This window comes from Callithrix jacchus, chromosome 12 (genome assembly GCF_049354715.1).
Source record: "Callithrix jacchus isolate 240 chromosome 12, calJac240_pri, whole genome shotgun sequence".
NCBI classification, from domain to species: Eukaryota; Metazoa; Chordata; class Mammalia; order Primates; family Cebidae; genus Callithrix; species Callithrix jacchus.
The window spans coordinates 31,353,076-31,929,791 of record NC_133513.1 but is presented as its reverse complement, the minus strand read 5'-3'; the positions used below and the strand labels follow the sequence as shown (position 1 = coordinate 31,929,791).

At 43.2% G+C, this 576,716-nt stretch overlaps 10 protein-coding genes, 1 long non-coding RNA gene, 1 other non-coding gene and 7 pseudogenes across 123 annotated transcripts; 10 read left to right on the top strand and 9 right to left on the bottom strand.

The window, feature by feature from the left end:
- Window positions 1–14,359: 14,359 nt before the first annotated feature.
- LOC144578627 (aladin-like) lies at window positions 14,360–55,158 on the top strand. Of its 15 annotated transcripts, none has more exons than XR_013524808.1 (7): window positions 14,360–14,544; window positions 28,038–28,112; window positions 36,097–36,166; window positions 36,865–36,905; window positions 46,806–46,898; window positions 47,818–47,960; window positions 51,390–55,158. XR_013524808.1 is itself a non-coding variant. In XM_078345282.1 (7 exons), exons 2-7 carry the CDS (start codon window positions 18,338–18,340, stop codon window positions 51,407–51,409), a joined length of 462 nt encoding a protein of 153 aa, XP_078201408.1. In that variant the 5' UTR covers window positions 14,360–14,544; window positions 18,329–18,337; the 3' UTR covers window positions 51,410–55,158. The 15 variants fall into 15 exon arrangements, 4 of the variants coding, with proteins under 4 accessions (XP_078201408.1, XP_078201407.1, XP_078201404.1 ...); XM_078345282.1 differs by lacking the exons at window positions 28,038–28,112; window positions 36,097–36,166 and adding exons at window positions 18,329–18,351; window positions 44,475–44,635 and having other exon boundaries at window positions 47,828–47,960; XR_013524806.1 differs by lacking the exon at window positions 28,038–28,112.
- Window positions 55,159–112,700: 57,542 nt separating this feature from the next.
- On the top strand, window positions 112,701–119,914 carry LOC100399906 (proto-oncogene tyrosine-protein kinase receptor Ret-like; annotated as a pseudogene).
- Window positions 119,915–147,162: 27,248 nt separating this feature from the next.
- Window positions 147,163–177,083, bottom strand: ZNF37A (zinc finger protein 37A). 47 transcript variants are annotated; one of them, XM_078345265.1, is made up of 9 exons: window positions 176,954–177,083; window positions 176,556–176,721; window positions 176,314–176,429; window positions 175,920–176,185; window positions 175,188–175,246; window positions 170,053–170,170; window positions 162,097–162,223; window positions 161,719–161,814; window positions 155,805–159,710 (listed from the first exon to the last, which is right to left on the bottom strand). In XM_078345265.1, exons 7-9 carry the CDS (start codon window positions 162,128–162,130, stop codon window positions 158,287–158,289), a joined length of 1,554 nt encoding a protein of 517 aa, XP_078201391.1. In that variant the 5' UTR covers window positions 162,131–162,223; window positions 170,053–170,170; window positions 175,188–175,246; window positions 175,920–176,185; window positions 176,314–176,429; window positions 176,556–176,721; window positions 176,954–177,083; the 3' UTR covers window positions 155,805–158,286. The 47 variants fall into 47 exon arrangements, with proteins under 47 accessions (XP_078201393.1, XP_078201394.1, XP_078201395.1 ...); XM_078345261.1 differs by having other exon boundaries at window positions 175,920–176,142; XM_078345267.1 differs by lacking the exons at window positions 155,805–159,710; window positions 170,053–170,170 and adding an exon at window positions 147,163–151,776 and having other exon boundaries at window positions 175,188–175,319.
- A 2,481-nt stretch (window positions 177,084–179,564) lies between these two features.
- On the top strand, window positions 179,565–183,974 carry LOC108589547 (FXYD domain-containing ion transport regulator 6 pseudogene; annotated as a pseudogene). Its single transcript, XR_013524799.1, has one exon. The product of XR_013524799.1 is annotated as an FXYD domain-containing ion transport regulator 6 pseudogene (transcript).
- Window positions 183,975–202,385: 18,411 nt separating this feature from the next.
- Window positions 202,386–352,165, bottom strand: LOC100398456 (uncharacterized). 19 transcript variants are annotated; one of them, XM_078345222.1, is made up of 8 exons: window positions 352,080–352,165; window positions 334,615–334,741; window positions 334,247–334,342; window positions 264,325–264,607; window positions 251,452–251,503; window positions 246,854–246,998; window positions 246,218–246,313; window positions 202,386–207,675 (listed from the first exon to the last, which is right to left on the bottom strand). In XM_078345222.1, exons 4-8 carry the CDS (start codon window positions 264,465–264,467, stop codon window positions 205,592–205,594), a joined length of 2,520 nt encoding a protein of 839 aa, XP_078201348.1. In that variant the 5' UTR covers window positions 264,468–264,607; window positions 334,247–334,342; window positions 334,615–334,741; window positions 352,080–352,165; the 3' UTR covers window positions 202,386–205,591. The 19 variants fall into 19 exon arrangements, with proteins under 19 accessions (XP_078201348.1, XP_078201359.1, XP_078201349.1 ...); XM_078345233.1 differs by lacking the exons at window positions 264,325–264,607; window positions 334,247–334,342 and adding exons at window positions 248,974–249,069; window positions 304,665–304,779; XM_078345223.1 differs by lacking the exon at window positions 264,325–264,607.
- Window positions 214,092–214,184, top strand: LOC118146584 (small nucleolar RNA SNORA40; annotated as a pseudogene).
- On the top strand, window positions 273,001–300,533 carry ZNF25 (zinc finger protein 25). 2 transcript variants are annotated; one of them, XM_008987599.5, is made up of 7 exons: window positions 273,001–273,150; window positions 277,376–277,482; window positions 277,590–277,706; window positions 292,376–292,502; window positions 292,805–292,900; window positions 296,686–296,749; window positions 297,242–300,533. In XM_008987599.5, the coding sequence occupies exons 3-7, from the start codon at window positions 277,692–277,694 to the stop codon at window positions 298,308–298,310; spliced, it is 1,371 nt and encodes a 456-aa protein (XP_008985847.1). In that variant the 5' UTR covers window positions 273,001–273,150; window positions 277,376–277,482; window positions 277,590–277,691; the 3' UTR covers window positions 298,311–300,533. The 2 variants fall into 2 exon arrangements, with proteins under 2 accessions (XP_008985847.1, XP_002761988.2); XM_002761942.7 differs by having other exon boundaries at window positions 273,001–273,584.
- On the bottom strand, window positions 305,713–317,859 carry LOC144578626 (uncharacterized). The gene is made up of 3 exons (XR_013524800.1): window positions 317,625–317,859; window positions 307,219–307,432; window positions 305,713–307,111 (listed from the first exon to the last, which is right to left on the bottom strand). It is a non-coding gene; the product is annotated as an uncharacterized LOC144578626 (long non-coding RNA).
- On the top strand, window positions 308,077–308,536 carry LOC100397003 (small nuclear ribonucleoprotein Sm D2 pseudogene; annotated as a pseudogene).
- A 13,408-nt stretch (window positions 352,166–365,573) lies between the features above and the next one.
- Window positions 365,574–366,214, top strand: LOC118146078 (large ribosomal subunit protein uL11m pseudogene; annotated as a pseudogene).
- A 2,270-nt stretch (window positions 366,215–368,484) lies between these two features.
- Window positions 368,485–451,568, top strand: ZNF248 (zinc finger protein 248). 19 transcript variants are annotated; one of them, XM_035267540.3, is made up of 9 exons: window positions 368,960–369,386; window positions 370,019–370,114; window positions 370,212–370,253; window positions 404,147–404,273; window positions 404,559–404,654; window positions 409,791–409,882; window positions 449,307–449,435; window positions 449,653–449,742; window positions 451,453–451,523. In XM_035267540.3, exons 3-8 carry the CDS (start codon window positions 370,239–370,241, stop codon window positions 449,710–449,712), a joined length of 519 nt encoding a protein of 172 aa, XP_035123431.2. In that variant the 5' UTR covers window positions 368,960–369,386; window positions 370,019–370,114; window positions 370,212–370,238; the 3' UTR covers window positions 449,713–449,742; window positions 451,453–451,523. The 19 variants fall into 19 exon arrangements, with proteins under 19 accessions (XP_078201329.1, XP_035123426.2, XP_078201327.1 ...); XM_078345203.1 differs by lacking the exons at window positions 449,307–449,435; window positions 449,653–449,742; window positions 451,453–451,523 and adding exons at window positions 368,485–368,799; window positions 374,557–374,611 and having other exon boundaries at window positions 369,325–369,386; window positions 409,791–414,245; XM_078345208.1 differs by lacking the exon at window positions 449,653–449,742 and having other exon boundaries at window positions 451,453–451,568.
- On the bottom strand, window positions 444,938–531,792 carry LOC118146076 (uncharacterized). 2 transcript variants are annotated; one of them, XM_078345212.1, is made up of 8 exons: window positions 529,660–531,792; window positions 486,267–488,831; window positions 475,088–475,223; window positions 472,250–474,296; window positions 471,632–471,682; window positions 468,408–471,529; window positions 467,891–468,026; window positions 444,938–448,227 (listed from the first exon to the last, which is right to left on the bottom strand). In XM_078345212.1, exon 1 carries the CDS (start codon window positions 531,490–531,492, stop codon window positions 530,254–530,256), a length of 1,239 nt encoding a protein of 412 aa, XP_078201338.1. In that variant the 5' UTR covers window positions 531,493–531,792; the 3' UTR covers window positions 444,938–448,227; window positions 467,891–468,026; window positions 468,408–471,529; window positions 471,632–471,682; window positions 472,250–474,296; window positions 475,088–475,223; window positions 486,267–488,831; window positions 529,660–530,253. The 2 variants fall into 2 exon arrangements, with proteins under 2 accessions (XP_078201338.1, XP_078201339.1); XM_078345213.1 differs by lacking the exons at window positions 444,938–448,227; window positions 467,891–468,026; window positions 468,408–471,529; ... (1 more) ...; window positions 472,250–474,296; window positions 475,088–475,223 and adding an exon at window positions 483,265–485,372.
- On the top strand, window positions 466,657–486,833 carry LOC128928119 (uncharacterized). 7 transcript variants are annotated; one of them, XR_013524796.1, is made up of 5 exons: window positions 466,657–467,140; window positions 468,003–468,090; window positions 468,173–468,252; window positions 468,999–470,648; window positions 486,331–486,833. XR_013524796.1 is itself a non-coding variant. In XM_054242812.2 (4 exons), the coding sequence occupies exons 1-3, from the start codon at window positions 466,657–466,659 to the stop codon at window positions 468,249–468,251; spliced, it is 651 nt and encodes a 216-aa protein (XP_054098787.2). In that variant the 3' UTR covers window position 468,252; window positions 471,506–471,898. The 7 variants fall into 7 exon arrangements, 3 of the variants coding, with proteins under 3 accessions (XP_054098787.2, XP_054098786.2, XP_078201340.1); XR_008475409.2 differs by lacking the exon at window positions 486,331–486,833 and adding an exon at window positions 471,506–471,898; XR_008475408.2 differs by lacking the exon at window positions 486,331–486,833 and adding an exon at window positions 470,773–471,898.
- Window positions 476,600–516,398, top strand: LOC100894517 (ribosome biogenesis protein BMS1 homolog). Of its 6 annotated transcripts, none has more exons than XM_078345217.1 (11): window positions 476,600–476,891; window positions 479,687–486,466; window positions 486,719–489,085; window positions 489,297–489,417; window positions 489,640–489,688; window positions 489,785–489,920; window positions 490,173–491,280; window positions 507,132–507,301; window positions 510,274–510,454; window positions 510,701–510,759; window positions 512,862–516,398. In XM_078345217.1, the coding sequence occupies exons 8-11, from the start codon at window positions 507,224–507,226 to the stop codon at window positions 512,967–512,969; spliced, it is 426 nt and encodes a 141-aa protein (XP_078201343.1). In that variant the 5' UTR covers window positions 476,600–476,891; window positions 479,687–486,466; window positions 486,719–489,085; window positions 489,297–489,417; window positions 489,640–489,688; window positions 489,785–489,920; window positions 490,173–491,280; window positions 507,132–507,223; the 3' UTR covers window positions 512,970–516,398. The 6 variants fall into 6 exon arrangements, with proteins under 6 accessions (XP_078201343.1, XP_078201342.1, XP_078201346.1 ...); XM_078345216.1 differs by having other exon boundaries at window positions 490,173–491,319; XM_078345220.1 differs by lacking the exons at window positions 507,132–507,301; window positions 510,274–510,454; window positions 510,701–510,759; window positions 512,862–516,398 and having other exon boundaries at window positions 486,719–488,847; window positions 488,965–489,085; window positions 489,640–489,683; window positions 490,173–490,286.
- LOC144578625 (uncharacterized) lies at window positions 485,933–487,526 on the bottom strand. The gene is made up of 2 exons (XM_078345221.1): window positions 487,208–487,526; window positions 485,933–486,354 (listed from the first exon to the last, which is right to left on the bottom strand). Exons 1-2 carry the CDS (start codon window positions 487,524–487,526, stop codon window positions 486,263–486,265), a joined length of 411 nt encoding a protein of 136 aa, XP_078201347.1. The 3' UTR covers window positions 485,933–486,262.
- LOC118146596 (small nucleolar RNA U13) lies at window positions 499,779–499,882 on the bottom strand. Its single transcript, XR_004732446.1, has one exon. It is a non-coding gene; the product is annotated as a small nucleolar RNA U13 (small nucleolar RNA).
- On the bottom strand, window positions 511,852–529,644 carry LOC144578624 (rab-like protein 6 pseudogene; annotated as a pseudogene). The gene has a single exon (XR_013524798.1). The product of XR_013524798.1 is annotated as a rab-like protein 6 pseudogene (transcript).
- An 18,821-nt stretch (window positions 531,793–550,613) lies between the features above and the next one.
- Window positions 550,614–551,552, bottom strand: LOC100894565 (vomeronasal type-1 receptor 90). The gene has a single exon (XM_009005260.3). It carries the CDS (start codon window positions 551,550–551,552, stop codon window positions 550,614–550,616), a length of 939 nt encoding a protein of 312 aa, XP_009003508.2.
- A 10,429-nt stretch (window positions 551,553–561,981) lies between these two features.
- LOC100396437 (alpha-internexin pseudogene) overlaps window positions 561,982–576,716 on the bottom strand; it is a 20,218-nt pseudogene continuing 5,483 nt past the window's right edge.

Sequence of the window (576,716 nt, the reverse complement as noted above, 5' to 3'; positions counted from 1 at the left end):
CATCTGTAGATGGCTGCTTATACACTGTTGATAAGAATGTAAGTTTGTATAAACCTTAGGGAAAAAAGCATGGAGATTTTTCAAGAAATTATAAATAGAACTGCCATGTACATATGACTCAGCAATTCCACCAGTGGATACATATCAAAAGGAAATAAAAACAGTAAGTTAAAAAGATAATTGCACTTTCATGTTTATTAAAGCAGTACTCACGATGACCTAAGCCAGTATATAAGTATTTCTCAATTTATGTTTTTTGACTCATTACACTCTAAACTTTGATAAAATTCATGTGTTGTTTACAGTTTCTGAAGCTTATGATTCACCAATTCTTTAAACATTGGCTTCCTATTTATAGAGTCTAAAAAACAATTAAAAGTTTTTTATTTTTTCTCATCTAATCTTCACATATAAATAAATATATTTGTATTTTGTGTTAATGTGCCTTCTATAAAGCATATGACTGCATTAATTGGGCTCAGCATTTCAGTTTACTAGTCCTCCCATCAGCTCGGTCTATTTTATTATGTAATTTGTATGATGTAATTAAATTCTTTTACTACATTTTTAGTAGTTTATTTCCTATTTGCCTCTTTTTCAAATACAACTTGACAAGCTCATAGATTTTCTTCACATTATTTTCATTTTTTGTTTTTCAGTATATTGCAAACATTTAAATATAAAACCTCATATCTGAGTTTTATGTGCCTTATTGTTTAATCTAATGGTTCACACTTATAGCTTATCTCTCTTTGTGCAACATAATTTACAATTTGGTTATCACGTGGAAGACAGCACACTCTGGATGCCAGCAGACAGTTTATCTATATTTATTTTATGTACCTTGTCAGGAGCTGAACAACTAAAAAGATCTGACATCTTTGTGATCAGATGTATCTGAATGGAGCACTGGCCACTTAGGTTGATAATTCTTTGGATCAATACCTTTATTTACTTCTGTTCTTGAGAAGTTTCCATAATTTTTTTTCTTTTCTTTCTTCCTTTTTTTTTTTTTTTGAGATGAAGTTTCACTCTTGTTACCCAGGCTGGAGTGCAATGGCGTGATCTCGGCTCACTGCAGCCTCCGCCTCCTGGGTTCAGGCAATTCTCCTGCCTCAGCCTCCCAAGTAGCTGGGACCACAGGCACACACCACCATGCCCAGCTAATTTTTTGTATTTTTAGTAGAGACGGGGTTTCACCATGTTGACCAGGATGGTCTCGATCTCTTGACCTCATGATCCACCTGCCTCGGTCTCCCAATGTGCTGGGATTACAGGCGTGAGCCACCACGCCTGGCCATAATTTTTTTTTTTAACTATACTAGGCATTTTGTGAATTTCTGTCACTTATTTATTTATTTATTTTTGAGATGGAGTCTCACTCTGCTGCCTAGGCTAGAGTGCAATGGCTCTATCTTGATTCACTGCAACCTCCACCTCCCAGGTTCAAGCCATTCTTCTACCTCAGCCTCCCCAGTAGCTGAGATTATAGGTGCCTGACAATGTGCCTGGCTAATTTTTGTATTTTTAGTAGAGACAGGATTTCACCAGCTTGGCCAGGCTATTTTTGAACTCTTGACTTCGTGTTCCACCTGCCTCAGCTTCCCAAACTGCTGGGATTACAGGTGTGAGCCACCACGCCCGGCCAAACTCTTTCTTGTAACTTCTTGATAATTTTAGCTATCTGCGTTAAGTTTTTAAAGCATGTTATTTTCCTGAATAGCAGAAATATCAACAGTTGCATACATGAATAAAACATTTTACAGAGATTTTCTATGGCATAGATCACCTCCTCATGAGAAATTGCAAAATAAATACAATACTGTCTATATAAGAGAGCGGTATTTCTTCATTCTTCAAATGAAGAAATACCGCTCTCTTATATAGACAGTATTGTACTAATTTGTAGCATGTGATTAACATTTTACCATTAGAAAATTAATGATAAATTATGCACACATTTCTGAAATATTTTACTGCAGGTAGTAGGATGGTCAGAATCATTGTTTCCTTTAACCTAATACTAATGTGGGTAAAAATATTTACCTGAATTCAGATCTTTCAGCTTCAATTGCCATTCTACCTCATTAGCACTTCCCTAACTCCACATAAGGTATCATTTGAATTTTTTAATTCAGAATTTTTTTAAAGAGTGTTTTTTTAAATGTTATAATGTTTTTATTGCAATTGAGGACATTTGCAATAAATATCTTGAGTTTGAGGTCCTGGCTAAGTATTCCTTTTGTACTAGAAATCATATTTCTCTGATCTAACTTCATTGCCTGCAATAATACTTAGGAAAACTACAAATGCCAGCACACTATTTCAATACTGTACACAGTTGTTCATATGTAACTATCTCATTAGCTATGAAACAAACCAAATATAAAAGTTGAACAAATAGTACAAATTAACAGATTATTTACAGAAAAAAAAACCAATAAAAGACTAATTTTCTACAATATGTCACCTTTTCCTTAGTTCTTCAATAATATTTTTAGGCTATTTCAAGTAGAAGAGGTTGTTTAGGTTCTAAAAGGCATAAATAAGGATAAATATAGTCAGATTGGTTTTTTATAAACTTTTGATGTTTCTTTTGCTGTGTGTTTTACTGTGACTATATAGAGACAAAGACAAATGTACACTTCAGTCATCAGTGGTTACATGAGTTTTGCTCATATGGCTTTTTGCTTATATAGATGTTGTAAATGACAAAATAAAATTATGAAGTTTGTTAAACTCACCTGTGCCCTGTAAACTTTAGTCCACTTACTGCATAACTTTATTCAGTCATTACTTACTAGTTTAAAATATGGTTTTAAAAAGCTGCAACCCAAACTTTATTTGACATTTCTGAATCAGAAAAGGGTAAACTGTGCCACAGAGTCTTTGGGGGAGAAAAGTTATGCAACAAAATAAAATAAAATAAGAGTTTCCAAACTCTGTTTCTAAAAAAGCTTGAGTTTTCTTCTGTGATTAACATTCATGCCAGGTGCAATGGCTCATGCCTGTAATCCCAGCACTTTGGGAGGCTGAGGTGGGTGGATCACGAGGTCAAGAGATCGAGACCATCCTGGTCAACATGGTGAAACCCCGTCTCTACTAAAAATACAAAAAATTAGCTGGGCATGGTGGTGCGTGCCTGTAATCCCAGCTACTCAGGAGGCTGAGGCGGGAGAATTGCCTGAACCCAGGAGGCGGAGGTTGCTGTGAGCAGAGATCGTGCCATTGCACTCCAGCCTGGGTAACAAGAGCAAAGCTCTGTCTCAAAAAAACAAAACAAGACAACAACAAAAAACATTCACTCTATAGTCCCTTTTACCCAAGGCATGGTTTCTAAGTCATCTTTGAAGGTTTCATTTCTGGAAAGTTTTCAGCAAACCTATTTATGCTTTGTCAGAGTTGGTTTGTTTTTGTTTTGGAAAAGGTGAACGTCTTGAATTGGGTATGGATTGCCTCTTTTCAAGCCTACGCATGCTCATGGAAGCTAAAGCTGAAGCAGAATCAGAGTTTTCAGCTTCCTTCCCCAGATTCTCTCTTCTTTTTCCAACATATCTTCTCCAACATCTTCTGACTTTTCTTGCTGTCAGTAATTTCAGAATAAACAGATGCAGAAGCATCATCTTTTTAAAAGTTCCTTCATTTCCAATATGCTCTGTATGTTTCCAGCTCTATCTTTACATTTTAGATTATTCAATGTCTAATCATCTTCATAGTCTATATCCTCTAAACTATACTTTACTCATATTTTCTTTAATTCTTTTTTTTTTTTTCACTTTTTTCTTCCTTACTTAGTGTTGGACCAGTAAACAATTCATCTTTCTTAGCAAGGCAAAGGTGAGCTCAAACTTGCTGTGGCTCCCAGCCAACACAGGTATCAGGGTGAATGAATGTAAAAGGGTAAAACCAGTGTCTCCAATTTTTACTTCATGTCTATGCTCAGGGATATAAGGGACATTTAGTTTTCAGCTGAACCACCAGTTTTTCATGATCAATAGTTCCACTTTGGCTGCCTTGATCTACAAGGACATAACTTTATACGTCATAATCAAAGTAAATTTCTGCATGAAACTGACACCAACTCCATGGATTCAAACTCTATGCTCTATATCATTTTCTCATCCAATTGTAGCAGCTTTTGCAGCAGTAATAATAAAGAGTGATCCTGTATGCAACACAGGTGATCTAATGACAATTACTATAATATATGAGGGTCAATTTGTTTTCTCATCGTCCTCTTCAGTATCTTCTGCACTGACAGCTGTCACTGGTGATGTGAGAAGGGGCTGCGCTGGGGACTGTGAAGCCAGAAGTCAAGGGATTGAAGGCAGCAAAAGGTAGCCTCATCCTGGCTGGCTGCTGTGGCCAGTGCCAGGATCCCCCAGCAATGAATTGCCTGAAGCCAAGTCGGGCTGTGGGCCACTACCCAGGGAAGGGGTAATAGCCTTGCCCAATCTGCAGGGTCTGGAAACCAGAAAACTCCTGGAATGATTACATCTTCCCCAGCTACAGAAACAGCAGGAGGAGTGTTGGAGAAGTCAAGAAGCCAAATGTGTTCTGGCCTTTCACAGGTTAAACCAGAAACAGTAGCCAAGAGAGTTAAATTTACACGTGACTAGATATGACCTGCTGATTACTCTTAATTTTTTTATTGAGCTATGATTTACACATTGAAAGGCATATATTTAGGGTGTACAATAGAGTGCTTTGAGATGTGTAAACATCTAAATTATCTCAGTTAAGCTAGTTTACACATCTATCTCCTCACATAGGTACATTATACATTTCTGTGTGTGTGATGAAACCTTTCTTGTATGTTTTTGAAAATATGGCCATTTAGATATTTTGCTCAGTTAATTGAGAATTGTTTTTTGTTTTGTTCTGCTGTGAGGTTTTTCTTTTTTTATTATTGATTATTATTACATATATATTATATAGCAACATATTATCCTACACATGGTTTACAAGTATTTTCTCATCCCATATATTGCCTTTATATTTTGCTGTTTCCTTTACTGTGCAGAAACTTGTTACCTTGACATAGTTCCACATTTTTATTTTTGCTTTTGTTGCTTGTGTTTTCTATGTCAAATCCAAACATCACTGCCATAGCCACAAAGAGCTTTTCATATATATATATATGTAATACAAGATTCATAATTTCAGTTTTTATGTCTAAGTCTTTATTTTAAACTTATTTTTGTGTTGCTCTAAGAGATGAGTTTGCTTTTTGTATGTGAATATCTAGTTTTTCCTACACGGTTTTTTGATGTATTTATCGTTTGCTAATTCTATGGGATCAGTTGACTGTATATGTATGAGTTCATTTCTAGTTCTTCTATTCTGTTCCACTGAGTTTTATGTAGATAGTATATACTATTTTGATGACTTTGTAATATAGTTTGAAATCAGAAGGTTTTAGGATTTTAGCCTTTTTGTTCTTCCAGTATTTGGCTATGTGGGGTCGTTTGTGGCTCCATACTAATTTTACAATTATTTTTTCTACATTTATTGTAATGGCATTAAAATTTTGATAGAATTGTCTTTAACTCTGTAGATGACTTTGTGTAGTTTAGAGATTTCAACAATATTAATTTTTAGAATCCATGAACAGAGGATATATTTCCTATTTTGTGAAATTGTTTTTCTTATCTACTTTAAAGACATTTTGTTGTTAATGTATAAAAATACAACTGATTTTTATGTTAATATTGTATTCTGCAACTTTACTGAATTAGTTTATTAGCTATAACAGGGTGTTGCTGCTGCTTTTGTTTTTGGTAAAACGGGTATTTTTAACACTAGTTATGCTTTATATCTGTAGTTGTTATTATCATTTCATAATTCTTTACAATTTAAGATGGGTATCTGTTGTCATGAATTCAGTGGAATTAAAATGTTCCCATTTAAAATAATTTGTCGGGTTTGTCTGGGCCCCAGCATGGTGGGAGGCACTCCATGGAAGCCAGGAGATTCAGGTTAGGGAGAGAGAATTGGTTGGAGAGCAGGCCGACCGAGAGAAGAAGAGAGGGCGGGGCTCCAGAAACAGTAGGAAGGAGAGGCATCCTGACAGAGACCCAGCGGGAAGAGAGAAAAGGCCAGAAAAAAGGTGAAGGGTGGGAGTGAGCAACAGGATTGCTTTCCGGTAGGGGCAAGAAGCAGCAAACTTTGCTAAAACTGAGAGCCCCAGGTACAGTGCAGGCAGGGTGGGTGGGAGTAGAAAGGACCAGGTGGATCCCAAGGTCAGTTTGGAGAAAAAGACATTTCCCGGGTTTCCTTCTCCTTTGCCCAGAGTTCTGCGGGAATGGCCCCCCAGGGGCAGAGCAGGGGAGGAGGAGGCTCCTGGCCAGCTCCGAGAGCTGAGGGGCGTACATCCGATTCACAGGTCTGGGGTGACGGTGGAAGCAAGCTATAGCTGCGGATCCCGCTGATCCCGTGGGTGGGCGCAGGAAGCTGGGCGGGGCCAAACGCTCGGGGCAGAGCGCCAGAAACGCAGGTGGCCCTGGAAGAATCCACCCTCCCATGCAGTCACCTTTTGGGAGACCAGTGTGGATAGCGCCCGTGGACATGCCCCTCCAAGCAGGAACATTTGTGAGGACTGAAAGGAACCGGAGTGTAAAGTGAAGCTCAAAGGGAGGAAGCGGAAATGCCTGGCCTATGTCAAACCGGGCTCTGAAAAGAAGGTTCTGAGCCTGATGGGTCAATGCCCTATAGAGATGCAGGCTCTGCAGGAGTCTGAGGAGCACCAGGGACCCAGTGTAGCCAAGCCAAGCAGGCGGTGAGGACCCACATCTGCTTCCCTGCACAGTTTGCCTTCTCCAAGGCCCGTCCCGCAGCTGAGCCCTGCACTGAATTGTATGGCGCCTCCTAGACCACTGCAGGGTGTGACCCGTCGAAGACCCAACCTCCCAGGGAGAGAACCCCATAACATTCTCAGCTAATGAAGCTGCTCCCCAAACCTAAATAAATACAAAGAAATAAAATAATTTTGTTTTGTCTTTGCAATCAATGTGTGCATTCTGTTTACGGGTCAACATGCTGCCCATTTATATATACGCCTAATTAATCAAACTTTTTAATTAAATGATTTAACGTTATGATTCTTTATTATAAAACAAAACAGTAAATTTTATAAAGGTCATAATATCATCTAATATGATTAAAATATGTCAATTAATCATTGCTAATGAATCTTCGTGTTATTTCTTTTGTACCATAAGATATTCTGTCTAAAAATGTCTAATGGCTTAGAATCTTACCTAACATATTTTATGTGCTTAGTGCTAATTCATCAAATTATCTTTTTACACCATTCTTAAAATACAACATAATTTTAGATTTATTTTTTTAATATTATTTTATCACCTAATCGAAATATGAAAATTAAAAGGTCTATTCAGTCTGCCCTTTTGATAAAGCCAGGTTAGTACAAGTGCAAATTTCACTACATAGACGTGTTGCATAGTGATGAAATATGGGCTTTGGTGTGACAGTCATCTGAACAGTGCACATTGTCACAATTAGGTATTTTCTTACTCCTAAACCTTCTACCAACCTTCCATCTTTCTGAGTCTCCAGTGTCTGTTTTGTCTCTATATCCAAGTATACGCATTATTCAGCTCCCAATTATAAGTGAGAAAATATAGTATTTGATTTTCTAAGTTATTTCATTTACACTAATGGCCCGCAGTTCTATTCATGCTGCTGCAAAAGACATAATTCTATTCTTCTTTATGGCTGAGTAGTATTCCATGGTATAAACGTATAGCCAATTTTTAATTCAGTCATTAATTGATAAATTTAAATTGACTCCATATCTTTGTTATTGGGAATAGTACTGCAATAAACATGACTATGGACCTCTTCTTTATGTAATAAATTATTATTTTTGGGATAGATTGCCAGTAATGGGAATCCTGGATCAAATGGAAGTATTATTTTTAATTTTCTTTCAAATCTTTTTATTTTTTATTGCGTTTTAGGTTTTGGGGTACATGTGCAGAACATGAAAGATAGTTGCATAGGTACACACATGGCAGTGTGTTTTGCTGCCTTCTGCCCCTTCACCCACATTTGGCATTTCTCCCCATGCTATTCCTCCCCAGGTCCCCCACCACTGTCCCTCGCCTATTCCCCCCAATAGACTCCAGTGTGTAGTAATCCCTTCCCTGTGTCCATGTGTTCTCATTGTCTATCACCCACCTATGAGTGAGAATATGCAGTGTTTCATTTTCTGTTCTTGTGTCAGTTTGCTAAGAATGATGTTCTCCAGATTCATCCATGTCCCTACAGAGGACACGAACTCATCATTTTTGACTGCTGCATAATATTCCATGGTGTATATGTGCCACATTTTCCCAATCCAGTCTATCATCGATGGGCATTTGGGTTGATTCCAGGTCTTTGCTATTGTAAACAGTGATGCAATGAACATTCGTGTGCATGTGTCCTTATAGTAGAATGATTTATAGTCTTTTGGATATATACCCAGTAATGGGATTGCTGGGTCAAATGGAATTTCTACTTCTAGGTCCTTGAGGAATCGCCACACTGTCTTCCACAATAGTTGAACTAATTTACACTCCCACCAGCAGTGTAAAAGTGTTCCTATTTCTCCACATCCTCTCCAGCATCTGTTGTCTCCAGATTTTTTAATGATCGCCATTCTAACTGGTGTGAGATGGTATCTCAATGTGGTTTTGATTTGCATCTCTCTAATGGCCAGTGATGATGAGCATTTTTTCATATGTTTGTTGGCCTCATGTATGTCTTCTTTTGTAAAGTGTCTGTTCATATACTTTGCCCATTTTTGAATGGGCGTATTTGTTTTTTTCTTGTAAATCTGTTTGAGTTCTTTGTAAATTCTGGATATCAGCCCTTTTGTCAGATGGGTAAACTGCAAAAAATTTTTCCCATTCTGTTGGTTGCAGATTCACTCTAGTGACTGTTTCCTTTGCCGTGCAGAAGCTGTGGAGTGTGATTAGGTCCCATTTGTCTATTTTGGCTTTTGTTGCCAATGCTTTTGGTGTTTTGTTCATGAAGTCCTCGCCTACTCCTATGTCCAGAATGGTTTTGAGTAGATTTTCTTCTAGGGTTTTTATGGTGCCAGGTCTTATGTTTAAGTCTTTAATCCAACTGGAGTTAATTTTAGTGTAAGGTGTCAGGAAGGGGTCCAGTTTCTGCTTTCTACACATGGCTATCCAGTATTCCTAAAACCATTTATTAAACAGGAAATCCTTTCCCCATTGCTTGTTTTTGTCAGGTTTATCAAAGATTCTGTTGTTGTAGATATGCTGTGTTGCCTCCGATGCCTCTGTTTTGTTCCATTGGTCTATATCTCTGTTTTGGTACCAGTACCATGCTGTTTTGATTACTGTAACCTTGTAGTATAGTTTGAAGTCCGGTAGTGTGATGCCCCCCGCTGTGTTCTTTTTGCTTAGAATCGACGTGGCTATGCAGGCTCCCTTTTGGTTCCATATGAAGTTCAAAGTGGTTTTTTCCAGTTCTGTGAAAAAGGTCATTGGTAGCTTGATGGGGATAGCATTGATTCTGTAAATTACTTTGGGCAGTATAGCCATTTTCACAATATTGATTCTTCCTAACCATGAACATGGAATGTTTCTCCATCTGTTTGTGTCCTCTCCTATTTCATTGAGCAGTGGTTTGTAGTTTTCCTTGAAGAGGTCCCTTACGTTCCTTGTAAGTTATATTCCTAGGTATATTATTCTCTTTGTAGCAATTGTGAATGACAGTTCGTTCTTGATTTGGCTCTCTTTAAGTCTGTTATTGGTGTATAGGAATGCTTGTGATTTTTGCACATTGATTTTATATCCTGAGACTTTGCTGAAGTTGCTTATCAGTTTCAGGAGTTTTTGGGCTGAGGCAATGGGGTCTTCTAGATATACTATCATGTCTTCTGGAAATAGAGACAATTTGGCTTCCTCGTTTCCTATTTAAATACCCTTTATTTCTTTTTATTACCTGATTGCTCTGGCTAGAACTTCCAGTATTATATTGAATAGGAGTGGTGAGAGAGGGCATCTTTGTCTAGTGCTGGATTTGAAAGGGAATGCTTCCAGTTTTTGCCCATTCAGTATGATATTGGCTGTTGGTTTGTCGTAATAGCTTTTATTATTTTGAGATACGTTCCATCAATACCGAGTTTATTGAGGGTTTTTAGCATAAAGCGCTGTTGAATTTCATCAAAGGCCTTCTCTGCATCAATTGAGATAATCATGTGGTTTTGGGTCTGGTTCTGTTTATGTGGTGAATTACGTTGATAGACTTGCGTATGTTGAACCAGCCTTGCATCCCCGAAATAAATCCTACTTGATCATGATGGATAAGCTTTTTTATGTGCTGTTGCAATCGGCTTGCCGATATTTTATTGAAGATTTTTGCATCTATGTTCATCATGGATATTGGCCTGAAGTTTTATTTTCTTGTTGGGTCTCTGCCACGTTTTGGTATCAGGATGATGTTGGTATCATAAAATGATTTGGGATGGATTCCCTCTTTTTGGATTATTTGGAATAGTTTCAGAAGGAATGGTACCAGCTTCTCTTTGTGTGTCTTGTAGAATTTGGCTGTGAACCCATCTGGACCTGGGCTTTTTTTGTGTGGTAGATTCTTAATTGCTGCCTCGACTTCAGACCTTGTTATTGGTCTATTCATAGTTTCAGCTTCCTCCTGGTTTAGGCTTGGGAGGACACAGGTGTCCAGGAATTTATCCATTTCTTCCAGGTTTACTAGTTGATGTGCATAGAGTTGTTTGTAATATTCTCTGATGATGGTTTGAATTTCTGTGGAATCTGTGGTGATTTCCCCTTTATCGTTTTTTATTGCATCTATTTGGTTGTTCTCTCTTTTCTTTTTAATCAATCTGGCTAGTGGTCTATTTTGTTGATCTTTTTGAAAAACCAGCTCTTGGATTTATTGATTTTTTGAAGGGTTTTTCGTGTCTCTATCTCCTTCAGTTCTGCTCCGATCTTAGTTATTTCTTGTCTTCTGCTAGGTTTTGAGTGTTTTTGATCTTGCTCCTCTAGCTCTTTCAATTTTGATGATAGGGTGTCAATTTTGGATCTCTCCACTCTTCTCATATAAGCACTTATTGCTCTATATTTTTTTCTAGAGACTGCTTTATATGTGTCCCAGAGATTCTGGTATGTTGTGCCTCGTTCTCATTGGTTTCAAAGAACTTCTTTATTTCTGCCTTAATTTCATTGTTTATCCAATCAACATTCAAGAGCCAGTTGTTCAGTTTCCATGAAGCTGTGTGTTTCTGAGTTAGTTTCTGAATTCAGGGTTCTAACTTTTTGCACTACAGTCTGAGAAACTGTTAGAATTTCAGTTGTTTTGCATTTGCTGAGGAGTGCTTTACTTCCAATTATGTGGTCAATTTTAGAGTAGGTGTGATGTGGTGCTGAGAAGAATGTATATTCTGTGGATTTGGGGTGGAGAGTTCTGTAAATGTCTATCAGGTTTGCTTGTTCCAGGTTTGAGTTCAAGCCCTGGATATCCTTGTTAATTTTCTGTCTGGTTGATCTGTCTAATATTGACAGTGGAGTGTTAAAGTCTCTGTGGTCCCAGCTATTTGGGAGTCTAAGTCTCTTTGTAAGTCATTAAGAACTTGCCTTATATATCTGGGTGCTCCTGTATTGGGTGCATATATATTTAGGATAGTCACGTCTTCCTGTTTTATCGATCCTTTTACAATTATGTAATGTCCTTCTTTGTCTCTTTTGATCTTTGTTGCTTTAAAGTCTATTTTATTGGAGACGAGAATTGCAACTCCTGCTTTTTTTTTTTTGCTCTCCATTTGCTTGGTAAATGAAAACTACAAGGAGTAAATAATGCCTATTTTTTTCACTACAATAAAAAAACGTAAGTAACAATATTAATGTAATTAACAAATTTCTAAGTTCAAACTAAACATAAGCCCTTGAATTTAAAATCTCAGTGTTTCAAAAAAAAGATAAAAAGAATACTTAATAGAAATAACATTCAAACTTTCTAACAGCAAGAGAAAGAAGAAATCTAAAAGTGAGCAAGAGAAATAACTTAGAAAGTAAAATCAAAACACCCACAGTCTATAGAGTCAGAAATCGAAATAAATGTGAAAAGTGCTAAGAGAATTTGCTACTGTCAGTGCATGTTCCTTTTTGGTAGAATAATTTAATTTTCCTTGAATGTATACCCAGTAATGAGATTGTTGGGTCAGATAGTAGTTCTGTTTTCTTTGAGACATCTTCAAACTGCTTTCAATAGTGACTGAACTAATTTACATTCTCACCAGCAGTATGCAAGCATTCCTTTTTCTCCACAACCTTACCAACATCTGTTAGATTTTGGCATTTTAATAATAGACCTCTGACTGTTGAAGGATAGTATCTCATTGCTTCTACTGTCCTAAACGGTAATATTTTTTGCTATCTCTAACCTACTCCAATCTATCACCAGCCATCATTACTATGACCTTGTTGCTTAATCCGGTCAGTATTCTTAGGTTTTGATTTGCTTGTCCTCTTGGAAACTTTCCACTCCCTTTATAACATCTTTGTCCAATGTACAAAGGAAAAAACTATTCATCAGAATCTTATGCCCAAAAGAGTATCTTTTAGAAATAAAGGCAAAATAAAGACATTTCAGATAAATAAAAACGGATGCAATTTGTTGCCAGCAGATATACATTATACAGAAAACACTAAAAGCAGTTCTTAGTCTGTATGTGGTGGTTCACACCTGTAATCTTAGTGCTTAAAGACCCTGCGTAGTGTCCTGAAAGTCTCCACCTGGAATTCCCACAACACATCCCACACAAAGCCCTGTGATGACCTCCCACACCTCTGCATAGTTCCCCACTCCCAGATCCGCGACCGCTTTGCCAGAGCCCATTAGACTCCTTTTCCCAAGGCCCCAGGATCCCATGCAAGTGGTGAGGCATCCAGATTTAAGAAGGAGAAAACCGCCCAGGGGATGAGCACAAGTGCCTCCTGTGAAAGTATTTGCAGGTGGAGATGGGGCACAGTTGGTGAGCCGAGAAGGCGCCGGGATGACCGTATTGCCACCCTTAGTCATTTGAGAGTTTGGGCAGGACGGGCTGCATGCACTCCCAACCAGGGCTGTTCACTGCTCAAAGGCTTTGTGAAGGCCTCAAAGAAGGCTAAGTGCTCTCAACCTGGGGAATAAAAAATTTGAGAAGACGTCCTGAAAGAGGCTGTAATCCCAGGTGAATTGGAGCTGCAGAGGAGAGATTGAAAAGTTCTTCAGGCAGGGGGCACGACTTGGATAAAAGTGTGGATGGGAGAATGTCCTGGGCAAAAGAAAAGGTGCCCCAGAGATCTTTTCCCGTCTCCTCTGTTTCCCCTTTTCCCGTCCCCTCATGATGCTTTCTGGCTGCCCATGGGAGCCTTCCAAAGTGACATAGTGCTTCCCACAGAAGACAGGACTCCCGGGGCCCCAGGAGGGGAGCAACAGCCTGTAAGTCACACAGTAGTAGAGCTGGAAGGCTCAAGGCTCCCTTTTGATAGGCTGGGCAGGAGCAGCAATGTTCTAGGTCAGTGTCAGGGGCTGGGACTCCAGCAGGAGTGTCGGAAGCAGTGTGCATCCTCTAGGCAGGCCAGTGTTCCCCCGTCCACCTGGAACCCGAAATCCTGGGGTCACGTCTAGGCCCCAGGGAGGCGGGAGAGGTGCCTTCCAAAAGTGCGCCCCAGGCGCTCTCTCGGGAGCTTCTGCTCAGGCCACCAGTTGGGCTCATAGGTAACAGAGCTTTTCCTGCGGATGCATGGTCAGTGGCGCCAGCTGTGCCTCATCCGCCAGATTCACTTTGATATGGAAGTGCTTCCAGCGTGCCAGCACACGACGCAGCCCCTCCACGGCGCCCGACCGGCTTAGTCTCTGTCTCTGTCTCCGCAGCCCTGTGCGCCATCCTGATCTGCCCAGCCGCCCGCCCCCACCTCCCGTTGCTACCTTTTCTAAAGCTCAGGCTTCCCGCTCAGAAGACCGGAGGCCAGGAAGGTTATAAAATCTGAAACTTTCAAATAATTGCCATTGTATTGTTTTAATTTGAGAGTAACATATGTGTACTCTGTAAGTGTATACATATTTACACACACACATATAATTCAGAAAGTGATGTAATCATACGTGCAAGATTAAATGCAAATGTTCCTCAGGCAGGGCCAGGTCCCAGCAACAGGTGGAATCTCTGAAAACGCTGCAGCCAAAAACCTGCCTCTCTCCCCTCATTCAGCCCAGGTTCTGGTTACGTCACCTGTCACTCAGGGCCTGAAGGGGTGGAGCCTGGTGCCCAGCTAATCCGTGATGCCAGCGTGAAAACTGTCCAATCAGGTTCGCAGACAGAGAGGAAGGGGTGGCCTTTGCAATCTGGAAGAGTGTGGTCCCCTGGGTTCAGTTTTTCATTGTTTCCTCTTCTCTGCTCCAGGAACTCCTAGGTGAGGCTGCCACAGACTGTGTTATCCTGTGACCTACAGGTACTGGGAGATCCCTAGGGAGGACCCCGGAACCTTCAGAGGCTGGAAAACGGTGAGTACACAGGGTGGGCGTCCTGAGAAAGGGGAGGAGGCTGTTTGAATCCAGCGGGAACCGGCTGCGGTGGGATCTCGGCCTCGTCGTCAGCTCTGGAGTCTGCAGACCCGAGTTTCCGCTGGCACAGCTCGGCCCTCCGTTCCCTCCGTTCCCTCCGTCACAGATTAGGGGCCCAGCCAGCAGCCCAAACCCCGAGCGTCTTACCCGCTTCCTTAAACGCGAAGTACTCCCCAGCCTAGAGTCCTTTCTGGGTAGCTCTGTGCGACCGTAAGTCTCTTTCAGATTGTGTGAAGACGACTGGAGGGAATAAGGGGAAGGAGTTCCCACATGGAGTCGGAGTTTTTTTGTTTGTTTGTTTTGTTTTTTTGAGATGGAGTTTCGCTCTTGTTACCCAGGCTGGACTGCAGTGGCGTGATCTCAGCTCACCGCAACCTCCGCCTCCTGGGTTCAGGCAATTCTCCTGCCTCAGCCTCCTGAGTAGCTGGGATTACAGGCACGCGCCACCGTACCCACCTAATTTTTTGTATTTTTAGTAGAGACGGGGTTTCACCATGTTGACCAGGATGGTCTTGATCTCTTGACCTCGTGATCCACCCGCCTCGGCTTCCCAAAGTGCTGGGATTACAGGCGTGAGCCACCGCGCCCGGCCTGGTGTCGGAGTTTTACCGGGGAAGAAGTAGTGGTCCGTGAGGCACCAGTCCCACTTTTCTCCTCTTAAAAATTAAATTGAGGATTTTTCTTTTTTTGAGACAGTGTCTCACTCTATCACACAGGCTGGAGTGAAGTAGCATAATCAGGGCTCACTGCAGCCTCCACCTCCCGGGCCCAGGTAATTCTTCCACCCCAGACCCTAAGTAGCTGGGACTACAGGCGTGCGCTGCCACACTTGGCTAAGTTTTGTAATTTTTATAGAGATGGAGTTTTGCTATGTTGCTTAGGCTGGTCTGGAACTCCTGAACTCAAGTGATTCACCCACCTTGGGCCTTCGTTAGTACTGGGATTACAGGCCTGAGCCATTGCCCCAGCCTAAGTTGAGGTATCTTTAGAAAGTTAAGCAGTGATATAATTTGAATGTGTTTCCCAGCCAAAATCTCAAATTGACATGTAATCCTCAATGTTGGAGGTTGGACCTGGTGGAAGGTGAATGGATAATGGGGGTGGATTTATCATGAGTAGTTTAGCACCACCTCTCTTGGTATTGTCTCTTCAATAGTATTTTCAGGAGATTTTGTCATTGAAAGTGTGTACCACCTTCATCACAAAGTCAGGAGAGCGAAATCATCCTGGCCAACATGATGAAACCCAGTCTTTACTAAAAATACAAAAATTAGCCTTGCGTGGTGGTATGCGCCTAGAGTTCCAGCTTCTTAGGAGGCTGAGGCAGGAGAATCGCTTGAATCTGGGAGACGGAGGTTGCAGTGAGCCGATATCAGGCCACTGCACTCCAACCTGGGCAACAGAGCCAGACTCTGTTTCAAAGCAAAAAAGCTGTATACCACTGCTCATCCCCCTTGCCCTAGTTGGAAGCTCCTGCTTTGCCTTCTACCATGATTTTAAGCTTCCTGTGGCCTTCCCAGAAGCGGATGCTGGTGTTTTTTTGTTTTTTTTTTTTTTTTTTCTGTACAGCCTGTGGAAACATGAGCCAGTTAAAACAGTTTTCTTATAAATTATCCAATCTGATGTATTTCCTTATAGCAATGCAGGAATGAATTAATACAAAACATTTATTCACCCAAACAGCAATTTATGAATCAGAGAGCACCCAGCTGTGGTTTGTTGTTTGTGGGCTCAAAAGTGGGACTTGAAGAAAAGTCATGAGGAAGCAAACCAAATTCAATATTGGATTGGGTACAGTTATATATTGCATTTGCACGCATCAGGTGGAAATGTCCTGGTTATGTAGTCAGAGCTTTATTGGCAGTTTGTGATTGGTTTAGCCTAAGTTTTGTTTTTCTCTAAGAAAGAATGGGATAGATTTCAGAGAAATATCTTGTTTTATATTCCATTGGTTAAAAATTCATGGGAAATTTCTTTAACATAGTTAGGTTTCCTCAGGTAGAATTCCAGGGCACTATGACCATTTTAGTCAAATTGTGAGCCGTTTAATAATTTTAATGCTTCACAGCGGGGCTGGGCTTCCCTGCATTTTTCAAATGTATGGCAAGCAGAGTCTCCAAATCCATACTTGTTCTCCTAGCCTAGCTGTTCTAGGGCCTGTAGAAAATTCTGAATTTCCAGCCAGGTGAGGTGGCTCATGCCTATAATCCCAGCACTTTGGGAGACTGAGGCAGGTAGATTATGAGGTCAGGAGATTGAGACCATCCTGGCCAGCATGGTCTCTTGAACCCAGGAGGTGGAGATTGTGGTGAGCCAAGTTGGCTCTACTAGAGCGAGACTGTCTCAAAAAAAAAGGAAACTAAATTTACAATTTATGACTCACATTCCCAAATGCCAATTATCCCTCTCCAAGTTGAAACATTATCAACTATTAATTCTTTATTTGGTTTTAAAACAAACACAATGTTTTGTTTATTTTTGTTTCACAGGGTGGTGGTTGTCTCTTACTCTTCTGTTTGTGAACATTTCACATGACAGAAAAGTAAAGAATAATTACCTGTCAATATTGTAACAAATCTTTGCACCTCTCTGTTTATCTTACCTAGGCACACACCTTAACAAAATTTCTTTGGGTTGAGGTTGCTTTTTGGTACCTTTGCAGGGTGATGTATCCTCAGCCACTTTTCTGTTTTTTCCTGGTTCTGAGTTTTACAACTGTCTGGGGATGACCCAAGATGCTCACAGTGGCCCTCTTTCTTGGAGTGTTGTCTGGTATCAGCTCTCTCCCAATAGAGAGCCTGAGGTGTGGGGTGGAGCATCTTAGGGGAAACAGCTAGATGCCCTTTTGCAGAGTCACTTCCTGATACACATTTTCTCTAAAAAGCTAACTGTTTTGAATATTAAAATTTTTTTTTTTCCTCACAGTACCAGCTTCCTTTCCTGAAAGACACGTTGGTGCTGGTACTAAGGAGAAAAGGCACACATGCATCTTGTCCTCTAGTTCTGTGAAGGGAGAATAACTATCCCAAAGTGCAATAAAAACCCACCTCAGGGCCGGGCGCGGTGGCTCAAGCCTGTAATCCCAGTACTTTGGAGGCCGAGGCGGGTGGATCACGAGGTCAAGAGATCGAGGCCATCCTGGTCAACATGGCGAAACCCCGTCTCTACTAAAAATACAAAAAATTAGCTGGGCATTGTGGTGCGTGCCTGTAATCCCAGCTACTCAGGAGGCTGAGGCAGGAGAATTGCCTGAACCCAGGAGGCGGAGGTTGCTGTGAGCCGAGATCGAGCCATTGCACTCCAGCCTGGGTAACGAGAGCGAAACTCCGTCTCAAAAAAAAAAACCCACCTCAATGAGGTAGTGTATGAACTTGCAAAGGAAAATACACATCAGGCACACAGGAGGCAAGTGCACTGCCTTCTGAGAGGGTGGTGATTAAGTACCTTAGCAGGATGGGGGATGAAGAATCTCTCAAGTGATTGACACATGAGTCCAATATGTTTGTGTTCCACTCAGCACCATCTCTCCCTGTGTTTGTCATCTTGAATATATTTGTTCAGTTATTTCTGTTTTTATTGACTGTATAATGTGTTTTGTCATTTGAGTTTGAAAGAAAAAAACACAAATGTTTCTAAGAGGAAAGAAAGGGATAGATTTCAGAGAAAATATCTTGTTTTATATTCCATTAGTTAAAAATTTTCATTTACCTTTTTTATTTTGCAGAGTGAATGTATGAAGATTCTGAGGTCTGTTCTACTTTAGCATCATTTCAAACCGAATCTCAGGGCTTAGCTTTGGGAATCCTACCTTAGAAAAAAATAGAAGAAATGTTTCTCATTATAGCTACAGAAAAATAAATACATTTCTACAAAAAAGTAGGATAACATGCAAGTTACAAACATTTATGAAAACATCAGTTCCTCTTTCGTGCAGAGTGGAGACTTTTTGAGAGTGGGTACCTCAGTTCTCTTATCTGGGTTTCAGTTTAATGTTAAATTTTATGGAATGAAACTTGGCAACTACTACAAGTGTTCATACATTATTGTTTACTATATGATTTGTTATAAAAATGATAATGAAATGACACATTTACTGCCTGGAAAAGATACTTTTATTTTTTTGTTGAGGTATAAAATAAAAATGCAAAAATTTTCTGTCTATAACATAAACACTGAGTTTGAGTGATTTTGCTGGATTTACTTATCACTGACTTTTTACTTATTTAAAACGAAGTGAATATTGATTTGAAAGCAGACACATGGCCTTAGAGAATCCAAGCAAATATCCACCCCAATTCTGCAAAAGGGGGTTATTGAAAGTGGAGTTAGTTCCTCTTGGGAAGTCTTCACTGCAGGTGTCCCAATCTGTTTAAACCAACCATGGAAGGAGCTCTTTATGCAGACTCTTGGAAAAATTGGAATCCACGGGGAAATTGGTGAGATTTGGGATGGGAATAGGGGGTGTAATGCCTTTTCTGAGGGTATAATTGTCATTGTTTTGGGCTGTTTGTAGATAAATGTGAAATAAAATATTTTCAAGTTAAGGTTAGAAGTAACTATTGTAAAGGAGTATTGCAGTGAGAGAAAGCATCAAACATGAGCTCTGCCAGCATCTCAAAGTTTAGGCAGACAAAGGTTTTTTTTTCCCTGAGAGAGAAGCAAACAAAATTAGAAAGATGGTAGGAGGGAGAGGCTAGATGGAGGGTGGCAATATCAGCTTTGAAATCAGAACGTGTTGCCCTGAAGTCAGCCTGTTCTTAGGAGGAGCAGAAAGAGGGGTTGTATTTTGGCTCAGGCTGAGGTGGGTCAGAGTTCAGAAGCCTGAGGTAAGGAGAGAAACTTAAGCAAAGTTTGATTCATAACTATTTTGTTCTGACCACTGAAGAAGAAAACTGTTCATATAATTGTTCATGAGGCAAAAATGGGAATTTGCAATGTCTGTGTTTTGTTTTGTGACAGGTAAATAACAGAGCAACATCAATGTCATAATGGGAAGGGTTGTTTTTTTTTTTTTTTTGGGCAGTACGTTGCTCTTGCCAAACACAAAGGATGGGAGATTGCTTTAGTTACCACTTTTTACCAGGGTCACCTACTTGTCCCAACGTCCCCCCATCACTCTCCCTTTACTTATGCATCTTTCACCTGGCTGTTCTTGAGTTGTTTCCTTCATAATCAACTGGAAAACATAGTACAATGTTTTACTGAATAAATACTATGAATAGTTCTAACAATTTATTGAACTGGAGGAGTTATAGGAGCCCATGATTTATAGATAGATGCTCAGAAGTGTAGATGCCACCCCCTCCAGACCAGCATCTGTAGTGGGGGCAGTTTGTGCGACTGAGCACTGAACTTGTGTGGTCTGTACTAACTCTGGATAATGACAGAATTAAACTGTTGGACAGATTGTTGAAGAAATGGTTTGCATTCAGCAAGCTCCACACATTTATTTTCAAAAGTATTTTCAGAAAAAAAGTTATGACAGGTTAGAACATTAAACTGACTCCAGATGACTTTTGTCACTGGTGAGAGCTGATACCCTGGAGGAAAGACCATTTTCACACTGTGAGAAGAGGACAGTAGATATTGTGGAGCCCCCAGAATTTCATTTCTCAGGTGCTAATATGTTTTTTCACTTGCCACCTAGGAGTAAGCCGCCCTGGGCTACCTTCACAAGGACAGTGGACACCAAGCTGGGGAACATGTTTAACCTACTGAGCACGTGGTTTCTTGCGAATATGAATACAAGAGGATGCTTCCCTGGGCTGCTTTCCTTTTTTTTTTAAAAAAATAAGACCTTGCTGCCATATAATTCCAGTGTGCCCAATATTTAAGAATTTTATTCTATGATTGGAGTGTAAGATTTTTATTTCATTGGTTGAAAATTTGAGTGGATTGTGTGATACAACATAGAAAAGAAAAGATGATTCTTCTTTTTTTTTAAGATGCAGTCTTACTCTGTCGCCAGGCTGGAGTGCGATGCTGTGATCGCGGCTCACTGCAACCTCTGACTCCCTGATTCAAGCTATTCTTCTGCCTCAGCCTCCCAAGTAGCTGAGATTATAGGCATGAGCCACCAAGCCCAGCTAATTTTTGTATTTTTAGTAGAAACAGGATCTTACTATGTTGGCCAGGATGGTCTCTATCTTCTGACCTCATGGTCCATCTGCCTCGGCCTCCCGATAATTCTTAAAATAAGTTACTTGTTTTATTCTGAGTTTAAATAAGAATATAACCCCCCATGGACTCACCATGAGGGAATAAACAGGGCTTAGTCAGTTCTGGTATTTTCGTGATCTCATCTACCTTCTACTAACTGTTGTGACTTTTTTTTTTGAGTCGGAGTTTCGCTCTTGTTACCCAGGCTGGAGTACGATGGCGCGATCTCGGCTCTCTGTACCCTCCGCCTCCTGGGTTCAGGCAGTTCTGCTGCCTCAGCCTCCTGAGTAGCTGGGTGTTGTGACATTTTTTTTGTGGCTTAACTATTTATCAAAAAGTAGGGATTTGCTTGGTTTTACCTTTTTTGAGTTTTTAGTAACTGAATGTTATCTTTAACATTTCATTAATATTATGGCAAAAAGGTTATTTTTTTGTTGTTTCTCTGCTGCAGTCTGTTGCACATACGCTGCTGTCTGAGGCCTTGGCTGACTCAGTCGACTCACCTATTTAACCCATTTGAGACTTGTTTAAATTTAATTTTTGATGTTGTTGGCAATGCTATTTTTGGTTTTGTTCCCAAGTGCTGATGCTTTATACATTTGTTAACCTAAATAAACTAAGGCATAAAATAGAATTTTAAAGAGTTTACTTGAGCCAAGGTGAGGACAGGTGCCTGGAAGGCTCAGACTCAAGTTACCTGGATATGAACCCCATTTGATCTTTGTTATATGCAGGTTTTTAAAGACAAAAAGAGGGACAAGGAGTGTGCCAATACAAAGTTATTTGTCAGAAATTTTTATTGGCTTACAGAAATAATGCTGATTAGTAATTTACATGGTTGAACTGTAGGTTACAGTGTACAGCATGTAGCATGGTTAGGTTCATTGATAAGTACTTTTTTTGTCAGTCTGGAATCCACATAGCAAGCAACTGCACGAAACGATATAGCTCAGTGGCCTGGAGGGTAAGTAGGACATGACCACTTATTTATTCCTTTGCTTCAGTGGGCCTGATAATTTAGAGGGGGCTTTGTCTTTCTTCAAATAAGATAGTTTTGTATTTCTCATTTTTCTGTTTTTGATCAAAATCTTTCTTTTTGAAAGCTTCAGTGATCAAATTTTAAGTGTTAGGGTGTCTCTCTGACTGGGAAGGCTCATTTCCTAATAATCCTGTCTCACATTGAGTTGGGAGGAAGAGGAGACATCTCCATGAGACATGTTAAAAGTGCCCCAAAAGCCAAATTGTGATGATATCACAGAGTGTCACAAATAAAACTACAGTCATGTCATTGATTTACAGAGCTGCCTCACCAAGGCAAATAAATTTTCCCAGTAAATAAAGCTATTTTCCTGTAAGCCAGGCAGATTATTAGTAGATTTTCTCAAAATAGAATCTCCATCTAAAACAAATTCGTGGCCATACCTTGTAAAATTTTTGAGAGAATTTCTCCAAGTGCTGGGTTTCTTCAGAGCTGTTTATAGATAGATGAGGTGATCAAATATTTTATAAGATATTGCCCTATAATTTAGCAGTACAGATATTGTCCAACAATATCTAGTATGTTTCCTTCCAACAGGTTTGGGGAGAATTTTTTATTTCGTGGCATTTCCAATAAACAAAATTTGTAAGTTGAAGGTCAACAAGAGAAAAATCAGACAGACCTCCCTCCCTAGAGTTGGCAGGAGTTTAGGGAGAGAAAAATTTAGTTAACTGATAAGCATATAGGAAAACACCACAGGCCTCAAATGAACATATACATATATAGCTTGAATATCAGTTTTAGTAAATGGACTTTGACTGCAGAGCTCTTAATGTTTTTTTAAAAAAATTAGAATTTAGCCAGGTACCCAGCAAACATTTATTTGTCTTTTTCTTTCTAAAATTTACATCAAAAAGAAATTTTGAAGATGGGAGATTTTTGTTTACTGGAGGTGAGGGTAATCACTATTTAAAACTTTTTGTTTTTGAAAGTTTTTAGGAATTTTTTTTTCCAAACCACAGTATATGGTTTTATTTAGTTCAGAAGAGAAGGCTAAACAAACAAAACGGAACAAAAATTTTTATCACACTCTAAATATAACCAAAATTTTAAATTAGAGGCATACCTGAATGAGTGACCTGAACCAACACAAATAAACATGCTTGAGGCCAAACCAAAGAAATTCTGTTTGGCTTGCACTAAGGCTTTGAAGAGAGAGAGAGGGAGAGAGAGAGAAAAAAAAACAAAACAAAACTGAAGCTCTTTTATAATTACTATTTTTTTCCAAAAACAGCTTACTGCAAATGAAGTGCAATCTGTATTTTCAGGCCATATTTTCTAGTGTCTCAGCTTCTCAGCTTACCATTTACCTTGAATGGCCAGTCAGAGAATTAAAAGAAACAGTGATAAAACAGGAGAACAAAAGTTGGCAATTGACATAAAAGGTCCAATGGACATAAAATGGGGAGCTGAGACCTGTCCACTGTCCTCTACACAGGCCGGAGCTTTAACACCATTCCAGGGGTGACCTTTAAGGTCACACTTCACATGGAGTTCAGACCATTAGCTTTTAAAGCCCATTTGGGCTTTTTCTTTTATAGGAATTTCAGCTCTTTATATCACAAGCTGTTGGCTGGAAGTAGAGGTTACAGATAACCACAGACATTTGTCTCTGATTTCCACCTGCACTGTGGCATGAAACGTAGATTTTATAGCAGAATCTGTTTACTAATTGTGTGTAGGTCAGGCTAACATAAAGTCAATTCTCTTGTGCACTCTGATAGGAAACGGGGCTGGATCAGGTGTTGCTCCTGGCAGCTGACAGCACACCTGCTCCCTGTGTCTCCCAGGCCTGCACTTCCCATTCCCTTTGTCTGGTGGCCCCTTGGCTCTTCTGTCTTCTGCACAGATGATACTTTATGTTTCTTCAGGGCCTTTGCATCTGCTGTTCCCTCTCTCTGGAATGCTTTTTCCAAACCCTTCATTCTCTGGTGAATTCGTGTACCTTTTCAAATCTCGGCTTTGGCATTGCTTACTCAAAGAAGTTTTCCTTGACTAACTGGCTCAGCTTTTCCGTTACCGCTGGCAGGGATGGACACCTCTTCCACTTAGCCTTTGGTAATTTTTTCTATGTGGGGTTATTTGATTGATAGTCTGTTTTTCCTAACCACCTATAGTAGGTCTACAAGGGCAGAGACTGTGCCTGTTTTTTTTGTTTTGTTTTGTTTTGTTTTGTTTTTGAGACGGAGTTTCACTGTTGTTACCCAGACTGGAGTGCAATGGCTCGATCTCAGTTCACCACGACCTCCGCCTTCTGGGTTCAGGCAATTCTCCTGTCTCAGCCTCCGGAGCAGCTGGGACTACAGGCGTGCACCACCATGCCCAGCTAATTTTTGTATTTTTAGTAGAGACGGGGTTTCACCTTGTTGACCAGGATGGTCTCGATCACTTGACTTCATGATCCACCCACCTCAGCCTCCCAAAGTGCTGAGATTATAGGCATGAGCCAGCGCACCCGGCCAGACTGTGCCTGTTTTATTTATCCTTGTTTCCCAGGTTGCCACTGACAGGCAGGTCTTCAGTAATCACTGTTGAAGGTAGATTAGGTGGGCTATGTTATGAGAAGCTGTAAGAAGCAATGGCAGGTTCTTGGGAAAAGACACCTTTAGATGGTCTTGCTGCTTACAGAGTGGAGCTGGTTCCTAGCTCAGAGATGGTCTCTGTGATGTGGGCATGAAGTGATCAAGAGAAACCTGGCCTAAGATTGTTTCAGGATGAGCAGAAGGGGCTGACGGAAGAAGAATACAGAATAGCTGTTTGAACAGGTGAGGGTCTAGGTAAAGGGAGGGAACGGGGGAAAAAGCAGGCATGATGTGTGCAGCTGGCAAAATGAGGCTACCTTCAGAAAACCAGGACAGCAGCAGTGAGAATGCCAAATGGGTGAAGCACAATGGGCCTTGGCTGTGTCAGTTGAGGCAAAATCCATCACTTTGCAAGAGACCCTCCAGACCACATGAAACCCCAAAATTAGGTACAGTTGAAAATAAGTCCAGCTTTGGGGCTGCGGCACCATTAGATTTTTTCTGCTGAGCTAATGTGTATTGTCTTTGGATTGAGATGAATAAAACTGAGCACCACCCTCCAGGTCAGCTCAACTGCAGCTGAGCACCCAGGCACACAGAAAACTAGGACACAGTGTGACAAACTCATGGAAGTCAGGAGGCACCCACAGCAGTAGATGAATCACCTCCAGTTGGCTGGAAATAAAGGACTGGTGGAAGAGGGCTCCTGTACCTTTTTTGTCCCCCTGCTCTGTTTCAGCAGGACTGGAGGAAGCAGTTGGGTACAGCTTCTCAGACAGGCCTCACACTGTTCAAACCAGCATCCTTTCTCAACCCTCTTCATGGACTCTTCCCAGCATGATCTTCACATCTTCCTGTCCCCTACTCTGTCTACTCAGAGCCCCGCTTCCTTGATTCTCATAACCTAGTCTCCCAGAACAGGCGGCATTGGGACCCCAGTCCTGACCACCATCACCAGCGAGTGGGCCCAGCCAGGTGACTCGGCCATTAGGAGAGATTTGGGGTACAGATCTTATGCAGCAGTAAGGGAGGAGGTATTGTAGGACCACCAATGGCATCTCTTTTGTGCTAGTTTCTAGATTTGAAAAATGTGGAGAGAGGTAAAATGATTGGGCAGGCCACCAAGGAGAGCAGGCACCGGGATCAGCTTCAAAGCCAGCATTGTGTCTTGTGGATGACACACCCTGGGCTCCTGGGAGGCAAGAGGAGCTCTGTCCCGCTTCCTGCTGTGTCCCCAGTCCCTGAAATCTGGGCTGGCATGTAGTGGGCCTGTGATAACCATCTGTCAGTTGGAGGCTGGGTACTTGGAACAGCAGCCAGGAACAGTCTAACTCTCCAGCTGTCTTTGAGCGTAGTTGACAGATAGAAATCTTTTGTCTCTTGGGCAAAGGAATACGCCTAGTCCTCAGAGCCACCATCCCAGGCCACTGGTTGATGACAGCTGTCAGGGCACCACCAAGGCTGGGGTCCCACTGCTTCCTCATCTCCGCTCATCCTCCTGAGGAAAGGGCTTTTCTCATATACGAGTGACATCAACAAGGCTGTCTCCATCATTACACAGATCCTTAGAAAACTGACTTTTCTTGTTTTCTTTTTCTTTTTTTTTTTTGAGACTGGGTCTCACTCTCTTTCCGAGGCCGGTGTGCAGTGGTGTGAACTCTGCTCATTGCAAACTCTGCCTCCCAGGTTCAAGCAGTTTTACAGCCTTAGCCTCCCAAATAGCTGGGACCACAGATGTACGCCACCATGCTCGGTGGTGTATTTTTAGTAGACATGGAGTTTTGCCATTTTGCCCAGGCTGGTTTCTAACTTCTGAGCTCAAAGCAGTCCACCAGCCTCAACCTCTTAAAGTGTTGGGATTACAGGTGTAACTACCATTCCCAGCCAACTTTTATTAATCTGAAGAGGATGTGCTTTTGAATTTTATGTTTTCAGTGCAAGAGAAAACTATCTTATTTTAGACTCTTTTTCCAAGGAGAAAGATGAAACAGAAAAAACCTTGATGATGAGGTACTCACATTAAGAATATTTAACCAGGATTTTACAGTTTTGGGGATAGACTCGCTGTTTAAATCTTTCCCACATCCTCCAAATGGCAGTTTTGTGGTCAGACGGTCCTAGACATTGACCTGGGTGAGTATTCTTGCAGACATTCCTCCCTTTGAGTGGTTTTTTTTCTGCTAAGAATTACAATGCATTGTGTTTGTAGCACACCCCTCTCCTGGCTTTGAAGACTTCATCTATGCAGTAGAGAATTCTGGACTGGAGAAGCAGGCTCCACAATTGCTGAATGGGGCCGGTGAGGTAGTTGATCACCAGGGTGCAAATTATTCTATTATTTTACTCGTTCACACCAGGCCATGGGGTTGGCATTTTCTTTTAGGCCAGTCTTTGAATTGACATTCAGTCAGTTGATTTTATTGATTTAATTTATTGTTGTTGACATTGAGTCACTAGAAAGTGTCCTTTAATTCACAATTACATAAGTGGGTTTTTACAGGTGTGTACTTACCTGCCAGTGTAAAATTGTACATTGATATTAAGAGAATTGTTGAAATGCTCTTTTTATTCTTAGAGACAGTGTCTCACTGCCACCCAGGCTGAAGTGCAGTGGTACAGCATATCTCACTGCAGCCTTAAACTCTTGGGTTCAAGCCATCCTCCTGTCTCAGCCTCCTGAGTAGCTGGGACTAGAGGTTCACACCACCATGCTCAGCTAATTTCTTTCTGTGGTTTTGTTTCTTAGACAGAGTTTCACTCTTGTTGCCCAGGCTGGAGTGCAATGGCATGGTTTTGACTCACTGTAACCTCTGCCTTCTGGGTGCAAGTGATTCTCCTGCCTCAGCCTCCTAGCTATAGCTGGGACTACAGGCACACACCACCGTGCGCAGCTAATTTCTTGTATATTTAGTAGAAACAAGGTTTTACCATGTTGCCCAGGCTGGTCTTAAACTCCTGACTTTGGGTAATCCACCCACTTTGGCCTCCCAAAGTGCTTAGATTACAGGCAGGAGCCACCAGGCTAGCCTAATTTTAAAGTTTTTAAGTTTTGTGGAGATTGGGTCTTGCTATGTTACCCAGGCTGGTCTTGAATTCCTGACTTCAAGGGACCCTTCTGCCTCGATCTCCCAAAGTGTTGGGATTATGGGCATGAGCCACTGTTTCTGGCCTGAAATACTGTTCTATTCTAGATGTTGGAAGCTGCTTAGCTGAGTAGTTGATAGAGAAAATAGGTAGCATATGTTCTGTGGTATAGCCAATATCTGATGAAATATTATACTTTCTTGTTTGATAAAGATCATTTGACAGAGTAGGATATATAAGGACTGTGATTTTATGCCTGTAACACACTTACTGATTCACAGCCTTGCCTAACTTCCCTCCTCAGCCACCACAATTCCTTGTAAATACAGCCTGCCCCTCTGTCTCAGGAATAATGGTAAAGTAATAATCATAATAAGAGATGCAATAACAGCTTCCCATTCAGTGTGTTCACCTACATATTCTCATTTGTTACTTACAGAAATTCTCAGGCCAGGTGCTCTTATTTCAACTTTACAGATGGAAACACTGCGGCACAGGGAGGCTTGCTAGCTTGTCCTCAGTGCTGCTGAGCTGTGTAACTGTCTGCTCTCCGCTGCTGATGACACCTCTCTGCATTCAGCTACCACATGCCTCCCTCAACTCCTGAATTCTGCCCATCCCCTCAACAGACATTTCCTGAAGGCCTGCTTCCAGGAGGGCACCACATAACCCTTCCACCTTCCAGGCATTAAGAATGTAGTGAGGTGAGGGGCCAGTCATTTCAGCAGCCTTTTTTTTTTTTTTTTTTTTTAATCCATCAGATAGACTTCAAGGTATGTGCCTTGTCTGAGCTCAGGGCTGTGGGACTGTGGGGACAGGAGAAAGTTGCTTCAATATGGAGAGTGCTTTGTGAGTGTATTGTGAGGCGTGAGTGTGGTATGTGTGAGTGTGAGCACATGTGGGTGACCTTGAATGTACCTGTGTGTGAGTGTGTATGTGTGTGTGGCTGAGTGTGTGTGTCAAGTAAAATCAGCCCGGCAAGGGAGGAGATGGCCAGGGAGCACTTTCAAGACCTTAGCTTTCATTGCACACCCCAAAGTGTTTTTCTGAACTGAGGAGTAAGTTGTGTGAGGTGCAGTAGGGAAGCAGGTGAAGGCAGGGCCATGGCGAGGAAGCTGGGCCAGATTCTGCAGAGGCATGTGTGGGGAGAGCAGGGAAATGGGAGCCTCAGGTGGAAGTCTGCACTCCCATCAGAACAGATCTCCAATCCTTGTTTTTGTCCTCACCACCTCTGCTTGTGCATTTGCTTTTCTGTGTTGGCACGTGTGCCAGCTCACTAGTGTGGTGCTCAGACAAAACTGTGATGCTCCATGGTGGCAGTGACCATCCTGCTCAATGGGGGATCCAGGAGCCTGGATGGATGCCTCATGTTAGAAGGGCCAGAAAAATAAAGTGGGCTGAAAGGCTGATGCTGCCACCCGCAGCAATGAGAAGGAAGGTGGCATGGCACTGACCTGGCCCAGTGTGAGAGATATTGGAATCCTTGGCAAGGAGCCACCACCTATGGCCAGATACAGGAGGCCAGACACACCTAGACCTGAGTCCCAGACAGTGTCCTTGGTCAGGGGATTGTGGGCCAGACAACAGAAGATGGCAGGCACATTGGAGCCCAAGAGCAGCTGATACAGAAAAGAAATGTTGAAAAGGCCCAGGGTACACTTTGGAAAGTTGGGGGACTCCAGGGAGGGAAAAGGGGGAGGGAGAAGAAAAGCCACACATGGAGGTATATGTCCATTGTTCCAGCTACTCGGAAGGCTGAGGCAGGAGGATTGATTGAGCCCAGGAGTTTGACGCTACAGTGAGCTATTACTGTGTCACTTCATTCCAGCCTAGGAAACAGCTGTTTCTTTGAAAAAAATAAAATTTAATTTAAAAAGGGTTTCAAACCTTGAGTCTGTGCTCTGACGTTTCCCTGGTCTGTGTCATTCACCTTGTTGCTTTGTTGCATATCTGAACTCTCAGGGGCATTTCTCTTGCTTCTTGGTTTCTCTCCAGGGCAGGGACTGCAGGCCTTACCCCTGTGCCATGCCCCAGTGCAGTCCCTGAGTTCTGTCTGGGCTGGAGGGAGGCCTTAAGCCCTAAGACTGTCCATCTTCTGCTGGTCTTTTAAGAAGGTCATTTGGATCCCTGGGAAGATTCGATGAAAATTTCTCAGATTCTGCTTCTCCTTGCACAAATTTCTGTGATTGTCCAATTTAGAAAAGCAACTCATGCTGACGTAGAACACCAGAGAACCAGGAAGTGAGGAAGGAAACTAGTTGACCTGTAGGAATCCTGGCTAGTGTGACCCTTGTCCTGCCAGGTTCTGATATTGGGGCAAAAGGATGCTGTATGCTTATAAGCCACATCACCCTGTACCTGCTAGATTGTACCCTTGTCACTTTGCAAACTGATGAAGATTGTACCCCATTTCTAAACATTCTGCTGTTTTTATTTCTAGAAGTTATTTGTTCTGTGGAGACACAGCAATTTATTAGTAGCTTAACCAGTTCTCTGCTGTTTTCAACATTCACGGTCTGCATTTCTGCTCTCAAGAAGGGAAAACTGAACAAACCCTTTTGTCCTTCCCACATCCTTCATAATTATCAGTCACCCAGGAGCAGATTTTGTCACCATGGTAGGGCACGCTTGTATTTATTTATTTATTATAGATGGAGTCTCACTCTGTCACCCAGGCTGGAGTGAAGTGGCTCAATCTCTGCTAACTGCAACCTCTGCCTTCTGGGTTCAAGCAATTCTCCAGCATCAGACTCTTGAGTAGCTGGGATTACAGGTACCTGCCACCACCCCTGGCTATTTTTTGTATTTTTAGTAGAGACAGGGTTTCACCATGTTGGCCAGGCTGGTCTTGAACTCCTGACCTCAGGTAATCTGCCCACCTTAGCCTCCCAAAGTGCTGGGGTTACAGGTATGAGCCATTGTGCCCAGCCACTTATCTGTCTTTTAGAAAAATGCTAGTTTATATTTTACAAAAGCACAATCCTGTCTGTGCGAAAAGTCTCTTCATTTAAATGTTGCATAGCTTGTGCCATTAGGGTCCTTGTTAAGGCAGAAACACATCAAATGGTGTTCTTTAATTTAAACACATTAAAAGTTGATGGCTGGACACACTCATTTTAGGGGGGTAAATGCCTAGGACAGTGGCTGAATCGTGGTAGTTTTGTATTTAGTTTGTGTGTATGTTGAAGAAACTGCCAAGCTGTTTTCTAGAGTCTCTGTATCTTCCTTTTACATTCACACCAGCAGTGTGTGAGTGGTCTAGTGTCTCTGCATCCTCACCTGCATTTCATATGTTGTCACCGTTTGTTATTTTAGCCACTCTGATAGGCATGTAGTAGCATCACTGATTTTCATTTGCATTTCCCTATTGGGTAATGATGTACATCTTTTCATAGTTTTTTTTTTTGCCGTCTGCTGTATATTCTCTTTTGTAAAATATCTTTCTGCCTTTAGATCTCTTGCCTATGTTCTTTTCCTTGTTTGTTGGTTAGTTATTGTTTTTCAGACAGGGTCTTGCTCTGTTGCCATGCTGGAGTGCAGTGGTGCAGTCTCGGCTTAGTGTAATCTTTGCCTCCCAGGTTCAAGCGATTCTCCTGCCTCAGCCTCCTGAGTAGCTGGGTCTACAGGCAGACACCACCACGCCCAGCTAATTTTTGTATTTTTAGTAGAGACAGGATTTCACAATGTTGGCCAGGATGGTCTCGATGTCTTGACCTTGTGATTCACCCGCCTCAGCCTCCCAAAGTGCTGGGATTTCAGGTGTCAGTCACCATGTCCAGCCTTTTTTTTTATTCCTTATAGGAATCAGATCTCATTACGTTGCCCACGCTGGTCTCAAAATCCTGATCTCAAGTGATCTTCTTGCCTCAGTCCCCTGTGTAGCTTTGAGAGGGCAGGTGTGCACCACTGTGACTGGCTAATTTTAATTTTTTATAGAGAAGGGATCTCACTATTTTGCCCACGCTAGCCTAGAACTCCTGGGCTCAATCAATTCTCCCACTTTGACCTCCCAAACTGCTGGAACTCCAGGCATGCACTAGCACACCTGGCTTGCCTATGTTCTAATTTGATTGTTTTCTTTTTCATGCTGTTAAATTTTGAGAGGGCTCTATTATATATTTTACATGGCAGTGCTTCGATAAATATGTGCTTTGCAAACATTTTCTTCCAGTCTGTAGCTTGTCTTTTTATCTTTCTGTCTGGCTCTTTACAGTAGAAATATTTTTAATTTTAATGAGGTCCAGTTTGTTTGCTGGTTTTTTCTTTTATGATTCAGGCTTTGGGGTCAAGTCTAAGAACTCTGCCTTGTCCTAGATCCTGAGGATTATGTTTTATATTTGAATTCATAATCCATTTTCAGTTCTGTTTTTTTTTTTTTTTTGAGATGGAGTTTCGCTGTTGTTACCCAGACTGGAGTGCAATGGCACAATCTTGGCTCACCGCAACCTCCACCTCCCGGGTTCAAGCAATTCTCCTGCCTCAGCCTCTCGAGTAGCTGGGACTACAGGCGTGCACCACCATGCCCAGCTAATTTTTGTATTTTTAGTAGAGATGGGGTTTCATCTTGTTGACCAGGATGGTCTCGATCTCTTGACCTCGTGATCCACTCGCCACAGCCTCCCAAAGTGCTGGGATTATAGGCATGAGCCACCTTGCCCAGCTACCATTTTGAGTTTTATTTTGTATGAAGCATAAGACATATAGATAGAGGCCCATTTTTTTCTATGAATGCTGATTGCTCCAGCACCATTTGTGGAAAAGCCGTCCTAACTTCTGAAGTGCTTTTGCACTTTGTCAAAAAATCCACTGGGCATATCTGTGTGGGTCTTTTTCTTGGATTCTTTAATCTGTTCTGTGCTTTGCTGTCTGTGCCTGCCACCTGCCAGTACTCTCCTATCTTAATTACCCTAGCTATAGAGAAAGTCTTTAAATCTTGTTGACTGAGTCCTTTTACTTTTTTTTCAAAATTGTTTTAGCTATTTTAGTTTCCCTGCCGTAATTTTTTAAACTAAGTATGTTTGATTTTCATTTAAAAAATACTAAGACACTTTTTTTTGCTGCTTTTATTAAAAAAAAAAAAAAAAATAGGCTGTCCATGGTGGCTCACGCCTGTAATCCCAGCACTTTAGAGACTGAGGTGGGTGGATCATGAGATCAGGACTTAAAGACCAATCTGGCCAATATGGTGAAATCCCATGTCTACTAAAAAAATTACAGAATTAGCCATGTGTGGTGGCATATGCCTGTAGTCTCAGCTACTTGGGAGACTGAGGCGGAAGAATCACCTGAATCTGCAAGGCAGAGGTTACAGTCCAGAGATCAGGCTACTGCACTCCAGCCTAAGTGGCAGAATGAGACTCCATATCAAAAAAAAAAAAAAAATTCACATAAGCATTTTAATGTAACTTTATAGAAGCCATAAGTTCAAGAAATATGTGGTTTTTGCCCTTTAAAATTGAGAGCAGGACTTTGTAGCAATTCCCTTCTGAGATGAAGAGAATTTCTGTAAGGGATATCATATAAAAACTAAGCTGAGAGACTGTGTCTCAACAAACAATTTATGTTGTGTTTTAAAGTATACAATTATTATTCACTATAATCACTGTATTGTGCTATCGAATCATAGATTTTTCACTGCAAAATGGCAGCAATGAATAGTAGGCCTTTAAAAATTTTTATTATTTCATTTTATTTTCTAACTTTCCAAACTTGTCAGAATAGAAGGCTTTATTCATTCTATTTTTTTGTACCCTCTCTGCTTTCTATATAAATTTTAGAATAATCTTATCTATATTTACAAAACATCTTGCTGGAGTTATTTTTGGAATAACACTAAACCTATGTATAAGGGTTGCACACATTTTAACTCACGTTGTCCCATTTCTCTCCAGAAGGGCTGGACAGGTTGATGTTTTCACCAGCAGGGCCCAGGATATGTGTGTCCACCTTTGCAAACTTACACAGTAGCTGTCTTTATTTGGCTTTGCCAAGCTGATTGCAGAACCTGGCACATTATTTTGTTTTGTAATGCTTAAATTACCATTGAAGCAGAATGTTTTCTCTCTAATTTTGCTGCAGCTCTTCTTTCTGAATTGCATTTCGCTTTTTGCTCATTTTTAATTTAGAAGTCTTTTTCCTTGTGATTTGTAAAAGCTTTTTCTCACTTGCCAAGTCTTCTCCTTCTCTTGGAAACATTTACCCTAGCTCTGGATTAGGAACGTCTCATGACGCTGTTGGAGAGAGCTAACTATCCAGTTCAGGGAGGTAAGACATGTCCCAGAGTTTCCCTGATGCCTTTTTTTTTTTTTTGCTGGAGTGCAATGGTGCAATCTTGGTTCACTACAAGCTTCACCTCCCATGTTCTAATGATTCTCCTGTCTTTGCCTCCTGAGTAGGTGGAAGTACAGGCATGCATCACCATGCCCAGCTAATTTTTGTATTTTCAGTAGAGATGGTTTCACCATGTTGGCCAGGTTGGTCTTGAACATGTGATCCAACTGCCTCAGCCTTCAAAAGTACTGGGATTATAGGTGTGAGCCACCATGCCAGGCTTCTGATGCCTTTTGAGTGCTACTGAGTCAATCCCAGTTCTGCCACATGCTTTCCACATGACCAAGCCAGGTTGCCTTACCTTCAGAATACGGGCTGACCTGTCAGGAGGGCTGGGGTACATGTAGGATAATGGTTGTGAAAAGCCCATGCAGAATCTCTGCGAGAAAAACAGAAATTCAAGGATTATCAAGCAGGCTCTACTTCAGACTATGCTATTGTATCAGCTTGGCTAACATAGTGAAACCCCTGCTCTACTAAAAATAAAAAAATTGGATGGATGTCGTGGTATGCCCCTGCAATCCCAGCTACTTGGGAGGTTAGGCCGAAGAAGAACTGAGGAGGCAGAGGTTGCAGAGCCGAAATTGTGCCATTGTGCCTTACAGCCTAGGTAGCAAAGCGAGACTGTCTCAAAAAAAACCTCAACTGAAAATGTATTTCAGCTCTGGACCTTTTTGATCATTGGCAGGAAAGGCACCTTTGTCATCCAAAGCAAGGGCCTCTCGAGTCTGTGAACCTGTGAAGGTGATGTGCTGTTTATTGTCTGGACCTGACCACTGTCACCTTTACTGATAGGTGTCAAATAGCCTGCCTGACTTGGCCTTGTTTCTGTGGGTCTTATTGGTCTGGGAAAACATTGTGGAAGCAAGCTAGAGTTTGAACCCAGAAATTGACAAAGTTGTGATGGCTGGACACCATCATCTAATGAGATTGTAAGAAGCTAAGGGTAATGGCCCCTCTGGGTGCTTCCTGTACCACTCCCACAGAGACAGTATCACAGACCTCCCAGCATGAGTGGGACAGCAAGTTGGGGGCCGCTGTCACTATATATAGTTACCTCCTAATTCTTTTCTTTGTTGTTTTTGTCTTTTTTAAAATGATGACTCCTTAATCTCTAGATTTTCTTTTTTCTTTTTTTTTCAAATTCTAGTGTTTTTTCTGTCTTTTTGATATTTCCCCTTTTTTTCATTTTTTTCTGATTTTCTCCTCTCCCTTTTCAGATCTTTATTCTATTTTTCTTCTATTTTTCACTCTGTCTTCTATTTTCACTCTGTATTTTTAGTTCTTTATATGTTCACAGATGTCGGCACCCCCTCACAGAGAAGCTGACTGTAATCTGGGCCTTATTCTTAATTGGAATAATCCTTTGCAGTACAAGAGTATGCAAGTGTTGTGCGCATATTGGTGCAAATCTAGTGACTATAACTGCAAGGAGCCTATGCCCCGGATTTTATTCAGTGTGAGAAATCGTACAACAGCAGTCCAAGAATTTGTTGAAAAAACAATGTATTCTTGCCCCTCAGACAGTACTGTTTTTCCTTACCAATTGTATTTTCTTTAGCTGTTTACACACCAATTCTGTATAACTGGGAGTAGTTGTGCATTCTTTACTTTTATCACTTATTTTTTTTTAATATTTATTTTTTTGAAATTGAGCTCGCTCTATCACCCAGGCTGGAATGCAGTGGCACAATCTTGGCTCACTGCAACCTCCGCCTCCTGGGTTTAAGTGATTCTTCTGTCTCAGACTCCGAAGCAGCCTGGACTACAGAAGCGTGCCACTATGCCCGGCTAATTGTATTTTTAGTAGAGAGGGTGTTTCACCGTGTTAGCCAGGAGCTTCTCAAACTCCTGACCTCGTGATCTGCCCACTTTGGCCTCCCAAAGTGCTGGGATTACAGGCATGAGCCACCGCACCTGGCTTTTGTCACTTCTTAAATTGGCAGAGGCTCGCTTTGTCTCCCATGCTGGAATGCAGTGGCATGATCTTGACTCACTGCAACCACTGCCTCTCGGGTCCAAGAGATTCTCCTGCCTTAGCCTCCCAAGTAGCTGAGATTACAGGCACATGCCACCGCACCTGGATAATTTTTGTATTTTTAGTAGAGATGTAGTTTCACCAAGTTGGCCAGGCTGGTCTCAAATTACAGACCTCAGGTGATCCTTGTGCCTTGGCCTTAAAAAGCACTAGGATTACAGGCGTAAGCCGCCGTGCCTGGTCATGTGCTAATTTTTTTTTTTTTTAACCTCACTCAGTAAAACACCAACACATTTAAGCCTTTAGAGTCAGCATTTTAGTAGCTGCTTAATTGCCTGCTGGGTTGACAAATTTATCTGGATACCTCTCCTTTCCCCTAGGAGATGCCTGATTGAGGTCAGGGCATGATGAGAGGTGTGTAGACTTGGCTGCTGGCCAGACTGAATCCAGGTATGGCCTCTTGTGGCCCTAATTAGCTGTGTAATCCTAGATGAGTCATTGACCTTCTCTAAACAGTGATGTTTTGGGGCTTTTGAGCGTTCCAGAAAGTGGACATTCGTCTTTAGTACCAAGCTCAGAACTTTGCACTTTCTTCTTTCCATGGTGGGAGCAATCACAGGCCAGCTGTCTCTGTGTGGGGGCTTATGTGCATGTCTAACCACTCAGGTAGCTGGAGAAGGAGGGATGAGATGGGTGAGAACTAGACCCAGGGCAAAGAAAACAGTTGCAAGTTTGTGTGCCTGGTGATTCATGATGATGCGTGGCAACTCCTCTTCTGATTCTGGAATCAGAGACCAATCTCAGAGGCTAGAGTGTCTTTTCTCTCTGAGCTCTCCAAGGAGTTGAAATCCCTTTGTATACTCATTGAAAATTGGCACTGGGCTTCTGCTGTTGCTGTTTTCTGGATGACGGTATTGTTTGCCCTAGAATTATGATTCACTAAAGAAAATTAAGTTTACATTTTCTAAATCAACTAATCTTAATAATATCTGTATCTGAGTTCTCTGTTCAGAGAATGTTTAAAATACACACTTTTTGACTCTTAACTGTCATCATATATGTTGGTCATGACAAAATTGAGGGGTTAACCTTTTTTCTCCCAACTGGGTGTGTTTAATTTTGACCAATATCTGTGTTTTTGTTTACAGATTCCCACTGAAAAATTATTGTGTGAACTTATTACAAGAAGGTAAGTTTAGCTGAAGTCTTTTATATTAAACTAGAGAGTAACTGAACTGGAAAGCACAGTACAGAGTAGGTGAGCTGAGTGGCCTTTGTCCTTTTCTGTTCTCTATCACCAGCTACTCAGCATGGCGGGTGCTGCTTCACCTGCTGCATTTGCTGAACAGTTATCCCACCTCTTGCTCTCCCATCTCAGGTTGATCCGACATATGCAGGGAGAGTGGGGGCAAGTGAAGCTGTATTTTTTTCTAAAGAAGTCTGGCCTTTCAGACATTATCCTCAGGAAGGTAGGTGAAGATAACAAGGAGTTGTTTTTTTTTTTCCCTGTGGTCTCCCTCACAGCTCTGCCTGGCAGGTCAGAGCCAGCCTGTGCAGATTCTTTTTTAAGGGGCCAGGCCTTTTAGTGATTGGCCTGGTATCTGCAGACCTCTCAGGCTGTGATAGTTGGATATAAATGCCCAGGTGGTAGCCCTCACCACTTGGGTAGCAGACAAGAGACCTGAGAACTTTCGGGTTCTTGACAGCTTATAGACGTTTGTTGGGGAAATACGTATGTCATAAACACCACTAGTTTGGGAGCTGAGTGCACCTTGATGTGCTCTGGGCCCTGCCACTGACTGGTTGTGTGCCCCTGGACCTGATGTAAATTGGCTTCTTCATCTGCAGTGCAACTTTGAAACAGTTGCTCCTGCCCCACAAGGCCCTTGGTTTGCAAGGCTAGTGGTGTGGTGGTGGTGGCTCTTGTTGTTGTTAACACACGAGCAAAGATTAGCAGTCATGCTTTTGAGCATTTTTGTGTTTCTGCTGATATGGGACTTGGCTGACCCAGAAGGTAATGGGTTCTTGGACAAACATGTATATATATGTGTGCACAGAACAAGTGGAGGGACTGGGCAGAGCCCCCAGGCTGGGTGACCTCTGTGCCTCCTTCCACATTCCTCCACTGTCGAGTATTACTAGGCAGGAGCACAGCTATCAAACTTAATACGGGAAGTTTTACTTTAAAATAAACATCTTTTAAACACTTGGAGTCATCTTTCATGGCTAGAGTATATTTTAGTATTTTATAACCTTACATGTGATTAAAGTGTTGTCCAGACTTTTTGTTTTGAAATAACCTTAGTCTCTCATGGAAGTTGCACAAGTAGCTTGAAGAGTTTCTGTGTTATCTTTCACCAGCTCTCCCTATTGATGGCATCTTAGTTAACAACAGCACAGTGATTGGAGCCAGAAAGTAGACATCAGTGTAACACCAAAAGGCCTTAGTCAGAGTTGAGCAGTTCTATATGCAGTCAGGTGTGTGTGTGTGTGTGTGTGTGTGTTGTGTGTAGTTCTATAAAATTTTATCATTTGCATCGATTTGTGTAACCACCACCACAATCCAGACACAGAACTGTTTCTCACCCAGATCATTGCCCTTCTACTGCCCCTTTCACAGTCATACCCTCACTAACTCCTGGCAAGCACTGACTGTTCTGTTTTCCATTATGATAATTTTGTTGTTTCAAGAATTTTCTATAAAAGAAATTTAAGGTTGAACATCCTAAATCCAAAACTCCATAATTTAAATGCTTCAAAATCTTTTAACTTTTTGAGCGAGGGCATGACATTCAAAGTAAATGCTCTTTGGAGCATTTTGGATTTTGGATTTGTAAATTAGTGATGCTCAATTGGTACATATCATGCGTATTAAAAAATTTGAAATCTGAAATTCTTCTGATCCCAAGCATTTCGAATGAGGGATACATAGTCTGTACTTGTAAGTAATTTTAGGTGGTTATATATGGCTGTTTTGTTGGAAGGGACCTTGTTTGTGCTATGCCACGGCTCATAATCCAGTCTTTGAGGAAGGCACCTTTACTTGCACCTCCCTTTGAGATTCATGGTGCACATTTGTATGTTCTTTCTTTCCTCTTTTTTTTTTTTTTAATTTTTTTTGAGCCTTGCTCTGATCCTTATGCTGGAGTGCAGTGGCACAATTAAGGCTTACTGCAGCCTCCACCATCTGGGCTCAGGAGGTCCTCCTGCCTCTGCTTCCTATGTAGCTGGGCTCAGGCATTTACTGCTACACTTGGCTAATATTTTATTATTTTTTGTAGAGATGAGGTCTCACTATATTGCCCAGGATAATCTTGAGCTCCTAGGCTCAAGTGATCCTCCCATCTCAGCCTTTCTAAGTGTTGGGATTACAGACATGAACCACTGCTCTCAGTGTCACTACTGCATGTTAAGTATTCTGAGAATTCCTGTGGAAAAGAAATTTGACTTGACTTTGCTTAACATAGCTCCCCATAACCATTTTTTTTTTTTTTTTTTTTTTTTTTGAGATGAAGTCTCGCTCTGTCACTCATGCTAGAGTGTAGTGGCATGATCTTGGCCCATTGTCTCTCCCAGGTTCAAGCAATTCTCTGCCTCAGCCTCCCGAGTAGCTGGGATTACAGGCACCCAGCACCATGCTCTGCTAATTTCTTTTTTTATTTTTAGTAGAGACGGGGACTTACCATTTTGGCCAGGCTCATCTTAAGCTTATGACATCGTGATCTACCCACCTTAGCCTCCCAAAGTGTGGGGATTACAGACATGAGTCAACATGTCTGGCCAACCATTTTCTTTTCTCGTTTCTTTTTTTAAAAGTATATGTATTAATTATTTTCTTTTCTCAGACCTTGCAGGAATTAAATTCCCCCTTCCTCAACACCCCAGTATGATCCTCTACGCTCTAGAAGGGCTTCTGAGGACATCAGGCTAAGAGAGGCTGATTTTAGCACTTAACATTTTGAAGACATTTAAAAAACTCTAACTATATTTATTTATAGCTTTAAAACTATTCATGTTTCTGGTCCAGTTAATTAATTTTAAAAAATGGTGATGCATTAAGTCCCCTGAGCCCATGGGGTGGGGGGTTCAAAGTGGAGGCACCTGATGGTCAAGTTCAGGTTCTTTGTCCCATGTGGGGACTGCAGTCCATGTCAGTCTGCTAGAGGTGAGCAGGGGATGCTCTGTTTAGCAAGGCTGAGGGGATAGTGGTGAACTGCAGATATAAATTTTTAGCCAACTGTGTTTATTGCAGATTGCTTTTAAAAAAAATTCAACATATAGCTTGGTTCAGTGGCTCACACTTGTAATCCCAGCTACTCAGGAAGCTAAGGCAGGAGAACATAAATTTGAGACCAGCCTGGGTAACATAGCAAGATCCCATCCCTTAAAAAGATTAGCTGGGTGTGGTGGTACACACCTGTGGTCCCAGGTACTTAGCAGGCTGAGTCAGGAGGATCAGTTGAGCCCAGAGTTTGAGGCTACAGTGAGCCATGATGTCACCACTGTGCACGGGCCTTGGTCAGAGACAAAAGTTACAACTCCTGTTTTTTTTTTTTTGCTCTCATTTGATTGGTGAGTCTTCCTCCAACCCTTTGTTTTGAGTCTTTGTGTGTCCTTGCTTATGAGATGGATCTGGATACAGTGTACTGATGGGTTTTAACTTTTTATTCAATTTGCCTATCTGTGTCTTTAATTAGGGCATTTAATCCATTTAAATTTAGGATTAATATTGATGTTTGTGAGTTTAATATTGTCATTTAATGCTAGCTGGCAGTAGCTTGGATTACAGGTGCCTGCCATGCCTGGCTAGTTTTTTTTTTTGTATTTTTACTAGAGATGGATTTTCACCATGTCAGCCAGGCTGGTCTTGAACTTCTGACCTCAAGTGATCCACCCACCTCAGCCTCCCAAAGTGCTTGGATTACAGATGTGAGCCACCACAACTGGCCAGATAATTTTGTTTTAAATTTTGTTTCACAAAGACTGTACAGAATTACCAGACAGGATATAAACAGATGAGGTGCCCACAAGACTTTAATTCAAAGAGGCTTTTCTCTCTTTGGCTTGCACCCAAACGTGCAGGCAGAATATTTATCCAGGTATTTATAATATACAGTCTATTCCTGAGTAGTTTAACCACATTACTAGAAAAAAATAGCTTCAGAGCAGAGCAGTTTGTCATTTCAGCTCTATCTTTCAGTGTACTTGGCAACTTCAGATCTCAAAGTAATTCAACACTATCAGGCCCTGAATTCCAACCAGGCTGCCTAAGGTTTTGTGAATTTTGTTTCTCTTTTTAATAAACTCACTTTTTAATGTTCTTCTAAAATAGTTTCTAATATTTTATTTATTTCTGCTCGGATCTTTATTATTTTCTTCTCCTAATTTTGAATTTGGTTTGCTCTAGTTTTTCTAGGTCTTTATGATACATCAATAGTTTATTTGAAGTCTTTTTTTTTTTTCTTATTTCTGTTGTAGGCACTTATTATTATAAACTTTTTTTGTAGTACTGCTAATCCAGTCTTGGCATGTTGTGTTGCATTTTCATTTGTTTCAGTTTCTTCTGATTTGTTTTTTGGCTCACTGGTTATTCAGGAGTATATTTTAATTTTAATTTTATGTGTTTGTATAGTTGCCAAAGTTGCTTTTGTTTTATTCTATTATAAACTATTATTTATTCTATTATAACTATTATAATAGAATAGTTTTATTCTATTATAGTCAGAGAAAATATTTAATATAATTTAATTTTTGGGGTAAATATTTTAAGAATTACTTTGTGGCCTAATATATAATCAGACCTTGAGAATAATCCTGGTACCGAGATGTAGAATTTGTATTCTATTCTGTAGGGTGAAATGCTTGTAAATATCTGTCAGATCTATTTGGTCCAGTGCAGATTAAGTCTAATGTTTATTTTTTGATATTACTATGTGGATGATCTATTTACTGCTGAAAGTACGGTGTTGAAGTCACCAGCTATTACTGTATGGGGTTTGATTTTTTTGTTCATGTTTAATATTTGCTTCATATCTGAGTTCTCCAGTATTGGGTGTATATACATTTACAATTATTATATCCTCTTTCTGAACTGAGCACTTTATCATAATATAATGACTTTTGTCTGTTTTCATAGTTTTTGTCTTAAAATTTGTTTTGTTAAATATGACTATTTGTGCTCTTACTTGGTTTCCATTTGCATGGAATATCTTTTTCCTTTTCTTTATTTTTAGTTGCTATTTGTTTTTATGGGGAACGTGTGTCTTTCTAGGAAACAGATTGTTGGGTCTTTTTTTTTTTTTTTAATCCATTTGGCCAGTCTATATTTTTTAATTAATGGGAGATTTTAATTTACTTACATTTAATGTTATTATTGGTAAGTAAAGATACTTCTGTCATTCTTTTATCTCATTTTTGAGATGTCTTTCCTCTCTCCCTGCCTGCCATTTATCCTGCCTTTTCTCTTATTATGCTGTCAATGTCTTAAACTTGTTGTTAGTATTTTTAATAACAGCAACAGCCTCAAGAAGGAACTGTAAGAGTTATGGCCTTGAACAGAATGTAGAGAAAGAGTTATTATATTTAATAACTACAAGTAGTTATAGAATAATTTTTTAGTCTCCTCAAAATATGAATAGCTTACATATCACATTTACAGTGCTATAAAATTTTGTGTTTCTCTGTGTACTTAATATTATCAGTGAGTTTTCTACCAGATGTTTTCTTATTCTTATTAATGTCTTTTTTTTTTAGATTAAAGAAGTTCTATTAACATTTTTTGCAGGACAGGTCTGGTGGTAATAAAATTCCTCAGTTTTGTTTGTCTATAAAAGTTTTTGCTGGCCTTTCATGTTTGAAGAATATTTGAGCTGGATATATTATTCCAGGATAAAAATTGTTAGTTTTTTTTTGTTTTTGGTTTTGTTTTGTTTTGTTTTGTTTCCCAGCACATTCAGTGTGTCATACCACCATTTTCTGGGCTGTGAGGTTTTCATTGAAAAGTCTGCTGTGATACATATGGTGCTTGTTTGAATATTATTTATTTTCTCTTTCTGCTTTTAGAATCTTTTATCTCTGGGAATTTTGTTATTAAAAACTTTTTGGTAGTCTTAAGTTATGCTTGACATTCTATAACTTCTTGTTCTTGAATATTAATATCTTTCTCTAGGTATAGGAAGTTCTTATTCCTTTGAATAAACTTTCTACCTTGAACTCTATCTATCCCTCCTCTTTAAGGCCGTAAGTCCTGGAGTTGACCTTTTGAGGCTGTTTCCTAGCTCTGATAAGCATGTTTTATTGTTTTTTATTATTTTTTATTTTATTTTATTTTTTGTCTCTTCTAACTATATGTTTTCAAATAGCCTGTGTTCAAACTTACTGATTTTTTTCTTCTGCTTGATCAGTTCTGCTGTCAAGAGATTCTGATACATTCTTTAATGTCATTTGAGTTTTTCAACACCAGAATGTCTTTTTGATATTTCAATTAATCACTTTAATTAATAATATTTATTAAATAAGATTCTAATTTATTTGTGTATTATTTTGAAATTTGTTGAGGTTTCCCAAAACAGCTGTTTTGAATTCTCTGTCTGAAAGATCATATATATCTGTTAGTCAGGAATTGCATATTGGTGTCTTTTTAGTTCATTAAAGGAGATCATGTTTTCCTAAATAATCTTAATTTTTGTGACTGTTCACTAATGCCTGGGCTTTAATGAGTTTGGTTTTTAACTTTCTCTTTGCACCTGGGCTTTTTTTTATACCTGTTCTTTGAAAGGCTTTTTAAGAATTCAAAGGGAATCCAGTGTTGTAATTTAAGTTTTTGTTTATTGCAGTCATAATCTGCATCAAGGGAAATCCCAAACCCTGTAACATTGTGATGCTTGCAAACTAGTAGAGACTTTTTTTCCCTTTTTCTTACATTCTGCCAAATAAATGGAGTCTCTCTTTCTCTTCATGCTGAGCTGACTAGAGCTGGGTTAGGGGTGACACAAGTACCTCTGTGGCCCCCATCACTCGGACTTTACTGTTTCAGACTCAAAGCCAGCACAGGACTGAGTCTCACACAAGTCCCACTGTGACCACTGCCTAGCTACTGCTGATGTTCACTGAAGGCCCAAGTTCTCTTCAGTTAGGAGATGGTAAATCCAGCCAGACCCATGTCCTTTCCTTCAGGGCAATTATCTTTGTGAAAGTAACAATGTCATCTGGAACATGGAGTCAGAACCTCTGAAATTTGCTTGGTGTCCTATTCTGTTCTGGCTTGGCTGGCACTGAAGTGACAAAACAACTATCTTATCTTCTCTTCCTTTTCTCAAGCATAGGGAGCCACTCTCTCTGGCCACCAACACCCAGAGTCCACAGCAAGCACTGCTGGGCTACTGCTGATATTCACTAAAGACCCAAGGGCTCTTTTAGAGCCCATAGCAAATACTGCCGGGCTACTGCTGACACTCACTGAAGACTAAATGGCTTTTCCCAGAGCTTATAGCAAGTACTGCCAGGCTACTGCTGATATTCAGTAAAAACCCAAGGGTTTTTCCATCAGCTGTACTGAACTCTTCCAGGCCTGCATCTTTCACTTCATGACAGTGAGCTTCCCTCTGGCCCAGTGTGGTTCCAGAAATGCCATGCAGGAGCCAAGGCCTAAAATCAGAGACCTCAAAAGCCCTTGTTACTCTACCTCACTATGGCTGAGTTGGTAAACATGTTTCAAAACAAAGTTCTTTTTACTTTTCTCTCTACTTTCCTCAAGCAGAAGTGTCTCCATATGGCTGCCACAGCTTGGATTGCACTGGGTCTCATCCAAGGCCTGCAGCAAGTACTACCTGGTCACTGTTGATGTTTATTCAAGTCCCAAGAGCTCTTCAGTCAGCAGATGATGAATCCTGCCAGAACTGGGTTTTTCCCTTCAAGGCAGTACGTTCTCTTCTGGCTCAGGATGTGTCTAGAACTGTTACCCAGGGACTATGTCCTAGAATGAGCAGCCTCAGGACTTGTCCTGGTGCCATATTCTACTATGGCATAGATGGTATCTAAGTTGCAAGACACTGTCTTCTTTACTCTCTTTTCCCCTCCTCAAGTAGACAGAAAAAGTTTCTCCTGAAGCTTTGAGCTGCATTGCTTGTGTCTGGGATAAGGATAATGTAAGCACGTCTGTGGGCATCTCTGTTGGCATCTCACAAGGTCACATGCACTTCAAGTTTTCTGACTGAGTCTAGCAAAGCACCAGCATTTGCCCAGAAATTGCAGTTTTTTGTTTTTTTTTTTTTTTTAATAGTTACATACTTATTTTAGTGGCTCAGAAGAAAACCTAACTGGCACATCAGACGGCAAATTCAGACAGGGCTAAGCAAAAAAGGGAATTGCCAGAACATCTCTTTAAATAAAAACAGCAAGCAAATCACACTGTGGGTAGCATACAGAGGTGGCAAATCAAGTTCTGGGTTACTAAGAGGAACCAGGGTGAAGAGTCCAGTCTGGACACAGTGGGACAGGTGGGCAGTGGTGAATCTCGCCAGGAGCTAAGCTGCAGCAGCAGGACCCTGAAACTCATCTGGGGCTGCAGCCTCGCCCAGGCCCTGGAGTTGGGGCTGCCACTTTCCATGCTGGGGCCAGTGGGGCACCTGCCCCTCTGCCTAGCTCATCAGTGAAGCACCAGATAAGGCAAGGTGGTTCCAGCTCCCTAACCCAGGTGATGAGGGTTCAATGACCTTCGGAGCCAGGCAAAGGTGAGTGTAGAGATGTCCTAGGCTCCCAAACAGGCTCCCAGGCCCCAGGTGTCCCTTTGGAACAAGCATGCCTGGGCAAGTTAATCAGAGCTTTGGAGGAAAGGGCCCATGATCCACCTAACAGGTGCCTCCGAGGCCAAGAGCGGCTGCCATCCCCAGTGTGTTTCCTAGCTGCTCCCCGACACAGGCAAGGCCTGAGCTCCAGGCTCCAGATGCCCCGTGGAGCAGTTGATTCTGAGTCAGTGCCACTTGTCCTCGGACCGTAGCTCCAGGAGCCCTGGGCCAGCGAGAGAAAGCAGTCAGGGGCTCTCAGCCCATGGATGGCATGTTGGGGCCTTTGGTGGGTCTTTGTTTTCTTTGTAATTGGGCCATCTTGTAGCTTTTTTGAAGCCACAGAATGTTGAGGCTGCTGTGTGTTCTCAGTGGAACGGCAGCTCAGTGTTATGGGGTCACATGCTGGGCACCGGCTCTTCGGAGGGCTCTCTGAGGAATGTGTCCTTTACCTTCCTCTGCAGTCACTGTCACCAATGCCACAGACAAGGCCCAAAGGGCAGAGTGGGGTGGGGAGGGGACCTGTCCAGTTGGGTGGAGCTGGGTACCCAGAGCCCTGAGTTGGGGCTGTCCTGGCTCTGGGTACCTCCCAGAATCATGTCACACAGGACAGAGTCCTCAAGGTCAGGGGAGGAGTGAAGATCTGATTGCTGAATTTGCCCAAGTCACAAATTGGTCCAGCTGCTGCTTGCGTGTCTTTGCATGGCACCCTCACACCAACAAGTTTGCAGTGGCCCTACTAGATGACTCAGTCCGTGTGTATAATGCCAGCAGCACCATAGTCCCCTCCCTGAAGCACCGGCTGCAGCGAAATGTGGCAGCTCTGGCCTGGAAGCCCCTCAGTGCCTCTGTCTTGGCTGTGGCCTGCCAGAGCTGCATTCTCATCTGGACCCTGGACCCTACCTCCTTGTCTACCCGACCCTCTTTTGGCTGTGCCCAAATGCTGTCTCACCCTGGGCACACACCTGTCACCAGCTTGGCCTGGGCCCCCAGTGGGGGGCGGCTGCTCTCAGCTTCACCTGTGGATGCTGCTATCCGGGTTTGGGATGTCTCAACAGAAACCTGTGTCCCCCTTCCCTGGTTTCTAGGAGGTGGGGTGACCAACCTGCTCTGGTCCCCAGATGGCAGTAAAGTCCTAGCTACCACTCCTTCAGCTGTCTTTCGAGTCTGGGAGGCCCAGATGTGGACTTGTGAGAGGTGGCCTACTCTATCAGGGCGCTGTCAGACTGGCTGCTGGAGCCCAGATGGCAACCGATTGCTCTTCACTGTGTTGGGAGAACCACTGATTTATTCCCTGTCTTTTCCAGAACGTTGTGGTGAGGGAAAGGGGCGTGTTGGAGGTGCGAAGTCAGCAACAATTGTGGCAGATCTGTCTGAGACAACAATCCAGACACCAGATGGTGAGGAGAGGCTTGGGGGAGAGGCTCACTCCATGTTATGGGACCCCAGTGGGGAGCGTCTGGCTGTGCTCATGAAAGGAAACCCAAGGGTACAGGATGGTAAACCAGTCATCCTCCTCTTCTGTACTCGAAACAGCCCTGTGTTGGAGCTCCTTCCCTGTGGTGTTATCCAGGGGGAGCCAGAAGCCCAGCCCCAGCTCATTACTTTCCATCCTTCCTTCAACAAAGGGGCCCTGCTCAGTATGGGCTGGTCCACAGGCCGAATTGCCCACATCCCGCTGTACTTCGTCAATGCCCAGTTTCCACGTTTCAGCCCAGTGCTTGGCCGGGCCCAAGAACCCCCTGCTGGGGGTGGAGGCTCTATTCGTGACCTGCCCCTCTTTACTGAGACAGCCCCAACCTCTGCTCCTTGGGACCCTCTCCTAGGGCCACTACCTGTTCTGCCCCACTCCCCACATTCCCACCTCTAATAATAAAAGTTTTCCTTTTGTTTTTCAAAAAAAAAAAAAAAAAAAAAAAGTGGTGGACCACTATCTCCAGGCTCTGCTGCTGGTCCTCTCCCCTAGGATCATCAGGACCAGATGTCTATGTACCCATGATCCCCAGAGGGAGTGGGCGAGGGGAGGGGCACAGCAGGCAGGGGAGGGCCTTGGTGGGGATTAACCCATTCCCTCCCCAAGGGCTTACTGCTGAAGGTGATCCTGGAGGATTACCTGTGGCTCAAAAAGCTCTTTGCACAGCAGATGGTGCAAGAAGACTCCTCCTGTCACTTCATCCCTGAAATAGCTGGTCAGGTGGCTGAGAGTTGTGTGCTGTTGTCCATTTTAGTGGTCAAAAACCAAGCTTCAGATAGGCCCACGACCGTGGGCTACAGCATTCTTGGGTCCTGAATAAACTTCAAAGGCAGTCTAATCCACAGCTCCCTGCAGGAAGCCCGAAGGCAGGGCACGGCTCAGAGACTCAGTGCCCCTGAATCCCCAGGAAGGAGCACAAGCCCCGGGGTAGGTGGAGACATTGAGGGCGCACAGCACAAGGGTCCACAGGGCCCAGCCGGGAGCAAAGGTGAGTGAGAACAATGGCCATCTCAAGTGGCAGTGGCTTGGGTCTCAGCTCAGCTGATTATCATCATGGGGGAGTGCGGTGATAAGTTTGTGACTGTTGTCCCATGCTAGGGTGCAGTGGACCATTTCTGAGCCCCCTTACTGTCTGTCTGTCTCTCCTCTCTCTTCAAACACATGTACCTCAGAATTTCACAATCAAGGCTGGGCATAGTGGCTAATGCCTGTAATCAACACTGGGAAGCTGAGGGCAGGTGGATCACTTGAGGCCAGGAGTTTGAGACCTGCCTGGCCAACATGATGAAACCCTATCTACTAAAAATAGAAAAACTAGTGGACATGGTGGTGCATGCCCATAATCCCAGCTACTTGGGAGGCTACTGGGGATGCTGAGGCAGGAGAATCACTTGAACTCAGAGGGCAGAGGGTGCAGTGAGCCGAGATAGTGCCACTGCACTCCAGCCAGGGCAACAGAGTGAGAATCTATCACAAAAAGAAATCCATAGAAGATATGGTCAGAGGTGGCACACCGTAGTCTTCTCTTAAAAGACAATATATTGGGCTTAAAATTTGTCACTTCCTAGCTGCGTGATCTCAGGCAAGCTACTGAGCCTCTCGGTGCCTTTATTAAGTGCAGTGAGAGTTCAGAGGACAAAAGGATGGTGTCTGCTTGCATAACTGGATGAGGTGGCACATGAATTAGACCTTGAAGGGCAGGGGAGGGATATCCGAAGGCATAGAAGGGGTCAAAATGGCATTCCAGGCAATGAAGGCAGAGGGGTCAAAGGCTAGAGGAGGATGGGAGCAAGCAGGCTGAGGGGATGTGAAGCAGCTTAGCTAGGCTGGGCACAGGGCTCTTAAAGATAGCAGGTGGTTGTGGAACAGAAAGAGGGATTAGGAGGAAGATCTAGTGAGCCTGGAATGCCAGGCTACAGATGAGGTATACAGAGGAGGAGTCTTTAGATGGAGGAGGAAGGGGAAGGGATTGGGGGTGGGAGTAAGGTAATGGGACACTCACAGGCCATCTTCTAGAGCCTGACCCAGAGAGTCTCAGCCATCCACAAAGGTCAGTACACAAGCAAACACACACATCCATAGGTATAAATATGCTCTTTGAATCCTGCTTCCCCAGTACCTAGCACAATGCCTGACATGGGGGAGGGCGAGGTGCATAAGTGGAGGAACAGGCAGATAATATGGGAAGGAGAATGGGAAGATGGGCAGATGGATAGATGAATAAAAGGAGGATGGATGGAGGGAGGAATGGATGGAAGGATAGATGGACAGAAGTGTGAATACATGGATGGATGGACAAGTGATGATTAGATGAGTTGAGAAAAAGAATGAAGAAAGGGCTGATTGGTAGATGAATAGGTAGATACTCGAGAACAGATTGCTGGATAGGTGGATGAATAGGATTGGCGTGGCTGCTTGAGGGGCCACCCATATCCTGTGGTGCTCCCCCAGACCCCAGCTCCTCCAGATAACAGTCCATGCAGTGACTGAGAGGTCGTGGCTAGAGGCCACTCACGTGCTGCCAGGCCCCTAGCCATGATGAAGACTTGGCTCAACATCTTCAGAGTCGTTGGCAAGGGTCTGGAAGTAGTGAATGGCCAGAATGCTGTAGAAGACAAGGTGGTTGTTGTCAATGTCCGCATCCAGGGCCAGGACCCAGATCAACTCTGAGCCCACCTGGGCATCGGTGGCCACCCCTGCAGGAACAGGCCGGCAGTGTAAGTGGCAGGGCAGGGCAGGGGCCAGTCTCTGCACCTCCTGCATCTGCAGTGTACTCAGCCTTGGTGAAGTGTGGCGGCTGGTCATTGATGTCCTCTAGCACAACATGCACCTCCTGCAGTGTGAGGTCAGCAACCAGGTAGAGGGCCATGGAGGGTCCACGGGGAGGTGTCCAGCTGCGATTGCTGGAGGCCTTGACAATGAAGGAGAATACAGCTTCTTGTTCCCAGTCCAGGTCCCGTGGCACCAGCTGATGCCAGTCAGGCTGCAGATGAAAGTTCTCTTTATTGCCAGCTGAGGGTGGGATCATGGCACAGGGTGAGGGAACAAGGCCAGGGAGTGGGGCATATTGGGGTTATCTCTAGCCCCAGGTAATCAGGGCATTAGCTCTGTCAGGCCCCACCTGCAATTAAGTAGTATATGATTGTGTTGGGGCCTTCATCTGTGTCCACGGTGCCTGTCACATTGCCCACGAGGGTGCCGTGTGGCGAGTACTCAGGCGCTGTCAGCAGCTGGTACTGGGGGCTGCCTTTCTGCAGGAGGAGGGGGATGTCATCACAGGGGACCAAAGGGAAGGCCTGAGCTTCCAGTCCCTGCTTTGGGGCCCTGGGCAGTGACTTTGTAGGTGCTGAGGGAGTTTACTGTCTAGGCCTTATGGGGTGAGTAGAACTGTGGTAGCCTCAAGAGAACAAAGCATGGTCTGGGGATCTGAGCTCTGCCCTCACAGAGTGTTGCTCAGAACCCAAATGAGTGTGTAAATGAGAGGAGCGTACACCTTACTCTTACATGTATATACATGTGTATGCGGGCACACTCAGTCTCCAGGGCACGTGACATCCCATGTGCACACAAGAATAAACAACCAGAGAGTTGGAGTCCACAGGAGGGGCCCTCAGCCCTGCTGTCCGATTTCATCTCAGCCAAATATCAATATATCAGAGCTGGATGGAGTGCGGTGGCCCACGCCTGTAATCCCAGCATTTTGGGAGGCTGAGGCAGGAGGATCACTTGAGATCAGGAGTTCAAAAGACCAGCCTGGCCAACATGGGAAAACCCTGTGTCTACTAAAAATACAAAACTTACCCAGTCTAAGCGGCGGGCTACTTGGGAGGCTGAGGCAGAAGAATTACTTGAACCTAGGAGGTGGAAGTTGCAGTGAGCTGAGATGTCACTGTACTCCAACCTGGGCAAAGAAGCAAGACTCCGTCTCAAAAAAAAAAAAAAAAATCAGAGCTTATCTTCATTCTTCGTGTGTGTGTGTGTGTGTGTGTACACGCGTGTGTGGGCAGGCAAAAACAAGGGTATCAGTTCCATGAGTCAGGCATTTTGGTCTGTTTTTTTTTTTTTTTTTTTTTGAATCAATGGGTAGTGTCTTGAAATAGTGCTCAGTATCGCTCAATACAGGCCTCAATACTAGAGGCCTTACGAAGAGGGATTCATTGTCATCTATGGGCCCCCTGCAGCGGCTGCATAGTCTTGTATGGCACTGGCTTGTCCAGGTCACTGGCCACCAAGATGAGCTAGGAGCGGAAGAGCGCAGTCAGAGGTGAAGACTGCGAGTGGGGGATGGCTTGGGACTTCTCGGTGGCCAGGTCCCCTGGAGACTTTCCATTAGGAGAGGTGCGGGACCCTAGCCCAGAAGGAAGCCCGCGCCGGGCCCCGCCCTTACGCTGTATACTGCCTGGGTCTCGCCATCCAGGCGCTGTGCAGTCTGGATGAAGCCGCTGATTGGGTCGATGGTGAAGAACTCCCAGTCCCGGCTGCCCATCGTCTTCAGGAAGCTGTAGCGCAATGCCCGGTTGAGGCCCTCGTCTTTGTCCGTGGCGTTGACCTTGTACATGTTGGAGCGCAGCGGGATCTCCTGCAGCGGGACATGGGGAGGGAGGCTCCTGGAGCCCTCGCCCTTTCTCCTGCGGTAGCTCAACATCCTCACACCTTCCAGCACCGGCCAGGAGCACCTGTCTTCACGGCTGGAATCCGGGCTTCTGCTAGCTGTTGTCCCTCTTATCTCCTCCCCAACCCAAGCTAAAGCCATTGTCCACTGACGGTCCAGCCTGAGAGCCACATGCTTCAAGCCTTCCCAGGGTGACCATTTTCCCAGGAGCTGCCTGTGTCCTTCCAGTCCCATTCATTGCATGCTGAGGTTTAGGGGACAGGGAGACCCAAGCACAGAGGCCACAGCCATCCTTTGTCCTGTATCAGTCTCGCTCTCTCTGCTATCCTAAACACAAGAACTCTGGGTGTCCCGAAACAACACCATTCATCCAATAGGGTACCTGAAAATGGGGGACATGCAGGCAGGATGACATGGCGGATAGGGTAGGGGTTGGCCACCAGGGTCTACTCTGTTACTAACCTGCCCAGAACCTGGACATGCCACCTCACCTCTCTAAGCCTCAGTCTCCTGAACTCCGTTGTGCTAAGTCCAAGATCTCAAAAACCTCATTGAAATCATACACTGACCCAGGACAAAGCTGCCCAGAGCAAAAGAAAGGGCACATTTCTTCGCTTTTGGTTGAAAAATGACCAGCTCAGCATGGTTTCATTGTTTATCTCATGGATCATGACATGACAACTGGAAGTTCTAAATGGCAGTTATGTCTAATTAATAAAAAGTAGGATGACATATAGAGAATTAATAAATGCTGGTTGTTCAGGAGACATAAATCTTTCCAAATGAAAGACCCTTGAAGGGAAAGTCTTCATAAATGGGGCCTTTGGTGTGAAAAAGGACTAGATTATTATTTATGTCCTGCCTTATTCCACAAAAGAGATTTGATACAGCTGACAAGAATATATAAATTATAATAAGATTCATCAAAAAACCAGGGTAAAGAAAAAATTGGTTGGCAGGAAGATGGAAGCTGAGGGGTGGGAAGCAAGATGTAAGGCCTAAGCCTGTGCAAGGTCACTTGAGATGGTCTGACCACTCTGAGCTCCCTAGTGGGCACGGCAAAGAAGAACTGCTCAATCACTGCAGATGAGACACTAGACACAGATAAAAAAGCAAAGCACATGATAAAGGCACAATGCTGCTTCGAACTCAGCCCTGGGAGAGTTTTCTCCTGCAGGACCTCAAAGAGGAGACAGAGTGACAAGAGGGACTTAGCACGGACATTCTGAGATGTGGAGCCTGGGTGGAGTTTGGGGGTCAAAGAATAAGTGGGAGATACTCTGATAGTGCCACTAGGGTGCACTCTGGGCCTGTGTGCTTAGGGGAAGCAGGGAGAGCAGAAGACAAAGGAGTACTTACCCTATCTTTATATGGCAACTTAGACCAAGAAGTGGAAGAACTGGAGAGATTCCAGAACCTCGCCACTTCCCCTTGTTTCTTATAATGATGCTCATCCTCAGCTCCTAGGCTGTCTCCACACTGTATCAGCAGGAACAACAGACAGAAGGGACATGTGTGTTTATTCTGAGACAAGTATGGGGGAAGTGGGTCGTGGAGGAGGCTGTCCTTCTTGGTAGACATCTAGGAGAAAAAGAAGGGGTGTTTACTTATTATTAATCCTGTTTTGCAGAGGAAAAAATAGACTTACAGAAGTCACTTGCTCAAAGTCATTGGGCGGATAAGTGATAGACGCAGACTTCAACCAAAACTTTTTTTTTTTTTTTTGGCAAAGTCTCACTCTGTTTCCCAGGTTGGAGTACAGTGGTGTGATCTTGGCTCACTACAACCTCTGTCTTCTGGGTTCAAGTGATTCTTCTTCCTCAGCCTCCCTAGTAGCTGGGATTACAGGCATGTACCGCCATGCCCAACTACTTTTTTTTTTTTTTTTTTTTGTATTTTTAGTAGAGATGGGGTTTCACAATATTGGCCAGGATGGTCTCAAAGTCCTGACCTCAAATGACCCACCTGCCTTGGCCTCCCAAAGTGCTGTGATTACAGGTATGAAGCACCGCACCTGGTCAAACCAAATATCTGTTGCTAGCATAGCGCATATACTAACCACTGTTCAATACCACCCTGTGTGGCACTGGGCAGGTCTGCCTCCTTCTCTGGCCTCAGTTTCCCCACCTTTACAAACTTTTTTTTAATTAACATTTTTTATCCTGGAGCGACTTTCCTGAAGCCAGTCCTAGAAAGTGACAGGAGCATTTGTTCCATGACAGTCCTAGCTAGGGGCTTCCTTCTGTACTACCCACTGTCTCGCAGAGTCCCTGCCTGCTCCCCAAATCAGAGAAGCATGGGCTGAAACAGGAACAACCTAGTCTGATTGGCTTTCCTAAGACTTTTCTTGTTCCTACCTGTTAGAGGGACTGGTGGCTTCTCCTTTCATTGGCTTCATCCCAGAGTGAGACCTCCTCTTCCTCTCAGGCACTGGGGTCTCTGGAATTCCCTTACCCCTTGGCATATCCCCCTCCTGGGCTGCTGTCCTCCATGGGTCCCCAGCCAGGGGGCAGTCCCTTACCCTGGGCCTCCTATTCTTCCTCCTCCTCTTCATAATCTCGCTCCCTGTCCCCTAGGCTGGGGAGCGAGGATGTGGAGAGGGCAGCTGCATTGAGTCTGCAAAGGCTGGGCCACGGCCAAGGCCTGGGCCTTACAGGACAGGAAGTGTAGCGAGGGTGCAGTGGGCATGGAGGAAGGCAATGGAGTGAGGCAGAGAAGAGATGTGGGAAGTGACAGAGAAACAGCTCAAACCTGTGGTCCTGCCAGCTGTGAGGAAGAGAGAAGAGTGTTAACATCAGATAGTTCAGGGTGCAGTGGGGAATGGGGCAGAGCGGGGCAGGGAGGACAGTGGGGACTTGAGAGCTGAGCTGCTGATGGGGTTGGAGGAGGGAGGGAGAGGTGGAAATGGAGTGGGGAAGGGAAGAGGCACTAGGAAGGAAACCAGGGGAGCAAGCGGAAGCCCTTTTGGAGTGGAGAGCTCAGGGGCTGAGGCTCTCCCAAGAAGAAAAGGGAGCAAAGTGGACAAGGGAGGTGGGAGGTCTGAGGAGAAGGTGGCAGAGAAGACACTGGAAAGAAAAATAGAGAAAAGAGTCAGTTGGAGGAAAAGGGAACACGAAAGAGAAAAGCAGGAGGGAACAGAGCAGAGCCTCCAGTTGAGCTGGGATGTGGAGCAGCTCTCCATGGTCCTGACCAACCCGTGCAGCCAGGAATTTTGCTAACCTGGGAGGTGACTGGCTCTATCTAACTTCTCCTAGTGCTCATGGCTTTTTCTTCTTCTGTTTCCCTTTGGGCCTCAAATGCAGATTCAGTTTATCATGTTCTTTTGTTCACTATGACCACCGGTACCTCTCGTCTTATGTGAGCATCGACTCCCTTTCATTCCCACACTCCTCTCTTCTTCCCTTCTTCCTTCAGGCAGTCATCGTAATGTATTGAAGTGTATTTTTTGTTAATAGTATTTCTGAAAATCATGTATTGTTTTGTATGTATTTTACATTTACAAAAATGGTGCTGTGGCATATATCTCATTCCATTTCTTACTCTTTTCAGTAAATACTTATATTAGATCTGCCTACATTGCTCTGTGTGTGTCTAATTTATTGCTTCTCACTGCTGGCACTGCTGGCTGGTACCTTCATGACGTGCACCCCCCATATTTTTTTCTTTAGTCTCCCAGAAATGAAAACCTGCCTAGTCCCAACTCCACCATCACCAATAACACTGCAGTGAGCATACTCAGACAGTTTTATTAATGCCCTGAAACTTTCTCTGGAACATATACTTGGAGGTGGATCTGCTGGGTAATAAGGTAAAAGTGTACCTTATGCTGGATTGCTATTCAGACAGTGGAATCAGTCACAACTCCTACAGCAATGCATGAGGGTTTCAATGTCCCCACACTCACCAACATTGTCCAGCATCCTAATGCCTGCTAATCTCACATGAAAAACTGACATCTTACTGCTGTTTTAGTGCTTTGTCAAAGCCATGTTGATTTTTCTATCACTCCTGTGGGCCATCCAAGAAGCACACCTACCAGCTCCGTCTCCCTTTCCTGCTCCTGAAGGAAGTACTAAACATGGAAAGGAACAACAAGTAGCAGACACTGCAAAAATGTACCAAATGGTAAATGACAATGATGCAATGAAGAAACTGCAACAACTAATGGGCAAAACAGCCAGCCAGTAACAAAATGGCAGGATCAAATTCAAACATAACAATATTAATGCTGAATGTAAATGGTCTAAATGCCCCAATCAAAAAACACAGACTGGCAAACTGGATAAAAAGTCAAGACCCATCAGTGTGCTGTATTCAGGAAACCCAACTCATGTGCAAAGACTCACATAGACTCAAAATAAAGGGATGGAAGAAGATTTACCAAGCAAATTGAGAAAAAGAGAGAGAAAGAAAAAAGGCAGGGTTAGCAATCCTAGTCTCTGATAAAACGGACTTTAAACGAACAAATATCAAAAGAGTCAAAGAAGGACATTACATAATGGTAAAAGGATCAATCCAACAAGAAGAGCAAACTATCCTAAATACATATGCACCCAATGCAGGAGCATCTGGATACATAAAGCAAGTTCTTAACGACCTACAAAGAGACTTAGATTCCTGCACAATAATTGTAGGAGACTTTAACACTCCACTGACAATATTGGACAGATCAGCGAGACAGAAAATTAACAAGGATATCCAGGACTTGAACACAGATCTGGACCAAGAGGACCTAATAGACATTTACAGAACACTCCACCCCAAATCCACAGAGCACACATTCTTCTAAGCTCCATGTCACACTTACTCCAAAATTGACCACATAATTGGAAGTAAATCACTTCTCCGCAAACTCAAAAGAATGAAAATCATCACAAACAGTTTCTCAGACCACAGCGCAATCAAATTAGAACTCAGGACTAAGAAAAGCACTCAAAACTGCAGAATCTCATGGAAATTGAACAACTTGCTCCTGAATGTTGACTAAACAGTGAAATGAAGGCAGAAATAAAAATGTTCTTTGAAACCAACAAGAATGAAGACACAACATACTAGAATCTATGGGACACATTTAAAGCAGTGTCTAGAGGGAAATTTATAGCAATAAATGCCCACATGAAAAACAAGGAAAGATCTAAAATTAACACCCTATTGTCAAAATTGAAAGAGCTAGAGGAGCAAGATCAAAAAACTCAAAAGCAAGCAGAAGACAGGAAATAACTAAGATCAGAGCAGAACTGAAGGAAGTAGAGACACAAAAAACCCTTCAAAAAAATCAATAAATCCAGGATCTGTTTTTTTAAAAAGATCAACAAAATAGACCACTAGCTAAACTAATAAAAAAGAAAAGAGAAGAATCAAATAGACGCAATAAAAAATGATAAAGGGGAGATCACCATGAATTCCTCAGAAATACAAACTACCATCAGAGATTTCTACAAATAGCTCTATGCACATAAATCAGCAAATCTGGAAGAAATAGATAAATTGCTGAACACTTGCACACTCCCAGGACTGAGCCAGGAAGAAGTTGAAACCCTGAATAGACCAATAACAAGGGTTGAAGTCAAGGCAGCAATTAATAGCCTACCAACCTAAAAAAGTCCAAGTCCAGATGGGTTCACAGCCAAATTCTACCAGACATACAAAGAGGAGCTGGTACTATTCCTGTTGAAACTATTCCAAACAATACAAAAAGAAGGAATCCTCCCTAACTCTTTCTATGAGACCAACATCATCCTGATATCAAAACCTGGCAGAGACATAACTGCAAAAGAAAACTACAGGTCAATATCCATTATGAACATTGATGCAAAAATCTTCAATAAAATACTGGCAAACCAAATCCAAAAGCACATCAAAAGTTTATTTACCATGATCAAGTAGGTTTCATTCTGGGGATGCAAGGCTGGTTCAACATATGCAAATCTATAAACATAATCCACCATATAAACAGAACCAAAGACAAAAACCACATGATTATCTCAATAGATGCAGAGAAGGCCTTCAACAAAATTAAACAGCCCTTTATGGTAAAAATTCTCAATAAACTAGGTATCGATGGAACATATCTCAAAATAATAAATGCTATTTACGACAAACCCACAACCAATATCATACTGAATGGGCAAAAACTAGAAGCATTTCCTTTAAAAACTGGCACTAGACAAGGATGCCCTCTCTCACCACTCCTATTCAATATAGTATTGGAAGTTCTAGCTAGAGCAATTAGGCAAGAAAAAGAAATAAACACCATTCGATTAGGAAAAGAAGAAGTCAAATTGTTCCTATTTGCAGACAACATGATTGTGTATTTAGAAGACCCTATTGTCTCAGCCCAAAACTTCCTTAAACTGATAAGCAACTTTGGCAAAATCTCAGAATACAAAATCAATTTGTAGAAATCACAAGCATTCCTATATACCAAGAACAGACAAACAGCCAAATCACAAGCGAACTCCCATTTACAATTGCTAGAAAGAAAATTAAAAACCTAGGAATACAACTAACAAAGGATGTAAAAGATCTCTTCAAGAAGAACTATAAACCACTGATCAAGGAAATAAGAGAGGACACAAACAGATTGAAAAACATTCCATGCTCATGGTTAGGAAGAATCAATATTGTGAAAATGGCGATACTGCCCAAAGTAATTTATAGATTGAATGCTATCCCCATCAAGTTACCATTGACCTTCTTCACAGAACTGGACAAAAACACTTTAAGCTTCATATGGATCCAAAAGAGAGCCCGCATAGCCAAGACAATCATAAGCAAAAGGAAAAAAGCTGGAGGCATCACCCCACCTGACTTCAAACTATACTACAAGGCCACAGTAATCAAAACAGCATGGTACTGGCACCAAAACAAAGATACAGACCAATGGAACAGAACAGAGGCCTCAGAAACAATGCCATAGATCTACAACCATCTGATCTTTGACAAATATGACAAAAACAAGCAATGGAGAAAGGATTCCCTGTTTAATAAATGGTGTTGGGAAAACTGGCTAGCCATATGCAGGAAGCTGAAACTGGACCCCTTCCTGACACCTTATACTAAAATTAACTCCAGATGGATTAAATATTTAAACATGAAAACTAACATCATAAAAACCCTAGAAGAGAACTTAGGCCACACCTTTCAGGACATAGGCACAGGTAAGGACTTCATGACTAAAACACCAAAAGCACTGGCAACAAAAGCCAAAATAGACAAATGGGATCTAATTAAACTTAAGAGCTTTTGCACAGAAAAAAAAATCATTAGAGTGAAGTGGCAGCCAACAGAATGGGAAAAAAATTTTGCAATCTACCCATCAGACAAAGGACTAATATCCAGAATCTACAAAGAACTAAAGCAATTATACAAGAAAAAAACTCATTCAAAAGTGGGCAAAGGATATGAACAGACACTTTTTAAAAGAAGACATATATTAGGCCAACAAACATGAGAAAATGCTCATCATCACTGGTCATTAGAGAAATGCAAATCAAAACCACACTGAGATACCATCTCATGCCAGTTAGAATGATGATCGTTAAGAAATCGGGAGACAACAGATGCTGGAGGGGATGTGGAGAAATAGGGACATTTTACACTGTCCGTGGGAGTGTAAATTAGTTCAACCATTATGGAAGACAGTATGGTGATTTCTCAAGGATCTAGAATGGAATAGAAATTCCATTTGACCCAGCAATCCGATTACTGGGTATATACCCAAAGGATTACAAATCATTCTATTATAAAGATACATGCACACGTATGTTCGTTGTAGTGCTGTTTATGATAGCAAAGACCTGGAACCAATCCAAATGCCTATCAATGATAGACTGGACAAAGAAAATGTGGCACATATATACGATGGGAGTACTATGCAGCCATAAAAAATGACGAGTTTGTGTCTTTTGTAGAGACATGGATGAATCTAAAAAGCATCATTCTCAGCAATCTGACACAAGAACTGAAAACCAAACACCGCATGTTTTCACTCATAGGTGGGTGATGATCAATGAGAACACTTAGGCACAGGGAAAAGAACAACACTCACAGGGCTAGGTGAGGGGAGGGGAGGAACAGCAGTGGGGCAGGGGCACAAAGGATGGGGAGGGATAACACCAGGAGAAATGCCTGATGTAGGCGATGGGGGTGGGAAGGTTGTGGGGGAAGGTTGGATGGAGACAGCAAATCACCATAGCATGTATGTACCTATGCAACAATCCTGCAGGATGCAGGATGTGCACATGTACCCCAGAGCCCAAAGTACAATTTTTAAAAAAGTAACAATAATAGTAACTGCAGCAGCCTGGCAGTAACTGCAGCAGCCTGGGAGCACTTCTGAGGGAGCTTCAGCTCCTGCTGGGCTGTTCTAGGGCTGAGGTCTCAGCCCCAGGGCCCCTTGATCTCCAGAGCTGTCTCGTGGCAGGGAGAGACCCTCATCAAGGAGACACTGTGTAGTGACTTCCACATGCCTGTGTGGTGAGGGGCGGGGTCTGGGCAGTGACCACCAGGCAGGAAGTGAGCCCTGACCATGGTCACAGAGGAGATGATGGCATGGGGCTGTATCTCCCTGCCGGTCTGCCCCTGGGCCTGCTAGAGCCGACTTCTGTGCTGCATGGGGTGGGGTCTTTGGCCCCTAAGAGTTTGCCAGTCAGTGGAACTATGAGAGGTCAAGCTGGGAGGTCCCTTGGGGTCCATGACCTAGGCACTGGCTGGGACGGGAGAAGGCCCACCAAAGCCCACCTGGCTCCCCCACTAGAACAGCAGTCTGGGCAGCTCGGAGATTGAGGCAAAGCCTGGGGGATTGATTCTGTGCCCCCTGAGGCAGGCTCTGCCTCCCATAGGGGAACTTTGGAGGATGGGCCCTCTCCTGACCAAGGCTATGGGTCACTTGGCAGCTCCTGGGGTCCTGCCTTACCTCTCTGCTTCATCCCCCTTTCCCTGAGCTCTAGGGCCAGGCCTGGGCACATGGATGGGTGCTGAGAGGATGTGGCCTGGACCTCCATGGAGCTCTGGTCACACAGCTGTGTAATCATGGCGGCCTCGACCCCACTCTCCTCCATTCCCCAAGCCTGGAGGCCATGAAGCCCAAGGATCCCTGAGGTGTCCACGTTAGACTCCGGGCAGCAAGGGGCTGGGCAAGAGCAGGCAATGAGGTGTACTTGTTCCCAAAGCTCCTCCTGGCTGTGTTCCTGCCCTCTGGAAAGCCTGGGGCAGGGAGATGGTGCCAGCAGGACCTTAAGGACAGCAGGCATGCCGCATCTGGCCCTGGAAGGAGCAGGTGGCCAGCTCCGAGCAAACACCTCTGTTTGCTTTTGCCTCAAGGGTGGCTCCACGAAGTACAGATGCCCAGGAACCACCACAGAAATGTCGCCGCTGCACAGGTGGACCGGCAGGTACAGGCTTTCCTCCTTGATACCAGGGATACCCAGATGGCTTGGGGCTGGGGCTCTGTGCTCAGGGGAGAGCCTGAAGCACTGCACTTTTACACCTGCTGTTTCCTCTGCCCAGAAGGCCACCCCTTCTCTTTTGCCCCACAAGCCTCTGTAAGTTTTCCTTTAAGTCTCAGCTCCAAGGCTGCCTCTCTGGGAAGTCTCTCTGACTCCCAGGCACACAGTCTTGTTCTGCCTGTGTTCTCCTTGTGGCCGGTACATGTCATTAGGACAGTCAGGATGCTTGTGGCCTTGCCATGGTCTGTGTGCTATCTCCCCAGTTAGCACATAAGGCCCTTGAAGGCATGACCCAGTCTGAGTCGTCTTGGTGCCTGGCATAGGGCGCATACAGAGCTGGTGCTCAGTAAACATTTAGCAAACAAGTGAGAAAATTATTTTCTGGATCAGCAGATGAAGGGCATGGAGGGCCACAGAGATGGGAATCGTAACTTCTTAGAAGGGCTCATTTTTGGCCAGGTATGGTGGCTTATGCCTGTAATCCCAACACTTTGGGAGGCCAAGGTGGGCAGATCACAAGGTCAGGAGCTCAAGACCAGCCTGGCAAACATGGTGAATCCCCGTCTCTACTAAAATTACAAAAATTATCTGGGCATGGTGGTCTGTGCCTGTAACCCCAGCTACTCTGGAGGAACACTGACCCAGGAGGCAAAGGTTGCAGCGAGCTGAGATTCCACCACTGCACTCCAGCCTGGGCTACAGAGTGAGACTCCATCTCAAAAAATACCAGGAATGGCTCAGTTTTTTGGATGCGAGATTTGATGTTCAATGAGAGATGAACTTACTAGGAACTTAATATGCAGAGTGGGAGCTAGGACCCAGGGGGTGCCAAGGCACCTAGAGCTTAGGAGCCAGAACACCAGCCCTGGAGCACTTCTGCGTCCACTGAAGCATCAACCCTCTCAAACTGCAGGGGCAGGGTTATGTTTGATCATCTCCACTTTACATCTGAGACAGCCTGTTAGGTTTATGAATGGATTTAAACCTCCCAGACTTTTGTTGTAGTTTAGTAAAAGCTTGGCTTACTCAGAACCGTGCCATGTCCTCGGAGTTTGTTTTGAAGGTGTCAAGGGAGCCTCAGGTGGAGATGCTGGGCTTTGGTTGAGTGGTGATCATTCTCTGAGTGATTGCCTGTCTGTGAGATGGGACAAAGCTACCAGCCTCCCTGCTCAGAGATTGTCACTCAGCTCTCATGATGAAATGCACCTTGTGGGTTCACGCCTGGCTCTCAAGGCTTGTGCAGCCTCTGCAGTACAATAGGACTTGCTCTGCGCTGAAAGGGGCAGGAGTGTTGGGCCCTGATCCCTGCCTTGTGGGAGGGCACAGTCCATGGGAGCACAGGTCACTGTTGGCTGAAGTACAAACTCTGCTGGAAGCAGCGGGGCTGCAGCTGCCCTGAGTAAGATTTTGCTTTTGCATCCACAGGACACTGCTTGTGACTCTAGGTCACAGATGAGCATGGCCAGCTGAGGTGGTTTCTGTCAAGGTCCAGAATCTCTGAGCTGGGAGGAATCAGGTGATTCAGGATCCAGGTGTGTGATACAGGTGTTTGGATGAAAGGGCACAAACCCTGCCACTTCCTCCTGGGGCTTGGGCCTTCTCCTGGGCCTCAGACCTCAGCCTAAGCATGCAGGCCCCCTTTCAAAAGGGGCAGCCAGCCTGACAGTTGGTCGGGTGATGTGGACCTTGCCGAGCCCAAGCTCTTAATTGCTCGACCCTGAACAGAGGTGAAGCCCACCTAGTCTTGTCCTCAGGGTGCTGAGAGTCTGGTGTTTCAGGTTGTGTGGCAGCCGGGCCACAGTGGATGGAGGCAGGGCCTCAGTGGAGCTGTGAGCACTTAACCAGAGGCCACAGAGAATGGAGCTACCAGTGTGGCCCACGGGAGAGTTTGTGGACAGTGTAGCCTTCAAGCAGGGCAAAGGCTGGGTGTTATGTGGATGGAGGAGCAGAAGCTCACTTGGCTATTAGGGGGGATATGGGAAGCAAGACTGGAGAAAGCCCTGGCTGAGGATTTGGTATTTCCTAGCCCTGGCCTTAGGGAACCCTGTAGGTGTGATCTGTGGGTCAGCTGCACAGGGAGGGGCCATCAGTGCTGAGGATGCTGTGTGCCTGCTGTGAGCCAGTGCCTGGCACCTGCTATGTTTCCTTCAGTCCTGTTCCTGGAGAGATAGGTTCTGTCATGAACTCATTTTGCAGGTGAGGAAGCTGAGCTTCATAGGGGGAAGTGATACAGGTTCAGCCACTTTCTAGTCTTATAGCTGGGGTACATTACTTCCCCCCAACCTGTGTTCCCTCATCAGGACAAAGAAGATTGGAACATTATCTGCCCTGTAGGATTACTCCAAAGACAAAAGTAAAGAATGAACATAAAACTCCCCTTCTGCTCTGCATGCCCTGCATGGCCTGTGCTGGGGGACTTGGCCCAATGCCTGTGCTTACTCATTCTGCTTGAATCTCAGACTCCCCTCCCTGGAACACCCCACCTGCCTCAGTCTACCCACTCTGAACACACTGTGTTCAGAGCACAGAACCTTGGGGAACTTTAAAACAAAATGCCTGCTCCTTTCCCCAACCTGGGCATCTGAGGGAAGGTCCTCCCAGGGGTGCGGGGGGCTGAAGCCTGTGGTGTAATGCATTCCTTGTTCCTAAACAGGTGTATCAGCCTGGGTTGGTGGCCACTTGGCTGTCTTGTTTGCCACCCCTGCCCCCATTTGATGGATAGGGCCACCAAGGCTCAGAAGTGGGAGAGGACCAGCTGTGATGTCCTTCCTCCACCTTCCTGATCTGGCCTGCTCCCAGCCACCTGTCCTTGCACTCACCTGAGCCCCAACAATGTCGTCGACTTTGATCCCTGGCAAGGGTGGGTGGGAAAATAAATGCTCCACAGGGTCCCTTCCTCACCCTAGAGATACCTGTGTCCTGAGTCAAAGCTGACCTCTACACATCAGGGAGATGGAGGCTGAGGTCAAGTACAGAGCCCTAGCTCAGCCCCACCACATGGAGAGGCAGTGGGCCAACCTCCCCTGGAACCAGTCCCAGCCCACGCTGCAGGATGGACATTCTCCTAGGAGAAGATCTGACTCCAGGCTTCCTGTGCCTGATGAGCTCAGCCCTCCCAAGGTAGGGTGGCAGTTTGCTCTCAGTGTCCCGGTCAGGCAGTAGAATGTCTTCTGGGTCACAGCACATCCTGGAGGAGCTGGGATGGAGCAGAAAGGGTCCCAGAATTCAACCAGCTCAGCCCTGTCACTGACACAGACAGATAGGAGAGGCTCAGAGTGGACCCTGACTAGCTCAAACAGGGCAACGAGTCAGGAGGGCTGGCTGCCTGATCTCACCTGTGCCATCTGTTGCCCTGTGGTGCAGGTGAGGAGACCAAGACCGAGGCCCATGAGCGACAGACAGAGTTCCCTTACTCCATGTGTCTGGTATCTTTAATGTAAAAATGCTTTGTATTGGGATGTGCTTTGAATCTTGAAAAATGCTTTTCACACTTGGAGCAACACTTACGGCAGAGAAAGGGAGAAAAGCAGAATGCAAATCCACTTTTTATGAAGTGTGTGGATTATCTGTGTAATTATGATAGAAAAGTGCTGCACACCCTCATATGTCCTCACAGCAGTGCTGAGCAGAAGGCAGGAGGGGTATTGTCCCCATTTACAGAGGGAGACCGGGCCTCTGAGGGATAGGTGGACCTGGGGTGAGATGGTCCCAGACTGGGCTTCTGCCTTCTAGTTCTTTCTGAAAGCTTGCTTCATAGGCACCTTTCCAGCAACAGCAACCACACAGGACCATTGTGCCTGTTACTTTCTTACCTTCTCTGCAGTTTCTGCCCCTGAGGGAACATTTTTATGTATTTGTAGTCACCATTGCATCATTCATGGAGGCCATATTTATTGAGCCCTGGAAATGCAGTGCTGAATTAGGGTTGATCCTGACTCCTTGGAGCTTGGCACTCACCGGAGAGGGAGTGGTGGCAGGCCGGTACAGGTTGATAGTTCATGCCTCTGGCTTCCCACTCCCCCGGCCCCCCCACTTCCACCGCCCCCACCGCCCCCTGCTCCGCCTATGTATCCTGTCCACACACATTGCTGGGACCAGCCCAGACATCCCGCTGATCTCCAGGCCCTACTGCCAATGTAGAAGATGAAAAATATCTTTCTTCTCACCTTAGGTTCTTGGCTGAGGTTCCTATAACAAAATGCAGATTAACAAGAGAAAAGTGTAATTTAGTATAAGTTTTACATGGTACAGGAGACTTCATAAGGAATTGAAAATCCCAAGAAATGGGCCGAACCCGTGTATTTTGAGAGAGTCTCACTCTGTTGCCCAGGCTGGAGTGCAGTGGCACAATCTCAGCTCACTGCAACTTCCACCTCCTGGGTTCAAGTGATTCTCCTGCCTCAGCTTCCCGAGTAGCTGGGATTATACGTGCCCACCACCACCCAGCTAATTTTTATGTACTTTGAGTAGAAATGGGGTTTCAACATGTTGGTCAGGCTGATCTTGAATTTCTGACCTCAAGTGATTCACCCACCTTGGTCTCCCAAAGTGCTGGGATGGCAGGCGTGAGGCACCATGCCCAACCTCAACTGTTTATTTTCTATGGTAGGTTTGTTAAAAAAAGTGGGTAGTGTGGAGGTGTTTGGATAAAGAAGTGTGATCTGGTGGTAATAAACTGGGGGAGCTTAGTGAGGCCTGTTTGTTGAGATTCTTCCCTCAAGAAATCCGTGTGTCTTCAGAGATGAGGATGTTTTTTTCCTCTGGACATAGAGAGGGTGCCTCTCACATAAGGGTCTCATGATCTGCTTCAGGGAGAAGGGCAGAGGGAAGATGAGAGAGACCTTCTTGCTTCTGCTGTTTTCTCAAATGCCAGTGCATCATATTTTGGGATAGCGTGGCCTGAAACCCATCACCATCTGCCCCTGGGACATCTGCTCCCACCTGTACGTGTTTCGGACGCCTTGAGCTCAGCCTGACCAAGACATGACTGGTCGCCCGGTCTTTGCCTGCTCTGCCCTGCACTCCTCAGCTGCACTCCAGAACTCAGGCCTCCCTTGCCCCTCTGCCAGGCTGTGCCTGGGCTGTCTACCCTCCCCACCGGCATCACCCCATATGTCCCCACAGTGGCCATTCCTGTCATACCCTGCTGCTCACGTTTTTTTTTTTTTTTTTGACACAGAGTCTCACTCTTTTAGCCCAGGCTGGAGTGAAGTGGTGTATTCTCGGCTCACTGCACCCTCCACCCCCAACCCCCAGGTTCAAGCAATTATCCTGCCTCAGCCTCCTGACCAGCTGGGATTATAGGTGCCTGCCAACATGCCTGACTACATTTTTGTATTTTTAGTAGAGATGGGGTTTTGCCATGTTGGCCAGGCTGGTCGTGAACTTCTGACCTCAGGTGATCCACCCACCTCAGCCTCCCAAAGTGCTAGGATTACAGGCATGAGCCACAGCGCCTGGGCTCACACAGAGCATGGGCTCACACCTTTAAGAACCTTTTGATGTCTGCCAGGTATATAGTCCAAGACCTTTGGTGACCTGCCCCAGCTGACCCCCTGAGCCACAGCCAGAAGACTTCTTGGAGGGGGTTCCCTTGAGGGCCCCTCCACACTCTGCCTGGAATCACCCTCCTCACCCCATTGTTGGGGGGGGTGTGGGGGGGCTCAGCTCTCGGCTCTAGGGCCCTTCTGTGGCATCTTCCTTACCTGTTGGAATCAGCCACCCCTCCCCTTGTTCTTGGTGGCACCTGTCGATTCCTGCCCCAGTGCTGTGACACTGCACAGCACCCCATGTGTGGCTCCTGTCCGTCTTTTGCTCCCTGAGCTCCCCTCTAGGGCTCTGGCCCTGCATCCTTTGCACCACCTCAGAGAAGATGGATGCCCGGATGCAGGTCCCTGGGAGTGGCAGAGGGAGCTGCCTAGGGGCGCGTTTGGAGGGCATGGGTGGAGAGGGCTCTTTCTGGTGAAGAGGTGATCATTTGTTGGGGAGCTGGCCTTTGAGTGAGGCATTCCCCATACAGGGCCCCTCCTGAGCAGAGACAGACAGCAGGAGAAGGGCAGTGAAGGTTCATGCTGTAATTTGATGAGCTGCTTCAGGGAAGTCACTGTAGCCCTCTGGGCTCCGTTCCCCTTTGCAGAGTAGGACTGCTTACTGCTCTGTCTCTACCTGGGGAAGGAGCAGGGGTCAGACTTAGAGCCTCAGAGCATGTCATGGAGGCTGCCGTGATGGGCGGTAGAGCTGTGCCTCAGTTTCCTTTTATAAAGTAGGGAGAAGAAGGTTGACCTGGTCACTGCTCACAGCCAAGGTTCTGGAACATATGCTCACCAGTCCACACACTCAATCACTTGAAACCAAGCCACTTGTAAAAAGCACTGTGGACAGGCAGGAGCAGCTGCTCAGGAAGGTTGGCATTGTGTGTGTTTGGGTTTGAGGACATCATCAATGAAGGAAAAAAGACAAGTGAGAAGAATCACATTCCACTCTGGCCCTACAAAATGAAAATCAGAACCCTGTCATCCCACAACCTTGTGAGGAACGGTGACTTCACACTTTGGGCCATAGGTTTCCTACCCCACAACCCCAGCTCTATCTGCAGGTCCATGCTGGCAGCCCACAGACTGCCTGCATTGGCTGGTGCTGACCCGGGTCATCCCTGAGACCACACCTGCCAGGTTTCTCCTGACCCAGGGAGGAGGGAGCTACCCACACACAGTGGGAGCTTGTTAGCTGCTGCTCAGCTCCCAGGAGCCCTCCTCCTGCAGCAACCCCCAAGAAATCAGCCCCAGCCAGAGCTGCTGTGCTGCTTCAGGGTGCAGGTTTGACGTCATCTCTATCAGAGGCTCTGCGTCCAGAATCCTTCCCTGAAGTTGAGTGGGGCTCGTTCTCTCCCAGGGATGGTTGGAGCCAGAGCAACTGCTGCCCTCTTTACAGAGGGGATTTCATTTCTGCCAGTATTGTGTCAGCAGCATTTCATTCTGATGACAGCCCGGTGATGAGAGGGGCATTGTCCCTGTTGGCAGAGGGAGACAGTGGGACTTAGGCTAGAGCACTTGTGCAGGGTCCCATAGCAGTAGGGAATGTTGGACCTAATTCTCTTAGGGCTCGAGGCTGGGGCCGCCCTTCTCACGCTCGAACATACCCCTTTCTCCAGGGAAGGGCGTTTGATGCCCTTTTTTTCTGGGTGGGCCTGTCCTGGCATAGTATATGAGGCAGAGCCCAGCACCCCTGGTTTTCACAATGGAGGGGATCTCAGAAGTCAGAGTGGATGAGGGTGAGAAATGAGGGTTAGTGTGGGAGTGGGCATTTCTGAGCGGACACTGCCTGCAGAGAGCAGGGGACTGAGACCCCCGGGAAGGCAGAGCAGCAGAAAGGCCCGAAAGGTGCCTTGCATCCTTGTGCTGTGTGGTGTATCATCGCCTTGAACCTAGTACTCACGGGCCTGCACACTGAGCACTTGTGTGGGCCACATGTTGGGTGCAGGGTGAGTAGCACTGGGCAGATGGGTCCAGCTGTGTGCCTGGCTCCCAGCTCAGGGCCTGGGCAGTGAGTGGGGAGGGGAGGAGTGAGGGAGCAGCTGAAGCACGTGGCCTGAGTTTCTCCACCGGGGTTTGACATCTCTGTGGATACCATGAGCTGGCTGGCGTGGGTGGGCCTCAAGTCTCAAGGGTTCTGTGACTACCTTGTGCCACAGAGCATGCTGGTGTGGAGGCAGGAGGAGGTGAAATGATGACTGGGCAGTGGCTGGATGACATCAAGCCCAGGCAGTGGAGGAAAGGGCGGGGAAGCTGGCGGTTCCGGCTCCTGGCTGAGATGGGGCACCTTTGCATGGGTGTCAGGAGAAGCCTGAGAAATTACTCAGGAAGCTGTCAGCTGGTGGTGTAGGAGGCCATTTTCTGTGTCGGAGCAGAGTAGTGAGTTAGGAGCTTGGATAAGGCCTCTGTGAGGATGATCTCATGGAATATAGGAATTTGAATCTGGAGCCACTGTTCCGGCTTGCTGACGGTGCTTAGGAGATACTAAAACTGGAAACAACTGTGGGCTATGGGCGGCAGCTGCAGTGGTCACATGTGTTGGCAGGGGTTTGTGGGAATTGCTGCATAAAAGATGCTTTGTGGGAGCCCCAATCCAGTGGAGCCTCCACCCCATACAAGGCACTTTGTGGTCAGGGTCAGGGTTTATTCCCCTTTGTCCCCCAGGACCTCACGCAGTGCCTGGGGCAGAGCCGGCCCTCAGAACTGGATATGAAGCCCAGCCCCCACAGCTTGCCGGATACCTGGACTTAAAGGCCTTTGTTTCCTTAACTGTAAAATGGCTATGAGGAGGTCACAGATGTGGTCTGGAGGCTGTGAAAGCACTTTGAGGATTTCACAACATGTGTAAGTCTAAGAAGCCCCATGATTAAAGTTCTGCTTGCCGGCAGCTGGGGGTGAGTGGAGAGGCTGCCATTGTCTGAGCACACTGAGGATGGGGCTCGCCATGTCCTGTGTTTATTTGTTGTCACCCACTGGCTCCCTCTGGTGGATACTGGCCTGCACTGGGTTCTGGATGCTCTGCCAGCAAGGGGCCTTGTCTGGGTTGGGAGGAGCCCTTGAAACAGGTAGTCAGCAACCAGTGTGACAAGCCCATAGTGTGGTGCCAGGAGCATGACTCTGCAGGAAGGTGGGGCTGTGGCCTGGCTCTGCCCCATGCCAGTGGAGTGACTGCAGACCAGGCGCTCAGGCCTTGCGCCCCAAGGTCCTCATCAGGTAAATGAAGGGAATTATTCTTACCTCTCAGGATCTTTGTGAAGATCAAATGAGGCAACACGGTCAGGTGTATGTGGGCACGGGCAGCACCGGGGATGTCCTGGAAGACCACAGCTGGGCCAGGGCAGCCAGTGCCAGGGTGGGTGGTAAGGAAGGCACCCCAAGGGGGTGGCAGTGGAGGTCAGCTTGGCCTGAGCTGACTTGCACAGGCCAAGTCAGAATGGGCCCCATGCCCACGTCCTATGCCCTGTGGCATGGTCAAGCCCTGGTGAGAGGAAGGGAGGCCTTCCAGGAGGATACAGGGCATTTGGCCAGGGAAGAAGGGCCACAGCTGGCTGAAATGTCAGGGACCACACAGTAGATGTCGGGGGCTGTCTGGAGAGCCTGGCAAGGGACACTTGGCTTCTTCCTGAGGAAGATGTGGAACCAAGCAGGGGTTTTAGGCTCACACTGTGGAGACCTCATGCTTCCCTTGAGTCAGAGGAGAGGGCCTAGCCATTGCCCTGCTCACATGGGGACACAACAGTCCAGCTCCCCTCCTCCACGTGCCTCAGGGCAGCCAGGTCCTCCCGGGACAGTACCTTTGTGTTCTGTGCCCCAAGGGAAGGAGGCCCTCAGCTGGAGAGGCCCTGGGAGAGGCTCTGGGAGGCAGGAGTTGATGAAAAGCCTATTAAAGGGCCACAGAAGCATGTTCATCCGTCCCTGGCTGCCTGGGTGCAGAGGCTTCCAGAGAGCCAAGGGCCTCCTGGACTCTCCCCAAAGAGGCCAGTTGACCCCCACCTTTGGACTATGGCCAGGGCCAAGTGGAGTCTGTTGCTGAGCCCAGTGTGCTCTCGAGAGGCCCCTCTCAAGGCTCTTGACCCACACAGCCCTGGGACAGTCACCTGGCATCTGCAGGCTGCCTCATAGCAGAGATGCTTTCTCAGCCCCTCCCCACCAAACCCTTTGGGGTCTCCAGCCCTCTGGGGATAACATGGAACCCGTGACTCACCAAGGAGGGCCCGGCCCCTCCAGCTCTGCTTCCCACTCCATGTCTTCGGCCCCAGAGCCGCTCCATCATCCTTGCCTCACCACCTTGTCTCCCCACCAGTGGAGCATTGAATGCTGTCCACCTTTGCCTGACTCATTGTCTTGAGCCCCCAGCTGACTGGCATTTCCTGTCCAGCCACCGCCTTCCCCTCCTAGCCCCTGCTACAACCACCATCTCACTTCTGTCTGTGTTACTTACCAATACATTCTGCTTCCCTTGAAGCTCCAATGGCAGGGAAGGACTGCGAGAGATCCTGCTCGCCTCCATGCCCTGGTGAGGGGCCCTGGGAGGCCAGCTCCAAACTAACTGATGTGAGGACAAGTGGGTTCAAACGCCATCTCCAGCCAGCCGAGGGAGCCGGGCAGTCTCTCCCTCCTGCCAATCCTCATTTGTAAAATAAAGCCTGCTTCTGTTGTTGTGAGATCAAGAGTGCCAGGCTGCAGTGTTTAGTACCATGCCTGGCACACAGGAAGCCCTGTGTGTATTTGTAAATATGCCACAGAACGTTTGCAAAACCGGATGCAGTTATTCTGTCTTCACTTGTTTTTGTCTTTGTTTTGTTTGCAGGATGAGGATCTGTGTACTGCACCACTCTTCCCCCGACACTGTGGGCATGCTCCTGTAATTCCTTCGGTCTTTCCTCCTAGGCATCTTTTAAAATAGACAGTTTCCTTCACTTAAGTATGAGCACTTTTCCAAGTAACTGCATTGTTAAAAATATTTTGATTACTTTTTGAATAGGTAAATGTGCTCAGGGTATGAAATACAAGAGGTATGAGAAGGTACTTAATGAAAACACGGGGTCTTATTTCTCTTCCGTTGTTTCTCACTCCGGAAGCCAAGAGGACACTAGTAATGATGTAAATAATACTTTCCCACCCTGGGTGCTGACCCTGGGTGCTGGCTCAGTGCTGACCCTGGGTATTCATCTGTTGCTAATCCTGGGTGCTGACTCAGTGCTGACTCTGGGTGCTCAACTGGAGCTGATCTTGGGTGCTGGCTCAGTGCTGACCCTGGGTGCTCATTTGGTGCTGATACTGGGTGTTGGCTCAGTGATGACCCTGGGTATTCATCTGGTGCCAATCCTTGGTGCTGGCTAAGGGCTGCCCCTGGGTACTTATCTGGTGCTGATACTAGGTGCTGGCTTGGTGCCAGCACAATTTTAAAGGCTTCATGTGGGTGGACTAAGTTAAACTCTCAACAACCCAGGATGTAGATACCATTGTTACTGCCATTTTACAAGTCAGGAAACAGGCAACAAGAGGTTTGGGATTTGTCTGTCACGTGACTAGAACTGCTTGGAGCCAGGATGGACCCTGACAATCTGGCTTCCTTACCTCCCTTCTCTTCTGCAGGCTCCAACCTCCCAGCCCACCAGCCCGCACTTCCGGGCATGCTCTGTGCATAGCAAGCATCTGAGTCATCTTAAACGTTTGGCTTTAATAGGAAGAACCTCTGATACTGGTTTGCTCCATTTATCCTAGAGAACTTTCCTCCCCAGAACAGATAGAATTGCTTCAATTGTTTTAATTGCTGCATAGTATTCTGTTCTGTGAATGTCTTATAGCTAATGTAATTACTTCCCTATTGATAGGGCAGCTCCAGTATTTTGCCAACATCGCCGTAATACAGAATTTTATGTGGGTGGCAGGTAGTGAGACCATAGGGAAAAATTAATCTGTGGGATTGCCGGGTTAGAGGTAAAATGCATTTGTGATTATTAGTGTCCGATGTTTCTGGCAGTTTACATTCCTACTGCAGGATATAAATCCCTGTTTCTCCACATCCTCTTTGACCTGAAGTATTGTCAGGTATTTTTATCTTTGCAAATCTGATAGGTGGAAAATAGAATTCTGTAGTTTTAATTTACATTCCTCTAATTGCATCAAGTTGAGTGTCTTTTTGTTTCCTAAAACCACTTATATTTCCTTCTGCTTTCTGTGCCATTTTATTTTCTTATGGATTAATTATAACTTAGTATTTGTTAAGGAAATTGCCCTCATTTAAGACTTCCATCTGTTTTTCCAGTGTGGTATTTGTTTTTTGCTTTGCTTGTGGTGTGTGTGTGTGGTGGTGATGGTGGGGTGCTGTGGGTTTTTTTTTTTTTGTCCCCTATAGAAATTTTTAATTGTTGGCCAGGCACAGTGGCTTATGCTTGTAGTTCCAGCACTTTGGGAGGCCAGGGTGAGAGAATTACTTGAGCTCAGGAGTTTGAGACCAACTTGGCAACATAGTGAGACCTCATCTCTACAAAAAATACAAAAATTAGCTGGCTGTGGGGGCATGTGCCTATAATCCCAGCCACTCAGGAAGCTGAGGTGGGAAGATCACTTGAGCCTGGGGAGGTCAAGGTTGCAGTGATTGCGCCACTGCACTCCAGCCTGGATGACAGAGTGGGACCCTGTTTCAAATAAAAAGAGAGAAATTTAAAAAAAAAAGAATTTAATAACCAAGGAGATGCTGGGGGAGATGTGCACTCTGGTGCTGGGACCCGAGGGTGGGTGAGCTGGGGGTGCAGCATGTGCTGGCGCAGCTCCAGAGGGATGGACAGGGCTCACTGAGTTTCTTTCTTACACTTTTCTTGCTGGCAAAACTGATACAAACCTGGTAGCTGGCACTGGGCTGGGGGCCAGGGGCTTCCTCCTGGTCTGCTCCCCCTCCTGCTCCTCCACCATTGCCTATAGGGTGTCTGCCACCCCAGGGAAGCCTGACACTTAGCTCCAGCAGGGGTCCAGGCCTGGCCCTCCTCACCCAGGGAAACAACAGGGCTTATAGACTCTTGTGACTTGGGCACATTGCTCTGCCATCATGAGGGGCCAGCCTCGCTGTGGGACCCATCACCAGTGGGCAGCCCTCAGGTCATCTCTGCAGAAGACTCCTCTGGCAGGTCACATACAGGATGCCCCACAGCACCTTGAAAACTCATGACCCAGGAAGACCTCAGATTGTCTTTGCTCCCCTAGCCTCCCCATCCTCTGTATCTGCAGGGGCAGGTAAGTCTGTGCTTGATGACAGGAATGTCCCAGTCTCAAAGGCTTAACGCTGACTACTGTGTCCTGCTTGTGGCACACCCTGGCATGGCCTTTATGCCCTGGGATTGGTGGCCACACCTCCCAGTCCTTGTGCCCAGCTGTGTGCACAGGAGGACACAGAGTTTCAAGGAGGCTGAGACTTGAGGAGCTTTGAGGCTTGGAGGGGCCACTGTCACTTTGCCTGTGTTCCACATGATCCTGTCACATGGCCTGTCTCACCACAGGAGGCTTGAAGTGCAGAGGACATGGGGATGGGGGCATGCAGGGATGTGCCTGCACACACTGCTGCCTGTCGGCTCTCCCACCCTTGTCCTGCTCTGTACAGCAGGGGCTGGTGGTGGGCCCAGCAGCTGATGGGGAGGGAGGGGGAAACAGGGTGGCAAATAATTATGAGTTACTCTTTTTTAATCAAGGCGAAATTTATATAACATAAATTTAAACATTTGTAAGTGAACCACTTGGTAGCATTTTGCACATTCACTGCATTGCACAGGCATTGCCTTAGTTCCAAAACATTTGCATCACCCCAAAAGGAAACCCCATACCCATTAAACAGCTGCTTCCTGTCCCCACGAAACCCCCAGCCTGTGTTCAGTCTCTTCGGCTTGATCTGTCCTGGCACACTTCATCTGCATGGACTGTTGTCTGGCTTCAGTCACTCAGCAAAAGGTCTTCAGGGTTCCTCTAGGCTGTGGCATGTGTCAGCCCCTTCCTGTGAGGGGTAAACAGTGTGCCATCACCCATTCATCTGTGGACAGACACATGGGTGGGTGCTTCCCACCCTTTGGCAATTATGAAAAATGCTGCTAGAGACAATCTTGTTGCAGATACCTGAGTCCCTGCTTTCAGTTCTCTTGGGTACATACCTGGACATGAAATCACTAGGTAATTCTGTGTTATTTTTTGAGGAGCTGCCAAACTTTTCCACAGTGGTTGAATTGTGTTACATTCCCAAGGGTTACAATCGATCCACATCGTCACCACCTCGGATTATTTTGTTATTCTCTGGTTCATGTCTCACCCTGGCCATGCAGCAGGTGCACAGTGCTGGCTCGTTGTGGCTTTGGTTTGCCTTTCCCTGGTGATGGCGTGCTGGGCATCTTTTCCTGTGCATGCTGGCCAGTTGCGTGTCACTTTGGAGAAGCATCTTTTCGAGACCTCTGCCTGTTATCTAATTGGGTGGCCATCTTACTATACAACTGACTTTGCTCTCACATCTGCACTGAGGGCTGCAGAGAAGCAGCTTCATCACTATCAGTGCTTGAGCCCCAGATCTCTTGTGAGGAGGGTGTGGATTCAACTTATTCCTCACATGGGCATTGACTACTGTCCTTGGAGACCGAGAACCTTCTTAGAAGACCTGGACACTGAGGCCACATTGAGCACAAACTTCCTGGAAGCCATGGTGTCACCACTTGTGCATAAGAAGGAGCTGCCCAGGAACCACCCTGTGAAGGATGGAGGAGAGGGAAGGTGCCAGGGGACCCCCACCCCACCGACGAGATGAGACTTGGCAGCATGGGAACCCAGAGCTGCCCTCTTGCTTGCCCTTAATCCTGACTCTGAAAATAACAGATAATTGACTGGGTGCAGTGGCTCATGCCTGGTCATGGTGGTGGTGGTGGTAGTGGTGGTATTGGTGATGGTGATGGTAGAGGTGGTGATGGTGATGTTGATGGTGGAGGTCATGATGGTGAGTGGTGATGGTGGTGATGGTAATGGTGAAGATGGTGGTGATGGTGACATTGATGGTGGAGGTCATGATGGTGAAGGTGGTGATGGTGGAGGTGATGGTGATGTTGATGTTGATGGAGGAGATCACAGTGGTGGAGGCGGTGGCAGTGGTAGTGTTGGTGATGGAAGCAATGGTAGTAGTGAAGGTGATGGTAATTGTGGAGGTCATGATGGTGAAGGCAGTGGTGGAGGTGACGGTGGTGGTGATCGTGGTGGAATCAATGCTAGTGTAGGTAATGGTGATGGTGGAGGTCATGATGGTGAAGGTGGAGATGTGGTAGTAGAGATTATATTGATCTTAATGGAGGAGGCCATGGTGGTGGAAGCCATGGTGGTGGTGATGGTGGTGGTGGAGGTCATCATGGTGAAGGTGGAGATGGTAGTGGTGGAGGTGATGTGGTGGTGATGGTGGTGGTGGAAGCAATGGTAGTGAAGGTGATGTTGGTGGTGGAGGTCACAATGGTGAAGGTGAGGATGTGGTGGAGGAGGTGATGGTGATGTTAATGGAGGAGGTCATGGTGGTGGAAGCTATGGTGGTGGTGGAAGCAATGGTAATAGTGAAGGTGATGGTGGTGGTGGAGGTCATAATGGTGAAGGTGGGGATGGTGGTGGTGGAGGCAATGGTGGTGGTAATGGTGGTGGCAGAGACAACTGTAGTAGTGGAGGTGATAGTGGTGATGATGCAGCCATCTTCACTGAGCATTTGCTTGGTGCCAGCCACTGTTCTGTGAATTTCAGCTGCATTAATTCCTTCTAGCTCCTAAAACTACCATGTGGTGGGAGCTCTGAGTCTCAGTGGGTACAGAGGAGAAACTAAGACACAAACATATGTCCCTTGTCCCAGGCTGGTTACCACTGCACCACACACTCTCTCCATTACCCAGATGGAGTCCACAGTCTTGCTTGGCATCCACAAGCTTCCCCAACCTTCCTCTTCTTCCAAAATGCATGTCCACATGTCCCATGGAGCTGGCCTCCTGTCTCCAGCCAGCATTTGTCTCTGACTCTGTGCTGCTGCTGTTCACATCCACCTCCTGCTGCTTTTCCCCTCCTCTCACTCTGGCTCTGCCCCCAGGCCCCTCCTCCCCTCCTGTCCTGCTGAGCACTGGCTCCTGCTTGTGGCTGCTGCTTGTGGCAGCTCAGCAGAAGTCTGTGATGACTTTGCCAGCCCAGCTGACCCCAGGGAATGTGCACATGTGTGCCCCAGTCAGCTCTCCTGACGTCTAGGCCAGGGTCAGGTGTCCCAGTGTCTCCAGCCTTAGGGTATAACACATTCATCTCTCCAAATCTAAGGATTCCTTGCCAGGGAAAGGGCTGATGAGCTACCTGCTTTCTTGGCCAGCAAGCATGCTCTGTGTGGCCAGGAAGCCATCAGCATGTGCATATCCATCTGTCCTGCCTGGCTTGTGGGCTGCCAGGACAGCTGCTTCTTTTGCTGCTCAAGTAAGTACTCAGGACCCAGTTACTGTCACCTCTCCCAAGGCATGCAGGTGGTGTGGAGGAATGCATGTTTGTTCTTTCTGTAGGACACACCTCAGGACCCCAGGGGACATTGTCAAGAGGCAGAACCAAGAACCAAGGTGCTCCTGCTGTGCACCTGGGCCAACAGCATTGTGTCAGGGAGGCTGTCCCTATATGCAAGGACATGCCACACATTGGGAGGCATGGAGCACGTGTGGCCTGTCCCACCTGCTTGACACCACCACAGGCTGGCCAGCAGGACCATCCTCTGGCTCATGGGCAGGGCATCTGGATGAAGCCACACCTGCTGAGGGTAGGTTGAGTGCATGGGAAGCGTCTGTCAGCCTCATATGCTTGTTATCATCAGCCAAGAACGCTTAGAGTTAAAGGAGGGTGGTGGGCAGCCACTGCGACCTCCTCTATCAACATCACCGTCACCATCACCTCCACCACTATCACCACCTTCACCATCATGGCCTCCACCATCACCTTCACCATCATGACCTCCACCATCACCATCACCATCACCTCCACCACTATCACGGCCTTCACCATCATGACCTCCACCATTACCATCACCATCACCTCCACCACTATCACCACCTTCACCATCATGACCTCCACCATCACCTCCACCACTATCACCACCTTCACCATCATGACCTCTACCACCACCTCCACCACTATCACCGCCTTCACCATCATGACCTCCACCATGACCATGACCATCACCATTATCACCACCTTCACCAACATGACCTCCACCATCAGCATCACCATCACCACCACTGTCTTCACCAAAGGCCAGAAAGGTAAGGACTTGAGGCAAAGGTCAGGGCTGGGCAGGAGCTTGTTCAGGACAGTGGGCAGGACTCCCACAGGTGGAGAAGACAGGGATGACCATGCACCTGGAAGTCCTGGGCCAGGCTGAGCAGAGTGAGCACCAGGGCCTGGAGTAAGGGGCTGATGATGGGGGCATGCAGGCAGCCACACATACCAGGCTGTCTGTATGGGGCAGGGGGAAACTGTGTGAGCAGGTCTAGGCCTGGCAAAGGGTTTAGAGAGACACCTGCGAACAACTGTGCATGGTGGCTGTCCTGGGCTGAGAGGCCTGAAAGGCCAGTGAACCTCCTAAGTTAGAGGTGATGAGAGCTGCCCCCGATGCAGGGAAGACACAGAGAATTAAGGAAGAGAGTAGGACGCCAGGCAGGGTGCACTTAGTCATCACATGGAAACCAGTGTCCCATGATGGCTGTCCAGGAGGCTGTTGGGTTGGCACTTGGGCTCGTGTGAGGAGGAGCCATGGAAAAGGGAAGGGTTCTGAGTCAGAAGGTGGCTGAGATGAGACTGGGCTGCCGCTAGGAACTGCCCCCCGTGCTGAGGCCTCAGATGGGTCCCTGCCTTGCCCAGGGCTGCATGCTTCATGCTAAGCCTCGTCCTCCTGGGGGTCAGACACCACCAGGTGACTCTCCAGCTAGGGCCACATTGTATGTTACGGACCCCTCCCACATCCAAAAGCAAAATTGCATTATGCAACTGTGTTGGTGTAAGACAAATATAGACCAGGCCACTTTATTTATTCCTTATTGTTATAGTTATTTCATCCTTTTGATTTTAAAATTAATTAAAATGAAAACTTCTTTGAGAGCCCAGGCACATGCAGCAGGAGTGCCAGTCAGGAGTAGCGGTTCCTCCTCTACAGGCTCCTGGCCCCCTGTGACCCTGACACCAAGGACTGGCATGAGTGGCCCAGCCTGTGTGAGCCTTCATGCTCGCCTAGAGATGGTGTGCTCCCTAGCCAGTCAGGGCTCTCCCATGCCTGGCTGCCATGGCCTTATGAGTGGCCAGCAGATGAAGTGGGGACCATAACAGAAACTGGCCGTGCCCAGGTGTGTACCTGCCCCAGGCAGGTGGCCAGGAGAGCAGGGAGATGCCAGATGGGGCCAAAATCTTCATGCTTCTATCTGACCTTAATTCTAGCTGAAGATTTAGCTGTGTGCACATCTTTAAAACTGAGATCCCCTGTAAGAACCAAATGTACGGAGGAGACTCAAGATGGCGCTGTGAGAACAACCCAGGATTGAAGCTCTCAGTTAATCCGCGGAGAGGTGAGTCAGAGCTGCATTTTCAGACTGATCTTTGTTGCCCACAGAACGGGGAAATTCCCAAGTATAAAGGAGACACGGGACCCAGGCAAAGGCTCTGCCTGGAGAAGCCGGCAGCCGGGGTGGCAGCAACCGGCCCTACCCAGCGATCCCCACAGGGCACGCTTGTACGGGTGCCCTGTTGAAACGGCAACCTGAGACTTGAGAGGGCTGAACTCGAGACTGAAAGGGACTTGGGCAGTGGGCCAGCCCAGGGGATTGCAGGGACACAGCATGTGGGATACCACAGTGGGACAGACAAAACGGCGATTCCAAACGGTCTTGCCATGGAGACCGTCCCTGAGGCACTCCGCGGGGGAGGGGCATCCACCATTACCGAGGCAACCCGCCCAAACTGAGACACATGCCCACTGCTGACACAGCCTGCAGTTGCTGAGGCAACCCGCCCCTACTGAGATACACGCCCACTGCTGACGCAGCCTGCGGTTGCCGAGCAACCCGCCACAACAGAGAGACTCCGCTGCAGGGCGGCAGAACAGCAACAGCCTGCAGCAACAGGGCGAGCCTCACAACAGCAGGGCGGAGACTTGGCAGTCAAATAGTGATTAGACTGCCTCCTAGCTGGGCAGGACACCTCAACAGACATCCAAAAGCAAAGCCCCAACCCCCCAAGACAGAGCATTTGAGAAAAAAAGGGGTTATTCAATGAGCTCTGTTGCAGCAGAATCAAACATAGCAGCCTAACAGCCCTGAATGAACAACAGAGATCACAGCTCAGCAATTGAGCTCCTATAAAGTACAGACTGTCTCCTCAAGCAGCTCCCTGACCCCTCTATATCCAAAAGACTGATATTTGGCAGGCATCATCCTGGGACAAAGATAGCAGAAAAAGGAACTGGTAGCATCCCTCACTGTTCCGCAGCTGCTATAGGTGTACCCCAGACAAGCAGGGCCTGGAGTGGACCTCAGCAGTCATACAGCGAAGGGGCTAGACTGGTAGAAGGAAAACCAAGTAACAGAAATACTTCATCACCAACAATCTGGGTGTCCACTAAGAGACCCAATAGAAAAGTCAGCAACTACGCAGACGACAAGTGGATAAATCCACAAAGATGGGAAGAAACCAGCACAAAAAGGAGGAAAACACCTGAAACCAGAACACCTCACCTCCTAGAAAGGACCAAAACTCCTCACCAGCAAGGGAACAAAGCTGGACGGAGAATGACTGTGATGAAATGACGGAATTAGACATCAGAAGATGGATAATGAGAAACTTCCATGAGCTAAAAAATCATGTTCTAAATCAATGCAAAGAAACTAAGAACCTTGAAAAAAGATTTGAGGAAATGATGACAAGAATGGATAACTTAGAGAGGAATATGAATGAACTAAAGAAGCTGAAAAACACAATACGAGAACTTCACGAAGCATGCACAAGTTTCAATAGCCGAATTGACCAAGCAGAAGAAAGAATAACTGAAGTCGAAGATCAACTCAATGAAATAAAATGAGAAACCAAGATCAGAGAAAAAAGCGCAAAAAGGAATGAACAAAGTCTCCAAGAAATGTGGGACTATGTGAAAAGACCTAACCTACGTTTGATAGGTGTACCAGAAGTGGACGAAGAGAATGAATCCAAGCTGGAAAATACTCTTCAGGACATCATCCAGGAAAATTTCCCCCACCTAGCAAGACAGGTCAACACTCAAATGCAGTAAATACAGAGAACACCACAAAGATATTCCACAAGAAGAGCAACCCCAAGGCACATAATCGTCAGATTCAACAAGGTTGAAATAAAGGAGAGAATACGAAGGGCAGCCAGAGAGGAAGGTCGGGTCACCCACAAAGGGAAGCCCATCAGGCTCACAGCAGATCTCTCGGCAGAAACACTACAAGCCAGAAGAGAGTGGGGGCCAATATTCAACATTCTTAAAGAAAAGAACTTTCAACCCAGAATTTCATATCCAGCCAAACTGAGCTTCAGAAGTGAAGGAAAAATAAAATCCTTTGCGAACAAGCAAGTACTCAGAGATTTTGTCACCACCAGGCCTGCTTTACAAGAGCTCCTGAAAGAGGCACTACACATAGAAAGGAACAACCAGTACCAGCCATTCCAAAATCACACTGAATGCTAAAGAGCATCAACGTAATGAAGAATCTACAACAACTAAAGGGCAAAACAGCCACTTAGCATCAAAATGGCAGTATCAAATTCACACATAACAATATTAACCCTAAATGTAAATGGACTAAATGCACCAATCAAAAGACACAGACTGGCAAATTGGATAAAAATCCAAAATCCATCAGTGTGCTGTATTCAGGAAACCCATCTCAAATGCAAGGATACACAAAGACTCAAAATAAAGGGATGGAGGAAGATTTACCAAGCAAATGGAGAGCAAAAAAAAGCAGGAGTTGCAATTCTCATCTCTGATAAAATAGACTTTAAAGCAACAAAGATCAAAAGAGACAAAGAAGGACATTACATAATGGTAAAAGGATTGATACAACAAGAAGAGCTAACGATCCTGAACATATATGGACCCAATACAGGAGCACCCAGATACATAAGGCATGTTCTTAGTGACTTACAACGAGACTTAGACTCCCACACAATAATAGTGGGAGACTTTAACACTCCACTGTCAATATTAGACAGATCAACCAGACAGAAAATCAACAAGGATATCCAGGGCTTGAACTCAGACCTGGAGCAAGCAAACCTGATAGACATTTACAGAACTCTCCACCCCAAATCCACAGAATATACATTCTTCTCAGCACCACATCACACCTACTCTAAAATTGACCACATAATTGGAAGTAAAGCACTGCTCAGCAAATGCAAAACAACTGAAATCATAACAAACAGCCTCTCAGACCATAGTGCAATCAAGTTAGAACTCAGAATTCAGAAGCCAACCCAGAACCGCACAGCTTCATGGAAACTGAACAACTGGCTCTTGAATGTTGACTGGGTAAACAATGAAATGAAGGCAGAAATAAAGAAGTTCTTTGAAACCAATGAGAACGAAGACACAACATGCCAGAACCTCTGGGACACATTTAAAGCAGTCTCTAGAGGAAAGTATATAGCAATAAGAACCCAAACGAGGAGAATGGAGAGGTCCAAAATTGACACCCTATGGTCAAAATTGAAAGAGCTAGAGGAGCAAGATAAAAAAAAAACTCAAAACCCAGCAGAAGACAAGAAATAACTAAGATCAGAGCTGAACTGAAGGAGATTGAGACACAAAAAAACCCTTCAAAAAATCAATAAATCCAAGAGCTGGTTTTTTGAAAAGATCAACAAAATAGACAGACCACTAGCCAGATTGATTAAAAATAAAAGAGAGAACAACCAAATAGATGCAATAAAAAATGATAAACGGGAAATCACCACAGACTCCACAGAAATTCAAACCATCATCAGAGAATATTACAAACAACTCTATGTACATAAACTAGTAAACCTGGAAGAAATGGATAAATTCCTGGACTCCTGTGTCCTCCCAAGCCTAAACCAGGAGGAAGCTGAAACTATGAATAGACCAATAACAAGGTCAGAAGTCGAGGCAGCAATTAAGAGCCTACCACACAAAAAAAGCCCAGGTCCAGACGGGTTAACAGCCGAATTCTACCAGACACACAAAGAGGAGCTAGTACCATTTTTTTCTAAAACTATTCCAAATAATCCAAAAAGAGGGAATCCTTCCCAAATCATTTTATGAGACCAACATCATCCTGATACCAAAACCCGGCAGAGACCCAACAAGAAAAGAAAACTTCAGGCCAATATCCATGATGAACATAGATGCAAAAATCTTCAATAAAATATTGGCAAGCCGATTGCAACAGCAAATCAAAAAACTTATTCATCACGATCAAGTAGGATTCATCCCGGGGATGCAAGGCTGGTTCAACATACGCAAGTCTATCAACGTAATTCACCACATAAACAGAACCAAAAACAAAAACCACATGATTATCTCAATTGACGCAGAGAAGGCATTTGACAAAATACAACAGCCCTTTATGCTAAAAACCCTCAATAAACTCGGTATCGATGGAACGTATCTCAAAGTAATAAAAGCTATTTATGACAAACCAACAGCCAATATCATACTGAATGGGCAAAAACTGGAAGCATTCCCTTTGAAATCCGGCACTAGACAAGGATGCCCTCTCTCACCACTCCTATTCAATATAGTACTGGAAGTTCTAGCCAGAGCAATCAGGCAAGAAAAAGAAATAAAGGGTATTCAAATAGGAAAGGTGGAAGCCAAATTGTCTCTATTTGCAGACGACATGATAGTATACCTAGAAGACCCCATCGCCTCAGCCCAAAAACTCCTGAAACTGATAAGCAACTTCAGCAAAGTCTCAGGATATAAAATCAATGTGCAAAAATCACAAGCATTCCTCTACACCAATAACAGACTTAAAGAAAGCCAAATCAAGAACGAACTGCCATTCACAATTGCTACAAAAAGAATAAAATACCTTGGAATACAACTCACAAGGAATGTAAGGGACCTCTTCAAGGAGAACTACAAGCCACTGCTCAACGAAATCAGAGAGGACACAAACAGATGGAAAAACATTCCATGTTCATGGTTAGGAAGAATTAATATCGTGAAAATGGCTATACTGCCCAAAGTAATTTACAGAATCAACGCTATCCCCATCAAGCTACCATTGACTTTCTTCACAGAACTGGAAAAAACCACCATGAACTTCATATGGAACCAAAAGAGAGCCCGCATAGCCAAATCAATTCTAAGCAAAAAGAACACAGCGGGGGGCATCAGACTACCGAATTTCAAACTATACTACAAAGCTACAGTACTCAAAACAGCATGGTACTGGTACCAAAACAGAGATATAGACCAATGGAACAAAACAGAGGCACCGGAGGAAACACAACATATCTACAACTGTGCGACCCCCTTGTAGACCCCTGCCCGGTACTCGATCCCAAGTAACAGCTCGAGCGAGAGTTGGAAGCCGAGTTCAGGTTTATTGGGACCAGCGGGCAGGCCAGGAAAGGAAGGAGATCAGGGCTGGCTGCGACTGCGCAGCTGGGGTAGGAGGGTTTTATGGGGGGGTGGACGGGGCGTGGACACAGGGCTGGCGGAGTGTCGTAGGAGCTTAGGATAGGCTGTCCGTCTCTGGGCAGACTGCTGAGGTGGCTCAGAGGGTTACGTGTCGGTTCAGGATAGGCCGAGGCTTGGCGGGCTTTCCTGCTGCGATGATTGGCTGCTTGTTGTTGCTGGGCAGAACAGAGCAGGCTTGGCGGGCTTTTCTCAGGGCAGCAGGAAGCCTGGGGGGAGGGTGGGGGCAAGAAACCTGGAGGAAAGATGGCGGGACTTTCTACCAAACAACAACTATACAATCTTTGATAAACCTGACAAAAACAAGCAATGGGGAAAGGATTCCATGTTTGACAAATGGTGTTGGGAAAACTGGCTAGCCATGTGCAGAAAGCAGAAACTGGACCCCTTCCTGACACCTTACACTAAAATTAACTCCAGATGGATTAAAGACTTAAACATAAGACCCGGCACCATAAAAACCCTAGAAGGAAATCTAGGCAAAACTATCCAGGACATAGGAGTAGGCAAGGACTTCATGAACAAAACACCAAAAGCATTGGCAACAAAAGACAAAATAGACAAATGGGACCTAATCACACTCCACAGGTTCTGCACGGCAAAAGAAACAGTCACTAGAGTGAATCGGCAACCAACAGAATGGGAAAACATTTTTGCAGTTTACCCATCTGACAAAGGGCTGATATCCAGAATTTACAAAGAACTCAAACAGATTTACAAGAAAAAAACAAACAAGCCCATTCAAAAGTGGGCAAAGGATATGAACAGACACTTTACGAAAGAAGACATATATGAGGCCAACAATCATATGAAAAAATGCTCATCGTCACTGGTCATCAGAGAGATGCAAATCAAAACCACATTGAGATACCATCTCACGCCAGTTAGAATGGCGATCATTAAAAAATCTGGAGACAACAGATGCTGGAGAGGATGTGGAGAAAAAGGAACACTTTTACACTGTTGGTGGGAGTGTAAATTAGTCCAACCATTGTGGAAGACAGTGTGGCGATTCCTCAAGGCCTTAGAAATAGAAATTCCATTTGACCCAGCAATCCCATTACTGGGTATATACCCAAAGGACTATAAATCATTCTACTATAAGGACACATGCACACAAATGTTTATTGCAGCACTGTTTACAATAGCAAAGACCTGGAATCAACCCAAATGCCCATTGATGATAGACTGGATTGGAAAAATGTGGCAGATATACACCATGGAATATTATGCAGCAATCAGAAATGATGAGTTTGTGTCATTTGTAGGGACCTGGATGAATCTGGAGAACATCATCCTCAGCAAACTGACACAAGAACAGAAAATGAAACACCGCATATTCTCACTCATAGGCGGGTGATGAAAAATGAGAACACATGGACACAGAAAGGGGAATACTAAACACTGGGGTCTATAGGGGGGAAAGGGGAGGGCCAGTGGGAGGGGAAGGTGGGGAGGGATAGCCTGGGGAGAAATGCCAAATGTGGGTGAAGGGGTGAAAGCAAACAGAACACACTGCCATGTGTGTACCTATGCAACTGTATTGCATCCTCTGCACATGTACCCCAAAACCTAAAATGTGATAAAAAAAAATAAAGAACCAAATGTACAGATAGCCAAAGAAGGGACAGATGAATTGGGCTATATCAAAATGTAAAACTTCTGTGAACCAAGGCCACAATGGAAGAGTGAAAACACAGCCCATGAAATGGGGGAAAAACTTGTAATTCATAGATCCGATAAGAGTTAATCCAGAATCTATAGAGAACTCCTCAAACAACAACAGCAACAGAAAACCTGATTCTGAAATGAGCACAGGGATCTGGGTGTGGTGGCTGATGCCTGTAATCCTCTGGAAGGCCAAAGGCAGGCAGATCACTTGAGGTCAGGAGTTCGAAAGCAGCCTGGCCAACGTGGTGAATCCTTGTCTCTACTGAAAATATAAAAAAATTAGCCTGGTGTAATGGAGGCTGAGGAAGGAGAATTGCTTGAACTCAGGAGGTGGGGGTTTCAGTGAACCAAGATTGCATCACTGCACTCCAGCCTGGGTGACAGAGTGAGACTCTGTCTCAAAAAAAAAAAAGTGAGCACAGGGCTTGGGTGGATGTTTCTCCAGATGGCCAAGAAGCACATGAAAAGATTCTCAGCACTGCCAGTTATTAGGGAAATACAAATGAAAATCACAGTGTGATACCACCTCACACACATTAGGATGTCTGCTATTAAAAAAAAAAAAGCAGTGTTGGTGAGGATGTGGAGAATGCCTTGGGCATTCTCTGCTGGAAGGTAAATGGGGAAGCTGCCGTGGAGAACAGCAGGGAGGCTCCTCAGAGGTTAAACCTATAGCTGCCTTCTGCTCCAGCACCTCTACTTTGGATACACACAGGAAAGGAAGCGGAAAGCAGGCGGGATACATTTGTGTATCCCCGTTTTCAGCAGCATTATTTACAGTGACCATAAAGTGGAAGTTACCCAAGTAAGCAAAGTATAATACAGACATAAAATAGAATATTACTTGGCTTTAAAAAAAATTCTGCCTCATACTAGAGCATGGATGAACCTCGAGGGCATTATGCTAAGTGAAATAAGCCAGGCACAAAAGGACAAGCACTGTATGATTTTACTTATATGAGGTCCTTACAGTCGTCAAATTCATAGAGACAGTAGAATGGAGGGTTCCAGGAACTGGGGGAGGAGAGGAGGGGGAGTAATTGTCTTATGGGTGCAATTTCAGTTTTACAGGATAAAAAAAGTGCTATGGAAGGATGGTTTGCACAACAGTCTGAATGCACTTAATGCCACTGAATTGTACACTTAAAAATGTTAAGATGAGGCTGGGCACGGTGGCTCACGCCTATAATCCCATCACTTTGGGAGGCTGAGGCAGGTGGATCACGAGGTCAAGAGATCGAGACCATCCTGGTCAACATGGTGAAACCCCATCTCTACTAAAAACAAAAAAATTAGCTGGGCATGGTGGCGCATGCCTGTAGTCCCAGCTACTCGGGAGGCTGAGGCAGAATTGCTTGAACTCAGGAGGCAGAGGTTGCCGTGAGCCGAGATTGCACCATTGCACTCCAGCCTGGGTAACAAGAGTGAAACTCCATCTCAAAAAAAAAAAAAATGTTAAGATGATAAATTTCGTGTGTAGTTTACAATATAAAATAACTTTTAAAACTGGGATCTCTCTTAGTATACGCCTCCAAATTTGTTATTTACAGGAGAGCCTTCCTTGATCTGTGTTTTTTTCCTAAAAGTAAAGTTAGATTATAGTCCCAGGCAAAAGCAGCCTCCAGCTGGGACAGAGCCAGGACCCAGGTCTGTGCAGCATGCTGCAGGTGGTCCCCACCAGGCGAGTCTAGCTGGCAGCTCCGGTGTCCAGGGCTCCTCAGGCACCGAGAGATCATTTCCTGAGCTGAAGAGGAGTGGTTTTGTTCTCAGCCTCAGGCTTGTTTGCTCAGCACAGTGGCTGGCCCCATAAGGCTGCTGGTGCGCTCATGGGCACTGCGTGTATGCACAAGGCATCCATATAGCTCTGTCCTGCCACTGACAGCCTGCCTGTGGCTCCAGTGTCTTGGAGATCATGCCACATTGTCTCCCCATTCTCCCACCCCTTCCCCACCCCAAATTCTGACCAATTCCCAAACGTGCCCAGCCCTTTTACACTCCTGTTTATGAAACCATTGTGCTGGCTTTTTGATCAATTGATTCATTCATTGATTCATGAATTCATTTATTCTCTCAGCTCACGGAGTGAGTTAGCAGTTGTGGCGGAAAGGTGGGCACCCTGTAAGAGTGAGGAGGAAGTGAGTGGAGGCCAGAGGGGGCCCTGGGAGCCCTGATGAGAAGCTGTTTTATTCTGCAAGCAGTGGAGTTAACACAGGGCTCCACAGAGGGTGCCATGATCCGATGGACCCTGGCTGCTCTGTGCAAAGTGGCCTGTGCTGCCCAGCATGTGGTCCAAGGTTGGATGGTGTTGGCAAAGGGGACTTGGGAGCTGGGGTGGACAGTGAAAGAGACAGGGCTCTACAGACTTAGGTGTGTGACCTGAGCAGTGAGGTGCTGCCATGCCATGTTGAGATGGGGAAAAGTTGGGGGCAGTTTGGGGTGAGGAGGGGCCAGACTGGGCAAAGAAATGGAACAAGGCATGGAGATGCCCAGCTGGCCCCGGGCCAAGGTCCAGGCTGCTGATCAGCACACTGCACACCAGCACAGAGACTGGGTTAACAGCCCCGGGGCCTGGATATGGCTAGCCAGTGAGCTGCCACCACCATCTGGAGGACAGGCTGCAGAGGAGGAAACCAGCCAAGGTGAGCAGCCTCGGTAGCATCACAGCAATGCCAGACAGCACCAAAGACAGAGGAGGTCCTACGAGCAGCTGGGAGAAGTCAGGATACCCAGGAGGGGCCCTCAGCAGCAGCAGGGACGCCGAAAGATGGGAGTAAGGAGGAAAATAGCTGTCCACATGGGACTCTCTACCCAGCAAAAATGTGCCTTCCATGAATGATGCCAAAAGCCAAGCGCACCTCCTGCTGGTGGGGGTGGGACGCAGTGGCAGGTGGGGAGGTGGGAGGGGCAGCAGTGAGGCCAGGTGTCCAGTTCAGCAGGGTCATGGGCTCCTGGATGTTTGTTCGGCATAAATGTTCTGTGCAATGAATTCTTTATACATGTCAAATATTTGACTATAGTAAGACAACATGACTGGAAAGTGGGAGGGAAGCAGTTGGGGACTGGGTAACAGGTCACATCCTGAGAGGATAACAGTGCTCAGCGTAGGGTTGGAGGGACCCCCACAGGGACAGCTGGCCTGGGGTGGTGGGGACCACCTTTTTCCACCCCCAGCCCCCAGGGAAGAGCCTTGGGGCATGTTTCCCATACCCAGGAAGATGATTGCATCAGAAAATTGTCTCTTAAGGAGATTCTGCTGGGCCATAATAAAGATGTGATCTGCAGGGTCTGCCACCCATCAAGGGCAGGCATGGGACTGGCATCCCATGAGGGGTTCTGCAGGGAGGGTCTGCTCTTCACACATGCCCTGCCCTGCTTCTAATTTACACAGTTCAGTTGTTATTCTTTTCTTTTTTGGAAGTCTCAAATTACGGCCCTTGTGCTGCTGTCCTAGGGAAGGTTTTCACTATCTGGAGCTTCATTTGTGTTTCTCTGGCAGGGTCTCCATGCCATGGTGAGGGTGACCTCACGGTGCCCCATCAGAGCTGCTGGGTGGCTGGCAGTGGGAGAGTGGGAGACCAAGGGCCACATCCAGGAGCCTGTGGAGAGCTGGTGAGCCCCACCTCTGCAGACAGGGCCAGGCCACGCTTAGTATGTGTGCACCAGGGGTGTGAGAAAATGTGTGTGCTTGGGTGTGAAAGTGGGTGTGCACCAGTATGAGCAAATACATATGCTTGTCAGAGTCAGACTGGTCGTGTGAGGAAGTGTGAGCTTATGGGAGAATGAATGTGTAGCAGCGTGTGCCCCTATGGTGTCTAATAGTATGCATCCAAGAGGAGTGTGTGAGAAAGAAGGAATACATGTGTGCCATGTGTCAGTCTGGATCTGACCAGGAGACAGCCCCACGTGGTCCCTGGGACAAGAGCAGTAAAATGAGAGGCACTAAGCTGTGATGAAAAAGGACTGGGGGGTGGGGAGAGCTCTGTGGGGCACCCTTGGCTGCAGGTGGGCACCAGGGAAGAAATCCCCTCCCAGCTGGGGTCAGAGCCTGAGAGGGGAGCTGGATCCCAGGCCGGGGCTGCTGTGCAGGTTCAGGGCTGGTAGGAGGCAACCCCTTGGGGCACAGAAGCTGAGGCTGGGGGCTGCAGGAAGCTGATGGCCAGGCTCAAGTGTAGGCTGCACCAGCGCCGAGGGACTGTATGCTTTGGGTACGCCCTAGAGTGGAGCACACGCTGTCTTGTGCGCTGCCTGGGCAGCAGGACCCAGAAAAGGCAGGTGTAATGTTGGGGGACAGGAGCAAGCCCTGGCCTGTTCCAGCATTGCTCCAGCTCCCTCCATGAATAAAGCTCAGCCTTGTGCTGTCTGCAACGGAGACTGCTGCAGGACTGACTGGGCCTGAGAACATGCACACCTGGACAGAGGGTGTGGACTAAGGTGTGTGCACACACATGAGTGGGACGAGGGCACTCGGGACTGGTCCCCCCTGCATCCAATGATGAATAAATTAAACATCCCAGCCAAATGTGGATCATTGGAAACAGTCTAGCACTTCACTCTGTCAAACATGAGGGTCGAGTCTTTCCTGCTGAGGTGGGCAGGGTGGAAGCAGATGGAGCCTTGGGTGGGCGTGTCTCCATCTCTGTTTCTGTCTCCTGCATGCCCTGTGCATGCACACATATATACACACTCATGACACACACTACACATCCTTGAAGGTTCCTGAGGTCTCTCTGAATGTGAACAGAAACTTCGGTCTTTGGTAAGCATTCTGTGAGCAACCAGGACATTTCCCCACCCTGGCCTGCATGGTGCCAGGGCACAGCCAGCCTGAGGAACCAGAACCACGGTGGGGAGGTCATTGAGTGTTGACAGGGGAATCCTCTTGGTTTCTTAGACAAGAGACACTGCCATTTGCACTGTTGGCGGGTGTGGTGTGTGCCAGGCCACCGCAGTGCTGCAGAAGTACAGGGCAGGCTCAGCCCTGGCAGCCAAAGCTGTCCAGGCAGACACCTGTGTGCTAAGTGTGGGGGAGGATCCTGTCACCATGTGGCATTTGGGCCCTGAACGCATGGGGTGGGAAAAGCTTTGCAAGTCCTGCTGGTGATCTTCCCATGGTGCCAGGGGTGGCTCTTACCAGAGGCAGGTCTCAGCCCACGGGCCTGACCTTGGCCCACAGACCAGGTGGCCCTGGTAGGCAGAATGGCAGCAACAGGATGGGTTCCAGTCAGCAGGGCCCTGGACCTCCTGGCAGACTCAACACCTGTTGACGCTGGACTTCCACCATCAACTTCCTTAGCCATTATTCCAACCCCAAGACACAAAGTCTCACAGTATGCCCAGCTGTTTGACTTGGTCAGGCTTCTCACCTCTCAGCCTCAGTGTTCTTATCTGTGAAGTGGGCAGTGAAGGGATCTGCACCCATTGGCTATGAGTCTGCCGTGAGAGGCTCATGATTATACACCCCTGGGCAGAGGTTCACGTCTGGCTGCACCTGCCCTGGCTGTTCCTCCTCTCCCTAGCATGCCTTCCCCAGTTCAAAGCTGGGGAAACTGAGGCTGAGAAGAGGCCAGTGATCTACAAAGGCTGCACAGCTCAATGGTGTCTGACCAGCAGCTCTTCCCTGGCTCTCCCCTGTCACTGACCCACCACGATTAGCTGCATCATCGTTTGTGGGCTGCTTGCTCTAGAATTATGAAGAATTTCAAGACTGTAGCAACAGAGCATTAAACCAAGCATGAGACCTCTGAGCAGGGCCCACTGGGACTGCCCCGGCTGCTCTCCGCTGAGGCTGGCCCTGCACCCACCTCCTCAGTTATCCCACCTTGGACCATGTGTTTTTCCATCTAGAAGTGCCTGTGACAAGCAGGAACATTGACAGCTGTGCCCAGCTGCAGAGACCACCTGGGAGGCATTTTAAGTGCATTTAAGTCTGTTTCTGCTCACAATCATTGCCTGACCCACAAATCCCTTTTGGCAACAGGGAGACCAATTGGGATTGGGCCCCACACGATCCTGTAGGGGTGGGCTCTGCTAGATGGGAGCAGGAAGGCCCGTTCTTTCCTGCACATGTGGTCTTTGTGGTGGGGGCTTTGGGGAACCCAGGCCTGTCCTACCTCCAGTCCCTGGACCACTGAAGGTGCGAGCACATCATGGAGGCCCCAGAGGAGCACCTGTGGGATTCCCATTCTGGATCTGCTCCTGTGGCAGAAGGGTGCCCACTTTTCTGCAGCCTGAGCATCACCAGAGACACCCTGCAACCACCAAAGGGCAAACAGTTCTTATTGGGAAGGCCAGGGCCAGAGGTGCATGTCCCAGAGAAAACTAGATCTGGAAGAGCTGCATTGCCTCTCCCGACCTGAGCTCAGTCAGCGCCTAGAATCCCCTCTGAGGTGAGAATGTGGACCCCGCCACCTAAGTGAATAGCCCAGACATGAGACACCACATGGGATTGGGAGGGGGCTTATCAGGGCCCAGGGCATCCGGCCCCTCCTCGCCCTGTGAGGCCACTGTGAGTTATAGTCTCTCACCATCTTTGTCACAAGAAATGCACCCCCCCCCCACAAAGGGTGCTGTCATGCGAGCTGTGTTCTTATGTGCAGTGAGCACTTCAAGAGAAGCCTTCTGCTGTTCTGTTTTCCCAGTGTGGGACTCCAGACGTCTCATCTGTTCTCTTCTAGACTCCACTTGGCACTTATTGTTATGTGGCACTGGATGGGTGTATGACCCATCCAGTTGTTTGCATGTATCCATAGTTCACCCTTTTTCTGGGCAGGATTCTGTGGCATGGCTGGACCACAGCCTGCCTGTCCATCCACCTGCTGAAGGGCCTCTAGGCACTTGGTTTCTGTGAATCATCCAGTTCCAGTTCCCGCTACACCATTTGATGGACGTATGTTTTACTTCTCTTGGATGAATGGTGTGGAATTGCAGGGTCATATGGTAGGTGTATGTTTAGATAAAGATTTATGACTTTCCTGTAAAGAGCTTTCTTCATTTTTGGCAACTGCTGCCTGCCCGCATGGCTGGCAGTGTCTCCTGCCCTTGAACACTCTGGCTCTGGGTGACCTGTTGAGAAGCCTGTGTGGTTCGGGTGCCCTTCCAGCCTGGGTGATTGAGAACAGGCTTGCCGCTGTGGATACCGCCTCCACTGTCTTCTTTCCTTCCTCTATTTTAAAGCAGTCCTTTTCTAGCCAGGGTGTAACTACACAAATAATTGAGTATTCATGTTCTCAGGACCGGAGATGAAAAACTCCTGCTAAGATAGGAATTTTAAACTAATGATTTTTTTTTTGTCCTTGAAGAAGCCTTATCCTCACCATCCTTCACTCACTTCTCTACTTCCCACAGTGGCACTGGGCCTCTACTTCTCAAGGGATGCTTGCTGGGAGAAGCTGTATATGGACCAGCAGGCCAGCACCCTCTTGCTCTATGTCCATGTGCTGCGGGACACTCCTGGGGAGGTGCCCAGCTTCTGCCTCGGCCGGCACCTCTATGGCACTTACCACATGTGGCTGCACAAGAACAACTGGATCCCATCCAGGAGGACACCGGCCTCCTCTACCTTAACTGGAGCCTGGACCAGAGAACCTGGGAGAAGCTCAGTGTCCCCAGTAAGGGAGCTGCCCCCACTCCCATCCCCACACCCCACCCCACCCCTTCCTCAAGCCACCCTCATCACAGCCACTGAAACTGAGGTTAGGGTTGGCTTCCCCACCACCCCTGGTGTGGAGGGCATCAGGGGTGAGGTGAGGCTGGCCAGCCTCTGTGTCCAGCCTGAAGAGAAGCCAGGACAAGTTTCAGGGCTGCCAGTGACCCTAGGGCTTCCTGAGGCTGTGGGGGTTTGGAGACACACACTTCTGCCAGACCTGAATTCTTCTTCCAGTGGTGCTAAAAAGGATTAGGAGATTTCGAGAGAGGGAGTAAGTGGGGCTGAAAAAATCCCAAAGTTTTGACTTACCAAATAACCTGCAGCTCTCTAGAGAAGCGGCAGATCCTAAGGAAAGCCTGACTTCTTATCAGAGCTGGCTTATGGCAGGGACTCGTGCCTGTCCTGGGTGTCCAGGGAGGAAAGTGGAGCAGTCAGTGCTGGAGTCATGGCCACACATGACATTAGAGCTCGAAAGGGTGGGGGAGAGCAGGGTGGCTGTGACAGGGAACAGTGATGCTGCCCCCAGTAGCTCCCACCTCCTGCCACCCCTCCAGGGCCACGGTTTGCACAGCCCCAGCAACCACCCTAAGCTCTGTACTCAGGCAGAGTGGCCCGTCTGCCAGGGGCAGCCCGGTGCAGGACAGGGAGGGGGCTTGGGTGGGCAGCTCCCTCCGGGGTAGCCCAGGCAGTTCCTGGAGGAGGCAGCATCTGAGATGGGTCTTGGTTCTATGCACTTAGTTGCTGTTCTCTTCAACCTGAGCCCTCAGGGTGGAGCTTGAGGAATGGGAGTCCCTGGGTGGGGCCAGCATGGAATTTGCCCTGGGCCTGAGATTCCTAGGAGGCCTGAGCCCTCCAAAGTGGGGAGAGGCTTCATACATGGCCAGGTCCTGTCAAGGAAGAAACCACAGGGTGATTTGAACAGGGAAAGTTTGTGTAAAGAATTAATTACAACAGAGGATTGGAGCAGTGATGGACAGGCTAACAAAAAGCAGAGAACACCAGAGAATACGGGAAGAGCAGCTCTGAGGAGCAGCCGCCCACCTCCGGCTGAGATGGAAGCTGGGAAAGCGCTCGAAGTACAGCGGAAATCGCTTTGGCGCCTCAGTGATGGAACTTGCGAGAAATGCCCCCTCTGGGCATTGGGGAAGTCTGTCTGTGGCCACTCCAAACCTCCTTGGGGAGGGTGTGGCAGGCAGGGTGCTGGTCACCACTTACTGGAAAAGTTGCCACCAGCAGAGTCGGGGAGACTTCAACCCAGTGCTCAGCACGCCACCCTAAGGAAGGGGCCTCTAAGCTGAGAACTGAATGACGAGAGCCAGGCCTGTGGGGCACTGGTGCTCCAGGCCGCAGGGCCCTGCAGCAGAGGCAAGGAGGTAGCAGGTAGAGCTGGAGCACAGGCTGAGCCTTGTGGACCTTGGTGGGGATCAGGTTTTCCACTAGGCCTGGAGCTCCTGCCTCCTCCCCATTCCCTACTGCCTGGCAGGTGTGGCCGACGCCCTCACAGGCGTGACTTCTCTCTCTGCAAATGGAGGCTTCCAGGTGTTCACCGTCTACCTCAAGGTCTTCCTGTAGCCCACGTCCCTTCGTGAGGGTGAGTGCCAGTGGCCAGGCTGTGTCCGAGTGTACTTCTCCTTCTTCAGCACCTCCTTTCCGGCCTGCAGCTCCCTCAAGCCCCGGGAGCTCTGCTTCCCGGAGAAAAGCCTCTACTTCCGCATTTGTGAGAACCGGCCCCCAGGCACCTTCCACCAGTTCCACCTGCTGCCTGTGCAGTTCTTGCGCTCCAACATCGGTGTGGCCTACAGGCTCCTGAAGGGTGACTGCTGACATTGTGGGGCTGCCGCTCAGTGCCTGCTGCTGCTGGGCTTGCTCTGTGAGCCCTTGACACAAGCCATCTGGTTTATGCTTCACCGCCATGCCATCAGTTCATTCAGTATTCCGGAAATACCTCCTGCATGCCTGCCAGGAGCCAGGTACTGTTCTAGCCCCTAAGGGTGTGACAGTGAACACAGCAGGTTGGAATCTTGCCTGCCTGCAGCTTTCATTTTGTGGGGCAGTCAGAGCATCCAAGCATGCCAAGGAAATTGGGTGGCTTCTGGAAGGAGCTAGCTAGGGAGGAAACCAAGAAGAGGGGAACAGAGGAGGAGACCTCCATTCTTCCATTGTAAATTGAGTAGTCAGGGCAGGGGCTAGCAGAGCAAAGGAGGGAGGGTGTCAGATATTCAGGCTTAGCCCCTTGGAGGGCGCCACAGTGTGACCCTCATGTGCCTGGAGTGCACTGAGACAGGGAAGAGCTGGGACCGATAGGGCAGAATAGTTCCTGGGGTGGGGGCAGGTATGGGAGTGGCTTTCAGGGCTCTCTCCTGAGGAACATGGGGAAATATGGAAGACTTTGGAGGGAGGGAGTGATGGCAGGACCTGACTTAGTTTTTAAAAGATTAGTCAGACTGCTGTGTTAGGGATGGTTTGGGGTGGGAAGATTCAGGGGCAAAGCTGGGAGACCAGAAGGCTACAGGAGAAACCTCTGAATGGGAAGATGTGGGCTGTAATGATGCCCGGATGCGGGTGGAAGCCAAGGTATGGCGAGAAGCAGGCAGTTGCAGGGATGCCTAGATGGAAGATCCAGCAGGACTCTCTCATGGATTGGATGTGGGGTGTAGAGGGGGGCCCATGGAGCAGCAGCAAGGACAGCCAACCCAGCCAGGGGTGGGAGGAGCTGGATCTCAGCGGAGAGAGGAGAAGGCAGCTGAGCAGGTGCAGAGAGGCCCCATTTGACCATCTGAAAGTCAGGAAGTGGAGCTCAACCAGGTCACAGAGGCTGCACCTCTGGCAAGTGCATCCTGCGTTCACATTAGCTTTATCACACAAACATGGCAAGAATATTAAAATCTCAGTAAAGGTAGAAAAGTCATCACTCATGCTTCCCTGGATTCCTTTCATTCTCTGGGACAGGGATAGATGTCTTTGAACCAGATGGTTGGTGAAGCAATTGGTTTTTTGTATGCTACCCTTTTTCACTAAAAATTATGTTATTAAATTTAGTTTAATGGGATTTCTTTGTAATCACACTCAACGGAGAAAAGCATTATAAGATAAGCATTTCCCACACGTGTAATTCACGTGCAAGGCATGGTTCTGACTGGGAGGTCTGTGGAGTTGCCCCCGCCTCCTTGGGGTTGGCTGTGGGGTCTTCAGCGGTGGCCTTCCGCCTTCGTCATGACCTCTTCTTGGGTTATTTCTGGAGGACAGATCCAATGACAGGCTCGTCGAAGAGTGTGTTGTGGTTCCTGGCCTTGCCTCACAGGGCAATGTAGAGCATGAGCGGAGCCACCATGCAGGGCATGGAGCAAGTGCTTTTGCCTCTACATCCCGCCTTCTGCACGCATAGGATGACCAGCCTGGCGAGGCATTGGACAAGGAGGTGTAGAGCAGAGATGCACACTAGGCGGTGGAAAATCATTATGCATTAATGTCACATCATATGCCAGATGTCCACCGTGTTTTTATATATATGGCACTTTAGGTTCTGGGGTACATGTGTAGAACATGCAGGTTTGTTGCATAGGTACATACATGGCAATGTGGTTTGCGCCTCCATCCCCCCGTCACCTATATCTGGCATTTCTCCCCATGTTATCCCTCCTTAACCTCCCTATACCCTGCTGTCCCTCCCCAGTCCCCCCACCCCTCTGCCCCGCAACAGACCCCAGTGTGTGATGCTCTCCTCCCTGTGTCCATGTGTTCTCATTGTTCAACACCCACCTATGAGTTAGAACATACGGTGTTCGATTTTCTGATCTTGCCATGTTTGTTTTAAAGCGGTAGAATCGTGGCTTTATTTCTCACGTTCTCTAAAATGAACCGACATTGCTTCCAGAATTGGAAAAAAAATCTAACATTTTTTAGAAAGCAGCCAAGGCCAGTAGCTGGTTCTCTAGGCCTGAAGCCTGAGCTGAGCTGGAGCCACCCTTCCCCACAGAAGCTCACTCGAGATCGTGGGCGGAGGGGTGCCCCGGGCCCTACTGGGTGATCAGAGTATCTGCTTCCTGCTCTTCCCCACCAGCACGAGTGAGGGCGCAGCTGCAGCAGGACACGGCATGTAAAAACAGTCATCGCTGCAAACTCGGGCTGGGAGCACTACACTCCCCTGTGGAGTGAAGGAGGGGAGGCCTGGGTCCGAGGCCGGAGTTCGGAGTTAGTTGTGTTCCCCGCTCTGACTGCAGAGGCCCCTCCCGCAGGAAGACGCAGGGCCTCTGTCGGCTTGGTGCGCAGGTGAGGGTCTGCCCTTCCGCTGCGCTCCAGACACTGGAGGTGAGCACGCGCTGGGCCCTGGACCATGGCCGTGTGCACCGTGAGCACCTGTGCGCTTGAGGAGGTGGAGATGGTGCCCTTCCCGGTGACCGTGTACGACGAGGACGACTCGGCGCCCACCTTCCCAGCCGGCGTCGACACCGCCAGCGCCTTGGTGGAGTTCACCCGGAAGGAGGTGCTTGTCCGCACACCCTATAGTCTATCCAGTGTCTGTCTCCGGCCGCAGTTCCTTTCTCGGTTGGTTTAGTATCCGGGTAGCCACTCAACCATGTGGCCGACCGTTCGCGTGTTCTTTTTTTTTTTTTTTAATTTTTTATTGGATTTTAGGTTTTGGGGTACATGAGCAGAGCATGCAAGACAGTTGCATAGGTACACACATGGCAGTGTGCCTTGATTTCCTTGTCCCCTTCACCCACATTTGGTATTTCTCCCCAGGCTATCCCTCCCCACCTCCCCCTCCCATTGGCCCTCCCCTTTTCCCCCAATAGACCCCAGTGTTTAGTACTCCCCTTTCTGTGTCCATGTGTTCTCATTTTTCATCACCCACCTATGAGCGAGAATATGCGGTGTTTCATTTTCTGTTCTTGTGTCAGTTTGCTGAGGATGATGTTCTCCAGATTCATCCATGTCCCTACAAACGACACAAACTCATCATTTCTGATTGCTGCATAATATTCCATGGTGTATATGTGCCACATTTTTCCAATCCAGTCTATTATCAATGGGCATTTGGGTTGATTCCAGGTCTTTGCTATTGTAAACAGTGCTGCAATGAACATTCGTGTACATGTGTCCTTATAGTAGAACGATTTATGCTCTTTTGGATACATACCCAGTAATGGGATTGCTGGGTCAAATGGGATTTCTATTTCTAAGGCCTTGAGGAATCGCCACACTGTCTTCCACAATGGTTGAACTAATTTACACTCCCGCCAACAGTGTAAAAGTGTTCCTTTTTCTCCACATCCTCTCCAGCATCTGTTGTCTCCAGATTTTTTAATGATCGCCATTCTAACTGGCGTGAGATGGTATCTCAATGTGGTTTTGATTTGCATCTCTCTGATGACCAGTGACGATGAGCATTTTTTCATATGATTGTTGGCCTCATATATGTCTTCTTTCGTAAAGTGTCTGTTCATATCCTTTGCCCATTTTTGAATGGGCTTGTTTGTTTTTTTCCTGTAAATCTGTTTGAGTTCTTTGTAAATTCTGGATATCAGCCCTTTGTCAGATGGGTAAACTGCAAAAATGTTTTCCCATTCTATTGGTTGCCGATTCACTCTAGTGACTGTTTCTTTTGCCATGCAGAAGCTGTGGAGTGTGATTAGGTCCCATTTGTCTATTTTGGCTTTTGTTGCCAATGCTTTTGGTGTTTTGTTCATGAAGTCCTTGCCTACTCCTATGTCCTGGATAGTTTTGCCTAGATTTCCTTCTAGAGTTTTTATGGTGCCAGGTCTTATGTTTAAGTCTTTAATCCATCTGGAGTTAATTTTGGTGTAAGGTGTCAGGAAGGGGTCCAGTTTCTGCTTTCTGCACATGGCTAGCCAGTTTTCCCAACACCATTTGTTAAATGGGGAATTCTTTCCCCCTTGCTTGTTTTTGTCAGGTTTATCAAAGATTGTATAGTTGTAGATATGTTGTGTTGCCTCCGGTGCCTCTGTTTTGTTCCATTGGTCTATATCTCTGTTTTGGTACCAGTACCATGCTGTTTTGATTACTGTAGCCTTGTAGTATAGTTTGAAATTCGGTAGTGTGATGCCCCCCGCTGTGTTCTTTTTGCTTAGAATTGACTTGGCTATGCGGGCTCTCTTTTGGTTCCATATGAAGTTCATGGTGGTTTTTTCCAGTTCTGTGAAGAAAGTCAATGGTAGCTTGATGGGGATAGCGTTGATTCTGTAAATTACTTTGGGCAGTATAGCCATTTTCACGATATTAATTCTTCCTAACCATGAACATGGAATGTTTCTCCATCTGTTTGTGTCCTCTCTGATTTCGTTGAGCAGTGGTTTGTAGTTCTCCTTGAAGAGGTCCCTTACGTTCCTTGTGAGTTGTATTCCAAGGTATTTTATTCTTTTTGTAGCAATTGTGAATGGCAGTGCGTTCTTGATTTGGCTTTCTTTAAGTCTGTTATTGGTGTAGACGAATGCTTGTGATTTTTGCACATTGATTTTATATCCTGAGACTTTGCTGAAGTTGCTTATCAGTTTCAGGAGTTTTTGGGCTGAGGCGATGGGGTCTTCTAGGTATACTATCATGTCGTCTGCAAATAGAGACAATTTGGCTTCCACCTTTCCTATTTTGAATACCCTTTATTTCTTTTTCTTGCCTGATTGCTCTGGCTAGAACTTCCAGTACTATATTGAATAGGAGTGGTGAAAGAGGGCATCCTTGTCTAGTTCCAGATTTCAAAGGGAATGCTTCCAGTTTTTGCCCATTCAGTATGATATTGGCTGTTGGTTTGTCATAAATAGCTTTCATTACTTTGAGATACGTTCCATTGATACCGAGTTTATTGAGGGTTTTTAGCATAAAGGGCTGTTGAATTTTGTCAAATGCCTTCTCTGCGTTAATTGAGATAATCATGTGGTTTTTGTTTTTGGTTCTGTTTATGTGGTGAGTTACGTTGATAGACTTGCGTATGTTGAACCAGCCTTGCATCCCCGGGATGAATCCTACTTGATCATGATGAATAAGTTTTTTGATTTGCTGTTGCAGTCGGCTTGCCAATATTTTATTGAAGATTTTTGCATCTATGTTCATCATGGATATTGGCCTGAAGTTTTCTTTTCTTGTTGGGTCTCTGCCGGGTTTTGGTATCAGAATGATGTTGGTCTCGTAAAATGATTTGGGAAGTATTCCCTCTTTTTGGATTGTTTGAAATAGTTTTAGAAGGAATGGTACCAGCTCCTCTTTGTGTGTCTGGTAGAATTTGGCTGTGAATCCGTCTGGACCTGGGCTTTTTTTGTGTGGTAGGCTCTTAATTGCGGCCTCGACTTCTGACCTTGTTATTGGTCTATTCATAGTTTCAGCTTTCTCCTGGTTTAGGCTTGGGAGGACACAGGAGTCCAGGAATTTATCCATTTCTTCCAGGTTTACTAGTTGATGTGCATATAGTTGTTTGTAATATTCTCTGATGATGGTTTGAATTTCTGTGGAATCTGTGGTGATTTCCCCTTTATCATTTTTTATTGCATCTATTTGGTTGTTCTCTCTTTTATTTTTAATCAGTCTGGCTAGTGGTCTGTCTATTTTGTTGATCTCTTCAAAAAACGAGCTCTTGGATTTATTGATTTTTTGAAGGGTTTTTCGTGTCTCAATTTCCTTCAGTTCAGTTCTGATCTTAGTTATTTCTTGTCTTCTGCTGGGTTTTGAGTTTTTTTGATCTTGCTCCTCTAGCTCTTTCAATTTTGACAATAGGGTGTCAATTTTGGATCTCTCCATTCTCCTCATATGGGCACTTATTACTATATACTTTCCTCTAGAGACTGCTTTAAATGTGTCCCAGAGGTTCTGGCATGTTGTGTCTTCGTTCTCATTGGTTTCGAAGAACTTCTTTATTTCTGTCTTCAGTTCATTGTTTACCCAGTCAACATTCAAGAGCCAGTTGTTCAGTTTCCATGAAGCTGTGCGGTTCTGGGTTGGTTTCTGTATTCTGAGTTCTAACTTGATTGCACTATGGTCTGAGAGGCTGTTTGTTATGATTTCAGTTGTGTTGCATTTGCTGAGCAGTGCTTTACTTCCAATTATGTGGTCAATTTTAGAGTAGGTGTGATGTGGTGCTGAGAAGAATGTGTATTCTGTGGATTTGGGGTGGAGAGTTCTGTAAATGACTATCAGGTTTGCTTGCTCCAGGTCTGAGTTCAAGCCCTGGATATCCTTGTTGCTTTTCTGTCTGGTTGATCTGTCTAATATTGACAGTGGAGTGTTAAAGTCTCCCACTATTATTGTGTGGGAGTGTAAGTCTCTTTGTAAGTCATTAAGAACTTGCCTTATGTATCTGGGTGCTCCTGCATTGGGTCCATATATGTTCAGGATCGTTAGCTCTTCTTGTTTTATCGATCCTTTTACCATTATGTAATGTCCTTCTTTGTCTCTTTTGATCTTTGTTGCTTTAAAGTCTATTTTATCAGAGATGAGAATTGCAACTCCTGCTTTTTTTTGCTCTCCATTTGCTTGGTAAATCTTCCTCCATCCCTTTATTTTGAGCCTTTGTGTATCCTTGCATGTGAGATGGGTTTCCTGGATACAGCACACTGATGGGTTTTGGCTTTTTATCCAATTTGCCAGTCTGTGTCTTTTGATTGGTGCATTTAGTCCACTTACATTTAGGGTTAATACTGTTATGTGTGAATTTGATACTGCCATTTTGATGCTAAGTGGCTGTTTTGCCCGTTAGTTGTTGTAGATTCTTCATTATGTTGATGTTCTTTAGCATTTAGTGTGATTTTGGAATGGCTGGTACTGGTTGTTCCTTTCTATGTGTAGTGCCTCTTTTAGGAGCTCTTGTAAAGCAGGCCTGGTGGTGACAAAATCTCTGAGTACTTGCTTGTTCGCAAAGGATTTTATTTTTCCTTCACTTCTGAAGCTCAGTTTGGCTGGATATGAAATTCTGGGTTGAAAGTTCTTTTCTTTAAGAATGTTGAATATTGGCCTCCATTCTCTTCTGGTTTGTAGTGTTTCTGCCAAGAGATCTGCTGTGAGTCTGATGGGCTTCCCTTTGTGGGTAACCCGACCTTTCTTTCTGGCTGCCCTTAGTATTCTCTCCTTTATTTCAACCTTGTTGAATCTGACAATTATGTGCCTTGGGGTTGCTCTTCTTGCAGAATATCTTTGTGGTGTTCTCTGTATTTCCTGCATTTGAGTGTTGGCCTGTCTTCCTAGGTGGGGGAAGTTTTCCTGGATGATGTCCTGAAGAGTATTTTCCAGCTTGGATTCATTCTCTTTGTCCCCTTCTGGTACACCTATCAAACGTAGGTTAGGTCTTTTCACATAGTCCCACATTTCTTGGAGACTTTGTTCATTCCTTTTTGCGCTTTTTTCTCTAATCTTGGTTTCTCATTTTATTTCATTGCATTGGTCTTCGACTTCAGATATTCTTTCTTCTGCTTGGTCAATTCGGCTATTGAAACTTGTGCATGCTTCGCGAAGTTCTCGTAATGTGTTTTTCAGCTCCTTTAATTCATTCATATTCCTCTCTAAGTTATCCATTCTTGTTATCATTTCCTCATATCTTTTTTCAAGTTCCTTAGTTTCTTTGCATTGATTTAATATATGTTCTTTTAGCTCACAAAAGTTTCTCATTATCCACCTTCTGAAGTCTAATTCTGTCATTTCATCACAGTCATTCTCCATCCAGCTTTGTTCCCTTGCTGGTGAGGAGTTTTGGTCCTTTCTAGGAGGCGAGGTGTTCTGGTTTCGGGTGTTTTCCTCCTTTTTTCGCTGGTTTCTTCCCATCTTTGTGGATTTATCCGCTTGTCGTCTGCGTAGTTGCTGACTTTTCGATTGGGTCTCTGAGTGGACACCCAGATTGTTGATGATGAAGTATTTCTGTTACTTGGTTTTCCTTCTACCTGTCTAGCCCCTTTGCTGTATGACTGCTGAGGTCCACTCCAGGCCCTGCTAGTCTGGGGTGCACCTCTAGCAGCTGTGGCACAGCGAGGGATGCTACCAGTTTCTTTTTCTGCTATCTTTGTCCCAGGATGATGCCTGCCAAATGTCAGTCTTTTGGATATAGAGGGGTCAGGGGGCTGCTTGAGGAGACAGTCTGTACTTTATAGGAGCTCAATTGCTGAGCTGTGATCTCTCTTGTTCATTCAGGGCTCTTAGGCTGCTATGTTTGATTCTGCTGCAGCAGAGCTCATTAAGAAAACCCTTTTTATCCCAAATGCTCTGTGTTGGGGGGTTCGGGCTTTATTTTTGGATGTCTGTTGAGGTGTCCTGCCCAGCTAGGAGGCAGACTAGCCACTGTTTGCCTGCCGAGGCTCCGCCCTGTTCTTGTGTGGTTCGCCCTGTTGCTGCAGGCTCTGCTGTTCTTCTGTGGTCTCCACCACGCCCTGCAGCAGAGTCTCTTCGTTGTAGTGGGTTACCTCGGCAACGGCAGGCTGCGTCAGCAGTGGGCGTGTATCTCAGTAGGGACAGGTTGCCTTGGCAATGGCTGGCTGCGTCAGCAGTGGGCGTGTATCTCAGTTGGGGTGGGTTGCCTCGGTAATGGTGGACGCCCCTCCCCCACAGAGCGTCTCGGACCGTCTGCACGGGGATAGTTTGAAATCGCGGTTTTGTTCGTCCCACTGGGTACCCCAAACGCTCTGTCCCTGCAATCTCCTGGGCTGGCCTACTGTCCAAGTCTCGTTCAGTCTCAAGTCCAGCCCTCTCAAGTCTCAGGTTGTCGGTTCAACAGGGCACCCGGACAAGCGCGCCCTGTGGAGAGCACTGGGTGGGGCCGGCTGCCGCCACCTCGCCTGCCGGCTTCGCCAGGCAGAGTTACTGCCTGGCATCCCACGTCTCCTTTATACTTGGGAGTTTCCCCGTTCTGTGGGCAACAAAGATCAGTATGGAAATGCAGCTCCGACTCACCTCTCCGCGGATTCAATGAGAGCTCCCTTTTTTTTTTTACCAATCAGTTTGAGCTTATGAGGTTAGCCTTGAACTGATGACCTTGCCTTCGCGAGCACCATGACCTCCGGCAGGAGCCACTTTGGACCCCTCGCATGTTCATTTGTCTTTGTTTTCATTGGCGCCGCCTATCCTAGGAGGAGGGGAACGGGCAGTGCTTCTAGCTCCCAGCTGGGCCTTGCCTCAGGAGGCCGGGACCCCTGGGTGCCCAGGCAGGACGAGGCTCAAGGGCAGCCATGTGGGGCACACTTTCGTCGCTGCAGGCGGGAGCGGTGAGCTGCCCCAGCAGGGAGCATTTTCCTGTAGGGCACTCCCTCCCACCAGCAGTCAGCCCCTGACGAAGAGCGGAGCCGAGGATTGGAGGGGGACGCGAAGGCGGATTACCCCTGGTGCCGCCCACCTTGTCCCTCTCTGGCCGGTGCTGGTGGAGCGCTACCACCACCTGCTGGGCTTCAAGCCTTCCTGCAGCCAGCCCAGCCCTCCTGGCCGTTGGAGAGTGGGTGTGGGGAACCCTGGGATGATAGTGCGTTGCCTTGTCCCGCTTCTCTGGTCACTCCACATTCAGGTTTGGCAGGGAAAAGAGGTCTGGCCAAAAGCACACCTTGTGAGTAAAGGCTGTGTGAGCCTCCCTGGGCAGCCTTGGGGTGATAGAGGCCTGGTGAGCAGAGCCATCCCAAAGGTGGCCAGTGGCTCTCTTCACAACCCCCTCCAGCCTGGTGTAGGAGGATGCTTGGAGCAGAGCACTCTGATGTACACCTGGGCTTGCATCTGGGCTCTGCCTCTGTTCCTGTGTTACCTTGACCTGATCTTCACCCTGTGGGGCCCAGCTTCCTCAGAGGGAGAGTGGGAATGTTCATTTTGCTCTCTGGGGACCTGGGTGGGACCTGCCAGCCAGGTGCCTGGCTATCTGCTGTAGATCTCCTTATGAGAGGTCTGTATTGTACCTGTTACACAGATGAGGCACTGTGGCCCAGAGAAGGTAACTGGGCCAAACTGGCTAGTGACCCCCATGGGTACTTGAACTCAGGTCAGACTGTCTCCAGACCCGGCTCTGACAACATACCTGGTCCACCTGTCGGCTCTGTGGGATGAGCAGTGTCCTAAGGTCTCTGGTTTTGGGGAGTCTGAGGAGTCCCTCTAGCCTGCACTTACCAATGCCCTCTGCATCCTGCAGGACACTGTGGTGGCCACACTGCATGTCTTTGATTCAGACGTGGCGCCTGCATCCGGGGAGCTGGTGAGACGGTGCACAAGTGCACTGCTCCCCAGGGATACCTGGGCCCAGCAGGCCTTCCGGGTGAAACACTGGCCCAACGAGGCCTTGGTCCAGGCTAACAGTAGCTTCATGCGGGTGACTGGGTTCAACTATAGTAAGTGGGGCTGGTGGCACAGCCTGGCTGGGCCCCCAGGAAATGAGGTGCTCACTTTTCTTGGGCAAGCAGCACACCACACACATGCACTTGTGGCATGGCCCTCTGCGGCCCAGGCCACTTCCCCTCCACCCTCTGCCCAGCACTTCTTGTGTCTCTGCCAGGCCTGCCCTCCAGCCACCAGTGGGGCTTTCACCATGGGTCCTCTCTCCCTGAGCTGCCACACAGCCGACCCTGCCAAGGCCCCACTACCTCCCCATGCTAACCTCACCAGGGCTCGCCACCGACTGCAAACACACATGTCACCTGAGGCTTTTCTCCAGCCCCTGGCACTGTGTCACTGCCCCTAAGGCGGCCCAAATGCTTAGGGATTGTTGATCTGGCCTCAGTAGCTCTCTGCTAACAGGCTGGTGTACAGAGCACCCCTGAATCAGGTCAGGACTTCTGAGCCCATTGTCCAGCCTAACTCATTCCATGGGCCACCATGCACACCTGCTTGCAGGGCACCTTCCAGCGGCGGCCTTGCTTCCTGCTTCCCTCTCCCAGCTCCTGCCAATTTCTCCTGGGATTGTCTTCCAAATAAACCATCTGAACTTGGGGTCTGTGTCTGGGGGAGCCCCAGGCCACAGGTCCTTCGCCCCTTTCTGCCTGGCTTGGTCCTGTTCATTCCTCAGTCTTCCCCACCCCACCAAGCCTTTGGAGGTTCTGCCTGTCAGAGGGGAGACAGCCTCCTTGCCCTGCCCTAGCACAGAACACCTTGTGTGCCAGAGCACCCCTCCCATCATTGTTTCCACCACCTGAGAACTGCAGCAGCAGCACACAGCAGGTACACAGACAACGTAACTTCCAGGGCTCAGCCTGCAGGGTCATTGGGTCTGCTGGAGGCTCCTGCTGTGGAGGGGAGTTCTACCGTGTTCTGGGGCAGCTGTCTGGAGGGCTCTAGCACCAGCGCCTTGGCAATGCAGACCTTTACCTCCCTTCTTACCCTCCCCCCTGCCACACCCTGTTACCCAAAAATGAAACTCTGAAAAATATTTTAAAGAGGTTTATTCTGAGCCAAGATGAGTGACCGCAGCCTGGAGAAAACAAACCCAAGAATCCTTGAGTGAGTGGTCCCCAGATCCAAGGTGATGGGGTTACAGTTTGCTTTTATACATTTTAGGGAGACAGGAGTTACAGGCAAGGATGTAAATCAACACATGGAGGGTATACATTGGTTTGGCCCAAAAAGAATGGTATCTTGAAGCAGGGGCTTTCAGGTTAGAGGTAGTTGCAGAGATTCTTTAATTTATAGCAGGCTGAAAGAGTAAAGCTTTGCCTAAAGACTTCAGGTCAGGACAAAGGAATGTGTTAGGGAGGCCTGTGATGTATCACATGATGCTATAGAGGGTCAGGATGGAAAGTAAACTGCAGTATACCTGGCAGGGAAAAAAAGGTTTAACAAGATTTTATGGGCTGGGTGTGGTGGCTCACACCTGTAATCCCAGCATTTTGGGGAGACTGAGATGGGTAGATTGCTTGAGTCCAGGAGTTCGAGACCAGCCTGGACAACATGGTGAAACCCTGTCTCTACAAAAAAAAATACAAAAAATTAGCCAAGCATGGTGTCACATTCCTGGATTATAGGAGCCTCGGAGGCTGAGGTGGGAGGATGGCTGGAGCCTGGGAGGTCAAGGCTGCAGTGAGAGACAACAGAGCGAGACTCTGTCTCAAGTAAGAAAACCAATGTTCTGGTTTGTAGGGTGTGACTTAACCCTTGCTTGGCATGGCCTTAGGTCCTGTTTGTAATTTGGTATCTTATTGCCACAGAGTCCATTCTGTCAGTCTTACGATCTCTGTTTTAATGCTAATGCTGGTCAGTTGTGTCCAAACTCCAGAAAGAAGAGGGCCTAATAAGGCAAGTCCACCCTCCCTTCCTGTCATGGCCCAGAAGTCTGTTTTTAAGGTTTTTCTGGTGTCCCCTTGGCCAAGAGGGGATCTATTTGGTTGGTTTGGGGGTTTAGGATTTTACTTTTAATTTACAACTCTATAGACAAACACCCCAGACACGCACGCATAAATACCCTATACACAAACACCACACACATGCGTACCACACACATGCACATACCACACACACGCATACCACACAAGCGTATTATACACACAAACACCCCAGACAACGCCTGCACATGTACACACACGCAGGCTGCCTCAAACTGAGAAGGGTTCCCTGGGCTTTCAGCTCAGCAAGTGCCAACATTTGAACATTGGTGCTAACTTAGAACCAGCCCCAGGCCTGTCACGTGGCACTGTATGTGTGAAAGTGCATGCTTGCACCAGTGTGTTTTCAGGACTCTCTCTGGGAAGAGGCGTGACCATGGGGGAGCGGCCAGAGAAGCTCGGAGGTCATTGTTGTGCCCCCGCCTGCAGAGCTGGTTCTCAACTGGAACCTCTCCATCTCGGAGAACCGCACCATGCGGCTGGTCATGCTGGTCAATGACTCAGACTTCCAGGGCCCAGGGGCGGGCATCCTCCTGCTCCACTTCAACGTGTCAGTGCTGCCCATCAGCCTGCACCTGCCTAGTACCTCCTTCTCCATGAGCAGGAGGGCTCACCGATTTGCCTAGGTGAGCCCATGTCCACTGCTTGTCTGGGGAAGAATGAAAGGCCAGGGAACATGGGGTCACAGGGAGGCAGGTGACCTCCCAGTGGGCAGGGCTGCGGGCTCCTTGGGCCTCTCTTTTTATTCCCCTTTTCCTTCTTGATATTGTTAAAATTTATTTTCAACAATGCAGGAGCAATGATGGGTAAATCTATATATGCTGACTTGGAAGAATCTTCCTGGTGTGTTGTTAAGTGAGAGTGGCTTGCAGAGATGTTGGTCCCACGTGACTCCCTTTGTGCCAAAGCGGATCTTCCCTGAAGGGGATCTGCACATGTGCAGAGATCACAGTGCCATCCACAGTGGTGCCCTCAGGGGACTCAAGAAAAGCTTCCTTCTTACTGGTGGGCATGGTGGCTCACGCCTGTAATCAAAGCACTTTGGAGGCAAAGGTGGGTGGATCACCTGAGGTTGGGAGTTCAAGAAAAAGCTTCCTTTTTACTTCCTGTCAGTAGGTTTGCTAGGGAGCATACATTTATATTTGTCTTTGGAAAATAACGGTTAGAAATAGAAGAAATAAAAGTAATAAATATTCATTAAAAAGGATGAGGCACGAGGCATGATCCTTTCTGCCCGTTGGTGCCAGTGCTGTGCATCCTGGTATTCTTTCTGGGATTCTTCTCATAAGCACTTTTTTTTTTTTGAGATGGAGTCTCACACTGTCACCCAGGCTGGAGTGCTGTGGCGTGATCTCGGCTCACTGCAACCTCTGCCTCCCGGGTTCAAGCAATTCTCCTGTCTCAGCCTCCCAAGTAGCTGGGATTACAGGTGCCCACCACCACACCCAGCTAATTTTTTGTATTTTTTTAGTAAAGACGGGGTTTCACTATATTGGCCAGGATGGTTTCAAATTCCTGACCTCATGATACAGCTGCCTAAGCCTCCCAAAGTGCTAGGATTACAGGTATGAACCACCGCACCCAGCCCTCATAATTACTTTTTAAGTTGACTTAAAATGACAGCACATATGGTCTCTCACGCCCCTCTCCCTCGAAGAGCAGCCTGAGATGCCTCCTCTTCAGAGCGCCATCTGCCATTTCTTTTGAGTGGTCTGTGCCCCCATCAGCTCCTGGAAGCCATTCGGGTCCAGCCTACAAGGGAGCCCATGCTTGGATATATCCAAGCTCCCGACCACCCCTTGGCCTTTAATGGGAGAGGGATCAGGGATAGAGGAGCAACAAGGCAGAGGTTCCCGTGGGTCTCACGAGGGGGTGTGGGCAGGAGCAGGCATTGCTGGAGGTGGGTCACCTGCCCTCTGTCAGGCTCAGGAGTGACAGGGACCTGAATCCCAGTCCAGCCTCAGCCTCACTGTGGTCTCACCCCTCTCCCCAGGTTGTAAGGCTGTGAATTGGGGGCAGGAATCCTGGACAACTTTGAAACTCACATGAGAATGTGGAAGTGGGCTTTTTAGGGGAAAGCGAGGAGGCCCAGGAGGCAGGTGTTGCTGTGGTCACAGGTGGGCCTGGGGCAGCCCAGCCTTGCTCTGGCTGGCACTCTTCTCACCATCTGTGGAACTTTTGGTTTCAAGCAACTGAACTTTTGGTTTCAAGCAAGAGTTGATGAGAGGTGAAAAGAATTCAGCTGCCTGGCTCCAGGGCCTGGCATCCCCAAGAAAAGAGGCCCCTCTCCCAGGGGCTCTGGTCAAAGTCCCAGGGAGGCCCGTTAGTCCTCCATGGGCTGGGCAACCACGCTCCCAAGTCCTGTGGCTGGGGTGCAGTGCTCTGACCAGGGGACGTCAGGGCAGGGTGAACCTCTAAGCCCTGTGCATGGAGAGAGGAGCAAGGGGTCCTCAGATAACTGCTGGGGCAGCTAGGAGCAGCCAGAGATGAGCATAGGAGACATTCCAGTGGCCTTGGCGTCTGAGTGAGGAAGGAAGAGGGAGTGAAGGGTTGAGTCAGGGCCTGCGTGAAGCTTTTCCTGCCTCCAAACTGAACTTTAAGGCCCTGTGTTGCCTCGACCTCCAGCTCCCAGGAAGAGGGGTAGCCGGTGACATGTGGCCTGCGTGGAGCTGGGCAGGGCAGGGCAAAATCAAGGCAGGTGTGTCTGCAGGCTCTGTGGGGATGGAGGACCAGGAGCCCAGCGGGGCTGCTGTCTCCAGGCCCAGCTGGGAGCCGTTCCAGGACTCAGGCTGTGTGGGAACCTCTACCCTTGGGCCAGGCTGGTTCGGCTGTCTGGCTCAGGTATTCCCCTATGCCCCCCTAGATTGGGAAAGTCTGTGTGGAAAACTGCCAGGCGTTCAGTGGCATCAATGTCCAGTACGAGCTCCATGCCTCCTGTGCTAACTGCAGCACCCTAGGGGTGGTCACCTCAGCAGCGGACACCTCGGGGATCCTGTTAGTGAATGATACCAAGGTCCTTTGGCGGCCCAAGTGTGCCGAGCTCCAGCTCCACATGGTGGTGGCCACGGACCAGCAGACCTGCAGGCAGGCCCAGGCACAGCTGCTTGTCATAGTGGTGGGGTCATGTGAGCTCCAGGGAGGAGTGGGTCAGGGACCTGGGGATTTCTAGAACCTGGACCTCCAGCCTTTTGAGAAAAACAGTACAGCTGCAAGGCTTAGCTGGGGAGTGGGGAAGGCTTAGACCAGCTTCACCCTGAGTGAGCCAGCAGCAGAGGGTTACCCCTTCTAGAAAACATGCAAGGCCTTGGTTAAATTTGAATTTCAGGTAAACAACAAGCAGTTTTTTGGTACAGGTGTGTTCCATGCAACCTTTGCAGCTTCACAAAAGACACACCTCCAGGACCACCCATGCACTCTCAGGAACATTCTGACACAGCTGCCATTGGTGCCATTCACTGTGTACCTGAAACACAGGTCCCACTAGGCATCCATTGGCCGAATCTCGCTGCCCTCACATCCTTTCTCCTGTACTTACCCCAGCCCGGTGGCCCCCGCTTTGTGACCATGATGCCCCATCCCCTGCCCTGCACCATTGCTCCCGGAACCTTGATCTGCTGCCCTTGATCTGCCACCCCAGTCCTTCTGGCCTCCACCCATGGAGAAGCTTGGCTGGTGCTGTTCCCTGCCCTCAGGCACTGGCTGGGCACTGGGCACAGGCCAGTCCCCTGTGACCCTGCTTGTCTGCCACCTGTAGATGTGACCATGGAAGTAGGCTGCCCCCTGTCCTGTGCAGTCAGCAGGAGATGGCTGGAGTGTGAGGAGTGCAGCCGCCTGGGTTCTCTGACAGGCAAGTGTGAGTGGAGGCAGGGAGATGGCAAAGGTAGGCCCTGGGGACACCCAAGGGAGGTCTGCTCCTGGCACCTTGTCCCCTATGTGGCTCATGATGCTGGGAGAGTAGGCGGCAGTGCAGGGCTCGGGGAGAGGGCTTGTGAGTCCAGCCAATAGTCCCTGGACCAGACTTACTCTGGACTTGGGAAGGTCTGAGCCAAAGTTGGAATGTGCAGGGGACAGAGTGGACTTTTCTGGGAGGTCTTCTGCTAAGGGATGTGATGTGGGCAGGGGACTCATTGTCTGCATCAGCCAGAGGCAAGCCTGAGTGTACCCACCACCACAAGGGCCCCTCCCTGTGCAGGCCTGAGAGGGTCCCAGCTTGTTTGCTGTAAGGGCTTTGTATGACTCCCGGGATGCTCCCACTGGCAGGGCTCTGTGTGCAGGGTTTCCCTGCTCAGGCCTCCATTTGCCCCCTCCCTAGAGGGGCAAGATCAGCCTGGGAGTCAGTGGGGGCATGCGGCGGGGCTCCCACGTGGGTGACAGCCTGCTGTGCATCCTGTGCAGGGATCACCAGGAACTTCTCCACCTGCTCTCCCAGCACCAAGACCTGCCCCGACGGCCACTGAGATGTGGTGGAGACCCAAGACGTCAAGCAGTGTTTAATCAGGGCACAGGGACAGGCAGGAGGTTGTAGGGGGGACCTAGACCCCACACACACTTAAGCCAGAGCTCCATGACTGTCATTTTTATGCATCAAGCTAAGCCTCCTATGTATTTCAGCATCACCCTGGCCATGGGGAAGGAACAGGCAGGGTCAGGGATGGTGGGGAGGCAGGGACCCATAGACTGTCCAAGCCCCTGCTGAGTTCCCAGAAATCAGCACACATGAATTTCAGAAGCAGAGAAGGGTCAGCAGGGTCACTGATAGAGAAAGTGCAGCCCTGAGACAGACGAGGGGCACTGCAACTTGTGGGTCGGGTCACCAGGTTCCACAGTTTTGGTGGCAGAGTCCTTTGTTCAGATGAAATGTTAGGAGGGGGCCTGGCTGTACCCACGGCTTCAGGGAGACACTGTGGCCAAGCCTTACCTGGCTGAGCCAAGCTGATGGGCCCCTGGTCTCCCTGGACCTGTGCTTGCTGACATTGGTTGGGGAGCAGGCTTCTTGGGATGCTGTCCTAGAAATCTGGGGGCCTGGGTTGGTCAGGCACCCCAGGAGGCTAAGTGGGCTACGTCTGCCCTTAGGGAGCAGCATTGTTGGGGGGCATGAGCCTGGAGAGCCCCGAGGGATTAAAGCTGGCTATGGCACCTGCAACTGCTTCCCTGAGGAGAAGAAGTGCTTCTGTGAGCCGGAAGACATTCAGGGTGAGTGGGCGGCCGGGACCATCACCGCCTCCCGGCCCCAGGGGCGTCTCAGCAGCACATCTGAGGCCCCAACAAGGAGGAAATTGCTGGGAGGAGAGTGTGTCTCCTGAGACTTCCCTTTTTCCCTCTGGGCCTCTGTTACTCCATTGGTGAAACTCAGGAGAGGGGCTGGGGCCCCTATAAAGTATCCTCTGGCCCTAAGTTCTGTGATGGGCAGGCCAGAAAAGCAGCTCTTCCACCAAACAACTTATTTGCCTAACAAGTCACTGTCCCTGTGACCATGCAGTTGGGACCCACCCAGGAGCACATTTCAAGGTCAGCAGGTCTGGTGGGTGGCACAGCCACACTGACCACATTTGGGGGCGCTGTCCTGCCTGAGCACAGGGACACGTTTCTGGTGTTGTTTTCTGGTATTATATAGGCCTATGTCCCGAGCCACTTAGCATTTTCCTAAAGAAAATGCCAAAGACGTGGAACAGAGGAAAATTCTGACCTCCCCCACCAGCCCTCCAGTACCAGCTCGTGTAGTGAGCACAGCCTCTGCTGTGTGACCTTGGCAGGCTGCTCAGCCTCTCTAAGCCTCTATCTCCATCTATAAGAGAACAATAGTAGTCTAGGACGGGGCAGTACACGGCAGTACCCATGCTCTATAGGGTGTTTTCAGGCCTTCCCACACCTCCACAGCCACTTTCCTGCTGCTGCAGACACAGCAGGCTGGAGAGCCATGTGGAGGAGTGTGGGCAGCCTGTACCTGGTGGTGCGGGACCTCCTGCCACTGCCAAACCTCATACCAACCCCATCCACAGATCCGCTGTGTGACGAGCTGTGCCACACAGTGATCGCAGCCGTCGTCCTCTTCTTTATCATCTCGGTGCTGCTGTCTGCCTTCTGCATCCATCGCTACCACAAGTTTGCCCACAAGAAGCCCATCCCCTCAGCTGAGATGACCTTCCCCCAGCCCGCCAGGCCTTCCCGGTCAGCTACTCCTCGTCTGGCACCCGCTGGCCCTTGCTGGACTTCATGGAGAACCAGGTCTCCGTGGACACCTTCAAGATCCCCGGTGAGGGTCCCTGCAGGGCAGGGAAGACCCCTGTACCTTCCCCAGGTGCCGTCCAGGGAGGGAGGCCAGCTGGGGATACAGAGGCCATCCCATGAGGGGCTGCCAATGCCAGGCAGACAAGGCCCATGTTCTGCCCACATTTCTGCAGGGCACTGTGTGAGGATAGCCTGTGGGGTGGGACTATGATGAGGTGCTGTTTCCATCCAGGTGAGAGGCAGTGGTCAGGGCCGAAGCATCAGGCAGGGGAGTAGCAGTGTGAATGGAGGGGCACTGAAGTCAGAGGCGGGTGCCTCTCTGGGGAGACTGGCCTACAGGTCTGCATATGCTGCTCAGAGCCACCAGGCTGTGGCAAGCACCCCAGATTCTCCAGGGGCTCAGGGAGATCCTTGTCACATTGGCACTTGTCCATGGGGGCTTCTTTAGGGGTCTTGCCCTCTTCCTCCCCTGTCATCCTCATACCTTGGACTCTCCAAGGGCACAGGGAGACCCTTGGATTTCTAGTGCAGCCACTCACAGCCCAGGCCACCCGCAGCTGGTCCAAGGGGTTCTGAAGCCCCAACTCCTGATCTCCTGTCCTGGCCAGGACCACTGTGTGGTGCCTCTGACCTCTTCTGCTGGTGGCCTGCCCCTCCAGTGTCCCCACTAGTACAGTTCAGGGCACTGGAAGCCAAGCCCAGTTATAGGAGAAACAGGCTCAGAGCCAAGAATGTGAGTGGACAGTGAGCCACGAAGCTTATGGTGGCGTGAATATCTCCTCAGCAGGAGCCTCCAGCCTGGAGTGGAAGGGAAGAAGCTGACCACCCAGTGGCCACAGGCCCTGTCAGTTCCTATCTCAGGCTAGGAGGTGGCCTGGGATTCCTGGGAGGGGCCACACCCCACAGCGCAGCTTAGCCTGGGGCCTCAGCCCTGGAGCCTCCGTCAAGCAACACCCAGCCCTTGGTGAGGGTACTGGTCAAGGAGGCCTTCCCAGTGTGGCTACTGCCACTTCCCCAGCAGCTTTCCTAGTCAGTGGTCCCTGTCCTGGCCTGGCCACAGCTCAGCCTCACAGCAGCACTCTAGTATGAGCCACCAGAGTCCTTCAAAAACCCAGTGGGTTTGCGTGAGGCTGCACAGGAAGGCCACACTGGTCTGGGCTGCTGCTGGCAGAGACCATCACCCTAACCCCAGTCAGCTCCAGAGTCACACTCATCAACACCAGGTCTTGGACCCATGACTCAACCTCTGCTTTAGGGAGGATCAGGTTGATGTCACCCTTATGTACTTACTGCAGTGTCTGGAGCGTGGTAGATGGGTTTCCAGTGCCAGCTGTGGAGGTGGCAGCAGCAAGGCAGCCATGGCAATGTAGACACTGACCTTGACTGTGGGTTCTCAGGGGGCGTGGGGCCAGACCAGGACAACCCATGAGCAGGAGACCTAGGGTGACGGACTCCCAGAGCTGGCATAGCAGGGGAGGGTTCTTGGATCATGGCAGGCTTTGGCTTCCCTGGTCGGAGTCCAAGTACTGGGGGTCAAGGTGAAGTCTGGGAAGGCATCCAGAGCAGTCCCAAGTGGGCCTGATGTAACTTTGGTGGGAGGGCAGGGTGGTGGTGCCAGCAGGCAGGGTGAGCGGGTGTGTGAAGACAGGTGACAGCCCAGGAAGAGCAGTGCTTCCACACTTTGAGGCAGAACATGGTGGCACCTTTCTTTGCAGGGGTGACTAAGCAGGAAAGTTGTTCCACTGTAGCTGGAGGTCCTGGGCTGGGCCTCGTGCTCATTTAGTCCTGGGACGGGGGTCAGGGGAGACAGTAGACCAGGGGCCAGACAGGGTCGAATACTGAGTTGAAGCCATGCTGTGACATCTGCCTTCCCCTGGGGAGACCTGTCATATAGCAGCTCTCAGGGGTCTGGCTGTATGGCCCTGCCCTGGGAGGAGGCAGGCATCACTGCCTCTGGCTCAGATGACAGCCAGTTCTCTGCACTTTGGCACTTGTCCATGCGGGCTCCTTTAGGAGTCTTGCCTTCTTCCTCCCATCATCCTCACACTTTTCTCCCCTCTTCTTTCCCTTCCCTCATTTCCAACATAGGAGGATCCAAAGTGGGAATTCCCTTGGAAGAACTTGGTTCTTGGAAAAACTCTAGGAGAAGGTGAATTTGGAAAAGTGGTCAAGGCAACAGCCTTCTGTCTGAAAGGCAGAGCAGGGTGGCCGTGAAGATGCTGAAACACCACGGTGGCCGTGAAGATGCTGAAAGGTACCTGCCAGGCACAGGCATAGTGCACCTGGGGGAGTCTCTGGAGTTAGGGGGGTGGTGAGGCCTGTCTTGCCAGCATGGGACTTCCCAAAGAACTCCCATTGCTGTTCTAGAGAGGCTGCAGTCGGGGAACCCCTACCACAGGCACATGGGCCACATGGGCCTACAGAAGCAGAGTGAGGCCTTTGCTTCTCCTGGAAGGCTATAGAGGTGCTGCTGTGCCTGTGCCACTGAAGGTCTAATCTCAGAACATTCAAAAAGCCTTTTGGTTTTAAGCTGAGAGCTGTCCTCACTCCAGTCTTTCCCATTCATTGTCTCCTGAGATCCTAGTCAAGAGACCATCAGTAAGGACCGGCCCTCAATCTCAGGAGACCCCCACGGGCCTATCTCACCCTCATGCCCAGTCATGCCACAAGTTTGGCTCTTGATGGGCACATACACCTGCCCACAGAGGCGTGCATGTTTGAGGCTGGTGACTGCACTGGGCCACCCCTTCTTCTGTGGCCAGACCCCAGCCCTGTGAACAGCCAGGCTGCATGGCGGTGAGGGACAGTGGTTGGTGTACACGAGAATTCTTTGCAGCAGTCGGGGGCTGCCCAGCACAGGGTGCTCTCACACTCCTACCCAGCCCCTCAGACTGGGTTCACCTCCAAGCCAGTAAAACCCAGACTCCCCAGGGGCACAGGAAGACCCTTGGATTTCCAGTGCAGCCACACACAGCCCCAGGCCACCCACAGCTGGTCCAAGGGGTCCTGAGGCCCCAACTCCCAGCTGTCCTCTCCCTTCCAGGCAAGCCTTCAGGACAGAGGATGTGGCACAGCACAGCTGGGCAGTGGGACAGCTGACCCAGGAGGGATGGCTTAGCCATGTGTTCTGACTCTTGGAATACCTTCAGGCCCAGGCAAATGCTGGGCATTCCTGCACAACTGCTGGGCATTCTGGCTGCCCTCAGGACATATGTACTGGGCAGGCCACCCCTGGGGTGCTTTGTCTTCTTTCCTTCATGCCTCTACAGTCAGCCTCTCTGGGGAATCATGCTTTCATTAAGAATAAGCCAGAATGACACTGGGCGCAGTGACTCAGGCCTGTAGTCCCAGCACTTTGGGAAGCCAAGGTGGGCAGATCACCAGATCAGGAGTTCAAGACCAGCCTGACCAATATGGGGAAACCCTATCTCTATTTTTAAAAAATATGCAAAAATTAGCCGGCTGTGGTGGCTTTCTCAAAAAAAAGAATAAGGCAGAACATCAGGTGTGCAGTGCACTGGTAACACTGCTTTATCTCAGGTGCTAACATTGGTCTTCTGTGGTAACTGAGGGAATGTGAGCAGCTGCCATGCATGTGTGTTGGATACATCAGCATCATGGGGGCCCCCGGCCTCCAGGCCAGCCATCTCAGATTGGGACAGGAAACGGGGAGACTGGTCGCAGTGTGTGAGGTCCTCCCTCATGGTTCTCCACCTTCTCCAGGGCCTCTCCCCACAAGCAGGTGTGTGGGTACCTCAGGGAGTCCTCTCACCTTTCCAGAAGGATTAATAAGGGGGATTTCTGTGGACCACTGTCTTCTAAAGACAGCGACTGCAGGGACATAATGCTACTTACACAGGTGGCCCAGGCCTGGGACATTCTGGGGAAAGATCCTGCCTGTGTGGATGCTGGCTCCTTGGGGTGCTTCTTCCCCAGGGTGGATGTGGCTCCTGTTCACTGACCCCAAAGGCTGGGAGAAGCCTCGAGCAGCGTCATCCTTGCAGGCCTCTCTGTCTGAACTTGGGCAAGGTGAGGCCCAAGTGATGCCCAAGGTGATGGGTCTGTCCTGACCTGGTGTGGTCATGGAAGGGGCGTCCAGAAGGGATTGTTTGCAACCTGCTCTGTGCTGCATTTCAGAGAATGCCTCCCCAAGTGAGCTGCGAGACCTGCTGTCAGAGTTCAACCTCCTGAAGCAGGTCAACCACCCACATGTCATCAAACTGTATGGGGCCTGCAGCCAAGATGGTAAGGCCAGCTGTAGGGTGGGATGGGCAGCCCTGCACCCAGGCTGGGGGCTCCAGGCAGCCCTCTTCTCCCTCTTTCTCCCTTCTCTGGCTGCTCCTGCCCTGTTTACTGTTCTCCCTCTTCCTGGAAGCCTGGTTCAGGCCCCAGCCTGGAGCTTGTGTCTAGCTGAGTCCACCGACTGAGGGAGCACTTTCCATCAGAGGAGCCTGGTGCTAGCGGCATTCCCTGAGCTTACAGGGCTGCTCAGAGATCTCTGGTGTAACATCCCAGGTGTCCTCACCCAGTTCCAGGCTGGGCCTGTGGGGCAGGGAGCTCTAGGAATAGACAGTCCATCCTGGGTACTCGGGTACCCTGAGTACCACAGGGCACTAGGTGTGCTGTGACCCCAGGTGACTCCAACCCCACCCTGCATGGCAGGAACATTGTCACCATTTCTCAGATAAAGACCCAAGAGACTGCCCTGGTTTGTTGGTTTTCCAAACCACTGTGTGCTCAGGGGCTTCCTGGCGTGTGTGTGAGAGGGATAAGGAAACACTGGGAGCGCACAGTAGGCACTCCTGTTGGCACCAGCAGGGTTGGAGGCTAGTCCCTCGGGCAGGACAGGAGCGAACAGGGAGCAGGCTGCATGCAGAGCCCAGCGCCAGGGAGGAACCCTTGCATTTGCGCAGGCCTCTGCCTCCATCAGCACCCTCTACCAGCGTAGGCATCACCTGCCTATGCTGGGGCAGGACCCATGAGGCAAAAAGGCATGGGGTCCTAGCGGCAGGGAGAGGGTGCCTCCCAGGGCAGTGTGGCCTGCCTCAGGCACCTCGAGAAAGAGGCACCCACATGAGCAGCAAGAGGCAGAGCAAGTGGTTCAAGAGGGAGCTAGGACTTCAAGGTCTCTGTGCTCCATGGAGCGGTAGCGGTGCTGCCCCAGGCAAGGCTGTGCCTGTCCCCTTACTTGTTAGGTGACCCAGCCTGGGGGCCCTGCAGCCTCCCGCCCCTCCCTCCTGGAAAACAGGATCTGCTTGACCGGCATGCCCAGGGCCCCCTCTCTCCGTCCCCAGGCCCGCTTCTCCTCAACGTGGATTACGCCAAGTACTGCTCCCTTCGAGGCTTCCTCTGCGAGAGCAGAAAGGTGAGGCCCGGCTAAGTGGGAAGCGGAGGCAGCCGCAACTCCAGCTCCCTGGACCATGAGGACGAGCGAGCCCTCACCATGGGCTCATCTTGTTTGCCTGGCAGATCTCACGGGGGATGCAGTACCTGGCAGAGATGAAGGTGTATGTGCACGGCTGTGCACCCAGCTAGCCCCTACCTTGACGGGCCACACCCTGACCCACCACGCTCCTGCCACCCACAACCTGGCCTGCCATGCCCCCACCATGCCACGCTCTAGCCCGCCATGCCCCTGCCATGCCACACCCCCCGCCCAGGTCTCACCAGGCTACTCCCCCGGCCACACCCTGCCCCTCTGCTGGTCTCACCTGGATGCCTGTGACCGCTGCCGCACTGAGGGTTCGCATGTTTTTCCTCGCAGCTGACTTGGCAGCCAGAAACATCCTGGTAGCTGAGGGGCGGAAGATGAAGATTTCTGATTTCGGGCTGTCCTGAGATGTTTATGAAAAGGACTCCTACGTGAAGAGGAGCAAGGTGCCGAGTCCCGGGGGTGAGGCAGGGCTCCTGGATCCCAGATGCGCCACGGGGCGGGCAGCGCCCTTGAGACGCCTAGGAAAGATTTGTGGAGCACTAAGCCTTTTCTAGCCCTCACCCCAAATCTTTCCGACCCTAGGTCCCCAGGGACCCAGCATCTGTCTGGTCCTTCTCCTCTGGGGCCTGGAGGGGACCCCTCCCCTGCAGTGCACTGACGCGACACCCTCTCCAGGCTTTTCAGAGGCCACTTCATGCTGCAGAAGTTACAGTCCTCTTCTGCACAGTCCCTTTGGCTTCTGTAGAATGAAGTTTACCATTCCGGTGTGACCATAGCTCTTTCCTCAAAGAAAGGTGGAACGAAAGCAGAAGCATGGCGGTCATTCTTTGCAAAAAGGAATGAACTGCTTTACGACTGAGGCTTGTTTGCAGGGGCCTTGGACACTTGGCTGGGTTTGGAGGCATAGGAGTCACCTGGACAGGATCCAGAAATGCAGCCCAGCTTTGTCCAAGTCTATGAAACAGGCAGTGGGCACTCTTCTGGGACATCTGGTTCCCCACTGTGAGACAACTGCCTTGGCCCTTTTAGTTTTTCCACCCATGTCAGCCCCTCTTCTGCAGCCTCCCAGTGGCAGCCCAGGCAGGGCAAGTTCAGGGGGCTGCTCAAAGGCCATGCTGCCTAGACATTCAGAGCAGACTCTCCTCTAAATAGAATTCAAAAACACATACACAAAAGGCAACTTCCTATGATTCAGCTTTGCTCTGAGGGCTTTGCGGAAGCTATTTGTGTTGCCAGGGATTGTGAGCTCTTCCGTTTCTTTTGGGGTTTCCCTTGTGACAGCAGATCTCAGAACTGCTATGGCGGAAGTGGCTGGGGCTGGCTCCTGCCCTGTGGAGGATGTGGACAGAGCCTTCCTGTTGATGCACTGGTCCTACAGGAAGAGGAGCTGAAGGCATTCCTGCATAAGGTGTGCAGGCTGCACTGTCACACACTGCTACCAAGACAGCCACACTGCACTAAGGACATAAATCCCTAATGTGTTTAAGTAGAAGTGACAGTAATGTTGTGGTACATCCAAGGCATACATTTTAAAAATGGACTTGCACCTTCAGGCTTGTCTGTGGAGAAGCTGTTTTTCAAGTCACTCTGAAAGGGATTTGTTATGTCAGACCCCAGCACTGCTGAGGAATGTGGGGGGCCAGGGGCACTCATTCAGAGATACTAAAAGTACTAAAAGCACAGTGCAGTACAATTAGAGAGGAAAAACAGCCTCCCCCAAGGCACACAGACAAATCCCTTCCCTCAAGGCTCCTTCAGTGGTAGCTGCTGGCAAACTGCCCAGCATGGAAATGCTAGATGTTGGTTTCCCTAATACATTGGCCCTCAGAACCCCAAGAGAGATCTTGCTGGAGGAGCTCCAGGCCCGCACATAGGGAAGCACTGCTCTGTACCACCAGCAGGCCTGTGGCATGTTACAAGCTGGCCCTGTGTGGCTGCTGGCGGGCAGCTGACTCCCACCAGCATCTCAGCAATGCCCAAGGAGGTTCAGGCTGGAGTCCCAGCTTTTTCAAAGCTGTGTGCGGCCAGCTCTGTGCCCAGGAGTGTCTACAGCACTCCTCTGGCTGCCGAAAGCTCAGGGACACAGCCTGGCCTTCTCCTTCACCCCTGCTTCCTAAAGCATCAGAGTAGCTTCAATGGCTTTCTTTCATCCCCTTTTTAGGGTCAGATTCCAGTGAAATGGATGGCAGTTGAGTCCCTTTTTGATCATATTTACACCAGCCAAAGTGATGTGTAAGTGTGGGTGTTGCCTTCCTGGAGTGGGGGTTACAGAAACACTCATACGCATAGTGGGGCCACAATGCCCATCGGTGAAGCTTAGCCATGGAATTGCACTGGCCCCAAGCACCTGTGTGCAGTGCCAGCCCTCCAGGTATTCATGAGGCAAATGGCTGGGCCAGGCCAGGCTGCGGTTCTGAAAGCCCCAGTGGAGCATGAGAGCATATCAGGTGGCCAAACACCCAGCCTCCCTTCCCCTTGCCAGCTCCATGCCTCGGTCTGAGTCCCTTGGTGACTCACAGGCCAGGCCCAGCAGTTACCCTCCTGTGGTCCTGAGCAGGGCTTTGGACTCAGGCAGGGCGCCCAGTGACTTGCACCCACTCACAAGTGGAGCTTGGGGACTCCACCTGAAGATGGCCTTGTGTGAGTTTATAGGTTAGTGTACCCCAAACTGCTCAAAGCTGGAAGCCAAAAACTCGTTCTTCCAGGTCAAATGACAAGACCCGATCTCTTTTAAAACATGAGATTCTTGCCTCTAAAGTGTTCTACAATCAGCAGACATGTTTTTGTTTTTGTTTTTGTTTTTTGTGCTTTTTTTTTTTGAGACAAGGTCTCACTCTGTCACCCAGGCTGGAGTACAGAGGCGCAATCCTGGCTCACTGCAACCTCAGCTACCTGGGTTCAAGCGATTCCCATGCCTTAGCCTTCTGAGTAGCTGGGATTACTGGCATGTGCCACCACGCCCTGCTAATGTTTCTGTATTTTTAGTAGGGACAGCATTTCACCATGTTGACCAGGCTAGTCTTTTTTTTTATTTTATTTTTTATTGGATTTTAGGTTTTGGGGTACATGAGCAGAGCATGCAAGACAGTTGCGTAGGTACACACATGGCAGTGTGCTTTGCTCTCCTTCTCCCTTTCACCCACATTTGGCATTTCTCCCCAGGCTATCCCTCCCCACCTCCCCCTCCCACTGGCCCTCCCCTTTTCCCCCCAATAAACCCCAGAGTTTAGTACTCCCCTCTCTGTGTCCATGTGTTCTCATTTTTCATCACCCCCCTATGAGTGAGAATATGCGGTGTTTCATTTTCTGTTCTTGTGTCAGTTTGCTGAGGATGATGTTCTCCAGATTCATCCATGTCCCTACAAACGACACGAACTCATCATTTCTGATTGCTGCATAATATTCCATGGTGTATATGTGCCACATTTTTCCAATCCCGTCTATTATCAATGGGCATTTGGGTTGATTCCAGGTCTTTGCTATTGTAAACAGTGCTGCAATGAACATTCGTGTACATGTGTCCTTATAGTAGAACAATTTATAGTCTTTTGGATATATACCCAGTAATGGGATTGCTGGGTCAAATGGAATTTCTATTTCTAAGGCCTTGAGGAATCGCCACACTGTCTTCCACAACGGTTGAACTAATTTACACTCCCACCAACAGTGTAAAAGTGTTCCTTTTTCTCCACATCCTCTCCAGCATCTGTTGTCTCCAGATTTTTTAATGATCGCCATTCTAACTGGCGTGAGATGGTATCTCAGTGTGGTTTTGATTTGCATCTCTCTGATGACCAGTGACGATGAGCATTTTTTCATATGATTGTTGGCCTCATATATGTCTTCTTTCGTAAAGTGTCTGTTCATATCCTTTGCCCACTTTTGAATGGGCTTGTTTGTTTTTTTTCCTGTAAATCTGTTTGAGTTCTTTGTAAATTCTGGATATCAGCCCTTTGTCAGATGGGTAAACTGCAAAAATGTTTTCCCATTCTGTTGGTTGCCGATTCACTCTAGTGACTGTTTCTATTGCCGTGCAGAAGCTGTGGAGTGTGATTAGGTCCCATTTGTCTATTTTGGCTTTTGTTGCCAATGCTTTTGGTGTTTTGTTCATGAAGTCCTTGCCTACTCCTATGTCCTGGATAGTTTTGCCTAGATTTCCTTCTAGGGTTTTTATCGTGCCAGGTCTTATGTTTAAGTCTTTAATCCATCTGGAGTTAATTTTAGTGTAAGGTGTCAGGAAGGGGTCCAGTTTCTGCTTTCTGCACATGGCTAGCCAGTTTTCCCAACACCATTTGTTAAATAGGGAATCCTTTCCCCATTGCTTGTTTTTGTCAGGTTTATCAAAGATTGTATAGTTGTAGATATGTTGTGTTGCCTCTGGTGCCTCTGTTTTGTTCCATTGGTCTATATCTCTGTTTTGGTACCAGTACCATGCTGTTTTGATTACTGTAGCCTTGTAGTATAGTTTGAAATTCAGTAGTGTGATGCCCCCTGCTGTGTTCTTTTTGCTTAGAATTGACTTGGCTATGCGGGCTCTCTTTTGGTTCCATATATGAAGTTCATGGTGGTTTTTTCCAGTTCTGTGAAGAAAGTCAATGGTAGCTTGATGGAGATAGCGTTGATTCTGTAAATTACTTTGGGCAGTATAGCCATTTTCACGATATTAATTCTTCCTAACCATGAACATGGAATGTTTCTCCATCTGTTTATGTCCTCTCTGATTTCGTTGAGCAGTGGTTTGTAGTTCTCCTTGAAGAGGTCCCTTACGTTCCTTGTGAGTTGTATTCCAAGGTATTTTATTCTTTTTGTAGCAATTGTGAATGGCAGTGCGTTCTTGATTTGGCTTTCTTTAAGTCTGTTATTGGTGTAGACGAATGCTTGTGATTTTTGCACATTGATTTTATATCCCGAGACTTTGCTGAAGTTGCTTATCAGTTTCAGGAGTTTTTGGGCTGAGGCGATGGGGTCTTCTAGGTATACTATCATGTCGTCTGCAAATAGAGACAATTTGGCTTCCACCTTTCCTATTTGAATACCCTTTATTTCTTTTTCTTGCCTGATTGCTCTGGCTAGGACTTCCAGTACTATATTGAATAGGAGTGGTGACAGAGGGCATCCTTGTCTAGTGCCAGATTTCAAAGGGAATGCTTCCAGTTTTTGCCCATTCAGTATGATATTGGTTCTTGGTTTGTCATAAATAGCTTTCATTACTTTGAGATACGTTCCATTGATACCGAGTTTATTGAGGGTATTTAGCATAAAGGGCTGTTGAATTTTGTCAAATGCCTTCTCTGCGTCAATTGAGATAATCATGTGGTTTTTGTCCTTGGTTCTGTTTATGTGGTGAATTACGTTGATAGACTTGCATATGTTGAACCAGCCTTGCATCCCCAGGAGGAATCCTACTTGATCATGATGAATAAGTTTTTTGATTTGCTGTTGCATTCGGCTTGCCAATATTTTATTGAAGATTTTTGCATCTATGTTCATCATGGATATTGGCATGAAGTTTTCTTTTCTTGTTGGGTCTCTGCCAGGTTTTGGTATCAGAATGATGTTGGTCTCGTAAAATGATTTGGGAAGGCTTCCCTCTTTTTGGATTGTTTGAAATAGTTTTAGAAGGAATGGTACCAGCTCCTCTTTGTGTGTCTGGTAGAATTCGGCTGTGAACCCGTCTGGACCTGGGCTTTTTTTGCGTGGTAGGCTCTTAATTGCTGCCTCGACTTCTGACCTTGTTATTGGTCTATTCATAGTTTCAGCTTCCTCCTGGTTTAGGCTTGGGAGGACACAGGAATCCAGGAATTTGTCCATTTCTTCCAGGTTTACTAGTTTATGTGCATAGAGTTGTTTGTAATATTCTCTGATGATGGTTTGAATTTCTATGGAATCTGTGGTGATTTCCCCTTTATCATTTTTTATTGCATCTATTTGGTTGTTCTCTCTTTTCTTTTTAATCAATCTGGCTAGTGATCTATTTTGTTGATCTTTTCAAAAAAAAAGCTCTTGGATTTATTGATTTTTTGGAGGGTTTTTCGTGTCTCAGTCTCCTTCAGTTCAGCTCTGATCTTAGTTATTTCTTGTCTTCTGCTGGGTTTTGAGTTTTTTTGATCTTGCTCCTCTAGCTCTTTCAATTTTGACGATAGGGTGTCAATTTTGGATCTCTCCATTCTCCTCATATGGGCACTTATTGCTATATACTTTCCTCTAGGGACTGCTTTAAATGTGTCCCAGAGGTTCTGGCATGTTGTGTTTTTGTTCTCATTGGTTTCAAAGAACTTCTTTACTTCTGCCTTCATTTCATTGTTTACCCAGTCAACATTCAAGAGCCAGTTGTTCAGTTTCCATGAAGCTGTGCAGTTCTGGGTTGGTTTCTGTATTCTGAGTTCTAACTTGATTGCACTATGGTCTGAGAGGCTGTTTGTTATGATTTCAGTTGTGTTGCATTTGCTGAGCAGTGCTTTACTTCCAATTATGTGGTCAATTTTAGAGTAGGTGTGATGTGGTGCTGAGAAGAATGTGTATTCTGGGGATTTGGGGTGGAGAGTTCTGTAAATGTCTATCAGGTTTGCTTGCTCCAGGTCTGAGTTCAAGCCCTGGATATCCTTGTTGCTTTTCTGTCTGGTTGATCTGTCTAATATTGACAGTGGAGTGTTAAAGTCTCCCACTATTATTGTGTGGGAGTCTAAGTCTCTTTGTAAGTCATTAAGAACTTGCCTTATGTATCTGGGTGCTCCTGCACTGGGTCCATATATGTTCAGGATCGTTAGCTCTTCTTGTTGTATCGATCCTTTTACCATTGTGTAATGGCCTTCTTTGTCTCTTTTGATCTTTGTTGCTTTAAAGTCTATTTTATCAGAGATGAGAATTGCAACTCCTGCTTTTTTTTGCTCTCCATTTGCTTGGTAAATCTTCCTCCATCCCTTTATTTTGAGCCTTTGTGTAACCTTGCATGTGAGATGGGTTTCCTGGATACAGCACACTGATGGGTTTTGGCTTTTTATCCAATTTGCCAGTCTGTGTCTTTTGATTGGTGCATTTAGTCCATTTACATTTAGGGTTAATATTGTTATGTGTGAATTTGATACTGCCATTTTGATGCTAAGTGGCTGTTTTGCCCGTTAGTTGTTGTAGATTCTTCATTATGTTGATGTTCTTTAGCATTTAGTGTGATTTTGGAATGGCTGGTACTGGTTGTTCCTTTCTATGTGTAGTGCCTCTTTTAGGAGCTCTTGTAAAGCAGGCCTGGTGGTGACAAAATCTCTGAGTACTTGCTTGTTCGCAAAGGATTTTATTTTTCCTTCACTTCTGAAGCTCAGTTTGGCTGGATATGAAATTCTGGGTTGAAAGTTCTTTTCTTTAAGAATGTTGAATATTGGCCCCCACTCTCTTCTGGCTTGTAGTGTTTCTGCCGAGAGATCTGCTGTGAGTCTGATGGGCTTCCCTTTGTGGGTGACCCGACCTTTCTCTCTGGCTGCCCTTAGTATTTTCTCCTTTATTTCAACCTTATTGAATCTGACGATTATGTGCCTTGGGGTTGCTCTTCTTGCAGAATATCTTTGTGGTGTTCTCTGTATTTTCTGCATTTGAGTGTTGGCCTGTCTTGCTAGGTGGGGGAAATTTTCCTGGATGATGTCCTGAGGAGTATTTTCCAGCTTGGATTCATTCTCTTCGTCCCCTTCTGGTACACCTATCAAACGTAGGTTAGGTCTTTTCACATAGTCCCACATTTCTTGAAGACTTTGTTCATTCCTTTTTGCGCTTTTTTCTCTAATCTTGGTTTCTCATTTTATTTCATTGCATTGGTCTTCGACTTCAGATATTCTTTCTTCTGCTTGGTCAATTCGGCTATTGAAACTTGTGCATGCTTCACGAAGTTCTGGTATTGTGTTTTTCAGCTCCTTTAATTCATTCATATTCCTCTCTAAGTTATCCATTCTTGTTATCATTTTCACATATCTTTTTTCAAATTCCTTAGTTTCTTTGCATTGATTTAATACATGTTCTTTTAGCTCACAAAAGTTTCTCATTATCCACCTTCTGAAGTCTAATTCTGTCATTTCGTCACAGTCATTCTCCGTCCAGCTTTGTTCCCTCGCTGGTGAGGAGTTTTGGTCCTTTCTAGGAAGCGAGGTGTTCTGGTTTCTGGTGTTTTCCTCCTTTTTTCACTGGTTTCTTCCCATCTTTGTGGATTTATCTGCTTGTCATCTGCGTAGTTGCTGACTTTTCGATTGGGTCTCTGAGTGCACACCCAGATTGTTGATGATGAAGTATTTCTGTTACTTGGTTTTTCTTCTACCAGTCTAGCCCCTTCGCTTTATGACTGCTGAGGTCCACTCCAGGCCCTGCTTGTCTGGGGTGCACCTCTAGCAGCTGTGGCACAGCGAGGGATGCTACCAGTTTCTTTTTCTGCTATCTTTGTCCCAGGATGATGCCTGCCAAATGTCAGTCTTTTGGATATAGAGGGGTCAGGGAGCTGCTTGAGGAGACAGTCTGTACTTTATAGGAGCTCAGTTGCTGAGCTGTGAGCTCTGTTGTTCCTTCAGGGCTGTTAGGCTGCTATGTTTGATTCTGCTGCAACAAGGCTCATTATAAAAACCCTTTTTTCTCATATGCTCTGTGGTGGGGGGTTCGGGCTTTATTTTTGGATGACCGTTGATGTGTCCTGCCCAGGTAGGAGGCCTACTATCCACTGTTTGCCTGCCGAGGCTCCGCCCTGCTCTTGTGTGGTTCACCCTGTTGCTGCAGGCTCTGCTGTTCTTCTGTGGTCTCCACCACGCCCTGCAGTGGAGTCTCTCTGTTTTATCGGGTTGCCTCGGCAATGGCAGGCTGCGTCAGCAGTGGGCGTGTATCTCAGTTGGGGCGGGTTGCCTCGGTAATGGTGGACACCCCTCCCCCACAGAGCGACTCGGACCGTCTGCACGGGGATCATTTGAAATCACGGTTTTGTTCGTCCCACTGGGCTACCCCAGACGCTCTGTCCCTGCAATCCCCTGGGCTGGCCCACTGTCCAAGTCTCGTTCAGTCTCAAGTCCAGCCCTCTCAAGTCTCAGGTTGCCGGTTCAACAGGGCACCCAGACAAGCGTGCCCTGTGGGAAGCGCTGAGTAGGGCCGGCTGCCGCCACCCCGGCTGCTGGCTTCGCCAGGCAGCAGTACTACCTGGCGTCCCACATCTCCTTTATACTTGGGAATTTCCCCATTCTGTGGGCAACAAATATCAGTCTGGAAATGCAGCTCCGACTCACCTCTCCGCGGATTCAAGGAGAGCTCCAATCCTGGATTGTTCTCACAGTGCCATCTTGAGTCCTCCCCCGTATTTTTATTTTTTTACTTTGCTAAATACTGAGGCTCTGTTGAGGAGGAAGCTTCCACAGTAGGACCTAGGAGAGCTGCAGCCACCATGTCCACACTTTGTTAGGCACAAACAGCAATGTAGTTTCCCAGAGAAAACAACTTCCAGTGGTAGATTTGCCATCAAAGTTTGTGAATGGCTTTACAAGTCCTCAGCAAGGGTGGACATGGTGGCTTGCACTGGTAATCCCAGCACTTTAGGAGACTGAGGTGGGCAGATCACCTGAAGTTAGTAGTTCAAGACCATCCTGACCAATATGGAGAAACACTATCTCTACTAAAAAATAAAAATTAGCCAGGCATGGTGGCACATGCTCATAAGCCCAGCTACTCAGGAGGCTGAAGCAAGAGAAGAAAGGTTGCAGTGAGCCAAGATCATGCCATTGCACTGCAGCCTGGACAACAAGAATGAAACTCCCTCTCAAAAGAAAAAAATCCTTCGAAAGTTTATTTACTTATAATCTCCTCCTTCCTCAACAAGTAGTCTCAGCATTTCTGTAGTAACCAAGTCTCAGCACCCAGTGAAGCAGCTTGCAACATCTGGGAGCTCAGGGTATTCCCACTGTACATGGGGCACTTGGTGGGACTTTGGCAAGGATTTCTCATTAACACTGAGCCAACCTCTATGAAGACATAGGCATTCTTTTAAAGACTGAAAACATAAGGTTGGGTGTGATGGCTCATGCCTGGAATCCCAACACTTTGGGAGGCCAAGTGAGGCAGATCACTTGAGCTGAGGAGCTCAACACCATCATGGGCAACATGGCAAAACCCTTCTCTCCTAAAATACAAAAATTAGCTGAGTGTGATAGTGCATGCTTGTAATCACAGCTACTCGGGAGGCTGAGGTGGGAGAATCACTTCAACCCAAGAGTAGAGGTAATAGTGACCTGAGATCATGCCACTACATTCTACATTCCAGCCTGGGCAACAGAGTGAGACTCCTAAAAAAGAAATGAACAAAAATACTAAAGACTGAATATATGGAGTTCTTCAATTTCTATAGATAATCGTCAGTCTTCTATAGAAGAACATTAAAGATCAGAAAGTTACCTAGCCAGGTGCAGTGGCTCAGGCCTGTAATTCCAGCACTTTGGGAGGCCGGGGCAGATGGATCACTCAAGGTCAGGAGTTCAAGACCAGCCTGGCCAACATGGTGAATCCCCATCTCTACTAAAAATACAAAAAATTAGCTGCATGTGGTGGCAGGTGCCTGTAATGGCAGCTACTAAGGAGGCGGAGGCAGGGAAATTGCTTGAATCCAGGAGGCAGAAGTTGCAGTGAGCGGAGATTGTGCTTTTTCACTCCAGCTTGGTGTTCATGACAAGACTGCGAGTTACTCAGTTCCATTGTCTTTTGCATCTATGGCTGTGGTTGAAAGGAATGACCTGAATCATGCACTTCATAACTCACAGAGTGGCCCCAAGCATTCCAGTTTTATTTTTTTTTTTTCACTTAGATTCTGAATCATCCATGTAGTTTAAGATGTTCTCTTGCTCTTCACAATTCTGTCTGTGGCTAATCTTATGTCCTTGGGATTCATTTGAGTCTGGAACATGTCCCAGATGGCAAGATGCAGCATGCCATTGTATTTTCAAAATCCATGAACATGGTTGTTTGGCAGTTCCTCAGTAAATAAAGATTTGGAGTGTTCAACTATTTCTTTTATGATGTATGCTCAGGTATTGATAGTGACACTGTTGAAGTTTACTCAAGCCCTGAGGCACCCGGAAACAGTGATGTTGAAGAAATGCACACCTTGTGTTCCTGCCTTACTGCAAAAGACCCCCTTTCCCCATTAACTTAGCTAAGACTCATGGATGCCCCTCAAAGGATGTCCCACCTATGGCAAGGCCAGACACAGACCCCACAAATGTCTTTGTTCATGAAAGTTTAACTGAACTGCTTGTCCCCATGGATGCATAAGGATAAAATGCCAATTAGCTTGGCTTTTATCTGGGCTTTACCATGTCCTTCAAGACCTGCTTATTAGTTAAAGGCATTTTGGACTGCACAACTTCTTCAAAGACATTTTATTTTGTGCTTAATCATATAGAAATGCAATGATTTGATAGATGAACCAATGTGGTTTTCCTCCCTTGTTCTCTGATTGCCCACTATTTCACTCCCATTTAGGCTAAACCTTGGCATCTCATCTTTTGAAGGGGACATTTTAACAAAAGGACAAAGAAGAGTAGACACATTTTGAGTTTTAATAAACTTGGAAAAATGATGACACAAGAGCGAGTTTGTCACATCTCAGAGCAGATGAGGAACTTCTGAATGAGAGTGGGGAAGGGATGGAGCTGTTGACACTCGATGGTGATTACACTCATGTAGACGGGACTTTGAGTGGTAGAGGCTAAAGGTACCTAGCATACCTCCTCAGGCAGTCAAGAAGAAACTAGCAAGTATAGACACAAGACGAGGAGTCATAGTGAAACCTGTCACAACATTCAACCTTTATTCAGGAAATACTTCATAACACTTAACAATGTGCCAGGTACTTTTCTAGGCACTGGACACACCACAAAGAATAAACCCATAAAAAATTGTCCTGGTGGAACTTGCAATTTTGTGCAAAAGAGCAAATGGTTCACAAAAGAAATAAGCATTAACTGTAGAATGTTGGAAAATGTCACAAGTTATGGCACAAAATGAAGGAAAGGGGATAGGCATTGCTGAGTGGTGGGCTACAATCTGAATTGGGTAGGAGGGGATGGAGTGAGAATCTCCCATTTGATCACAACCTTGACACAGGTGAGAGAGGCAGGAGGTGAGTGTGGGCAAGAGCCACCCAAGTGGCTATAACAGGCTGGGTGCTGCATTATATAGGGCACATTAAGTGAAATGTGATGGCTATTTTGTGTAATCTTTTAAAATCCCAATAGAAATAGGACTGTGTGGGAAGACTACATTTTGAAATAAATATTTTCAAAAGTAATTATTTCAAAAAGAGCACAGCAGTTGCATCCTTCTCAGAAGTGGGAATATTAATGATAGGTGAAGGTATCATTTTGTGTTAGAATATTTAAGCTAGTATGGCTTGGTGTGGTGGCTCACATCTGTAATTCCAGCACTTTGGGAGGCTGAGGAGGGTGGATCACTTGAGGTCAGGAGTTTGAGATCAGCCTGGCCAATGTGGTGAAACCCCATCTCTACTAAAAATACAAAAATTAGCCAGTTATGGTGAGTGTGTATAATCCCAGCTACTGAGAAGGGTGAGGCAGGGGAATTGCTCAAATCCAGGAGGCAGAGGCTGTGCTGAGCCAGGATCATGCCACTGCACTCCAGCCTGGGTGACAGAGCAAGACTCCATCAAAAAAAAAAATATTACAACCATTAACAAAATTCCAAAGTCCCAGAAATATGGCAAGGCAAGCAACGCTATTGATGGCCCTAATGAAGCCCTTCAGATTTCTCAGAGGAGCCTCTATGAGTTAGAACCATACCTTGGGCTGCAGCTAGTTAAGACATTCCCGTCAGTGTCTGGGATCAACTGTGGCATGTGGCGGTTGTTTGGATGGGGCTGTGAGCCTCCCTCTAGGTAAAATACAAGCACAGTGGCTACATCTCTCTTGGTTTTTCCTAATGTAGGATCACAGGCAGAGCCTAGTGTAATCAGAGCATCTGATATCCTAGGCAGAGCATTGGATAAGATGCTGCAGATATTTCCTTCTAAAAATAAAAACTCCTCTGGGAAATGCTCAGGCATCTCAATGGCCACACCAGCTCTCGTGTGTGTTCCCAACTCCCTTCATTTGGCTCTGTACCCACTGACATTTTTCATGCACAAACTGGGAGGGGATTGGACAGTTTGCACAACTTAATTCATGACTCTCCCACAGTCTTATAGACTTCACTAATCTTTGAGACTATTCACCCACTCATGTGACAAAGTTACCTACCTCTGGAAATTTGGGCCAGTTCATTTTTCTAGGTCTCAGTTTGCTCATCCGTATGCAAGAGAGGTTTAGGTTAACCTCTGTAGGTTAACCATGTAGGTTAACCATGGATGCCAATGTGCCTATCTTTCCAGATGGTTAATAACATAAGAAAATCTGAGCTGGGGGCTGCAGTTCCAAGTCCCAATTTCATGCCTTCAAGATAAACTGTCTTTATTTGTCACCAGGCATGCATTTCCTCGATACCCTCAATATATGGACATAAAATATGACAAGACAAATTATCTATGTGCATTTTCTTCTCCATTCCTCATGACTTGTATTTCCTTTACTCATCAAAATCAATTTTTCACATTTTTTGAAAGAGTCTTTTGACAAAGATGTGAATTATCTACAAGCAGCTGAAAGAAGAGGGGTTTTGCCCTCAGTTTGCTGGTGACAAATTTCCAAATGATGAGTAAGAGATTTGCTAAGGCATCAGTTTCCTTGAGAGGGTCTTTATTTTCTTTTTTTCTCTTGGGCACAAGGGAATGAGCAGAGCAGGTGTGCTTCTGGGTTTGTTTTGTTTGGTTTTAGCTTATGTACAAAATCAAGTCTGTTTTTCATTGAAATATCCTTTTTCTTGTATCAGAGATGGATTGTAAAAGACTCATTGCGGCATCAGGGAAGAATGTTTTAAAGTGCAAGGAAATGTTGCAAAATTGGAAAGCAGACATAATTCTACAAAACTAAATAAAACGGGGGGAATTTTTAGGATACTCTAAGTAAATCTTATTATTTGCATCCTGCTAACCCCAATCAAATAATAATTTAGATTTGTTTACTAACCTGAACATTCACTTGACTGAGCTGTAGAGGATGAGCAAGTGTCAACGAGTAATTACTCTCCTTATGGGCTAACACAACAGGCTCCTATGAGTCATAATACACACATTCAGAGGTTGTCCAATACAGTCTGCAGTTCCACCATAGAAACCCTTTCCAAGCTTAGTCACTGTTGTCATTAATCTCTCCAAACCCAAGTCACGGTTCAAACACAGCCATCCCTTAGTAGCCAGAGATTGGTTCCAGGACCCACTTTGGACACCCAAATCCATGCATGCCCAGGTCCTGAAGTCAGCCTTGTGGAGCCTGTGGGTGGGAAAAGCCACCCTTTGGGCATGCAGACCTGGCACCTGGCCAATACTTTATTTTCCTCCAATGTTTGGTTTCAAATGTGGAAACTACCTATATGGACCTACTGCATTTACTTTAAAAAATCCTCTGTAAGTGGACTTGCACAGTTCAGGCCCACATTGTCCCAGGATCAACTCTACAGTAAAAATCAAGTATCTTTTATTGTCTCTCGGGACCTGTCTTTTCACCAATAAAATATGAGGGCTTAATTAATTTATCCCGAAGTCTAATCCAGCTGTTTATCAATATCCTCACAAACTATTAAAACACCTGTTGTTAAGTCTTAGGGAAATGTGCCTAGCTCTGGCTTCTCCATGCTTGGATTGTTCAAATTATGCCAGGTTAAGAGGCAGTGATTTCAATGGGAAAAAAAGTATCTCATAGTCTTTTTTTCTTTTTTGATGAAGTCTCACTCTGTCAACCAGGCTGGAGTGCAATGGTGCAATCTCAACTCACTGCAACCTCCACGTCCTGAGTTCAAGCCATTCATCTGCCTCAGCTTCCTAAGCAGCCGGGATTACAGGCACCCACCACCATGCCCAACTAACGTTTGTATTTTTAGTAGAGACAGGCTTTCGCCATGTTGGCCAGGCTGGTCTTGAGCTCCTGACCTCAGATGATCTGCCCACCTCAGCCTCCCAGAGTGCTGGCATTACAGGCATGAGCCACCGCTCGTCCAGCTCACAGTCTATTTTCTAGTCTCCTCTTGAGTAAAGACAGTTATGTAGATATATTCTCACTCAGCCAGTCCTTTCTCTCTCTTTTTTTTTAATTGTATTTTAAGTTCTGGGGTACATGTGCTGATCTTGCAGGATTGTTGCATAGGTACACACATGCCATGGTGGTTTGCTGTCTCTATCCCCCTGTCACCTACATCGGGCATTTCTCCCAGTGTTATCCCTTTCCAACCTCCCCACCCACTTCTGACCCTCCCCTAAACTCCCATCCACCAACATACCCCAGTGTGTGACATACTGCTCCCTGTGCCCATGTATTCTCATTGTTCGACACCCACCTATGAATGAGAACATGCAATGTTTGGTTTTCTGTTCTTGTGTCAGTTTGCTGAGAATGATAGTTTCCAATCTGGAATCTGTTTTCTTAAGGAACAGTTCTGGAATTAGTTTATTCCACAGTAAATCAGCCACAGTAACTGAGCTCCCAGCAGATATGAACTGTACAGGCATATCCATTGTTTTCCACTGTGCAGTGACCCATGAACCAAAAGGTGAAAATGATTCCTGACTGAATAATTTAAAAACCTGATCTAGTACTCCAGAAGTCTCTTTATACTCCATTCATTTGATAGAAAAGATCCCTAGTGAGAATGTAGAGACAATGTGAAAAATGTAGGATAATGTGAAAGAATAACAACAGGTCCATTGTTAGAAATTTCCTGCAAAAAATTTAAAGTATAAAGTGCCTGGTGAGAAAAAAATATTTAAGAGAAAAGACACATGTGGAATTCAAATTACTCTCAGAGCACTCCCAGGCTCTTTTTATAGGTACAGTGAGCTAGAAACCCTAACAAGACAATCTGTTTCCTTCCTAAATTTCAAATTGTATTAGTGACTGATTTTATTACAATAGTCATAAATAGGCAGTGTGAATCACAACTATTTCTATAGCTTCTGTAGAATTTGTGGCATTCTAATCCTTGTTTCCCCTGGATATGCTGGGTTTTTGTTTTGTTTTGTTTTTGAGACAGTCTCACTGTCGCCCATGCTGGAATGCAGCGGTGTGATCTCAGCTCACTGTAATCTCTGTCTGCTGGGTTCAAGAGATTCTCCTGCCTCAGCCTTTTGGGTAGCTGGAAATACAGGTGTGTGCCACCACACCTAGCTAATTTTATTTTAAATTTTTAGTAGAGATCAGGTTTCACCTTGTTGGCCAGGCTGGTCTTGAACTCTTGACCTCAGGTGATCACCCGTCTCAGCCTCTCAAAGTGCTGGGATTACAGGCATGAGCCACCGGGCCTGGATCTGCTTTTATTGTTGTTTGTTTTGTTTGGGAAAATGAGGAGTGTGTGAATGTCAGTAAGGCTGTTGAATTTTTCTCCCGCATGTTTAGCAGCCACGCCTCTCAAAACTGCCCTGGGTGTAAAGGAGTAAGAAGGGATTTGCATTTCTGATTTTGTTTTTAATTTTCAATACTGCCAATTCTCCATATCCCACACCTCCCATTTGGAAAATTTCTATATAAATCCATCATTTTAGAAAAAGTATTATTTTAGAGCTGAACTGACCTGACCCAGCACTACATATGTTACAGAATCTGGATGACTTCTGGCTAGCTTCTTACCTCTGATTCTTGAGTCTTGTATGCAGCATTGGGTTCACTGCTGGGAATGTTAAAGAATTCAAGATGTTATTCTATGATGAGATTATTGAATTTTTTCAACTTCACCCAAGCAGACATAGGTAACTGATGGGATAGAAATATTTCAGAAATTATATCAGCAGACATTCAGATGTCCAGGAGCACCACCCATGTGGGCTCCGCTGGACTCTAAACCCATATGGCTTCATTAGGTCCTTCAGGGCTTGACCCCTCATTGAGAAGTTGACACAGCATTCGATGACTATAATAAAAAAGAATTAATTCATACTATAGTGCATCATGAATCTGTGGGTCACATTATTCCAATATATATATTTTATAATTGTATTTGACTGTGAAAGAAATTAATATACCCATGGATGAGTATATACTGATTAAAACAAATATATACAGACAATACATTTATTTTTTTTGATTATGTGATTTTTTTAAAAAACAGGAAAGTCACTGGTTACATTATTTAATTTTAAACTTTATATCATAAAAGGTAGTAAGAAGTTTTAGTATATTTTCTTTCTCACAGACACTGCGTTCTGGCTAAATACATTGCAATACAACTTTTAACAAAAATATTACTGCAAATACATAGCAATGTAAATCTCAGTTAAAAAATAAATCCCTGAATACTATGATCAAAACACTTGCAGAATTTCAAAGTTGATTCTATACCTCAAAGAGGTTTGATGACTAGAAAACTTAATTGCAATAAAAGACATTTCCACATCCCTGTTGACCTCTGCAGCTCAGTGATGTCTCCTCATTCCCACATCTCCACTAACAGGCACCAAGTGGACCATGGTTCTCACAGCAGCCCTAAAGCAGTCACAGGTAGAGGCTCCCTCCAGGGCACTAAAACTCCCATCCCTGGAGCATGCAGACAGTGTTGGGCAGCTCCAGGCCCCAGTTGACCTCACTGTTGTCAGGGAAAAGTTCTGTTTGTGGACTTCTTGCTGCAAGGGGTGGCTCCTGCCATGCAGTTCATGAGATTCCTCCCATCAGGCAAACTGGCCACACTCTCCAAATGGTGAACTGCATGTCCAGGGAGCATAGGCCAAGTTTCTTCACACGGAGCTTAAGTCAAAGTCCTGGCTGAGCTCTTAGTGTCTCCCATTCTTGACAACAGAGCAATGAAGGCCTCCCTCCTGACAGTTCATAAATGTTCACTCAATGCACAGTGAGATTTTGCTACTAACATCATGTCTTCATTTTCTGAAAAATGACCTATGGGTTTCTTTTCATAGACTTCATAATCAGGAGCAAAAAGGTAATTAGGGTGGGTTGAGTCTAGTGCAATTCTTTCCAGAAATGAGATTGGGGACCAGATATGTCTCCTTACTCTTCAAAATCAACCTTATATACAACATCAATTTCTTGTCTTTAGATGATCTCAATATGTAACATGCAGCTGCTTCTTCCCAGTCCCATCAGCCTCACCTTGTTTAGCCCTTAAATATTTATGGAAATTATTACTATATCTTTCCAGGGAGTCTACCAGGTCTTCCAAATTATCCAAAAGATTAATCCTCATAAATATAGAAAATCACCTTGAAATGTGGCTTCCATACAACTCTGTCTGGTTTCAGAAGTGCTGGTTCGTTATCTCTTAGGTTAAGTGCAGACCCCCCTGCCAGACTTTCAAGACCTCCTACAGCCCATGCCCACCCTGTGTATCCCAGATCCACACTGCAGGCTGCCAAGGGGACCTGGGACTCAGGGAGGAAGGCAACAACCTTCTTAAAGATATGGCTAAAGGAGTTTCTTTTTTTCTTTGAAACAGAGTTTCACTCTTGTCGCCCAGGCTGAGGGCAGTGGCATGATCTCAGCTCACTGCAACCTCCACCTTCCTGGTTCAAGCAGTTCTCCTGCCTCAGCCTCCCAAGTAGCTGGGATTACAAGTGCCTGCCACACACCTAGCTAGATTTTGTATTTTTAGTAGATACAGGGTTTCGCCATGTTGGCCAGACTGGTCATGTACTCCTGACCTCACGTGATCCACCTGCCTTGGCCTGAAACTTCTGACCTCATGTGATCCACCAAAGTTCTGGGACTATAGGCATAAGCCACCACACCCGGCCAGGAAGTTCTCAATTTGGAAATAAAATGATAAAAGAAGGGAACTTATAACATCAGGAATGAAGAAAAAAGTAGACATTATAAAACATGGATAAATATGATAGGCTAGCCTTCTCGAGTTTTCTAAACTGTGTTTGATGATTGAAGCAAAAATTACCCCATAGTCTGATATAGTTCTCCATGCATGTAAAGTATGTTGTAAAGTGAGAAGGACAAAATGGGCCTACATGGAGGTGAGGATCTTCCATATCATAACATGGCAGAATGTGGACACCAGTGGGCTACAACAAGTGATGTGCCTAAAATGTGACACCTGAAGTCACAGATAGAGGATCTTGAGAAATCCATACATTTAAAAATGGCATAAATATTACCTTTTCTGAGCTAAAATGAAATCTCTGTTCTTGAAGGCAGAACCAGCCAGACCAATCTTGTCATTTATTGACTCAGAGGGCCATGATTAGGGTTCCCAGATGATCGGCTGTACCTAAGCAAGCTTGAGTCTACTGGGATCCACCAATGTTGTCCACATCCCCACCTGGAGAACAATGAGAAGCTCTGATTTCACAATATAAGCTTTGATCTATGTAAACATTTTGTTTTAATAGTGTTTATATTTTCTGATAGTAAGGGTAGATATGAATTAGTACCCTGTCAATCATCTTACATTTATTTATCATCAGAGCAGTAGAAGTTTGTTTATACTGGTATTTCTCTCTGTATAAATATATATTTTTCCTATTCCTGGGGTTTGGCCTCAGTTCCCTTATCTGCTGTCTACTTTATCCTGAGGCTGTTCCCTAGACACTGCTCTGCTATAAACATATGACAATGGTGCCAGAACTCGTCAGACCTCCCTACTAAGACAAAATAGAGCCCTGCTCCCCTGCTTTCCATTTTGATGCTTTCATTTTTCTGTCATCCAGGCTGGAGTGCTGTGACATGATCTCGGCTCACTGCAAACTCTGCCTCCTAGATTCAAGCAATTCTCCTGCCTCAGCCTCCTGAGTAGCTGGGATTGCAGGTGCCCACCACTGTGCCCTGCTAATTTTCGTATTTTCAGTAAACACAGGGTTTCAGTATGTTGGCCAGGCTGGTCTCAAACTCCTGGGCTCAAGTGATTTGCCCACCTTCGGCTCCCAAACTGCTGGGATTAGAGGGGTGAGCCACCATGCCTGGCCTGCTTTAACTTCTTTCCTGCTTTATTAAAAATTTTTTTTATTTTGAAATAATTTTAGATTTCAAGAAGAATTCCAGAGATAGTATGGATGGTCTCAATGTGCCTTTAACTTCCCCTAAGGTTAACGTCTTATGTAACTACAATATATTTAAAAATACTAAAAAATTAACATTGGTATAATACTATAACTAGACTTTGGATTTTGCCACTTTTCTATTATTATTATTATTATTGGTTCTGGGATCCGATATAGGGTACTGTGCTGTGTTTGGTCATCATGATTCCTTAATGTCTTTGACTTTGTGACAGTGTCTCAGTCTTTCCTGTTTTTCATGCCTTGACACTTTGCTGAAAACCAGTCGGATATGCATGGAGTTTCCCTGGTTTATGTTGCTTTGACTAGACTAGAATTATGGATTTGAGGGAAAAATGTAGCAGAGGTGAGGTGGTTTTTTCATCACATCCTATGGGGATAAGGTGAACCGTGATCACTCGGTTTGGCTTGTGTCTGCCAGGTTTTTCCTCTGCGAGATTATTATTTTTCCCTTCTACCCTCTATATGTTAAAATTGAGTCATTAAATCAAGCCCACACTTAAGGAGAGGAAAACTAAAGTCCGCCTCCTTAAAGCAGAAATAACAATAAGTTTGTGAATGTATGCTAAAACAACCATGGTAATCAGTAAATATTCAGTTAAAGATACTTGCAGGCTTTGCAAAGATTCTGTCTCCTCCTCAAGTTTCACCCACTAAAATGGGATCTTGCCAACAGCAACTATCACTGTAGTGTTCTAATGGTGATTTTCCTTTACCCTCACTTTTTCTACATAAATTATTTGAAATTCTTCCATGGGAAACATTAGTCTCTTCCTTCTCATTCATTTAATTAACAGTTTATTTACATAGTATGGACTCACTTCTCTTTATTTTACGTTGGATTAAGACACGTGACCTACCCTTGTGTTCGAGCATTTTCTTGCATGCTGGTGCATCAGGTTGCTGCAGGATCATCTTATGGTTTCGCTCTTCCAGTCCTGGAAGCAACCATTGCTCCAGAGATCTGAATCCTTATATTGGAGAATGTTATTTAAGAACCAAGATTTATGTTCATTGCTTATGAAATGCAAGTGCCTCTTAGCAGACAAAACTAGGAATAGTGTGTCCTAACCCATGTATATACATTATCTATCAATCTCTCTCCCTTTTTATCTATCTATCTATCTATGTACCTACATCTCTCCTTCAGTCTACCTCATCTGCATATCTTATCTGTGTATATATTGGTATCTTCAACTCTAATCCAGCACCACAGAGTTTTTTCTAGTCTTTTACCCTTTCTTACTTATAACTTCCTTTTGCAACAGTGAGGAATCTAGTTCACATTCTCTACAACTTACTCATATTCTCTAGTCTAGTGTAAATGAAAAGTAATGTCAGAATTAATTTTTGTCCCTATGATAAAATTACCAGCTAGATACAGTGTTTACCTACAGCTCAGTTTGTGTTAGCCTTAGAGTATCCAGTCAAAATACCATTTTCCAAAGTTACTTTGGTCAATTTCTTTTTCCTCTCAGAATCCATTAACATCCTGGTTGATTGCTTGTTTTAATAAGCAAAAAATAAAGATCAGTGTTTATGGTGGAGCATTTGGTAGTTTTTGACAAATCCATAGAGTAATGGATCTATGATCCAGTACAGCCATAGCAATCATTATAAAATACAAGATTTTTTAATCAACGGTACAGCAAACTTACAGGACCACACAGCTCTGGCCACCATTGGCAGGTGAAAAAGAGTGGAGAGTAAACATCAAACTACAGTTACCTCATCCATAAGAACTAAAATAATGCTAAGATGATTATGAATATATGTCCCAGAGGAGAGAAAAATGAACTGGGGTTTATAAAGAAACTGAAATTCAGTTGGGTGTGGTGGCTCACGCCTGTAATCCCAGCACTTTGGGAGGCTGAGGCAGGTGGATCACAAGGTCAAGAGATTGAGACCATCCATGCCAATACGGCGTAACCCTATCTCTACTAAAAACACAAACATTAGCTGGGTGCGGTGGTGTGTGCCTGTAGTCCCAGCTACTTGGAATCGCTTGAAGCCAGAAGGCAGAGGTTGCAGTGAGCCAAGATTGGGCCGCTGCACTCCATCCTGGCAATAGAGTGAGACTACATCTCAAAAAAAAAAAGAAAGAAAAATTGAAATTCAAGTATAACTCCAAAATAGGAACCAAATTCCTGGGACTACTTATGGTACTAGATTTGATACATTATAAATAAATATGATAAATATGACAAATTATTAATTTTGAGACACCATGAATATTTTCAGAGGCTTGAAGAAAGAAAAATAATAAACTAAATATGCACATTTTAAAACTCATTCTGGCTAGAAGTATTAACTGAAAAAAATGTCTAACCATTGAAGAAATACAGTTAGAGATTCAACATACTGATCAATAATCAAGACTATTTTAGTTGCCTTTTAATCAGAATAAAAAACCACGTAAGAAGGACAATAATGAACAGAAATAACTAGAGGAAAGGAAGTAAGAGAATGCATATTCTGAAAGTCTGTTTTCAGAACTCAGTGGAAACCTTTAAGATTAGCTGAAAGTTTAAAATGCAAAGGGGAGAGAGTGACACAGGAAGTAAGGTCCTGATTGTTCACAAGACAGGTCAAGAACACTGGCATCAATTTATAAAACATGATATTTGTAATGAACTCATGTACTCCAAGCCTGTCTGTAGCCCTTCCTCTGCAGATAGGCTACAGCTCTAAAAGGATGCTATAAAAAAAAGAACACCTGCAGGGACAGAACTTTGAGTTGGATATTCAAAATGTCTGAAACTAGAGGTGTCTTTACGAAAGATACTTAGTCTGACTCCCTGATTCCTTAGTTGGGTTAAGCAGACCCAATGAGAAGACTTATAATAAGAGTTAAGTAGCTGGGCTGTGGTATAACTGAACTTTGAAAATTTAATTACAAGACTCTAAAATTCTAGGGCTCATCCCTTTCCATTCTGGGAAATTTGAATTTCAGACTCAATGCTGTTTGTTCTCAGGAGATTGGCTTTTAGACAGTTAGTTCCTGGTGAGCACATGCTGCTAGTAAATTAAGCACTGACAGTCCTTGTTTACATTCTTATGTCCCCATTTGTCATTTTAGACCCCATTAAGTATTCTAATCTTAATCCAGTATAAGTTTTAAACATATTTATATGCATCTACATATATAAAGCTTCTTTCATAAGTTTTCCGATTTTCTAGAGGCTTTTTTACAAAAAGACATTCCATGAAGTATGTAGCTCAGGTGGTCTATGACATTTTCTTTCTAAATCCTACTTTGTTAACTCATGTTTTTAGCTGCATTTATATCACCAAACACAGCAATAAAAGGTAAATTTATAGTTTTTCACACTGAAATCTATACTTACTTTAAGTATAGATTGCTTTCTGTGGTGTCACACTGCAAAAATTTGAAGTCAGTTGAGCTGACTGTCCCCAGAAGGCACTCATTTCTCCAATAGTGAATGCCACAAGCATAGGTGAAGTTCTCTCTACAAGAGGCTTCATACACTTATAATAATTTCACACTCTAAAGCAATCACTAACGGCAAAGCAAGGCAATTATAGTCACTCTGCAAAGTGGGCCCACGGTGCTGCATAGATACTTGATTGACTAGGATGTTAGTGTAATATAATTTTCTGATTAATCAAAATGTCTGGATTACAAAGAGTTATTTATTTTAGAATGCCAGTTTCATGGGTCATACACATTTTAAAAATAATAAAAAAGGAGCAAATTAGGACTTCCAATACGGGACAAGTAATATGCTTCAAAGAGTAACTATGCTTTACTATTAAAAGTGATCCTTAGGGGAATAAAGTCAAGAAAAATGGCAAAGTACAAAGTACCAAAAATCTATCTCTCCATTTGCACAACAATTGTATTGAAAAATATTGGCTGAGGGGACTATTTTGAAGCTCTGTAGTTTATTTGAACACTTGCAACTTCCAGGGGATAGCTTGGCTAGTACATTATGGTAAGTTTTGTTTTATTTAAGCCACTAGCAGAGTTTCAACGACCATCCGCCAACGACAGTCTCATGTCATGCAGCATTGGGGTCCATAACTCACATTCAAGGATGAAGGGTCTTGCTGGAGCCAGGGTGGGCAATAAAGACCTGGCCTTCCAAATATCAGGGCTCTGTGTTCTAATTATGGAATACATCTCTGATAACTGTGGTGTGGGTGTGTAGGCTGGTCACCAGTTTTCCAACCTCCATAAGCTGAAGTAGCCGCCAAGGGATTCAAAAAGGATACACCTGTTTTTGGAAACTGAAAAGTAATTGCACATGTGAGGGAATTTAGAAAGCCAATGTACCTGCCCAGGGAAAGACAAACACCTAGGAATGACCTGAATAAGACCTTAAGTTTTTACCTCAGGCTGATCGCCAAAACAGGGACAACGTAAAACATTTTTTTAAAAACCAACAAGCCCTGGAGGAAGAGGGAGAATTCGATTTCCAGAGTTTCTACATTATAAGGTTCAAAGTTCAATCAATAAAAACAAAACCACAAAGAAAAAAGGCATAAAAAAGGGACTGGCGAGAGGTAATTGAATCATGGAGGCAGTTTCCCCATGCTGTTCTTGTGAGAGTGATTTCTCACAAGACCTGATGGTTTTATAAGCATCTAGCATTTCCCCTACTGGCTCTCATTCTCTCCTGCTACTGTGAAGAGGTGCCTTCTGCCGTGATTTTAAGTTTTCTGATCAAGTCCAACTGAACAAGTTTTTCATTCTCTTGTCTGTGTTTTTATGTCCACAAATCTGCTGTCATGAGGATTTTTTCCAATGCTTTCTTCTGAGAGCTTTATAGTTGTAGGTCTTGCCTTTAGATAAAAATCTATTTTGTGTTAATTGTTGTCTATGTTGTAAAGCAAGGGTTCAAGTTTATTGTTTTGCAAGCAGATCTCCCATTTTCCCAGCACTGTTTTTTGAAGACTATATTTTTCCATTGAATGGCCTCAGCATCTTTGTCAAAAACAATTTACCATATATTTGAGTGAGATGTTGACCACCATCTGTGGAAGTCTGGCCTGCAGACCCTGACTCAAGGACGGATAAATGAATGCACTCTCACACCATTACAGTGATAAAAGTGGGCTAGGGATGGCCTTTGGCTGCTTTCAGAGGGCGAAATGCAACCAATCGACCAAGACCCTCTATCCATCCACACTTTTAATCCATAGATGTTACAACAGAGGTTCTAAGTTAACACACTGGTGGGATAATTAACATGGTTAAGAGAATAGTTTTACAACTGATAAGGGCTTCAGGTTCTGGTGCCCAGAGTAAATACTATTAACAGGTAATTTCCATTTGATCTTCCCTGGAGAGGGCCACCCAGCACAAAATTAACGTGGGTAAACAGAGTGGAGACAAAGGGATGTGGGGTAAGGCCTTTGATTGTCTCTTTCCTATGTTAATGAGGGGGCTGCCATCAGCAAGCCCCAATAAAACCTTTTGGCCTTACAAAAGGTTCGAGATTACAATCTATAACTTTTCCTAATAGTTAATATCTTGCAAGTCACCCCAAGTGAATATCAACATTTGGGGTTTACTTCTGGGATCTCCATTACATTAATCTATTAGTACTACAATATTTTAATTACTGTAGCTTTGTGATAGGTTTCAAAGTCAGGAAGTAGAGTACCCTAAATGTATTCATCTTTCTGAAGATTGTTTTGGCGATTTGGTGCCCCCTGTAATTTTTTTTTTCTTTTAAACAGTCTTGCTCTTGTCACCCAGGCTGGAGTGCAGTGGCATGATCTTGGCTTACTGCAACCTCTGCCTCCCAGATTCAAGTGATGGTCCTGCCTCAGCCTCCTGAGTAGCTGGGATTACAGGTGCCTGCCACCATGCCTGGCTAATTTTTGTACTTTTAGGTAAAGATAGGGTTTTGCCATGTTGGCCAGGTTGGTCTTGAACTCCTGACCTCAGATGATCCACCTGCCCAGGTCTCCCAAAGTGCTGGGATTACAGGTGTGTGCCACCACACCCAGTCATGTAATTTTATAATAATTTGAAAATTAGCTTTTCCTTTTCAGTTAAAAGTATTACTGAAATGTTAAGAGGAATTACACTGAATTTTGTGCTCTCTTTGGGTAGTTTAACAGTGTTAAGTCTTCCTATACACAAATAGGGATGTCTATGCACTTATTCATTTCTTCTTTAATTTCTTTGAGCAGCAGTTTATAATTCTTAGCATATAAGTCTTTAACTTTAAACACATTTATTGCAAAGTATTTAATTCTTTTTAGGTGCTATTTAAATGGAGTCACTTCTTTTTTCAGATTTTCCATCAGTGGTATAGGAAACAAAATTGCTCCTATTGTAGCTGTAATTTTGCTGAATTTGTTTTTTAGCTCTGGTTTTCTTTGGATTCTTTGGGATAGTCTACATACAGGTTCATGTCCTCTGCAAATAGAGATATCTTTACTGCTTTCTATTTTCAATGTTTTTATTTTTCTTATCTAATAGCTTTGGCTAGAACCTCCTGTAGAAGGTTAAAAAGCAGCAGTAAAAAGGAATATCCTTGCCTTGTTCTTAGGGGGAAATCTTTTTAGTCTTTCACCATTAAGTATGATGTTAGCCATTGGTATTTAATAAATACCCTTTGTCAGGTGGAGGAATTAAATTCCTAGTTTTCTGAGAGTCTATCATGAAATAGTGTTTCAATTGTACATCATATATTTGAGGGTTTGTCAATAGATGCATAAATATTTATAATTTTTATTACTCTATTGACTGAGCGATGTAGTCTGCTTTATCTCATTCAAACTTTTTTAAGATTTAAAGTTTATTTTGTTTTAATATTATTATAGCCACTCAGATTTATTTTGCTTACTACTTATATGTAATAAATTTTACTATCCTTTTCTTTAAAGTTACTTTTGTCTATAGACATACAGCAAGTCTCCTTAAGATTTTGTATTAATATTGTTGTATCATGTTTTTAAAACATTAATTCTGTCTATCAATGTTTTTTGATTGGAAATGTTACTCTATTCATATTTAAAGTAATTACTGGCAACACAGCCTTACTTTTGCCACTTTGTTCCTTGTTTTTGATATGTGTTACAGGGCTTTGTTCCTTATTTCCTTCATTACTGCCTTTTAAAATAATTTTTTGTAGTGAAAGTTTTGATTCTTATCTCATTTATTTATGGGTATGTTCTTTAGATAGCTACTCGGTAGTTACTATAGGGATTACATCTTGTATCCTAAAGTTATAACAATATAATTTGAATTGATACCACTTAAATAACATACAAAAACTGTTACTCTACAGTTTCATCGTACTTTCTGTTATTAATGCCACAGGCTGCATCTTTATTCATTGTGTGTTGAATAATATAGATTACTGATTATTTTTACATATTCATCTTTTAAATTATATAGAAAATAGAAAGTTATATTACAAACCAAAATCAGAAAACAAAATTATTTTTTATAATTGTCCATGTATTTACTTTTACCTTGCCCTTTTTATTAAAGAAAAAAATGGTATATTAGTCTATTCTCAAATTGCTATTAAGGAAATACCAGACACTGGGTAATTTATGAAGAAAAGAGGTTTAATTGACTCACAGTTCCATGTGGCTAGGGAGGCCTCAGAAAACTTAAGAACTTTTTGGCATCAAATAATGCTATCAAGAAAGCAAAGAGACAACCTACTCAATATGATAAAATAATGGCCAATCATATGTCTGACAGGATAGTGATATCTAAAATATATAAAGAACACCAATAACACCACCACAGAGATAACCCAATTAAAAACGAGCAAAGGATTTGAAAATTCTTTGATGTTACTCAAAGAATATACACAAATGACAAACACTTGAAAAGACGCTTAACATTATTAGTCATTACAGAAGTTCAAATATCAGTCATAATTAGACACCCCTTTCTACTTAGTAAGATGTGTATGCTAACAAAAAATGGTAAATAACATGAGGTGACAAGAAAGTGGTGAAATCGGAACACTTGCGCATTGTCTGTGGGAATGTAAAATGGTACAGCTGTGTTGAAAGTAGTGTGGTGGTCTGGGCACAATGTCTCACACCTGTAATCCCAGCACTTTGGGAGGCCAAGATGGGTGGATCACTTGAGGACGGGAATTCAAGACCAGCCTAGCCAATGTGGTGAAACTCAATCTGTACTAAAAAAAAAAAAAAAAAAAAACTTAGCTGGGCATGGTGGTGCACCCCTGTAATCCCAGCTACCTGGGGTGCTGAGGCAGGATAATTACTTGAACCCCGGAGGTGGAGATTGCAGTGAGCTGAGATTGTGCCACTGCGCTCCAGCCTGGGTGACAGAGCAAGACTCTGTCTCAAAAAGAAAAAAAGGAAGGATGAGGGGATGGAGAGGGAAAAGAAAAGAATGTGGCATTTTCTCAGAATTTAAAACATAAGAGTGCCATGTAACCCACCAATTCTGCTTTAAGGTATACCTTCAAAAACCTGAAAATAGAGATCTTAATGGACATATGTACATTACTGTACATAGACACATCATTCACAATAGCCAAAAGGTACAAATCACCCATGTGCTCATGAACAAATGAATGGATAAACAAATCATGGTATGAACATGCAAAGGAACATTATCCAACCATAAAAATTATTTTTTTAATATATGCTAAACATGGATGGACCATGAAAATGTTATGCTTAGTGAAATAATCTAGACACAGAAGGACACATATCTTATGATTCCCCTTATATGCTGTACCTGGAATAGGCAAATCCACAAAGACAAAAAGTAAATAGAAGTGACCAGCCAGGCGCAGTGGCTCACACCTGTAATCCCAACACTTTGGGAGGCCAAGGCGGGTGGATCACGAGGTCAAGAGATCAAGATCATCCTGGCCAACATGGTGAAATCTCGTCTCTACTAAAAATACAAAAATTAGCTGGGTATGGTGGCACGTGCCTGTAGTCCCAGCTACTGGGGGGGGCGGGGGCAGGAGAATCGTTTGAACCTGGGAGGTGGAGGTTGCAGTGAGCTGAGATCACACCACTGCACTCCAGGCTGGTGACAGAGGGAGACTGTCTCCAAAAAAAAAAAAAAAGTGACCAGGGACTGAGAGGAGAGAAGGAAAAATTGTGGTTGAGTAGATCAAGTTTTTTTGGGAAAGTGAAATAGTTTTAGGTACAGATAGTATTGATGGTTATATAGCATTGTGAATGTATTTGATGCCATTGAATTGTACACTTACAAATAGATTAAATGATATCATTTATGTGTATTTTACTAAAGTAAATCACCCCAAATTATGAAATCAGGATGGAACAAGTAAGAATATCGATTTTTTAGAAACAAAACCCAAAACAAACATATGTTAGTTGGGATAAGGGGTTTTGGGCAATACATTTGTAGGCAAGTACTTAAATTGTACCTAAATATAGTAGAAAATTATAAACCTCCTAATAGGTGAACTCTCTAATGACAGTTTTACGAGATGCATACAAACATGTTTTAAAGTTATAGTTTTTTCTTTTTAAGTGAAAGCAAGTTTATCGAGAAAGTAAAGGAATAAAGACTGGCTACTCCATAGGCACAGTAGCCAAGTTACAGTTTTTTAATACAGAAACAGAAAACCAAATGCCTCATGTTCTCACTCATCAGTGAAAGCTAAACATTGAGTACACATGGACACAAAGAAGGGAACAACAGATACCAGGGCCTACTTAAGTGTGGAAGGTAGGGGTCTGTACACCAAACCCTGCAACACACAATTTATATATATAATAAACATGCGCTTAGTCTCCGACTTAGCTTTCAAATATCATCGTATACATCATGTAATGTACATCTTTAGAAAGAAGACCACATGATCAGAAGAAATATGGGGGGAAAATGACTTTTAAAATTTTAGTTCCTGATGCAAAATTTTCAGTGGTGTCTCATTATCTAAAAGACAAAGCCCAAATTTCTTAACAAGGAATCATTTGGGACAGAAAGTATAATATTCTCAATCACTCCTAGTGAGTACTAGGACTGAGTGCTCAAATCTTCCTAGATTGAGATTGCTTCTATTGAGTATGCATCTCTGCTGTGATTATGCTCAGATGTGTGCAATTACTTAATTCCTCCCACTGCATTGATTGTAATGTTATTTTTGCTCAACACCACAACCCCAGGGTCCAATAGGAATTAATTAATTAGTTAAGCCTATTAGGCCCTCTGTCTCTGCATCTTCCCTCCTATTAATCCCTTTCTCTGCTGACATCTCCTACCAGGCCTCCTCTCCCCTAGACTCTTATTGCTCAATGCATATTAAAATCTTCTGATGAATTCCTAAAACACAATTACATCCCATACTTCAGTGTGGATATCTTTCCCTGTTCTTCAGTAGTTTGTTTTCAACCACAAATTTCTAGACTGCACATTGATCTTACATTTTTCCGCACTTATTACCAAAACTGCATGATTCACATTAGCCCCAAACATCCCCTAACCATTAGGTAAGCAACTTCTCTCAGTTTCAACTGTCCATGTGTTTCTCTGTTCACTAGAATTATACCCAAGTATCAAAATCTGCTTTAATTGTCTTTTCTTTCAGGTAACTTTCTTGTTCTTTTTCTACCTGAAAATGCAGTTCTTTCCTTCTGCTTCCTTGGCACTACAGCCACACCTCTTTTATGGCATGCGTTATATTGAGCTTATTACACCTCTGTAAATATTTACTTTGGCCCAAATTCTGTTGAAGCCATGAATTGGGCTGTATTTACCTCTGTGTCAATGGCATCCTCCTGAGAGTAGATGCAGACTTGGGTGTGTTAGAGAGGCTAAGGAAAGGGGTCCTGAAATGAGCTGGAGAACCAGAGAAAGATGTAGGAAGAAGTGGGAGAGCCTCTAACTCAGGTATTCTACTAACAAGCTGGCCCCTTACAACTCCCCATCATATACCACCAGTGCACTTAGAGAGATGCACCACCTGAATGAGCTATGTAACATTAGGAAGGCACATCGTTAGTTGGAACATTTCTGGTTTCACTTAAAACCAAGTATCACACACATTATATACACCCTTTGTTTTCCATTTTTCATTTCTAACACTCATATATTATTATTAAAGAGAGAAATACAATTTGGGTGTTTTTATCAGTGAAGAAAGAGGTTGGCATAATTGAAAAGATGAAAACAGCAGACATTCTGAGGGTCTCAATCTGGACGTTATTGATTTTGAAACAATTATAGGGCTTGAACGCCTGAAACTAGTCCAAAAAAAGCCAATAAAACCCCTACAACTACAAATCCCACTGGGTATAGCTCCCATTCCATGAACATAGCAAAAGGTGAACATATCAGTCTTGCCCAGTTCCTCAGCTTAGATCAATTTGGGGGTCAATTCAATACCATCATGTAAAATTATTTGGTAATTGGAATATTTCAGCAAAAACGTTTACTTTTTTGCACTTCAAAATACAAAAAGATATAGACATAGTGTGCATCTTTATTAGAGAATACCGAAAGTCCCTTCAGGTCCAAGGTCTGAAATCCCCACTTGACTGTCTGGCAGGTAGAGAGCTCATGGTCAGGTAGAGAACTCTTTTCTAGGGCCCAAATTATATGGCTTAGATACAATGCACAGAGGAATGGGCCAACTCCACCTCCTTTGTAGATCATTGGTTATTAGCAAAAAGCTTCAGCATGGGCTGCAGTTATGGCTATAGTTGCCTTCACAGGTGTGCTAAGATTTTTGCTTGATGGAGAAGGAAAACTGTGATGAGAGAGCTGTTGCATGTTGCTGTGGTGGCTTTTCACAGTGAACTGCCCGATCATAGCAGCCCTAAGCAGAAATGGATAACATAGTTGTTAATGGTTTCTTCCTCACTGAGTATCCCCTGACCTGAGTGGCTGTGAAACAAGTTTTTATAAGGCAAAGATATTAGCTCATTGATCAAGTAGAGCAAAGGAATTGTTGCTGAACACCAGAGGTTTGGCCTAGGTGTGGTTGCTCACCACACAGAAAGCCAGTCACTACGACGAATATTGTCAGGGAAGAAGGGCTTCGTTGTGGATGCTGTCAGCCTAACCATCAAATCTATCCCTCTCACAACGAAAGTTAGGAGATTATACAGACAGGATTTAAGGGGAGTAAGGATGATGATCAACAGGCAGCAGGTGGTCAGATGAGCAGTCTAGCATCTCATTGTAACCACCTGTGGGAAATCAGGAATGAGAGAAAGAAGAGGAGTTTGTTAGTACTAAGAATAAATACTGGGGCCCGGCACGGCTCACACCTGTAATCCCAGCACTTTGGGAGGTCAAAGCGGGCAGATCATGAGGTCAGGAGACCGAAACCATCCTGGCTAACATGGTGAAACCCTGTCTTTACTAAAAATACAAAAAAATTAGCTGGATGTGGTGGTATGTGTAGTCCCAGCTACTTAGGAAGCCGAAGTAGGAGAATCGCTTTAATCTAGGAGGCAGAGGTTGCAGTGAGCCAAGATCATGCCACTGCACTCCAGCCTGGGTGACAGACAGGGTGAGACTCTGTCTCCAAAAAAAGAAAAAAAAGAATAAATATTGGGAGTTTTATTGAAATTGTATTAACTTCATAAAAACATTTGAAGAAAACTGATAATGGTGTTTCTAATCACTGAAATTAATTTTACTTTATTTTTAATTTTTGTAAGTACATACTAGGTGTATATATGGGGTACATAATATATTTTGACACAGGAATGCAATGTGTAATAATCATATCAGGGTAAACAGGGTATCCATAACCTCAAGCATTTATCCTTTGTGTTACAAGCAATCCAATTATAATTTTAAAATGTACAATTGTTATTGACAATTATAGTAACCCTGTTGTGCTATCAAATACTAGGTCTTAGTCATTCTACTTTTTGTACCCATTAACTTTCCCCACTTCCCCCTCACCATGCCCCCACTACCTTTCCCAGTCTCTGGTAACCATCCTTCTACTATCTTCATAGGTTGAGTTGTTTTGACTCCAACAAATAAGTCAGAACATGTGATGTCGCTGTGCCTGGCTTATTTCACTTAATGATCTCTAGATCCAACTATATTGTTCCAAATGACAGGATCCCATTCTTTTTTATGGCTGAATAGTACTCCATTGTGTATATGTACCATATTTTCTTTATCTATTCATCTGCTGATGGGCTGATGGATACTTAGGTTGCTTCCAAATCATGGCTATTGTGAGTAGTGCTGCAGTAAACATGGGGGTGCACATATATCTTCAGTATACTGATTTCCTTCCTTTGGGGTATATACCTAGCAGTGGAATTGCTGGATTGTATGGTAGCTCTATTTTTAGTTTGTGAGGTACCTCAAAACTGTTCTTTATAGTAGTTATACTAATATACATTTCCACAGTACATGAAGGTTCCCTTTTCTCCACATCCTCTTGAGCTTTTGTTATTACCTGTCTTTTGGACAGAAGACATTTTTACTGGGGTGAGATTATATCTCACTGTAGTTTTGATTTGCATTTCTCTGATAGATCAATGATGTTGAGTACCTTTTCATATGCCTGTTTGCCATTTGTATGCCTTCTTTTGAGAAATGTCTATTCAGATTTTTGCCCAGTTTTAAATCAGATTATTATATATTTTTTCCTATAGAACTGTTAGAGCTCCTTATATATTCTGGTTGTGAACACCTTAACAGATGGTGATATTGCTTGGATATTTGTCTGCCCAAATCTCATCTTGAGATATAATCCTCAACGTTAAAGGTGGGGCTTGGTGGGAGGTATTTTGGTCGAGGGAGAGGATCCCTCATGAATTGATGCTGTTCTCACATCAAGGCCCATATTTCTGCCATACATGTTTTGGAAAACTTTTTCCAGTGTTAAGAATAAATATTGGGAGTTTTCTTGAAATATTAAATGTATAGACACATTGGAAGAAAACTGCTATTATTTTAATAGTGAGTCTTTAAACACTGAAATTAACTTTATTTTTAAATTTTTGTGGGTATAAAGTAGGTGTATATATTCATAGAGTACATGAGATATTTTGATACAGGCAAGAAATGTATAATAATCACATCAGGGTAAATGGGGTGTCCATGACCTCAAGCACCCTTCACAAGATCTGAGTACTCACAAAATCTAGTTATTTAAGTATGTGGCACTTCCCTCCCCCTCTCTCTCTCTGCCCTTGCTCCCACCATCTGAGATATTCAGTCCGCTTTTGCCTTCCACCATGGTTGGAAGCTTCCTGAGGCTTTCCTACAAGCTGATCAGATGTTAGCACCATGCTTTCTGTACAGCCTGCAAAACCATGAACCAATTAATCTTCTTCTTTATAAATTACCATCTCAGCTATTTCTTTATAGTACTGCAAGAATGGCCTAATACAGATGGATACTTTGCAAATACTGTCTCCCATTCTATGGGTTGTCTCTTCATTTTGTTGTTTCCTTTGCAGCGCAGCTTTTTAACTTGATTCGATCCTATTTGTCCACTTATGCTTTGGCTGCCTGTTTGTTAGGTATTACACAAGAAATCTTTGCCCACTCCAATGCCCTGGAGAGTTTCTCCAGTGTTTTCTTTTAGCAGTTTCATAATTTGAGGTCTTAGATTGAACTTGTTTCATTCTTCTGTATATGGATATCCAGTTTTCTCAGCACCATTTGTTAAAGATGCTATTTTTTCCCCAATGAATGTTCTTGGCACCTTTGTCAAAAGTGAGTTTACCATAGATATATGAATTTGTTTCTAGGTTTTCTATTCTGTTCCTATGTGTTTGTTTTTATGCTAGTAACTTGCTGTTTTGGTTACTACAGCTCTGTAGAATAATTTAAAGTCAGGTAATATGATTCCTCCAGTTTCATTCCTTTTGCTCAGGATAGCTCTGACTATTCCTAGGTCTTTTGTGGTTCCAATTAGGATTGTATTTTCTATTTCTTTGAAGAATGTTAAAGTTTTCTAGATGCTCCACAGTTTATGCATTAGCCTGCTGAATGATGTCTCCCCCCCACCCCCCATGACAGGTTCTCAGTCTGTCACCCAGGCTGGATCCAGTACAGTGGCACCATCACAGCTCAATGCAGACTCAGTCTCCCAGGCTCAAGTGATCCTCCCACCTCTCCACCTTCTGAGTACCTGGGACTACAGGTGCATGCCACTATACCTGGCTAATTTTTGTATTTTTTATAGAGACAGGTTTGCCACGTTGCCCAGGCTGGTCTCAAACTCCTGAGCTCAAGCAACCCGTACCTCAACCTTCTAATGTGCTAGAATTACATGCATGAGCCAACAAGCCCAGCCAGAGTATTTTCTTACTGTTAGATATATGAAGCAATTGAGGTCCATCTTGTATTTCTCTCAATCTCTGACTAGGAATCAGCCCTGGTCCCCTTTTTGTGGATAATATTTAGGAACTAATAACTTGACAGCTGATGTGCTTATTGTTACTGAGGTATCACTGCAGTTAGGTCCTCTCAGTAAAATCACAAAATATATGCATGTATGCAAACATAATTTCTCTATTTGTTCCTATATATTTAAAAGATGTGAGTTCTATTCCAGTCCCACACTCCAAGGTTTTCTAGCTCTCCTCATTTCTATTTTTATAAGTACCTTCTCTAACAGAGAGAAACCTTGCTCTCATCATCCTCAACATATTTATTTGCTCAATGGTACCAATTTCTCAACAGTCTCCTCCATCTGTCCCTTCCACACCTCACCCTTAGCAGTCTTGGTGCCAGCAGGCACATGACCACAACTCCTCTCATCCCCTAAGGCAGGTGTAACTCCTCCACTGTGGGGAAGGCAGGCAAGACAGACACATGAAAAGTCAAAAGCGGGAATGAAAAGAAAGAATGGAAGGCGACATTGTTTTCTTAAATAATGGTTAAATAATAAACCATCTTTTGATTGCCCTAATAGCCATCTCTTGGTGATGATATACTTTATGAATATGGCTAGGTTTTTTTTTTTAATTTTAGGATTTTGCATCTAAATCAATCAGACTTTGGTCTATATATATATATATATATATATATATATATATATATTTTTTTTTTTTTTTTTTTTTTTTTTAAGATTTGGTACCAAGGTTGTACTGGCCTTAAAAACTGAATTGGAAAAGTTCCATCTTTTTTCTTCCAAAAAAAGTTTATAAAAGCTTGGTATTCTTTATTTCTTAAATATTTGGAATAACTGCAGTGAAGCCATTTGTTCCTAGAGTGTTTCTTTCTAAGCAAGTTTTGTTTTTTTTTTGTTGTTGTTGTTGTTGTTTGTTTAAGATGGAATTTCGCTCTTGTTACCCAGGCTGGAGTGCAATGGCGTGATCTTGGCTCACCGCAACCTCTGCCTCCTGGGTTCAGGCAGTTCTCCTGCCTCAGCCTCCTGAGTAGCTAGGATTACAGGCACACGCCACCATGCCCAGCTAATTTTTATATTTTTAGTAGAGACGGGGTTTCACCATATTGACCAGGATGGTCTCGATCTCTTGACCTCGTGATCCACCCGCCTCGGCCTCCCAAAGTGCTGGGATTACAGGCTTGAGCCACCGCACCCGGCCTTTCTAAGCAAGTTTTTTAATATTCACTCAGGTATTGTTTGCATTTGTGACAAGGCACAATCAGCCTCTGGTTTGACCTTGTTTCCAGGGCTTTTATTGATGGCATATTCACCAAAGGACCAGCTTGCTAGCACTTCCTAAATTCTAATCATTTCTCCTTTGTACTGCAAAATGCAAAACAAAACAAAAATCATACTTGTTTTCTTCTCAAATAGGTTTTTAGGTTCCTGCCCTATGCAGTGTGAGACATCTAAAAATTTCTTGAGAAAAAGTATGTGTTTGAAGCCCCTAATATATAAATTTTTTTTTCAATTCAGTCTTGATTGTTCTCCTGGTTTCTGGTCCCCCCCATAACCCCTAGATTATGGCCCTCTTCCTGAACCAAGTTCGGTATTCAGGTTCTTCCCTATAGCCAGAAGTAGAAAGGACCCTTAGAGCAAACAGCTGCATTCTGTGCATGTGCTTTCTGGGATTTACCACTCTAGAATTTTGCCACTTTAGTCCTCTTTGCTTCTATAGAGCTGTTCTCAATGGGTCCATTCTTCTGCCAGCAACTATACCTTACCCAATAGCAAAATCTATTTTTGCTTTTTGTTTTGTTTTGAAACAGTCTCTATTGCTCAGGCTGGAGTGAGTGCAGTAGCAAGATCTCAGCTTGCTGCAACCTTTAGCTCCAAGGTTCAAGTGATCATCCCTCCTCAGCCTCTCTAGTAGCTGGGACTGTGGCATGTGCCACCATACCTGGCTAATTTTTGTATTTTTAGTAGGGACAGGGTGTCACCATGCTGGCCAGGCTGGTCACAAATTCCTGACCTCAGGTGATTTGCACACCTCAGCCTCCCAAAGTACTGGGATTACAGGCGTGAGCTACCATGCCCAGCCTATTTGTGCTTTTTGAAAGCTCCATATTTAAGTTATATCTATATATATTTTAAAAATACCTGTATCACCTATGAAAGACGTGTTGCAGTATGAAGAGAAATAGAGTTGGGTATAAGAAGTCACTCACAGCAGAATGTCCTGGCTTATGTGTTAGACATATGTTAGGGCAGAAACCACCAAAAATCTGGACCCACTCTATCCTCGTAAGTTGCATATATGGCAAATTGACTTGCCCCTTTGATCCACCATTCTGAGATGGGTCACCCGAAATTAGTCTGTCTCAGGATTATTGAAAAATCCTGCCAGGAGGCTCCTGTCCTATGTCCCCAGGTTGAGGGACTCTCTCTTTTTACCTGGACATACAAGTGTACTCCTGATGCTGGGTCCCCTTGCTAAAAATCTTCCCTGATTTTGCATATAACTAAGCAGTAACTACTTAGAGCCATTGACTCCAGAGTGGCATGTTTTCAAATCTCTATCTCAGAAAATAGCAGTCTTGACAATAACTAAATTGGATTTTTACAAAGTAAAATGCTATTCCTCAATAAAAACCTTTTTTCCACATTTTGTTAAATTGCTAGATATCCTGCAAATTCAACATCTCTGGTCTATATTAAATTTAGATTTTAACTTAAAGATAAAAATACCTTCCCTACTATCTGATGTTTACTGAGAACCTACTACAAATTACACATTCTCCATAAAATATAACCTTATAGTAAATGCTTTCCTACAGTTTCCTATAGTTTGTGCATTTTCTCTGGCCTCTTGACTTTACACAGAATGATTTTCCATATTCACCACATCCAGAGGGTTTCTGTCTTATATGAGTTCTCTGGTGAAAGTTAGGGCTAACTTGTCACAAAAGGTTTTCCCACATTCATTACACCCAAAAGGTTTCTCCCTGTGTGTCTTCTCAGATGCATTATTCTGAAAACGCATCCCTTCTTAATCTAGGGATGCTGACGCAAGTTTCTACCCTGTGTGAACTCTCTAATATTTAGTGAGATGCGGCATTGGGCAAAATATTTCCTATATTCATTTCCCAATAAGTTTTTCCACTTTTAGTTTTGCAACATAATGTATGGTCCAAATTCCAAAGGAATGTGTTCCTACATTCCATATCTTCATATTGTTTTTTCCCCTCTTTAAGTTCTCTTCTATACTGTGAGAACTGACTTCAGAGCAAAGGCGTTTTCATTAGCATTATATTAACAGAATTCTCTCACCCTTTATGTTCTCTTTTCTACAAAGTTCTGACTTCACCCAGAGTAACTTCCCTCACTTAACTACATTTATAGGGTTTCTCCCCAAGTGTGTTCTCTGATGTACAGTGAGTTTTGACTTAATATAGAATGATTTTCCACAAACATTACATTCATAGGGTTTCTCCCCTGTGTGTGTTCTAAGATGTGCAATGAGTTTTGACTTCACACAGAATGATTTTCCACATTCATTACATCCATAGGGTTTCTGTCTTCTATGAGTTCTCTGGTGAACAATTAGGGCTGACTTCTGACGAAAGGTTTTCCCACATTCATTACATCCAAAAGGTTTCTCCCCTGTGTGTCTTCTAAGATGTTCTGTGAAACCAGAGTAGTAGCAGAAAAATTTTCCACACTGAACACATTCATAAGGTTTCTCACCTGTGTGAGTTCTTAGATGTTTAGTAAGAGTTGACTTCTCAGAGAATGATTTCCCACACTCATTGCATTCATAAGGTTTTTCTCCTGTGTGAGTTCTTTGATGTTTAATGAGGTCTGATTTTCTGAGAAAGGCTTTCCCACATTCATAGCATTCATAGGGCTTCTCCCCTGTGTGTGTTTTCTGATGCACAGTAAGGACTGACTTAAATGAGAAGGTTTTCCCACATTCATGACATTCATATGGTTTCTCCCCTGTGTGTGTTCTCTGATGTTGAGTAAGGGTTGACTTTTCACTGAAGGATTTCCCACACATATGACATCCATACGGTTTCTCCCCTGTGTGAATTCTTTGGTGTTTAATGAGGTCTGAATTCTTATAGAAGTTTTTCCCACATTCATGACATTCATAGGATTTTCCTCCTGTGTGTGTTCTCTGATGTCTTGTGTGGGCTGACTTCTGAGTGAAGGTTTTTCCACATTCATGACATTCATAAGGTTTTTCTCCTGTATGTGTTCTCTGTTGTACGTGAAGGACTAATTTTTCACTGAAAAAAGTTCCACATTCATTATATTCAATAATATTGTCAGTTGAATGGGTTCTCTGAATTGGAGTGAGGTTTAACTTCTGACTGAATGGGTAAACACTCTGATGTTCAAGGAGAATGGATTCCTCACAGATATTTTCTCCACATTCATTGTGGTTCTCTCTTGGATGTGTTTGCTGATGAGTAATGAAAAATGACATATCACAGGTTTTCCCATGTTTAATATATTTGCAGGTTTTCTGTCCTGTGTAAGCTCTCCTATGTACAAGGAAGAGTGAATTCTCAGGGAAAGCTTTCCCACATTTATCGTATTCAAAAGGTTGCTCCCAATTTTTAATTTTCTGATGCCAAACGAGGTCTTCATTAAGCCAGAAGCCATTCCCATTTTTATTATATTCATAAGGTTCCTCTACAGAATGAACAATTTTACGCTTTTCATCACAGAAACATTTTCCACCTTTGTTAAACTCATCGACCTTCATTCTTGAATAGTTTCTACTGGCATTAATTAATTCTGAAATATAGAGTGATAAGAAAGATTAGTTGACAAGGACATATAAAAGAAATAAAGTTAACATTAGGTTTGAAGGCATGGCTCAGTTTCAGTCATTATCTCTTCATATCTACATTATGACAACAGTGTGCACACTTCCAGTTTTATACCTCTTTTCAATTCAACACAGCAGCAACAATCAAATTTCTGAAAGTTCTGATTCATAAATAGTCCTATAATCCAGGCTCCAATACTGTGTGGTTCTTTTGTTGTTGTTTGTTTTGAGACAGAGTCTTGCTCTGTCATCCAGGCTGGATTGTAGTGGCACAGTCTTGGCTTACTGCAATGTCCACTCTCTGGGTTAAAACTATTCTCATGCCTCAACCACTCAAGTAGCTGGGACTACAGGCATGCACCACCATGCTTGGCTAGTTTTTATATTTTTAGTAGAGACAGGATTTTGCCATGTTGGCCAGGTTGGTCTTGAATTCCTGCCCTCAAGCAGTTCACCCACATTGGCCTTCTAAAGTGCTGGGATTATAGGCATCAACCACTGCACCTGGCCTAATTGTTTTTCTAGCTCTGATTCACTTCGAATAACAGTAAAATCAATGAGTGAACAAGCCATACTTGCCATAGGATCAGGTTTATGGTTCTATTCTGGCTATGGAATTTGCCCTTTATTCCATCAACTATATATATAGTACTGAGTCCAATGTCCCCAAAACACTTTTTTTTTAAACAAGGTATCACTGAAGTAAACATATCTTTACATTTAGATTCAGACTAGAACCAAGCCATTCTTTAACAAGTCTAGAATGAATATATTTCACTCTAGATAAATATATATGAGCTGTTTATTCCTCATAAATTACTCATTCCCATCATAATCTCATACTGATGGTTTTCTCATTGTCAGCTTACAGTCTAACAATGTTTTTAAAAGTTGTCTTCCCAAATTTATGCACCAATTCCAGCTTCATCCACTAAAAAACACGAAAGGGCTTTTTGTGTAATTCATTTAGGCACAAACATCAGCTGATTGCTATAACAATATTCTTTTTTAAACACTGAATTTTAAAATATTTCATGCACTTCTGTTTTTGTTCACCAACTATGTTTCTGGAAGACATCATTTTATTTATGGTTTTCTCTCAGTGTTCTACACAGATATTTAAACCAATGGTATTTAATAAATAATGTTTATCAGTGTTACCCAGAGAGCTTTTTATTTTTTAGAGACAGAATATTGCTCTGTCACCCAGGCTGCAGTGCAATCACAGCTCACTACAGCCTCTTCCTAGGCAAAAGCTAGACTCTAACATCAGCTCCACAGTAGCTGAGACCACAAAAATTAGCCAGGCATGAGACGAAAGGTGTGTACCACCATGCCAATTTTTTAAGTTTTCATAGAGATGGGGTCTCCCTATGTTGCCCAAGCTGGTCTCAAATTTCTGAGCTCAAGTGATCCTCACCTCAGCCTCCCAAAGTGCTGGGATTATAGAAATGAGCCACTTGGCCCAGACTATTTTAAAATAATGCTGTAAAAAAATGGTAAATATGATAAATGCTAACAAATGAGCAACTAAAAAAGCATGTATAGAAAAATATATTTAATATTTTGTAGATGGAGGGATGTTCTTTACCAGGAAGAGGACACCAGGGAGTTTTCGTAGGGGTATTGAAAAATCACTCTCAATGATACATATATTCATATATATTCATCTCAGTGATGGATGCGTGCGTGTGTGTGTGTGTGTGTGTGTATAAAATTTTATTAAGCTGTGGCTTAACGCTATATAATTTTTACCACAATTAAAAAAATACAGGATGTGTGTACAGAAGTGATACAGGGAGATGCTGTGTGATTCAAAACCACTGGATATTTGAGTCTGGTCAACATGTTACTTGTAAAGGTCTAGAGCCTCTAAAACATGATTCCAGAGGAACATTTCAATGGTCTCATTATCTGAACTTACCCTTTGTGATCTACCTTCCTTTAAATTCCATCTGGCACATACTAACTCACCCAGATGACTCTGGCTTGGAAAATTTTCCTCTAATATCCATGGCTCCTCGCCTTTCTCCAACTTGAGGATTACTTCTGGTTTAGGGATGCAATACCCTGTGAATGAGAATTATATTACTTGGACAAATTGGGTGGGTTTCCCTGAAGGAGGAAGACAGCATACCCCAAGCAGTACATACACACATACATAGCTCATTTAATCCTGTCATGCGAGCAGAGGAAAAACCCTTCTTTCTGGTATCCAAAAGGGATAAATTGTCCTTGACCTCTGAATCTCAAACTTAAATATTTTTATATTCTACAAAAGTTCCACAAGTTTCTATTGATAAGAAAGGACATGCATTCAGGCTTTCTATATGGGAAACAATTCCTACCTACCTACTGAGACAAGGTGGCTGTAGTTCTCCATCATCACATCCCTGTACAGGGTCCTCTGAGCAGGGTCCAGATGCTGCCACTCCTCTTGAGTAAAGCCTACAGTCACATCCCTAAATGACACTGGTCCCTGGAAAATCACAGTTCTGCTCAGTGTCAAGTGATCAGAATCAGGTGATGTGAAGAAAGATGTTTAGGGACTAATTCTTACCATTTTTATTGTTGAAAATTAAACAGAAAATGTTATAAAGGGCCTTCATGACACATGTTGTTTTATGTTATACATTGTGGGTAAAAAATCATAGTAGAAATATCCTGTTGGTGCATTTATTTATTACTTAATGGAAAAATATTTAGTGCCCACATGTGCCTACAGGTATTTTAGTTTCTGAGTATTTCAATTTGAATACAAGACTCTTCCTTACAAGAGAAGAATATGTCTTCTCATGAGGAAACATACATACAGAGACATACCCACCACAGGACTTAAAAGATGCATACCACAGAAAAGTGCGACACAGATGGATCATAAAAAGGTTCTGTGCAAATTCAGGTGAGAGTGTGTCAATGTATTAGATTTCACTAAAGTGATAAAACTTTAGTTCCTTTGCAAACATATAACAAAAACTTAAGGAAATGTTAAAAACCTGAAAAAAATATGTGGCAAGTCAGTGGAATTGCTTAACAGGATAAGAGGGCATGTCTGACCTGTGATGAGGTAAAGGTTGCAGAGGCATGGGAGATAAGGGAGAGTAGGAAATATTCTTTGCTTTAATACTTTTAGTGTTCTCCAATTATTTATCACTCCTCTAATCTGTAAAAAATTTTTAGCAACTACTAGTTTTATTTATATTTATTTATAAAGTAAATAAAATACAGTCAACCCACATATAAGGACAGCTTAATTTGGTTCTTATTTCTTAGATAAAAATATAAATAGGCATGCTGATACTTTCCTCCCATTCCCTAAAGAACTGGTGGTATATGACATACACCCAATTATCTTGCAAACTTCCCTTAGGCCATAGGCTCCCTGCTCCCCCAACACCAGATCATTGATGTGAATAGCAGAATTTGATGGTGAACTGAAATACACACCTGAATCCCTGTAACATAATTCCATTTTCACCAAGGAAGTAATGACACCCAAGTAGAGTGGAGACTGTGTTGCAGAGCAGCATTAGAGGTAGACTGTCTATATTAAGGGGCAGCAGTGGAGATGTGGAAGAGAGAATTCACTAATCAAAGGAAGAGAGGAAAGGTGACTTCCAGAGTGTCTGCATAGAGGCCTTAGAAAAGGTCTGGAAAGTAGAACCAGGAGGTTAGGGGAGGGGGGAATAGCAGAGTGACAATAAGTCACATGGAGGTCATGCAGCTCTTGGAATATCTTCATGTCATGGAAGTGAGCATGTCCAGTGGAAGGCCACAGAGATTATTGTGAAGCTCAGAAGAGAGATCCAGCATGGAAATAAGGATATGGGTGAAAATGGCAACTCTTTGTCACAGGGGCCATCAGTGATCAGATATTCACAAAGGAGACAAAGATGGAGGAAAAAAATTGCCAACACAGAATTTAAAGGAATACAAATATTAAGTGGCTGGCAAGAAAAAGAAACATAGGCCATAGAGGCTGAGAAGGAATTTATAAAAATGTGAAAAGGGAACCAGGGGACATTCCAGAGTAATGGAAAATAAGAGAGAATACGGTTTCAAAAGTAACTGACACTTCCATTTAAAGATGGTGAACCTCAAACACACATCTACCTCTGACGCCTCAAAAATATAAGTGGAAGAAACATAATAAATGTGCAAATAATATACATCAAAAAACACAATTATATAGTTTCTGGAAGATATCAGTAGATAGTATCAGATATGAGAAACTAGAGGCAGGGTTCTTTCCACTTATACAAGTATAGAAGGGGCAGGAATGGTGGCTTCCAACCATAGCCAGAGACAGTGCAGCTCTAAACCTTCAACCAGGGTTAGGGGTTAGGCAAGGTAGTAGGATCAATGACTGACAAAGTACCTAACTTCCAGGGCACCTTGGTGGGCCTTATTTTTTAGACACCTCATAGCCCATGAAGATGGAAACTAATAAGCAGCCACCTCTGGAAAGTGAGGGACTTTTTTTTCCATTAATTATATAAACTTCTTCTTTTTTATTGAATTTTAGGTTTTGGGGTACATGTGAAGAACATGCAAGATTATTGCATAGGTACACACGTGGCATTGTGATTTGCTGCCTTCCTCTCCTTCACCCACATCTGGCATTTCTCCCCATGCTATCTCTCCCCAACTCCCCACTCCCTGCTGTCCCTCCCTTATTTCACCCCTAACAGACCCCAGTGTGTACTGCTCCCCTCCCTGTGTCCAGGTGTTCTCATTGTTCAACACACGCCTGAGTGAGAACATGCGGTGTTTGGTTTTCTGTTCTTGTGTCAGTTTGCTGAGAATGATGGTTTCCAGGTTCATCCATGTCCCTACAAAGGACACAAACTCATCATTTTTGATGGCTGCATAATATTCCATGGTGTATATGTGCCACATTTTCCCTGTCCAGTCTATCATCAATGGGCATTTGGGTTGGTTCCATGTCTTTGCTATTGTAAACTGTGCTGCAATGAACATTCGTGTGCATGTGTCCTTATAGTAGAGTGATTTATATTCCTTTGGCTATATACCCAGTAATGGGATTGCTGGGTCAAATGGAATTTCTATTTTTAGGTCCTTGAGGAATCGCCACACTGTCTTCCACAATGGTTGAACTATCTTACACACCCACCAACAGTGTAAAGGTGTTTCTATTTCTCCACATCCTCTCCAGCATCTGTTGTCTCCAGATTTTTTAATGATCGCCATTCTAACTGGTGTGAGATGGTATCTCAATGTAGTTTTGATTTGCATTTCTCTAATGACCAGTGATGATGAGCATCTTTTCATATGTTTTTGGCCTCATGTATGTCTTCTTTTGTAAAGTGTCTGTTCATATCCTTCGCCCACTTTTGAATGGGATTGTTTGTTTTTTTCTTGTGGGACTTTTTTTTTTAACCAGTTCTATACATAGACCGTATGGACAGTTTCACCCAAATTAAAGCCAATCAAGAAATATAACTCTCAAAACATCAATCCTCTATAAGAGCACATAGTTTGCCTTAAGGCAACTACTTAATGAAAGAGAAGTCACTGTTCTAATTTCAGGAATTGACAGATTTAAACGAAGAAATACAGAGTTCTGTAATAATAGTTGTACACCTCATTACTCTGCTTTCATTAATGGACAGAATATCCAGACAAAGGATTCAGAAGAAAACTGAGTAATTGAATAATGGTATAAACCAAATAGGCCTAAGAGAAGTATGTGGAATGTTCTACCTACCAATAGTAGAATATTCATTCTTCTCAAATATACAAGAAACATTCTACAGGGAAGCACATAGATTAGGGCACAAAATAAATCTCAGTAAATTTTAAAGACTGAAATCATAAAAAATATCTTTTCTGACCATAATAGGATAAAGCTCAAAATGAATAACAGTGAAAAAGTTTATTAACATGGATGTTAAACAACGTTTAATGGATCAAAGAAGAAACCACAAAGGAAATTTAAAAATACTTAGAAATGGGTGAAAAAGTAAAAGTAAAGAGCCTATGTCACAACTTATGGGATGCCGCCAAGAGCATGCCTATCGAGAGATTTGTAGCAATAAATGCCTATTTTTAAAAAGAAAGCAATAGCTTTACACCTTCAGCAGCTAGCAAAGAAGGATCAAATTAAACCCATAGCTAGCAGAAAAAAGGATATAATACATATTAGAGCAAAGATAAGCAATCAGAGAATAGAAAGCTATAGAGAATCAATAAATCTAAAAGCTGATTTCTTAAATAGAACAAAATTCGTAAGCTTTCATCTAGACTGACTAAAGAAAAAAAGATGCAAAGAAGTAAAATCTGAAATTAAAGTGACATTACAAAAAGAAAAAAGGGTTATAAGAGAATACTATGAACAACTGTACATTAATAAATTAGGTAACTCAATTAAATAGGCATATTACCTAGAAGGACACAATTATGAAAACTGACTCAAGAAAAAATATAAAATTTTGACATACTTATAACCACTAAAGAGATTCAATCAGTAATTTTTTTTTTTTTGAGACAGAGTTTCGCTCTTATTACCCAGGCTGGAGTGCAATGGCACAATCTCGGCCTCCTGCAACCTCCGCCTCCTGGGTTCAGGCAATTCTCCTGCCTCAGTCTCCTGAGTAGCTGGGATTACAGGCATGCACCACCGTGCCCAGCTAACTTTTTGTATTTTTAATAGAGACGGGGTTTCACCATGTTGACCAGGATGGTCTCGATCTCTTGACCTCATGATCCACCCGCCTCAGCCTCCAAAGTGCTGGGATTAGAGGCGTGAGCCACCACACCCGGCCCTCAATTTTTTTAAAAAACTGCCTAAAGAAAAAAAAAAATCCAGGGCAAGATGACCTCACTGCTTAATTCTATCAAATTAAAGAAGTAATACTAATCTTCCTCGAACATTTCCAAAATTAGAAGGGAATACTTCCTAACTCATTCCTCTGAGTTTACAGTGCCAGCCAGCATTACCTTGATATCAAAGCCAGATAAAGACTTCACAGGAAAATAAAATTACAGACTAATATTCCTTATGAATACGGATGTAAAAAATTCTCAATAAAATACTAGCAAACCAAATTTGGCAGCATATTAAAAACATTACATACTATGACTAAGTTGGATCTATCCTAGCAATGCAAGAGTAGTTTTATATAAGAACATTAATCAGAGTAAGACAACACATTAATAAAACAAATGAATAAACGTGATCATATCAATTGATGCAGAAAAAAGTACAAAATCCAGTACCATTTGAGGATAACAAAACTCAGAAAACAGGAACAGAAGCAAAGTTCCTCAACATAATAAAGGGCACATATGAAAAACTCCACAGGTAACATACTCCATAGTGAAAGACTGAAAGATCTCCCTGCCACCCCCGCAACCTCCCCCCACCCCCACCAAGATTATGAACAGGCAAAGGATAGTGCTTTTACCACTCAAATTCAACACTATATTAGAAGTTCTAGCTAGAACAAATAGGCAAGAAAACTAAATAAAGGACTTTCAAATTGAAAGGCAGAAGTAAAACTATTCTATTTGTAGATAACATTATTTATCAAATCCACAAAAAATCTGTAAGCTTATAAATGGTTTCAGCAAAGTTGCAGAGTACAAAATCAACACACAACTATTATGTCTGTTAAAAAACTCCAACAATGAACAATCCAAAAGGAAATTCAGAAAACAATTCCATTTACAATAGTATCCGGTAAAATAAAATACTTAGTGCTGTGGTGTGAATGTTTGTGCCTTTTGCAACTTCATATGTTGAAATTTAATACCAGTGCAATAGTATGAAGAGGCATGGCCTTTAGGAGGTGATTAGGAAGCTCTGCCCTCATGAATGGGAAATGTCCTTATAACTTAATGGACAAAGTAGTGGCTTGACAACCTGGAGAGACAAGTTTAGATACTGTGCTCCCAGTAATCAGAAATTTTATTTTTTTTATTTTTATTTTTTTAAATTGCATTTTAGGTTTGGGGTGCATGTGAAGAACATGCAAGATAGTTGCACAGGTACACACATGGCAGTGTGATTTGCTGCCTTCCTCCCCATCACCTATATCTGGCATTTCTCCCCATGCTATCTCTCCCTAACTCCCCACCCCCGCTATCCCTCCCCTATTCCAACAGACCCCAGTATGTAGTGCTCTTCTCCCTGTGTCCATGTGTTCTCATTGTTCAGCACCCACCTATGAGTGAGAACATGCGGTATCATTCTCAGCAAACTGACACAAGAACAGGAAAGAAATTTTATTTTTATAAGTTTACATAAATTGATGATTTTCCAAAACTAAAATGACTTAGTCAAATGGCCCCTTTTAATTTCTAAGATGTTTTAATACATCAAATCTGATTTGAATATTTAATATAGCAAGTATTGAAAATCCCAGGAAGATGGTGATCGAAGGGATCAACCCAGAGCTGAGGAGACGGGTAGCACTGGCAGGTTTGAGAGTTCGGATACAAACAGGGAGAAGGAGTAAATAAATATTGTGGATAACAGAAACAGAAAACTGAAAGGCTATGGAGTTAAGATTGAAACTGGGAAATGTCTATGTAAACTCATTGTTTAAAAACTATGTATAGACAGACAATACAAAAATAGATGTACACATGTGTATTTGTGTTTGTGTGTATACATTCATACATGTATTTTCTAACTCTGTCAATTAAGAGGGTCTGAGGCAGTGAAAACCTTTACCAATGAGCACCCAGATCTTGGTTTTTAAATTCTGTCCTTCACTAAAAAGAACAATGTCCTTTGGAGAAATGGCTGATGGCAAAGGTCGTGCCGGAAAAGGACAAAATGGGCCAGGTGCATCTGTTGTGCCACAAAGTAATTACTCAAAAACTGATAAGGGAGTCAGGCTGAAAATGGAATAGGTAACTCCAAAACTCCATCCCACACTAAAGCAACAATTAAGCTGGGGGTTGGGGGAACCCTCTCAGAATCAAGCTTTTCAGAATTCTACAATCTAATTAAAAAACTAGTACACCCAGAACATTCCTGATATGGCTTACTGGTGCCTGTGCCAAAGTGGACAGTATGCACCTGTTTTCAGAGAACTGTGGTTGTGTATTTATCTGTCTGTGCAGGCTCTCTGAAGAAGTGGCTCACAGGCTTGTCTTTGTTTTGCCTGCCATGGAACTTTCTCAGGGTTAGAGTAGTCTTCCAGGAAGTGCCTGTTGAAAACATTTAAAGCCAATTATCTGGCCATAGCAGCTAGATGAGAAAAGCAGCAGATAGACTGATAAAACTGGGAAGGAAATACATGGGGGCCACGGGTAGGAATAAGGGGTCTGAAAAGTTTCTGCAAAAACCAGGGAATTGAGGTCATGTGCAAGGCCAGGGCAGTATGCATGCTCAGAAAAAAGGCTGAGAGGAATCTAAGCTTTCACATCTGGTTGACTTTCAGGCTCTGTGTAAGCAGGAAGTAAAGGATAAGGCAGAGATGTAAATGGCCTGGCAAACCATTACAGGAGTGCTCTAAAACAGGTTAATATGCAAAGACAAGAAGAGTTTTTTGGGTTTTTTTTGGCTCTGGGCATTTATAGAAATCTCTGTCAAATCACAAACTGACCACTAAACTAACGGAACAGAGATTTCTGTGACCATGTACAACAAACAATACTGACTCTACAAAAATAGTTTAGAAAAGTCACAAACACCCAGCACTTTGGGAGGCCGAGGCGGGTGGATCATGAGGTCAAGAGATCGAGATCATCCTGGTCAACATGATGAACCCCGTCTCTACTAAAAATACAAAAAATTAGCTGGGCATGGTGGCACGTGCCTGTAATCCCAGCTACTCAGGAGGCTGAAGCAAGAGAATTGCCTGAACCCAGGAGGCAGAGGTTGCGGTGAGCCGAGATCGCGCCATTGCACTCCAGCCTGGGTAACAAGAGCAAAACTTTATCTCAAAAAAAAAAAAAAAGAAAAGAAAAGTTACAAACAATACAATATAAACAGCAACAACAAACTTTAGGGAAAAGGAATAATCTGATTTCTACATTTAGCACACTTTAATATTCAAAATGTTCAGTTTTCAATAAAAGAAGAGGAATGCAAAGAAGGTAATATGACCCACAGACACACAAAAAAGGAAATGAATAAAACCTGTCCCAAAAAACACCTTTGATAAAGAATTTACATCAGCCAGGCATGGTGGATCATTCCTGTAATCCCAGCACTTTGGGAGGCTGAGGCGAGCAGATCATGAGGTTAAGAGTTCAAGACCAGCCTGGCCAACATGGTGAAACTTCATCCCTACTAAAGATACAAAAAAATTAGCCAGGTGTGGTAGCAGATACCTGTAATCCTAGCTACTCAGGAGGCTGAGGCAGGAGAATCACTTGAACCCAGGAGGCGGAGGTTACAGTAAGCCAAGATTGCGCCATTGCACTTCAGCCTGGGCGACAGGGCAAGACTCTGTCTCAAAAAAAAAAAAAAAAAAAAAAGAAAGAAAAGAAAAAGAAGAAAATAGCAAGAGATAAGGGACTAACCATGTAAAAAGGATCTGAAACAAGATTAACAGCCAATCTCTCATTAGAAACCATGAAGGCCAGAGGCAGTAGGATAATGGCACCTTTATAGTGTCAAAAGAAAAAAATAATCAAGAATTCTATATTTGGTAAAACTAGCTTTCCAAAATTAAGGATAAATTAAAACATTTCTAGATCACCAGAATCTGAGAGAATTTATCAGTACTAGACCTGTCCTACAAGAAATGCAAAAGAAGTCCTTCAAGTTGAAACAAAAGGACGCTAGACAGGAACTCCAATCCAAACACACAAATAATTCAAATGGCAAAAGTAACTACTCTAATTAAATACAAAAGCCAGTCTTATTATATTCTTGGCTTTTATGTTCTCTCTTTTTTCTATATGATTTAGAAGACAAATACATAAAACAATATTTATAAATCTATGGTAATGTGCACACAATTTATCAAGGTATAATCAATCTGTAACAATAACAAGACAAAGGATGGGGACAAAGCTGTATAGGAGCAGAGTTTTTATATACTATTAAGGCTCAGTTGGTATTAGTGAAAGCTAGATTGTTGTAAATTCAAGATGTTAATTGTAATTCCAAGTATAACCACTAGGTAAATAACACAGAGAAATGGAAAAGGAATTAAAATGGCACATTCGAAAAAAACACACAAAAGAAGGCATACACAGAAAAACTGAAAACAAGAAAGATGTAATACATATGGAAAACAAATAACAAAATAGCATAAGTCCTTTATCAGTTTTATCACTTACTTTAAATGTAAATAAACTCCCAACTAAAATACAGAAATTGGCAAAATAAATACAAATATATGATCCAGCTATATATTGTCTATAAGACACTCTATTTATATACAAAAACACAATAGGTTAAAAATGAAATGATAGAACATAGTAACTGAAAGAGTGCCAGGGTGACTATATTGAGACAAAAAGCCTTTAAGTCAAAACTTCTTACAAGAGAAAAACATTACATATTTATTAAAAAAAAAAAAAAAGGTCAATCTACAAAGGAGACATAGTAACAGAAATAAATCATCCTGAAGTTTACATGGCATTTCAAGGATCTTGAAAATCCATGCATGTATGGTAAAACAATTTTCAACAAAGTTTTCAAGAATAGTCAATAGGGAAAGGACAAGTTTTCTAACAAATAGTGTTGAAAAAACTGGATAGCCACATGCAAAACAAAACTACCAAAAAAAAAATGTAACTCTGGCTCACGCCTGTAATGCCAACACTTTGGGAGGCCTAGGCGGGTGGATCACGAGGTCAAGAGATCGAGACCATGCTGGCCAACATGGTGAAACCCCATCTGTACTAAAAGTACAAAAAATTAGCCAGGCATGGTGATGCATGCCTGCAGGAGAATTGCTTGAAACCGGAAAACGGAAGTTGCAGTGAACCAGGATCACGCCACTGCACTTCAGCCTGCTGATAGAGCGAGACTCTGTTTCAATTAAAAAAAAAAAAGTAACTCGAATCAAAGACCTAATTCTAAGAGCTAAAGTTACAAAACTCATAGCAGAACACATAGGAGAAAGGGTTCTTAACATTATATTTGGCAATGATTTCTTGGATATAATACCAAAAAGCACACAACAGAAGTAAAAATAAATTAGACGACATCAAACTTAAAAACTGTGCCTCAAAGGACATGATTAAGTGAAGGAAAAGGCAACCAAAACAACAGGAGAAAATATTTGTAATTCATGTATTTGATAAGGAATTAATATCAAAAACATACGAAGAACCCCTACAACTCAAAGCAAACAAAATAACCTGATTCAAAGATGGACAAAGGACTTGAACAGACATTTCTCCATAAAAGGAGACAAATGGTCAACAAGCTTGTGAAAATATGCTCAACAGGCTTGGCACAGTGGCTCACACCTGTAATCCCAGCACTTTGGGAAGCCAAGATGGGTGGATCACGAGGTCAGGTGTTCAAGACCAACTTGACCAACATGGTGAAATCCCATCTCTACTAAAAATACAAAAATTAGCTGGGCTTGGTGGTGCATGCCTGTAATCCCAGCTACTCAGGAAGCTGAGGCAGGAGAATTGCCTGAACCTGGGAGGTGGAGGTTGCAGTGAGCCAAGATTGTGCCACTGCACTCCAGCCAGGGCAACAGAGTGACACTTCATTTCAAAAAAAGAAAAAATAAGCTCAACATCACTAATCATTAGGGAAATACAAATCAAAACTACTATGAAAAATTACCTTACACCCATTACAATGGCTATCACAACAAAAGAAAATAATGAGTGTTGGCAAGGATATGGAGAAATCAGAATTTTGTGCACTGAGGGTAGGACTGTAAAATGGTGCACCTTTTGTAGAAAACAGGTTTGTGTTTCCTCAAGAAATTAAAAATAGAATTACCATAGGTTCCAGCCATGCCACTTCTGAGTATATAACCAAAAGAACTGAAAGAAGAATCTCAAAGAAATATTTGTACACCCATGTTCACAGCAGCATAATTCACAACAGTCAAAAGGAGGAAGGAACCCAAATGTCCTCTGACAGATGAATGAATAAACAAAATGTGTACAATGAAATATCTTTCAACCTTAAAAAAGAGATAAATTTGACACATGCTACAACACTGAGGAAGCTTGAGGATATTATGTTAGATGAAATAAGCCAGCCATAATAGGACAAATACTGTATGATTTCACTTTTACGAAATACAGCAAAGGTAATGAAACTCATAGAAACAGAAAGTAAGATGGTGGTTGCTAAGGGTAAGGAGAAGGGAAAACTGGGGAGTTACTGTTTAATGGGTACAGAATTTCAGTTTCCCAAGATGAAAAAGTTCTGGAGATTAGATTTACAGTATTAATATACTTAACACTGCTTCTGAATTGTACATCCAAAAATAGTTAAGATGGTGAAAACAAACTAACAAAAAATAAAGATGCCTGCTTTGGCCACATATATTCAACATTGTAATACAAATTCCAGCCAGAGCAATTACGCTAAATAAATCAAAATTGGAAAGAAAGAAAACTATTTTTGTTTGCAGATGACATGATATTATATGCAGAAAATACTAAGCAATCCACAAAGGAACAACTAGAAGTAGAAACAAATTCAGCAAAATTACAGGATACAAGATCAACACTCAAAAATTAGTTGTGTACCAATTACAGTGAGCAGCCAAAAAAGCAAATAAACAGTTCCACTTACAGTAACATTTAAATAAAAATATTTAATAAATTTAAGGAAAGATATGCGACACTTGTGCACTGAAAACTACAAAACATTAATGAAGGAAAGAAGACCTAGGGAAAAAAAATCGCATGTTCATGGATTATAACATTTAATATTAAAATGATAACACTCCCCAATGTGTTATCACCCACTCCAACACTTAACCAGTGCAATACTTATCAAAAACTCAACATACTTGTTTTGCAGAAATAGAAAAGCTAACTAAAAATTCCTGTGGATTGCAAAGCACTCTGCTGGGGAAAACTGTCGGTTTCACAATAAATTAAATGTACAATTACCATATAACCCAGCAATTTCACTCCTAGTATATACCCAAAATAACTGAAAACATGTGTTCAAACAAATACTCGTACATGAATGTTCATAGGAGCACTGTTCACAATAGCCAAACACAGGATGACCCTCAGTGTCCATCAGCTGATGAATGTATAAACAAAAAGTGGTATATCCATACAGTAGTATATTGTTCAGCCATAAAACGGGACAAATTACTGATATACAACTACAACAGAAATAGGTCTTGAAAACCTTATTCTAAGTGAGAGATTAGAAACAAATTGTATGATTCCATTTATATGCCATATCCAAAATAGGCAAATCTATAAGACAGAAAACAGATTATTAGTTGCTAGGGGCTGGGAGTAGAAGGGAAAAAGGGAAAAACTGTATTAAGTTACAACACTGCTTATTAAGGGCACTGTGTTTCCTTTTGGTGTGATGAAAATATTCCAGAAATAAATGGTGATTATGGTTGTATAACACTGTGAATGTACTAAAGTCACTGAATTATATACTTTAAAATGGCTAAATAGTGAATTTCATGTGATATGTACTTTACCATAATTTTTTTTTTTTAGGTAGAATCCCTCGAAAGATACTGCAAATATTCTAGTTCTGCCCAGTCTGTAGGGCTGTCACAAAGCCTGCCACATCCTTACAACCCATGATCTTCCTACCCTACCAGGGCTGTTTCTTTAAACAACCATGAGTCCTAATGCTACACGATTCATTTGAATTTTTTATTCACATACTTTCTCTTGCTGTCTCTTAAGTTTTTCCCTGGACTGCAAGTGAATTATTCACTTTGTTGTACTACTTTTTAATGTAATGGCAAGATTATTGTCAGAAGCTTCACAATGTCACCTAATAAATCCCATTAACAAACTGTTTTATGTTCCAGTTTCACAACTCAGTGAGATCACAAGATCTGCATTCACCTACCTGGCATCTTTGTCCTGCTCTTTATCAACTCTCTATCAGAAATCAGCAAACATTTTCTGTCAAGGGTTACACAGTAAATATTTAAGACTTGTGAGCCATTGCAGTCTCTGCTGCAGCCAGTCAACTCTGCACTTGTAGCGTGAAAGTACCCACAGACAGTACATAAATACATGAGTATGACCGAGTCCCAATAAACCTTTATAGACACTGAAGTCTGAATTTCACATAATTTCCAAGCAAAATAATACTCTTGCTTTTTTTCCCCTCAGCCACCTAAAAATATAAAAACTATCCTTCATTTGTGGACCATAAAAAAACAGCAGGCTGCATTTGACACATGAACTGTAATGTGACCTCTCCTCTGTATTTTCCCTGACATCATTTCTGCTTTCATATGAATATAGAGACATTTTTAAAATCTCAATAATTACTTTTAAGCAAAATTGTAAAAAAAATAATAATAATAACTTACCTGGGCTGTGATCATCTTCCCCTGGTGTTGGAAGAGCAGAGAAAACTGTGAGGGTGTAGCTGAGAAATAAGGAAAGATCATGAGAGATGTCACTTGCCTGAAAAGGTCCACTTCATAGCTGGCAAAACATCTCTGAAAAGGAGATACTCATATGTCATGCATGACTCTGGCATGGTTATGTACTGCTCAGACACATTAGTTTTCAAATGTAAAAATGTTTGTTTTTTACTGACTTAAAAACAATGGTATGCTGTACTCTAAGTATGCAAACCAACATATTAAACTAATTAAGCAAGTTAGGAAAAGCCAAAGAAGGAAACATAATGCTTTCATGAAAACTGATGCTAAACAAAAATACTCAGGTTTTAATGTTTATTATAAACCAAAGAATCCCAACAAGGTTCTGAAAAAAGGGATGTGGTATTTTTCAGCCCAGTTTTTTTTTTTTAGAAGGAAAACGAACTCGCTCTAACTTGGTTTCAGGTTCTCAAAACCATCTTTGGATTTAAAAAGGCAAACTGATTTTTACTTTGTTGTCAATGCAGCAAACATCTGCCTGAGTCCTCAAGCGACTCAATGTCTGTTCTTGATTCTGCCACAACAAAATGTGTCAATGTCACCAGTCATTTAACATGTTAAGCTCATTTCCTGTCTGCTCCACCCCACTCCACCCACCCTATCTTTTAAATAAAGCTGAAATAGATAATTTTAAGACCTTTCTTGTGGCCTCACCTCTGATTCTGCAAGATCAAGAAGGAGGCATCCGTTTTTCTCTAGTTGTGCTGCAGTGCACCAGCAGCTCGGCATCATAACAGGATAAAGCGACGAATGCAGGCATGGGGGTGCTCTCCGCCACTTGGCTGCTAAGCTTGTCCCTATGCCTGATGCCTTCACAGCTCCCCAAGATGCGGCTCTGTCTGCTCCTTCCACCTTGCCCTCCTCTGCTGCCACATCTCTGAGTGGGCCCAAAGCGCGACCATCAACCAGCCTGTGGGAGTCTGGGCGGGACACAAATTGAGCCTCTGCTCCTCCTACTCTGCTTTAATGTCTAATGAGGCCTCAGCCCAACTGGCCGGGTGACCTAGGAGGGCCCCTGAGCTCTCGATCCCCACCCTTCCCTTCTTACCTCACAACAGCTGCTTTGCTACTTCAGTTCGAATCCTCATCCAAGACTGAAAAGTCCTACATCTTCCTGTCATTTGAGCCACGAGCTGGGCCGTCTGGAAATGCCCACTGGTACTACTGGGGACACAGGCGAGGCTGGACAGTGCTGGAAGGCCAGGGGCACCTCCCTCCACGTGCGCAACCTCACGGGTCAGTGGAAACAAATTCCCCAATCCACAGCCATGGTGACTTCAAAATACTTACTGGAGGTGTCAGGCCATGAAGCTGCAACCTGTGAGGACACAGCAGGCCGGGTGACGCTGGGCAGAGGCTCGGTGTGGAGTCGCTTGCAGCCACCTGGCTGGGCTCAGCATTGCAGTGACAACGCAGCGACGCTGACCACAGGTGATTGGGAGGCAACAGCGAGATTCTGAGGGGAAAGAATAAGGAATAAGGGCAGAAGATCCGTTCCCGCGCTGTCCTGCTGGGCATTCTTCACCCCAGGAGGGAAGAAAACCCAACCTCACTCGTCACAGGCGCGGGACCAGTGCGACTCAGGCAGTATTCAAACCCAGGCCAGGAGGCAAAGCCGCTCCCCATCTCCCGCTGCCAGACCGCGCGGAACCCCCAGTCCACCCTTACCCCAGCCCTCCCCTACTCACCCACCGCGTTCTCTGCCCTGTCGCCGGGAGATAGCCCTCCCTACCAGGCTGATGAAATGAAAAACAAACCTGGAGCCACACGGCGCAGAAGGCCCGGAGCGGCTCCCGCGATTGGGGCCAGAAAATGCACACTACATTTCCCATAAGTCCTCGCGTTGCTCCCTCAGAAGGTGCACACTACATTTCCCACAAGTCCTCGGGTGGCTCCTTTAGAAATGACCTGAGGTTTCAGTTGCATTGGGTAGAGTTCGTTCCCAGATGCAGCAAGTGCAGTGCTGCAGTTTTATTTGTTATCTGAAATTATGAGTATTTAAATTACATAGTTTTCTCATGAATTACATCTCCCTAATGATTTGGCTGTCCTCAACACTTCCTCGTTTGGCAGAATTCACGATAGGAATTTCTTTAAATGCTGTTGGTTCCTGTGGCGCGGCAGCGATGCAACAGCACCACCTCCACTTGCTTCGTTCTGGTCCACTGGAGGCTCACAGTGAGAAAACACGCTGGATGTGAGCATTAACAGCCTGTACACTATCATAAAGATAACTCAGAATTGCTCTTCAAATGTTGTTAAACCATGTACTACCATCTTTCATGGCAAACCTGCATTTTCCATTCTTCAGGAGTACATGTTGAATCTTTTGATCACAGTAACTTTTTTTGAAACAGAGTCTTGCTCTGTAGCCCAGGCTGGAATGCACTGGCGCGATCTTGGCTCACTGCAACCTTCGCCTCCTGGGTTCAAGCGATTATCCTGCCTCAGCCTCCCTAGTAGCTGGGACTACAGACGCAGCACCACGCCCGACTATTTTTTTGTATTTTTTAGTAGAGAGGGGATTTCACTGTGTTAGCCAGGATGGTCTCCATCTGCTAACCTCGTGATCCGCCTGCCTCAGCCTCCCAAAGTACTGGGATTACAGGCGTGAGCCACCGCGCCCTATCGATCACAATAACTTCTTAAATGTCCACTGACCAAGGTAACACAGAAGTGGAAAACCAGAAACCGCAGGTTCTCATTCATAAGTGGGAGCTAAGCTATGAGTACGCAGAGGCATACAGAGTGATATAATGGACTTAAGAGACTCAAGTGGGAGAGTGGGAAGGGGGCCGGAGGTTTAAAAAACTACACATGGCCAAGCGCGGTGGCTCACGCCTGTAATCTCAGCACTTTGGGAGGCTGAGGTGGGTGAATCACTTACAGGGATTCGAGAGCAGCCTGACCAACACAATGAAACCCCGTCTCTACTAAAGATACAAAATTACCAGCACTTTGGGAGGCCGAGGCGGGTGGATCACGGGGTCAAGAGATCGAGACCATCCTGGTCAACAACGGGAAACCCCGTCTCTACTAAAAATACAAAAATTAGCTGGGCATGGTGGTGCGCGCCTGTAGTCCCAGCTACTCGGGAGGCTGAGGCAGGAGAATTGCTTGAACCCAGGAGGCAGTGGTTATGGTGAGCCGAGATCGCGCCATTGCACTCCAGTCTGGGTAACAACAGCGAAACTCCATCTCAAAAGAAAAAAGAAAAAAATACAAAATTAGCTGGTTGTGGTGGCACATACTTGCAGTCCCAGCTATTTGGGAGGCTGAGGCAGGGGAATCACTTAAACCCAGGAGGTGGAGCTTGCAGTGAGCTGAGATTGTTCCATTGCACTCCAGCCTCGGCAAAAACGGCAAAACTCTGTGGGCTGGGGGAGGGGAGGCCGGGAACTACACATTAGGTACAGTGTGTACATTACTCCGGTGATAGATGCACTAAAATCTCAGGATTTACCACTTTATAATTCATCCATAACCAAAAACCACTTATGCTCCAAAAGCTATTGAAGTTTAAAATAAAAATAAAAAATTAATGTCCACTGACCAAGAAAAAACATTTCTGTTCATTTTTATTCCCTTCTTTACAACCACTGATGATGATCCCACTTGTTCCCATGCTGGAAAAGCATTTAGTAACATCCATGTAAAAGAATCAAATTATTCAAGGTATGAGATGTATTTCAGAAGACAGCCATGGCAAGTACAATAATGATTATCACTTCAAGTCACAGTTTATTTTCCTGTTCATAAATAATGTTTTCCTCGTTTTTTGTGTTTTGTTTGTTTTTTGTTTTTTTTTTTGAGACGGAATTTCGCTCTGTCACCCAGGCTGGAGTGCAGTGGCGTGATCTTGGCTCACTGCAACAAGTGATTCTCCTGCCTCAGTGTCCTGAGTAGCTGGGACTACAGGAACCCACCACCACACCCGGCTAATTTTTGTAGTTAGTAGAGACGGGGTTTCACCATGTTGGCCAGGCTGGTCTCGAATTCCTGACCTCATGATCCACCCACCTCAGCCTCCCAAAGTGCTGGGATTACAGGCATGAGCCACCGCTCCTGGCCTAATGTCTTCCATTTTAAGAACAGTCTTGACACTTGTGAATATTTTATTATTTCTTTAATGCATTCAGGTTCCATTATGCAGTGGATTATTTCAGTAACATTGTTTGCTCTTCTTTCAATTTGCATAATCCTATCCCTAAAGCGGTTGCAAACATGCCACTTCCAGGCTCCTTGGGACTGAACACATCCTTCTGGGATTGTCTCAGAGGGAACAGCTGTGCCGGCACCATGGAGGTGGTGCTGATCTTTCTATGCAGCCTGCTGGCCCTCATTGTCCTGGCCAGTGCAGCTGAGAAGGAGAAGGAAATTGATTCTTTTTATTATGACTACCAGACCCTGAGGATTGGGGACTGGTATGTGCTGTGGTCCTCTTCTGTTTGGACCCTCCTTATCCTAGGTTGCAGGTGCAAGTGCAGTTTCAATCAGAAGCCCAGGACCTCAGGAGAGGAGGAAGCCCTGGCAGAGAACCTCATCACTGCAAATGCAACAGAGCTCTAGAAAGTAGAGAACTAAATGAAGTGCAGCCCTCCAGCTGCTTGAGATTCTAGATGCAAATATTGATGCTTAAGAAAACAGCTACTTCAGCAACAAATCTTTCCCCAAGAGAAGCTAAGAACTTCTGTGTCCACTCCTCCATGCCCTTCCCTGTCTATTCTAACACCATTCCTCAACCTAATGATGCAACTAATTTCTTGCCTCACCACTGCAGCCTGCAGGTTCCTCCAACTCCTGTGATGCATCTCTCTGTGTGTTTGCTGACTGTAGTGTTCATGGCTACTTGTTTGTGGTTATAACTGTTAGTGAACTATGGACTCGCTTTCCTGGGCAGGGACTGAGCCATATGGCCATCTGCTCCTCCCTGCCCCACTCACCTCTCACTCCTGGGAGTCTGCTTTTTCTCCAGAGAGACTAGCTCCTTCCCTTTAGAGCATGGACAGGAGTCTTCAATTGCCTTGAGACTGGAAAGCTTGGCACCACTTTCATCATCTTTCTTCACTCCTTTTACAAGAACCTCACTTCCTTATCCCACCCCAAGCCCAGTCTGTTCTGAAGAGCAGCAATTGGAGATATAAAGCAAAGCAAGCAGTGTGTGAGCACAGCATTGCCTTCACCAGGCTACTACAGCCGTCCATGGTTATTTTCCTCCCTGGGAAAGCCCCAGAGAGTCCTCATCTGCCGTGACCCTTCACAGAGCACCCAGGGATTCCAGGCCCAGGGCTGCTGCTTTTTTTTTTTTCCCCCAGTCCCACTCTGTCACCCAAGCTGGAATGCAGTGGCACCATCTCAGTTCACTGACCTGGGTTCAAGGGATTCTTGTGCCTGGTTCTCCTGAGTAGCTGGGACTACAGGCACACAGCACCACACCCAGCTGATTTTTGTATTTTTAGTAGAGATGAGGTTTTGCGATGTTTACCAGGCTGGCCTCAAACGCCTAACTTCAATAATCCATCTGCCTCGGACTCCCAAAATGCTGGGATTACAGATGTGAGCTACTGTGCCCAGCCTAGACCCAGGGCTTCTAATCTGCTCCTGGGGAATGTAGCCCTTGCATATCTTCTCAGCAATTACCCCAGAGGCTCTGGTACCCTACCACTCTCCAGCCTTCCTGCTTCTGGGATTTCAATTTACAGCCCAGGTTTTCTGGACACAGGCTCCCATCCCTGAAGTTGAGTCTGCAGCAGGCGATGACTGAAGGATTCCCATTCTGTTGTGGCCAGCACACTGGAATGGGCAGAGGGAGAGTAAGGGGCCTTTGCTTCTCTGCTCATGTCCCCGTGGTCAGTAGAGACAACACCTTCATCCTTTGCACTGCCTGTCAGTGGTCAGAGAGGTGAGTGAGGTAGGCTAGAGACCCAGTAGGCTCCATGCAGCACTGCTGCAAAGGGTACAGGAAGAGGTCAAAGGTCATGATGAGAGTGGAAGCTCAAACAAGATCCTGCCCTTCCTGTCCTCCACATGCCCGTGGAAATCAACCAAACTGAGCCTTGTGGCCAGACTGTTGTTCTCCGTCTCACATGAGGCATTTCGATCATTGATCATCTCTGTGATCATAGTGAAGCTATTACTTTTGTTGTTGTTGAGTAGATTTCATCCTGGCTCTTGAAAATTTGATTGCATCTTTGGAATCAGAAAATACTTCTAGCCGTAATACTTTCAAACTGTCATTTGAGCTGAAAGACTGCTGCTGTTATAAAGTGTTTACAACTTCTACTGCAATTACTATATCTCAATCTGAATTTATTTTATTTTATTTTATTTTTTGAGACAAGAGTCTTGCTTTGTCACCCAGGCTGGAGTATAGTAGCACAATCTCGGCTCACTGCAACTTCCACCTCCCAGGATCAAGTGATTTTCCTGCCTCAGCCTCCTGAGTAGCTGGGATAATAGGCACTTGCCACCACGTCTAGCTAATTTTTTTGTATTTTTAGTAGAGATAGAATTTCACCATGTTGCCCAGGCTGGTCTCAAACTCCTGAGCTCAAGCAGTCTGCCCACCTTAGCCTCCCAGATTGCTAGGATTACAAGCGTGAGCCACTATGCCCAGCCTTAAAATAAAAAAATCTGTTATATCACTCTGTAGTATGAATTGAGGAAATCATACATCTATGTTTTGCTGTAATTATGTGCTGATGCCTTTCTCCATTTTTACATACTGCACAAAAAGTTTCAAAAGGAATCTTTCCTCATTTAATAAATCTCCACTTTTCAAACAATTCATCACAAAGTTTATGCTTGCATTTTGGTATCTGACATTCAAATACACACAAATAAAAATAGATAATAGCAACTACCAAAAAATTGAACTGAGTGTATTTGATAATCTCGTGGCTGCCTTTGTGTGTCTGTCACTCACAAGTCTGAACTCAGAACTAACCTCAAACGGGTTGAACCAATGAAAGCATTACAAACTTGCAAACTAATAATTATTTGAAGTAGAGTTGCCATTGAAGTGGCCTGAGATGGCTATCCTATCCTTGGCTGGTATCTGGGAATGTGAATTTTGGGAAGGTTTGGGAACCTGGATTTCAGAATGGTTCCCTCCACCCTCACTGACCAAGTAGCTAACTGTACGGTTTTTGAGGAACACTGCTCTTTTTTCTGGGAATCTGGAATTTTGGTGTATGCACAGTAGACAGTGTCTACATGACCAGTCCCCAATAAAAAGCCTGGACACTGAGTCTCTAAGGAGCTTCTGTGACAGCATTTCACATCTGTTGTCACAGCATGTTGCTGCAGGAATTCAGCACATCTTATGTGACTCCACTAGGAGATGTTTAGAAGCTGGTGCCTGGTTTCCTCTGGACGTGACCCTATGACCTCTCCCCTTTGCTGATCTTGCTGTAATAAATTATAGTCATGGTGTGACTATATGCCAAGTCCTGTCAGTCCTCCTAGCAATTTACTTCTCACTCTGTCACCCAGGCTGGAGTGCAGTGGCATAATAATAGCTCACTGCAGGCTCAAACTTCTGGGCACAAGTGATCCTCCTGCCTCAGCTAGGACTACAGGTATGTATTCTCCTGAATAGCTGGGACTACAGGCACATGCCACCATCCTGGGCTCTTTTTTTTTTTTTTCTGTAAAGATGGTGGGGGGGGGTCTCACTATGTTGCCCAGGCTTATCTTGAGCTCCTGGCCTCAAGTGATCCTGCCTCCACCTCTCAAAGTGCTGAGATTACAGGTATGAGTCAGTGCATCTCGCCCAGAAGTGGAATTTGCTAGAACCATGTCTCATGAAGATTTAGCTCTATCACTGTTTGGGAAAAGGAAGAATGAAGGGAAATAGTGATGAGCCTTTGATACCTGGGTGTCTATGGAGCCCTCCAGGGTTTGAGAGCAGCAGCTGAACTGCTATCTGCTGTTAGAAGCGACAGTGACCTATGGGATTAGAAATGGATCCAACCCTGGCTTCTTTGAGCTATGCTGGATGAAGTGAAGGGGAAAATATACAGCTGTGTGATCTCTTCAGGTGGAAAGAAGAAAACAACCGTGAAAAATTATAAAGGTGAATGTTGGGTGCCCCCAAAACGTTAAAAGTTCTCAGGGCTAGAGGAAAGCTGGGCTAGGAGAGTGAGGAGGGTGCAAAGACTCCATCCAGCCTCCTCTTCAGCCCAGCTGCTGCCGCGTTGCAAGAGCTGCCTCCTTCTTTGCCTCCCCCTTTACCCACCCCTTCTGCTTTCCAATCTGGATCTGTCCCACAGCATTAATGCTAAGCTAACTGCAAATGCTGGATTTACTGCTATGGGTGTAGTTTTCTATAGGAAAAAAAAATGTTTAATGGCTTTGTGTTTTGTGGCTATTACAGCTAGATGTATTAATATAAAATTGGTACAAAATGTTAAATGCTTTCAATTTCATAAATTCTAGAGGGAACACACTGATCAGGAAAAACTGCAGAGGAAAATGAGTGGGACAACTTCTTCGCTTTTTAGAGCTAGTGGGCAGCTTGAAATTTAAATTCTCAATACTGGAAACAGAACATGCCTCCAAAATTAACAATTTTTGTTATGGGTTTTGCCTATTGGAGCCACTGGGAATACAATGTGAAGAGAGGCAGTCTTGAGCTAGAGATATGCTTTGGAATTTACAAAGCAAAATCAGAGAGCTGACCCTTAGAGGCTGGTGATTTTCTGGCCTGATGTGTGTAGTTTTGAGTTGGTCAGCTTGGACTCTAAGGTGAATAAGGTAAAAAGAGCTCAGCAAAGCCTTACTTGTCACTCCTCTAGGAACACAGCTGTCTGGCCCTGCGGTATCTCAGTCTCCACGTACTGGAAGAACATACGTTAGATGTTGGGGAAACTATAAGGCTACAGGGTGATCCTGCATGTTGGCAGGGAGGATTGTTCAAGGTAGAAACTGTGGGGAAGAGAGAGAGATTTCCATCTGCGTAGCTGCTGCTATGTGCTAACTTGGGGGTAAGAAAAAATGTTAAGGAATAAAAAAGTCAAGATCTCTGTCCTCACAGGGCTTCCAGGCTAGAAAGGAAAGTGGCCACCATATAAATTGTGCACAACTCCATTAGTAGTTAAGAGGTCTGTTTTATTGCTTTGAAACTCAAGTGCAGGATATTTAAGGTTTATCTGCAGCCTTTCCTTTTCTGGAAATTGTAAACTAAAAATAAAATCTTAAGCCCCCACCAACTGCAGGACACTCCCCTTAGCCAAGGGGACCCCAGAAAAACTTTACAACTGAGTTCCTGGCCATGACGAGATGGGAAGTCACACATGTCTCATTATAACTTCTCATGTTTATGGTTTAGACACAACAAATGACCAGCATTAATGTTAATATAGAGATCATAAGACTGGCAGAGCAGACTTTTTGTGGGAATGAGATAGCAAATTATAAACAAGACCTAAGGCCATGCCAGGTCAGTGTTAAGTCAAGCACCCTAAACTTAAAAAGTAAACTATGGTCTTACTGCCTCAAGCTTTTTCTCTTTTCTCTAGCAGCTAAATAAGCACTGGCTTTGAGATAAGCAAAATGAAAACACTTGTAGCTCATCGCGGAACCCTAATCACCAATTCCTGTCCCAAGCACTGAACTACAGCTTTGATTGGACAAGAGACTGAATTCAGTAACTCTCTCCTGATAAGAAGACCACCCACCATGAACTGGTTCTGGCTGGATTTATAGAGGTTGCACACTTGAGTGCCTTCCTGTCCTGAAAAGATCTTTTGACTGATAGGGCCTAATACATTGAAATATTAAGTCTCCAACCCCAAATGAACATGGGTCAATTGTTACATGCATGTTGATTCAATAATGATGCATCAGGACTGCCTTCTTGCATATTCATAACTTCTCCTGCAACCCGTTGAATATGTATGTTTAGCCAACTGATCCAGCATAATGCTTCTACCCCAACCTGTCTTCCTTCAAAGTGCCTATTTCTGGTCTTAGCCAGAGGCACTCTTCTCAGCCTATTTCCCTTATAAGAAATAAAGCCTCCTCTCTATTCCAAATACTTAAATCTTGTGATAATTTTTATTGAGATGAAGTTTCGCTCTTGTCACCCAGGCTAGAATGCAATTGTATATTTAGTAGAGACGGTTTCACCATGTTGGCCAGGCTGGTCTGAACTCCTAACCTCAGGTGATCCAGCCACCTCAGTCTCTCAAAGTGCTGGGATGGGATTACAGGCATGAGCCACCGTGCCCGGCCTAAATCTTGTAAACAGTCAATTAAATGGTTCCTCGACAGAGCAACATTTAAGGCAGACATTAGCTTTTATTGCCCCATAACACTTCAGTAAGTTTCCCTGAATCTTTGCATTTACTTGCCAATCAACTCATAGTGACTGAGGCAGAAGTAAAATCCACAATTACCTTACCCCTGGCCTATGCGATAAAGTAACAGATCCTTCATTACATATTTGAGAGGCATCTCTGCTATTGAGTACGTTTCCATTTTTATTTAACCTTTTTTTAGGTTCAGGGGGACATGCGCAGGTTATATAGGTAAACTCATATCACAGGGGTTTATTGTACAGATTATTTCATCACCCACATACTAAGCCTAGTTATTTTTTCTGATCCTCTCCCTCCTTCCACCTTCTACCCTCAAGTAGACCCAGTGTCTGCTGTTCCCCTCTTTGTGTCCATGAGTAGGTTACAACTACTACCAAGGTCCATTCGTCTGCTGCTTCCAAGTTTGGTTGGAAACATAAGCCCTAAGATCACCCCAGAGCTATGGTGGGAAGCCCAGGAGATCTAATACCTGAGTAGTTTTAAACTAGAATATGCCTGTGGCTTTTTAAAGATGTTTGCAATTTTTGCTATTCTCCCATTGAGAGTTGGGGGGTCAATGCCCACCCTTACTGGACTGAACACTAGTGCTCGTCACTGATGCATGACATGGAAGTGATGCTGTGTAACTTCCCAAGTTGTGTTTTAAAAGGCCATGAGCATATGCCTGGTTCACTCAGGTCACTCACCTGACATGCCCTTGACCATTAAGTCAAAGCTCTGAATGTTCAAAGTAGCAGAGGGCTACCTGGAAGCCTGGGCACCTGGGAAATCTGTGAGGTCTCCTGTAGGTACTGCACCCATGTCCTCTGCAGACATGTGAGTGAAATCACCTCCAGATGATGCCAACCCCTTGCTGTGGATTCAACTCCAGCCAATGAGTCATCTTCTGCAGTCCCCAAAAACCAGTAAGCAGCAATAAGCCATCTTTTCTGTCTTCCTAGCCCTGTGAACCATGAACAACAACAACAACAAAATGATTGCTTTATGCATTATTTTGTGGTAGTGGTTCTTTCTTTTTTTGAGACGGAGTTTCGCTCTTGTTACCCAGGCTGGAGTGCAATGGCACGATCTCAGCTCGCCGCAACCTCCGCCTCCTGGGTTCAAGCAATTCTCCTGCCTTAGCCACCCAAGTAGCTAGGACTACAGGCATGCGCCACCATGCCCAGCTAATTTTTGTATTTTTAGTAGAGACAGGGTTTCACCATGTTGACCAGGATGGTCTTGATCTTGACCTCGTGATCCACCTGCCTCGGCCTCCCAAAGTGCTGGGATTATAGGCTTGAGCCACCACGCCCGGCCTGGTTCTTTCTTTAAAAAAATGAAATTCACAGTGAAAGTAGCAACAATAACACACTTCTAGGACATTCACAAGGTACAAAACAACATACATACACTGAAATCTAAGTTTTCTTTTTTCCCTCTTCTGCAGCCTACCAGGTTCTGCCTCTGAAACTAACAATGGTTAAGTTGCTGCACATCTTTCTAGATTTATTAATTAAGCAATCATATAGCACTGACACTGACAAAGCTTTTTAAGGGCTTTGCTTACATTTATTCATTTACTTTTCATTCACTGTGGACACTCAGGTAGCAGCAGGAAGGAAAGTATTTTGCTCATCCAAATGAAAGTCTGATCTGCTCTTTGAATGTTGTTCCTTCAATCAGAGAGCTGTATTTTATTAATATATTCCTAAATCTTTTCTTATTTTCTCCCCTAATTGAGCATTCAGAGATGTGGCCGTTTTCTAGTTTTTCTTACATTTCACCACTAAATCTTAAATTTCATCTGAGAGAGACAGTGATGAAATTGATGAAATTCCTGAGTCACTGGACATTTATATGTATGTTTATGATTGTCCCATACACACACACACACACACACACACACACACACACACACACATTTTTCTATCTAGCTATTAACCATTAAAATTCTATACCCAGTCGGGCACAGTGGCTCATGCCTGTAATCCCAGCAGGCCAAGGTAGGCAGATCACAAGGTCAGGAGTTTGAGACTAGCCTGACCAACCTGGTGAAATCCCGTCTCTACTAAAAATACAAAAATTAGCTGGATGTGGTGGCGAGCATCTATAATCCCAGCTACTCAGGAGGCTGAGGCAGGAGAATTGCTTGAAACCAGGAGGCAGAGGTTGCAGTGAACCAAAATCATGCCACTGCACTCCAGCCTGGGTGACACTGGAGGTGTCCTGTAGGTACTGCACCCTGTCTCAAAAAAAAAAAAAAAAAAAAAAAATCTATACTCTTAAGTGAGGAATATTACATGTTTCTTCCCAAACCCTGTCAACTACCCCCTTAAATAATCCCTGGGAAAAAAATGGCAACATCTATATTAATGTAATTTTTATATCTCATCCATGACCTATTTGATAAAAGTCTAGAAACTTGTGATGAATCAGCAGTGATGGAAATTTGTACTGAACCATTTCATATGTAAAAGGGTATCTATTTTAGACATGACAGCTCTCTCCTGTTTATTACAGAATTTTCCATTGTTGCATGTTTAAAGGGCTTGTCAATTCCCTTTCCTTTTCTAATTCTCATGACCAGATCATAAGAGTGTGTGGGGGCCAGGTGGGGTAGCTCACGCTTATAATCCCAGCATTTTGGGAGGCCAAGGCAGGTGAATCACGAGGTCAAGAGATCGGCGGGTGGGTCCTCCTGGTCAATGAGGTGAAACCCCGTCTCTACTAAAAATACAAAAATTAGCTGGGCATGGTGGTGCACGCCTGTAGTCCCAGCTACTCGGGAGGCTGAGGCAGGAGAACTGCTTGAACCCAGAAGGCGGAGGTTGCAGCGAGCCGAGATCATGCCATTGCACTCCAGTCTGGGTAACAACAGCGAAACTTTGTCTCAAAAAAAAAAAAAAAAGAGTGTGTGTGATCAGGCTGACTGATGTGCCACAACACATATTTAATCCTGGAATTTGGGGTTATCAGAAGTCTCCATTTTAAAAAGTATTAATTATATGTTTTCAAACAACCCACTGGTGAACATACAGTGCTTCATTTTTCTTAATTTCTCAGTGAATAACCAGCCTTTTATGTATATATGTGGTAATAATTTTTAATTCTCAAATCTGTTTCTTTTTAAAACTTCTTAGATTTATATATCAGAAGTTCAAACTTTACTGTATTTTTTTACACATTATTTACAGATCACACATCATTGTCTTCTGTTTCTTATCCCCTTCAAAAATCTTTGTACTGCAAGACAAAATGTTGGCTAGAATGGTAACTTTGCCCTTCAACTTTTCCATCAGTTTTTTTTTTTTTTTTTTTGAAACGGAGCTTCACTCTTGTTGCCCAGGCTGAAGTGCAATGGCATGATCTCAACTCACCGCAGCTTCTGCCTCCTGGGTTCAAGCAATTCTCCTGTCTCAGCTTCCCAAGTAGCTCAGATTACAGGCATGCACCACCACACCCAGCTAATTTTTGTATTTTTAGTAGAGACAGGGTGGTCTGGAACTCCTGACCTCAGGTGATCTGCCCACCTCGGCCTTCCAAAAGTACTGGGATTATAGGCGTGAGCTACCACGCCTGGCCTCCATTAGCTCTTTTAACTCTTCCCCGATATTCTATTTCTGCTGTTATAATACTAAAATATTAAACTCAAATGTAAAAAAAAAAAGTTTTCCTCAGATGTAACATGATTTTGTACTCTTGACTTTTTTATATGTCTGAATTGTTGCATGTAATTAGAAAACTTCCCATGCTGTTAGGTTGGTGCAAGAGTAATTACGTTTTTGTTTGTTTGTTTTTTGGGTTTTTCTTGAGATGGAGTCTCACTCTGTTGCCAGGCTGGAGTACAGTGGCATGATCTCGGCTCACTGCAACCTCTGCCTCCTGGGTTCAAGCTATTCTCCTGTCTCAGCCTCCCAAGTAGCTGAGACTACAGGTGCCTGCTACCACACCCAGCTAATTTTTGTATTTTTAGTAGAGATGGGGTTTCACCATGTTGGCCAGGATAGCCTTGATCTTTTGACCTCGTGATCCACCAGCCTTGGCCTCCCAAAGGTGTGGGCCACCCAAAGGTGTGGGCCACCATGCCCAACCGAAGTAATTATGGTTTTTGCCATTACTTTCAATGGCAAAAACTGCAATTACTGCACCAACCTAATACTAGGAGCCATATATCCACCTGCTCAAGGTGCTAGATGTCATGTTTACATTCCTCTATAATATAGTGTTCATTCATGACCTTGAACACATTGTGCCTGTGTCTAATTAAATTCAAGTATCCTTTTCATCAGGTTTGACTTCCATGTTATTTAAATAGACTTTATTTAGGCACTTCACATTCTCAAGTACACCTTAGTCCAGGTTGTTCAGGTAAGTTGCTCAGATTAAGTCAGTGAGACAGTTGGGGTCACAGATTTAATTTATTAAACAACTAAAGCATCAGCCCAGATAGCCATATTTTCAGTTAATTCCACTAATGAAGTGCTAATGAAGGGTTGACCAGTTGAATAGAAGTGGATTCTTGGCACAGCCATCAAGTGACAATTGGTTTAAAATGTCCTGAGTTCTAAGCCAGCTTGGGGGATGATATAGTTTGGATATGTGTCCCTGCCCAGATCTTATGGTGAATTGTAATCCCAAGTACTGGAGCCTGGTGGGAAGTGATGGGATCATGAGGGTGTATGTCTCATAAATGGTTTAGCATCATCCCCTTTTTGCTGCTCTTGCAATAGTGAGTGAGATCTCGTTGTTTAAAAGTGTGTGGCACCTCCTCCCACCTTGCTCCTGCTCTGGCCATGTGATATGCACGGTCCCCCTTAGCCTTCTGCTATGATTCTAAGTTTCCTGAGGCCTCCCCAGAAGGCACACAGATGACAATATCATGCTTCCTGTGAAGCCTTCAGAACCCTTAGCCAATTAAATCTCTTTTCTACATAAATTACCCAGTCTTAGGAATTTCTTTATAGCAGTGTGAGAATGGCCTAATACAGATAATTGGTAACAAGGAATGGGGCATTGCTACAAAGATACCTGAAAATGTGGAAACAGCTCTGGAACTGGGTAATGGGCAGAGGTTGAAAGAGTTTGGAGGACTTGGAAGAAGACAGGAAGGTGAGGGAAAGTTTAGAACTTCTTAGAAACTGGTTAAATGATTCTGACCAAAATGCTCATAGTGATTCGGAAAGTGAAGTACAGGCTGATGAGGTCTCAGATGGAAATGAGGAACTTATTGGAAACTGGAGCAAAGGTCACACATGTTATGCCTTAGAAAAGAGCTTGGCTGGATTGCATCCATTTCCCAGGGATCTGTGGAAGTTTGAACTTGAGAGTGATGTTGTAGAGTATCTGGCAGAAAAAAATTCTAAGCAGCAAAGTGTTCAAGAAGTGGCATGGGCCAGGCATGGTGGCTCCCACCGGTAATCCTAGCACCTTGAGAGGCCAACGCAAGCAGATCGCTTGAGCCCAGGAGTTCAAGACCAACCTGGGAAACATGGCAAAACCCCGTCTCTGACTAAAAATATTTTAAAAATAGCTGGCATGTAGCATGAGCTTGTAGTCCCAGCTACTCAAGAGGCTGAGATGGGACCATTATCTAAGCCTGGGAAGACTAGACTGCAGTGAGCCACAATTATGCCATGACACTCCAGCCTAGGTGACAAAGTGAGACCTTGTCTCAAAAAAAAAAAAAAAAAAAAATGGTGCGACTGCTTCTAACATCCTATGCGTAGATATGGAATCAAAGACATAAGTTGGAACTTCTATTTAAAGGGGAAGTAGAGCATAAAAGTTTGGAAAACTTGCATCCTGCAGCTTGCTCATGTGGTAGAGAAAAAAAAAAGCCTATCTTCAGAAGAATTCAAGTGGGCTGCTGAGCAACCGCCTGCTAGAGAAATTTGTATAACTAAAAAGGAGGCAAGTGTAAATTAGTCCAACCTTTGTGGAAGATAGTGTGGTGATTCCTCAAGGATCTAGAATTAGAAATATCATTTGACCCAACAATCCCATTACTGGGTATATATCCAAAGCATTATAAATCATTCTACTAGAAACGCACATGGACACGTATGTTTATTGCAGCACTGGTCACAATAGCAGACTTGGAACGAACCCAAATGTCCATCAGTGATAGACTGGATAAAGAAAATGTGGCAAATATATGCCATGGAATACTATGTAGCCACAAAAATGTGTAAGTTCCTGTGCTTTGCAGGGACATGGATGAAACTGGAAACCATCATTCTCAGCAAACTAACACAAGGACAGAAAACCAAATGCTGCATGTTCTCCCTCATATGTGGCAGCTGAACAATGAAAACATGGACTGTGGTAGGAGGGAACATCACACACCAGGGCCTGTCAGGATGGGGGACTAGGGGAGGGATAGCATTAGGAGAAATACCTAATGTAGATGACCAGTTGATAGGGGCAGCAAACCACCATGGCATGTGTATACCTACGTAACAGACCTGCACGTTCTGTACATGTATCTCAGAACTAAGGTATAATTAAAAAAAAATACTTGTGATTGTATTAGGAAATTCTTGTAGTTGAGTTTTTTTTTAGCTCTAACAGATCAATTTGGTTCATTGTTAAAATGGCTATTTCATCTTTCAGCTTCTGTATTGTTGCTCATGTATTGTTCCTGTATAGTTCCCAATTCCATGAATTACGTTTTGACTTTCTCCTGAATCTCCACAATCTTTGTTCCTATTGATTCTGAATACTATGTCTGTCATTTCAGCCATTTCTGCCTGTTAAGAATAATTGCTAGGGAACTACTGTGGTCATTTGGAGGTAAAAAGGCATTCTGGATTTTTTAGTTACTAGAGGTCTTGCACTGGTTCTTTATAAACTGTGTGGGCTGATGTTCTTTTAGTCTTTGAAGTTGTCCTTTGAATGGGGTTTTTCCTTTTATATTCTGTGATGCCCTTGAGGGTTTGATTGTTTAAGAATGTAGGTTAAATTAATTGGCTTTGTTCTGGAAAATATCAGGGGGCCAAGGCTCAGGTCAAGCATTCCTGGGCTGCATGTTCTAACCCTGGGCCCCAAGCATTGTTCTGTGGACCTCAGGTTTGGTACCTGTTGCACTGGAGATGCTGAAGTATTCTCATTCCACTAGCAACAGCACTCCAATGGGGTAAGGGTGCTAGCCAAAGCACTTCAAAGGGTGCTGGCAGTGGGATCTGTGCTCACTCATGCATGCATGCCAGCAGCAGCAGAGGCATAGAGGACAATCTTGAAGTCCAGTTGTTTCATAACTGTCTTTATCCAGTGATTAATTTTCCATTTAATAGGGAAACCATTTTATCTTCAATATTTGTGTCATATGTTAATGTACAGTATGAACTGTAATTGTGACATTACTTCTCCATTAGATGCTGGCTTCATTTCTTGTTGTACCTGAAATTGGACTTTTCTTCTTCCAAGACATAATGAGTTTGTTTCCAGGGTCCCTCTCCCAGCCTGAGAGCCTCAGTCAAGCTCACCTGCACACTGAGCAGTAAGCATAGTACCTACACCACTGCATGGTAGCATGGCCAAGGAAGCCCCTTGGTGTGTGATGTGGCTTAAGAGTGATGGAAGCTGCAGCAAGGGGGACGGGATCCCTGCTCACTTCTCAGCTCCAGGTCTGAGGCTGACCACTCCTTAACCATCTCTAACATCCAGTCCCAGGACAAAGCTGACTGTATCTGTAGTATATCTCACAGCACTGCAGTGCCATGTGAGTGAAGCACAGTGACCCAGATGAATGGAGATGTGAAACAAAAACTGTTTTCTCCACTATGAAGGCTGCCACACAGCTCTCAGAAAATGTCTGATCTCATATATCCTAGGGAATGTTGGTGGGTTTTTGTTGTTGCTGTTGTATCCTTTTTAATATTACAAGGAGTGACAAAGATGCATTCTGATTCCTGTCAAGAGTTCCTTGGGAACCAGTTTGCTACAAAGGTCTTCAGTAATGCTGCAAAATTTTTAACAGCTCTTGACACCTCTGCTGGTCACTGTCCTTGCATGGGGGATTCAAGGCCATTCACTCTCCTCTCCAGATACAAACACTGGGACTCAACTACATGCCTCCTTCCTACCACATCAGGGTTCATCCTAATGATCACCCTTCGAAGATAACATCTTTTTTTTTTTAAGTAATTTCTATTTTTATTTTTTGTTACAGGGGTATATTGTGTGACGCTGAGGTTTGGAGAACACGATTGATTTCATTAACCAAACAGTGTGCATAAAGCCCAACAGGTAGTTTTTCAACCCCTGCCCTAAATACATTTAACTCAGAAAGTCTAAATTTGGTTTCACATTTATTTTGAAACTAAATGTTTCATTAATTCCCCTTTTTCACCTGGTTTCTGAGTTGTTTGTGTGTAACTTTCTGCATGGCATGAGATTCAGTGTTTGGTTTGGCTCTCCGGATGAAGGCAATCACCCTTTCTAATCTGTGTAATACCCTGCACCCAGTTAATCATGGCGTGTGTATCCAAAAAGTACAAACACAGAGCGATCACTGGGTCTCAACACCCTCAACCTAGCATCAATATAAGGCCTGTGTCTGCATCACAGATGCGAATCCACGACAAATCTTTCCCACAGCTTTGACCTATTTCTCTGTACCAGGCTGTCTCCCACAATAATCTCAATAGAGAACTGTTTTGAACCCAAGCCAAAAGAATCCTCTTCAAGCATTGTTTGAGCAGAACTCCTATCCTGGCATACGAACCAGGGAACAACTGCACAAAGAAATCGGCAGTCTGGAGTCTGGGATACAGGTGGGCTTATATTCCCATTTCATTTCCTTGGTGTCAAAGAAAAGAGAGAAGCTGAGCTAAGCAGTCTCCAATTGTACCATGTTGAGAATGAACTAAAATTAGACCCCCTATCTCTGCCTTTTACCAGTCTTGGAACACATGGTCTCGTTTAATCATTGATGGGAGAAGAAAGTGAAATTGGGCCTTTTTCCTGGTAGGAGAAAATTAAATCATATTTGCATGTTGTAGAGAATATAGGTAATAGGGTCACCATGATCATGATAGGTTGTCATTGATACCTGGAACCAATGTCATCAATACTTGAAACAGAATTCTTGTTCTTTAATAGGCCGTATTGAAAATAATGATGTCAGGGCTGCCATAAAGTCCCATTTCTCATCCCATGGATTTTGTTTCTTTTCTACTGTTTTATTTTGAGACAGAGTCTTACTCTGTCACCCAGGCTGGAGTGCAGTGATGCAGTCTCAGCTCACTGCAACCTCTGTCTCCCAGGTTCAAGCCATTCTCATGCCTTACCCTCCCAAGTAACTGGGATTATAGGTGTGTGCCACCACACTTGGCTAATTTTTTTATTTTTAGTAGAGATGGGGTTTTGCCATGTTGGCCAGATGGGTCTTGAACTCCTGGCCTCAAGTGATCCACCCCCGCTTGGCCTCCCAAAGTGTTGGGGTTACAGGCCTGAGCCATTGTGCCGTGAGCCTCTGTGCCTGGCCTCTACTAAGTGTTTTCATGTGAGTTTTACACACTAAATCTTGTTTTGGAATATTCTGAGTGGAATAATGGATATAAAAATAAAATCATTCTCCACTTAAAGAAATAGATGGAAAGGTCACAATCACATCAGAAGAAGTGTATCCAGACTGTCAACAGCCAAGTAAAAGAGACTCTGTTGAAGAAAAGCCTATGGTCAGGGTTTCATATCAGATGCTATAATCCCCAGTAAGACCTGGGATACAGGGATCTGAGTTTCAGGCAGGCCAGGTGAAGATGTATTTCCTTCTATTTATGCACCCAGCCCAGGTGTCAGTGCTTCATCAAATCCCGGAATGAAAGTATGTAGGAAGACATGGAGATTGGCTGGTGCACTGGCACCAGGGCCACCTGAATTGATGGTGGGGAAAGAAAGTACAAGAAACCATGTAGAAAGAAGCTGGATCTGCCAGGGTATTCACTAATGTATTTGTTGCCTCCACATTTCCGGTCATGTTTCAAGACTTCTTTCCTGATCATGTTTGAAGTGACATATTGAGAGAACAGATTTAACAGTTTTACAAACTCCTCGGACATAAGAGCAGGTCAATAAGTATTGCTTGTCTTTTGGGATAGAATCTTTATCATGAGTTATCAAGTCCCCAAATGAAACACTCAGGAATGATTAAAAGCACATTCCTCTATGCCTTCCAGTAAGGAGGAAGCAGCCACAGGTTTTGATTATGAGAGTCACAATCTATTTAGTTAGGTATCTGGTTCATAGGAGTGTTCTTATCTAGTATTTCCTCTGGAATGAATGAACTCTGAGGTATATATGAATAATTCTGGCTCAGCAGTGAGTATTGGTAATTAGTGAGCTCCTCTTTAAATGAATTCTCATCAGAAGTCCCTTCACATGGATTGTATGTTATGAAATGCCTTTGACTATGGGGAGATGACAGAGGGCCAAGGAAAGTCAGTCAGTCCTTGATCAAAGACTTGGTGAGACCTAGCAAGTGAGAGGGAGGGCAGAGAGAGCGAATGAGAGTGAGACAGAAACAAGTGTGGGGTGGGGAAGAGGTGAAGGAAGAGTGGACACATACCCATTGGTCAGCTCTCCCTTTAGGATGCCAGCCATTGTGTCCTAACCCAGGGTCCTTTCCTTTGTAGACCACAGATGTGACAGAGAAGGAAATGATTCTTGGTATTGAGCTCAAATACATACTTAACATTATGTAAAGTAGGTTGGATAAAACTGGAAACTTTTCCCACATAGTTTTGTTTTCAAAACCAGAGAAGACACTTGAGGCTGAGCTGGCTGCAGAGTGGACACTCCTTGGGAGGTGAGTAGCTTCAGGGACACAAGCTTCAGTCCTGGGCCCCAGGTGAGTCCCCAGCAGTGCCACTGCAATTCCTCAGTGCATCTTTTTGAAGTAGAAATGTCTCTTTAGGCTGTTTTCCAATTTTGCTGCAGAGAATGCCGATGTCTCTTCCATAACAGACTAGTATTGGGAATGTGACCAGCATCCCCATCTGGTGGGAAGGTAGTTTGGAAAAAGGGAAGGCCATGGATCTTCCAGTCCTGGTGTGGCAGACAGTACAGAGTCCTCTTCTTTAATCCAAGAGCCAGGATCAGTGCATGAGCACCTCAGGGGCCTGAGAGGGAGTCAGGGTAGTAAAAACAATGTTTTAAAATGTCTACTTAAGGTTGATGTGAAGATGGCCTGAAAGCCCTCTTTTCTTCCTGTTTTCCTCCAGAATGCTTAATAAAGGAGGGAGACAAAAGTGATGCCATCACTAAACTGTACACAGGTGTCCTCCTTCAAGCCTTTCAGAGGAACCAGTTCCTAGGAACTGCCATTAAGGAAGAGCTGGCAAAACAAACAGGCACTCCAGAATCCAGAATGCAGGTAAGTTTTCTGTTTGTGGTGCACAATTTGTCCCATAAGAAGTGGTAGTGCCCATGAAGATGGTACTAGAGAAATGGGAGCTGATGTCTTAAAAGAAGATGAGAGTTCTTTGTTATGAGGGTGCTGTCTTATGTGTCTTATGTCATATTTGTCTTATGTCTTAGGTGTTGTTACCTTTATCTCCATCCCAGGCTTCTAGGCACTAAACATTAGTGTAGACCCTGCCCCTCCACTAACCCCCAGGTGTGATAATCTAATCTCTAGGGTCCTCTCATGTGGGAAAATCCTGCAATTCTAGCATATCAATGTGTAATCCATTCATGGGCCAGTGCAGTAATTCCCCTAACTCATCTATATTTTGCAGACTAAATGTTATGTACAGACAGAATCACCGAGATTAAGCTCAACACATGTCACTTCTGCCTCACAGATGGAATGAAGCAGAACTTCTTACGTCTTCTGACAGCGTTGTTTCCCTTTCTCTGTCTTAGATGTGGGCTCAGAACTGAAGCGCTCGGACCCCAGGCCAGAGCAGAGGCAGCCCCAGTCACAGACCTCACCTGAATGCTCAGCAGCAGCACAGCAACCTGTGCATTGCCCAAGCAGCTCTGCACACAGGCCTCCCTCAAGCTCCCCACAGCTCCAAAGGCAGCCATCGGTCAACTGTACCAGGGCTTCCTCCACTGTGCAGGTCTGTGGCCTTTAGGAGGCCTTCTGGGGGCTGTGTGAGCCAGTCACCAAGGGCCATAATGTGCCAGTCCACCTGGGCTGTGCCACAAGATCTCTCCTTTCAGGACCCATGTGTCAACAGGACCAACTCTCAGAGGAGCACAGTCACCCACTTAGTCTCCTTTCTGGCATGTGTACCAAGGAAACTGCCAGGATGACAAGGACAGTGATGACACCATCCTGGGAGTTCTGCCCTTCTAGAACGCTACTCAGCCTAGTCTGGTCATTCTGACCAAGGATCACAACAAGACACAGCCCACCTTAGGCAATAGTGGCATGAACCCCAGGGATCACCACCTGGGGACACGGTGCTGCTCTACAACCTGCTTGCACAGACACACATACAGCAGCCTAGGGGATGGCCAAGCAAGGGGCTATCCCTTCCCTTTTGAGCAACCATACCAGCAACCTGCACCTCACACCTATTTTTTTTTTTTTTTGAGACAGTTTCGCTCTTTTCACTCAGGCTGGAGTGCAATGGCACAATCTCAGCTCACTGTGACCTCCACCTCACAGGTTCAAGCAATTCTCTTACCTCAGCCTCCCGGGTACCTGGAATTCCCACAGCCACACCCTGCTAAATTTTGTATTTTTAGCAAAGACAGGGTTTCAACATGTTAGCCAGGATGGTCTTGAACTCCTGACCTCAGGTGATCCACTCACCTTGGCATCCCAAAGTGCTGGGATTACAGGCGTGAGCCATCATGCCTAGCCTCACCTCATACCTTTTAGATGAACTCCTAACTTGAGAGTTTCAGAAATCAGCGTCACCATTTAGAATTAGGACAGGAGAACCCTCCATGGCCCTTAGCCAATAAGTTTCAGGCTCTGCTTGATGCCCTGCAGAGCTCACTAGGGCTTCAGGTTTAGGAGCAAGGAGGTGTCCTCACCACTCCATCAGGCCTCCTCTGCAGGATGAAGCAGCGTGACCCACAAGAGGATGAACAAGGGGACACGTGGATTCTGAGCCCACGTCTAAGAAAGAGAAAGGAAAATAAGGATGTCAGAAGACCTAAGAGGTTCCAGCTTCATTCCCTCATCTGTGAGGCAGAAGTGACATCTGCTGGGCTTCACTGTGGTGATTCTGTCTGTACATGTCCTGGAACAAGACTAATGCAAGAGGAAACTGACCACTTGGAAACCCAAAAAAAGTGTCTTTTCTCTGCCTTGGGGACGCTGCTTAAGTTCTGACCTCACTTCATGGCCTAAGTGATTATTTCTGAGCTCCACACTGTCCTGTAGGCACCACGGACACCAGGCAGTGGATACCTTTGCCACATCCTAAGGAGCCAAAGCATTTTATGACAAACATGACCTCCTCCCTATGACTGTCACCTCCTGAGCAGTCTGGACAATGCACAGACTAGAACTGAACCCAAGATGAGAATAGGTAAAGGAAACACATACACACTTCGCCCCCTTCTGATGAGTTCACAGGGTGAGCCTGAAGGCAGGCTGATGCAGAGAAAATGAGGGTGCTATATTTCTTCTTCATGTGAGTTCATCAAAAAGGGTTTCCTTAGCTTTTACCGGTGGAGATGGGAACTAGAAGTTATCTATCTACCAATGATTGATAACACAAGCTTAGATTGATAATACTAGTGTTCACATGTAATCCTCCCTTTAAGTATGTAGACAGAGAACATGACAAGGAAATGCAAAACAGCAACTCCCTGAAATCACCAAACAAACCAGATGTTCATCTTCTCAGTTAGCATTTTGCATAAATTTATATGCACAGCTATGCACAAAGCTGCCCTTTTTGTTATAAATAAATTTCTGTCAAGTTTAAGCCTCTTGGTTGTCTTTGTGTCTCCTCTCTTCCATTCAAGTGGTACCTTCTGAGAATACACCATAAATACTAAGCTATGTCTGCTTCCATTGGTACCTTAAAAATGAAATGGGATTTCTTTATCAAGATGCCTGTCTTTCCCACAATTCTTGCATTCATTTGTGCTGTCTCCTTTCCATGTGAACCTGTGGGACCAGAATCAGGATACCCTGCTCTAGTTCATAGCTTGTATTTGCAAAGATGCCTGTCTGTTATTACTACACACAGACATAGATGCATTTTGCTTAAGGAGTTCTCTAGGGTGTGCCTATTCCAAATTGACTGTTTAATTCCAGATGATTGGCACAGGACACTTCTCTTCAGATTGTTTTTTGTCTTTAAAGAGATGGAGTCTCACTCTGTCACCCAGGCTGGAGTGCAGTGGCATCATCATAGCTTACTGCAGCCTTGAATTCCTGGGCTCAATCAATCCTTCAGATTGATTCTATTAACTAGGGTATTATAAATCTCTCTCCCAACCCCACCTCACATACACACAGGGCAATGCACACACTCATACACTCATAGTCTCACAGTTTCCCCTGAAAATAATCTGACAAATGCCTTAGGCAGCATTGGGACCATGCTGTTGGGTGTTGGCCTTAATTTTTTCAATAGTGCCCCAACATATTCATGTGCAGAGATGAGACTATAGTATGGACGGTCAAATGCCAAATTTCCAAGAGACATTTTGTCTTTATCCCTTTGTGCTACTACAACAAACCATCAGAGACTAGGTCATTTATAAACAATAGAAATTTACCTCTCACACCTCTCAGAAATCTAAGATGAAGGCACCAGAAAAGTGAGTGTCTGGTGAGGGCCAAGTATCGGCTCCCAAGGCAGCCCCTCCTTGCTGTTTCCTCTTAAGGGGAGTGACACTGGGCCCTCATATGTCAGAAAGAGGAGGGGCAAAAAGGTATCTAGTGTGTTCTTTCCAGCTTGCTTCTAAGATCACTAATCATTCATGAGGTGGAGCCCTCATGACCTTACCACCTCCCAAAGGCCAAACCTTTGAAAGCTATTGCACTGCGGATTCAGTTTCACCATGACCTTGGTTTTTTGTGTTTTTTGGTTTTTTAAGACGGAGTCTTGCTCTGTTGCTGTTTGGAATGCAGTGACACAATCTCAGCTCACTGCTTCTCCTGCCTCAGCCTTCCAAGTATCTGGGGATTACAGGCACCTACCATCATGCCCGGCTAATTTTTGTATTTTTAGTAGAGAGAGGGTTTCACCATGCTGGCCAGGCTGGTCTCAAACTCCTGACCTCAAGTGAACCTCCCAAAGTGCTGGGATTACAGGTGTGAGCCACCATGCCTGACCTCAACATGACTTTTGGAAAGGGCACAAACACTCTAAAGCACAGTGGATGTCACAGTCACTCTCCCTATGGTCAGGGTAAGGTCATGTGGTCTGTGGCCCAGGTGCAGGCCATCAGGCCCCATGAATGTAAGATTTACCCAGTGATATGTTGGCAAGCAGCAGTGCCAGGCCATGCTCGGGCACACTGGTGAGGAGTTCTGCATTGGGAGAGCAGGATAGTTAATTCCTCTGGTAATCTGGGGAGAACTGATACCTTTCTCTTATCATAGCACCTGGGCCATGGGCCACCATAGATGTGCACCTTGACACTGAGGGATCCGGAGAGCATGTGTGATGGCAGCAAGTGAAGGAGCAGCACAGGAGAGGGGTGCAAGTACTACCCTTCCTGAATGCCTTGTTAGGCAAGTGGAATTCCACACTCACCTCCCTCAGTGGTCTCCTGCCTTTCCACAAACCTCACAGTAGGCCATCTGCATGCACAACCCCGGGGTGTGCAATAACAAACAATGTTTTGTTTGTTATTGCAGCCAGTGATGATAACCAAAGAGCTCCAGCCAGACCCCTGGAAAGTGGGGCTCAAGTGCTGATTAGTTCATGTGCAGTGTGATCACTAACTTTACAGGTGGGAGCCTGAGAGACCACCTGCCAAACAGGTTGAGCCCAAGTCAACTCATGCAGGGATACAGCCAATGAGTGAGCACTCTTATCCTGCACACAAGAGCATTTTAGGATGGGAAAAGATGTGACACTCACCTCCCCTAAGAGAAGTGCATTACAACAAAGGCCAAAGTGCAAACCTGCCAGTATCTGGTGGTTCTGTCCAAAAAGCATTTGCCATAATATGGAACCTGTCAGTTGGCCGAGAGCAGGTAGTTAAAATTGGACTAGATGACCCTGGCTTTGATGGGCCATCCTGTTTATGCCAATGGTTGTAACTACTTACTTTTTGCCCTGATGGTGAAGCAGGTATCCCCACCCTGGTGCTATAGAAAAGTTGAGTGCTGAACACCTAACACTGGACAGATAAGATCTAGGTGAGTTTGTCAGTGACACCAACTCTCAGAAAGGTAAGAAAGATTACACGCCAGGCAGAGCCACACGGGGTTCTGCTTTGGAGCAGAGAGGAAAAGCAGGGGCTGTGGTGAGCAGCTGTATTAACCAGAGAGTACAGTGACCACTGTTTGCTATGGGAGGATGTGAGAGACTGGATAAATAATTCCAAGAGTTGTCAAGGAAGCAAATCTTACCATTTAGGAATAAGCGAACTGCGCCTGCCCACCCCCCAGACAGGGAGGATTGTCTGCTAAGTTACCTTACCTGTGGAAGCATGGTGAGGATGGAAACAAGGTTAGATCATCTGAGGCTCTTTCAGCTTCAGATGTCAAAAGAACCAAGAATACTAGACCTTAATTTCAGGCCACAGTTACCATAATTTGAAATATATTCAGGACATATAAAAGCAATTCAAATGTTAATTAATGGTGATTACAAGTTCAGTTAGAAACATATGACTAATAAAACAACACCCCAATACACAAACAAGATGTTAGTCAGGTTCATTGGTTATTTACTTATTTATTTACTTAATATACTTCATTTTTTTTTTTAGAGTAGCTTCAGGGTTACAGAAAAATTGAGCAAAAAGTACAGAGAATTGTCATATAACCCTTCACCCCTCCCATCCTCCACAGGCTCTCCAATTATTAACATCTTGCATTATTATGGTACATTTGTTACCATTAATGAGCCAATAGCAATAATTATTAACTGAAGTCCAGAGTTGACATTAGGGTTCACTCTGTTTTCCATTCACTGTTTCCCATTCTCTGCATTTTCACAAATTACAGTACCTTAGAGAGTACTGGCCATAAAAATCTCTCCACCTACCATCCCTCTTTTCCCCTGAACTCTCAGCAACCACTGGTCCTTTCACTGGCTCCATAGTTTTGCCTCTCCCAGAATGTCACATAACTGCAATCATAAACATAGCCTTTTCAGACTGGTTTTTACTTAACGATAAGCATTTAGGAATCCTCTGTGTCTTTTAATGGCTTGATGTCTAATTTCTTTTATCATCTGCCTGAGCACTATATCCTGCAACCTTGCTATAATTGCTTATTAATGCCAGCAGGGTTTTTGCTGGTGTTTGTTTAGAATTCTCTACAAAGAGAATCATGTTATTTGTTAACAAAGACAGTTGTATTTCCTCCTTCCAAATCTATGTGCATTTTATTTCCTTTTTTTGTATCAGTGCATTAGATAGCACTTCCACTACAATGCTGAAAAGGAGTGGTGAGAGAGAATATCTTTGCCTTGTTCCTGTTCTTACCAGAAAAGCATCTAGTTGGAAGGATGATGTTAGCTGTAGTTTTTTTTGTAGTAGTTCTTTACCAAGTTGAATAAGTTCCTCTGTATCCCTTCTGTGTTGAGTTTTATCATGAATGGGCATTGGATTTTGTCAAATGCTTTTTCTATACCTATTGAAATGATCATATTTCATCTATGAGCTGATTATCAAATATTGAACCAGCCTTGCACTCCTGATTTGCTAATATTTTGAGGATTTCTGCATCTGTGTTCACTGGAAATACTGATCTGTAGTTTTCCTTTCTTGTAATATCTTTGCCTGGTTTTGGTATTAGAGTAATGCTGGCCACACAAAAATGAGTTGGGAAGTGTTATCTCTGATTTCATTTTCTGAAAGAGATGGTAGAGACTTAGTATCATTTCTACCTTAGTTATTTCATAAAATGCCCATCAGGGAACCCATTTGGTCCCAGTACTTTGTTTTGGAAGGTAATTAATTACTGCTTCAATGTATTTAACAGATATATATGCCTATTGAGGTTTACCTTGTATGAGTTTTGAGAGAATGCATCTTACAAGGAATTGGTTCATTTTAGCTATCAAATTTATGTACAGAGTTGTCCATATTTTTATAATCCTTTTGGTAATCATAGGATCAGCTGTGATGGCTTTTCATTTTTTGATATTAGCAATATTTGTCTTTTGTTTTTTTTTCTTAATCTAGCTAGAGGTTTATCAATTTTACTGATCTTTCAAAGAACAACCAGGTTTGGGTTTTATTGATTTTCTTTCTTCACTGATTTTTACTCTAATTTTTTTCCAGGTTACTTTGGATTTAATTTGCTCTTCTTTTTCTAGTTCCCTAAAGTGGAAGCTTAGATTACTTGTGTAATCTAGGATCATTAGACTGTATAATCTTAGATTATTTGTATGATCTGATCATGTAATATAGTGTTCAGTCTTCACAGTCAATAAAAGCCCCACGTAACCTTGATCCTGACTCTGCTCCAGCCTCAACCCTCCTCATCATATTCTCAAAAGTCTCTGAGGACCCAGATCCCTGTCTAGGTACACTGAGCCTTGAAATGACAGTCCAACAGCCCTGGATAACAACTGCACTATACTATATGTGTGGGCCTCTTTCCAGGGCCTTGTCTTGGAGAGCAGCTGCTTAAAGAAAATTTGGACTATCATTTAGGCTGAAGGCTGAAGTGTTCACATATGTATCCCAGGCACTTCATGGCATGGGATGAGCCATGGGTAAGAAGAGAAAGGGAGTAACATGGAGGCAGGCCTAGATTTTCACATGTACAGGACAGATTGTTTTTTGGACAATTTGTTATTTTGACTTATTACTTTAAATGGATAAACATTAGCTCTCTGGGTCTCCTTTAAATTGTTTCAGAACATGACAAACATCTGAGATGGGCCTGATGATGTAAACCACTACTAAACTAGGGATACCTACTTCTTATTCACAATTACGTTAAATTCCATTATGCATATGAAACACATGGTTTATATCACATACCACTTGCATATATGTAAGTCCTATGAACGTCAGGGATAATTCACAGATGTGTTTAATGCTATTGCCTTGATTATTCAATTTATCTGTGCTTTAAAAAAAGCTTCATATTCAAAGTGGATGCCAGGGATATGATTGCAGAAACGGTGTGATTATTAATACAAGGGAACTACTTGAGGCTAAATCCTGATTCCTTTGTAATCCTGATACAGTACGGATCTAAGATTCCTTTCCAGTTAATTGTGTTGATGGTTACTCAAATGTAAAAGTGGTAAAAGTTTGATATAACCACATGCACATACATGATGCATGCAAACCATGGTAAAATCTGAGTGGGTCTGTATCTACTAGCATGGTAACATCAATTTCTTGGACTTGACCATACACTATGATTATATATTATCCTCTGAGGAAGCCTGGTGAAGTGTACATGGGAATTCTCTGTACTCATTACAACTTATTACTTTCTTTAAGTCCTTAAAGCTTTACATTCTACAATATACATCTATAAATTATTGTTAGGTGCCCTAAAAACTATTATGGCATCAAACGGAAAACAACTTGTTATATTGCTAAGCAAAATTTGCACTTTAGATTTCTTAAATTGACACTTTTCTCCACAGTGTAAACTCTAACATAATCTTGTTTGTATTTTTGCCAAAAACTTTCACAAATTCAAAAAATTCTGTAAGGTTTTATTCCAGTATTAACCATCTGATATTCAACAGAATGTAACTTCCTAACAAAGCCTGTCCTATAATAGTTGTAGTGTATGGGTTTATTTCCTGCTGTTACTTTGGAGTAATATAAGGCGAGTTTGTGGATGGTTACTAAACATTAAGGAAGTCAATAGGGATTTCTCCACAGTGTAAATACTCTGATGCATTGTGGAGGCTGACTTGTGGCTGGAAATTTATAATATCCATTTCATTAATAAGGTTTTTCTCCTATGTGTGTTCTCTGATGTACAATGAGGTTTGACTTTTGAGAGAAGGTTTTCCTGCATGTGTTACATTCATAGGGCTTTTCTCCTGTATGTGATCTCTGATGTTTAGCAAGGTCTGATTTACGGTAAAAGATTTTTCCACATTCATTACATTGACAAGATTTCTCTCCTGTATGGGCCCTGTGATGTACTGTGAGTGATGATTTGTGACTGAAGGATTTCCCACATTCATTGCATTCATAGGGTTTCTCCCCTGTGTGCTTTCTTTGATGTAAAATAAGTCCTGACTTCACACAGAAAGATTTTCCACATTCCTTACATTTATAGGGCTTTTCTTCTATATGGGTTCTCTGATGTACAATTAGAGCTGACTTATGGCAGAAGGCTTTTCCACACTCATTACATTCATAGGGTTTCTCCCCTATGTGAATTCTCTGATGCTGAGTGAGTTGTGACTTCTGGCAGAAGGTTTTTCCACATTCATTACATTCATAGGGTTTCTCCCCTGTATGTGTTCTATTATGTTTAGTTAGGTATGATTTATTGTAAAAGATTTTTCCACATTCATGACATTCATAGGGTTTCTCCCCTGTGTGTGTTCTGTAATGTTGAGAGAGGGTTGACTTATGGCTGAAGAATTTCCCACATTCAGGACATGCAAAGGGTTTCTCCCCTGTGTGAGTTCTCTGATGTACTGTGAGGTCTGACTTCAAGCAGAAGGTTTTCCCACATTCATAACATTCATAAGGTTTCAACCCTGTATGAATTATCTGATGCCTGGTGAGTACTGACTTGTGGTAGAAAGTTTTCCCACATGCATTACATCCATAAGGTTTATCTCCTATGTGAGTTCTCTGATGCTGTGTAAGATGTGACTTTTGACAAAAGGATTTCCCACACTCAGGACATTCAAAAGGTTTCTCGCCTGTGTGTGTTCTCTGATGTACTGTAAGGTGTGAATTCATACAGAAGGATTTTCCACATTTATAACATTCATAGGGTTTCAGCCCTGTATGTGTTCTCTGATGTTTAGTGAGGTCAGATTTCTGGTAAAAAGTTTTCCCACACACATTACATTCATAGGGTTTCTCCCCTGTATGTGTTCTCTGGTGTAATGTGAGGGCTGACTTATGGCTAAAAGCTTTCCCACATTCATTGCATTCAAAAGGTTTCTCCCCTGTGTGTGATCTCTGATGTTTAGTGAGGTTTGACTTCTCCCAGAAAGTTTTCCCACATTCATTACATTGAAAGCGTTTCTCTCCTGTGTGCACCCTCTGATGTCGCATGAGATGTGACTTCTCCCAGAAAGCTTTCCCACATTCATTACATTCAAAGTGTTTCTCTCCTTTATCACCTTTCTGAAGCTGTGACAGACACAATTTCCTCCTGAAATTATTCCCACTTTCCCTATAATCATAGTGTTTCATAGGTACCTCATGATGTTTAGAAAAGGCAGACTTCACACATAAGGACTTCTCACAATCACTAAGTTCATAGTGATTGGCCTTTGAGGGAGTTATCTGATGGAACAAGAGGGATGAACCATCACAGAAAGTTCTCCCAAATTCATTATATTCACAGTTATTCTCTTCTGCATTCTCTCTCTTCTGTGTATTGAATATTGCCTTTTCAAAGACGGTTTCCTGACATATACTATATTCAAAATTGTGCTCTAAAGTTTGAATCTTCCCAGGCTGCAAAGTGTCCTCACGAAGACTCAGAGTGTTCCTATTTTTCAAAACTTCATTTTTCTCTTGAATATGAGTTTTATCATGCTTAATATTGAGTAACAACTTCCCACAGGCATTAAATTCATCAGGCTTTCTTCCTAAATAGTTTATCTTACTGAGAACCAATTCTGAAACCGTGCTGAAACTCATTCCACATGAGTCACACTGACAGAACATTTTTCTGGAAGGAAAAGAACTTACATCCAAGTTAAATGGTATTCCTATTACTTTACCTCGTTCCTTAGTCAGCATTTCATTATTGACGAATACAACTTCCCACAAATGTTTAGATTGGTTTTCTTGGCTCCTCTCTTTTAGGTGATCAGCTGTCCAGATTTCTAGAAACAAGCAAAATTAATCTTAGCATATAAATACCAAAACATTTCTTAGAGAATGAGATCTTTATACAAATGCCCTATGTTGTCGCCAATGCTGGTTTTTTGACCAAGTTCCAGAGATGAACATAACTGCAAGTACATGTTTTTTGTATTTCATGGGCTTGGGGTGAAAAAAACACAAAAACCAGAAATAAAAGGCCTAGGCTAATGGAAAAACAGAGAGGAATTTAACATTTGAATGCACACATTTGGTTTCTAATGTAAAAAGAGTAATAGCAACTGCTTACATATATGCATTTCCCATGCATCCCCCCAAGAACTATAAAGGTCAGCATAAGTGGAACAAACAATAATATTTGTAATAACCCATGACTTTAGCATAACTAGGAAATGGAGAATATTACTAATTTCAAATCACCACTAAGCAATATATATTCAAATACAGCAAAAAGTAACAGCCCATGCCTACAAAGAGTCAGCCAAAGACTGTAGTGATCACGTACAATAGAGGACACAGAGAGCGCAGAGGGCATGAAACACAAAACTACTCCCAGAAAGGGAAAGTTTCACTATGAGTGGGAAAATACTCAAAAGATGTCTGAGCTCATATAGATTAAAGCTCAGGCTACGGGGAAATCCAAAAGAGACTTGGATTGCATGCAAACAAAAGAGGCAAAGGGTAATCACACTCAGGAATGAAGTTGTAAAGAGGACAGTAATCACAGAAAATAAGACTTGTAATTTAGGACTTATTAAAGACATTCCTTATTAAGGAATCTGTTATGGACTAAATTGTCCCGCCCAAAAATGTATATATTAAAGTCCCAACCTCCAGTGTGACTGTATTTGAAGATGGGGACTTTAAGGAGATTAACTAAGGTTAAATGAGGTCATAAGGGTAAGAAACTAATACAATGGCATTGGTGCCCTTATAAGAAGAGGAAGAGACTGGAAAGCATATGCATAAGCTCTCTTTCTACCCCTCAACCCCAACCACAGGTCATATGAACAGAGAAAAGGCTGTGTGAGGACACCACAAGAAAATGTCAACTGCAAGCCAAGGAGAGAGACCTCACCAGAAATCAAACCTGCTGGCACCTTGACTTTGGAATTCCAGCCTCCACAACTGTGAGAAAATTTATTTAAACTATCCAGTCTGTTGAACTTCGTTACAGCAGCCTGAGTAGACTAACACAAAGCCAAAGAGGAAACTATACTTGACTGAAACTAGAATAAACAGCATTGTAAAGGAAAATGAAAACAAGAAAAGAGAGAAGTAGCCACAATTTTAAAAGAGTAAGAAAAAAGAAAATTGGATCAGATAAAGATGATCTACAATTAACTAAATAAAAGTATAATGTAGTATATATGTTATTGCAGTCCTTACAGAAGAAAAAACAGTGAAATAAATCTAATATTTAAAGTATAATCTAAGACAACTGTCCAGAAATAAAAGACCTAATCCATATATTCAAAGGAACCACCATGAACCTGGGAAAACTGTTCAACAACATTTTTCTCTAAAACAAATCTTAATGAAACTACTAGATGTTAAAAATTGAAGAAAAAGTCCTCTCAGGAAAGAAACCAAGTCTCAGCAAACTTTTACTTCGATAATGAGTCTTGAAATCAAGTTATGTTATCCATACAACTCAGCTTTTATTTATTTTTATTTTTTATTTTTAGACAGAGTTTCACTCTTGTTGCCCAGGCTAGAGTGCAACGGCACCCTCTCGGCTCACTGCAACCTCTGCCTCCTGGGTTCAAGCGATTCTCCTGCCTCAGCCTCCCAAGTAGCTGGGACTATAGGCACGCACCACCACACCGAACTACTTTTGTATTTTTAGTAGAGACGGGAGTTCTCCATGTTGGTCAGGCTGGTGTCGAACTCCCGACCTCAGGTGATCCTCCCACCTCAACCTCCCAAAGTGCTGAGATTACAGGCGTGAGCCACCACACCCAGCCTTTCAGCTTTTATTTTTCAAAGTTTTAATTATTCCCATGTATATTTCCACATAAAGTTTAGAATTACATAGTCGATTACTATGAGAAATCCTAATTACTATATGGAATTATATTATTTTGAATTGATAAGTCATTTTAAAGGAAAACCTGTTAATATTGAGCTTTCTGACTTTTCAATACTGAGCTTTTCTCAATGAAGAGAGAAACTTCAATTTCTCTTTGCAGTAGATTTGCCAGACAGAGCTGCAAAAAAATATATTTGAAACTATTACAAATTGAACTTTTTAAAATTTCAGTTTCCAATTGATTATTGCTGATATATAGAAGTAAAAGTCATTTTTACATATTTTTATCCTACCACCTAGCTACACTCAATAATTCTACTCATTCTTTTTCCCGTAACTCAGGAGACTCCATTAGATTTCCTACATAGATAATCATATATTTTGTAAATAAAGATATTTCTACTTCTTTTCCACTCTAGTCTCCTGTTTTTTCATTCCTGGTTATGCTAGGTAGTATATATTTACAATAACAACTATGAGTGCACATCTGTGTCATGTTCCTGGTATTGGAAAGAAATCATTCCATTTTTCACAATTACATTATAATTACAAGGTCATTTGTGAATTTACATTTGTATAATTGACCTTGTAATTATACATTTTCTGTAGATGACTTTTATCAGATTAAAGAAAGTTATCTTCTATTCTTCATTTGAGTTTTAATCAGAAATGGATGCTAAATTTTATCAAATGCTTTCTCTGCATATATTGAAATAGTCATATGGCTTTGACTTTTTTCCTATTGTTTCTTTTTAATACAGGACAGAGATGACTATATAATTGATGGGGCCAGTGCAAAATAAAAATGTGGGGTCAGTTACTCAGAATGTATAAAAAGTACAGTAAAAGGTAGAATAAATTATGCTTTTTAAAAAATATTTTATTACTTATAAAATGTAATAGGCATAATAGAAATATGTAACACCAAATTTATAAATCACAAAAGAAGTTTTGTTGTAATAACTTTAATAAAATGATTTCTAATCATTTGTTAATACGATATCTTGATTGATCATAAGATTTTCTGGCACTCTTCGCAAATTCATTTATTAAGTCATCAAAATTTATATTTTTAGCAACTTCATTTTCAACATAATTGAAAGTAACATTTATTCTTGGCAAATGCAAGGTAAGTAATTTTTAATTTTGAGAAGGTTGATTTTTCAGCTGATGCAATCATTACTGGAGCACTTTCTCTCTCTCTCTCTCTTCATGGAGTCTAGCTCTGTCACCAGGCTGGAGGACAGTGACACAATCTTGGCTCACTCTAACCTCCCCCTCCCAGGTTCAAGCAGTTCTCCTGCCTCAGCCTCTCAAGTAGCTGGGATTATAGACACACGCCACCAAGCCCGGCTAATTTTTTTATTTTTAGTAAAGATGGGACTTCACCCTGTTGGCCAGGATGGTTTCAATCTCCTGACCTCATGATCCACCCACCTTGGCCTCCCCACCCAAGTGCTGGGACTACAGGCATGAGCCACAGTGCCCAGCCACTCTTGGTTCTTTATACATTGTGACAATATGGGCTAAATATCTGATTTCTGATACATTATTGCACAATAAAAGATAAAAATATATACAAGTTGGGCCAGGCATCATGGCTCACATCTGTAATCCCAGCACTTTGGGAAACTGAGGCAGGCGGGTCACAAGATCAAGAGATCGAGACCATCCTGGCCAACATGGTGAAACCCCATCTCTACTAAAAGTACAAAAATTAGCTGGGCATGGTGGTGCGCACCTGTAGTCCCAGCTACTCGAGAGGCTGAGGCAGGAGAATCACTTGAACCTGGAAGGCAAAGTCTGCAGTCAGCCAAGACTGCGCCACTGCACTCTAGCCTGGGGACAGAGCGAGACTCCGTCTCAGAAAAAAAAAATACACACACACACACACACACACACAAGTTTTGGTATATACAGACATAAAGACTAGAGTAGTAGTTCTCTGAAATTAATTCTTCGTGAATAGTTTTATACAAAACTGAATTCAATTTTACATGTAAATTTATACAGTGGCACTTAATATTTCCTGATATTTTCTACATCTTGTACAAGAAACCAAAAATGGTTTCATTATTTGCACGTAACTGGAAACATCTGTTTATGCAGTACATTGCTATATTTTCAAATGCAAAAAAAAAAAACCTATTTTTAGAATTGACTTGTTAACACTTGATTCATCCAAAATTTCATGTAAAAATAATGTTCTGTTCCATCAAATGAAATTCCTATTTCTAAGCCTGTAGATATTTGCTTTGCAATATTGCAGCAGTTCTTAAAACCAGAGAATCTACACTCCAAGTAATTCTAGTAGCTGCCTAGACTGCCTTAACACAGTCCACAAGTATATTTTATTTTATAATACTTTACTGACAAGATGACTGCCTGAAAGCTGGAGGTTACCATCCCAGTGTTTAGCCCAAAAAATTACTATTTTCTAAAATGTCAAAAAGACAGGCTCAGGGAAGAGACAAGCAAGCTGGCCTCACACTATGGGTCCTCTCTGGGATGCAACTATTTGTGAGTTTGCTGCTGCTGCCACCAATGTAGACAAAGGTCATGGCCTTGGCCACCCACACACAATTCCAGGACACTCCCAGGCCATACTACACAGACTAGCTTAGTAGGGCACTACCTCTCAAGTATCCTGTCTACTTGCACACACAGTCCGGTGTCCATCAGACTTCACATATGAATCACAAGTTCAAATATAAAAACTGTGAAGAACTTCAAAATGGCAACTTCAAGATGGCATTTAGCCAAGTACAGGGTCCCTTCTTACAAGAGTGCAGCAACATGTGACTGTACAAGTCACCTAGCCAGAAAGTTGGCCTGCACACAGGGAATTACACTGCTTTTCAAATGTTGAAAAAGCCCACCAGGGATTAACCACACTTGGTCATGAGGTATTAACCTTGTTATATACCACTGGTTTCCAATCTCTAGAGTTTTTAAATTTATGTTCATGAAGGGCACTGGTCTATAGCTTTCTTTCTTTGCAATGTCTTTGTCTGGTTTTGTTATTAGGGCAATGCTGGACTCAAATAATGATTTAGGAAGTATTCCCTCTTCTTGAATTTTCTGGAACAGTTTGTATAGAATTGGTACTAATGTTTGCTGGAAGTCACTACTGAAGTCTTCTGGGGATCTACGGTTTTCTTTGTGGAAAGGTTATCTATTTGTTTTGGAGTAAGTAGTAGTAGTTGTTTATTTGAAGGAAACTGTTCATTTCATCAAAATTGTCAAATTGATAACTGACAGGTACAGTATTCCCTCAGTTCCTTCATAGTATCTATAGAACCTTCAGTGATCCATCATTCTTATGTTTGATATTCATAATCTGTTCCACCTAGAAGTTTATCCATTTTATTGATCTTCTCAAAGAACCAACTTTTGGTTTCACTGATATTCTCAACTGTTTTTCTATTTTTACAGATTATATTGTTCTCTGTTTTTTGTTATTTCCTTTCTTCTACTACTATATGGATTTGTCTTATTTTCTACATTCTCAAAGTGGAAGTAGGTAAGAACATTGATTTCGACCTTTCTTCTTATCCAACACAAGTTAAACTTCATGCATGTGTATACTGGATATATACATATGCATAAATACATACACATATGAAATTCCATATATGTGAGATTTACCTATTATATATTTAATATATATTACACATAATACATTATATCCCATATATGAGAAATATATATACATTTATATATGGTGGATATATATACACACACAATACAAACATACACAATGCCTATTTGTGTTGCACAAGAAAGATCTCAGGCTGAGCATGGTGGCTCATGCCTGTAATCCCAGCACTTTGGGAGGCTGATCATGAGGTTAGGAGTTTGAGACCCGCCTCGCTAACATGGCGAAACACCATCTCTACTAAAAATACAAATAAATACCTGGGCGTGGTGGCACGCACCTGTAGTCTAAGATACTCGGGAGGCTGAGGCAGAAGAATTGCTTGAACCGGGGAGGCAGAGGTTGCAGTGAGCAGAGATCACACCACTGCACTCTAGCCTGGGCAACATAGCGAGACTCCGTAAAAACAAAAACAAAACAAAACAAAAATCTCGAATCAATGACCTCAGGTGCTTCCCCCTTAAAAAGCTGGAAAAAGCAAATTAACCCCAAAAGTAAGTAGAAAAAAGGAGTAAGGATCAAAACAGAAAACAACGAAATCAATGAGTATCATATGTATTTAATATCTAAATTTATATATGTAAATTATATTGAAATTTCTATATCTAAATTTGCTATATGTAAATTTCCCATTAATTCTCTTCTTATTAACCCAAAGTTCAAAATACTTTCTAATTTCCCCTTCGAACTCTTCTTTAAAGCATGTGGTATGTAGAAGTATATTCAGTTTCTCTTATGGATAGGTGCAAAAAATAAATCCTCTTTTGCAACCCAGAACTCATTGTTCAGTATGAGTTTTGATACATATAAGAAGGGATATTGTGAAAGAAATAACAACAACAACAAAAAAAAGTATATTCAGTTTCTATTAGGGATTTTATAGATACTTCTGTAGATTTTTAACTTAACTAAATTTAAACCCATTATGGTGGGAGAAACTATTCTATATGACTTCAATCCTTCTAAATTTATTAAGATTTGCTTTACAACCAAGAATGTGATTTACCCATTAATATATTCATTCATCTGCCCTTGAAAAAAATGTATATTCCAGTTTTATTTGGGAAGAAGGGTACATAAGAATATTTTACAAATGTCAATTAAGTTATTTAGGGTTAACTCTATTATATCTCTGCTCCTTTTCCATTTCCTGTTTTATCAATATTAGAAGAATGCTAAAACTTCTGATTATAACTGTGGATCTATTTTTCCTTCCAGTTCTAACAGATTTTGCTTCAAATATTTTATAAATCTGTTACTAAGTTTGGGATTTTTAAATCCTCTTGAAAAATTGATGTCTATCAATATGAAAAAATCTTTATCACTGGTATTCTTGACTCTGAAAGCTAACTTCATCTGACTATCACAGCACTGGAGCCTTATGAATAACTGTATCATTCTATATCTTTTCCCATTCTTTTTATGTTTATCTATTTATCTTTGAATGTAACATGTTTCCTTTATAGGCAGCATGATTGGATCTTACCATTTTATCTTATCCAGAAATCTCTGCCTTTAAATGGGGTGTTTTAGACCATTTATATTTTCTGTGATGTTTATAGAAGCTTTAACTAGGCTGGGCACAGTGGCTTGTGCCTGCAATCCCAACATTTTGAAAGGGTGAGGTGGGCAGATCACAAGGTAAACATGGTGAAACCCGGTCTCTACTAAAAAAAAAACTATATACGCCGGGCGCAGTGGCTCACGCCTGTAATCCCAGCACTTTGGGAGGCCGAGGCAGGTGGATCACGAGGTCAAGAGATCGAGACCCTCCTGGTCAACATGGTGAAACCCTGTCTCTACTAAAAATACAAAAAATTAGCTGGGCATGGTGGTGCGTGCCTGTAATCCCAGCTACTCAGGAGGCTGAGGCAGGAGAATTGCCTGAACCCAGGAGGCAGAGGTTGCGGTGAGCTGAGATCGCGCCATTGCACTCCAGCCTCGGCAACAAGAGCGAAGCTCCGTCTCAAAAAAAAAATATATATATATATGTATATATACAAAAAAATTAGCCGGGCGTGGTGGCATATGCCTGTAATCCCAGCTACTCGGGAGGCTGAGGCAGGAGAATCACTTGAACCCAGGAGATGGAGGGTGCAGTGAGCCAAGATCACTCCACTGCACTCCAGCCTGAGCAACAGAGTAACAGACTCTGTCTCAAAAAAAAAAAAAAAGCTTTAATCAGTGTACTTTTCAGTAATAGTACATATATGAAACTTTAAATAGTATATACATTACTTCTTTTTCATAGCCTTTTTAGGCTGATTGTCAGATACTTTAAATATATGTTATAAACCCCATAATATATTTGATGTTATTTTTGTATAAAGTCAATATCCTTCTTAGAGATTTAAATAAAGAAAAATATCTGTATACATATCCAAATAGTCAACATTTTCTGTTCTTCATGCCCCTGGATAGATACAGATTTCCATTAGACATCAGAACACCTCTTGTGGTGCAGGTCTGCTGGAGAGGAAATCTTTCAGCTTTGTTTATCTGAAATGTCCTTATTTATTCATTGTTTCTTACTGCTATTATACTGAGCATACAACTGTACATTGAGTTTTTTTGCTTTTAAAACTAAAAATAATATTCTATTATCTTCTTTGTTGCCTCATTTAAGGAAATGTTTTCATCATCCTCAAAATACTATTCTCTGTTCCTTTCCCACTTTCCTTCAAAGACTCCAATTCCATGTGTGTTAGCCTACCTGAAGTTCTCCTAAAGCTCACAGAGGCTTATTTTTCTTTTTCTTTTTTTTTTTTTTTTTGAGACAGAGTCTAGCTCTGTCACCCAGGCTTGAGTGCAGTGGCGCGATCTCAGGTCACTGCAACCTCTGCCTCCCAGATTCAAGCAATTCTCCTGCTGTAGCCTCCCAAGTAGCTGAGACTACAGGCGAGCGCCACCCATGCCCAGCTAGTTTTTGTATTTTTAGTAGAGATGGGGTTTCACCATGTTGGCCAGGATGGTCTCGATATCTTGACTTTGTGATCCACCCACTTCAGCCTCCCAAAGTGCTGGGATTACAGATGTGAGTCACCACACCCAGCCTGTTTTTTAAATACGCTTTTTCTGTTTCATTTACTTGGTTTCTATTACTACATGTTTAAGTTCACTAATCTTCTTCTGTATTGTTTAATCTGCCCTTAGTTCTTACCCTATGTGTTATTCTTTTTTTCTTTTCTTTTTTTAGAGATAGGGTCTCATTCTGTCACCCAGGCTGGAGTGCAGTGGCACAATCTTGGCTCACTGAAACCTCTGCCTCCCAGGTTCAAGCGATCCTCCCACCTCAGCCTCCCAAGTAGCTAGGGCCACAGGCATGTACCACCAACCCAGCTAATTTTTTTGTTGTCATATTTTTGGTACAGACAAGGCTTCCCCATGTTGCCCAAGCTGGTTTCAAACTCCTGAGGTCAGGAGATCCACTTGCCTTGGCCTCCCAAAGTGCTAGAATTACAGGTGTGAGACACCAATGGCTGGCCATGTATTTTTCATCTCAAGCATTATCATTTTCATTTCTAGAAATCTGATTTCTATCTTTTCTGTTATACTGAATTTTGATTTAGGATTTTAAAAAATTCTTCCACTTCTCTACTTAAGTTTTAGAACATACAGAACCCAATTATAATACTGTTTTCCCTCAACTTCTCAGTTAATTCTAATATCTATGGCAATTCTGAGTCCATTTCAATTTCCTGGTTAGTCTCTGAGAAAGCTCATGCTTTTGATATGTCTGTAGGTCTGGTAATCTTTCAATGGATGGAAGACTGGGAGTTTTACTGGGCTGGATGTTGGATACTTTCGGCTTCCTGTAAGTATTTTTGTGCTTTGTTCTAGGATGCACTTAAGTCACTTGGAAACAATGTAACACTTTCAGGTCTTGCAGTACTCAGTCTGAGACACATTATTCCTCACCACTGGAAAAGACCTTTCTGATCACTCTACCCAATACTCTAAATTATGAGTTCTTCCACTCTGGCAGGATCAGTCTTTTTCCAGGCCCTATGCGAGTACTGTGTACTGTTTCTTCTGATTCTTTTCAAAAGTTCTTTCCTCATATACATCAGCTGATTAGTACTTTGCTGAACATTCATGGAGGCCCCTTTATGGATCTCCAGACCTCTCTGTGTGTGCATCTATCTCCTGCAAGCAACCAGCACTTCTCAACCCCCACAGCTTCAGGTTCTAGGAAAGAACAGCCAAAAGGCCTTGAGCTAGCTTCCTCCACTACCCCAATTAAAAGATCCAGCCCCATCATGGCAGTCTGAGCACAATGCCCACCTAGGCCATTGAGAATAGATTCCAAAAGAAACCAAGAAGACCACAGACTACTGCCGCAACACAGATCCCCGATCATAAAGTACAGTGTAACCCACCCAAATAAAACCAAGACACTGCTTTAGCCCCCAGATCCAGAATAATGGAGCAGGACTCTCACCCAGGGCCAGAGGCCAGCTGTAAGGACAGAGAGCTCCAAACCTCTCCTCCAGAAAACTCACTTTGTTCAGAACACAGTATAGGTGAGTGTAACCTCAAAAAGAATGGAATTTCAATGAAAACCAATTAAGAAGAGGGTGGCAGTTCCATGACAGCCACAAGCTAAACCAGAGACCAACTGAAAGTTTACTGGAGAAAGCCAGGGAAAGAGATGGCGAAGAAGAGATATCCAGGTCAATTAGATTTGTTCCTATCTACCAGAAACATTCATAAAAATACGTACACAGATGATCTACAGTAATGATTTTTAAATTTATGTTTTCTAGGAGGTGACTTTCAGAATAGCAACATAAAAAGCAAACTCAAAGCCTCAAAGATGAGCCTCTAGAAGGAACCCAAATTTAACAAGACAAACTAAGAGCAACATATGGTCCAGGACAGTACTGAAAACAATAGAGCAAGACATCAGCAATCAGTAGCGGCTATCTGCAAAGTGCAACACCAACAGAGGCAGACAGGCTAACACAGCAATCACAGAAGGACACACTCAAAGAGAGCACTGTTAAAACCACTGCCATCCTAAAGACAGTGTACATTTCTGAGGCAGAGCCCTCTGACAAGCAACATCAGTGAGAACACAATGTGGTTGAAAAAGCTTCACTCAAATAGTCTAGTCAAGTCACCTAAATAAGTAAGAAACAACAAGCCGTAGAGAAAATAGAGGAACCAATATCTAGAGAAATCACAGGAACCAGTATCTAGAGAAAGCACAAAGTATTCTCTAAAAGTGTCTATTCTTCAACAAAAAAAATTACAAGTCGGCCGGGCGCGGTGGCTCAAGCCTGTAATCCCAGCACTTTGGGAGGCCAAGACGGGTGGATCACGAGGTCGAGAGATCGAGACCATCCTGGTCAACATGGTGAAACCCTGTCTCTACTAAAAATACAAAAAATTAGCTGGGCACGGTGGTGCGTGCCTGTAATCCCAGCTACTTCGGAGGCTGAGGCAGGAGAATTGCCTGAACCCAGGAGGCGGAGGTTGCGGTGAGCCGAGATCGCGCCATTGCACTCCAGCCTGGGTAACAAGAGCGAAACTCCGCCTCAAAAAAAAATTACAAGTCTACAAAGAAAGAGGAGACTATTACCCATATACAGGAAAAACAGCAGGTGACAGCGACTGCCCTTGAGAAGACCAAGATACCAGACTTAGTGATTTCAAAGCAAATATGTTCAGGGACAGGCACAATGGCTCATGCCTGTAATCCCAGTACTTTTGGAGGTTCAGGCGGGTGGATCACCTGAGGTCAGGAGTTCTAGACCAACCTGGCCAACATAGTGAATGCTGTCTTTACCTAAAATACAAAAATTAGCTGGGCATGGTGGCAGGCACTTGTAATCCCCACTACTTAAGAGGCCAAGGCAAGAGAATGGCTTAAACCTGGGAGGCGGAGGTTGCAGTGAGCTAAGATCATGCCTCTGAACTCCGGCCTGGGTGACAGAGTGAGACTCTGTCTCAAAATAAAAATAAAAATAAATATGTTCAAAAGGAAACACTATTTAAAGAAGAAAAGGGAGGTACGATGATGTTTAATCAAACAGAAAAATAATAAGACAGAAAAGAATACAGTGAAAATTCTGGATTCAAAAATTATAACTGCAATGGAAAACTCACTAGAATGACTCAAAAGATTGGGCTCATGCCTGTAATCCCAGCACTTTGAGAGGCCGAGGTGGGCAGATCAACTGAGATTAGGAGTTTGAGACCAACCTGACCAACATGGTGACACTCCATCTCTACTAAAAATAAAAATAAAAATAAAGCCAGGTGTGGTGGCGTGTACCTGTAATCCCAGCTACTTGGGAAACTGAGGCAGGAGAATCCCTCAAACCTGGGAGGTTGCAGTGAGCCAAGATCATGTCATTGCACTCCAGCCTGTGCAATAAGAGCAAAACTCCTTCTCAAAAAAAATTTTAAAAAATAAAGATTATAGCTGGCAAACAAATCAGTAAACTTGAAGATGGATCAGGAGAGATTAAGTAATCTAAAAAACAGACAGAAATAAGAATTATGAAAAATGAAGAAAGCCTATAGAAATGAGGAACACCATTAACTACACCACTATATTCAAAACAGAAGTACCAGAAGGAGTGGAGGAATATCAAGTAGCAGAAAAAAATATTCAAACAAATGATTAGCTAAGGTCACTTTACAACATATATACTAAAACTAGAACAATACCAAGAATATTGGCACAGCCCCTATGCAAGAATTACATGCAAATTTGTGAAGTGTTCCATTAAAAAAAAAAGTCCAAAAATTTCTAATCTGTTGACAAAGAGAAATTCTTGAAAGCATTAAAAAAAATATAACTCCTCACATTCAAGGTAATGTCTTAAGGTATGACTTCTCATCAGAGACAGTAAAGGCCAGAAAAAGGCAGGATGACATACTCAGTGTACTGGAAAAAAAATTTTTTGAATAATTTGTCACCTACAATAGCAGAACAATTTTGCAAAACAAAGGATAAAAGTTTAAAATCCTCAAATTTAGAAAAAAAATAGAAACAAAAAAAAAACCCTTGAGAATCCATTGCTAGATTAACCATAAAAGAAATAAAATAAGTTCTTTGGGGTGAAAACAAGTGATTCCAAATATTACTTCAAATCCACAATCATTGTAAAGGCAATGACACGAGAGTAAAGAAGGCACATTTCTTCTCCTTTCTTTTCCTACATAATTTAATAAGCAAATGTATAAATCAATATGTTTATTGTATTCTTGAGCCTATAACATATAGAAATGTAATATATTTACGAATAAGGCAAGCCAGGCACAGTGGCTCATGCCGGTAATCCCAACACTTTGGAAGGCTGAAGCAGGAGAGTCACTTAAGCCCAGGAGTTTGAGATCAGCCTAGGCAATATAGTGAGACCCCATCTCTAAAAAAAATATTTTCTTTTTAGGCTGGGCACAGTGGCTCATGCCTGTAATCCCAGCACTCTGGGAGACCAAGGTGGGAAGATATCGAGTTTAGGAGTTTGAGACCAGCCTGGCCAACATGGTGAAACACTGTCTCTACTAAAAATACAAAAATTAGCTGGGCATGGTGGCACATGCCTGTAATCTCAGCTACTCAGGAAGCTGAGACAGGAGAATCACTTGAACTCAGGAGCAGAGGTTGCAGTGATCCAAGATGGCACTACTGCACTCCAGCCTGGCGACAGAGCGAGAACTCTGTAGAGAAAAAAAAAGGTTTTAATTAGCCAGGCAGGGTGGCACACACCTATATTCTCAGCTACTCAGAAGACCGAGCTGGGAATATCGCTTGAGCCCAGGAAGTTGAGGTTGCAATGAGCTGTGATCCAAGCACTGCACTCCAGCCTTGATGACTCAAGAGAGACCCTGTTTCAAAAACAATAAATACACTGATAAACAAGAAAACAAATAATAAAGCAAAAATAAGAATAAAGAAAAAAAAGACAGAGGGGCTGGTGTGGTGGCTCACGCCTGTGATCCCAGCACTTTGGGAGGCCATGGCGGGTAGATGGCCTGAGGTCAGGAGTTCGAGACCAGCCTAGCTAACAAGGTGAAACCCCGTCCCTAGCTATTTTTGTGTGAAAATAAAATTTAGCTAGGTGTGGTGGTGCATGCCTGTAATCACCGCTACTTAGGAGGCTGAGCCAGGAGAATCTCTTGAACCCAGGAGACAGAGGTTACAGCGAGCCGAGATCTTGCCACTACATCCCAGGCTGGACGCCAAAGCAAGACTCCATCTCAGGGGGAAAAAAAGAACAAATCTGTACTGGACTAAGGAAATTACACTAGATGGTAACTCTGAATCCACACAAACAAATGTATTGAAGAAGAAATGATGAATAAGGTTAGCATAACAAACTCTACAAATAGATACTTTCTTTCAGCTTCTTTTAAAGACATCAACATATGAACACAGGGTGGGGAACACCACATACTGGGGCCTGTTTGGGTGCTGGGGGCAAGGAGAGGGAACTTAAGAGGATAAATCAATAGGTGCAGCAAACCACCATGGCACACATATACCTACCTATGTAACAAACCTGGACATCTGCAAATGTATCCCAGAACTTAAATTAAAAAAAAAAAAAAAAAGACATCACGTGATATAAAGTAACAATAACAGGTCGAGTATCCCCTAACTGAAATGCTTGGCATCAAAAGTGTTTCTGATTTCAGATTTTTTCCAAATTTTTGAATATTTACATTATACTTACTGGTTGAGGTTCCCAAATCCAGAAATCTAAAATCTGAAATGTTCCAACAAGCATTTCCGTTGAGCATGCTGGCACTCAGTTTCAGATTTTGGAGCATTTGTGATTATCAGATTTGGGAGCTCAGCTAGTGTAACAATGTATTGTTGGGTTTTAAATATATATGTAATACATATAAAAATAACAAATGAAGAGGAGGAAGTAGAGCTATATATAAATAATGTTTCTGTATTTTACTAGAGTTAAGGTGGTAGAAATCTAAAGTAGATTTTGATAAGGTAAGATTTATTAGGAAGTTCTAGAGCAACTACGAAGTAAATAAATTTTCAAAGGGACATAATAATTTAAAAAATTAAAATGTTATACTAAAATATATTCATTTAATGTAGCGTACACAAAAACATAGAGTGGAATGATCATAAACATAGTGGAATGATAGACACTGGAGACCTGGAGGGGTGGGGAGGAGGTTGAGGGATAAGAAATTACTCGATGGGTGTAACGTATACTATTCTGCTGATGGTCACACTAAAAGCGCAGACTCACCTCTATGCGATATGTCTGGGTAACAAAACTGCACTTGTACCCTCTAAATCTATAAAAATAATAAAATAGGTTGGGCACAGTGGCTCACGCCTGTAATCCCAGCACTTTGGGAGGCCGAGGCAGGCAGATCACCTGAGGTCCAGAGTTCAAGACCAGCCTGACCAACATGGAGAAACCTCGTCTCTACTAAAAATATAAAAAAATTAGCTGGGCATGGTGGCGCATGCCTGTAATCCCAACTACTCAGGAGGCTGAGGCAGGAGAATCACTTGAACCCAGGGGACGGAAGATTGCAGTGAACAGAGATCACGCCATTGCACTCCAGCCTGAGCAACGAGTGAAAATCCGCCCCCCCCACACCAAAAAGAGTAATAATAATAACAAAATATACTCATTTCATGTAAAAGAAAGCAGAAGTAAAAGGAACAGAAGAGTATCAAAAGAACACAAGACAGAAAACAAAAACGACAGCTGTATACTACAGATGCTCCTTGGCTTATGATCAAGTTACATCCTGATAATAGTCAAATTAGTTGAAAATATTGTGTTTTTCCACTTGAAATGGGAATACATTCTAATAAAGTCAGAAAAAATATTAAGTTGAACCTTTGTAAATTCAGATGCTCCTGAATATACAAAGGGGTTCCAAACATAATAAACCCACTGTAAAGTTAAAAAATCTAAGTCAAACCATTGTAAGTCAGGAATCATCTGTATAGCAATAATAGGAAAATGGGAATGGATTTGAAAATCCAATCAAAAAGCAATAATTTTCAGGTTGTAAAAAATGTGAAAATTTAAATGTGTCATCTATAGGAGACAGATACAAATAGGTTGAAAATTTCAAAGCAGAAAAAGATATATCAGGAACATAGCACCTGTAAGGCTGGAGTAGCTATCCTCATATCACACAAAGTACACTGTAATACAAAAATTTTATTAAAAATAAAGAAGGAAAGTTTATTAACATAACAATAAAAGGGTCAATCAATAAAAGAGACATAACAATTCTAAGTATATGTACTACTAACAGAGCCTCGAAGTACATGTAGCAAAAATGGACAGAATTGAAAGAAAAAATACACAAGTCTATGATACTAATTGCAAACTGTAATACCTCATTTTCATTAATGGTTAGGACAACTAGGCACAACATAAACATGGAAACAGAAAATATAGATGATACTCCAAAGCAACCAGATCTAAGACATAAAGACAGAACATTTCACTCAAAAACAGAGGAATAGATATTCTTCAAAAGTACACATGAAACATTCTCCAGAATAAATTTAAACCAGTTCTCTGACTACAGTGGAAATTACAAATAAGACAAAGGAATTTTGAGAATTCACAAACAGGCATGAATTATATAACACATTCCAAAGTTTTTTAAAAAAAAGAAAGAGTCAAAGAAGCAGTAAGAAGGAAAATTAGAGGCTAAGCACAGTGGCTCATGCCTATAATCCCAGCACTTTGGGAAGCTCAGGTGGGCAGATCACAAGGTCAAGAGTTCAAGACCAGCCTGACCAACATGGAGAAACCTCATTTCTACTAAAAAAAAAAAAAAAAAAAATTAGCCAGGCATGGTGGTACATGCCTGTAATCCCAGATACTCAGGAGGCTGAGGCAGGAGAATCACTTGAACCTAGGAGGCAGAGGTTGCAGTGAGCTGAGATTGTACCATTGCACTCCAGCCTGGGCAACAAGAACAAAACTCCGTCTCAAAAAAAAAAAAAAAAAAAAAAAAAAAAACGGGAATTAGAAAAAATGCTTTGAGATAAAAATGAAAACATACTCAAACTTATGGAACACAGATAAGCAATAAAGCAATGCTTAGAGAGAGATTTGTAGCTGTGACAACCATATTAAAAAGAATCTCACATCAATAAACTAATTTTCCACCTTAGAACACTAGACAGGAAAAGCACTATAAACCCAAAGCAAGCAGAAGGCAGGAAAAGACAAAGATCACAGAGTAAAAATTAATGAACTAGAGAGAACAGAAAAACAATAGCTGATTACTGGAAAAGATCAACAAAATATACAAACTTCTAACTAGACTGACATTGAAAAGAAAAGAAGATTCCAATTACTAAAAGCAGGGATAAAAGATGTATTCAAGACTAGCCTGGCCAACCTGGTGAAAACCCGTCTCTACTAAAAATACAAAAAAAAAAAAAAAAATTAGCCAGGTGTGGTGGTACACGCCTATAATCCCAGCTACTTAGGAGGCTGAGGTAGGAGAATCACTTGGACCTAGAAGGCGGAAGTTGCAGTGAGCTGAGATCGCACCACTGCACTCCAGCCTGGGCGACAGAGCGAGACTCTGTCTCAAAAACAAAACAAAACAAAAAAGATGCTGTATTACTAGCACTCTTACAGAAATAAAAATAATTACAAAGAATGCTATGAACGATGTATGCCAACAAATTATATAACCTCAATGAAATGGAAAAATCCATAAAACAAAAATTACTGAAACCAACTCAAGAAGAAACAGAAAAACCTGAAAAGACCAATACAAGTAAAAAGATTGAAGTTGTAAATTTAAAACTCCCCATCACAGGTGGGATGCAGTGGCTCATGCCTGTCATCCTGCCACTTTGAGAGGCCAAGGCAGGTGGATCACTTGAACTCAGGAGTTTGAGACTAGCCCAGGCAACATGGTGAAACCCCATCCCTACAAAAAATTAGCTGGGTGTGGTGGCATATGCCTGTAGTTCCAGCTACTTGGAAGGCTGAGGTGGGAAAATTGCCTAAGCAGTTTTCAGGCAATTTTGAAATGACTGTGCCACCGCACTCCAGCCTGGGCAATATAGTGAGGCCCTGTCTCAAAAAAGACAAAAAACAGACAAGAAAACTTCCCATTACAAAAACAAAAACAAAACCCAGGTCCATATAGGTTCACTGGAGAGTTTTATCAAATATTTAAAAAGAATTATCGATTACTCAAAAACTCCAAAAAAATAAGAAGAAACACTTGCCAACGCATTCTGTGATCCCAATATTACCCTGGTACCAAAATCAGACATGAAAAACTGCAGACCCATGTTTTATGATTATAGACCCATAAATCCGCAACAAAATACTAGCAAATTTCATCAAGTAGTATATAAAAAGGATTACATACCGTGATCAAGTGGGATTTATCCTAGTAATGCAATTCTGGTTTATCATTTGAAAATCAATTGGTCAGGTGTGGTGGCTCATACCTGTAATTCCAGTGCTTTGAGAGGCTGAGGCAGGCAGATCACGAGGTCAGGAATATGAGACCAGCCTGACCAACATGGTGAAACCCTGTCTCTACTAAAAATACAAAAATTAGCTGGTTGTGGTGGCTCACACCTGTAATCCCAGCTACTCAGGAGGCTGAGGCAGGAGAATCCTTGAACCCAGGAGGTGGAGGTTGTGGTGAGCTGAGATCACACCACTGCACTCAACCTGGGTGACAGAGCAAGCTTCCCTCTCTCTCTCTTTCTCTTTCTCTCTCTTTCTCTCTCTCTCTCTCACACACACACACACACACACACACACAAAATCAATACACCACATAAGTAGAAAAGAAACTATAACCACATGATCATCTCAGTGTACACTGAGAAAACATTTAACACAATCCAATGCCCATTTTCTCTATAAAAACAATCAGCAAACTAGGAATAGAGTTAAACTTCCTCAGCCTGATTAAAGGCATCTACAAAAAGTCCACCACTAACATCATACTAAATAATGAAAAATACAATTATTTCACTCTAAGAACAAAAACAAGACAAGAATGTCCTCTTGCCAGTTACACATTACATAGGAGATTCTAGTCAAGAAAAGCAAGGGGAAGAAGAATTCAGATTGGAAAAAAAGAAGAAGTGAAACTATCTGTATTTGCAGTTGACTGCTCATGCATATATAGAAAATCTTAAAGAGGCCGGGCGCAGTGGCTCACGCCTGTAATCCCAGCACTTTGGGAGGCCAAGGCAGGTGGATCATGAGGTCAAGAGATCGAGACCATCCTGGCCAACATGGTGAAACTCCGTCTCTACTAAAATACAAAAATTAGCTGGGTATGGTGGTGCGTGCCTGTAGTCTCAGCTGCTCGGGAGGCTGAGGCAGGAGAATTGCTTGAACCCGGGAGGCGAAGGTTGTAGTGAGCCGAGATCGCACCACTGCACTCTAGCTGGGTGCCTGGTGACAGAGCGAGACTGTCTCAAAAAAAAAAAAAAAAAACCTTAAAGAATCCATTAAAACTAATAAAAGAGTTTAACAATGTTGCAGGGCACAAGTCCACTAACAATGAACAAATCATAAATGAAATTTTAAAAAGAATTCTGCCCAGGCATAGTGGCTCAAGCCTGTAAACCCAGCACTTTGGGATATCTAGGTGCGTGGATCACCTGAGGTCAAGAGTTTGAGACCAGCCTGGCCAACGTGAAACCCCATCTCCACTATAAATACAAAAAAATTAGCCAGGTATGGTGGCATGTACCTGTAGTCCCAGCTACTTGGGAGGATGAGGCAGGAGAATCGCTTGAATACCGGAGGCAGAAGTTGCACTGAGCCAAGATTGTGCCATGGCACCCCAGCCTGGGCAACAAAGGCGAAACTCTGACTCGAGAAAAAAAAAATTCCATTTACAATAACACCAAAAAGAATAGAATACTTATAAATAACTTTAATCAAGGAGATACAGAGCTTATAGTCTGAAAACCATAAAAAAAGAAAGAAATTAAAGATAGCCTAAATAAATAGAAAGGCACTGAATAGCGTTCATATTGTTAAGATGGCAATAACTGGCTGGGCGCAGTGGCTCAAGCCTATAATCCCAGCACTTTGGGAGGCCGAGGCGGGTGGATCACGAGGTCAAGAGATCGATACCATCCTGGTCAACATGGTGAAACCCCATCTCTACTAAAAATACAAAAAATTAGCTGGGCATGGTGGCGCGTGCCTATAATCCCAGCTACTCAGGAGGTTGAGTCAGGAGAATTGCCTGAACCCAGGAGGCGGAGGTTGCAGTGAGCTGAGATCGCGCCGTTGCACTCCAGCCTGGGTAACAAGAGCGAAACTCCGTCTCAAAAAACAAACAAAAAAAAAGAGGGCAATAACTGCCAAATTAATATCTAAATTCAACATAAGCCCTACCAAAATCCCATCTGCCTTTTTTAAGGTCTACAAATTCATGTGGAAATCTAGGGAACTTAATATAATCAAAATCTTAAAAGAGAAGTAGAAAGTTAGAACACATATACTGCTCAATTTGAAAATTTGCTACAAAATTACAGTCAAGATGGTATGATATTGGCATAGATGTAAACATATGAAATAAAATTGAGTTAATAAATAAACAGTACTACACATTATGTTCAGTTAATTTTCAACAATAATGCCAAGACAATTTAATGTTGAAAAATCTTTTCAAGAAATGATACTGAGACAACCATTACTTGTATGCAAAACAATGAAAATTCTTCCTTTTCTCATACCATATAAAAAAACTATTTGAAAATGGATCATAGGTCTACATTTAAAAGCCATTTGCTGGCCTGGCGTGGTGGCTCAAGCCTGTAATCCCAGCACTTTGGGAGGCCGAGGCGGGTGGATCACCTGAGGTTGGGAGTTTGAGACAAGCGTGACTAACATGGAGAAACCTCGTCTCTACTAGAAATACAAAAAATTAGCCAGGCGTGGTGACACACGCCTATAATCCCAGCTACTCATGAGGCTGAAATAGGAGAATCACTTGAACCCGGGAAGCAGATGTTGCGGTGAGCCAAGATCCTGCCATTGCACTGCAGCCTGGGCAACAAGAGCAAAACTCCGTCTCAAAAAAAAAAAAGTCTGTGAGACTAAAGGCAAATCTGCACATAAGTACTATATTTTAGTTGATAAAATTATAAAATTATTTCCCACATGAGCATGATTAACAATTCTTTTTTTTAAATTTATTTATTTATTTTCTTATTATTGCATTTTAGGTTTTGGGGTACATGTGAAGAACATGCAAGATAGTTGCATAGGGACACACGTGGCAGTGTGATTTGCTGCCTTCCTCCCCTTCACCCATATCTGGTATTTCTCCCCATGCTATCTCTCCCCAACTCCCCCCCGGCTATCCCTCCCTTATTCCCCCCAATAGACCCCAGTGTGTAGTGCTCCCCTCCCTGTGTCCATGTGTTCTCATTGTTCATCACCCACCTATGAGTGAGAACATGCGGTATTTCATTTTCTGTTCTTGTGTCAGTTTGCTGAGAATGATGTTCTCCAGGTTCATCCATGTCCCTATAAAGGACATGAACTCATTGTTTTTGACTGCTGCATAATATTCCATGATTAACAATTCTAACAGTACATGTATGTATATAGGGAAAGAATAAATGAAGGTAAATGGAAGGCCAGGTGCAGTAGCTCAGGCCTATAATCCCAGCATTTTAGGAGGCTGAGGCAGGTGGATCACCTAAGGTCAGAAGTTCAAGACCAGCCTGGCCAACATGGCAAAACCCCATCTCTACTAAAAACACAAAAATTAGCTGGGCGTGATGGTGCATACTTGTAGCCCCAGATACTTGGGAAGCTGAAGCAGAAAAAATACTTGAACCTGGGAAGCAGAGGTTGCAGTGAGCCTAGATCATGCCACTGCACTCCCACCTGGGTGACAGAGCAAGACTCCATCTCAAAAAAAAAAAAAAGTAAGTAAATGAATGATGGATGGTTAGAGCCAGACTTCTTACTGTTGGGTATGGTAATGTATAGGGAATACAGGGAAGCAAAGGAAGAAACCTAGAATAATCCATGTGGTAATGAAGAGTTGAAGGTATAAGTATAAACACAGGTTTAGCTCAAGACAGATACATATGGTTAACATAGGATCTATTTATAAATAAGTGTTTTACATGGTTTACACGCATTTATATTTCCCTGTTCTGTCAGCTGAGATGGCAATACCCTACTGCTGTAAGTACACCAGCAGTCCGTATCTTGGTTTCTAATACCATTCTCAAATAAAAGGAACCAGGATTAGCTGAAGAAATGGCTGATTTCAGAAAGGAAATATAAAAGATGAGCCTGGACTATCTTGTAGTCACAGAAAGTGCTCTAAAAAAACAACAGCAACAAAATTCATAAATCTCCACTTCTTACAGTGTGAGTTGTGCAAAGTAACATTGTTCCAATGTGTACAATATGGAAAATAGGAAAAAGATGATAACTTTATAGTGGATGACTTCTATGTTAGTCAAGTCAGTTAAGGCCAACAACAAAACTCATAAAACATGGTGACAGTATGCATGCTTGATATAATGTGACAAAAATGGTACTTTACCACTGTGGCCTTTCTCCCCAAAACCTATAATCCCAGTCTTATCTTGAGAAAAACATCAGACAAATTCCAATAAATGGAACTTATATCTATCTCCCCAGGACTCCTCCAAATTGTCAAAGTCATCCAAAACAAGCAAAGTCTGGGAAACTACCATAGCCAAAAAGAGCCTAAAGAAATATGACATCTAAATGTAACATGGTGCCCTGGAAGGGAACCTGGAACAAAGAAGGATATTAGGTAAAAATTAGCAGACCCTAATCAAACTACAGACTTTAGTCAATAATCATGTGCAAATGTTGGTTCAACAGCTGCTGCAAATGTACCATCCTAATAAGTTAATAGCAGTAGAAACTGGGTAAATGGGAATTCTTTCTACTATCTTCCCAATTTTTCTGTAAGTCATGAAATAAAGTGAATGTTTTAAATAGACAAAGGCACTGTAAATAGCACATTGGCACTGTAAATAGCCAATCAGTGCATAAAAAGATGTTCAATATCATTAGCCATTGAGAAATGCAAAAAAACACACTGAGATACCTCTTTACAACTACTGGATTGGTATGATAAATACTGATATTAATAAAAATGTTGGCAAACTGGAGAAACTAGAAAACTCATGCATTGCTGGAAGGATTGTAAAGTATTATGGCTGCTATGAAAAACAATCAGGCAGTTCCCAAGAAGGTTAAACACAGAGACACCATATAACCAGCATTCTACTTCTACATATATATCCTAAATGACTGAAAATATATGTCCATGTGAAAACTTATACATGAACAATTACAGCAGAATTATTCGTAATAGTCAAGAAGTAGAACTAAAACCAAATGTCCAGCCACATGTTATATGGCCGTAAAAAACAAGTGACATATTGATACATGCTACAACAAGGATGACCCTTGAAAAAGAAGCCAGGCAGAAAAAGTCACATACAATTCCATTTATATGAAACATCCAGATTAGGCAAATCTACACAGACAGAAAATTCAATTTGGTTGCCAAGGGCTACAGGGAAGAGGAAAGAGAAAGTAATTGCTAATGGACATTGGCTTTGCTTCAGGGACGATGAAAATGTTCTAAAAACCATTGTCAGCCGGGTGCTGTGCCTCACATCTGTAATCTCAGCACTTTGGGAGGCCAAGGTGGGCAGATCACTTGAGGTCAGGAGTTCAAGGCCAGCCTGACCAACATGCTGAAACCCCATCTCTCTAAAAATACAAAAAATTATCTGGACATGGTGGTGTATACCTGCAATCCCAGCTACTCAGGAGGCTGTGGCAGGAGAATCGCTTGAACCCTGGAGGTAGAAGTCGCGGTGAGCCAAGATCATGCCACTGCACCCTAGCCTGAGCCACAAAGTACAGCTCTGTCTCAAAAAAAAAAAAAATTGTCAGCTGGGCATGGTGGCTCATGCCTGTAATACCAGCATTTTGAGAGGCCGAGGTGGGTGGATCACCTGAGGTCAGGAGTTCAAGACAAACCTGGCCAACATGGTGAAACCCTGTCTCTACTAAAAATACAAAAAAATCAGCTGGGTGTGGTGGCGCATGCCTATAATCCCCAGCTACTCAGGAGGCTGAGCCAGGAGAATTGACTTGAACCTGGGAGGCAGAGGTTGCAGTGAGCCAAGATTGCGTCACTGCACTCCAGCCTAGGCAACAGAGCAAGACTCCATCTTAAAAAAAGAGAAAACAGTCATCAAGGTTGCATGTTCTGCAAATACACTAACAATGATTGATTTATACTTGTAAAATTGGTGGAGTACAGTATGTGTATATTATATCTCCATAAAACTGTTAAGAAAATTGTTTCTTATATATCTGTTTCATTGTATATAAATAACACACAATTGATACTATGCATTGTTCTTACAGCCAATCACCGCACTAAACTAACTTTGTTTTAGTAATTTAAATCACTTCTGCGTAACATTTTGCATTTATCCTCCCATGAATTTGTTGAACTTCTTGGATGAATATATTAGTGTTCTTCAACAAATTTTGAATATTTCTGTGACTTTTTCAAAAATTTTTCATTCCTTTTCTGTTCTCTTATATTGATATTCCCATTTGTATATGCTGGTGCACCTAATGATATCCATTTCCTGAGGTTTTTTTCATTTTTCTTTATTTTACTGGATCTTCCTCAAATTACACAATATACATTGATCTGCAGCAGACTACCCAATTTCTGCCAACTTAAATGGCAGTTATCATTGTGTTGCCTGTTATTAGTCCTGTGCATGGGTCACATTTTTCCTGTTTCTTTGCATATCTCATTTTTAGTAGAAACCCTATCTCTACTAAAGAGACATCGCCCACCATTGCACTCCAGCCTGGGTGACAGACAAGACTCCATCTCAAAAAAAAAAAGTTGATTACTTATAGAGACAGGTTTCTAGGGAGACCAGGGAAGGCTCGCAAGCAGGTCTAAATGTCGATTGAGAAAGAAGGGAGAAGAATGTCTGCTTGTCATTAGGAATTTGGGCTGGGATGAGCCCACACAAAAAGGATGTAGTTTGTGTGGTTTGAGTTTCCTACTGGCATTGAGGGAGGGACCACTTAGGCTTTAATACTGGCTTGCCCAAATGTAGGGTAAGAAGGGAGATGGGTGGCATTTGAAATTATTAGCAGCCAAATACCACAAATGCAGTTAGGCTATTTATCGTAATACCTCATGATTTTATTTGTGTAACTGTTTTGAAATGACAGCACAGAGACGGAGAACAGAGTCGTGGTTGCCAGTGTTAGGAAGACAGAGAGGGCAGGAGACAGCGGTAGTTACCATGTGTGGGTTCCTTGTGATGGGACTGTTCTGTATCACCAATGTTGTGATTTTCACAAAAATCTATACATGTGGTAAAATTTATAGAACTAAATATACACAATTAATGCATTTGAAACTTGTGAAACCTGAGTAAGGTTGATTGAATGAATAATTGTCAGTTATTGGGTGATACTGAACTCTAGTTCTGCAAATTGCTACCATGGAGAAAACTGGGCGAGGGGTATATAGAATCTTCTTATTTCTTCCAGCTGTATGTCAATTTAAGAATTGTTTCCAGACCGGGTGCAGTGGCACACACCTGTAATCTCAGCACTTTGGGAGGCCAAGGTGGGTGGATCACTTGAGCTCAGGAGATTGAGACCAACCTGGGCAACATAGTGAAATCCCATGTCTATAAAAAATAGAAACATTAGCCAGGGTGAGGTGGCTCACGCCTGTAATCCCAGCACTCTGGGAGGCTGAGGCAGATCACAAAGTCAGGAGTTTGAGACCAGCCTGGCCAGCATGGTGAAACCCTGTCTCTACTAAAAATACAAAATATTAGCTGGGCATGGGGGTGTGTGCCTGTAATCCCAGCTACACGGGAGACTGAGGCAGGAGAATTGCTTGAACCCGGGAAGCAGAGTTGCAGTGAGATGAGATCGGGCCACTGCACTCCAGCCTGGGTGACAGACCACGTCGCCAAAAAAAAAAAAAAAATTAGCCAGGTGTGGTGGTGTGCACCTGTGGTCCTGGCTACCTGGGAGGGTGAGGTGAAAGGATTGCTTGAGCTCAGGAGGTAAAGGCTGCAGTGAGCGGAGATCGTGCCACTGCACTACAGCCTGAGCAACACAAGACTATGTCTCAAACAAACAAATAAAAAAAACCTGAAAGGCTGATAAAGGATATTCATTGAAAATAATCGAAAGAAAACTGGGATGGCTATACTAATTTCACCCAAAATAAATTAAGTCATAAGCTATTATAAAAGACAAAGAAGAATACTATATATGAATAAAGGTTGACTTCATCAATAAGATAAAAATTGTAACTATATATGTACCAAGCAGCATCCCGAAACACTGACAGAATTTAAGGGAGAAACTGACAGTTCTTACAGTAATAGTTTTAGACTGAGGCTGGGCATGGTGACTCACACCAGTAATCCCAGAGTTTTGGGAGGCCAAAGTGGATCACTTGATGCCAGGAGTCTAAGACCAGCCTGTGCAATATAGTAAGACTCTGTTTCCATCAAAAAACAAAAACAAAAATGATGGCTGGGCATAGTGGGCATGGTGATATACAGGTGTAGTCCCCTCAGGAGGCTGATTGGGGAGGATCACTTCAGTCTGGGAGTTGGAGGCTGCAGTGAGCCATAATTGTGCCACTACACTCCGGCCTGGACAACAGAGTGAGACTCTGTCTCTTAAAAAAAAAATCATAATTGCAAATGAATAAATGAATGAATCATGCCTATGAATACAGATACAAAACTGCACACACACACAAATACCAGCAAAATATATTTAATGGTATATTGAGAGGACTATATACCATGACCAAGTTACCAAGTGGGACTTATCCTGGAAATGCCTGTGTGATTCAACATAAGAAAATCAATGTTTATAACAAAAAAGGAAAGAAAAAAAGAAACTCAATGTAATATACTTTGTTAACAAAAAAGTAAAAAAAGGACATGATCATCTCAGTTGATGCAGGAAAGGCAGTTGACAAAATCCAACCCCCTTTCAGGATAAATACATTCAGAAAACACGAAACACTTCTACAAAATGATAAAATACATTTATGGAAAATTCACAGCTTTAAATTACATTTATTGATGAAAGAAAGCTTTCATCCTAACATCAGGAAGAAGAGAAACATACCCACTTTTGCCAGTGCTATTTAACACTCCAGCAGAAGTTCCAGCCAAACAAGAAAAAGAAAGACATCCATTGCAAAGGAAGACATAAAACTATGTCTACTCACAGGTGACATAATCCTAAAGATAGATCATAAAGAATCTGCAAGAAAGATACTATAGCTAATGAATGAATTCTGCAAAGTTGCAGGATATATCAACACACAAAAATCAGTTGCGTTGCTACAAAGCTGCAAAGAACAATCTGAATAGAAAATTAAGAAAACAATTCTATCTATACCACCATCTATTAGAATAAAATACTACCTAAAAATAAAGTTAACCAAGAAGGTGTAAGACTTGTACACTGAAAACTACAAAACACTGCTGAAAAACATTAAAGGCATAAATAAATGAAATAGTATCTCATGTTCATAGTTTGAAAGATGTCATACTGTTAAGAGAACAATACCATCCAAAATGATCTACAGATTTAACACAGTCCCTAACAAAATTCCATCAGCATTTTTGCAGAAATAAAAAGCTGATCCTTAAAGTCACATGGAATTAATTATAAGGTCCCTAAATAGCCAAAACAATTTTTAAAAAGAACGAAGTCAGAGGACTCACAATGTCCAATTTCACAACTTATTAGAAAGCTACAGTACTCAAAACAGTGTGATCATGGCACAGGCATAAGCATACAGACAAAAAGAATACAAATGAGAGCCCAAAAATATACTATCTATGGCCAACTGATTTTTGACAAGGGAGCCAATTCTATTCCCTAGGAGAAAGAAGTCTTTTCTTTCAGTTGATGCAGGCCAAATATTGTCACTCTACTGACATAAAATACAACACTCAACTCACAGAGACAAAATAGATTAGAGGTTACCACAGACTAGTGGAAGGAGGGAATGAGTAGTTACTGCTTAATGGCAATAGAATTTCTGTTTGGAACGTTGACAAATGACTAAAAAATATGCTGGGTCAACTGGATTTCCACATGAAAATAAAGTTAGAAAATGAGGTTAGATCCCTACTTTAACCATATACAAAAATGAACTCAAAACAAATCAGCTACCTAAACATAAGAGCTAAAACAATAAAATGTTTAGAATAAAACATAAAAAAAAAACTTTGGGTTTGGTGACGGATTCTTACCTATGACATAAATGCATTCGCAACAAAAGAAGAAATAAAGACTGAGTGTGGTGGCTCACGTCTATAATCCCAGCACTTTGGGAGGCCAAGGTGGGTGGATCACTGGGGTCAGGAGTTCAAGACCAGCCTGGCCAACATGGGGAAACCCTGTCTCTACAGGGTTCAATTCTGTCAAAATACAAAAATTAGTAGCATGTGATAATATGTGCCTGTAGTCCCAGCTACTCAGGAGGCTGAGGCAGGAGAATCACTTGAACCCAGGAGGTGGAGGTTGCAGTGAGCCAAGATCATGCCACTGCACTCCAGCCTGGGCAACAGAGACTGTCTCACAGACAAAAAAAGAAAAAATATATACATTAAAAATAATACAGTGTTACCCAAAAAGCTAAAGGAAATAACCTTTGATAAAATAATTCGGGAGGACTCAAGATGGCGCTGTGAGAACAACCCAGGATTGGAGCTCTCTTTGAATCCGCGGAGAGGTGAGTCAGAGCTGCATTTCCAGACTGATCTTTGTTGCCCACAGAACGGGGAAATTCCCAAGTATAAAGGAGACGCGGGACGCCAGGCAGTATCTCTGCCTGGCAAAGCCGGCAGCCGGGGTGGCGGCGGCCAGCCCTAACCAGCACTCCCCACAGGGCGCGCTTGTCCGGGTGCCCTGTTGAACCGGCAACATGAGACTTGAGAGGGCTGGACTTGAGACTGAACAAGACTTGGACAGTGGGCCAGCCCAGGAAATTGCAGGGACAGAGCGTTTGGGCTAGCCCAGTGGGACGAACAAAACTGCGATTTCAAACAATCCCGAGCAGAGGGTCCGAGACACTCTGTGGGGGAGGGGTGTCCACCATTACCGAGGCAACCCGCCCCAACTGATACACGCCCACTGCAGACGCAGCCAGCCGTTGCCGAGGCAACCCGCTACAACAGAGAGACTCCGCCACAGGGCGTGGCGGAGACCACAGCAGAACAGCAGAGGCTGCAGCAATAGGGCGAACCTCACAACAGCAGGGCGGAGCCTCAGCAGGCAAACAGTGGCTAGTCTGCCACCTAGCTGGGCAGGACACCTCAGCGGACATCCAAATATAAAGCCCGAACCCCCCAACACAGAGCATTTAAGAAAAAAAGGGTTTTTTTTAATGAGCTCTGTTGCAGCAGAATCAAACATAGCAGCCTAACAGCCCTGAATGAACAACAGAGATCACAGCTCAGCAATTGAGCTCCTATAAAGTACAGACTGTCTCCTCAAGCAGCTCCCTGACCCCTCTATATCCAAAAGACTGTCATTTGGCAGGCATCATCCTGGGACAAAGATAGCAGAAAAAAAAACTGGTAGCATCCCTCGCTGTGCCACAGCTGCTAGAGGTGCACCCCAGACAAGTAGGGCCTGGAGTGGACCTCAGCAGTCATAGAGCGAAGGAGCTAGACTGGTAGAAAAAAAAACCAAGTAACAGAAATACTTCATCATCAACAATCTGGGTGTCCACTCAGAGACCCAATCAAAAAGTCAGCAACTACGCACACGACAAGCGGATAAATCCACAAAGATGGGAAGAAACCAGCGAAAAAAGGAGGAAAACACCCGAAACCAGAACACCTCGCCTCCTAGAAAGGACCAAAACTCCTCACCAGCAAGGGAACAAAGCTGGACAGAGAATGACTGTGACGAAATGACAGAATTAGACTTCAGAAGGTGGATAATGAGAAACTTTTGTGAGCTAAAAGAACATGTATTAAATCAATGCAAAGAAACTAAGGAACTTGAAAAAAGATATGAGGAAATGATAACAAGAATGGATAACTTAGAGAGGAATATGAATGAATTAAAGGAGCTGAAAAACACAATACGAGAACTTCGCGAAGCATGCAACAGTTTCAATAGCTGAATTGACCAAGCAGAAGAAAGAATATCTGAAGTCGAAGACCAACTCAATGAAATAAAACGAGAAACAAAGATTAGAGAAAAAAGCGCAAAAAGGAATGAAAAAAGTCTCCAAAAATTTTGGGACTATGTGAAAAGACCTAACCTACGTTTGATAGGTGTACCAGAAGGGGACGAAGAGAATGAATCCAAGCTGGAAAATACTGTTCAGGACATCATCCAGGAAAATTTCCCCCACCTAGCAAGACAGGCCAACACTCAAATGCAGGAAATACAGAGAACACCACAAAGATATTCCGCAAGAAGAGCAACCCCAAGGCACATAATCGTCAGATTCAACAAGGTTGAAATAAAGGAGAAAATACTAAGGGCAGCCAGAGAAAAAGGTCGGGTCACCCACAAAGGGAAGCTCATCAGACTCACAGCAGATCTCTCGGCAGAAACACTACAAGCCAGAAGAGAGTGGGGGCCAATATTCAACATTCTTAAAGAAAAGAACTTTCAACCCAGAATTTCATATCCAGACAAACTGAGCTTCAGAAGTGAAAGAAAAATAAAATCCTTTGCGAACAAGCAAGTACTCAGAGATTTTGTCACCACCAGGCCTGCTTTACAAGAGCTCCTAAAAGAGGCACGACACATAGAAAGGAACAACCAGTACCAGCCATTCCAAAATCACACTAAATGCTAAAGAACATCAACATAATGAAGAATCTACAACAACTAACAGGCAAAACGGCCACTTAGCATCAAATAGGCAGTATCAAATTCACACATAACAATATTAACCCTAAATGTAAATGGACTAAATGCACCAATCAAAAGACACAGACTGGCAAATTGGATAAAAATCCAAAACCCATCAGTGTGCTGTATCCAGGAAACCCATCTCACATGCAAGGATACACAAAGGCTCAAAATAAAGGGATGGAGGAAGATTTACCAAGCAAATGGAGAGCAAAAAAAAGCAGGAGTTGCAATTCTCATCTCTGATAAAACAGACTCTAAAGCAACAAAGATCAAAAGAGACAAAGAAGGCCATTACATAATGGTAAAAGGATCGATACAACAAGAAGGGCTAACGATCCTGAACATATATGGACACAATGCAGGAGCACCCAGATACATAAGGCAAGTTCTTAATGACTTACAAAGAGACTTAGACTCCCACACAATAATAGTGGGAGACTTTAACACTCCACTGTCAATATTAGACAGATCAACCAGACAGAAAATCAACAAGGATATCCAGGGCTTGAACTCAGACCTGGAGCAAGCAAACCTGATAGACATTTACAGAACTCTCCACCCCAAATCCACAGAATACACATTCTTCTCAGCACCACATCACACCTATTCTAAAATTGACCACATAATTGGAAGTAAAGCACTGCTCAGCAAATGCAAAACAACTGAAATAATAACAAACAGCCTCTCAGACCATAGTGCAATCAAGTTAGAACTCAGAATACAGAAACCAACCCAGAACCGCACAGCTTCATGGAAACTGAACAACTGGCTCTTGAATGTTGACTGGGTAAACAATGAAATGAAGACAGAAATAAACAAGTTCTTTGAAACCAATGAGAACGAAGACACAACATGCCAGAACCTCTGGGACACATTTAAAGCAGTCTCTAGAGGAAAGTGTATAGCAATAAGTGCCCATATGAGGAGAATGGAGAGATCCAAAATTGACACCGTATCGTCAAAATTGAAAGAGCGAGAGGAGCAAGATCAAAAAAACTCAAAACCCAGCAGAAGACAAGAAATAACTAAGATCAGAAATGAACTGAAGGAGATTGAGACACGAAAAACCCTCCAAAGAATCAATAAATCCAAGAGCTGGTTTTTTGAAAAGATCAACAAAATAGACAGATCACTAGCCAGATTGATTAAAAATAAAAGAGAGAACAACCAAATAGATGCAATAAAAAATGATAAAAGGGAAATCACCACAGATTCCACAGAAATTCAAACCATCATCAGAGAATATTACAAACAACTCTACGCACATAAGCTAGCAAACCTGGAAGAAATGGATAAATTCCTGGACGCCTGTGTCCTCCCAAGCCTAAACCAGGAGAAAGCTAAAACTATGAATAGACCAATAACAAGGTCAGAAGTCGAGGCAGCAATTAAGAGCCTACCCCTCAAAAAAAGTCCAGGTCCAGACGGGTTCACAGCCGAATTCTACCAGACACACAAAGAGGAGCTGGTACCATTCCTTCTAAAACTATTTCAAACAATCCAAAAAGAGGGAATCCTTCCCAAATCATTTTAAGAAACCAACATCATTCTGATACCAAAACCCGGCAGAGACCCAACAAGAAAAGAAAACTTCAGGCCAATATCCATGATGAACATAGATGCAAAAATCTTCAATAAAATATTGGCAAGCCAATTGCAACAGCAAATCAAAAAACTTATTCATCATGATCAAGTAGGATTCATCCCGGGGATGCAAGGCTGGTTCAACATATGCAAGTCTATCAACGTAATTCACCACACAAAGAGAACCCAAAACAAAAACCACATGATTATCTCAATTGACGCAGAGAAGGCATTTGACAAAATTCAACAGCCCTTTATGCTAAAAACCCTCAATAAACTCGGTATCGATGGAACGTATCTCAAAGTAATAAAAGCTATTTATGACAAACCAACAGCCAATATCATACTGAATGGGCAAAAACTGGAAACATTCCCTTTGAAATCCGGCACTAGGCAAGGATGCCCTCTCTCACCACTCCTATTCAATATAGTACTGCAAGTTCTAGCCAGAGCAATCAGGCAAGAAAAAGAAATAAAGGGTATTCAAATAGGAAAGGTGGAAGCCAAATTGTCTCTATTTGCAGACGACATGATAGTATACCTAGAAGACCCCATTGCCTCTGCCCAAAAACTCCTGAAACTGATAAGCAACTTCAGCAAAGTCTCAGGATATAAAATCAATGTGCAAAAATCACAAGCATTCGTCTACACCAATAACAGACCTAAAGAAAGCCAAATCAAGAGCGAACTGCCATTCGCAATTGCTACAAAAAGAATAAAATACCTTGGAATACAACTCACAAGGAACGTAAGAGACCTCTTCAAGGAGAACTACAAACCACTGCTCAACGAAATCAGAGAGGACACAAACAGATGGAGAAACATTCCATGTTCATGGTTAGGAAGAATTAATATCGTGAAAATGGGTATACTGCCCAAAGTAATTTACAGAATCAACGCTATCCCCATCAAGCTACCATCGACTTTCTTCACAGAACTGGAAAAAACCACCATGAACTTCATATGGAACCAAAAGAGAGCCCGCATAGCCAAGTCAATTCTAAGCAAAAAGAACACAGTGGGGGGCATCACACTACCGGATTTCAAACTATACTACAAGGCTACAGTAATCAAAACAGCATGGTACTGGTACCAAAACAGAGATACAGACCAATGGAACAAAACAGAGGCACCGGAGGCAACACAACATACATACAACTATACAATCTTTGATAAACCTGACAAAAACAAGCAATGGGGAAAGGATTCCCTGTTTAACAAATGGTGTTGGGAAAACTGGCTAGCCATGTGCAGAAAGCAGAATCTGGACCCCTTCCTGACACCTTACACTAAAATTCACTCCAGATGGATTAAAGACTTAAACGTAAGACCTGGCACCATAAAAACCCTAGAAGGAAACCTAGGCAAAACCATCCAGGACATAGGAGTAGGCAATGACTTCATGAACAAAACACCAAAAGCATTGGCAACAAAAGCCAAAATAGACAAATGGGACCAAATGAAACTCCACAGCTTCTGCACGGCAAAAGAAACAGTCACTAGAGTGGATCGGCAACCAACAGAATGGGAAAAAATTTTCGCAGTCTACCCATCTGACAAAGGGCTGATATCCAGAATTTACAAAGAACTCAAACGGATTTACAGGAAAAAAACAAACAAGCCCATTCAAAAGTGGGCAAAGGATATGAACAGATACTTTACGAAAGAAGACATATATGAGGCCAACAATCATATGAAAAAATGCTCATCGTCACTGGTCATCAGAGAGATGCAAATCAAAACCACATTGAGATACCATCTCATGCCAGTTAGAATGGCGATCATTAAAAAATCTGGAGACAACAGATGCTGGAGAGGATGTGGAGAAAAAGGAACACTTTTACACTGTTGGTGGGAGTGTAAATTAGTTCAACCATTGTGGAAGACAGTGTGGCGATTCCTCAAGGCCTTAGAAATAGAAATTCCATTTGACCCAGCAATCCCATTACTGGGTATATATCCAAAAGTCTGTAAATCGTTCTACTATAAGGACACATGTACACGAATGTTCAGTGCAGCACTGTTTCCAATAGCAAAGACCTGGAATCAACCCAAATGCCCATTGATAATAGACCGGATTGGAAAAATGTGGCACATATACACCATGGAATATTATGCAGCAATCAGAAATGATGAGTTTGTGTCGTTTGTAGGGACATGGATGAATCTGGAGAACATCATCCTCGGCAAACTGACACAAGAACAGAAAATGAAACACCGCATATTCTCACTCATAGGTGGGTGATGAAAAATGAGAACACATGGACACAGAAAGGGGAGTACTAAACACTGGGGTCTATTGGGGGCAAAAGGGGAGGTCCAGTGGGAGGGGGAGGTGGGGAGGGATAGCCTGGGGAGAAATGCCAAATGTGGGTGAAGGGGAGAAGAAAAGCAAAGCACACTGCCATGTGTGTACCGACGCAACTGTCTTGCATGCTCTGCTCATGTACCCCAAAACATAAAATCCAATAAAAATTAAAAAATAAAATAAAATAAAAAAACAAATTAAAAAATATATATATATATATGCTTTTCTCTTTTTAGCTCTATCAGTTTTGTTTCATGTACTTTGAGGTTGGCTAAAGACAGACACAGTTAGGCTCACTGCATTTTTGTTGGATTGATCCTTTTATTATTATATAATGTTCTTTTTGTGTAATAATTTTCTTTGCTCTTAGTCTACTGTATTTGATATTAATAGTGCCGGTCTTTAATTAATGTTTGTGCAGTTCATCCTTTTCTATTCTTTATCAACCTATGTTGTTAGCTATGTTATGAGTTTTCTACAGAAAACATTTTTTAGGATGGGTGGAGCAAGATGGTGGAATAGAGAACTCTACCAATCATACCTACTCCCATGCAGGAAGACCAAGTTTGCCAACTATCTACACAAAAGACGCAGCTTTGCAGGCACTAAAAATCAGGTGAGCACTCACAGAGCATGGTTTTTGACTTCATATGGCTGAAAGAAAACAGTTTGGAAGTCCCTGAAAAAAGTAAAAATAAGGCTATCATATGATTCAGTAATCACACTCTTAGGCATATACCCAAAAGAAATCAGCACATTAATGAGGTATCTGCACTCCCATGTTTATTGCAGCACTGTTCACAATAGCTAAGATTTGGAATCAACCTAAGTGTCCATCCACAAATAAATCCATAAAGACCATATACACAATGGAGGACTATTCAGCCTTATAAAGAATGAGATCCTGTCATTTGCAACACATAGATGGAACTGGAGGCACAGAAAGATAAATTTTGTATGTTCTCACTTATTTGTGAAAGCTAAAAATTAAAACAACTGAATTCATGGAGGTGAGGTAAACAGTATAAGCACAGTTACCAGAGGCTGGGAAGGACAGTGCAGTGGGGTAGGAGGAAGGTGAGGATGGTTAATGAGTACAAAAAAATAGAATGAATAAGACTTAATATTTGCTAGTACAACAAGGTGACTACAGTCAAAAATCATTTAATTGTACATTTTAAAGTGACTAAAAGACGTAAGTGGATTGTTTATAACACAAAAGATAAATGCTTATGGGAATAGATAACCAATTTGCCCTAATGCGATTATTACATATTGTATGCCTATATCAAAACATCTCCTATACTCCAAAAATATATATACCCTACTATGTACTCACAAAAATTAAAAATTTTAAAACATCTTTTACATTTTTTCCACTCTGCCAATTTACATTTTAATAGTATTTTGATCATTTACATTCAAGGTAAATATTGCTCTGTTAGGCTATTTGTTTTGCTTTATGTTTTCCATTCATCTGTTCTTTTATCTTATTTTCCCATTAGTTAACTAAATATTTTTTTTAGATTTCATCCTGGTTTATTTACAGTGTTTTCCTTTTTTTTTTTTTTGGAGACAAAGTCTTGCTCTTGTTGACCAGGCTAGCGTACAATGGCACAATCTCGGCTCACTGCAACCTCCGCCTCCTGGGTTCAAGCGATTCTCCTGCCTCAGTCTCCCTAGTAGCTGGGATTACAGGCACCCGCCACCACAACCGGCTAATTTTGGTAATTTTAGTAGAGACAGGGTTTCACCATGTTGGCCAGGCTGGTCTTGAACTCCTGACCTCGTGATCCACCTGACTCAGCCTCCCAAAATGCTGGGACTACAGGTGTGAGCCACCATGCCTGGACTATTTATACTGTTTTTAACTGTACCACATTTTATAGTTTTCTCAGCAGTTATTCTAGGTGTTAAAATGTATATATGCAACTTATCACAATTTGTCATTTTACCACTTCAAGTGAAATGTACCAAGCTTCATTCCACTTAGGCCCCTTTACCCTCCCCACTTTTTAAATGTAATTGTTTCCCCTACATAAAGAGCATTTTGCTCCGACCATCAAATATGATTCTAGAAACTCGTAAGAAAAATATATTTATCCCTGTTTTTGCCAGTCTCCAATATTCTTTCTTTCCTGCATTCCAAGCCTTCTTGTGTTATTTCCTTTCTACTTACAGAACTTCTAGCCAAGTTTTAAAGTCGGCTAGAAACATTTTCTCTTAGCTTTCCTATCTAATAATGGCTTTAGTTCTCCTTCATTCATGAATATAATTTATTTCAAAAGATACAGAATTTTTACATGATTGTTCTTTTCTTTTAGTACTTGAGAAAATATACTACTTCCTTCCAGCCACCACGGTTTCAGAAGAGAAACTCAGTTACTCCCCATAGGGAATGTGTTGCTTCTCTCTGGCTACTTTGCAAATTTTTTTTGTGTGTTTAGTTTTCAAAAATTTAATTACAACGTGAGTTTGCCACGGACTTAACTTATTTGATGTTACTTCAGACTCGGGATTGTGTAGTTTATATTTTTTGCTGAATTTGAGAAGGTTCAGTCATTACATCTTCAAATACTTCAAAAACCTCTTTTCCTTCCCTCCTTCTGATGTAACAAATGTTTGTTCTTTTGTTATTGCCCCACCTTCTAAATACTGAGAGAATCAAATCTCATCCCATTCCCTCCATGCCTTTCAGCTTTGTCTCTATCACTATCACTCATAAGGAAAACTACTACAGCCCTTTAATGAGCTCTCTATGCCCTATGCCCTGCCCAGTATTTTCTCTACAGAGACGAAAAAGATCTTATACAAACAGAAATCAGATGTTACTCATCTGCTGAAAATCTACCACTAAGTTAAAAATAAAATTAACTGAATGAGGCTTATGATATGCTCACCTTTGGGCTCTACCTGCCTCCCTCACCTCACTTCCTGCCCCTCCTCCAGTCAACCCCTCCCTTCAGCCACTATCACTTTTTGGTTAAAACCACCAAGCACATTCCTGTCCAAGCCTAGCAGCTGCTATTACCCCTGCCAAAAACGGCAGAATCCTCATGGCTCACCCACTGAATTTTATTCAAATCTCTGCTTTAATGTTGATTTCATTAAGGTTTCCCCTGACTATTCCTTAAAGTACCACATTCGGCCAATCTAACTTGCTTTAATTTCTTTGATAGTCTTTAAAACCACAGAACATTTAATATACATAAAGATATAAGTATACATAATATACTTAGAGACATAATTTATTATTTTTTAATATATTTATTTACTTATTTTTGAGACATTGTCTCCCTCTCTGTCGCCCAGGCTGGAGTGCAGTGGCATGATCTGAGCTCACTGCAACCTCTGCCTCCCGGGTTCAAATTATTCTCCTGCCTCATCCTTCAAGTAGCTGGGATTACAGGCACCCATCACTATGCCCAGATAATTTTGTATTTTAACTACAGATGGGGTTTCACTGTGTTGGCCAGGCTATCCTCAAAGTCCTGACCTCAAGTGATCTGCCTGCCTCGACCTCCCAATGTACTGATATTACAGGTGTGAGCTACTGCGTGTGGCCTTATTTTTTCATTATTATATTCTCAGCACACAGTAAGTACTCAAAAATTATTTCCTGAGTTTAAAAAGGAGTGTATAAAAAAGTCTGACCACAGAATAAACACCAAACAATGGAGGTAAGGTGGGACATTCAAAGTGCTTTGAGAAAAATGATAACCAAGAAAAACAACAGTAAAGATGAGGTGGGCAAAGGCTGAACTATTGGCAGATGTAAGAATGGTAAACATTCAAAACATGATTCAAAGAGGAGAATATTTTTGTGAGTAGTATCTGAAGGTCTGATTTAGGAATCAGTATTCTTCATCACTTCCAGAGGTTAGGACCCCTATGGAGATGTTCTTGAAAAATGTTCCAAAGTTGCCAACCTCTGAATTCACTACAGGAAATAACAAATCCCCTGATGTAATCTGTGCAGTACACATTAACTCACCTGGGAAGCTCTGGCTTGGGAATTCTTCCTCCAGTCTCCATGGCTCTTCTCCTTGCTCCAGCCTGAAGATCACCTCTGGTTTGTGAACACAATACCCTGTTAACAGGAAATAATTCAGGATTTGATCCAAGCAGTCTAGACTTCAGGGCTTTGAAGCAGGAAGAAGCTTCTGGGGCTGCTTGAAGTTGCCACTGAACATTTTCACTAGGGAGGTGAACACAAGTATCTTCTGGTGCTCAAAGGTGATCAATCAACATTCTCCTGAAGCCTAACCTTAAATATCATTAAACTATTTGGGAGGCCAAGGTGGGTAGATCATGAGGTCAAGAGATCGAGACCATCCTGGTCAACATTGTGAAACCCCGTCTCTACTAAAAATACAAAAATTAGCTGGGCATGGTGGCAGGTGCCTGCAATCCCAGCTACTCAGGAGGCTGAGGCAGGAGAATTGCCTGATACCAGGAGGCGGAGGTTGCGTTGAGCCGAGATCGTGCCATTGCACTCCAGCCTGGGTAACAAAAGCGAAACTCCATCTCAAAAAAAAATATATCATTAAACTATACGGACTGGCCAAATGCTTCGTAATCAAAAGAATAAACAAATGCTATTTAGAATGAAACAGTGAACAGACCTTACCCACTGAGACAAGGTTGCTGTAGTTCTCCAGCATCACGTCTCTATACAGAGCTCTCTGACTAGGGTCCAGGTGATGCCACTCCTCCTGGGTGAAGCCCACAGTCACATCTTTAAATGATATTGACCCCTGGAACTTCTGTTCCACCTGAAATGTTCAGAATTAGGTGGTATGAGAAAAGAATTATGGGCTAATCCTTACCATAATTATTATTTACAGAATACTTCTTACTTTTAGGGAAAAAAGAAATCCTAACAGAAATATTCTGCCATAATGCATTATGATATTAATTCATGCAAAAGAAAATTACCACGTTCCTACAATATACCTGGAACTATCATCACTGCTGGAAATACTAAGAATAAAAAAATCTTCTTCTGTTCAAAGAACGTACAGAGTGGTAGGAAAATGTATGTGGTAATATGTAACAAGCAATAAGAAGAAAGTACAAACACAATGGACTAATATTAGGAGCAAAGATAGTTCTGTTTTGAGCTTCACTGAGAACTACAGCTGTTGGTTGAATTATGAAGAACACTCATCATGTTCTTCGTAAGCATGGGGCCATGACACAAGCAAAGGTGAGGAACTCCAACACACTGCAGACATCAACAAAAGGGCAGACAACACAGGAGATGGCTTAGTGCTGTCGAGAAAAAAGGCCAGGGAAGTGTCAGGAAATGGGTTATAATTCTAGACCAATAGTCTCCAAAGTGATCATTTATCATTTTCAAGAATATTACTGAGAACTACAGATTCATATTCACAAATCACAGAAATAAACTGTCAGTACATTTATTATGAATTCTAATCTGTCGTTTGGATTTTAAAATGCAGAAAAAAAGCTTGATATTTTATTTTACTGCAATACGTATTCTGAGTTCTAATCCTTTAATTCAGAGACAATAATAAGGATGTGTAGAAAATGGAAAGATTTTGGAACTATTACACTTGAAATATCTGTGGAGCACATAGAAGATATCCAACTGGATTGTTCTGGATATCCTCTAGGGCACATCTTTTTTTTTTTTTTTTGAGACAGAGTTTCGCTCTTGTTACCCGGGCTGGAGTGCAATGGCGCGATCTCGGCTCACCGCAACCTCCGCCTCCTGGGTTCAGGCAATTCTCCTGCCTCAGCCTCCCGAGTAGCTGGGATTACAGGCACACGCCACCATGCCCAACTAATTTTTTGTACTTTTAGTAGAGATAGGGTTTCACCATGTTGACCAGGATGGTCTCGATCTCTTGACCTCGTGATCCACCCGCCTCGGCCTCCCAAAGTGCTGGGATTACAGGCTTGAGCCACCGCGCCCGGCCCTAGGGCACATCTTTTAGGGATCACTGCTGTGAAAAAGGGAGGGCCAAAGATGAGATGTAGGCATATACTGAAATTACATGACCAGGTTTTGTTTACAAAACCAGTTCTATTGAGAAAGGCAAAGGACAAAATAACATTTACACAAACTACTGTAGAAGGAACCAGGAGGACATGGATAATAGGAGACTAAGAGCAACAAAATGTGGTCACCAATACTTTAGGAAAAAAATGTTTCCTCAGGTTATCCCCATGAACAGCTGCCCAGATACTAGAGCCACAATGTAAGCCAGGAAAGTAAGGGCAAAATAGGTTAGACACAGTATTCTAACAATAAAGGTCCTAAATATATTATATTTGAAGCATAGGCCAGGCACAGTGGCTCATGCCTGTAATCTCAGCACTTTAGGAGCCTGGGGCACTGGATCACCTGAAGTCAGAAGTTCAAGAACAGCCAGATCAAAATGGTGAAACCCTGTCTCTACTACAAACACAAAAAATTAGCCAGGCGTGGTGGCGGGCACCTGTAATCCCAGCTACTCAGGAGGCTGAAGAAGAATAATCGCTTGAACCCAGGAGGCAGAGGTTGCAGTGAGCTGAGATTGTGCCACTGCACTCCAGCCTGGGGTAACAGAGTGAGACTCCGTCTCAAAAAAAAAAAAAAATTGTTTTTGAAGCATACTATGGAGATCAAGAATGAAATAAGGACTACAGAGACAGTTATCATTTAGTGGTATTCAAAGACATCAAGAGGGAATCAGAAGATTGTCAGAGAAATGGGGAAAGAAAATAAAGTAGTCCTCACACCTGTTGTCCTAGCACTTTGGGAGGTCAAATCAGGCAGATCACTTGAAGTCAGGAGTTCAAGACCAGCCTGGCCAACATGGCGAAACCTCATCTCTACTAAAAACACAAAAAAATTAGCCGGGCAAGGTGGCAGGTGCCTATAATCCCAGTTCCTCAGGAGGCTGAGGCAAGACAATCACTTGAATCCGGGAAGTGGCGGTTGCAGTGAGCCAAGATCACACCACTGTACTCCAGCCTGGGCGACAAAGGAAGACTGTCTCAAAAAAAATAAAGTAAGTAATTCTTCCAAAATTTATGTATAGGTTCAATTCAGCCCCAAAGAAAGTTTCAGCGTGTTATTTATGAATACTAACAATGTTTGAATGGAAATGCAAGGAGCTAGGAAGAGCCAGGATCTTGCTGAAGAAAAAATGTGTTAAACCCACTACTAGACCCCAAGATGCTTCACCAAGTGTGGTACTGGCACAACCATCCAACAGAACATAGTCCAAAAATCACCCAGACATATATGTACACATAATTGATGACATATATCACAATGTAAACCAGTGGGGATAGGATGATGTTTTCAAAAATAATTCTACATTAACGCTATGCAAAAAAGGAAGCTGACATCTACGTCAAACAAAAGTAGATATCCATTCCAATGAAAGAGACATAAATGTGAATGCCAAAACAATATTTTTTTTTTCCTGAAATGGAGTTTCGCTCTTGTTGCCCAGGCTGGAGTGCAATGGCACAATCTTGGCTCACCACAACCTCCACCTCCCAGGTTCAAACGATCCTCCTGCCTCAGCCTCCTGAGTAGCTGGTATTATAGGCATGTGCCACCACGCCCAGCTAAATTCTGTATTTTTAATAGAGCCTGGGTTTCTCAATGCTGGTCAGATGGGCTTCAAACTCCCAACCTCATGTGATCCTCCTACCTCAGCCTCCCAAAGTGTTGGGATTACAGTCATGAGCCACTGTGCATAGCCAACAATAAATATTTTAAAATATAACAAAAGAGATTATCTTCATGACCTTGAAGCAGGAAAAGTCATCTAAAATAGGACAAATACCAACAAATAAACTTAATAAACTAATCTAGGGATTGGTAAACTTCTTCTGTAAAGAATCAAACATTAAATATTTGCCCGGGCACAGTAGCTCATACCTGTAATCCTAGCATTCTGGGAGGCCGAGGTAGGTGGATCACTTGAGGCCAGGAGTTCGAGATCAGCCTGGCCAAGATGGTGAAACTCCACCTCTGTTAAAACAGAAAATTATCCAGGTGTGGTGGCACGCACCTATAATCACAGCTACTTGGGAGGCTGAGGCAGGAGAATCCCTTGAGCCCTGTAGGTGGAGGCTGCAGTGAGCCAAGATCAAACCACTGCATTCCAGGATAGGTGACAGAGTAAGCCTCTGTCTCCAAAATAGATAGATAGATAGATAGACAGATAGAATCAGACATTAACTATTTGGAGCTTTGCAGGCCAAAAGGTTCCCGTCACAACTACTCAACTCTGCCACTGAAGCCACAGACTAAATGTAAATGAGTGAATGAGCGAGGAGGTGTTGAGATTGTGAAAGGGACAAGACAAGAGCTTCGGGAGTACTGGCAATGTTTGTTTTGACCTATGTATTCATTATTTGCACCATGGAGTTGTAGTAATTCATTGAGTTCTATATTTAAAATGTGGGGTTTTTTCTTAAAATATAGGAGTTTTTCTATCTATCTGCCACACATGTAGAAATAAGTTTCATTAAAAATTAAAATACAGCTGGGCGCAGTGGCTCATGCCTGTAATACCAGGACTTTGGGAGGCTGAAGCAGATGGATCACCTGAGGTCAGGAGTTCGAGACCAGCCTGACCAACATGAAGAAACACCGTCTCTACCAAAAACAGAAAATTAGCTGGGCATGATAACACATGCCTGTAATCCCAGCTACTCAGGAGGCTGAGGCAGGAGAATTGCTTGAACCCGAAGGTGGAGGGTGCAGTGAGCTGAGATCATGCCATTGCACTCCAGCCTGGGTAACAAGAGCAAAACTCTGTCTCAAAAAAAAAAAAATTAAAATACATTTTAATTTATTGATCTAACCCTATATCCAAAAGAAAATTGGAATCTGAGTAACATAAAAATTAAAAAAGCAGTTTAACTCAATAGGCTGCATTCATTTCAGGGCTATCACTAGAAGGTTATTCACTATATGTACCTATGTTATGACCAAAAAAGGTATCTTCCAGGAAGTCTTTGTGTCTTCAGAGGAGTCGGTCTGTCTGTATCCAGTGAATTCTGCCATGGTTGTCAGAAACGTAAGAAACATATGAAGCTCAACTTATTGACTCTAACTTTGCCCTACTACTGATCTGCTACTTTACATTCTCTGGCAAGTTCAATTTTCATCTGTTACTAATTTCTCATCCTAACATATTGACACAAATCTCACAAAGTCCCCTATAAAATAAAGTAAGGAATTAATAAACTTACCTTGTTCATTTTGTTCTGTTCTTGAAAGATGGAGACAACTCTGAAGGTACAGCTGCGTTAGAAAAGAGGAATGGGGTCATGAAAGATTTGGCCTGGTTGGCAACTCCCAGGTTCTTCTGCCTTAAGAAGACATAAACACTCAACAGGTAAAAATGCTCCCTCCGGGAGAATATCAATGTCCTTTGACACTTCGGAACAGGTCATAGAAATGGTGAAACACCACCCTAATATAACTCCAACATGATCACGTAACTCCTGGGCACAAGATTTTTCACCGGGTAAACGTAAATATTTGCTTCCTAAGGATTTTAATCTCCCTTGGTGTTCACCAAAAATTTATAATGACAGTATTGGCCATACAAGTTAGCAATACATTTAATAAAAACATTAACACCTCACTAAAGCTATTGTAAAAAATAGGATTAAGCCATCTGTTTTCCCAATAATGTTACTTAACTTCTGGTGAGTGACTCTACAGAAAGCCACAAGCGGCAGTGCTTCAAAGAAAAAAAAAGTTTTAAGTTTTTCAACGTTGTTGCTATTTCTCAAAAGGATATTTTAAACTTGCTTTGATGTGTGTGGAAAAGTAGACAGTAATGGCTTGGGGTTCTTTTAGTCTTCCCTACTAACAAATTGTGACCCTGAACAAGTTAGTGACCTTCACAAACAAAAAAAATTTTTAATGGGATAATTTTGTTTGTTTGTTTTAGACGGAATTTTGCTCTTTTTGCCCAGTCTGGAGTGCAATAGTGTGATCTTGGCTCACTCCACCTACCGAGTTCAAGCAATTCTCCTGTCTCAGTAACTGGGATTACAGGCTTGCGCCACCACGCACAGCTAGTTTTTGTATTTTTAGTAGAGACGGGGTTTCTCCATGTTGGTCAGGTTGGTCTCGAACTCCTGGTCTCAGGTGATCCACCCGCCTCGGCCTCCCAAAATGCTGGGATTACAAGCGTGAGCCACCGCACCCGGCCAAAATTAGGTAATTATTGAAGATCCTTCCTGAGTCCAAGGTCAAGTCAGGACAGAGGAACAGCAAATATCAAGATGCAATGATGTACACAACTAAAGGGCAGTTCGGAACCTAGAAGGATGAATGCAGAAGGAGAAACCGAGTCTGTCTAAGCTGGGCTGGGACCGCACCCGCCCTTCCCAGCCCAACTTCCGCAGCGCCCTCACACACGCGCACAAGCTAGCCCCGAGCACTGCCCCTCCCGCAAAGCTCGGCGCGCGCATCGCGCAAGCGCACATACCTCTTCCACGGCCTCCCCCACTGCGTAGGCCGCTCTGTACAGAGGCTGTCCCTCTGAAGAACCGGCCTAGCGTCCTGACAGATGCTGCAGCCCGGTCGTCCGGGAGTTCCCTAGGGAGGTCCCCGGGGCTCCTCCCCACCACCCGGCACTTGTCCCGGGAGTCACGCGGGCCTCCCTCTGTCCCTGCCCAACCCGCCGGGGCTTACCCCGCTCCCTCATCGGGTTGCATTCGCCCTAGAAGAGCACGCAGACCCTTGCAATCCCGGGACTGCTTCCCACGTAAGACCTAAGAAAAACAAGAAAAGGCGGAAACCTAGAGGTAGCCGGCAGACAAGGCATGCGCAGAGCCCGCGCAGAAGGCCTGACGCTGTCCGCACCCAACCTGGAAACTACCTTTCCCATGAGGCCCCGCGAGCAGCCTTTGAGATTGGCCGAGAAGCGCCCGGCTCGGTAGTAGGCAAATGCGGTCTGAGTTGGTGCGCGAGCTGCTTGCAGCCCCGGCTCTACCCGTGCGCCCCAAAGATGCGTTGCAGGGGAGGTCTGTGTACAGCAAGTGTGCAGTTCAGACACTGACGCGTCAAGGAAAGAACAGCTGCGCGCCAGTGTCACTTTAATGTAGGAAAGTAGATCTCATCGTTACAGTAAAAGACTGTTTGACCCTATCACTGATTGTTTTCCAGCGGAGAAAATGGGGAAGTGTGACCGGAAAGCTACTTCATCAAATCGGTAAAGCCATAAACGGAAATGGAAGATCAGTCAGAAAATAAACATAATCTGAATGAAGAAAATATCACGTTAGTTCCCGTGACATTAAAATTGCTGAACTAAATGGAAATACATGTAATCTATTCCTTTCTTAAATGGGAAGACAAAATTTCTAAAAGAATATCAACAAATTTTTGTATGTATTTTTTCTCTTTGATCTTTAGTGTACTGTGTACTTTACAAAAGCATTCTCAACTTTATCCGGAATAAGTAAAAACCTAAATGAACAGCGAGTATACGTTTTTATAAGCAGGAAAAAAGATGCCTAAGAAATATCTCTATAAAATAATGTAAAATACTGTTGTATTCAAAGTAGTTTGGCACCTGCTATATGGAAGTAAGACACCATGATTAAGAGTTTTCCTTTAGGGCCAGACGTGGTGGTTCACGCCTGTAAATCCCAGCACTTGGGAGGCTGAGGTGGGTGGATCACAAGGTCAGGAGTTCAAGACCAGCCTGACCAACATAGTGAAACCCTGTCTCTACTAAAAATACAAAAATTAGCCGCGCATGGTGGCATACACATGTAGTCCCAGCTACTCAGGAGGCCCAGGCAGGAGAATCGCTTAAACCTGGGAGCAGAGGTTGCAGTGAACCGAGATTGCACCACCCAGGCTGGGCAACAGAGCGAGACTCTGTCTCAAAAAAAAAAAAAAAAAAAGAATTCTTTTAATGTGTAATAAATACAGCATTTCAAAACAGCGAGAGAAAGAATGGAGTATTCCAAAGAGCATGTCATTCCAAACAATCTGGAATATAAAATAATATACATAGATCACACATGATAAAAATCTCACATGTATACAAGATTGAAACATTTAAACCACTAAAGGAGTATACATATTTAAAAATTGACATGTGGGCCAGGCACGATGGCTCACACCTGTAATCCCAGCACTTTGGGAGGCGGAGGCAGGAGGATCACTTGACCCTTGGAGTTCAAGACCAAGGTGGGCACCATCGTGGACAGGGAGGCAGACACCTATGATCCCAGCTACTCAGGAGGCTTAGATGGGGTGATCACTTGAGCCCAGGGCTGCAGTAAGCCATCACGGCACCACTGCACTCCAGCCTGGGTGACAAAATAAGAGCTTGTCGCAAAAAAAAAAACAAAAAGGGATATGATACCAAAGACAAACCATAAATTTAATATCGGTTACATTTTATAATAGAGAAAAATAAGCAACTCCATTCCCTTTCCAGCAAAACTTTTTAAGTCCATTATGGGAATTCAAAGAAATGCAAATATTTAAGTAAAAATATGTGAAATATCTTTTATTGGAATTTACTGTTTAAAAAATTTATTCTTTATTTTCTTTTGGTTTTTGTTTTGTTTTGTTTTGCATTTTGGAGACAGAGTTTTTTGCTCTTGTTGCCCAGGCTGGAGTACAATGGCACCATCTCAGGTCACTGCAGCCTCCGCCTTCTAGGTTCAAGCAACTCTCCTGCCTCACTATCCCGAGTAGTTGAGATTACAGGCACCCACCACTACACCCGTCTAATTTTTTGTATTTTTAATAAAGACAGGATTTCACCCTGCTGGCCGGGCTGGTCTTGAATTCCTGACCTCAGGTGATCCATCCGCCTTGGCCTCCCAAAGGGCTGGGATTACAGGCATGAGCCACCACACCTGGCCAAATTTGTGCATTATATACTGAAAAGTTCACTTTATTTAGGGCATAATTATTTATTTATTTGAGATGAAGTCTTGCTCCATTGACCAGGCTGGAGTGCAGTGGCACAATCTCAGCTCACTGCAACTTCTGCCTTCTAGGTTCAAGGAATTCTCTGCCTCAGCCTCCCAAGTAGCTGGGATTACAGGCATGTGTCACCATGCCCAGCTAATTTTTGTATTTTTAGTAGAGATGGGGTTTCACCATCTTGGCCAGGCTGGTTTCAAACTCCTGACCTCATGATCCACTCATCTCAGCCTCCCAAAGTGCTAGGATTACAGGCGTGAGCCACCACATCTGGCCTATTGAGTGCATAATTTTATGAGTTTTGACACATGCATAGATTTGTGTAGCCACCACCACAAGCAAGATACAAAATTGTTTTATCTCTGTCAAAAAAGTTCTCCATGCTCCTTTTTTAAAATCAGATTCTCTTACCACTGTTGGCCTCTTGCAACCACTATCTATTCATTGGGCCTACATGTTTACCTTTTTTAGAATATTATATAAATGGAATCATACAGTATGTCGTCTTGAATCTGTTATATTTTACTAAACACAATGCAATTGAGATCCTTCTGTGTTTTGTGTACCGGTACCTCTGCTTGTTTTTCTTGCTGAGTCCTATTTCTTGGTATGGATTTGCCAGTTTCCTTATCCATTCCCCAGTCCAGGGACATACAAGTTGTTTCCAATTGGGGGAAATAAATAAAATATTTTCAAGTTTAAGAGTTGAAAAAAAGAGTAATATACATTTATGGTATGGTCTTGAGGAAATGTTTATTCCTAGTGTATTAGGATTCTCCAGAGAAACAGAACCAATAAGAGGAGGGAGGGAGAAAGAGAGATTGATTACGAGAAATTGATACACATGATTATGGAGGCTGAGAAGTCCCACAATCTGTCATTTGCAAGCTGGAGACCCAGGAATGCTGGTGGTATAATTCTGTATCAGTCCAAAGGCCTAAGAACCAGGGAACCTAATGGTGTAAATCCCAGTCTAAGGACAGAGGATTAGATGAAATGTCCCAGTTCAACAATGAGGCAGAAAATATGGGTGAATTCCTCCTTCTTCTGCCTCGTGTTCTATCCAGGCCCTCAGCAGATTGGATGATGCCATACACATGAGGAGGGCAATCTGCTTTACTGAATCTACTGATTCAAATGCTAATCTAATCTGGAAACACCTTCATAGATGCACCTATAAGTAATGTTTAATCTGGACACCCTGTGGCCAAGTCAAGTATATACATAAAATTAACCATCACAACTATTCATTTTTATTGTGAATTTGATTCATGTAAACTCTGGAGGGTCATTTTTTGCCTCTCATTTCTTCTTTTTTTGTACCTTTCTCCCTTTTATATTTAGCTGACACCTAATAATTGTACATATTTAGGGGCTATAGACTGATATTTTGACATGTGTCTAAAATGTATAATGATCAAATCAGGCTGATTAGCATATCCCTCACCACAGACATTTATTTTTCTTTGTGTTGTAAACATTAAAAATCCTCTCTTCTAGATTTTTGAAAATATACAATAAATTAAATCCAATTATATTTACCCTACAGGGCTGCAGAACACCAGAGCTCATGTCTTCTATCTAGCTGTAATTTTGTATTCATATATCAATCTTTCCCCATCCTCCCCTCCCCACTACCCCCTCACCTTCTAATACCCATAATTCTACTACTTCTATGAGCCCCACTTTTTGAAGCTCCCAAATATAAGTGAAAACATGCAATATTTATCTTTCTGTGCCTGACTTATTTCACTTAGTGACATCCAAGCCCATCCATGTTGTTGCATATGATAGGATTGCATTTTTTATAGCTGAATAATATTTCACTGTGTATATATACCAGACTTTCTTTTTCCATCCATCTGTTGGTGGACGTTTAGGTTGATATCATATCTTAGCTATTGCAAATAGTGCTGCTATAAACACAGGAGTGCAGGTATCCCTTTGATATATGGATTTCCCTTCCTTTGGATACGCGCTCAGCAGTGTGATTGTTGGGTTGTATGGTAGTTCTATTTTATTTTTTGAGAAACCTTCACACGATTTTCTATAGTGACTGTACTAATTCACATTCTCACCAACGTCTAAGAGTTCCCTCTTCTCTGCATCCTTATCAGCATTTTTTTGTCGTTTTGATAATAGCCATTCTAACTAGAGTAAGACAATACCACATAGTGATTTTGATTGGCATTTCCCTGATGATTGGACATTTTTTCATACATTTGTTAGCCATTTGTATGTATTTTTGTGAGAAATGTCTATTCAGATCCTTTGCCCACATTTTTGTTCTGTTTTTGCTGTCCAGTTTTTTTGAGTTATTTGCATATTCTGGATATTAGTCCCTTTTGGATAAATAGTTTACAAGTATTCTCTACCATTCTACAGGTTGTCTCCACTCTCTTGATTGTTTCCTTTGCTGTGCAGCTTTTTAGTTTCTACAGTACCATTTATCTCTTTTTGTTGTTGTTGTCTGTGCTTTTTATTTATTTGTTTGTTTATTTATTTTGATACAGGATCTCACTCTGTTGCCCAGGCTGGAGTGGAGTGGTATGATCATAGCTCACTGCAGCCTCTACCTCCTGAGCCCAAGTGATTCTCCTGCCTCAGCCTCCCGAGCAGCTGGGATTACAGGCACCTGCCACCATGCCTAGGTTTTGTATTTTTAGTAGAGATGGGGTTTCACCATGTAGGCTGGTCTCAAACTCCTGTGCTCAAGCAGTCTGCCCACCTCAGCCTCCCAAAGTGCTAGGATTACAGGTGTACACCGCTGTGCCCGGCCTGTCTGCTTTTTTAGTCTTAGTCATAAAATTTTTGCCTAGACCAATGCCCTGAAGAAGTTTCTCTAGGTTTACTTTTAGTATTTTTATATTTTGGGACTTATGTTTAAGTCTTTAATCCATTTTGAGTTGATTTTTTGTATGTGGTGACAGGTAGGGACCTAGTTTTGCTCTTCTGCATATGGATATCCAGTTTTCCCAGCAGAATTTATTAAACAGGAGGCCCTTTACCCAATATACATTCTTAGCAAGAACCTCATTTTAATTAAACTTTAAAGGACTTACAATATTGCAGTTCCACTTATATGACTTTATAATAATGAAATAAATTTTTGTTGATATATGTGCAAGTATATTTACATCAATCAGGGTCCAAATGGTAAAGAAGAGATCACTCAAGTATTACAGCTGAGAGAATTTGATGAGGCTTGGTTAAAGCAGGTGTTTTAATGGTAAAAATGAACACTGAGCTAACACAGGATGACAACAGCAGGTAGCAGCTACCTGTGTAGTGCTGGGAAACAAATGGAAAAGATTAAGATCCTCAGAACCTAGAAGCTCACAAGAGTGGCCCCACAGAGCTAGGATTAGACAGACAGAAGAGGCAGAGGCAGTGCCTGGATCGTGCTGGGTACCGCAGGTATTCAGAGAAGAGCTTCGCAGAGTTGGAATTCACACCTTCAGAAGGGTGCTATTCAGTTGCTAACTGAACTTTCAGAAAGGCATGTGGAGGCATATTGTGTTCACCTCTGAGAGTCCTTACTGTCCAGCTGGTGCTGGTAGCCAGGGCCGAGCTGAGCTACAATTCAAATTTTTATAAAATATGAGAGAATTTATGTTTTCTATAGGTTCATGTATAATGGATAAAATACCAGGGAAAATATTCTCACTAAAGTGATAGCAGTCATTACCTTTGTGGAAGAAGCTACCTGGGGACACTGGTCAAAAGAGTTTTTATACTTACATGAAAGGGCAATGCATTTTACTGTTACTTATGACAGTATGAATTAATAATTTTAAAGAATAGATAACACAAACCTGATACATACACTCACATTTGGGACAGCAGGAGAGGGGACAACCTAACATGGCTCTTTCTCCATGGCATGGGAACTTCCCCTCTCTGGTTTTCACTCTTGCCGTCTTCAACTGGGCTCTGAAAATAAAATGTGGGAGCTCCTAGTCCAAGGCCTACCTGGAATATTGTAATTCCTTAGTAAATATGATTTAACTATTGTATCAGGGTTCTCCAGAGAAACACTCTGTGTGTGTGTGTGTGTGTGTGTGTGTGTATATGAGAGAGATTTATTATAAGGAATTGGCTTATGCAATCATGCAGTCATGGCGGTTGTCAACTCTCAAGATCTGAAGAATGATGAGTTCATGTTTGGGGACCCAGGAGAGCAGTTGTGTAGTTCCAGACTGAAGGCCTGCAGGTTTGAGACCCAGGAAGAGCAGATGTTTCAGTTCAAGTCCAAAGGTAGAAAAAAGCTAATGTGTCAGTAAGAAGGTAGTAAAGCAGGAGGAATTTCCTCTTACTTAAGGGACAGTTAGCCTTTTTGTTTTATTCAAGCCTTCAAGTGACCAGATAAGGCCCACTCACATCAAGGAAGAGAAGTTACTCAGTCTCCCAACTTTTTTTTCTCTTGTAGTGGGGGTTTTTGCTGTTTTTCTTTGAGGGAGGAGTCTTTTTTTTTTTTTTTTTTTGAGATGGAGTTTCGCTCTTGTTGCTCAGGCTGGAGTGCAATGGCACTATCTCAGCTCACTGCAATCTCCGCCTCCCGGGTTCAAACGATTCTCCTGCCTAAGCCTCCTGAGTAGCTGGGATTACAGACATGCAATAGCATGCCCGGCTAATCTTTTATATTTTTAGTAGAGACAGGGTTTCTCCATGTTGGTCAGGCTGGTCTCAAACTCCCAACCTCAGGTGATCTGCCCACCTTAGCCTGGTAAAGTGCTGGGATTACAGGCATGAGCCGCCGCACCCACGCAGGGGAAGTTATTTTTAGAATAATAAAATTTTTACATTTTTAATTGTGCTTGATTTTAGATTCAAGGGGTACATGTGCATGTTTGCTACATGGGAATATTGTGAACTAGTGGGGATTGGACTTCTAGTGTACTCATTACCGAAGTAGTGAACATTACGCAAATAGTGAGCCCTCACCCACTTCCCACCCTCCTCCCTTTTGGAGTCCCCATTTCCATCTTTGTATCTATCATTTCCATCTTTGTGTCGATGTGTATCTATTGTTTAGCCCCCACTTATAGGTAAGAACATGCAGTATTTGCTTTTCTGTTTCTGAGCTACTTTGCTTAGGATAATAACCTCCAGTTCCATCTATGTTGCTGCAAAGGACTAAAAGCTGGGTAATATTCCATGGTGTATATGTACTATATTTTCTTTATCCAGTCAACCGTTGATGGACACTTAGCTTGGTTCCGTGATTTTGATATTGTGAATAGTGCTGATAGGAATATTCAAATGCTGGTGGTGGGTTTTGTTGTTGTTTTTTGAGACAGGATCTACTCTGTCACCCAAACTAGAATGTAGTGGTGCATTTCTGGCTCACTGAAGCCTCAGCCTCCTGGGTGCAAGGGATCCTTCTGCCTCAATCTACCAAGTAGCTGGGACTACAGACACATGCCATCACACTAGGCTCATTTTTGTATTTTTTGTAGACAGGGTTTTGCCATATTACCCAGGTTGGTCTTGAACTGCTGGGCTCAAGGGATCTGCCCGCCTCAGCCTCACAAAGTGCTGCGATAATATGCTTGAGCCACACATGCCTTTTTTTCTTTTTGAGACGGAGTCTTGCTCTGTTGCCCAGGCTGGAGTGCAGTGGTATGATCTCAGCTTACTGCAACCTCCGCTTTCCAGGTTCAAGCAATTCTCTGCCTCGGCCTCCCGAGTAGGTCAGATTACAGGTGCATGCCATCATGCCTGGCTGATTTTTGTATGTTTTTAGTAGAGATGGGTTTTACCTTATTGGCCTGGCTGGTCTGGAACTCCTGACCTTGTGATCCTCCAGCCTCGGCCTCCCAAAATGCTGGGATTACAGGCATGAGCCACTGCACCCAGTGATCTTTTTTATATAATGTCTTCTTTTCCTTTTGGTAGATATCCATTACTGGGATTGCTGGTTCTATTTTTAGCTCTTTGAGAAAACTCTACGGTGTTTTCTGTAGAGGTTTATACTCCCACCAACAGTGTATAAGTGTTCCTTTTTCTCTGCATCCATGCCAACATCCGTGTTTTTTACTTTTTTTTAAAGACTAGTCAAGTGCAGTTAGTGAGAATGGGAGAAAGAGTGGAACAAGGGGTTCAGTCTATAACTGACCATGAACAATCAACTGAGATAACTCAGTACCTTCAGACAAGTCTTGTCTTTCTAATAATGGCCATTCTGTCAGTCTGCTGGTTTAAATGTTAATCTCATTCTGAAACTCCCTTAAAGACACATCCAGAATATCTGGGCACCCCGTGACCAAGTTAACACATAAAATTAACCATCACAGATATTAACTCTCATTGTGCATAGGAGGAATCTGAGCCCAGAAAAGCAAAGCGACGTCACAGAGCACTCACTGACAAACTGGAACTAGCACCCCAGTTCTCCAATGAGGCCCCATTCATTGCTTTACATGGACAACCTCCCAAGATGTGAAGGCTAATCCAAGTAGTCATGCAGAGACCTTGGGTCCAATTCCCATGAACCCTGGCTCCACTCCCATCTGTGACTCTATTTGGGATCCCTAATTCATTGACCATCTTTTCTGTCACCTGGAGGATGTCCTATAGCTGTGTGGGTGCTAACTGTGTCTACATCAGTATTCTGAGCTGGAACAACCTGAATATGTATTCTGAACTCCCTCCCTGCTGCTTGGAGGTCTTAGATTCCCTATAGGAGAAAAAGGGATGACTTGGTAATGAAATTCTTAGAATATTCTTGAGGTAACAACCCCTCATCCAGCCGAGGGATGACTTTGAAAGGTGGGACGCTGAAAACAAAGTTGTTACTGACAGGTCCAGAGTCTGAAAGGTGGGTAGCAACCATTGCCTCCCAACTCCCTTAAATAAGAGAACTGCAGGCTTCATCCCCGGTGAGGCCCTTTACTTCCAGGAGAAGCAGCCCCTTTTACCAGGATCTCTTTCATACTATTATTCCCTCTGAGCAAAAGGGGCTTGCTGGCTGCTGCAATCTGTCTTGCTCCCACAAACACAGTAGTGGAGCCCCAGAGGACTTGCAGCATCAGAAGGACTGGAGAGACGGGACTACTGTGGCCTCAGAAAAGCCACAAAGACCAACTCCTAAACATCTCGGTGGCAGGAGCAACAGGTTCAGTGTGGACTGTGGTGTGATACAGCAGCATACAACAATCATGCCTTTGCGTCTCTTATTTTCTGGAATATATAAATGACTATGGACTTATGCTTTCAGCCAAGATGAAGTAACAGGAACCAACTTTATCCTCCTGTCTGAAAGAACTCAAACAGCAGACAAAATAAAGGAAATGGTGGCTCACCAGACCATGGACATCAGGCAGTTGAAGGACAGCATTCCAGAGAGACAGGGATGAAGTGAGGTGAGCCCTGACTGCCCCAGCTTACAGCCTGAGATACTCTAGGCAGTGGCATGGGGAGGAGAGCTGTAGGCAGAGCCCAGCACTCTCTCTGGTTAAAGGAAATGAAGCTGGGGCCAGGCACGGTGGCTCATGCCTGTAATCCCAACACTTTGGGAGGCCGAGAAAGGTGGATCATTTGAGGTCAGGCATTCAAGACCAGCCTGGCCAACATGGCGAAACCCTGTCTCTACTAAAAATACAAAAATTAGCCAGGCAGTTGTGGTATATGCCTGTAATCCCAGCTATTCAGGAGGCTGGGGCAGGACAATCACTTGAGCCTGGGAGGCGGAGATTGCAATGAGCTGAGATTGTGCCACTGCACTCCAATCTGGGTGACAAAGTGAGACTCCACCTCAAAAATAATAAAAATAAAGGAAACAGAGCTGGCATTTGTAGGACTGAGTCTGCAGGGGAGGGAGTTTCAACAAAAGGAAGCTCCAGCGATAATAAGCAGAGGGAAAAAACCAACCAGAAGAACTTAAGAGAACAGTGCCAGGCATTGAACTCTAGGTTTTTCGAATATACTCCGTGCATCATTCTGTCCTTTGCAGCTGGGTTCACTTAGCACTTCCAAGTTCCAGGGGAAGTTCTGGAGTGGGTATGGCACTGGAACTTGCCAAATACAAGTTCTCTTTCTGTGATTAGCTCTCTTCAGAACCCTGGGACTTATAGCTTAGTCCAGTGCCCCTGCCCTCTCAGTGCTGGGAGGGAAGGGTCGCTCACTCTGTGTCAAGGAAGCCCCCAGGCAAGCAGGCAGATTCCCTTGGACTTCTCTCTGGAAGCCACCACACAGTCATGGCCCTGATGACACCCAAGGGTGCGTAGAGCACAGGACTCCAGATGGAACTCTGAGAGCAAATCTACCGTCTTATTTTCAAAATCATGGAAGTAAGATTTGTGGATAGGTCAGAATTTGAATCTCCTTTGGAAAGTGACTTTTAGGGAGAAGGGACACAGGTTAAGAATCTGATGTGTGCTATGAGCTGTCTCTTCAGAAACATGAACTTACTCAAGCAGAGACACAATTTTGCTCAGTTGATGAAGTTCATTAACTTCCTGCACCGCCTTAGCAGGCACCAGCTCAACTGCTGGAGACAAAGATGTCAGTTTCCTGCTTATCTGCATATGTAATCTGTGACTGTTCTTCAAAGAGGGGACTTGAGTAGCCCAAGCTTGATAAAGAGAGCCAGTCACCCTGGGTCATTCCCTTCTGACTGGGTTAGGTACATGTGGCCGCCTGCTGGCCATTCTGAACCTAAGGCCAGAGAGAAGTTTGATGGTAGTCATTTAGCCACTTAGTTATGTAGGTGCTCAGTGAAGTCTGTACATGATCTAGATTTTAAACCTTTGTTGGTCAGAGCTGGGCAGGCGGTTGGTTAGAATTCAGTCACCCAGTGAGCCAGGAAAGCAAGAGGGGTTTGGCAAGGATCAAATCATTAAGCCAAAGTTTCCCACATGCAGCAGTGTGATAACCTCTGTGCACAGATCCCCTCCCTCTATTATGGACTGAACTGCATCCCCTTCAAAATTCCTACGTTGAAGTCCTAATACCCAGGACCTCAGAATGTGGCATTTCAAGACAAGACTTTGAAAAATGTAATTAAGTTAAACGGGGATCATAATCCAATATGACTGGTGTCTTTCTAAAAAGAAGAGATAAGAGCACAGTCTTACACACTAGGATGATTATGAGACGGGCATGGGAGAAGATGGCTATCTAAAAGCCGAGGAGAGGCCTCAGGAGAAACCAACCTGCTCCTTGATCTTGGCCTTCCAGCCTCCATATGGTGAGACCATAGATTTCCGTTGTCTTTGCTGCCCAGGCGCAGTACTTCGCTATGGCAGTCACAGCCACGCTCCCACCCTGCCACAGTGCACTGAAGATGCTTTAGCATGGGTGTCCAACAGAGAGAATACAGTCATGGGTTCTTAGTTTCTGTTTCTGGTTGGGCCAGCAAAGCCCATTCCTCATCCCTCTTTTTTGCTTATCACTAGAGATGGAAATTAAAAACCATGGCTTCAGGCTGCTGAAATCCTGAAACAAAAGGAAACAGGACAACAAGAACAACAACAAAACAGGGTGTGTTGGACAAGTTTGGGAGTGGACAGAAAGTCTGACTCCCCCTAGAAGTCCAAATGAGACTTCCATTTGCCGAATGAAAGACAGAGACTTGGCTAGGTACAGTGACTCATGCCTATAATTCCAGTGCTTTGGGAGGTGAGGAGGGAAGATCACTTGAGCCCAGGACTTCAAGACCAGCCTTGGCAACATAGTGAGACCCAGTGTCTACTAAAAAAAAAAAAAAACATAGCCAGGTGGTGGTGGCTCCTGCCTGTAATCCCAACACTTTGGGCGCTGAGGCATGTGGATCACTTGAGGTCAGGAGTTCCAGATCAGCCTGGCCAACATGGTGAAACTCTGTTTCTACTAAAAATACAAAATTAGCTGGGTGTGGTGGCACATGCCTATAATCCCAGCTACTGGGGAGGCTGAGGCAGGAAAATTGCTTGAGCCTGGGGGGTGGAGGTTGTGGTGAGCTGAGATCTCACCATTGCACTCTAGCCTGGACAAAAAGAGTGAAACTCAGTCTCAAAAAAAAAAAAAAAAAAAAAAAGATTAAAGTCATAGTAATTAAACTATATTTAGCACAGTATAAATGAATAATTGATTAAAGCAGAACTCAGAACAGATGATGGTATATGGAAAATGTTGATATGTATGTATGTATTAAATAGTTAGAGACAGAGTCCTGCTTTGTCACCCAGGCTGGAGTGCAGTGGTGCAATTATAGCTCACTGTAACCTCAAACATGTGGGCTCAAGCAACCTGTCACCTCAACCTTGCAAACAGCTGGGATGACAGAAGCATACCTAACCATACCCAGCTAATTTTCTTTTTCTTTTTTGAGATGGAGTCTCACTGTTTTCCCCCAGGCTGGAGTACAGTGGCACAATATCAGCTCACTGGAACCACTGCCTCCCAGGTTCAAGCAACTCTCCTGCCTCAGCCTCCTGAGTAGCTGGGATTACAGGCACCTGCCACCACGCCCAGCTAATTTTTGTACTTTTTTAGTAGAGATGGGCTTTCACCATGCTGGCCAGGCTGTTCTCGAACTCCTGACCTCAGGTGATCTGCCCGCCTCGGCCTTCCAAAGAGCTGGAATTACAGGTGTGAGCCACTATGTCCAGCCACTAATTTTCTTTTATTTTTTTAGCAATAGATTCTTATTATGTTGCCCAGGTTGGTCTCCAACTCCTAGCTTCAAGCAATCCTCCGAAAGCACTGGGATTTGAGGTGTGAGCCACACATGCCCAGCTAGATATTGGTATTTATTGGCCTCGTGATGAAGCCACAACAGAAGTATAGTGTGGGTCTTTGAGCTGTAGAATCAGCAGCCGAAACACTGCTTGAGCCTGTTCACCATCATGCTTCTCTTTGCTTTCCTACATTTCCATACATTATTTCTCTTACTGCAAATGCATTTCAGTCACCAAGTAATTGGAACATAAACACTTCCAGTTATGAAAATCTTAGGACAAGCTCTCAGTGGTTCAACTTAGTCAAATACTCATTAATGAAATCTTCAATGTGAAACTAGGAGGATGAGGTCCTGTGATTGGCCCATCTGGATTAAGCATCAGCAGTAGAATACTTTGAACAGTAAGACAGAGCCTACAAATGCAATAGCCACTCCAAAGGATAATTTTGCATACAACAAAAAAGGAATTTCAAATTCATGAAATAATAGTGAGTGAATTTAACAGTGAAAGATCAACTGGCTATTCATTTAGAATAAAACAAAGTCAGCTTCTTAGTTCACACCATATTTAATCAAGTAACAAGAGACAGGTCAAGAGAGTATTCTATTTTTTTTAAAAGACAGAATATTATATTTAAATTAAACACAGTTGTTTCATATGTCTTAACCAGAAGAAAAACCTGAAAAAATGCAAATTCTAAAAAGAATCTTGGCCAGGCACAGTGGTTCATGCTTGTAATCCTAGCACTTTGGGAGGCTGAGGCAGGTGGATCACTTGAGGTCAGGAATTCAAGACCAGCCTGACAAACATGGTGAAACCCTGTCTCTACTAAAAACACAAAAAATAGCAGGGTGTGATCCTATAGGCCCAGTTATTTGGGAGACTGAGGCAGGATAATCACTTGAACCTGGGAGGCAGAGGTTGCAGTGAGCCAAGATCATGCTCTTCAACCTGGGCAACTGAGACTCTATCTCAGAAAAATAAACAAATAAATAAAATAAAAAAAAAATAATTTCATATTAATACAATAAGAAGAAACTTCTTTCATATAATGGAATGACCAACAATTTTATTTCTAATGTTTAAATTCTTAACTTGTATGTCTTTATCTCTAGTAACAGAAAACTCCATGCCAAACTGTTCATTATCTGTGAGGTAGGCAATATTATCTTCACTCTGCAGCTGAGATAATTGAAGTATAGAAAGATTAAACCACGACATAGGTCACACAGATAATAATTGGCAGAGACAGAATAGCCTGTCTGGGAAAACTGAGGGAATGTAGTCTTTTCCCGGGTCCACAAAGGGGTGTAGTTTCAAAGACAAGGCCTTCCCAGTGCCATAACTCCCAACTCCCATTCATTGGGGACTAGAGGTCTTTGTTTAAACTTTGGCATGTGCAGGAAAGAATCAAAGTTCAATCACTCCAGCTGAAGTTTAAAGAAACTCCTTTCATAGGCCCAGAAAACCTGAAGGAGGTGGGAATTCCTCCCAGGTTAAAAGTCCCCTTCTCCCACCTCAGTACGGACTCCATGTCTGGATCTCCTTCCACAACATTGTGGAAGCTGCTCTTTCTCTTTTCTATTTCTTTCACCTTTTTCTTTCTCTCTGCCTAAATAAATCACTTTCTGCAAAACTCTTTGGGGTCTGATATTTACTTAATTGCTCACTGCAGCTGGCATGGTCCCCTTTTCCATTCTTGGGTGAGTAAGGGACCAAGGGCCTGGAAAAACATCCCCTCAGGTGAGCTGAGCCTCCCCTGCTTGCTGGAATTTGGTCACAAAACTATACTGTGGTACATACTCCTAGGAAGGAAGATATGGCATTCTATCACAATAAATACAAATGCAGAATGTTCTTGATTTACATCCAATCTAGCCTTCAGACAAATCAAAATAGGCACATCATTTAAACATATTACAAGTATAAAGCAGGAGTAATTTTTTCAAATAACATGCTTTTAATCTGAACAGTGTAATAAGTACTAGTGTTCAAGGCCACTTTGAAAATTAACTCACATATGTGTTATAAACAATTCTGTGCTTGATACTTGCATATTTTAATTCTGGTTTTATTAAACATTGTTTGGCTTATCTACTGAAAGGAGAGTTCTGTAACATTGTCTGTAAACTTAATATATAGTAGGAAAGAGAAGATAACATATATGCCACATGGTACTTTGTAACTTCAAATGTTTCTTTTATTTTTATTTATAATTATTATTATTTTTGGGACAGAGTCTTATTCTTGTCACCCAGTCACCCAGCCTGGAGAGCAGTGGTGTGATCTCGACTCACTGCAAACTCTGCCTCCCAAGTTCAAGTGATTCTCCTGCCTCAGCCTCCTGAGTAGTTGGGATTACAGGCATCTGCTACCACATCCGGCTAATTTTTGTATTTTCAGTAGAGACGGGGTCTTGAGCTCCTGACCTCAGGTGATCTGCCCACCTTGGCCTCCCAAAGTGCTGGATTACAGGCATGAGCCACCATCCCCGGCCCAAATGTTTCTTTTAAAGTACATGTTTTTGGCCACATGCAGCGGCTCCCACCTGTAATCCCAGCACTTTGGGAGTCCAAGGTGGGTGGATCACGAAGTCAGGAGTTTAAGACCAGCCTGGCCAATATGGTGAAACGCTGTCTCTACTAAAAATACAAAAATTAGCTGGGTGAGGTGGCAGGTGCCTGTAATCCCAGCTACTCGGGAGGCTGAGGCAGGAGAATCTCTTGAACCCAGGAGGCAGAGATTGCAGTGAGCCAAGATCATGCCACTGCATTCTAGCCTGGGTGACAGAGCAAGACTCTGTCTCAAAAAAAAAATTAGGTGCCTGGGTGTAATGATGCATGCCTGTAATCCCAGCTACTTAGGAGGCCGAGGGAGGAGAATCTCTTGAACCCAGGAGGGAGGGAGAGGTTGCAGTGAGCCAAGACCAGGCCACTGCACTCCAGCCTGGGCAACAAGAGCAAAATTCCGTCTCAAAATAAACAGGCCAGGCACAGTGGCTCACACCTGTAATCCCAGTACTTTGGAAGGCTGAGGCAGGTGGATCATGAGGTCAGGAGTTCAAGAACAGCCTGACCAACATGGAGAAACCCCATCTCTACAAAAAAATACCTGGGCGTGCGTCATGTGCCTGTAATTCCAGCTACTTGGGAGGCTGAGGCAGGAGAATCACTTGAACTTGGGAAACGGAGGTTGTGGTGAGCTGAGATCGCACCATTGCACTCTAACCTGGGCAACAAGAGCGAAACTCCATCTCAAAAAAAGAAAATTCACCAAGTAAGGTTGTTTCACTAGAGAGAAGGTTCATGGAAATCATTCTGCCATTTCAGAAGTCAACTACTTTATTTATTTATTTAATTTTGAGATGGAGTTTCACTCTTGCTACCCAGGCAAGAATGCAATGGCGCATCTTGGCTCACCACAACCCCTGCCTCCCAGATTCAAGTGATTCTCCTGCCTCGGCCTCCAAAGTAGATGTGATTATAGGCACACGCCACCACGCCCGGCTAATCTTGTATTTTTAGTATAGGCAGGGTTTCTCCATGTTGGTTAGGCTAGTCTTGAACTCCCGACCTCAGATAATCTGCCCGCCCTGGCCTCCCAAAGTTCTGGGATTACAGGTGTGAGTCACTGTGCCTGGCCCCTATTTTTATTTTTGACACAGAATCTCCTTCTGTTGACCAGGCTGGAGTGCAGTGGCATGATCTTGGCTCACTGCAACCTCCGCCTCCCAGATTCAAATGATTCTCCTGCCTCAGCCTCCCAAGTAGCTGGGATTACAGGTGGGCACCACCACATCAGGCTAATTTTTCTACTTTTAGTAGAGACAGGGTTTCACCATGTTGTCCGGGCTGCTCTCGAATTCCTGAAATCAGGTGATCTGCCCACCTCAGCCTCCCAATGTGCTAGGATTACTCGTGTGAGCCACCGTACCAGGCCAACTACTTTATTTCGTTGTATGACCTGAATGTACTAGCAGATTCTCCAGAACAACGTAGAATAGATGTGATGTGAGTAGAAACCCTAGCCTTGTTCCCAATCTTGGAGAGATTTTTATATCTTTAGTAGGGATGGGGTTTCATCATGTTGGCCAGAATAGTCTTGAACTCCTGATGTCAGGTGATTCACCCACCTCAACCTCCCAAGGTACTGGGATTACAAGCAGGAGTCACTAATTGCATATTTTACTTAAAATATGCAAATAGGCGTAAGCCACAGCACCCAGCCCCATGCTTCATTTTAATGTCTGTACAATCTATAGTGATGTAACCACTCTTATTCCTGATATTAGTCATTTGTTTTTTCCCTCTTTTCCTAGTTACTCTGGCTGGAGGCTTGTCAATTTCATTTTGTTTATTATTTCCTTTCTCCTGCTTACTTTTAGCTATTTTTGCTTTTAAATGTTTCTAGTTTCTTAAGGTAGGAGGCTGAGGTCATTCATTAGAGACTTCTTTTTTTGAATGTTTACTGCTATAAATTTTCCACTAAGTGCAGTTTTAATGGCATCCCACAAATTTTGATGTGCTTTTATTTTCATTCAATTCAAATTACCTTCTAATTCCCCCTCTCTTTAATTTGCAATTTGACCAATGGGTTATTTAGAATTATGTTATTTAGGTTGGGTGCAGTGGTTCATGCCTCTAATTCCAGCATTTGAGAGGTCAAAGTGGGAGAATTGCTTGAGTCCAGGAGTTTGAGACCAGCCTGGGCAACCCAGTGAGACTTGGTCTCTACAAAAAATAGTTGGAGGCATGGTGGCACGTGCTTATAGTCTTAGCTACTAGGGAGGCTGAGGCTGGAAGGTCACCTCATCCCAGGGTTTGGAGGCTGCAGTGAGTTATGATCACACCACTGCACAGAGTCTAGGCAACAAAAAAGAAAAGGAAGAATAATAAAGAGAAGGAAAAGGAAAAAGAAAGAAGAGGTGGGGAATGGAGAGGAGAAAAGGAAGAAGAAGAGGAGAAGAAAGAAGAAAAACAAATGTGTTTCGTATTAGTTTCCAAATATTTGATTATTTTCCAAATATAATTAGGTATTTATTTATAATTTAACTCCATTATAACCAAAGAATGTATTTTGAATGACTTGAATTCTTTTAAATTTATAAAACATCTTTGATGGACCAAATTATAGTCTCTTTTGGCATATTCCATGTGCACTTGAAAAGAATGTATATTTTATTGTTGGAAAATTGAATGTTTTATAAATATTAGGTCAATAACCTAACATGATTGATAGTGTTGTTTAGGTATTTGATATCCTTTTTGATTTTCTATTCCACCAAATATTGAGAAGGAGTATGAGATCTCAAACTATAATTGCAGATTGTGGTTTATCAAGCTTCCTGGTTCTCTGAAATATGGTTTTCATAAAATGCATAAAATTTCTGGCCATTAATGTTTCAAATAAAAATTTTACCTTTCTCTTCTCCACTCGCTTCTCCTTGTGGATTTCAATTACATATATGTTAGACAGCTTGAAGTTGTTACACAGCTCACTGATGCTTCTTTCTCATTTTTTATATTTTCTTATGGTTTCATTTTGAAGTTTCTGCTGCTATCTTCAAATCTACCAATCTTTTATTTCATTTCTAATTTGCTATTAATCCCAATCAGTGTATTTTTCATCACAGACACTGTAGGTTCCATCTGTACGTTTGGTTTGATCTTTTAATATCTTCCATGTCTCTGCTTGTCTCTGAACATCTAGACACAATTATGGAAACTTTTTAATGTCCTTATTTGGTAAGTCAGACATCTGTATAAGTTCTGGGTCAGTTTTGCATAGTTCATTTTTCTCCTCATAGTGAGTTGTTATTTTCGTGTTTCTTTGCAAACCTGCTGATCTTATTTATTTATTTATTTATTTATTTATTTATTTTGAGACAGAGTCTCACTGTGTTGCCCAGACTGGAGTGCAATGGCATGATCTCAACTCACTGCAATGTCCACCTCCTGGGTTCAGGCAGTTCTCCTGCTTCTGCCTCCCGAGTAGCTGGGACTACAGGCGCCCACCACCACACTCAGCTAATTTTTGTATTTTTAGTATAGATGGGTTTCACCATGCTGGCCAGGCTGGTGTTCGCCCACCTCAGCCTCCCAAAGTGCTGGGATTACAAGCATGAGCCACCACACCCTGCCTGCCGGCTAATCTTTGAATGAGATTAGCAGATATTGTAAATTTTATGGTGCTTTTATGGTGCAGTTAATCAATAGTGTTGAATTTTACTTTCAACATTTGTAGTGTTTATTCTAGAGCTAATTATTCTTCATTGTCAAGACAAGACCATTCTGAGTACTCTATCCAATGCTCATGAATCATGAGTTTTTCACCCTGGCCAGTGACAGCAGGCACTTTCCCCAGCATCACTGGGCTCTATTCCCTTAACCTTTTTGGATGATTCTTTCCCCAACCTCAGGTGGTTTCCTCATACACATGGTCCAGACAGCACTCTGCTGAGTTATCAAGGAGGACCTCCTGAAGATCACCAGAGCTCTCTCTCTGTGCGGCTCTCTTCCTAAGTAACTTGTCCTGTAAACTCTAACTGCCTTGGTCTCTCTGGACTCTCAGCTGCATCTCCCCAATTCAAGGAGTCCACGACACTCAGCCTGAGATCCCCCTCCTTGTGCCACAGTCTGCAGACTCTTTTAAGGCAGTAAACTGTGGCAAATGTAGAGCTTACTTATTTCATATAATTCTATACCATTAGGATAAAATCTGTGTACATTTATGAGAAGGATGTACACCTAACATTAAGCGTTTTCGTTTTGGGAAGTGGTATGTGTAGCACTCGTTCTCTGTATTAGCTTACACATATTTTCTAGTTTATTACGTTTCATGTATCGTTTGCACAATTGTGAAAGCTAGGCATTATCCCTCATATCCTATGTACTACTGTAGCCACGGAGTTCAATCACTTTAACGAAACTGCCCATCAGTGTTCCTTGCAGCATCTCACGGTGACCTTATCTTCAAGGCCCACTATGTGGGGTGCGGCTCTAGGGCCATCACTGAGCAAGGCCAGCACCAGTCGGCATCAGGAAACCCGACAGCATTCACTCAGGCCACTGGAGGAGGTAGCGCCTCAGGACGTCATCCAAGATGGAGGCGCAGCCAGGCCTTCTGGGAAGCGTAGTTCTGGGGTAGGGCTCGGAGAACGTTCTGCGCATGTGCACTGCCGTCTTCTTTCTGGCGTAGCCGTTTTTGTCTCACGCCCCAGGGAGTGAGAGGACTCCGGGGCTTCCAAGTCCCGGCTAGGCGGCAAAGGGCGGGGTCTGGGTTCGGCGCGGGCCGGGAGCGGAGACCGAGCCCCTGCAGGTGTGTCGAAGGCCTTTGCGGGCGGGAGGGCTTGGGAGGCGGGGTCTCAAGCCAGGAAGCCTCCTCCTGGCCCGGGAGCGGCCTCCGCGAAGGACCCCGGGTGAGAGCGGCCTGGCGTGAAGGTCGGCCGTTTGCGCTAGTGCCCCTGCTCTGAATGGCGTTTGCCCGACCTGTTTGAGGGGGGCCGAAGGAGGCCTGCGGCGGCAGAGCAGCCGGCACCCGAGGCAGCCACGCTGTGTGACGTGGACCGGAGCCGCCACGTCAGGCGCGCTGGCCGCAGCAGACGTGGTGCTAGGAAGCAGGAGGGACACGGGCCCCGGTCCAGCGTCTGCAAGTGGTCCCATTTCGGCCCGACGCCCATCTGGGAAATGATGGGGGCCTTTGGGTACTGAATAGGGTAGTAGATGTAAAGTATGATACAGGACTCAATAAAGGTGAGCTGCTTTTATTATTACAAGACACAGTTTTCATTATTGGCTCATTTAATCATCATTAACTATCCTTTCGACTTAATCACTTCCATTTAAAGAAATGTGACTACTAAAGATTCAGAGAGATAAATTTGTTTACCCAGTATTAGCAGGTGGGATCTAAATCCTCACTTTTTCCTCTGAGTTCATGCACCTTCCCACACTAAAATCCAGTCTTGGATTGTATTTAGCACAGCATTTGTCCCTTGAGCACCACCAGAACACAGTTGTGGGGTATACTGAACCCAGTCTTAGCACGTAGTGTTTTGTTTCCAAAAATACTTGGGGAGTCTTCAGAGCCCTTGAGTCAAAAGGTTAATCATTTAAGGCCTTCCTGCATCCTCCAACCTTAGTCACTTCTCAGAGGACTGTTAAATGTGTAAATTGAAACCACCATTTGAGCCCTCAGTTTTGCATTTTACAGGAGAAGCTGGGAATCCCATCCAGGCCAGAGGCTTGTTTCCAAGGAGAAGAAATGGGAAAAAGAATTTTCTTTTACAGCTGAAAACTGTAGTTCATCAGTGCCCCCATATTATGATGGTGATATCATAATGCCTCTCATGGCTGATAGCTTTCATTTTGTAAGCACCATGCTAGCTGGAAGTGGTTTTTTTCCCTAGTTTTTTTTTGGGTGGGGGGATACCTAATGTACATATAGGGTACATGTGAAATATTGATATATGTGTACAATGTGTGATGATCAAGTCAGGGTAATTACAGTATCCACCATCTCATTTATCATTTCTTTGTGTTATGAATATTCCAAATCCTCTAGCTATTCTGAAATACACAATAAACGATTTATTGTTATTGTTAACAACTGTCACCATACTGTGCTGTTGAACACTAGGACTTATTCCTTCTATTTAACTGTATTTTTGAACCCATTAATCAGCCTTTCTTCATTCCTCACCCCCTGCTTCCCTTCACAGCCTCTGATAACCATCATTCTACTTCCTACCTTCATGAGATCAACTATTTTAGCTCTCACATATGAGAACATTGTCTTTCTGTGCCTGGTTTATTTCATGTAACATAATGTCCTCCAGTTTGATCTTTATTGCTGCAATGACAAAATTTCATTCTTTCTATGGCTGAATAATATTCCACTGTGTAGAAATACCACAATTTTCATTATCTATTCATGTATTGATGAGTACTTTGATTGTGTGTCTTGACTATTGTGAATAGCACTGCAGTAAAATGGGAGTGTAGAGATCTCTTCAATATACTGATTTCCTTTCTTTTGGATATATAGATAGCAGTGAGATTGCTAGATCTTATGGTAGTTCTATTTTTAGTTTTTTAAGGAACCTCCATACTGTTTTCCATAGTGGCTGTACTAATTTACATTGCCACCAAGAGTACCTGAGGGTTCCCCTTTCTCCATATCCCAGCATTTGTTATTTTTTTGTCTTTTTTATAATACCCATTTTAATGGGTAAAATGATATCCCATGAAGTTTTTGATTTGCACTGTCTGATGATTAGTGATGTTGAGCATTTTATTATATAACTATTGGCCATTTGTATGTCTTCTATTGTGAAATGTCTGTTCAGATCATTTGCTCATTTTTTAAAATCAACTTTTTGTTGACTGTTGAGTTCCTTATATATTTTGGTTATTAATATCTTTTCAGATGGGTAGTTTGCAAATATTTTCTCCTATTCTTTAGGTGTCTTTTCACTGATTGTTTACTTTGCTGTGCTGAAGCTTTTTAGTTTGATGTAACCCCATTTGTCTATTTTTGCCTTTGTTGCTTGTGCTTTTGAGGTCTTACCAAAAATGCATGATGCCCAGTCTGCTTTATACTTTTAATTGTAGGCTCTTTCACTCTTTTGGTTAAATTTATTCCTAGGTGTTGGAGTATTTTTGGTAGCTATTGTAAATGGGATTGCTTTCAGACCAATGTTCTGAAGCATTTCCAAATGTTTTCTTCCAGTAGTTTCATAGTTTTAGGTCATACATTTAAGTCTTTATTATTTGATTTTTACATGATGAGAGACGGGTTCTAGTTTCATTCTTCTGCACATGGATATCCAGTTTTCTCAGCACCATTTATCAAAGAAACTGTCATTTCTCCAATGTGTGCTCTTGGTGCCTCTGTCAAAAATAAAATTGGCTATAAATGCATGTATTTATTTTTCAATTCTCTGTTCCATTGGTCTGTGTGACTGTTTTTATGTCAGTACTATACTGTTTTGTTTACTGTAGCTTTATAGTATATTTTTTAAGTCTGGTAGTGCAATGCCTCCAGCTTTGTTCTTTTTGCACAAAATTGCTTTGGTTATTCAGGGGCTTTGGTGGTTTCATATAAATTTTAGGGTTTTTTTTTCCTATTTCTGTGAAGAATGTCATTGGTATTTGGATATGGATTGCATTGAATCTATAGATTGCTTTTAGTACTATGGACATTTTAACAATATTAGTTCTGCCACTGCATGAGCATGGGATATCTTTATATTTTAATATTCATCCGTGTTTTATTATTATTATTATTTTGATACAGGGTCTCAGTTTGGCATGATCTTGGCTCACTACAACCTCTGCCCACTGGGTTCCAGCGATTCTCCTGCCTCAGCCTCCCAAGTAGCTGGGATTACAGGAGTGCATCACCACACCTGGCTAATTTTTTGTTTGTTTTTGTATTTTTAGTGGAAACAGGGTTTTGCCATGTTGGCTAGTCTGATTTTGAACTCTTGACCTCAGGTCATCTACCCACCTCCACCTCCCAAAGTGTTGGGATTACAGGTGTGAGCCATGATGCCCAGTCTGTTTTATACTTTTAATTGTAGGCTCTTTCACTTTTTTGGTTAAATTTATTCCTAGGTGTTGGAGTATTTTTGGTAGCTATTGTAAATGGGATTGCTTTCTTGGTTTCTTTTTCAGATTGTTCACTGTTGGTATATGGAAATGCTACTGATTTTTAATGTTGATTTTGTAACCTGAAACTTTACTGAATTCATTTATCAGTTCTACCAGGTTTTTGGTGGAGTCTTTATGTTTTTCTAAATATAGGGTCATGTCAACTGTGAACAAAGATAATTTGACTTTTTCCTTTCCAATTTGGATGCCCTGTATGGTTTCTGCTGCTTATGAAAAGGACCTAAGGATTATGACATGTAGTTGCCTTTTGCTACATATATGAAGCACTTGAAAATTATGATGCCTGTTATTTTAGAAGCTAGATTTGTGTCACTGTCAGCAGATTAGATTGTCAATCAGAGTTCATCAGGCCCTAATTAAATTTTAGGCCCAGCCCAGGTTTCAAGGGGACAGTGCATTGCAGTTACTGTCTGTATTTGTGATCCTTTACAGAATCAGAATGGTACATGAAGCGTTATTCAAATTATCTATTTCCTACTTATTTTAAAGACAAAAGCATTGAAACTAAGACAGTCACTAAGTTTGTTTATAGCAGAGCCTAGGGTAGAACTGAGTCTTTAAGTTCACTATATCATATTTAAATCAAAAGAAGGTTCTTGGAGAAGTGGTTTTTGAGAGACTGCAACTTAGGGACAAAAAAATGTCTTGTTTTTGAAAACTTTGAAAAGACTTTTGAACCTTGGGTTTATAATAGAAAAAAATGGTTATGATATGTAACTTAAGTACCTTTTGTGTGTCAATAAATATATCTCTCTAACATCATTTCTAGTGTCAGCAAAGGACTCCATACTTTGGATATATTATACATGTTATTTAACTAATCTGTCATTATTGGATACTTAAGTGTTCAATTCTTTTGTGTTATTCAGAAAACAAAAACATAATTTTCAAAACAGCTAATAGGAAAGAGATGTTTGGATTCACTCAAAAATGTCCCAGGTTCATCAAGATTTATATCAGAGTCACCAGTGGACAGGTGGGTGCTACTTTATCATGGTCCTTACTATTCTTTCTATTGGGTCAAAGGGACATTTTCTCAGATATATATATTTTACTAAAATGTTTTATGGATATTTCTCACAGGTGATTCCTAGGACTGCCAGATAAGATTCCTTATGACTTCTTTCTTTCAACTTTCCCTGCTCTGGCTTTGTAGTTTTCACCCTTTTCCAAAAGCAGCAGAAAATGAACAAGTTCCAGGTGAGTCACTTATTTAGCCCTTACTTTGTTTCACTGTGTGTGTGTGTGTGTGTGTGTGTGTGTGTGTAAAATGAGTTTTATGAATGAGAGCCTATATACTAAATTAGAAACATAAACATAGTTTAAAAATCACCTTCAGGCAAAATGTCATTTGAATAAAACAATTTTCAAAATGTAGTCTGCAGATCCGTGGGGGCTCCAAGACCCTCCCGAGGAGTCTATGAGGTCCAGACTCAGAGTGCTAAAATGCAGATTGCCTTTTACACTGTTGATACTTGCACTGATGGCATGAAAGCAATGCTAAATAGATTGCTGCCTGTTTGGCATAAAGTATACAATTACATTGATGCTAACAAATGTGATTTATTATTTTTTTTTATTTTGAGATAAGAGTCTTGCTCTGTTGCCCAGGCTGGAGTGCAGTGGCACAATCTCAGCTCACTGTAGCCTCTGTCTCCCAGGTTCAAGTGATTCTCCTGCCTCAGCTTCCCAAGTAGCTGGAATTACAGGCACCTGCCACCATGCCCAGCTAAGTTTTGTACTTTTAGTAGAGAAGGAGTTTCACCATATTGACCAGGCTGGTCTCCTCACCTCAAATGATCTGCCTGCCTCAGCCTCCCAAAATGCTGGGATTACAGGCATGAGCTACCAGTCCTAGCCAAAAATGTGATTTTCAAAATATATTTTATAACAATATGTCATCATTGGATTAATATTTATGAGATATATGTTCAGTGATAATCTCAAGCAATTTAGGAGGACAGTGATACAGAGAAGTGAGGAACCAGTTATAGGTTGGTTAGGACAATGCTACCATGAAAGATGATATTTGAGGAAAGTCCTGAATTAAATGAGAGAGCGAGCCAAGTAGAAGTCTGAGGGAGCAGCAGGAAAAACAGTAATCCTAACACCCCAAAGCATGTTCGAGAAACAGTATGTAGGATATTGACGCTAAAGAGATGTGACTTAGGGAAAGAATAGTAAGAAGTTAATATCAGAGAGGCAGAGGAAGCTAGAATATGTATGGCCCTTGTTGGCTGTAAAAAACTTTAAATTTTGATTTTTTTGTTCATTTAAAAATCATCCTTTATATATCAAAGGAATGTACATAATGAAACCTGACCTTGTGGGGAAAGAATTTAACCATTCAATAATAAGTATGGTATAAGCTACAGATTTTACATAAATACCTTTTGTCAGATGAAGGAAGTTCCCTTTTTTTCTAGTTTGTTCAGAGTTTTTATTATGAATGGATCTTGAATTCTGTGAAATGCTTTTCTGCTTTTTTTTGAGATAACTGTGTTGTTTTTCTTTTTTAGTTTGTTAGCATAGTGAAATACATTGATAGATGTTCAAATGTGGAATCAACCTTGCACTGCCAGGATAAATAGGTCATAATGTATATATATATGTATATTTTTTTGAGTTGGGTCTCGTTCTCTTGCCAGACTGGAGTGCAGTGGTGTGATCTTGGCTCCTGCAACCTCTGCCTCCAGGGTTCAAGTGATTCTCCTGCCTCAGCCGCCAAAGTAGCTGGGACTATAGGCTTGCACCACTACACTGGCTAATTTCTTGTATTTTAATAGAGACAGGGTTTCACCACGGTCTCGATTTCCTGACTCTGATCCGTCTGCCTCGGCCTCTCAAAGTGCTGGGATTACAGGCATGAGCCACTGTGCCCAGCCTGTGTATAGTTTTATAATATTGCTGAATTAGGTTTGCCAACATTTTGTTGAGGATTTTTGCATCTGTCACCATGAGGGATGTTGATCAGTGATCAATATAGTAGTAAATGTTTAGTAATCATATTTTAGGAGTTGGGAACGCTGGTTTATACTGTTTATCAATTTCTGTAGGATAAGTACTCCCACCATGGCAAATTTCAAGTACATCCTAAAAATTTAATAATCTGAGCTGATACAAACTGGTGCCAGCAACCACTATAGTTGTCATTTCTGGTAATGTTTTTGTTAGATTCTGGTCTCAGATTGTTAGATCTAACAATCCCTTTTGTTAGATTTGGGTCTCTCTTTTATGTGAGCCTCATAAAATGAGTTGAGAATGGTGGTTTTTTTTCTTGCTTCTATGAAAGAAATTGCATATAATTGGTATTGTTTTTGCCTCATTGTTGGATTGAATTCAGTGAAACCATTTAGGCCTGCAGTTTTTTGTTCAAAGATTTTGTTTACTTGTTTTAATTGAAGTGAAATTTACATACTATTTATTCATCATTTAAAAGTATACAACTGAGAGGTAGTAATACTTAGTACATTCACAGTGTTGTATAGTACCACCTCTCCCTAGTTTCAAAACATTTTCACCATCCTAAAAGAAAACTCCATACTCATTAAGCAGTCATTCCCTGTTCTCTCTCCCCCTTATACCCTGGCAGCCACTAATATGCTTTCTGTCTCTATGGATCTATCTATTCTAGATATTTCATGTAAGTGAGATCATACATTATGTAACTTTTTGTGTCTGCTTTCTTTCACTTAGCATGTTTTCCAGGTTCATCCACCTTGGAGGATTTAGCACTACATCATTCCTTTTTAGGACTCAAATGCCATTGTGTATATACACCACAATTTGTCATTCATCCATTGACAGACATTTGAGTGGTTTATAAGTATTTGATACCTATTTTCAATTCTTTTCGCTATATACCAAAAAGTGGAATTGCTGGGTTATATGGCAATTCTGTTTAACTTTTTGAGGAACTCCCGAACTTCCACACCAGCTGCATCATTTTACATTCCCATCAGCAATGTACAAGGGTTTCAGTTTCTCCATATCCCCCCACAACACCTGTTCTCCATTTTAAAAATTATGCTCATTATAATTGGGGTGGGGGGGTGAAGTGGTATTATTGCAGTTTTACCTTACATTTCTTTAGAGATGAATTATGTTGAACATCTTCTAGTGGGCTTTTTCTTTTTCTATTTTTTTTTCTAGTGTGCTTTTTAGCCATTTGTATATACTGTCATCATTTGGTATATGCAGGTGATTGGTTACAGGACCCCTGCATATACTAAAATCCAAACATACTCAAGTCTTGCGGTCAACTCTTCAGAACCCATGTATGTAAAAAATTGGTCCTCCATATGTGTCAGTTTCCTATCTTGCAAATACTATGTTTTTAAACTGGGTGGGGTGGCTCATACCTTAATCCCGGCACTTTGAGAGGCCAAGGCAGGTGGATCACCTGATGTCAAGAGTTCGAGATCAGCCGAGCCAACATGGTGGAACCCCGTCTCTACTAAAAATGCAAATACTATATTTTCAATCTTCATGTTTGGTTGAATATAATCTGCATCCATGCCTATTTTGTTCAGGGGTCAGTATTATTTGGGGAAATGTTGATCTTTTTGTTGTGAAATTATGAGAATGTTTTATGGCTGGGCACAGTGGCTCACACCTGTAATCCCAGCATTTTGGGAGGCCAAGGTGGGCGGATCACTCAAGGACATGGCGAAACCCCATTTCTACTCAAAATAAAAAAAATTAGCTGGGTGTGGTAGTATGCGCCTATAATCCCAGCTCCTCGGAAGGCTGAGGAAAATCACCTGAACCCGGGAGGTAGAAGTTTCAGGGAGCCGAGATTGTGCAGTTGTGCTCCAGCATGGGTGACAGAGCAAGACTCTGTCTTTAAAGAAAAAAAAAGAAAAGAAGAAAGGCCGGGCACGGTGGCTCATGCCTGTAATCTCAGCACTTTGGGAGGCCAAGGTGGGCAGATCATGAGGTCAGGAGTTTGAGACCAGGCTGGCCAACATAGTGAAACCCCATCTCTACTAAAAATACAAAAAATTAGCCAGGAGTGGAGGCGGGTGCCTGTAATCCCAGCTACTGGAGAGGCTGAGGCAGGATAATAGCTTAAACTGGGGAGGCGGAGGTTGCAGTGAGCTGAGATTGCACCATTGCACTCCAGCCTGGGCAGTAGTGTGAGACTCTCTCTCAAAAAAAAACAAGAGTGTTTTATATATTTTGGATAATATACCTTCATGAAATAGATGATTTGCAAATATTTTCCACACTGTGGGTTGTCTTTTCTGTTGTGACAGTGTTCTATAATGCACATTTCAAATTATGATGAAGTACAATTTATTTTTCTTTTGTTCATGCTTTTGATGTCATATGGAAGAGTCCATTGCCAAATTCAAGACAGGCTGTCTTCTTCTAAGAGTTCTACATATTTAACTCATGTATTTAGGTCACTGATGCATTTTGAATTGATTTTTGCATATGATGTGAGGTAGAGGTCCCATTTAATTCATGCATGTAGGCATTCAGTTTTCTCAGTATTATTGGGTGAAGAGACTATTCTTTTCCCACTGAATGATCTTGGCATCATTGTTGAAAAATCAGTTGGTGCTGGACATGATAGCTCATGCCTGTAGTCATCACTATAGGTGGCCAATGTGGGCAAATCTCTTGCGCCTAGGAATTCGAGACCATCCTGGGCAACATGGCAAAACCCTGTTTCTACAAAATACAAAAATTAGCTGGGTGGGTGGTGTGCACTTTTAGTCCCAGATACTTGGGAGGCTAATTAGCTGGGTGGGTGGTGTGCACTTTTAGTCCCAGATACTTGGGAGGCTAAGACAGGGGATCATCTGAGCCTGGGGAGGTCCAGGCTGCAGTAAGCCATTACTGTACCATTACACTCCAGCAAGTAAGACCCTATCTCAGAAAAAAAAAAAATAAAGAAGAAAATAATGTGGTCATAAATACACGGGTTTATTTCTGGATATAGTTATTTCCCATTAGACTGTATGTCTGTCCTTATGCCAGTACCTCACTGTTTTGATAACTGTAGCTTTATAGTAAGTTTTGAAATTGTGAAGTGTGAGTCCTCTGACTTTATTTTTCTTTCCCGATATTCTGCCTATTGGGGACCCCTTGCAATTCCTCAAATATGAATTTGAGGATAGTCTTTGCCATTTCTGTGCAAAAGCCATTGGAAGTTTGATAGGGACTGGTTTGAATCTGTAAATTTCTTTGGGTAGTACTGTCGTTTGAACTGTATTAAGTGTCCCAGTCCATGAATACAGGATGCCATCTCATTTATGTCTCATCTTAGTTAGGCAGCCAGCTCTCTTGGTTACTATTTTCATGAAATGCCTTTTCCATCCTTTATTTTCAACCTACTTGTGTTTTTGGATCTAAATTTAATTTTAGAAAGCATGATTTAATTTGGGTCATGTTTTTAATAACCAATCTCTGCCTTTAATTGGTGAGTCTAATCTATTTATATTTAAAGTGATGTTTGATAAAGACTTACTTCTGCAACTTGGCATTTTTCGTCTCCAAACTTTACATCTTTTCCTTTAATTCCTATGTGATATGGTTTGGTTCTGTGTCCCCACCCAAATCTCACGTCAAATTGTAATCCTTAATGTTGGAGGAGGGGCCTGGGGGGAGGTGATTTGATCATGGGTGCAGACTTCCCCCTTACTGTTCTTGTGAACAGTGAGTGAGTTCTGACAAGATCTGGTTAAAAGTGTGCAGTATTTCCCCTTGCTGTTCTTGTGAACAGATTTTCTGACAAGATCTGATTAAAAATATGTAGTACTTTCCCCTTTGCTCTCTCTTTCCTCCTTCTTCATGTGACGATCACCTTCTGCCATGATTGTAAGTTTCCTAAGGCCTCCATAGCCATGCTTCCTGTACAGCCTATGGAACCACGAGCCAATTAAACCTCTTTTCTTTATAAATTACCCAGTTTCAGGTAGTTCTTTTTTTTTTTTTAAATTGAGATGGAGTCCTGCTCTGTCACCCAGGCTGGAATACAGTGGTATGATTGTGGCTTACTGCAACCTTCACCTCCTGGGTTCAAGCAATTCTCCTACCTCGGCCTCCCAAGTAGCTGAGATTACAGTTGCATGCTACCATGCCTGGCTAATTTTTGTATTTTTAGTAGAGACGGGGTTTTGCCATGTTGGCCATGTTGAACTCCTGACGTCAAATGATGCGCTCACCTCAGCCTCCCACTGTGCTAGGATTACAGGAGTCAGCCACCATGCCCAGCCTCAGGTAGTTCTTAATAGCAATGTGATAATGGACTAATACACTCCAATATTGCCTTCTTTTAAAATTTTTTCTAATGTACCATTTTGCTTTCCTCTTCATTTCCTTTTGTGAATATTTTAAGGTGTTTTTAGTGGTTACTCTTAGGATTATAATTAACTTTTCTAATTTTTAACAATTTAGTTTGAATTGATACCAGCTTAGCTTTAACAGTGTATAAAAACTGCTGATAGGCTGGGTATGACGGCTCATGCCTGTAATCCCAGCACTTTGGGAGGCCAAGGTGGACGGATCAGAAAGTCAGGAGTTCGAGACCAGTCTGGCCAATGTAGTGAAACCCCGTCACTACTAAAAACACAAAAATTAGCTAGGCGTGGTAGCAGGCACCTGTAGTCCCAGCTTCTTGGGAGGCTGAGGCAGGAGAATCACTTGAACCCAGGAGGTAGAGGTTACAGTGAGCCGAGATCGCACCACTGCACTTCAGGCTGGGCAACAGAGTGAGACACCATCTCAAACAAACAACAACAAAAACTGCTGATATATAGCTCTGTTTCTCCCGTTTATGTTGTTATTGTCACAAATTATATTTTTATATGTTGTGTGCCCATTAACATATAGTTACTATTTTATGCATTTGTCTTTTAAATCCTATAGGAAGCAAAAAGAGGAAATATAATAAAAACAACAATACCAGCTTTTATATTTGCCTATATAGTTACCTTTACCTGTGTTCTTTATAGCTTCATATGGCCTTGAATTACTGTCTAGTGTCTTTCATTTCAGACTGAAAGACTCCTTGTAGCATTTCTTATAAGGTAGGTCTACAAGAAAGTGCTTTAGCTTTTGTTTATCTTGTAATGTCTTAATTTCTTTGCATTATTGAAGGATAGTCTTGCTGGAACAGAATTCTTGAAATAGAATTCTTTTCTTTCAGCACTTTAGTATGTCATCACACTGCCTTTTGGCTTTCATACTTTCTGTTAAGAAATCTGCTTTAATCTTAATGGATTAATCTTAATGGTTGGTGTTGACTGCTTTCTGAAGTTGCAAGTGGCTGCAAGTGGAATACCCTAGCATTCCAAAGTATGGAGGGTAGTGGTCCCCTTCCCACAGCTCCATTAGGCAGTACCCTGGTGGGGACTCTGTGGAGGCTCCAACTCCACATTTTCCCTCAACATTGCACTAGTAGTTTGTCTGTGAGGGCTCCATCTCTGTGGCAGACTTCTGCCTAGACACCCAGGCTTTCCAGTACATCCTCTGAAATCTAGGGGGAAGCTGCCAAGCCTCCTTTATGCTTCCATTCTGAGCATCTGAAGACTTAAGACTACATGGAAACCATGAAATATTACAGGTTGTGCCCTCCTTAGCTGTGGCTCAAGCTGTGCCTGGGCCCCTTGAGCTGAGGCTGGAACCAGAACAGCTGAGATATGGGGAGCAGTGTCACAAGGCTGCACCAGGCTGCACTGCTATAGGCCTCACCCCTGAAACCATTCTTTCCTCCTAGGCCTCTGGGCCTGTGATGGAAGGCATTGTCCTGAAGATCTCTGAAATGCCTTTAAGGCCTTTTTGCCATTGTCTTGGATTAGTACTTGGCTCCGTTTCAGTCATGCTAATCTCTTTAGTGGTTGCTAGAGAGTGGTGGTTACTCCACAGCCTGCTTAGATTCTTTCTGTACCACAGGACCAGGCTGCGAACTTTCCAGACTTTATGCTTTGATTCCCTTTTAAATATCAGTTCCAACTTTAAGTCATTTCTTTGCTCCTGTATTTGATCATGGGCTGTTAGGAGCAGTCAGACCACATCTTGAATGCTTTGATGCTTAGAAATTTCTTCTGCCAGATACCCTAAGTCATCATTCTTAAGTTCAGTCTTCTACAGATCCCTAGGACATGCAGTCAAGCTCTGTGCCAGAACAAAACATGGGTGACCTCTACTGAAACCTTTTCTGTCCATATTACTATCAGCATTTTGGTCACAGCCATTTAACCTGTCTCTTAGATGTTTCAAACTTTTCCTCATCTTAGTGTCTTCTTCTGAGCCTTCCAAATTCTTCCAACCTCTGCTTGTTACTCAGTTCGAAAGCTGCTTCTACATCTTCAGGTATCTTTATAGCAATGCTCCACTCCTCAGTACCAATTTTGTGTTAGTTCTTTTTTGCATTGCTATAAAGAAATACCTGAGGCTGGGTCATTTATAAAGAGGTTTAATTGGCTCATGGTTTTGCAGGTTGTACAGGAAACATGGCACTGGCATCTGCTCAGCTTCTGGTGAGGCCTCAACGAGCTTTTACTCAAGGCAGAAAGTGAACCAGGAGCCAGCACATCACATAGTTAAAGTGGGCGCACATGCGAGAGAGAAGGGGTAGCTTCCAGACTTAAAAAAATTTTTTTCTGAGGTGGAGTCTCACTCTGTCACCCAGGCTGGAGTGCAGTGGCATGATCTCAGCTCACTGCAACCTCTGCCTCTCGGGTTCAAGTGATTCTTCTCCCTCAGCTTCCTGAGTAGCTGGGATTACAGGCATGTATCACCATGCCTGGCTAATTTTTGTATTTTTAGTAGAGATGAGGTTTCACCATGTTGGTTAGGCTGGTCTCGAACTCATGACCTTGTGATCCACCCACCTTGGCCTCCCAAAGTGCTAGGACTACAGGCGTGAGCCACCATGCCTGGGGGCCTGGTGCCAGATTCTTTATTTTTTTTTTCCTTTTTGAGATAGAGTCTCATTCTGTCACCCAGGCTGGAGTGGAGTGGCACTATCTTGGCTCACTGAAACCTCCGCCTCCCGGGTTCAAGCAATTCTCCTGCCTCAGCCTCCTGAGTAGCTGGCATCACAGGCATGTGCCCTCACACCCAGCTAATTTTTGTATTTTTAGTAGAGATGAGGTTTCACCATGTTGGTTAGGCTGGTCTCGAACTCCTGACCTTGTGATCCACCTGCCTTGGCCTCCCAAAGTGCTGGGACTACAGGCATGAGCCACCAAGCCTGAGGACCTGGTGCTAGATTCTTTTAAACAACCAGATCTCATGTAAACCGAGTGAGAACTCACTCATCACCAAGGGGATGGTGCTAAATCATCCATAAGAGATACACCTCCATTACCCAAATACCTCCTACCCGGCCCCAACTCCCACACTGGGGATTATATTTCAGCATGAAATTTAGAGGATACACACATCCAAACTATTATCAGTAGGTGAGTAAGAAAAGAGTGCCACACACTTTCTCCCCAAAATTTAGAAGCCTCTTTCTTAGTACTCCACTGAGGCTGGATGAGGTGGTTCACGCCTGTAATCCCAGCACTTTGGGATGGTGAGGTGGGTGGATCACCTGACATCAGGAGTTCTAGACCAGCCTGGCCATCTTGGTGAAACCCTGTCTCTACTAAAAATACAAAAATTAGCTGGGTGTGTTGGTGAGTGCCTGTAATCCAGCTACTTGGGAGGCTGAGGCAGGAAAACTGTTTGAACCCAGGAGGCAAAGTTGCAGTGGGCTGAGATAGTGCCATTGCACTCCAGCCTGGGTGACAGAGCGAGACTTCATCTTGAAGAAAAAAAAAAACAGTACTCCATTGTTTGCTCGTTAAAAAAAAATAAAGTTTAGAGTTCCAAAAAGTTGATTCTATCAGTTTTTGTCAGCTTTAATGGTTGCCTCTGTGGAGGAACCAATTCTTAGAGCTCCTAAGTCACCGTTTCTTGCGAAGTCATTCATATTAAAAGGTTTTTAACTACAGATTCAGTTTATTTAATATAAAAGACACTAAGATTATTTAGCTTAGATATTTCTCCCTGAGTTTTGGTAGTTATCCTCTTTCAAGGAATTAATCCATTTCATCTAAGTTGTCAAATTTATGCATATAGACTATTTTGTAGTATTCTCTTATTACCCTTTTAATGTTTGTAGGGCCTTTAGTAACTATCCCCTTTTTCATTTCTTATATTGTTAATGTGTATTTTTTTTCTTGGTCATTCTGAATATAGGTTTATCAACTTTCTTAGTTTTTTCAGAGAACCAAATTCAAATGTTATTTTCCAATAACATTAAATAAAATGTTCACCTATTATTTTCAAATATTTGATAATATTCCAGATAACTTTGTGTTACTGATTTCTAGTTTGTCTATTGTGGTCAGAGAATATATTTGGTATGCTTTCAATTCTGTTAGTTTATTTTTCTGGCCCAAAAAATGGTCTTTCAGTGAATATTTCATGAAAAGATGTGAGCATTTTGTTAACATATTTGTAAGCATCTTTGAAAGATAATTTAGTATACAAAATAGTCTTTTCCTGCTCACTTCTGTAATCACTCCACTTTATAGTTTATAGTGTTCTGTTATCGCTATGTGAGAAATAAGTTATTATCGTGTATCTGGTTAGCTTTTTTATTTTCTTTTGAGACAGAGTTTCACTCTTGTTGCCCAGGCTGGAGTGCAATGGTGTGATCTCGGCTCGCCACAACCTCCGCCTCCCGGTTTCAAGCAATTCTCCTGCCTCAGCCTCCTGAGTAGCTGGGATTACAGGCATGTGCCACCGTGTCTGGCTAATTTTGTATTTTTAGTAGAGACAGGGTTTCTCCATGTTGGTCAGGCTGGTCTCGAACTCCCAACCTCAGGTGATCTGCCCGCTTCGGCCCCCCAAAGTTCTGGGATTACAGGTGTGAGCCACCGTGCCCGGCCCTGGTTAGCTTTTATATCTAATTTGCCATGTGATTTTTTTTTTTTTTGTAGTTTCTATTAAGTATATTCTAGAATGCCTCGCAAAGTTGGTGCATCATTTGTATGCTTTTAACATGTTTGTATTTATGAAAACATTTTTCTTTCTTATCCTCGAATGAAAAATTTGGCAGGACATGGAATTCTAGGCTCAAAACCTTTATCCTTTTTGGGCATTTTTTTCCTCGTCTTTTAACATTTGGTTCTACATATGAAAAGTCATATGTCAGTTTTGTCCTTATTCTCTTAGGTAATGTCTTAATTGCTGAAACAGAATTGCTGTCGTCTAAGAAACTAGTCATTATATGTTTTCACAGAAATAGAAGTGTTGCTTTAAAAAAACACAGATGTATTTCAAAAGAATAAAATGTCTATGTATATAGTACAATTTTGTGTTTATCGTTTTGTCTGTATTGTGCTGACATTTAGGGATCCTGGTTAAGTAATCATGTTGCCTAGTTGCCCCTGGTACCATTATGTGCCATTATGTGGTGGGGTCCTTTCATCAGCTTTTGGTTTGTGCTGGATGCTCTTTGGTTTTGTTGTTGTTGTTGTTGTTGTTGTTGAAGTGGGGAGTCATTGATTAATTTTCCTATCAGTCATCCTTCTGTCCTTGCCAAACCACAACCCTTTGATTCTGAGCATAGAAGTTTGTATGAGCTCTTTGTTAGGATGTGTATCCAAGAGCTGGATTCTCTTATCTGGTCTTAGGAATTCTAGATATTTCCAAAATTTCTCAAAAGGCCTGCTTACTGATTACAGCTTTCACTCCTTTGCTGTTCTGGTATGTGGTTATGCTAATTTGGACTCTACATTTGGAATCTGAACAAGAACTGTCCCTTATTTGTGAGTCTCCCTTTCTTTAGTTTCCTAGACACTCCTCCTGGCTTACTCTTATGTTTAGAGAAGTTCTCTCAGGCTCCATGGTCTGGGCCTGGTCTCCTGCCATTATCTCAAATACTGCTGTTCCCACAGCTTCTTTTTTTGAGCTCTTCTGGAACTCCATTTTTATAATATTTGAAAATTCTATTTATGGAAACTTACTCATATGTTTATCTGCCAAAATGGACAAGTGCAGCTTTATGTTCCACAGTCACTTTAAGCACAGCATAAACACAATTCAACACATTAACTCCTGCCCAACTTATCCTGGACATTTTCATTTACAAACTTCCTGGTTGCCACACAATAATGTTGGTTTGTAAAAAAAATATGAATCGTCTGGATATGGTAGCTCAGGCTTGTAATCCCAGCACTTTGGGAGGCCGAGATGGGCAGATTACCTGAGGTCCGGAGTTCCAGACCAGCCTGGCTAACATGGTTAAACCCCGTCTCTACTAAAAATATAAAAATTGGCCGGGTGTGAAGGCCCACACCTATAATCCTAGAACTTTGAGAGGCCGAGGCAGGTGGATCACCTGAGACCAACATGACCAAAATGGAGAAACCCCCATCTCTACTAAAAATACAAAAATTCACCAGGCATGGTGGCACATGCTTGTAATCCCAGCTACTTAGGAGGCTGATCAAAGAGAATCGCTTGAACCCAGGAGGCAGAGGTTGCGGTGAGCTGAAATCATGCCATTGCACTCCAGCCTGGGCAACAAGAGCGAGACTCTGTCTGAAAAAAAAAAAAATTAGCCAGGCATGGTGGTGGGTGCCTGTAATCCAAGCTACTTGGGAGGCTGATGTAGGAGAATTGTTTGAACCCAACAGGGAGAGGTTGCAGTGAGCCGAGATCATGCCACTGCACTCCAGCTTGAGAGACAGAACCAGACTCCATCTCAAAAAAAAATGAACCTAGAATTTATATCCAGTCAAGATGTTCTGCAAGTAAACATACTGCCTTTTGAATTTCATGGACTATAAATAATATAATAATTACAGGAAATTTAATAGCCTTATACAGTTCTCTCAATAAAAGTGAAGGATTGAAAATAATTGGCACTATGACTATACCCATGAACGAGGCATCTATAGACACTATGGGAGCTCCCCTCCCCCTTTCTCCCAGTGGTTATTAACTAATTTCCAATTAATTACAAAGTCATGTTCTACTTTCACCCACTGCTGTTGCTTTCATATAAATGTTTGTTTGATTTTTCTAGTGTGCCATTTGCCACTTCTACTTTAAAGTTTTCTCCTAGGGCTAGGCGCGGTGGCTCACACCTGTAATCCCTGCACTTTGGGAGGCCGAGGTGGGTGGATCATGAGGTCAGGAGTTCAAGACCAACCTGGCCAAGATGATGAAACCCCATCACTACTAAAAATATAAAAATCAGCCAAGCTACTTGGGAGGCTGAGGCAGAGAACTGCTTGAACCTAGGAGGCAGAGATTGCAGTAAGCTAAGATTGTACCAATGCACTCCAGCCTGGGCAACAGAGTGAGACTCCATCTCAAAAAAATTAAAGTTTTCTCCTAAACCACTCATTTACCCCTATAACTCCAGTGCTTGCTTGACATGTCTCTTTAGGGTGGTGTATTTTATTCTACACAGTGAATGGTGAGCATCCCAGAGACATATAAAAAACATTTCACATAGTATGAAATAGCAGAATATCTATTCATGTTTTGTATAAACAAAAACCTCCACCTCCCAGGTTCAAGCCATTATCCTGCCTCACCCTCCTGAGTAGCTGGGACTACAGGTGTGTGCCACCATGCTCAGTTGATTTTTGTAATTTTAGTAGAGACAGGGTTTTGCCATGTTGGCCAGGCTAGTCTCAAACTCCTGCCTTCAGGTTATCCACCACTTTGGTTCTGAAAGTCGTGGGATTACAGGCGTAGGCCATCATGCCCAGCCTAATTTCTGTTTTTTAGATAGAGTCTTGCTCTGTCTCACTTCAGCCTCGACCTCCCAGGTTCATGTGATTCTCCCATATCACCCTCTCAAATAGCTGGTGTTACAGGCATGAGCCACCACACCCACCCCCTTAATTCTTAATAAACATTAATAGATGCAAATGTGTGTAATGTATTAATAAGCAGAAATGTAGTTATTAAATGAGTATTCAAAATATACTTTACTGGTCAGAAGTTCTTCATGTCCTGTCCCTTGACTGCATTGTAACCTTCTAACTAATCTTGGTCCTATGCTCTATTCTCATATCATAAATCACAAGGTTTCCTAAACTTGCAATTTCTCATGCATTCATGCCTTTGCCACTTGTGTTTTCTTTATTCCTAAAGTTTACGTTAGGTAGTTTGACCACCTAATAAAATCTAACATGACAATACGAAATGCAAATAACTACCCCCATTTGTGACTGTCTTGTATTGTGTACATGTTTCTATCGTGGCACCTGGTTCACATACTGTATTTTAGCATTTTCACCTTTGTCTCCCCAGCAAAACCTATGCTCCTTGATAACAAAATACAGTCATGTGAAACCTAGTGATGGGAATATGTTCTGAGAAAGGTATCATTAGGTGAGCTTGTCATGCAAACAGAGTGTCCTTATACGAGCCCAGATGGTGCAGCCTACTGCACACCTAGGCTATGTGGTATAGCCCATTGCTCCTAGGCTACAAACCTATATAGTATGTTACTGTACTGAACACTGTAGGCAATTTGTAACACAACAAGGATCTGTGAATCTAAACATAGAAAACAGACAATAAAGATACAGTATCTTCTTGTAGGATTGTCATCATATATGGAATCTGTAAACTGAAATGTCATTATACAGCACATGACACTCATTTTTTTTCTTCATCTTTGTATGTTCAGCAGAGTTCCAGGCATGGAGTGGGAACTCAGCAAATATGTACTGAACAAATATTTCCTCTACAAATAAAGCAGGGTACAGCATGGCATATATCCTAACTCTCCCGAGTGACTTTGCAATTAGTACACTAAGAGCTAGCTCACATGTGTCTTTTCAATGGTACTCTATTCTGGTTACTTCAGATTAAACTGAAATATGTTATTCCAGGTACCTGTGACATTAAAGGATGTTATTGTGGAATTCACAAAGGAGGAATGGAAATTACTGACCCCTGCTCAGAGGACCCTGTACAAAGATGTGATGCTGGAAAACTATAGTCACTTGGTCTCAGTGGGTGAGGAAACTTCCCCAGGTGTAACTCCTAGTAGTCTGCATCTCCCTTCTCAGTTGCTGGAGTATAAGAGGTCCCTATAGGGTTGAATGATTGACATTAGCTATGATTCAGAGGTCCAAGTTAATAAATCCACTTTGGGTACTTGAAAAAAAATTGTGTCCCTCCTGCCCCACTGAAAGAATCTAAATTTGCCAAGTCTAACTGGAACCTTCATCATTCTCCTGAAACTGCACTTCCTCATCTTTCACAGTCCCTAAATTCCAAGCAATTTGTATCATTTCCTTGATATTTTCCATTCATAGGTTACCGTGTGAATAAGCCAAATGTGGTCTTCAAGTTGAAGCAAGGAAAAGAGCCATGGATGTTAGAAGTAGAATTTCCACATCGGGGCCTCCCTGGTGAGTTAGAAGAAATTCTATCCCATGTTACTGTTGAGGTGGTTGGTGCCTCTTGCCTTCTGTAATATTTTTCAGCAATGTGGTGTTTTTTTTTGTTTTTGTTTTTTCTGAGACAGAGTTTTGCTCTTGTTGCCCAGGCTGGAGTACAATGGCGTGTTCTCAGTTCACCACAACTTCTACCTCCCAGGTTCAAGTGATTCTCCTGTTTCAGCCTCCTAAGTAGTTGGGATTAAAAGGCATGCACCACCATGCCTGGCTAATTTTGTATTTTCAATAGAGATGGGGTTTCTCCACATTGGTCAGGGTGGTCTCAAACTCCCAACCTCAGGTGATCCTCCTACCTTGGCCTCCCAAAGTGCTGGGATTACAGGAGTGTGCCACCACGCCCAGCCTCAGCAATCTCTTTATAAATGTCCTATAGTTTTAGAAGCGATTAAGGACACTTGATCTGCACATGTAGAAAACCTAAGTCACACCTCCAATTTTTGTTCTCTCTACTTAAATTCTCTCCTTTGCTAGACATGTTTTAAATAGATTTACTACTTCTTCCTGTGGACCAACATTAATCCCTCCTTACACTTGTAATATTTTTGTCTTTTTCTCTAGAATTGCCAGTTACTCCCTGCCATTAGAGTATGCAACTATAAAGTGTTAGTAAATCTGAATTATAACTTTTTAAAATGATATATTACTCCTTTTATTAACAAAATACCTCAGTTATTTTGGCACCAATTTTAACTTCCCATTTTTTCTTTAAATTCTGAACTCAGATTAGAAATTGTTATGCCACTCATCAATTCTTTCATTTCAGAGTTGCTACTTTCTGCTATATAGTGTTTATCCTTCCCACAAAGCGCTGCTTATCCTCCCTAAAATCTACTGCACCTTATTTGGATAACACTAAGACAATCTCATCTTGCCTCCTTAAATGTTTCTCATGTATTTTCTAACTTATGCACAGAAGTGTTGGGAGTATCGGGATCAATGCATATTACATATTAGTTGCTCACTAGATATTTGTTGACTATTAATTAACAAGAGATTGGCCGGATGTGGTGGCTCACCCCTGTAATCCAGGCATTTTGGGAGGCCAAAGTGGGTGGATCACTTGAGGCCATGAGTTTGAAACCAGCCTAGCCAACATGATGAAACGATGTCTCTACTAAAAATACACAAATTAGCCAGGCATGGTGGCATATACCTATGTATTCCAAGCTACTTGGGAAGCTCAGCCATGAGAATCTCTTGAACCCAGGAAGCAGAGGTTACAGTAAGCCAAGATTGCCCCACTGCAATGCAGCCTGGGAAACAGTGAGACTCATGTTTATGAAAATAAAAAATAAAAATAATTAACAACAGATAGACATGCCCTACTTTCTGCTCTGTGCCCTTTTTGTAATGCCTATAAGAGCTCCTCCATTCTTAAGGCCAATGTTTTGGTTTTTATGATAACTCCTAAAATTGACCTCTCCAGCATCTTTGCCCTATATATATTCTCATTGTATATTTTACCTCCTTATAAGATAGTTCTGCTTATTCTACTTCCTTCCTTGTTAGGGTCAAAACAAAAAATGTTGATTTAAATTCCCATAGTAGTTGTATAATGCAGCAGATGTACATCGCCTGCATGGTATACTTAATACTGACTCAGTATTACAATACAAATTAAATGAATTTTCTGTCAAGAACTAGTCTGGCCCTCTCTTGCCCATGCAACTTATTTCTCCTTGTGGCCCCAAAACATATGTTAATCTCCATTTTACTAAGCTTTTAAATGTTTTTCAGCCAGGTGTGGTGGCTCACGCTTGTAATCCCAGTACTTTGGGAGGCTGAGGTGGGTGGATCGCCTGAGGTCAGGAGTTCAAGACCAGCCTGGCCAACATACTGAAACCCCGTCTCTACTAAAAATATAAAAATTAGCTGGGCATGGTAACAGGCATTTGTAATCCCAGCTACTAACTAGGGAGGCTGAAGCAGGAGAATCGCTAGCACCTGGGAGGCAGAGGTTGCAGTGAGCCGAGATTGTGCCAATGCACTTCAGCTTGGGCAACAAGAGCAAAACTCTGTCTCAAAAAAAAAAAAAAAAGTTTTCCATACATAAGATCTTTTTTTTTGAGATGGCATCTCGCTCTGTTGCCCAGGCTGGAGTACAGTAGCACAAGCTTGGCTCACTGCAACCTCTTCCTCCCTGGTTCAAGAGATTCTCCTGTCTCAGCCTCCTGAGTAGCTGGGATTACAGGTGCCCGCCACCACGCCCAGCTAATTTTTCTATTTAGTAGAGACAAGGTTTCACCATGTTGGTCAGGCTGGTCTCAAAATCCTGACCTCAGGTGATCCACACGCCTCAGCCCCCCAAGTGCTGGGATCATCGGCATAAACCACTGTGCCCGGCCCATACCTACGATCTTACTTCATGTGTATCTGAGACAACGTTGCACAAGTCCCTATCAAGTGACTTTATTTATTTTGAGGTGGAATCTCACTCTGTCATCAAGGCTAGAGTGCACTGTTCTGATCTCAGTTCAAGGCAACCTCTGCCTCCTGGGTTCAAGCAATTCGCTTGCCTCAGCCTCCTGAGTAGCTGGTATTACAGGTGCTTGGCACTGTGCCCAGTTAATTTTTGTATTTTTAGTAGAGACAGGGTTTCACCATGTTGGCCAGGCTGGTCTTGAACTCCTGACCTCGTGATCTGCCTACCTTGGCCTCCCAAAGTGGTGGGATTACAGGCGTGAGCTACCACGCCTGCTCTGTGGCTTTTCTTATGTATTCCCCACCACTGCCATGAAATTCCAACTCCAAGCCTCTGCTAGTAATCTTTCACTTGCTTTCATGCTCTTAAAGATGGATAAATATGAAGGTCACTAAAGATTCTAGAATGATGTTCAGTAATTGAAACTTTAAAGATCCTGTAGTAAACTGGAAACGAAGATGAAGGAAGAAAGATATGAAAATGAAATTCAAGATTAGTGTTGAGTCATGAGTAATAAGTGCTTTAGAAGTTTAGGATTTGGTGGTCAGGATAAGTTCAGAATTGCAAACCTCCAGTGGTACAACTAGGAATTCATCCTTGTACAGATGGCTTACCCTGCTGGTTTTAAGAAAATCCTTCCTTTTGGATATATGTGGTCCTCAGTCTTCCTGTCTTGAAAATAAAGCCAACTAGATGGAGAGTGAAAGCTCAAGCTACAGGACTCTTCCTCTAAGCCTGAGGATACAGATGTTCTGAGAAAGTCACTTTAGTATTGACACCCAGATTGTTGTGGACGGATGAAGAGGAAATAAGTGGAAGTCTGTCTGCTAACTAGTAGGAATCCTAGCACAGTAATCTAGGTTTGAGGGAATAAAGACCTACACTTCAGCTCCTTCATCCAGTTTACTCTTTTCCATGTAATTCCAGGGCACACTGTTTTCCAGTAGTTTTTCTTATCCTACTTACTGTTCATGGTCTTTAAGGGGCCCACACTCCCATTCAGCAACACTTCAGATGTCCTGTTTTCTCTGCCTCTGATTCTTTGTTTTCTGTTTTAACTTTCTCCTCCAAGCTCTTAAGGTCATATTTGTAAAAATGTCAGAGTACCTGGGCCTACAACTAAGCTCCTTCTTTGTGTGACAGCAGTTTTTAGTGTTTTAGTTTCTTTTTTTTTTCCCAAAACTATGGGATAGAGGAAATTTGCATATGAGAGTTCTTTCATTACAAGAGATTGGCCTGAGGCCTAAGAATCAACCCTATGACAATATTAATGTGTTAGTATTTATAAAGTATTAAATTTTTTATTATCTCGTAGAAGACCTATGGAATATTCACGACCTAGAAGCAAGATACCAGGAAAGCCAAGCTGGAAATTCAAGGCAAGTTCAAGAATTAATGTTTAAGACAGAAGATTTGTAAGCAAGAGTCTTGAAGGGGTTACTAGAAATGGAAGGGCACTAGTTAATACTAAACATTGAAAACTAACACTGCAAAGTAAACCCAGAGAAATATCATCCAAATGGGAATGCCCTTTTTTATAGAGACCTCATGCAGGATCAGGAAATTGAAATTTTGAAGTAGTCTTTTGACTCTTCTGAATTAAATAATAAAGGGAGGTTTTACTATACAAAATAGTATGCATTCAATTGAGAGACCCTATGAATAGTATGCAAATACAGGTTCACCTGATCAAATGTTTAAACTACAATGTAGGTCAGAGAATGCTCACAGTGGATAAACCCTATGGATCTAATAAATATGGGAACATTTCTAGAAATCAGTCTTCAAATGTACTTGGAAAATACGCCCAGTGGCGGGGGGAAAAGCCTAAAAAGCTTTACACATTAATGAATGTGGAACTTTCTGTATAGGAATGGAAAACTCACAAAACACCAGAAAACTTATGCCACAGAGAAAGCCTACGAATGTAAGGAATGTGGGAAGTTCTTCTGCCAGAAGTCTGCCCTCATAGTACATCAGCATACTCATTCAAAGGGCAAATCATACGACTGTGATAAATGTGAGAAATCTTTCTCTAAAACTGAAGACCTCACAAGACATCAAAAAGTTCACACACGAGAGAAAACCTATGAGTGTAAAGAATGTAAGAAAATATTTTACCACCTATCATCTCTCAGTAGACATCTGAGAACCCACGTGGGAGAGAAACCGTATGAATGTAATCAGTGCGAGAAATCCTTCTACCAGAAACCACATCTTATAGAACATCAGAAAACACACACAGGGGAGAAACCTTTTGAATGTACTGAATGTGGTAAGTTCTTCTATGTGAAGGCATATCTCATGGTACATCAGAAAACACACACAGGGGAGAAACCCTATGAGTGTAAGGAGTGTGGCAAAGCCTTTTCCCAGAAGTCACACCTCACAGTACATCAGAGAACACATACAGGGGAGAAACCCTATAAATGTAAGGAATGTGGGAAATTCTTCTCTAGGAATTCACACCTCAAAACACATCAGAGAACTCACACAGGAGAGAAACCCTATGAATGTAAGGAATGTAGGAAATGCTTCTTCCAGAAGTCAGCCCTCACAGTACATCAGCGAACTCACACAGGGGAGAAACCCTTTGAATGTAATAAATGTGGGAAAACCTTTTACTATAAATCAGACCTCACTAAACATCAGAGAAAACACACAGGGGAGAAACCCTATGAATGCACAGAATGTGGCAAATCTTTCTCTGTGAATTCGGTCCTCAGATTACATCAAAGGACTCACACAGGAGAGAAGCCCTATGAATGCAAGGAATGTGGGAAGTCCTTTTCTCAGAAGTCACATTTTATTATACATCAGAGAAAACACACAGGGGAGAAGCCCTATGAGTGTCAGGAGTGTGGGGAAACCTTTATCCAGAAGTCACAACTCACTGCACATCAGAAGACACACACAAAGAAGGGGAAGGCCGAGAAGTAAGATGAGTTGGGAAATTCTGACTGAATTCACCTTTCAGAACAATCAGATATTTCATGCAAGAGGTACACCTTATGAATGGCATCAGCATAGGGTAATTTTTAGCTACAATCTTTCCTCTATCTGTATATCAGCAAATATATAGAGAGAAATCCTGTACGTTTATTTAGGAGAAAATTTTATGTGGTGGGTTTTTCTAAATAGTAGATAATATAGATAGCAGAAGCCATTCAAATTGTAAAATAGAAAGGAAACCTTTCAGAAGTCATACTTTTGTAACATAGAAATCACACAGGAGAGAAATCCTGTAAGTAAAACGAATGTCATGACATTTTCTGTCAGGGCAGCCAGCTGTAGACATCTAAAAGCTCACAAGTGAGAAGCTCCTTGAGTATCTAGAAATCTCTTTACACAATTAGCGCTCACATATTAGAGAATTCAAAGGGATAACTGCATAGATGGTAGCAGATATAAAAAGCCTTTATCAAGAATTGGTGTTTCATTCAATGTCAGATTACTGGTACTTGGATAGATATTTTAAATATTTGGAAGGTTTTCAACAAAAATTCAAATAATTTGTACTGAGGGAAACAGTTATACTAGAAGTTATGTTGCAGATCTGATGCCAAGATTTAAAAGGAAACCTGCAAATGTCTACATATATGAAGCTTTTAAAAAGCACAAATTATCAGTCAACATCATTAATCATACATTAAATGTCTTTTAGTATATGTGAGGACTTTGTGTGTATGTGAGTGTGCTATAACATGTAACTTGTGGATGTTCAATGTGCATGTGGAATCCATCCATAATTGTACATAGGGAAATATGTAATCTTAGTTCAGTAACTATTATGTGTATGACAATGTCACACATTAAGTCTCAGTAGTGACTCTTGTTGTATTTATATTGTAAGTGTAATATTCCTTTTAAATTATAAGGCATCTTTTTCTCCTATTTCTTGGTGTTTGTAAATGGCTATAGAAAGTGTTACTTGTTTTTGTAAAATTTTCAACTGCCAGCCAAGTTTTGAATTAGGGACACATTTATTTATATATATAGCAAAAGCCTGAGCTGTTTTAGTCAGTTAAAAACAGTAATATTTATTACAGTCTACACAATGAAAACAAATAGTGCAATGTAAGAAATATTATATATCTTACTGTTGATGTGTAAGCAGGAAGCAGAGCTATATGCATTTGTATTTTGTCTGAGAATCCTAAAAGTCCTTCACTAACTTTTTCTTCCTCATAAAAGCAACGTGGGATACTTAAGGGTGTGGACTCTGGACTCCTGCTGCCTGGGCCCAGATTCCAGCATGGAACATGCTACTTAATGTCTCTGTGCCTCAGTTCCCTTTCCAAAAAGAGTAGTGATAGTGACAACATCTTAGGATTGCTTTGAGTTCTACATGAGTTAACATATTCAAAGCACTTACGATAGTGTCTTAGACACAACAGCTGTATGTTAAAGGTTATCTTCATTATTTGTATTTTGTGAATTACTCTGCAAGAAAAAAAAAAAAGAAGGTTGGCTACTCAACATTCATCCTCCACCTTCTTGGTGCCAGTGCCTTGACTTGGTTGGTTGTTGTTTGTTTCTTTTCCTACAAGTGATTTAGGGGCAAGAGCAGATCCTGATTACACTAAGTCAGGGTTTGATAAATGACAGTCCATCGGACAGATGTGGCCCACTACCCATTTTTGTATCCTGCAAGCTAAGAATGGTTTTATATTTCTAAATGGTTGAAAAAAATCAAAGAATATTGTGACACATGAAAATTATATATTCAAATTTCAGTGTCCATAAATTTTTGAAAAAACAAATACAAACAAAAAACATCTGTTTATGTTTGGCCTGTGGCTGTCTTCGCACTACCCCAGCAGGGTTGAGTAGTTGTGGCAGACACCATATGCTCTTTGAGCCTAAGATCTAGCACTTTGCAAAGTAAGGTTTTCTGTTACTTAGAGCTGAACATGCAAGAATGTAGAGTTACGCTTTTATAAACATTACGTGTTTCAAAATGATGCATTAAGCAATTTGTAGGTGGGTGGTTTTTTTGCAGTATATTTATTTTGTGCATTATATTTATATGTTAAAAGCCTGAGCTTAGAAGTATTTTTTCAAAGAAATGTGTTTTTTACTTGCTTGTCATAACATCAAAATGAAAAATTTCTTGAAGGAATGTAGCAGTAAATATATGAAATAAACATTGTCTAAATTAAACTGAATTGTTCACTGATCCCTCCCTACAGTATTTCTTTATTTTCTCCCAAATCAATGGCCAGTTTTTCCCTATATCATTTTATAATTTGCTTACTATCCCAGTAAGATACCATTGGTAAGTTATATTTGGCTAATGTAACCCAATAACAAAAAACTTACAATACCCAATTCCATCAGCTACGTTACTATCGCCTGTACTGCATATAATTGTCATATGCTGCTACAATCTAAACCCTGCCAACATCTTACCTCCCCTTCCTAATAAAGAGACTTTCATTCATGTTCAGCTTCTTTTTGTGTGTGTGTGGCAGCAGGGTCTTGCTCTGTCACCCAGGCTGGAGTGCAGGGACATCATCTTGGCTCACTGCAACTTCTGCTTCCCAGGCTCAGGCAATTCTTCCACTCAGCCTCTCAAGTAGCTGGAACTACAGGCACGTAACACCACATCAGGCTAATTTTTGCTTTTCTTTTTTTTGTCAGAGATGGGATCTCCCCATGTTACCTAGGCTGGTCTTGAACTCCTGGGCTCGAGCAGTCTGCCTGCCTCAGCCTCCCAAAGTGCTAGGATTACAAGCATGAGCCACCACACCTGGCTAATGTTCAGCTTCTTAATCATGTCTAATATGATAATTTAGTGATTACTTGTATCTGAAGAAGGTATACTTTGTATTTACATGTTATAACTTCTGAATACTTTATGGAAACATATTTTTACCAGTATTTCATTCTACTCAGCTCTGCCATGAGCATTGCCATCTTGATGGAGGTTTGAGGTAACATCTATCAATAGATAAGCCTTTAAGGTGGTTCTTTTTCTAAATTCCTCAGGCTTCTTAATCAAAAATTAAGTAAAAATGAATACTTTCTCTGGACAGTCCAATAACTGACAAATCTGTTATCAAGAATAAAGCCAGCTGTGTGCAGTGGCTCATGCTAGTAATCCCAGTACTTTGGGAGGCTGATGCAGCCAGATCACTTGAGGTTAGGAGTTTGGGACCAGCTTGGCCAACATGGTGAAACCCTCTCTCTCCTAAAAAGACAAAATTAGCTGGGTGTGATAGAAACAGCTACACAGGAGGCCATGGCAGGAGAATCACTTGAGCCCAGGAGACAGAGGTTACAGTTAGCCAAGATCATGCCACTGCAGTCCAGTCTGCATGACAGAGCAAGACTCTGTCTTAAAAAAAAAAAAGGAAGAAAGCCTGTACTAACAAGAATACTTTAATACTCTAATGATGAGACTATTCCTGTTCTCCAAATTCATGCCTGAGACAGTTTCTTGGCCATAATCTCAAGCCATGAAATGGCAACCACAAAAATTGATCAGAGACAAGTAATCAGACATTGAAAGCAATTAATCAGACAATTTCTCCTCAGTACACATTCTTATGAAGGTCACCCAATCTGACAGCTGTATATTTCTGAAAGGCAGTTGGCACCAGCCTTCACTCTGATCACTCTTTGGAAACTTAAATGGTTGGCTCAGGCCAGTGACCATGCACGCTTTTACCACCAAAAGAAAGTCAGTCCCTCAACACTCTTGCTTTCAAAAGCCAGCCAATCCCTGAATGCCATATTTTCTAAAGCTCTGTATCGTCTCATACTTTGGCTGTGATTTACAAGTACAGTTAGCGAAGGCCACAGATACACTATCAGTTCCTTCCTGCCTGCCACTCTGGTCACAAGAGGGAGATTTTTTTTTTCCATCTTTAAATCTGGGCTGGCATGAGACTTGTTTTTGCCTAGTACAAATGAAGAGGTTCCAGCCCTATCCTTTAGGAAGTGTGGCAGCTGTGAAGCTCGATTAGCTCCTCCAGCCCAGCCCCTCTGCTGCTAAACATACTGGCAACCCAGATGAAACTCCAGCCACTGCCAACTGAAGCAGAATTCCCAGTACACATAGAGAAGTAATACATCAGTCACTGCTTTAAGCCATTAAGTTTTTAGTGGCTCATCCTAGTAATCCTAGTACTTTCAGTATTTCAGAATGAAACAGAGTAAGCAATAAATCAAAGCTTTTTGTTTAAGAAATTGAATGGTTAGTCTCTTTTGCAATAGTTATGCTGTCTAAGTGGCCCTTAGAAGTTTGCCATCATTTAAAATGACAGTTGTTTAATTTCAAAAAGGACTTATCCAGGCCAGGCATGGTGGCTCAGGCCTGTAATCCCAGCACTTTGGGAGACCGAGTCTTATGAATCACTTGAGATCAGAAGTTTGACCAGTCTGGCCAATATGTTGAAACCCCGTCTCTACTAAAAGTACAAAAATTAATTGGGCATGGTGGTGGGCACCTGTAATTCCAGCTACTCGGGAGGCTGAGGCAGGAGAATCACTTGAACCCAGGCAGCGGTTGCAGTGAGCTGATATGGCGCCATTGCACTCCAGCCTGGGAGACAAGAGTGAAACTCCATCTCAAAAAATAAATAAAAAATAAAAAGGACTTTCCTAAATATAACAATGTCCCCATTAAAGAGATACAGTGTTGGCTAAACTGGATTGTCTTATACTGCAAGTTGTCACCCAAAACTATATCCAGACCTTGAAACTTAACATAGCAAAGAATAAACTCTAATAACCTGAAAAACTTGTCCATATTTTTTAAAATGAAGATTTTACCCAAGAGATTGAACAGGCGACCACATCTTGCCTCTTCCTAACGTTTTACAGATGGCTTGGGACACTCCCTCATAGAACATTTAGACATTTACAAGCGAGTTCATTTAGCTATTTGAAAGCATAAATTTTTTTTTTTTTTAAATGGAGTCTTGCTTTGTCACCAGGCTGGAGTACAGTGCACTATCTCGGCTAACTGCAACCTCTGCTTCCTGGGTTCAAGCGATTCTCCTGCCTCAGCTTCCCAAGTAGCTGGGACTATAGGCATTAATGCTTTTTAAATAGTTTATATAAATTCTGTTTTGATGATACTTTCTCTTGTCAAATAATATTTTGATTCAAAAGTTTTTTAAAATTTTGTTTCCAACCTTAAGAATCCATTTCCCAGTGAAACACTTAAGCTATATGATATTCTCATTAAAAACAAGTTTCATCACCTAGATTGTCCTCAAAGCTCTAAGACAACAAAATAAGTGAATTGCTTCAGATTCAAAACTTTCAGACATGTGTGGTGGCTCAGGCTGGGCATGGTGGCTCACACCTGTAATCCCAGCACTTTGGGAGGTCAAGGTGGGTGTATCACTCGAGGTCAGGTGTTCAAGACAAGTCTGACCGGCTGGTCTTTAGTAGAAACCCCATCTCTACTAAAAATACAAAAATTAGGGGCGGTGGCTCACGTCTGTAATCCCAGCAGTTTGGGAGGCTGAGATGGGTGGACTGCCTGATGTTGGGAGTTTGAGACCAGCCTGGCCAGCATAGTGAAAATCCCACCTCTATTAAAAAAAAATACAAAAACTGGCCAGGCATGGTGGCAGGTGCCTATAATCCCAGCTATTCGAGAAGCTGAGGCAGGAGAACTGCTTGAACCTGGGAGGTAGAGGTTGCAGTGAGCTGAGATTGTGCCATTGCACTCCAGCCTGGGCAAAAACAGAGTGAGACTCTGTCTCAAAAAAAAAAAAAAAAAATACAAAAATTAGCTAGGTGTGATGGTGGACACCCATAATCCCATCTACTTGAGAAGCTGAGGCAGAAGAATCACATTGAACCCGGGTGGCAGAGGTTGCAGTAAGCTGAGGTCATGCCACTGCACTCCAGCCTGGGCAATAGAGCAAGGCTGTCTTTAAGAAAAAACAAAAGGCTGGGCACAGTGGTTCAGGCCAGCACTCTGAGAAGCCAAGGCAGGTGGATCACAAGGTCAGGAGATCAAGAACACCCTCACCAACATGGTGAAACCCCGCCTCTACTAAAAATACAAAAATTAGCTGGGCATGGTGGTGCACACCTGTAGTCCCAGCTACTCGGGAGGCTGAGGCAGGAGAATTGCTTGAACCCAGGAGGCGGAGGTTACAGTGAGCCAAGATTGCACCACTGTACTCCAAGCCTGGCAACAGAGTGAGATTTCATCTCAAAAAAAAAGGAAAACTTTCTATGTGTTCTAAGAATGCAAATGTTGGTTGGACATGGTGTGGAAAGCTGGTGCAGCTACAGGAAGAAATGAGAACAAGGCTTAACACTCACAGGTCTCCAGACAGGGGTCACCATGGGCCACACCAGGGCCATGAAGCACCAGTGTCAGTCAGGAGGCAGAAGCAAGGTCCAGGGAAAAGCCCAGGCTACAGCCTTTACTGGGTTTCTGAGAAAAAGGCAACACAGGTCACGGTGAACAATTTAAGTTGGGCTAGTCTGAAGAACTTCAGCAGGCTCTAGGGGTGGTCTCTAATCATTTGGCACCTGACCCTGGGATGCTCTAGTATAGGAGACAACTGGCTTGAAATGGGAGAGTTAGATAAAGAAGTGATTGAGCCTTGGGATTGTTGGTTTGCAAATCAAAGATATGCTCCAGGCTGAGCCCTTTGCCACGTGTAGGAAATGGCTAATCCTGGGAGGGGCAGTCTCTCACAAGCCAGCAAGATGTCAAAACATGGCAGAAAAAATTTTAATACATAACTAATACACAATACTTTCAAAAAACTTCATATTTCTTAGCTATAGTTCTACAGCTAACACTAATGATGACGACAATGTAATCTAAACCTTAAAATACCTGTGAACTAATCATATGAAATTGTAACTACATAGGCTGGGCACTGTGGCCCACACCTGTAATCCCAGCACTTTGGGAGGCTGAGGCAGGCAGATGACCTGAGGCCAGAAGTTGGAGACCAGCCTGGCCAACATGGTGAAACCCCGTCTCTACTAAATATACAAAAATTAGCCAGACATGATGGCACACACATGTAATCTCAGCTACTCAGGAGGCTTAGGCAGGAGAATTGCTTGAACCTAGGAGGAGGCTGCAGTGAGCTGAGATCACACCACAACACTTTAACCTGGGTAACAGAGTGAGACTCCATCTCAAAAAAAAAAAGTTACTGAACAATCTGGATCTTGGCTAGAATTTTCCCCTCACAGATTCTAAATTGAGATTACCAGATATTTCATGTCCGATATACAGTCATATGCCCAAAGGTAAAGACTGCAACATTTGTACATATTACATAATCAGAAAACTAAGTACACGCAGAGACATCAATCAACATCAATCTTCAAATCGCAGAGAAGACAATTTTCTATATTTATACCTTTAATCATGAATAAATATGTTACAAGAATAAAACCATGGCTAAAAATTACCAGAATGTGTGGTCCATTATTTATTTCTTACTTTGGAACAAATAATAAAACAAGTTAAATTGTAAAGGCCCTTCAGATGAAAATCAATTCACTGGCTAAAGTAACCCTAAAAAAATGAAATTGAGGACGATATTGAGGTGAGGGTCAGATGGCGCTAGTCATGGACATTTTAGAATGGTTTTATTACATAAGGGTAGAGGACTCCTGACTGACATGTTACCACAGGGCCCAGAGGACACCAGAGTGATAAGGAGTGCACAAGTAAGGTGACTGTCTTCTATCGGCAACAATTCAGTGACATAAGATGCGCGTGGAACTTGCCTCCCAAATGCCAGCAGAGATGATACCATTCTATTAGGCAACACTAACAGTCAAAAGCAAAGTGGGTAGAAATACCAGTATACTACATACAGGGCCTCGAATCCAGGCCTCTGAGGTGATGGCTCGTTGGCTCACAGATTGCTATGCTTCTGAGTGAGATAGGCAGTAGCCAGCAAGGACATTGCTTATGTAACTGAAAAAGATCAACACTACCTCACTTGGGAGAACAGCAATACATATTTATTGTCTTGTCCCATGACTATGTTAACTCTCCTTTTCTCCATCACACCATATCCCTCAAGGACCCTGATTATCATGCAATTTTGCAGAGTATCAGGATCCACCTACTAATGACATTATATCAATCTGACATACAGCAAGCGGCAAGTACTCTGGATGCTATGGTCAGAAACAAGAACAGCAGAGGGTGGGGAATAGCGGTTAAATATAGTCAGTGGCTTAGCACATCAGTGAAGCCTCCAGAGATACAGGGTTCTGAGACCTGATGAAACACCCATCCAAGGCAAAGGACAAGTCAATGCACCTGCGCCATTACTACTAAGAAAGAGGCAGGGTGACTGACTGAAAGGCTGGTTTGGACTTTGGAGGCTGCGTGTACCACTCCTGGCAATATAGTCCCATCCCATTTACTATGTTATGAGGCAAAGAGGACTCTTTCAGAAAGGATCAGGCTATGCTGTGAGCCACCCTACCAGTTGAGCCATAGAAGATGTCAGATCCAGTGGTTTTGTTAGTTAAGAATGCTGTCTGGAATCTCTGGAAACCACAATAGGGAGAGCTACAGTGCAAACTCCTAAGTTTCTATGGCTAGTTCTCTCCTCAAATGCTAAAAACTTCTCCATTTGAAGAGCAATTCCAGGAATGCTACTGGCATTCTTAGTGTCTGACCAAGATAAGAAGTGACTCTGCAATAACGCTGCCAATCATGCACTGGTATTGTCGGAGGCATCCAGCCTTACGATAGGGCTCATAGATGAAGCAGCAATTTACTGTATGATGAAAATATACATTCAGGAGGACATTAAGTAAATGACAAATACCACATGCAGAATCTAAAAAGCTGAATTCATAAAGGAGAGAATAGAACAGTAATCACCAGAGGCTGCAGTGGGGGTTGGGAGGTGGTTGGGGAGATGTTGGTCAAACGATATAAAATTTCCTTTAGTTTGTTAGAGTAAGTTCAAGAGATTGATTGTGGCCAGGTGCAGTAGTTTACGCCTGTACTTCCAATACTTCCGGAGGCTGAGGCGGGTGGGTTGCTTGAGGTCAGGAGTTCGAGACCAGACTAACCAACACGGTGAAACCTGTCTCTATAAAAAATACAAAAATTAGCCAGGTGTTGTGGTGGGCACCTGTAAGCCAAGTTACTCAGGAGGCTGAGGCAAGAGAATCAGTTGAACCTAGAAGGAAAAGATTGTAGCGAGCCAAGATCGTGCCACTGCACTCCAGCCTGAGCAACAAAGTGAGACTTTGTCTCAAAAAAGAAAGATTCACTGTAAAACATGACTATAATTAATAATATATTGTCTTCTCGACAAATGCTAAGGTGTTCTCACCACAAAATATTATCTAAGTGAAGCAATGCATGTTAATTAGATTTTGCCATTCTATAATGTGTGTATAAATGCACATATATAAACGTATATATACACACATATGTAAATGTATACATTTTCACCAGCTTGGCCAACATGGTGAAATCCTGTCTCTACAACAAATAAAACAAGCTGGGTGTGGTGACATATGCCTGTAGTTCCATCTAATTGGGAGGCTGAGAGGGGATGATCACTAGAGCCCAGGAGGGCAAGGCTGCAGTGAGCCATGATCACACCATTAAACTCTGGCCTGGGCAACAGAATGAGACCCTATATTTAAAAAAGGGGGCCAGGCTAGGTGGCTCATGCCTATAATCCTAGCATTTTGGGAGGCCAAGGTGGGATCACCTGAGGTCAGGAGTTAGAGACCAGCCTGGCCAACATGGTGAAACCCCGACTCTACTAAAAGTACAAAATTTGAGGCAGCAGCAACACGGAGGAAATGGGAGTGAACCGAGAGCTTAGTGACCAACATGAGACTCCTCAACAAGCCCAAGAGTGAGATGACCCTGGAGGAGTTGCAGAAGCGAGAGGAGGAAGAATTTAACATGGGTCCACTTTCTGTGCTCACTCAGTCCATCAAGAACACCCAAGTGCTCATCAACTGCTGTAACAATAAGAAACTCCTGGGCCGCATGAAGGCCTTTGATAGGCACTGCAACATGGTGCCGGAGAATGTGGAGATGTGGACTGAGGTACCCAAGAACGGCAAGGGCAAGAAGTCCAAGCCAGTCAACAAAGACTGCTACAACTCCAAGACGTTCCTGCACGGGGACTCAGTCACTGTGGTCCTGCAACCCACTCATCACTGGCAAGTAGGAGCCATCTATCCCTATCAGTCAACAGAACTCACTCCCCTGTCCTGTGGAGACCACTGCTGCTGGTGTTGAGAATAATAAACCTCTGTGTTATTTTCTTTAAAAAAAAAAAAAAAAAAGTACAAAAATTAGCTGGGCATGGTAGTGAATGCCTGTAATGCCAGTTACTCGGGAGGCTGAGGCAGGAGAATAGCTTGAACCCAAGTGGTGGAGGTTGCAGTGAGCCAAGATTGTGCCATTGCACTCCAGCCTGGGCAACAAGAGCAAAACTCCATCTAAAAAAAGCAGGGGGGGCGGGGGTGCCGTGGCTCATTGTGATCCCAGCACTTTTGGAGGCTGAGGCAGGAGGATTGCTTGTGGCCAGGATTTAGAGACAAGCATGGGCAACAGGACAAAACCTCGTCTCTACTAAAAAATACAAAACTTAGCCAGGCAAAGTAGCATGTTCCTGTAATCCCAGCTACTTGGGAGGCTGAGATATGACAATAGCTTGAACCTGGGAGGCAGAGGTTGCAGTGAACTGAGATCGCACTACTGCACTCCAGTCTGGGTTACAGAGTGAGACTGCCTCAAAAATAAATAACTAAAAAAAATAAAAGTGTAAAAACAAAAACAGAAAAGAACTTGGTATGGTTTAGCTGTATCCCCACCAAAATCTCATCTTGAATTGTAACTCCCACAATTCCCTCATGTTGAGGGAGGGACCAAGTGGGAGATAATTGAATCATGGGGTGGGTCTCACGGATGCTATTCTCTTGAGAGTAAGTCTCGCGTGATCTGTATGGTTTTATAAAGTTTCCCTGCACAAGCTCTCTTCTCATCTCCCACCATGTAACACGTGTCTTTCATCTTCTGCCATGATTGTGTGTCCTCCCCAGCCATGTTAAACCTCTTTTTCTTGTAAATTGCCCAGTCTCAGGTATGTTTTTATCAGCAGTGTGAAAATGGACTGGCACAGAACTGATCCCTGTCCACAGAGTGCATTACACAGAGGTGGCCCAGACCATGTTACCTACGACTGTTGCCTCGCCCCTACCTCATATTCACACGTATGGCCTGTAGGGGTTTCCTGTGACAGTTGATGGAGAAGGGAAAGACCCAGGGCTATTTTATATAACCCTCACTATTGTGCTGAACTCATGGATGGATGAGTTCAACACAGTAGTGAGGGTTAGATAATGAACTGGGGCTATCCTACAATTTTCTGAGGGCTACACCTGACAGCGGTGAGATGTCCTTTCAGTGTGCGTATTTTTCAACAGTAAACTTTGTCATCAACTCTAGGTGTAGGAAAAATGGCTAGAAGTATGAATATGCATGTATTCTTTGCTGACTTGGAGCCAAGGAAAGGTACTATTTTTGACAACTTGTACTCCCTCTCACCAAAGCTGATTTAGCCATGGCTGCTGCCACATATCTGACCTAGCTAGTAACAGAAACCAATGCTGAGCTCTTAGTATAGTACCACACCCCAAAGAGTCACTAGCTTGCCAGCGGGTATCAAACTGATTACAGCAGACCCCTTCCATCCTATAGTAATTGATCATCCTTGGGACTGACAAATATTTGAGGTATCAGCTTCTTTTTCTACTTGTAGCTCCTCTACTAGTACACCTATTAAAGGGCTCATAAAGTAAGTATCTCATAGACTGACCTGGGATCCCATTTATATTTTCTTAACCATTGGCCCCATTTCAAAGCAAAGGAGGGGCAACATTGAGCCCATGTGCCATCACCCGAAAGATGCTTTCATAACAGAAGACTGGAATGACTTCTTCAAACCCTGGCTAAGTTACTAATCCCCAATGTGATGGTATTTAGAGATGGAATCTTTGGAAGGCTATTAGGGCATGAGGATGGAGTCCTCATAAATGGGATTAGTGCTTTTATAACAAAGGCTCCAGAGAGCTCCCTTGCCCCTTCTACCATGTGAGGTCACAGGAAGGCCATCTATGAAGGCAGTGGGCTCTCAGCAGACACCTGATCTACCAACACCTTGCTCTTGGACTTCCCAGCCTCAAGAACTGTGGGAAAGAAATTGTTGTTAAGCCACCCAGTCTGTGGTAATTTGCTACAGCAGCCTGAGATGACTAAAATGCTCATCAGCTGGAGATGATACCCTGCAGGGTATGTGTGTGCTCCTTCAGGATGCAGTATATACATTTAACCTCTGCAACCTTGAACTCCTGAGCTCAAGAGATCCTCCTGCCTCAGCCTCCCAAGTAGCCGGGACTACAGACACTCGCCACTAGGCCCAGCTAATTTTTTTTTTATTTTTAGTAGAGACAGGGTTTCACCATGTTGGCCAGGATGGTCTGGATCTCTTGACCTCGTGATCCACCTGCCTTAGCCTCCCAAAGTGCTGGGATTACATCTCCTCATATACTTTCAAAAAATTTTTGAAAGAAATTCAAATGTTGTCCTAGAGTTTGCAACGCACAGTGTAAACTAATCCAAGACCACTTTCAAGCAGCACTAAATATTGCTTCACAGGTAGTATATGTAGGTACTTTATAACAGAGTGATACAGTTCGGCTGTGTTCCCACACAAATCTCATCTTGAACTGTAGTTCCTGTAATCCCCTTGTGTCATAGGAGGGACCCAGTGGGAGGTAATTTAATTATGGGATGGTTACCCTCATGCTCTCATGATAGTGAGTTCTCATGAGAGCTGATGGTTTTATAAATGTCTTTTCCCCCTTTTGCTCAGCACTTCTCCTTGCTGCAGCCATGTAAAGAAGTGCCATGTGAAGTGTTGTTCTCTTCCCCTTCTGCCATAATTGTAAGTTTCCTGAGGCCTCCCCAGTCATGATGAACTGTGAGTCAATTAAACCTCTTTCCTTTATAAATTACCCAGTCTTGGGTTTGTCTTTATTAGCAGTGTGAGAATGAACTAATACAAAGAGTATCCTCACCTGTTCTCTTTCATCCCTTATAACACTGCAGTCATTAATCTCATTTATCCATTAGCTATAATCACAAAATGCACTTGAACTGCTGTTACATCAGTAAGAGTAAGAAAAATACAAGATATTATTAGACCATTACTTATTCCTTCTCTAACTACCTTCCTTTCTTTACATAGATCTGAGATTCAACCCCATACCATGTTTCTTCTCCCTGAAGAGCTTCTTTTAACATGTTTCACAAGACAGGTCTACTAATGACGAACTCCCTCAATTTTGTTTACTTAAGAGTCTTTATCTCACCTTCACTATTAAAAGATAATTTTGCTGGATACAGAATTCTAGACTGTTCTTCTTTTCAACCTTTTAAAATATTTCACCCCACTCTCTTCTGCTTGAATAGTTTTTTAAGAGAAATTCAATGTAATTATTTTCCTTATTTATCTATGGGTAAGTTGTTCCCCCCAATCCCTACTGGCTTTTTTAAAGATTTTCTCTTTATCTTAGATTTTTCTGTAGTTTGAATATGATAGGCCTAGGTGTGGGATTTTGGTGTGTCTCCTACTTGGTGTTCTCTAAGCTTCCTGGATGTGTGGCTTATGTTTGTCACTAATGTTGGAAAATTCTCACTCATTATTGAATATTCCCTCAGTTCCTTTTTTTTCTTCCTCTGTTATTTCCAAGTTACATGTTACACCTTTTGTAATTGTCCCATAGCTCTTAGATTTTTTCTTTATTTTCATTCTTTCTCTTTGATTTTCAGCTTTGAAAGTTCCTAGTGACATCTCCATGTTCACTGATCATTTCATCAGCCATGTTTAATCTACTGTCTTCATTTCTGTTAGTGTTTTGGTTCTAGCATTTCCTTTTTGTTCTTTTAGTTTCCAACCCTTTGATTATATTACCTATCCCTGCATGTTGTCCACTTTTTCCATCAGAGTTTTAAGTATACTAATCACAGAAACTTTAAATAGTTGGTGTGATAATTCCACAACCTCTTCCATATCTGAATTGAGATCTGATACTGGCTTTCTATTTAGAGAGTTTTGCTTTGTTTTCGTTTTGTCTCTTAGCATGCCTTTTAATTTTGCTGTTGTTACTGAAAGCCAGAAATGATATATTAGGTAAAAGGGATAAATGGATATGGGCCTTTAGTGTAGTTTCATTTAAACAAATTTTTGTAATCTTTATTTTTAAAATTATTCCTGACTACATCTACTGTTTGCTGTAGCTGTGGTGTCAGGGGCGAACATTTCCTCTAGTGTTTTTGTTTCTGTCTTCCCTGTCATCCCTGTGTTCCCCTATTTCTTAAGTAAGACCTAAGGCTTGCAGTTCTTTTACCTGTAACTCCATTATTATACAGGCAGCTGACTGATGTGCGTTAAGGTGTGATGTGAGGGGAGACAATCTATACTGCTATGATTGGGTCACGGTCTTTTACTGAGCCTCTGCCCCTGTAGCTGATGTGGAAAATAGTTTGGTGGTTTCTTAAAAAGTTAAATAGAATTACTTTATTGAGAGGGAGAAGTTATGTAGTTAGGGTGGGTCCTTGGTAAAACTTTTTTTTTTTTTAAGACTCAGTCTCACTATATTGCCCAGGCAATCTCAGCTCACTGCAACCTCCACCTCTGGGGTTTAAGTGATTCTCGTGCATCAGCTTCCCAAGTAGCTGGGATTACAGACGCCCGCCAGCACACCTGGCTAATTTTTGTATTTTAGGTAGAGACAGGGTTTCACCATGTTGGCCAAAATCAAAAGGCATGCTAAGAGACAAAACAAAAACAACCATTTCACCAGGCTGGTCTCAAAGTCCTGACCTCAAGTGATCTGTCCACCTTGGCCTCCCAAAGTGCTGGGATTACAGATGTTAGCCACCATAAAATCTGGCCGATAAAACCCTTTTAAACAGAGAAACAGCCTGAAAAGCCAGGCTGCAGGCAGATAAGGAAACCTGCACAATCCTCTGGCTCACTCAAATAAAGGAACTTGCTCCCAACAAAGAACCGCCTTTGTTCTTTGAGCCTAAATAGATGCCCACAGCTACCGTGGTAAGAGAACAAGGGCTAAAACATAGAAACGCCTTTGTCCTTTGTGTAGCCAGTGGGCTTCCAGGAGATAGTCTCTTCTTTTGTGTTCTGGTGTACCCAGTGGGTTCCGGTGGGCACTTTCCTTTCCTTTTCTGGACATGCTTTGGATTATGAGCCAAGCCACTATGAATCATCACTTCAGTTTCTGTTTTGTCCCAGGCTAAGCTTTCCCTTCAGCTCCTGATTGGTCCTGGGCCAAGTCGAGTAGAGCTTTCTTCAAGACCACTCAGCATATTCCTTCCCTTCCCAGTCCATAAAAACCCCAGACCCCAGTCTCACAGTAGACAACCCACTTGGGCCCCCCTCTTTGCTCTAGAGAGCTTTCTTCTTTCACTTATTAAACTTTCACTCCAGCCTCGCCCTTTGTGTCCATGCTCTTTAATTTTCTTGGCCCCTGAGTGATACCTCTCAGTGACAGACTACTACATTGTGGTGCATCGGCGAGACCGCAACGTTATGAAGCAACAATTCTACTTCTAGTTAAAAATAAATGTTCACATAACAACTTGTAATATATATGTTCAAAGCAACATTATTCATAATAGTCAAAAAGGAGGAACAGCTCAAGTGTCCATGAACTGAAAAATAAACTGATATAATAAAAGATAATTCAGCCATAAAAGGAACTAACTAGCATTTCTCTCAAATGCTAAAGAATGTTTCTTAAAAACATCAAGCTAAGTGAAAAAAGCCAGAAACAAAAAGCTACATAGTGTATGATTCCATTTATATAAAATTTCCACATCAGGCAACTCCATAGAAACACAGAGTAAATGTAGCAGTTGCCAAGAATAAGGGTGTTGAAATAATTGGGACCAACTGCTGATAGAGATGAGATACTGAAACAGAAAAAGGACATGTAAGGAAAGTTTCGTTTTGCTTTTGAGACAGGGGTCTTACTGGCTAGAGTGCAGTGACACCATCATGACTCACTGTAGCTTGGACCTCCCCAGGAGAGCACGATCCTCCCACATCCTCCTCCCAAGTAGCTGAGACTACAGGCACACACCACCACATGTGGCTAATTTTTTTGTATTTTTTGTAGAGACAGGGTTTTGCCATGTTGCCCAGGCAGATCTTGAATGCCTGGGCTGAAGCAATCCACCTGCCTCAGCCTCCCAAAGTGCTGTGACTATAGGCATGAGCCATATAAGCCATCACACTTAGCCATATGTAAAGTCTGAAGGAAATGTCATACAATCGACTTCAGTTAACAAAAATATGCCAATATTGGTATGCTAATTGTAACATGCTAAGATATGATAACAACAGGACAAACAGTGTGGAGTAATACATTGAGAACTCTGTACTATCTTCACAATTTTTGCAAACCTAAAAGTTTTAAATTTCTGTAAATTTAAAATTATTAAACAAATGGTAAAAAGTATCAAAAGCAGCAAAAATCAATGAGAAAAAGTGAAATTAAAGAAAACATTTAAAATCACCAATTATAAATATGCTAAAAAGACTAAAAAGAAAATAATGATGACAGGAAGAAAATACATAAATGGAACTTGCAGAGATTTTCTTAAAAATCACAGAATATGGGAGCCGCAGTGGCTAAGGCCAGCTGTCCTGGCGCATGAGGAGGCAAGGCTACATGTTTGATGCCAGCCTGGGGAACACAGACACCTCTCATCCACTTAAAAAAAAAATCATGCGGTGTAACAAATGTACATTAATTAAACTATGTCATCAAGTTCATAATAAAAGCCTTATGAATTTGATGACCTAGTAAGTGTCCCAAATTTTAAAACACTGAAAACAAAACTGAAAAAACAAAGCCTTAGTGTCCATGACAGAATGCTTAGTGGCCAAAAATACACTGAAGTCCCAGAAAGAGAGAAGGGAGAAAGGGAAAATATTTTTAAAATAATAGCAAATAGTTTCCAAAATTAATGAAAACTATAACCCAAAAAGTTCAAAGAACCCTAAGCATGATAATTGAAAGAAAAAATACACTAAGGCACATCATAATGCAATTCCTAAAAACCTTGTAAACAACAACAACAAATAAAACCATGTTTAAAGGAGAGAGAGAAAAAGCATGCAACAGGCCAGGTGTAATCCCAGCAATTTGGGAGGCTGAGGCGGGCGGATCACCTGAGGTCAGGAGTTGGAGACCAGCCTAGGCAACATGGTGAAACCCCGTCTCTACTGAAAATACAAAACTTAGCCGGGCATGGTTGTGTGCGCCTGTGATCCCAGCTACCCAGGAGGCTGAGGCAGGAGATTCACTGGAACTCGAGAGGCAGAGGCTGCAGTGAGCTGAGATCCCACCACTGTACTCCAGCCTAGGTGACAGAGCGAGAGAGAGAGCGAAAGAGAGAGAGAGAGAGAGAGAGAGAGAGAGAGAGAGAGAGAGAGAGAAGAAAGAAAGAAAAGAAGAAAGAAAGAAAGAAAGAAAGAAAAAAGCATACAACGTATTCTGAGGAAGAAAGATTTAAAAATTATCTTACACTTCCATCACAAAGTATCCAGGCCAAAAAGAAAAAGAAAAAGAAAAAAAAAATGAAATCTTTGCAGTATTAGAAGAAAAAACCCCTACCAACATAATTGCTATTCCATCTAAAAAAATCCCCCATAAACAGGCAAGAAATACCTTTTTACACTCCCAAAAGACAAAAGCTGAGAACACTCATCATCAAAAAAATTGCATTACCAGAAATGTTAAATGGAATTCTGTAAAACAAAAGGAAAAGATTTTCATTTCAGATGAAAATCTGAATATGTGCAAACACATGAAGAATTTACTAAAAATGGTAAATAAGACAAATATAAAATATTTCTCCTTGAAAAATTTCTCTAAAAGGTAACTGTTTATAGCAATCAAAAATAATATATTGAGGGATTTATTAGAAACACAGAAATGGGGTCAGGCATGGTGGCTCACACCTGTAATTCCAGCACTTTGGGAGGCCGAGGCAGATGAATCACCTGAGATCGAGTGTTGGAGATCAGCCTGGCTAACATGGAGAAACTCTGTCTCTACTAAAAATACAAAAATTAGCTGGGTATGGTGGTACACGCCTGTAATCCCAGGTACTTAGGACGCTGAGGCATGAGAATCACTTGAGCCCAGGAGGTGGAGGTTGCAGTGAGCCAAGATCATGCCACTGCACCCCAGCATGGGCAACAAAGTGAGACTCTAAAAAAAAAAAAAGCAATGGAAAGTATGACAACAGTGCAAAATAGGAGAGGGTAAACTAAGTACATTCCATGATCTTTTATTATTTCAAGGCAGATTGTGATTAAAGAAGCTGATATAAGTTTCAAAGAAATACCTATATAATAATTTTTTTAAGTTGAGCCAAATTGTGAACAAAATGGAATATTAAAAAAATTTTTTTTAATAAAGAATAATGGTATACATTTTTTTTAAAAATTAGTCTAAACAATATGTATGGCATATACATATTTTTCCCTGTTCCTCCTTTCCTCTAGAAATAACAAGGGACAAGCAAAGGAAATTCTGAAAAGTGGTAAGAAAAAGGTAAACTGGCAATATGACCCCAGAACTAAGGAACAATACAACAGCATGGCACCTTATCTACATAGAATGAGGCATCCCAGACCCAGCATTTCCTGACCTTCAACCTAGCAACAAAGCAGCCCTAATAAGCTCGTTTTTCTTCTTGAACTAAAGGGAGTCCCCTCTTACAGGCTCAGGCAAGCCTGAAACCCCTGACAAAGGAAACTGACCTGGAGAATCCTCCAACAATAAGTAGGCCGAGAAGTGCTCCTCTTCCCCACCAAGAGACAGAGGTAGGTGAGACACAGCCAAGACAGGTCTCATCCAGGAGGCCTCTTTGTATCCATAGGCCTAAGAATCCCCCATGCCCAACAAAAGACACTTCATGGCCTGGCCTAGAGAAAATTCTTTGGCCCCTTCAGGCAGCACCAACAGGAACCAGTGGCAGACCCATCTGTGCTAGGTAAAATGATAACAGAAAGACTCTGAAAACTGTCACTGGAACCACAGCCCATAAAAGTAAGCCAGGAACTGCATGGTGAAAATTAAAGATGTCTGCCTGTAAAAATAAGAATGAAATAGGACTCCATTTCCAAACATAAGTAGAAAAAATGTACAGAATACCTTTAAAAATCACACATCATGGCCAGGTGCGATGGCTCGTGCCTGTAATCCCAGCACTTTCGGAGGTAAAGGAGGGCGGATCATTTGAGGTGAAGAGTTCGAGACCAGACTGGTCGGCATGGTGGCGCATACCTGTAATCCTAGCTACTCAGGAGGTTGAGGCAGGAGAATCACTTGAACCCAAGAGGTGGAGGTTGCAGTAAGCCAAGATCATGCCATTGCACTCCAGCCTGGGGAGAAAGAGGCAAACTCTGTCTCAAAAAAAAAAAAAAATCAGACATCATAATAAAAACCAACAACAACTTGAAAGAGAGAAGAATCAAATTATGCTGACACTGAGATAGATCAGATATTGAAATCATCTGAAAGACTTTAAAGCAGCCATCAGAAATAATGCTTTAAGCCAAGGGTATTGTCTCACCTGTAATCCCAGCACTTTGGGAGGCTGAGGGTGGGGTGGATCACTTGAGGCCAACAGTTAGAGACCAGCCTGGCCAATATGGCCAAACCCCACCTCTACTAAAAATATTAAAACTAGCCAGGGGTGGTGGCACACATCTGTAATCCCAGCTACTCAGGAGGCTGGGACAGGAGAATCACTTGAACCTTGGAGGGGGAAGTTGCAGTAAGCTGAGATTGTGCCACTGCACTCCAACCTGGGTGACACAGTAAGACTCCATCTCAAAGTAAAAATAATAATCCTTCAAAATCAATTAAACAGGAGTGACATCACCAAGGTGGCTAAGCAAAAATACCTAGAGCTAGTGCCTCTCACAAAAACAACCAAAACCACTTTCAATGAAAATACCTACAGGAGATCAGAATACAGCACATGAGTCAAAGAATCCTGCAAAGCACAGAGACACAGAGAAACTCAGGTGGCTGCACAGACAAAGAAAGGAAATACCTTACCCCCGCCCCCCCATAGCCCAACTGGGATCAACTTGGAACCAGGAAGGACATTTCCCTGCAGGGAAAAGGCATACAGGAGGACGCCAGCAACCCCCATTACCACTGTAGATACCTACAGTCTTTGCCACTGGGGACTCCTGCAGTCCACACAAGTGCTAAGCCCATCTGAGGGAGTTGCCATATAGCTATGCTCCACAGCTAGACCAGTGAAACAGCATAGAGCCCAGAAAAAAACCCAAACATATATGGTGAACTAATTTTTGGCAAAGTGCACTAAGTGGATATGATGACGGAAAGACATCTCTTCAATAAATGGTTCTAGGAAAGCATGCAAAATAATGAAATGAGACCCTTTGTTTTTATTTTTGTTTTTTAAGATGGAGTCTTGCTCTTTTGCCCAGGCTAGAGTGCAGTGGCCTTGGCTCACTGCAACCTCTGCCTCCCGGGTTCAAGCGATTCTCCTGCCTCAGCCTCCCAACTAGCTTGGATTACAGACGCTGGCCACCATGCGCGGCTAATTTTTGTATTTTTAGTAGAGACGAGGTTTCACCATGTGGTTCAGGCTGGTCTCGAACTCCTGACTTTTGTAATCCACCCACCTCGGCCTCCCAAAGTGCTGGGATTACAGGTGTGAACCCCCATGCCCAGCCAAGACCCTTTTCTTACATCACACGAAAATCAACTCAAAAATAAATAAAATAACTAAAAATACGACCTGAAACTTGAAGAAAACACAGGGGAAAAGTTCCTTAACAGTGGCCTTGCCAATGATATTTTGGATATCACATTCAAAGGTCAGGCTACAAAAGCTAAAATAGATGGAACTATAAACTAAAATGCTTCTGGCCGGGCGCGGTGGCTCACGCCTCTAATCCCAGCACTTTGGGAGGCCGAGGCGGGTGGATTGCGAGGTCAAGAGATCGAGACCATCCTGATCAACATGGTGAAACCCTGCCTCAACTGAAAATACAAAAAAAATTAGCTGGGCATGGGGGCGCGTGCCTGTAATCCCAGCTACTCAGGAGGCTGAGGCAGGAGAATTGCCTGAACCCAGGAGGCGGAGGTTGCGGTGAGCCGAGATCGCACCATTGCACTCCAGCCTGGGTAACAAGAGCAAAACTCCGTCTCAAAAAAAAAAAAATGCTTCTGCATAGCCAAGGAAACAATGAACAAAATGAAAAGGCAACATATGGATTGGAAAAACATATCTGCTGCAAAAACCATATAGCCCATAAGGGTTTAATATAAAAGATTTATTTAGAAACTCATACAAGTCAATAGCAGAAACAAATAACCTGGTTAAAAAAATGAACAGGTCAGGCGCGTTGGCTCATGCTTGTAATCCCAGCACTTTGGGAGGCCAAGGCAGGTATATCATCTGAGGTCAGGAGTTTGAGACCAGCCTGACCAACATGAAGAAACCCCGTCTCTACCGAAAAAATACAAAATTAGCTGGGTATGGGGGTGCATGCCTATAATCCCAGCTACTCAGGAGGCTGAGGCAGGAGAACCACTTCAACCTGGGAGATGGAGGTTGTGATGAGCCATGATCGTGCCATTGCACTCCAGCCTGGACAAGAGCAAAATCCGTCTCAAAAAAAAGGACAAAGGATCTAAATAGACATTTCTCCAAAGAAGAAATAAAAATAGCTAACAGGTATATGAAAAGGTGCTCAATATCAGTAATCATCAGGGAAATGCAAATCAAAGCCACTATGAGATAATATCTCATACCTGTAGAATGGCTATTAACAACAAAAGACAAAGGATAGTAAGTGTTTGCAAGGGTATGAAGAAAAGGGAGCTCTTGTACACTGCTGGTCAGAATATAGATTGGTGCAGCCATTGTGGAAAGCAGTATGGAGAGGCCTACAGACATTAAAAATAGAACTTCCACCTGACCCAGCAATCCTGCTTCTTTCTGCCTATTCCGAAAGAAGATGATATCACCACCTCATATGAACATTACTCACAATAGCCTAGAAACAACCTAAGTCTCCATCTATGAGCAATAGAAAATGAAATTGTGACATGCTTATACAATAGAATATTATTCAACCTTAAGAAAGAAGAAGGTGCCAGGTGCAGTGGCTCACGTCTGTACTCCCAGCACGTTGAGGTCAAGACGGGCAGATCACCTAAGGTTGGGAGTTTGAGACCAGCCTGACCAACATGGAGAAACCCATCTCTACTAAAAGTATAAAATTAGCCAGATGAGGTGGCACATACCTGTAATCCCAGCCACTTGGGAGGCTGAGGCAGGAGAATCACTTGAACCTGGGAGGCGGAGGTTGCAGTGAGCCAAGATTACGCCATTGCACTCCAGCCTGGGCAACAAGAGCAAAACTCCATCTCAAAAAAGAAAGAAAGAAGGTGGCTCTGCCATTTGCCATGACATGAATAAAACTGAAGAACTGGAGGACATAATGCTAAGTGAGATAGGCCAGTTACAGAAATTAAAATATTGTATGATCTCACTTACATGCGTAACTTTTTAAGAAAGTCAAATATTGAGATAAAGAATAAAACAGTGGTTAACAGATGTAGGGGCAGGAACAAAATAAACAGGGAGAGGCAGGTCAAAGCATACAAAGTAGTAGACATGTAGGATGAACAAGGTTAGAGATCTAATTACAGCATGATTACAGTATATTATAGTTAATAATATAGTGTTGTATTTGTAAAGATTTTAGCTGCTCCTGCCACAAAAAGATGGGTAACTACATATGATGGATATATTTACTATTGTAAACATTTTACTACCTATATGTATCTCTTATCATAACATCTTAAATATACAGCTACCCCTTGAATAACACAGGTTTAAACTGCAGGAGTTCATGTAATGTGAATTTTCTTCCACCTCTGCCACCCCTGAGACAAGAGCAACTTCTCTTCTTCCTCCTCCTCAGCCTATTCCATGTGAAGATGAGGATGAAGACCTTTCTGATGATCCACTTCCACTTAACGAATAGTAAATATTTTTATCTTTCTTATAATTTTCTCAGTAACATTTTCTTTTCTGTAGCTTTACTATAAGAATACAGCACATCATACATATAACCTGCAAAATATGTGTTAATCAATTAATACTGGTAAAGCTTCTGATGAACAGCAAGTTGTTCTTTAGGGAGAGTCAAAAATTATACATGGATTTTTGATGCAGGGGTCTGTATTCCTAAACCTCACATTGATCAAGGGTCAACTGTACTTATAAAAGAAAAAAATTAGCTTTAAAACAGCCTTAAGCAGGTCCTTCGGAAAGTATTCCAGAAGAAGGCATTGTCATCATAGAAGACAACAGCTCCACTCATATTACTGCCCCTGAAGACCCTCCAGATGAAAAAGACTATCCAGATGAAAAACAATGATATTGATGATCCTGATAGTATGTACACCCTGGATAATGTGTGTGTGTATGTCTTGGTTTTTAACAAGAGTTTTAAAAGTTAAAAAAATTGGCCAGGCACGATGGCTCACGCCTATAATCCCAGCACTTTGGAAGGCCAAGGTGGGCAGATCATGAGGTCGGGAGATCAACAACATCCTGGCTAACATGGTGAAACCCCGTCCCAATAAAAATACAAAAAATTAGCCAGGCATGGTGGCACGCGCTTATAGTCCCAGCTACTCAGGAGTCTGAGGCAGGAGAATTGCCTGAATCCAGGAGGGGGAGGTTACAGTGAGCCAAGATCATGCCACTGCACTCCAGCCTGGGTGACAGAGTGAGACTCCATCTCAAAAAAAAAAAAACAAAAAAAAGGTAAAAAAATTACATATTGGGGATAGTGGCTCACAATTATAATCCCAGCACTTTGGGAGGCCATGGCAGGAGGCGGATTGCTTGGGCCCAGGAGTTTGAGACCAGCCTGGGCAATATGACGAAACCCTGTCTCTACCTGCCCCCCCATCAAAAAAAAAAATCAGCCAGGTATAGTGGCTTGCACCTGTAGTCCCAGCTTCCTGGGAGGCTGAGGTGGGAGGACCACTTGAGCCCAGTAGGTCAAAGCTGCAGTGAGTTGTGATTGTACTACTGTACTCCAGCCTGGGCAACAGATAAGACCTTATCATTAAAAAAAAAAAAGTAAAAATATTAAAGAGCTTATAGAATAAGGATATAAGGGGGAAAACATGTACAGGTGGCTGTACAATGTGCTTGCGGTTTTTTTTCTTTTTTCTTTTTTTTTTTTTGAGACTTGCACTGTCACCTGGGCTGTAGTGCAATGGTGCAATCTCAGCTCACTACAATCTCTGCCTCCTGGGTTCAAGCAATTCTCCTGCCTTGGCCTCCTGAATAGCTGGGACTAGAGGTGTGTGCCACCACATCCAGCTAGTTTTTTGTATTTTTAGTAGAGATAGGAGTCTCACCATGTTAGCCAGGATGGTCTTGATCTCCTGACCTCATGATCTGCCTGCCTTGGCCTCCCAAAGTGCTGGGATTACAGGCGTGTTGTGTTTTAAGCTAAGTGTGTTATTACAAAACAGGCAATAGTTAAAAAATAAAATGTTTGGCTGGACACAGTGGCTCACACCTGTAATCCCAGCACTTTAGGAGGCTGAAGAGGGCAGATTGTGAAGTTGGGAGTTCAAGACCAGCCTGGTCAACATGACAAAATCCTGTCTCTAATAAAACAAAAATTGGCAGGACACGGTGGCGGGCGCCTGCAATCCCAGCTACTCAGGAGGATGAGGCAGGAGAATTGTTTGAACCTGGGAGGCGGAGGTTGCAGTGAGCTGAGATCGTGCCATTGTACTCCAGTCAGGGCAACAAGAGCAAGACTCCGTCTCAAAATATAAAAATAAATAAATAAAAATAAAAAGTTTATAAAGTAAAAAAGTCCCAGAAAGCTAAGGTTACTTTATTATTGGAAAAAGAAAAGTATTTACTATAAATTTACTGTAGCCTAAGTGTCCCATGTTTATAAAGCCCACAGTAGTGTACAGTAACTTCCTAGGCCTTCACATTTACTCCCCGCTTCCTGACACACAGAACAACTTCTACTCCTGCAAGCTCCTCTCAAGGTAAGTGCCCTATACAGGTGTATCATTTCTAAAATCCTTTATAACATGTTTTTATTGTACCTTGACTATGTTTAAATACACATATACTGCTGTGTTACAACTGCCTTCAGTATTCAGTACAGTAACTTGCTATATGGGTTTGTAGCCTAAGAGCAATAGGCTGTATTGGAAAGCCTGGGTGTGTAGTAGGCTATACCATCTAAGTTTGTGTAAATAAATACTCTCTATGATGTTCAAACAATGACAAAATCACCTAACGATACATTCCACAGAAGGTATCCCTTATGATTAAGTGATGCATGACTATCTACAGAAAATCTCAGGGATTCACAAAAGCTATCAAAATTAAGTTTATCAAGAAATAGAGTTTATCATGGAGATAGAGTCGGTGTACAAGTATCAACTGTATTTCTATATACAAACAAGGGACAACTGGAAATTGAAATTAAATAATAATATTTACAATAGCTCCCAAAATCAAGATATACCTAGGGAAAAATTTAACAAAACATGTGCAACATCTGTACCGGCAATTATAAAACATTGTTGAGAAAGCATTAAAAAACATTTAAATTAAAGACACAATTAAATGGAGATATATATCATATTCAAGGATGAGTCAATATTAAGATGTCAATTTTCCCCAAAGTTGTTTAGAGAGGAAATGAAATCCTAATCAAAGCAGTCCTTTTATTTTTTTTGAAATTGATAAGCTTGTTCTAAAATTGAAGTGAAAAGGACTTAGAAAAGTCAAAATGATTTTAAAACAGAAGAACAAACTTGAAGAAATTATAGGACTCCATTTAAAGGTGTAATTTAAAGCTAAAACAATGCTCTGTAAAGAAGATACAAAAGTCAATGTAACATAGCGGTCTCCAACTTTTTTGGTATTAGGGACTGGTTTCGTGGAGGACAATTTTTCCAGACCAGGGTGGGTTTGAGGAGATGATTTTGGAATGAAACTGTTCCAGCTCAGATCATCGGGCCCTAGTTAAACTCTTATACAGAGTGTACAACATAAATCCCTTATATGCTCAGTTCAGAATAGGTTTGCACTCCTGTGAAAATCTAATGCTGCCGCTGATCTGACAGGAGGCAGAACCCAGGCAGTAATGCTTGCTTGCTCACCAGCTGCTCACCTTCTGTTGCGCAACATGGTTCCTAAAAAGCCATGAACCAGTACTGGTCCGCAACCCAAGGGTTGGGGACCCCTGGTGTAAAATAAAAAGTCCACAGGTAAACAGCATCTCCGTCCCACATACAAGCAAACATGCACAAATAATCAACTGGATTTCAACAAAAGTACCAAGATAATTCAATCAAAAAAATTAAACTTTTCAACAAATGGTAATGAAACAGCTGAATAAGTCAAGTGGAAGAAAATACATCTCAATTATTAATGTATACCATATACAAAGATTTACTCAAAATAGATAACATTTACTCAAAATATATCAGACATTTTGAATAAATTTACTCAAAACAGATATAAAAACAGAGTCAAGGCACTGAGAAAACAGAGGGAACAAACTTTGTTAACATTAAGTCTGTAAAGATTTCCTACTCAAGACCATTAAAGCAAAAAACTGGCTGGATGCAATGGCTCATGCCGTAATCCCAATACTTTGGGAGGCTGATGTGGGTGGATCACTTGAAGACAAGAGAGTTAAAGACCAGCCTGGCCAACATGGCAATACCTCATCTCTACTAAAAACACAAAAATTAACCAGGTATGGTGGGCACCTGTAATCCCAGCTACTCAGGAGGCTGAGGCATGAGAATCACTTCAACCCAGGAGGCAGAAGTTGCAGTGAGACGAGATCACTCCACTACACTCTAGCCTGGGTGACAGAGCAAGACTGTCTCAAAAAAACAAAAGAACTGATAAATTGGACTTTATCAAAATGAAAAACTTGTCTTCAAAATCCATAGACCGGGCTGGGCACAGGGGCTCTTGCCTGTAATCCCAGCACTTTGAAGGCCGAGGGGGGTGAATTACCTGAGGTCAGGAGTTTGAGACCAGCCTGGCCAACATGGTGAAACCTCATCTCTACTAAAAATACAAAATTAGCTGGGCAAGGTGGTGCCTGCCTGTAATCCTAACTATTTGAGAGGCTGAGGCAAGAGAATCACTTAAACCTGGGAGGCGGAGGTTGCAGTGGGTCGAGATTGTGCCACTGCACTCCAGCCTGGCCAACAAGAGCAAAACTCCAACTCAAAAAAAAAAAAAAAATCCACACACTGGGGAATAATATTAACAATAAATAAATAATTCCTGAAATTCAATAATGCAAAGAGAAAAAAAGAAAAAAACAATTAACACCTGGGCAAACAATGTGAGTAGACATTTCATAAAATATGATAAACAAATGGCTAACAAGTGAAAGATGTATAACATCATTATTCATCAGGTGAATCCAAGTGAAAACCACTGTGAAATGCCACTATCCACTGATCAACCTAATTAAAAACAGTGACAAAACCACGTATTGGCAAACACGTAGTACAATTAAAACTCTCAAACACTAATGACAAAACTGTAAAATGGCACAACCTTAGGTTTGCAAAGTAAATACACATAAAGCCAAATGAAAGCTTTACATGTACTTATCCTATAAACCCAGAAACTTTACACCAAATATTCACCCAAGAGAAATAAAAATACATATCTACATAAAAATACATAAGAATGTCCCCTGGCAGCTATTTTAGTACATTTTGTGTTGCGATAAAGGAATATATCATATAAGTAATTTTTCTTTATAAAGAAAAGAAGTTTATTTGCCTCATGATTCTGATGTCCGAGAAAGCTCCAGAATGGGCATCTTGGAGGGCCTCAGGCTGCTTCCACTCAGCAGAAAGCAAAGGAGACCCAGTGACCACTGTGCATGGAGCTCAAATGGTAAGAGGAAGCAAGAATGTAAAGGGAGGTGACAGGCTATTCTTAACCACCAGCTCTTATGGGAACTATTAGAGCAAGGAATCCCACACCCCTGAGAGAGGGCATCATCTATTCATGAAGGATCTGCCTCTAGGACCCAAACGCCGCCCATTAGGTGCCACCTCTAACATGGGATCAAATTTTGACAGGAAGTTCGGACAAGACAAACATCCAAATGATAGCAGCAGGCATATTCGCTGCAATAAAAAAAAAAAACCAGAAACAAAAGAGGAATAGATAAGTTACAATATACGTGTACAATAGAATAGTAGTTAGCAATAAATTAAGGTGTTACTAGTACATGCTAAAACATGGGTGAATCTCAAAATCATGCTGAATCAAAGCAGACAGACACAAATGAGTAAATCCTGTATAACTCCATTTATGGGAAATGCTATAAAAATCAGGCAAGAAAAAGAAATAAAGGGTATTCAAATAGGAAAGGTGGAAGCCAAATTGTCTCTATTTGCAGACGACATGATAGTATACCTAGAAGACCCCATCACCTCAGCCCAAAAACTCCTGAAACTGATAAGCAACTTCAGCAAAGTCTCAGGATATAAAATCAATGTGCAAAAATCACAAGCATTCGTCTACACCAATAACAGACTTAAAAAAAGCCAAATCAAGAACGAACTGCCATTCACAATTGCTACAAAGAGAATAAAATACCTTGGAATACAACTCACAAGGAACGTAAGGGACCTCTTCAAGGAGAACTACAAACCACTGCTCAACAAAATCAGAGAGGACACAAACAGATGGAGAAATATTCCATGTTCATGGTTAGGAAGAATTAATATCGTGAAAATGGCTATACTGCCCAAAGTAATTTACAGAATCAACGCTATCCCCATCAAGCTACCATTGACTTTCTTCACAGATCTGGAAAAAACCACCATGAACTTCATATGGAACCAAAAGAGAGCCCGCATAGCCAAGTCAATTCTAAGCAAAAAGAACACAGCGGGGGGCATCACACTACCAGATTTCAAACTATACTACAAGGCTACAGTAATCAAAACAGCATGTAACTGGTACCAAAACAGAGATATAGACCACTGGAACAAAACAGAGGCACCAGAGGCAACACAACATATCTACAACCATACAATCTTTGATAAACCTGACAAAAACAAGCAATGGGGAAAGGATTCCCTGTTTAACAAATGGTGTTGGGAAAACTGGCTAGCCATGTGCAGAAAGCAGAAACTGGACCCCTTCCTTCCTGACACCTTACACTAAAATTCACTCCAGATGGATTAAAGACTTAAACATAAGACCTGGCACAATAAAAACCCTAGAAGGAAATCTAGGCAAAACTATCCAGGACATAGGAGTAGGCAAGGACTTCATGAACAAAACACCAAAAGCATTGGCAACAAAAGTCAAAATAGACAAACGGGACCTAATGAAACTCCACAGCTTCTGCACGGCAAAAGAAACAGTCACTAGAGTGGATCGGCAACCAACAGAATGGGAAAAAATTTTTGCAGTTTACCCATCTGACAAAGGGCTGATATCCAGAATTTACAAAGAACTCAAACAGATTTACAGGAAAAAAACAAACAAGCCCATTCAAAAGTGGGCAAAGGATATGAACAGACACTTTACGAAAGAAGACATATATGAGGCCAACAATCATATGAAAAAATGCTCATCGTCACTGGTCATCAGAGAGATGCAAATCAAAACCACATTGAGATACCATCTCACGCCAGTTAGGATGGCGATCATTAAAAAATCTGGAGACAACAGATGCTGGAGAGGATGTGGAGAAAAAGGAACACTTTTACACTGTTGGTGGGAGTGTAAATTAGTTCAACCATTGTGGAAGACAGTGTGGCGATTCCTCAAGGCCTTAGAAATAGAAATTCCATTTGACCCAATTACTGGGTATATATCCAAAAGACTATAAATCATTCTACTATAAGGACACATGTACACAAATGTTCATTGCAGCACTGTTTACAATAGCAAAGACCTGGAATCAACCCAAATACCCATTGATAATAGACTGGATTGGAAAAATGTGGCACATATACACCATGGAATATTATGCAGCAATCAGAAATGATGAGTTTGTGTCGTTTGTAGGGACATGGATGAATCTGGAGAACGTCATCCTCAGCAAACTGACACAAGAACAGAAAATGAAACACCGCATATTCTCACTCATAGGTGGGTGATGAAAAATAAGAACACATGGACACAGAAAGGGGAGTACTAAACACTGGGGTCTATTGGGGGGGGAAAGGGGAGGGCCAGTGGGAGGGGGAGGTGGGGAGGGATAGCCTGGGGAGAAATGCCAAATGTGGGTGAAGGGGAGAAGGAAAGAAAAGCACACTGCCATGTGTGTTCCTACGCAACTGTCTTACATGCTCTGCTCATGTACCCCAAAACCTAAAATCCAATAAAAAATTAAAAAAAAAAAAAATATATATATATATATAAATCTAATGTGGTGACAGAAAGTGGTTTAACTGTTGCCAGGGCCAGGAGGAGAAAAAGGGAAGTGACTGGGAAGAGGAACGAGAAACCTTTCTGGGTAATGGGTATGCTTTGTATCTTATGTGTGGTAGTTACTACATGTGAGTATACTGTTGTAAAATCTCCTTGTATTAGTCCGTTTTCACACTGCCATAAAGATACTACCCCAGACTGGGTAATTTATTACACAAAAGGTTTAATTGACTCACAGTTCTGAACAACTGGGGAGGCCTCAGGAGACTTAGAATTGTGGCAGAAGGTAAAGGGGAAGCAGGCACCTTCTTAAGAAGGCAGCAAGAGAGAGCAAGGGAGTGCAGGGGAAAGTTCAGGATTCTACCTGCATAGTCAGAAGTCTGAGAGGATGTTCTGATCCCTGCAAAATGGCAAGAATGAAAACTAAAATAATTACTGACAAATCATAAATCTCCCTCACTTATATTTTTTTTACATTCTATAAACCTGCTGCTCTCACAAATGAACCTCATAATGTTATTTTTCTCTTTCTGTCATCCTTTCTTAATATTAAATATTTATTGTTGGGCCGGGCATGGTGGTTCACGCCTGTAATCTCAGCACTTTGGAAGGCTGAGGTGGGTGGATCACTTGAGGTCAGGAGTTTGAGACTATCCTAGCCAATGTGGTGAAACCCTGTCTCTACCAAAAATACAAAACATTAGCTGGGTGTGGTGGCATGTACCTGTAATCCCAGCTACTCGGTTGGCTGACGCAGGAGAATTGCTTGAACTCTGGAGGGAGAGGTTGCAATGAGCTGAGATTGTACCGTTGCACTCCAGCCTGGGTGACTGACCAGAGCTCCATCTTAAAAAAAGGGGGGGGAGTGGGTGGGTGTGGTTGCTCATGCCTGCAATCCCAGCACTTTGGGAGGTTGAGGCAGGCGGATCACCTGAGATCAGGAGTTCAAGGCCCATCTGACCAACATGGTGAAACCCTGTCTCTATTAAAATATAAAAATTAGCTCGGCATGGTAGCAGATGCCAGTAATCTCAGCCACTTAGGATGCTGAGGCAGAATTGCTTGAACCCAGCAGGTGGAGGTTGCAGTGAGCTGAGATCACGCCACTGCACTCCAGCCTGACTCCATCTCAAAAAAAGAAGAAGAAGAAAAAAAAAGTATTATTGTTTCACTTCTGTAAACTGTCTTCTAAATATTTTTATATTTTTACTTTCCACTCACACTACCTGAAATACTAACCACTACAACCTCTACTTCCCAGGTTCAAGCAATAGAAGAACACTGTTTAAAGCTTGATGTATTTCATTCAAATAAAACCATTCCTCTGATATTTTTCTAGAACACTCTTAACTACTATTTTCCTTGCCCCCTCATTATCTGCATGTCATAAATTAGCCATATTTATATTTGTTTATATTATTTATTTTATATCTTTTTAATATCACTTTTATAGCTACTGGTTTACATCTAATGTTTTATATCATTTTTACTTATGTCTATTCTGTATTCACTGTGCTTTGTGGTTATTTGTAACCTCTGTGTTGTCTCAAATTATATATTTGTAAATTGCCTAGTGTGTCTGCTTTAAATTTTCACCCTACTTTCCACATTGTAAGGTTTTGTGTTTGTTTTCTTCTAACCAAGGACTGGAGGAGATTAATACTTTTTGGATTACTTTATTCCAGGAAACTAAGTCAAAACACATTTGTTTATAAGTGTAATTTTGTCACAAATATTGCAGGACTCATAAGTTATGGTTTTTTTTCTTATTTCTAGAAGTCTGCAAAGTTGATGACCAAGTAGAGTGCTGTCAAATTCAGGACAGACATATATCTGGCAAGCTCCCTATATCAACAACAAAACACTGACTATAGAGAGAGAGGTGACGTATTAGGAAAAGTGTTCAATTTCAGCATAGACCCACTTCCATAAAAATATCTTGTAAATGTGAATTATGTGATATGAGTTTGCAATACATTTCAGATTTATTTCATAGTAAGAAAAACTATTTAAGAAAGATGCCTCATGACCTCAGTGCATATGGAAAACTGTTCCTCAGTAGTAACCATGGAAAAAATGCACATAGAAGAGAAACCTTTTGAGTTTATTCAAAATGGAAAATGCCTCATTCATACGGAAGACTTCATTTCATATCTGAAAATCCAAAATTTAGAGCAATCTTTTGAATTTAAGTAATGTGAGAAGGATTTCCATGGAAAGGCAGTTTTCATTACATATAAGCAAACTTACACAGGAGACAGTTCTTGTGAACATAATGAATGTGATAAAATGTTTCCCATTAGCCCTATGATTTTTTTTTTCCTGTTTTTGAGACAGTCTCACTCTGTCACCAGGCTGGAGTGCAGTGGCGTGATCTTGGCTCACTGCAGTCTCCACCGCCCGGGTTCAAGCGATTCTCCTGCCTCAGACTCCCAAGTAGCTGGGACTACAGGTCTGTGCCACCACACCCAGTGAAATTTTGTATTTTTAGTAGAGACAAGGTTTCATTATGTTGGCCAAGATGGTCTCGATCTCTTGACCTCATCATCTGCCCACCTCGGCCTCCCAAAGTGCTGGGATTACAGGTATGAGCCACCATGCCCAGCCAGCCCTGTGATTTTTATTTGTACTAACAAAAGATCAGTGATTTTTAAAAATGTATATACTGCATTTTAACAGAATTCACTTTATAAGAATACTATCATTCTTCCCACTTTTAGCCTTCCTTTAATCAAACTGAATACAGTCTATAATGCCCAGGTTTTCAATAACACATTCTCATCTGTCACCTAATCCTACATTTGCTTTAGAATTAGTTCCTCAATTAAATTCAGAGCCTACTAACAATCTTTTTACCATGCTTTTTGTGTCACCTCTTGGTTATATAATATTCATCCTCTCATAAAAGGTCTTAGGGACCAAGGGCCCAGAATTCTTGATTATTCAAAAAATGGTTTCCTCTTTTTTGTTAAAGGATCACTCTTTAACCTGGTAAAAAGTTCTTAATTTGACCCACCCTAAGAATTTTGTAGCAATTGCTATACTGACTTTTCGCAGTTTTTTTGTTTGTTTTTGAGACAGAGCTTCACTCTTGTTGCTTAGGCTAGAGTACAATGGCACGATCTTTGCTCACCACAACCTCCACTCCCGAGTTCAAGTGATTCTCCTGCCCCAGCCTCCTGAGTAGCTGGGATTACAGACATGCACCACCATGCCCAGCTAATTTTGTAGTTTTAGTAGAGACGGGGTTTCTCCATGTTGATCAGACTGGTCTCGAACTCCCAACCTCAGGTGATCCTCCTCAGCCACCCAAAGTGCTGGGATTACAGCCATAAGCCACTGAGCCCCACCCCTTTTTGCAGTTTTGTATTGCAAATTTTGTTAATACAAAAGTCTGATATCAGCTGGACTCTTCTTATATTAACTGGCTATGAAAATGATTCTTTAATCTTTGAAATCTAGTAACTTTACTAGGAATATATTTCAGGTGACCACAGAAAGGTAGTTACCCAGGGGACACGCTCCAGTCCTACCCCAGAAGAGAGGTCATCTAATCCCTCAGCTTTAAAAACTAAACTTAAAAACGGTTAACTACTGCCATAAGCTGATAATTTCCAAATAAATATCTTCCACCTAGACTTGCCCTGAACTACCTGCTTATATACCCAAATGCTTATTTGTCATGTAAACCTGGATATTTTATAATCACCTGAAACTTTGTGTGCAAACTAAACTCCTAAAAATCTCTCCAAAACTGTTTCTCCTCAATATCCCTCAACTGGTACCCATTTATCCAACTGCTCTTGGTGAAATCTTTGGAGTCACTCTTGACTCTTTTCTTTCTTTCATGTTCCATATCCCACTCAATAGCAAATGCCACAGGTCCCACATTAAAAATATATCAAAAAGCCAACCACTTTTAATAATCACCACCACTCTGAAGTGTAAGCTACTACTGCCTTTTTGCAGATTAAAATACTCTCCTGACTCATGTTCTTGCTTTTACCCCTCTGTCTCCAGTGGAATTTTCTTTGTTTAACAGCCAGAGAGATCCATTTAAAAGAGAAATCAGCAAATGTACCTTATTGGATCAAATCATACCAATGGCTTCTCATTTTACGCAGAATAAAATTATAGTCCTGCCAGGCATGGTGGCTCATGCCTGTAATCCCAGCACTTTGGGAGGCTGAGGCGGGCGGATTACAAGGTCAAGAGATCGAGACCATCCTGGCCAACGTGGTGAAATCCCATTTTTACTAAAAATACCAAGATTAGCTGGGCATGGTGGTGCACACCTGTAGTCCCACCTACTTGGGAGGCTGAGGCAGAATTGCTTGATACCAGGAGGCGGAGGTTGCAGTGAGCCGAGATCACGCCACTGCACTACACAGCCTGGCAACAGAGAGAGACTCCATTTCAAAAAAAAAATCATAGTCCTTATCATCACCCATATGGCCCTATATAATTTGGGCTCCCATTACCGCTCCAGTATCAATTCACACCACTATTGCCTCACTCATTCCTGTCAATCTACACTGATATTTGTGTGTCCTCAAAAACCACACACACTTGCATCACAGTGCCCTGAACCTGAAGCTTCTCCTGCTATCAAGACTCCCCACAACTCCCAACCTTGTATCATTAAAGTTCACAGCATCCAAACACCCTTCCCGATTCTCCTTTCTGAAGTTTAATACTCCATCACTCTTAACCTTCTTTAATTTCCTTACGGTTTTACATGCCTACTTGGCATATTTGTGCATGTGTGGTCGTGCTGTCATTTTTTGTTCCTTATCTTTTTCTCCCAATCAGAAGGTAAGCTCTATGAGGTCATGGATAAAATTCAGTTCACTACTCTATTTCCAACACCTAAAACTTGAGTGACACATAGTAGGAATGAACATACGAGCAAACTCTTCTTTTTCTTTGAGACAGAGTCTCACAGTGTTGCCCAGGCTGGAGTGCAGTAGTGTGATCTTAGCTCACTGCAACCTCTGCCTCCCCGGTTCAAGCAATTCTCCAGCCTCAGCCTCCCAAATAGCTGGTATTACAGGCACCCGCCATCATGCCCGGCTAATTTTTGTAATTCTGTAGAGACAGGGTTTCACCATGTTGGCGAGGCTGGTCTCAAACTCCTGACCTCAGGTGATCCACCTTTCTCGGCCTCCCAAGGGGCTGGGATTACAGGCATAAGCCACCATGTCTGGCCAAGCAAACTCTTGAGAATTAGAAGAATTCATACCATGTCACTGGTATCCTTTCTGCTTAATATATGCTAACTCACCTGGGTATTTGTGGCCTGGGAGCTCTTCCTCTAATATCCATGGATGCTCTCCTTGTTCCAATTTGACGATCACTCCTGGTTTAGGGATGTAATATCCTGTGAATGGGAAAATGACATGGAAACTGGGTGAGGCTAATGGACTTCAGAGCCTCTGAAGGAGGGAGAAAATGAAACTTCAGAAGCCAATTTCAACCATGTGTGGAAAAAGTAAGACAACAGCAACATTATAGAACCCTAAACAGTTCTTCTGCTTAATACCCTGAATCTCAAGTTCAATGTCATGAACCTCAACAAAATTTCCACAAGTTTCAGCAACTAAGAAAAGATGTACATACTAAGAGTTTACATGAAAAAGAGTTCCTACCTACCTACTGAGACGACAGGGCTGTAGTTCTCTAGCATCACATCCTTGTACAGGGTCCTCTGAGCAGGGTCCAGATGCTGCCACTCCTCCTGGGTGAAGCCCATAGTAACATCCTCAAATGACAAGGATTCCTGAAACAGTACATTACATTCAAATTTAAGTGATCAGAATTTAAAGACGTAAATGCTGTATGAGAACTATTACAATGTTCACTATTCACAGTTAATCATAAAATGTGTTATGGGATGTCTACTTTGGTACTGTACTTGGTTGGAGAAGGAGAAATCATAATAGATATTCCTCACCACCGTGATAAGTTATTGGTGTCCCAACATGTGCCTGTGTCACAAAGAATTCTACTTTGGGGGAATTTGAAGGCAACTAAAACAACATTACTGTTTTCAAGGAAAATATAATCTGATGAACAGATGCAAACATATAATCACATAACTACAATAAGATGTTACAGGTACTATAGTGAAAAGATATCTAAGCTTACAAAGGGGAAGAAATGTTCTATTTCTGCTATTTGGTTGGGTTTCATTGAGGAGGTAAAGGTTTTCATTCTTAAACAACTAGAGTGTTATTCATGAACCAGACAACAGAGTAAGAATGGATACAGCTATCATATGTAGTTAAAGGAATGACAATTAGCACATAAGAGTATTATTTGGAACTCTGATAAGATAAAGAGCTATAGAGGTATTCAGGAATGTTACCGAGTAATTTTGGATTTGCTCCTATAGAATTAGGGGTATCGAAAATATCTGGCCATTTTTCAATCCTGGATAACCTTCTGTTTTGTTTTTTGAAATGAAGTTTCACTCTTGCTGCCCAGGCTGCAGTGCAATGGCACAATTTCGGCTCACTGCAACCTCCGCCTCCTGGGTTCAAGTGATTCTCCTGCCTCAGCCTCCTGAGTAGCTGGGATTACAGGTATGTACCACCACGCCCGGCTAATTTGGTATTTTCAGTAGAGATTGGGTTTCTCCATAATGGTCAGGCTGGTCTCGAACTCCCAACCTCAGGTGATCCACCCACCTCAGCCTCCCAAAGAGCCAGCATTATAGGCATGAACCACCACACCTGGCGCTAACCTGGGTAACCTTCTTATTTATTTATAATTTATAAACTCATATTGCTAATCTATGTATTAAATTTCACTATTTTTCTTAATTATAATATATGTAGGTAGGCATTTGAATATTTTCTTTAATCCAGTGGACTGTCTCATCCAGCTAAGAGATGACTGCTGTGAGTAGTGGAGAGCCAACAAGTAGACATAAACGAGCAGAGAAAAAGAAGTACCATTCCTAGGTTAGCAACACAAAAAGCTGGTAATGCTCATGGCATACACTGAGAACTGGAAAATAGGGAAAACAATAAATCAGAGTATAAAAGTGAGTGGAATAAGGCAAGAAAAGAATATAAAAAGTTATAAAAATTAGAAGAAAATAAAGCTGTCAATATCTGTAGATGTCATAATTCTGCATGAACATGCAAGGGAATCTACAAAATATTGTAAGTGAGTTCAGTAAGTGTTTGGATACAAGATCAATGTATAAAAATCAAGTGGATTTCGGCCAGGCATGGTGACTCACACTTGTAAACCCAGCACTTTAGAAGGCCAAGGCGGGCATATCACCTGAGGTCAGGAGTTTGAGACCAGCCTGACCAACATAGAGAAAACCCATCTCTACTAAAAATACAAAATTAGCTGGGCATGGTGGCACATGCCTGTAATCCCAGCTAGTTGGAAGGCTGAGGCAAGAGAATCACTTGAACCTGGGGGTGGAGGTTGAGGTGAGTGGAGATTTTGCCACTGTACTCCAGCCTGGGCAACAATAGTGAAACTCAGTCTCAAAAAAAAAAAAATCAAGTGGATTTCTATATACCAGCAACTTACTGTTTTAAAGTATCATCTACAGTGCCATCAAAAACATGAATAAAACAAAATATTTCTAAGATGATTACATAGAAAACTATAAAGTATTCTAAATTAAAACAAAAGAATATATTTTAAAAAACAAAGAATATCTTTAAAAATAAAAGGACAAATTATATTCATGGATTGGACAACACGATTATTACAAAATTCTCAATTCTCCCTAAATTGGCCTATAAAGTTAAGATAATCTTAATCAAAAGCTTAGCAAATATTTTTGTGGAAACTTGACAAGTTGATTATCAAGCTTATATATAGAAATTCAAAGAAGCGACTGGGTACAGTGGCTCACACCTGTTATCCCAGCACTTTGGGAGGCCGAGGCAGGCAGATCATGAGGTCAAGAGATCGAGACCATCCTGGCCAGCATGGTGAAACCCTGCTTCTACTAAAAATACAAAGATTAGCTGGGGGTGGTGGCATATACCTGTAGTCCCAGCTACTCAGGAGGCTGAGGCAGGAAAATCCCTTGACCCCAGGAGGTGGGTGTTGCACTGAATCAAGATCATGCCACTGCACTCCAGCCTCTGGCAACAGAGCGAGACTCCATCTTCAAAAAAAAAAAAAATTCAATGAACCAAGAATGTTCTCATTACCATAAAATGGAGGTGCAAAAGGCCAGGTGTGGTGGTTCACGCCTGTAATCCTAGCACTTTGGGAGGCAGAGGCAGGCAGATCATGAGGTCAGGAGATAGAGACTATCCTGGTTAACAAGGTGAAACCCCGTCTCTACTCGGGTGTAGTGGTGCGTACCTGTAACCCCAGCTACTCAGGAGGCTGAGGCAGGAGAATCGCTTGAACCTGGGAGGCAGAGGTTCCAGTGAGCTGAGATTGTACCACTGCACTCCAGCCTAGGCGACAGAGCGAGACTCTGTCTCAAAAAAAAAAAAAAAAAAGAATGGAGGCAAAATGTTTTAAATTTAAAATAATTTTTTTAAAACCACCATGAATGGCCGAGGCAGTCTTAGAGAAGAACAAGAGTATGTGAACTCACACTAATTGTGATTGGCAGAATTCTAAGATGACCCTCAATGACCTACATCTTTATATAATCTCCTCCCTTTAGTGTAGGAAAGACTTGTGGCTCCATTATATGGCAAATGGACTTTGTAGTTATAATTAAGATACGTCAATCAGTTTATTTTGAGTTGATCAAAAGAAAAATTGTCTTGGTGGACCTTACCTAATCAGGTGAGTCCTTAAGAAGAAGGTCAAGTATCAGAGAAAAGTTCTTACTGGTCTCTGAGAAGAAGCAAACCATTATGGGTTCCCATTTATGGGAAATGAACACTGCCACATGTGCATGCAGCAGGGGGCCTCTGGGCCTCCATTAAGATTAGGTGTCTCAGGCAGTATCTTGGTTGCAGCCTTATGCCTGAGCGCAGGACCTAACTAACCCATTTCCAGACTCCTGAGGCATAGAACCCTGAGGTAATAAATTTGTTTTGTGGCAAAATTTGCGATAACTTATAATGAAGCAATAAAAAATTAACAGTGGATATAAGAATTTATTGTAGAGTAATTTAAGACAATGTGGTATTGGTGAAAGAATAAATTGACGCCTGTAATCCCAGCACTTTGAGAGGCCAACGTGAGCAGATCACGAGGTCAGGAGTTCGAGACCAGCCTGACCAACGAGGTGAAACCCTGTCTCTACTAAAAATACAAAAATTAGCTGAGCGTGGTGGCGCACACCTGTAATCCTAGCTACTCAGGAGGCTGAGGCAGGAGAATCACTTGAACTCAAGAGGCGGAGGTTACAGTGAGCTGAGATTACACCACTGCACTGCAGCCCGGGTGAAGGTCCAAGACTCTGTCTCAAAAAAAAAAAAATAAAAAATAATAAATTGAAAGACCAATAGAAAAAAATTACAGTCTAGACACAGACCCACAAACAAGGATACCTGTTTTTTAAAAGTTTCACAGCCAGCCAGGCACGGTGGCTCATGCCTATAATCCCACCACTGTGGGAGGCTGAGGCAGGTAGATCGCCCCGAGGTCAGGAGTTTGAGACCAGCTTGACCAATATGGTGAAACTCCGTCTGTACTAAAAATACAAAAATTAGCTGGGCGTGGCAGCAGGTGCCTGTAGTCCCAGCTACTCGGGAGGCTGAGACAGAAGAATTGCTTGAACCCAGGAGGTGGAGGTTGCTGTGAGCCAAGATCGTACCAATGCACTCCAGCCTGGGCAACAGAGGACTCTGTCTCAAAATAAATAAATAAATAAAAGTTTCACAGCTGAGAAGTGAGGAAAGGACAGTCTCAATAAGCTGTGCTGATTAAAAGGGTTTAAATATGGGAAAAACTTGACTTCAATTTCACACGATATGTGAAAATCAATTCCAGATAAATTGTAGGTTAAAATGTGATGAGTAAAAACAACAGAACTTCTAGAAGATAACAGATAACTATTTTCACAAGCAAAGGTTTTTTTTAAAGCAAGACACAAAAGGATTAACCATAAAGAAGACTGAAATAAACTGTACCACCTTAAGAACGTCAATTAATCAAAAGAGACAGCTATGCAAAAAAAGCAAATCAGAGAGAAGAAAATATTGACAATATATCAAACTTCTAAAGGGACTATAACCAGAATATATAAAATACTTCTAAAATCAATACAAGCAAGACAACCTAATAGAAAAATGGAAGAAAAGATCTGAACAGTCATTTCACAAAAGATGACAGTAACATGGCCAATAAACATGCCTGTGGCTCATGCCTGTAATCCCAGCACCTTGGGAGGCTGAGGCAAGTGGATCACCTGAGGTCAGGAGTTTGAGATCAGCCTGACCAATATGGAGAAACCCTGTCTCTACTAAAAATACAAAACTAGCCAGGTGTGTTGGTGCATGCCTGTAATCCCAGCTACTCGGGAGGCTGAGGCAGGAGAACTGCTTGAACCCGGGAGGTGGAGGTTTCCAGTGAGCCAAGATCATGCCATTGCACTCTACTCCAGCCCGGGCAACAAGAGGGAAACTCCATCTCAAAAAAAAAAAAAAAAGAGAGAAAACACAAATTACCATAAAAGATTACAAATTTATAAATTAGTAAGAAATATAGAACAAAATCAATAGAAGAATACATAAGGTATATGAACAAAAGAAAACTGAAAGTTTCAACCCTACGATCAGAGATGCAAATTAAAACAATGAGATTTTCTTTATCTACCTGATTGGCCATACCTTTAAAATAGGACCATATCAATTGCTAGGAAGGAGGTAAAGAAAGTGGTACTCTCATAAACAGCTGTTGAGAGCGATATGGTAACGTGGTAGACAAACTGGTAGTATCAAGTAACTCTGCAAATCCTTTCTCGCTCTGTTGCCCAGGCTAGAGTGCAGTGGCTTGGCCAAAACTCACTGCAGCCTCAAACTCCTGGGCTCAAGCAGTCCTCTTGCCTCAGAGTCCTGATTAGCTGGGACTAGAAGCATGCATTGCCATGCCCAAGTAACTTTTATTTTTTTTTTTTTTTGTAGAGACAGGGTTTCCCTATGTTACTCAGCCTGGTCACAAGCTCCTGGGCTCAAGCAATCCTCCCACTTTGGCCTCTCAAAGTGCTGGGATTACAGGTGTGAGTCACCATGCCCAGCCTGGAAATCCTTGATCTTTATGCAGAGACAAAGTAAAGGATGTTTACTAAAGTATTACACAAAATAAGGAAATGACCCAGTACCTTTCGATGAAAAAATGGATAATTAAAATGCAGTATGATCTCAGAGTATGTGGAATAAAAAGGAATAAACTACTAATCAACTTAGACAGATCTTCAGTGCAATATTAAATTTTTTTACAAGCTGCAGTAACATATATACCAAATGAGATGGGCTATACAATTCTAAAAAACAAAAATATATACTGTTTATATATACATACAAACAAAAATATACACTCTTCCATGATACAAGCATACATCTCTGTGTACTTATACAGAGTAAGAAGCCAATGTACGTATGTAAATAGTATATAGAACAGAGAGTCAAGGATCAAAACCCAGGTGTGGCTGGCTGAACAAGGGTCCCACAGATATCTAAGTCCTAATCCCTGGAACCTGTGACTATGATCATAAATGGCAAAAAATATGTTGTAGATGTGATTATGAAACTTAAAAAGGGGAGCCTGTTCTGGATTATCCAGGTGGGCCATAAATGTAATTGCCTGTCTTTATACGGAGTCAGAAGGACATATGACTACAGATGAGAAGGCAATTTACAGACAAAGGCTGACTGAAGTCACCAAGCACTTTGAAAATGGAAGAAGGGGTAGTAGAAATGTAGAATGGGGAGATGGCACTGTAGAACCAACTCAGGATTGCAGTTTCCAGTGAAACTGCAGATGGTGAGTGGATGCCACATTTCCAGACGGATCTTTATCGCCCACAGACCAGGAGATTCCCAGGTGTAGGAGCCACACAGGCCACCAGCGCTGCTGTTTGGCCGGCGTGGCTGTTTGGGCCGGGGCAGCAGCGCAGTGGCACTCCGTACAAAATACACTGGTTTGGTTGCCTTGGTTGCCCTGTTTTTTTTTTGTTTGTTTGTTTTGTTTTTTCTTGTAGGAAGGGAGGAAGGGAGGAAGGCAGGAAGGGAGGAAAGGGGGAAGGGAGGGAGGGAAGAAGGGAGAGAGGGAGAGAGGGAGGGAGAGAAGGGAAGGAAGGAAATCAGGCAATGAGAGAGACATTGCCGACCTGGATCTAGAGGTCTACAAGTTGATTTCATTTCTTCTTTTTTTGAGAGAAGGAAAGAAAAAAAAGGAGTGAAGGAGAGGAAGAAAGAGGAAGAAAAAGAGGGAGAGAGAATGGAAATGTTGCTTTATTCTAAAAAAAATAGGTATTAATAATGGCCAGTCAATATTTCATTTAAACCTATGAGTAGGTGTGATGTGGTATTGACAAGAATGTATATTTTGTGTATTTAAAGTGGAGAGCTCTATAAACATTTATTAAGTTTACTTGTTCCGAATCTGAGTTCGAGTCCTTGATATCCTTACTGATTTTCTGTCTCATTGAGTCTAAGTCTCTATGTATCTGGGTGTTAGAATCGTTTGCGCTTGTTGTTGCATTGATCCTTTTACCCCTATATCTTTCTTGCTTTAATATCTATTTTATCAGATACAAGAATTACAACGCCTGCTTTTTATTTATTTATTTATTTTTGCTCTCCATTTGGTTGGTAAATCTTTCTCCATCCCTTTGTTTTGAGTCTTTGTGTTTCCTTGCATGTGAAATGGGTCTGGATGTAGCATACCGTTGGGTTTTGGCTGTATCTTTTGATTGGGGGATTTAGTCGATTTAAATTTAGGATTACTGCCATTTGATGTTAACTGGCTGTTTTATCCATTCGTTGATGTAAATTCTTCTTTATGTTGATGCTCTTTACTTTTTGGTATATTTTTAGAAAGGCTAATACTGGTTGTTTCTTTCTATGTGTAATGCTTCTTTCAGAAGCTCTTGTAAAGCAGGCCTGGGGGTAATAAAATCTCTGAGTACTTCCTTGTTCATAAAACATTTTATTTTTCCTTCAGTTGTAAAGCTTAGTTTGGCTGGATATGAAATTCTGGGCTGAAAGTTCTCTTCTTTAAGGAAGTTGAATATTGGCCCCCACTCTCTTCTGGCTTGTAGAGTTTCTGCTGAGAGATCTGCTGTAAGTCTGATAGGCTTCCCTTTGTGGGTAATCTGACCTTTCTCTCTGGCTGCCCTTAGTATTTTCCCCTTCATTTCAACCCTGATGAATCTAACGATTATGTGCCTTGGGTTTGCTCTTCTTGAGGAATATCTTTGTGGTGTTCTCTGTATTAACTGGGGTTGAATATTGTCCTGCTTTGCTAGTTTAGGAAAATTTTCCTGAATAATATCCTGTAGAATGTTTTCCAGCTTGGATTTATTCTCTCTGTCGCATTCAGGTACACCTATCAAACGTAAATTTGGTCTTTTCACATAGTCCCACATTTCTTGGAGACTTTGCTCATTCCTTGTTATCCTTTTTTCTCTAATCTTGTCTTCTCGTTTTATTTCATCAAGTTGACCTCTGATATCCTTTCTTCTGCTTCAACAATTCGAGTGTTTAAACCTGTGCATACTTCTCGGAGTTCCTGTATTATATTCTTCAGTTCCATTAATTCACTTATATTCCTCTCTAAGTTGTCTATTCTCACTAGGATTTCGTCAAAGTTTTTTTCAAAGTTCTTAGTTTCTTTACATTGGGCTACAACATGTTCTTTTAACTCACAGAAGTTTCTTATTATCCATCTTCTGAAGCATGATTCTGTTAATGGGATGTGCTCGTTCTCCATCAAGCTTTGTTCCCTTGTTGAAGAGGAACTGTGATCCTCTTTAGAGGGAGGGGCATTCTGATTTTGAGTATTCTCAGCCTTTTTACACTGGTTTCTTCCCATCATTGTAAATTTATCCACCTGTCATCTTTGTAATTACCAACTTTCAGATTAGGTCTCTGGGTGGACGTCCAAGTTGTTAATTCCTAGGGCCAAAATATGAGCAACCCACTGTGCTGGCCAAAACAGCGGCGTTAAGACTGATGGTGCTTTTCTGCCCGGGGAATCTCCAGTCTGGCTTCCTTCTTGAGTCCGTAATAGGCGACTCTGCCTTCCCGGAGCTCCAAACCTCGGTCAGAAGGGGAACCAGTCCCGTTTACTCTGCACCAAGAGCTGCCGCGCCAAGGTGTCGGCAAAGCCGCTGCACCGGCCTCAAGAGCCGCACTGGCGACCTGTGCAGCTCCTCCGAACCTCGCTCAGAAGGGGAACCAGTCCCGTTTACTCTGCACCAAGAACAGCCGCGCCGAGGTGCCGGCAAAACTGCTGCGCCGGTCACAAGAGTCGCGTTGGCCACCCGTGCGGCTCTTCCACCTGGAATCTTCTGCTCCGTGAGCAACGAAAATTTGTCTGAAAGTGTGGTGTCCTCTCGTTGTCTGTGCTTTGACTAGAAGCTGCAATCCTTTGATGTTAGTGATAAGCCATCTTGAATTGTTCGGCCTTGGTTGCCCTGTTAAACCGGCAATTGGAGATTTCAGAAAGCAGATTAGCACATTCATCTGATTAAACGGGACTTAAACAGAAACCCAGACCAGGAGATTCCCAGGCAGCAATGTGGTTCCAGCCGGTGCAGTGGGTCGCTGCACGGGAAATCACACAGATCCCGGTGCCCTTTCAGCAGGAAATTGCAACACCCAGGAGAGAGTCAACTGCTCAACTTAAAAAAAAAAGGGGGGGGAGGACTCAAGATGGCGCTGTGAGAACAACCCAGGATTGGAGCTCTCGTTGAATCCGCGGAGAGGTGAGTCGGAGCTGCATTTCCAGACTGATCTTTGTTGCCCACGGAACGGGGAAACTCCCAACTATAAAGGAGACGCGGGACACCAGGCAGTACCTCTGCCTGGCGAAGCCGGCAGCCGGGGTGGCGGCGGCCGGCCACCCCCAGCGCTCCCCACAGGGCGCGCTTGTCCGGGTGCCCTGTTGAACCGGCAACCTGAGACTTGAGAGGGCTGGAATTGAGACTGAACAAGACTTGGACAGTGGGCCAGCCCATGGGATTGCAGGGACAGAGCGTTCGGGGTAGCCCAGTCGGACGAAAAAAACCGCGATTTCAAACAATCCCCGGGCAGACGGTCCAAGACGCTCTGTGGGGGAGGAGCGTCCACCATTACCGAGGCAACCCGCCCCAACCGAGATACGCGCCCATTGCTGACGCAGCCTGCTGTTGCCGAGACAACCCGCTACAACAGAGAGACTCCGCCGCAGGGCATGGCGGAGACCACAGCAGAACAGCAGAGCCTGCAGCAACAGGGCGAACCACACAAAAGCAGGGCGGAGCCTTGGCAGGCAAACAGTGGCCAGTCTGCCTCCTAGCTGGGCAGGACACCTCAGCGGACATCGAAAAATAAAGCCCGAACACCCCAACACAGAGCATTTGAGAAAAAAAGGGTTTTTTTAATGAGCTCTATTGCAGCAGAATCAAACACAGCAGCCTAACAGCCCTGAATGAACAACAGAGCTCACAGCTCAGCAATTGAGCTCCTATAAAGTACAGACTGTCTCCTCAAGCAGCTCCCTGACCCCACTATATCCAAAAGACTGACATTTGGCAGGCATCATCCTGGGACAAAGATAGCAGAAAAAGTAACTGGTAGCATCCCTCACTGTGCCACAGCTGCTAGAGGTGTACCCCAGACAAGCAGGGCCTGGAGTGGACCTCAGCAGTTGTACAGCGAAGGGGCTAGACTGGTAGAAGGAAAACCAAGTAACAGAAATACTTCATCATCAACACTCTGGGGGTCCACTCAGAGACCCAATCGAAAAGTCAGCAACTAGGCAGACGACAAGAGGATAAATCCACAAAGATGGGAAGAAACCAGCGAAAAAAGGAGGAAAACACCCGAAACCAGAACACCTCGCCTCCTAGAAAGGACCAAAACTCCTCACCAGCAAGGGAACAAAGCTGGACAGAGAATGACTGTGACGAAATGACGGAATTAGACTTCAGAAGGTAGATAATGAGAAACTTCGGTGAGCTAAAAGAACATGTATTAAATCAATGCAAAGAAACTAAGGAACTTGAAAAAAGATATGTGGAAATGATAACAAGAATGGATGACTTAGAGAGGAATATGAATGAATTAAAAGAGCTGAAAAACACAATACAAGAACTTCGTGAAGCATGCACAAGTTTCAATAGCCGAATTGACCAAGCAGAAGGAAGAATATCTGAAGTCGAAGACCAACTGAATGAAATAAAATGAGAAACCAAGATCAGAGAAAAAAGCACAAAAAGGAATGAACAAAGTCTAAATGTGGGACTATGTGAAAAGACCTAACCTACGTTTGATAGGTGTACCAGAAGGAGACGAAGAGAATGAATCCAAGCTGGAAAATACTCTTCAGGACATCATCCAGGAAAATTTCCCCCACCTAGCAAGACAGGCCAACACTCAAATGCAGGAAATACAGAGAACACCACAAAGATATTCCGCAAGAAGAGCAACCCCAAGGCACATAATCGTCAGATTCAACAAGGTTGAAATAAAGGAGAAAATACTAAGGGCAGCCAGAGAGAAAGGTCGGGTCACCCACAAAGGGAAGCACATCAGACTCACAGCAGATCTCTCGGCAGAAACACTACAAGCCAGAAGAGAGTGGGGGCCAATATTCAACATTCTTAAAGAAAAGAACTTTCAACCCAGAATTTCATATCCAGCCAAACTGAGCTTCAGAAGTGAAGGAAAAATAAAATCCGTTGTGGAAGACAGTGTGGCGATTCCTCAAGGCCTTAGAAATAGAAATTCCATTTGACCCAGCAATCCCATTACTGGGTATATATCCAAAAGACTATAAATCGTCCTACTATAAGGACACATGTACACGAATGTTCATTGCAGCACTGTTTACAATAGCAAAGACCTGGAATCAACCCAAATGCCCATTGATAATAGACTGGATTGGAAAAATGTGGCACATATACACCATGGAATATTATGCAGCAATCAGAAATGATGAGTTTGTGTCGTCTGTAGGGACATGGATGAATCTGGAGAACGTCATCCTCAGCAAACTGACACAAGAACAGAAAATGAAACACCGCATATTCTCACTCATAGGTGGGTGATGAAAAATGAGAAAACATGGACACAGAAAGGGGAGTACTAAACACTGGGGTCTATTGGGGGGAAAAGGGGAGGGCCAGTGGGAAGGGGAGGTGGGGAGGGATAGCCTGGGGAGAAATGCCAAATGTGGGTGAAGGGGAGAAGGAAAGAAAAGCACAATGCCATGTGTGTTCCTACGCAACTGTCTTACATGCTCTGCTCATGTACCCCAAAACCTAAAATCCAATAAACAATTAAAAAAAAAAAAAAAAAAAAACTTCTAACTACAATAGCATCAAAAGAATAAAATACTTAGGAACAGATTTAACCAAGGAGGTCTAGGACTTATACACTGAAAATCACAAAACTTTGCTGAAAGAAATTAAAGATCCCAAAAAAGGGAAAGATATTCCTTGTTCATCAATAGAATGCTTAACATGATTAAGAAGTCAATACATCCCAAGGAGTTCTACAGATTCAATACAAAATCCAATTACCCTTTTTGCAAAAATGGACATGACAGTCAAACTCCTGGAATTGCAAGAGATCCTGAAGAGCTAAAACAATCTTGACAAAAATAAACAAATCAGAACTCACACTTCTGGGTTCAAAATTGCTACGAAGCTACAGTAAAGAAAACAGTATGGAACTGGCTCAAAAAAGGACATATAGATCAACTAAACACAATTAAGAGTTCAAAAAGAAATGCATACTTCTACGGTCAACTGATTCTCAACAGGGGTGCCAAGACCATACATGAAAGAAAGAATAGTCTTCTCAAAATTGTTGTTGGGACAACTGGATATCCACAGGCAAATAAATGTGAAGTTGGATCACTTCCTCACACTATAAACAAAAATTAATTCAAAATAGGTCAAAGTCCTAAATGTAAGCACTAAAACCATAACACTCTTAGAAGAAAATATAGAAGTAAACCTTTATGACCTTAGGTTTGGCAATGGATTCTTAGATATAACATCAAAAGTATGTGCAACAAAAGAAAATGTACATTCACCAGACTTCATCAAAATTAAAACCTTTTATGAATTAAAGGATACTATCAAGAAAATGAAAAGATAACTCAGAATGAAAATATTTGAAAATCGTATTATCTAATAAAATACTCTTAGAATAAACCCAATTTAAAAACAGACAAAGGACTTGAATAGACATTTCTGCAAAAGAGATATACAAATGGCCAAGAAGCACAGGAAAAGGTGCTCAAGTGCATTAGTCACAAGGAAAAAGCAAATCAAAACCACAATGAGAAACCACTTCACACACACTAGAATGGCTACAATTTTAAAAAGTAGTAACAAGTGTTGCCGAGGATGGGGAGAAACTGTTATCCTCAAACATTGTTGGTGGAAATGTAAAATTACACAGTGCTGTGAAAAAGTTTGGTGATTCCTCAGTAAAAGACAAAATATTTGACGCCGCAATTTTACTTCTAGGTAGATACACACAAGACTGAAAACGGGTGTTCAAACAAAAACTTATATACAGATATTCATAGATCTACTATTCACAACAGCCATTAGGTATAAACAACCCAAACATCCATCAGCTGATGAATAAACAAACTGAGGCACATCCATGTAAGAGATTATTTAGCAATAAAAAGGAATGAGGTCTAATACATGCCACAATACACATGAACTTTGAAATCATTATACTAAGTGAACGACAGACACATAAAACACATATTGGCTAGGCACAGTGACTCAGTCCTATAATCCCACCACTTTGGGAGGCCAAGGTGGGAGGACTGCTTGTGCCCAGGAGTTCAAGGCTACAGTGAGCTATGATTCAGCCACTACACTCTATTAAAAAAAAACAACAACAACAAGTGGCCGGTGTCGGTGGCTCACGCCTGTAATCCCAGCACTTTGGAAGGCCGAGGGGGGTGGATCATGAGGTCAAGAGATCGAGACCATCCTGGCCAACATGGTGAAACCCCGTCTCTACTAAAAATACAAAAATTAGCAGGGCATGGTGGCACACGCCTGTGGTCCCAGCTACTCGGGAGGCTGAGGCGGAAGAATCGCTTGAACCCAGGAGGCGGAGGTTTCAGTGAGCCAAGATTGCGCTATTTCACTCCAGCCTGGCAACAGAGCAAGACTCCATCTCAAAAAACAAACAAACCAACAAAAAAACCAAGCAAAGCACATAGTATATTATTACATTCATATAAAATACTCAGAATAGGCAAGTCCATGGAGACAAAAATATATTACTGGTTGTGAAGGACTGCACTCAGGGGTGAATGGAAAGTGACTGTAACAGGCATAGGCTTCCTTTAGGAATGATGAAATGTTCTGGAACTACATAGTGATGGCAGTTATGCAACATTGTGACTATGCTAAATGCCACTGAATAGTGCACATTAAATGGTTAATTTTACATTAAATATATTCCAAAACAAATTTATCATTAGTGATGTTTAGAGACCAAATTCCGATAAATGGTAGGGAATGATGTATTCTGCATGAAGCACGAGTTGAAAATTTGATTAAGTGCAAAAACATTTGCCAGAAAAAAATCTCTTATTGAATATTCTATAGATTGAGCAAGACTAAGAATTTTGGAAAGTTATTTTAAACTGAAACAGTCCATTTATTCTCTATAAGTTTTATCCAGGAAAAAAAAAAACTAGACTATCTGAAAGCCATTTACATGGGCTCTAGTAATGTACTCCTTGAAAAGCTTCATTAACTCAGTATTGCTTAGTACATTGCTTTTTGCTTTCACTGAAGAATTACAGGTATTTATTTCATGGTTGCCACCAGAAGGCTGTCCATCGTCGTATAAAGAGCATAAAAAAAAAAATTTTTTTTTCAGCCTTTAGTATCAGACTTTACATACGTACCAAAAGGAATCAGGTAGCTTCATTCTCGTCAGCAGTGAAAGCCATGTAACAGATCACTCTCTTTGCCATAGCTACCAGAAAGGTCAGAAGTATTTGCAACTCAAATCTGATAATGGTCTAACTCCAGATGACGTGTGTATGTATATATACACATATGCAGATATCTGTATCTGTGTGTATAGATGTATATATACACATAGTACACATATATATATATAACATATATATGCCAACTTTGCCCTACTGATCTGCTACTCCAATGCTATTGGCCTATAGACCTGAAAACTAGCATCATCACCTGCAATCTTGTTAAAAAGGGAAATTCTTGGCTGGGCACAGTGGCTCACATCAGTAATCCCAGCACTTTGGGAGGCCAAGACAGGTGGATCATGAGGTTAGAAGACCAAGATCATCCTGGCCAACATGGTAATACAAAACTTAGCTGGGTGTGGTGGCGCACGCCTGCAATCCCAGCTACTCGGGAGGCGGAGGCAGAGGCAGGAGAATCACTTGAACCTGGGAGGCAGAGATTGCAGTGAGCCAAGATCGCACGACTGCACTCCAGCCTGGCGACAGGGTGAGACTCAGTCTCAAAAAAAAAGAGGAGGAAAATTCTCAGGCACTGTTCTGTTTAAACGAACTTTCCAAATTACTTTTATGTACACTAAAAGTTTGAGAATCATTGTGTTACCCTGTTTCTTTGAAGTTAATTGTACGTATTTTGACTTTTCCATTTTAAGTATAAGGGTCAACCTGCTAAGATCCACTGTAAAACAAAGTACAGAATTACTTCATCAACTCATATAAGATTTCTTCATTTTCTGCTGATCGTGGAAAAATGTAGAAATCTCTGAAGGTTTACCTAGGATTTTAAAAAAGAAATGAAATCACTAGAGGTATGAAATGCTTTGCCACTTTGGATTGCCTACCTACAAAATTGCAAACATCACCTGGGTAAAATGTCTCTCTGTGGGAGAACATCCCTTTCAACCTGGAGAAGAGGCAGGAAGAAACCCATTAAGATGCACCCATGTGTTCAATGGTGACAGTGAAATGATCACATGGAGCTTGGATGTGTCTTTTTTTTTTTTAACTGAGTGGATGTAACTGTTTTCGACTGATGTTTTAAAACATGTGTACCACTTTGTGTTCTCAAAGAAATAAAACAATTATAACAAAAATGGTTAAACGAATCACAACACACTAAATGAAGTAAAGCTAAGTAAGCCTTCATCAGAAGTTTCATCGAACATGGATTTTTTCCCCCTTGTTTTACTCCTTGATTTAAAAGAACTCACCCAAAGCTATGAAAAAAAGGATTGGAAGCACTTTAAAGTAAGGTCACTTAAACTGTTTTTCTACAGTATATGTAGCTTCTCAAAAGGTTGCCTTTTAAAGATGTCTGTTACAACAGTGATAATGTGATCAGCACCAGCCTGCCTGTCAGGAGGCTCAAGTCTACTCTCAGCTCTGCCACTAACGCAAAGCCAGGAAAATTCACTTACACTCTCAGGGTCAATTTTTCCCAACCTGGAACAAGACAAACAGAAAACCTGTCTTGTACTACTGTCCTACAATGTCAGAAGAAAGGAATTTATCAGCATATCTTTACATGTCAGATTCATGGAATGCAAAGATCTTGGGATCTGGGAAGAGTGAATGGAAAAAAGAGTGGGGGCTATACTGGGATTGGTGGAATCAGAATTTACTCAGCTCTAGCTAGCCCTGAAACCACTTTCCCCACAGCATGTCTCCCAAATCCCCTCTACTTACTGCATGGCCTAACCCCTCCTTCATTCCTCTCAGCCCACTTTCCTACTCTCTTTTGAAATCTGGCGCAGACCCTCCGTGTGTCATGGCTTCTGGATGTGGCTACATAAATCAAATGTTACTCATTCTGAGCATTGTGTGCAAATCTAGTAAATCTGCTCCTTTCTGGGAGCTACTGCTTCTGCTCGGAAGCTCATTCCGATTTGGAGTGGTTCTTTTTCATATGGATCTTCTTCCTCAAGATGTCTTATTTCACAAGGGGTGCTTTGCTCCAAGGAAGATAAGAAATGCACCTAAAGGACAAATTCATTTTAACTGGAATCCTCACTCAGCGCCACAGTTTAACTCTGAATATTTTCTGTACCACAGACTCTCAGATCAGACCTTCAATAAACACAAACTAAGGCAATTGAGAACTGAGAGCATAGACCAGTCTGGACTGCGCAGACCTAACTCGGGAACAATATGCCGTCTGTCCCAAGAGCTCCGAAGACATATCTGGAAATCCGAAAAACAGAACTGCTACATGGTAAGAGTCAATCCTTCAAATTATTTCTCCACACTTTATTTCTGCTAACTGCTGTGGAGGAAGCAACGCTGGCTTTTATAAGCAGGACAGTAAATCAGAACACGGCATTTGGAGAAAGAAACGTTTGAGTTCGTCCTCTAGTATGTTAGCTGCTAGCTGTGACTCTGGGCACAACACTTTCCTCTTGGTTTCCTTTCCTTATTTGTTGGAGCGGGAGTTATACTGACCTGAGAACGAGGTTAGAAGAATAAACTAGTAAGAAACGTGTTTCCACTAAAAGCAGTTGCTGTGACTGACTGCGGCCACTGCCATCACTTTCCTGAATCCTCCGTACAGCTCCCTGAGGCGGTATTAATTCCCCGGTTTCACAAACAAGTAAATCAAGTCTCACCTGTTAATCTCTCTCAATGGACAATTCTTTCACACCCGTGCCGCCCGGCATTATGGATCCTCCGACCCCTCCCGCAGCCGCCTGGTCCACACTGCCCGCTCTGCCAGGGGTCGGACCAGACATACTCCGTAGTCTCCAGCGCCCGCGACCGCCGGTTCCAGCGCCCCGCGCTCCCCACGCCCTACCTTGGACCTCCGACACCCGACCCCCTACCCCTACCTCGACCTAGCCGCCCTCACCCTCTGGGCTCGCGCGCAGGCGCCAGAGTTCCCACCGCCGGGAGCCCACCGCCTCCCGCCCGCCCTGCCACCCGCTGCCCAAGCCGCGCAGCAATTCCCATCCCCGCAGATCACCCGTCGCTTCCAATCTGCGCCGTACCTGAGTGGCGAACAGACCTAAGGACCCCGGGTCTGTCTCCACCTTGAAGCCGAAGAATCTTCCCAAAGGCAACCCCTACGCCGATTGCACCGGCGCAGAAGGTTGAGTTGGGGGCAGGGTGGGACGGGGGGGGGGGGGGGAGGGAGACAAAAAAAAAAAAAAAAAATGTCTCCTGAGCATGCGCGCTGAGCCAACGAACGTGAGACTCCATTTCCCAGAAGCCTGCTCGCCCACGACCTTAGGGAAAGTCGGAACGTTCCCAGCCTGTGTGCCGAAGGAAGCGAAGATGTAGATCAATGCGAATAATGAGAAAGTTAAAGACTAAAACATTAAAATATTAGTAATAAAATTAAGTGTCTAAAAGTAAACAATAAAAGAAATAATTATTTGAGTGATAGGTACACTAGAAGCCCAAACTTCGCGATTTTGCAATATATTTATGCAGCAAACTTGCACTTGTATCCCCGAATAGAAGCAGAAATGTTAGGCCGGGCACACACAACCACGTGGGCGTGGTACCACATGCCTATAATCCCAGCTACTCCGGAGGCTAAAGCAGGAGAATCGCTCAAACCTGGGAGGCGGAGGCTGCAGTGAGCCGAGATTGCACCATTGCACTCCAGCCTGGGCAATAAGAGCGAAACTCAAAAAAAAAGCTGGGGAAGGGGGCCGGCTCAGTGGGAGGCCAGTGCGGGTGGATCACGAGTTCAGGAGTTCAAGACCAGCCTGGCCAAGATGGTGAAACCTTGTTTATACTAAAAATACAAAAATTAGCCGAACATGGTGGTGGCTTCAGCTACTCGGGAGGCTGAAGCAAAGAACTACTTGAACCCGGAAGGCTGAGGTTGCAGTGAGCCAAGATGGCCCCACTACACTCCAGCCTGGACAACAGAGCGAGACTCCGTGGCAAAATATATACATATACCCAAAAAAATGCAAAAAAATTAGCTGGGCGTGGTGGTGCGAGCCTGTAGTCCCAGGTTCTCAAGAGGTTGAGGCTCGAGAATCACTGGAACCCGGCAGGAGGAGGTTTCAGCGAGCGGAAATAGTGCCTCTGTACTCCAGCCTGGACAACAGGGTGAGACTCGGTCTCAAATTAATTAAAAAAAAAGGAATATATAAGGCACAGTTCTAACGTTTCTTTTTTTATTATTTTAATTTTTAAAATGTATTTATTTTTGAGATAGAGTCTTGCTCTGTCGCCTCTGCTGGAGTGCAGTGGCGTGATCTCGGCTCACTGCAGCCTCCGCCTCCCGAGTTCAAATGATTCTCCTGCCTCAGCCTCCTGAGCAGCTGGTATTACAGGTGCGTGGCATCATGCCTGGCTAATTTTTATATTTTTAGTAGAGACGGGGTTTCACCTTGTTGGTCAAGTTGTTCTTGAACTCCTGACCTCGGGATTCGCCTGCCTCAGCTTCCCAAAATCTGGGATTACAGGCATGAGTCACCGCACCCGGCCACGTTTCTTATAAATATTACATGTAAATTCTGTGAATATTTATTTATTCTTTAGAGTTCTCTTTATTTCTTACCAGTCGATCCTTCATTACTACAATCTGCTGTTATAATTACTAATTCTTTATATTAAAATCCCTAAGCCCCAATTACTAATTACTAATGCATTGTTCTAACCACAGAAATTGTACAAGGAGTGGTCTCTCAGACATTTAAAGATGGAATTTTGGCACTGGTTTGGCTGTGCCTTTCACTGTGAGTACAATACTGATCTTGCCAATGGTAAGTTATGTTTAACCCACTGCATGCAGAGGCATCACAACTAATAAAGCTATTGTGTATGAGGTGCCAACTGAAGCACATGCCTTGAGGGCATGACAGTTAATTGCAGTAATGTGATGATAAGGACTGTGGTGTAGAATCATTTGAATGTTCTTGAGCAAAACAGAAATGTTCTTCAAAACATTTGAATGTTCTTGAGCAAAACAAACAGAAAATAAACTCGTGTATGTCATTGCTCAGCTCAAATCATGGATTGAGAGCCAGCTAGCTTCCACGACAGTCCTAGAAGAAGCTCTTATTCTTTATTGCCATAAAGCTGATATTGCTAAAATCAAACACAAAATTTGATTGTGCAGAACTTCTGTTCTGGCCAAGACGGAGTAATCCTGCTCCTAACAGTTGTACTCTCTTAGATTTAAAATATCCTAGATATAATACAGCAGACATGCATAGAAAGACTCTGAAAGGTAGAGGCTGGGACAGTGGCTCCCAGCTGTAATCGCAGCACTTTGGGAGGCCGAGAGCAGACTGGAAAACATGGCGAAACCTAGTCTCTACCAAAAAATACAAAAATTAGTCTGGCATGGTGGTGTGTGCCTGTAGTCTCAGCTACTCCGGAGGCTGAGGTGGGAGGGTGGCTTGTGCTCAGGAGGCAGAGGTTGCAGTGAGCCAAGATCACATCACGGCACTCCAGCCTGGGTGATAGAGGCAGACCTTGTCTCAAAAAAAAAAAATAAATAAATAAGACTGACAGGTAGAAGAAGGCAGTCTGTCTGCCCAGGGACCTTGGGTCTTCAGCAATATGATGAGTTCCATGGGTTTTCTTATTGCCTCCCAGATATCATAGAGCACTACAGAAGCCTCCAAAAGACCACATCAACAAAAAAAGGTGAGTGGTGGGGGGAGCCTAAAGAGCCTTATCCTCTAGCCAAAGGACCAGAAAAAGAACAGCCTAACAGAACCCACCCACTATCCTGCCCTGTGAAAGCAGGTGGTAGTGCTCTGATTCCCCCACTAATCCTCCATTCCCTTCCTGGTAGGAGCAGGCAGTGCTCCATGTTCTCCTGTTGAGTGATATTGGCAACCCAAACAGGGAGCTGATCTTCTATCCCTACTTATCAAGAAGCAGAAGGTTCTCCAGCTGACCTCCTGGAATAGTGTTAACGGGCTGATCCAGAAACTAATCTTCCATATCTCACATGGGGGAAGCAGGTAGTTTTGTTCCCCTTGCCAAAATAATGATAAAGGGGTACAGTGCCAGCTAAGCGTCCATCTTCACCTGGCTCAGTGAAATCGAACAAGATAGTACAAGTCAGTGCTCCACTTTCTTTCTACCCCTCATGTCAGTAGGGCCCAGTGGGGAGCTAACCATATGTAGCCACCTTGCCATCTGAAGAATTAGAGCCTCCATAGCCACCTTGTCTTCTGCAGCATGTGTTCATCATCAAGGCTTACTATTTGTGCCGTGTGGTACAGTACTTACTGCTTGAGCTGAACCTATGTGGTCACCTTGCCATCTGAAGAATTAGAGCATACATAACCACCTTACCATCTGTAGAATGCGGGCACCATCAAGGCTTACTGCTGGGCCCATCTGAACCATGGTTGGAGTGACTAAGAAGCAGTGCACTGGAATGTGGCACAGGGCAGCAAATGCTGAGGTCCTGTGGGTGCCTGCTGGACACCTGGTCCTAAGGGTCCTAAATTGGAGGGACAGCCTCAAAGATTTCTCAAATGCCTTCCCAGTCTTTCTCCCACCACTTTGATGACTAGCACCTGGCTTCTTTCCATCAGTACCAGTCTTCTTAGCAAATGGTCATTTGGCCACACCCTTGGTTGGCCCTCCTAAAGATGCCTTTAGATTTTTTACACAGCCAGTCTGCAAATTTTCCAAATCTTTCTATTCTGCTTCTTTTTTCATTATAAATTTTGTCTCTAAATCATTTCTATCTTCTTGCATATTACTATATGCTATTAAAAGTAGCCATGTAGCTTAGGCTGGGCACAGTGGCTCATGCCTGTAATCCTAGCACTTTGGGAGGCCCAGGTGGGCGGATCACCTGAAGTCATGAGTTTGAGGCCAGCCTGACAAATATGGTGAAGCCCTGTCTCTACTAAAAATACAAAAATTAGCCAGACATGGTCATGCACACCTGTAATCCCAGCTACTTGGGAGAGTGAAGCAGGAGAATCTCTTGAACCCCGGAGGCAGAGGTTGCAGTGAAGAGAAATCACACCATTACACTCTAGCCTGAGGGACAGAACAAGACCTCATCAAAAAAAAAAAAAAAAAAAAAAAAAAGAGTAGCCATGGAGCTCCTTTGAGATTTTTGCTTAGAAATTTCTTCCACTAGGCCGGGTGCAGTGGCTCACGCCTGTAATCCCAGCACTTTGGGAGACTAAGACAAGTGGATCATCTGAGCTGAGGAGTTCGATACCAGCATGGCCAGCCTGGCCAACAGGGTAAAACCCCATCTCTACTAAAAATACAAAAAATTAGCCGGTCGTGGTGGCAGGCACCTATAATCCCAGCTACTTGGGAAGCTGAGGCAGGAGAATTGCTTGAACCTAGGAGGTGGATGTTGCAGTGACCTGAGATCGCATTACTGCACTCCCGGCTGGGCAACAAGCACAAAACTCTGTCTCCAAAAAAAAAAGAAAGGAAAGGAAATTTCGTCCACATATCCTAGTTCATTAGTCTAAAATTCTGCCTTTCGTAAAGCTCTGAGACACAACCATAATTCAGCCAATTTCTTTGCCACTTTGTAACAGGATACCCTTTGCTCCAGTTTCTAATAAGATATTCTTCATTACTGTCTGACACCTCATTATAAAGGCCTTTACCATCCATATTTCCAACAGCATTCTGGTCATGACCACTTAAGACTCAGACTTCCCCTGTAGCTATTTTTGTTTTCTGAGCCCTCACCAGAATTACCCTTAATGTTCGTTTCATAGCAACATAGACTTTTCTAACCTCTCTCCCAATTCTTCTATCTTCTATTAACTACACAATTCCAAAGCTACTCTCACATTTTCTGGTATTTGTTATAGCAAAACTCTACTCTCTAGCACCAATATTCTGTCTTAGTCCATTTCATACTTCTATAACATAAACCACAGACTTAGTATATTGGGCTGTTCTTGCATTGCGATAAATAAACACCTGAGACTGAATAATTTACCAGAAAAGATATTTAATTGGCTCACAGTTCTGCAGGCTTTACAGGACGCATAGTACCTGCATCTCCTTCTAGGGAAACCTCAGGAAACTTATCACGGCAGAAGGTGAAATGGGAATAGGCACATCACACAATGAAGGAAGAAGCAAAAAAGAGAGAATCGAGGGAGAGGTACCACACACTTTTACACAGCTAGATCTCATGAGAATTCACTCATTATTGCAAGGACAGCATCAAGCAATGAGAGGTCCGCCCCTATGACCCCAACACATCCCACCAGGACCCACCTCCAACAATGGGGATGACATTTCAATGTGAGATTTGGGTGGGCTCAAATATCCGAACGACATTACTGGGTAATGTATAATGAACAGAAGTTTATGTGGCTCATGGTTCCGGATACCGGGAAATCCAAGATCAAGAGGCTACATCTGGTGAGGGCCTTTTTGCTATGTCATAATATAGCAGAGACAGCACATGGTGAGATAGGGAAAGAGGCTGAACTCATCTTTTTGAAAGAAACCTACTACCAAGTTAAGGGACTTAATCCAGTCATGAGGGCTCTGCCTCTAATTACCTCTAGTAGGTCCCACCTCTCAATACTGTTGCATTAGGGATAAAGTTGCCACCACATGAACTTTTGAGAACACATCCAAACCGTAGCACATAGATCAGTAAAACAGACTAGAAAGCTTAGAAATAAACCCACAGAAATGTGGTCATTTGATTTTTGACACAGGTGCATAAGACAATTCAGTAGAGAAAAGATAGTCCTTTTAATAAATGGTACTGGAACATTTAAACATACATATGCAGGCCGGGCACAGTGGCTCACGCTTGCAATCCCAGCACTCTGGGAGGCCAAGGTGGGCAGATCACAAGGTCAGGAGTTTGAGACCAGCCTGGCCAATATGGTGAAATGCCAGCTCTACTAAAAATACAAAACGTAAGTTGGGCTTGGTGTTGCACACCTGTAATGCTAGCTCCTTCGAAGGCTGAGGCAGGAGAATTGCTTAAACCCAGGAGGTGGGGGTTGCGGTAAGCTGAGATCACACTGCTGCCCTCCAGCCTGGGCGACAAGAGTGAAACTCCACCTTGGAAAAAACAAAACACATACATATGCAAACAAACAAGAATATTAACTTCTAGACTTATATTTCAATGTCAAGTAAAAATTATCTCAAAAATGGATTATAAGATTAAATAAACTTAAAATTCTACAATTTATAGATGAATACATGGGAGAAAATCTTTGTGACCTTGATTAGGCAAAGAATTATTTTTCTTTTTTACACGGAGTTTCGCTCTGTCGCCAGGCTGGAGTGCAGTGGCGCGATCTCAGCTCACTGCAAATCTGCCTCCCGGGTTCAAGCTATTCCCCTGCCTCAGCGCCCTTGCCCCAGTAGCTGGGATTATAGGCACATGCCACCACACCCAGCTAATTTTTTTTTAAAGTAGAGTTGGGGTTTCACCATGTTGGCCAGGATGGTCTCAAACTCCTGACCTCATGATCTGCCTACCTCACCTCATGATCTGCCCACCTCGGCCCCCCAAAGTGCTGGGATTACAGGTGTGAACCACTGCACCTGGCTGGCAAAGAGTTTTTAAATTTTCACAAACTTCACAATTTATAAAAGAAAAAATTGATAAATTAAAACTTTTTCCGCTGAAATAAGATACTGTGTGGAGGAAAAAAAAAGAGAATGAAGAGGCAAGCACCCACTGGTAGAAAATATTTGCTAATCACATTTTTGACAAAGCATTATATAAAAAATTCTTAAACAAAACCACAAGGAAAAATCCAATTTTAAAATGGGCGAAAGTTCTGAACATACATTTCACTAAAAAAGACGTATGGCTGGGGACCAGGCCCAGTGGCTCATGCCTGTAATCACAGAACTTTGGGAGGCTGAGGCAGGCAGATCACCTGAGGCCAGGAGTTTGAGACCAGCCTGGCCAACATGGTGAAACTTTGTCTCTACTAAAAATACAAAAATTAGCATGGTGTGGTGGCATAGGCCTTTAGTCCCAGCTATTGGGAAGGCTGAGGCAGGAGAATCACTTGAACCCAGGAGGCAGAGATTGCAGTAAGCCGAGATGGCACCACTGCACTCCAGCCTGGGTGCCAGAGGGAGGATCTGACTCAAAAAAAAAAAATATATATATATATATATGACTATATGACTGGCAATATAAGCATGTGAAAAGATGCACAACAACATTAGTCATTAGAGAAATGCAAATTAAAACCCCCATAAGATGTTAGAAGACTTTCACACTCCTATTAGAATGGTAAAAAGAAACAAACAAACAAAAAACAAGGGAAAATGCTAAATGGGGTTGTGGATGTTGGCCAATGGAAACTCTCATTCACTGCTGGTAGGAATGCAACATAAGTACAAAAACTTGGAAAACCAATTTTGCAGTTTCTTAAACATTTATAATATACACTTACCATACAAACCATATACTTATCATACACTTTTACATATATGCCCAAGAGAATTGAAAACGTTTATCAACACAAGAACTTCAACAGAAATGGGTTTTTTTTTTGCACTTCAGTAACTTTATTGAAAGGTATATCCCTTAGTACTAAAACATAATGGTAGTTGGTTAATTTACCTGTGCCAACTCAAAATTAACAATTATGTATTCAAAATATTGAAATTTATCATCCTTTTGGGGAAACTAAAAAGTTACCCATAAAACATGGTTTATAAAAGTTAAGAATAGATATATTGTGGTTCTTTGGTTTATTTTTCACTGTGTATTAATCCATAATGTGACATCAAATTGTTTACTGCCATTCTGGATGGACTCAGGCTATAAATTGCACTGAGTAACAGTTTACAACACTTTTAACACTGTACTTCTTTTTTTTTTTTTTTTTTTGAGACGGAGTTTCACTCTTGTTACCCAGGCTGGAGTGCAATGGCGCGATCTCGGCTCACCGCAACCTCCGCCTCCTGGGTTCAGGCAATTCTCCTGCCTCAGCTTCCCGAGTAGCTGGGATTACAGGCACGCGCCACCACGCCCAGCTAATTTTTTTTGTATTTTTAGTAGAGACGGGGCTTCACCATGTTCACCAAGATGGTCTCAATCTCTTGACCTCGTGATCCACCCGCCTCGGCCTCCCAAAGTGCTGGGATTACAGGCTTGAGCCACCACGCCCAGCCAACACTGTACTTCTTACATTCACTAACTGACATAGAGAATTGTAAACACTACCTCAGCAGACTCATTCATAGTTATGAAGGTGTCTACTTGCTTTTCTTAAGACTTTGTTTTAGCACAGTAAGGGCATCAGTGGAAGTATATTCTCTTTTTATAAAACTGCCATCACTTCTAAAAGTAAAAAAATTTCTGGAGTGTTGAATCTAGCCTGAACTTACCTTAGTGTGGGAAAGCAAGTTTTCAAGGTGATAATTTATTTTGAGTTACTAATACAATAGAAACTTATTTTCTTGATTGGATTCAGTTTGAGGCAGTAGGTTCTGTATAAAAATTTTTATTGTAGACACAAATGTCACCTGTTTTCTAGAAAAAAATATTAAAGATAACAATGAATATGCCAAACTTTCTAGGTCTGTATTTTTCTAATATAAAAATGCCCTCAAATTTAAATGTAACTCCCATATAGCAATAAAGTCCGCATCTCTGGATTATCTATTACTTGCATTATGGGATGTGTTTATACTGACTAGAATGTTAACCTTTATTATGCCTTAAAAGTGCATTTGTGAAATGCTGCTTTTGATGTAAAGCTCGTGACTTAAAATTTAGTATTTACATTAAGTAGGAGTAGGATTAGAATAATGAGAGTGATTGAAGCTGTGGGGAGACTGATAGTTGATGGTATTAGTGTGGTTCCTCAGATACCATTTTCAATACTACCAAAATACATTGATCCAATATCTAAAGTTAGAGCAATGATAAAAATGAAGATTCACAGTTTAACCTTCTCAGGCTTGTCATTAGCATTTCACATGTAGATTTTTAGCTTTGATTTGAATGCTTCACAGATGAATTCAATCTAAACATTTCCACTATAGCATAATATTAATTAGGCAGTTTTCTGAAGTCTGAGACCATCATGCTTATTTTGTGATGTTTTGAGGCTTCATAGCTTAAATCCATCGTAACATTATGTCAGCACTTTGGGAGGCCAAAGTGGGCGGATCACCTGAGGTTGGGAGTTCAAGACAACGGAAATGTTTAGAGCATATATATTCATAGTTACCAGAACAGATAGCAATTCAGATGTCTTTCAACAGGTGAGTAGAAAAACGAACCATGGAACATCTATAAATGGAATACTACTCAACAGTAAAAATGAATGACCTAATACTGAGAGCCAGGTCAGCTGTAGAAACCCCTACCCAGGTGGTGCTGAAAGAAATGATAGGCAGACACCCAGATAGAACAGTAAAGTGGGTCTATCCAGGGGTCCAGCAGCTTTCTGAACTGAAAGCCTCAGGGGCTGACAGTATTCCAAGCTGAAGGCTCCCAGTAGCCTCCGACCCATGAATTTATTCTCTCTGAACAGGTGATCATTAACAAACAGATATTTGGTATTTTCTCATAACCCATAATATGCCAAGTAGGCAGCTGGTGCCCGCTTACCACTGACCACAGACAAACTAAAAAGTATTCTCCATGAGGGAGCCATGGGGGCAAGGTCAGATATCTTCAAGAATTGTTTTAATCGGTGTATGATATTTATGCATTTATTTATACATTGTCTTGCCACTTCGAATGTCCTAGTAGTTTTCTACTTGGCTGGGGCAGGGGTTATTGGAGGGGAAGGGCTGGCTAGGTTTTCTTTGCCATCATTCTTTTTAGCAAACAATATATTCTATCATGTACTTAGCATTCATCAATATTCATAAACTTAACATTTCTCAACAACTTAGTATTTCTCAAGAACCTAATGCCTCCGCCGGGTGTGGTGGCTCCTACCTGTGATCCCAGCACCTTGGGAGGCCAAAAATTAACTGAGCATGCCTGCACATGCCTGTAGTCCCAGATACTCTGGAGGCTAAAACACGATAATCACTTGAACCTGGGAGGTGGGGGTTGCAGTGAGCCGGGATTGTACCCCTGCACTCCAGCCTGGGATACAGAACAAGACGGTCTCAAACAAACAAACAAACAAAAACAAACAAAAAAAGTAAGGCTCACACCACAATAGGAATATATCTTAAATGACTTTCGCTAAGTCCAAGAAGTCAGACCCTGAACCTGGACATCACTACAATTTCTGACATTGCGATAAAGGCAAAATTATGGAACAGAGAACAAATCAGTGGATGCCAGAAGCTAGGGGAGAAAGGAAGAGCTGAGTAACAATAGATTGCCCAGGGAATTTTCATGCTGATGGAATTCCTGTGGATGGAACTGTTTTGATGGATAGTGCACTCTGCATTTGTCAAACCCACAGAATTGAGCTGGGCCTGGTGGCTCACACTCATGCTCCCAAATACTCAGAAAGCTGATGTGAAAGGATGGTTTGACCCTAGGAGTTTGAAGCTGCAGTTAGCTATAATTGTGCCACCCCTTTGCAGCCTGGGCAACAGAGCAAGACTCCATTTCTAAATAAAAAGCAAACCCAAAACCATCCATATAATTGTACATCACCACGAGTGAATTAAAATGATCAAAGAAGGTATGGATGCAATGCCTACTGTGACTCTATTTCACAGACGTATGTATCACATAGTCTAGAAAGAGTGGGGGAAAAGGAGCTCAACTTTGTAAAAACAATGTTTTGAGTGGATGCCGTAAGACTGACAACAAAAAGAACTGTACATAAATACTGTAGCCTAGCTGGTAAATTCTCACAGGAGTTAGCTTTCAAAACCATATGTATACCAGCATTTCAGCATTTAAGTAATAAGTGAAAATAACAGCAGTGGATGAGACAGCTAGAATAAACCCTGGGTAAGACATATCAATGTGGGCGGGGTGCAGTGGCTCAAACCTGTAATCCCAGCACTTTGGGAGGCTGAGGCAAGCAGATCATGAGGTCAAGAGAGCAAGACTATCCTGGCCAACATGGTGAAACCCCGCCTCTACTAAAATATAAAAATTAGCTGGGTGTGGTGGTACGTGCCTGTAGTTCCAGCTACTCGGGAGGCTGAGGCAGGATAATGGCTTGAGCTGGGGAGGAGATTGTGGTGGGCCGAGATTTTGCCACTGCACTCCAGCCTGGTGCCTGGAGACAGAGGAAGACTCTGTCTCAAAAAAAAAAAAAAAAAAAAAGAGAGGTATCAATGTGGTGTAAGATTAACTTTAATATATACAGAGATACAGAAACATAGTCTTAGTAATATGGATTGCATACAGGGATTAGTAAACACATTTATCTCTTAGGTCTGTCTGCTGAGAGTCCCTAGAAACACACTCTCATAGCAATGAGCACACCTAGAGCTCAGATTTTGAATCTCTCTGATAAAATGTACCTGGGCTCCTTGAAAATGCGGCTGATGGGGCCGTACATGGTGGCTCACACCTGTAATTCCAGCACTTTGGGAGGTCGAGGTGGGTGGATCACAAGGTCAGGAGTTCAAGACCGGTCTGGCCAACATAATGAAACCTCATCTCCACTAAAAATACAAAAAATTAGCTGGGCATGGTGGTGCATGCCTGTAATCCCAGCTGCTTGGGAGGTTGTGGCAGGAGAATTACATGAACCCAGGAGGCGGAGGTTGCAGTGAACTGAGAGCACAGGCCATTGCACTCCAGCTTGGGGAAGAGTGTGAGACTCTGTCTCAAAAAAAAAAAAAAAAAAAAAAAAATACAGCTGACTCGGCCAGGGGCAGTGGCTCACACCTGTAATCCCAGCACTTTGTGAGGCCGAGGTGAGTGGATCACTTGAGGTCAGGAGTTGGAGACCAGCCTGGCCAACATAGAGAAAACCCGTCTCTACTAAAAGTACAAAATTAGGCCGGGCTCGGTGGCTCACGCCTGTAATCCCAGAACAATGGGAGGCCGAGGCAGGCGGATCATGAAATCAAGACATCAAGACCATCCTGGCCAACAAGGTGAAATCACATCTCTACTAAAAATACAAAAATTAGCTGGGTGTGGTGGTGTGTGCCTGTAGTCCCAGCGACTCAGGATGCTGGGGCAGGAGAATCACTTGAACCCAGGAGGCAGAGGTGACAGTGAGTAGAGATTGCACCACTGCACCCCAGCCTGGGTGACAGAGTGAGACTCTGTCTCAAAAAACAAAACAACAAAAACAAAAAAGAAAGTAAGGAAGTGTTTTTAAAAATGAAAAGGATATGCTAAAAGTATCCAAAAGCTAATCTATGATAGCTTTCAATGCCACCAGGGACAATTTGAGCGATGTAATAATATAATATTGGATGAAATGAAAAGCATGAAGAAAAAGTAACTGACCTAATTAAAAGACCAACAACATGAATGAATTTTAACAGAATTAGGTAAATAAAAGAAGCCAAATCCAGAAGCTATATATTATATAATTCAATTTATTTGACATTCTGAGAAAGGTAAATTTATAAAACAGAGAAGAGCTTAATGGGTGCCAGGAGTTGGGGTGAAAAAGAGGGTTATGTGACAATGGTTAAGGGCAAAATAAATATCCGTTAAGTCCATACTGATGTAAATAAATATCAAATAAATGTGGTAAATGAAAATTCTCCCTTAGCGAAGAATTCTAATAATTACAGAAGTTCTAACTAATAAATACAGAAGTAACAAGTGAAACAGGTATGAAAGGAAAATATCTTCGGCCCCCAAAATCACTAAGCTAAAGGGAAAACTCAAGCTGGGAACTGCTTAGGACAAATCTGTCTCCCGTTCTATTCAAAGTCATCCCTCTGCTGGAATGGGATAAATGCATATCAGATTCCCTCCTTTGGAAAGGCTAATCAGAATCTTAAAATAATTCGGCCATTTGTTTTTCACCTACTTTAACCTGAAAGCACCCTCTCTGCTTCCAGTTGTCCCACTTTCGTCGCCTTTTTAGACACAATCAATGTTCATTTTACAATGTTGATTGATGTCTCATGGCTCCCTAAAATGTTTAAAACCAAGCTATGCTCTGACCATCTTGGGCACACATCAGGACCTTCTGAGGCTGTGTTACAGGTGTGCATCCTCAACCTTGGCAAAACAAACTTTCTAAATTAACTGAGACCTGTCTCAAGTTTTTGGGGTTCACAAAGGAAATAGCCATTTGGAACACCACAGTAATAATGGCTGCTGCCAGGATCCACGAATGATATCTAAAATTAGTGGAAAAATAGAAACAAGAGTATTTGCAGGTATTTGCATAGTCTCAAAGAATCTCTTCCTGAATTTACTAATCAGTGTGGTAATTAAGAAATGTAAGGCTGGGCGCGGTGGCTCACGCCTGTAATCCCAGCACTTTGGGAAGCTGAGGCTGGCAGATCACGAGGTCAAGAGATCGAGACCATCCTGGCCAACATGGTGAAACCCCCATCTTAAAAAATAAATAAATAAATAAATAAATAAATAAATATAACCACAGCCTTGCACTTGCTGCTGCCCTGAGGTGAACTAAAGCCGGCAGTCCCACATCATGTTGACGGGCTGGGTCACCGGGGACCTCAGGAAGCTCGAGGCCCAAAGTGTGATTGGGACCATCATACTGGCAGCAGGCCAGGCCATGCTGGGGGCCCCCACTAAGCCCAGTGCTGGGTCAGCAAGGCGTTTCCATCAACCAGTTTTGCAAGGAGTTCATTGAGAGGTCAAAGGACATCAAGGAAAGCATTCCTCCACTTACCAAGATTTTTGTAAAGCCTGACAGGACATTTGACATCAAGACTCCTACATCCTGAAGGCAGCAGCTGGGACTGAAAAGGGGGCCTTGGCAGACAGGAAAAGAGGTGGCAGGCCTGGTGACCTTGAAGCATGTGTATGAGATTGCCGCCATCAAAGCTCAGGATGAGGCATTTGCCCTGCAGGACGTACCCGTCTTCTGTTGTCCAGTCCATCATCAGGTCTGCCCATTCCCTGGGCATTCACATTCGCATGGCAAAGGACCTCAGTTCAGAAGAGCTTGCAGCTTTCCAGAAGGAAGAAGCCATCTCCCTGGCTGCTCAGAAGGAGGCAGATTTGACCACCCAGGAAGAAGATGCCAAGAAGTGATCCTTGCCCCATAACTTCCAGATTTCAAAGGAAACAGCTGGGAAGGGGGCCAGATGCAAAGGCTGTGTCCAAGGGGAGGAAGGGAGGTTACACCAATGTGATGATTGTTTTCATGCCTTTGAATGATATGTCTTTGTACATCTAGCTGTATCAAGGCATCAGGCCTGACTAAAGATACTTTCTCACCACCCCCACCCCTGCCAAATATAACCACAAATTTAAAACAGAGCTTATTTTCTTTCCCCTTGAGTATGGGCTGGACTTACGGACCCACTTCTATGTATAGACTGGACAAGGAAAAATAGGGAGAAACCTATCAGACACCACCTTTACCAAGTGTTAAAAGACAAATTTTTAGAAAATTAAGTTTGGCAGACTTCATTTCAGCAAAGAAAGATTCCTGAGTCAGACAATAGTCAGAACCAGAAGTGTTTCAGAGAACTCTATAAAGTGGGCAGGGAATATTTATAGATAGAAAACAGAAGTGCTCTACAGAAACAGTTTGACTGGTTATAGCTCAACTTTGGCCTTATTTGGAAATGGTCTGATTAGTTGCCAGCCTGTAACTGGCTGACTCAGCTATTTGTTATAAAAGTATACTCCTAAGTTAGGCTTTGTTTACATACCAAGGTAGGTTGTAGTTCTTTACATAGACACTAAAGGTAGGGAGGCAGCCTCAGGACAAATTTAAGTTAATACATGTGATCATGGTCAATTAACCAGTAAAAAAATCATGTTATCATGCCACCTGATATCACACTATGGGAAAGCCACAATCTGTTTGTGGTGTGCTTCCTAAAAATGCACAACCTCAATCTCATCAGGAGAATGTTATTGCCTTACTGGATTCTTCTTGCCTGCTGGCCAGAAGTTAAACTATAGGCTGAGCGTGGTGGCTCATACCTGTGGACTGAAGTCAAGAGGGCATGTTTTCATCTCCATATCAAGGTCACGAAAGACAACCTAAGACCAAGAAATGATTACAAACTGGTCAAGACTAAGACATGATAAGTAAATGTAATTGATATCCTGGATTGGATGCTAGAACAGAAAAACAGCATTAGTGGAACAACTGCTGAAATCTGAATAAACTCTGCAGTTCAGTTAATAGTACTTGTACCTATGTTATTTTCTTAGTTTTGGTAAATATACCGTGGTTATGTAAAATACTAACCTAGTAGAATCTGGGTGAAAGGCATACGGCAACTATCTTTGCAACTCTTCTGTAAATCTGAAATTATGAGCAAATGAAAAGTTTAAAAAATGGACCATGACCAAAGAGTTCATGATTTTTTAACAAAAAGTTTTGACACACCCATAGAGTGCTGAAAATGCCAGATGTGCACATAAAAGAACGTATTTGTGGTTCTGGGTAAAGTATGGTTGATTTGGGAGATGAGAGCGTGTTTTCTCTTCAAATTTGTTACTCAAACGCTTTTATTTTTTGTGAGACGGAGAGTCTTGCTCTGTGGCCTGGCTGGAGTGAAGTGCTCTCAGCTCACTGCAACCTCCGCCTCCTGGGTTCAAGTGATTCTTCTGCCTCAGCCTCCAGAGTAGCTGGGATTACAGGCATAGGCCACCATGCCCAGCTAATTTTTGTATTTTTAGTAGAGATAGGGTTTCACCATGTTGGCCAGGATGGTCTCCATCTCTTGACTTTGTAATCTGTCCACCTCAGCCTCCCAAAGTCCTCGGATTACAGGTGAAAGCCACCACGCATGGTTTTTTAAAATCATATAAAAAATTTTATGTTTGGCTCTTTAATTATTAGCTTGTGTTTTTCCTTATTCCAGAGAATAACCATACTGGTCAGAGATATTAATTTTCTCTTCCAGTCTTTCACTTAAATGTTAACATGCATGTTCATAAACGAATGAAAGCACATCTTTCCTTCTCTTGGCGTGTGTCTCAGGCACATTGGTTTGATCCACAACCTCTGAGGAACTGCTGGAATCCTGGTTCCAGGCAGGAGTGGGTAACTGAGACAGTAATCTCCCAACCCACTAAACAAGGCTGTTTTGTAGGAGAGCCTTGTTTATGATGAGCGGCATGATATATATAATGAGGAATCTTGAGAAATATACTGAACAATTTCTGTGTCAGACACCGGTTTAAGTGCTTTTACAACGTAAAGCGCCTTTAATTCTCATAAAACCCTGCTAACTAGCTAGGCACGATAATTAGCCTCATTTTACAACTGAGTGGTGCGGCCAAAACAGGTAGGCATCGTCCCGACACTTCGCTTAAGAAAGGTAGCACTCTTCCAAGCCCAGCAGCCAGTAGCCCAACTCCGGCACTCTGCGGCCGCGCCACTCCCTCTGCGCATGTGCATCCCCGCCTCCACCCCCAACCCCCACCTAACCGCCCCGCGCGTCCTTCCCCGGCCTCCAGTCCCTCGTGGGAAACAAATCCCTCGCCTCTGGGTCCACGCGGCGAGGAAGCGGCGGGTGAGCCCCGGAGGACTGGGCGAGGGGCTAGAGTGTCCCCGCGCTACCCGGAAGGCGGGGCGGGCGGTGGCGAGAATTCGGCGGTAGGTGGGGACCCCAAAGCCTGCAGTGTCTGCGGAGTTGCTCTGTCCGAAGGGTCCAGATACGGCGTGAGAACGCGAGTGCCCGGGCTCGCGGGGTCCATACGTGTCCAGTTCCTGCACCTGGCGTGTAAGCACAGTCCTGTGGCCGCGGGTGGGGAGGGAACTGGCTGCGGGGTAGAGAACAGCGCGCGCGTGCGTAGCGTGTGTGACGTTTGCCGTGGGCGTGCGCATGACGTTGTGGCGTGTGCGTGTGCGCTTTTTGTGCGCTGGGCCGGCGGGGAGGGGGCGGGGCTGCAGGGGAGAGTGGCAGCGCCAGGTCCGCGACAAATGAATTAGTCAGACACAATTACCCACGGGAGACTCGTTTTTCCTCTCTGTAGATTACGGATATCAGGAATACTTGCCGCCTCAGGTTGTTTTGAGCACTTGCATTGTTTAGGTGCTGTAAATGCTGGGTGTGCGTTCCCGGGGAGAGTCCGGGGGAGACGGCGCCTGCACCGGCCCCAGGGCCTCCCTGCCGGTGGAGTGCAGGAGCGAAAGAGCTGGCCTAGCTGCCCACCAGGGCCCCTTTTGGCTCTGATCGTCCCCGTATCCCAAGTTATTATTTATACGTTGCGCGTTGATTTATGTTTTATGTATAATCATGGCGCAGTATCCTGAAGCCGTCGGAGTCTGTGTGCCGGTGGAAGGTCTGGGACAAGTTTAAGAAGAGAGGTGAGCTGGAGCTGAGGGGTGGGAGCGTCACCTCTGGAGAGTCTGAGGGCAGGGATGGGTGAAAGGCTCATGGCCACAGCAAAGGAAATGCTGTCATCACCCCTCTGCGAACACCCGGGATGTCCTGATGAGCTACTGAGCTTCCTCTTCTCGCAGGATGGTAGTGCAGGCGGGTCCTACCTGGGTTATCTGTTTTGACCTTATTTGAAAGATGGAAAAACAAAATTGAATTTGAGGAGGTGACTAGTTCAGATCTTGTCATCTGTTAGAGGCACAACCGAGTTTAGAAGTCAAGTCTGCAGTTTCCCGGGCCACTGCTGCCCATTTTGTTACCTCTATAGCACAGTTTCTCATTAAAAGATCCTTTTGAGGAATTGTTAGCAAGTTAGAACAAACATTTTTTAAAAGTTTGTCTTGCCTTAAACACTCTGTCCCTTTTTTAGAGGTTTTTTTTTTTTGCATTATCTGACCTCAGGGGATTAATGGTGTTAACAGGTAAACAGATAAACAATATGGCCTGAGGTTTTTTTTTCCCTACAAGGAATTTTGACAAATTGATAGTGTTTCTTCCTTTAGATTACTGTTACTTGTTAAACTCATCTTTTCATGTTTTTAATTTTTCTGTGTCACAGAACCTAAATTGGTAATAAATCAATAAGAAATGTTTACATTCACTCAATGAAAAGTGTCATGTCTGAGCTCAGCATATATCGGAGCCACATGGACACGTAAGTATCTTGTGTGTGGAGCTGTATAGGCAGGTGAATCTTCGAACTGCAAGGCCGCCAAAGCTCTCCTGACATTTCTTCCTTTCTTCTCCTTCAGCTCTCCCTCCTCCACTAAGAGCAGAAAATGAACAAATTCCAGGTGAGATTTTTGTTTCTTTATTCCCAGTTTGTTTAAAAATGAATTTTCTGAACTTTATAAGGATTTATGTTTTGAAAATGGAGAAATAGGCAGAAATTGACATTAAGGGAGTTGAAATTAGAATAGCAAATCCAAAGTAGTGCAGCTGGCAGATTAGATGCAGGATTTTTTTTTTTTGAGACGGAGTCTTGCTCTGTTGCTAGGCTGGAGTGCAGTGACATCTCTGCTCACTGCAACCCCTGCCTCCCAGGTTCAAATGACTCCTTTTGTGCCAGCCTCCCGAGTAGCTGGGACTACAGGCACATGCCACCATGCCTAACTGATTTTTGTATTTTTAGTAGACAGGGTTTCACCGTGTTGGCCAGGCTGGTCTAGATCTCCTGACCTAGTGATCAGCCTGTCTCAGCCTCCCAAAGTGCTGGGATTACACAGTGAAGCATTGCGCCTGGCCAGATGCAGGATTTCTAATTTTACAGAATTACCCAAGTTATTGTAATGTTATCACTGATTGTTCTCATGACAGTTCTGAAGTAAATGCAATAAATTGTCTGTAAGTATTTCTTGGTAGAAACAAAGAACATAGTTCCAAAGCAGAACTCAGTGCATATGCTTTTCAGGAGATGGAATGCTGAGGTTTGAGTAGCCACCTTTCTGATGGTCCTGCTTGATTCAAGAATAAAAACCTGACGATGTGGAGGAATGGACAGGCTACATGTCCTCAAAATAGTTTTCTCTAAGTGTTTGTCTCAGCTTGTTCTTATTTCTAGGTTGAATCACTGACAGTTCTGACTTGTTTTCTGGGTTTGTTATCTGTGTTTCAATCTGATAAATGCAACCTTGCCCCCTCACCTAAACTCACCTGAATCACTTCTGGCAAAGGCCACCAAATCATAGTCAAGGCCAGTGGACCAGTGGATGTTTTTGCCTTTGTGTTACTTGCCTGGGCTGCTGCATATATTGTTAACCATGGTATTTGTTTGGAGAGTCTCCTCTGTTGGTGTCTATAATGCCATCCTCTGAGCTGTCCTTTCCTAACTTTGATTTCCTCCCTAGTCCTCATGAAGGCATCTTTTCTTTTTGCTCCAGGCATTCCTTATCCATGGGTTTCCATCCTTAGCCTATGGCTCTTCTTGGTCTGTTTTTCCTGACTGGTTTCATGGTTTTTTTCCCCTTAATAAAGTGCTTTTGAATTAATAATATATTTACATGTTTTAAAAAAGTAAGTGACACAAAAGATGTACATAAATAGTCACACTCCCTTTGTCTGTTCATGCAGTTTCTCTAGGTAGGGTGACATTTATTTATCATCCAAACTGAGACATTTTCACTGAGAGTGAAAGAGGGTCTATAAATAATTATGCCAAGACAACTGGCCTATATTGGGACAGTCCCAGACATACTGGAATGGATAGTATTATTCTGTTTGTCCATTGGTCATTCTACCATAGATGTTTATTTTTTTTTCTAGTTTCTCATATACTTTGCCAGTGTTTCTTTATCCAGTTTAAAGAAAATATATATGTATATTGTTATTTCCTTTCTCCCTTTACTTAAAAAGGAATCTGTTATCTCTAGGGCTTATCAAACTTAGATGCAATTGTGCATCCCTGGCATCTTGTTAACATGCAGATTCTGATTTAGTTGACATGGATGGGGTCCTTATTCGGAAGTTCTGATAAACCTCCAGCTTAAGCTGATTCTGATGTTCGACATATACACTATTTTCCGTTATTCCTTTTTCACTTAACAGCATGTTCCAGATATTTCTATGACAGAACATGAATGGCATTTTTCTCTATGTCACAATTGCATAGTAATTCAAGTGCAGGTGTCTATGGTTTATTAAAGTACTTCCAACCATTTGCTGTGACAAACCATGTTGTAATGAATAACCTTGTACATTTATAATTTTGTGTATATATGTTTATATGTTAGATGAATTCCCAGAACTTGATCAGCTTAGTGAGAACACCTGTCCTAGAGATAGTATTATTCTGTTTGTCCATTGGCAACGCATGGGAATGCTTATTTCTTCACAGCTTCTCCCATAGAATATGTGGTTCAACTTTCGGATTTTGGGCAACAGATAGGTGAAATACCTTTCCATGTTTCTAAGGGTGGCTTGTATTTATTTTTCTGTGAACTTAACTTTTTTTTTTTTTTTTTTTTGAGACTGAGTCTTGCTCTGTCACCAGGCGCCAGGCTGGAGTACAGTGGTGCAACTTGGCCCACTGCAACCTCCACCTTCTGGGTCCAAGCAGTTCTCCTGCTTCAGCCTCCCAAGTAGCTGGGACCACAGGTGTGTGCCACCATGCCTAGCTAATTTTTGTATTTTTCAGTGGAGATGGGGTTTCACCATGTTGACCAGCATGGTCTTGATCTCTTGACCTCGTGATCCGCCCACTTCAGCCTTCCAAAGTGCTAGGATTATAGGTGTGAGCCACCGTGCCCGGCCGTGAACTTAACTGTTACATCTTTTGCCTATTTTTCTCTTGGGTTTTCTGGTCTTTTTTCCCCCTAGTGTCTTTTACCCCTTTGTATTATGTGAGTTGCAAGCCATTATTTTTTGGTATATCATTTATCTTTTGATAATTGTTCATGGTATTTTTCCCTATGCAGAAATATTGGGTTATTTTTGTTGTCTAGTTTATTAATCTTTATGGTTTTGGACTGACTTATAGCATTTGGAGACATAGTTAGAAAGTCCTTCCCACTTCATGGGTTTCTATATGAAATATATATATTACATCTATAAATATATATAATACATAAATATTACATACATTTTTTGAGATGGGGTCTCACTCTGTCACCCAGGCTGGAGTGCAGTGGCATGATCTTGGCTCACTGCCACCGCTGCCTTCTGGGTTCAAGCAGTTCTGCTTCAGCCTCCTGAGTAGCTGGGATTATAGGCAGGCTCCACCATACCTGGCTAATTTTTCTATTTTTAGAGACGGGGTTTCACCATATTCAGGTTGGTCTTGAACTCCTGACCTTGTGATCCTCATGCCTCAGCCTCCCAAAGTACTGGGATTACAGCATGAGCTACCGTGCCCGGCTTTCTGTTGCCCTTTTTATAGTCACACCTACCTTCATCCTGGCCCTGTCATTCCCCAACCCCAGCCAACCCCTACAGCTTCCGCCCCAAACACCAGCAACCTACTAATCTGTTTCTGTCCTTTCAAGAATGCTACAGAAAACCATCATACAACATTAACCTTTTGGGATTAGTTTTTTTCACTTAGTACAGTTCCCTGGTGATTCATCCAGGTGTATGTGTGTCAGTCGTTCATTCCTATTTGTTATTAAGTAGTAGTCCCTGGTATGGATATACCACAGTGTTTTGTTTTTGTTTTTTTTTTTTTTGAGACAGAGTTTCTCTCGTTGTCCAGGCTGGAGTGCAGTGGCATGGTCTCCGCTCATTGCAACCTCCACCTCCTGGTTTCAAGTGATTCTTCTGCCTAAGCCTCCTGAGTAGCTGAGATTACAGGCATGTGCCACTACACCTGGCTAATTTTCTATTTTTATTAAAGATGTGGTTTCTCCATGTTGGTCAGGCTGGTCTTGAACTCCTGACCTCAGGTGATCTCCCTGCCTCAGCCTCCTAAAGTGCTGGGATAGCAGGCGTGAGCCACCGTGCCTGGCCAGATATACCACAGTTTAACCATTCACCTGTTGAAGGACATCTGGGTTAATTTCCAATTTTGAGCTATGAAAAATAAAACTGCTTTGAACATGCCAATTTATATTTCCACTGGCTGCTGAATGCACGATCCAGTTTATTCTGGCTATCACTTGGTGTTAGCACTTAGCACTGTTTTTTTTTTTTTTTTTTGGTCATTCTGATGGGTATATAGTGATATTTCTTTTTTTGTTTTTTGAGATAAGAGTCTTGCTCTGTTGCCAGGCTGGAGTGCAGTGGTGCTATCTCCGCACACTGCAACCTCTCTGTCCTGGGTTCTAGTGATTCTTCTGTCTCAGCCTCCTGAGTAGCTGAGACTACAGGCGTGCACTACGATGCCCAGCTAATTTTTGTATTTTTAATAGAGATGGTGTTTCACCATGTTGGCCAGGATGGTTTTGATCTCTTGAGCTCATGATATGCCTGCCTTGGCCTCCCAGAGTGCTGGGATTACAGGTGTGAGCCACTGCACCTGGCCTATAGTGATTCTTTGTGTTGTTAATTTGCACGACAGTCCTTTCATGGGTGCATTATCTGCCTCTAATTTATCTTTATTGAAATAGTTCTTTGTGCCTTTGAACTGTATGGGAAGAATAGTAATTTTTTTTTGAACCTCCATAGGTTCTTAGTTGGAATGAACCCCTGTAACAAGACATAGATTAAGAAGAGAAAAACAGTAAGTTTATTAAAAAGTCTATTTCATCTGTACATGGGGGACACCCAGAGAATGAGTAGTTCCCAAAAAGGTGGCTTTGAATTTCATCTTATATAGCATCTTCATCAAAGAAAGGAAATTTTTAGAGAAGTGTTAAGATAAAGGAAAGGGAATTGGAATCTGTAGGGGTGACAACTTGAGGGGAGCAAATAAATGGCAGATACGGGCTAGTTTGTGAAGCTGGTTAATGTAGATTTCTCTGGTACCCTCTCCAGGACCATCAGGTCTCAAGTTGTCTTCAGTTGTTAACCTTTGTTCTCCTTGACAGAAGGGGAGGCAGGATACTTTTATCTTTGTAAATGGATGGTCTACTTTTAGGCAAATCGAGGATAGAGAGCTTTCTTGTGTCTGTCTCTTACTTGCCTTCAGCTCAACAATTCTTCGTATTCTGGAGTGGCATATTTCTGGTTTTCCATATTACTATTTTCTAATTGGATTGTTTTTAATATATTGAGTTTTAATAGTTTTTTAAATTTTCTAGATAGTAATCCTTTGTCAGATATGTGGTTTGCAAATATTTTCTCCATGTCTGTAGCTTAGCTTTTCATCTTTCCAGGGTGTTTCACAGAGGAAAAGTTTTTCACTTTGATAAGGTCCAGTTTGTCAATATTTTGCTATGGCTGATGCTTTTGTTATCAAATCTTAAGAATTCTTGCTTAGCCCTATGTCTCAAAGATTTTCTCTTATTTTTTTCTACAAATTATATAGTTTTATATGTTATGTTTAAGTACTTCATCTATTTAGAGTTAATTCTGTGTGAGGTATGAGGTTTACATTGAGGCTCAGTTTTTGCCTATGGATGTACAATTGCTTGCAGTGCCATTTGTTAAAAATTGTTTTCAACAGATTTGTGAAAATTCCATTGGACTGCTTTTGTACCTTTGTCAGGAATCACTTCAGTATATTTGTGTGGTCCTATTTCTGAGTTATCTTCTGTGTTCTGTTGGTGTATTATCTATGCCTCTGCTGTCTTGATGACTGTGATCATATAGTAAGCCTTAATATTGAACACAGTGATTCCTTTATTCCAGAAGAATAAACTTCATAGTTGCTTTAGCTATTCTTTTTCTTTTTTGGAGATGGCGTCTCACTCTGATCTCAGCTCACTGCAATCTCCACTTCCCGGGTTCATGTGATTCCCCTGCCTCAGCTTCTCAAGGGGCTGGGACTACAGGCGTGTATTACCGTGCCCAGCTAATTTTTGTATTTTAGTAGAGATGGCGCTTCACCATTTTGGCCAGGATGGTTCAATCTTCTGACCTTGTGATCTGCCCACCTCAGCCTCCCAAATTGCTGAGATTATAGGCAGGAGCCGCTACGCCCGGCTTTAGCTATTTTTAGGGCCCGTGCCTTATTATATATGTTTTAGAATTAGCTTGTCTGCTTATAAAAATCCTTGTTGGGATTTTGATAGGAATTTCATCAAGATACTTATTTTAAGGATAAGATATTTTTTGATTGACTCTGCTGTTTTTTATAGCAGATATCTTTCCTTTCCCTGAATTTAGCATTTTTTTGTCTCTTTCTTAATCTGGTCATTCATTCATTTAGCAACTATTTATGACTGTTCTCTCTTACTAAATCTTGTTGAATTGCAAACTCTGTTCAAAGAGAGTTGGTATGGTTTAAATTGCTGGCTTGTAATGTGATGGTTATTTAGTATCCAAGGAGTTTTAGGCTTTCCTAGATGGACATTTTAGGTAGAAGAAAACCAGCCTGAAGTGCTTTCTTAGCCATTGCTTATAGTGTTAACTTATTTCAGCTTGCTTATTGGTGAACTTTAGTGTCTTGCTGTGTAGCTGCTCATATGATATTTTAGCTTTAGCTATAATCAGACATGAAAATGTGCTTTACACATTCTTGAATCCTTTAAAATGAACATAGGCCCACCTGACTTGTGTTCTGAGCTATGTAAGAATGTTTCTTTTACAATTTTAAAATATATTTAAACTCCCACAGTCATCTGCTAACCTTTACAGAAGCAGTTTATCCTGATGTCTTACAATCGTTGACCACTGTTAACCTGCACGCCGTATGTTCCACTTTTAGAATTTCTTAAAAAAAAAAAAAAGGATTTTTTTTTTTTTGTTTTGATGGAGTGTAAGGGTGGTCTACTCCCTAGGGCTTGGGCTGTCTCAGTGTCTTTGGGCTTATTTCATGAATGAGACTTCTCCTATAGAAGGCTTGTCCAGATTCCTGCCCAGACATCATGGCTTTTCCTCTGTTGCTGTCTCACTTGGTGCTCCAGATGCAAAGGCAGATTCTGATATTTGTATTGATTTGCAATCCTTGGGCCATTGTTTTTGGTTTTGTTTCCTTGTTATTGGTATTTTGAAGTATTTCTACTGCTCAGAGATATTTTGGTATATATGTAGTTAAATTGTTATTATTCTTTTTTGGTTACTATTATTATTATTTTTTAAAGCCCTTTTTTCCCTCTGGAATTTCTTCTGAAATGATATTACATTTCCACAATCTATCATCTATGTTTCTAAACTTTTTTTTTGAGATGGACTTTCACTCTTGTTTCCCAGGCTGGAGTGCAATGGTGCAATCTCAGCTCACTGCAACCTCTGCCTTCCGGGTTCAAGCAATTCTCCTGCTTCAGCCTCCCGAGTAGCCGGGATTACAGGCATGCGCCACCATGCCCAGCTAATTTTGTATTTTTAGTAGAGATGACATTACTGCATGTTGGTCAGACTGGTCTCGAATTCCTGACCTCAGGTGATTTGCCTACCTTGGCCTCCCAAAGTGCTGGGATTACAAGCGTGAGCCACCATTCCTAGCCCGTTTCTGAACTTCTTCAATTTTTACTTTTTCTAGAGAGAGAGTCTTGTTCTGTTGTCTAGGCTAGAGTATGGTGGCATGATCATACTTCACTGAAGCCTCAAACTCTTGGGCTCAAGTGATTCTCCTGCCTTCGCCTCCTGAGTAACTAGGACCACCAGTGCATATCACTGTGCCCAAGTAATTTTAAAAACTTTTTTGTAGAGACAGGTCTTGCTGTGTTGCTCAGGCAGGTTTCAAACTCTTGGCCTCAAGTGCTCTCCTGTTTTTGGCTTCCCAAAGAGCTGGGATTACAGGCATGAGCCACTGTGCCTTGCCCTGAACTTCTTTCTTTTTCTTTTTCTTTTGTGTTATCTTCCATGTTCATTCTATTTCTAAAACTTCCTTAAAGATCCTTTGAAATTTAAAATTTTTTTTCACAATTTGTGAAAATTGTACAATTTCACCATGTTTTTAATTTTTTTTTTTCTTTAGAGACAAGATCTCACTCTATCCAGGCTGACAGGGTATAGCAGTCAGACATAGCTCACTGCAGCCTCAAATTCCTACACTCAGGTGATCCTCCTGCCTTAGCCTCCCAAAGTGCTGGGATTATAGGTGTGAGCTACCATGTCTGGCCTGTTTTTAATTTCTTACTAACTTTTTCTTTCTCTCTGATGGCTTCTTCTTATGGCAGTATGTTCTCGGTTTATGAAAGGAATGTTTAAAAATATGTTTGAAGATATTATAATTCATTTTCATTTCTATTTCTTATATTGATTTGGTTTCTTCGCATTCAGTTTTAGTCATCTTGGTGAGTATTCTTTATGCTGTTGCTTTCCTCAAATATCTGCTAAATCTTTATTTTCCATTCATACTTAAAAGTGAAGAACTAGTTTGATCAGCACAGGTAGGTAATGTGAATTCACTCAGCTGTTGAGAAATGTGTCCTCTGTTACTGTCTCCCACAATGGAAAGGCCGATTCAAGGATTGTCAGTGAATTGGTAAGGAAACATAATAGGTAAGAAATGTAGCAGGTTTCCTGACAGAACCCAGAACATCTCCAAGCTCATGGCTGTGCATGAAATAGACTTGATCAGCCTCTGACTTCTGTTTGATCTTACCATTCTGTATCTTTCAGAAATTACTCAAAATGTTTTTTCAGCTGAGGTGCTCCTTCCCAGGAGTATTTCTGTTTTTGGGAGATGGAGTCTGTCTGGCTCTGTCACCCAGGTTGGAGTACAGTGGTGTGGTCTTGGCTCACTGCAACCTCTGCCTCCTGAGTTCAAGTGATTCTCCTGCCTCAGCCTCCTGAGTAGCTGGGGTTACAGGTGCTGGTCACCACAAACAGCTAATTTTTGTATTTTTATCAGAGACAGGGTTGCCCTATGCTGTCCAGGCTGGTCTTGTACTCCTCAGCTGAGGTGATCTGCCCATCTCAGACTCCCAAAGTGCTCCAGTTACAAGCCTGAGCTGAATGTAGTGCAGTGGCATGATCTCGACTCACTGCAACCTCTGCCTCCTGGGTTCAAGCGATTCTCCTGCCTCAGCCTCCCAAGTAGCTGGGACTGCAGGTGTGTGCCATCATGCCCGGCTAATTTTTTTTCGTATTTTAGTAGAGATGGGTTTTACCATGTTGGCTAGGCTGGTCTCAAACTCCTGACTTCAGGTGATCCACCCGCCTTGGCCTCCCAGATTTCTGGGATTACAGGCCTGAGCCACTGCACCCTGCATCTTTTATGTTTCTTCACTGATATTTTTGGAGTTCGGATAAATATGTATTTCAGACTAGAAATACCCATTCTTGTTTTAGCTTTTTATATTGGAAAATTGTAAACGTACAGAAAAGTGAGAAAATAGTATATTAAGCCCCATTTACCTCCCCATTCTCTGCTTTGCCAGTTACCAGCTCAGAGCTACTCCTTTCTCATTTTTACTTTCACCTGTTCCTGCTGAGATTATTTTGAATTAATTTCAAGATAAATTTTTTTGGTAAACATATCAATAAGTATCTCTGAAAGTTGAGGCTTTTTTTCCTTAATTTTTAATGTGAAAATTTTCAAACAAAATGAACACTTGTATAATTTTTACCTAGATTCAGCAGTTAACATTTTTACCTTATTTTCTTTATCGCTCCTCTGCATATACATTTTATTTGGAAATGTATTTAAAAATAAATTACCCACATTATAACACTTTACCCCAGAATAAATTTGGTATGAATTTCCTCAGCATAAGAACATTTATTTACCTAACCACAATATAATTATCATCCTAAGAAAATGAACGGTAATCCACACTGTTACCTAACTATATCCATTGTAATTTAAAGTTTCCCAAAATGAGACAGTGTTTTAAAATAAATAGGACATTGTAAACCCTGTTGGGAGGCTGAGGTGGGAGGATCACTTTAACCCTGGAGGTTGAGGCTGCAGTGAGCTGTGATCCCATCATGGCACTCCAGCCTAGGCAGCAGAGTGAGAGCCTGTCTTTAAAATAATAAGAAAAAAAAGGCAGGGTCTCTTTTTGTCGCCTAGGCTGGGGTGCAGTGGCATGATCATGGCTAACTGCAGCCTGAAACTCCTGGGCTCAAGCAATCCTCTGGCCCCAGTCTCCCAAGCAGCCGGGACTACAGGCACATGCCGCCATGCTAGTCTAGTTTAACATTTTTTTTTTTTAGAAACAAGGTCTCATTATGTTGCCCAGGCTGGTCTCTAACTCTTGGCTTCAGGCAATTCTCCTGCTTCAGCCTCCCAAGTAGTCAAGTAGTTGGGATTACAGGCTTGAGCCACTGTGCCTGGCCCACACACTCTTAGTTTCTTTTCTTTCTTTTTTGAGATGGAGTCTGGCTCTGTCACCCAGGCTGGAGTGCAGTGGTGCAATCCTGGCTCACTGCAACCTCTGCCTGAGTAGCTGGGATTACAGGTTTGCACCACCACACTTGGCTAATATTTGTATTTTTCGTGGAGATAGGTTTCACCATCTTGGCCAGGGTGGTCTCGAACTCCTGATCTCAGGTGATCTGCCCGCCTTGGTCTCCCAAAGTGCTGAGATACCAGCAGGAGCCACTGCGCCCAGCCTTCTTTTCTTTTCATTTTTTTTGAGATGGAGTTTCACTCTTCTTGCCCAGGCTTGAGTGCAGTGGGGCAGTCTAGGCTCACTGCAACCTCCGCCTCTGGGGTTCGGGCGATTCTCCTGCCTCAGCGTCCCGAGTAGCTGGGATTACAGCCATGTACCACCACGTCTGGCTAATTCTTTTGTATTTTTAGTAGAGATGGGATTTCTCCATCTTGGTCAGGCTGATCTCGAACTCCTGACCTCGAGTTATTCGCTCGCCTTGGCCTCCCAAAGTGCTGGGATTACAGGTGTCAGCTACTGCACCCGGCCCCTTCTTTTCTTTTTCTTTTTTTTTTAAATTTTTTATTGGATTTTAGGTTTTGGGGTACATGAGCAGAGCATGCAAGACAGTTGCGTAGGTATGCACATGGCAGTGTGCTTTGCTTTGCTTCTCCCCTTCACCCACATTTGGCATTTCTCCCCAGTCTATCCCTCCCCACCTCCCCCTCCCACTGGCCCTCCCCTTTTCCCCCCAATAGACCCCAGTGTTTAGTACTCCTTTTTCTGTGTCCATGTGTTCTCATTTTTCATCACCCGCCTATGAGTGAGAATATGTGGTGTTTCATTTTCTGTTCTTGTGTCAGTTTGCTGAGGATGATGTTCTCCAGATTCATCCATGTCCCTACAAACGACACAAACTCATCATTTCTGGTTGCTGCATAATATTCCATGGTGTATATGTGCCACATTTTTCCAATCCAGTCTATTATCAATGGGCATTTGGGTTGATTCCAGGTCTTTGCTATTGTAAACAGTGCTGCAATGAACATTCGTGTACATGTGTCCTTATAGTAGAACGATTTATAGTCTTTTGGATATATACCCAGTAATGGGATTGCTGGGTCCAATGGAATTTCTATTTCTAAGGCCTTGAGGAATCGCCACACTGTCTTCCACAACGGTTGAACTAATTTACACTCCCACCAACAGTGTAAAAGTGTTCCTTTTTCTCCACATCCTCTCCAGCATCTGTTGTCTCCAGATTTTTTAATGTTCGCCATTCTAACTGGCGTGAGATGGTATCTCAGTGTGGTTTTGATTTGCATCTCTCTGATGACCAGTGACGATGAGCATTTTTTCATATGATTGTTGGCCTCATATATGTCTTCTTTCGTAAAGTGTCTGTTCATATCCTTTGCCCACTTTTGAATGGGCTTGTTTATTTTTTTCCTGTAAATCTGTTTGAGTTCTTTGTAAATTCTGGATATCAGCCCTTTGTCAGATGGGTAAACTGCAAAAATTTTTTCCCATTCTATTGGTTGCCGATTCACTCTAGTGACTGTTTCTTTTGCCGTGCAGAAGCTGTGGAGTTTGATTAGGTCCCATTTGTCTATTTTGTCTTTTGTTGCCAATGCTTTTGGTGTTTTGTTCATGAAGTCCTTGCCTACTCCTATGTCCTGGATAGTTTTGCCTAGATTTCCTTCTAGGGTTTTTATTGTGCCGGGTCTTATGTTTAAGTCTTTAATCCATCTGGAGTGAATTTTAGTGTAAGGTGTCAGGAAGGGGTCCAGTTTCTGCTTTCTGCACATGGCTAGCCAGTTTTCCCAACACCATTTGTTAAACAGGGAATCCTTTCCCCATTGCTGGTTTTTGTCAGGTTTATCAAAGATTGTATAGTTGTAGATATGTTGTGTTGCCTCCGGTGTCTCTGTTCTGTTCCATTGGTCTATATCTCTGTTTTGGTACCAGTACCATGCTGTTTTGATTACTGTAGCCTTGTAGTATAATTTGAAATCCGGTAGTGTGATGCCCCCCGCTGTGTTCTTTTTGCTTAGAATTGACTTGGCTATGCGGGCTCTCTTTTGGTTCCATATGAAGTTCATGGTGGTTTTTTCCAGATCTGTGAAGAAAGTCAATGGTAGCTTGATGGGGATAGCGTTGATTCTGTAAATTACTTTGGGCAGTATAGCCATTTTCACAATATTAATTCTTCCTAACCATGAACATGGAATGTGTCTCCATCTGTTTGTGTCCTCTCTGATTTCGTTGAGCAGTGGTTTGTAGTTCTCCTTGAAGAGGTCCCTTACGTTCCTTGTGAGTTGTATTCCAAGGTATTTTATTCTTTTTGTAGCAATTGTGAATGGCAGTTCGTTCTTGATTTGGCTTTCTTTAAGTCTGTTATTGGTGTAGACGAATGCTTGTGATTTTTGCACATTGATTTTATATCCTGAGACTTTGCTGAAGTTGCTTATCAGTTTCAGGAGTTTTTGGGCTGAGGCGATGGGGTCTTCTAGGTATACTATCATGTCGTCTGCAAATAGAGACAATTTGGCTTCCACCTTTTCTATTTGAATACCCTTTATTTCTTTTTCTTGCCTGATTGCTGTGGCTAGAACTTCCAGTACTATATTGAATAGGAGTGGTGACAGAGGGCATCCTTGTCTAGTGCCGGATTTCAAAGGGAATGCTTCCAGTTTTTGCCCATTCAGTATGATATTGGCTGTTGGTTTGTCATAAATAGCTTTTATTACTTTGAGATACATTCCATCAATACCGAGTTTATTGAGGGTTTTTAGCATAAAGGGCTGTTGAATTTTGTCAAATGCCTTCTCTGCGTCAATTGAGATAATCATGTGGTTTTTGTTTTTGGTTCTGTTTATGTGGTGAATTATGTTGATAGACTTGTGTATGTTGAACCAGCCTTGCATCCCCGGGATGAATCCTACCTGATTGTGATGAATAAGTTTTTTGATTTGCTGTTGCAATCGGCTTACCAATATTTTATTGAAGATTTTTGCATCTATGTTCATCTTGGATATTGGCCTGAAGTTTTCTTTTCTTGTTGGGTCTCTGCCGGGTTTTGGTATCAGAATGATGTTGGTCTTGTAAAATGATTTGGGAAGGCTTCCCTCTTTTTGGATTGTTTGAAATAGTTTTAGAAGGAATGGTACCAGCTCCTCTTTGTGTGTCTGGTAGAATTCGGCTGTGAATCTGTCTGGACCTGGGCTTTTTTTGAGCGGTAGGCTCTTAATTGCTGCCTCGACTTCTGACCTTGTTATTGGTCTATTCATAGTTTCAGCTTCCTCCTGGTTTAGGCTTGGGAGGACACAGGAGTCCAGGAATTTATCCATTTCTTCCAGGTTTACTAGTTTATGTACATAGAGTTGTTTATAATATTCTCTGATGATGGTTTGAATTTCTGTGGAATCTGTGGTGATTTCCCCTTTATCATTTTTTATTGCATCTATTTGGTTGTTCTCTCTTTTCTTTTTAATCAATCTGGCTAGCGGTCTGTCTATTTTGTTGATCTTTTCAAAAAACCAGCTCTTGGATTTATTGATTTTTTGAAGGGTTTTTCGTGTCTCAATCTCCTTCAGTTCAGCTCTGATCTTAGTTATTTCTTGTCTTCTGCTGGGTTTTGAGTTTTTTTGATCTTGCTCCTCTAGCTCTTTCAATTTTGATGATGGGGTGTCAATTTTGGATCTCTCCATTCTCCTCATATGGGCACTTATTGCTATATACTTTCCTCTAGAGACTGCTTTAAATGTGTCCCAGAGGTTCTGGCATGTTGTGTCTTCGTTCTCATTGGTTTCGAAGAACTTCTTTATTTCTGTCTTCATTTCATTGTTTACCCAGTCAACATTCAAGAGCCAGTTGTTCAGTTTCCATGAAGCTGTGCGGTTCTGGGTTGGTTTCTGTATTCTGAGTTCTAACTTGATTGCACTATGGTCTGAGAGGCTGTTTGTTATGATTTCAGTTGTTTTGCATTTGTTGAGCAGTGCTTTACTTCCAATTATGTGGTCAATTTTAGAGTAGGTGTGATGTGGTGCTGAGAAGAATGTGTATTCTGTGGATTTGGGGTGGAGAGTTCTGTAAATGTCTATCAGGTTTGCTTGCTCCAGGTCTGAGTTCAAGCCCTGGATATCCTTGTTGCTTTTCTGTCTGGTTGATCTGTCTAATATTGACAGTGGAGTGTTAAAGTCTCCCACTATTATTGTGTGGGAGTCTAAGTCTCTTTGTAAGTCATTAAGAACTTGCCTTATGTATCTTGGTACTCCTGCATTGGGTCCATATATGTTCAGGATCGTTAGCTCTTCTTGTTGTATCGATCCTTTTACCATTATGTAATGGCCTTCTTTGTCTCTTTTGATCTTTGTTGCTCTAAAGTCTATTTTATCAGAGATGAGAATTGCAACTCCTGCTTTTTTTTGCTCTCCATTTGCTTGGTAAATCTTCCTCCATCCCTTTATTTTGAGCCTTTGTGTATCCTTGCATGTGAGATGGGTTTCCTGGATACAGCACACTGATGGGTTTTGGATTTTTATCCAATTTGCCAGTCTGTGTCTTTTGATTGGTGCATTTAGTCCATTTACATTTAGGGTTAATATTGTTATGTGTGAATTTGATACTGCCCTTTTGATGCTCAGTGGCTGTTTTGCCTGTTAGTTGTAGATTCTTCATTATGTTGATGCTCTTTAGCCTTTAGTGTGATTTTGGAATGGCTGGTACTGGTTGTTCCTTTCTATGTGTAGTGCCTCTTTTAGGAGCTCTTGTAAAGCAGGCCTGGTGGTGACAAAATCTCTGAGTACTTGCTTGTTCGCAAAGGATTTTATTTTTCTTTCACTTCTGAAGCTCAGTTTGGCTGGATATGAAATTCTGGGTTGAAAGTTCTTTTCTTTAAGAATGTTGAATATTGGCCCCCACTCTCTTCTGGCTTGTAGTGTTTCTGCCGAGAGATCTGCTGTGAGTCTGATGGGCTTCCCTTTGTGGGTGACCCGACCTTTCTCTCTGGCTGCCTTTAGTATTTTCTCTTTTATTTCAACCTTGTTGAATCTGACGATTATGTGCCTTGGGTTGCTCTTCTTGCGGAATATCTTTGTGGTGTTCTCTGTATTTCCTGTATTTGAGTGTTGGCCTGTCTTGCTAGGTGGGGGAAATTTTCCTGGATGATGTCCTGAAGAGTATTTTCCAGCTTAGATTCATTCTCTTCGTCCCCTTCTGGTACACCTATCAAACGTAGGTTAGGTCTTTTCACATAGTCCCACATTTCTTGGAGACTTTGTTCATTCCTTTTTGCGCTTTTTTCTCTAATCTTGGTTTCTCGTTTTATTTCATTGAGTTGGTCTTCGACTTCAGATATTCTTTCTTCTGCTTGGTCAATTTGGCTATTGAAACTTGTGCATGCTTCGCGAAGTTCTCGTATTGTGTTTTTCAGCCCTTTATTTCATTCATATTCCTCTCTAAGTTATCCATTCTTGTTATCATTTCCTCATATCTTTTTTCAAGTTCCTTAGTTTCTTTGCATTGATTTAATACATGTTCTTTTAGCTCACAAAAGTTTCTCACTATCCACCTTCTGAAGTCTAATTCTGTCATTTTGTCACAGTCATTCTCCGTCCAGCTTTGTTCCCTTGCTGGTGAGGAGTTTTGGTCCTTTGTAGGAGGCGAGGTGTTCTGGTTTCGGGTGTTTTCCTCCTTTTTTCGCTGGTTTCTTCCCATCTTTGTGGATTTATCTGCTTGTCGTCTGCATAGTTGCTGACTTTTCGATTGGGTCTCTGAGTGGACACCCAGATTGTTGATGATGAAGTATTTCTGTTACTTGGTTTTCCTTCTACCAGTCTAGCCCCTTCGCTGTATGATTGCTGAGGTCCACTCCAGGCCCTGCTTGTCTGGGGTGCACCTCTAGCAGCTGTGGCACAGTGAGGGATGCTACCAGTTTCTTTTTCTGCTATCTTCGTCCCAGAATGATGCCTGCCAAATGTCAGTCTTTTGGATATAGAGGGGTCAGGGAGCTGCTTTAGGAGACAGTCTGTGCTTTATAGGAGCTCAATTGCTGAGCTGTGATCTCTGTTGTTCATTCAGGGCTGTTAGGCTGCTATGTTTGATTCTGCTGCAACAGAGCTCATTAGAAAAACCCTTTTTTTCTCATATGCTCTGTGTTGGGGGGTTCGGGCTTTATTTTTGGATGTTCTTTGAGGTGTCCTGCCCAGCTAGGAGGCAGACTAGCCACTGTTTGCCTGCCGAGGCTCCGCCCTGCTGTTGTGAGGCTCGCCCTGTTAGGGCAGGGTCTGCTGTTCTGTTCTGCTGTGGTCTCTGCCATGCCCTGAGGCAGAGTCTCTCTGTTGTAGCGGGTTGCCTCGGCAACGGCAGTCTGCATCAGCAGTGGGCGTGAATCTCAGTAGGGACAGGTTGCCTCGGCAACGGCTGGCTGCCTCAACAGTGGGCGTGTATCTCAGTTGTGGCGGGTTGCCTCAGTAATGGTGGACGCCCCTCCCCCACAGAGCATCTCAGACCGACTGCACGGGGATCGCTTGAAATCGCGGTCTTGTTTGTCCCACTGGGCTAGCCCAAACGCTCTGTCCATGCAATCTCCTGGGCGGGCCCACTGTCCAAGTCTCGGTCAGTCTCAAGTCCAGCCCTCTCAAGTCTCAGGTTGCTGGCTCAACAGGGCACCCGGACAAGCGCACCCTGTGGGGAGCGATTGGCAGGGCCAGCTGCCACCACCCCGGCTGCTGGCTTCGCCAGGCAGAGGCACTGCCAGGCGTCCAGCGTCTCCCCTATACTTGGGAATCTCCCCGTTCCATGGGCAACAAAGATCAGTCTGGAAATGCAGCTCCGACTCACCTCTCCGCGGACTCAAAGAGAGCTCCAATCCTGGGTTGTTCTCAAAGTGCCATCTTGAGTCCTCCCCCGCTTATTTTCTATTATAGTATATTTAGGCTGAGGTTTCAGACCTTAAGTGATATGTGGACAATTTAGGAAAGGAACAAAAATAATTAGAAACAAAAAGAGAGGAAAAGTGAAAGGAATTTGTATTATTTGGTCTGTGAAAGGAGCCAGGGACTTATGAATGGATGCATTTTAAGTGTAAGCAACGATTTCTTAGCCTTCTGTAAGGCAGGCTGGGGTCTGGCAGAGAGGCAGTTGATGGCTAATTACTCAGGTCCTTTCTATTTTGAAGATTTTTTGAGACTGCCCTGCACAGGGCTATTTTGCCCAGAGCAAGGAGGTCATGAGCAGAAGGGATTTAGGTAACATGTCAGACCTAGACTAACATTTGACAAATGCCAAAACTCATTTCCAAAACTAAGTGAAGAAATTGAGAAAAAAGACTCCTCACTTTCTAGAAATTTAGGTCAGCATTCCTAAATTATGTCATATGGAATATTGGTATCCCTTGAGATATGAAAAGGTGTGTTCCTGGAAAAGAGGTTAGTTTACCAAATACCAAGCTAAACGCACTGAAATACATTGTTTTACTAGAGAATTTTTGTCCTCAGTTGCTAACGTGTGTTAAAAATCACTGAATGGTGGCCAGGCTCGGTGGCTCACACCTATAATTCCAGCACTTTCAGAGGCAGAGGCGGGCGGATCACCTGAGGTCAGGAGTTCAAAGCCAGCCTGACCAATGTGGTGAAACCTTGTTTCTATTGAAAATACAAAAATTGGCCTGGCATGGTGGTGGGTGCCTGTAGTCCCAGCTGCTCAGGAGGCTGAGGCAGGAGAATTGCTTGAGCCAGGGAGGCGGAGGTTGCAGTGAGCCAAGATCGCGCCACTGCACTCCATGCTGGACAACAGAGCAGGACACTGTCTCAAAAAAAAAAAAAATCACTGAATGGCATAGAGCATGTGGGAACACTGATGTTCTAGGGAATAGTTTCAGAAATACTGGATTAGTTGTAATTGATTACAAAAGCAAAAAAAGGACAGGTGGTGACTGAGGTGTCGCCCAGCTTAATAATTTTATATATTGCGCTAACTTGAGTTGCTGGTCCTTTCTTTCTCCTCCTTCCCATCACGACCTGATCCGCGCATAAGTCTACCTTCCATTAAATTATTATTTTCTTCCATGAAAAAAATAGACTATTAGTGGAGGAGGTTGTGACGAGGACGCATATTCACAAAATATGAACATGTATACAGTAATCTTGTTTTTTTTTTTTTTTTGAGACCGGGTCTCACTATGTTGCCCTGGCTGGAGTGCAGTGTCGTGATGACGGCTCACTGCAGCCTCAGCCTCTTAACTTTCCAGGCTCAAGTGATTCTCCTGCCTCAGCTTTCTGAGTAGCTGGGATTACACGTGCATGCACCACCATGCCTGTTTGTTTTTTTTTAATTATATAGATGAGGTCTTGCTGTGTTGCATAGGCTGGTATTGAACTCCTGGATTCAGCTGATCCTTCTGTCTCAGCCAAAGTACTGAGATTAGAGCCATGAGCCACCACATGCCGCCAAGTTTACAGTAATCTTTTAATAATATCTCCCCTAACTTTTTACTTAAAACAATCTGAAACCTGCAGAAAAGTTGAAAGTATGATACAGTGAAAATGTCTCTACTTTTTGTCTCTGTTAACCAATTACCACATTTGTTTTCTTATCTATTTCACATTTATTTTCACACCCATTTGAAAATAAGTTGTATAGGCATCCATAACACTACAGCATGTTTCATCTAAGAAAAAGAATTATTTCCTTCTGTGGAGATGATAATCTTAGTGTTTACTACACAATGATTTATCTCCAGATGTTAAAAAGTATCTTTTATTTTTTTTCCAAGTTAGTATCTAGTGAATAATGTCACATTATGTCCGTTTCTCATGCCCTTTAATTTTCTATAGTCTAGAGCAGATGTTGCCTCTTTTGTCTTTCCTGAAATTGACTTTTTTTTGGGGGTGGGGTGAGGAAGCCAGGAAGGGAGGGAAGAAGGACGGTAGGGAGGAAGGAAGGGATGAAGGAACGAAGAAAGGAAGGGAGGAAGCAGGGAGGGAGGGAGGGAGTGAGGGAAGGGAAGGAAGGAAATCAAGCAATGAGAGAAACATTGCCGACTTGGATCTAGAGGTTTACAAGTTGATTTCTTTTTTTTTGAGAGAAGGAAAGAAAAAAAAAATAAGTAAAGGAGAGGAAGGAAGAGAAAGAGGGAGAGTAAATGGAAATATTGCTTTATTTTGAAAAAAATTGGGTATTAATAATGGCCAATCAATGTTTCATTTAAACTTATGGGTAGGTGTGATGTGGTATTGACAAGAATGTATATTTTGTGTATTTGAAGTGGAGAGCTCTATAAATATTTATTAAGTTTACTTGTTCCGGATCTGAGTTCGAGTCCTTGATATCCTTATTAATTTTCTGTCTCATTGAATCTAAGTCTTGAATCTGGGTGTTAGGATCGTTAGCTCTTGTTGTTGCATTGATCCTTTTACCACTGTATCTTTGTTGCTTTAAAATCTATTTTATCTGATACGAGAATCGCAACTCCTGCTTTTTATTTATTTATTATTTATTTTTGCTCTCCATTTGGTTGATAAATCTTTCTCCATCCCTTTGTTTTGAGTCTTTGTGTATCCTTGCATGTGAAACAGGTCTGGATGTAACATGCCATTGGGTTTTGGCTGTGTCTGTGTCTTTTGATTGGGGGATTTAGTCAATTTAAATTTAGGGTTACTGCCATTTGATGTTGACTGGCTGTTTTATCCATTCGTTCGTGTAAATTCTTCTTTATGTTGGTGCTCTTTACTTTTTGGTGTATTTTTAGAAAGGCTAATACTGGTTGTTTCTTTCTGTGTGTAATGCTTCTTTCAGAAGCTCTTGTAAAGCAGGCCTGGTGGTAATAAAATCTCTGAGTACTTGCTTGTTCATAAAAGATTTTATTTTTCCTTCAGTTGTGAAGCTTAGTTTGGCTGGATATGAAATTCTGGGCTGAAGATTCTGTTCTTTGAGGATGTTGAATATTGGCCCCCACTCTCTTCTGGCTTGTAGAGTTTCTGCTGAGAGATCTGCTGTAAGTCCGATAGGCTTGCCTTTGTGGGTAACCTGACCTTTCTCTCTGGCTGCCCTTAGTATTTTCTCCTTCGTTTCAACCCTGCTGACTCTAACGATTATGTGCCTTGGGGTTGCTCTTCTTGAGGAATATCTTTGTGGTGTTCTCTGTATCACCTGGGGTTAAATGTTGACCTGCATTGCTAGTTTAGGAAAATTTTCCTGAATAATATCCTGAAGGGTATTTTCCAGCTTGGATTCATTCTCTCCGTCGCATTCAGGTACACCTATCAAACGTAAATTTGGTCTTTTCACATAGTCCCACATTTCTTGGAGACTTTGCTCATTCCTTTTTATCCTTTTTTCTCTAATCTTTTCTTCACGTTTTATTTCATTAAGTTGGACTTTGACCTCTGATATCCCTTCTTCTGCTTGAACAATTCGAGTGTTTAAACCTGTGCATACTTCTCGGAGTTCCTGTATTGTATTCTTCAGTTCCATTAATTCACTCATACTCCTCTCTAAGTTGTCTATTCTCAATAGGATTTCATCAAACCTTTTTTCAAAGTTCCTAGTTTCTTTACGTTGGGCTACAACATGTTCTTTTAACTCACCGAAGTTTGTTATTATCCATTCCTTGAAGAGTGATTCTGTCATCAGGATGCACTCATTCTCCATCAAGCCTTGTTCCATTGTTGATGTGGAACTGTGATCCTCTTTAGAGGGAGAGGCGTTCTGATTTTGAGTATTCTCAGCTTTTTTACGCTGGTTTCTTCCCGTCATTGTAAATTTATCCTCCTCTCATCTTTGAAATTACCAACTTTCATATTAGGTCTCTTGAGTGGATGTCCAGGTTGTTAGTTCCCAGGGCCAGAGCAGGCGTTAAAACTGATGGTGCTTTTCTGCCCAGGATTCTCCTGTCTGGCTTCCTTCTTGTGTCCGTAGTAGGCGACTCTGCCTTCCCAGGGCTCCAAACCTCGGTCAGAAGGGAAACCGGTCCTGTTTACTCTGTGCCAAGCGCTGCCACACCGAGGTGCCATCACAGCCGCTGCGCCGGGCTCTGGTGTCATGCTGGGGGCCCGTGTGGGTCCTCCGAACCTGTTTACTCTGCTCCGAGAGCTGCCGCGCCAAGGTGCCGGTGGAACCGCTGCGCCAAGGTGCCGGTGGAACCGCTGCGCCGGCCACAAGAGTCGCGCTGGCCACCCGTGTGTTTCCTCCACTGGGGGATCTTCTACTCCGTGAGCGACCAGAATTTGAAAGTGTGGCGTCCTCTAGTTCTCCGCGCCTTCCCTGAGAGCTGCAATCTTGGGATGTTAGTGATCAGCCATCTTGGATCTCACGTCTGAAATTGACTTTTTTTTGGGGGGGCAGAGTCTTGGTCTATCACCCAGCCTGGAGTGCAGTGGTGCCATCTTGGCTTACTCCACCTCTTGGTTTCAAGCAATTCTCATGCCTCAGCCTCCCAAGTAGCTGAGATTATCAGCATGCTTCATCATGCCCCACTAATTTTTGTACTTTTATTAGAGATGGGGTTTTGCCATATTGGCCAGACTGGTCTTGGACTCCTGGCCTCAAGTGATGTGCCTGCCTTGGCCTCCCAAAGTGCTGGGATTACAGATGTGAGCCCTTGTGCCCAGCCTGAAATTGACATTTTATTTTATTTTACTTTCGAGATGGAGTTTCACTCTGTCACCCAGGCTGGAGTGCAGTGGCATGATATCAGCTCACTGCACCTTCCATCTCCCGGGTTCAAGCAGTTTTCCCATCTCAGCCTTCTCAGTAGCTGGGACTACAGGCAGTTGCCACCATGCTTAGCAAATTTTTGTGTTTTTAGTAGAGACATGGTTTCACCATAATGGTCAGGCTGGTCTTGAACTCCTGACCTCAGATGATCTGCCCGTATTGGCCTCCCAAAGTGCTGGGATTACAGGCATGAGCCACCACACCAGCCTGAAGTTGACATTTTAAAAGGGTATTGACAATTCGAATTTCTCTGATTATGTCGTCATAGTTATTTCATGTTAAAAATTAGTGTCTGTAATGTTACAAAGATGATGTTACTGTGTTTTCATTTCAAACGTATTATTCTCAACAACCTTTCATTCATCCAATGTTTTTAACTTCCACTGATAATCGTGTGAATCACCTATTAGACTGGTGGTTGCAAAATTACGATTTTTCACATTTTCTACTCCTAATTTTTTTTGAGATGACGTCTCACTGTGTTGCCCAGGCTGGAGTGCATGGCACAATAATGGCTCACTGCAGCCTTGACCTCCTGGGCTCAAGCAGTCCTTCCACTTCAGCCTCCTGAGTAGATGGGACTATAGGTGTGTAATACCATGCCTGGCCTTTTTTTTTTGTAGAGGAATCTCACCGTGTTGCCCAGGGTGGTCTTGAACTACTGGGCTCAAGCAATCTGCCCACCTTGGCCTGCCAAAGTGCTAGAATTATAGGCATGAGCCACTGTGTCTGGCCTAGCTGCCTTTGTTCTGTATAGAAGAGCTACCCCTGCTCATTCACGTACTCTTTTTTGGGGGACCACGCCAGATTCATGGTCTTTTTTTTTTTAGTATCATTTATTGTTACTATTTTTGATATTCATATTGTCTCCATGTAGTTAGTGGAACTCCTTCAGAATGGCTCCTCTATATCCCTGTTAGCCTTTGAACACTTCATTGCTGTCTGTTGGATCAGAGATACACAAACTTCCCTTGTAACTCCCGGCCCCAGGCATGGAATCTTGTTTTTCTCTGGAGTGGTGCTTCCTTTTACAGTGAGCTGTTATTTAGAAACCAAGCTCTGAGTGCCTACAGTGCCCACATGATGTGACTCTTTTGTTGGATGCTGTATCATTATATATAGTTTGAATCATGTAAATGCTTCAAAAAAAATTTAAAAGGGGGATAAAGCAAATTCTAAAATACAAATAGAACAAGTGCAACTAACTTTTTTTTTTTTTTTTTTGAGACGGAGTTTCGCTCTTGTTACCCAGGCTGTAGTGCAATGGCGCGATCTCGGCTCACCGCAACCTCCGCCTCCTGGGATCAGGCAATTCTCCTGCCTCAGCCTCCTGAGTAGCTGTGGAATTACAGGCATGCGCCACCGTGCCCAGCTAATTTTTTGTATTTTTAGTAGAGACGGGGTTTCACCATGTTGACCAGGATGGTCTTGATCTGTTGACCTCGTGATCCACCCGCCTCGGCCTCCCAAAGTGCTGGGATTAAGTGCAACTAACTTTTAAAATTCAAATTGATAAAGTATAACCATATAGAGGAAAAAATTAATTCAAGAAACTTAAAAAAAAAGCTGACTGGGTGTGGTGGTCCAAATCTGTAATCCCAGTACTTTGGGAGGCCGAGGTGGATGGATCGCTTGAGCTCAGGAGTTCAAGACTAGATTGGGCAATATGGTGAAACCCCATCTCTACAAAAATACAAATAAAGGCCAGGTGACTTGGCTCTTGCCTGTAATCCCAGCACTTTGGGAGGTCGAGGCGGGTGGATCACCTGTGATCAGGAGTTCAAGACTAGCCTGGCCAATATGGTGAAACCCCATCTCTACTAAAAGTATAAAAATGAGACGGGTATAGTGGCATACACCTGTAGTCTCAGCTACTTAAGAGGCTTAGAAAGGAGAATTGCTTAAACAAGGGAGGCAGAGGTTTCAGTGAGTTGAGATCACGCCACTGTACTTCAGCCTGGGTGACAGAGTGAGTCTCTGTCTCAAAAAATAAAAATAAATAAATAATAAAAATAAAAAATTGGCTGGGCATGGTGGCTCGCTCCTGTGATCCCAGCTACTCAGGAGGCTGAGATGGGAGGATCAGTTGATTCCAGGAAGTAGAGGTTGCAGTGAGCTGAGATTGTGCACTGCACTCCATCTTGGGCCACAGAGTGAGTCTCTGTCTCAAAAAAACAATAGCAAAACACGATGCAGTTACTGCAACAAAATTGGAAAATTTCTTTATGTGTAATCAGTGTTTTCCAGTTGTCGCATTTTTTTTACATTTGTAAAATGGGATTCAAATATGGTTGAAATATCTAAGACTGTGAGTTGTATGTTTCTTCTCCATCTCTTTATTTACTGCAGTGTGTTTGTTGAAGATTTTCCTTGTTGTGTCACTGTGGTTATGTTTAACCTGTTTCTGTGATCTCAGTGTTTTCTCTAAGTAGTTGAACTTAATCCTGATTGGTGCTTATGTTTTGGTAAGAATTTATGATAGATCATATTGTGTACTTCCATCAGGGCCACATAACGTCTCATTGTCCTTTTGGTTTGTTGTTTGTTTTCTTGAGTCAGGATCTTGCTCTGTCCCTCAGGCTGGAGTGCACTGGCACAGTCATGGTTCACGGCAGCCTTGAAATCTTGGGCTCAAGTGTTCCTCCTGCCTCAGCCTATTACTGAGCGGTTGGAACTACAGGTGCATGCCATTACACCAGTCTAAAATTATTTTTGTAGAGATGGGGTCCTGCTGTGTTGACCAGACTGGTGTCAAACTCCTTGGTTCAGGCAATAGTCCTATTTTGGCCTCCCAAAATTCTGGGATTACAGGCATGAGCCACTGCACCTGACTTAATTATCCTTTTTTTAATGTTTGAAAGTCATTGGTTATTATCTAAATTCAGTAATTCATTAAAGATTGCAAAATGGTAATATTAGAATTCTATAATTCTTCTTTCTGTTACCAAACCAAACTTGGGCCCTCTCTCACCAAGCACATAGAAGAAGCTAAAACGGACACTGGGATTTGCAGCAAGAGAAGTGGAGGCATTTATTGTAGGGCATCAAGCAAGGAGAATTGGGTAGTTAACACTTAAGACCTGAGCTCCCTGCTGGTTTATAAGCAAGAGTTTTTATTTATTTATTTATTTTTGAGACGGAGTTTTGCTCTTGTTACCCAGGGTGGAGTGCAATGGCGCAATCTCAGCTAACCGCAACCTCCGCCTCCTAGGTTCAGGCAATTCTCCTGCCTCAGCTTCCTGAGTGGTTGGGATTACAGGCACGCACCACCACGCCCAGCTAATTATTTTTGTATTTTTAGTAGAGATGGGGTTTCACCATGTTGACCAGGATGGTCTCACTCTCTTCACCTCGTGATCCACCCGCTTCGGCCTCCCAAAGTGCTGGGATTACAGGCTTGAGCCACCGCACCCAGCATAAGCAAGAGTTTTTAAAGATGATGGTACATGTCAGGAAAGCAGAAGTTACAGGCACAATCATACATCAGCACATGAAGGTTATACATTGATTTCACCAGCTGCCCAAGGTTTGTACCAGTTTACTTTGCCAGCAGAACTGCATGAGTGTTCTTACTCCACACATTCATCCTGACACTTGGCATTTTATTTTGTATTTTTGCTCTTTTTGTTGGCTTTGTGGTGGTACTCTGTTGTGGTTATCCTGTAAGTTAAAACAAGCATTTCTGACCGGGCGCAGTGGCTCACGCTTGTAATCCCAGCACTTTGGGAGGCCAAGGTGGGTGTATCATGAGGTCAGGAGATCGAGACCATCCTGGCCCTGGTGAAACCCTGTCTCTACTAAAATACAAAAAATTAGCTGGGCATGGTGGCAGGCACCTGTAGTTGCAGCTACTTGGGAAGCTGAGGCAGGGGAATGGCTAGAACCCGGGGGGCGAGGTTGCAGTGAGCTAAGATTGCACCACTGTACTCCAGTCTGGTGAAAGAGCAAGACTCCATCTCAAAGCAAACAAACAAGCATTTTTGACATATTATAATGAAATACGAACTATACATTGTACTACCTAAACCTATAACTTTGAAACATGTTGACTCTGTTTATCCCCCTTCATTTCTAGGCTTTTCACTCCTTCCTGCCTTTTCATAGTTCTATTTTGGGTCATTTTTCCTTTTCATGAAAACTCCCTTTGGTGTTTGTTATAATGCATATCTGTTGGTTGTGATTACTCTGCTTATGGTTTTGAAAATCATAAACAGAGTAATCTTTAACTTCTATTTTTGCTGTATATTGAATTCTACCTTTGAGTTTGTTTTCGTTTTTTCCTTTCACTTTAAAGTTGTCATTTCATAATGCGTTGGGTTTTTATATGGTTGCTTTTAAAGTTCTCTTTTGATTTTATTTAGGTTTTATTCTTATTCGAGATCCCCTGAACTCTGTGAAAGTGATTTAATTTTTTTGAGTTTTTTTTTTAAATCCATTCTGCTAATTTCTGCCTTTTTGTTAGAAGAAGTCAACCTATTTAGAATTGAAGTTGGCCAGGCACAGTAGTTCATGCCTGTAATCCCAGTGCTTTGGAAGGTTAACGCGGGTGAATTGCTTGAGTCCAGGAGTTCGAGATCAGCCTGACATGGTGAAACCCTGTCTCTACAAAAAACTACAAAAATTGGGCTGGTCATGGTGGCTTACGCCTGTAATCCCATCACTTTGGGAGGCAGAGGCAGGTGGATCACGAGATCAAGAGTTTGAGACCAGCCTGGCCAGCATAGTAAAACCCTGTCTCTACTAAAAAATACAAAAAGTCAGTTGGGCATGGTGACATGCACCTATAATCCCAACTACTCTCGAGGCTGAGGCAGGAGAATCACTTGAACCTGGGAGGCAGAGGTTGCAGTGAGCCGAGACCACGCCATTGTGCTCCAGCCTGGATGAAAGAGCGAGACTTCATCTAAAAAATAAAAATAAAAAATTAGGTTGAGCTCTGTGGCTCACGCCTCTAATCCTAGCACTTTGAGAGGCTGAGGCAGGCGGATCACAAGGCAAGGAGTTCGAGGCGAGTGTGGCCAATATGGTGAAACACTGTCTTTACTAAAAATACAAAAATTAGCCAGGCGTGATGGTGGATCCCTGTAGTCCCAGCTATTTGGGAGGCTGAAGCAGGTGAGGTGGAGGTTGCAGTGAGCTGAGATCAGGCCACTGCACTCCAGCCTGGGCAGCAGAGCGAGAGTCCATCTCAAAAACAAAGAAACAAACAAAAAAATTAGCCCAGTGTGGTGGCATGCACCAGGAGTCCCAGCTACTCAGGAAGTTCAGGTAGAAGGATTGCTTGAGCCCTGGGGAGGCAGAGGTTGCAGTGAGCCTAGATGGTGCCACTGAACTCCAGCCTGAGTGACAGAGTGAGACCTCATCTTCCAAAAGAACAAGAAAGAAAGAGAGAGAGGGAGGGAAGGAAAGGGGAAAAGGGGAAGGAAGAGGGAAAGGGGAGAGGGAAGGGGAAGGGAAAGGGAAAAGGGAGGGTACAGGGAAGGGGAAGGGAAAGGGGAGGGTACAGGGAAGTGGAAGGGAAGAAGTAAGGGGAAAGGGAAGGGGAAGGGAGAGGAAAGGGGAAGGGCATGAGAGGGAAGGGGAAAGGCATGGGAGAGGGAAGGAAAGGGAAAAGGAAAAGGAAGGAAAAGAAGAGTTCAGGTCATTTCTAACAAGGAAGGACTTTGACTTCTGACAGCTGCTGTTTTTTTCTGTCTTTCCAATTTTTTGTTAATTTCTTTCACTGCTCTGTTTAGCTGATTTTTTAATAGTGTATGTTTTAATTTACTTGCCATTTCCTTTCTTTTTTTTTTTTTTTAGATATTTTGTTAGTTTGCTGTGGAGATTACATTTAACATTCCACATTTGTAACAGTCCAGTTTAAATACCAGCTTTGCCTCAATGTCATACAAAAACTCTACTCTTATAGCTGCCTCCTCCCTCTTATGCCTCTGTTTGTTACACATTACATCTTTATACATTGAGTGCTGAATAGCATAGGTTTATAATTGCTGTGTATGCGTTTGTCATAAACTCCTTTAGGAAATAAAAATTGGAGTTACAAACTATAAATTGGAGTTACAAAATACAAAATGCTGGCTTTTGTACTTAAATAATTTTTTGCTAGAGCTCTTTATTTGTTCATACAGCTTTGAGTTATGAAGATTTTTTTCATTTTAACTTTCCATTTAGTATTTTCTGTAGGACAGGGCTTATGATAATGAGTTATCTTGGCTTTTATCTGGAATGTTTTAATTTCTCTTTCATTTTTGAAGGATAGATTTGCCGGGTTTACAATTCCTGGTTGGCAGGATTTTTATTTTTGTTTTTTCCTTCTTAACACTTGAAAGATGCCATCCACTGCCTTCTGGTCTCTGTGGTGTCTGACCTCTGTGGTGGTTATTTGACTTTTGATAGTTTGGTAATAATGTACCTCAGTGGATCTCTGAGTTTTTCTTACTTGGAGTTTGTTGAGCTTTGTGGATGTAAGATTTGTGTTTTTCATAGAATTTGGGCAGTTCTTGGCCATTATTTCTTTGAGTAATTTTTCTGCCGATTTCTCTCCCTCTTTTTCTTTGGGGATTCCTGTAATTGTATGATAGTCCACTCAGAGGTGTCCCACAGGTCCCTCAGGCTCTATTCACGTTTCCTTATTTATTTATTTTTCTGTTCTGCTCCTCATACCAAATTACTTCAATCATTTTATCCTCCAATTCATGATTCTTTCAGCTGTCTGCTCAAATGGGTTGTTAAACCCTCTAGTGGATTTTAAAATTTTAGTTATTTTACTTTTCAGCTTTAGATTTTCTACTTGGTTTCTTTTACAATTTCCAACTCAGTTCAGACATTGTTTTCCTCATTTCTTTTAGCTTTTTGTCACTTTTAATGACATTTAAGATAATTTATTTAAAATCTTTTTTAGTAAGTCTAATATCTGGGCTTCCTTAAGGAAGGAATTTATTTTCCTTGAGTAGGCTCTATGTTCTTATACTTTGAATACTTTCTACTTTTTTGTTGGAAATTGGATATTTGAATATTTTAATATGGTAACTCTGGATATCAGATTTTTACCCTTCCCCGAGGTTTGCCGTTTTTCGTTTTTGAAAGCTACAGTTGTCTATTTGCTCAGGTATGTGGTCACTGAAGCCTCTTTTCCTTAGCTTGTACTCAGCTAATGTTTTTACGGAGATTTCTTTGAATCCCTGGTGCTAAAAACAACAAATAAACATTTCTCCCAGTCTCTACCCATTGACTCCCAGTCTCTACCCTGTGCTGGGGTACTCCTTAACGTTTAGCCAGGCCGTTTACAACCTTGCTTTAGCCTTTGTGTCCTGATTGCACTGAAGCTAGAGACTAGCTGTAGGTGACAGCTTATGGTCTTCTCAAGGCTTGTGTGTCTGGATTTCTAAATTTGTCAGTATATACGGGGTTTTTTGAAAGCCCAAATTTCCCAAAGAACCCTCTCCAGGTTTTCTTCTCAGGCTTTCAGTGGCATAGTATATGCCTCAACCATGATCTTCTGCTGCAGACAACTGCAGATATTTTTTCCCTGTACAGTGTTTTTGAGCAAGGCCTATATGTTTTATATTCTAAATGAGTTCTGAGTTAGGTGAAACAGAAACAAGCATATTGCATCAGTCTGTCACGTATTTCCCACATAGTTAGAACAGATAATCATAATTCCTTGTAAGTAAGGTCTGTTCTGGTCCCTCTAGAATCAAGGACCAGGGACCCACACTTGAAATGTGGGCTGCCATCTCAAGGCTGTCACCAAGCCAAGGAGGGTTGGGGTAAAGGCAAGTAGAAGTGCCACAAAGCTTTCCTACCATTTTGAAGTTGCCTTTTTTTTCCGTCTGATTTGGCATTTACTTCGTTGCAGTCAGCCTTTGACCTTTTCAGAATTCTGACAATGTTTGTTCTGATAGTTTCTGCTTGTTTTTTGATGCCTCTGAGGGACCTGAGCTTGGTGCTGCCTACTTCTTCATTCTGCTGGCATCATTCCACTTCATTAATTTTGTCCTCTTCCTTATTTCTTTCTTATTATATAAACTTTTTGCTTTAGAAGTTTTAGATTTATGGAAAAGTTACAAAGACAGTACAAAGAGTTTTCATATTCATTGACAAAGTTTCCCCTGTCATTAACATCTTATATTAATATAGTACATTTGTCACAATTAATGAAACAATGTTGATATATTATTACATAATGATCACTTTATTCAGATTTTCTTAATTTTTCCCTAATGTAATTTTTCTGTTCCAGGATATTTCCATCATGTCTCTGTCGGCTCTTCTTGGCTGTGGCAGTTTCTCAGACTTTTCTTGTTTTTGATAACCTTGACAGTTTTGAGGGGTTCAAGTCAGGTAGTTTTGTCCCTCAGTTGATAATTTGTCTACTGTTTTCCTCATAATAAGACTGAGGTTAGGGGTTCTTAGAGGAACACCACAGAGGTGGTATCATTCAATCACATCATATCAAGGGAAAATGCTGTCAGCATGATTTATCATGGTTGTATCACTGTTGATTACCTGGGTGAGGTAGTGTGGTCATGTTTCTCCACTGTAAAGTTATTCCTTTGTCCTCTGTTTTCAACTGTACTCTTTGGAATGAAGTGGAGAGTTATGCTATACCTCCTTGATGGCTGAGTTTCCCTATAAACTATTAGGAATTCTGCACAGCAGATTTGTTCTCTTGCATTTATTAATTTAATCATTTGTTTATATTAGTATGAATTCATTGCTAGTTATTTTGTACTTTGGTTATAATCCACTACCTTGTTCATTTTGTTGCTCAGATTGCTTCAGCTTGGCCTTTAGGATGTCTTCAATTGGTTCCTGTGTTCCTTTAACATAGCCCATTATTGTGTTTTCATTTGAGTACTTCCTCATTTTCTGGTACCAGAAGTGATTTCAGGCTCATTGTATGCATGCTCTGCCCCAGCCCTAGAAGCAACTGTTTTTTTTTGTTTGTTTGTTTGTTTTGTTTTGTTTTGAGATGGAGTTTTGCTCTTGTTACCCAGGCTGGAGTGCAATGGCACAATCTTGGCTCACCACAACCAAAGCACCTGGTTTTTAAAGGAGCACTGGTTTTCTTTTCTCTCCCTCCCCTGCTTCTTCCCTCTTTCCCTCCCTTCCTTCCTTCCTCCCTCCCTCCCTCCCTCCCTCCCTTCCTTCCCTCCTTCCCTCCTTCCCTCCTTCCTTTCTTTCCTTTGTTTCTCTTTCTTTCTCTTTCTTTTGAGATGGAGTCTCATTCTGTCACCCAGGCTGGAGTGCAGTGGTGTGATCTCGGCTTACTGCAACCTCCTGCTTCTGGTTTCAGCGATTCTCTCTCTGCCTTCCGAGTAGTGGGGATTACAAGTGTATACCACTATGCCTGGCTAAATTAGATTGTTTAGCTTTTGTAAGATATTGCCAAACTGGTTTCCAGAGGTGCTATATCATTTTGCAGTCCCACCAACTGTGAATCAAAATTCCTGTTGTTCTGCATCTGAACCTAAAATTGATATTGTCATTGTTTTGGATTTAGTAAATGTCATGGCATCTCATTTAAATCCATTGTTTTGGATTTTAGTAAATGTCATGGCATCTCATTTTTATTTCTGTAATGACACATGATGGTGAGCATCTGTTCATATGTTTATTTGCTATTGGTCTGTCTTTGGTGATGTGTCTGTTCAGATCTTTTGCCTATTTTTTTTTTCCTTTTTTTTTTTTGAGAGGAAGTCTCGCTCTGTCACCCAGGCTGGAGTACAATGGCACAATCCCAGCTCACTGCAACCCCTGACTCCCAGGTTCAAGCAAGTAGCTGGGATTATGGGGCTGCCACCACGTCTGGCTAATTTTTTTATATTTTTAGGAGGGACGGAGTTTCGCCATGTTGGCCAGGCTGTTCTGGAACTCCTGACCTCAGGTGATCCACCTTCCTCAGCCTCCCAAAGTGCTGGGATTACAGTGCTGAGCCACTGTACCGTCCCTTTTGCTTATTCTTCAAGCTGGATAATTTGTGTTCTTATTATTGAGTTTTGAGGGTTCTTTTGCATATTTTGGTCATAACTCCTTTATTAGATAAATGTTTGTAAATAGTTTTTCTCAGTCTGTGGCTTGTCTTTTCATTTTTGTAGAAGTGTCTTTTGCAGAGCAAAACATGAATTTGATGCTATAAATTTCCCTCTATAAACTACTGTCTTTGCATCCCATACATTTTGAGAAGTAGTATTTTCATTTAAAACTTTCTTTTGAGACGTTTTCTTCGATCCATAGGCTATTTGTGTGTTATTTAGCTTTCAGGCATTTGGAGGATTTTTCAGCTGTCCCTTGCTTATTGCTTTCTATTTGATTCTGTGGTAGTTGGAGAACATGTTTTTTATGTGATAGCTATAGTGTTGAGTTTGTTAGGGTGTGTTTAATGGCCCAAAATGTTTTATGTTGGTGAATGTTTTATGTGAACATGAACAGAATGATAGAATGTGTATTTTATTGTTTGGGATGGAGTATTCTATAAATGTCACTTAGATCAAGTTGATTGCTAGTGCTATTTTGCGTCATCTATGTACTTACTGATTTCTGCCCTGCTTGATCCATTAGAACTTACAGCGGTGTTGAGGTCTCCAATTATGGTGTAGATTTCCAAGTTCTCCTTTTACTTGTAACAGTTTTTGCCTTATGTATTTTGATAGTCTTTTGTTACTTGCATATTTGTTTCAGATTATGTCTTCTTTCTCTAATATGATTTTAAACCCATCTAATAAACTCTTCATTTCAGGTATTATATTTTTCAGCTCTAGAATGTCCATTTTGTGTATATGTGTGTGTGTGTATGCATGTATGAGAGGTCTCTGAGACCACCCCCAGGTTATTAATGATTCCCTAGGATGACTCTGTGTATATTGGAGCATGGTATTAGAAACCAAAATTGGGGTGCTGGGTGTGCCTATTGTTACTGATGTATTATTGCTTGTAGACCCATAGTCACATTTATGGCTATGATTTATCGTGGTGAAAGGATAGAGAGCAAAATCAGCGAAATTCCCAGAGTCTTCTCCGAACAGAGTCTCATAGAACACACTTAGCTCCTCTAGCAATGACATCTGACAACGCACATAAAATATGTACCAAGGAAACTCAGTAGACATTTGGTGCCCAGAATTTTTATTAGAGGCTGGTCACATAGGTTCTCTCTGGTTATCATGTACCGAAATTCTAGAGTCCCAGAAGCAATGCACATATTGAGTATAAACCATATTACTTATGTAAACAGCTCAGGCTCAGTGAGCCATTCTTATCAGAGACGGTTTAGGCCAGAAGCTTTCTGAGATCTAAGTTCCCAGATGCCAATTATGGATAATCTTTTGTAGCAGACCTTTCAAAACTTAGTAGTGTCAGGCCTGCGATATTAACGTTTTTTCTGTGTAACACACATACCATGTATGTGTTGAACTCTCATTCATCTCTCAGTATTTTCTTCTATTCAACATATTAATTATAATTTGTTTTGAAGTTATTGTTTGTAATTTCACTGTCTTGGTCACCTGTGAGTTTGGTTTTATTTGTATTTTTAAAAAATTTGTCCCTATCTCTTCATATCGCATGAAATTTTTTTACTGGATGCCAAATACTGTGTTTAAAAACAGAAACACTGGAAACATTGGTGGAAGCTCCAGAAGATGATCTCGTTGAGCAGAGAAGATTAATTCTTTTCTCTGAGGGCATGTATTCACTTGAATCAATATGTGCTGAGCTTGGTCAGGGCCTGTGCCATATTCATTTCAATCCCATTATTTATTTAAATAACAAAGTTTTACTTCCTTGATGACAGTTAACTTGATAAGGTAAGCGGTAATATGAAACAATGAATATTTCCTCTGTAACTTCAGTCTCCTTGGTATACACTGCTAGCTCCTGCAGTGTGCAACTTAATAAATGTTAATCTGTATATGTCCTTATCAGGTCATAAGCACTTTGAGAACAGGGACCATGCTTGTCTGTTTTCATCAGTAGGATTTACAGCAGCTAGCACAATTCCAGGCCCTTAGTAGAAATTCAATTTATACAAGATATTTTGTATTCTATATAGTATAGCACAAAGGGAACCTATCTGTCATTTTTTAGTAAACTCTAAAGAGATTAATTCTCTTAAATCTTTTCTATATCATCTAGTTTTGACCATTTCATATAAAAAGAATATACTATTACAGGAACAAGTGTCATTCAAGGATGTATGTGTGGACTTCACTGAGGAAGAATGGTATCTGCTGGACCCTGCTCAGAAGATGCTATACAGAGATGTGATCCTGGAAAATTATAGCAATCTTGTCTCAGTAGGTAAGGATTTTTATCCCCACATGGCTATCAATAGCATGCATTTATTAGTTGCTGAAGCATATGAATGCCCTGTAGTTTTCCGATTTAAAGCTTGAGATTGAAGGCTCTTGAGATGAGAAATCCCATTTGGCCACCATAAATGTGCTCTTCCCTCCTCAGGGATTGGTTCATTTGTGCACCTTCTTTGAGCAGCTGGTGAAGTTTTGCCTTTCTTCCCTGTCATTTATTCAGAGTCCCTGAAGCCAAGCTATTTAGCTCCAGTCCTGTGTTACTTTCTCTTAACAGGGTATTGCATTACTAAGCCAGAAGTGATCTTTAAGATTGAGCAAGGAGAAGAACCCTGGATATTAGAGAAAGGATTCCCAAGCCAGTGCCACCCAGGTGAGTTAGTGAATTCAAGGCAGATGAAAGCCAGAGGAAACTAGAACTTAGGTAATTGTTTTAGGATTCGTCACCTTTGGTATATTTTTCATAAAAGTCTATTTTTAGCTCCCGACCTTTGGAAATGGTCAAAAGCAATTGACCCACATCCCTGTTGCTTTAATCACCCCTCCATATGTTATGTGACTCATAAATCCTTTTCATTTTTTGACATTTTTGAGTATTTTACTTATAATCCAAACCCAGCTGGCTTCATTTTAGATATGTTTTGTTGGCTAGTTTGTCTTTATCTTTTGAAGTTGTTTGGCTTCCTTCTGTTGTCTTGGACACCTTTTGTTAGCTGACAGGTGTTCATGCAGTCCTTCCATATATTCATTTAACAATACATAACGAGCGCTAACTATGTCCATTATGTTTTAGGTAGTTAACAGAATAATGGTCCTGGTATCATAAAGTGTGTATTACAATAAAGGACAAAAAATTGTGTGTGTGTGTGTGTGTGTACATGTCTGCATGTGTATATATATGTGTGTGTGTGTGTGTGTTTGTGTGTGTATAGGTACACACATACACTGTGTTGGGTCATGCTAAGTGCTATGAAGAGAATTCACATGGGAAAGGAGGACGAAGAATGACAGTATATTCTATTTGGCAAGTAAGTTCAAGAGAACCTTTTTGAGGACATCCCACATTAGAGATGAGGCTTTAATAATATGAAAGTGTGAGCTCTGTGGATTCAGAGTAGTCCAGGCAGAGGGAACATCAGATACCAAACCTCTTAGGCAAGTGTGTTCTTAGAATGTTTAAACAGTGTCAGTAATTCGAGAAGGAGATGTTAAGTGGGGAACCACTGTAACTGGAAGCTAGCAGGCATGGTGGAGACTGGTGGGAGATAATGTTGTGAGAAGTAACGTGAACCATGGTAGATATGTTAATTTTACTTTTGGTGCTGTGAGAAACTGTTTGTTTTGAGTAAATGTAAATCAGCTTAAGTCATCAGATCGTATATTCACTGCATAGATGTCAGTGCATACATCTATGCAGTGAATATAGTGTTGTGGGTGGTTGTGGGTGGCATGGGTAGGGACGGGGTACCATTATATGCTTCAGAGGAGAGAGGATAGTGGATGAGACTGTGCTGGAGGTGCCAGAGGTACTGAGAAGTGGTAGGTTTGTACAAATATCTTGAAGATGGCGCCAAGAGCATTTGCTGTCAGATTGGATATGAGATAAAGGGGAATGGAGCATGACCCCAATAATTTGTCTCAAGCAACTAGATAAATTAGGGTATCATTTACTGACACAGATAAAAATTAGGAACATATAAGGGAGTTATCACAGATTTAATTTTGAACATGAGAAGTTGGAGGTAACTGTTAGAATCAAGTCTGTTTTTGACTAGGAGGTTGATCATGTGTAAGTACATGGTTGAGGCTAGAACTAGAAGTATCCATTTGAAAGGTATCAACTTTAGATGATGTTAAAGGAATGAGGCGAATGAGATCTTCAAGAGCAGAGGTGAATAGACTTTTTTGTAAATTACCAGATAGTAAATGTTTTAGGCTTAGCAGGCCACTTATGTTCATGGTTGTAGCTGCTCCTCCCCATCTTCTTTCTTTTCCTTATTCTTCTTCTTTCTCCTCTTGCTCTTTCTCCCTCCTCTCTTTTCCTCTCCCCTCCTCTCTACTGCCTTATCCAGCATTTTCCATTTAAAAACTTAAAAATCATTCTTAGGTCAAGGACCATTGCTTTGTAGTTATATGCCAACCCCTTTTCTAGAGTGTGATTGTATGTAGGTGAGAGTTGTCCTGGGACAATAATGCTTTTAGTAAGTATTAAATTCACCCCTTTGAGAATATTGTAGAATAACAGTCTGAGGTACAGAAAAACCAGAGAGCCTGGTTTCCTGTAGTCAAACAAGGTTGATTCTGCCATTCTACTGCTGTCTTGAATGGCAACCATGTCATCACTGTACTAAACCTGTTAATACCTCTTACTGGTCTCTTTGTTCCTATTGTTATTTTTCATTTAAAACTATCTTCTACATACCTTTGTATTCTCACTTTTCATTGATATCACTCCAAAGCAAAACTGTGTCTGTGTTGTCTCATTCTTGACTCAGTCTAATTGCTAGTTGTCTAATTCCTTTCTTTCTTTTTTTTTTTCTTTTTTGAGAGAGAGTCTTGCTCTATAACCTAGGTAGGAGTGCAATGGTGTGATCTCAGCTCACTGCAGCCTCTGCCTCCCAGGTTTAAGGGATTTTCCTGCCTCAGCCTCCTGTGTAGCTGAAACTACAGGCGCACACCACCATATCCAGCTAATTTTTGTATTTTTAGTAGAGATGGGGTTTTACCATGTTGGCCAGGATGGTCTTGATCTCCTGACCTTGTGATCCACCTGCCTCAGCCTCCTAAAGTGCTGGGATTACAGGCATGAGCCATTGTGCCTGGCCTTCTTCTTCTTCTTTTTTTTTTTTTGACATGGAGGTTACTCTTGTTGCCCAGGCTGGAGTGCAATAGTGTGATCTCAGCTCACGACAACCTCCACCTCCTGGGTTCAAGTGATTCTCCTGCCTCAGCCTCCCAAGTAGCTGGGATTACAGGCATGCGTTATCACACCCAGCTAGTTTCATATTTTTTTTAGTAGAGGTGGGGTTTCACCATGTTGGTCAGGCAGGTCTTGAACGCCTGACCCCAGGTGATCCACCCACCTCCACCTCCCAAAGTGCTGGGATTATAGGCGTGAGCCACTGTGCCTGGCCTTGTCTTCATTTCTAATTCCTAATCGCTTATTTTCTTTTTTTTTAGTCTAAAGCATTCAATTTATCTTTCTTTAGCTTAACAAAGTAACCTAAAGTTGCTGCTTATTAATAAATTAAATTACCCTTCCTTTTATTTTATTTTTTTAATTGTAAACCCTTGTCTCAAGAACTGACTTTGAATAGATAGCAGCAAGGGAATTACTCTGTAAATTTCCGTTTCAATGACTATAATAGGATAGTCCTTTCCTACCTGTCTTAAATTTCCTTGTTTGTGCTCCCCAAAATTTATGTCAAATCCCGCTCTATTCTGTATCTTAAATTTTATTTAGAAGTATTTTCTTATTTATCAAAAAACTCCCAGTCTTGTTTGCCTGGCCTTTTTTTTAGGTAATTCATACTGTGTTTGTAAAGTGTTTAGACATAGAATAATAATGGCTTGTTATTATTTGACTTATTTCTAAATTAGAACTTAATTTTTTGCTGAAACTTAAATAGCCCAGATTTTATGACATTAACTCACCAGTGGCTATATGCCGAAAATTCAGACCTGTTCATATGGCTTAGGGTTGCTTAGGATTTCTGTCTCTATTGAGATTTTTGTTCTCCAAAAGAGAAAGGCCTCTCTTACTAATTTGGATATTTTGATAATTACTTTGTTAATTATCTATGTAGCCAGATATAGGAGAGAGGTCATTTATTTCCATACACTCTGAAAGCATTCTATGATACTGTTGCTAAGTACACATTCCCATATTTTGTCCTGCTGTATGATCACTGATCAGATTCAGTGCATGTTGCTTTATAAGAATAATGTATAGTTTACTCAGTGAGGGCAGAGGAAACAAGACTATAGTAACACCTGCCAAGATCTGGACTCTGGTCACAATAGAGGGTATGACATTGAGCAAGGGATTTACTTTATGTTACAATGAATTATATAGACAGTCATTTCTAAAGAATGGGTCAAATGGAGCCTTAAAATGGTAGAGCTGTTATAGAGATTTTTCCTTTCATTATTATTAGTAGTAGTAATTTTTTTTTTTTTTAAGTTAAAGTAGCAGTTCACTGAAGGATATCCAGGATCTAAGGAGAAATAAGGATAGAATGTTTCTAGTTGAGTGGAAGGTTTGTTGTTGGGGATGAGCAATTTGTGAGAGTTGCTCACAACTAATCTCTAGCCAAACTGCACAAAAATATTTTTAATGAATTTGCATAATATTGAGAAGATGAGGGTATAAACTATGCTCTACAGCTTTTGAACCTAATTCTTATGTTTCTCACTACCACTTACTCTATTTCCTTTTAAAAAAACAACTCCCGGCTGGGCGCAGTGGCTGAAGCCTGTAATCCCTGCACTTTGGGAGGCCGAGGCGGGTGGATCACGAGGTCAAGAGATCGAGACCATCCTGGTCAACTGGTGAAATCCCGTCTCTACTAAAAATACAAAAAATTAGCTGGGCATGGTGGCGTGTGCCTGTAATCCCAGCTACTTGGGAGGCTGAGGCAGGAGAATTACCTGAACCCAGGAGGCGGAGGTTGCGGTGAGCCGAGATCGCGCCATTGCACTCCAGCCTGGGTAACAAGAGCAAAACTCCGTCTCAAAAAAAAAAAAAAAACAACTCCTTTGAACTCATTCTGTGTATTTCCTTCCCTTTGAAAGAAGAGCTCTCAGAATATCTCCATCTCCTGTTTATCATGTCTTGAGTTTATTTTACCTTCCCTAGCTTGCTTTTCCGACAGCATTTAAAAGAGTATTTCTTGTCAATAAAACTTAAAGAAAACGCTAGATACTGGGCTGTATAGGACTATTCTTTTGAACCCAAGGAAGTTGATGTTTTCAGAATGTTAATTTTCCTGTTGATTCAAAGATAGAAAGAACCATGTACTCTGGTGGGAATTCTGCCTCAATAAACTGTGTGTGAGTGGATTAGCACCAAACTCTGTTTTGTGTCCACCAAACCTAATTCATCCTCTGAAACCCCTTGTCTGCTCATCTTCACCATCACTTTACCCAGTGTTCATTGTCTCTGTTGGGTTTACCTCATTTTCTCTGAGTTTTTCTATTTTGGAATCAGTCACTCTAGTTCCCTGTGCTGTGAATTTTATTTCTCCTTTTCTTTTCAGTTTTGAAGGTTATATTTATAAAATATTAAATGTCATTGACAGTTTCCTCTCCCCGTTTCCATGGAAGCATAATGTTTTCGATCTAAATCTTCTTGAAGGGTAAAGAAAATGTACACTGGAACTCAGTTCACACCGGGAAGCTGAACCTAAAACAAAAGAATTGACTGTATGATAGGGCATTTGTGTAAAAGTTCAGTTCCATCAGAAATGTTTTAAGGTTCATAAGATGTGGTTATTTCTCTCATTTCTAGAAAGGAAATGGAAAGCTGATGACGTGTTAGAGAGCAGCCAGGATCATGAAGATGACCATTTTTGGGAGCTTCTATTCCACAACAACAAAAGAGTAAGTGCAGAAAGTGGAGATAAAGAAAGGAAAACTTTCAATTTGGGCACAGACCCTGTTTCTTTAAGAAATTATCCGTATAAAATTTGTGACTCATGTGAAATGAGTTTGAAAAATATTTCAGGCTTAATTATTAATAAAAAGAACTGTTCCAGGAAGAAGCCTGATGAGTTTAATGTATGTGAGAAATTGCTCCTTGATATTAGGCATGAGAAAATTCCTTTTGGAGAGAAATCTTATAAATATGATCAAAAAAGGAATGCCATTAATTATCACCAGGATCTCAGTCAGCCAATTTTTGATCAAACTTTTGAGTATAATAAAAATGGACAAGGCTTCCATGATGAGGCAGCATTTTTAACAAATAAGAGATCTCAGATAGGAGAGACAGTCTGTAAATATAATGAATGTGGAAGAACATTCATTGAAAGTTTAAAGCTCAATGTATCTCAAAGAACTCATTTGGAAATGGAGCCATATGGATGCAGTATTTGTGGGAAGTCCTTCTGTGTGGATTTAAGATTTGGACATCAGAGAGCTCTTCCAAAGGACAATCCTTATGAATATAATGAATATGGGGAAATCTGTGACAACTCAGCTTTCCTTATCCATCAGGGAGCATACCCAAGAAAGATTCTCCGTGAATATAAAGTGAGTGACAAAACGTGGGAAAAGTCAACTCTCTTAAAACATCAGATAATACATGTGGGGGGAAAGTCTTATAATTACAATGAAAATGGGAGTAATTTCAGCAAGAAATCACATCTTACCCAGCTTCGGAGAGCTCACGCAGGAGAAAAAACCTTTGAATGTGGTGAATGTGGGAAAACCTTCTGGGAGAAGTCAAACCTCACTCAACATCAGAGAACACACACAGGAGAGAAGCCCTATGAATGTACTGAATGTGGGAAAGCCTTTTGCCAGAAACCACACTTGACCAACCATCAGCGAACACATACAGGAGAAAAACCCTATGAATGTAAGCAGTGTGGAAAAACATTCTGCGTGAAGTCAAACCTCACTGAACATCAGAGAACACACACAGGGGAGAAGCCCTATGAATGTAATGCATGTGGGAAATCCTTCTGCCACAGATCAGCCCTCACTGTCCATCAGAGAACACACACAGGGGAGAAACCCTTTATATGTAATGAATGTGGAAAATCCTTTTGTGTGAAGTCAAACCTCATTGTACATCAAAGAACTCACACAGGGGAGAAACCCTATAAGTGTAATGAATGTGGGAAAACCTTCTGTGAAAAATCAGCTCTCACTAAACATCAGAGGACTCACACAGGAGAGAAGCCTTATGAGTGTAATGCATGTGGGAAGACCTTTAGTCAGAGGTCAGTACTCACCAAACATCAGAGAATTCACATGAGGGTGAAAGCTCTTTCAACATCCTGAATGTTAGAAGCCTTCATACACCTGTGAAATTTGTTACACATTTTCAAAAAAGGAGATTAGAGAAAGCCAAAGAATGCCAGAAACTTGTAGAAAATGACTTCTGGAATATGTGAAAGCTTTCAAGAAAAACTAAACTTTTCATTGGAAAATTTGTACTGAGGGGAATCCTATTCATCTAAGTAATACGGTAAAAATCTTTATCTAGAATTTGTGTTGTTTAGTGTTATATTCCAGATGTGATACCAAAATTTTATTGTAAATATAATGGACAATATTCATTTATACCCATATTCACAGTAGAATCTGAAGCTTATAAAAGATGAATGACAGCAGCATTAAACATGTATGTAGAGTCCCCGATGTTTGTAGACCTTATGTGAGTATGCTAATGTAATAAATTTGAATATGCTTGATCTGTATATTAGAGCTCAACATGATTGTGAGGAGGAAATATGTACCCTTAATTGAGTAACTACTATGGTATGTGTTAATATTTTCTACACTAAATACCACTGGTGTCTTTATAGGTTGATATATATATGTGTATGTTTGTATGTATGTATGTGTGTATATGTAAATATATTTCTGCACACATACTTAAATATAGTGATGTGCTAGTATAACCTCATACTGACTTAAAAGTGCTGCTGATTGTTAAATTTTAAGGAATTTTGTGAGCCAGTTATTAAAATCAGTCATTATTTAAAATATGTAAACTTACAGTTAAATTGAATATGAAGGTAATAAATACTCAGCATTCATCACTTCCTAATTATTTGGCTACATTTCACTATTACCTGGGTTGTTTTACTTATATCATTTAATCTGTATGATGAAAATACCATATAATTATGTGTACTGCACATCTATCTCTTCCCAACTCCACAGTCAGTGCTGTCTTGTTGGTAGCTTGGACTTAGTGGGAGTATTTACACCATGGAAATTGACAAACTATAAATCAGGGTTTTAATTTTCTCAGAGAACCTGCTGTCATTATAGCACATCACTGTGGATATATGAAAGCATATTTGGCAATACAAACTGCATACCCCCTTTTCTATTACCTGACGTAAATAAATGGCTATGGCCATTTATAGCTGAACTGCGTCTTCAAGAAAGAAGCCAAAAATATGTTTCTGAGGTTTTTAACTACCTCTGAATCTGTCCTACTCTAAATACTACCAGAGTCTCGTAGGTTGGCTGGTATGTTTTTAGTGAAATATTATTTCTTTTCATTTTTTGAGACAGAGTCTTGCTCTGTCACCAGGCTGGAGTGCAGTGGCCCGATCTTGGCTCACTGCAACCTCTGCCTCCTGGGTTCAAATGATTCTCCTGCCTCAGCCTCCTGAGTAGCTGGGACTACAGGTGTGTGCCACCACACCCAGCTAATTTTTGTATTTTTAGTAGAGATGGGGTTTCACCATGTTGGCCAGGATGGTCTTAATCTCTTGACCTCATGATCCACCTGCCTCGGCCTCCCAAAGTGCTGGGAGTGAGCCACTGCACCCGGCCCAGTGAAATATTATTTCACAAAGAACTATATTACATACCTTTCCTCTGACTGTTTCCTGGCTTATATGCATGAATATGGTCAATATTGAACTATCACTTCAGTAAGGAAGTTAAACAATAGTTTTCTGACATTTTTCAGCTACCTCTGGGTCATTTTGTAATGTAAATGCTGTCAATAATAATGATTTTTAGCTAAATTATGCAAAGGTTAACATCAGTTATAAACAGTAATACTGTACTCCTCAAATAAAAAGTGGTGGTATGTAATGAAAGTCCCTTTTCATACCCTTGGTACTTCATTGTGTATCTATTTAGGCATGGTCTATATAACACTAGTTCTGCATATTAGTATTGTAGAGTCGCTCTGCCTCCTTTGTCCTGTTGTTTCCTTTGCCCCTTGGAACACATCAGTCAGCAGTTCTAAAAGACACTGCCCACATGATGGCCATTCCTTACTTCATCCTTGCTGAGCTAATTTGTATTTTTGTGCATCCTTCTCCCAGATGACTTAGGTGGTAAGTCCAGATTAGTCAAAGCTAATCGTGGAAATTCAATTTCAGTGATTTTGTTGGGGTGAACTTGGGAGCAAAGATGTTTGGAAAGTATTTTGTAGTACTTCTGGGAAAGATCTCCTTGATAAAACATTGTCATGACATGAGAAGGGACTGTTCCTCTTCTGCCGGGCTTTTTTCATGTCTGTACATGGTATTGGCTTATTGTTTGTGTCTTTGAAAAAGGGCAGTAGCCTGAAGATAACAGTGCACAAGGTGGGAAAAGCTGGCTCAGAGGTGACATGCTCTCTGTACCTGCTGTCTACTGAGACTTCGTATAACCTGCAATAACTGTTTTTTATTTGGTCTTAGGGCTGTCTGATACTTAGAGCTGAAGGCATTCCAGCTGACACAAAGGAATATTTTTCTAAGTGTTAATGTTCTGTACAGTAGTTAGGGAGAAGAATTATTTCTTTTGACAAGTTAATATAAAGATGGTTGTTTGTATCAGCCATGGTTCTTTCTGGTGGAAAACAGAATTCTCCAACTAAAAATATTTTAATGGCAGACTGATTAGAGTGGTATGGGCCAGAAACAAGGGACATGGAAACACACAGAGACTTGTATCAGCAGGAAGCCGTTGCCATTCTGAGGCTTGAAGGGGCAAGATTGGAAACACTGTTACCAGAGCCCAGTAAGAACTGCTGTCATGGAGGAGGCGCAACCTTGTAAGAGACATCATTACTACCAGAATTGTTGTGCCGAATTGCTGGTGCCTCTCTTTGGAGAAACCAACTAGGTATATCTGCAGAAGAGCAGAGGTGGACACAGGGAAGGGTGGAGAGAGAATCTGGGAAGAGAAATGGAGAATAAGCAGTACAGTGTTTTTCATTTCTGTGAATTCCTATGTAGAAGGCTCAGTGTTAGAAATAAAGTTACTCTACTAGTTGAAACTTAAGTGTTTTGGTTTGTTCTGCTTTCTCATTGGTGTAAGTAAACTCCCTTTGGAACCACACAGGTATGTCTCCTTCAACGTGTATGAAGTGGATATATTAAATCACATTATTCATACTTCTGTGTGGTGTTCCTTATTGTATGTGGTATAAGGTGTTCTTCCAAATAAATAGCCAGTTGTCCCTGCACTGTTTGATTAAATTCATCCTTTCCCATGTTGATTTGATACATTTTTATTATGTACTTAAATATATGTTGTGACTGTTGCTTTCATCTGCTCATTGCAATTTTTCTATATTCTTTTAGTAATAGAACCGGTCATTGTGATCATGGGGTGGCATTTACTCCAATCCTGGCTTCACAGAATACTGTGTCTTCATGGCCTCCACATTTGTATTGATCCAGAAATGATCATTTGTTACAAAATAGACCAGTGACAACCTATCCTAGAATATTTTTATTGGGAGGTCACCATAGACTGGATAGTTTCGTACTGCTGCCAGCAGTCATATTCAGAAAGTACATTTGCTCTATAATCTATTGAAAGTCAGTCCTCAACAGAAAAAATGAAAAAAGAAAAAAAAGTTCTATAAAGGAAATTATCTGGGCTTGGTGCGATGTCTCATCCCTGTAATCCCAGCGTTTTGGGATGCCTTGGTGGGCAGATCAGGTGAGGTCAGAAGTTCAAGACCAATCTGGCCAACGTGGTGAAACCCCATCTCTACTAATAATACAAAAAAGGAGAAACATTAGCCAGGCATGGTGGCCGGTAACTGTAGTCCCAGCCACTTGGGAGGCTGAGGTATGAGATTCCCTTGAATCTGGGATGTGTAGGCTGCAGTGAGGCAAGATTTCACTACTGCACTCTAGCCTGGGCAACAGAGTGACACTCTATCTCAAATAAATAAATGAATGAATGAATGAAAAAACGGAAAAGGAAAAGGATATGGCTGTAATAAGCATCATAAAGAAAAATCAAAATAGGAACAGTTGTCACAGATATATACGGTTTGATTTCAGATAGGATGGAGAGGAAAAGACCTTAGTGAGCAGGCTACATTGAGAGAGGAGTAATGTGGATAAAATCTCGAAGAAGAGTGTGTGTTCACATGGGTATATCTGACACATGCATGTAAACCAAAAACTTTATATGATTCTGTTTCATGAGACACTTATTCTAATTACCTGTACTGTACTTTTATATTTTCTCTTCTACTGCATTCTATTAAAATAAATACTTTTTTCCATACACTACACTGATCTCACAGCCAACAAGTAGTTTACCTAGTGCACTCATGTTTAAACCAGGACGAGAATTGCTTAGTCGTAGATTTGTGATTTCTGAAATGACTAATCACTCCTAGTGCCTGGAAATGGTTTTCTGATAACCTCTGAAGGGCCTGTTTTTGGAGTTGGGCCTATTTTCTGTCTTGAACTCACCCTCCCCTGGTCTAGTGGGCCCTGTCACTTCAGACCCAACCTGTATTTAGCAGGGAAATGTGGAACCATTGCTTCTGGGAGGATTCAGCCCATGGGTATACTTGATGCCTTCAACCCCTACTCCTGTTTGCTGCTGGCAACCAGAGACTGTGGCTGTGACTGCCCTGGATTCATTCTTCATATCTCTCTTTTTCTGAGGAAGACTTACCTATTCCTATTCCAATTTTTCCACTAATTCTTCCTCTGTTGCCCAGTGACTTGACACTGCACACTCAACCTCCTCCCTTTTATCTGAGGAACTCCAACTCCCTCTTCCTAACCTACCACTCTTCTTAGATTTTGCATTCCCAGGCATCCCTTTCAGACAACAAAGAACCAGTGTCTTCTCTTAGACACTATTTAGAAAGAACAAGTTCTCAGATACTTTGGGAGGTAAGAACTGATGATTAATATGAAGCTATCCCTAGCTTTGCACAGTGGCCAAAGAGGTTTATCTGAGGCACAATTATTGCTAATTGAAAATTTTCCCAAGGAGGAACTCAAGATGGCGCTGTGAGAACAACCCAGGATTGAAGCTCTCGGTTAATCCGCGGAGAGGTGAGTCAGAGTTGCATTTTCAGACTGATCTTTGTTGCCCACAGAACGGGGAAATTCCCAAGTATAAAGGAGATGCAGGACACCAGGCAGAGGCTCTGCCTGGAGAAGCCGGCAGCCGGGGTGGTGGCAGCCGGCCCTACCCAGCGATCCCCACAGGGCGTGCTTGTCCGGGTGCCCTGTTGAAACGGCAACCTGAGACTTGAGAGGGCTGAACTTGAGACTGAAAGGGACTTGGGCAGTGGGCCAGCCCAGGGGATTGCAGGGACACAGCATTTGGGATAGCACAGTGGGACAGACAAAACGGCGATTCCAAACGCTCGCCGTTGAGACGGTCCCTGAGACGCTCCGTGGGGGAGGGGCGTCCACCATTACCGAGGCAACCCGCCCTGACTGAAACACACGCCCACTGCTGACGCAGCCTGCAGTTGCCGAGGCACCCCGCCCCTACTGAGATACACGCCCACTGTTGATGCCGCCTGCCATTGCCAAGGCAACCCGCTATAACAGAGAGACTCCACTGCAGGGCGTAGCCCGTGGCGGAGACCGCAGCAGAAGAACAAGAGCCTGCAGCAACAGGGCGAACCGCACAACAGCAGGGCGGAGCCTCGGCAGTCAAATAGTGATTAGACTGCCTCCTAGTTGGGCAGGACACCTCAACAGACATCCAAAAACAAAGCCCCAACCCCCAATACAGAGCATTTGAGAAAAAAAGGGGTTTAATGAGCTCTGTTGCAGCAGAATCAAACATAGCAGCCTAACAGCCCTGAATGAACAACAGAGCTCACAGCTCAGCACTTGAGCTCCTATAAAGTACAGACTGTCTCCTCAAGCAGCTCCCTGACCCCTCTATATCCAAAAGACTGACATTTGGCAGGCATCATCCTGGGACAAAGATAGCAGAAAAAGAAACTGGTAGCATCCCTCACTGTTCCGCAGTTGCTATAGGTGCACCCCAGACAAGCAGGGCCTGGAGTGGACCTCAGCAGTCATACAGCGAAGGGGCTAGACTGGTAGAAGGAAAACCAAGAAATACTTCATCACCAACAATCTGGGTGTCCACTAAGAGACCCAATCAAAAAGTCAGCACATACACAGACGACAAGTAGATAAATCCACAAAGATGGGGAGAAACGAGCGCAAAAATGAGGAAAACACCTGAAACCAGAACACCTCACCTCCTAGAAAGGACCAAAACTCCTCACCAGCAAGGGAACAAAGCTGGACGGAGAATGACTGTGAGGAAATGACAGAATTAGACTTCAGAAGGAGGATAATGAGAAATTTTTGTGAGCTAAAAGAACATGTATTAAATCAATGCAAAGAAACTAAGAACCTTGAAAAAAGATAGGAAAAAAGATTTGAGGAAATGATGACAAGAATGGATAACTTAGGAATATGAATGAATTAAAGGAGCTGAAAAACACAATACGAGAACTTCGTGAAGCATGCACAAGTTTGAATACCTGAATTGACGAAGCAGAAGAAAGAATATCTGAAGTCGAAGATCAACTCAATGAAATAAAACAAGAAACCAAGATCAGAGAAAAAAGCGCAAAAAGGAATGAACAAAGTCTCCAAGAAATGTGGGACTATGTGAAGAGACCTAACCTACGTTTGATAGGTGTACCAGAAGGGGACGAAGATAATGAATCTAAGCTGGAAAATACTCTTCAGGACATCATCCAGGAAAAATTCCCCCACCTAGCAAGACAGGTCAACACTCAAATGCAGGAAATAAAGAGAACACCACAAAGATATTCCGCAAGAAGAGCAACCCCAAGGCACATAATTGTCAGGTTCAACAAGGTTGAAATGAAGGAGAAAATACTAAGGGCAGCCAGAGAGAAAGGTCGGGTCACCCACAAAGGGAAGCCCATCAGACTCACAGCAGATCTCTCGGCAGAAACACTGCAAGCCAGAAGGTAGTGGGGGCCAATATTCAACATCCTTTAAAAAAAGAACTTTCAACCCAGAATTTCATATCCAGCCAAACTGAGCTTCAGAAGTGAAGGAAAAATAAAATCCTTTGCGAACAAGCAAGTACTCAGAGATTTTGTCACCACCAGGCCTGCTTTACAAGAGCTCCTAAAAGAGGCACTACACATAGAAAGGAACAACCAGTACCAGCCATTCCAAAATCACACTAAATGCTAAAGAGCATCAACATAATGAAGAATCTACAACAACTAACGGGCAAAACAGCCAGCTAGCATCAAAATGGCAGTATCAAATTCACACATAACAATATTAACTCTAAATGTAAATGGACTAAATGCAACAATCAAAAGACACAGACTGGCAAATTGGATAAAAATCCAAAACCCATCAGTGTGCTGTATCCAGGAAACCCATCTCACATGCAAGGATACACAAAGACTCAAAATAAAGGGATGGAGGAAGATTTACCAAGCAAATGGAGAGCAAAAAACAGCAGGAGTTGCAATTCTCATCTCTCATAATAGACTTTAAAGCAACAAAGATCAAAAGAGACAAAGAAGGCCATTACATAATGGTAAAAGGATCAATACAACAAGAAGAGCTAACGATCCTAAACATATATGGACCCAATGCAGGAGCACCCAGATACATAAGGCAAGTTCTTAATGACTTACAAAGAGACTTAGACTCCCACACAATAATAGTGGGAGACTTTAACACCCCACTGTCAATATTAGATCAACCAGACAGAAAATCAACAAGGATATCCAGGGCTTGAACTCAGACCTGGAGCAAGCAAACCTGATAGACATTTACAGAACTCTCCACCCCAAATCCACAGAATATACATTCTTCTCAGCACCACATCACACCTACTCTAAAATTGACCACATAATTGGATGTAAAGCACTGCTTAGCAAATGCAAAACAACTGAAATCATAACAAACAGCCTCTCAGACCATAGTGCAATTAAGTTAGAACTCAGAATTCAGAAACCGACCCAGAACTGCACAGCTTCATGGAACTGAACAACTGGCTCTTGAATGTTGACTGGGTAAACAATGAAATGAAGGCAGAAATAAAGAAGTTCTTCGAAACCAATGAGAACGAAGACACAACATGCCAGAATCTCTGGGACACATTTAAAGCAGTCTCTAGAGGAAAGTATATAGCAATAAGTGCACATATGAGGAGAATGGAGAGATCCAAAATCGACGCCCTATCGTCAAAATTGAAAGAGCTAGAGGAGCAAGATAAAAAAAACTCAAAACCCAGCAGAAGACAAGAAATAACTAAGATCAGAGCTGAACTGAAGGAAATTGAAACACGAAAAACCCTTCAAAAAAATCAATAAATCCAAGAGCTGGTTTTTTGAAAAGATCAACAAAATAGACCACTAGCCAGATTGATTAAAACTAAAAGAGAGAACAACCAAATAGATACAATAAAACATGATGAAGGGGAAATCACCACAGACTTTACAGAAATTCAAACCATCATCAGAGAATATTACAAACAACTCTATGCACATCAACTAGTAAACCTGGAAGAAATGGATATATTCCTGGACTCCTGTGTCCTCCCAAGCCTAAACCAGGAGGAAACTGAAACTATGAATAGACCAATAACAAGGTCAGAAGTCAAGGCAGCAATTAAGAGCCTACCACACAAAAAAAGCCCAGGTCCAGATGGGTTCACAGCCGAATTCTACCAGACACACAAAGAGGAGCTGGTACCATTCCTTCTAAAACTATTCCAAATAATCCAAAAAGAGGGAATCCTTCCCAAATCATTTTATGAGACCAATATCATCCTGATACCAAAACCCGGCAGAGACCCAACAAGAAAAGAAAACTTCCGGCCAATATCCATGATGAACATAGATGCAAAAATCTTCAATAAAATATTGGCAAGCCGATTGCAACTGTAATTCAAAAAACTTATTCATCATGATCAAGTAGGTTTCATCCCGGGGATGCAAGGCTGGTTCAACATACGCAAGTCTACAAATGTAATTCACCGCATAAACAGAACCAAAAACAAAAACCACATGATTATCTCAATTGACGCAGAGAAGGCATTTGACAAAATTCAACAGCCCTTTATGCTAAATACCCTCAATAAACTCGGTATTGATGGAACGTATCTCAAAGTAATAAAAGCTATTTATGACAAACCAACAGCCAATATCATACTGAATGGGCAAAAACTGGAAACATTCCCTTTGAAATCCGGCACTAGGCAAGGATGCCCTCTCTCACCACTCCTATTCAATATAGTACTGCAAGTTCTAGCCAGAGCAATCAGGCAAGAAAAAGAAATAAAGGGTATTCAAATAGGAAAGGTGGAAGCCAAATTGTCTCTATTTGCAGACGACATGATAGTATACCTAGAAGACCCCATCGCCTCAGCCCAAAAACTCCTGAAACTGATAAGCAACTTCAGCAAAGTCTCAGGATATAAAATCAATGTGCAAAAATCACAAGCATTCATCTACATCAATAACAGACTTAAAGAAAGCCAAATCAAGAACGAACTGCCATTCACAATTGCTACAAAAAAATAAAATACCTTGGAATACAACTCATAAGGAACGTAAGAGACCTCTTCAAGGAGAACTACAAACCACTGCTCAACGAAATCAGAGAGGACACAAACAGATGGAGAAACATCCCATGTTCATGGTTAGGAAGAATTAATATCGTGAAAATGGCTATACTGCCCAAAGTAATTTACAGAATCAATGCTATCCCCATCAAGCTACCATTGACTTTCTTCACAGAACTGGAATAAACCACCATGAACTTCATATGGAACCAAAAGAGAGCCCGCATAGCCAAATCAATTCTAAGCAAAAAGAACACAGCGGGGGGCATCACACTACCGGATTTCAAACTATACTACAACGCCACAGTAATCAAAACAGCATGGTACTGGTACCAAAACAGACATATAGATCAATGGAACAAAACAGAGGCACCGGAGGCAACACAACATATCTACAACTATACAATCTTTGATAAATCTGACAAAAACAAGCAATGGGGAAAGGATTCCCTGTTTAACAAATGGTGTTGGGAAAACTGGCTAGCCATGTGCAGAAAGCAGAAACTGGACCCCTTCCTGACAGCTTACACTAAAATTCACTCCAGATGGATTAAAGACTTAAACATAAGACCTGGCACGATAAAAACCCTAGATGGAAATCTAGGCAAAACTATCCAGGACATAGGAGTAGGCACGGACTTCATGAAGAAAACACCAAAAGCATTGGCAACAAAAGCCAAAATAGACAAATGGGACCTAATGAAACTCCACAGCTTCTGCATGGCAAAAGAAACAGTCACTAGAGTGGATCAGCAACCAACAGAATGGGAAAAAATTTTTGCAGTTTACCCATCTGACAAAGGGCTGATATCCAGAATTTACAAAGAACTCAAACAGATTTACAGGAAAAAAACAAGCCCATTCAAAAGTGGGCAATGGATATGAACAGACACTTTACGAAAGAAGACATATATGAGGCCAACAATCATATGAAAAAATGCTCATCGTCACTGGTCATCAGAGAGATGCAAATCAAAACCACACTGAGATACCATCTCACGCCAGTTAGAATGGCGATCATTAAAAAATCTGGAGACAACAGATGCTGGAGAGGATGTGGAGAAAAAGGAACACTTTTACACTGTTGCTGGGAGTGTAAATTAGTCCAACCATTGTGGAAGACAGTGTGGCGATTCCTCAAGGCCTTAGAAATAGAAATTCCATTGGACCCAGCAATCCCATTACTGGGTATATATCCAAAAGACTATAAATCTTTCTACTATAAGGACACATGTACACGAATGTTCATTGCAGCACTGTTTACAATAGCAAAGACCTGGAATCAACCCAAATGCCCATTGATAATAGACTGGATTGGAAAAATGTGGCACATATACACCATGGAATATTATGCAGCAATCAGAAATGATGAGTTTGTGTCGTCTGTAGGGACATGGATGAATCTGGAGAACATCATCCTCAGCAAACTGACACAAGAACAGAAATTGAAACACCGCATATTCTCACTCATAGGCGGGTGATGAAAAATGAGAACACATGGACACAGAAAGGGGAGTACTAAACACTGGGGTCTATTGGGGGGAAAAGTGGAGGGCCAGTGGGAGGGGGCAGTAGGGAGGGATAGCCTGGGGAGAAATGCCAAATGTGAGTGAAAGGGAAAAGGAAAGCAAAGCACATTGCCATGTGTGTACCTACGCAACTGTCTTGCATGCTCTGCTCATGTACCCCAAAACGTAAAATCCAATAAAAAATTTAAAAAAAAATGAAAGAATGAAGAAAGATATTCTATGCAAGTAGTAAAAAGGGCAGGAATGAGTGCATGCAGCTGATCCTTGAACAATTGGTCGTGGGTTAGGGGCACTGACCCCTGACACGGTAAACACACACACCCTTGGCCTCTTCCAAAATGTAGCTACTAGTAGCCTATTGACCATAAATTAACACGTATTATGTATGTGTATTATATACTGTATTCTTACAGTAAAGTAAGCTAAAGAGAATATTAAGAAAATTGTAAGGAAGGGCCGGGTGCAGTGGCTCACACCTATAATCCCATCACTTTGGCAGGCCAAGGTGGATGAATCATGATTCAGGAGTTTGAGACCAGCCTGACCAACATGGTGAAACCCTGTCTCTACTAAAAACACAAAAATTAGCCAGGCATGGTGGCATGTGCCTGTAATCCCATCTTCTCAGGAGGCTGAGGCAGGAAAATCACTTGTATCTGGGAGGTGGAGGTTGCAGTGAGCCTAGATAGTGCTACTGCACTCCAACCTGGGCAACAGTGTGAGACTCCATCTAAAAAGAAAAAAATCGTAAGGAAGAAAAAATGTGTTTATTCATTAAGTGGAAGTGGACCATTATTAAGGTCTTCATCCTATTATCTTCACATTGAATAGGCTGCTGAGGAGGAGGAAAAGGAGAAGTCAATCTTGCTTTCTCAGCGGTGGCAGAGGCAGAAGTGGAGGAGATGGAAGGGGAGTCGTGAAAGGCAAACATACTTGGTATAAGTTTCCAGAACTACAACATAATTTCTGTCTGATGTTTTTGCTTTTTTGTTTCCTAAGAATGTATCTGTACAGTAACAGTTCTATTGTTTGCTTTAATTTTAGCACCTATATTATAAAAGGGTCCATGTCAAGTTATAAGCAGTCTTGAATAATTGGAAACCTTCTGCCAGATTGTCTAATGGCAGTTTGTTTTATGACCTTGTTTCTTCTATGTCATATGCCTCATCATTTGGAAGTGCTCATCTCTGTCAAGTCATCTTCTGTTAATTCCTCTGGTGTGATGTCTATTAGATCTTGAATTTCTCCAAGAGCCATATATTGAAATCTTTACTCTCTTGCTTCCACCATTTTTTTTGCCATATCCACGATTTCTTTTATGATTTCCTTGATTGGCTCTGTCATAAATCCTGTGAAGTCATGTACAATATCCGGATATAGTTTTCTCCAGAAGGAATTTATTGTTTTGGACTCAAATGGCTTCCATGGTTTTTTCCTTTAACAGTGATGGCATCTTCAGTGCCAGTGGTGTCACCTTTCCAGACTTTCAGGATGTTCTGTCATGGTTCTCTTCCATAGCATTAACCACCCTTTCCATGGAGTACCATTGTAATGAGCCTTAAAGTTTCTTATGCCCTCCTCAACTAGCTGAATTAGAGACACTGTTTGGGGGCACATAGACCACTTTGACACCTTTGGTGTTGAACTGATGCGGTTCTGGGTGGCCAGGGGCATGCTCAATATCAAAAGGCTTTCAAAAGGCAGTCCCTTATGAGAAAGGTATGTCCTGACTTCAGGGACAAAGCATGGATGAAACCAACTTAGAAAAAGGGTTCTCACTATCCAGACCTTTGTATTGTGCAACCAAAACACTGGAAGCTGATGTTTATTTTTTCTCAAGACTGGGTATTAGCAATTTCACAGTTCCTGTTGTACAGTTGCCTCATTTGGTCTATTCCATTGGAAAGTCCCTAGTTATGTAAGTTAGTTGGCTGCTACTGATTGGTTGAGCATGTATCATATATCTCTGATAACCTGCTTTAAAGTCTGCTGTATCTGAAATTAATATAGCTATCCCTAGTTTCTTTTGATTAGTACTAGGATTCCGATATTCAAATGACCAGCATCATTTGTTGTACAGATAATCTTTTCCTATTGAATTACATTGGCAACTCAATAGGGTACTCTCTGCCTAGGTTCAGCCCATGTGGAGAAATGTTAAATGACCTAGTGAAGAAAAAGCTAGAAATCCTCAGGGTGCCCAGGCAGGGATCCTCCTCTCTAGAATTGAATTTCTGTTATCTTCATTACTTCTGCCACTCTTCAATGTCTTTGAAAATACAAAAAATGCAACTGTTATTATTTGTCTAGTTTTTTCTAGGTTTTGAAGTGGGAGCATTGGCCTAATGCAACTTAGTAATTATATCCTTTTTTAGGAGTGGAGCACAGAATGACATAAGATAACTTCTAAACTAAAATAAAATTGCAATGCATCAGAATTTATAAGCTGATGTACAAACTAAGGTATAAATAATGTTCATTATCATACACAATTCTTAGCTATTAAAGAAGAATGAACTCCATTGCTTTAATGCCTGTGAATGGACCATACTCTTATTATCGACTTGGAAACTTTGTCAATGATTTGACAACCTATCCTTGATATTAAGATTCACATTATTAACATCAGGCTGGGTGCGGTGGCTCACACCTGTAATCCCAGTACTTTGGGTGACCCAGGAGGGTTGGGTGGATCACTCTAGCCCAGAAGTTTGAGACCAGCCTGGCCAACATGGTGAGACCTTGTCTATAAATCTATAAAACAAAAAGTATTCCTGTCTAAAAAACTAAACTAATCTACAAATAATTGAAAAAATAGCCAGGTGTGGTGCCTGTAGTCCTAGCTACTCAGGAGGCCGAGGTGGGAGGATCATTTGATTGGAGATTGCAGTGAGCCAAGATTGCACCATTGCACTCCAGCCAAGGTGACAGAGTGATATCCTGTCTCAAACAACAAGCTAAATAAATAAGATTCACAATTATTATAATTCAAATAATTCTTGTTATAGTATATAACTTTTCTACTCAGCAGTTAAATAGTAATGCTAGGTACAAGGCTGAAAATGTATTCCTGAAAATCCTCAATTTATGAACTGAAATTTGCTGTTATAACGAGATATTCAAACCACCACCCTCAGGTACGGTTATTGTAGTAGACTCCACTCTGAAATATCCAAATTAATGCCCAAATTTAAAAACAACATTAAAGAATAAATATGTTACAGTGGTTGTAGGTATATGTTAAGGATTCATCCTTTTTTTTTTTTGAGACGAAATTTCTCTCTTGTTGCCAAGGCTGGAGTGCAATGGCACGACCTTGGTTCACTGCAACCTCCGCCTCTTGGTTGAAGCCTCAGCCTCCCGAGTAGCTGGGATTACAGGCGCCTGCCACCATGCCCGGCTAATTTTTTTGTATTTCTAGTAGAGATGGTGTTTCACCATGTTGACCAGGCTGGTCTCGAACTTCTGACCTCAAGCAATCCACCTGCCTCGGCCTCCCAAAGTGCTGGGATTACAGGTGTGAGCCACCGCACCTGGTCTATATTTATTAAATTTTAAGAGTTGTGTAAACATCGTCACAATTCAATTTTACATTTATATCACCCAAAAACATTCCTTCTAGCCAATATGCTGTCAGTCTCCCCTCTAACCCCCAGCCAATCGCTGATCTTCCCAGTCTCTATAAAATTGTCTTTCAGCCTGGCCAAAATGGTGAAACCCCATCTCTTAACAAAAAATACAAAGATTAGCCAAGGGTGGAGGCACGCACCTGTAGTCCCAACTACTCAGGAGGCTGAAGTGGGAGAATCGCTTGAACCCAGGAAGTGAAGGTTGCAGTGAGCTAAAATCGTGCCACTGAACTCCAGCCTGGGTGACAAAGTGAGACCCTGTCTCCAAAAAAAAAAGTTTTCTAGACAATAATATAGATATGTAGTCTTTTATGTCTGACTCCTTTTATTTAACAAAGTGATTGTTTTAGGTTCATCCATGTTGTAGGGGTTCTAGTTTCTCCATATCCTCCACATCATTTGTTATTTTCTGTTTTTATAATAACAATTTTAGTAATTATGTAGTGGTATCTCATTGTATGTTTAATTTGTACTTCTCTTATGACTAATGATATTTGTTTTGTTTGCATTTGTATATTTTCTTTATTTTTTGAGACGGAGTCTCAGTCCATCATTTAGGCTGGAGTGCAGTGGTGCCTTCACAGCTCACTACAATCTCCACCTCTCAAGTTCAAGTGACTCTCCTGCCTCAGTCTTCTGAGTAGCGAGGATTACAGGCACACACCACTATGCTGGCTAATTTTTGTATTTTTAGTAGAGTCGAGATTTCACCAGGCTGGTCTTGAATTCTTGACCGCAGGTGATCCACTTGCCCCAGCCTCCCAAAATGCTGGGATTGCAGGTGTGAGCCACTGTGCCTGGCCCTTGCATTTATATATTTTCTTTGGCGAAATGTCTCATTCAAGTCTTTTCCATGTTTTTAGAATTGGGTTGTTTGTCTTATTAAGTTATAAGTTTCTATATGTTCAAGTAGTGAGACATCAGAATTATAATTTGCAAATATTTTCTTTTCTCTCTTTTTTTTGAGATGGAGTCTCAGTCTGTCACCTAGGCTGGAATGCAGTGGCACGATCTCAGCTCACTGCAACCTCCACCTCCCAGGTTCAAGCAATTCTCCCGCCTCAGCATCCTGAGTAGCTGGGATTATAGGTACCCACCACCACTGCGCCCGGCTAATTTTTGTGTGTATTTTTAGTGCAGACAGCGTTTCGCCATGTGGGTGAGGCTGGTCTCAAACTCCTGACCTTGTGATCTGCCTGCCTTGGCCTCAAAAAGTGCTGGGATTAAAGGTGTGAGCCACTGTGCTCAGTGGATTTGCAGATACTTTCTACTAATATATGGCTTGTCTTTTCATTATCTTTTGTTATCTTTTGAATCACAATAGCTATTAGTTTTAATGAAATCTAGTTTATAGTTTTTTGTGTATGAATTATGCTTTGTTGTCTAAGAACTCTTTGCCTAACCAATTGTCACAAAGATTTTTCTTCTATATTTTGTTCAATAAATTTTATACTTTTAGCTCTTATATTTAGGTTTTTGATTCATTTTGCTTTAATTTTCATATATTGTGTCAGATAAAGGTCTAAGGTTCTTTTTTTCCTTTTTTTTTTTTTTTTTGGCATGGGGATATACAATTGTTCCAGCACTATTTGTGGACATAACAATTTCTTTTAATGTGAAATTTAATTTCCCCTTGAGGTATCTTGGCACTTTTGTAAAAAATCAGTTGACCAAAAAATAAAATAAATAAATAAAAAGAAAACCCCAAAACCCCAAAAATATACACACAAAAGCAGAATAGGAAAAAGAAATCAGTTGGCTACTGATACATAGCAGTTTGGGCAGTACGAATTTATTCCTGGACTCAACTATGTTCCATTCATCAATGTGTCTGCAGTTATGCCAGTATCACACTATCTTGATTATGGTAACTTTATAGTATACTTTAAAATCAAGTAGTGTACGTTTTCCAAATTTGTTCTCTTTGAAGATTCTTCTGGTTTCTTAGATATGACACCTAAAGAATGAACTACCAAAGGAAAAAGAAATGAATAGATTGAACATCAACAAAATTAAAACTTTTGTGCATCATCACAGTATTCACCCTTATTTAATCCACATACATGAAATATCTCTTTATTCAGTTCCTGTAAGTAAAATTTTTCATAAAATACACAAAGGTAGAATATAGTTATTAGCCCTACAAAATGAATTTTGAGAAAGAAAGTAGCTGTAAACTATATTATACTTCAAAATCTATAAAACACAAAGTAGTCCTGTCTAAAAAACTCAACTGATCTTTCATACTCTAATATTTTTAATGGAATGGTTCATGTGTAAATATACATAACATTAAAACTATACAATCTCAAGATTTTGTTACATTTTAAGTAATTTGCATTATATAGTCATATAATGCATATAGCACTTTTTTCTTGTTTTTCTAATTTCTACTGGGTTGCCTTGGAACTAAATAGTAGGCTATTGGAGTTGATATTGTTGGTTGCCTACTCTACAAGTTATTCCACATTATTTCCCGGCTGTCAGCCTGGATGTTTACCCTCTCCCACATGATTTGGGAATGACATGAAACAGGCACTGTGGACACGAAAAACAAACCTGTAATCAGAATATATTAGAATCCCAAATAAAATAATTCACTATTTTTCCAGAGTAGAAGGATTTCAGTGAAATCATCCTGCCAAAAGAGTATGATTGATCTCTGCAAAAATAAATGGTAATATTTTGAGTGCTCTGCATTGGTCTTTACTTCTGAAAGTTCAGATATTTAGCAGGGGCTTGATCAGCCTTGGTGAGTAAAACCCATCTTGTCAGGCCCAGATATAGTCCCCATTCCTGCTCTCACAGCTACCCCATTCTTGGGCTTGTGTAAATGCTGATGGGATCTAGGCTGACAGTCACCGACCGAATAAATGATTCTGTCCACTGCCTCTTCTGTGGTAGCTGCTCTTTGATGGATATTAACAAAAGGCTCAAAGATCTGTACAATGTGTGTGTACTACCAGATATCCAATCCTCTTCTTCTCCAGTCTTCCAGTCCTGTTCCAACCAATCAAACCATTTGCCAGTCTTTCAGAATCTGGGTATTACCTTAGCTCACTTTTCTTGCCACAAATAATAATAAACAACTGTGTAATTTGAAGCCCTGCTCATTGGGAGGATTTCCCCAACACCAACTTCTTTCAGGGACATTCCTGAGTGGAATTTTAGTGGTAATGGAAGAAACCAATGTGAGAAACCAGGCCCAGGATTTTCCTCTGATACTCTTTCACAGGGAGTACTCCCACAGGGTGTTCATTCTTGACAGAGAGAGAAAGATCTTCATTGAACTCTCCATATGAATTGAAGTAGAGGTAGTCATATGACAGAGATAAGTGCTATGGGTCATCTATTTGTATAAGTTACTTAAGTTGCTGAGAACTATTTAGGCCCAATTCCCACTGTACCATTTTTGTTGCACAATAGACTGTTGTTTCCCTGCCTGTTTTATGGTTTGGTGTGAGTCTGACAGTAACCCCCCACCATGGGCATCTGTAGTCACACAGTCACTAGATTACACTAAGTTAGCTCCTCAGTTTGTACTAGGATCCAGTAGTACACAGGAGCTGCTTTTGAAACAATGAGAGGTTCTTTGCTGCAGATGGCATGGTTTTGCCTCAGAATCCTAGGGGATTGTGCAATGACTGGTCTATCTTGGCTTGTCAGAACCCCACACAGTGTGGAGTTCTAACCTTGTGCCATTGATGAAGGACAACAGATGGAACCTGCTATGAAACCCTTTTCTGCTCTGGGCCCCACTAAAAACTGGCCTTCTTCCAAGTCACCCAGTAAGTGGGACAAAACAATATTCTCAAGTGTAGTTGGTGTTTCCCCATGTATAAAGAGACTTTCCAAATACTTTTCCTTTTTTTTAGTGGCAGGAGATGCAAGTTGTGTAAAACTTGATCTTAACATTGCCGGCGGTGGCAGGGAGGGAGTGTCTAACCTTGTCCCAGACACCAAAATGCTGATTTTTTTTTTTTCTCAATCTCTACCAAACACTTTTCTTACCAAAATAAGCAGAGTATTTGCCACTTCTTCCTCAGCAGGTTCCATTAATGTGCCATCCATGTAGCGGCCAGGATGTTGTTTTGTGGAACTCACTGTGTACTACACTGACAGAGGGCAAGAGAATGAACAAGACTAGGACAAGACAATATTGCTATTTTTTTTCTAGTAAAAGCGCAACTAGCACAACTATGATTATTACCCTTCTGGGATTGATATTGCTTCTGATTTACCAAGTTAGCCAGGCAAAAGGAAATCATAATTGGCACCACTAGCCTTTCCTACAATTAATGGCTTTTGCTCTACAAGTCCAGGAGGCAGTGTGAAGGGTCTGCTGCCTGATAAGTTTATCGTTATAATTATTCACTCATGGGCTGAGTAAAAGACCGCAGGACATGTCTGTATACTGTGGACTTTAAGATGGACTTGGATGAGAACTCAAACATCTGGCCTTTGTACATTCATACCATTCGTAATGGTGGCATTTTGGGTTCCCTGGTATCAGTCAGATTATACTCTGAATATAAACATTCCAAAGATCGAATACTCCTTTTTTGCCAGTATACTGTTCCTCTAGTAAATGCATAGAAGTAGAAGTCTCTTTCAGAGAAATATTAAGAGACTAGCTATTGTATATACTTGGTATGGCTTTGGGAAGCCCTCAAGAAGGTTCTTCTTCCCTTGTATCTATAAACTCTGGGTCTCAGAACTGATTCAAGTATGAAAACTGGGTGAAAGATGGTTATTATTTTTCCATTACACCACCTAATGTCAATCCATCCATTCTTGACCCTTTTTTATTGTGTAAGCTAAGTATTTTGGGAAGTGAATTGTCTCTTGTCTTTTTACTTTATTGATACCATTTGATGCACAAAAGTTTTTAACTTTGACAAAAATCTTATTTTATTTTTTTCCTTTGGCTGGTTGCACCTTTGGTGCCCTATATAAGACCACATTGCCAAATCCAAAATCATGAAGATTTACCCCTATATTTCATTCTAAAAGTATCGTGGCTTTATCTTCTATATTTAGGTCATATATCCATTTTGAGGTAATATGTGCATGTTATGAGAGAGGTTCAGCTTCATTGTGCATATGGACATCCAGTTGTTCTAACAGCATTTATTGAAAACATTATTCTTTCCTTTTTGAATGTCCTTGGCACCTTTGTGGAAAATCAGGTGCCCATAAATTGGTTTATGGGACTCTCAATTTTATTCCATTGGTCAATTTGTTTATTCCCATGCCACTACCACACTATTTTGATTATTGTAGCTTTGTGGTAAGTTTTGAGATCAGGAAGTGTGAGTACTCCAATTTTTTTTTGTGTTTTTTTCCCCAATATTATTTTGCCCACCTGGGACCACTTGAAATTACATATGAATTTGAGAATTGGCTTCTCCATTTCTCAAAAAAAGTCATGAGAATTTTGACAGATTGCATTAGGTCTGTAGATCACTTTTAGAAGTATTGCCATTTTAACAACATTAAATCTCCTAATTTATGAACACAGACTGTCTTTACACTTACTTAGGTTTTCTTAAAATTTTTCATACATCTGGGGGCACTAATATTTTGTGCACCTATGTTTATAATTGTTATTCTTCTTAATACCCTTTTATCAACATGTAATGTCCTTTCTTGTAACAGTTTCTTAAGGTCTATTTCGTCTGATATTAGTTAAGCCACCCCAGCTCACTTTTAGTTACTACTTGCACAGAATATCTTTTTTTATCCTTTCAACTTAAACCAATTTGTTTCATTAAATTTAAAGTAAGAAATCTCTTCTGCCAATCTCTGACTTTTGATTGGAGAGTTTAATCCATTTACATTTAAAGCCATTACTGATAAGGAAGAACCAATTTCTGTGACTTTGCTATTTGTTTTCTGTATGTCTTGAAGCTTTTATTGTCCCCCATTTCCTCGATTAGTGTCTTGTAATGACATGTTTTGATTCCTTTCTCATTTCCTTTTATGTATATTCTGTATATGTTTTCTTTGTGGTTGCTATTGGTATTACATATAACATTCTAAATTTATAAAAATTTAGTTCAAATATATGCCAATTTAGCTTCCATTTCATTAAAAAATCTACTCAGATACAGCATCATCTCCCTCTTTGTATGGTATTGATTTTTGAAGTCACAAATTACATCTTTGTACATTGTGTGGCCAACAGCAGATCTATAATTATTTATACATTATTTTCTTAAATCCTTCTTAAAATAAAAAGTGGAGTTACAAAGTAAAGTTATATTAATTTTAATTTTTAAATTAATAAAATTATATTAATATTGGCTTTTATATTTGCCAATGTATTTTCCTTTCCTGGGACATTTTATATCTTTATGTGGTGTTGAGTTATGGCTTACCTTTTTTTTTCATTTGCAATCTTTCATTGCAAAGACTCCTGTTACCATTTCTTTTAAGACAGGTCTAGTGGTCATGAAATCCTTTCACTTTTGATATCTAGAAAATTTTAAATTTTCTCTTACTTTTGAAGGACAGGTTTGCCACATAAAGAGTTCCTGATTGATTATTTCCCCTTTCAGTACTTTAAAGCATCATCCCATTGCCTTCTGGTCTTTAAAATTTCTGATTAAAAATGTTATTGATTATCTCTTATATGCAAAGAGTTGCTTCTGTCTTGATTCATTCAGGATACTTTCTTTGTCTTTGTCTTTTGACATTTGATTATACAGATATTCTTCAACTCATATTGGGGTTGTGTCCTGATAAACTCATTATAAATGGAAAATACTGTAAGTTGAAAATACATTTAATGCAGCTAACCTCATTATTTTAGCTTATCCTAGCCACTTTGAATGTTCTGAGAACCCTTACATTATCCTACAGTTGGGCAAAATCACTCACATAAAGCCTATTTTATAATAAAGTATTGAATATCTCATGTAATTTATTAAATACTATGTTGAAGTATGGTTTCTACTGAATGTGTATTAATTTTGCACCATCAATAGATTGAAAAATTGTAAGTCAAAGCATTATAAGTCATAGATTATCTGTAATGTGCCCTCATGTGGGCCTTTTGTGTTTATTCTACTTGGAGTTTGTTGAGCTTCTTGGAATTGTAGGTTTATGTATTTCATCAAAGTTGGAGAGTTTGCAGCCATTAATTCTTCAAAAAATCCTTCTACCACTTTCTCTTCTGCTTCTGGGGCCCCATGATGTGTATCTTGATCTCCAATCCCCTTCATTCTTTTTTTCCCCTGTCAGGTCAATAATTCTATTGTTCTATCTTCATGTTTTCTGATTATTCTATTTGCTTGAATATGGTCTTATACTCCTTTAGTGAATTTTTTTAGTTCAGTTATGTGCTTTCCAGCCCCAGAATTTTTTCTTCTTCTTCCTCTTCCTCCTCCTCCTTCTCCTCTTCATTTTCCTCCTCCTCCTTTTTCTCGTCCTCCTCCCTCTATCACCTAGGCTGGAGTGGTGCAATCACAGGTCACTGCAGCCTCAACCTCCTGGGGTCAAGCAGTCCTTCAGTGTCAGCCTCCTGAATAGCTGGTACTACAGGCATGTGCCACCATGTGCCTGGTTAATTATTTTTCAATTTTGTGTGTGTGTATGTGTGTTTAGAGATGAGGTTCCACTATATTGCTCAGGTTGGTCTTGAACTCCTGGACTCAAGTGATCCTCTTGCCTCCGACTTCCAAATTGCATGGTGGCATGAGCCACCACGCCCAGACTATAGTTTTTATCTCTTTGTTGATACTCTATTTTTTACATATTGTCTTCCTGGTTTCTCTTAGTTCTTTGCCCATGGCTTCCCCTTGTTCTCTGAACATATTTAAGCATTTGCTTTAAATTATTTTAAAAAATTATTGTGAATTTTATGTTGAGACTTCCTTAGAGATGGTTTTCATCAACTTGTTTTTCTCCTTTGAAAAAACCATGTGTCTCTGTCCCTTTGTATTTTTTGGTTGTTGTTGAATATTGGGCATTTGACTATTATTATGTGGTAACTTTGGAAATTAGATTCTCCTCTGTTCCACATGGTTGATCATTGGAGGCTATATAGTCCATTTGTTTTGAGAGTTTTTCAAGCAATTTTTGCAAAGACTGTTGCTTGTCATGTATAATCACTAAAGTTTCTGTTACTTTATCTCATACTCAGAACTTTCCTTGAATGTGAGGAGCTGAAACAGTCCTCCTTCTCCACCACAAAAAAGAGGAAAATGTGAACACATCTTCTCCTGTCTATGTAGATTGGCTCTGTGCTGGGTATTCCTTCACTTATTAGTATTTCTCTGACCCTAAGGATCAGCCTGAAGTAAAAGGTCAACATTTTATCAGGACTTATCTGAGCATTTCTTTTCCTTTTGTAATATTAGATGAGTGTGGTCACTACTATAAATGCCACCTGGATGGTAAATTGGAGGGAAGACTGCATCCAGGCTCCCTATCCCGAGTCAAGCCATGTAAATTATTGCATATGCCATTGAGATTAACTGCATAGAGCCATACTGCTTCTCTTTAAGGTGGGTCCATTTTTTTCACTTTCTGTGGTTCACTAATCCAAATAAAGCAAGAAGTTTTGGAAATTACACATACCCTGTCATATCTGGCCAGCAGGAAATCCAGGGTAATGTGATTGGCCATCACCACACTAGAAAGTTTATTTTTGGTTGTATCAGCCTCTGTAACAGCTTCTGTTGTCTTGGGTTCAGGGTCCATTTCTTAGAAGTCTATAAAATTTGGGATTATAATGTGAGGGATCTTTGGTACTAGAAAGGATCTGAGAAGGGGTGCTACTTTCTAAAATATACAAAGAAACAGCTATTAAGTTTTTTTCAGCACAGTCAGGTTGAGGATGACCTAACATCAATCACAGCAGTGTTATGGTCTGGAAAAAGTGTAAAAGGGAGTTCTTTTTCCTCCTTGATATGGTTTGGTTCTGTGTCCCCACACAAGCCTCATCTTGAATTGTACTCCCATAATTCCCATGTGTTGCGGGAGGGACCTCGTGGGAGATAATTTGAATCATGGGGCAGTTCCCCCATACTGTTCTTGTGGTAATGAATAAGTTTCATGAGATCTGATGGTTTTGTCAAGGGTTTCCAGTTTTGCATCTTCCTCATTTTTCTCTTGCTGCCACCACGTAAGAAGTTACTTTCATCTCACACTATGATTCAGAGGCCTCACCAGCCATGTGGAGTTGTAAGTCCAGTTAAACCTCTTTTTCTTCCTAGTTTCGGGTATGTCTTAGCAGTGTGAAAACGGACTAATATACTCCCCTTAGAGAATGCAGGGAAATTACAGGGTACCAGCAATAATATGATAAGGCCAAAGAGAACCATATGATGGTAGAGAAAATTAGTCTTATTCTGTTATCTTGGGTGTCAGCCAGCTACCTCTCAAATCAGCTGTCCTTAGTTTTAAGGTTCCCCAGTGAAATAGTATCTAACAGTTAAGTTGAGGGCAGTGGTAAAAGTCTGGAACAAGGTTACCAAAAGATTCTAAGATGATGGGCCAGGCAATGTGTTTAGCAGGTGAGTGCTGTCTTAATCTGTTTTCTGTTGCTGTAACTGAATACCTAAGATAGATCATACATATATATGAAATTTATTTCTTACAGTTCTGGAGGCTGGGAAGTAAAAGGGCTGTATCTTGTGAGGATTTTCTTGCTGGTGGGAACTCCCTGTAGAGTACCAAGGTGATAAAGTACATTGCATGACAAGGGGGCTCATGAAAGAAGGCCAGCCTGGCTTTTAATAACAGATCACTCTTGTGATAACTAAGTCACTTCGTGATAATCCATTAATCCAATAACCCATTAATTCATTAATCCATTAACCCATCTATGGATTAATGCATTTATGGAGAGCAGAGCCTCATGACCCTATTATCTCTTAACATTCTCACCTTGTGGTACTGTTACATTGGGCATTAGGCTTCTAACACAGGCACTTTTTGGGGGACACATTCAAATCACAGCAAGAGCCAAGGGAATTTAATAGTCTCTCCCACCAACCCTGACCTCCTAGTTTCTAAGGTACTTCTTCCCCAAGAGCCAGTGTTGTTCTTTTTCCATAACTACATGATCAGAATAACCAATTCCCAAAGGCAACCACTTCACCTTTTCCCCCCACTCTTATAATTTAACATCTCATTTAATCACATCTACCATCCAACTATTCAGTGTTTTATTCCTATGTCATCCTGGAACATCTGCCCTCTGATATGTAGGGCTCACCTTCCATGTTGGACCCTTCCAACTAGGATCCACCTTCCATGTTGTCCTTCATACCTATGAAGATTGTTGAAAATATCCATAACTTTGCAGGCACGGCAAGCATAACCAGGTGGTAAGAGAAGCACCAGGCTAGAGTCTCCCACCCGTCAGCTTTTTTTTGCCACTGATAGGTTCCTGCAGCCAAGTTTCCCAGAGGTATGTGAGAGGAAAATGGAGAGTAAGAAGGATTAATTATGTGGTTTGGAACTCAAACAGCTAGTCGGGACCTCTTCTTCCCTTCTTCGCCCAATGTCATAATTAAATCTCATAGTTCTATCTAAAGGAGGAACATTCCTTTGGGAAAGTGCCATATTTATAATGCATACTTTTTGTCTTAAGTGTGTGCTCTAGTGAGAGTCTTAGCTGTCTGCTCAGCTTTTTATGCTCTCCTTTAACAGTACCATTTTTAATTTCTTAATGGTAACTGTTTCTTTGGAATAAGATGAGGCATGATAAGACCAGTGAATGCTCCAGAGAATAGTCCATTGCTAGGTATTCTTGGCTGCAAAGGTGGCATCATTTTTTGGCTAGTTATGTTTAGAAATTTAAGTGTGTGACATGGTCCATTTGGGAGGAATTCTTGAGTGGTAAGGTCTGTATCTGCCATGTAGATAGGAATTGTTGTGCCACACCCAGAAAACATTTCTAGCACAGTCAATGCTGGTAGTATCCTCAAGAAGAGGGTAGTGTGTCTGTATGGTCTATTTGCTAGGGTCTTCCAGGTTTGGTGACCCAAGCTATATGCCCTGGAGTCCCTTTGTCATTTGCATTAGTTTCCTGGGGTTGCCATGACAAAGTACCTAAAATTGGGGGGCTTAAACAATAGAAATTTATTCTCTCACAGTTCTGGAGGCTAGCCTGTAAGCCTCTAGAACACGGTAGGGCCATGTTTGTTATTTATTTATTTATTTATTTTGAGATGGTGTTTTGCTCTTGTTGCCCAGGCTGGAGTGCAATGGTGCAATCTTGGCTCACTGCAACGTCTGCCTCCCAGGTTTCCGGGTTTAAGCGATTCTTCTGCCTCAGCTGCCCAAGTAGCTGGGATGACAGGCATGTACCACCATGTCTAGCTAATTTTGTATTTTTAGTAGAGATGGGGTTTCTCCATGTTGGTCAGGGTGGTTTTGAACTCCGACCTCAGGTGATCTGCCTGCCTTGGACTCCCAAAGTGATGAAGTTACAGGCATAATTGCCTGTAAGGAACATTGCCAGGGCCATGTTCTTTCTGAAGCCTGCTTGGGAGAATCCTCTCTTGCCTCTTCCTAGCTTCTGGTTGTTGCCGGCAATCCTTAGCATTCCTTGGCTTGTAGACACATCACTCCTATCTCTGCCTGCATATCAGGTGTTATCCTCCAATGTGTCTGTGAGTCTACATTTCCCTCACCTTATAAGGACACCAGTCATTAGAAAAGGGCCTACTTAATCCACTGTGACCTCATTTTAACTTGATTACATCTGAAAATACCCTATTTTCAAATAAAGTTATATTCACAGATACCATATGTTAGGACTTGAACTTGTCCTTTCGAGAGGACACAATTTGACCTACAACAACCTACCCTCTGTCCTCCCAACCCCTGCTAAAATTCACATCTTTCCTATGTGCAAAATATATTCACCTCATCCCAATATGCCCCCAAATCTTAAACCCATTACAGCATTAACTAACTCAAACATCTAAATATAATCAATTCAAAAACTCCCAAATCTAATCTTATAAATCATCTTAGTTATGGGTAAGACTTAGTATGGTACATCCTGGAGTAAAATTCATTTCTGTCTACAAACCTGTAAAACTCAAAAAAACAAATAATCTGTTTCCAAAATACAATGGTGTGGGGCATAGGGCTAGAGGCAAGACAACAGTTGGTGGCACGATGGTTGGCTGCACATACTCCTGATACATTGACTACACTGAATTTTTCAGGTGAGTTTTGCTGTTCTAGCCTTTGAAACTGAACCAGGTAATATATATTTTTTATTATACTTTAAGTTCTGAGGTACATATGCAGATTGTGCAGGATTATTACATAGGTATACACATAGCATGGTGGTTTGCTGCATCCATCCCCCTGTTATCTACATTAGGTATTTCTCCTAATGTTATCCCTCCCCAATACCCCCACCCCCTGCTATCCCTCCCCTCATGCCCCCACCTCCTAACAGGCCCCAGTGTGTGATGTTCCCTTCCCAGTGTCCATGTGTTCTTATTTGAACCAGGTAATATTTAATGGACATCCATATACTCACGTGTCTATAACTGATAATGCTAAATGTATTGTAAACATTGATCTTTGCATTATGTGTAATACTTCTTTAAATTGTGAAGGATGTTCCCAGTGTAGAAATTACACAATTGCAATGGGTACTGGGACAAATGCACAGGCAGTCTTCCATAGCCCAGCCGTGTAATGTCAGTCAAGAAATGTAACTCTTAATAAAGAGTTGGTAGAGACAGGAGTGCTTCACTGTTCAGCAGGCTCTACAGACTGCTCTCCCACTAAGGCCAATCGGTTCTAATAAGCCTTTAGAGCTACAAATATTAGTGTCTGATCAATGTACAAACTAGATTCACCTAGGCATCAATCAAACCTTCCATATACATGGAAGGCAGCCAGTAACTTTCTCTGGGGCAGGTAGCCCAGAAGTTGGAATCTGTGTTGTGCTGGTACACTGATGTCCGCGAGGAGGCCAGACTGGGCTAACAGATTAGATAAATTAAAGGCTGAGGGGTGTACTGAGGTATTATGGCTGTGCACCTACAGAGAAAACTTACAAACTTTACACAAATAAGAAAACTCCAACCAATGGGCAGAGTTGTGGGCCATGGGGCTTGTCCTGGATGGCACCCCTTCAAATGCATCTTGCTATATTTTTACTGACTCATAGGCAACAGCCAACAAGATGGCAAGTGATCCAAGACTTGGCAGCAGGAACAAGCCCTAAACCCTGTCGGGTGATACATTATGACAGCAGAGAGTCCAGGATCCTTACCTCTATCACCCATGTGGGCTCCCATGGAAAAGGGCCCTTCACAATGAATATCGGTGGCATGAACAGATGTTAGGTCCGGCTGATCAGACCTGAGCCACGCGGGTAAAGACCATAGACATCTGGATATACCATCAAACACGACATGGTAGGCCTATATTCCAGGACCCTTCTTGAAATAAAAGCACATTTTAGGGTCTGGGTAGACAAGAATTTTGAAAGCACACTATCAAACCCAGTACATTACAAGGGATGAATTAACCATCACATCCCCGCAGTTCACGAGTCCCGAATAGTCCACAACAACTGCGTTTTGCGGTGTTTTGCAGTCTCTTGCAGTGAGGAGAGACAGAGTCCCAGGCAAAGTGGGGAAGCAACCCCCGCGCTTCAGGGGAGGCGCTTCAGACCCTCCCTCGGGGCAGAGCGCGCGGCACCACGGCTTAAGGGAAGTCTAGTCCTACCGTCTTGAGTGACACCGCTCAGGTGCCCGGGTGCCGGAGGAGAGTTAGGCTGGGGCCAGGGTCCCACGTGGCTCTGGGGCAGTGGGAGCCGGGGTGGGGCATCCCCGTGAGGCGGAGGGCGGCCGGGGCTTGCGAGAGCGGGCACGTGCACGCACGTCCAGGCCCCGCGCGAGGTGCTTAACGCCTTGGCCCTGGAGAGGGGCGACCTTTGCCTCCAGGCTGAGCTGGGTGTGAATTAGTCACTAAGGCCAGAGGATGGACCTGCGTAGGACGAGGAGTCCTCACCTGTAGACGGAGGCTGTTAATATGTCTACCAAGAAGAGTCAAAGACCAGCGCAGTGCAGTAAAGCAAGGCGTTTTACTGGGTTTTACAAATTACGATTCGAGAGACGCGTTAGGCTGGAAGCTAAATTGTGTTCCGAAGAGAGGGAGGGAAGCAGGGAGAAAATCAAAAGGAACTGAGGGTGTTTACGCAAGTTTTTTTTAAAATTTTTAAATTGCATTTTAGGTTTGGGGGTACATGTGCAGAACATGCAAGACAGTTGCATAGGTACACACATGGCAGTGTGTTTTGCTTTCTTTCTCCCCTTCACCCACATTTGGCATTTCTCCCCAGGCTATCCCTCCCCACCTCCCACTCCCACTGGCCCTCCCCATTTCCCCCCAATAGACCCCAGTGTTTAGTACTCTTCTCTCTGTGTCCATGCATTCTCATTTTTCATCGCCCACCTATGAGTGAGAATATGCGGTGTTTCATTTTCTGTTCTTGTGTCAGTTTGCTGAGGATGATGTTCTCCAGATTCATCCATGTCCCTACAAATGACACAAACTCATCATTTCTGATTGCAGCATAATATTCCATGGTGTATATGTGCCACATTTTTCCAATCCAGTCTATCATCAATGGGCATTTGGGTTGATTCCAAGTCTTTGCTATTGTAAACAGTGCTGCAATGAACATTCGTGTACATGTGTCCTTATAGTAGAATGACTTATAGCCTTTTGGATATATACCCAGTAATGGGATTGCTGGGTCCAATGGAATTTCTATGTCTAAGGCCTTGAGGAATCGCCACACTGACTTCCACAGTGGTTGAACTAATTTACACTCCCACCAACAGTGTAAAAGTGTTCCTTTTTCTCCACATCCTCTCCAGCATCTGTTGTCTCCAGATTTTTTAATGATCGCCATTCTAACTGGCGTGAGATGGTATCTCAGTGTGGTTTTGATTTGCATCTCTCTGATGACCAGTGACGATGAGCATTTTTTCATATGATTGTTGGCCTCATATATGTCTTCTTTCGTAAAGTGTCTGTTCATATCCTTTGCCCACTTTTGAATGGGCTTGTTTGTTTTTTTCCTGTAAATCTGTTTGAGTTCTTTGTAAATTCTGGATATCAGCCCTTTGTCAGATGGGTAAACTGCAAACATTTTTTCCCATTCTGTTGGTTGCCGATTCACTCTATTGACTGTTTCTTTTGCCATGCAGAAACTGTGGAGTTTCATTAGGTCCCATTTGTCTATTTTGGCTTTTGTTGCCAATGCTTTTGGTGTTTTCTTCATGAGGTCCTTGCCTACTCCTATGTCCTGGATAGTTTTGCCTAGATTTCCTTCTAGGGTTTTTATTGTGCCGGGTCTTATGTTTAAGTCTTTAATCCATCTGGAGTTAATTTTAGTGTAAGGTGTCAGGAAGGGGTCCAGTTTCTGCTTTCTGCACATGGCTAGCCAGTTTTCCCAACACCATTTGTTGAACAGGGAATCCTTTCCCCATTGCTTGTTTTTGACAGGTTTATCAAAGATTGTGTGGTTGTAGATATGTTGTGTTGCCTCTGTTGCCTCTGTTCTGTTCCATTGGTCTATATCTCTGTTTTGGTACCAGTACCATGCTGTTTTGATTACTGTAGCCTTGTAGTATAGTTTGAAATCCGGTAGTGTGATGCCGCCCGCTGTGTTCTTTTTGCTTAGAATTTACTTGGCTATGTGGGCTCTTTTTTGGTTCCATATGAAGTTCGTGGTGGTTTTCTCCAGTTCTGTGAAGAAAGTCGATGGTAGCTTGATGGGTATAGCATTGATTCTGTAAATTACTTTGGGCAGTATAGCCATTTTCATGATATTAATTCTTCCTAACCATGAACATGGAATGTTTCTCCATCTGTTTGTGTCCTCTCTGACTTCGTTGAGCAGTGGTTTGTAGTTCTCCTTGAAGAGGTCCCTTACGTTCCTTGTGAGTTGTATTCCAAGGTATTTTATTCTTTTGTAGCAATTGTGAATGGCAGTTCATTCTTGATTTGGCTTTCTTTAAGTCTGTTATTGGTGTAGAGGAAGGCTTGTGATTTTTGCACATTGATTTTATATCCTGAGACTTTGCTGAAGTTGCTTATCAGTTTCAGGAGTTTTTGGGCTGAGGCGATGGGGTCTTCTAGGTATACTATCATGTCGTCTGCAAATAGAGACAATTTGGCTTCCACCTTTCCTATTTGAATACCCTTTATTTCTTTTTCTTGCCTGATTGCTATGGCTAGAACTTCCAGTACTATATTGAATAGGAGTGGTGAAAGAGGGCATCCTTGTCTACTGCCAGATTTCAAATGGAATGCTTCCAGTTTTTGCCCATTCAGTATGATATTGGCTGTTGGTTTGTCATAAATAGCTTTTATTACTTTGAGATATGTTCCATCGATACCGAGTTTATTGAGGGTTTTTAGCATAAAGGGCTGTTGAATTTTGTCAAATCCCTTCTCTGTGTCAATTGAGATAATCATGTGGTTTTTGTTTATGGTTCTGTTTATGTGGTGAATTACATTTATAGACTTGCGTATGTTGAACCAGCCTTGCATCCCCGGGAAGAATCCTACTTGATCATGATGGATAAGTTTCTTGATTTGCTGTTGCAATCGGCTTGCCAATATTTTATTGAAGATTTTCACATCTATGTTCATCATGGATATTGGCCTGAAGTTTTCTTTTCTTGTTGGGTCTCTGCTGGGTTTTGGTATCAGGATGATATTGGTCTCATAGAATGATTTGGGAAGGATTCCCTCTTTTTGGATTATTTGGAATAGTTTCAGAAGGAATGGTACCAGCTCCTCTTTGTGTGTCTGGTAGAATTCGGCTGTGAACCCGTCTGGACCTGGGCTTTTTTTGTGTGGTAGGCTCTTAATTGCTGCCTCGACTTCTGCCCTTGTTATTGGTCTATTCATAGTTTCAGCTTCCTCCTGGTTTAGGCTTGGGAGGACACAGGAGTCCAGAAATTTATCCATTTCTTCCAGGTTTGCTAGCTTATGTGCGTAGAGTTGTTTGTAATATTCTCTGATGATGGTTTGAATTTCTGTGGAATCTGTGGTGATTTCCCCTTTATCATTTTTTATTGCATCTATTTGGTTGTTCTCTCTTTTCTTTTTAATCAATCTAGATAGTGGTCTGTCTATTTTGTTGATCTTTTAAAAAAAACAGCTCTTGGATGTATTGATTTTTTGGAGGGTTTTTCGTGTCTCAATCTCCTTCAGTTCAGCTCTGATCTTAGTTATTTCATGTCTTCTGCTTGGTTTTGAGTTTTTTTGATCTTGCTCCTCTAGCTCTTTCAATTTTGACGATAGGGTGTCAATTTTGGATCTCTCCATTCTTCTCATATGGGCACTTATTGCTATATACTTTCCTCTAGAGACTGCTTTAAATGTGTCCCAGAGATTCTGGCATGTTGTGTCTTTGTTCTCGTTGGTTTCGAAGAACTTCTTTATTTCTGCCTTCATTTCGTTGTTTATCCAGTCATCATTCAAGAGCCAGTTTTTCAGTTTCCATGAAGCTGTGCGGTTCTGGGTTGGTTTCTGAATTCTGAGTTCTAACTTGATTGCACTATGGTCTGAGAGGCTGTTTGTTATGATTTCAGTTGTTTTGCATTTGCTGAGCAGTGCTTTGCTTCCAATTATGTGGTCAATTTTAGAGTAGGTGTGATGTGGTGCTGAGAAGAATGTATATTCTGTGGATTTGGGGTGGAGAGTTCTGTAAATGTCTATCAGGTTTGCTTGCTCCAGGTCTGAGTTCAAGCCCTGGATATCCTTGTTGATTTTCTGTCTGGTTGATATGTCTAATATTGACAGTGGAGTGTTAAAGTCTCCCACTATAATTGTGTGGGAGTCTAAGTCTCTTTGTAAGTCATTTAGAAATTGCCTTATGTATCTGGGTGCTCCTGTGTTGGGTCCATATATGTTTAGGATCGTTAGCTCTTCTTGTTTTATCGATCCTTTTACCATTATGTAATGGCCTTCTTTGTCTCTTTTGATCTTTGTTGCTTTAAAGTCTATTTTATCAGAGATGAGAATTGCAACTCCTGCTTTTTTTTTTTGCTGTCCATTTGCTTGGTAAATCTTCCTCCATCCCTTTATTTTGAGCCTTTGTGTATCCTTGCATGTGAGATCGGTTTCCTGGATAGAGCACACTGATGGGTTTTGGATTTTTATCCAATTTGCCAGTCTGTGTCTTTTGATTGGTGCATTTAGTCCATTTACATTTAGGGTTAGTACTGTTATGTGTGAATTTGATACTGCCATTTTGATGCTAGCTGGCTGTTTTGCCCGTTAGTTGTTGTAGATTCTTCATTATGTTGATGCTCTTTAGCAATTAGTGTGATTTTGGAATGGCTGGTACTGGTTGTTCCTTTCTATGTGTAGTGCCTCTTTCAGGAGCTCTTGTAAAGCAGGCCTGGTGGTGACAAAATCTCTGAGTACTTGCTTGTTTGCAAAGGATTTTATTTTTCCTTCACTTCTGAAGCTCAGTTTGGCTGGATATGAAATTCTGGGTTGAAAGTTCTTTTCTTTAAGGATGTTGAATATTGGCCCCCACTCTCTTCTGGCTTGCAGAATTTCTGCCGAGAGATCTGCTGTGAGTCTGATGGGCTTTCCTTTGTGGGTGACCCGACCTTTTTCTCTGGCTGCCCTTAGTATTTTCTCCTTTATTTCAATCTTGTTGAATCTGACGATTATGTGCCTTGGGGTTGCTCTTCTTGCGGAATATCTTTGTGGTGTTCTCTGTATTTCCTGCAGTTGAGTGTTGGCCTGTCTTGCTAGGTGGGGGAAATTTTCCTGGATGATGTCCTGAAGAGTATTTTCAAACTTGGATTTATTCTCTTCGTCACATTCTGGTACACCTATCAAACGTAGGTTAGGTCTCTTCACATAGTCCCACATTTCTTGGAGACTTTGTTCATTCCTTTTTGCGCTTTTTTCTCTGATCTTGGTTTCTTGTTTTATTTCATTGAGTTGATCTTCGACTTCTGAAATTCTTTCTTCTGCTTGGTCAATTCGGCTATTGAAACTTGTGCATGCTTCGCAAAGTTCTCGTATTGTGTTTTTCATCTTCTTTAATTCATTCATATTCCTCTCTAAGTTATCCATTCTTGTTATCATTTCCTCGAATCTTTTTTCAAGGTTCTTAGTTTCTTTGCATTGATTTGAAACATGTTCTTTTAGCTCACAAAAGTTTCTCACTATCCACCTTCTGAAGTCTAATTCCGTCATTTCGTCACAGTCATTCTCCATCCAGCTTTGTTCCCTTGCTGGTGAGGAGTTTTGTTCCTTTCTAGGAGGCGAGGTGTTCTGGTTTCGGGTGTTTTCCTCCTTTTTTCGCTGGTTTCTTCCCATCTTTGTGGATTTATCCACCTGTCGTTTGTGTAGTTGCTGACTTTTCGATTGGGTCTCTGGGTGGACCCCCAGATTGTTGATGATGAAGTATTTCTGTTACTTGGTTTTCCTTCTACCAGTCTAGCCCCTTTGCTGTACGACTGCAGAGGTCCACTCCAGGCCCTGCTTGCCTGGGGTACACCTATAGCAGCTGCGGAACAGTAGGGATACTACCAGTTTCTTTTTCTGCTATCTTTTTCCCAGAATGATGTCTGCCAAATGTCAGTCTTTTGGATATAGAGGGGTCAGGGAGCTGCTTGAGGAGACAGTCCGTACTTTATAGTAGCTCAAGTGCTGAGCTGTGAGCTCTGATGTTCATTCAGGGCTGTTAGGCTGCTATGTTTAGTTCTGCTGCAACACAACTCAAAAAAAGCCCTTTTTTTCCTCAGCTGCTCTTTCTGAAGGGGTTGGTGCTTTATCTTTGAGTGTCTGCCGGGTTGTCCTGCCCAGCTAGGAGGCAGTCTTGTCCTGCCAGGGCTCTGCCCTGCTGGTGTGAGGTTTACCCTGTTTCTGCGGTCTCCGCCCTGCAGCCGCGGGCTCCGCCCTGCAGCCGCGGGCTCCGCCCTGCAGCCGCGGGCTCCGCCCTGCGGCAGAGTCTCTCTGTTGTACCGGGTTGCCTCGGCAATGGCAGGCTGCGTCAGCAATGGGCGTGTACCTCAGTAGGGGCTGATTGCCTTGGTAATGGCAGACGCCCCTCCCGCACGGAGCTGCGCCTTAAGGTAACCTCCTAACAGCGAGCGTTTGGAATCCCGTTTTGTTTGTCGCACTGCGCTACCCCTAACGCTTTGTCCTGGGCTGGCTCACTGTTCAAGTCCCGTTCAGTCTCAAGTTCAGCCCTCTCAGGTCTCAGGTTGCCAGTTCAACAGGGCACCCAGAACAGTGCGCTTTTGTGCGGACCTCTGTGGAGCGCCTCTGCGCTCCGGCGCGGGCCGCAGCCCCACCGGCTGCTGGCTACACCAGTCAAGATCTCTGGCTGGCATCCCGCGTTTGTTTTATATCTGGGAATTTCCCCGTTCTGTGGGCAACAAAGGTCCTTCTGGAAATGCGTCCCTGACTCACCTACTCCGCGCATCCAGCGAGAGCCTCAATCCTGGGTTGTTCTCACAGCGCCATCTTGAGTCGTCCCCTCGTTTACGCAAGTTTTGAAGGAATAATCCGTTGGTGGAAGCAGGTGGTTTAGTACCTGAGTCCATAGTTCATTGGTTGTTACTGTTCAGGAGTTGCTGCGCTGGCGAAATTCAGCTGTCTTCCGGAATGTTGTGGCCGTTGCAGTTTGGCCCATTTCAAAGATTCAAGGCAAGCTCCCCACCACCACTTTTTTTCCTGCAGTTTTGCAGGATGTGCAGGCAGCCCTTAGAATGACTTCCCAACTCCAGTTTAGAGCTCTCAACCAGAGTAAGGCCATTTTGTATAGTGCATCCCACCAATAATTTGTGCCACGTGGTGTGGTTCTGAGTTTCACATTTTGGCATATGTAAAACATTTGGCAAAGAGCTTAGTAGTTAACCTCAGCTGATAAGGTGTTTGGAAGATACTTTGTTCCCCTCGTTAGCTTTTTTACTTAGTCCTTATAACAACCTTTATGTGACTGTTTTCCATCTTGACAAACAAGAAAACTGAGGGTCCGAGGGTTCAAGTGAAATGGTCAAGGTCACGAGACCAGGGTAGACCACCCTGCCTAAAACCATCTTGTGTTTTTGAAATCATACTGAAGTGGGTGGGGGCGGCTGAGTCTCTCCTTGCAGTCATGTATTCTGGGGGTTCTCAGCATCTCCAAGCCCTTGGGTCAGGCTGCATGACTGTGTTGCTTGGACTCCTGCACTGTCCAGCCTTCAGCATAGTCAGCGCCATAAGAGTTTAGACAAGGAAATTTTTTGAGATTTGGAACCTCGAGCGAAGCTTCTGAGTAAAATGATTTTGTCCTTTGAGCGTAGATTTCAGCTCCTTGGAAGAAAGCAGTTCTTCTGAAGTAAGAAGAAGGGGCCCTAGAAACAGGAATCCCACTTTGAAGATCACTCCTGAACGTCATCAGCCCAACTGCAGAGCAAAGGCAGAAAACTGCCAGAAAGAACAGAGCCTCACAGTTTACACAGCCTGAAGAAATTCTTCCTCCTGCTTAGAGTGAGGGATAATCTGTAAATGCCGTCACGTCCAGAATGTCTCCCCACTATATTGAAAGATTTAGACCACTTTTCAGAAAAGATAGGTGAGTGGACTGAGTGGTGGCAAGGGGTAGGCTGGTAGGAAATATTAATCCTGGAGGGTTGATATGGTTATGGTGTGCAAGGAGAGATCACTGGGCATACCTGGAGGAGTTCTGTCTCCAGTCTTTAATCGACATGCCCCACATTCAGCCTCCAGGGTCTTTGTCCAGATTCTGAGTTGCTCTCATAACATATCCATTGTGATGTGGGCCCTCTAGAGATGTGCTGCCGCCTTATCTACCCTTACCCTATAGAGGCAGAGAGTAGGGGTGTCTGTGACTGCATCATTGCAAAGCTGAGAAACCTTGACTCTCGGATGTATAAATAACCTGTCCAGGCTCACCCAGAATTTGTCAACTCACCCAGTTTGTAGGTGGCAGAGCAGGAATAGAAAACACTCATCCATCTTTTAACAGGTAAGTCACCTGCCAGGTTCTGTAGCAACCGAGTTAGAAGAAAACAATTCTTAAAACAGATCTTTCCCCAAAGCACTCCCATCATCTTCTGCAGCATGATTTCTAAGGGTTAGCAACTCAGTAGGAATGTAAGTAAATAAATATCCTGAGTATTTCTCCCACAGCAATGAACAAGCATGGCAGGTAACAATTCGTCTTCTGATTTGTTGAATTAGTCCTGGATTAGTTCTGAAAGAAAAATGCAATTGACCATTAGGAAGTGAAAAGTTGCACAGCCAGGTTCTGTGAGATCTTGTAAGATTCACATGTGTAAATTCTCAGCATGGCTCTTGCTGTCTCCTCATTGATCTTGGTGTGCATCTATTATTAATGTGGTGATTTGTGGACTTAAGAGCTAGCAATGAAGTTTGTACTTTATGCAGTTACAGATAATATACCATGCTAGATGAAGTCTGACCTATGTTGCTGTTAGGACACTGGTGTTAATTGAATTGTCACAATTGAAATTCCCGCATATCAGAATTATACAAAGTATGGACCACCTGGGTATACATCTATATTCATATGCACTTATCTATCATCACAAATATGTGAATGCTAACATTTTATCCTGGCAGGGTGAGTCATCAGATACTTTGGAGACCACTTATTTAAAGAAATAATCCACAAATTGCCACATAATTCCATTCCCTAAACAGCTTGGGGAATTTATATAAATAAAGCTCAAACTTGACTAAGTGTGGTGCCTCACACCTATAATCCGAGTACTTTGGGAGGCCAGGATGGGCAGATTACCTGAGGTCAGGAGTTTGAGATCAGCCTGGTAGATATGGAGAATCCCCATCTCTACTAAAAATAGAAAAATTAGCTGGGCATGGTGGTGGGTGCCTGTAGTCCAGCTACTTGGGAGGCTGAGGTAGGAGAATGGCTTGAACCCAGGAGGCGGAGGTTGCAGTGAGCTGAGATTGCGTCACTGCACTCCAGAGCGAGACAGAGCGAGACTCTGGTTAAAAAAAAAAAGCTCAAAAAGTGTTTTAGGTATTTTAGTATCCACAGAAACTAGGGCAGAGTCATGCACATGAGATATTTTATCTGTGTGTGTTGTGCATGAATTAGCAAATTAACTGGGTATTTTTACTATTTTTCTTTATCCCACAAAATATGACATACAACAGAGAATATAGTAAACACCTTTTAAGTTTTTCTGATGATCTCAACAGTCAACATGGCAAAGAATTAGTTCCTACATATCTTTTCTGTCTTCTACTTTTGAGCACTTCAGGATGATCAGATGTGTGCTATTACAGGGATCAATTTCATTTGTGGATGTGACAGTGAACTTCACCCAGGAGGAGTGGAGTCAACTGGACCCTGAACAGAGGACTTTATACGGGGATTCACATCCCTGGAGAACTATAGCATCCTGGTCTCACTGGGTAAGCACAGCTTCTCTGAGTAACTGCATCAGGCACGTCATTTTTTAGTTTATTGATATTTTGGTTTGGACACCAGAAATATTTGTTTTCACTTTGCCATCAAATGATTCCAGTGGGCCTTTTCATTCTGTAGCTTCTAAAGCTGGATCTAACTTTTTCTTCTGATTGCCTGGAGCTAGGCAATTTTTCCTGTGTCCTGTGTCATTTCCATTATCAGAGTATTGCATTACCAAACCAGATGGGATCTTCAAGTTGCAGCAAGAAGCATGGATATTAGAGAAAGGATTCACAAGCCAGTGTTACCCAGGTAACCCAGGGGACATTAGAACCCAGGTTGTCAGTTTAGGTATATGCATCTGGTTTTGTTTTCTTTTTGGAGTCTTGGTCTGTCACCCAGGCTAGAGTGTGTTGGCATCATCTCGGCTCACTGTAACCTCCACCTCCCAGGTTCAAGTGATTCTCCTGCCTCAGTTTCCGTGTAGCTGGAATTATAGGCATCCGCCACCATGCCCAGCTAATATTTTGTATTTTTTTAAAGACAGGGTTTCACCATGTTGACCATGCTGGTCTTGAACTCCTGCTCTCAGGTGATCCACCTGCCTCGACTTCCCAAAGTGCTGGGATTACAGGTGTGAGCCACTGCACCTGGTCTAGGTATACACATTTCTGAAGTGTTTTTCAGTAATCTCTTTTTAGAGGCCCCAACCGTTTGGAAGTGACTAAATATAGTTAGCCTGCATGTCTCAGATAACTAGCTTCACAACTGGATATTACTGTAAGGGAACACGTAAGTGTTCTCTGTTTGCTTGACTGTTTAATCCCTATTACCTTTACCTTGAATTTCATTCTTCATATTTCCTAAGTATTTTATCTTGTTTAATCTCCTTTCCTCTGCAATTCTTAGTTGCCCAATTTCCCTTCATTGTTAAGGACTTCTTTTGTTTTAGGCAGTTATGTAATCAATATTAATTGATCACTTGCTTCATGCCAGTAATGGTTCTAACGAAAGGAATTCAGAAGTAGATGAATTAAAGTCCCCTGATCTCATGGAACTTAGATATTCATGGGAGAGAAACACAGGAAGCAGGAAGCTGACTGCCATGAGACGTCCTTTAGAGGGGAGGTGGGAATAGAAACAAGGAGATCAGACAGGAAAATTACCAGTGCCCTAGACCAGGTTTGAGGGGATAGAGTGTACAAAGTGGTTGAATTCTGGATACAGAATGAAGATGGGATTATAATAGAGTCAGCACCTGGACTCACCCACCTCCTCACCCCGTGTTTGTTCCACTAATAATTTCTTGGAATAACACCTGTCTGCTTGTTTTCCACATCACATTTGCTGTATATTTTTCTGATCAAGCATCTCTCACCGTGAATTCCACTCATTGTAATTCAACCATTCTTACCAAATCCTTTATCCTCTATTTCCTATGCTTATTTCCATTTGGAAAGGTATATTCATGACTCATCACATGAATATGTGCATCCATTGTCAGTTACTCTCCCCCTTCCTACCAAAGTAGTTTTTTTGCGGGGGGATGGAGTTTCAGTCTTATTGCCCAGGCTGAATGCAATGGCGTGATCTTGGCTCATTGCAACCTCTGCCTCCTAGGTTCAAGTGATTCTCCTGCCTCAGCCTTACAAGTAGCTGGGATTACAGGCATGTGCCACCACACCCGGCTAATTTTGTATTTTTAGGAGAGACAGGGTTTCACCATGTTGGCCAAGCTGGTTTGAAACTCCTGACCTCAGTTGATCCACCTTCCTTGGCCTCCCAAAGTCCTGGGATTACAGGCATGAACCACTGACACTGCACTACAGTAGTTTTTATCACCCCTTCCCCACAGGCCCTCAGAAAAGTAGAGAATAGAAAATATTTCTTTGGCATTACTGTTATCCTAAAAGACTCTATCTAAAACCAAAGAGTCAGCAATGTAAAGAGCATTTGTTTATTTCCCCAGCTTTAGAAGAAATAATTTTAGATTCATAGTTATGTTTTTCTTATTTCTTGCAGAATTGGAAGTTGATAGCATGATAGAGCATGAAGAAAACCAAGACAGACATTTATGGGAAGCTGTATTAATCAGTAACAAAAATACATCAGGAGAATGTGTTAATAAAAACATGTAATCTGTGCATAGACTCTATTCCTTTAAGAAAAATGCCTAGTACATATAACCTAGGTGGAATCAGTTTGAAAAATATGTCAGGGTTTACCACAAATACTAGCAACTTTTCAGTAGAGAAATCTGATAGTGCCATTCAGTGTGAGAAACTGCTTCCTGATGTGAAACATAAGAAAACTCATACTAGAGAGAAATGTAATGAATTAATAAGAAGGAGATCTTCTATCATAATGAAGGTTTTATTCAGCAACAGGAGATTCATATTGTGGAGGAACAATTAGAATATCACGAATGCATTAAAGCCTTCCACAAGAATGGTCTCTTCATTACACATAAGGGAACTCATAAAAGAGAGAAGCTCTGTGATTATGATTGTGAGAAAACCTCCAGGGATGAGTCAAACCTCATGTTTTATCAGACAATTTACTACAGAAATAATTACTATGAATTTAATGAATATGAGGAAACCTGTAATAAATCAGGCCTCTGGAAGAAATATAGAATTCACATAGGTGAGAAACACCATGATGTAACATATGTGGGGAAACTGTCTTTCGGAAGTCCAACGTCACAGTACATCAGAAACACACACAGGAGAGAGACCTTATGAATGTGATGAATGCGAGAAAACTTTCTTCCACAAGTCATCCCTTACTGTACCTCAGAGAATCCACACAGGAGAGAGACTCTGTGAGTGTTCTAAGTGTGAGAAAACTTTCTACCAGAACTCAGCCCTCAGTCAGCATCAAAGAACACATACAGGGGAGAAGCCTCATAAATGTAGTGAATGTGGGAAGTCTTTTTCCTGAAAGTCAGACCTGACTGTGCATCAGAGATCTCACACTGGAGAAACACCCTATAAATATAATGAGTGTGAGAAATTGTTCAGTGTAATGTCAGAATCACTGTGCACCAGAGAATACACTCAGGGGAGAAGCCCTACCAATGTGAAGAATGAGGAAAAACATACTGTATGAAGTCAGCCCTAAGGAAACATCGAAGACTTCACCCAGGAGAAAATATATGAATGCAGTGAATGTAGGAAGATGTTCTCTGGGAAGTCAGATCTCCTTAACCATCAGAGAACCCATACAGGGGAGAAATCCTATGAATGTGTTGAATGTAGGAAAACTTTTCTGAAGTCAACCCTCCATAAACATCAGAAAATTCATACAGGGAGAAACCTTTTGAATGTAACAAATGTGGGAAAGCGTTCTGCCAAAAGTCACAGCTCAGGAAGCATCAGAGACTTCATAAGGGGAGAAACCTTCTAAGTGTAAAGAATGTGGGAAAACTAAGCAGCTCCCTGACCCCCATATATCCAAAGGGTCACCTAAAAAAAAAAATGTGGGAAAACTTTTTGTCAGAAGGCATCCCTCAATGTACATCAGAGAATACACACAGGAGAGAAGCCTTATCAAGTAATGAATGTGGAAAATCTTTCTATGATAGTTCAACCCTTGTTAAACATAAGAGGATTCACTCAGGGGAGAAACTTTATAAATGTAACAAATGTGGGAAGACCTCCAGCCAGAAACCAAGACTTGCCACACATCAGAGAAAACACACCGAGGAGAAACACTGTAAAAATAGTGCAGTGAAACCCTCATATCATAATTCAGAGCCTTTGCTATGACAGAAAGTATACCCAGGAAAGCCCTAGATGTAATGAATGGGGGACATCTAGAAGTCAACTTTGAATTTACCTTAGAGAACTCATGCAGGGAGAAACCCTGGCAATATCATCATCCATGTGTATTTTTTTTTCCCTCGGCATATAGCTAGTCTGTATATTTCAGTCTATCTTAAATCCACTTGGGGCCATGTGGAACAGATCGTTCCAGTGGGATGTAAGTGTAAATAATGTAATTCACTTCTAGGTCTGAAACATTGGTCTCCATGGAGAACTTTTGTGTTCTCTGGTCAGTAAGAATATAGATGCCAGCTGGGGGCAGTGGCTCATGCCTGTAATCCCAGCACTTTGGGAAGCTGAGGTGGACAGATCACGAGGTCAGAAGTTTGAGACCAGGCTGGCCAACATAGTTAAACCTCGTCTATACTAACAATTCAAAAAATTAGCCAGGAGGTAGTGGGCATCCTGAGTGCCTAGCTACTCAGGAGGCTGAGGCAGGAGAATTGCTTGAACCCAGGAGACAGGTTGCAGCCACCCAAGATTGCACCACTGCACAATGGCCCAGGCAACAGTGCAAAACTCCATCTCAAATAAAAAAAAAGAGTGTAGATGCTTTACATTGAGAGGTCAGCATTCACTGTATCTTGATGAATACATAGGAGAGTTGAAACTCCTGTCAACATCCCAAATGTTTAGAAGCCTCATCCATAAATCAAACTCATTGTAATTGGAGAAATCCAGAGATGACAACAAATGTAGAAAAGTCTTGGCCCGGTGTGGTGGCTCAATCCTGTCATCCCAGTAATTTGGTAGGCTGAGTTGGGTGGAGGTCAGGAGTTTGAGACCAGCATGTCCAAGATGGTGAAACCTTGTCTCTACTAAAATACAAAAATTAGCTGGGCATGGTGGTGCAGGCCTGTAATCCCTGCTTCTTGGGAGGCTGAGACATGAGAATTGCTGGCACCAGGAGGCGGAGCTTGCAGTGAGCCAAGATCATGCTACTGTACTCCAGCCTAGGTGACAGAGTGAGACCAAAAAAAAAAAGTCTTTACCATAAGGTGTTATTTCATTGAACCTCAGGCAAATAAGAGTAGAATAAAACCTTATAAATATATGATGTTCTGAAAGTTTTCCACAAAATCATATACTTTGTCACATATCAGAGAGTTCATACAAAGGAAAACAATTTAGAAAACAGATTTTTTTTCTTTAGAAAAATGTTTACATAGCCGGGCATGGTGATTTATGCCTCCTATCTCAACACCTTAGGAGGCTGAAGTAGGAGGATTTTGTGACCAGGAGAGATCAGCCTGGGCAACATAGGGAGACCCTGTCTCTATGAAAATAAAAATTTAGCTGGGCATGGTGGTGCATGTCCCAGCTACACAAGGAGGCTGAGGCAGGAGGATCATGCTTGAGTCAGGAGTTCGAGGCTGCTGTGAGCTGTGATCATGCCACTGGACTCCAGCCTGGGTGTCAGAGCGAGACCCTGTCTTAAATAAAAAGTTTACATTGCAGCAACAAAATTTTTATTAAACATAGCTGGGGTGGTGGCTCATGTCTATAATCTTAGCAGTTTGGGAGGCCAAGGTGGGTGGATTGCCTGAGCCCAGGAGTTCAAGAGCAGCCTGGACAACATGGTCAAACCCTATCTCTACTAAAATGCAAAAAGTTAGCCATGTATGGTGGTACATGACTGCAGTCCCAGCTACTTGGGAGGCTGAGACAGGAGAATTACTTGAACCCAGGAAGTGGAGGTTGTAGTGAGCCGAGATCATGCTACTGCACTCCAGCCTGGGCCACAGAGTGAGACTCTGTCTCAAAAAAATAAAAAATAAAATTTTTGTTAAAAATAAAATATTTCCTATGAATGTGGCTACTGTAAACATGTGTTTTTATAAAACATCACAAATATTCTGAGTAAATCAGGTACACAGAATTAAACTATGTGAAGAGTCCTTGAGCTGTTGAGTTGGGGGTGATTTATATGTATTTTACATGGCAGGTAATTACTGTATTTGACTTTTTTCACTGGAACCCAATAGAACCAAACTCAAACATTAAAATCCTTAGTTTAATAACCATTATCTCTTAATTCTTATAAATCACTGTAGTCTTTTTATATTTTAATACAGTCTTTTATGTGAAATACTACTTGATACTTTTTTTTAAATTTCAAACTACACTTTAATGATCTCCACCAAGAACTCCTAGTGTTCCCAATGAGATGTGGGTCTCTGGGCCTACAGTTTTGTTTCTCTCACTCCATTTTTCCTCCTCAGTGGGAATATGTTACAGCTGAAGAGAAGAGATGGTTAAATATTTCCATGTCTGTACTTTATAGTAGTGGGTTGTAGGCCTCCACATTCTAATAGAGAAGGAAAGGCTTGGGAGTGGGGCTCTGGGAGTGGGAGGCTCTGGGAGTGGGGTGGGAGTTACCTTGTGTGTACCACATCAGGGCTGCCTATTTCATGATAGAGGTGGTATGGAGTTACGTTTGGCAACTAGAGCCATGATGGTAGTCGAGCCTGTCATTTATGGCATTACAAGACCAGGACATGTTAAAATGATATGGGAAGCAGTGCCATTAAGGCTGTTGAAAGGAAGTCAGAGTTCAAGTATTTGTGCATGAGGCACTTTATGTGGTGACAACTTCTAAATTTATAGTTGTCAGGGCAGGAATAGAGTTGGTGATTTAATCTGAGATCAGGTCTGCTCATGTTTATTTCTGATTGATCATGAAGTCCAGTTCATTTTACTTTTTTCATGGCAAAATTCTTTTAAGGCTGCTAGTGTTTCATGGAAAAGGTTCAAAACTATATCTGGAAGGTAATCCAAAGACTCCAGTGAGGCAACGCAGTGAGAGCTGTGCTAAATCCTCATTGTGCCCCGGTTCTGAGGAATGTGTGCTTTGAGGTCTCATTGGGATCAGGGCAGAGAGGGCTTGGGTATGTGTAAGAATGAAGGAGGTGGGAGGTAAAGAGATATTTCAATCCAATTCCAAGAACGATAAAATCTTATTATTCTATGATCCATTATATACATTTGAATCCGCCACCAGTCAAAAAAAGATGCCTTGAAATATCATTACAGGGTTCAGAAAATCTGTCTGAATTAGCTTTAATAGGGGTTTGAGTGTGTTTCTCCGCTGCTAATATTGTCATTATTAGATTGCATTTCGTTTTTTATAGAGGCCTAAACAACCAAGGGGGAACTTGGTCTGTTGGTTTAGAATGCCAGAGATCTACCAGACTGCTTGTTCTTGTGTTGAAAAATATACTGGCTAGTTGTTAGGCCATAATATTGAAGTCCTCATACTTTAAAGCAATATAATTCTAAGCTTCCATGTCTTGTCAATAGCTGTTGACTGACTTGGCTCATAAGAAGGATGGAGAAGAATGAGTTCATGTCCTTTGCAGGCTCTTGGATGAATCTGGAAACTATCAGCAAACTGACACAAGAACAGAAAACCAAACACTGCATGTTCTCACTCATAGGTGGGTTGTTGAACAAGTAGAACACATGGACACAGGGAGGGGAACATCCTGTGGGTCTGTTGGGGGCTGGAGGGCTAGGGGAGGGACAGCAGCGAATAGGGAGGTTGGGGAGGGATAATATTGGGAGAAATGCCTGATGTGGGTAATGGGGGGAATGGAGGTAGCAAAGCACCATGGCATGTGTGTGCCTATGCAACAATCCTGCAAGTTCTGCACATGTACCCCAGAACTTAAAGTATAATTAAAAAAAGAATTTACCGCATCATAATTCAAGATGCTAAATCAGTGTGTAAAAAGGGATCAAAATAGAGTAAAACTATAAGCAAGGCTGGCATAGACCACACAGCTTCTTTTTCCATTTAAACACTCCCATCTCGTCTCCAGATCTGCTTGACACTGCCTCATTTGACATCATTTGACATTACTTAGTCCATAAAACTTTACATATTTATAATGGACAACAATAAGACTGGGCAGTTATTGTGGCACAAAAATGGCAGAAAGAAGTTACGAGACCATCAAATATGGATGTCATTTTCAAGCCAAATGCTTTATTGATGATAAATTAGCAGTCCTAAATTAACACAGACGTGATAAAATATCTACTTTATTGACGGGTTTTTATTATGAACTATACTTACAGGTTTAAATTGAAAAAACCCATTTCTACAAACTGCTTCCAAATTTTGAGTGTCTCAGTTGTGATATAGGTAAATAGGGGGCATTTTAGGGACATTGCAATAAATCTTATTTGGGGTGACACTGATTTTTCTTAGTAAGACAAAATTGAGTTGGAAGACTTATAAAAATAGATTGATTATTTCCTGGTGCCGTAACAGAGGAAAACCACAAAAAGTACTTTGCTGCCGACATTTAAAAAATCTTACATCATATAGTTTGTTTGACTGCATTACATGATACTAAATATTAGGAAGGTACAGAGGAATGGTGAAGAAATGAAATTAGAGAAACAAGGATGTATTTGCGTCAAAAAACTGGAAGGAAAAAATGAATTCTTTTCATCGAACCAAAACTTGACACATTTTAAGTATACTACTACAACCATTTCCTCTACAATTTCTTGGCATATATTAACAGAAATTACCATTGTTACTGAGCTGCCTTTTCAATAAAGATGCCAAGCAGTTTTTGTTAGCCACACATTTTTTAAAAAACAATTATTTACGTAAAAAATGTAGCGATCAAGTACATAATTTTTACATTTAGCAAACCTGAATTAGTTTAAGAAAACAACTGAGAATGGTAATGCTCATTGTACTATCCCATAAAATTCTTAGTAAGAAAACCACCCATCTTTCAATATCTTGAAATGTCTACATGGGAAGACTCAAGTGTGCTGAGCTTCACTTGTATATAACCCAGGAACTATTTGTATATAGCATATCTATGTTGTTGTTTGCCATTACTACCTAGTACTAGAAACCATGGTATAGTACAGGAGTTTGCCAAAAATTTATATAAAATGCTATCTTTTTTTTTGAGATGGAGTTTCACTCTTGTTACCCAGGCTGGAGTGCAATGGTGCGATCTCGGCTCACCGCAACCTCCACCTCCTGGGTTCAGGCAATTCTCCTGCCTTAGCTTCCCGAGTAGCTGGGATTACAGGCACGCGTCACCATGCTCAGCTAATTTTTTGTATCTTTAGTAGAGACGGGGTTTCACCATGTTGACCTGGATGGTCTCAATAGCTTGACCTCGTGATCCACCCGCCGTGGCCTCCCAAAGTGCTGGGATTACAGGTGTGAGCCACCGTGCCCAGCCTATAAATACTTTTAACCTTCCAAGACACATATTGATTTCTGTCACTTTTTAAAGCCCCCTATCCCCCAATCTTAGCTTGTGGATGGATCATTGAAAAAGAGACTCTCGGCCAGATTTGGCCTCTGGGCCAAAGTTTGCTTACCCCTTGATATAGTGGTTAGGAACATAGACCTTGGAACTAGATTTCTTGGGCTCAAATCCCAGGTCTGTTACGTATTAGATGTGTGACCTGGAGCAAATCTTTGAACATATATTCTTTAGTTTCCTCTTCTGCAAAATGATGATACTAGTGTTACCTCCCTCACAGGGTTCTAGTAAGGATTAAGAAGTTAGTAAATACAGTACTTAGACCAGTGTATAGGACATTCCAAGTGTTAACTCTATTATGAGGAGCATTATTCCGTGCAACAGATTTATAGGAGTTTTTGCAGGTTTTTGATTTGCTACTCAACAGTTATCCCCCACTTATTCCATGCCAATAGAACCTTGGTTTTTTCATTGTCTATCTAGAATTGTTAGTTCACCCTAATTTTAAAAAACGTTTCCTGGACAGTAAAGTACTAAGAATGCTTAATGAGATTTGAGATAACAAGATTTCATAATGATTAACAGATTACATAAGATAGCCCTTTTATTTTGCTAGATGTTCATATGTCTAGACATGTAATTCTGTCTTTTGGTCTTGAGGTAAGATCTGTCAATAGCAGAACAAAAAACTGGGAAGCAGTTGGATTGATGATGTCTCCAGCAGGTGAATTAGCCAAGCCTGTTATATGAAATAATAGTTTTTTTCCCTCATTATACTGATTGAGTTGGGATTTTCTATTTCTTACAGCTGAAGGTGGTTTAACCAGCTCAGACATACCTTTTTGAAAAAGTATTAATTCATAAATATTAACAGCAGTCTCTGGGGAGCATATGCTTTTAGTAAAAATTGATTCACGGGAAGCTGTGTTTTCAGCCCTAGAAATCTCCATGTGGTGAGCCTGATCCTTTGAAGTTATTCACTATTCCATTGTAAGAAACGATGATTCTCTGCTTCATTGCACTTTCATTGCATCAGCACAAGAAAATCACTTGGAAATTACCATTATCCTATTTATATCTTACATTTAAACTATGTTTATTAAATTGTTCATTGATCTGTCCCTATGTCCATGTGGACGTTGGAAAGGCAGACAGAGTGTGGGTGTTATACAAGTTCAGGCAGCACTGACTCCTTTCTTCTAGATACCCTGAAGGCCTGCACCATCATGCTCTCATGTTCTTGTGGTAGTATTACTAAGCCAACAAATACTAATATCCTTTATGTTTCTGACATTTGTTTCACTGACTTCTTTGTGCTTATACAAAAGGTAATGTTTTAGTTAGTATGGCTTTATAATATTTTTATTTATTTTTCCTAGACAGAGTCTTGCTGTGTCACCCAGAGCTGGAGCGCAATGGTGCAATCTTGGGTCACTGCAACCTCCGCCTCCTGGGTTCAAGCAATTCTCCTGCCTCAGCATGCCAGGTAGCTGGGATTACAGGCATGCGCCACCACACTTGGCTAATTTTTGTATTTTTAGTAGAGACAGGGTTTTACCATGTTGGCCAGGCTGATCTTGAACTCCTCACCTTGTGATCTACCCACCTCAGCCTCCCGCAGTGTTGTGATGACAGGTGTGAACACCATGCCCAGCCTATAAAATGTTTAATGAAGAACAGTGCTTTAGACTGGGCACAGTGGCTCATGCCTTTAATCCTAGCACTTTGGGAGGCCAAGGTGAGTGGATTGATTGAACCCAGGAGTTTGAGACCTGCCGGGGCAGCATAGTGAAAGCCTGTCTCTACAAAAAAATACAAAAAATTAGTTGGGAATGGTAGCATGTGCCTGTAGATCCAGCTACTCAGGAGGCTAAGGTGGGAGAATTGCCTGAGCCCCAGGGAAGTCAAGGCTACAGTAAGCCATGAATTGCACCACTGCCCTCCAGGCTATGTGACAGAGCAAGACCCTCTTTTAAGAAGAAAACAAAAAAAAATCCAACATTTTTCTATTTCTTAAAGTTTTTTACCCCATATATTTTTGTTAAAGGTTTTATTTATTCCATTTGTTAGTTTCCCCCACGCCCATACAAAAGTTTTGTGTTCTGACTGGATTTGCATTACCTGAGGGTAAAACACTTTCTTTTGCTTACCTGGACCTTTCCAAGATAAGGCCAGATTCCAGGCTCAGGGCTCAGGTTGCACCTGCTTTTCCGTCTTCTGGATAGGGATTACAGGTGCCTGCCTCCATGCCCAGGTTTTGTTTTGTTTATTTTTTGAGTCAGAGTTTTACTCTTGTTGCCGAGGTTGGAGTTCAGTGGAAAGATCTTGGCTCACTGCAACCTCCACCTCCTAGGTTCAAGCGATTGTCGTGCCTCAGCCACCTAAAAGGCTGGGATTACAGGCATGTGCCACCATGCACTGCTCATTTTGTATATTTAGTAGAAATGGGATGTCTCCATCTTGGTCAGGCTGGTCTTGAAATCCCATCCTTATGTGGTCCAACTGCCTCGGCCTCCCAAACTGCTGGAATTACAGGCTTGAGCCACCAACCACAACCAATATCTTTTTATTAAAAATGTAAATTGGAGGCGGGCACAGGTTGATCCCCTTAAGGTCAGGAGTTCCAGACCAGCCTGGCCATTATGGTGAAACCCTGTCTCTACTAATATTAAAAAAATTAGCTGGGCATGGTGGCGGGTGCCTGTAATACCAGCTACTCAGGAGGCTGAGCCCCAAGACTCACTTGAATCTGGGAGACGGGGGTTGCAGTGAGCCGAGGTTATGCCACTGCACTCCCACCTGGGTGACAGAGTGAGACTCCCTCTCAAAAAAGAAAAAAGAACCCAAAAACTCAAATTGGACTGTTTCCTCCCTGCTTCCTGATTTCCCATCACACATTAAAAGATAAACTGCTAAACTTCCCCCACCTCCACAAGGCCCGCAGGCCCTGCCAAATTCATCCTCCTTTTCTCCTCCCTGTCTCCCACTACTTACTCTCTTCAAGCCACAGGGACTTTCTCGCTGTACTTCCAACATGATAGACACAGTCCTGCCCCAGGGCCTTTGCATGGGCTGTGCCCTCTGTCTGGAAAGTGCTTACCCTTAATACCTTCCTTCTCACACTGGTTACCCCTTTCCATTAAGATCTTGGCCCAGGCTGGGCATAGCGCCACATGCTTATAATCCCAGCAATTTTGCAGGCTGAGGTATGAGGATCACATGAGCCCAGAAGTGTTTGGTTTTGTTTTGCTTTTTGTTTTGTTTGAGACAAAATCTTGCTCTGTCACCCAGGCAGGAGTGCAGTGGTGGGTGATTTCAGCCAACTGAAACCACCACCTTCCAGGTTCAAGCGATTCTGCTGCTCAGCCTTCTGAGTAGCTGGGAATACAGGTGCTTGCCACCATACCCAGGTTTTTTTTCTTTGTGGTTTTTGTTGTTCAGACTATGTTTAATCTTGTTACCCTGGCTGGAGTTCAGTGGCACGATCTTGGCTCACTGCAACCTCCGCTTCCCAGGTTCAAACGATTCTCCTGCCTCAGCCTCCAAAATGGCTGGGATTACAGGCATGCACCACCATGCCCAGCTAATTTTGTATATTTAGTAGAAATGGGATTTCTCCATCTTTGTCAGGCTGGTCTCCAACTCCCAACCTCAGGTGATCCAACTGCATCGGGCTCCCAAATTGCTGAGATTACAGGTGTCAGCCACCAACCCAGACCAATATCATTTATTAAAACATAAATTGGAGCTGAGGCAGGTTGATCCACTTAAGGTCAGGAGGTCCAGACCAGCCTGGCCATTATGGTGAAACCCTGTCTCTACTACTGTTACAAAAATTAGCCAGGCATAGTGTCGGGTGCCTGTAATACCAGCTAGTCAGGAGGCTGAGCCCTAAGAGTCACCTGAGTCTGGGAGGTGGAGGTTGCAGTGAGCCAAGATCAGGGCCCCTGCACTCTCACCTGGGAGAGAGTGAGACACCATCTCAAAAAAAAAACAAAACAAACAAACAAACAAAAAACACCAAAAAACTCAAATTGGACTGTTTCTTTTCTGCTTCCTGATTTCCCATCACACTTACATTAAAAGATAAACTGCTTAACGTCCCCCACCTCCCCAAGGCCCGCGGGCCCTGCCCAACCTGTCCTCATTCCCTCCTCTCTCTCTTCCCATCCTCACTCTGCTCCAGCCACATAGACCTTCTTGCTGTTCCTCCAACATGCCAGACACACTCCTGCCCCAGGGCCTTTGCACGAGCTCTGTCCTCTGCCTGGAAAGTGCTTACCTTCCAATACATTCCTTTCAAACTTTTACCCCTTTCCATTAAGATCTTGGCCCATGCTGGGCATGATGGCACATACTTATAATCCCAACAATTTTGCAGGCTGAGGTAGGAGGATCACATGAGTGCAGAAGTGTTTGATTTTGTTTTGTTTTTTGTTTTGTGTGAGACAGAATCTTGCTCTGTCGCCCAGGCAGGAGTGCAGTGGGTGATTTCAGCCCACGAAAGCCTACAATGTACAGGTTGAAGCGATTCTGCTGCCTCAGCCTTCTGAGTAGTTGGGACTACAGGTGCCTGCCACCATGCCCAGAGTTTTTTTTTTGTTTTTATTTTTTTCGTTGTTTTTTATTTTTGAGTCAGAGTTTTACTCTTGTTACCCAGGTTGGAGTTCAGTGGCACGATCTTGACTCACTACAACCTCTGCCTCCCAGGTTCAAGCGATTCTCGTGCCTCAGCCTCCTAAAAGGATGGGATTAGAGGCATGCGCCACCATGCACTGCTCATTTTGTATATTTAGTGGAAATGGGATGTCTCCATCTTGGTCAAGTTGGTCTCGAACTCCCATCCTCACGTGATCCAACTGCCTTGGCCTCCCAAACTGGTGGGATTACAGGTGTAAGCCACCAACCATGACCAATATCTTTTTATTAAAATGTAAATTGGAGGCTGAGGCAGGTTGATCTTCTTAAGGTCAGGAGTTCCAGACCAGCCTGGCCATTATGGTGAAATCCTGTCTCTACTAATATTAAAAAAATTAGCCGGGCATGGTGGCAGGTGCCTGTAATACCAGCTACTCAGGAGGCTGAGCCCCAAGACTCACTTGAATTTGGGAGGTGAAGGTTGCAGTGAGCCAAGGTCATGTCACTGCACTCCCACCTGGGTGACAGAGTGAGACTCCCTCTCAAAAAAGAAAAAAAACCTCGAAAACTCATATTGGACCATTTCCTCCCTGCTTCCTGATTTCCCATTACACTTACATTAAAAGATAAACTGCTTAACTTCCCCACATACTCCTGGCCTGCAGGCCCTGCCCAACCTGTCATCCTTCCCTCCTCTCTCTCTCCCACTCCTCACTCTACTCAAGCCACAAGGACCACCTCGCTGTTCCTCCATCAGGCCAGACACGGTCCTGCCCCCGGGCCTTTGCATGGGCTGTGCCTTCTGTCTGGAAAGTGCTTACCCCCCAATACCTTCTTTCTCACACTAGTTACCCATTTCCATTAAGATCTTGGCCCAGGTTGGGCATGGGGGCACCTCCTTATATTCCCAGCAATTTCGCAGGCTGAGGTAGGAAGATCACATAAGCCCAGAAGTGTTTTGTTTTATTTGAGACAGAATCTTACTCTGTCACCCAGGCAGGAGTGCAGTGGGTGATTTCAGCCCACTGAAAACGCCACCTTCCAGGTTCAAGTGATTCTGCTGCCTCGGCCTTCTGAGTAGCTAGGAGTACAAGTGCCTGCCACCATGCCCAGGATTTTTTTATTTCTTTCTTTTTTGTTTGTTTGTTTTCAGACAACCTTTAATCTTGTTGCCCAGGTTGGAGTTCAGTGGCAGGATCTTGGCTCACTGCAACATCCGCCTCTCAGCTTCAAGCAATTCTCCTGCCTTAGGCTCAGAAATGACTGGGATTACAGGCATGCACCACCATGCCCAGCTACTTTTGTATATTTAGTAGAAATGGGATTTCTCCGTCTTTATCAGGCTGGTCTCGAACTCCCGTCCTCAGGTGATCCAACTGCCTCAGCCTCCCAAATTGCTGGGATTACAGGTGTGAGCCACCAAACAAGACCAATATCTTTTTATTAAAACGTAAATTGGAGGCTGAGGCAGGTTGATCCACTAGAGGTCTGGAGTTCCAGAGAAGCCTGGCCATTATGGTGAAACCCTCTCTCTACTCATATTACAAAAATCAGCCGGGCATGGTGGCGGGTGCCTGTAATACCAGCTACTCAGGAGGCTGAGCCCCAAGAGTCACCTGAATCTGGGAGGCAGAGGTTGCAGTGAGCCCAGGTCATGCCACTGCACTCCCAACTGCGTGACAGAGTGAGACTCCATCTCAAAAAAAAAAAAAAAAAACCCCAAGAACTCAAATTGGACTGTTTCTTCCCTGCTTCCTGTCTTTAATGTAATCACACTTACATTAAAAGATAAACTGCTAAACTGCCCCCACCTCCCCAAGGCCCACAGGCCCTGCCAAATTCATCCTCCTTCCCTCCTCCCTGTCTCCCACTCCTCACTCTGCTCAACCACAGGGCCCTCCTCACTGTTCCTCCAATACACCAGGCACAGTCCGGCCCCAGGGCCTTTGCATGGGCTGTGCCCTCTGTCTGGAAACTGTTTACCCCCCAATACCTTCCTTGTCACACTGGTTACACCTTTCCATTAAGATCTTGGCCCAGGCTGGGCATGGTGGCACTTGCTTATATTCCTAGCTATTTTTCAGGCTGAGGTAGGAGGATCACATGATCCCAGAAGTGTTTGGTTTTGTTTTGCTTTTTGTTTTGTTTGAGACAGAATCTTGCTCTGTCATCCAGGCAGGAGTGCAGTGGGTGATTTCAGCCCACTGAATCGTCCACCTTTCAGGTTCAAGTGATTCTGCTGCCTCAGCCTTCTGAGTAGCTGGGACTACAGGCATCTGCCACCATGCCCAGGATTTTTTTTTTGAGACAGTGTTTTACTCTCGTTGCCCAGTTTGGAGTTCAGTGGCACGATCTTGGCTCACTGCAACCTCCACCTCCCAGGTTCAAGTGATTCTCTGGCCTCAGCCTCCCAAATGGCTGGGACTACAGGCATGCCCCACAATGCCCAGCTAATTTTGTATATTTAATACAGATGGGATTCTCCATCTTGCTCAGGCTGGTCTTAAACTCCCAACCTCAGTTGATCCACCTGCCTCGGCCTCCCAAAGTGATGGGATTACAGGTGTGAGCCACCAACCCCGACCAATACCTTTTCATTAAAACACAAATTGGAGGAAGAGAAAGGATGATCCACGTAAGGTCAGAAGTTCCAGACCAGCCTGGCCATCATAGAGAAACCCTGTCACTACTACAATTACAAAAATTAGCTGGGCATGGTGGCAGGTGCCAATAATACCAGCTACTCGGCTGAGCCACAAGAATAACTTGAAACTGCGAGGCAGAGGTTGCAGTGAGCCGAGATCTGAACTGAACTCAGGTGGGAGCCACTGAACTCCCACCTGGGTGACAGAGTGAGACTCCTTCTGAAAAAAAAAAAAAAACCCCAAAAACTTAAATTGGATTGTTTCTTCCCGGCTTCCTGATTTACCAACACACTTACCTTATAAGATAAACTGCTTAACTTCCCCCACCTCCTGAAGGCCCTCAGGCCCTGCCTAACCCTTCTTCCTTTCTTCCTCCCTCTCTCCCCCTCCTCACACTGTTCCAGCCACAGGGACCTCCTTGCTGTTCCTCCAACAGATGAACATTCCTGGGCTTCGACCTGGGCCACCCACCAAGAAGGCCTGCCTTGGTCTGGAAGCCCAGGGACCCCTGCAGACGCACACAGGTACACACACACACACACACACACACACACACACAAACACACGCAGGAAACAAGAAACACAGAGACATCCAACACCCGCAGGCGGCTCTAGAGGCTGCGGGGTTCTGCTTTCTGCCTGGAAGCCCCTCAGGGAGAGAGCAGCACCGCGGCACACAGGCTGCAGGTACCTGGAAATCCCAGCAGGGACAGCTTTCAAGAAGATGAACCCCCCACGACGTCTGAGCAGGCCTGAAGCATCGCGGGGGATCCCTGCAGATCGCCCTGGGCATCCCTGAAACTCCACTGCAGCTTTTCTCCGCCTGGCTCCGCCCTGCCCGACGACTGAAATCGCTGGACTGTGGCGATCATGCCCGGGAGAGCGGGGGCCTTCGCCCAACGCCGGGCCACTGCCACGGAGGGCCCGTGCCTTACCAAGCCGCTGAGACGCCGGTTCCCCTGGCCACGGGGCGGTCATTGTGACGCGATGCCCGGGTGGCCGCTCGCGCTTGTGACACGCCGCTTGCGCATGCGCATGTGCATCGGCGTGCGCGGCTGTCCAGTCGCAATGTCCGCGCTCCCCCACCGGCCGGCAGCAGCGGCGCGGGAAAATGCTGTCGGCGTTGTCCGAGGCGGCCCCTGGGAGGGAGGCTGCGTGCCACTGGCAGTGCAGGAGCCCAACCGTCGTGACTCCACTGGCTCCCTAAACCGACTTTCCTTTTCCGGTCCGCTGAAGAGGGAGGGCGCTTCAGACCTCCACTCCAGGTGGGCATTCGGGACTGCTCTCCCCAGGAGATTCCGGATCCGACGGCCTGGGCAGGGATCGGGTCCCACCGGGCTGGAGATTCAGTCTGGTGAGTTGTGGCGGGGGTCGCTGGACCCCACAAAGCTACCGGAGACCCTCCGGGAGGGTGCCGGCGAACGTTCCGCAGCTCCCTGAGCTCACTGCCTCCCCTTCCACCTGGGCCACCCACCAAGGGGCCCTACCTTGCCCTCCAAGTCCAGGGACCCGTGCTTCTCCTCACTGCGGTCCAGAGAAGGCGAGGAAGAAAGACAAACAAAGCGGTGGCGAGCGCAGCCTGCAGCAGAGGAGGCAACAGCTGCATCCGGCCTCCCCTGGGGGCAGATCCGGTGGAGACAGCTTCTCAGAAGCTTTCTGGGGCGGGGCGAAGCCAAATCCCGAGACGGATGTCCAGGCATGCCACTGAGGACTCCCACGAAAGCCAAGCACAACACGCTAACGGATCTCAGTCACTTTATTTTTTTGACAGAAAACATCCTCATCTTGCTACCAAGTGTTTCCATCAAATTGCTCCGATGGCCTATGCACGGAGACCGACGGACAACCTGTCCTGTCGAGAGAAAACTAATTCCCGGTGTTAGAAATGCAGATTTTCACTCTTAGGGAAACCTAAGTCCAGAGTGGAACCGTGTGTGGGTGGTTAATCAGTGGATGAAATCTGCTTCTGAAGGGCGGTTTGCATTAAGTCCTATTTTAAGGAAGGTCCTACCCTGCCATTTTGTTTGACATGTGTGCTGTGATGAGCAAATCGTACAGATGGAACCCTCATCCCCTCCACAGGAGCTTTTAGCATCCAACTTACCTGACAGGAGTTTCGTGGTCTCCAGTTCTTTTGCAAGTTGCACATTCAGATCTCCAGTCTTCAGCCTGGTTCTTCTTTTGCAATGCAGACCTTCTCTGTCTCCTCTCTCTAGAAACTCCTTCCTGCCACACAAGGGCTGATAAAAGAAAACACGTCAAGGATATAAGGGAAACAATTTTCAGAAGGAAAACTTCTCAAAGGTAAGGCTGTGGAAAGGTGCGTAACTTCTTCCAACCTCAGGTTTTCCTCTCTCAGGAACGAAGCTCTGTTTTCCTCCTCTAGATCTCTGGGGAAACGAGAACAACAACAACAACAGCAACAACAAGAGCCAAACTCCAGACCATATGCAGTCTTTGCTTAAGGTAAAAGGAAGTTTCCTGCGTGAAACATGGTGACTTAAGTTAGGCTCCTGAAAAATTATCTATGTCTCATTCATACTTCATGGGACCACTACATTTCGGGACCATTGATTCCATGGGAAACGAAAAGTAACAAATTCAATGTACTTTATATGTACCTTCATAAGTGTCCGTGATTAGGATTGACTCAGAGCCTGTCAGCTTTCCTAACTTGTCAGGTGTGGCTTCTTCTATAGGTGGAGTGCTTGGCCTGAGATCGTCCTGCACGTTGTTTACCCACAGGTAGGCAGGAAAGAGAGAATTCTTTAGCAGCAGGAGAAGAGCAGAAGGAAAAAAAGGTGTCACAGCTCCTTAGTCCCAGTTATGGTAACAGCACTTAGAATGGCATAGAAAGGATCCTTGTAAAGTAATTCAGCTAAAATTCTTGTCGTATAGTTCAGACTGCATTGACCACTTCAAAGAAGGCATACAGATGTTTAAAGGAACCGTAAGTACCTGAGTATTTTGCAACCAATCTGATAACAGTCTTCACAAATAACAGCAGAGCCTCTGTGTAGATGTTGCCATGCACACATGCAGACCGCTGTTCATCAGAGACTGGAAGAGAAAGCGGGGACTGCTCCCCAGAATTACTTGGACAGCTGAGATCAAGGATCATTCCCAAGCTAGGGTAGGTACTAAATGGGTCTCAACACAATGACAGGATACTATATGTCTATTAATGTTTTCTTACCTTATTGTCATTTCAGTTCTTCCTGATACCAAGCCCACAGTGATTTCATCCATGGCTAACTGCAGACCATTTTGTCTATCCCTACATAAGCAAAGAGTCCACTAAATGAGTCATGCGAGAAAAGACAATTCAGGAACTACCTCTCTGTTTCCATCTGTCTTGCCAATCAGTGTGTTGGAATTATTTTCCCAAGGAACTTAGGAAGAAAAGTGAAGGCCATATCCAGAAGAGGCCTTTAAATGCAGACCCTACATCTTGAATAATGACTTCCAGAAAACAGCAGTGACACTTGCTCCTGGAAATACCAATCACGACCCATAAGCACTGGCGTCCCCTGAGGACCTACTCGAAATACAGAATCTCAGGCTCACTCTGACACTAGAATGACAATCTGTTTTCTTGACAAGAATCCTCAGGAGGATCCCTACCAACAGTGTAGTCCCTGAAGGGGTCATGAGGACAATGCCACCCCTACAGGTACCGCAGGACCAAGGGCCCATGGAAGAATTTGGATTTCGGCTTGCTATGCTGGTCTTCTTTCTGCAGGAGTGACGCCCCTCGGGATGGTCAGGTGATTAATAGGCCTGCGGGTGGGAGCCAGACCTCCACTACCCTAAGGCTTCAGAAACCAGGAGCACCACACAGAAGGCGGGGCCCACAGCCCCGAAACTAGCCGAGGACGCACGTGCACCAGCAGGAAGACAGACTGCAGAGAAACCACGCTGTGGTGCACTGGCCACACTTAACGTCCAGCATACACGGCTCGCCCACACAAATGTCAACGTGAAGAAAGATACACACGGACACACGTATACAGACACACACAGACATATACGCACACACAGACACACACATACACACAAACAGAAAGACAAGTGGAGACATCCGACATTCGCAGGCAGCTCCTGAGGCTGCAGGGTCCTGTTCTCTGCCGGGAAGCCCCTCGGGGAGAGAGCAGCGCCGCGGTACACAGGCTGCTGGTACCTGGAAATCCCAGCAGGGTCAGCTTTCAAGGTGACGTACACCGTCCCCCCCTACCCACCCACGACGTCTGAGCAAGCCTGAAGCATCGGGGTGGCGGGGGAATCCCTGGGGATCGCCCTGATCATCCCTGAAGCTCCGCTGCAGCTTTTTTCCGCCTGGCTCCGCCCTGCCCGACGACTGAAATCACTGGACCCTGGCAATCATCCCCGGGAGAGCTGGGGGCCTTCGACCAACGCCGAGCCACTGCCACGGAGGGTCCGTGCCTTGCCAAGCTGCTGAGACGTCGGTTCCCCTGGCCACGGGGGTGGTCACTGTGACGCGATCCCCGGGTGGGCGTTCGCGCTTGTGACACGCCGCTTGCGCATGCGCATTGGCGTGCCCGGTTGGTCAGCCGCAATGTCCGCGCTCCCCCACCGGCCGGCCGCAGCGGCGCGGGAAAATGCTGGCGGCGATGTCCGAGGCGGCCCCTGAGGGGGAGCCTGCGTGCCACTAGCAGTGCAGGAGCCCATCTGTCATGACTCCACTGGCGCCCTGAACCGACTTTCCTTTTCCGGTCCGCTGAAGGGGGAGGGCGCTTCAGACCTCCACTCCAGGTGGGCATTCGGGACTGCTCTCTCCAGGAGATTCCGGATCCGACGGCCTGGGCAGGGATCGGGTCCCACCGGGCTGGAGATTCAGTCTGGTGAGTTGTGGCAGGGGTCGCTGGACCCCAGGAAGAGACCGGAGACCCTTTGGGAGGGTGCTGGGGAACGTTCCGCAGCTCCCTGAGCTCACTTCCTCCCCTTCGACCTGGGCCACCCACCAAGGGGCCCTCCCTTGCCCTCCAAGCCCAGGGACTTGTGCTTCTCCTCACTGCGGTCCAGAGAAGGGGAGGAAGAACGACAGAGCGGTGGCGAGCGCAGCCTGCAGCAGAGGAGGCAACAGCTGCAACCGGCCTCCCCTGGGGGCAGAGTTCGTGGAGACAGCTTCTCAGAAGCTTTCTGGGGTGAAGCCAAATCCCGAGACGGATGTCCAGGCATGCCACTGAGGACTCCCATGAAAGCCAAGCACAGCATGCTAACTGATCTTAGTCACTTTATTGTTTCTACGGAAAGCATCATCATCTTGCTACAAAGTGTTTCCCTCAAATTGCTTTGACGGCCTGTACACGGAGACCCGTTGTCAACTTGTCTTGTTGAGAAAAAAACTATTCCCGGTGTTAAAAGTGCAGATTCTGACTCTTATGGATACCTAAGTCTAGAGTGTAACCGTGTGTGTGTTTGTGGTTAATCAGTGGATGAAATCTGTTTCTGAGTGACTCTTTTTACTTAATCATAGTTGAAGAAAGGTCTTACTCTGCCATTTGGTTTTCTGTTTTTCCTGTGATGAGAAAATCCTAAACATGGAACCTTCATCCCCTCCAGACAAGCTTTTAGCATCCGACTTACCTGACATGATTTTCATTGTCTCCAGTTCCCTTGCGGGTAGCACGTTCAGTTCTCCAGTCTTGAGCCTGCGGCTTCTTCTGCAACACAGACCATCTTTGTCTTCTTTCTCTAGGAACTCTTTCTTGCCATACAATGGCTGGAAATAGAAGAAAACAGGATAAGGATATGAGGGAAACAATCTGAAGAATGAAAACTGCTCAAAGGTCAGGCTGTGGAAAGGTGCATAAGTTCTTCCAACCTCATGTTTTCCTCCCTCAGGAAGGAAGGTTTCTTTTCTTTCTCTGCTTCTCTGGGAAAAGAACAACAAAAATGACAAGAACCACAACAACAACAAAATTGCAGACCATACCGAATGTGTTACTAAGGATAAAAATAAGTTTCCTCTGTCAAACATGTTTCCTTAAGTTAGGCTCTAGAAAAATGATCTATTTCTCATTAACACTTTATTGGACCACTATATTTTGTGACCATTGATGCCATAGGAAATAAAAAGTAACAAATTAAATGTAGTTTATATATACTTTCCTAAATGTCCGTGATTAGGATTTAATCAGAGTGTGTCAGGTTTCCTAACTTGTCAGGTGTGACTTGTGTAGCTGAAATGCTTAAACTGGGATGGTCGTACACACATTGTTTGTGCAAATGTAGGCAGGTGCATTCATCTTTATGGGAAGAGATGAGTTTTCAGCAGCAAAAACAGAGCAGAAAGAAAAGGTCTCACAGCTCCTAAGTCCTAGTTTAGGTAAAACCAGTCAGTATGCCATAGAAAACATCCTTTTAAAGAGTTCAGCTAAAATTCACATCCCATTTGCCATTTCAAGGAAGGCATACAGATGATTAAAGGAAATGTACATACCTGTGTATTTGCAGCCAATCTGTTAGAAATCTCCACCAATCACAGCACAGCCTCTGTGTAGATGTTGCGGTTCCCACATGCAGACCACTGTTTCTTAGACACTGGAAGAGAAAGCGGGCACTGCTCCCCAGAATTACTCAGACAGCTGAGATCAAGGATCACTCCCAAGCTAGCGTAGGTTCCAAATCATTCTCAACAGAATGACATGATACTATAAATCTATTAATGTTTCCTTACTTTACCGTGATTTCAAATCTTCGTGCTCCCAAGCCCGTTGTGACGTCATCCCATGGCTACTTGCAAACCATTTAATCTGTCTCTAGGTAAGCAAATAGCTAAATGAGTCATTCAAAAAATGCAATTTAAAAAGTGTCCCTGTGTTTCCCTCTATGTTGCCAATCAGTGTGTTTGAATTATCTTCCAAAAGAAATTAGGAAGAAAATTTATGAGTATATCCAGAAGAGGTTTTTAAATGCAGACCCTACATCTGCAATTCATTCTTCCAAAGAACAATACAGAGACTTGCTCCTGACCCAAAACAATGTCATCCCCTGACGGCCTACTCCAAATACACAATCTCAGACTCACTCTGACACAGGAATGACAATCACAATCCAGTGTTTTAACAAGAATCTTAGGTAGGTCAACTACACACCATTGTAGTCCTTAAAGGGGTCTTGAAGGCAGTACTTGCCCTGCATGTGCCGCAGGACCAAGGGCCCATGGAAAGTTTGGTTTTGTGTGTGCTGTGCTTGTCTTCTTTCTGGAGGAGTGACCACTTCAAGATCTACAGTGATTAGTAGGCTTGCCTGTGGGGGACCAGTTCCCCAGCGCACTGAGGCCTTAGAAACCAGGAGCAACACAAAGAAGGTGGACCCCCAAAGCCCCTAAGCTTAGCCAAAGAGAGACACACAGCAGAAGATAAAGGGACTACAGAGATACCGTGCTGGAGGGCACTAGCCACACTGAAATGAACACACACAGAAATGTAGACAAACACACACACACACACACACACACACACAGAAAAGAAAACACAGGGAGACATCCAACAGTTGCAGCTCCTGATGCTGTGGGGTTCTGCTCTGTGCAGGGAAGCCCTGGCGGATAGAGCAGCCCCGAGACATACATGCTGGCGGTACCTAGAAATCCCAGCAGGGACACCTTTCAAGGATATGCACGCCTACAGCATCTGGGTAGACCTGAAGCATCGTGGGGATCCTTGGGGATCACCCTGGGCATCTCTGAAGCTCCGCTGCAGCTTTTCTCTGCCTGGTTTCAACCAGCCCGACTATTGAAATCGTGGGTTCGTGGCGATGATCCCCGAAAGACATGGGGCCGCTGCCCAACACTGAGGGACTGCCATGGAGGACCCCTGATTTGCCAAGCCACTCTGACGGCGGTTCCCCAGATAACAAGGATGATCACTGTGATGCGAGACATGGGTGGTCGCTCGCGGTTGTCACACGCCACTTGCGCATGTGCATTGGCATGTCTCGGCTGGCCTAACGCAATGTTAGGGCCCTCCCGCCGGCCGCTGAGGTAAAGGAAAATGCTGGAGGTGGTATCTGAGAAGTCCCCGTGGAAGGAGGCTGTGTGCCACAAGCAGCACAGGAGCCCAAGGGTCCTGACTTCAGTGGCTCCCTGAGTGGACTTTCCTGTTCGGGTAGGCTGGAGGAGAAGGGCTCTTCAGATCGCGAGTTGGGTATTCCAGACTCCTCTTCCCAGGGGATTCCAGATCAGATGGTGTGGAAAGGGATTGGGTCCCACCGGGCTGGAGATTCAGTTTGGTGAGGTGTGGCGGGCGGGGGTCACTGGACCCCAAAAACATGCCTGAGACCCTCCAGGAGGGTATAGGCAGAACGTTCCCCGGCTCCGTAAGCTCACTGCCCTCCTTCAAACTTGGCCACCCACAAAGGGGCTTTACCTTGGTCTCCAAGCCCAGAGATCCCTGCTTCTCAGCACTGCTGTCTGGAGAAGGTTTGAAGAAAGACAAAGTGGCAAGCGCAGCCAGCGCAGAGGCAGCAATACCTGGAACTGGCCACCCCTGGTGGAAGATAAGGTGGAGAGAGCATCTGATAAGCTTTTTGGGGCCAAGCCAAGCCCGAGACGCATGTCCAGGCATGTCGCTGAGGACCCCCCAAAAAGCCAAGCACAACATGCTAATGGAGCTTAATCACTTTACTGTTTTGACAGAAAACATCATCATCTTGCTACAAAGTGTTTGCATCAAATTGCTTTGATGGCCTGTACACAGAGACCCATTGTTAACTTGTCCTCTTGAGAGAAAAATAATTCCTGGTGTTAAAAATGCAGATCCTCAGTCTTTTTTTTGGGGACAGAGTTTCACTCTTGTTACCCAGGCTGGAGGGCAATGGCGCAATCTTGGCTCACTGCAAACTCTGCCTCCTGGGTTCAGGCAATTCTCCTGCCTCAGCCTCCTGAGTAGCTGGGATTACAGGCATGCACCACCATGCCCAGCTATTTTTTTTTTTTTGTATTTTTAGTAGAGACAGGGTTTCACCATGTTGACCAGGAAGGTCTCAATCTCTTGACCTTGTGACCCACCTGCCTCGGCCTCCCAAAGGGCTGGGATTACAGGCATGAGCCACTGAGCCTGGCCAGATTCTCACTCTTATGGAAGCCTATGTCTAGAGTGCAACCGTGTGTGGGAGGTTAATCAGTGGATGAAATCTGTTTCTGAAGGACTGTTTCCACTAGATCATATTTTAAGAAAGGTCCTACCCTGCCATTTAGGTTTACATTTTTGCTGTGATGACCAAATCATAAACATGGAACCTTTATCCCCTTCAGACAAGCTTTTAGCATTCAACTTACCTGACATGATTTTTATTGTGTCCAGTTCCCTTGCAGGTTGCACATTGAGTTCTCCAGTCTTGAGCCTGGGGCTTCTTTTGCAATACAGACCATATTTGTCTTCTCTCTCTAGTAACTCTTTCCTACTCTACAAGGGCTAATAAAAGAAAACAGGATAAGTTTATGAGGGAAACAACTTTAAGAAAGAAAATTTCTCAAAGGTAAAGCTGTAAAAAGGTTCATAACTTCTTCCAACTTCATGTTTTTCTCCCTTAATAGTGAAACTTTGTTTTCTTCCTCTGGTTTTCCGGGATATAGTAAAAAAAAAATCCAGACCATATCATGACCCACAAGCACTGACATCTGCTAAGTGCCTACTCGAAATGTTGCACATTCCCAAGGCTGAAGAACTAAATGTGCAACTTGCAAGGGAACTGGAGACAATGAAAATCGCGTCAGGCAAGTTGGATGCTCAAAGCTTGTCTGGAGGGAATGAAGGTCCCATGTTTAGGATTTGCTCATCACAGGAAAAATGGAAAACCAAATGGCAGGGCCGGACCTTCCTTAAACTATGATTTAGTGAGAAGAGACTTTCAAAAACAGATTTCATCCACTGATTAAACTCCCACACACGGTTGAACTCTGGTCTTAGGTGTCCATAAGAGTGAGAATCAGCATTTTTAACACCGGCAATTGTTTCTTCCTGAACAGGACAAGTTGACAACGGGTCTCCGTGTACAGACGGTCAAAGCAATTTGAGGGAAACACTTTGTAGCAAGATGATGGTGTTTTCTGTGAAAACAATAAAGTGACTAAGATCAGTTAGCATGTTGTGCTTGGCTTCCGTTGGGGTCCTCGGCGACATGCCTGGACATAGGTCTCGGGATTGGGCTTCGCCCCAGAAAGCTTCTAAGATGCTCTCTCCACCAGATCCGCCCCCAAAAAAGGCCAGTTGCGGGTGTGGCAGCCTCTGCCGCTGGCTGCACTTGCCGCTTTCTTTGTTCACACCTTCTCCGAAGAGCAGCGCTGAGAAGCAGGGGTCCCTGGGCTTGGAGACCAAGGCAGGGCCCTTTGGTGGGTGGCCCAGGTCGAAGCAGGGCAGTGAGCTCATGGAGCCTGGCAACGTTCTGCTGACACGCTCCTGGAGAGTCTCAGGCATCTTTCTGGGGTCCACCAACCCCTGCCACTCCTCACCAGACTGAATCTTTAGCCCCGAAGGACCCGATCCCTGCCCCGGCCGTCCGATCCGGAATGCAGTGGGCAGAGCAGACCCGGGTGCCCACCTCACGGTCTCAAGCGCCCTCCCCATCCAGCCGACCTGAACAGGAAAGTTGGCTCAGGGAGCCACTGAGGTCAGGACGGTCGGGCTCCTGCTTAGCTCGTGGCAGGCAGCCTCCTTCCCTGGGGCCGCCTTGGACACCGCCGCCAGCATTTCCCAGTGCCTCTGGGGCCCCCCCACCACAGAGCGCCCACGTTGCCGCTGGCCAGCCGGACAGGCCAATGCGCATGCGCAAGCGCACACCCGGGGCTCGCGTCACAGTGACAGCCCCTATGACCTGGAAAACCGCCGTCTTAGCGGCTTGGCACAGCAGCAACCCTCCTTGGCAGTTCCTGGGCGTTGGGCGCTGGTCCCCCTCTCTCCGAGATCGTCGCCAGGGTCCCGCGATTTCAGGAGTTGGGCAGGGCGGGTCCAAGCTGAGAAAAGCTGCAGCGGAGCTTCAGGGATGCCCAGGGCGATCCCCAAGGATCCCCACGATGCTTCAGGCCTGCTCAGACGCTGTGGGGGGTGTGTCTCCTTGAAAGCTGTTCCTGCTGGGATTTCCAGGTACCGCCAGCCTGTGTGCCCCGGGGCTGCTCTCTCCCCTAGGGGCTTGCCCTGAGAGAGCAGAACCCTGCAGCCTCAGGAGCTGCCTGGACTGTTGGATGTCTCTGCATGTCTTGCTTTCTTCGTGTGTGTGTGTGTGTGTGTGTGTGTGTGTGTGTGTGTGTGTGTGTATCTGTGTGCATCTGCAGGGGTTCCTGGGCTTCCAGACCAAGGCAGGGCCCCTTGGTGGGTGGCTCAGGTCGAAGTGGGGCAGTGAGCTCATGGAGCCACAAAATGTTCAGCTCTTGGAGGAACAGCAAGGTGTTCCCTGTGGCTAGAGCAGAGTGAGGAGGGGGAGAGAGGGAGGAGGGAAGGAGGATCTGTTGGGCAGGGCCCTGCAGGCCTTGGGGAGGGGAGGGAAGTCAAGCAGTTTATCTTTTAATGTAAGTGTGATGGGAAATAAGGAAGCAGGGAAGAAACAATCCAATTTAAGTTTTTTGTGTTTTTTTTTTTTTTTGTTTTGAGAGGAGTCTCACTCTGTCACCCAGGTGGGAGTGCAGAGGCGTGATCTCGGCTTACTGCAACCTCCAACTCCCAGATTCAAGTGTATCTTGTGGCTCAGCCTCCTGAGTAGCTGGTATTTTTGGCACCCACCACCATGCCCGGCTAACTTTTGTAATTGTAGTAGAGAAAAGGTTTCACCATGATGGCCAGGCTGGTCTGGAACTCCTGACCTCAAGTGGATCTACCTGCCTCTGCCTCCAATTTATGTTTTAATGAAAAGATATTGGTCAGGGTTGGTGGCTCACACCTGTAATCCCAGCATTTTGGGAGGCCGAGACAGGTGGATCACCTGAGGTTGAGAGTTCAAGACCAGCCTGACCAAGATGGAGAAATCCCATTACTATTAAATATACAAAATTAGCTGGGCATGGTGGCCCATGCCTGTAATCCCAGCCATTTGGGAGGGTGAGGAAGGATAATCACTTGAACCTGTAAAGCGAAGGTCGCAGTAAGCGGAGATCATGCCACTGAACTCCAAACTGGGCAACAAGAGTAAAACACTGTCTTAAAAAAAAAATCATGGGCATGTGGCAGGCACCTGTAGTCCCAGCTACTCAGAAGGCTGAGGCAGGAGAATCATTTGAACCTGGAAAGTGGAGGTTTCAGTTAGCTGAAATCACCCACTTCACTCCTGCCTGGGTGACAGAGCGAGATTCTGTCTCAAACAAAACAAAACAAAACAATTCTGGGCTCATGTGATCTTCTTACATCAGCCTGTGAAATTGCTGGGGTTATAGCCCATACCTCCATGCCCAGCCTTGGACCAGATCTCAATACAGAGGGGTAACCAGTGTGAGAAGGAAAGTATTAGGGGGTAAGCCCTTTCCAGACAGAGGGCACAGCCTATGCAAAGTCCCTGGGGCAGGACTGTTTCTGGCGGGTTGCAGGAACAGCGAGGAGGTCCCTGTGGCTTGAGGAGAGTAAGGAGTGGGAGAGAGGGAGGAGGTAAGGAGGACGGGTTGGGCAGCTCCTGCAGGCCTTGGGGAGATAGGGGATGTTAAGCAGTTTATCTTTTAATGTAAGTGTTATTGGAAATCAGGAAGCAGGAAATAAAAAGTCCAATTTGAGTTTTTGGGTTTTTTTTGAGATGGGGTCTCACTCTGCAACCCAGGTGGGAGTGCAGTGGCATGATCTCAGCTCACTGCAACCTCTGCCTCCCAGACTCAAGTGAGTCTTGTGGCTCAGTCTCCTGAGTAGCTGGTATTACAGGCACCCACCACCATGCCTGGCTAATTTTTGTAACTGTAGTAGAGACAGAGTTTCACCATAATGGCGAGGCTGGCCTGGAACTACAGACCTCTAGTGGATCGACCTGCCTCATTCTCCAATTTACATTTTAATAAAAAGATATTTGTCACGGTTGGTGGCTCATGCCTGTAATCCCAGCACTTTGGGAGGCCGAGGCAAGTGGATCAACTGAGGTTTGGAGTTCGAGACTAGACTGACCGAGTTGGAGAAATCCATTTTCTACTAAATATACAAAAGTAGCTGGGCATGGTGGCCTATGCCTGTAATCCCAGCAATTTGGAAGGCTGAGGCAGCAGGTTCACTTGAACCTGGGAGGCAGAGGTTGCAGTGAGCCAAGATCCTGCCACTGAACTCAAACCTGGGCAATGAGAGTAAAACTCTGTCTGAAAACAAAACAAGAACAACAACAACAAAACTGGGCATGGTGGCAGGCACCGGTAGTCCCAGCTACTCAGAAGGCTGAGGCAGCAGAATTGCTTGAACCTGGAAGCTGAAGGTTTCAGTTGGCTGAAATCACCCACTGCACTCCTGCCTGGGTGACAGAGCAAGATTCTGTCTCAAACAAAACAAAAAGCAAAACAAAAGCAAACACTTCTGGGCTCATGTGATCCTCCTACCTCAGCCTGCAAAATTGCTGGGATTATAAACATGGGCCACAATGCCCAACCTGGGCCAAGATCTTAATGGAAAGGTGTAACCAGTGTGAGAAGGATGGTATTGGGGGGTAAGCACTTTCCAGACAGAGGGCATAGCCCCTGCAAAGGCCCTGGGGTAGGAGTGTGTGTGGCATGTTGGAGGAACAGCAAGGAGGTCCGTGTGGCTTGAGCAGAGTGAGGAGTGAGAGAGAGGGAGCAGGGAAGGATGACGGGTTGGGCAGGGCCTGTGGGCCTTGTGGAGGTGGGGAAAGTTAAGCAGTTTATCTTTTAATGTAGGCATGATGGGAAATCAGGAAGAAGGGAATAAACTGCTTAATTTGAGCTTTGGGTTTTTTTTTTTTTTTTGAGTTGGAGTCTCACTCTGGCCCCTAGGAGGGAGTGCAATGGCATGATGCTGGTTCACTGCAACCTCAGCCTCCCAGATTCAAGTGACCATTCGAGCTCAACCTTTTGAGTAGCTGGTATTACGGGCACCCGCCACCATGCCTGGCTAATTTTTGAAATTGTAGTAGAGGCAGGATTTCACCATAATGTCCAGGCTGGCCTGGAGCTCCAGACCTCTAGTGGATCAAACTGTTGAAATTGTATTTTGTGGAACTTCCTAGAGACTTGTTGAATGGGTATATAATTATGTGCACAATAAAAGCCAGGCTGAGGTCATCTCAAGTGGAGATGAGGAACTTCTTGGTAACAGGAAAAGGTGACTCTTACTTTAGCAAAGAGACTAGCAGCATTCTTCCCCTGCACTACAGATTTGTGGAAGTTTGAACTTGAGAGAGATGATTTAGCATATCTGGCAGAAAAAATTTCTAAGGATCAAAGCATTCGAGAGATAACTTGGATGCTGTTAAAGGCATTTGGTTTTATAAGGGAAGCAGAGCATAAAAGCTTGGAAAATTTGCAGCCTGGCAATATGATAAAAAGAAAATCCCATTTTCTGAGAAGAAATTCAAGCCTGCTGCAGAAATTTGCATAAGTAATAAGCCAAATATTAATCCCAAAGACAATGAGGAAAACGTCCCCAGGGCCTGTCAGAGGCCTTCACAGCAGCTCTTCCCATCACAGGCCTAGAGGCCTAGGAGGAAAAAGGGGTTTTGTGGACCAGGCCCAGCAGCTCCTCTGCTGTTTGCAGCCTAGGGAATTGGTTCCCTTTATCTCAGCCACTCCAGCTGTGGTTGAAAGTGGCAAATGTACAGCTCAGGCTGTGGCTTCAGAGGGGGCAAGCCTCAAGGCTTAGCAGCTTCCATATGGTGCTGAGCCTGCCAGGGCACCAAAGTCAAGAAGTGGGGTTTGGGAACCTCTGCCTAGATTTCAGAGGATAGATAGAAACACCTGAATGTCCAGGCAGAGCCCCCCCAGGGGGCAGGGCTCTCATGAAGAACCTCTGCTAGGGCAGTGCAGTAGGGAACTGTGGAGTCAGAGTCCCCACCCAGAGTCCCTACTAGAGCATTGCCGAGTGGAGCTGTGAGAAGAGGGCCACTGTCCTCCAGACTCCAGAATGGTAGATCCAGTGACAGTTTATACTATGCACCTGGAAAAGCCACAGACACTCAATGCCAGTCCATAAAAGCAGCTGAGAAGGAGGCTGTACCCTGCAAAGCCACAAGGATGGAACTGCCAAAGATCATGAGAACTCATCTCTTCCAGATATGACACAGAGTCAAAGGAGATAATTTTGGAGCTTTTCAATTTGACTGACCTGCTGGATTTCAGACTTGGATGGGGCCTGTAACCCCTTTGTTTTGCCCAATGTCTCCCATTTGGAATGCCTGTATTTACTGAATGCCTGTACCCCAATTGTATCTAGGAAGTAATTATCTTGCTTTAGATTTTATAGGCTTATAGGCAGAAAAAACTTGCCTTGTCTCAAATGAGACCTTGAACTGTGGGCTTTTGAGTTAATGCTGAAATGAGTTAAGACTTGGAGGGACTATTGGGAAGGCATGATTGGTTTTGAAATGTGAAGACATGAGATTTGGGAGTCACCAGGGGCAGAATGTTAGGTTTTGCTTGTGTCCCCTTATTTTATCCATGAAGAACACTAAAAATACTATTTTATTTATTTCATCCAACATTTCTCAAAAACCATATTTCCCTTACTCCTAATTTTTTTTACATTGTTATTGGCATTTGGCACATGCTCAGAAAATTTGACAAACTGAAGTTTTACACAAAGCTATCTTAATAAAAAAATACTTCACCTTAAGAAATAAATGAGTATTGGTTTTACTGATGCAATAGCTAAAACATCTTTGCAAATACTGCAATGTCAAATAGGAGTTCATGTTTTAAATTCAGTTTAAGTCTTGCTTTTTGATTACTTCCTGGGTTTCTAACTGTGTTAAAAGTAATAATAATAAGGATCAAGCATGTGCTTTTCTTCCTGGAAGATTCCTGAAAACCTGTTTTAAAAAGTTATTCACTCCTAAGCAGCAAATCCATTTCATACTTTCCAAAAAAGTATCACCAACCGAGCAGTAAAAAACCATGATCAAACAAATGTAGCATGATCAATTAAGTGTTCAAACATCTAAACACAATTTCCAAGCTCAGAATTGAATACAGAAAGTGATCTTCAAACTTAAAATAAAAATGGTAACATTTTCATGCTTATAAAGTGCATAATAAAGCACTCATGAATAGGGTCAAAACTACAGCAGTTTTAAAGAGACATATTTACTCTCAATCTTTACATTTATAATTTAGCTATGTGTTAGCTGAACATATAGATCAATAACCTTATGTAATGATTTAGAAAACCACAAACGTATACTGGGTATGTAACAATATTATAGAATTCTTTAGTCTATGTCACTATTTCAAAAATATGTTGCAATAAATATCAGGGATAGCAATTAATTGTCAAAGTCAACTATAACAATTTTAATAAATGTATGAGTGTCATTGATATTCAGTTACCAACGCAAAAACATCAAGTATACTGCTTATTTGGGACAATTAAATTTACAATTCCAAAATACTTATTTATTGAGGCTTATATAGTAGTCAATAACTTTTTTGAGGAACTTGGAATAAAAGGATGAATAAGATATTGTTTCAGGGCCAGGCGCGGTGGCTCACGCCTGTAATCCCAGCACTTTGAAAGGCCAAGGCGGGTGGATCACGAGGTCAAGAGATCGAGACCATCCTGGTCAACATGGTGAAACCTCATCTCTACTAAAAAAAAAAATACAAAAAATTAGCTGGGCACAGTGACATGTGCCTGTAATCCCAGCTACTCAGGAGGCTGAGGCAGGAGAATTGCCTGAACCCAGGAGGCAGAGGTTGTGGTGAGCCGAGATCACGCCATTGCACTCCAGCCTGGGTAACAAGAGCGAAACTCTGCCCCCCCCCAAAAAAAGATATTGTTTCAACTATGAGTAGCTCAAAGCAGATCAGTCACACTCACACTCTACTGTACTAAATGAGTTAGTAGTGCCTGGAACAAGATAAACATAATGTAGGGTCCGATAATCACCTCGTTTTATTGTCATAGTTTTATTATTGTATGTCTTCCCTTTTGTGAAAGAATATCTGTTTGTCACATTTCGTGACACATAAGCATTTAGTAATAATCAAGAGGCAATTGGTATTGATTTAGCTCATATACGTTTACCTATAATAGCTGATAAAAATATTTTCAAAATTAGTTTTTATAATATCAAATATGATAAAAGAAATTATGTAACTTTGCATAGGATATGTTATAAAGACTATGTAATAATACAAAATAGAATATCTACCAACGATGCTTGCTTGTTTGTTGGTTATTTATTTAGACATCCAGATTGTCCCAGTGATGGTAAGAAAAAATAATCGTCTTTGTCATGCTTGCGAAGTGCTCACAGGAAAGCTCAGTTGTTACACCTGCCTCACTGAGGCTGATCCCTACATAGTTATGAGGAAGGAAGGAGCAAACATCAAAATTGTTTGTTGGTAGAGGATTGTAAAATTTATTTTGGAACACATCCTCAGGGATTTTTTTGATGTTACAATAAAGTGGAAAGATCATGTACTATCCCATTTCTTTTTGACATTTAAAGTGGGATTCACGGTTATGTTTATTAAAGTAAAATTTTAAAATTATAACTGCATTTACATTGTAATTTTTAAAACAAGATTTTAATGTTGGAATGGGACATTTATTAAAGCATAGTGAAAAGTTAATGTTAAAGGAAAATAACTAGTTATGTTATGAGAGTCGAACACTAATTTAAATATAAATGATAGTGAATGCCATTAACAAGTGAGATTTTTAAATGTTATTTTTACCTGGTTGGCATTTATGAAAACAAAGAAGGTATAAAGAAAGCTTCATTGAATTATAAACTAGAAAGATGATAGTTTTTTTTTTTTTTTTTGAGACGGAGTTTCATTCTTGTTACCCAGGCTGGCAATGGCGTGATCTTGGCTCACCGCAACCTTCGCCTCCTAGGTTCAGGCAATTCTCCTGCCTCAGCCTCCTGAGTGGCTGGGATTACAGGTATGTGCCACCATGCCCAGTTAATTTTTTGTATTTTTAGTAGAGATGGGGTTTCACCATGTTGACCAGGATGGTCTCGATCTCTTGACCTTGTGATCCACCCGACTCAGCCTCCCAAAGTGCTGGGATTACAGGCGTGAGCCATCGCGCCCGGCCCAATGATAGTTTTTTTAAAAAAAAGTGCTCAAGTAATTCTTTTAGCAGATATTCCAAGTAGCTCAAATAATCTTTTGTAAAAAAAAAATTTGAATCAAGAGCTTATATAAGAAGCTTATGAATTCAAATAAATAAAAAAATTCACTTATCTTAATCTTGACAACAGAAAATTGACATGTTTTCTTTTGTTAACACATTCGTCATTAAGAATTTACCAGTCTAGGCTGAGCGCAGTGGCTCATATTTGTAATCTCAGCATTTTGGGAGGCCAAGGCAGGCATTGAAACCAGCCTGAATGAAATGGTGAAACCCTATCTCTAAAAAAATACAAAATTAGCCAGGCGTGGTGGTGCATGCCTGTAATACCAGCTACTTGGGAGGCTGAGGCAGGAGAATAACCTAAACCCAGGAGGGGAAGGTTGTGGTGAGCTGAGACCTCTCTATGGGTCACTGAGCCTGGATGACAGACCTGGGTGACAGAGCAAAGCTCTGTATCAAAAAAAAAAAAAAAAAAAAAGGGAACTTTCTATGTCTTTAGTCTTATTATACCTGGTCCAATTCTTTGCATAAAATAAAGCAAAGAGTGTCTTCCCGGCAAACAGCAAGACCCTGCAGCCTCAGGAGCTGCCTGCGAATATCGGATGTCGCCGCGTGTCTTTCTTTCTGTGTACGTGTGTCTGTATATGTGGATCCGTGTGTATATTTCTGTGTGTTTACATTTGGGTGTGCGAGCCGTGTATGCTGGACGTAAGTGTGGCCACTGCACACCACCATGTTTTGTCTACAGCCTGTCTACCTGCTGGTGCAAGTGTGTCCTCGGGTAGCTAAGGGGCTGTGGGCCCCGCCTTCTGTGTGTTGTTCCTGGTTTCTGAAGCCTTAGGGTAGTGGAGGTCTGGCTCCCAACCCCAGGCCTCCTAATCACCTGACCATCCTGAGGGGCGTCACTCCTGCAGAAAGAAGACCAGCACAGCACGCCGAAAACCAAACTCTTCCATGGGCCCATGGTCCTGCGGTACCTGTAGAGGTGGCATTGTCCTCATGACCCCTTCAGGGACTACACTGTTGTTAGGGATCACCCTCAGTATTCTTGTCAAGAAAACAGATTGTCATTCCTGTGTCAGAGTGAGCCTGAGATTCTGTATTTAAAATAGGCCTTCAGGGGACACCAGTGCTTATGGGTCATGATTGGTATTGCCAGGAGCAAGTCTCACTGTTGTTTTCTGGAAGTCCTTATTGAAGATGTAGGGTCTGCATTTAAAGGCCTCTTCTAAATATGGCCTTCACTTTTATTCCTAATTCAAATGACGCGTTTAGTGGACTCTTTGCTTATGTAGGGATAAAATGGTCTGCAGTTAGCCATGGATGAAATCACGGTGGGCTTGGTATCAGAAAGAACTGAAATGACAATGAGGTAAGAAAACATTAATAGACATATAGTATCGTGTCATTGTGTTGAGACCGACTTAGTACCTACTCTAGCTTAAGAATGATCCTTGATCTCAGCTGTCCAAGTAATTCTGGGGAGCAGTCCCCGCTTTCTCTTCCAGTCTCTGATGAACGGCGGTCTGCATGTGTGCATGGCAACATCTACACAGAGGCTCTGCTGTTATTTGTGAAGATTGTTAACAGATTGGCTGCAAAATACTCAGGTACTTACGGTTCCTTTAAACATCTTTATGCCTTCTTTGAAGTGGTCAATGCAATCTGAACTACACGATGTGAATTTTAGGTGAGTGACTTTACGGGGATTTTTTTCTATGGCATTCTAAGTGCTTTTACCTTCAGTAGGACTTAGGAGCTGTGACAACTTTTCCTTCTGCTCTTCTTCTGCTGCTAAAGAATTCTCTCTTTCCTGCCTACCTGTGGGTAAACAGTGTGTAGGACGATCCGAGGCATAGCACTCCACCTATAGAAGCCACACCTGACAAGTTAGGAAAACTGACACGCTCTGAGTCAATCGTAATCACGGACATTTATGAAGGTACATATAAAGTACACTGAATTTGTTACTTTTCTTTTCCCATGGCATCAGTGGTCACAAAATTTAGTGGTCCCATAAAGTATGAATGAGACGTAGATAATTTCTCAAGAGCCTAACTTAAGTAAACAGGTTTGCCGGAGGAAACTTATCTTTTCCTTAAGCAAAGACTCAATGTGGTCTGGAGTTTGGATGTTGTCATTGTTGTTGTTCTCGTTTCCCCAGAGAACCAGAGGAGGAAAACAGAGCTTCGTTCCTGAGGGAGGAAAACGTGAGGCTTGAAGAAGTTACGCACTTTTCCACAGCCTTACCTTTGAGAAGTTTTCCTTCGGAAAATTGTTTCCCTTATATCCTTACTGTGTTTTCTTTTACCAGGCCTTGTATGGCAGGAAGAAGTACCTAGAGAGAGAAGACAAAGACGGTCTGCATGGCAAAAGAAGAACCAGGCTGAAGACTGGAGATCTGAATGTGCAACTTGCAAGGGGACTGGAGACCAGGAGACTACTGTCAGGTAAGGTGGATGTTAAAAGCTCCTGTGGAGGGGATGAGGGTTCCATCTTTATGATTTCCTCATCACAGCACACATGGAAAACCAAATGGCAGGGTAGGGCCTTCGTTACCATAGGATTTAGTGCAAACCGCCCTTCAGAAACACATTTCATCCACTGATTAACCTCCCACACACGGTTCCACTCTGGACTTAGGTTTCCCTGAGAGTGAGAATCTGCATTTCTAACACTGGGAATTCATTTTCTCTCGACAGGACAGGTTGACCGTCGGTCTCCGTGCATAGGCCATCAGAGCAATTTGATCGAAACACTTGGTAACCAGATGATGATGTTTTCTGTCAAAACAATAAAGTGACTAAGATCCGTTAGCGTGTTGTGCTTGGCTTTCATGGGAGTCCTCAGTGGCATGCCTGGACATCCGTCTCGGGATTTGGCTTCACCCCAGAAAGCTTCTGAGAAGCTGTCTCCACCGGATCTGCCCCCAGGGGAGGCCGGATGCAGCTGTTGCCTCCTCTGCTGCAGGCTGCGCTCACCACCGCTCTGTTTTTCTTCCTCCCCTTCTCTGGACCGCAGTGAGGAGAAGCACGGGTCCCTGGGCTTGGAGGGCAAGGTAGGGCCCCTTGGTGGGTGGCCCAGGTGGAAGGGGAGGCAGTGAGCTCAGGGAGCTGCGGAACGTTCGCCGGCACCCTCCCGGAGGGTCTCCGGTAGCTTTCTGGGGTCCAGCGACCCCCACCACAACTCACCAGACTGAATCTCCAGCCCGGTGGGACCCGATCCCTGCCCAGGCCGTCGGATCCGGAATCTCCTGGGGAGAGCAGTCCCGAATGCCCACCTGGAGTGGAGGTCTGAAGCGCCCTCCCCATTCAGCTGACCGGAAAAGGAAAGTCGGTTCAGGAAGCCAGTGGAGTCACGACGATCGGGCTCCTGCACTGCCAGTGGCACGCAGGCTCCCTCCCAGGGGCCGCCTCGGACAACGCCGACGGCATTTTCCCGCGCAGCTGCGGCCGGCCGGTGGGGGAGCGCGGACATCGCGGCTGGCCAGCCGAGCACACCGATGCGCATGCGCAAGCGGCGTGTCACAAGCGCGAGCGCCCACCCGGGGATCGCGTCACAGTGACCGCCCCCGTGGCCAGGGGAACCGCCGTCTCAGCGGCTTGGCAAGGCACAGGCCCTACGTGGCCGTGGCTCGGCGTTGGTTGAAGCCCCCCCCCCTCTCCCGGGGATGATCGCCAGAGTCCAGCGATTTCAGTCGTTGGGCAGGGGGGAGGTAGGCGGAGAAAAGCTGCAGCGGAGCTTCAGGGATGCCCAGGGCGAGCCCCAAGGATCCCTGCGATGCTTCAGGCCTGCTCAGACGTCCTGGGGAGAAGGTGCCTCTCCTTGAAAACTGACCCTGCTGCGATTTCCAGGTTCCAGCCGCCTGTGTGCCTCGGGGCTGCTCTCTCCCCCAGGTGCTTCCCAACAGAGAGCAGGACCCTGCAGCCTCAGCAGCTGCCTGCGACTGTCGGATGTCTCCGCTTGCCTTTCTTTCTGTTTGTGTGTGTGTCTGCGTGTGCGTGCATACCTGTGTGTGTCTGTATAGGTGTGTCTGTATCTTTCATCGTGTTTACATTTGTGTGGGAGAGCCGTGTATGCCGGACGTATGTGTGGCCAGTGCACCACAGCGCGGTTTCTCTGCAGTCTGTCTTCCTGCTGGTGCACGTGTGTCCTCGGCTAGCTTCTGGGCTGTGGGCCCCGCCTTCTGTGTGGTGCTCCTGGTTTCTGAAGCCTTAGGGTAGTGGAGGTCTGGCTCCCACCCCCAGGCCTTTTAATCACCTGACCATCCCGAGGGGGGTCACTCCTGCAGAAAGAAGACCAGCACAGCAAGCCGAAATCCAAACTCTTCCATGGGCCCTTGGTCCTGCGGTACCTGTAGGGGTGGTATTGTCCTCATGACCCCTTCAGGGACTACACTGTTGTTAGGGATCCTCCTGAGGATTCTTGTCAAGAAAACAGATTGTCATTCTAGTGTCAGAGTGAGCCTGAGATTCTGTATTTCGAGTAGGCCCTCAGGGGACACCAGTGCTTATGGGTCGTGATTGGTATTTCCAGGAGCAAGTCTCACTGTTGTTTTCTGGAAGTCATTATTGGAGATGTAGGGTCTGCATTTAAAGGCCTCTTCTAGATATAGCCTTCGCTTTTCTTCCTGATTTCCTTGGGAAGATAATTCCAACACACTGATTGGCAAGGCAGATGGAAACAGAGAGGTAGTTCCTGAATTGTCTTTTCTCACATGACTCATTTAGTGGACTCTTTGCTTATGTAGGGATAGACAGAATGGTCTGCAGTGAGCTATGGATGAAATCACCGTGGGCTTGGTATCAGGAAGAACTGAAATGACAATAAGGTAAGAAAACATTAATAGACATATAGTATCGTGTCATTGTGTTGAGACCCATTTAGTACCTACCTTAACTTGGGAATGATCCTTGATCTCAGCTGTCCAAGTAATTCTGGGGAGCAGTCCCTGCTTTCTCTTCCAGTCTCTGATGAACGGCGGTCTGCATGTGTGCATGGCAACATCTACACAGAGGCTCTGCTGTTATTTGTGAAGATTGTTAACAGATTGGCTGCAAAATACTCAGGTACTTACGGTTCCTTTAAACATCTCTATGCCTTCTTTGAAGTGGTCAATGCAATCTCAAGTACACGATGTGAATTTTAGGTGAGTGACTTTACGGGGATTTTTTTCTATGGCATTCTAAGTGCTTTTACCTTCAGTAGGACTTAGGAGCTGTGACAACTTTTCCTTCTGCTCTTCTTCTGCTGCTAAAGAATTCTCTCTTTCCTGCCTAGCTGTGGGTAAACAGTGTGTAGGACGATCCCTGGCATAGCACTCCACCTATAGAAGCCACACCTGACAAGTTAGGAAAGCTGACACGCTCTGAGTCAATCCTAATCATGGACATTTATGAAGGTACATATAAAGTACACTGAATTTGTTACTTTTCCTTTCCCATGGCATCAGTGGTCACAAAATGTAGTGGTCCCATAAAGTATGAATGAGACATAGATAATTTTTCAAGAGCTTAACTTAAGTCACCATGTTTGATGAAGGAAACTTATCTTTTTCTTAAGCAAAGACTCGATATGGTCTGGAGTTTGGATGTTGCCATTGTTGTTGTTCTTGTTTCCCCAGAGAACCAGAGGAGGAAAACAGCTTCGTTCCTCAGAGAGGAAAACGTGAGGTTGGAAGAAGTTACGCACCCCACAGCCTTACCTTTGACAAGTTTTCCTTCGGAAAACTGTTTCACTTATATCCTTATCGTGTTTTCTTTTATCAGCCCTTGTGTGGCAGGAAGGAGTTCCTAGAGAGAGAAGACAAAGACGGTCTGCATGGCAAAAGAAGAACCAGGCTGAAGACTGGAGATCTGAATGTGCAACTTGCAAGGGGACTGGAGACCAGGAGACTACTGTCAGGTAAGGTGGATGTTAAAAGCTCCTGTGGAGGGGATGAGGGTTCCATCTTTATGATTTGCTCATCACAGCACACATGGAAAACCAAATGGCAGGGTAGGACCTTCGTTACCATAGGATTTAGTGCAAACCGCCCTTCAGAAACACATTTCATCCACTGATTAACCTCCCACACACGGTTCCACTCTGGACTTAGGTTTCCCTGAGAGTGAAAATCTGCATTTCTAACACCGGGAATTCATTTTCTTTCGACAGGACAGGTTGACCGTCGGTATCCTAGCACAGGCCATCAGAGCAATTTGATCGAAACACTTGGTAACCAGATGATGATGTTTTCTGTCAAAACAATAAAGTGACTAAGATCCGTTAGCGTGTTGTGCTTGGCTTTCGTGGGAGTCCTCAGTGGCATGCCTGGACATCCGTCTCGGGATTTGGCTTCACCCCAGAAAGCTTCTGAGAAGCTGTCTCCACCGGATCTGCCCCCAGGGGAGGCCGGATGCAGCTGTTGCCTCCTCTGCTGCAGGCTGCGCTCGCCACCGCTCTGTTTTTCTTCCTCCCCTTCTCTGGACCGCAGTGAGGAGAAGCACGGGTCCCTGGGCTTGGAGAGCAAGGTAGGGCCCCTTGGTGGGTGGCCTAGGTCGAAGGGGAGGCAGTGAGCTCAGGGAGCTGCGGAAAGTTCTCCGGCACCCTCCGGGAGGGTCTCCGGTATCTTTCGGGGTGCAGCGACCCCCGTCACAACTCACCAGACTGAATCTCCAGCCCGGTGGGACCCGATCCCTGCCCAGGCCGTCGGATCCGGAATCTCCTGGGGAGAGCAGTCCCGAATGCCCACCTGGAGTGGAGGTCTGAAGCGCCCTACCCCTTCAGCGGACCGGAAAAGGAAAGTCGGTTCAGGGAGCCAGTGGAGTCACGACGGACGGGTCCTGCACTGCCAGTGGCACGCAGGCTCCCTCCCAGGGGCCGCCTGGGACACCGCCGCCAGCATTTTCCCGCGCCACTGCGGCCGGCCGGTGGGGGAGCGCGGACATTGCGGCTGGCCAGCCGGGCACACCGATGCGCATGCGCAACCGGCGTGTCAAGGGCGCAAGCGCCCACCCGGGGATCGCGTCACAGTGACCGCCCCCGTGGCCATGGGAACCGCCGTCTCAGCGTCTTGGCAGGGCACGGGCCCTCCGTGGTAGTAGCCCGGCGTTGGTCGAAGGGCTCCTTGCTCTCCCGGGGATGATCGCCAAGGTCCAGCGATTTTAGTTGTCCGGCAGGGCGGAACCAGGCGGAGAAAAGCTGCAGCGGAGCTTCAGGGATACCCAGGGCGATCCCCAAGGATCCCCGCGATGCCTCCGGCCTGCTCAGACGTCGTGCGGGGGTGCGTCTCCTTGAAAGTTGACCCTTTTGGGATTTCCAGGTACCAGCAGCCTGTGTGCCGCGGGGCTTCTCTCTTCTCGAGGGGCTTCTCGGCAGAGAAGGACCCTGCAGCCTCAGGAGCTGTCTGTGACTGTCAGATATCTCTATGTGTCTTTCTTTTTTTTCGTGTGTGTGTGTCTGTGTTTGTGTGTGTATGTGTATATGTGTGTCTGCGTGTATCTTTCTGCGTGTTTCCATTTGTGTGTGCGATCCGTTTATGCTGGAGTGTGGTCAGTGCACTCAGAACTCCACAGTGAACAACCTTGAAATAAGACTTGGATCACATTTTTTTTTTCATACAATCGATTTGTAAGTTTTAAAATTGGGTCATTTTTGTGGATTGTAACAGCCACATGGAGTTTTGGATGATTGTTCTTTTTGTTTCATTTTGAGGCAGGATCTGGTTCTGTTAGCCAGGTTCGAGTGCTGGTGTGGTCACAGCTCCCTGTAGCCTCAGCCTTGCATATCTAAGCCTCCCACGTAGCTACAAATATAATCATACATCACTACACCCAGCTAAATCGAATTTTTTTTTTGTACAGTCTTTTTATATTGACTAGACTGGTCTCAAACTCCTAGGCTTAAGAGATCCTCCTGCCTCAGCTTCCTGAGTAGCTTGGACCACAAATGTATACCACCATACCTGGCTAATGTTTAAAGTTTTGTTCAGATGGGGATCTTTCCATGTTGCCTAGGCTGGTCTTTAATTCCTGGGCTTAAGGAATCCTCCTGCCTTAGTCTTTCAAAGTGCTGGGATTACAGGCATGAGGCACTGTGCCTAGTCTGTAGTATATTAATTTATTCTTTATATATCTGTATTTTTTTCTGGACTTACTAGTTTATATCATTGATCTCTGTTGGATCATGTAGTATTATTATAATTTAGAATGCTATGTAACTTTATCATGTTATTAAGACACCAGTTATTAAAACTGTGTCTCAACAGTTTCTCTTTTTGTTCTGTTGGGGGCCTTTTTTTTAGGATCCTCCTGACTCGTCTCACTTGTTTATTGTTTTTTCTGTAGGAACTTAAGAACATCTTTCCTGATTTCAAAAGAAAGCGTGGTGGGCTTCTTTTTTAGTCACTTTAGTGAGGTATAATTGATAGTAAACTAGTGTTTAAAGTGTACAGTTTGATAAGCTTTGATAATATGAATATATCATCACCACAATGAAAATAATTAATACATTTGGAATAAAGAATATTCACAGGTGACAACGCATTTGTCTCATGCCACTTTGTAACCATCCAACCTTTCCTCTTCCATCGTCAGGTAGATTCAGCTGCCTTGTGTCACTATTCAGTAGATTGTGTCCTTTAGAATTTGATAGAAATGGGATCCTACAATATGTACTCTTTTCTGTCTAACTTCTTTTACTCAGCATGATTATTTCAAGATTTATCCATGCTGTTGCATCTTTGTTTCTTCTGATTTGGCCAGTAGTCCACTGTATGAGGGATAACAATTTATTTGTTAACCTGTTGATAGACAATTATTTCCAGGTTTTGGCTATTATGAGCAAAGCTGCTGTGAACATTTTTGTAGAAGTCTTTATATTAGAGGCCAGGCACAGTGGCTCCACTTGTATTCCCAGCACTTTGGGAGGCCTAGGTGGGTGGATCACCTAAGGTCGGGAGTTCGAGACCCGCATGACCAACATGGAGAAACCCCGTCTCTGCTAAAAATACAAAACTTAACTGCATGTGGTGGTGCATGCCTGTAATCCCAGCTATTCAGGAGGCTGAGGCAGGAGAATTGCTTGAACCCTGGAGGCAGAGGTGGCGGTGATCTGAGATTGTGCCATTGCACTCCATCCTGGGCAACAAGAGTCAAAACTCCATCTCCAAAAAAAAAAATCTTTTTATGAATGACTGCTTTTATTTCTTTTGGATAAATAAGTAGTTCAGAATGTACTTAATGGGTTTTATGATAAATACACATTTAATTTTTTAAGAAATCGCCCAACTGTTTTCCAAAGTGATTATACCATTTTCCATTGCCATCATGAATTTATTTGACTTTTGGTTACTTCACTCTACATCTTTGCCGGTACATGGTAGTATCAGTCATTTTAAATAGTAGGCCTTCTTTTAGGTGTAGAGTGGTATCTTACAGTTTTAGTGACTAATGGTATTGAGCACTTTTTCATGTGCTTATTTGCCATCTGTGTCTTCTTTGATGAAATGTCTGTCCAGATCTTTTGTACATTAATTTGGTTGAATTCTAAGAAATTTTATGTATTTTTGATACAAATTGTGTATCCTGTGATATGCAATTATTTTTGCCTACTGTGTGCCTTGTCTTTTCATTTTTTAAATAGTGTTTTTCACAGAGCAATGTATTTAAGTTTGGTGCAGGTCAATTTATCAAAATTTCTTTCTTTTTTTTTTTTTTTTTGAGATGGAGTCTTGCTCTGTTGACCAGCATGTGACACAATTTCAGCTCACTACAACTTCCTCTCCCTGAGTTCAAGCTATTCTCCTGCCTCAGCCTCTTGAGTAGCTGGGGTTACAGGCACCCACCACCCTGACCAGCTGATTTTTGTATTTTTTGTAGAGACAGGGTTTCACCACGTTGGTTAGGCTGGTCTTGAACTCCTGACCTCAGGTGATCCATCCTCCTCGGCCTGCCAAAGTTCTGGGATTACAGGCATAAGCCATTGTGCCCTGTCCCAAATATTATTTTATGGACTATGCTTTTGATATAGTATGTAAGAAATATTTGCCTAACACAGTGTCACAAATTGTCTAATATATTCTGTAAGTCTTACAGTTTCAGGTTTCACATTTAGGTCTATAATCCTTTTTGAGTTAATTTTTTATATGTTGTTGGATGTGGATTTAGGTTACTTTTGACATATTGATTCCATCTGTTGAAAGACTTTTTCCCCCCCTATTATATTGCTCTGTATTGGTTGGCCATATATGGGTGAATATTTCTTGGCTCTCTGTTCTGTTTCATTGATATATTTGTTTATTTTTATACCAATACCAGTGCTGTCTCAGTTACTTACAGCTTTCTGATCAGTCTTGGAATTAGGTAGTTTTCAACTTTAGGTAGCTTTTCAAACTTTAGCCTTTTTTTCAAAGTTGTTTTGGTTAATCTAGGTTCTTTGCATTTTCATTTAGATTTTTTTTTTTTTTTGAAAAGAAAGTGAGTTTTATTCAGCAGGTAACAAGAATATGATTAAAATACAATTGATAAGGTTCATAAAAAGACAAGCATTCAAGTTTCTGGTCCATTTGTATCCCCTGCAGTGCAGAACAGACAGATGTACATGTTCGATTGAGTTAGTATTGATTTTTTTTTTTATTGCATTTTAGGTTTTGGGGTACATGTACAGAGCATGCAATACAGTTGCATAGGTACACACATGGCAGTGTGTTTTGTTTGCTTTCTCCCCTTCACCCACATTTGGCATTTCTCCCCAGGCTATCCCTCCCCACCTCCCCCTCCCACTGGCCCTCCCCTTTCCCCCCTATAGACCCCAGTGTTTTGTACTCCCCTCTCTGTGTCCATGTGTTCTCATTTTTCATCACCCGCCTATGAGTGAGAATATGCGGTGTTTCATTTTCTGTTCTTGTGTCAGTTTGCTGAGGATGATGTTCTCCAGATTCATCCATGTCCCTACAAACGACACGAACTAATCATTTCTGATTGCTGCATAATATTCCATGGTGTATATGTGCCACATTTTCCCAATCCAGTCTATCATCGATGGGCATTTGGGTTGATTCCAGGTCTTTGCTATTGTAAACAGTGCTGCAATGAACATTCGTGTACATGTGTCCTTGTAGTAGAACGATTTATAGTCCTTTGGATATATACTCAGTAATGGGATTGCTGGGTCAAATGGGATTTCTATTTCTAAGGCCTTGAGGAATCGCCACACTGTCTTCCACAATGGTTGGACTAATTTACACTCCCACCAACAGTGTAAAAGTGTTCCTTTTTCTCCACATCCTCTCCAGCATCTGTTGTCTCCAGATTTTTTAATGATCGCCATTCTAACTGGCGTGAGATGGTATCTCAATGTGGTTTTGATTTGCATCTCTCTGATGACCAGTGACGATGAGCATTTTTTCATATGATTGTTGGCCTCATATATGTCTTCTTTCGTAAAGTGTCTGTTCATATCCTTTGCCCACTTTTGAATGGGCTTGTTTGTTTTTTTCCTGTAAATCCGTTTGAGTTCTTTGTAAATTCTGGATATCAGCCCTTTGTCAGATGGGTAAACTGCAAAAATTTTTTCCCATTCTGTTGGTTGCCGATTCACTCTAGAGACTGTTTCTTTTGCTGTACAGAAGCTGTGGAGTTTGATTAGGTCCCATTTGTCTATTTTGGCTTTTGTTTTCATATAGATTTTAAGATGAGCATGTCAATTGCTACAAAAAAGCCCACTGCAATTTTGATTGGGATTTCATGGAACTTGTAAAACAATTGGAGAAAATTGACATCATAACCACATTTAGTTTTCTGATCTATTAACATAGTATCTCTTCATCTATCTTGTTCTTTAATTTCTCTCAGCAAGGTTTTCAGGACACAGATCTTATACAACTGTCAGCAATTTATTTTCTTATCAACTTGTATTTGTGTATGACTAATATATAAGAAATGCATTTGATTTTTCTATATTGATATTGTATCCTGCAATGTTGCTAAATTGCTCTTATTTTTTGTTTTGTGTTTTGAGAAAGAGTTTCCCTCTGTCACTTGGGCTGGAGTGTAGTGTCATGATCTCAGCTCACCACAGTGTCATGATCTCGGCTCACCGCAGCCTCTGCCTCCCAGGTTCAAGCAGTTCTCGGGCCTAGACTTCCAAGTAGCTGAGATTACAGGCAGCCACCACCATGCCCAGCTAATTTTTGTATTTTTAGTAGAGATGGGGTTTTACCATGTTGGCCAGGCTCATCTCAAACTCCTGATCTCAAGTGTGTGTTTGGAGGGGAGGGGTAAATTTTGACTAAACGGTGTTGATGGTTTTCTAAGAAAATACTTCTTTCTATCCCAAGGATTCTTTTCTTTTATACTTTTCTTTATGCTTTTTCTCCTGTTCTGCACAATAAAGCCTGGGCTTTTAAGTTCTGCTTTGACCTTTCACCCATGTCCAATTTCATATGGTTCCCCCAGTTTCTGTGTGGGATGGTTCTGGGAGCCAAGCGGGAACCCTCTTTCTCTCCAGAGAGGCTAAGATAGATGCCAGTGGTTTTACTTTCTTTCTTTCTTGTGTGGGTGAATTAATTTTTCTTGCCTTACTGCCCTGGCTTAAACTTCCAGGACAGTGTGGAGTAGAAGTCAAAGTAAATATTTTCGCTTTGTCCTGATTTTGTTTATTTTCCAAGTGAACTTAAGAACCACCATTTCTATTTCCAAAAGAAAACGTTGTGGTGTTTTTTTTCCTAATTAAACTTTTAATTTTGAGGTAATTGTAGATTGACATGCACTTGTAAGAACAAATACAGAGAGATCTCCGGTATCTTGTACTACAGCACTATCTGTGTGTGTATGTACTAGGTATACTATGTGTACTGTAGCACAAGGTCACAGCCTGGATGCCAACATTGATACAATCTGCTGATCCTACATAGCTTTCTCCAATTTTATGCACGTGTGTGTATGTGTGTGTGTGTGTACTTCTGTGTCTTTTATCACATGTGTAGGTTTTTGTGTCTACCAACAGTTAAGATACAGAGCAGTTCCATCACAAGGATTGCTTGTATTGCTGTTTTATAAACACACCATACCCCTGCTGTACCCCAGCCCCAGTTCCTTCCCTTGTCAACCATAATATGTTTTCTGTTTATACAATTTTGTCATCAAGAATATTAAATAAATAGAATCATACTGTCTAAAACCTTTTGTGTCTGGCTTTTTCTCACTCAGCATAATTTCCTGGAGATCCATTCAAGTTGGTGCATGTACCACAGTTCATTTTATTGCTGAGTAGTGCTCCACTATATAGCTGTACTGGTTTGTTTATTCATCTTAAGATCAAGCTGGGTTGTTTTCGGTTTCTTTTGTTTTAAGACATGGTCTTGCTCTGATTCCCAGTCTGGCATGCAGTGGTGTGATCTTGGCTCACTGCAGCCTTGACCTCCTAGGCTCAAGTGATCTTCCCACATCCCTCAAGTAGCTGGGACTACAGGCATGCATCATTGCGCCTGGCTAATATTTGTATTATTTTTTTTTTTGTAGAGATACACAGCCTTGCTGTGTTGCTCAGGCTGGTCTTGAACTGTTGGCCTGTTTTTAATTTTTGCCTACTAGAATTGAGCTACTATAAACATTTGTACACAAGTTTTTGTGTAAATTTGCGCTTCCCATTTTTCTGGGAAATAAATGCCCAATAATGCAGTTGCTGGGTCATATAGTAATGGCAGTTTCATAGGAGACTGCCAGAGTAGTTGGGCCATTTGATGTTTCTGCCAGCAATTATGTGAGTGATCCAATTTTTTTACATCCTTGCCAATGTGTGGTGTTCTCACTATTGTTTATTTTAGCTATTATAATAGGCATTAGTGATATTTCATTGTGGTTTTAAGTTGTATTCCTTGATGGCTAATAATCGTGAGCATTTTTTCATGTGTTTATGTGAATGTTTATATCTTCTATACAGATATAAAATGCCTGGGGGTGTCTTTTTTTCACTTTTAAAAATTGGGTTGGGTGGGGTACTGTGAGTTCATTATATATTTAACTCCATCATCGGATGTGTGATTTGCAGATATTTTCTCTTAGTCTGTAGTTTTAATTTCTTAACAGGGCCTATCACAGAGCAAAAGTTTTTATTTTTGATGAAGTCTAATTTACCAGTGTTTTTTTTTGTTTGTTTGTTTTAGGGAATATGAAATTTGTATCAAGTATAGGAACTATTTCTTATTCTTTGATCCTGAAGATTTTCTCCTATGTTGCTTTCCAAAAGTTTTATAGTATTTTTTTGTTTTCTCTTTATACCCATGATCTATTTTGACTTTTTCATTTTACTGGATATGAGGCGTAAGTCAAGGTTTATATTTTTGCCTGTGGGTACATAATTTTTCTAGCAACACTTGTTCCATTGAATTGCTTTTGAGTTTTGTAAAAAGTTAGTTGAGCATCTTTGTGTGGATCTGTTTCTCGGTTCTCTTGGTTTCCATTGACTTGCTGTGTCAATCCCGTGGCCACCCTTGCTGTCTACATCCCTGCAGTTTTACAGTGAGTGTTAATGTTGAGCAGGGTGACTCCTCTTTATTCTTCTTTTTCAAGATTGGTTAAGCTATCCCAGGGCTTGTGACTTTCCATGTAAATATTAGAATAAACTTGTTTATGTCTACAACAACTTAGCTGAGATTTTGATAGGAATTGCATTAAACCTATACATCAGGTTTGGGAGATAATCTTTTTTCTCTTTTGAGTATTAAAATATATGAACACAATATATTTAGTTTTTATTTCTTTATCAGTATTATGTTTTGCAGCATACTGTTGAGAATATGTTTTGATAAGTTTCGACCTAAATATTTTATTTTGATTGATCATTGTTCATCTTTTATCCTGCTAAACTCACTTACTAGTTGTAGAAGGGATTTATTTTGTTTTGTTTGGTTTTGTTTTTGTAGATTGCCTGGGATTGTCTGCACAGACAGTTGTGTACAAAACATAGGGACAGTGTTCCTTCTTTTCAACCTGTATGGCTTTTCCTTTTCTTTTGTTAATTACTCTATTTTGGAGGGGGTAGAGATGGGGTCTTGCTATGTTGCTCAGGCTGGTCTCAAACTCCTGAGCTCCAGTGATCTGCCTGCCTCAGCCTCCCAGAGTGCTGGGATTACAGCCATAAGCAACCACACCTGGCCTTCCTTCTGTTTTAAAATTTTCTACCTTAATTCAGTGACTGGACTTTAATTACAATGTGGAGTAAGAGTGCCAAGAGTGGACTTCCTATGTTGTTCCCAATCTTTTCACTGGTATTTATTTATTATCATGATTGGGTGTTGAATTTTGTCTAATGCCTTTCAGTGTCAGTTAATATGATCATCTGGATATGCGTTTCACTCTGTATTCTTTTAATATAGATTTTGTTGATCCTTTTATTTTTATTTTTTGAGACACGGTCTTCTTTTGTCACCCAGACTGGAGTGCAGTGGTGCTATCATGGCTCACTGCATCCTTGGCCTCCTATGCTCCAGTGGTCCTCCTGCCTCAGCCTCCCGAGTAGCTGGGATTACAAGTGTGTGGCTAATTTGTTTTGTTTTGTTTTGTAGAACCAGGTCTTACTGTGTTGCCCAGACTGATCTTGAACTCCTGGTTTCAACAATCCTACCACTTTGGCCTGTTAGTGTTAGGTTTATAAGCAGGAGCCACTGCACCTGGCCTTATTCATTTTTTTGAATGTTGAACCAGACTTGCATACCTGGAATAACTCTCGCTTGGTTGGTCCTGAATGAAAATGAAATACAACATGGTTTTTTTCTTTTCATGTCAGATGGTTAACGTGCTAACGTCATAACAAGGCTCAAGGGTGGCATATCCCACACATACGCATCAACATCCAGACATCACACATAGGAACTACGAAAGGATCGCCAGGTGAAAATTTATGTACAAATTTTTTAGGTGTTAAGATGTTGGTCACTACCTGTGGAAGTCTGCTCTGCAGACCCTGACTTAAGGATGAATGAATGAATGCAGTTTTACATCATTGTAGCGTTTTAAGTGGGCTAGGAATAACCCTTGGCTGCTTTTAGATGGCAGAAGGCAACCAATTGACCAAGATTCCCTGTTCATCCACACATTTATTCCCTCAAGATTTTACAACAGAGGTTCTAAGTTAACACACTTGTGGATAATTAACATGGTTAAGAAAATGATTTTATGACTGGTAAAAGCATTAGGTTCTGGCCCAGAGTAAATACTAGTAACAGGTCATTCCCATTTGATCTTCCCTGGAGAGGGCCACCCAGCACAAAATTAACTTGAGTAAACAGAGTGGGAATAAATGGGTGTGGAGTAAGGCCTTTGATCAGTCTCTACCTCTTTCCTATGCTAATATTAACTAGGTGGCTGCCTTCAACCTGCCTTAATAAAACCTTTTGGTCTTTCAAAGGTTTGAGACTATAATCTATAGCTTTCCCTAAATATTTTCTGTAATATTTTGCCAACCACCCCTAGTGAATAGCAACAATGCGTTGTTGGATTCCATTTGATAAATTTTGACTAGGACTTTTTGCATTCATGAGAGATATTGATCTGTGTGGTTGTTTTTGGTTTTGTTTTGTTTTGGTTTTGGTTTCTGTTTCCTTTTTGTGCCGGTACCATCTTCATCTAATTTTGGCATCAGGATAATAGCAGCCTCAAAATGAGTTGCAAAGTGTTCCCCATTCTGTTTTCTGCAAGAGTTTGCATAGAATTGGAATGAATTCTTTAAATATTTGGTGTAATTCTCCAGTGAAGTCATCTGAGCTTGGAGAGTTTGTGTTCAGAAGCTTTTAATTAAAAATTTTACTTCTTTAATGGTTATAGGATGATTCAGGTTATCTGTTTCATCTTGCCTGAATTTTGGTAACTTAACGATTTTCAAGGTATTTCAAGACCTGTTAGGGAAGTGGAAATTGCCCTGATTGTCTTCTGCAAGAGACCAGCTTGGGTATTCTGAGGGTGATGTTTATTGTATTTGCTTAGTACTCTTTAATGGCTGCAGGAGCCTTTTTGAGAACCCGTTTTATTCATGATGCTGGTTTGTGTCCTCTCTCTTTTTATCTATGTCTTAAAATTAATTAGTTTTGTCGATTCTGTTCAGATTAGCAGCTTTTTGTTTCATTGATTTTCTCTGTTTTTCTGTTTTCAATTTTATTGACTTCTGCCCTTTATTATTTCTGTTCTTCTGCTTGTTTGGGGCATAGTTTGTTCTTTTTCAAATTTGTTAGATTATTGGTTTATCTTTTTGAAATTTCTTTTTTTTTTCTTTTTTCTTTTTTTGAGATAGAGTCTCACTCTTGCCAGGCTAGAGTGCAGTGGTGTAATCTCCATCTCCCAGGTTTAAGCGTTTCTCCTGCTCAGCCTCCCAAGTAGCTGGGACTACATGTGCACACCACCACGCCCAGTTAATTTTTGTACTTTTAGTAGCGATGGGGTTTACCATGTTGGCCAGGATGGACTTGATCTCTTGACCTCATGATCCACCCGTTTCGGTCTCCCAAAGTGCTGGGGTTACAGCTGTGAGCCACCGCCCCTGGCCTATCTTTTCTCATTTCTAATGTGAGTATTTAGTGCTTAAATTTCCTTCCCAGCACTGTTGAGCTGCACTCCACAAATGTTCATATGTTGTATTTTCATTCATATTTCCTTTGGGACTTCTTTTTGGCCCATGCATTATTTATAAGTATGTAGTTTTAATTATTGAGTACTTAGAAAGTTTTCTCTTTTCCTATTATAGATTTCTAGCTTGACTACATTATGTTCTGAGAACATATTCTTATGACTTGAATGATTTTAGATTTGCTGTGATTTCTTTTATTGCCCTGAATGTACTTTGTCTTGGTAGATGTTCTGTTGGCTTTAAAAATGTGTGTATTTTCCTATTGGGGAGGCGGGTGTTGTACAGATGTCAGATTTTGCTGGTTGACTGTTCAGATCTTTTGTAAATCCTTGCTTTTTTTCTACCTAGTTTCACTCTATCACTTAGGCTAGAGTGTGCAGTGGCCCAAACATGGCTCACTGCAGCCTTGACCTCCTAGGTTTAAGCAGTTTCCCTGCCTTAACCTCCCAAGTAGCTGGGACTATAGGTGTATGCTGCCACACCTGGCTAAATTTAAAATTTTTTTGAGAGATGAGTCCTTGCTGTGTTGCCCAGGCTCGAACTCCTGGCCTTAGGCGATCATTCTGTCTTGGCCTCCCAGAGTGCTAGGATTACAGGTTTGAGCCACTGCATCCAGCCTCTGCCTAGTGTTAACAGTTGCTGAGAGGAGGATGTTGGTGTGTTAATCCTATTGTCACTATGCAGTTGTTATGGTCACTTCCTTTTCTCCCCATTGGTGAAGGAGGGGTTACTGCCCTAAAGTATAGGAGATGGCTGAACACGACACCTGGTGTGAATGGATGAGATTGACAGCAGTGTTTTAGTCACATATACCCACAGCTTAGAGGAGGACACTGCATGCCACCCAGGGTCAGATGGGCACTGTACTCAGTAGCTGAGTGAGGGCTGGGGTTGGGGGAGGCAGGCAGGCTTGATAGTAACAGGAGCACACAATGACCACTGGTTCCCAAGGGGTTTGCGATTGGCTTGTTTGAATAAATTCATGGGCTGGCAAACTGGTGAAGTGACACTTGTTAGGCTGAGGTGCAGCTGCTCTGGCTGATAGCCTGGTGGGGCGCCTTCCTGCTGGGTGGCGGTGGGGTAGGGGCTGTCTAGTAGAAACAGAAAAACCCATGGCTAGGCCTTTGGGACTCTGTCAGGCTCAAAGATGTCAAGGCAGCATAGAAAATTTTAGATCTTAAAATTCAGCAAAGACCCTCTCCAGCTTTGGTAAATTATTTTTCTCTGAAGTCTACTTCATGAGATATTAATATATTCACTCCTGCTTCCTTAAAAATTAATGATTGCATGGGATATCTTTCTCCATTCTTTTACTTTCAGCCTACTTATGTCGTTAAGTGAGTTTGAAGTTTCTTATGAACAGGATCTAGTTGGGCCATGTGTTTATTATAGCTGTGCTCCCCATCAGTCTGTCTTTTGGTTTATTGAGACCATTTATATTTAAGGTGCTTATTGTTGCATAATTGCTTAAGTCTGATGTTTTAATTATTTGCTTTGTTTCCTTTTTCTTTCCTTCCATCTTGATTTATTTCTGTATAATGTTGTGTGTATCTCTTTGTATAGTCTTAAAGTGTTTGCTCTGGATGTTACAATATGAGTATTGTAAGATAGCAGTCTACTGGTACCAGTATTTACCTCTTCAGTCTGGAAACCCATCTTCCATTTAGGTCTCGTTACCTTTTCTGCTTTTATAAATCGCTGGCTTGAATATTAAGTGGTGGTATAGTTTTTGTTTCAGCCATCAAATGTGATTTTAAGAACTCCAGATTGTCTAGTGTATGTGTCCACATTTCTGGTCTTTCTTTTGTCCCCCCTCCCATAGTACCATATTCATCCCTTCTGCATAAGAACTTTCGGTAGCCATTTTTTTATTTTTTTGTTTCAATTTTTTCTATTATAGAAGTAACAGCAATATTTAGCACTTCTGAATTTACTAGTGATGAATTTCTATATTCTCTTCCTCTGAGAATGTCTTTACTTCATTTCTGAAGGGTAGTTTCACAGGATATAGAATTTGTAGCTGACAGTTTTTTTTTTTTTTTTTTTTGAGTAGTTGAAAATATGGCATTTCCCTCTTTACTCCATTAGAGGAGAAATACACTGACATTTGAGTTGGCATGTCCCTACAGGCATTCTGCCATTTTTGGTCTTTGTTTTTAGTTTTGAAAGTTTAATTGGTGTTGCTTTCTTTTGTATACTTTGAGATTTGCTCAGCTTCTTGAATCTGTAAGTCTATCTTTTACCAAATGTGGGAAGCATCAGGCATTAGTTCTTTATGTGCTCTCGCAGCTCTGGTCTCCTGTGAGACTCAGATAACATAAATGCGGGGTCTTTTGTTATCGTCCCACAGGTCCGTGCAACTTTTGTTCACTTGTTTTCAGGTTATTTTCTTTCTATTGTTTAGACTGTGTGAATTCTGCTGATCAGGCTTTATGTTCTCTGATTCTCTCCTGTGTCATCTCCACTTTTACTCAACAGAGCGCATCCTGAGAGATTTATTTTATATTTTATGTTACTGTATTTTATATTTCTAATTTTCATTTGATTCTTCTTCATTCTCTTTGCTGAAGTTTTCAGTTTTTTTGTTTGTTGCCATGGGATTTCTCGTTACTTGTTGAAGCATTTTTATACTGGCTGTTAAAAGCAAAGAGTCAAATGGTTCCAGCTTCTGACTCATTTCAGTGTTGGTGTCTTCAGTTGTCCTTTCACATTAAAATTATTATTTTCTCAGTGGTACAACAGGTGATATTCTCTTGATTCCTATACATTTTGGTTATTCTGCTGGAAGGCCTATGTAATTTTTTTTATTTTTGCAGGCAGTTCTTTTAGGTTTAGTATGTAGGTCCTGGTATACTTACTAGGCTGTGAATCTAATGACAATTTAATTTCAGAGCCTTCATGGTGCTATTTTGATGTGTTTGGCTTATCTGGTGCCTCTCCCACTGGTCCCTGCTGGTACCCACCTGAGGGAACAGGGGAGCTGCCCCAGGCTGGGCCAAATGCTGCAGCTAGGTGGGTGGGGGATGGTGGTTGTCTTGGTGTGTGGAGCTGGTTTTCTTGTGGGAAAGATTGCCTTTGTCCTGAGGGGATTGAGCCTGCCTGCGTTGCCTTCTGTTACTAGGTTGGGAGTTGGGAAACAATGGGCCTAGGTCACCCTCTTGTTGGATGGGGTCCAGGGAGACAGCTGGCCACTATGCATTCCCCAACACTAGAGTCCCTCAGCAGCCTTTTTCTGTCCACCTTTCAGAATTCTCCATTGATCATCTCTTGTCTACTGTTTCTAGAGTTGAGGTGACCCTTCTTAGTCAGGAGGGAATAATGCATTGTCTTCTCTATACCAGAAGTCCTTAATGGTGGTTCTGGGTTGTAACTGTGCTAAAGGAAGAATTGGCATATTGGTGATATCGTGTCTTTCTTTTCAAATAAGGGCATATCATTATTCCGTAGGTAATATTTACAACACCTACTTCCTTGGGTTGAAGAGTGTGGTTAAGGCAAGGAAAGTACTTAACACAGTACCTGGTGTAGAGAGCACTTAACGAGTGTTGGCGGTGATGCTATTCCTTTTGTCCTTTGGTAGCTTATTAAAGCTTTTCTTCTTTTTTAAAAAACTAAAGTTCTGGCATATTTCTTGTTAGGTTTATCCTCTTTTGCTTTTGTTACAAATAGGAACTTCCTATCTGTTATATCTTCTACCTGGTTCTTTTGCTTTTATGTGAAAATGTTTTAGTAGCTTTTAAAATGTTGCCTCCCAAATGAGTTTTAACTTGTGTATTTCTTTTATTTCTTTTCTTTTTTTGAGACAGGGTCACACTCTGTCACCCAGGTTGAAGTTCAGTAACAGAATTATGGCTCACTGCAAACTCCGCCTCCCAGGCTCCCAAAGTGCTGAGTTTATAGGCATGAGCCACTGCACCTAGCCTTGCTTGTCAATTTCTTTTAAGAGTGGGACTATAATTGAGCTCAGAGCTCCAAAAACAAATGAATAAATGAATGAGTGAATGATCTCTTCCCATGGATTTGGTGTGGTTTGGGGCTGTATTCTTGATCTAAATGCTATATTTTATGTAATCTAAGATTTCCCCTAGGTGTGTTACACAATTGTGTCATGTTGAACTTACACTGAGACTCTTGTTCACATATGCTGGTATCAGCATGGGCTTTTCTATTCACTCTTTGAACTATTTGTTTGGGGGGACACAGACCTGTGTCTCTTATCAAGAGCATCCATTGGCCGGGCCCAGTCACTCACACCTGTAATCCTGGCACTTTGGGAGGCCAAGGCGGGTGGTTTATGAGGTCAGGAGTTCGAGACCAGCCTGGCCAATATGGTGAAATCCTATCTTTACTAAAAATACAAAAATTAGCCAGTCCCAGTGGTGGGCACCTGTAATCCCAGCTACTTGGAGGCTGAGGCATGAGAACTGCTTGAACCTGAGAGGTGGAGATTGCAATGAGCTGAGATTGTGCCACTGCACTCCATTCTGGGTGACAGATCAAGACTCCACATCAAAACAAAAACAACAAAAACAGAGTGTCCATTATCTATACTGGAAAAACTGAGGTTGGCATTTTGACATGTAGTGTGGAAATGCGGCTCAGGTCCATTTAGTTTACCTAAACAGATGATGAAATACTGTTTTATGAAGCATTCCCAAGTGCAAAGTTCTGCCTGTGTCTGTAATGATGGGAACAGTGAGAATAAGGCTTGGAACATGGAGCACACTGTGGGCCTGTGGCGAGTGGGACCAGTGGCACATGCATGCCTGGCTCACAGAGCAGCCTTTGGGTGACTTTGAAGACTTGGAAACAGGGGATGTGCACAAGGGTAAATCAGGCCCTATTACTCAGGTATGACTTTGCTATAGCTGGCTGTTCTTGGTCATTGTGTTCTGAGAGAGGCCCACACTGAGAAATGCAAATCTGACTTGTGATGTGTGACGATTGCAGACTGGATGAATGGATTCCTTCCTAAAAGGTCAGGATGTGGGGACCAGAGAGAAGCTTTCTTGTTTACTTGTTAAGTTTTGGATGACACGTACTACTGCTTCTTGCCAGTTATTTGCCAAGTCCGCTGTGATTTTTCATTCATGGAAGTCTTAGCTCCTTGGGGTTACATTTCACCATTGCCATCACTGTCCTCTTCTTAAATTTAATTGTCCTCTTCTTTAAATTTAAATTTAAAAGGACAAAGTTCCTGTTCTCCCTAATATTCCTTTCAAACAGGTTCTGGGGGCATCTGGATGAGGGACATGTCTGTTATTTTTATTCCAGCTTGTGTTCCCAGCCAGCTTAAGGAATGGAAGCTAATTGTAATGCAGATGTAACCATTTCCTGTAGCAGTGCCATGTTATTCAGAGACAAAGGTTGTGTTTGGTTTTGTTTTGTTGATAATGATAACAGATTTTTTGCTAAAATTTTTGTTCAAATAAAACTTTTAAAAATCTAATGTTTAAAGAAAAGACCTTCATAAATGTATACAAAATTTTTTCTTCTGGGAATTTAATAATGAAGATGTAGAGAAAGAAGTTAAGGAAGAAATTGACCCCAATGAAGAGGAAAGTGCCAAGAAAAAGCATCTGGATAAGAAGAGAAAATTGCAGGAGATGTTTGATGCAGAATATGATGAAGGAGAAAGCACATATTTTGATGATCTTAAAGGAGAAATGCAGAAACAAGCACAGGTGAGAAACCTCAGTTCCTCTCAGCCATCAAGACTATCAGAGCACAGAAATCTGACTTCGTTTGGGTCTCTGCTTCCTATCCTGCTTCTCTGTCTTTCATTTGGCTCTGGGTAGAGATGATGTGAGTGTGTTTATTCATGCAGTGAGCTCATTGTTTTTGCAGTCAGAAGATCATTGGAAAAATTTCAATACCTATTTTGTACCAAGAGTTAGGAAACAGAAATGACTGAGACATGGTCTCCGCTTTTGAGACTCTCACAGTGTAGTGATCTGAGACAGTGTTTGCTTTAGCACAAGCATTGGCTGCTATTTTGATTGCTGCTCCCTGATTTTAATGGCAGGCGATCAGTGGCCCTTGTGGCTTATAGACACACCAGACCTCCCAGGACGAGTGCTCTGAAAATTCACCCTGCTCAGAGTTCAGAAGGGCATGTGGAGTGTAAGGTCAGACGTGGAGATAAAGGGAGGTGGTGTGGCCCTCCTGCCTGGGGGTGCTGAGCAGGCTGCTGGAGGTGGTGATCTCATTCTGAAGGAGACAGACACAAATGTGTATATAGTTGATGGTGAGCATCCGAGTTGCACCTTGTTAGTGGGGCCAGGAGTATGTCTGTAAGCTGGAACAGATTAGGAATACAATTTGTGAAAGGGAGTTGAAAGGTTCTGCTCAGCCTAGGTCTTCATCTAATCAAAGAACTGTCTCCTGATTAGGTATTAGCTTAATGGTTGCAAGTTGTGTTGACCTTTGACAGACATGAATAAGCTAACTCTGAAGTCTTTGCTTCACACCATTTACAATTTAAAATGACCTAGAGCCTGTGGGCCATTGTGAAAGACTGAGTTTTTCACTCTGAAATGGGAGTCCTTGGAGGGTTTTGAGCAGAGGAGAGACATTCAGGTAATCAGATCACTCTGCCAAGAGATCATTTGGGTGGCACAAACCAGAGGGCTGGCAGTGGAGATGAGACAGAGTCAAACCAGATATACTTTATTTGGAAGCTGGGTCAGTCGGATTTCCTGGTGGACTGAATGTGGGGTCTGTGAGAGGAAATGAGGTTGACAACTGGAAGTTCCTGGAAGGGTGGATTGTTGTAAATTAGACAGGAAACACTCTATGGATGCAGCTTTGGGAGGATGATGTTTGGGTCAGCTGGGTGTCATGCAGATGAGCGGAGTGTCAGGTCTAGAGAGAGAGGACGGGCTAGGGACTTAGATGAAAAGCTCTCAGAATGTAGATGCCACATAAAGCTGTGAAGTAACCAGGGAGTGAGGGCAGAGTGAGTGGGAGGAGCAGGACTGGCATGGGTGAGAGGGGGTTACTGCGGCAGTGAGACTTGAGAAGTGCCCAGAAGGGAGGAGTGTGAGCATGCAGGCACGCAGGAGGTCAGCTGTACATTGAGGTGACACATTGTTCAGATCCTACTGCCATGGTAACTGTGGTCAAGGCAGAATTGGCCACTGGAGGAGGGACAGGGAGACCTTCAGGAATCTTGGCAAATGCCTCTTTTCATGGATGTAGGAGAATGGAGCAGAGGAACTGGAGGCTGTTACCGCAGAAAACTTTTATGGGGTTTTGCTGCAGAGAGAAGCAGAGAAATGGAGCAGTTGTTGGTGGAATAAGTCGAATCAAAATGTTTTGCAACAGAGAAATAACAGAGAAGAGCCTTTGGAATAAAGTCCAGGAAGAGTGGATGGTGACTAGTGAGCAAGTGATGTGTGGCCCTGAGTGGAGGCATGGACAGATCATCTGTGCCTGAGCTGCCCATAGACCTCTCTGTTACCATGGAGACGAACATCTCTGCTTCCCAATATTGTCACCCTAACCACAGGTTGATAAGGACCACTTCCCGTGTGACTGGTGTGACTGAGGAACTGCATTTTAAATATTATGTAATTGTAATTAATTTTAATTTAAATAGCCACACACAGCTCTCCTATGGGCTAAGTCAGAGCTCTGATAAGGCTCGATATGGGAGGAAACCCTGGTAGAGGGTTGACTGGCGGTTCTTTTGGGTTTGGATGAATCAACAAACAGCCGTCAGATAAATGAAGGTGAGGGAGGTGTTGGGTGTTTGCAGACGGGAAAAGTGTGAAAGAATCACTTATAGAGAAGGAAAGAAGGTATAGACTGGAGATGTTTCCAGTGTTTAGACACACAGGGCTCCACAGAGTTGTCTACATTTGCTGTCCCTTGGAGCAGCAGGGAAGAAAACAGTTGACACATTCTGAGCAGACTGTAGAGGTAAAATGTGTAGTGTTTGTTTGTTTGTTTGTTTTTTAGATGGACTCTTGCTTTGTCACCCAGGCTGGGGTGCAATGGTATGAGCTCAGCTCACTGTAACTTCTGTCTCCCGGGTTCAAGCGATTCTCTTACCTCTGCATCCTGAGTAGCTGGGAATACAGGCACACACACCACCACGCCTAGCTAATTTTTGTATTTTTAGTAGAGACAGGGTTTCACTATGTTAGCCAGTCTGATCTCAAACTTCTGACCCCAAGTGATCCACCTACCTCTGCCTCCCAAAAGTGCTGGGATTATAGGTGTCAGCCACTGTGCCCAGCCAAATGTGTAGTATTTTTAATAGGTTAAAGCCTACATAATTCTAGCCATAGTTCTTTACTTAGAAGTTGCTAATTTGTTTATGTTAATCTTATGTTTATTACAGATAATGGCATATGGGTTTTTTTTCCTGTCATGTATAACTGAACTGTGCAGAATTCGAGCATCAAGTTGATGAAGCCAGAGTTCAGTATGAGGGTTTTCGACCTGGGATGTATGTCCGTGTTGAGATTGAAAATGTTCCCTGCGAATTTGTGCAGAACTTTGACCCCCATTTCCCCATTATCCTGAGTGGCTTGGGCAACAGTGAGGGCAATGTTGGATACATGTAGGTAGGTCCCTTTGCTGTGTATTTGGTGCCTGAGGCTCTGTGGATTTCCCCTCCATCAGTCATCATACCCTTTCATCCCCTCAGATGCGTCTGAAGAAACATCGCTGGTATAAGAAAATCCTCAAGTCCCGAGATCCAATCATTTTTTCTGTAGGGTGGAGGAGGTTTCAGACCATCTCACTCCATTATATCGAAGACCACATTGGAAGACAAAGCCTTATAACGTACATGCCACAGCACATGCATTGTGGAGCAACCTTTTGGGGTAAAATATAATTACAATAAGTTGCTTGTTGCCAAGATTAAACCTTACAGTCTGCATCATTACAGCTCTGTGCTTTTCCTTTCATAAAATTCCACTCCTAAGATTTTTCTCTTTCTGGGAGAGGGAAGGTAGTTTGGAGTATATAGGTAAATTTGTATCCAGATGTAAATGTTCGTATCCAATATGTAAACCTAGAATCTAAAATTAATGGTTTGCTATATTTCTTTTTTTTCCTTTTCCTTTAAGGCCCTATCACTCCACAGGGAACTGGTTTCTTGGCAATACAGTCTGTCAGTGGCATAATGGTAACTATTTTGAATAATTTCTTTTACAGATTGGTTTGAGAAATATATCCTGATTGTGGGTTATTATGTACATGAGACTTTAAGTTGAAAATTACTCATTTTTTGTAATATAAAGTAAATTTCCCTTTGCTTTTAATCTTCCTACATCCTTTTCAGTAGGTGTGGGAGTATAGGAGGGGAAGTGAAAGGATTATGGTACAGAAGACATTTTCTATTTATTTGCATTTTTTGGATGTATTTAAGCAAGTACTTAAGCAGTGCTCCTATGTGCTGAGCACTATATGAGGCTGTGAAGAGCCATCAGAGACCAGCCAGACATGAGGCTCCCCGCAGCCATGCTGGAGTAGCAGTCTGTTCATTCCATTTTCATTTGAGCAGTCAGGCAGGGCAAGGGTTTATTGGTCCTATTTTAATAGAGAAGAAAGCAGAATAATGAGCAGATGGAATCTGCCCTGAAAATCCAAAGTTTAATTTCCTAAACATTGCAACTGCATTTTTTTTTTCCATTTTGGTCCAAATAGATTATTATAGTGAAATTATGTTCCTCTGAAATCAGTCTCAGGAAAGTACTCAAGTAACCCTTTTTTGTTGTTGTTATTTTCTTTGTTTTGTTTTTTTGAGACAGAGTCTCACTCTGTCATCTAAGCTGGAGTACAGTGCTGTGATCTCAGCTGACCACAACCTCCATCTCCTGGACTCAAGCAATTCTCCTGACTCAGCCTTCCAAGTAGCTGGGATTACAGGTGCACGCTACCATGCCCAGCTAATTTTTGTATTTTAGTAGAAATGGGGTTTTGCCATATTTTGGCCAGGCTGGTCTTGAACTCCTGACCTCTGGTGATCCATCCACCTCAGTCTCCCAAAAAGTGTTGGACTACAGGCGTGAGCCATTGCACCCAGTCTTAAGTCATCCTTGTTAGTTTGGCTCACCAATTTTAAAGTTTTGCATTGCTTTTATCAGACCACTGGGTTGCAAGTTCAGATGGTCTCTCTTGTTTTTCTTAGCTATTGTAAATAAAATTCACTTTGGGAATTTACTGTGTCACATAGAATTGAAGTTTTTTTCTTGCTGATATTATTCCTGTTTTTAAATTTTGGGGTTTCTGTTAGCCTGATTTCCGGATAGCTGCCACAGGAGTTGTCCTTGATCTGGACAAATCCATAAAAATTGTGAAGAAATTAAAGCTAACTGGTTTTCCATGTAAAATTTTCAAGAACACTTTTTTATTAAGGTCTGTATATCTAAATATTCTCATATTTATAAATGTCCACATTGTTTGAGAAAAGGAATGAAATACTAAAATATGGGCCTCGTGTTGTTAGAAAAGTATTTGAAATTTTTTATCAGCCTCATATCGTCTTCATTTTCTCTCTTTATTCTGTGTTACTTATGCTCAAAAAAGCAGTAGTAACAGCTATTTAGGAATTGAGGCTGTTACTCATGACTTCCATGTGAGACTGCTACAGAACTCATATTGAAAATATGTCATTTTATCCACTGGGATAAAAATTGAAAATACATCATTTTATCCATTTCTTACTTTTTGGATTTGTGTTAAGAAAGGGGAAAAAAATCACAAGTTTGTCTAACCATTCAGTAGGAAGATAGACAAAGCATTTGCAGACAACTTGGCAAGGGTACAGAGAAATGGATGTACTGGTTTCCAGTATCTGGTGAGGGTGGTTTGAGCAGCATTTATTGACAGTTTCCTTAGTAGGGATGTTTCCATTAAAAACACAGAGTTAGGAAGATCATAAAATGTTCTTGCAACATAAAGCAGTAATAGCACTGCCATGTGTCTTACTGTTTTCATGTTCTAAGTGCATGCACCTCAGTGAAAGGATCTGGGCTGCGGTCCAGTCTGAGAGATGTCAGCAAAGGCTGCCTAGGCCAGTTCAGTTCAGTAAATCCCTCTTCGATCTTCTCTTCCACACAGACAGCAGTGATGAGCATGCCCATAAACCCACATGATTATTTTGGGGAAAATGAAAGAGTTGTATTATTTTTGAGTTAGTAATTCAACTTTCAGGGGAAGTACAGTGTCATCTCTGCCTGAAATACTTCTCCCAATTTGTGCCCACCTATCCCCCTTGGTTCACAGGTGGTATCCTGGAATCCTGTGGTATCCTATCACAGGAAGCCTCCGTATCCTGGAAATCTGGTTAGGAGCCCCTCACAGGCGCTGTCCTGGTATAGTATCATGTTATAATGAAACTGTGTGTGTGACTGTCTAACTTGCCATCACTGACTGTCTGAAGTCGGCACAATACCTTTTATGTGGTAGGTTCTGATAAATAACATGAATGGGTGGAAACATGAATGAGTGGATGGGGGATGGGTGAATAGATGAGTATATGCCACGTGTGCCTCGGGAGTGCATGCCAAAGGCTGAGTGGCAGGGAGCCCAGCAGAAGCCACATGATACAGGCAGCCCTCTGAAGCAGACTCCTTCCCACCAGGCTTCTACAAGCCTCTGACAATCAGGGAAGAACTTAGCACATCCAAACCCCAAGACCCACAGCAACAGCCCTCAGCAGATGGCCCACCTGGTGCTAGGGATCATGGTGGAAAAGTGGCAGAGAAAGAGCGGAGGCATTGAAAGTGGGGGAGAAAGCAGGTGAACAGACATGGGCCCGAAGAAACAGGGGGCCTGGGGTCTCTAACAGGATACGATGAGAGAGAGCTGATGGGGGGACCTTGTGGCTGAAGACTGCAACCAAGGCCGTGACTGTGTTTCCAGCCTGAGCTGTGCAGATGGTGGGGGCAGAACCAACCACCCATAATAAGCCTCCTCATTATGGGTATTCCCCCTTGACCCCCCACATACCACCTCCAATGCAAGGGATTTTAAAGGTTCTCCCTTTTTCCCAAATAGGCCTAGCATCGAGACCCAGGAGCCCTGGGGAGGGGATGAAGGAGGCAGCTCCACTACTCTCCCAGAGTTGCCCTCCATTCGCCCAACCAGATAGACACAGGATGAGTCTTAGGGCTCTCAGTGCTGTGAGCTCCCCAAGGGCAGAAATGATTTATCTTCTCTTTTCTAAGATGGAACACACAGCTGGGCAATGGGTGGGGAGGAGTCTCAGTAACATTATCTTTTTGTCAAATGGATGGATGGACAGATGGATGGATGGAGGGATGGATGGACAGACTATGTTGCCGTAGGAAGAAAAGACTGCCAAAAATAAAACAGAAAAAGAATTTACTAAATCATTAACACTTATGATTTCTAAGTGTGGGATTATTGTTTGAGTTTCTCCATTCCACCTTTCTACCTTTTCCCCCTTCTCCATAACAGGCAGATATTACCTTTATAATCAAAAACATTCATCTACCTTTAAGCAATGGCCAGTGCCCTGTGCTGTGAGGGGTTCTCTAACATGTGTCAGGGAGAAACACAATCCTGGTCCTCAGACAGGTCCTAAGTGGTCAGCAGAAATATGTGGCAAAGTCACTACCATGACTGGGAGGTCAGGACAAGAAGACATTTTGGAGGAGGTCAATGATGAAGGTGGAGAGAGGGCAGTCATCTGAAGAGCAGGTGTAATAGGTAAAGGAGGATGGCTTAACATCACATGTGTGCCAGCCCATGACACAGACATGTGACACACACGAGGATGCCTTCCCTGCCTCCCCTCCCCACACCTTGATAACTGTTTCAGGGCACCTATTTCTCCCCCTCTACATCCACTACCTGTCTAGCTCCTCTTTACCATTTTCTGAGGCAGAGCCACTGCCATCCCCTTCACCATCCCATACCCCAGAAGGAGCTGCCTCTGTGGTAGTGGTGGGGAGTGTTTTTCCCTGGAGTGAGCAGGAGTTCTCCCTGCCTGTGTCCTGGGGCTGGCATCTTAGCCTCCCCACTGTACCCTCAGGGTTGAAATCACCTCCCACAGCCTTCTTGAGCCAGGCTGGGTGCTTAGCTCAGGTCTCTGGAGGGAAATATACCCCTACCCACTGCCTCCTCCCCTTGCTGTTCTTCCCTGAACTCAGGGTCTTCCCACCACAAGACATAAATTGCCGTCCTTCTCCCACCCCCACCTGGCCACTAGGGCTCCATTTTGAATGCACCTCAAAATCTCTGACTCAGCATCACAGGTTTCCATGTAGCTGCTCCCTTGGCTGCCGAGGGCTGCCTCAGACACAGTCTGATGCCAAGGGCATCTGGGGCTTGGTTTATAGGTGGGTGGTTTGGATTTAGGTGTACCTTTATTTTGAAATTTTCCTGTGTTTACCAAATGAGGAAAAAGTTTGTTTTGTTTTGTTTTGTTTTCTTCAAACCCAACGATGACCCTTTACTCCTGCCTTTTCTAAGCTATCTCCCCATCCTGGGCTGAGGTCCTGCCTGTCACAATGCAGTCAGAGCTGGCCTCAGCCTTTCCCCAAGAAGGTGAGCTATGCCAGGGCTACAGCTGACCCAGTCTTCTCTTCTTGGTGGTCTGCGATCCTCAGCCATATAGCACAGTGCCCCTCACACAGGAGTGTGCCCACACATCACGTGGGGATCTTTCTGAGCTGCAGATTTGGTGGACTTCGGTCAGTGTGGGGTGGGGCCAACATCTGCACTGTTAAGCCGCTGGGTGATGTTGAGGCTGCTGGTGCAGGGATCACATTTCTGTGTGGCCAGGCTATAGCAGACAAATGGTGGTTAAGCTCTGCTATGAGGCCTTAGGCAAATCACTTAACCTCTCTGAGCCTGTCTTCTAATGTGCAGGATAAGGACATTAATCCCCACCTCACAGGATTCTAGGAGGATCAAATGAGATAATATTTACAATATGCTATATGGCATAAACACTCAAGTTGGCCATCATCATCATCATCATCATCATCATCATTCTATAGTCATTAAGATGCAGGTCCTGGCCTGAGAGCTAGGAGGATCCTGAGAGACATGAATTGATCCCACCTCAAGAAGCCCTCGGTCTAGAGGATGGACAGACCCACCCCACAGGGGAGCTGAAAATCCAGGCCAGCTCCATGGGCAGATGTGGCCATGAACCAAAGGAAGGGAATAAGAGGGTCGATGCAGAATCTCTGACTCTGTCCCATAGGCTGGGGATGGCCAGAGGGCAGGAGAAATTCAGCCAGGCTTGTTCCATAAAGAAGCAGGGGGCAGCATGGCCTGTTGGGTACTAAAGACTCAAAGAGGAGGCAAGCTGGTGCCCAAGTAGGTCCACTGGTCAGGAGACAGCACTGTGGCTGGAGCCCAGGGGTCACAGGAAGGAGGACCATGCTATGCAGTAGAAGGTGCCCAGGTCAGGGGACTGAAAGTCTCAAGTTCTAGTCCCATCTCTGTCTCTAACTTGCTGTGTGACCTTAAATAAGTCTCTTCCTCTCACTGCCCCTTCCTCAGTCTCCCCATCAGCACAACGTGAGGATGGAGCTAGACATCTCTAAAGATACGCTGAGTTCCATGAATCTCTGCAGTGCAGAGGCTAAAGAGGTCAGCCAAGGGCAGCTGGCTAGATCGACAGTTCACTCAGGGAAAAATGTGCATCTCAGAGAACCCTGACACCTCAGCTCCCAGCTCTGAAGAGAATTTGGGAGACAACCTACATGCCAGCTTGAGAGCTCAGAGCTCTTCCAGGGTACATGAGAGGCTGGGAAGGTTAGAGAGGAAGAGAATTCCTTGAGAAAGGGACTGATTCCACACGTTTTCAACAGCACCATGAAGACAGGCCTGGGCAAAAGACGCACTTTGAGATGGAAACCCACTGTTTATCTGATGGAATAATTCCTCCTCTGGAGACCCTATGTTTGTACATACAGAGACACATCAGTGAACATGTGTCATGCACATGCACACACACACACCCCCAAACTGCAAAGCAGAGCTCCACAGTGCTCCAAGCCACTCTGATGCATGTTCCCTCAGGCCAGGGTCTAACCTCTCTGTGCTTCACCCAGCTCACAAGACCACTGGGGAAAATCAGGGAGGGAACGAGCAGCTGGAGAACATCAGTCCAGCTTATAAGAATCAAAGAAGGCTCCACCACCACTCCCCCAGGAGCCTTCTGTCCTCCCACTCAGGAGATAGGAACAAAAATAGAGCATTGCTGTGAAGTAGCATGGGAGCACAGCCTCTAGGGAAATTAGGTAGGAGAGCTCACCTGCAGGAAGGCACTGCCAGCGGGAGGAGGAAACAGGCCTGAGTGGCATCATGAAGCACGGGAAATGGATGTGGGGCAGAACTTCTTTTTGCTTTGTTTTTTTTTGTGATAGGATCTCACTCTGTAGCCCAGGCTGGAGTGTGGTGGCACAATCTTGGCTCACTGCAACCTCGACCTCCCTGGACTCAAGCCAACCTCCTGCTTCAGCCAGGCACACACTACCATGCCCAGCTAACATTTTTATTTTTCTTTTTGGCAGAGATAGGGTCTCATCATGTTGCCCAGGCTGGTCTTGAACTCCTGGGCTTGAGTGATCCTCCCACCTCAGCCTCCCAAAGTGCTGGAATTACAGGAGGAGTAAGCCACAGTGCCTGGCCTGGGGCAAGTAGCATTGGTCATGGAAGGGGCTAAAAGGGAGACTATAGAAAGGCTTCCCCATAAAAGGTAGCTAAATACTGACTCTGGCAGGGTCTATGCCACCATGTTTTGATGGGATGGAGCTTGGGGGCCAATCAAATGACTAGGATTATCTGGGGCATCTGGGGACACATAGCTGGAGAGAATGCACTGCCTTCACTCCAGGAAAACACAGACTAACAAGGAAGGTGAGCTGGGACCCTGTTCTCTGAGGTCCCTCCTGGCCTCAGAATTTTATGATTCTGAATCCTCACAACCCACAAGGAAAAAAGGGGCTAAAAGCTCCATGGAGGGGGAGGCCTATCACCAATGGGCTTGGATGTTGGGATAGGAAGGCAGGATTTTACCCCAAGCTCTGAGGAGCCACTGAAGGCAGTACAATCAGGTAACTGCAGCTGTTAGCACAGATTGGGGCCTTAGGGATGCCCAGTGCATTGTCTTCCAAAGTGATAAAAGCAGAATCAACAGAGTGCTTCCTAAAACTGTACATGCCCTGCCTCAGCCACGGAGCCCAAGCATCTGTGATCACATAAGCACCCAGGTGACTCTTCAGCAGCTGCCAATTTAGGTTTTGGGATCTTGCTAACACCCAACCCCTCTCCAGTCCCATTTTCAGAGGAGGAAAGCAAGACCCAGAGAGGTGAAGCCTCAGTTGAGTCGACACAGCTGGGTGGCACAGAGCCAGGTCTTCTACTGGCCAGATTTATAGGCTTGTCCCCTAGACTCTGTCCCCAGGAGCTTCAGAACAACCAAATGGGATAATGATGCCTCAGAGCCTCTGGGACACATTGAATGGCTTTTCCTGTTTCCTTCCTCTGGCGATCCCAAAGTTGATGATCCCGCTGGCCCTTTCCACAGGGCCCCTCCCCCACAGTCATCAAGTGTGCCCCACAGTCCGCAGGGGCCCTCACACCCTGAGCTCTTCTGAGGCCAGGTCTGAGCGTCTAGGAGAGGACTGCTCCCTAGGAGGGGAAGCTGGGAGGAGAGCATGGTTGAGTCCCTTTCCAGGAGAGCCTTTCAGTTCACTTTCATTAAGCTCCTGCTGCATCACTCCCTGGGAAGGACACCCCGGAAACAAAGAAAAGAAAGTCTGACCTCCACCTCACAGGGGCCGTGATATAAAGGAGGGAGGACCTTCAAGAAGCCTCACCAGTATGATACAACAAGCTGGAAGATCCCCATCCCCACTCCCCAGGACAAGGGCCAGCAGAACCTCTGCAAAATGAGGTCCCTAGGTAAGAGATCTCCCACGTGTCTCTGGCCCCCAGGAGCTGCAGAACTCCAGGACTGTGCCTGGCTGGACCTCAGTGATGGAGCCAGCGCGAGGGAGAGAGGTTCTCAAAAGCTCTACTGGTCAGCAGCACTGTCCCTGCCCTGCTGGCTCAATTTGTGCTAATGGGGTCAGGATTCAGGGCTCAATACCTATTTGGCCAATCAGCTCTTCTCAGCCTCAGACTGAGCCCTGACCTTGGACACCAAGAGAGGAGAGGAGCTTGCTGAGGTCACCCAGCAGAACAGAATGAGGGTCAGGAGGGCAACCTGAGGGTGGGAGGGATGGGCAGTTCCAGCCCAGGCCAGCTCAGGATGGAGGGCCCAGGGCTCTGGGAGTGGGCCAGCCCCTACTCTGCAGGAAGCTGGGCCCTATGGGCAGTCTCCCCTGCTGGACCTCCCAAGCTTCTTCTAAAAGGTGCTAATGGCATAGATAGGACCTGTGGACCTGAGGGTCTTTCCTGTCTTTGGGGAAGGGAACAAGTACCCTCACATCCTCTGAGCACACTGGAGGTGAGAGAAGCCCTGGCTGGCTTTGGCATACAGTGGCTGGGACTCACATTAATCATTAACAGGGGCTGCTCCAGCCTCCAACAGGGAACTGCAAGGTAATTGCAGGGAACTTCTGGACTCCAGGCCACAGGCTCAGTGACATTATTGCGAGCAACACCTGCTTTCTGGGCCTGGTACAGCAGGAGAAGGGAGTCTTCTCAAAGGCTGTGCAGCTAGGACCATGGTGCACACACACACACACACACACACACACACACACACCATACAGACTCAGATGGCAGCACAGACAGCCTGCAGCAGCCTGCTCAGAGTCCTCGAGGGTGAAGGGCAGAGCCTAACTCATGCAGATTAAAAAAGGCAGGTTCTGAATAAGCAGCCCCCAGTGCCTCCCAACACCCACCCCAGCCGGGCACCCTTTAGCTCAAGCTTCCAGAGGTGTGCTTCCAAGAAAGTGCACAAAATGGTTCTGTTTCCTTCAGATCCAGCTCAGAGTCACTTCCTCCAGGATGCCTTCCCTGACCATCAATCCATATTGATCTATTGCTCGTCTGCCCTCCAATTAACCAGAACTGGGACCCCACTTTCCACGTTGCCACCCCCAGCCCCCTTAATGGTGAAAGCAGTCTTAGAATAAATGATATGGCATTCTGGATGGCATAACTCCCTTAGCAGTCCCTCCCCAAGCCCAAAAGATAATGTTAGCAGCCCCCATTATATATTAATATCTGAAAGCCTCGTTCACGTAGACATAACACATCCACCACCCACACAGATAAACATTTACATAGACACAAAATCATCAGCAGCCAATTATCAGGCCCCCAAAGCTGCTGCCATCAGACCTGGAGGCCCTGCTGCTCGCTCTGCAATTTGTGGTAGCTCAGAGCTGGGAATGCAGTGGGTGGGAGTCCCTCTATCCAGCTGGCTCCACTCTAGGTCCAGCCCCAACCCTGCGGGTGCCCGAGCTTACTGCGTGGCTGAGAACACCAGACAACAGCCCCAAATAATGAGAGAGCAGAGTGGGGTGGGGAGCAGTCACATGTGAGAATTGATGGCTCTGGCGTCGGCAGCAGTGACACTGTTGTCGACGGCCCAGGGCTCTGGGGTGGGCCAGCCCCTACTCTGCAGGAAGCTGGGCCCCATGGGCAGTCTCCCCTGCTGGACCAAGCTTCTTCTAAAAGGTGCTAATGGCATAGATAGGACCTGTGGACCTGAGGGTCTTTCCTGTCTTTGGGGAAGAGAACAAGTACCCTCACATCCTCTGAGCACACTGGAGGTGAGAGAAGCCCTGGCTGGCTTTGGCATACAGTGGCTGGGACTCATATTAATCATTAACAGGGGCTGCTCCAGCCTCCAACAGGGAACTGCAAGGTAATTACTTCTGGACTCCAGGCCACAGGCTCAGTGACATTATTGCGAGCAACACCTGCTTTCTGGGCCTGGTACAGCAGGAGAAGGGAGTCTTCTCAAAGGCTGTGCAGCTCGGACCACGGTGCATAGGGAACATAGGCAGAACATAGGGAACATAGGCAGAGCTTCCTAAAGGGGGGTGGGGCACAAAGGTAGAGCCTAGAGCCTTGGTGCCTCAGGAAGGGCACTGAAATTGGCTCAAAGGCTTTGCACAAGGACGCTGGTTCCTGACCCTAGGCCAAACCCTTCTCTTGGTCACAGACTTAGCCTTGACCCCAGCCACAGACTGAACCCCAGTCCTGGTTAAACACTGAGCCCCAGCCTTTGTCAGAGACTGAGCTCTAGCCATGGTCACAGAACAAGCCCTGCTTCTAGTCACATGCTGGGTACTAAACAACAGATCAACTTGATTTCCTGACTTTTCTGAAGTATATAATGAACACATCATGTGACCATTTCTCTGGTGGATCAGAGAAAGATATGACCGGCCACTTGCCCCTTCTCCTGTGGACCCCAATCACCCCCATCCAGGAACAGGAGCATCGATGGCACCTGGATATGGTCCCAAGCCCCAAAGCTCTCTAGCAGTCAGGACCTGCTCCAGGAAGAGGAGGTGGGCAGGCACCCCAGCCCAGCATCCCCAGGAATAGCAACCCCAGAGCTGGGGTCAGGACAGCATGTCTCAGCCACCAGAATCTGCACCTTCAGAAAGCGGAAGACTCCCTACTCATGGAAGCAGCCTAAATGACGATGGGATCCTGAAAATAGCTATCATTTCAGAAAGACAGGTATGGAGCTAGAGTGACAAGAAAAAGCTCCAACTGACAGGACCATTCCAGAAAAGCCTTCCCCATAAACACTCTGGTGGAAGCTGGGGGTGGACTTAAGCTTGAACACCTTCAGACATCACACAACATACTTGGTCTCTGGTTTTGCCTTGGGCATGAACTTACTCTGTGACCCTGAGCCAGTTGCTCCCTGTCTTTTCTCCTCTGCTCCCCATCTATGAAACGAAGGCTCCAGGCCAGGGACTTGCTAAGGCCTCTCCACATCTGGTGTTCTGACACCTGATCGATTTCCTATGCCTGCTGACTATCCCTTTCTGAGCCCCTCCTCAATGTTTTAATTCTCAGGAGAATGTTTTCTTGAATGACTTGTATAATTAAATTTTTAAATGCTAACATGAAACAAGGAGTGTCGAATTCCAGTTCTGATGTTCATGACTGCACTCTCTCTCTCCTTTCCTTGTCAGAGCCTTATCTGTAAACTGGGGATATAAAACTGTTTGGGGGCCATGATGAAGAATAAATGAAATGGGAGCTAGCGAGCTCCTAGCACAGCCTGGCACAAGGTAGATGCTTTGTAAATGGTGGTTACTGATCTGTGAACCTACCTGGCTTTAGTCTCTGCTGATTTGAGTCTAGGGCTGTAAACTCTGAAGCCTACAGAGGTCAGGCAGCTAAATGGCAAGAATGGCATGGCTGGGTGTAAGACAGTGGCCTTAGCAACAGCTGGGGACCATGCGCAACTGCAGAGCAAAAGCCAACGTAAAGGAAGCAGCCTCTGGTGTCTCCTTCAGCTCCCTGCTGTGGAGTGGGAATGTGGGGCCAGGCCTGCCAGAGTTTCCAGTTTTTCAAGAGAAGCCCAAAAGCCGTATTTTTTGTTTGTTTCTAACTCGGTTTTCTTTTATTCGCACAGTCATTTAAACTGGCCCCCTCACCAAGGCCGGCCCCGGGGCACCTCCAACCTCCTCAGCAGGCTCCTTCCTGCCTCTCATGGCTGTGAAGGGCCTCATGGCTCTTGAAGCTGCTGTTGGAGCCAGTGGTGTTTCCTTTTCTTCATGCTGGGCACCAGGGGCTCTAGACAAAGCACAGCTACCAAAGGCATTGCTCGCCCAGGCTGGTGCTGCCAACAGGGTCTCCAGGCCCACAGGTGAGCACCTTAGCTGTGTTTCCCTAGGCTGGCTCGAGTCTCGAGGCCCCTCCTGCCCACTCCACACACAGCAGCCCGGGTGCCTGCAGCAGTTCCCATGGTGGCAGTGGGAAGTGCTGTGGAGGCCACTCTGTGTCCACACTTAGCTTCATTTGGGAAAAACCACTTCCTACCCACCATGCTAGTCTGCTGTCTAGACAGGAGAGGCCAGAAGGAGACAGTGCCACTGCTTGCCCAGGTGAGGCTGGTGTGTCTGCCTGAACTGGACTCCTGCCCTGGGTGGGGCCACCAGCTCCATCTGGCTCTCCAGAGTCCTGAGGGCTCTCCCACTGGCTGTCTGTATGCCACCTCCTCCAGAGGGCTCTCCCATGGGCTCCATGGGTGGTTCTCCTGCTGTCTGTGTGCCACACCCTCCAGAGGGCTCTCCCTCGGGTGCTTGTGGTCAGTCCTTGGCGATGGTGCTGCAGGCTAGGAGGGCAGGTAGGGTTCCCACCATTGGCAAAAGTGGGCAGAGGCCCAGAGCATGGCCAGCCAGGCACTGCAAGCCCCCCTCAGGCTTGAGTTGCTGATGTGTGCTGAGTGTGCGCCCCGTGGCAGGTGGCGTGCTTAACCTGGTGTGGGTGTCTTCCCAAAGTAAGAGAAGCTGCTGACCAGGCCCCGAGGCCAGACCCCCTGCGGGGAAGAGCGGACACCTGGGTGTGTCAGGCTTGTTGGGCATGAGCTGCCCCTGTTGCTGTGGGTAGGAGTGGCCCACACCTGGAGGCTGGTCTTCACTCGGCCTCATTCTTCCAGGAGCCTTGCATCCAGGTGTGTCCCAGCACCCAGCACTGGGGCTCCAGTGTGTCCTGGGGGACACTGTGCCCTTGAGGAGCTGAGGGGGTCCCAGGTGACTCCACACAGTGGCTTCTGGGGGCTTCCACCTGGTCCCCCAGAGATCGTCCTGTGTGTGCTGCCCTTAGCTGGTTTTGACATCTTCTTGCTAGAATGAATCTTGGCTGTGGGTCCTCCTGGGTCATGGAAGATGGAGGTCTCGAGGACCCCTGTACACAAGCGGCCACTTGCTTCTGCCAAATCACTGCTTGGTGATGTCAAACATCATGACCACCCCGTTGCAGTTCTTGTACACAACCAGGAACTCAGCATCCAAAGCCATTTCGGATTCCGCCTCCTGTGGGTCATTCTCCATCTTCAAGCCATCGTCTCGCTTTTTACATTTTCCTTTGTCCACCATGTCTTCAACTTTCATGATGTCACCCATGGTCTTGTAACTCCAGTGGATGCTGGTGACCTGGATCTCCTGCATGCGGATGTACTCCTCCACAAATGGCTGGCCCTGCAGGCAGTGCCACAGTGCCATCTTGCTGGTGTTCCTGTCTCCCCGGATCATTGTTTTCATGTTGTACTGCACCCCCTTGGCGAAGTGCCTCTGCAACACTTGGTTCATGGACTGCAGCCTGGCGGGAATGTTCTTGTCCCAGCCCGAGGCCTGCTCAGATCCCATCAGCTTCTTCAGGGTGGAAAACAAGCTCAGCGACGGTGGGGAAGGGGCGTGACTCTCACCATGTCCTGGAGGCCGGGGTCCCAGTGGTGGAGCGCTGCCTGAAGCTGGCTCTGCAGGACTGGGCGGCGGGGGGATGGGGGGGTGCCAAAAACCCTATTTTTATATGTTTCCATTTAAAAACATTGGCTCAAAACAGAGACATAGACCAATGGAACAGAACAAAGACCTCAGAAGAAACGCCACACATCGACAACCATCTGATCTTTCAAACCTAGCAAAAACAAGCAATGGGGAAAGGACTCCATGTTTAATAAATGGTGTTGGGAAAACTGGCTAGCAATGTGCAGAAAGCAGAAACTGGACCCCTACCTGTCACCTTACACTAAAATTAACTGCAGATGGATCAAAGATTTAAACATAAAACCTAACACCATAAAAACACTAGAAGAAAACATAGGCAAAACCATCCAGGACATAGGCACAGGCAAGAACCTCATGCCTAAAACACCAAAAGCAATGGTAATAAAAGTCAAGATAGACAAATGGGATCTAATTAAACTCCAGAGCTTCTGTACAGCAAAAGAAATCACCATTAGAGTGAATCAGCAACCAACAGAATGGGAAAAAGGTTTTGCAATCTACCCATCTGACAAAGGGCGGATATCCAGAATCTATAAAGAACTAAAACAGATATACAAGAAAAAAACAAATAAGCCCATTCAAAAGTGGGCTAAGAATATGAACAGACACTTTTCAAAAGAGGACATATATGAGGCCAACAAACATATAAAAAAATGCTCATCATCACTGGTCATTAGAGAAATGCAAATCAAAACCACACTGATATATCATCTCACACCAGTTAGAATGGTGATCATTAAAAAATCTGGAGACAACAGATGCTGGACAGGATGTGGAGAAATAGGAACACTCTTACACAGTTGGTGGGAGGGTAAATTAGTTCAACCATTGTGGAAGACAGTGTGGCGATTTCTCAAAGATCTAGAAATAGAAATTCCATTTGACCCAGCAATCCCGCTATTGGGTATATACCCAAAGAACTATAAATCGTTCTGCTATAAAGACACATGCACAGGTATATTCACTGCAGCCCTGTGTATAATAACAAAGACCTGGAACCAACCCAAATGCCCATCAATGATAGACTAGACAAAGAAAATGTGGTACATATACACCATGGAATACTATGCAGCCATAAAAAATGATGAGTTCGTGTCCTTTGTAGGGACTTAGATGAATATGGAAACCATCATTCTCAGCAAACTGACCCAAGAACAGAAAGCCAAGCACCATATGTTCTCACTCATAGGTGGGTGTTGAACAACGAGAACACGTGGACTCAGGGAGAGGAGCATCACACACGGGGGACAGTTGGAGGGGTAGGGGAGAGACACGCCAGATATAGTATGCACCTAAAGTAAAATAAATAAATTTAAAAAAATTGGCTCAGATTTGTTATGACACACTGCTGGCCAAATAGAGCACATCAGGATGCTATATTTGGTGCAAGGGATGCTGCTTGGCAACCTCTGATTGAAGTACAACTCAGTCATATCTTGAACGCCCATGGTGACGGGGAGCTCACCACCTCTCTGTGCTGCCTCCTGCCTCAGATCCAAGTGGGTGCTGATGGTACAGTGTCTCCAAGTGGCTTCCTAGCCCTTGGGACTGCAGACTTCTAAGGCCCTGGTAATGCTTTCTCAATAAAGAAGCCTAGCTGGCAAAAAAAATCCTCTCCAAAGCCAACACAATGCCCCTGCCTGCCCGTGGCCCCCTTTCTGGGAAATGTGAAGTCTTCAGCATCCCATGGGTAAAAGCTAGACTGGCTGGCTGGTCTCAGTAGCCCTTCTATTAATTCACAACTGGCAGTTGCAGCTTTGTAAGAGCCCTTGAGCCAAGTGAGCGTGTCCAGGAGCTGGCTGCCTCCTTGGCTCGATGACAAGCCCACAGGGGACTGGTGCTGGACCTTCTGCTCTGAGTGAATTCCCCCATGGTGGTCAGTGTTGTGGCAGGCACAAGGGCAACTCAGGCTGCTATGATACTTGTCAGCCCATCATTTGTATGAAAGCTAATGCCTTCCAGGGTAGGAGGGGGCAGAGAGAAGTGATAGGCAAGCCCAGTCCCCAGGGAGGCTGCTGGGCATGGCCTGGGGCAGGGAAGGAGGACATAAGATTGGGAAGAAGGCCCTGCTCAAGGTGCTAAGGCAGCTGCAGTTACTGGATGCCTCTGTCCTCCTCTCAGCTGGCCCCTGTCAGAGCCACTGGCTGCTCCTTTCCAGAAATCTCACTGCATGCAGCAGTCACAGTACTCCCTGCCCCTTCTCCCCAGCCAGGCCCACCCCTCTGGCCCTTTGGATGGTAAAAGGGCTACAAAAAGTGGTGGAACAAGATGTATTCATGAGGGTCCTCTGGCCCTGCAGCTTCTTCCTGTTCACACCCACCCCAAAAGCTAGCGGTCAGGGCCAGCAGGGTACAAGCAGCAGTGCAGGAAAGGAGGAAGAGCAAGCTATGAATCCCACATCCCCACACTGCCAGGCAAACCTCTGTGGCTTGGCTCAGCCTAGCTCACAGACTTTATCCTGCCATGCTAAGCTTGGGGATAGAGGCCACAGGCTCTGAGGCCAAAGAGATAAAACAGAGCTCTGCCCTCAGGGAGCTCAGTTCGAGAGCTCAGGCTAAGCATGGAACAAGCACATGAAAGGTAACCTCAATACTCCAAGCATGGTCCTGGTCTGGGCACCAGCCACATAGCATTCTTTGGATGCTTATGAGAAATGCAGTATCTCAGATCCCATCCAGACCTACTGAGTTAGAACCTGTATTTAACAAGATCCCCAGGTGAGTCAGATGACATTATAGCAGGAGAAGCTGGCTTGTAACAAACAGAGAGCTCCGTCCAAATGCCACAAGGTGGTCAGCCAGGGAGAGATGGATGGCAGGCAGGGTGGCCTGAGAGGGAGTCCCACAAGGCCCTGGGTAGAGTAAGGAGAAGCAGAGGCAGCCCAGAAAAGCCTATTATTAGTCATGTCCCAGGTTATGCTGGTCCCTCAAAGCACAGCCCACCCTTGCCCTGAAAAAGGTACCCAGCCTTCCTCCCCCTGGAATGGGAGATGCCACAAGCAGTCCATCAGAGCCAGCCCTGAACTCCAAACTGCAAACTCAATCTATCACAGTGTGCTGGCAATTCTTTATGAAGCCATTTTTGCTGGATCAATGCTTTCTGCCCTTCAAAATGATGAATAAGTCCTCACCTAGCCTGAGCAATGCTTGCAGAAGCTCTTGTGAAGCCTGAGATGGGCAATGGCAATTGGCTACACATAGAGGCCCGAGGCCAGTGGCTGAAACTCTGGAGACCAAGGCTGGAGGTGCTGGTTGGGATGGGTGGCTTAGGTGGGGTTGAGTAGTGGGTCTTCTAAGCTTAGAAGACTTAGCTAGGCTCTTGCCTCTTTGACCTTCTGAGGATGAGACTAATTGTTTTGGCCTAGAAGCAGGAAAGGCATGGCCAGTACTCCTTCAGACACACTCAGATGGTCTTCCTTTGATTTCTTTCCTTACACCCCACCTAGCTCCAGACAGCTACAAGGCTGTGCAAAGAGGACATGCACTTGCAGCCACCAGTCCCTGTTGCTTGTTGCACAAATCCAGATTCAAAGCCCACTCCAACCCTTTTACCATTGCCCATTTAACTATCCTACAGCATGCCTGCTTCCCTACCCCCGCCACCATCTCCTGCAGCCATGTCCCAGACCACCTGCAGTTAGTGGGAGATTCTGCAGCAGGGGGACTGCAGACAGACATACCAGAATGAGTAGGAGTAAGATCAGGAAGGGGGAGAGGATCCTATTTGATGAAATTGACCCAGTCCTAACTCTTCACCATCCAAGGTAAGGGAGACAGGAAGGGCCAGGCCTAGCATCCAGAAGGTCCTCAGTCAATGCCTGCTGTTGAGAGAGGCTGGGCATGCCTGGGGTTGGCCTCTTGTAAACTCCCCAGCAATGGGCTTGATGATGAGAACCCTGAATGGATGCTTTCTGACAACAAAGTCAGCAGGGACCAGGGCAAGGCAGGTGAGGGCCCTTCAACACCCAAGTGGTTGGTACTGGAACTGCCTGTCACCACCACTGAAGAGCTCAGAGACAGGAGGAAAAGCCTAGGACACCCAGGGAGGTGAAAGAAACATAGCTCCTGCTCACTCTTCCCTAGCTCAGCCTGGGATCCTCAGGGCCCAGTACTGCTGGGAGGCAATTCCACTCTTTGGGAACCTGGCACTGGGAACCCAGTCACCATTCCTGATGGGAGGGGCCCACATTTGCTCACTCAATTTGATGACTACAGCTGTCTGTTTAGCCTACCCTATGGTCTCCCCAGTCCTCTGGGAATGGGAACCCTGGAGGTATTAGGGTTAGGAAAAACAGTCTCCCAAGGAAAAAGTGGGAGAGGGGCTCTGCTCACTACCTATTTTATGCCATGGAGTGTTGTCTGGTCATTCCCAGAACGGGAAATCTCTCCCATTGGATGGAAAATAGCTTTACTCTCATTACAAACCCAGCTTCCCTGGAGTTTGCAAAGAGGCCTCTGGGTTGGCAAAAGCTCATTTTTATAGGCAGGCAAGCAAGGTAGGCAAGGAAGGGAGATAAGCAGGGGGCAGGGCCCAGAGAAAGAATGAGAGAATTAAATCCAGCTTGAAAAGTGTTTCCCAGACCTTCATCTCAACCTTATGTATCAGACAAGTCCAGAGGGACACTAGGGGACCTCAGGACCTTGACTTAGGTAAAAGCATGCCTGATCCCAACCCTAGAGACAACCAACAATCTCTCTTTTTGCGAAAATATGCCCACAAGCTCCCAGTGGTATCTCTGTTCAGTGGCATCTGACTCAGGTGATGTGGAAGGGTCCCTCTCCTTGACTGGCAGCCACACCTTGTTTGTGGACCAACCAGTGGCCCATGAGAGACCAAGCAGATGCTGGAGTTTGGGTCTCTGGGGTATGGACAGGCCAATGAACAAGTACAGGGCACAGGTCAGCAGCTCATCAGTCAGAACAGCAGGCATCTTCATCCATCACTATGAGCAAGGTCATTCTGCCCTGCAGCTCCAGATGCCAGCTGCCCAGGGTGCCTGCTCCTGGCCCACCACTCAGCACCAGGGGCTGAGCTCAGGGTTCTGGTGGGTGCAGGGGATTTTCATCCTGGCCTGAGGCCCCAGTGACCTCAGTCCTCCAGGGACCCAGCCACAGCTTCCTAGGTCATCAGAAGGCAGATATTAATGTTTGCTGTCAGTACCCAAGGAGCTGGCCCATTGCTAAGATGTCTGTCACTCTTCCTGGCCCTGATCTGCAGGCTGAATGACCCGGAGCTGCCTCTAGGATGGCCATCCTGACTCTGCAGCCTTGAAGGGGGAGGAGGAATGTGGGGCTTAAGGTAGCAGAGCCCTATCCTGGCTGCCGGCAGGGCTAGGCCAGGCTCAGAACACCTTTTCAGTCTGTCTCCAATGCAGCCTAGACCCAAGAAGACCGGTGCCTGAACACAGAGCAAAGTTCCCAGCGCGGTACAGGAGGGGGGCTGAGGGTGTCTCAGAGCCTAGAAGCGCCCTGCTTCTCTTGGAGCTCCCAGCGCAAGGAAGGAAAGTTAACTCCGGCTGGGACGCAGGGTCAGGAGGAGGCATGTCTGCGACCGCGACCACAACCGCGCAGGGCACCCACAGGATCATCGCCGTGGTCCCTTACCTGAAGTCGCTGTAAGGGTGGATAACCCAAAATCCGGCCGACTTGACCCTCTCTTGCTCGCGCTCCACGGCTTTCTGGCTGCCGAACATCCTTAGGGAGAATTCGTCGACCCCGGGTTGGAGCATGGCCCCGAACTGGTGCTGCATGAAGCCGGCCTGGCCTAGGTGCACCTTGGCCTCCGGAAGGATCTGGTCGCCGGCGGCCGCGCCTTCCTCCACTTTGATAGTGGTGTCCGCAGAGGGCTGCTCGCAGGAGGCGGAGGCCCGCTGCGGTGGCTGCTGCGGCGGCGGCGGCGAGGCTGCGGGCTGCACCGACCCGCCGGGGCTCACCGGCTCGGCCGCCAGGCCTGGGTACGTCCTGCCCTCGCCGGGGGAAGCGTCGCCCTAGACGATGAGCCGCCGCTCTTCCGCGGAGTCCTGCATGTGTCCGTGACTGCTGCCGCTCCCCGTGCCGCCGCCTCAGCTGCCTCGGCTGCCCCTCAAGGCCAGGCTCCCGCGGAAGCGCCTGCAGTCGCCGTTTGTGCTGGACTTGCCTGGGCCGCGGGCCGGCCCTTCGCTGTCCGCTGCCCCGAGAGCCGAGCTCCGGTAAACCGCGTCACCCGCGGCCGTCGAGGGCGAGGGCAGGGCACAGGGGCCGCAGCTGGATGTTCCTGCGGCTGGGGTCGTGGCGGTCCCCGGCCCCCTCCTCCTCGGCGTCCTCTTCCTCGTCCAGGGTGCACGCCTTGGCCCCCACCTGCTGCGGGAGGCTGGAGAGCGGCTTGCGAGTGGATGGCGGCAGCTTGTCCATGGCGCCGGGGACCGGGTTCCGGGCCGGGCCGGGCCGGGACGGGGGCAGGAGAGCGGGGTAGCGGACTGGATCCAGTTCCGCCCGCCGGTCAGTCAGTCTGCCCTTGGGGACGCGTCCTTCGCCGCCGGCGCGGGGCCGCCTCAGGCGCCAGTGCTCGGGCAGGCTGCGCCGCTGGGAGGCTCCCAGTCCGGCTCCGAGTCCCCAGGCTCGCCGCGCTGTGCCTCCTCCCCGGCCGGTCTGGGCGCGGGCACCCCGCGCGTTCAGGGTCTCAGCTTGCGGCCCCGCTCCAGGCTCCCAGGCCCCCGCGGGGACCAATGGGCGCCGGATGGAGAGGCCCCGCGGCTGCAGCGTTGGGGGAACCTCTCCCGAGCGCACAGCGCTCGGCACGCGCGGCTCCCGGGTTTGCGTCCCGCGGGAGCGTTGGCTGTCTGTCTCGCCGCCCGGGCTTCCTGGCCGGTCCCACCCGCTAGCTCGCCTCGCCTCCTCCGGCCCAGCCCGGCCGGCGCGTCCTGGGGCTTCCGCCGCAGCCGGGCTTTTATCTGCGGTCGCCTCCCCCAGAGCGCCCTCCGGCAGCGCTTGGGCTTCTGAGCCCCAGAATATTCGTGAAGCCGCCGCAACTCGCGGGTTCCGCAGGGGCGGCTCCCGCAGCCCCGACCCTCTTCTTGGGATGCGACCGGGTGTCTGGCTGTAGAGTCCCGGCCTTCCCGCAACCTGCTTGGAAAGGCGGTTTCCGGGAAATGCGCTGCGTCTGGGAGGTCCCCGGGGTTTTCCAGTGGCACGGACGAGGGCGGACCCGGCGCCAGTCTTTCGCCTGCAAAGTCTCGAAGCAGCCAGGCAAGGAGGACGTGGGGAAACGGGGAGACGCCCCTTCGAGGTAAGACTTGGAGGAAATGCGCCAGCAACAGTTATGGATGCGAGATGCGATGCCCACCTCCGCACGCACCTCTCTCTGGGTTGTTCCCAGAGAGGGACGAGCCGGCTGCAGCGGGGAGCCGGTTGACTGGCTCCTCGAACGCCCCGGGCACTCTGGAACTGGCTTTGGAGCATCTTCTCCCTGTATTCCCATCCAAATTATGACACCTCCTATGTGGACCCACGCTGGGAGAGTTTCTGCTCCACCCAGACACCCACCTCGACCCCCAAGCAGCTGCACAGCCCCCACTCCGTTCAAGTCTGCAGCCCAGCCCCCTACCCCTAGCCAAGGATCCAGCTTGTGTCCTCTCCCAGTCTCTCCCAAGTGTACAGTGTCCGGGCTTATGGACAGATTTCACTAGCTCAGCCTAAGGTATAGCCCGACCTGTCAGCAACACCCAGGACAGCCTGATACCCAGATTCTCTCAGAAATACGGAGGGGGATGTCCAGGAAAGGCTGGAGGCGGGATTAATGCTGGAGCGGACCCACAGCAAAGTATCACAGGAGGGAGGCACAACGGTCCCCTGGCTCTGCCATCTTTCTGAGAAATAACATCAAGTTTTTTTCAAATGATTTTCTTACTCTCATTCTTAGCCCAGTGTGACCACTTTCCCCCATGCAGAGTAGGAATTTGGAAGTCAGGATGGGGGCAGGCAGCCTAGCAGGGGCTCTTTTTCTCTACCCACTGGAGCACAAGACCTCCCACAGGGGGAGGAATGACTAGGGTGATGACATCACTGCTAGCTGGCATTTTTACTTTTGAGCAGCTCTGAGCTGACGGTTCTCTGCACGAATGCTGGAGGCCTAATCCCTGAGTGTCCTTGGGTCTCCTTGAGAAGGAGTGTTCTTAAAGAGCTGTGAGCCTAGCCCACCCTGGTCCACCAGCCCCAGGAGAGACCTCCATTTAACTCACTTCTTTGGGCTTGTCTAGCCGGGAGTTAGTCTGCCCTAACTCGGCTCAGGAAGTCAGCCCATACAGGCTTCCCCATGACCTATGGTAGAGACATCTCATCCTCTGGGAACCCTTTCCTAACCACCAAAACCTTGGTCATGTCCCTGCCTTTGGTTCCCATGACCCATTAGCTCCTGTGGCCCTGAGCACTGATTACACAGGTAGAGCAGGTCTGCCTTATCTCAGGGACCTCTTCACCAACACAAGGGTGGACAGAAAGCAGATCAGTAAGTGCTAACTCTACCGATGACTGAGGGCCTCTAGAAGTTAGCTAATGGCATTAGAGGGGATGCTCGGAGGAGATGGCGGATAAGACCAAAATTCTGCTTCCTGGGGTACTGCTGCAGCAGGCTTGCCAGGGTTCAGGGTCTCTTAAGTTCTCCCCACCAGCACCTCACTCACCCTCAGTTTCATTAGTGGCACCCATTCACGACCATCTAGGACCAACCTTGGGTGCAGCCATGACAGATAAATCAGGCCCTTGGTAAACTCTGAAGAGGTCTGGCTTCTCCTGTCCCCTTTATGTGGAAACCCTAATAGAGGACATTGGTGGTGTGCCAGCAGTCCAGGGAACAGAAGAAGTGGAGCCCCAGGTCTTGCCCTTGGTGGGCTTTAACTTGTGAAGAAGCTAGACTTATTCTCAGGAATAGGGCATTAAAATAGAGTAGGAAAACTCAAGATAGGAAAGAAATGTCTACTAAACTATGTCCCCAACCAGGAGAGATTTCAGAGGGAGCTATTGTTGGCCTTAGAGTAGCTAGGGAGGACTTCCTGGAGGAGAGGGCCAGACTTGATGAGAGACATATATCCAACATTTTACAATGTAGTGGTTAAACCACATGAAATTTTGGGATTTTTGTGAGCCCAATATTGTCAATTTTTGGCAACTTCACATGAGTCCGCCTAACATTCTTACTCCCATTTGCAGGCAAGAGAACTAAAGCACAGAAAGGTTAAGTGACTTGCTAAATGCCCCATAGCAAGAAAATGGTGAAGCTGGAATTCCAACCAAGGGCTCCACAGGGCAGGCTCTGCCCTGCTTCCCATCTGTTCGTGCAGGTGGGTGAGGGGGCAGACACAGGTGGAGGAAGAAGGAGAGAGAAGGTGAAGAATGGAGAGAGAATAAATAGGACCCCCACATTCTGTAATCTCCCCATTGTTTCATGCGGGTCTCACACCCTCTCCTTTCCAGCACTGCCTAGGAGGCCTGGGGTCTGCTCTGGTTCCTTTGATAACACAGTAGCCAGGACCTGGGGACCCCAGGAAGGGAAAGGCCCTGCCTCAGGACTGAAATATGGAGAAGACCTGCTACTCTTACCAGGGGTGGGGACTAGGGGACTTTGGAGACAGATGGGCTTGGGTATTCCTGGAACGCAAACCTAGAAAACATCTGAGTCTAAGAGAGAAGGAGATTGGGGAGGATGAGTTTCCTTCCCTGGAAGGGACACTGAATATCAAGGAAAGTTAGAAGACTTGCTAGGAGTAGAAATGGAGAATGTAACCTCAGAGGAGGATGGGAGATTCAGAAAGCTTATTAACTTATGGGCAGAAGATGTTGTTCTTGCTTGAAGAGGTAGCTCTGGGTAAGGCAGTGGCTCCCACATCCTGCAATGCCAAAGTTTGGCCAATTCTGCTTGCAAAGAAATGAACAAAACAAAACAAAAAACAGAGAGGGAGCGAGAATAATGCAGGCTATTTTAGGATAAGGTTGCCAACTGTCCTTTCTTAGAAGGCTGCCTTTATTTTAAGGTTATATCCTTGTCACATTCTCTGTATTAAAATACCCTTTTATGAAATCCTGGTGCTGGAAGATGGAGTTTTTGCAATGTCATCGGCTAAATAAAAAGTTGGCAAAAATTTATTTTTTGTGTTTGTTCTGTGTTTGTTCCCAAAAATCATTTTTGAAATGTGATTGGTCCGTAAGTTCCAAAACTCTGGGAACCCCTGTTGTAAACAAGAGCATGAGACTAAAAGCAAAAGCTGGAGAATGAAACACTTCTCTCTCAGTTACTGCCTGTGTATGCCTCCGTCTTCCTCACGTGTGAAATAGGTTTAATGACATGCATCTCAAAAGTTATTGCTAAGACTAAATGAGAAAATGAATCCACCTAGCATGGCATCTCATTTGTGGTAAGTCTCAGTAAAGAGAATGAATGATGAAATGATGGCATGAAACCTGCATTACCCAATGAAGAGGAAGGCACCTGGCCTTTGAATCCAATTTAGGTCATATCATCATCTTAAAACTTTCTGTTGGGATGAAAGGGATGTTTTATACAAGATTTCTTCCTTTGAACTCTCCATCCCTGACAAGGCCTGACAGGGTCTCCAGAAGGCAGACTTCCTTCTGTCTGGGACAGGAACTTGCCCTGGCCCCAAGCTTTACAGCAAGCTTGTTCAACCCACAGCCCATGGACCACATGCAGCCCAGGACAGCTGTGAATGCGGCCCAAAAGAAACTTGCAAACTTTCTTTAAACATTATGATTTTTTTTTTAACTCATCAGCTATCATTAGTGTTAGTGTATTTTATGTGTGGCCCAAGACAATTCTTCCTGCTCCAGTGTGGCCCAGGGAAGCCAAGAGATTGGACACTCCTGCTGTATAGGCAGCCACTGACTCAGAGGCCACACTGTTGACCCTGTGCTCAAGATCCTTTGAGAAGGTCTGGGGGTGGCGGGAGTAGTATCCATACATACATGGCACTTCATCTTTTTGTTCAGTGTAGATATAGTTTTGCCCTTCCCCTCTGTCCCAAGGCGGGTCTGCTCTGTAGGGCTGGGAGTCCTGACCTGGAAACAAGGTTCCCAAGAAAGAATATTGGAACCAGCACCAGGCCCTCAGGTTTTCTGCCCTGAGTCTTCCTGATAAAGAAACTGGAAGGGGGCCGGGCACAGTGGCTCACGCCTGTAATCCTAGCATTTTGGGAGGCTGAGGCAGGTGGATCACCTGAGGTTGGGAGTTTGAGACCAGCCTGACCAACATGGAAAAACCCTATCTCTGCTAAAAATACAAAATTAGCCAGGCGTGGTGGCACATACCTGTAATCCCAGCTGCTCAGGAGGTTGAGGCAGGAGAATTGCTTGAACCTGAGAGGTGGAGGTTGCAGTGAGCCAAGATTGCTCCATGGCTCTCTCCAGCCTGGGCAACAAGAGCAGAAACTGCGTCTCAAAAAAGAGAAAGAAAGAAAAGAAACTGGAAGGGGATGGGGCATGCAGGGAGTAAAGCAGACTGGATATAGATGTTCCAGGAAACAAACCAACCAGCAAGTCTTGACCAAGCCCTTGGGTGTCCAACCCTTGCACAGCTACACATGGATGGAGGCCAAGAAGGCAGAGAGAGGCCCTAGCTTGGGCGGTGCCTCGTCTGGTCAAAGCAGCAAAAGATCATCCCAGCGGTTTGTAGTCAAGGGTCAGAGGGAGTGTTCAGAAGCTCAGGGCAATGATCCTCCTGACTGGAGTCAAGGTGGGTTTCCTGGAGGAAAGAGAAATCAGTTACTCTGTGTGTGTGTCTGTGTGTGTGTGTGTGTGTGTGTGTGTGTCCATGTGTATGTGTGTGTGTGTGGCATGCACGTTTACTATGGAGAAAACAGTGAACGGAGTAGCCTGGCATGGATAAGGCCTGCAGCATTCTCACAGTGGGGTCATCAAGGATAGGGCTAGGGGCAGGTGTCCAATTTAGGGAGCCACTAAGCTGTGGCCTTAAGTTAGCCTTAAGAGAAAGTCCTTCTGTATTGTACTCGGTCCTTCTGATCCCCTTCTCCCAGCACCCTCACCCTCAGACACTTGCTATAAAAAAGCACTGGGAGCCCACATGCCCATTACATTAAGGCATTAGTGAACAAGAGACATCCTACAGGCACCACTTCCCATTGTGCTTGCCATCTGCTTTCTCTTCAGTTCTGCCTGGTTTCTTTAGGATCTAGGAGCATGAACTATGGTATTGTCCTCTTCACTATCCCCTGCCTCTGTGCAGGACTCCACCTGCGAGCACCTGGACCCCAGCAGAGCCCAAAGCCGTTTCATCTCCAGGCCAGCCCCAGTCGCATTGCCCTTGGTCTCTCTCCTCCCCAGCATCCTGCCCACTCGGCTCTCCCCTGGGGACTCTGTCAGGGCACCAGGTGGGACCTCTTCCCCCTTTCAGCCCCAGGGAGCCTGGAGAAAGATGTGCTGACAGCTCAGCCAGGTCTGGACTGTGTCTCTTTGTTCTGCTGGGGCTCCAGGATGTCTGGGCCACCTGGACTCAGAGCCAGGCCTGAGAAGAGGGCACTGGGAGGGGGAGGCCCCAAGGTGCTCCTGAGCAGAGCTTCCAAGAAGTAAGTACCAGAGACTTCTCTGTCTGAAGTCTGGAATTTACGATATATTAGGGCTGAAGTGGGTTCAGACAGGGGCCTCTAGGGGTGATTTCAGTTTGGGCTGGAGGCGCCAGGGAGGGAAAGAGGGAAGAGACAGAATGGACTGTGAGAGGAGGGGGAAGAGGCTCTGCAAATGGCGCTGGGTGTAGTGGTAAAAGGAGGGGCAGTGGACAGCTGGAGAAGTGGGGCTTTTCCTGGGACCCTGAGATGGCCCAGGGACTGGACTTGCCTCAGTCCCCCACTGACACTGGGCTCCTTCACTCCACACAGCCTGGCTCAGGTAGCCTTCCCTGGCATGCCCTCAGTTCTCTCCCCAACTTATCTACGTTTTCTTCCTCCCCCAATTTCACATCATCCCTTTTCTCTGTTCAACATGTGGAGTACCTATTATCTGATGCTATATGACCCACTTCCTAATCTCCAGGCACCTCCAGCTGTGGAAGGATGAGACACACTCAAGACTTCACATAAGAAAGCCAGGGATGAGGAGCATGGGATGTGGGCAAGAGGCTAGAGAGCCAAGGGGGAGGAGGGCGGGTGTGAGGAGGGAGCAGGGGAGAGGCTCATGTCTGAAGTGGTCTCGAAGCAAGCAGGTGTGACTTGGAGAAGTGGAGGCAGGGAGGCATGGCATGCCAGGTGCAGGGCCCAGAGCAAGCAGAAGAGTGGCCAAGGGAAGCCACTGCCCTGGAGTGGGTGAGCGCCCCGGGAGAACACAGCCCCAGGGAGCTGAGGCATGGGGAATGTGAGGACACAGGGTGGGTCGGCTCTGGAAGCAGTGGAGAATGCTGAGAACGACTGAAGATAGGCCAGGACTTTGGGCAGGACCATTGGGTTGTGCCCTGGGAGGCCAGCATTGTGCTCAGCCCTGCTCAGAGCAAGCAAGAAAAGAATAAAACACAGTCCCCACCCCTGGACGCTCACAGTGGGGTGACAGAGATGAAAGTAATGTTTTGAAACAAGTCGTCCTGCCAGAAGCAGGGTCCTGGACCCCTGACTGCCACAGGGACAGGGACTGAGCCACAGCCAGGCTCGAGTTTGAGAGAGCTGCTCTCTCTGGCTCCCTGCAAAGCACATCTTTGTACAGGCCCCATGGCCCAGCCTCCCTCCCACAAGCCCCATGCATTTGGGTGACCTGCTATTACATGAGCCTTTGGCTGGATGTCTTCTAGAAAGAGATAGCTCCATAGTGTAATGAGAGCTCCCAGGCCACCCTGCAGGACCCAGAGAAGAGGCAGAGCCAGGGAGAGGGCAATGGAGATTGCCATATAAGCTATGACAGATGTGGTGACAAGGGCTGTCATGGAGGCTGTGATAGAGACTGGGGTGGATTGTAACACACTCTGTGACAAGGGCTGTGATAGAGACTGTGACAGGGACCATGACAGAGACTGTGATAGAGACTGTAACAGAGGCTGGGATAGAGACCGGGATAGATGCTGTGGCAGACTGACAGGGGCTGTGACAGAGGCTGTGATAGAGACTATGATGGAGGCAGTGACGGAGGCTGTGACGGAGGCTGTGATGGAGGCTGTGACGGAGGCTGTGATGGAGGCCATGATGAAGGCTGTGATGGAGGCTGTGATAGAGGCTCTGATAGAGGCTGTGATGGAGGCTGTGATGGAGGCTGTGATAGAGGCTGTGATAGACACTGGGGACAGAGAGTCTGATAGGGACAGTGACAGGCACTGCGATGGGGACTGGGACAGAAATGTGACTAAATCTGGAACCACACTTAGAGCTGGGACAACAGTTCCTGGAGCCCGGGCCCACACTCCCTTGGTCGACAGAGTAGTTGGCGGTGACAGCAGCAACACAGTAAACATGCAGGCCCAGCCAGGCCCAGGCATTTGTGGGGACGCCAGCAGGCTGAAGCTGCTGTGGGAAGACAGCGAGAGGTGAGTGAGGCCGGCCCCCACCTAGCTCTGCCAGGGATGCCTGTGTGTCCACAGGCAGGTTCCTGGCCCTCTCTGGGTCTCAGATTCCTTGATAATGCTTACTGTGGGGACAGATCAGATTAGAGTATGGTAAGTGCAAATGTGGACTGACTGAAGATCCCAAGTTACTGTCAGGGGTCTCTGAATCTCCAGAGCCTCCCAGGCACAGCCAGCTGACTGAATCTGTAATGAGCCTCCCACACATACGAACAACCATCACCCCCATGTGTGCAGTGCTCTTGTGAATAATGAAACACAAGTTTGTTTTAAAATGTAAGAGAATTCACAGTCATGATGGGAGCTAACATTTATGGAGCACTTGCTCTGTGCAAGTTACCACTTGCACATCTCACTTGGGCTGTGCAGAGAAGGCCCTCGCCCCCCCTGCTGTCCTTGAGGGATGGATCCTCATTCTCCCAGATGCTCCTTGATCAGGAATTGAGGTGGGAACTCCCTATGGCTCCTTCCAGACCATCTCTCTTCTACCTTCCCATAAAACTCTTCACCCAGTCAGGCGCAGTGGCTCACACCTGTAATTCCAGCACTTTGGGAGGCCGAGGCAGGTGAATCACCTGAGATCAGGAGTTTGAGACCAGCCTGGCCAACATGGTGAAACCCTGCCTTTACTATAAATATGAAAATTAGCTGAGTGTGGTAGTGGGTACCTGTAATCGCAACTATTTGGGAGGTTAAGGCAGAAGAATCGCTTGAACCTGGGAGGCGGAGGTTGCAGTGAGCAGAGGCCACACCATTGCACTCCAGCCAGGGGGACAGAGCAAGGCTCAGTCTCAAACAAAACAATAAAAACAAAACAAAACAAAAACCTCTTCACCCACCAGATCCTCCGAGGCTCCCACAGCCAGTCCCCTTGTGGCTGTCACCCAGCCATCTTTCCCACTGAATCCTGCCCTCGTGGAGGGGGCTCCACGTGAACCTCGCCCTGGCTTCTGGTTTCAGTGGCCTTCTTCTCACCTCCAGCCACCCACTCCCATGGCCTCAACCTAGAGGTGCTCTACATATAAAATCTAAAATTTAGGCTGACCTCAGCCTCTGCCCCTTCTACCTGCTCTCTGGGCCCTCCCTTTACACCTGCTCATCAAGGGCAGCGATAGCTGCAAAAGAACTCTCAGCACAGAATGACTCCATCTGGACCCTTGTCCAGAAACTTAAATAAACACTAGCATAGTTTCTAACAGCTCAAAGCAGCACCACTAGATGATGACTCCAGCCCCTTAAATTCCCTGCCTGGGAAAGCTCAAGGTGGCCGAAAGAATATATTTTCTGTACCAGTCGAAGGCCCCTGTCTCCCAGTCTCTGTGGGAAAGCACTTAACTTTGGCAAGTTCTAGTCACCAAACCTAGCTTGCCTGGTCATATAGAGCAAACCCCTGTTTTTGCCCCTCAGTGCCTGTTACCTGGCTCACCCCACTTTAAAAAAGTCTCTTCCCTTTTGTTCTGAAGAAGCTGAGCTCAGTTCATGTAGAACACTTTTCCCTGTTGCAATAGTTTTCACTGAATAAAATCTGTTCTTACCATTTCAACTACTGTCCAGCTTTGTTAACTGTTAACAATAACAAGTTCTGTGCATCCACCCCTCCCAGTCCCTTCCCTTCAGTCCCTGCCTTCAGTCCCTTCCCTTCCCAGTTTAGATCCCAAGATCTAACACCACAACCTTATCTTGCCTGTGTCCTCAATTTCTTTGCCTCTTGGTTCTTTTTGTCTGTCAATCTAGAAACTTCAGCTCTGACCTTCTCTGCAGACACACCAGCTATAGCAAGCCTAAGAGGCAGCCAGAGAAAATCATATAGCCGCACAGATTTGTTCATTGTCTCTGATGTGCCTCTGTGCCTGGCAATCTGACTGTGTTTTCCTTATCTGCCATGTCGTCCTTCTGTTCCATCAGTGTTTGAGTCTGCACGGTGTTGCTATGACAGAATACCACAGACTGGGTAATTTTTAAAGAAAAGAGATTTAGTTGACTCATGGTTCTGGGGGCTGGGAAGTCCAAGCACATGGCAGTAGCATCTGGTAAGGGTCCTGTTGTAGAAGGGTGGAGGGCGGACACAAGCATGTGAAACAGAGAGAGGAAGGGGACCAAACTTATCAGGAGCCCATTCCTGCAATAATGGCATGAATCTATTCATGAGGGAGTAGCTTCCATGACCTAATCACCTTTTAAAGACCCCACCTCTTAATACAATGGCAATTAAGTTTCCAACACACAAACTGAAGGGTACACATTAAATCATAGCAACCAATTAAAATTTCTCCCCATATTTCAGCCTCTTCCTACAGAATGCTTCCCATCAGCATATAAACCTGATCAAATCTCAGCTATCAAAAATAAAAGGGTCCTCCTTGAACTTCACTGTCTCTTTCTCTTCTTCCCATCACATCTAAACCTCTTAAGAGAATGGGCTTCATTTGCCTTCCTTTCTCAACTCCCACCATTCCTCAGCCATGCAGTCAGGCTTCACTAGTCATAGTGTCTTCAGCAAGGCTACAAATGTCCTCCTGAGTACAAAGTCCAGCTTTTATTCATTTCTGTATTGACCTCAGAGCACCATGAAATGCTGCTGACACCCTCTCGCTTCTTGAAACACCCCCTTTCCTTGATTTCAGGGACACACACTCTTCTGATTTCTCTCTACATCTCCGGCCAGTCCTCAGAATCCTTCGTGTCCCATCCTCCCATACTGGCTCCTCACATATGGATGTATTTCTGACTCTATTGTATGCTCTTTTACTTTTCCTTCACAGAATCTCTCTCCTTGAACACTCTTATCCAGACCCTTGGCTTCAGTTGCCATTCATGCCTTCAGCCCAGACCTCTCCTGTGGGCTCCAGACCTGTTTATTTTGCTTCTTGGATGTATTATGAGCAGCACATACTCCAAACCTCTACACATCACACTCTTCTCCAAAGACCTCTGCTCTTCCTGCTCAATGAATGAGATCACTATCATCCTGTGGCTGAGGCCAGAAACTCTGGCATTATTCCCGACTCCCTCTGCCCCCAACATCCCATCAATTCAAAAGTCTTATTTCTCCTTCGTAAATATCTCTCAAATGTGTCCACTTCTTACCATATGCGCTGATATAACTTCAGATGATTTCTTGCCTAGGTCATGGCAACAGCCTCCTAATTGGCCTCCCCACCTCCAGCCTTGCCCTATTATAACCCATTATCCATGATGCTGCCAGAGTGGTTTTCCAAATGTAAATCTATCCATATCTGCACAGAACTCCTAATAAATATCACTGGCCTTAGGATAAAATCCAAACTCCACTGGCAAGTAAGCTGCTTGATGGTCTGGCTGCCCTTGCTCCCTCAGCCTTCCCTCCAACCAGTGCCCTCCTGGCCCTTCCACTGTGTGCTTATGCGTGTCCATGGGCTTTCTGCTGGTAGCAATGGTGACAATGTCATTCATGGCTGTGGAAGCGATCAGATGTTAGTTGTTGGTGATTGTAGTGGTAACTTTAAACCACTGCCCACCACATTTTCAAGGCAATCTTTGGAGGCTGACTTCATCCAACAAATATTCCTTGCTCCTATTTCCTGGAAGCTTAATTATGCATGCCCATCTCAAACCCACCTCCATTCAGGTCTGCTTTAGGGCCCTCTGTTTGGGGCTCTGGCAAGCTCCCACACTGACTCTTGGTTATCAGCCTAAACCTATGTCCAACGTTCATCTCTTTCCAGCCTTGAGTTGAGCCCAGCATGTTGGTGATGGGATAGTGATGGTGACAAACATGAAGATCCTGCTGCTTTCAGCACTCACTGGGAAGACAGACAGTTGCCTGGGGACCCTAGGACAGGAGCCACTGGAAGGTCCAGCCAGGTGGTGCTGGTTCCAAGCCCTGCTGAGTCCAGCAGTGATCAGCTGATGGGGCTGCTTTGACCTTCTCAGAGGCTTGGCTCTGAAATGCTTCTCTGTCACCAACCTTCTACGTACATCCAGGGCTGTTGGTCTGACCCCCAACACAGGGCACTTGGTTGCCAGGCTGGGGCCCTGACACTTCTGATATAGACAACATCCCTCCCCAATGTCAGCATTTATTTGCATCTATGAATATGCAGGAAGGTTGCTTTCCTAAACTGGGGAAGGTAGCTGGGAGCTGGAAAGAATGGAAACAAGCTGGCTGGGGGGTAATCACAAGGCATTTACCTGCTCTTGTGGTAGGGAGAATGATGGTCCCCAAAGATAACCAGGTCCCAATTCCTGGAACCTATGAATGTTACTTTGCCTGATAAAATAAAATAAAATAAGTTTGTCAAGGTGATTAGGATCTTGAGATGGGAAGATTATCCTGGATTATCTGGGTACGCCCTAAACGCAATCACTGGTGTCCTTATAAGAGGGAGAAGACAGAGGGAGCTTTGATCCAGAACAAGAAGACCACGAAAGCATGATGCTACCCTGTGGGCTTTGAAGATGGAGGAAGGTGCCATGAGCCAAGGGATGCAAAGGAACACATCTCAAAGTGGGAAGATGCAAGGAAGCAGATTCCACGCTGGAGCCTCTGGAAGGAGCGTGACCCTGCCAGCACCTTGATTTCTGCCCAGTTAAACTGATTTCAGACTTCTGCCCTCCAGAACTGTGAGAGAATAAATGTGTGTTATTTTATGCCACCAAGTTTGTGACACTTTGTTACAGCAGCAATAGGAAATGAATACAGCTCCCTTCCACCCTCCCACTCTGCCACTCCTCACTTCCTCTTGAGTTGGGTTAGGCTGTGGGGTAAGTAGGGTAGCTGGGCTCTGAGTGGCAGAGAATACAATCCTTCTCACCTCTCCTTGGGGCCTGGCACCCTCTGGTTCCAGGGAATGGTGGCTTTGGGAACATTGGGAGGTGACACCTCCTCAGAGCAGTAGTCACACATGGGTCACTGTCAGAGATACATGCCCAGGCTACTTCCAGTGGCTTTGCTGGCAGTAGGTGTTGAGCTGGGGCAGAGAGGAAGGATTCTAGAGAAGCCATACGGGATCGAGGCTGACAGAGCGATGCTTGAGCATATGTGTGCTCCCTTTTTTTAGAACTCCCAGAAATACTTGTGGCAGAGGAGGAAGAGGGCAGAGGTCCTGTAGGTGCAAGAAAAGAAACAGCAGGATCTTTGAGTTATGGATGTTAATGGAGCTTTTTTTCAATAGCCACAGACTGGGAGGTTCTGATAACACTTGTGTGATGTGCTCCTTAGCTGGCTGCTCCCTCCCTGCTTTTTCCTGTAGATGGCTGATTAAGCAAACAATGATGTCCAATGTCCGGATGATTTCATCCGCTTTCCCTGTTTTCATTCAGTCTCCATCTTTTTCTTACTGAGTTGAAGGAGAACTTTCTATACTGAGGATAGTATTCCCTTCTCTATCATGTATTGCTACAAATACCCATTTCCTTAGTTTCTTATTTCTTCTAACTTTTGTTATACAGTGTTTGTCATGCAGAAGTTTTCTTTTTTAAAACAAAGTTAAAACGAAAAAGTAAATAAGCTTTTTATGACCAAACAATGCCTTTTGATAGTAAAGTATATCAACCTTTCTTTTTACCATCTCTGACTTAGATATCAAACTTAAAGAGCTCTTCTCCATCTCAAGAGATACCCACTTAAATTTTCTTCCTATAAGTAAATGTTTATATACATTCCCCCCATTAATTAGTAATGCCTCCTTTCCTCATATACTAAATTTCTACATATACATGGTTATCTATTTCTGGATTCTATCTCTGTTCCATTGATTTTCTTCTCTATTCTTGTTCCTATAGCACTCTGACCCCCCAAATTACTGTTAACATACTATTATCTTTAACTATGAAGAGAAGTCTCTGTCCTGTATTACTTATCTCTTTCAGAATTCTCTCCTGGATTTCTCACCAGATTAACTATCTAGTTAAAATGATTTGATTACATTTTAAAAGCTCATAGGCTGGGCAAGGTGATTTATGCCTATAATCCCAGCACTTTGGGAGGCTGAGGCCAGTGGATCACGAGGTTAAGAGCTCAAGATCATCCTGGCCGACATGATGAAACTCCATCTCTACTGAAAATACAAAAATTAGTTGGGCATGGTGATGCACACCTGTAGTCCCAGCTACTCAGGAGGCTGAGGTAGGAGAATCACTTGAACCCAGGAGGTGGAGGTTGCAGTAAGCAGAGATTGCACCAGTGCCCTCCAGTCTGGCAACAGAGTGAGACTCCATCACAAAAAAAAATAAATCATGTTGGGGATTTTACTGAATTTATAAATTAGTTTTAGAGAAATAGATTATCTTGATACCATTGCCTCTTCCCCTCCAAAAGAAAGGTCTGTCTCTAGTCAAGTCTTCTTTTGTGTCTGGGAAGAATCAGGCCATGGTTTCAGCCCTGCTGCAGCTTGTTCTCTCGTTTTTGTTTCTTTTTGTTCATTTCTGTCAAGTTTGGGGAGGGTAGTTTTGTAAACCTGCATTTAAGCCAACACAACTCCCAGAAGTCTTTAGATTCACCCTGGATCAAGGGTGAAGGCAGGGATGATGAGTGAAGCTGCGGGTGTGGGCGAAATCCAGAAGGAGATTAAATGTTAAAGAAGAGGAACTGAAGCTTGAAGAGCGTTGGTTTGTGTGGGGAAGTGAATGTTGTGAATGTGGATAAGAGAAAGCACACAGAGGGGAGAGGTGAGACACCAGCAGAGGGGCATTGAATAAGGCAGAGGGAGGACAAATGTCAAGACCAGAATAGTTGCTAGAGTGCCGTGTTGCAGTGAGATTCTGGAGAATGACTGCAATGGAGCGGTGGGCTGTGTTGGTCGTGACTGATAAGCGATGAGGTGGTCATAACATTTAGTGTTTAAACTGGGACTGCTGGAGAAGACTCTGGGACAGCAGGGGTAAAGCAGGATGCTTCCTGGAAAACTGAAGCACATGGTAACCCCAGTTAGTGGGGACCTCTGAGAAAGTGGTCTCATTGAAGGGATTGCCAAGGTGCCCAGCTGATGTGGGTTGAGGAGCTAAGACAGTGATGGTACACTGTGCTTAGTAGAAGTTTGGCCTGAAAGATAAGGAGAGAGTTGGGTGGTAGAGGGAGAGCAATTAAGGTTGAAAGGGGCAGGTTATATTTGCTTGTCTGTTTTCTAGGCTTGAGAGATTTGTCCATCTGGGGGGAGGGTAAGGACTTAGTAAAGAGGGAGAGATAGAAGATGCAAGATATAGAAGGGATACCTAATGCAGAGAGAAGATACAGAAGGGCAGGGGCAAGATCGGTAGTGTATAGAGGACATGGGATTAGCCTGGAAGAGGAGGACAGTTTCTGATAAGAGAGGCAAATAAAAGAATGCATGACAAACCAGCAGAAAGTTGAAGTGCAGAAAAGGAAATCTGAGAGCTCATAGTTTCTCAAGAATTGCTGCTGAGAAGGAGGTGGGCAATCTCTTTGGAACAAAGAGCCCCCAAAGAAGAGGAGTAGAAACATTTAACCCCTTTCCTTCAGTAATTAACATGGCTAGATTCCCTCTAATGGGTTGAGATGATTCTTAATGAGATCCATTGGAGGTGGAGACCTGGCCAGGGTGTAAGCTCAGTGGCAGGCCCAGGCTCTAAGCTGGCAGGGTTCTGGCTGGTGTGTCTGGGCTGGACACCTCTTCCATCCTAGGCACTTTGGCACATTAGGATCTTCCTGCACTGAAGAAAGACCACAATTCCTGTAGAAATCTGGACCATTGAGAACATTACTGTATTGGTGGGCAAGGATGCTCAGAATGTCAGGGACCAGGTCCTGCTATGACACCTTGGGGTGGCAGCAGAAGCCACAGTGAGTTGGCGGCTCCAGCACTCTCCTCATGTGGCTTTGGATGGACGAACCAGCCCTTCGGATTCAGGAAGTCCTTCAATGCAGGGCGGAGGAAGTCCCCGAGAGAGAGGCACTGGAGTTCTCGTTACTTCAGACAGGCACCAATGGTTAATATGAAATATTCATCTAATTTATAACCCAATTTCAGCATAACCAAATGTATGCAGCCATTCAAATATGTTGGAAAATAACATTTGATTACATGAAAAAATATTCAGGAATATTCATTGAACAACTAGTATGAACACGATAATCTGATTTTTGAAAAGAATATGTAATATAGCTATATATAGACAGATGCAAGAATGTTAGAATATATGCCAGTTAGTAGGGGTTATTTCTGGGTGGTCAATTATGAGAATTATGAGTGGTTTTTCTTTTTGCTTACCTTTATGCTTATGCTTATATGGCTTTTTAGTAAGTTAAATAACAAAGGTCTTTTTCAAAAGGGTTGCCAAGCAGTAACTCCAGCTGAGCCTGGAAGGGTGAATCTGTTGAGGAGCCAGTGCCTGCACCTGGGTTACTGATGACTGTGTAAACCAAAGGGAAAAACAACTTGGCCAGATTTAGCAAGGCACCTAGCCCAGTGTTGCTCAGAGTCACCGATGGGACGCTTGGGTGGAGCTGTCCTACATTCCACATCGGGGGCTCTATAAACCACCCTTGAGATGGCATCTTCAGTGCATCATTATACCTTCCCCCTTCTCTTGATTCAGTTCACAACTATCCTGAGCCCATCTGGACCCAAGGCCAAATGGGAGAGATGAAGTCGTACACCAAAAGTGACTGAGGCAGGTTTCCATCAAGTAGAGGTTTATTTAGCCAAAGTTCATGACAGGCTGTGGGGGTTTCAGGTGAGGGAGGGTAGGGAAATTCAAGCCACAAGAGCATCTGTGATCTGTGCTTTTTCCAAAGGGAGTTTTGGGGAACTTTCATATTTAAAGGGGAAAGAGCAAACAGGAGGGAAAAAATAGGGAGTGAGGGTAGGCTGTGAGGCAGATGATTACATTCTTGAGAGGCTCTGATTCGCCTCAGTAAATTTACATTTTACATGAGAAAGGAAGAGGAAAAAGTCCATGACGCTTTATCCTATGCGTGTAAATCTGCATTTGACATAAGTGGAAGTAAAGGTGAAAGGAGGGAGCAGAGGAAAGGAGACTCTGCCAGGGTTGTGAAATCACAGCTGCCTGTTTGGGAACAAAAGGAAAGCAGTGCTTGTGTGACTCTGTTCTGCAGCCTAACTGTCCCTTTGGCATAGCGAGGTTGGTGTCTCAAGATGTTTTTTCTTTCACAAGGGTTTAGAAGGCTGAAATAAGCAAGGTGTTCTCGGAAGGGTTGCTGTGACTGTGGCTGTGATTCTGGTTACGTGCCTGTCGTGTTCACTGCTCTGCACAAAGCTGTGATTGTTCCACCCTCTGGTGGGAAGAGGGGTGAGGACACTGCCAGTCAGTGGGGAAAGGCACAAATCAGACCAGAATCCAGCATCTAGAGGGAAGGCCTTGAAGCTCTAGCCAGAGTCCGTGATGAGTCCTAGACAGCATCCACCCAGGTGGCACGGCCAGCTCACTCATCCTGGCCGGGACTAGTGGCCCATCCTGAGTGTCACTGAGAGGGGCCCCATGATGTCTCCCACCTATATTTGGCTGGTGTGTGCAAGGGGGTCACTGGGGAGTGTGAACAGGTCTCCACTGAGGAGTGCAGAAGTGGGCTGAGCACTAGCCCTTTCTACTCTCTCCAGAATCCTGCACATGTCAGCACCTGCCCCATGGAAAGCCTGTTAGCCAGCTGGACCTCTCTGCTCAGCGCACAGGGCTGTCTCCTGCCCAGGAGCAGGGCCTTTGCCAAACAGCAGGAGGGGTAAAGTGGGGCAGGGCAAGAGGCCTACCCCCATGCCTACATGAAGATTCTGTATGGGAAGAGCCATCTCTGGTACCTACCAATCACTCTCTTGAAGATTCTCACAAAGATGGTGAAGAAAATGCAGATTATCTCTGACTCATAACAGGCATTCCATAAATATTTGCTGAATGAATGAATGAGTGAGTAAAGCAATTAGTTGATTCTGTGGGCACAGATGCTGTGGGTACACACGTAGCTGGATAAGGAAACTGACTCTTTTTAGACCAGGGACATATAGATAAAAATACCCATGGTGCCTGGCCATGAGTAAAAGAAAGGCTAAGTTGCCAAGGTTTGCTGACTGTGAGTCAAAGTTTTTATGTATTAATTATGATACTTTTGAAAGTCTTATATTGGGGCCAGGCATGGATTAAGGATTATGGCTTATGCCTTAAACCCAGAATTTTGGGAGGCCAAGGAGGGAGGATTACCTGAGGTCAGAAGTTCGAGACCAGCCTGACCAACCTGGTGAAACCCTGTCTCTACTAAAAATACAAAAATTAGTAGACATTTCACATGGGGACCTTTCCAGGGGCATTCCCTCACCTTGCCCCCCAGCATTCCTGGCTGATGTGTCTCCTACTTGCCTGGGAATGCCTGGCTCTGGAGGCGCAGGCACCGCAGACAAAAGTCACATCTCAGGTGTGGTGGCACACACCTGTAATCCCAGATACTTGGGAGGCTGAGGCAGGGAAATCGCTTGAACCTGGGAGGCAGATATTGTGGTGAGCCAGGATTGCACCACTGCACTCCAGCCTGGGAGACAGAGCAAGTCTCCATCTCAAAAAATAAATAAATAAATTTTAAAAATAAAATAAAAATTAAAAATCTTATATCGGCACTAGACTCACAGATTATCAAGTCCAATCAAGTCCAAGTTTCAGATGAGAAAACAGGCCTGGAAGGAGAAGGGAGTGTCCAAAGCCACAGCTGGTGGAATTTAAGCAAACTGCAGTCCTCCTGCCTCCCAGTCCTGCAGGGGTCTTGTGCCTCATGCTACTTTCACAGTGTAGCTGGGGGCCTTTTCCCCAGGCGCAGAGTGTGTGTGATCAGTTTCCCTTATAAATAAATATTGGTTGAGCATCTAATGGATGCAATGTACCTATTACATGCCAAGCAGGTTGCTAGATACTGGTGGTAGAATGGTGGGAATTGACTTGATGGGAAAGGATATGGGTGATTAATCTGGCAATTTCAATAAGGAAAGTACACCCAGCTTCAGGAACCCAAAACAGGAATGCCTAGCCCATATCTGGGATGAAGCCTTAGGTGGGAGAAGCTTGAGGTGGAGAGTAGTCATTTCACATGGGGGTCTTTCCAGGGGCATTCCCTCACCTTGCCCCCAGCATTCCTGGCTGATGTGTCTACTACTTGCCTGGGAGTGCCTGGCTCTGGAGGCGCAGGCATTGCAGACAAAAGCCACTTCTCAGAGGCCAAGGGGACAAATATGCAGAACAGCCTGCTCAGGTGGGTAGAACACAAGGCCAGGAGATGGAGACCATCCTGGCCAACATGGTGAAACCCTGTGTCTAATAAGGAAGGCAGAGATTGCAGTGAGCTGAGATCGAGCCACTGCACTCCAGCCTGGTGACAGAGCAAGATTTTGTCTCAAAATAAAATAAAATAGAACTTAAACGTTCTCACCACACACAAACAAAATAAAATAACTATAGGAAGTGATGGACATGTATTTAGCTTGATTGTGGTAATAATTTCACAATACACACATATATCAAAACATCACATTATGCATCTTAAATACATATGATTTTATTAAATATTCCCCAATAAATGTGAGAAAAAAGCATGATCAAAATAATATCTCACCATATGCAAATTTTATTAAAAATGCTTTAAAAATGAATACTAGATTAAACAAAAAATCCAAATTGGCATAATTTTTCCAATCAAAAAAGTTTGAATGGACAAGAGTGGCATAAGAGATAGAATTGGATATTTAGCTAGAGTACCTTTTATAAATAAGAGTAGATTAAAATCAAAAGTAAAAATATTAAGAAAATTCACTACCATTGGCACATTGTTAAGGACATACTTCAAGATGACAAAAAAAATTTCTACTCAGATTAAATGAAGGTAAGTGTGTAAGAGTCTTGATAGGGAACTATTGACTCATGGTGGACACTGAACTGAAGAAATTACATATTCCTTGGATGCATCCATTTCAAAAGTATTTAAATATAATCAAAGGGTGTTCCACACATTTTAAGTCAGACCAAATAAATTTTGGATTATTTAAACAATTCATAGGAAAAGAATTTATTTTTTAGAATTTTTTTATCACTAACTTGTTAAAAGTTGACAGCAAACTGATTGCATATTTTCAAGGGTATCTCCTATTCTTTTATCAGAATTGATTTGTACAAATGGAGCAATGGTAGCATAGGCATTGACCACCAGGATTTGTACATTCAGGATGACTGGGTTATACAACCATAACAAAGTTGAAGAGGATGAGATGATGATGTCCACTGAATACATGACCACAAAGAAACTGACCAGCAACAGGATGGTCTGAGTTGCTTTTTTCTCTGGTGAGGATCTTGGGGATAGACTGGTGCTGTGGAGGTGCTGGGATCGCCTCTGATGCCTGAACAAAAGAATCACCATGTACATGCCTGAGAGCAGTGTAATTCCTACAAGGAGGAAGTCTCTTGATATTGTCAGAGTGAAAAACACTCCCCTGATGATGGAGTTCATGGGAGAAAGCGAGCAGTATTTAGTCATCTGAAGCAGATTGGTCTGGGACATGTTGGAAGAAGCCACAGTGAAGAGTATTATGTTACTACTGAGAGACAAATTGAGTGGCCAAAACAAAAAGATGACACTGACCATGTTATTTGTGAATTTATGTTTAAATCTTGCCAACCAGACATTTCTAGGGCTGATGATGCTGGCTTGGTGGACACTCAGGAGGCAGGTGGTACAGATACTTAGGCCCCTCATCACTCTGTTTATGTAGAACAATGACTTACATTTAAAGTCATTTTCAAAAGGTAGTGATTCAAGCAGATCTGGAGATAAAACATCCACTACAGTGAGGAGCATCAGTACATGAATAAAGGCCAAGTGACAGCTGATCAGGTCATGGGGCTTAGGTTTGTGATGGTGAACCAATGTGAAAATAAGGAAGAAAAGACATAAGATGTTGGCTGAAAGTCCAACGGCAGCTTGGGGCAAAAAGACACTTTTAAGCACAAGGTAAGTGGAAAGCGTGTCCATCTTAATGGCAAAGAAACGTATTTCCTAAGCTGGGAAAAAATAAATTTCACATTACCAATGTCTTTTTCTTTAGTGATCCATATGACCATTACCATTGTAATTTTAGCCACTACTTTTTGATAGCCCTGACTATCTCATATATTTTCTGCATAATCTAGCCTCTGCACTATATTCTACATCAAATAACTCATATACACAAAACATTGACACATCTATGCCTGTGTGGAGTGCACAGTTTCTCAACTTCTATTGTACCAAGGCCTCTCTTTGTAGAAATGATATTATCACTTTATATTTTCTCATTTTATATTTAGCAGACAGAATTGTGAAAGACATAAAAATTATTCAATAGGATTTGTACAGTTTAAGTGAATGGTAATCTAAAAAGAATAACTACGTTTCTGGCTTCCTCCAAGTTACTTTCCATCCTTGAGATGTCTTATGGGACTCTCTTCCTCTCAGTACAAGATTGTCACCACTCAATTGTCAAAAAAAAATCACTACATTAATCACTTTATGAAAACCATCAGGTTGCATCAAAATAACCTATGTTGATCTTTTTCCTGAGATGTCACTTACTACAGGGATACTCTCATATGCCCAGAAAAAAATACCCTCTCTAATAACTAATTCCCCTAAGGTTTTCTCAGAATATTTCCAATACCAGAATATCTGTTGCTATCTCATGTTACCTAGCTTGAATTCAGGAACCATATTTTAGCAATTGAATTCAATCCAGGACTTAGAACAGTTTTGCTTCATGACATGGAGAAATAGAAACCACCATATTCACTCAGATTCCTATGAGATGAGAGTGTGTCCAACTCTATATTCCAGGTCACTTATCACTCTACTGTCCCATAATTATACATATGTGGGCAATGACAAATTTTTGACAATTCACATTTCTATCTAATAATCAGGAATTGATGGCTGGGTAAAAATTTCCCTAAAGCTGCATCATGTATATGATTTTACATATTTTAGTGTCTATGTGATGGCATAGTTGGTTAAGCAATTTTTTCAAAGGCTTACTCTAATAAGGGAACACATTTATTTTAGCTGCAAGAACCAAACAACAGAGAGTTCCTAGCATTATACACTGGCATCCTCAGCACAGTTTGGTTCTACTAGCAATTTGGAACCAGAAACAATTGTGGGATCACATTGAATTAATAACTTAATGTTCTTCAAATATTAGGCTTACACCCCGGTACCACTAACAGACTAGCTGGATATGGACTACTAATATGTGTACAATGTTTTATTAACTATCTTTATGTAATTTTATTAGTATATTTTCTAGGATATAAGCCAAACATTAGGAACAGACAGTTCAAATAATTACATAAAGTGATATCAATAATAAGTTTAGTATTTTTCTTCTCTTACTAGCAACAGATATTTAGCTCATCCCCTCTAACTCATGTCCTTTACTCTGTAAGTAACCATCACACACTAAAGAAAACTTGATTTTCTGGATTATGAAATGATGTGTTTCTCCATAACAATCTGCAGCGCATGGCTGCTGAGCCTGGTCAGGAAAGAATCATGGCTCTCATAGACTATGGTGTAAAAATAATTGATTTTCATCACTCATTTTTATCATGCATTTAAAACATTATCTCAAATGCCAGAACTAAACTGAGAGTTGCTTTTGACATATCAAGGAAATTATTGATTCTTGTCCACATTTTAACATTTAGAAACTTAAAAAGAAATAATTCTGGCAACTTCATTATGAAAAAATTGTGGGATTTGCAAAAATAGGTTAACAAATTAGGAGTCATAAAACCAAAGCACTATCAATGTGAAGTTACTTACATTTTGATCAGAGTGCAATAAATAAATGAGTTATATTGTTACATTTAAAAATTCAAAACCAGAATGCACATTTTAGCTCTCACTGTGTGAAGTGACAACTAGAGATGGTGAGGGCTGAGAATGAAGCCTCTGGGCACTCCCAGGAACAATCAGTGCAGATCAAGTTACTCTCATTATACTGGCTTGCACCTAGGACTATTGTCAATATTGAAAGCCCCAAGGTGTAACCATAATCATCAATAATGCTAGAGAATTAACACAATTTAATGCAGTAGGAACAAAGAACATTATAAAGTGTGTGGGCTTGAATCAGACATCTGAAGAACAGAGGATGGGCATAATGAAAGAAAAGAGCCATTTGCAGAAATCCAAGAGCTATTTGCATTGAAGGATTATGTTCCTTTGACTAAAAAGTAGTTAATAAAACTCTATTTTCTTATCTTCATGATAACATTTAACTATTACTTTTATAAATAAGAACATTTGAATAGTGATCATTCCACTCTGCCTTTTGTAGATTTAATAATATAATCTGGCTGGGCGTGGTGGCTCATTCCTGTAATCCCAGCGCTTTGGGAGGCCAAGGCGGGTGGATCACAAGGTCAGCAGTTCCAGACCAGCCCGACCAACATGGTGAAACCCCATCTCTACTAAAAATACAAAAATTAGCCGGGTGTGGCAGGGCATACGTGTAATCCCAGCTACTCGGAAGGCTGAGGCAGGAGAATTGTTTGAACCTGAGAGGCGGAGGTTGCAGTGAGCCACAATCGCACCACTGCACATCAACCTGTGTGACAGAGAGAGACTCTGTCTCAAAAAAATTTTTTAAAAAAGAATATAATCCATTGGAAAAACCCTTTTATTTTATTATCATATTAATCAAGTGTTCTTTTAATCACAAATTTTCCCACCTTAGTTGAGTCCTCTTTTAAGACTTGTGATTGGTTCTAACAGCAATAAGTGATTTATAGTGTTTTGGGTGCCAGCTTGAGAAGGTGGTTGATAAATAGCAATATGTGGCAACCTCAAAAAATCAGCTGGAAATTTCAGAAAAAAAAAAATCTCTTTATCCAGCAAAATTAGTTCCATAAACAGGTCTTTATAAGCTATGCAAGTGCCAAAAGAATAGCTACGGTAAGCATTAGATATCACTGAATGACTGCAATGCAGCAACAATTCTTTTCGAGGTTAAATTTAGCATGGGGTGAAGCTGAAAGCACGACTCTGGCTGACAAGCCAATTGCTAATTCCAAGACATTTAATTCTCAGCTTCCCTTGGGAAAGCGTAGGCAGGAAAAATATCACTGCAGAAGCAGGAGACACAAAAGTCACTGGACAGACATGGTCCCCAGTCATGTGCTGCCAATTTTGTAAAACTCCAAAACATATATGGAAACATTTTTAGTTGATATTTTGTTTGGCTGTTTTCTGATCACCCCAACCAAGAAGATATAAGTGAGTGTGACACCCTTTTACCTCAAGAATTGCAAGGCTTTTTTTCCTTTAACCATCATGTCCCTGTTTGTTACAGTAAAGAGATTATAAGTCATACTTATTAACTCTGTTAAATATTAAATTTGGAGAAAAAATTTCTAGTGGGAATTGGAATGTGAAGAAATTCATCTTTCCATTTTACATACACTGATTAAACGCTGTTGAGGTTTTTTTGCTCTGACGTTATCCTCCCTAAATGCATAAAATGGGAATTTTTCAGCATTTAAAATGCTTTAATATCTTTGTCTAACATTCCCAGGCATAATAATTTTGTACTGTAAAGTTTTCTTGATGGTTTTATGCTTTCATTAACCACAAATGGACAATCATCATTTTCTTCTTTCAGTTTTGAGTTAAACTTACTCCATTCTGTGGACCTTCCCATTAGGAAACATAGACAATGGGAGGGCACTATGCCTACTGAAATCACGGCTAACTTGTCAATTTTGACAGGAAAAGGGAAATATGCTTCTCATATTGTGAATATAAGTGTCAATAAGCACATTGCTGATTTGAAACTTTCAGAAGCATGTGGATACAAAATTTACATAATTTTTTAAATAAACGATTTGCAAATCATTTTTCATACTAAAAAATGTTACTCAACATTTTAGTCCAATACAACTTAGTATATTAATAAATATTAAATATAAAAACTGAATTGAAGTAGTTGCAATATGCTTAATATTACAAGCTTCTATACCTGTGATGTAGATATTAACTATACAAAAATATGATAGATGACAAAATGAACATTTCCAGAGCGTAACAACCAGAAAATTCTCTATATTAGCATTCATGTAACATAATAGAACAAAATAATTTTCACAGTCATTTGCTAAAAGTTAGGTAATGTAAAATGTTGTAGTCTCATTTTTTATGATATCTTAATTTTAAATGGTTAAAAATAATATAAATATACTAAGGTATTTTTAAATTTAAAAGAACAAGGAAGAATGACTAACTTCTTCAGAATTAGTTCAGATGACTTGTTATGAAATATGAAATTTAACCTAAGAACATAGTAAATAAAACTAAGAGAAATAAAATACAATTGCAACTCAAATACAATACTACAAAATTACCAAGATTCTTTTAAACTTAACATATTTATGCCCTCATAAGAGTCATAAAACTATCTTCTTTTTTTGGATATATCTACTGTACTTAATTATTATTCATGGGAATATGAATTATGAGAAGACAACTCTTCAGCTCTTCAATGAAAACATCCTGCCTCATTCTATTACTCACCTGTGTCTTGCTCTTTCACTGTTATTAACGCTGACAGACATTTACACAGGTTAAGTCCTAGAGTGAGTCCACATATGAAGGATGAGGCTCACAATATATCACTAGAAGAAAACAATGTCATCAGCTCATCTTTCTCCAGGGATATAATTTTTATGTCAACTGAAGAAGGAGGACAAGACCTAGACTTGGAACTTATGGAAAAGAATGTCACCAAAGGGAAAAAGGAAATTATCTAATTTTGGAAAACACAATAGGAACAGCTGTGCTCCAAACTTTTTCGTATGTGAGCTCATCTGCTTTGGCCCAGAGGATTCCATGTTCTCAGTACTTGTAAACAATACATGTCTCCCAGTAATCCAACCTTCAAAATGAGCAAAATGCAAAGTTAAGTTTCCCAATGTGTCCCAGCTGTTCCAGTGATTCACAGTGTTCTTCATATATGTCACTCAGTGGTCTTCAATGGTCCCTTCTCTTTGTGGAAATCAGCAAACTATTACTCGTATAAGATCTACATAGACAAAGTTTTCCAGAGGATACATCTATAGTCAGAAGAGCAGATATGGGGAGCAAATGCAGATTGCTTCTCACCCCCACCCCTCCATTACTTTATCCAGATGCATTTATTGAGAACAGAAGGATTTCTTTTTTCCAATTGCTGTGAGTTTGGGACATCTTAGCGAGTCTTTGTCTCCATGCTGTTATCTTTAAAAATGCTTCACATTTCCCATCTCCTTAGGTTCAACAGAAAGGCTAGAAGAGATGGGAGTTGCTTATGTCCCTTCCCTCACATGGAGGGCTCCCATGGTCTACAGTTGAATATTTCCCTTCTCCCACATTGAAAACTAGAAGAGTCTGAAAATTAGTATTTCCCTTACCTCAGCTTGGTTAATCAAAGTTTAGCTGGTTTGACTCTACTAAAACAATTTTACTGATGGCAGAGCTTGGTAAGTACAGGGTACACTGAGTGATTTTTAAAATGGGTACATTTCCCTTCCCTGTGCCAGAAACATGATGAGATTTTCTACCTGTATTGTAAGAATCTGGTAAGGCTTCTGAAGATAAAACTCTCAAAAGTGAAAAGGAGGACCTAAGGTTGAGCCCCATGGAGTTGTTAACTCTTAAACTTTTCCACTCTCAGGCTTCAGTGATTCCTCAATTACAGTGAAGTTTTCCTAACCCAGTACTGATTGCTACTGAAGTTTTCCTCTTATGGGTTTCTCTTCTGGAGAGTTACAATTCTCTGTATTTGTATGTCTTTCTATGCAATTAGATGGCTGAAGTTTAGCTGATGACCTCATTTTTAAAATTTTGTTTTTAAATGACACTATAAGTGTACATATAGATGGGCTACGGTGTGATGTTTTGATATAGTTTTTACATGGTGTATGATCAAATTAAGGGACTTTTATCCATCGTCTCATACATTTATTAATTTGTGGTGCAAACATTCAGAATTCTCTCTTCTAGCTGTTTTGAAATATATGATACAAAAATTTTAATATAGTCACCCTACTGTGCCCTGGAATATACTCCTACCTAACTGTAACTTTATGCTCATCAACCAGTCTCTTCTTGCTCCCTCCTTCCTTGCTCCCTCTAGCTTTTAGTAATCACCATTCTACTTACACTTCCATGAGATCAACTTTTTAAATTCCATGTATTAGTGAACACATGCAGTATTACTTTTGATATCTAGCTTATTTCTCTCAACACAAGACTTCAGTTTCATTCATGTTGCTGCAAAGGACAGAATCTTATCATTTTTATGACTGGATAGTATTTCATTGTGTATATGTGTTACATTTGTAAATTCATTTATCCACTGATAAACACTTAGGTTTATGTCTTAGCAATTGTAAATACTACTAGATATGGAAGTGGAGATGTCTCTTCAATATACTGATTACAGTTTTGGGAATATATACCCAGCATTGGAATTGCTGAATCATATGGTAGTTGTATTGATATTTTTGGGGACACTATATACATCTTTTCCTAATGGTTGTGCCAATTTAAATTTCTACTAACAGTGTATAAATGTTTCTCTTCATTCATATTCATACCAGCATTTGTAATTTTGTTAAAATTGTACCCATTCTAAGTGAGATAAGATGATGTCTCATTGTGTTTATTGTTCATGTTTTTCTGATGGTTGATGATGTATCTTGTAAAACTTCCTTTTCAATATGCCTGGATTTTATTTTGTCCTCATGATTAATTTATCTGGCTATGACTTCAGTACAACGTTGAATGGAAGTCATGAAAGTAGGCATCCTTGCCTTGTTCCTGATCTCATAGAAAATTTTTGTATAAGATGTAAGGACGGGGTCCAGTTTCAATTTTCCGTATATGGCTAGCCAGTTCTCCCAACACCATTTATTAAATAGGGAATCTTTTCCCATTGCTTGTTTTTGTCAGGTTTGTTAAAGATCAGAGGGTGGAGGTATGTGGTGGTATTTCTGAGGTCTCTGTTGTCTTCCATTGATCTATATGTCTGTTTTGGTACCAGTACCATGTTGTTTTGGTTACTGTAGCCTTATAGTATAGTTTGAAGCCAGGTAGCATGATGCCTCCAGCTTTGTTCTTTTTGCTTAGGATTGTCTTGGCTATATAGACTCATTTTTGGTTCCATATAAAATTTAAAGTAGTTTTTTTCTAATTCTGTGAAGAAAGCCAGTGGTAGCTTGATGGGAATAGCATTGAATCTATAATTTACTTTGGGCAGTATGGTTATTTTCATAACATTGATTCTTTCTATCCATGAACATGAAATGCTTTTCCATTTGTTTGTGTCCTCTATTATTTCATTGAGCATTATTTTGTAGTTCTCCATGAAGAGGTTCTTCACATTGCTTGTAAGTTTTATTCCTAAGTATTTTATTCTTTTTGTAGCAATTGTGAATAAGAGTTAATATTACTTTATTTTTTTATTGTGTGTATTTGATTCTCCTTTTTTTTCTTTATCAGTCTAGCTAGAGATCTATTTTGTTAATCTTTTAAAAATACTAGCTCCTTGATTCATTGATTTTTTGAAGGGTTTTTCATGTCTCTATCTCCTTCAGTTCTGCTATGATCTTATTTATTTCTGGTCTTCTGCCAGCCTTTGAATTTGTTTGCTCTTACTTCTCTATTTCTTTTAATTGTGATGTTAAGGTGTTGATTTTAGAATATTCCTGCTTTCTCCTGTGGGCATTTAGTGCTATAATTTTTTCCCTAAACACTGCTTTGCTGTGTTTCAGAGATTCTGGTACTTTGTGTCTTCATTCTCATTGGTTTGAAAAAAATTACTCATTTCTGCCTTAATTTTGTTATTTATCCAGTAGTCATTCAGAGCAGGTTGTTCAATTTCCATGTAGTGGTGTGGTTTTCAGTGAATTTCTTATTCCTGATTTCGAATTGGATTACACAGTGGTCTGAGAGGCTGTTTATTATGACTTCCATTCTTTTGTATTTGCTGAGGTGCTTTTTACCTCCAAATATGTGGTCGATTTTAGAATAAGGGTGATGTGGTGCTGAGAAGAATGTATATTCTGTTGATTTAGGGAGGAGAGTTCTGTAGATGTCTATTAGGTCTGCTTGGTCCAGACTGAGTTCAAGTACTGAATATCCTTGTTAATTTTCTGTCCCATTGTTCTGTTGAATAATGAGAGTGAGGTGTTAAAGTCTCACATTATTATTGTGTGGGAGTCTAAGATTCTTTGTAGGTCTCTAGTAATATGCTTTATGAATCTGGGTGCTCTTGTATTGGATGCATATATATATATATATGTATATATATTTTACATTGGTGGGATTCATGTGACTTTTAATTTCTTATTTTACTAATGTCTTACAGTAACTGTGAGGAGTAAAGATAGGGATGGGGTAAAGGTAAGGAAAAGTATCTTTCAAGTTCCTTGAACTATTGAAGCATGTGCTAGGATAAGAAAGTTCATGTCCTTATCACCAGAGCTCTTAAAGGAGATGCAGAAGAGAGATGGGGCAACTCTTCAGCTCTGGCAGAAGTGACTGCTGGACAGAAAACAAATCCTGCATCAGCCTTGGCACAAGTGAAAGACTGGACAACGAAGATGCTACATAGTTGGGCAGATGAAGAGCTGACTGTCCAAAATCTACTTCTAGCAAGCGAGTAGGCCCATGCACACCTCTCCTCTGGTCTGAGTGTCTCTTCCTTTCCGGCAGGACCCCACCAACTGTGCAGCCATGGGGTAAATGTTGGGGAAGTCTTTTAGAAAAGAGAAAGATTTCTTTTTTTTTTTTTTAACACTGCTGGTGGGAGTGTAAATTAGTTCAACCATTGTAGAAGACAGTGTGGTGATTCCTCAAAGACCTAGAAATAGAAATTCCATTTGACCCAGCAATCCCATTACTGGGCATATATCCAAAGGACTATAAATCGTTCTACTATAAGGACACATGCCCACGAATGTTCATTGAAGCACTGTTTACGATAGAAAAGACCTGGAAACAACCCAAATGCACATCAATGATAGACTGGACTGGGAAATGTGGCACATATACACCATGGAATATTATGCAGCAATCAAAAACAATGAGTTCATGTCCTTTGTAGGGACATGGATGAACCTGGAGACATCATTCTCAGCAAACTGACCCAAGAACAGAAAACGAAATACCGCATGTTCTCACTCATAGGTGGGTGTCGAACAATGAGAACACATGGACACAGGGAGGGGAGCACTACACACTGGGGTCTGTTGGGGGAATGGGGGAGGGACAGCGGGGGGTGGGGAGTTGGAAAGAGATAGCAGGGGGAGAAATGCCAGATATAGGTGAAGGAGAGGAAGGCAGCAAATGACACTGCCACATGTGTACCTATGCAACTACCTTGCATCTTCTTCACATGTACCCCAAAACCTAAAATGCAATTAAAAAACTAAAAATATATATATACATATATATAAAAGAACTAACTACTGATACACACAATAACATGGAAGAATCTCACAGACATAAGTTGAGTGAGAGACGTGAATGGGCCTGACAGGAGTGGGTTTGTGGAGAGGGTGAGTATCAGAAAGAATAGGTAATGCATGCAGGGCTTAATACCTAGGTGATGGGTTGATCCGTGCAACAAACCACCATGGCATACATTTACCTATGTAACAAACCTGAACATCCTACACATGTACCCCTAAACTTAAAATAAAAGTTGAAGATTTAAAAAAAGAGAGAGAGAGAAAAGAAAGATTTCTTTTTTATACTTGCTGGTGGTGTTGATTGACCAGAAGTGGTTTCTTTTACTTTGGGGCAATAGCATTGTGTTCTGGTGACAAACTGTCCTATATTTAGTACTCATAAAAGGCATAAGAGTGAAAGCAAGGCCTCTTTAGGACCCAGACTAGTGGGAAAAGGAATGAGTGGATTCTAAGGGTAAGGGCATGAAAAAGCTAATTCTATATCACCACAAATGAACTGACACATAAATGACACCTTGGCTTTTTCCACTCATAGAAACACTCACTTCTTCTAGCTTATACTAATAAATCTAAGTTCAGCTTAATCACAGTTTGGAATAACTATTTACTGAGCTTCTAAAGTAAAGGTGAAAAGCTACATCCTTAATAGCTTTTTTCTCCTAATTAAATGGATTTGTGTAAGCTGAAAGCCTAAAGTCTAGGGATTCTTTTCATTATTTTATTTGTTGGGGAAAACCCTTAAAATTCATCACCGGCATTTTTTTAGCCTATAGGATTAAAAGAATATGAAATGGGCAGGGATGAGTCATTACACGAATCATAGACATGGTCAACATGCATCTAATTTTACCCACTGAGCAAAGAGAGCTAACGGGTAAGTTCTTTTGAGAAGAACCAAAATGTGTTTAAAAGGGAAGAATACTACACTAGACTATTTTTTTCCTGCATGGAAGAAAAGGATATATGGAATTGAGGGAAGTGGAAAGTGTCCATTAAACAAACACCTATTATTTGTGAAACAGTTCTATCAGAGTGGAACTGGGTGTGGACCATTAGTTTATCTTTGGCACTGATCTTATGTTTTAGGTATCTAGAATAAGATTATTTAGCTGGATAATGGCTGGGTAGTGTGAATAATTTCAGTTCACAGCAAATGACGATGATCACAGATTTAGCACCTTAGTTTGTACTTCCTCTGCACCTGAATCATCAATCACTGTGAAGCGTGAGCTGAAGGTCAGAAAGCTGTATTCTTAGATAACTCATCTGTGATTGCTCCAGGATTGCAGTTTACTTCAATCTAAGGGGTGATTGTCTTATTAGAGAATGTAAGTATTCAATACTAAATATGAGAATGAAGCCTTGAAGACATTTCATAGGGGTGTGGCAGGTGTTATGTTTCAGGAACAGGCTGTTTAACACGTCAAATGCATATCATTCCCTCTTAAGCATTAACTCTTTCAAAGCATTGAAATTATATTTTTTGGCTCGAAATGGTGGTTTCTTCTATATTTGATTTCTCGGTTTTCTTAGTAGATATTACTGTCTCCTCTAATATTTCTTCAAAACTTTCCCGTATCTCAGAGGTTTTCTTAGAGGCTACCTTAGATGCCTCCTCCTCCTCTTCCTCTTTCTTAAGTGATAGCCCAGTGGATGAGACTTTGGAGGTTGTAGAACTGAGGATTCTAGATGTAAGCAGATAACTTGGATTGAGAAGTGGATTCAGCTCCGAAATGCTTAACGCACTGGTGCTAAAACGTGTCTCTTCGCCTTCCAGCAGTCTCCTGTAAGCTGCTGTCTCAATGTCAAGAGCCATTTTAACATTGAGCAAGTCCTGGTATTCCCGAAGGTGGCATGCCATCTCACTCTTGGTGTTCCTCAGATCATTCTCTAGCTGCCCAATGTCATCCTGGTAGCCAGCCACCTCGGCATTGTGCCCCTCCTCCAGTTCCAGGATCTGCCTCTCCAAGGACGCGTTGGCCCTGCGCAGGCCCTCGATCTTGATGCTGTGCGCCTGCAGCTGGCGCCGGTACTCGTGGATCCCCTCGCGGCTGGCTCGGATGGCCTCGGTGCTGCGCACCGCCTGCTCCTTCAGGTTGGCGAACTTGGACTTGTACCATTCCTCCGCGGACTGCAGGTTCTTAGCAGCCAAGGACTCATATTGGGCGCGGATCTCCCTCAGCACCGAGCTCAGATCTGGTTTAGCCACAGCCACGTTCACCTCAGCCGCGGCCTGTGACGACGCCAGGAGCATGGCCAGCAGCTCGGCTACCTCCTCGTGGTGCACCTGGCGCACGAAGGCCAGCTCGTACAGCAGCGACTCCACCTTCTTCTCCAGGTCCAAGCGGGCCAGCGTGGCGCCGTCCACGTCGAGCTGCTGCGCCTTCAGGGCGCGCTCCGCACCTTCGCGTCCGCGGCTCTCCTCCTCACAGCGCGCCCGCAGCCGCTGCACCTCCTCTGCTAGCCCGTCGCGCTCCAGCAGGGGCTGCGCGCTCCAGTAGGGCCTGCGCGCGCGCGGAGCTCGCCTCCTCCAGCTGCGCGCGCAGGTGGCGCAGCTCGCGCTGGAAGAAGAGCTCGCCGATGGGCGACGGCTCGGCGTGGCGCTGCCGCAGCGCGGCCAGCTCGGTCTCCAGCGCGCGGTTCTGTGTCTCCAGCTGATGCACCTTCTCGGTGAACACCGCGAAGCGGTCGTGAGTCCCTGCAGCTGCTCCTATTGCGGTGAGTCCCTGCAGCTGCACCATCACCACTGTCCCATGGAGGTATCTGCTGGGTGACTGCCAATGTTCACTTATAGCCTAAGGCTCTTCAGTCAGCTTCTTGTGAATGTTGCCAGCCATAGGACTCACCCTTCAGGGCAGTGGGCTCCCATCTGGACTTGAGCGGGTCTATAAATGCTGTCCAGGAGCCTAGGACTGGACTTCAGAATCCATGAGCCAACTTGGTTCTCTACCCCATAGTAGCTGGGGTCATACTTAAGGTGCCAGACAATATCCCCTTTAGTTTTTCTTCTGCTTTTCTCAAACAGAAAATATTTTACCATAGCTACCATGGGTGAGAATGTGTTAGGTCACACCTGAAGCCAGCATGTCTCAGAACACAGGTTCCACAGTGTACTACCTGGGTATTGCTGTTGGTTATTCAAGGATTAAGTGTTCTTTACTCAGCAGGTGATGAATCTTGCCAAAACTAGGTCCTTCTGTTGATGGCATAAAGGCAGCAGGTTTCCTTTTGGCATAAGGCGTTTCTAGAAATGTCATCCATGAGCTAGGGTCTGGAATGGGAGCCTCACAACTCTGCGCTGCCCTAACCTACTGTGGCTGAGCTGGTATTCAAGATGCAAGATGATGTCTTCTGTACTCTTCAATCTCCTCTACTCATCCAGGTGGAAGAATCACTTTTGTTACTGCCAGCTACACTGGCTAGGTTTGGGGGACAAATAACAGAAGCCCTCCCCTAGCCACTCCATCTGCTGTCTCTTTAGTTCATGTGTCACCCTAGTCCACTGGCTTTTAGACCAACCCAGCGCTAGGGGTTGCCTAGGTATTGCAATACTTGTGTCTAGACAGTCTTTCAAGTATTTCTAGGACACCAGAGCACTTTGGCCTGTGGTGAAAAGGCCTGCTAAGCAGCTCAAGTTTTGATTGCTAGGATAGGCTAATCCCCTCTGGCTAGAACTGGCCCAAATTCATGAGCACTGGCTGAACCCAACATGGCTTTGCTCTCTGTTGTAACAGGGAAGCATAGAGTTCAATGTAATATCCCCTGGTTGCTGCATTCTCACTCCCACAAATGCAGACTTTCTTTCTGTATTGCAAGGCCACTGCCAGCAAGTTGGGGAGGTGTGGCATTGGTGATTCAAGACTGTTTCTTCTACCAACCCTCTTCAGTGCCTCTTTCAGCAATCTAAAGTTAAAACCAGATACCGTGTTTTTTGATCTTGTGATGGTGGTTTTTTGTGTGTAGTTGTCAAAATCTGGTGTTCCTGTTGAGGGAATGTATAGTGTAGGCTTTTATTCAACCATCTTGGTCCATCTGGGTGAAGTACTGTGTTTTTATGTCTCTTAGTTCATATTGGCCTATAGTGTTGTTCAAGGATTTTCTTTTCTTGATTCTCTGTCTAGTTGTACTACTCATTTTTTTGTTTACATAAATTTATGGCATACAAATGCAACTTTATTACCTGCATAGATCACATAGTGGTCAAGTCAGGGCTTCTGGATAGCCATCACCCAGATAACATACAACATACCCACCAAGTAGTTTCTCATCATCCATCCTCCTTCCACCTACTCACCATTTGGAGTCTTTATTATTGAAAGTGGAATATTTACATTTCCTAGGATTATTGCAGAGCTGTTCATTTCTCCCATTAATTCTGTCAGTGTTGGCTCTTGTATTTTGTAGGTTTGATGTTCAGTGCATTTTTGTTTATAATTGTTACATCTTCTTGGTGAAATAATCTTTTACATAGGACAACCTCTGTGTCTTTTATAATAGTTTTAGACTGAATTCTTTTTGTTTGGATGTGAGTAGAGGCACCCCATCTGTCTCTTGGGTACTGTTTGCATGAGATGTACTTTTCCGTTCTTTCACTTTCAATCTAAATGAGTTTTTGGATCTAAAGTGAGTCTCTTATGCACAATGTATAGTTTGATTCTTTTTTAAAATTTGATTTTCCAATTGGGATCGTTTGATTTCAGAGTTTATTTCATACTAAAACTAATTGCTAACAGAAAAAAAAAACTTACATTGTATTATTAGTTGTCATCTGTATGTCTTGCTGATTTTTCTCACCTTTTCCATATATACTTTTTTTTGTGTTTTTTTATTGTGACACATTTTTATTCTCTTCTCATTTCCTTCTGTGTATATTCTATAAATATTTTCTTTGTCATTACCATAGAAGTTGCATACAACATTCCAAAAGTATGAAAATCCATCTTAAATGTATACCAACTTAAATTGTGTACAAAACTATAATCTTTTGGTGTGTCACCTCCTGTCTCTATGTATTGATATCACAAATTACCTGCTTATTTTTATGTGGTTGTTTATATAGATTTATGATTATCATTACTCATTATTTTGAAAAATCTTTTGGAAATAAAAATAGTTACAAACCAATATTACTGAAATAGTTTTAAGAATATTTGCCTATGTGTTTAGCTTTACTGGATAACTTGGTATTTTCATATGGGTTAGGGTACTTTTTATAAATCAACCTTTTATTTTAACCTGAAGGACTCCCTGTAGCATTTTTGCAGGGCAGATCTAGGGGCAATAAACAACTGCCTTCCAGCTTTTGTTTGCCTGGAAATGTCTTAATTTATCCCTTATTTTTGAAGAAAAATTTCATCAAATGTTAAAGTTTTGTTTTGTTTTGTTTTCTGTTTTTATTTGTTTTTATGGTTGTTTTCTTTTATACCTTTAAATACATCATCTCCCTACTTTCTTCCTACAATGTTGCTACTGGGAAATCTGCCAATAATCTTTTTGGTGACTCCTTGCATGTAATGAATCACTCTTTTCTTGTTATTTGCAATATTCTTATTATGTTTGCCTTTTAACAGCTTGCTTTAAATGCACTGGTGTGAGACATAAGGTTTATTTTAATTAATATATAGGAAACCGATTTTTTTTATATCTTTCCTGAAATTTGGGAAGTGTTCATTCAGTATTTTTTTAAATAAATTTTCTGTCCCTTTCTATCTCTCTACTTCTGCTGGAATACCCATAGTGCATATATTGGCCCATTTGATGACATCCCTAAAGTCCCTTCAGTTCTCTTCAATCTTTTCCACCATTTTTTTCTAAAATAACTTTGTTCTTCAAATTCAATAATTCCAACTTATCTATATTCCAGTTTGCCGACTCTTTCTTCTGCTTACTCAAGTTCAGAGTTGCACATCTGTAGTAAATTTTTCTATTGACTTACTGCATTTTTCAACTCTGGTATCTCTTTGGTTATTTTCATAATCTCTCTTTGTGAACAATCTTATTTTCTTATTGTTTTTCTGATATCTTTTAGTTATTTGTCCATGTTTTCCTTTAGACCTTTGAGCATATTTAAGACAGTTATTTTAAAGTCTTCATCTAGTAATCGAATGTCTGTGTTTCTGTATAATTAGTGTGTGGATATTCATTTCTCCCTTTCAATGGATCATGTTTTTCTCTTTTTTCATATGCCTTGTAATCTTTTGTCAAAAATTTGGTAGGAAGCAAAGCAGCCACATCTCCCATTATTTGTGGATTGGTTAGGAAGATGTTTACTAATTAGCTAGTCTCTATGCCTGGTGTTTGTCCTAGAGTGAAGGCATAAGTAATTCTCAGGTATTTTATAGGCCTGGAACTATCTGGGCCTGTGGTATGGGTTTTATTCTTTTCTTCAATATTTCTTAGGTACATTTAACTCTTTTAATTTTTTTTAAAGAGTTTAACCCAAGCTTTTTCCTAGGGCCTTATATTCGCCATAATATACCTTTCTAATTTTTTTCGTAGGTGTCCAAGGATCTTACTATTTTTCTGCAGTTTTTTTTTTTTAACTTTTTATTGGATTTTAGGTTTTGGGGTACATGAGCAGAGCATGCAAGACAGTTGCGTAGGAACACACATGGCAGTGTGCTTTTCTTTCCTTCTCCCCTTCACCCACATTTGGCATTTCTCCCCAGGCTATCCCTCCCCACCTCCCCCTCCCACTGGCCCCCCCCTTTTCCCCCCAATAGACCCCAGTGTTTAGTACTCCCCTTTCTGTGTCCATGTGTTCTCATTTTTCATCACCTGCCTATGAGTGAGAATATGCGGTGTTTCATTTTCTGTTCTTGTGTCAGTTTGCTGAGGATGACGTTCTCCAGATTCATCCATGTCCCTACAAACGACACAAACTCATCATTTCTGATTGCTGCATAATATTCCATGGTGGATATGTGCCACATTTTTCCAATCCAGTCTATTATCAATGGGCATTTGGGTTGATTCCAGGTCTTTGCTATTGTAAACAGTGCTGCAATGAACATTCGTGTACATGTGTCCTTATAGTAGAACGATTTATAGACTTTTGGATATATACCCAGTAATGGGATTGCTGGGTCAAATGGAATTTCTATTTCTAAGGCCCTGAGGAATCGCCACACTGTCTTCCACAATGGTTGAACTAATTTACACTCCCACCAACAGTGTAAAAGTGTTCCTTTTTCTCCACATCCTCTCCAGCATCAGTTGTCTCCAGATTTTTTAATGATCGCCATTCTAACTGGCGTGAGATGGTATCTCAATGTGGTTTTGATTTGCATCTCTCTGATGACCAGTGACGATGAGCATTTTTTCATATGATTGTTGGCCTCATATATGTCTTCTTTCGTAAAGTGTCTGTTCATATCCTTTGCCCACTTTTGAATGGGCTTGTTTGTTTTTTTCCTGTAAATCTGTTTGAGTTCTTTGTAAATTCTGGATATCAGCCCTTTGTCAGATGGGTAAACTGCAAAAATTTTTTCCCATTCTGTTGGTTGCCGATCCACTCTAGTGACTGTTTCTTTTGCCGTGCAGAAGCTGTGGAGTTTCATTAGGTCCCATTTGTCTATTTTGGCTTTTGTTGCCAATACTTTTGGTGTTTTGTTCATGAAGTCCTTGCCTACTCCTATGTCCTGGATAGTTTTGCCTAAATTTCCTTCTAGGGTTTTTATGGTGCCAGGTCTTATGTTTAAGTCTTTAATCCATCTGGAGTGAATTTTAGTGTAAGGTATCAGGAAGGGGTCCAGTTTCTGCTTTCTGCACATGGCTAGCCAGTTTTCCCAACACCTTTTGTTGAACAGGGAATCCTTTCCCCATGGCTTGTTTTTGTCAGGTTTATCAAAGATTGTATAGTTGTAGATATGTTGTGTTGCCTCCGATGCCTCTGTTTTGTTCCATTGGTCTATATCTCTGTATTGGTACCAGTACCATGCTGTCTTGATTACTGTAGCCTTGTAGTATAGTTTGAAATCCGGTAGTGTGATGCCCCCCGCTGTGTTTTTTTTGCTTAGAATTGACTTGGCTATGCGGGCTCTCTTTTGGTTCCATATGAAGTTCATGGTGTTTTTTTCCAGTTCTGTGAAGAAAGTCAATGGTAGCTTGATGGGGATAGCGTTGATTCTGTAAATTACTTTGGGCAGTATAGCCATTTTCACGATATTAATTCTTCCTAACCATGAACATGGAATATTTCTCCATCTGTTTGTGTCCTCTCTGATTTCGTTGAGCAGTGGTTTGTAGTCCTCCTTGAAGAGGTCCCTTACGTTCCTTGTGAGTTGTATTCCAAGGTATTTTATTCTTTTTGTAGCAATTGTGAATGGCAGTTCGTTCTTGATTTGGCTTTCTTTAAGTCTGTTATTGGTGTAGATGAATGCTTGTGATTTTTGCACATTGATTTTATATCCTGAGACTTTGCTGAAGTTGCTTATCAGTTTCAGGAGTTTTTGGGCTGAGGTGTTGGGGTCTTCTAGGTATACTATCATGTCGTCTGCAAATAGAGACAATTTGGCTTCCACCTTTCCTATTTGAATACCCTTTATTTCTTTTTCTTGCCTGATTGCTCTGGCTAGAACTTCCAGAACTATATTGAATAGGAGTGGTGAAAGAGGGCATCCTTGTCTAGTGCCGGATTTCAAAGGGAATGCTTCCAGTTTTTGCCCATTCAGTATGATATTGGCTGTTGGTTTGTCATAAATAGCTTTTATTATTTTGAGATACGTTCCATCGATACCGAGTTTATTGAGGGTTTTTAGCATAAAGGGCTGTTGAATTTTGTCAAATGCCTTCTCTGCGTCAATTGAGATAATCATGTGGTTTTTGTTTTTGGTTCTGTTTATGTGGTGAATTACGTTTAAAGACTTGCGTATGTTGAACCAGCCTTGCATCCCCGGGATGAATCCTACTTGATCATGGTGAATAAGTTTTTTGATTTGCTGTTGCATTCGGCTTGCCAATATTTTATTGAAGATTTTTGCATCTATGTTCATCATGGATATTGGCCTGAAGTTTTCTTTTCTTGTTGGGTCTCTGCCGGGTTTTGGTATCAGAATCATGTTGGTCTCATAAAATGATTTGGGAAGTATTCCCTCTGTTTGGATTGTTTGAAATAGTTTTAGAAGGAATGGTACCAGCTCCTCTTTGTGTGTCTGGTAGAATTCGGCTGTGAACCCGTCTGGACCTGGGCTTTTTTTGTGTGGTAGGCTCTTAATTGCTGCCTCGACTTCTGACCTTGTTATTGGTCTATTCATAGTTTCAGCTTCCTCCTGGTTTAGGCTTGGGAGGACACAGGAGTCCAGGAATTTATCCATTTCTTTCAGGTTTACTAGTTTATGTGCATAGAGTTGTTTGTAATATTCTCTGATGATGGTTTGAATTTCTGTGGAATCTGTGGTGATTTCCCCTTTATCATTTTTTATTGCATCTGTCTGGTTGTTCTCTCTTTTATTTTTAATCAATCTGGCTAGTGGTCTATTTTGTTGATCTTTTCAAAAAACCAGCTCTTGGATTTATTGATTTTTTGAAGGGTTTTTTGTGTCTCAATCTCCTTCAGTTCAGCTCTGATCTTAGTTATTTCTTGTCTTCTGCTGGGTTTTGAGTTTTTTTGATCTTGCTCCTCTAGCTCTTTCAATTTTGACGATAGGGTGTCAATTTTGGATCTCTCCATTCTTCTCATATGGGCACTTATTGCTATATACTGTCCTCTAGAGACTGCTTTAAATGTGTCCCAGAGGTTCTGGCGTGTTGTGTCTTCGTTCTCATTGGTTTTGAAGCACTTCTTTATTTCTGACTTCATTTCATTGTTTACCCAGTCAACCTTCAAGAGCCAGTTGTTCAGTTTCCATGAAGCTGTGCAGTTCTGGGTTGGTTTCTGTATTCTGAGTTCTAACTTGATTGCACTATGGTCTGAGAGGCTGTTTGTTATGATTTCAGTTGTTTTGCATTTGTTGAGCAGTGCTTTACTTCCAATTATGTGGTCCATTTTAGAGTAGGTGTGATGTGGTGCTGAGAAGAATGTGTATTCTGTGGATTTGGGGTGGACAGTTCTGTAAATGTCTATCAGGTTTGCTTGCTTCAGGTCTGAGTTCAAGCCCTGGATATCCTTGTTGATTTTCTGTCTGGTTGATCTGTCTAATATTGATAGTGGAGTGTTAAAGTCTCCCACTATTATTGTGTGGGAGTCTAAGTCTCTTTGTAAGTCATTAAGAACTTGCCTTATGTATCTGGGTGCTCCTGCATTGGGTCCATATATGTTTAAGATCGTTAACTCTTCTTGTTTTATTGATCCTTTTACCATTATGTAATGTCTTTCTTTGTCTCTTTTGATCTTTGTTGCTTTAAAGTCTGTTTTATCAGAGATGAGAATTGCAACTCCTGCTTTTTTTTGCTCTCCATTTGCTTGGTAAATCTTCCTCCATCCCTTTATTTTGAGCCTTTGTGTATCCTTGCATGTGAGATGGGTTTCCTGGATACAGCACACTGATGGGTTTTGGATTTTTATCCAATTTGCCAGTCTGTGTCTTTTGATTGGTGCATTTAGTCCATTTACATTTAAGGTTAATATTGTTATGTGTGAATTTGATACTTCTATTTTGATGCTAAGTGGCTGTTTTGCCCGTTAGTTGTTGTAGATTCTTCATTATGTTGATGCTCTTTAGCCTTTAGTGTGATTTTGGAATGGCTGGTACTGGTTGTTCCTTTCTATGTGTAGTGCCTCTTTGAGGAGCTCTTGTAAAGCAGGCCTGGTGGTGACAAAATCTCTGAGTACTTTCTTGTTCGCAAAGGATTTTATTTTTCCCTCACTTCTGAAGCTCAGTTTGGCTGGATATGAAATTCTGGGTTGAAAGTTCTTTTCTTTAAGAATGTTGAATATTGGCCCCCACTCTCTTCTGGCTTGTAGTGTTTCTGCCGAGAGATCTGCTGTGAGTCTGATGGGCTTCCCTTTGTGGGTAACTCGACCTGTCTCTCTGGCTGCCCTTAGTATTTTCTCCTTTATTTCAACCTTGTTGAATCTGACGATTATGTGCCTTGGGGGTTGCTCTTCTTGCGGAATATCTTTGTGGTGTTCTCTGTATTTCCTGCATTTGCGTGTTGGCCTGTCTTGCTAGGTCGGGGAAGTTTTCCTGGATGATGTCTTAAAGAGTATTTTCCAGCTTGGATTCATTCTCTTCGTCCTTTTCTGGTACACCTATTAAACGTAGGTTAGGTCTTTTCACATAGCCCCACATTTCTTGGAGACTTAGTTCATTCCTTTTTGCGCTTTTTTCTCTAATCTTGGTTTCTCGTTTAATTTTATTGAGTTGATCTTCGACTTCAGATATTCTTTCTTCTTCTTGGTCAATTCGGCGATTGAAACTTGTGCATTCTTCGCAAAGTTCTCGTATTGTGTTTTTCAGCTCCTTTAATTCATTCATATTCCTCTCTAAGTTATCCATTCTTGTTATCATTTCCTCATATCTTTTTTTAAGTTCCTTAGTTTCTTTGCATTGATTTAAGACATGTTCTTTTAGCTCACAAAAGTTTCTCATTATCCACCTTCTGAAGTCTAATTCCGTCATTTCGTCACAGTCATTCTCCGTCCAGCTTTGTTCCCTTGCTGGTGAGGAGTTTTGGTCCTTTCTAGGAGGCGAGGTGTTCTGGTTTCGGGTGTTTTCCTCCTTTTTTCGCTGGTTTCTTCCCATCTTTGTGAGTTTATCTGCTTGTCTTCTGCGTAGTTGCTAACTTTTCGATTGGGTCTCTGAGTGGACATTCAGATTGTTGATGATGAAGTATTTCTGTTACTTGGTTTTCCTTCTACCAGTCTAGCCCCTTCGCTGTATGACTGCTGAGGTCCACTCCAGGCCCTGCTTGTCTGGGGTGCACCTCTAGCAGCTGTGGCACAGCAAGGGATACTACCAGTTTCTTTTTCTGCTCTGTTTGTCCCAGAATGATGTCTGCCAAATGTCAATCTTATGGATATAGAGGGGTCAGGGAGCTTCTTGAGGAGACAGTTTGTACTTTTTAGGAGCTCAGTTGCTTAGCTGTGAGCTCTGTTGTTCATTCTGGGCTGTTAGGTTGCTATGTTTGATTCTGCTGCAACAGAGCTCATTAAAAAAACCCTTTTTTTCTCAAATGCTCTGTGTTGGGGGGTTCGGGCTTTATTTTTGGATGTCCGTTGAGGTGTCCTGCCCAGCTAGAAGGCAGACTAGCCACTGTTTGGCTGCCGAGGCTCCGCCCTGCTGTTGTGTGATTCGCCCTGTTCCTGCAGGCTCTGCTGCGGTCTCCGCCACGCCCTGCAGCGGAGTCTCTTCGTTGTAGCGTGTTGCCTCAGCAATGGCAGGCTGCGTCAGCAGTGGGCGTGTATCTCAGTAGGGACGGGTTGCCTCGGCAACGGGAGGCTGTGTCAGCAGTGGGCATGTATCTCAGTAGGGACGGGTTGCCTCAGCAACGGCTGGCTGCGTCAGCAGTGGGCGTGTATCTCAGTTGGGGCGGGTTGCCTCGGTAGTGGTGGACACCCCTCCACCACAGAGCGTCTCGGACCGTCTGCTCGGGATAGTTTGAAATTGCGGTTTTGTTCGTCCCACTGGGTACCCCAAACGCTCTGTCCCTGCAATCCCCTGGGCTGGCCTACTGTCCAAGTCTTGTTCAGTCTCATGTCCAGCCCTCTCAAGTCTCAGGTTGCCAGTTCAACAGCCACCTGGACAAGCGCGCCCTGTGGGGATTGCTGGGTAGGGCCGGCCACCGCCGCCCCGGCTGCCTGCTTCGCCAGGCAGACCTACTGCCTGGCGTCCCATGTCTTTTTTATACTTGGGAGTTTCCCCGTTCTGTGGGCAACAAAGATCAGTCTGGAAATGCAGCTCTGACTCACCTCTTTGCGGATTCAATGAGAGCTCCAATCCTGGGTTGTTCTCACAGCGCCATCTTGAGTCCTCCCTCTTTTCTGCAGTTTTTACATTTCAGCGCAGCTCTCTCTCTCCTTCTATAGAATCTAATCTGACTTTCAAGCTATGCCACCATTCTTTGTCTAAACTCTAAGTCAGGGAAGACAGAATCCAGTCTTCTGTACAGTCCAATCTCTTTTCTATTGTCCATTCCTAAGAATGCTACTGACTACTCAAATTTCTTCTCTAGTTCAACGTTGTTAGAGTTGCCTCACAAGGAAGGGCAAGAAAATATTCACATAGGACTGCTCCTAAACACTCCTTTTTGATGTGATGATAAATGGAATTGTTTTCATTTTATTTTTATTGTTGATTGCCTTCATTTAAAGTACAATCTACTTTAGTATGTGGATCTTATATCTCATGACACTGATAACATTGATTATTAACTCTAGTGGTATTTTAGTGAGTTTTTAAAATATTTGTATGTAGAAGATTATGTCATTTACAACAAAAATAGTTTTACTTTTTTTTATTTTTTTTACAATTTGGAAAAAATTTATCTCTGTTTTATAGTTTCTCCAGATAACACCTCCAGTACAGTGCTGAATGGAGTTTTTAATGTGGAAATTATTGTCTTCTTCCCAAATTTGTGGGTGAAAAGCACCACTAACACTGGAATAGTAAATTGGTAAAGCACTTATAAAAAACAGTATGGAGCTTCATCAAAAAAATTAAAGATAAAACCATCATTTTATCTAGAAATCTTACTTCTGGATATATAATCAAAAACATAAAATCAATATCTTCAAAACATATCTTCACTCTTGTTTATTGAAGCATTATTTTTTTTTATTAAATTTTTTGTTGCATTTTAGGTATTGGGGTACATGAGCAGAACATGCATGACAGTTGCGTAGGTACACACATGGCAGTGTGTTTTGCTTCCTTTCTCCCCAGGCCATCCCTCCCCACCTCCCCCTCCCACTGGCCCTCCCCTTTTCCCCCAATGGACCCCAGTGTTTAGTACTCCCCTCCCTGTGTCCATGTGTTCTCATTTTTCATCACCCGCCTATGAGTGAGAATATGCGGTGTTTCATTTTCTGTTCTTGTGTCAGTTTGCTGAGAATGATGTTCTCCAGATTGACCCATGTCCCTACAAACGACACGAACTCATCATTTCTGATTGCTGCATAATATTCCATGGTGTATATGTGCCACATTTTTCCAATCCAGTCTATCGTCAATGGGCATTTGGGTTGATTGCAGGTCTTTGCTATTGTAAAGAGTGCTGCAATGAACATTCGTGTGCATGTGTCCTTATAGTAGAACGATTTATAGTCCTTTGGATATATACCCAGTAATGGGATTGCTTGGTCAAATGGAATTTCTATTTCTAAGGCCTTGAGGAATCGCCACACTGTCTTCCACAATGGTTGAACTAATTTACACTCCCACCAACAGTGTAAAAGTGTTCCTTTTTCTCCACATCCTCTCCAGCATCTGTTGTCTCCAGATTTTTTAATGATCATCATTCTAACTGGCGTGAGATGGTATCTCAATGTGGTTTTGATTTGCATCTCTCTGATGACCAGTGAAGATGAGCATTTTTTCATATGATTGTTGGCCTCATATATGTCTTCTTTCGTAAAGTGTCTGTTCATATCCTTTGCCCACTTTTGAATGGGCTTGTTTGTTTTTTTCCTGTAAATCTGTTTAAGTTCTTTGTAAATTCTGGATATCAGCCCCTTGTCAGATGGGTAAACTGCAAAATTTTTTTCCCATTTTGTTGGTTGCCAATTCACTCTAGTGACTGTTTCTTTTGCTGTGCAGAAGCTGTGCAGTTAGATTAGGTCCCATTTGTCTATTTTGGCTTTTGTTGCCAATGCTTTTGGTGTTTTGTTCATGAAGTCCTTGCCTACTCCTATGTCCTGGATAGTTTTGCCTAGATTTTTTTCTAGGGCTTTTATGGTGCCAGGTCTTATGTTTAAGTCTTTAATTCATCTGGAGTTAATTTTAGTGTAAGGTGTCAGTAAGGGGTCCAGTTTCTGCTTTCTGCACATGGCTAGCCAGTTTTCCCAACACCTTTTGTTAAACAGGGAATCCTTTCCCCATTGCTTGTTTTTGTCAGGTTTATCAAAAATTGTATGGTTGTGGATAAGTTGTGTTGCCTCCGATGCCTCTGTTTTGTTCCATTGGTCTATATCTCTGTTTTGTTACCAGTACCATGCTGTTTTGCTTACTGTAGCCTTGTAGTATAGTTTGAAATCCGGTAGTGTGATGCCCCCCGCTGTGTTCTTTTTGCTTAGAATTGACTTGGCTATGCGGGCTCTCTTTTGGTTCCATATGAAGTTCATGGTGGTTTTTTCCAGTTCTGTGAAGAAAGTCAATGGTAGCTTGATGGGGATAGCATTGATTCTGTAAATTACTTTGGGCAGTATAGCCATTTTCACAATATTAATTCTTCCTAACCATGAACATGGAATATTTCTCCATCTGTTTGTGTCCTCTCTGATTTCGTTGAGCAGTGGTTTGTAGTTCTCCTTGAAGAGTTCCCTTACGTTCCTTGTGAGTTGTATTCAAAGGTATTTTATTCTTTTTGTAGCAATTGTGAATGGCAGTTCGTTCTTGATTTGGCTTTCTTTAAGTCTGTTATTGGTATAGAGGAATGCTTGTGATTTTTGCACATTGATTTTATATCCTGAGACTTTGCTGAAGTTGCTTATCAGTTTCAGGAGTTTTTGGGTTGAGGCGATGGGGTCTTCTAGGTATACTATCATGTCATCTGC

Coding starts and splice junctions, on each gene's coding strand:
- ZNF25 (XM_008987599.5), top strand. Junction 292,503..292,804: donor TAGTCACTTGGTCTCAGTGG/GTGAGGAAACTT, acceptor TTCCATTCATAG/GTTACCGTGTGAATAAGCCA. Junction 296,750..297,241: donor AGCCAAGCTGGAAATTCAAG/GCAAGTTCAAGA, acceptor CTTTCTGTATAG/GAATGGAAAACTCACAAAAC.
- LOC128928119 (XM_054242812.2), top strand. CDS start 466,657: ATGCCCGGGAGAGCGGGGGCCTTCGCCCAACGCCGGGCCACTGCCACG. Junction 467,141..468,002: donor CGGGCTGGAGATTCAGTCTG/GTGAGTTGTGGC, acceptor TCCTCTCTCTAG/AAACTCCTTCCTGCCACACA. Junction 468,091..468,172: donor AGAAGGAAAACTTCTCAAAG/GTAAGGCTGTGG, acceptor TTCCTCCTCTAG/ATCTCTGGGGAAACGAGAAC.
- ZNF37A (XM_035267520.3), bottom strand. CDS start 176,783: ATGCCCAGCAGGACAGCGCGGGAACGGATCTTCTGCCCTTATTCCTTA. Junction 161,815..162,096: donor CAGCCACCTTGTCTCAGTAG/GTAGGTAGGAAT, acceptor TCTCATTCACAG/GGTATTGCATCCCTAAACCA. Junction 159,711..161,718: donor TCCAAGCCAGAGTCATCTGG/GTGAGTTAGTAT, acceptor TCTATATTTCAG/AATTAATTAATGCCAGTAGA.
- ZNF248 (XM_078345201.1), top strand. Junction 404,274..404,558: donor TAGCAATCTTGTCTCAGTAG/GTAAGGATTTTT, acceptor TTCTCTTAACAG/GGTATTGCATTACTAAGCCA. Junction 404,655..409,790: donor CCCAAGCCAGTGCCACCCAG/GTGAGTTAGTGA, acceptor TCTCATTTCTAG/AAAGGAAATGGAAAGCTGAT.
- LOC100894517 (XM_078345215.1), top strand. CDS start 488,923: ATGATCCTTGATCTCAGCTGTCCAAGTAATTCTGGGGAGCAGTCCCTG. Junction 489,086..489,639: donor ATTGGCTGCAAAATACTCAG/GTACTTACGGTT, acceptor TTGTTTCCCCAG/AGAACCAGAGGAGGAAAACA. Junction 489,684..489,784: donor CGTTCCTCAGAGAGGAAAAC/GTGAGGTTGGAA, acceptor TTCTTTTATCAG/CCCTTGTGTGGCAGGAAGGA.
- LOC144578625 (XM_078345221.1), bottom strand. CDS start 487,526: ATGCGCATCGGTGTGCTCGGCTGGCCAGCCGCGATGTCCGCGCTCCCC. Junction 486,355..487,207: donor CGGGCTGGAGATTCAGTCTG/GTGAGTTGTGGT, acceptor TTCTCTCTCTAG/GTACTTCTTCCTGCCATACA.
- LOC118146076 (XM_078345212.1), bottom strand. CDS start 531,492: ATGCTCCAAAGCCAGTTCCAGAGTGCCCGGGGCGTTCGAGGAGCCAGT.
- LOC100398456 (XM_078345222.1), bottom strand. CDS start 264,467: ATGCTAAAGCATCTTCAGTGCACTGTGGCAGGGTGGGAGCGTGGCTGT. Junction 246,314..246,853: donor CAGCAACCTTGTCTCAGTGG/GTAAGGTCTGTT, acceptor TCCTGTTAACAG/GGTATTGTGTTCACAAACCA. Junction 207,676..246,217: donor CCCAAGCCAGAGCTTCCCAG/GTGAGTTAATGT, acceptor GCTTGTTTCTAG/AAATCTGGACAGCTGATCAC.
- LOC144578627 (XM_078345278.1), top strand. CDS start 45,938: ATGTGTCCTTTACCTTCCTCTGCAGTCACTGTCACCAATGCCACAGAC. Junction 46,899..51,389: donor AACAATCCAGACACCAGATG/GTGAGGAGAGGC, acceptor CTCGCCATCCAG/GCGCTGTGCAGTCTGGATGA.
- LOC100894565 (XM_009005260.3), bottom strand. CDS start 551,552: ATGGACACGCTTTCCACTTACCTTGTGCTTAAAAGTGTCTTTTTGCCC.